The 576,716-nt window shown below is 33.0% G+C and overlaps 31 protein-coding genes, 6 long non-coding RNA genes and 1 other non-coding gene across 71 annotated transcripts; 19 read left to right on the top strand and 19 right to left on the bottom strand.

Moving 5' to 3' along the window:
* Positions 1–29,102: 29,102 nt before the first annotated feature.
* LOC135145352 (uncharacterized) lies at positions 29,103–31,358 on the bottom strand. Its single transcript, XM_064077463.1, has 2 exons — positions 31,236–31,358; positions 29,103–31,079 (listed from the first exon to the last, which is right to left on the bottom strand). The coding sequence occupies exon 2, from the start codon at positions 30,723–30,725 to the stop codon at positions 29,103–29,105; it is 1,623 nt and encodes a 540-aa protein (XP_063933533.1). The 5' UTR covers positions 30,726–31,079; positions 31,236–31,358.
* A 10,141-nt stretch (positions 31,359–41,499) lies between these two features.
* LOC135145343 (uncharacterized) lies at positions 41,500–45,108 on the bottom strand. The gene is made up of 3 exons (XM_064077452.1): positions 44,108–45,108; positions 42,103–43,043; positions 41,500–41,528 (listed from the first exon to the last, which is right to left on the bottom strand). Exons 1-3 carry the CDS (start codon positions 45,106–45,108, stop codon positions 41,500–41,502), a joined length of 1,971 nt encoding a protein of 656 aa, XP_063933522.1.
* Positions 45,109–46,715: 1,607 nt separating this feature from the next.
* LOC135122593 (large ribosomal subunit protein uL22) lies at positions 46,716–47,501 on the bottom strand. 3 transcript variants are annotated; one of them, XM_064046870.1, is made up of 2 exons: positions 47,393–47,501; positions 46,716–47,333 (listed from the first exon to the last, which is right to left on the bottom strand). In XM_064046870.1, exon 2 carries the CDS (start codon positions 47,325–47,327, stop codon positions 46,779–46,781), a length of 549 nt encoding a protein of 182 aa, XP_063902940.1. In that variant the 5' UTR covers positions 47,328–47,333; positions 47,393–47,501; the 3' UTR covers positions 46,716–46,778. The 3 variants fall into 3 exon arrangements, with proteins under 3 accessions (XP_063902940.1, XP_063902941.1, XP_063902942.1); XM_064046871.1 differs by having other exon boundaries at positions 47,383–47,485; XM_064046872.1 differs by having other exon boundaries at positions 46,716–47,346; positions 47,393–47,470.
* A 326-nt stretch (positions 47,502–47,827) lies between these two features.
* Positions 47,828–50,553, bottom strand: LOC135122591 (uncharacterized). 2 transcript variants are annotated; one of them, XR_010279419.1, is made up of 5 exons: positions 50,274–50,553; positions 49,957–50,217; positions 49,187–49,888; positions 48,929–49,131; positions 47,828–48,873 (listed from the first exon to the last, which is right to left on the bottom strand). XR_010279419.1 is itself a non-coding variant. In XM_064046867.1 (3 exons), exons 1-3 carry the CDS (start codon positions 49,537–49,539, stop codon positions 47,891–47,893), a joined length of 1,539 nt encoding a protein of 512 aa, XP_063902937.1. In that variant the 5' UTR covers positions 49,540–49,630; the 3' UTR covers positions 47,828–47,890. The 2 variants fall into 2 exon arrangements, 1 of the variants encoding a protein (XP_063902937.1); XM_064046867.1 differs by lacking the exons at positions 49,957–50,217; positions 50,274–50,553 and having other exon boundaries at positions 49,187–49,630.
* A 260-nt stretch (positions 50,554–50,813) lies between these two features.
* Rpp30 (RNaseP protein p30) lies at positions 50,814–54,044 on the top strand. Its single transcript, XM_064046869.1, has 7 exons — positions 50,814–50,916; positions 50,972–51,108; positions 51,164–51,235; positions 51,284–51,352; positions 51,394–51,668; positions 53,678–53,757; positions 53,818–54,044. The coding sequence occupies exons 1-7, from the start codon at positions 50,814–50,816 to the stop codon at positions 53,997–53,999; spliced, it is 918 nt and encodes a 305-aa protein (XP_063902939.1). The 3' UTR covers positions 54,000–54,044.
* Positions 54,045–54,462: 418 nt separating this feature from the next.
* On the top strand, positions 54,463–93,926 carry Kis (kismet). Of its 2 annotated transcripts, XM_064046865.1 has the most exons (11): positions 54,463–54,692; positions 66,787–73,852; positions 73,910–74,193; positions 75,363–75,452; positions 76,064–76,285; positions 83,158–83,443; positions 83,799–83,930; positions 88,272–88,765; positions 88,822–90,174; positions 90,237–90,390; positions 90,619–93,926. In XM_064046865.1, the coding sequence occupies exons 2-11, from the start codon at positions 66,839–66,841 to the stop codon at positions 93,040–93,042; spliced, it is 12,453 nt and encodes a 4,150-aa protein (XP_063902935.1). In that variant the 5' UTR covers positions 54,463–54,692; positions 66,787–66,838; the 3' UTR covers positions 93,043–93,926. The 2 variants fall into 2 exon arrangements, with proteins under 2 accessions (XP_063902935.1, XP_063902936.1); XM_064046866.1 differs by lacking the exon at positions 76,064–76,285.
* Positions 93,927–98,783: 4,857 nt separating this feature from the next.
* Positions 98,784–100,306, top strand: LOC135122588 (uncharacterized). Its single transcript, XM_064046864.1, has 5 exons — positions 98,784–99,101; positions 99,159–99,278; positions 99,334–99,785; positions 99,848–99,943; positions 99,993–100,306. Exons 1-5 carry the CDS (start codon positions 99,083–99,085, stop codon positions 100,242–100,244), a joined length of 939 nt encoding a protein of 312 aa, XP_063902934.1. The 5' UTR covers positions 98,784–99,082; the 3' UTR covers positions 100,245–100,306.
* LOC135122587 (putative nuclease HARBI1) lies at positions 100,283–101,817 on the bottom strand. Its single transcript, XM_064046863.1, has 3 exons — positions 101,100–101,817; positions 100,864–101,042; positions 100,283–100,811 (listed from the first exon to the last, which is right to left on the bottom strand). Exons 1-3 carry the CDS (start codon positions 101,611–101,613, stop codon positions 100,350–100,352), a joined length of 1,155 nt encoding a protein of 384 aa, XP_063902933.1. The 5' UTR covers positions 101,614–101,817; the 3' UTR covers positions 100,283–100,349.
* A 632-nt stretch (positions 101,818–102,449) lies between these two features.
* On the top strand, positions 102,450–103,996 carry LOC135122585 (glyoxylate/hydroxypyruvate reductase A-like). The gene is made up of 5 exons (XM_064046862.1): positions 102,450–102,808; positions 102,869–103,237; positions 103,289–103,504; positions 103,563–103,720; positions 103,778–103,996. Exons 1-5 carry the CDS (start codon positions 102,709–102,711, stop codon positions 103,907–103,909), a joined length of 975 nt encoding a protein of 324 aa, XP_063902932.1. The 5' UTR covers positions 102,450–102,708; the 3' UTR covers positions 103,910–103,996.
* Positions 103,919–114,448, bottom strand: LOC135122584 (folliculin-interacting protein 2). Its single transcript, XM_064046861.1, has 11 exons — positions 114,078–114,448; positions 110,266–110,461; positions 110,082–110,210; positions 109,858–110,023; positions 109,649–109,804; positions 109,405–109,594; positions 108,763–109,293; positions 104,734–106,422; positions 104,456–104,680; positions 104,267–104,405; positions 103,919–104,215 (listed from the first exon to the last, which is right to left on the bottom strand). Exons 1-11 carry the CDS (start codon positions 114,143–114,145, stop codon positions 104,009–104,011), a joined length of 3,696 nt encoding a protein of 1,231 aa, XP_063902931.1. The 5' UTR covers positions 114,146–114,448; the 3' UTR covers positions 103,919–104,008.
* A 1,177-nt stretch (positions 114,449–115,625) lies between these two features.
* LOC135122586 (uncharacterized) lies at positions 115,626–116,330 on the top strand. Its single transcript, XR_010279418.1, has 3 exons — positions 115,626–115,641; positions 115,809–116,190; positions 116,243–116,330. It is a non-coding gene; the product is annotated as an uncharacterized LOC135122586 (long non-coding RNA).
* Positions 116,331–117,464: 1,134 nt separating this feature from the next.
* On the bottom strand, positions 117,465–117,529 carry LOC135122925 (U4 spliceosomal RNA). The gene has a single exon (XR_010279494.1). It is a non-coding gene; the product is annotated as a U4 spliceosomal RNA (small nuclear RNA).
* A 9,893-nt stretch (positions 117,530–127,422) lies between these two features.
* LOC135122583 (E3 SUMO-protein ligase ZBED1-like) lies at positions 127,423–130,635 on the top strand. Its single transcript, XM_064046860.1, has 3 exons — positions 127,423–127,994; positions 128,090–128,521; positions 128,573–130,635. The coding sequence occupies exons 2-3, from the start codon at positions 128,098–128,100 to the stop codon at positions 130,132–130,134; spliced, it is 1,986 nt and encodes a 661-aa protein (XP_063902930.1). The 5' UTR covers positions 127,423–127,994; positions 128,090–128,097; the 3' UTR covers positions 130,135–130,635.
* Positions 130,636–137,948: 7,313 nt separating this feature from the next.
* On the top strand, positions 137,949–139,446 carry LOC135145323 (uncharacterized). The gene is made up of 7 exons (XM_064077435.1): positions 137,949–138,164; positions 138,210–138,339; positions 138,389–138,586; positions 138,656–138,906; positions 138,961–139,044; positions 139,117–139,201; positions 139,259–139,446. The coding sequence occupies exons 1-7, from the start codon at positions 137,949–137,951 to the stop codon at positions 139,444–139,446; spliced, it is 1,152 nt and encodes a 383-aa protein (XP_063933505.1).
* A 2,621-nt stretch (positions 139,447–142,067) lies between these two features.
* Positions 142,068–154,128, top strand: LOC135122581 (homeobox protein 5-like). 6 transcript variants are annotated; one of them, XM_064046856.1, is made up of 9 exons: positions 142,068–142,262; positions 142,396–142,607; positions 142,661–142,837; positions 142,890–143,072; positions 143,130–143,443; positions 143,502–143,543; positions 148,803–149,504; positions 149,555–150,454; positions 152,614–154,128. In XM_064046856.1, the coding sequence occupies exons 1-9, from the start codon at positions 142,252–142,254 to the stop codon at positions 152,755–152,757; spliced, it is 2,685 nt and encodes an 894-aa protein (XP_063902926.1). In that variant the 5' UTR covers positions 142,068–142,251; the 3' UTR covers positions 152,758–154,128. The 6 variants fall into 6 exon arrangements, with proteins under 6 accessions (XP_063902926.1, XP_063902927.1, XP_063902924.1 ...); XM_064046857.1 differs by lacking the exon at positions 142,068–142,262 and adding an exon at positions 142,271–142,361 and having other exon boundaries at positions 142,416–142,607; positions 148,803–149,492; XM_064046854.1 differs by lacking the exon at positions 142,068–142,262 and adding an exon at positions 142,271–142,361 and having other exon boundaries at positions 142,416–142,607.
* Positions 154,129–185,791: 31,663 nt separating this feature from the next.
* On the bottom strand, positions 185,792–186,587 carry LOC135146525 (uncharacterized). The gene is made up of 3 exons (XR_010283856.1): positions 186,365–186,587; positions 186,128–186,310; positions 185,792–186,071 (listed from the first exon to the last, which is right to left on the bottom strand). It is a non-coding gene; the product is annotated as an uncharacterized LOC135146525 (long non-coding RNA).
* Positions 186,588–191,729: 5,142 nt separating this feature from the next.
* On the top strand, positions 191,730–214,627 carry LOC135122580 (aquaporin-like). 5 transcript variants are annotated; one of them, XM_064046849.1, is made up of 8 exons: positions 191,730–191,947; positions 191,997–192,123; positions 199,051–199,200; positions 211,801–211,967; positions 212,192–212,410; positions 212,465–212,602; positions 214,137–214,217; positions 214,270–214,626. In XM_064046849.1, exons 3-8 carry the CDS (start codon positions 199,065–199,067, stop codon positions 214,408–214,410), a joined length of 882 nt encoding a protein of 293 aa, XP_063902919.1. In that variant the 5' UTR covers positions 191,730–191,947; positions 191,997–192,123; positions 199,051–199,064; the 3' UTR covers positions 214,411–214,626. The 5 variants fall into 5 exon arrangements, with proteins under 5 accessions (XP_063902919.1, XP_063902920.1, XP_063902923.1 ...); XM_064046850.1 differs by having other exon boundaries at positions 191,730–191,951; XM_064046853.1 differs by lacking the exon at positions 191,730–191,947 and having other exon boundaries at positions 192,013–192,123; positions 214,270–214,627.
* An 11,526-nt stretch (positions 214,628–226,153) lies between these two features.
* Positions 226,154–259,329, top strand: LOC135122576 (aquaporin AQPcic-like). 4 transcript variants are annotated; one of them, XM_064046844.1, is made up of 7 exons: positions 226,154–226,243; positions 237,115–237,329; positions 257,452–257,636; positions 257,688–257,831; positions 257,885–258,109; positions 258,160–258,240; positions 258,294–259,329. In XM_064046844.1, exons 2-7 carry the CDS (start codon positions 237,191–237,193, stop codon positions 258,423–258,425), a joined length of 906 nt encoding a protein of 301 aa, XP_063902914.1. In that variant the 5' UTR covers positions 226,154–226,243; positions 237,115–237,190; the 3' UTR covers positions 258,426–259,329. The 4 variants fall into 4 exon arrangements, with proteins under 4 accessions (XP_063902914.1, XP_063902916.1, XP_063902917.1 ...); XM_064046846.1 differs by lacking the exons at positions 226,154–226,243; positions 237,115–237,329 and adding an exon at positions 241,260–241,417; XM_064046847.1 differs by lacking the exons at positions 226,154–226,243; positions 237,115–237,329 and adding an exon at positions 245,202–245,605.
* Positions 245,087–251,142, bottom strand: LOC135122578 (uncharacterized). Of its 2 annotated transcripts, none has more exons than XR_010279415.1 (4): positions 251,024–251,142; positions 246,013–246,248; positions 245,842–245,947; positions 245,087–245,779 (listed from the first exon to the last, which is right to left on the bottom strand). It is a non-coding gene; the product is annotated as an uncharacterized LOC135122578 (long non-coding RNA). The 2 variants fall into 2 exon arrangements; XR_010279416.1 differs by lacking the exon at positions 251,024–251,142 and adding an exon at positions 248,463–248,551.
* A 1,181-nt stretch (positions 259,330–260,510) lies between the features above and the next one.
* On the top strand, positions 260,511–273,344 carry LOC135145312 (uncharacterized). Its single transcript, XM_064077427.1, has 11 exons — positions 260,511–260,755; positions 260,815–261,005; positions 261,105–261,248; positions 261,572–261,802; positions 262,265–262,348; positions 266,274–266,337; positions 269,879–270,069; positions 270,126–270,269; positions 271,781–272,023; positions 273,065–273,145; positions 273,219–273,344. Exons 1-11 carry the CDS (start codon positions 260,740–260,742, stop codon positions 273,291–273,293), a joined length of 1,464 nt encoding a protein of 487 aa, XP_063933497.1. The 5' UTR covers positions 260,511–260,739; the 3' UTR covers positions 273,294–273,344.
* A 4,173-nt stretch (positions 273,345–277,517) lies between these two features.
* Positions 277,518–280,485, top strand: LOC135146514 (aquaporin AQPAe.a-like). Its single transcript, XM_064078646.1, has 6 exons — positions 277,518–277,595; positions 277,648–277,832; positions 277,890–278,033; positions 278,601–278,840; positions 278,891–278,971; positions 280,245–280,485. Exons 1-6 carry the CDS (start codon positions 277,580–277,582, stop codon positions 280,365–280,367), a joined length of 789 nt encoding a protein of 262 aa, XP_063934716.1. The 5' UTR covers positions 277,518–277,579; the 3' UTR covers positions 280,368–280,485.
* Positions 280,486–287,083: 6,598 nt separating this feature from the next.
* On the top strand, positions 287,084–360,738 carry LOC135122575 (alpha-mannosidase 2). Its single transcript, XM_064046843.1, has 5 exons — positions 287,084–287,261; positions 326,356–326,790; positions 349,111–349,203; positions 352,502–352,808; positions 357,608–360,738. The coding sequence occupies exons 2-5, from the start codon at positions 326,485–326,487 to the stop codon at positions 360,397–360,399; spliced, it is 3,498 nt and encodes a 1,165-aa protein (XP_063902913.1). The 5' UTR covers positions 287,084–287,261; positions 326,356–326,484; the 3' UTR covers positions 360,400–360,738.
* A 10,143-nt stretch (positions 360,739–370,881) lies between these two features.
* Positions 370,882–385,565, bottom strand: Mib2 (mind bomb 2). The gene is made up of 10 exons (XM_064046842.1): positions 385,234–385,565; positions 385,019–385,186; positions 384,694–384,865; positions 384,343–384,644; positions 382,894–383,042; positions 382,626–382,841; positions 382,396–382,570; positions 382,058–382,347; positions 377,153–377,645; positions 370,882–372,333 (listed from the first exon to the last, which is right to left on the bottom strand). Exons 1-10 carry the CDS (start codon positions 385,289–385,291, stop codon positions 371,357–371,359), a joined length of 3,000 nt encoding a protein of 999 aa, XP_063902912.1. The 5' UTR covers positions 385,292–385,565; the 3' UTR covers positions 370,882–371,356.
* A 1,248-nt stretch (positions 385,566–386,813) lies between these two features.
* Positions 386,814–388,848, top strand: LOC135122571 (zinc finger protein OZF-like). Of its 2 annotated transcripts, XM_064046839.1 has the most exons (4): positions 386,814–386,880; positions 386,937–387,190; positions 387,242–387,883; positions 387,941–388,848. In XM_064046839.1, the coding sequence occupies exons 2-4, from the start codon at positions 387,056–387,058 to the stop codon at positions 388,556–388,558; spliced, it is 1,395 nt and encodes a 464-aa protein (XP_063902909.1). In that variant the 5' UTR covers positions 386,814–386,880; positions 386,937–387,055; the 3' UTR covers positions 388,559–388,848. The 2 variants fall into 2 exon arrangements, with proteins under 2 accessions (XP_063902909.1, XP_063902908.1); XM_064046838.1 differs by lacking the exon at positions 386,814–386,880 and having other exon boundaries at positions 386,902–387,190.
* Positions 388,849–388,902: 54 nt separating this feature from the next.
* On the top strand, positions 388,903–396,075 carry LOC135122568 (zinc finger protein OZF-like). The gene is made up of 4 exons (XM_064046836.1): positions 388,903–389,099; positions 389,154–389,948; positions 389,998–390,702; positions 395,976–396,075. Exons 1-3 carry the CDS (start codon positions 388,965–388,967, stop codon positions 390,622–390,624), a joined length of 1,557 nt encoding a protein of 518 aa, XP_063902906.1. The 5' UTR covers positions 388,903–388,964; the 3' UTR covers positions 390,625–390,702; positions 395,976–396,075.
* Positions 390,714–395,603, bottom strand: L(2)37cb (lethal (2) 37Cb). Its single transcript, XM_064046832.1, has 7 exons — positions 395,527–395,603; positions 395,044–395,470; positions 394,678–394,994; positions 393,246–394,626; positions 391,462–391,680; positions 391,225–391,408; positions 390,714–391,146 (listed from the first exon to the last, which is right to left on the bottom strand). Exons 2-7 carry the CDS (start codon positions 395,397–395,399, stop codon positions 390,922–390,924), a joined length of 2,682 nt encoding a protein of 893 aa, XP_063902902.1. The 5' UTR covers positions 395,400–395,470; positions 395,527–395,603; the 3' UTR covers positions 390,714–390,921.
* LOC135122569 (T-cell activation inhibitor, mitochondrial) lies at positions 395,827–397,926 on the bottom strand. Its single transcript, XM_064046837.1, has 7 exons — positions 397,727–397,926; positions 397,546–397,672; positions 397,376–397,493; positions 396,749–397,311; positions 396,453–396,697; positions 396,270–396,401; positions 395,827–396,218 (listed from the first exon to the last, which is right to left on the bottom strand). Exons 1-7 carry the CDS (start codon positions 397,747–397,749, stop codon positions 395,984–395,986), a joined length of 1,443 nt encoding a protein of 480 aa, XP_063902907.1. The 5' UTR covers positions 397,750–397,926; the 3' UTR covers positions 395,827–395,983.
* A 117-nt stretch (positions 397,927–398,043) lies between these two features.
* Positions 398,044–398,969, top strand: LOC135122573 (uncharacterized protein C1orf50 homolog). The gene is made up of 5 exons (XM_064046841.1): positions 398,044–398,253; positions 398,312–398,424; positions 398,478–398,534; positions 398,582–398,743; positions 398,790–398,969. The coding sequence occupies exons 1-5, from the start codon at positions 398,184–398,186 to the stop codon at positions 398,943–398,945; spliced, it is 558 nt and encodes a 185-aa protein (XP_063902911.1). The 5' UTR covers positions 398,044–398,183; the 3' UTR covers positions 398,946–398,969.
* An 8-nt stretch (positions 398,970–398,977) lies between these two features.
* Positions 398,978–401,694, bottom strand: LOC135122567 (dnaJ homolog subfamily C member 11-like). Its single transcript, XM_064046835.1, has 11 exons — positions 401,378–401,694; positions 400,878–401,263; positions 400,625–400,827; positions 400,458–400,574; positions 400,308–400,403; positions 400,145–400,256; positions 399,978–400,094; positions 399,603–399,928; positions 399,446–399,555; positions 399,262–399,391; positions 398,978–399,211 (listed from the first exon to the last, which is right to left on the bottom strand). The coding sequence occupies exons 1-11, from the start codon at positions 401,447–401,449 to the stop codon at positions 399,189–399,191; spliced, it is 1,692 nt and encodes a 563-aa protein (XP_063902905.1). The 5' UTR covers positions 401,450–401,694; the 3' UTR covers positions 398,978–399,188.
* Positions 401,695–401,753: 59 nt separating this feature from the next.
* Positions 401,754–430,600, top strand: LOC135122566 (another transcription unit protein). 2 transcript variants are annotated; one of them, XM_064046834.1, is made up of 7 exons: positions 401,754–402,613; positions 410,581–410,789; positions 410,844–411,001; positions 411,056–411,424; positions 411,472–411,687; positions 411,746–411,932; positions 412,475–412,737. In XM_064046834.1, exons 1-7 carry the CDS (start codon positions 401,895–401,897, stop codon positions 412,531–412,533), a joined length of 1,917 nt encoding a protein of 638 aa, XP_063902904.1. In that variant the 5' UTR covers positions 401,754–401,894; the 3' UTR covers positions 412,534–412,737. The 2 variants fall into 2 exon arrangements, with proteins under 2 accessions (XP_063902904.1, XP_063902903.1); XM_064046833.1 differs by lacking the exon at positions 412,475–412,737 and adding an exon at positions 430,429–430,600 and having other exon boundaries at positions 401,755–402,613.
* Positions 430,574–436,369, bottom strand: LOC135122572 (zinc finger protein OZF-like). The gene is made up of 5 exons (XM_064046840.1): positions 435,990–436,369; positions 435,600–435,926; positions 434,903–435,060; positions 431,286–431,557; positions 430,574–431,231 (listed from the first exon to the last, which is right to left on the bottom strand). Exons 1-5 carry the CDS (start codon positions 436,128–436,130, stop codon positions 430,801–430,803), a joined length of 1,329 nt encoding a protein of 442 aa, XP_063902910.1. The 5' UTR covers positions 436,131–436,369; the 3' UTR covers positions 430,574–430,800.
* Positions 436,370–436,889: 520 nt separating this feature from the next.
* Positions 436,890–448,473, bottom strand: LOC135122564 (MLX-interacting protein). Of its 6 annotated transcripts, none has more exons than XM_064046830.1 (16): positions 447,626–448,473; positions 447,466–447,572; positions 447,339–447,412; positions 442,537–442,686; positions 442,335–442,485; positions 442,182–442,274; positions 442,023–442,126; positions 441,628–441,970; positions 439,222–439,514; positions 438,901–439,045; positions 438,632–438,825; positions 438,348–438,584; positions 438,167–438,294; positions 437,993–438,116; positions 437,722–437,851; positions 436,890–437,671 (listed from the first exon to the last, which is right to left on the bottom strand). In XM_064046830.1, exons 1-16 carry the CDS (start codon positions 448,084–448,086, stop codon positions 437,562–437,564), a joined length of 2,844 nt encoding a protein of 947 aa, XP_063902900.1. In that variant the 5' UTR covers positions 448,087–448,473; the 3' UTR covers positions 436,890–437,561. The 6 variants fall into 6 exon arrangements, with proteins under 6 accessions (XP_063902900.1, XP_063902895.1, XP_063902901.1 ...); XM_064046825.1 differs by having other exon boundaries at positions 439,156–439,514; positions 447,626–448,470; XM_064046831.1 differs by having other exon boundaries at positions 442,537–442,662; positions 447,626–448,470.
* Positions 448,474–449,084: 611 nt separating this feature from the next.
* Positions 449,085–453,146, bottom strand: LOC135146493 (uncharacterized). Of its 3 annotated transcripts, XR_010283845.1 has the most exons (6): positions 453,051–453,146; positions 452,852–452,955; positions 452,598–452,790; positions 449,917–450,067; positions 449,276–449,464; positions 449,085–449,208 (listed from the first exon to the last, which is right to left on the bottom strand). It is a non-coding gene; the product is annotated as an uncharacterized LOC135146493 (long non-coding RNA). The 3 variants fall into 3 exon arrangements; XR_010283843.1 differs by having other exon boundaries at positions 449,085–449,464; XR_010283844.1 differs by having other exon boundaries at positions 449,085–449,464; positions 449,943–450,067.
* A 980-nt stretch (positions 453,147–454,126) lies between these two features.
* On the top strand, positions 454,127–456,374 carry LOC135146507 (uncharacterized). The gene is made up of 5 exons (XR_010283851.1): positions 454,127–454,300; positions 454,368–455,135; positions 455,191–455,316; positions 455,365–455,443; positions 455,614–456,374. It is a non-coding gene; the product is annotated as an uncharacterized LOC135146507 (long non-coding RNA).
* Positions 456,375–457,358: 984 nt separating this feature from the next.
* LOC135122562 (ceramide phosphoethanolamine synthase-like) lies at positions 457,359–469,003 on the bottom strand. Its single transcript, XM_064046824.1, has 4 exons — positions 468,894–469,003; positions 468,165–468,788; positions 458,517–458,809; positions 457,359–458,461 (listed from the first exon to the last, which is right to left on the bottom strand). Exons 1-4 carry the CDS (start codon positions 468,923–468,925, stop codon positions 458,037–458,039), a joined length of 1,374 nt encoding a protein of 457 aa, XP_063902894.1. The 5' UTR covers positions 468,926–469,003; the 3' UTR covers positions 457,359–458,036.
* Positions 469,004–484,181: 15,178 nt separating this feature from the next.
* Positions 484,182–493,826, top strand: LOC135122561 (sodium/potassium-transporting ATPase subunit beta-1-like). Its single transcript, XM_064046823.1, has 6 exons — positions 484,182–484,698; positions 491,613–491,870; positions 491,924–492,093; positions 492,144–492,230; positions 492,284–492,458; positions 493,216–493,826. The coding sequence occupies exons 1-6, from the start codon at positions 484,557–484,559 to the stop codon at positions 493,323–493,325; spliced, it is 942 nt and encodes a 313-aa protein (XP_063902893.1). The 5' UTR covers positions 484,182–484,556; the 3' UTR covers positions 493,326–493,826.
* A 5,979-nt stretch (positions 493,827–499,805) lies between these two features.
* Positions 499,806–500,619, bottom strand: LOC135122560 (uncharacterized). Its single transcript, XR_010279413.1, has 3 exons — positions 500,458–500,619; positions 500,021–500,245; positions 499,806–499,958 (listed from the first exon to the last, which is right to left on the bottom strand). It is a non-coding gene; the product is annotated as an uncharacterized LOC135122560 (long non-coding RNA).
* A 676-nt stretch (positions 500,620–501,295) lies between these two features.
* On the bottom strand, positions 501,296–567,164 carry Mtgo (miles to go). Of its 8 annotated transcripts, none has more exons than XM_064046811.1 (8): positions 567,058–567,164; positions 558,198–558,641; positions 523,366–523,550; positions 516,615–517,013; positions 511,898–513,096; positions 505,993–506,456; positions 502,441–503,177; positions 501,296–502,239 (listed from the first exon to the last, which is right to left on the bottom strand). In XM_064046811.1, exons 2-8 carry the CDS (start codon positions 558,607–558,609, stop codon positions 501,898–501,900), a joined length of 3,738 nt encoding a protein of 1,245 aa, XP_063902881.1. In that variant the 5' UTR covers positions 558,610–558,641; positions 567,058–567,164; the 3' UTR covers positions 501,296–501,897. The 8 variants fall into 8 exon arrangements, with proteins under 8 accessions (XP_063902881.1, XP_063902884.1, XP_063902883.1 ...); XM_064046814.1 differs by lacking the exon at positions 558,198–558,641 and adding an exon at positions 532,141–532,478 and having other exon boundaries at positions 567,058–567,159; XM_064046813.1 differs by lacking the exon at positions 567,058–567,164 and adding an exon at positions 532,141–532,478 and having other exon boundaries at positions 558,198–558,275.
* Positions 567,165–576,716: the final 9,552 nt, after the last annotated feature.

Below are 576,716 nucleotides of genomic sequence, written 5' to 3'. Positions count from 1 at the left end.
CTCTCAATTATTTAGTTAATTAATATATTTTTATAATTCATAAATCAGTTCTAGTATCTTAACAAATTTTCAGAGTAGTGTGTTATGTGACTTCTGAAACAAGATCCTGTGAGATTTATAAAAAAATAGCTGTTAGACTTCATCCATTTACATATCTCTTTTTCTCTCGACCACGATAAAGAAAATCGAATGATGAGCAGGTCTGAGTCAGAACGGAATCTTCTCTTCGTATTTTTAAATGTATCTAAACTGTCTACATATTTAAAAATTTACAACTTTCACCAAGTTTAAACAACTTTCGTACTAAACTTTCCTGTTGTTATTTTCAAAGATATATTGGAAAAAAACTTGAGTTTTCGCTTGTTTCATCTGCCCATAATAAAAGTGTATACTATACATATATATGTTATCGTACAACCGTCCATTGCTGTTGGAAAAATTGCCCGTTGAAGTTAAAAATGTTCCGTTTCCTACAAACGTCGGTTAGTTAAATCATCATTGATGATTTGTTCCTCTAGCGATGTTTAAATTTCTTCAATTCTGCTACAAAAAAGTCATACCTACGTATTTAATTATTAATGTTATGTGGACATCTGCATAAAGACAATGAACTGAGTGAATATTGATACTGCAATTAACAAATGAGTGTGAATGCAACTCTTTTATTTAAGTAATTGTGACTTATTCAGTAATCATTTATCAACGACTTCTGTTTCCGCATTTCCTTTAATGATATTACTTATAAGTTTCTATTATAAAAACCCCATGGGCAGTAAACTGAACTTCACGATAAATAACACCGATAATTGACGTAAACTTCCAACAACTTTAGAATAAATTCGTTTAATAATAAAAGTTTTTTAAATCGGAAATGGAGACATCCAGCGCTGTAACGTGTAGGTGACGTTTCAAATAAAATATTACGTACAAGTAAAATATAATTAATGCCCCTAAATAAACACCTTCACATTTGACTGTAATGCATAATAAAAATCCTAAAACGTTCAGCAATAAAATTTTGGACAGTAAAATTTATAACTCCAATATGGGTCATTTGGCTTTTAAAAACCGATAACTTCATACAGGTAAACACATCAATAAAACCATAATTCACTCTTCCGTTTAATTAGTTGTCTAAATCGAAAGAATGAAGTCCTACATAATTTCACATCAAATGAGTGGGGAATGCATATAAACAAGTCGAATAAATAATAATGGTTATTTATTAAATTCATTAACATTTACTCAATAGCGACAGGACAGTTGGTTAAAGATTTATTAAGATCTAAACCTTCCAAATGGAAGCCTTGTATGGAAGTTGGGAAAATACTACTTCAGTGTATGGGTAGGTCGTGACAGCAGTGGCAGAGATAAAATTAAGGTGAAGCAGAAGGTAGGTATAGTCGTATAACCGTAATTGCCAACGTGGTCGTTAAAAATTGCAACCTCAAAGTTAATGGTTTCTAATGTTAACGCTAGTGGCATTATATTTAGTATCCGGTATATTAATTGTAATGTTTTCTCAAACAAGTTGTATTTTTGCAGAATTCTACGTGGTGCTAACGGTATCGGTGTAATTATAATCGTAAAAATTTTAAATGATGGATAAGTTTATGTAATTAATAATAATTTATTTTAAAGAAACGTTAACACTTTATACTTATTAGTATTGTATTAAAGTCATTTTAGAGATTTGATTAATTTTTTGTTTTACCGCTCATTCAAATTTCCTGTTTCTGTATGTCGTTGGTCAGCTTTTGCAGTTTCCTCTCAAAAATATTAATGATTCCTTCTTCTAAAATTGTGATTGAAAAAAGAGCTTTGAGATGCAGAATCACTAATTGTCACAAATTATATTTCAACAAAATTAAAATACGAATTGTTATTATTTTGCCAGATTTGGAAATATAGTAAATTGTCTATTAGTAACAATTACAGCATTTTACTATATATATTACGACACATTAAATATTTCGGATTAGCTGTTACAGTAATTTTGGAGACTACTTCTTCCAAAGTTTTCCACAGACCGCGAAATACTGGTGTTAATAAATTATTTACATCTAGTCGGCTATGAAATGCATTTATTAATGTGCCGTTTCATTTGACTTTTCGCTAAATTAATTAATCTGTCAATTAGTCATCAAACTTTGAATTCAATTTTAACATTTATCTGACCAAGCAATTAATGGAGAATCATCTCAAGTTCTGCCGCCAAAAAACACAAAAGGGCAAATTTTTTATCAAGTCGTGTTCACGGACCTCTAGATGTAAATCATTTTTTAGCACCCTGTATAACTGCATGCAAAGACAACGATTAAGTGATACAACTATATTTTATTTTCTTAACAACGTAATCAAGAACGTAACAGCATCTGTACCCTTTAGAAGAACATTGGAACTGCAAAATTTAAACAGAAATCACATGACACTCCCTTCTGTTTAATTATGCGTATACCAGAAATATTTTTTTATCTATACCTCTTGTAAAGATAAGCTATTATTATTAGCTATGATATTTCCGAAACATAATCCATTCTTCGAATAATATTGTACAGCAGATGCATTTTGGAACAAAAATAACACATAGTACTTTTAATCTACCATAAATAGATCGATTGGAAATATAAAAATATCTTCCAAAGAAACACACGTAAAATGCAAAAAGGAGAAAAATAATATTTAATTTGATTGATTTATTCATTTTAGGAATAATTATGAAACTCATTATAAATAACAATTAAAATGGTAAACAATATACAAGTTCCATGCGTAAAAATAATAACAAAAAGCAAAAAAAAAATCCTACAGGTTAGATTTGAAGTCCACACTTTGCACTGTCTACATCCGGTACTACAGCGACCGTATGACATCATTTAATGCTAAGGAAGTAGGTATGTTATATTAGGATCCACCAGCAAATGACTATTTTAATATTTCCTCGACATTTCATGATCACTAAAGTACGAAAAAGTAGGTTTCTCGTTTCCCTCTGTTTGTTTTATTAGACACAATCTCCAAAACTCACAGATTAATTGATGTCAGATTGTATTTGTATTTTAAAAATATAGTACCATCCTACCATTACCATCCGTAGATTGTAGTTTGTCTGATCATCCTCACCGATAATTTGATGACGTCACCTCAAAATTTTGCAGAGTAAAGGCTATTTAAATTTTACAAAATAACACACTCATGTACTTGTGGTTTATAAATATTCAGCTTGACTTTTATTCTAGGAATTCAAATTTTCCCAAAAAAATCAAAACAATATTTCACAGTAATTTAAGAGAAACGCCGACTAACGACCGAATAGGTTAGGTAGTTTGACCGTGTGCTAAAAACGCAAAAATAGCGGGTTCGACCTCCTCACGGACCATGTTACTTTTTATTTTTTCTAAAAAACTGGATGTACTTATTTTAATTACTATCCGATCGAGAAAACACATGAAGGTAGCCATTCACCCAATGAACCCCATTCAATACTTCTTTAGCTTACGCTCGGGAATGCTTCGAAAATGAATTCGTATTATAAAATGTTGTTAAATTTCCTCTAAAATTATGCCTTGGTTGTAAAAAAATTGGTCGAAGGTTATTTCGCCACCGCTTCCCTCGCCCCTGAAGTATAATCCAACAAATCCCGCTTCTTTCTAAAATTTTATAATTTTATTTATAATAACCTCTACGTATTAAAAAAGTAGCTTTCGCCTGGGAAGTAAAAACACAATTGTAATTTTTTAACATATCAAAATTTAATCACCCATTACTCCGACTGCCTTTAATTCGAACACAGTTACAAACAAAGACCCACTTTGCTAAGTTGTTTGTATTTGGACCGGCGCGGAGTGCGGGAAAAACGGGTAAACGGTCAAACAATTGCTTCAAATTGAACTGATAAAACGCAAAGCTGTGCCAGTATCTAGAGAGTTTTCCTGTTGGAAAATGTTCCGGTCAACATTTCAGAAATTGTCAATTCTGACACGTGAAGGACACGTGCAATACAACTAATGAAAATTTTGGTGATACCACTGACAATGTAAAAACATGCTACCAATGGGTCGATCGAACCAGCGACTTTTGGGCTAGTGATTCAACATTTTTACGGCACGACCGCAGAGTTCACTTGCGGATGCAATTTGGATTGTTTTGCGAACATTTGGATGCCTAGGGTATAAACATAAGGCGGGTTCATAAACCACAAGTGGGAGTCTTATTTTATAAAATTTGAAATGACGTCCTTATATGATGTACGCGATATTTCTTACATACCTACATATAAAATTTGAGAACAATTGATCCGGTAGTTTCAAAGATTACTTGTCTAATAAAAACCGATGCAGACAGATGACAGACGACAGGTGACAGATAGACGAAAACGCGAGACCTACTTTTTCGTACTCTAGGAGTTATGAAGCGTCGAGAAAACCTGAAAGTAACCATTTATCAGTTGGACCCTTTTACAAAACTTCTTTATCATCACCTGATTAACGCTATGTTTGACTTAATTTGACAGATTTACAATAAAGTGATTAAAATTGTTAAATTAAATTGTTAAGTCTCTTAACGCACTAGATATGAAATTTTTTCCTTAAGGCTTCATAAAAACTAACATTTATTGTTAGTTTTATTTCTATAAACTGAATTCTAATCCTCTACTTTCATCGAAGATACTAAATGCTTAAATTAAGCCACCAAATCAAAATCGTAAAGTAATGTTGTGTAGAATTAACTGCAATTTTTCAAACGTTAGCTTCGAAACCAAAGGAAGTTCAAATGAATGTTTCGACTCCTTTTTATACTACATATGCCCATTTTATATATCAAATGAGTATAGTTCTCAGAAATCCAATATATCTCATCAAAGTTTGACAATTCAAGACGTATATTTGGAAAAGGTTAAGTACTACTAGTACAATTCGTCTACAACAGATTTTTCTGCTAAAAGGTGTTTTTTTTTTGCTAAATTTTTACTTCCTGAGAGTAAACTAAGTATTGTAATCGAGTCCACTAGACGACTGGCTGCTTTCATATTTTCTCGAAGGGTCATCACCCCTAGGGTACGAAAAAATGGATCTCCCGTTTCCGTCTATCTGTCTGTATGTAAGTATGTCTGTCTGTCTGTCGTCTGTGCAATTTTTGTTAGACAAATAAACTACAGGACCGTTAACCACTAACACTAATTTAATGACTGCAGCATATTATCAAAATGTTATTCACTCATTTCCTTGAAAAAATAAGTGACGTCACGTTACGTTGTTGAGTAATTCTCACTTCAAATGTATAGAATGACATCTGTCTGTCTGTCTGCCGTCAATTTTTGTTAGGTAGATAATCTCTGAAACTACCGGACCGATTTTTGTCAAATTTTAACGAATATCTGGTAGATAGTAAAACATTGACCAAACTTTGTCTAATCATTCTCATAAATAATTTGATGACGTCACCTCAAAATTGTACATAATAAATGGGCTTTGAATTGTATAAAATAACATAGTCTTACACGTATAGTTTATGAATCCGTGTTAAGTTTTTACGCGAAACGTCCTGATTTTTGGAAAAAAATCAAAAATATATAACAACATTTTAAAATTCCATTTTGAATCTGCAAAACCGAATGCTTTGAAATCTTGCAGATGATTAAAAGTTATCAAAAGCGTGGTAAATTTGTAAAAAAAATATATTTATTAATCCCCCCAAAAAATTGATGACGTTACCTCAAAATCTTGCCCAATAAATCCTATCTAAAATGTGTAAAATATGATAATACTATTCATATTTTTTAGATTTACTTACACAAGATGACTCAAACAAATTAATTGTAGTAGTATTAATTTATTATTTGCCTTACAGGCTTAATAAGACTCCCAGTAAGGGTACAAATTAACTTAATCTACATAATACAGATAAATCAATAAAAATAAATAAATTCTGCTTGCCCACCCCGTGCCATAGTTTCCTTGCCTTCCGTACTTCTTTCATCCAGTCCAGTCCTCTTCCATCCTCGTTTAGCACTTCTTCCCTACTTTCCTCCGATTCTCTCAATCCTTCACATCCTTCCAGCATATGCTCTATTGTTTGTCCCTCTCTCCAACATATCCTACACCTTCTGTCAGTTTCATCCATCCAAAAATTATTCTCTTTCTCTTCATTTCCACACCTAAATCTCGCAATCATTCTTTTCTCCTTTATACTCTTTCTATGTGTGTACTTTGGTACTTCATCCTTTACTATTTTTCTATACTCTGCATATATCTAGACTCCGATATTCTCGATCTGCGTCCTTGCTTATCTATATCCTTATCTCTTACACTCAGTTCTTCTTTCATACTCCTTCCAAACATGTTTTCCCCCTTCCTTTCTTATTTATTTCCAACATTCTTGCAATATTTTGCAATCACCTATCTCACTAAACTTCTCTTCAAATCCAACCGCTCTTTTACCCGCTTCCACTCTCATTGTTTCCCTTTTTGTTTCTTCTCTCACTATATACGCCGGCGTATACTTTTCCAATCCCAATGTCCACTTCAAGTATTTTTCTTTCACTCTCTCTATTTCTTCATATTCCCTCCATCCCCAAATGTCAGCTTCGTACATAAATACACTTTTGATCAAACTATCAAACATCGTCATTCTTCTCTTATTATCATGTCCAAATTTTCTCTCTCCTACTCCCCATACTACTTTGTTCGCTTTTTGTACCATTTCTTGAGTATGCGCTCTATCTGAGTTATTGCTCTTTAATGTATATCCTAAGTACTGGAATCCTTTCACCTTTCTTACTTTCTTCCCAAGCACCACCATTTTTGTTTTTTCCACATTCACTTCCAATTCCTTTTTCATTTCTTCTCTTTTCTTTGCCACAATCACCAAATCATCTGCGTACGCCAACGACCACACTTTCTCTTTGCCCACTACCACCCCTCCTGTCTGTGCTTTTCTGAACATTTTATATTTATATCTCCTAGATTAGCTGCAAACCATGCGGAGCTGAGTGGGCATCCCTGTCTCACTCCTCTATTTGTATAAAAACTTTCGCTCTCTGTTCCATTCACTCTCACCTTACTTACTGTTTCTTCATATATTTCTTCCATTTTCGTTACCAGGTACGCATCTACTCCCTTTCTCCTCAAATACTCTCACATTTTCTCTCTATTCACACTGCCAAACAATCGCCCACCCTTTTTCCTTATTTCTCTTCCCACTAAATGCCGTAGGATGTACACATTGTCCATAGTTCCTCTTCCTTTCCTAAACCCTGCCTGACCGTCTGGTAACATACCCCTTGCTTCCATCTCCCTTCGTAACCTCTCATCTAGTATAATTGCGTATATCTTGTACGCCGTATTGAGCAAGGTGATCCCTCGGTAGTTCTTCACATCACTTTTTTGCGCGTTTTTAAATAATGGGATTATTATACCTTCTCTGCAATGCCGAGGAAACCCTTTTCCCTTCCAAACTCAATTTACCACCTCCCATATCCTTTTTTTCATTTCTTCTGTCCTGAACATACACGCTTCGTTCTGGATTCCATCCCCTCCTGGTGCCTTTCCTCTTTTCACTCTTTCAATCTATCTTCTTATTTCATCTTCTGTTATTTCCGAACCTCTCCACATTTCTTCCGTCGTTGTAATTCCTTTATTTATTTTGCAGCATTTTTCCTCACAACCTCGCAATAATTCCATAAAGTGTCTTTTCCATTCAAAAAAATTAATTAATGATTCAGTTTATTTTATTGAATAAATCAGGAACTACAAAACCGAATGCTTTGACATCTTGCAGATGTCTTAACGTTATTATAAACATAGAATTTTTTAATCAAAATATCTTTTCTCACTTCAAAAATTTGTCAAATAAATCAGTTGCAAAAATACTTATGATTTATCACTGCATTAATAATTTTTAGAATTACTTATACATGATTACTCAAAAAAATGAATTAATGACTCAAATTATGTATTTTATTGATTAAATCAGGAACTGTAAAACCGAATGCTTTGAAATCTTGGAGACCTTATGACATGGTAAATTTTTAAACAAAATGTATCTGTCTATCCCAGCAAAAAACTGATGACGTCATCTCAAAATTTTGACGAATAAATCCTATCTAAAATGGTTCTTCTCTCTGGTATGGTTGACATACTGAGTTACCGTGCTCTTTTGCCTGATTATTAACACGGTTCCAACCCGGAAAAAGAACATGCATTGATTCCGACCGTGGAAGCCTCCGAAATTATATATCACAAAATTTTGTAAATTAAAAAGTCAATTGAAACATACGTGTAGCACACTTCTTTGCATTTACTTTAAGATCACACATTTATATTATTTCAACTTACAGGGGTTCTCATAAAAAATCATATTTCTATAAATTTTTCAGGAGCGAGGGAAGTTCTGTCGAAACACCGTTCGACCATTTTTTTAACAAGTATTAACAAAGAAAAATAAGTTAAACACAAAACCGATGACTATATTTAAACACAAAATGAGCAATTTTGGTCATCAACGTTTAGCACTTAATAAACACGTCGACTCTGATTGGTCGCCCGCAAGAGGAGATTAATCTCAACATGAATTAGGGATTCAAAACTGCTCCAACAAATTATTAATCAGTTTTACGCCAAAACTACTCGTCTCGTATTTCAAAATTTTAGTTTATTCGCAAAACTGAAGTATTTGTGTATTCAGAAAACAAAACTGTAAAAGAAAAACAATGGATAAGTGTAGGTGTACAATTTCAAAACAAGTTATATTTAGACGACAAAAATTTTCTTTCCCGGTAAGAACAATCCTTCAGAACACCTAAATATAATCTTCTGCAAAATTTTATTTGCGCAACTATTGAAATGAATTTTTCACAACACAAGAATTTTGTTTTCAAGCTGATATTGCATGATATTTCCTGAATGTATTTCTGTTGAAATTTACACAACCGCCATCTAACCTACTTCGAGTTTCATTTGTTTGTCTTTAAGAAAAATATAACTGATTTTTGGATTCCAAGAAGAAGAGGTTAATAATAGTGATAAGTGATAACTGAACTATAATTAACTGATAATGAAACAAAAATAGTCAAATGCTTAGTACACTCACTCACCCAAACAATTCCATTTTTTATGTGAAATATGTACAAAAGAATTTTTTCCACTAACTAGTATTTTTTGCAGTTAGATCAACAATTGCTTCCAAAAATATTTCGGTATCAACAACTCAAACATCGCATTCGGCCCGAGACCAAGTTGCTACAGCGTGTTTTTAAATCGTGACTAATATGTTTTATTAATTGTAAATCCCTCATATCAGCACTACAATCAAAATTATTGTTGTACAGATACAAAAGAAAACTGTCCGGCGCTCAACTCAGCATAAATCAGTGAGCGCGACCACGTTCAATTAAACAGCCAACCAGGTTTGTTTTTAATCTTTTATCGGCATCAGAGATTTAATTTATTGGTAACAGAATGTCGGATCATTTTTGCACTAATTGATAATTTACATAGCACAGAGTCGTGTAAAATGAATGTTGAATAAGTTGATGAAAGCCTGTAGTTTATGGTCAACTTAACAGTGTTTATTAGAGTAATAATTCTTAAAAGCTGTACGATGCATCCACGATTTTGTAATAATAGTGCATAATATCGATTTATAATGCAATAGGTTTTAAAGACCTTATACGGAACTCTGTAATGGGTAAACTCAAGTGACATTACCTGTATAAATTTTGTTCGTGACAGCAGCGCTGTATAACGTTACGAGTACACGTATGCACCGAGTGTTTTATGACAATATCTTCATTTTTTAACATCCGCAGTTATTAATGGCGACGGGTGAGATATTTATAGTTGGTTTAACACTGTTTCTTGTTTTAATACAGTAAAATCTTCGAAAAAATGAAACCACGACAACTTTCCCTATTCATTCAAGAAAACTAATACGGTTTCCTAATCGGCTTATAGAATTACACACCTCGACATGTATCAAAATATATCTCTGACCCAACCCTAGGTAAGGGTTCGCTTATAATAATCCTTCCAAGAATATAAAACAGTAATTTAAGAAAAAAAAATCTTTACAGACATAAGAACTATCATTTGCGGTCTTTGGTAAAAAATGAAGATTTAAAACAAACGTAAAAAACAAAGCAACTTTTTTTTAGAAATAGCGCTCGTCGGACAAGGCTAGTAATTAAAATTCTATTCATAAATCACACCTATAATTTGAATTCGGATTTTGAACATTTTTAATCAAGAATCCTGACTATATTTCAATAATTATTGATGGCCGTACATCTTTTTAATTATCGACAGTACTTATAAAAGAATTTAAACATTAAAAATTGTTCGAAGGTTATTTCGACACCACTTCTCTCGCCTCTGAAGTGGTCGCAACAAATCCCGCTTGTTGGGAAAATAATAAGAGTATTTATTTTGCAATTTTTGATTTCTAATAATGACTTCTAAATATATAAGTATAATAAGTAAAAATAAGTGCTGTAACACTAACACAGCTTTTTTGACCAGAATTTTTCAGTTGTTCAATTTTTCATTTCTTTATTTCTTCCGATTTTCGATTTGAATTTTTCGATTTGTAATTTCTCGATTCGGTTTATTGATTTCTTTATTTTTTGAATTATTCGACTTTTTAATGTTTAGATTTTTCATTTTTAGATTATTCAGTTTTTTGATTTTCCAAATTTTGGATGTTTCGCTTTATAGATTTTGCAATTTTTGGATTTGCAGTTTCACTAGTTTTCAATTTTTAATCTTTCAATTTTCCGATTTGTCAATTTTTCATGTCTTCAATTTTTCGATTTGCAATTTTTCATTTCGGTATTTTATTTTCTGTATATTTACAATTTTTCGATTTTGATTTTTTAATTTTTCGTTTTTCAATTTTCGATTTTTCAGTTTCTCGATTTTTAAAATGTCTCACTTTTCCAATTTTACGATGTTAGAATTTTTCCATGTTTCAATTATTGGATTCTAAAACTGTTTCATGTATTCGATATGTCTCAATTTATCAACTTTTAATTTTTCGATTTTTTATTTTCCAATTTTTCAGTTTTACAATTTTGACGATTCTACAGTTTTTCGATTTGATTCGTTTTTCGATTAACTTTTAAATTTTTCAATATTTAGATTTTGCAATTTTTCGTTTCGGTTTTTCATTTTCTTTATTTTTTGAATTTTACTACACAACTCTTCGAGTTTTCGTTTTTAGATTATTCAGTTTTTCGATTTTCCAACTTTTGGGTGTTGCACTTTGTAGATTTTGCAATTTTTCGATTTGCAGTTTCACGAGTTTTCAATTTTTAATTTGTCAAATTTTCATGTCTTCAACTTTTGTTTTCATTTTAAATATGTAATAATGTAATAATATTTATATTTCTTCTTTCCAATTTTTCGATTCATTAATTTTTCGTTTCTTCTATTCTCCAATTTGAATTTTTCGATTTTCCATTTTTTTGATTTTGCAGTTTTTCGCTTTTTCGGTTTTAGATGTTTCAATTTTTCCGATCTTTAGTTTCTCCATTTTTAATTTTTCGATTTTTCAGTTTTTCGTTTTGTCAACAATCCAAAAAATTGGTCGAAAGTTGAACTTCCCTCGCTCCTGAAATACAATGATAATTTTTTTGGGTCGCCCTGTATACGCGTCCGGACAGACAGACGGAAACGCCAGACCTATTTCTTCGTCCTCTAGGGGCATGATAGGTCGAGAAAATGCAAAAGTGGAGAGTCGGCCGACGGATTCGATTACAATACTTCCTTTGCTTACTCTCGGGAAATAAAAATGGAAAAATTGCAAAATTGTAAAATCGAAAAATCAAAACTGAAAAAAACGAAAATGTATAAAATGAAAACTTTGAAAAATTTAAAAACTGGAAATAAAGAACTGGAAAAACTGAAACGAAAAATTCAAAAATCGAAAATATTAGAAATTCAAAAAATCGGAGAATCGAATATCTGGAAATCCAAAAATTGCAATATTGAGAAGTTTAAAATTGGAAAATCGAGGAACTGAAACACTGAATAAACGAAAAATTGTAAAATTGAAAAAAACTTCGAAAAAACACAGGAAATGAGAAAACGAAAATGTGTTGTAAAATCGAGAATATGAAAATAGAAAATTGGGAAAATGTAAACTACAAATCAAGAACTTGAAAAAATGAAAAATCGAAAAATTAAAAACTGAGAAACTGAAAAATTGAAATGAAAAATATAATATCGAAAAATTGCAAAACTGAAAAATTGCAAATCGAAAAATTGAAGAAATGAGAAATTGAAAAATTAGAAGTCGAGAAATTGAAAAACTGAAAAAACGAAAAATTATAAAACCCAAACATTGGTCAAACATAAATAAATCCACATTTTTCTACAAATTACAAGATTTGATTTTGCGAATTTTATTTTTTACGATAACCCTTATAAATTAAAATAAAGATATGTACGTATTGTTAAAATAAATGTAAAGAAGCGTACGCGTTTATTTCCATTACAAAGTTTCGTTATGGTCATCAACATTTTTCCAAAGATACATATATTAATATGGACAGACGCTGTGAATACTAACAGTACTGTATTCTCAAATTTTCGGGAAAATGTAGTGAGTCGTTCTTGATTTAATTAATAAAATAAGTTGCCGCATTCATTTTTTTTTTTAGTCACCCTATAAGTAATTCTAAAAACAATAATTGCATTGATAAACCACAAGTCTAGATTCATAATATTTTGCATATTTTAATCGTCATAAATTTTTTGGGAGGGAATAAATGATTAAATTTTGATTAACGATTTACCACAATTTGCAAGATTTCAGGCCATTGGGTTTTTCAGTTTCAAAGTTAAATTGCAAAATGTTATACAATTTAGATTTTTTTTTTTTTTTCAAAAATTTGGAATGCTAGGATGAAAACAACTCGAATTCATACAACACAAGTGCATGAACTTATTTTATAAAATAAAAAAAATATATCATAAGTTTTGAAAATGACTCATCCCGTTGGTGGTGAGGGTGACAAGCCAAATTTTAGTTACCGTTTAATTAGCCACATGTGATTCCTAATACACATACAAAATTTGACAACAATCGGTCCAGCAGTTTCTAAGAGATTACGTGTCTAATAGAAATCAACACAGACGTCAGACAGACAGACAGACGGAAACGGGCAACCACTTTTTTCGCACTAATGGCCATAAAAAGTCGAGAAAACATGAAAGTGGCAAGTCACTCGATGGACTGAGTTTACGTTCAGGAAGCAAAAATGAAAATTATTTCACCAAAAACATTATGTAAATCATTACTTCTTTATTCATTAATCATAACATTACTGGATTTTCAGAGATTTAGCTACAAAACAAATGCTTAAAAAACAATATTAGCAATGTACAATAATAATAATGATTTTCTGGAATATTTTTAGATTGAATTTAATTTTTTTGAAATGACGTCATTAGTTTTCTGGAACAGATTAATAAATAAATTTTAAATAATATTCTGAAATTTTTCAATCGTGTTGCACTCAAATAAACAGCAGGTTAATTAATGCACTAAAAGTAGAAGTAAAAAGTGATGGTAAATTATTAAACCTCACATAAAGAAGCACAAAATTCCACGTGGGATTTATTGAATAATATATAGTTTGACTTGTGTTATCAAATTTTATTTGACGCTTAACTGTCTTCACTATAATTTAAAAAGTATTTTAAAACTTCAAAGTAATCGTCGAGAAAGCATACAGGTATCTCACATAAAAATCTGCGCTTACATTTTGAGAACGGATCGAACTAGTGAAATTCTGTGAACGCTATTGTTTTTAGCTTGAAAGGGGAAGCTTAATTTATTGAAATTGTAAATATGACGAGTGTATGACTTTGCATTTTAATGTTTCATATTAAGTATTTAGTTATTGTTGTTCTTGCATGTTTTTGTTCTTTTTAAGATTCTAATTTTCTGCATTACGTGCAAATGATAGGTGCTAGTAATAGAACTCCAAGTAAAGTAACCGGCGATAAATTAATAGTAAAATAGAATTAAAGTATTTACTGTCGCGTCGAAGTTTGTGTAGTTAGTTATACAAAATTTACAAGAAGACGAGTAAAACTGGGGATAAAACTCGCAGTAGTAAAGTTTAAGCGCCTTATCGCCACATTCTGTGCGTATCGCTTGTTTCAACTTTGACCTATGCGATCTCTACGATTTCTGTTTCACAAGAAATGCCCGCTTTATCTTTACAACTTTACCGTTTTGAAAATGCTCTTATTTTTCCATATGGGCGACGAAGATTTAACAGCTACTACAAAGGGAGAAATTCGACCCAAAACACACAAACATACGGGGGAGAATTATGAGTCATTAGGTTGTTGTTATATTATTATCTGCGTTACAACCCTTTAGTAAAGTGCCACGTAAACAGTTAAGTTGACTCCAACAACATGAAAGAGGTCTGCATCCAACTGTGGAGTATGTGTGTAGAAACGGTGTCAAATGAGACGTGTGTGACGAGAACACAATGTAAACAAACCTACTGTGAAGGCTGTCAATGAGCTTAATACGAGACACGCGGTCGAAAAGGCGGATCTGATCATGATTATTTTTTATAATGCCTTAGAATTCGTTTTATTTCTGTGTGTTATTTATTGAGTCACAGCTAAGGAAACGTTTTAATAGTAAATATTGGCGTTTTGACGAAGGTTTAATGATCGATTCTCCTAGGCGTAAGATATCAAATGCAAATGTCTTGTGAAGATGCTAAAACGTTAACCAAAATTTGACTATTGATTTTCTGTACAAAATTGGTAACATCATCTCAAACTCGGTTTCAATTTAAATGTGTCATGGTAACATACTGATTGCCCTGTGTTTTATTAATAATCTTAATAAAGATAAACAAAATAAACGAAAATATTGAAATAAGGTTATTGTGACGAATGTTCAGTCTCAGTTTTTTTGGCATTTATCAGTTGGTAGAGTGCGAAAATGTAGGTCTCCCGCGTCAATCAGTTTTCTTTTGGGGCAATTTTATTAGATTCTTTCTTCCTGATTTAATAAATAAAATAAACTGACTCATTCGTTCATTTTTCTGAGCCACCTGTTTAAGCAAATCTCAAAAATATAAATGCAATGATAAATCACAAGTGAAAACTTATCATATTTTGCACATTTTGGGTAGAATTTATTTGGCAAAATTTTGAGATGACGTCATCAATTTTTTGGGGTTGATAAACAGATACATTTTACTTAAACATGCTTATAGTTACTTCAAAACGTCTGCAAGATTTCAAAGTATTCAGTTTTGCAAGCCTTGATTTAATCAATAAAATAAATTGACTCAGTCACCCTGTGTAAGCAAATCTAAAAAATATTATTGCAGTGATAAATCACAAGTATAGACTCATCATATTTTACACATTTAAGATATGATGGATTTATTCGGCAAAAATTTTAAGCTGACGTCATCAATTTTTTGGAGGGGATAAGCAAATATATTTTGATTAAAAATTTATCAAGCTTATCATAACTTTAAAACATCTGGAAGATTTCAAAGCATTCGGTTGTTTCATAATTTTGTTTTTTTTTTTTTTTTCAAAAATCTGGACGTTTCGGGTAAAAACTCAACACAGTGTAGGACTATGTTATTTTATACAATTTAAAACCCATTTACTATGTACAACTTTGCAGTGACGTCATCACATTATCGGTGGGGACAATTAGACAAATTTTTGTTAGCATCTTACCATCTACATGATTTTCCTAATACATATAAATACAAAATTTAACAACAATCGGCCCAGTACCTTCGGCGATTATCTGTCTAATAAAAATCCGGGACGGCAGACAGATAGACAGACGGACAGACAGACAGGCGGAAACGGGAGACCTATTTCTTCATACTGTAGGAGTCATGAAAGATCGGGAAAACGTAAAAATAGAGTCAGTCGATAGACTCGATTACAACACTTCCTTCGCTTACGCTCGGGAAGTAAAAATTAGTCAAAGAGTATTTAAACAAAAATTCCCTCGCCCTTGACGTATCGTACAACATATATACCTTTTTCGAAAAATTATACATTTTGATTTTGTGAATTTAACTTTTTTATGATAACCCCGATAAGTTAAATTAATATAGTGTTAAATTACTGTACAGTACTGTATTCGCAAATTTTCTTGAAAATAAGGTCAGCCGCTCCTGATTTGTTCAATAAAATAATATTTTTCCATTTTACGCAGGATTTATGCAGTAAAATTTTGAGATTAGTCGGCAATTTGTGGGGAGGGGACGGATAAATTTTGATAAACGATTTAGCATGCTTCCGATAACCGTAAAAGATTTACAAGGTTTCGGAGCATTCAGTTTTCTACTTTCAAATTTAAATTGTAAAATGTTGTTACACAATTTTGATTTTTATTCCAGATGCCTAGAGTAGAAACCCGAGATGGATTCATAAATTACAAGTGTAGGAGTTTGTTATTTTATAAATTTAAATAACATTTACTATGCACAATTTTCATGTGACGTCATTATTTTGTTCCTAACGATAATTAATCAAAGTTTTCGTAGCATTTTACTATCTACGCGATAATCCTAATGCACATATAAAATTTAACAACAATCGATCCGGTAGTTTCGGACGGCGAGCGACAGACGCCAGACACACACAAACGAGAGACCTATTTTTCATTCTGTAGGGGTTATAAAACGTCGAAAAACATTAAAGTAGTCAATTTAATTAGCTTTGTATGAGTATGCGATCCGATATTAATAAAAAATAATAATCTATTTTTTAAACTCCATTAAAATTGACTTTTGATGTGGATTTTCATTAAAACTTTCAAAAGTTCTTTGCAAACGTTTATAACACGGAAGTATTTTTCTTTTTTCATTAAAAAGATTCATTTCAAGTGTGAACCTTTTATTACTTCCTACCTGATACAGCTCCGATTAAATTCAATTTAAATCAGTAAAACACGAGTCTAAATCTGAATCTGAAGTTAATTTCAGCAATTTTTTTAATACCTTTTATAATTATAATAGGAATGTAAGGATCTTTATACTAGAAAACAAAGAATTCAGCATCCTTTATTCCAAAGCAGTTTAGTAAAAATAAAAAAAATATTCCGCCAGCTGCAAAATACTGCAATAAAATTAAGCGCTATTTACAAAATGACGGGAAAAAATAAAATTAAAACATTCTAAGTAAAATCTGTAACTAGCAACTTGCAAACTGACCACATTTTGTCTTGAGATCAGTCTCCAATCTCAAAAACAACTCATTGTCACTGTTATTTGTTGCTCCATCATAAAAATTTATGGAAAATCACTATACAAAATAACTCCAATTATGGCATCTTGCCAAGTATAATTCTATGTATGGATTAAGGTTTAGACGACTATATATATGTTTAAAACTCGGATTTAAAATTTACACTAGCTTATAAATTGTAGGGCATAATAGAACAGTTTTCGGCCCGCAGCGTGGACATTAGAGCAAGAGCCAAAAACGCTGTTTACACCAGAGGTGCATTTATTGGTATATTTTAATGAACAAGTAAAACTTACAAACCGCCTACGCTTTGGTCCCGACATTCAATTATTAGAGCAAATTTGACAGCCAAGGAAAATATGGATATCATTCAATATCAATCAAAGAAAGCAAAGATCTTAAGCGAGGAACAGATTTTTAAATTTATGCTGGAAGCTCCAGATAATATTTTTTTAATGACAAAGGTAACCAAGACATTAGAAAAGCAATATTTACTGTGTTTATTACTATAGGTGGCAGTAATTATGTCTGTTGCTAAAGCATGTCGGAAAGAAGAGTTAACACAATTAACTTTAGATGATATTGAGGACCTGGAACAGCTCAAGTGTTAGTTGGAGATCTCAGGCCCCTTCAACAAGCAATTGTAGTGCTGATTATAATAATTCATGCACCAATATAAGCGGGGAGAATGATGTTTTCAATGAAAAAGTTAATCCGTATGGTTTTGCTATAACTAATTGTAAGATAGATGTAAATATTCATATTAACAAATGAATAGTTAACAATTCCATTGTGTATGTAACTAAAACTTCATATAGAGCCAAATAACACTTTTACGCCCTAGGGCCAAAAAGAGTCAGTTTATGCACGGAAATTAAAGAAAAAGACAACCTATTATTATTCAATCGTACATAAAATAAATTTATTATCCAACAGGCATTATTACCTATAAAGGATAACAAATTAAGTAGTAGATACATGTTCATTAATATAAAATAGAGATATTTGTGTAAAAAAAAAACAATTGTAATCTTGATAAAAAGCTAACACTCTCTTCCTGAATTTGGGAGAATTAAAATGTATGTGAAAAATATCCAAAAGTTGACGGTAATCTATGAGTGTACATAAAGGTGGAATGTAACTGCACATTAAAAGTGGATGTGTATTCCGCTTTTTTAATATTTCAATACCCAATACATTTTTTTGCTGCTGTTAACATGAACAAATCTATATCACTATGGGCAATTCCCTTTTGCACAATTACTGATTTTAGGTACCCCATCGTAGTATTTTAATTTAATGCGATCTTCAAAATCTCTCTGGACAGAATATGCTTTATTTTGCTGAAGTGAATTAAGTCCCTATTAACATAGACGTTATTTCCTGATGATTTATAATTTTTTGAAACATATAAAATACTGGCTTTTTTATTATTCTTTTCATAAACATTTTCCGATCATTCTTTTCAAATATTTGTTATTGTCAAACTTCCGACAACTGTGATAATTGATAAAAGAAAGTTTAGCAAAGGAAAATGAATGCAAAGTTAGTTGCGGAACAAAAACGAATCAACAATACACCCTACTTGTACGATGAATATATAATGCTGAAAACCCACCAAGAAATATATGTAGATATAATTACGTTCTCAAATTAATATTTCAGCTTCACTCAGACCCTATATTACATAATATTATTACTGAGAGTGTGAGAGTTTTAATAAAAGCTGAGGAGACTGAAAATGTAAGGTTGTTGTTACGCTCTTCAACATAAAAATTGGTAACGCTGTTTATCTGCATTAGAATATAAACTGATATATTACAAAACATTGAAGTGTCCAGCTAACATTGTACGAAAATATCTGGATTCGTTAGAAGTATGTCGAATAGTTTTCCCTGCCAATTGACTAGTTTTCCCGTAAGAGTACCACAAAGGAATTCCTAAACACTAAAAAGAAATCTAATTTGAAGGATTTTCCCTACTTGCTAGAAATTTTCAGAGGACTTCAAAAAGAGATTTTTGTGAGATAATCAAAAATACTCTAACACATTAATAATTAAAAAATATCAAAAATGTACTTCATAATTTTTTGAAATTATGTTATAAACTTATGGTAGAAAAAAATTGTTCATGCATTACTTATTTCTTGACTTATTCTTCAATTTAATTTATTTAATAATATTTTGATATTTCGTCATCAATTTTCTGGAAGCAATAAATAAGATAAACAGATTAAAAATCAGTGTTATTATTATTATTATTATTATTATTATTATTGTTCAGTATGTTCAACAGAGTTGACCTCCAATTACAGAACATACATCACAGAATTTAATATTTAACAGTAAAATTTATTTCACGAACTCCTTCCTTTAAAACAAAAATTTTATTCAAGATAAATCTGAATATTCAAGACTCCTCAGCTCATTGACAGTGGTATGAAATAAGTCTAGGTGTAGATTCACATAGTTCCCTAGCCTGCACATAGTTTGTAATGGTGAATATTTCAACACATTTGTACGCGGCGTGTGATTATAAAATAATGATCCTTGCCTCGAACTGTAAGATCTTACGTTTACATGGAAATTGATCTGTGCAAGTAAACTGGGACAATCTAACATTGAATTTAGTAATTTTTGTAGGAATATGACTTTCGCTACTTTACTTCTTTGAGTAAGAGTTTGAACAGCAAACCTTTCTAAAAGTATGATCTGGGAATATCCTACACTAGGATAGAATCCATCAGTTCTGAAACATAGATATTTTAGGAATCTTCTGAGCACTCTTTCCAAATTGACTATATGACACTTATAATGTGGAAACCATACAACGGATGCATATTCCAACTTGCTCCTGACAAACGCATTAAAAATTTTTAATAAAGTAGAATTGCTGGAAAATTCTCTAGCGTTGCGAATTACATATCCATAAACCTTAAGTGAGCTATTTACCGTCCGCTGAACATGTTCTGCAAACGATAATTTTTTATCAAATACCACACCCAAATCGGTAACTACTTCCGGTCTGCTCAGTGGGAAATCCTTTATTGTGTAATTCCACAATATTTCATCAAACTTAAGTCCGAAAGACATAACAACACATTTGTTTTTATTAACAGGAAGCTTGTTCATGCGACACCATTTAGTAACAAAGTCAAGGTTGTTTTGAAGAGTTTCACAATCCGAAGGATTGCGGATCATAGTAAAAATCTTTATGTCATCCGCGTATAGTAGACATGGTACGTTCAGCTCCGCCACGAGATCATTAATAAATAAATTGAATAGCAAAGGTCCTAGAACTGATCCCTGGGGTACCCCTGAAGTCGCTATGAATTCCTCTGAAGAAAAACCATGAACGAAAACATATTGTTTACGATTACACAAGTAAGAAGAAAAAAATTCGACAACTCTTGGAGTACAGCCCATATTACTAAGTTTAGTCAAGAGAATACTATGATCTAATTTATCAAATGCCTTTGATAAATCAAGGTAAATAACATCAGTCTGAAAACCGGAGTCTATTGAACTGGAGATATATTGAGTAAGGGCGCACAAATTAGTAGTTGATGACCTACCAGGATAAAAACCATGTTGCACTTCTGTCAATGAGTTTTTAACTTGAAAGAAAATTTGCTTGTAAATAACAAATTCAAACACTTTTGAAAAGTTGTTTATTAAGGCTATTGGACGATAATTTTCAATACAAGTCTTATCGCCAGATTTAAATATCGGAACCACTTTAGCGTCTTTCCACATATCCGGAAAAGAAGCACTTCCCAGACATAAATTAAACAAAACTTTCAAAGGTCTAGCAAGACTCTCAGCACATTCTCTGATGATTAATGCCGGTATTTTGTCTGGACCAGCCGTATATTTAGGTTTGAGTTGATGCATAGCTTCAATAACATCATGTTCTGAAACAGGAACAAGTGACACAAGCTGCGATAGATTAAAATTATCTGTTTGCGAGTTATTCCACCCAATACATGAATGAGGATTGTAAACTGATTTAAACATTTCGGAAAATGCACGCACTATTTCACCTGGCCCTGAATAATTTAACTGATTACAGCTCATATTGAGTGGTATATCTGTACCATTTGTCTTAAATTTAATAAACTGCCAAAATTTATTCGGATCACTGGAAATTTGGTTTTCAACTTTCGCTACATATTCTTTATAAAGTCTTGCCAATTTTCCTTTGATATCTTTACGCAGTTTTCTATATTCATCATAATCCTCCTCGTTACGATATGTTTTATATTTTTTCCAGAACTTGCTTTTTATTTTTATTTTGTTTATGAGCTCTAAGGAAAACCATGGGGGATATTTGTGACCGTGTGGTTTATTCTTAGGTATCAGTGAAGTAAACAAATTGATTAGTTTCCCGTAAAACTCACTGCACGCTAAATTGACATCACTGCAGTTGTATAAAGATGACCAATCAATAGAAGAAATGCCCTCATTGAGCAATGCAATGTCAACTTTACGAAAATTCAAGCTATCAAATTTAGTCACACCTTTTATAAAACTCGTTCGCCGAATAGGACTTTTAACCGTCACAAGAAGAGACGGATGATGAGCATCTTCAGCAACAAGGCTCTCATCAGATTTTTGAACTTCACATGACATATTAGAAATAACCATATCAAGCAGCCTCCCTAAAGAATTAAAAACCCTATTGTATTGAAAAAGCTCAAGGGTATCCATGAAATGAAGAAGTGGGGCAGTATTGCCAAGTAATTTTTTTGTACATAAGTAGGAGCTGTATTCAGGTATGTTGAAGTCACCGATCAAAATAATATTAGATTTGAACACAAATTTCAAGGAAAATATGGCATCGACCAAATCATAATACCTGTTCATGTTAGTATTTGGAGGAATATATATGGCAAATATATATAGAGGATTGATAGGATCAGCAATTTTAACACACAACACATCAATATCTTCCAAAGAATCGAATAAGGTATTTTGCAAATTAATTAAATTCGCTAATAAAACAGTTCTAACACCTAACAACACTCCGCCACCTCTAGACTTGCCAGACATATCAAAATCTCTGTCTTTTCTAAATACCGAAAAATCAGGAGGAAATAGCTCCCTGCTAGTAACATCCTGTCTTAGCCAGGTTTCAGAGATGCAAATGACATCAAAATTGCAAGTAGAAACAGAGTCATATAGGAGATTAGTTTTCGTGTTAAGCCCCCTTGCATTTTGATAAAAAATAATTAAAGAATGGCCAAAAGAAGAATTATTAGAACTTACACTGTCCTGTGGAACTGATTGCTATGTTATAGCTAATATGTTTTGCTTTAATGTGTCCATGGCCGACTTATACACTGGACACCGCGGATCCCACACCGCATGATTTTTATCCATACTCACATTTTGCGATTTCTCCAGTTTAACACAATTCATACAGCATAGAGTTTCAGATGAACACTCCTTTAAGTCGTGATCTTCGCTGCATTTAGGACACGCCCGGTTCTTTTTGCAATATTTAGCAGAGTGGTTAAATTCTGAACACCTGAAACAACGTTTGATTTCATGGGCATCGTAAATTTGACAATAGTCATAACCAACTAGAAGAAAATCCGCCTTAATTAAATTTTCATATGTGGTTCTGTCAAGCTCAAGCACTGCTTGGAAGATTTTTCCGTTACTTTTAGTGGGATAAACTTTTATCACCTTGCAAATAGAATTTAAGTTAAAGAGATTGGAAGTTAGTTTACTACCAAAATTTTGAACTTCAAGGGAGGGTTAAGACGGAACGATAAGGCAAGAAAAGTAACTCATGTTCAGTAAAGAACAAGAAAGGATGATTGTTTTTTTATGTTTTATTTAATCAAAATGTTTTATGTTCTAACACCAGTGAAGTTTAGAAGTACTGGTTTTCATATATAGAAAAGTCAATCGGCATAAACAGGAATCAGGTAAAAATTGGATGTACGCTTTTAGGAGAAGGCATCCAGAGCTCAGCTTTAGTATATAATCAACGTTAAAAGCCTTGTCCGGATAATTGACCCAAAAGGGGAAAAAGAAAAAACAAGAAAAGGAACTGCAGCCAGTGGAGAAAAAGGAAGCCAATAGTTCAGGTACTGTTGTTTGAGCGCTAATGAGACTCGACCTTTTTTCATTTATGTTACGTAAAAATGGACCCTGTTTTAGAACGGAATGGTCCCCCAGGTTCTATGTTAGAAAAGCAGTTGGGTAATAGAATAGTTAGAAAATGTGGTTCTGGAAGACATGCTAAGAAAATGGCAAATAAGAGAATAACGTCCTTAATTATTATAAATCTTCATACAAAATTGATAAAAAGTAGGTACGTAAGCAATATTCTAAAGAAGAATGATGTCACGAGCATCGTGCGAAAACGGGAGAAGAATATGCATAAAAACAAAAATTTGAATCGAAAAACAACTTGAGGCAACTTTGTGACGACGAATTTGCTGGTAAGGTTAACGAACAGCAAATGAAATGTACTGAAAAATGAAGAAATGTCCCAAATGTGCCTCAGCTTAGACCCATTGAAAGATTTTTGAGACATCTAAAACAAACGGTGTACAATGGACGAAAAGATGGACGCAAGAAATATAGAAATGGGCGAAAAGATGGACGCAAGAAATAAAGAAATGGACGAAAAAACGGATGCAAGTATAGAAAAAAATGGATCATGGAGGTAGAATGACAGGAGGGAGCATGTCACATTTAACCAATGTTAAAGAAACGCCGGCAACAGAGCCCCACGCAAAAGCCATTTATGACCCTTTCCGTACTACATCGGCACTGGTCAGTTATCAACAGAAGATCAGAGACGGTGCACTTTGGTATTGAATGGGTTCCCAGGTAACAAATAGTAAACGAATTTGACCCTTACCCATTCATGACCCTTATCATTAATTTCCATTAATACATATGTGTTTATTCAATGCCATTATTTGTTACATATTATCGTATGTTCAGCCCCTCAACAAGCGCTTTCGAACTGTTCAGTTTACCTGAACAGGGGTTTGGGCGTAGCCAATTTGTCCACCCTACTCCCACCCGTTTTAGGGTAGTTTCCCTAATTTTATTATTTCATTCTCTCGGGGAGTCGTCGAGAAGTATCGAGAGGGTAAAGACGTGCCGACCCGAGAGACCGGCAATTTATAATTTTGTGCGATTAAATAAACCGTGTAACTAAAAGGTGATTTTATTTCGCGCAAAACATTTTGGTCCTTCGAGCCGGATTTCTCGCGGAATTAGTGGTACTGTTCTCTCCTGTATCGTCGATAAAGCTTCACGTCCAAGACAATCTTGAGCACCGTGACATTCGACGACAACAGAATCCCCAGAACTTCTGCAACAGCTTCACGTCCAAGGCAATCTTGAGCATCGTGACATCCGACGACGACATCCACAGATCGAACACGACTTCGGCAACAGCTTCACGTCCAAGGCAATCTTGAGCATCGTGACATCCGAAGACGACATCATTCCCAAAGCGTAGATGACTTCTTCAGCAGCTTCACGTCCAAGGTAATCTTGAGCATCGTGACATCTGACGACGACAGCATCGCCAGACCGTAGACTACTTCGCCAGCAGCTTCACGTCCAAGGCAATCTTGAGCATCGTGACATCTGACGACAACCAGTAAGTGCAGTTCATTCCTTTTTTTCATTAGTCCTTTATTTCGTATCAGTGTCAAGTAGATTATCGTTGGATCATTAGTGAACAATGACTACTGAACAACTTTCTGGTTTAAATATTAAGCGGGGAGCGCTAAAACGCAAATTAACCATGGCTCAAAACTTAATAAACGATTTAAACTCATCTAAAGAAAGTACAGCTGGTTTGTCAAAAATACAAGAATGTTTAACTAAAGTCAGATCAATTTATGACGAATTTTTCGAAGTTCAAATTCAAATCGAGGAATTGGAAACGGTTTTAAAACAACCATCTACCGCAGATCAATGTATCATTTTTGACAAAGAATTTCATATCGTTGTCTGCGAATTAAAAGCATTGAAAGCCAAACATTCGGCCAAATCTGCAAAAAAATATGATATTTCTAGCGTTCAAAATAGCGCTGTTAATGTAAAACTGCCAGAATTAACGTTTAGAGTAGCAGCAATATCAACAAATAAAAACAAGAAGGCAAATTTTAATACCAATTCAAACAGATCAGTAATGTGCCCATATTGTTCCGATCCTCACTATTTATTTCATTGCGCAAAATTCATTAACCTAATGGTAACAGATAGGTTAACGATCGTGAGGTCCCAAAAACTATGTTCTAATTGTTTTCAGAATAGTCATAAAGTTGCGGAATGTAAATCATCGCATGTCTGTAAAATTTGTAAAGGACATCACAATACGTTGTTGCATGTAGACAATCCCGAGCCAAACGAAATACGAAATACTAGCAGTGACAATAATCAAGTCGAATCAGATCAATCCGTTGTTCTTAAAGCAAATTCTCAACAAGTTTATTTTAGTAAAGTACTTCCAACAGCCCAGGTACAAATTTATGATAAATCGGGAAATAAACATCAAGTGCGGCCACTGTTAGATAGCGGCTCCGAACTAAATTTTATTTCAGGGCGAATGCCAAAATTATTAAATCTTAAATCACAACCGAACGTTTTATCAATCGCTGGTGTCAACCGTTGTAATACTAATGCCTCACAATTAGCAAGTATCAAAATTCATTCTAATTACCGACATTATGATTTAAACCTTTCATGTGTTATTTTGCCACAAATCTCGGAATTTTTACCATCCAGGTCATTTTCAATCGCTAATTTAGAATTTCCGCACCACAACAGATCCCGCATTTCATGTCAAAGGGACGATAGATTTATTGTTAGGTGCTCAACCCTTCTTCGAAATTTTAGAGCCTAATCGGAGATGTTTGAATAAGGATTTTATTCTACAGGAAACTAAATTCGGTTGGGTAGTGGTTAATGCTCATGGAGATAATCCGGGGGTTGTAAAACAGGGTTCTTCTTATTATGTCCAACCCGTCCTAGAACAGATGGTTGGAAAGTTTTGGCAATTAGATGAATTTAAAACTTCCGTAAAACCTCAATCGGCCGACGAAATCCTGTGCGAAAAGAAATTTATGGAGGGTCATAAACGCTTAGAAATGGGAAGGTATTCGGTACCACTTCCGTTCAAGGCGGAAAACCCAAACGTAGGTACATCTCGGGAAGGGGCCATAAAACGTTTTAAACCTTTAGAATGCAAATTCCGAAAGGACGAGAATTTTAAGTTATCCTTTTCGGCAGTAATTACAAACTATTTACAACAAGGTCATGCCCATGCGGAACAAGTTCCTGAAGACGAAATTGATAATCCACGTAGTTATTATTTACCACACCACGGTGTTCTTAAAGAAAGTATCACGACACAATTACGTATTTTGTTTGACATATCATTTAGATCATGTAATTATAAAAGCCTAAATGACGAGTTATTAGTTGGTTCAAAAATCCACTCGTATTTATATCCAATGTTATTACGTGAAAATGTCACACATTCTAATGATCTTAAGGTATTAACAAATAATTACGAAGTTGAAGAACGACGTCAGGCCGTCTGTTCAAAGGCAGTAGTACACAATAAAGGTCAATCACCATCAGATTTATTATTAAGGTACTCATCATTTTCAAAATTAATTAACGTAGTAGCCTTTTGTTTACGATTTTACAACAGAGTCAGATATACACAAGGTGTAAATGGCGCACTAACTGTGAAGGAAATTGAAAATAGTCGCAACGTTATTATTAAAATAGTCCAACAGGAATCATTTCCTGAGGAATTCAAGTGTCTCATAAAAGGTAGTGCTTTCCAAAATCTAGTCCTTTAATCAAATTAAACCCCTTTCTAGACGATAATTTATTAATACCAGTGGGTGGTAGACTCGTCAATGCAAATGTTTTGTTTGATAAAAAATTTCCCTTGGTTATTCCAAAATTGCACCATATTACAAAATTAATTGTACTACAGACACACTTGCGTCAGTTACATGCTGGACCGCAAGCGACTTTAGCAGTTATTAGAGAAACATATTGGCCTATCGGCGGACGTGAAATAATTAGAAAGATTCTCCACGAATGTGTACTTTGCAGACGTTCGAAACCGATTTCCTACGAAGAAATAATGGGAAATTTACCCGAAGGTAGAGTAAATCTAGTACATACGACCATTTCTTAATTGTGGGGTCGATTACGCCGACCCAATTCTAATTCGAGAAGTGAGGGGTCGTGGAAAAAGGTCTATAAAGGCTTATATTTGTTTGTTTATTTGTTTTGCCACCAAGGCAATTCACCTAGTCACCGACTGTACTTCGTCAGCCTTTATTGGAACCTTCAAAAGATTTATTTATACCTCGAAGAGGGAAACCTTCAAATATTTACTCCGATAACGCATCAAATTTTAAGGGAGCCAATTGCGAATTACGAGTCATACATTTCGGTGTTATTAAATTTGATGCATTTTATCCCACCTCGCTCACCACACGTTGGTGGAATTTGGGAAGCAGGTATTAAGACCATAAAATATCATGTAAAACGAGTTATAGGGCAGTCATTGTTCACATATGAAGGAATGTATACCTATTTGACATTGATCGAGGCGTGTCTTAACTCTCAACCTATAACTCCCATTATCCTCAAATCCCGACGATCTATCCGTACTCACCCCTGGCCATTTTTTGATCGATACTGCACTTACGTCACTTGCCGAACCTGATGTGGGCGACATCGTCATCGTGCACGAGGATAACGTGCCCCCGTTGTGTTGGCGTCTCGGTCGGGTTGAAATCGTACATCCAGGTCGCGATGGTAAAATAAGGACTGTGTCAGTGAGAACCAGAAACGGGATAGTGCAAAAATCAGTGGGGAAATTGAGCCCATTACCAATGTAATGCGCAATTGGGATATACATGTGTATATATTTCATTTTATTATTGTACTCTTGTGTGGTAGCTCAGCGGTTTATTGATAATAAGCAAACAATACAAAGCAAAATATGGGTATGGGTTATCGAAGTGGTGGCAATTCTCGTCGGGGATGGTGGCGGCTCCTGGGACTCAGAGCGTCGTAGGGGATGACGGCGGCGATGTATGTAGCACAGGGCACCTGGACAGTGCGACCCTGGAGATGACGACGTCGGCGGTGCGGCACAGGAGACCTAGAGAATGCGACCCTGGAGATGACGACGTCGGCGATGCGGCACAGGGGACCTAGAGAGTGCGACCCTGGAGATGACGACGTCGGCGATACGGCACAGGGGACCTAGAGAGTGCGACCCTGGAGATGACGACGTCAGCGATACGGCACAGGGGACCTAGAGAGTGCGACCCTGGAGATGACGACGTCGGCGATGCGGCACAGGGGACCTAGACAGTGCGACCCTGGAGATGACGTCGTAGAAGCGGCGCAGGGGGACCGTAAAACAGTGCAGCCCTGGTGAAGATCTCGAAGCGGCGCAGGGGACCGTAAAACAGTGCAGCCCTGGTGAAGATCTCGAAGCAGCGCAGGGGACCGTAACACAGTGCAGCCCTGATAATAATATCGAAGCGGCGCAGGGGACCGTAACACAGTGCAGCCCTGGTGATCACCAGAAGGGGACCGAGACAGTGCAGCCCTTAAGGTGGAGATGGTGGAGTTCCATCTGCCTGGAAAGCGTCCGAGTTGCCCTTTTATAGGCAGGGTTGAAATGCGTGGGAGTACCTGCACAATGAAGTAACTTCAGGTGGGGTGCGTTCCAGTGGGGGTGAGCTTGGTGGGGTTGATATCGGCGCTGCCGAGGACAGCGCCCTCGAAAGGGTACTAGCGGAGCGCTTTGAAAGCTCCGCTACAATCTCCCCCTCAGGACCATTAAGGCGTCCCGACTATGGTCCTGAACTTGCTTTCTGAGGCGGCCTCGTTTTCGTAGCGGGGCCACTGGCGCTGGCGTAGGTGTAGTGCTCCCGTGAAACGGAGTATGGTAGAAACCTAGGGATGCTTGGGGATGCTGTGCGTCGTATACCTTATAACTCGTAGGTCCTTGTGGGCGCCTAATGTAAGGCCTCTCGCGTTTAGGAGCAATTTGGGCGCTGACTCCTTTTCGAGCGTTGATTCGTGGATGGGTTACTACCAGTACTTGATCTCGGGGTTGGTACTCGTGTGCGGGTCTTCGCGACTGGACGGTGTATTTCCTTTCGGCGCTCGTGAACAAGCGGCTACCGTATTTTACAGGGAGTTCGTTGGTGGCCTCCCCCTGGAGTGGAGCTACTCCTCGTACGTAGCTGCTATCTGTCGTTAGCACAAAGGGTTTCCTCATCTTCCTCCGCCCTTTACGCCGGGACTTCTTTTCTTTGCGGAAGGTCCGTCCTTTCTCTGCTGGAAGTTGCAAAGAGGAGAACGTGATGCGCGGAATTTCGGGGAATTTCTCATTCCCAATGGCGGAGTGGGCGTCAGCCCCCATGTATTCCATCGGGGAAAAATCTCGGGCTGGTGATGGTGCGGAGAAGGTCCGGATGTCATCGATTTGCATCGGTACGGTGAGTGGCGGTACCTGCATATCTCGGAGGATTTCTTGTGAGCGATCTATGGTGGGTTGCGCTCTAGAATTTATCCTCGCTGCACAGAGGTTTGTCCGTCGTGTCTCTGAATTGCAGTTTGGACAGTTCCGGCGGAAAACGCCGGGACGTTGGCATCCGTAACATCTAATGATCTCTTGGTCATTGGCCGGTCGTCGCTGATCCTGTGTTTTTCTCCTGCATTCTTGTGTCTCGTGGCCAAAGTTCTTACAGAAATCGCACCTGGGCCGTGGTCTTCGGTCGATTCTTGGGAATTCTTGCCGTCGGAATGTTTGGCCATTTTCTGGGGTTTCTGGTGCGTGGTTTCTAACTCTCGTTTCTCGCTCGTTCTCCTCAACGATTCGGGACTTATCGAGAAGTTCGGCGAAGGACCTGCAGTCGGACCTGGCGATTTTATCCCGAATATGGTATCTCAGCAGACCGTAGATTATGTCTAACTGCCATTCCTCGTCCAAGTCTCTCGTCATTTGTGCCAGTCGTTCTCGTTGGACGGTTATGAACTTATCGGTTGGCGTCTTTTCGTCCTGGGGATTATTAAAAATGTCCAAAAAAAGGCGATGGTTAGGTCGTCTGGGGGCAAAAGCTTCTCGTAGAAGTTCCGTCGCTTCTCTCCATGTGTGAATCTGATTTTTCACGCCATTCCACCATTGATTGGCTTCTCCAGTCAATAGTAGGGGTAAGCCGGCTATGGCGTCCTCGTCCGTGATATTTTCCATATCCTTGTATAAACTCGCAGCCGTAATAAATTCCGTTACAGCAGCGTGGGCGCGCTTTCCGTCAAAACGGGCCTGGCAGTGGGTAAAGTGGCGGTTCCTGACCACTTGCGGTTGTGGGACAACTTGTACCCTATCCAAGAGCTGCTGGAACTGCTCTGGTGTCATCTGTATAGCCGCCATTGTGGAGTTACGAGGACTTCTTCGGACTGGGAGTGATGCCGTTCTTTTTTTTTTTGCCGTGGAATCTTGCCTTCTTCGAGCCGCGACGTTGGTAGACAGTTTTGTGGTATTTTGCCTACCTCGAGCCCCACTAAGTTGGGCGATAGATTTGTAGAATGTTGCCTCCTTCGAGCCACTAAGTTGGGCGCCAGTTTGTGGTAGCTCAGCGGTTTATTGATAATAAGCAAACAATACAAAACAAAATATGGGTATGGGTTATCGAAGTGGTGGCAATTCTCGTCGGGGATGGTGGCGGCTCCTGGGACTCAGAGCGTCGTAGGGGATGACGGCGGCGATGTATGTAGCACAGGGCACCTGGACAGTGCGACCCTGGAGATGACGACGTCGGCGGTGCGGCACAGGAGACCTAGAGAATGCGACCCTGGAGATGACGACGTCGGCGATGCGGCACAGGGGACCTAGAGAGTGCGACCCTGGAGATGACGACGTCGGCGATACGGCACAGGGGACCTAGAGAGTGCGACCCTGGAGATGACGACGTCAGCGATACGGCACAGGGGACCTGGACAGTGCGACCCTGGAGATGACGACGTCGGCGATACGGCACAGGGGACCTAGAGAGTGCGACCCTGGAGATGACGACGTCGGCGATGCGGCACAGGGGACCTAGACAGTGCGACCCTGGAGATGACGTCGTAGAAGCGGCGCAGGGGGATCGTAAAACAGTGCAGCCCTGGTGAAGATCTCGAAGCGGCGCAGGGGACCGTAAAACAGTGCAGCCCTGGTGAAGATCTCGAAGCAGCGCAGGGGACCGTAACACAGTGCAGCCCTGGTAATAATATCGAAGCGGCGCAGGGGACCGTAACACAGTGCAGCCCTGGTGATCACCAGAAGGGGACCGAGACAGTGCAGCCCTTAAGGTGGAGTTCCATCTGCCTGGAAAGCGTCCGAGTTGCCCTTTTATAGGCAGGGTTGAGATGCGTGGGAGTACCTGCACAATGAAGTAACTTCAGGTGGGGTGCGTTCCAGTGGGGGTGAGCTTGGTGGGGTTGATATCGGCGCTGCCGAGGACAGCGCCCTCGAAAGGGTACTAGCGGAGCGCTTTGAAAGCTCCGCTACACTTGTTAATTTCAATTTAATTCCTGTTGTATGATCTTAGTTGATATGTATTCATTTAATTAGGCATTTTTTGTTTCTTTATTATTATGTATTATTTATCTCAAAAAGTAGGTCATCCTTGAAGTTAGTACTTCAACGAGGGGACTATGTTCAGTTTACCTGAACAGGGGTTTGGGCGTAGCCAATTTGTCCACCCTACTCCCACCCGTTTTAGGGTAGTTTACCTAATTTTATTATTTCATTCTCTCGGGGAGTCGTCGAGAAGTATCGAGAGGGTAAAGACGTGCCGACCCGAGAGCCCGGCAATTTATAATTTTGTGCGATTAAATAAACCGTGTAACTAAAAGGTGATTTTATTTCGCGCAAAACACGAACATACCACTGAAACAACTAATTACTCGGAGGAACCGAAAGAGGCGCTTTTTCAAACTATCTTCCCTCCTCTCATTCTGTCTCCATGAAATGGATGCAAGAATGGAAAAGATGGACGAAAAAATAGATAAACTGATTAGCATCACTGAAAAATTCCATATGAACGTGAAAGCAAACAAAGATGAAATAGCAGAAATTAAAGATAAAGTGAAGGACATGAAAACGTATTTGGAAGTTATGCAAAATCCTGTTGGATAGAACATGGTCCCACTGGGAGAAAAAGTAAAAGAAGTAGAGAAATCAGTGCAGGAATTTATAGAAGATCCAATGGAGAACAAAATGGAAGATCGACTGAAAACTATAACAGATCGAGTGGAGGACGAAGTAGATCGATTGATAACTATAGAAGATACAATGAGAGCAAAATGAAGAAGTTCCAAAAGATAAAAAATGCAGCAACTAGTTCATGTCATGTACTGTCGGCCCCAGAACGATTTAACCACCCACTTATGCTAGTCAGCACCTTGGTCATCGTACAAAAAGCAGTTTGAGGCAGCAGTAACTGTAAATCTTTGGGAAGAAAACTGAAAGCTATAGTCTTGGTAATAGTTTTGCGAGGCACAGCCCTTGAAATACTTCAAATTCTGTCCGAAGAAGAAACAAGCAAATATATTGCTTTAACTGCTGCTTTAGAACTTCGATTTGGGGATGAACATCTGAAACAGGTTTTTGCAAGCCACTTAAAGATCGCCGGGAGTCAGTAGCGGGTGATAGATAATCACTGAATTTAATCGTCACTTATTCCATAAATGCAATTAACGATTTATTAATCAAACGGCTAAGTAAATGAGAACGGGAATTAACAGCAGAGTGCAACGAAGCAGCGTTATTCTAATCTCAAATAAACGAAGTGCAGCCCGTAACTGCAATGAATTCCCATCCCGTACGAGCCGTACCGAGTTTGGCCTTGCCTAGCCCGACAGAAATCCGCTCTCTAAAGATAGCATACTACTACGCACCACCGACTATTCAAGAGAGGTTTGCGATAGTAACTTTTATCAACGGTATTCGGGACGTTGAAAATGTTAGAGGAAAGGCAGTGATTGTGGAATAGGGCGATAATGTAGAATATCACTATTTTGAAAAAATTGACAGCGATATCTGTGTTCTGCTGGCATAACTCAAACACCTTTTGGTGCATAATAATGCACAGCTGCAGTTACCTGCTTTAACTGTGAACATAACGTAAGAATTAATTTATTTGTATATTCTGCGCAGTAGAAAAGTTTTGGTAAGTTTCAATTTTACTTTATATTTTTCATATAAGTGTTATAAAAGTCATAGATATTGTCATACAGAATACGTCTCTAATCAACAGTTAAATGCTATCTCATTTAACATTTATTTATGCGGTATTACTATTATTTTTTAATAAAAATCGTTCGTAGGCTCGTTGCGTTAATGTGGAATACTGACTAGTACGGTAATGTGGACTATTCCACATTAACCGGTTTTAAGTTAATTCTAATATTACCTGTATTTTAAGGACTATGTCAGTAAAAAAAGAACAACTATGGTCCGAAAGCGATATGGAAAAAGCTGCCGTAGCTGTAAAAAGTAAAAAAATGGGCTATTTGCGGGCAGCCAAACATTTCAATGTGCCTAGAACGACTTTATATAGATATGTTAAAAAAAAACAAGGAAATTAAGAAAGAAAAATTAGGCAGGAAAGCTGTCCTACCTCCTGAACTAGAAGAAGAACTTGTTCAATATCTGTTGACTATGGAGTCGAAATTTTTTGGCCTAACGAGGAAAGATGTGCGTTCAGTTGCTTACCAGTTGACCAAAGTAAATAAAATTGAGAATCCATTTAACGCATTTTCAGCAACCGCCGGGAAAGATTGGTTACGACGATTCTTAAAAAGACATCAAAATTTAAGTATAAGAAAACCTACGGGTACTTCTATCTCCAGGTCACTTGGATTTAATAGAGAACAAGTGGATATATTTTTTAACGAATTAGAAAAGTTAATGGAACACTTTAATTTTTCAGCAAATAGAGTGTTTAATGTGGATGAGACTGGCCTTTGCATAGTGCAGTCTAAAACTGCTGAGATTATTGCATTGAAAGGAAAACGTCAGATAGGAGCAATAACATCTGCGGAAAGAGGCTCTTTGGTAACGGGCAGTTTTATGCATGAGTGCAGGTGGCGTGTTTATCCCACCCATGTTAATATTTCCGAGGAAAAATTCAAGTGAAATAATTCTCAAAAAGGGTGCTCCACCAGAAACGCTCTTTGCTTTTCACCCATCAGGATGGATCCAAACCCATCTTTTCACGGAACGGTTCCGTCATTTTGTCAAAAAAGTCCAACCCACTAAAGAAAATCCTGTGCTTCTAATACTGGATGGACATAACACACACACAAGAAACCTTGACGTGATTGTAGAAACAACTTTGTCTCGATTTTATGTCTACCACCACACACATCCCACAAAATGCAACCCTTGGACAAAACGGTCATGGGAGCTTTAAAAACCTACTATTCTGAAGAAATAAGATGTTTTATGCGTTTACATCAACGCGCAGTCACACATTTCGATATATCTGAACTTTTTGGAAAAGCTTACCTAAAAGTTCAATCAGGCGAAAGGGCTGTGAAGGGGTTTAGAATGACTGGGATTTATCCCTGTCGTAGAGATGTGTTCACAGAAGAAGATTTTATTGCAGCTTCTCAGGTTTTAAACACTGTGGAACACCAAGATAAGAAAAACGCTGTAAATGAAGAAATTTCCGCTCAAAATCAGGTAAAAATGGTAGTTTTACCTGAGGACATCGTACCCATTCCTCTGTTAAAGAAAACACAAGGTACTCGTGGGCGAAAGAGTGGAAAAGCAAAATTAATTACTTCAACACCGAACAAGGAGGAGCTCGAAGAATCGACGAACCAAAAGGAAAAAAGGGATAGCGTTAAAAAGAGAATTTTTATAGAACCTGGACCAATCAAAATTTCTTTAAAAACATCAACGAAGAATAAAAGAAAAAGTAAACCACGAGGAGCTCCACCTAGCAGAAGTGCTAACTGCAGCAGCAGCAGCAGCAACGTTTCGTTCCACGATTCTTCAGATGAAGAAATGTCTATCCGTGAAGATCCAGACGAAAATGTAGAATGCATTTTTTGTAAGCAAAAGTTTTTGGATAGCCAGAAAGGTGAAATGTGGGTCGAGTGCGTCGTGTGTGGCATGTGGGCGCACGAAGAGTGTGGTGGCGCAGAAAAAGACGTTTATATTTGTGACTTTTGTCAGTAACTTTGTTGCAAAAATTATGTTTATTAATTAGAAAAAAATGTTTATTTTATTTTTATTATATTTTAAAATTTTCTATTATTTTTTAATAAAACAATCCAAATATTGCATCATTTCCATGTACCTTTGTATGCTAATGTGAGATTTTTGGCGGTATTCCACAATAGCCACCCATTTTCTCGACCCCCGAAAATTACATAAAAGTACAAAATTTGTTATATATCGAACAAAAATCCATAATTGAAAAAAATCTTCTGAGAGGTTTATAGAATAATAATTAGCCTATCATTTGACATAGTTACATGATTTTTTGTTGAAACATTTTTTTTCTGCAAGCAAGAACAAAAAGGGTATTATTCCACAATCACCGCCTCTCCTCTACAAGTATTTAGGTGCCAGACATCAGCTGAGGCTCCCATACACGCTTTGGAAATGGAGGCTGCTTTCAGTAACACAAGAAAATGCTATAGCAGAACCAAAGAATAAAGAAAACAACAAGGTAGAAAATCTATCGGAAAAATTGTTACAGCAAGTAGATGGCCTATCTCGAAGACGAGAGAATGGTGTGTCTCGTAAAAAAGGCGTAGAATCCTATAGGTGTGGTCACCAGGGACATCTCAAACGTGATTGTCGTGCTCGTTCACTAGTTTCAGGAAGAAGCACACAACAGAGATCTCACCGAGATGTAAAAAATGAAAATAAGAAGTTTCCCCAGAGGTGGTAGTTCAACTATACCGGAGGAGATTAATGGAACACCAGTAGCAATCACTATCGAAACGAGGTATCAATTGCACGTAGATGACTCATGAGAGCTGAAGATATATAAAATATACCCGAAACGATCAGGTTGAAAACTGTGAATGGAGAGTCTACATCGATCATGGGCGAAGCATCGCCATCGGTACAAATCTACATAGGTCAGCTGAGAATAAGACATCGGGCTCTTGTGGGTAGCATGGAAGATGACTTCATTTTGAGAATGGATTGACGGTTGACCCAGTGAAGGAAGTCCTACCTCTTGGAAATGAAAAGTTCATCAGTGTTGTATTTAAGCGATGCCTGTAAGACTGATCGCTTATCAGAGCTGCAAACATTGCGATGGGGTTGATCAGCGCAAAACACGATTCAACCGTAGGAAGAAAGCAGTCGTAGAAGATGATCAATGGACTATAGCTCGGTTTATGAGGCCAGGAGAAAGATGTCGATATTGGGTCGCTCCTCAGATGGAAAAGAACGGCCTGACACGTTCTCTCAAGGTATTATACACTCAATGGAACTCCTTTCATGTCGAGAACGGATTGCTTAAGCGAGCCTGGAAAAGGGCGGATAGGAGGCATCTCACTCACTATGCAGTTGGTGGTTGCGGCCATCAGAACCAAAGACGTACTCCGAGAAATGCATAACGGAGGTTCTGCTGTTCATTTTGGAATCAACAAGACACTTCTTAAAGTTAGGGAAAGATTCTGTTGGGTCCGTTATCGAGAAGACGTCGAGAGTTGATGCAAGAAATGTACGGCATGTGTGGTGGTCAGAGGACCGAAAACTAGGACGAACACAACGTCGAAAGTGACCGAAAACGAGAAAGAGTACATGAAAAAGACCAAAGGCTCCGGTGATGATCTGAAGGAGAAGCTTCTAAACGTTCACGAAATGGTGCCCAACAAGATTAGGGTGGCGAGTGATAGAATAAAAACACGCTACGACCTTAAGGGTAACTCAGAAGGATTCCAGGCAGGGGGTTTGGTATGGCCCTCGGTATAGTCCTATAACCCACGAAGAAAGAAAGGTCGTTGTCCGAAGTTGTCATCAGACTGGGAAAGAATTCGACGAGGGCCGAAGACAAAAATGAAGATTGTCCATTTAGACTGTCTCGTGAAGTACAACTGTGACACCGTTGAGGTTTCTGATTGAAACGATCAGAGCTAAAAAGGGGACAGTGTTACGAAGTAAACGCCACCCTGGTAGGGCGCTTATGGCTTTTCTACTATGACCGGTGACGGTGGCGTTCGAATAGAGAAAACCCTGGATGCGGTGCCGGAAGTCTCGGCGGCAGAGTCTAGAACAACCTCGAAGGCAGCGATCGCGAGCCCTCTAGAAGAACGCATGGCTATTTAAATAGACACCACCGTCGGTAATGGGTAGTCAATCAGTGAGAGAATTGGGGTCTAGTCAAATCCCTTCCAGTCGATTAATGAGTACCTGTGAGTTGAGTTGAGTCGGAATTATTCTGTACATAATGTACATAGTTTAGTCGTGTAAATTAGTATTACTGAGAAATGGATTGTTGAGTTTTACCCACGTCGATTTAAAAAAAAAAACGTAAAACGTAACTATATTGTTTTCTTATCTGTTGCTACGATATTTTTTACTGAATATTCATTAAAACGTGCCATCGTCATTTAGATCAATCAGACAGCCTAGCATTTCTACCGAACCGTTATTATTAAGTTACCTAAAAAAATGCATTTTATACTTATCATTTAATTGTAAGCCCTATAAAAATAATTTTATAAGATGTAATAGAAAAGCAGTAGGTAGCAGTGAAATTTATTTAAGTTTTAATGTTGGAATAAGTATTTTTGTTTTTATTCCATAATTAAGCATAATAGCAAGACGTTCTTACCACCTCTGAACTATTTAAACCAAACGGCACCGCCTCTGATCCCCTGTTGTTGACCGACCGCCCTGATCAGGCGCGGATACAGGATTTCGTTTAGGGGGGGGCAATTTTTGTGCGATTTTACCTATCTCCCAGAAATTCGTTCTAAACAAAAAAATTTACTGCTATAAAATTTTAGCTAGTATACTCTTTTTCACATAACATGGGTGACATTTGGTTGTTTTCGTTACACGTATAGTGTACAGTAGAACCTCGATAATCCGAATTAATTGGGAAAAAGGTGTGTTCGGATTAACGATTTGTTCGGATCAGCGATTTTCCCAAAAATCTGAAAGGGAATTGAATAACAACTTCATACACAGTTGAAAACAAACTTCAAGAAATAAACCTTAATTTTATTAAACAAAATTAAAGAATTCTTAAGCAACAATGAATAATAGATACATTCTAAAAAAATATTACTCCGTGACCATAAACAAACTGTCTTTTTGGAATCAACACGCCGTGATCTATACCCTGAATTTTTTCAGAATTTTGAGATGCAATTGGATGAAATTTAACTAAATACTTTTTCTTGTAGATTTCGAGCCTCATTTCTTCGATGACTTCAACCTTTTTTCCAGAATTAGTTAATTAATTAACTCGGTTTAGAATGCTAATTATTTTGTTCTTTTGTATTAATTTTGTTGCTCTGTAATTGGTTTTGTAAAAACTGTTGGGCAATAAATGCTATTATTATTATTATTATTCAAAATATTCCACACAACATATGCAGAAAGATCTTGCGTCATTTTTGCAAGTAGGTGCGTGTTTCCAAGTTCAGTTCGGATTGCAGAGTTTTTGTTCGGATTACTGGATGTTCGGATAATCGTGAATTCGGACTATAGAGGTTGTACTATATTTACAAAATGAAATGCGATTTCAAAATTTTGAAATTGGTCAAAATAAAGTACCTCGGTCGTGTGTCGGGGGGGGGTCAATTGCACCCATTGCCCCCCCCTGGATCCGCGCCTGGCCCTGATATAATACGGAAAGCATGGACAAATGAATATAATTCCTATATTATATTCCTTCCTCCATGACGGAAACGGTCCTGTATTTCTCAAGGCAGTGGTCGAAGTAAGTACAGAAGCTTGCAAGGTGGGCAGGTAAGCCATGATAAAAATTAGTGAAAGTAAATAGACGCTTGAGGGTGAGGCACAATTCACACAATATTTTTGGTCGTTGTATACACACTTAATTCTTAGTTTATGGGGGCTGACCGTAGCCAACCGGCACTTAGGCCTCACATTTCGTTGCTGTATCTTTTCGATACATTCTTTGTTGGACGCACGTAAAAGGCAAATATAATTTGTGACGAACGAAAATTAAGCAAAAAAATTCAAGAGATTTATAAAACGGGAACAACCAGAACAAGAAAATTGTAGAACCGGAATTTTGTCCTAAAATAAAAAAGCTAGATCATATAATAATTATTATAAGATCTAAGCATTAAGTTTAAGTTTATTGTGACACAAATACTTCTACAGTACATATATATGTATAGTGTATATATTCGTCTGTTATACATTATATATGTATAACAGACGAATTCGTTCATCAGATGCAATCACAGTATAGATATTAATTGATATCTATACTGTGATGCAATTTTTATTGTTTGACGTTATGCAACTTCATATACAGTATACCTATATTAAGTAATGCATAAGCAAATGTATATCTGGAAGTTATCCCACATCCATGATTTCCAATGTAAAACTCGTCCATTTTTATTCACAATAATTTTATGATTTTAAATTTTATGAAAGAAAATTAAATTTTTGTTTGTGTAACCAACAATATAATAAAAAGAATAATACTCAGTATGATAGGTATTATATACATAGTTCCAAAGACTCCAAAGTTCCAGGGAATAAGCACCACTCACCTTTTCGTGTTCTAATAAATTGAGTTATTCTAGAATTTAGAAGAGATTTTAAAATGTAGAAGTCCTAAATTTATTGTAATAATAATAATAATAATAATAATAATATATTTGTGCTTTTACATAATATCAATAAATGCTTGCACACGTCATTTCTTACAGATGTTATAGAATATAAAGTGACACCTTACTTAAGTACAATCACATCATTCAAAAATTCATGATAAGAGTAGTAACTTTTTGTGAGCAGAAACTTTTTGACAGTGTTTTTGAATAAATTAATATTATAAATTTTTACGTGGATTGGCAGTTTATTATAAAATTTCTGACCCCAGTATGTAGCACTAACTCTACTTCTAGCTAGTCTATGAAAATCAGTGTGTAAGAAGTCATTAGTTCTTAATGAAAAGCTGTGCAACTCACCGCGTCTTTTATACTCATGCACAGCTTTGGATTTATATTAAGGCACAGTAGGCACTGGCCTAGGGCATCAAAGCTGGAGGGGCCCCAAAACCTTTGGAAATGTATATTTAAAATTAAAAATTGCAACATTTTATTATCTTAGTACTCATTGACAAATTTTTAATTGTTCGAGTAATTCTTTGTGGTAGGTCACCGCTGCTGACACAGGAAATCACATGTGCAGAGGTGGCCAGTTTGCGAGCAAATCAGTACAGAATACTGAACCTTATAGAACCCGTATCCCTATGCTAACAAAGGTTGGTTTGCCGTACAAACCGTGTGCAAGACCATAAAGTAGTTTCCGAAATTCCTGAGAATTTAAATAGGAGATTTTCTAAACAGGTCATTTAAGAAACAATATATTTCAGCATCGTACAGTAGCAGATTTTGTAACTTTCGGCGCTTCGCAATTTGTGCAGTAGCATTACAATTTGATTTTTATTTTAGTACCTTTTTGTACTGTAAATGTTATTGTTGTCAGTCATATTTAGAAAAGGTGTTCAGTTCTTGTAATTTTCATAAAAGTGAACGCCATTTCATTTTTTATTGAAAAATTTTTTTATGTTTAAAATAAAATTAAAATTCGTAAATTATTAATAAATTTAAAAAGGCCCTTTGACATTGCCACAAATTAAAAAAAAATGTCAAATTGCTGTTAATTTATTTTCTGTTATACAAACAGGGTATAATTTTTTTTCGGCTTCGACAGGCGGGTACAATCTTACGAAATCTGCTATTCAAAATGACAACATTTTGAAGAGACTTTCGGGCACCCGTTGGGAGACTCATGCTGTGCAACTTCAGCAATCTTGGAATCATTTAATAAGATAATAAATACTTTAGACTATATATTTACAAGTATAAATTGTAAATGAAGGTACATTCTTGTTCAATAAAATTAATAAAGGCGTTATGCAAACACTCCCTTATTCCTGGGGAGGGTTGGGAGCACCACCAGTCTTTGGTGCCTAGGGCATTAGAATAGTTAAATCCGGCCCTGCTCATGCAAGTGAGTTTTTACATAAAGCAAAGTCTCCAAAATATAACAAGAAGGTAAAGTAAGAATATTGTATTTGAAAAAGTATTCTTTGCAATCTTTTTGATATTGGAGATTAGAAAGAACTCGAACCGCACGACGTTGAATTTTAAACAGCCTTTCAGCAGCAGGAGAATGTCCCCATACCAATATACTGTAAGACAGTCTGGAGTGAATATATGCGAAATATATATTGAAAGAAGGATCTTTAATGAAATATGATCACGCAATGACTTAATTAAAAAAATATATTTTCCTGTTTCAGCAACAATGTGTTCAGCATGATTATGCCATAATAAACGGGAATCTAAGTGAACACCTAGAAATTTTACACACTCATTATCTCGAGAATTAGTGGTATTTTTTAAGGAAAAGATCATAACTTTGGTTTTTCTTTTATTTAAAACTAAGTTATAGTTTTCAAATGAAGTTTTTAACAACTCTTGATTATTATCTGTCAAAATATTATGTAGGTTTGAAGTATTACAGTGTTCTTTAAGAAAGGTAGTGTCATCTGCATATAAGAGAAGCTCACCATCATCAATAACATTACAAATGTCGTTGATATATATAAGAAAGAGGGTCGGACCCAACACTGATCCTTGTGGTACCCCAAAATGTGAGTGAAGATAATTGGAGGGACCACCTTCAGAACTTACTATTTGAGTTCTGTTTGTAACATAAGATATTAAAAGTTCTAAATTAGTATCTCTGACTCCATAAGCTAAAAGTTTTTCTTTAAGTAGTTCAACGGACAGGCAATCAAACGCTTTTGTTAAGTCACAAAATATTGAGCCTAAATATGCTTTATTTTCAAAAGCATTCGTTATCTTTGCTACTAGGTGTGTTACTGCTAGAGCTGTAGATTTATCTTTGCGAAAGCCATATTGAGAAGAGCAAAATACGTTATTTTTTTCAAAATAATTTACAAGTCGGCTTTGTAGTGCTTTCTCAATGATTTTACTTATAATAGGTGTTATTGCAATAGGCCTATAGTTGTCTAAAATTTTGGGATCCCCTTTCTTAAAAATAGGGAGTACTCTAGACTTCTTCAGAGCAGCTGGGTAGATACCTTTATGGATGCATTGGTTGACAAGGTACGTTAACGGATATACTATAAGATGCTTGATAGTTTTGACTATTTTAGAGTTTAAACCATACACATCTCGAGCAGGAGAATTATTTAAATTACTAATAATATCTCGTAGTTCGTTAAATGACACTTCTGAGAAAGCAAACTCATCTGATATATTCAAAGTCTTGCTAAATGTAACATGTTTGGGTGTTAAATCTTTAGTTAATGAGACCGGTATATTGACAAAATATGTGTTAAACTCTTCAGCAGAAAATGGAGACTCTTGATAAACCACGCTTTTATTATTTAGATGATTTAATAAGTCCCAGACAGCTTTAGGATTGTTAGTTTTAGAAATATATGCATCATGGGCTTGTTTTCTAGTTTTTTTAATTAAAGATCTATAAGTTTTTTTATATTCCTTAACATATTCCCTAAGTAACTCATCCTTATTTACACGAGAATATTCAATCAAAAAATGAAGATGCTGACGCATATTTTTCAATTTGTCATTGAACCAATTAATGTTAAGAGTTTTACTATTGATGTTATCAACAACATTTCGGGGTAAGGAATTTCTTTCTGCGGCTGAAGATAATAAGTATGTAAAATTTTCAAATTTTTCATCGATGCTTAGATTTTCATCATATACAAATGAGCAGTCCGTATTATCAATATCACAATAAAAGTTATATAAGTTTGCAGCTGTGACAGGATATATAGTTTTCTTTGTCGCCCAAGAATTACATAAACAGATGCGCATTTTAAATAATATGCCAGCATGATCCGAAAGGTGGTAATTAATTGCATTACAAGAAAAATATCCTTCTTCCACATTTGTAAGCAGATTATCTAGACAGGCATTTCCGTGTGTAGGTTCACTTATTGTATACTTCAAGTTAAAAGATAAATATAAATTTGAAAAGTCTGTTAATTTTTTATCAACTTCAAGAAAATTAATATTAAAATCGCCAGTAATGATTATAGATCGTGGTGAAATACACACCCTTTCAAAAAGATTATTCATTACGTTTAAAAATATATTAAAGTCTCCTTTAGGGGGCCTGTAAATTACTACGATAATTACATTAATTTTATCAGATTCTACAGCACATAGTTCTATATGTTTTTCCACAGATAGTGACATAATGTCATTTCTGCTCACAAATAAATTTACAACAGCAGAATGTTGAAAAATGGCAACAACACCGTGAATATACGATGACCTACAAAAACAACTAACTAATTTATAGTTATCAATACAAAGAAACTCTAAATATGTTGCTGAGGGTAACCAATGCTCAGAGATACAAAGCAGTGAGACATTTAATTGCAGACTATTTAATTCTAGACTTTTGTTTCTTATACTTTGAGAATTTTGGTGAAAAACTGTTAGTTCTAAGTGCTTTCTGTGTTTACTACAGTTTGAGGAAAATTTTGTTGTTTATTACGAGGATGAAAGTACTTATTAACATAGGTGTTGGCAGGCCAAAAATTCGGATCTTTTAGAGTAGCTTCATACCTAAGGGGAGCTCTTACTACAAACACGCTGGAAGTTTTCTTTTTATTAAGGGCTTCGGGTTTTTCAACGCTAAAGTCGGCACTAGGGTCCAGTTCTTTAAGTACATCTAGTATATCTTCAGTTGTTTGTTGAGAGCTAAGATTAGAGACATATATCCAGCAATTTCTTTCAAGTGGTAGAAGTTTAGCTTTGGCACCATTGATTTGCGATGTGTTGGTGGAAACAAAACGAGTTTTGTTGCTACGCTTTTCAGTGGTCTTAGTTTGTGTATAGGTCGTCTGGATTGGGCTAGATTTCGTTAACAGCTTTTGAGTTCTATTTTCTTGTTGATGTTGAGGTGCCGATGTTAATAGCGAAGACAGTTCATCACTAGCGATAACAGGTTTATGAACAATTATGTCGGCATCGCCAATAGTGTTAATGAGTGCAGGTTCTTCTGAGGCCGAGGAATCAGAATCATCCTCCCAATGAGCGGAAATAGTCTTATTAGAAGGTTGACTATTTATTTTTTGCAGAAAAACATTACTGTTCCTTCTTACTGAAGAATATAAACTTGTAGAGGGTCCAACGCTTAGTGTATGCAAACGACGAGTGTTGTTTACATTGTTATCAGTTGAGGTGAAAGATTCAGCTTCTTTAACGGTTTTTACACCTATACCTGATTGTCGTTTTTCACGTAGCTGGCTCAATGTCGATGGATTACCGTGGATGTCAGGTCGAATTTTAGCACCCAATTCAGCAATTTCGCTCTGAAGCTGATTGATAAGAGCAGTCTGGGCTATAATTAGCGATTTACAATTAACAACTTCTTCCACTAGCAATTGTAGTTGAGTCCCACAAACACAGTTAACAGTGGAGTTATCGAAAAAATTTCGAAGGCACCCGTTAATAACACTTTCCACCTGAGTGTTATTCGTAGATGGCTTTTTCACTTTTGGACCCATTTATTGTATAAATCCAACGTGAAAAGTAATGAAAATGCAGCGAGCGTCAACAAATGCGTGCGTTCACTTGGACTCACAATACATATTGTATGTATATTGTATCCACAAAATTCAAATATCTAAATCCTGAATGTTCGGGAATAAATAAAATTGTCATGTTCGACTATAAGAATAAATAAATAACCTATTCTACCTCTATGAGATTTTTTTTTGGAAATTATTCTACCGAAATTTAAGATTTTAGTACACCTATCTTAAAATTTGTCAGTTCATTTCTCCTGAAATACTGATGAGGCTTAATTTAAAATTTTGAATTTTAGCTAGGTACTATCAGGTTTTGCAAGTTATGTTGAGATTTCTTTGCGTTTTTGCGAACACATAACATTGAAATATTGATTAGTGATTACAAAAAATTCACCAATATTTAACTTAAAAAAATATATTAAATAAGTTATTTATTAAAAAATATGTCTTATATTCATATGCAGTACTGCAAGCATCAAATAGAAAAATGGTCATTTTTTTTACAATTGCTCAAAAAATATAAGTATAAAAACCGATAATTTTGATGATTACCTCAGAAACGTTTGATCTTACCCCTGAAATCGTGACAACAGATCATTATTATATAAAACTGATAACGTCCTTTAAAAGCAATATTGAATCTTTTCACTGCAAAATTCACCACCCTGTTGAACATATACAGGGTGTTATTGAAAGGTACGTACAACAAAATTGACAGTCCTTCGCGAAGCCTAAGAAGTCTGAAAATCTTATTTTGTGTTATCAAAATTATAAGGGGAAAATTAACCCTTATCCAACCTTTTTAGACACTACTGAAGGATAAATAGGTAAAATTAATTTATTTTAGTAAATCCTAGCAACTGTAACAATAAAACTTTTGTCAAGACTAAATGTTGCCATAGAAACGAGAGATGATCTTTTTATCAGAGGCGTACAACAAATTTGGACATAAATTGTAATCATTTTTATCTCTAAAAGGAGAACACTTTAACCTGAACTTTTTTTAACTTTTGGCACCCATACCTCGAAACCAATTGTCGATTTTATTTTGTACGTACCTTTCAATAACACGCTGTATAGTTAATATTTGTGATGTTTAAAAATCCAAGTAGAATTCTGTGTAAATTACTATAGATTTTTTTATTATTTCAGTTTTTCTATCAATCTGAACTTTTTCGGTCCGCAAAATATATATTTATCTACCTCACATAATTTCATATTCTCTATAGTTAAACCAGCCGCAAAAGTACTACAATTAATCAAAAAATTATTTTTATTGTAATATGTTAATAAATCCGAGAATTATTTACTCTTTAGTAGTATAGTAGGTTCATTATTGATTTAACATACATAGATTAATTAATTTCAGTAATCAATATGTAGATGTCATATTCACCTATAAACACATTAATTTATTGCCTGCTACACATACATACTCCAAACCTGTTGACTTGCAAAAAAAAAAAAATTAACAATACTTTAAGATTTGAGCAGAATTAGCACCTAACGTACACCGACTCGTAAAAAAATAAATACTAATAGTTACTCAGAGTTTCAAATAAGGACCCAAATAACCTCAAAACTGATTTGAAAAAAAAATGTATTTGTTGAATTCTTACATATTATTATCAATCAAACACACACAGTTAGTGAGCAGAAGTTGCCGCTTTACTCTTTTTGACATCCTTCGCGGATTTTTTCTTTCCAACGCTCTTGGGTGGTTCAGCAACGGTCTCTCCCTCGGTTAACCACAATTCGATGTGGCAAGGCGAAGACATGTATGGATTGATCCTACCATGTGCTCTGTATGTCCTTCTCCTCAAACAAGCTGCACGGTTGACCTGAATGTGTTCAACAACCAGCCTGTCCACATCCAAACCGCTGTAATCGGCGTTGCTTTCCGCGTTCCTCAACAACTGTAAAAGAAATTCGGCGGACTTTTTCGGCCATCGACCCTGTGTGGTACCCCACTGTTTGGCTTGGGCACAACGTCCAACACCTCCATTGAATTTTCTGAAGGGAACGCATTCCTTCTTTTCCAACACATTTTTCAAGTAAGCCACGGCTCGCTTGAGGGGCATCTTTTTGATAGCATTAGCGGTCTCGCATGTGTTTTTAAAGTGGACCCGGAGGTTAGAGCCACGTGCTTTACAAGATTTAGCCGCATTGTCTGGTTCTCGTGCGTAGCGACCCATTTTACTCTAAAATCAAATACTAAGTGAATATACACTAGTTATGCACAAACCATACTATTTATTACTTAATTATGGCAAAAAAATGCCGAAAATAACCACTTTCGTCCTGGGTGAAACTGTCAAACGCCACAGAACGTGTAAAAAAGAAATGGCGGATGCGTTTCCGGATTGTGGTGGATATCTGTCAAAATACAGGAGTGCCAACGTTCATTGACTTTGTCGAAAAGCGCACATAGAAAATAAGTTTACGAATCTAAGTGTGTGCGATAGCAATTCTTTGAGTTGATTTTGTTTTTACCTTCTGTATTTTCGGTTACACTATTTTAAAGTTATTATAAATCCTCGATAAATCTGATATTTTTTTGCAAAATTCACTCATTTAGTTAGACATGAAAGTTACTAACAATTTAAAAATTTTCCGCCATTACATTTATAGAATAATAATATTATTGTTACGTGCGCATTGTGGAATTTAACAATTAAAAAAAATGAAAATCCTATACGAAGGTTTTATTAATGACGAGTCAAAAAATACGAAAATGTTGATACTGTCTCTATATTGATTACAAGACTCTTTGACCTACCACTACTTTCTTTGGCTTATTAATACATAAATATAAAAGCATTGCTGGAACACTGATAAGAGAACCCATTATTACAATATAAAATATGTATTGAAACCAAAAATCCTTACGAAGATCCTCTACATTGTTAAACCACCAAATCATGCACATGATGAAGTCTTGAAGAAAAACAAGAGTAAAATAACCAATGTACATAAATTTTGTCTTCTTAAACTTAATTTTAAATTCTATTATACAAAATATGTAAATCAAACCTATGAAGAGAAAAAATACTGCTTTGCCTCTCTTAACATCATCTGACTTGACGTCATAAATTAAAAATGAAATAACTATCATGAAATGTGAAAAAAGCAGCCAACACGTAGCAGTTGGATAAAAATAGAAAAAAGTAGAAATTGCCAATATTCTAGCCAATAAAAAACACGACCACCAAAGAAAAGACACCAGTTTTCCTGCCTGGTCATCTTCTGGTAAACCTTTCACTGCAGCTACTCTCCTTATATTGAAGTCAGGCTGAGTACTGTAACCTGAGTTGCGGCTGTACATTGAGTTACGACTATAAATTGACTTAGGCGCAGAGTCTGGTCGATCGCGCTGTTCTGGTTCACTGTAAATTGACTTATGCATAGAGTCTGGTCGATCGCTCTCTTCTGGTTCCAAATAGAAATCACTGCTCCTTCTGCTTTCTGAGGGTGGCGGTTCTTCAGTTGTTGAACTTAGTTGTCTAATGTGAACAACTCTAGGACTAGGGTCTTCACTTGTTGAACTTGTTGGTCTAGTATGAGTAGCCCTAGGTCTAGTCAAGGAATCAATTTCATCAGTCGGATTAAAGCGGTTTTTATAAGATTTGAACCACGGGTATTGTTTGCCTGCTAGTTTCTGCGTTTTAAATCGTTGGTAAAAGGCAATAGTTGCGGCTATTTTGGACAGATTGAACACAAAACTTAGTACTTCTGCATCAGCTATAAAATATTTTGGTTGAATATGAATCTTTTTAGACAAAAAAAAAAAACTCACCAGTCTGTCTATTTACGTTATAATCTTGTCTCATTAGAATATTAAGTTGTATAAGCATTTGCGGTAGAGAATGCAAAAAGGCTTGGAAAAAGAAATACAGTTCAATTGTTCTTGGTGCTGATGCCTTATTAATTGCAAGATATACAAATTCATCATCAGATGCTCGCACCGCTTCTATAGACCAAAAAATTCTTTCTGCAAATCTGAAATAATTCAATTTGGAGGTTGCTATATGCCTTGAATTGTTAACTTACATACCGCCAAATCGCCCACACTGGGAACATTAAATGTTCTAATGTTTTTACAACAAACCATATACAGTTATCACGTTCACAACCTTCCATGTCTGGCCAGAGGTCCCACGACGAGACTATCACAATGTAGGAACATAGGGAAGGTAACCACATCACAAATAACGTAACGGAAGCCCATATTGGGTTCTCATCTTTAAAATGCCTAAATACGACCGCTACATCACTCGCAAACAAAAAAATATACAGCAAAAATGATGTAATTGATGGTATTAAATAATTAATCCATGCATCTTGTTTACTTGTGAGAACATAACTGAGAAACGTTTTTTGCATTAACGACTTTTTCTTTTCACTCATTGTTTAACGTTATATTCACGTCACATTTTTCTAAACGTTTTGTTGAACTGATTCACAAAATAAATGATAAAATCACTAAGGGGAAATAAGTACAAACATTATCTCCACAGATAAAGAGATAAGTCAATATTGTGATAACTCTTTATTTGTAGATAAAACATTTAGAGATACCCCTTTTATTAATTGGCAGGGCGTAAATCTTGCAAATATATTGAATGTTTTTCTAGCATTTCAGCAACAGGATCCTGTTTATTGTATTCTGCATCAAACTGTGGACCTACTGACCATAAGGAATCTAAATCATACAAAGTTCTGGCTTCTGGAGAAAATATATGAAGTGCAATGTTTCCTATGTGTAAAAAAATATATTAATATTTATTATATGTATATGGCTTGTAATACACAAATCCAACTCACCTAAGTCTAAAGCCATCCAATCTTTCGATTCTGCGCCTTCAAGTTTGGGAACTGGATCACTTTTATGTCTTTTCTTCTTATAAACCTTTCTTACAAACTGAGAAATTGCTTGCATATGTTTCACTGACTTTCCAGTGACTACACACATATAATTAACATATTTGATTTCTTTAGGAACTGATGCAACGAAAATGTTTAGGGCATTTTCACGGCGAAGTACTTCAACGAGATCTTCTATGTCATAAACACCATCGAATCCTCCTTTAAAAGAAAGAAATTTACTCAGCTGTAAGTAATTTACTCAGACTTATCCTCACGTTCTAAATTTAAGCCTTCGCATAAATCTTTTTTTCTTTCTTCTGATTCTAGTAAATCTCCATAGTGCCGTTCTTCGTAAAGGTCAAGAATAACTTCAGAATCTTCATCACGAAAAACTTGATATTTTGAACCCATGCCCCCCAAAGTTTGATTACTGGCAGCCTTAGGCTGTTCTTCTTTGGACTTGCTTGATTGTAATCTTTGGTTTAAGTGTGTTTGTAGTAAATAAAGACACTGTTTCTGGGGGCGTAGGTTATTAAAAACTTTTGTTAGAAACATTTTCACCTTTTTCGAACTTCTTAACCTTAAATAAAATCAAATATCGGAATGAAAAGAGATCTATTTATACACTCTTGAAAGTAATAAACAAAGATAACTATATAAACAATCCGTCAAACTCATCTTCTGTCAGTCATTGTTTTTAGGTTAGTTTTAGTTAGGTTAATGTTGGTGCCGAATTTTTAAAAACCACAAACAGAAAGCACATGGTGATTAGAAAGTACGGAATAGTGGATTAAAGTTAAAATTATATTTATGAAATGACAAAAATGTTTGAAGTGACGGATTTTTTCGATTATTGTATAAATGAAAAATGTCTAGAAAATAATAATTATGAATCAACCATTAAACTCCTATATGAGTGTAAGTATATACTACAGTAAGTGTTGTACAAAATACATACAATTATATATTTAAGATGGTTATCGAACCATAGCTATAAATCAGACAATTGATGGCAATGACTTGGACCAAAAGAAGAAAAAAAAGAAAGGTGAACCACGAGAACCACAACTAGATCCAGTTCCAGAACCTTATGTGCCCTCTATAATCCCGGTATTTTAAGATCTTATTATAACCATTATTTATTTTGAATAATTCAACATTTTAGGGATGTGAAAATTTAAAAATTTTTAATCGTCTAACAATAGTATTTGCCGGTCAAGAAGTTTTACATAAAATTGTAAGTACTGCATTGTAGTTACAAGTGGCGTTATTAAATATTTTCTAGACAAAATCTCCAAATTACAAGAAGTATCACATAGTAGGGGTACTACCCACAACACTACAGGCAACTTTGGTAATATTTTTACCCAATTATAAAACATAATTCTGTTTTAGTTTGTTTGTAGCAGTTTTGATGCAGATATATTTTGTTTTAACCCTGAAAATAAAAACCACGTGAAGCGCAATCGCAAGATGTATAAACAGTTGGTTGACAGAGGATATCATTTTGAATTACCATATGGCCCTGCAATTGAAGATACCACAAAGAGAAAGAATATTATACATACAGCTCATCTTTACCACACATTTATAAAATCTAAGAACATAATCTTATCAAGTTCAGCGACGAGCCCCATTTTCATTAGGAATCCATATGACATCGTCAACTTGTATGTATTTAACTGTTGAACAGTTATAACTATGGTAGCTTCAATTTCATACAACCATATTGAAGGCATTAGCTTTTCTAAGACTAGTTTAATTTAAAAATCCATGAGCAAAATGTATAGTCCTAAGACTACTTAAGTAAGAAGGTTTATTACATTCTACTGATGTGTCCATATTTTATGGCTTTTTTATTATAAAGTGGGATTTTTTTGATGTATGAACAGACCATGAAAAAAAAATTCAGTCATTTGTGTTTTCACCTTAAATATAACCAACTTTCTTTTTTACATGAAATAACCGAAACATTTTTATATTTGGTCTGGAAATTAAGCTATGGCTGTGACATTTTAAAATTTGATGAATTTGAATTTTGAATTTTTTCAGTTGTTCTGAATTTTTTATTGTCTACAGGATTCTGCAGTAAAAAAGAATAAAAAATATATCTTAACATTAAACTTTTGAGCGGAAGAATTTACAAACTTAAGTTAGTTCACTACGACATTTCAGATTATAGAGGCTTACCGGGCCTTATTTGTGTATTGTCTAAATTTTTTTCATTCGTCTCAAATATTAAGATGTGTAGGGTATTATTTTTGAATAAATTTGGATTTACATATATCTAGAGAAGTGAAGCAGACAAAACAACTTTTTGATTTCACTATTAAATGTAGGGGAAAAACGAATTGAAACTTAGTTGCCATATATTAAATGTTTTGTTTTTATTCATTTTCGTTTGTTTATGATTATTTTTCCTGCAGTCTTGTTTTTTAATTTGCTTTGCGATATTTATATGTTCAGCTAGAAGTCACTTTTATTACTTTAACTTGTGTGGGTATGAAAGTGACCCTTATGTGTTCTTATAAAAACAAAAATGTTGTTCGGTAAATCTCCAGAAAGCTCGTAGGATGTGTGTTGGAAAGAATGAAATGAGAGAAATTTTAAATAGCTTAGTTCGTTTTTTTTTTTTCATAAGTTGTAAATAACTTCCCTCAAAGACATGCGTCTAGAATATTCCTTTAGATTTTACTAGGTTTAGACAAAATTGCTTCTGGTGGCAGCTAGCATAAGATGATGTTTTAGAGTCAAGTAACTATAAGTTATACAGAAATGCACAGTTTGTATACTGGCATGTAAGCCCATCATTTGGTTGTGCAAATTGAGATTTTTTTAAAAATTGACATAGTACGGAGTACAAACACTCCCGCGCTTACAGTTAAAGTTTAGAATATTCATCATGATTTGCTGCAAAAAGATCCTTTTACATGACATATACGTGTTCCTTAATTCTCTCTGAAACTGGGTAAAAGTTAATTATTATTGTAAGAAACAATTTTTTTCTGTCAAAGTAGGAGCAGTGACTTGCATCGACTTCACTTCTAACCTTGTTTACATTACAATCATAAATCTCACAAATTATTAATTTTTATGGTAAACAAATATTTATGTTCTCTAATATAAATGTAGCAGTACCGTATTTTTATAAAGTTAAATTACATAACTGAACTTAAAAAAAATGTATTTTCGTACATACCCTTTAGATCTACTTTTGTTAATACATATTAATTTTATGCACTTATAAAAACCATCAATTTTGTCCTACATTTTCTTACTTTATAAGTACAGGGTGGAATAAGATACACTTCTGGTCTTGACAAAACTGACCATATAAATAAATTATTAATTGTTTGAAAAAAAAACATTCTTACCGAATTTTTAGAGTTACAAAAGTATTTCAGTGTTTAAAAAACTATGATAAATTCTAATTTATTCGCACATTTTGTCATCACAAACATCAGCTCATAATGTTAAAAAAATCTTATTAGAAAGTTAAATTTCACTGAAAAAACGAAAAATTCAAATAGAATTGGGTTAATAGATTTTCTTTTACCAAATTTATTTCCTGAGCAGACAGTAGGTGTTTCTAAAGTAATGTTGACAAAAATGAAACCACTTTGTATAGATTCATTAAATAATTACAAAAGGTTTAATTGATTTCAATATTGTTTTTCAGAGGTCTAATTTTTGGATTAAACGAACAGCAAGCCAAAAATGCCATAAGTCACAATGGACGTCAAGTGTATCTAAATGCAGGTAATACTATATTTTTATTACTAATTAGTAATTTATTTAAATACTTTCAAAACTTTTTAGTTGGCAGAAGACATGGAAAATCGGTAGTATTTGTGACAAATACAGAACAAAAAGAACAAGGAGAATCAGAAATCATAGAATTAGATGATACGAGGAATATTTCCGAGAGCGTTATCTGTATAACTGAAAGTGATGAAGATATGGAAACCGATCAACCAGCCCCGAAAAAAGTGAAACAATAAATTTTGTAAAATTGTGTACGAAATAAAAACTGATTTGTTATATAATTTTTTATTCAACTCTTTTGCGCGCCAATTTTTACATGAAACTGCTTTAATTTATTCAAGGAGAATGTAAATATTTCTTCATATTATTTTAATACGTTGTTAACTGTCACAGTCATATTTAAATAATAATACACATTTTAATTAACAGGTTTTATTAATAGGCGACAGTAGTTTTGATATGAAGAAAGTTTGATTGTAGATTATGTAATAATTTATTTGGTGACTACAACACCGCCGAAATAAAAGAAAATTCAACTTAAAAAGTAATCGTAACCAGAAATAATTTTAAGTCGAGTGTAGTTTTTCGGTGACGAACAGTTTGCGGACAAGGTTACGGTTATGTTGCGGTACGGTGAAAAATGGACTACATTCAAATTTGGCGCGTCATTCGGTGGCAGCACCGTCGATCACAAGCGTAATGATAAAATGGAGTACTCATTTATACGTGCAGTTTATACACAAAATTTAATTAAGTGAATTCATGTATATAATCGTTGATAAGTGTAACTAATAAGTAAAATATCTCTAATACAAATGTGATTATCAATGTAGTATAGTTAAATCCGGCGGATACGTAGTGGAAAGTGCATTTTTCGTCGGTGTCAAAGAGGAATAGAGCGAACGGAACAGAGGCCGACGGTGTCCATGGTGAGTTTCCGCAAACGTCCCATTTTTCTTCGTATGCATGCAAAATAAACGTTGCCCATCCATCGGCCCGCAAAACATCGATTAATCCCGTATCGATCGACGGCGGCCGTCGATTCATCCAAATTCGTCGTGCAACGAAGAAATCGTCCCCAGTCGCCATTGGCTGTCCGAAAATCAACATTTCCAATGCGAGAGATCACCTGATTGGTCGCGTTTTGGCTAGTGGACGGCGTCCCGGTCGCCGATGCCCCGGGGGCGGGCGCCGGGGCGCCGCGGACCTGGGGCGCCCGCGGCGGCGGCCGGCAGGGTTCATTGTTCCGACGCCGGCTCGATTGACGGATGGATGATGGCTCCTTATCTGAATCGCGGCGGCTGGGACAATCGCGGCGCCCGGCCGCCCCCGCCGCCCCCGCCCAGCGCCGCGGCGCTAATCAATTTCGTAATTACCCCTCGCACACATCTTCTATTTCTGTTGTTCCCGGCGTGTGATTGCGATTCGGATTAACGGATCGTTGCCATGGTTATTATTCTTAATTTTGTTTTGTTGGCCACAGCCGCCCCGGACGATTTGGGTCACGTGATCGCGATCGATTGATAATCGACGGCTTCGTCGATGGGCCGCTATCGGGATTATTGCACTGCGTTAATTGGCAATTAGCGGCGGCGTGGGGGGCGATGGGCGCGCTCCGATTGGGCCCTGGGGTGGAAAGTTGTACCGCTCATGGTGGGTTGGACACATAAGCGTATAGCTTTTCCCCTTTGGTTCCAATCACGACCGACGTCTCCTGCCCCAGGTATGCCCGTGGTCGTCTTGTCTTGGCTTCCAACTCTGAATGTCGTGTGATAATTATGCTCATTATACTCGTTGTCGAACGGTCGATTAATTTGATGGCGGTTTTAAAAACGTTCGCGTCCTCATTCTGCGTAGGCTGCGAGTGCGAGCATCGATTTTAACCTCATTTTTAAATGTCGTTTATCAAACAATGAAAAAATGCGCTTCATTAAAATTAACCAATATTGCCATAATTGTTGTTAAAGATAAGAAGTGATGTGTATATTGGTGTGTTTGCGTTTCTAGATATTTATCGTCTTTAAGTGAATTGGCGTTTACTATTATAAATGGCTAAAAATATGGTAATGTCTGTATTAATTGTCTTAAATTGTAACTGAAACTATTTATTACCACATGAAAGTGCATGAATAGTAATGATTATACATTTGTATTGTATAATCTGTTCGGACGTACGTTGTAGTGGTCAATGCTCTTACAAAAAGGTACTTTGAATGTGATTGAACGTATGCTAAAATAACCTCTATACACACATTTTCATTATTATCATTATTAACAAATAGAAGTAAAAAGTATATCATAATTTTATTTTGCTAGATATATTCTTTTGCCATGTTTGAAAGACTCTAATAACCCAAGTAGCAGTTTTTTTTTTAATAGAATTAGCTCATAACAATATAGGTAATTCATGTTAACATAATAAACGTTCCGTCACGCTACAATTTTAAATTACTGATTTTTTATTAACATACGCCCCTGCTGATGGCATTATATAAATTCCGTGTTGGGCCCCCATATCTATTTTCAATTAATTTTTTCCATTTTTCCTAAGTGGTATATTATATTGATCCATTAAATGAATTACGTACTTGCATTACATTGTATTGGTTCCAAACCTACTATATTTCATATTCAAAATTTTATAATTGCAATATGAAAATTCATACAATAATCAAATATCAACATAAATGTAGGTCTATTTTCTTCATTAACTGCACTCCCATTATCAACACAGATTGTAAGATGTAACTATAGGTTAATGTACATAAAAATGTACAAACAATTTCTTTAAAGTTAAAATTTTTATTAACTACTTGAATGTTATATTTTTTAGATTTTATGGTTTTGTTTCAAATCCACTAATAAGGTAATACTAAAAATACTACAGTTTTTCGATTACAAATTTCGCCCAGTTACCAAAAATAAATTTAATGTTTACTGGTACTTTTACTGAAGCAATTTTTGACACGAAGAAAAGTATGAAAATTTTGTGTCAGTCAGCAGAAGATGAAGTTCCTTCCTTCTTCTATGAGATTGTTTTTGTTTTTTGTTCCTATTTTTTAACTTAAACGTATTGTGACGTTGTTTGTCTGCGTCTGCTGACTGTCATTTCCCTTTTGGCAATTTTATTAGTCATTAATCTCTGAGACTACTAAATTCATTGCTGTGAAATTTTGGTGTTCTTGCCTGTTAATGCCCACCAAAAATTTGATGACGTCATCTAAGAATTGTGCCAAGTTTCGTATGAAATTTATAGTGTAACATGCGCGTTTTTTTGTGGTGTAATAATATATTTGTATTTTTAACTCAACCCGTACGAGTAATTGTGAAAAAATGAAATTTACAATTTGCCTTAGAACCTGAGTAAGGAACTTTATTAATTTTAGAATTCGTATGTGAAAGTCCTTGGTTCCATCCTGACATCTCCATTATTTTTTCTTTCGGAGAAGTCTATTTCATTTGTTCCTAGAACAAATTAACGTTTATAGTGTTACGTTATAAAATTATTCACCATATTAAAATTAATACGTTTAATTAAGCATAATTGATATGCTTACCAAAAATTACTAAATAAATCTTTTAAAAAACATTCACTCTAACATGCATTGGAGGCGGGGAAAATGCTGTTCAAGCACTTTGGAGCAATTTTTTGAGGAGTGCAATTGAAGTATTTTTCTTTCAGCATAAGCAACATAAAAAATATGTGTAATGGAAACATTTAATAGTTCTTGATAGTTTTTCGAACTACATAGATTGCGTAGAATTTTCGCGTACATTGTAACGGACTTTTTATTCTAATGTACTAGGTACAGCGTTGGTGTGAAACAGTCTGTATTTTACCGTTTTATGCTACATATAGTTTTAAAATACCGTTTCAGTCCCATATGATAATGGGCATTGAGCGATTTTCTTTTAGTGATTTATATATCCCACAGAATTTTCATTATATTCGAACATTGGTGAACAAAAACGCACGTGTTCGAATGGGAAATGAGTTGGCTTTGAGTGTAAACACCCAACAATGCACAGTAGTTCAACCGTATTTTCAATTTATTGAAAATATCAATTGTAACATCACTTACAGACACACATGTTTTGACAATTGTTACAGTTTATGTATAGATTACATATGTATGTATGTGTTTCAAATCATCACTGTTGAAATTCGAAAGTGAATTTATTTCTGTAAATGATTAGCAGTTATCTATATAGTGAAATAAATTAAGTAATTTGAAATTAAAAACTTAATAGCAAGAAACAGAAATCGTTAAAACTAGTCAGTTCTTGAATTAGATTACCTGTTAAAATTTTAAATTAGATTGCAGTGTTTTCATGAATTTAAATTCATAATAAATCTTAATTTTTCGTATTATTTACTTGTATTTTTAATAGTTTGCATTTTGTATATTGTGTGTGAACAGATAAAGTGCGTTAATTCATTATGCATCAGAAAAATTGTAAACATTTTGTGGCTATTTTTAAAATATTTTTGGATAAATCAAAAGTGTAAATATTTGAACAATTACTAAAGAATGGGGTATTGAATGTGAGGTTACTAGAAAAGTGTTAGATAGTGTTCCTCAAAAGTGCAATAAAACGTTTATCACTTCGTTTAAAAAAATGTATATGACATCAATTCAAAGAGACGATAGTCACAAATAGAATCAGTGGTGTTAAAAAAACACACCGAAATAAGTTTTTATTTGCCTGTTGAAAGTTTTTTAAGATGTTATCGGTTTTAAATTATTGAAATTACTCCATACGTGTAAAGTAAAAAACAAGTTTACTGCCTTTAATAATGTGCCATGATATTGAAAATGGTAGTTGAGTAGATGGTGCGGAATTTATATGCTATTTTTGTTTTAGTTTGGTCACAGACAATACAAAAGAGTTACTATTATAAAATTTGAAGTAGACAATAACTACAATATTATTATTGTACATTAGAGGTGATGTGTAAGGCAGACAAGACCAAGATAGTGTACACACAACCTATAACTAGAACGTGAAAAGTTAAAAGTGGTCCAACATTGTGATATACCTCTTCTCAAATTCGATATTTGTACTTGCATTGCCATCTTTAGAAAATCTATAAAATTAGGAAAGTACGATCGCAAACTGGACCACTTATTTTATTAAATTATTTGATTTGTCAAGCAAAACATTAATTAAACCATATATTTTTTTTAATTGGAAGTGTGTGCCAAATCTAGTGGTCCAGGTTTCTATGACCGCCACTGTACATAATTAAGTTTCTATATTTTCCACTAAGCTTTATATTGTTTTACATTCTATATTTTTGTAAACAGTTGCATCAGCATCGTTAGCTTCAAGTAACTTGGAAAATTAAAAATGGGACAAACCGCATTGATTTATGTTTAGATATGTCAAATGTTTGGATTTGAGATCTGAATCACGAGCAAACGCACTTCTTCATTTTCCATCAAATGAATTTAGCTTTTCCAGACTTTGATAAGTGGTGGTAAGTGAATGTCATAATTTTGACGATGGAAATGATAAGATTCGACTTAGCGCCACTCACTTTAGAGTCAATTTTATTGAAAATTCCAATTTCCTTGTTGTGAGTGGATCATTGCAGTTTCGGTTTCAATATCGATTGCTAGCGTGTTGACGTATTTCATAGTTCTGGTTATAGCTTCAATTCTAATTGTACAGCAACTATTATTGTTTTTAATAAATTTCAGACAGGTTCAAGTCTATGTTGAACACATTCTTGCTTTCTTTTGAGAAGTTTCTTGTGATCGATATTTTTTTTATTGTGCTACAGTAGTAGTTAGTGGGACATTAAAATTGCGCAATTTGATTAAATAATGTGAAACCTCTATTTAAGGGTTTTGAATAATTTAGAGGTAGATACACATTTGGTCATGTTTTAATGCATATCAAATTGACATCTTTACAGAAGGATTGGAAATCTAATAGAAACATTAGCCACTATGAATAACACCGAGTGTTGCCTTATACTTACAAATTTTGAGCATGTGCTTCATATTATTTGAATAAAAGGCTGAGAAAATGGTTTTGCTGATACTTTACTGCTGATGAGCATGTGTCTTAAGTTTTTTAAATATGTATTTACTCGTTTGAGTAAACAGGAATAAAATAAGGCTAAATAAATGCCTCAGATTGGTTATAATTTCCCTAAAAATTTGGCGGTCCAAGAAAATAAATCTTTTAATTTGTGGGACTCTTCTACGTCTATGTTTAAATAGAAAATGTTATTTCTTTAACATTATTAGATAGTGTTTCGTGGTTCCTGAGAAAACCCGTTGCAATATTTTTAGACTTTGGATTTACGAAAGTTAAAATATGTCTATGATAATTAACGTCTGCAACACTCAGAGAATTATATATAATTGAAATTTTAGAGTAAGATGTCAAAACAACACACTTCAAATTAAAACTGTAGAGTATGTATTATGTTTGATAATAATTTGGTTTGTGTATACCTATTCTAAGAATTATTTTTTCAAGTGGAAGAATGATTAAATTCTGGTCGTGGAAACAAATCAGTATTTGGAATAAGAATTCAAATAGATTCGAAAAAGACCCTATTGAAAGAGGTGGACATTAGCAAACACGAAAAATTACCAGCATTAACCGGCTAAAAGGCTCTTGCAATGTAATCTTTCTTCCTTTGACAATAAAATTACGATAAGTACGTTGCTGCAATGGTGATCGGGCAAATAACGTTGTGAACTGAATAATTCAACTAGATTTTGTACGATAACCTGGAAGTGCAAGCCGACGTTTGCTGCTTTAAAAGCAGTGCTTTTGATTCAATTCGATAACCACTCAATATTACTTTTTCTTTTTAAATCATTCCCAACGTTTCGAGACTTTGGATTTGCGAAAGTTATAATCTTGCATTGTTATAATTTTTCACAAAAACCTGCAAATCTATACTTACGAGTATATAATAAAGCTGAAGCTTTTGTTTATTTGAACACGCATATCTCAGAAACTACTGGTTCAAATTCAAAAAATCTTTTTGTGTTGGATAGTCCATGTATCATATCTACATATAGGCTATATAACATCACGCTACGATCATTAGGAGCGAAGTAGCAATGAAAAATTCGGAAAAACGGGAAAATTATTCCTCCTTTGACAGCTTCCATTGCTTACGCTGCTTAAACGGTTAAAGTTACGTAAAAATCATGTATGACGAAATTGTTCCCCTCTAAAAGTTCTAAAGAAAAGTCCGCGACAGCATATGTCTATCTTTTAAGGTCGAGTCAGTATAACCTTTTTTATGGTAATGAAATTTGTTCTAAAATAATAATGCATTATGTATAAAATTCTCGCATCACAGTGTTTGTAACCGAACTTCTCCGAAATGGGTTGACCGATTTGTATGAAATTTTTTATGTATATTCGGTAGGTCTGACAATAAGTTGTAAAGTATTTTTTAAACCCCTAAGTGATAAGGGTGGCCCACCCTAAAAAATGTTTTTCTATTTTTTGGACAAAATTTTTTATTTTTATTTTTTTAAGATTTGGCATCAAAAAATACACATAACCCTAAACTTTTACCTTTCTACCACCAACCCCCATTTTTTAATCGTCTATAAAATAAAAATCAATTGCTGTTCCTGTTAGTCTCGCTAAGACTCAAAAACGGCTTGACCGATTTGAACATTTTTTTATATTACGGGGATGGTTTATAAATAAAAAAAATAAGGATAACTTAAAAGAACAGTTAAAAAATAAAAAAATTCTAAAAATTTTGTATGGGAATCGCCACTTCAAATTAATTTCAATAGTTGGCGTTTCTAACGGACCTGTCGTCTAACTGACGTGTCATACAAAACTAATTCTTCCGTGCGATTGTGAAAAGTATATTGCATTTCAAATCGTTCTTTGTTTTTTCGTAAAAAAAAGCGTCGTTTATTTTAAGAAAAGTCTTGGTTAAAGTGAATTTAATTACACATTGCCAAAGTTTCTTATTCATTTTGATCTGCCATTCTTTTTACCTATATTCACTTTGTTGGTTTCGACAAAACCTCAAACTTTACCGTTATTCGAGGATTTAATTTGAAGTTTTCAATATTTTAAAATTCTCAAGACAAAATTTACAGATTGGATTGACTGTGAAAATAATTCTGTGTCGTTTTATGAAGTTCATTAAAATGCCGAGAAGACGACAAGCTCACATAGGTCCACGAAGTCAATCAAATGTGCGACGAACTACCTCAGGTGCAAACCGCAATGATTTATTTCATGGGTAATTCGGATATGGAAGTTGAACAGCGTTGTGCTCATAATCAACATAATCAAACATTGAAGCGAGACATAGGGTGGTATGAATAAAACTGAGTAGATGCTCATGTTCGAAGTACGAAGTACCTACTTCATTATTACTCTTATATACCTGAGCATCTACTCTATGTACTGAGTACCTACTTGGAAACATTGTATCTCCCCGGACACAAACTGAACATCTACGCGTTTTGTGAGCATTTAATCTAAAAATGAGCATCGGCGTGGCAAATAACTGAGCTGTCTGTAAAGCAGCTTAGAAAACCAGTAGGATCGCTGTAAGAGTGAATTTTAACTAAACATGGTGACTTTCATGAACGTGGAGCGTCGCCAAAAGGTGCATTCAGTTTGAAAAACACATTAGGAGCAGGAATATCGAAAACTTTTCATGTAATTAACTTTTATTTATGCATAAATTGTGCAGTGCGTTTTTTCTAACACTGGCCATAGAGATTCCCATCTCAAGGTGTCTACCCCATGCTAACTTATATTTTGGTAACTCGATTTTTGCCTTGATGGTTGAACACTGTCACTGTTGTCCTTTTTTGTTGTATCGAGATGCTACTTGAGCATCAACTGTTACTTACTGAAGTATTAGTATCATCTAGAAAAACTAGAAATATTTTGATTTGATATTCGAGTAGATACTTCGTATTTCGAGTATGAGCATCTACTGAGTTTTATTTATATCAACCATTGTCAAAAAATTGATCGAACGTTGTTTCGACAGAACTTCCTTCGCACCAAAAGTATAATAAAACCTATTCAGCATTTTCGAGTTGAGTCTGTTCTTCACACAATTTTGTGAAGACCTAATCAACATTTACTATCAACACGTATACCACCTTGGATTGGTGCAGTGTAATACTAAAAATAACTGTATTGTATTCCCAAAATTATCTGCGAAAATCGAGTGAGCCATTCCATCAATTTTTTAGGGGAATAAATAAATATTCTTAACAATTTACCATACTTACAATAACTTTAAAACGTCTGCAAGATCTCAAAGTATTCATTTTTGCAACTCTTGAGTTATTCACTAAAATAAATTGACTGATCCATATATTTTTTTGAGTCACTGTAAAAGCAAATCTAAAAAATATGAATGCAATGATAAATTACGAAAATATACTGATGATGTTTTCCACATTTTACGATAGGATTTATTCGGCAAAATCTTGAGATGACGTCTTCAAGATTTTGGGCTTGATAAACAGATATCTTTTGATTGAAAACCTACCATGTCAATCAGTAACTTCAGAATGTCTACAAAATTTCAAAATTCAGTTTTGCAGTTCTGGATTCAATCAATAAAATAAATTGACTCAGTGATTAATTTTTTCGAGACACCCCCTATAAGCAAAATTAAAAAATATGAATGGAATGATAAATCACAAGTATAGTCTCATCCTATTTTGGACATTTTAGACAGGATTCATTTGGCAAAATTTTGGGCTGACGTCATCAATTTTTTGGAGGGGATAAGTAAATATATTTTGAATAAAAATTTATTATGCTTATCATATGTTTAAAACATCTGCAAGATTTCAAAGCATTCGATTTTGCAGATTCAAAATTAAATTGTAGGTGAAACGAAGTTCACGGGGTCAGCTAGTGTTTAATAAAAATCATCTTGATTGTGAGTAGCTTCCACTATAAAAAATATAGTAATAGGGTAAATGCTACGTGAATAAAAATAATAAGTTATTTTTATTATGCTTCACGAAGTATTTCAAGAGAACTGGGAAACAATAGTATTATGTATTTAAATATTGTTCGCATTTAAAATAAAAAAAAATTCAAACAAAATTTATAATCGCGTGAACTGTGTTTATAATAGTTTTATATCACACAAACATCGAAATACTTTTAACGTAAGAATATTTGCATTCAACAATTGATTTGTTAACAATCAATGTTATTGACGATTACTGCAGACTTATCTTTTACCAACTGTAATTACAAGCAAACTACTCATCATTCTTTGTAAAATGACATACTTGTGATTACGTAAAATTGTGCGTCCAAGTTTTTTTTGGCCCCCACCGGCTCTTTTACATGTCTTTCGGATTTTGAAAAACTGGTAGCTTCTTAAATTTCATGATCATAAAACTTTATAGTACATGCAGTAAAAACAAACTGCCGTGCGTGTTTTTTTGTAAAAGTAGTATGAAAATAATTTCGATTTAGCTTTAGATGTTATATAGTCAGTCGTTGAAGAGATATTGAAGATAAGAGATATTGAAGATACTTAATTGGTTGTATTTGTAATTTACGCATTGAAATTGTTTAACATAAAGTTATAGCTTTGGTTTTCAATTTTTTAAATTTTTGTGTACACGTAGTAAGATTCGATCTTCATTTTCAAGCAACGATGTTCAAAAATAAATGCAACATTTGGCTAAAAAGATAACAGCACTTTAAAACATTCGAAACGTTTTATTCGTATAGAATTTATAGGCCCGTTTAAACCAGTAAACGGATAAAAAATGGTCAAGTAGAATATTGATAACAGTATATTATTGGTGAAAGTAGAATAATTATAACAGACTCAATCGATGGCAAGATCTGGTAAAAAAGTTAAGTATTCAAGAACTTAACTGTAATTTTTATTTTTAACCTAGTAATTTGGATTAATTAGTAACATATAGAGACTTGACTGTTCTCTCACTGTAAAAGAACGCGATATTAACATTTGTTGAATCACAGAATCGTAAAACGTTTTAATTTGTTAATCTTATAGTCGTTTTATAAAAAGTTGTTGAACATATGAGTAAACTTTTTATTTAATTATAAAATGACACATAACGGTTAAAGTAAATGGCGAATGATGACTTATTGAGCAATTTTAAGTGACATTATTAAATTTGAAAGGTTTACTTACGGAATGCAAGGAAAAGTGACTACAATACACTAATTTAAGAATGAAAATAGTGCTCTGCTGTATTTTTTTCTTTGAATTACATGTTAGTCACACCGCGGTTCTGAAACATGCTTTTAAGCTTTTTTAGGCATGTAAATCCACACACATAATTTTTTTACAGTTAATTGCGTATATGAATGTTTAAACAACACACAGGTTATTTAAGGTTAATTATTTTTGTTGAACGTTTTCCCAATCTCATTTCATTTTCAAAATAAAAAAAAATACTGTCTGTAATTAACAACATCACATAAACGTGCAATTTTGAAAAGAACATTTGTAAGACACCTTACCAAAGCATGAAAGCAAATAGTAAAAAAATCACAGGATATTTAAAGCACAAATTTCTTCCAAGAGTGTTATTAAAATTAGGTGTATGAATGCTTTTTTTTTCCCTTTTACTGCCCAAACGTAAGCTAAGAATGTATTGTAATAAGGTCGTAGCGACTTTCATGTTTTCTCCACGTTTCATGACCACTAGATCTAAAAAGTTGATCTTCCGTTTCCATCTTTCTGTCAGTTTGCAGTCTATCCAGATTTTTATTAGACAAATAATAACTTTCGACCAGCTTGATCAAGCGATATACACAAGTTTTGGAGAAGCTCGAAATGCAAACTCACCATTAAGGAACAAAATATGAGTGAAATATTTTGGCATTACGTTTATAATATGAACTTGGATTATATATTGAATTTTTTTTATAACGATGTTTTTGGATTATCGTCATTTAATACAATACACGCGTGCCAGTTGAATATAGATATTACTCATTGAATGGTATAAGCTGAAGGTGATACATTTTTCTCAAAATCTTTTTTATTGCATCCTAATCATTCATTCCACTTAAGCAATTCAGTGAACTGTACGTTCCTCGTGTATAGTACGCCATGTTCATGTTTGTGACAGATGGCACATCACACATAGGCTGACACTTTCGTCTAATGTTGAATCGACTAAATTGTTTTTAGTTTGTATAGAACTTTATAGAGGAACAAAATATATTTGGCTCATTTATAGATTTTATATAAGAAGTAATTTTTTCGATTAAAACTGCTAAAGGAGTAAATAGACTATGAGATCATATCTCTATTCTATGAAAGTAAACAAGGAAGAGGTATCTCCCGTTGTCGAAGTTCAGTCAATTATATTTTTAATTTCGTAATAAATAAAAAAAAACTTGTTGATCACACTAGATATTAAACGATTAGCAGATAACGAACTTCACTTGACTAAAATTTCTATTGTAATTAATGGGTTCACGCGAAACAAAAAAAATATAGTCGTTGAAAATAATCATATCAAATTCATAACTGTCGGATTTAAAAAATATATAATATACTGTAAAAAATAGAAAACTCTTATAATCTACGTAACATCCTCATTATTAAATTTTATGTACAACAGTGATTGATTTAAAGTACCAATTTAACATTTCTCGTTAATGTTGGGTCAGATACAATCATTTTAAGTGACTTCTATTTTTACCGGGTATTTTAATATCGTGGTAGAGTTTATGTACACCATGCAAAAATAGCTAGTTTGATATCGACGAGTCAAATGCATGAGTAATAAAGATAATTGTTCACTGTCTTATCTGCAATCACCTTCTGCTTTCGTAAAATAAATTTAAAATGTTTAAAATACACAAAAATTGTTTGTTTTGTACGATACCTTTGCTTTCTGAACATTTTCAAAAAGGCACAAATAAACTGTAATCGTTAACCAGTTAAAAAACTTAAAAAAGTAAACATGCGTGTCATTTTTGTCGTAAAATATCTGTCGTAATAATGATTTGCATTTGTCTTTTTGTTTGCAGCGATGCTGTGGTGAGATGAAAAGCAAAGAGACGCTATGTGCCGCTTAAAGCGATGGACACATACGACTTGTTCGGGGAAGATGGATCTGGAATGTTGGAAGGTCTGCCCGAATTGGGCACTGATCACTTCGACCCTGCGGTGACGGGAGCACGAAATGCAACATCGGCCTATACCCAGCCCACCTACTCGCAAGAGACGCCTCTTCAAAAATTGGCTTCCTTTGGTGGTACAGACTTTAATCACATGGACCCTAACGCGCAAAGTATGTACGCTCAGGGATACGGCACAGACAGACCGATGGGACCTCCGGGAGGTGCCTATCCCCATCAGAGACAAATGGCGAGACCACCGGCGCCCCCACAAGCAGCAACAGGAGCTCAGTATCCGTACCAAACGGACAGCATGTACTCGATGCCAGATCATCAGCTAGGAAATATGGATGCGACCAACATGCAACAGTGGGGTCAACACGCGGCCGCCGGCTATCCGATGCACCGATACGGCCAAATGAGCGGGTACAGACAGCAACCCATGCCTGCATACGGTCACCAGCAGGAACCCAAGCAACAGTTTCCACCCGCGCAACACCCAATGATGCAACAACCGCACCAAGGCGGTTACCAAATACAACAAAGACATGCACCGCATTATCCTCAAGCGGGTGCAGGTTATCCGACTGCAGCAACAGGGCAAGGATACAGCAGTTACATGCATCAGCGCTTACCCCATCATCATCAGTATGGCCACCAGTTGGATATGGACGTCCCAACACCACCTCAGTACAGCCAAATGAGCCATGCTCAAACACTCGCTGGTCACCCATCTTCTCACAACGTACCAACGTCGGGGCACATGCCACAACCTCCCCATCCAGGACACGGTCCCACGCAAGGTCACCCAAGTGCTCAGCAGTTAGCTGCCCAGAATCCGATGGTTCATCCTACTTCCATGAGCTACAGTCAGACGCATCAGACTATGCAGTCCATGCAAAGGCCTCTGGATGTTCAGCCACCTCCTCAACAGTTCTCGTCGAAACATTCTGCTAGCACGTTAGGAAATGCAAGTCCGCAATATCGGGCGCCTTTCCCACAATTATCTCCTCAAACTCAAATGTCACCTAGACCACAAATGTCACCGAGACCACCTGCGCCACAGATGTCTCCGAGGCCTGTGATGTCGCCGGCGAAGCCTAACATGTCTCCTCATCCCCAAATGCAGCAGACGACGCTTAGTCCTCGGCCAGCAACAAGCCTCACTCCAAAAACAACAACAGCTTCTCCTGCTCCCATTCCGGCATACTCTCAGCAAAGTACACTGCAAGCCTTGGAGCAGATGGTTATGCCACCATCAAGTACAAATACCACCGAATACCCCACTTATCAGCAACAAAGAAACACTCTTGGGCCACCCCAAACACCTCAAAATCCTTTGTCACCTGCGATGAGTATCAGAAATCAAATGGCTGACCAACAGTGGTCCCCGCATCCTCCTAGACAAACGTCACATGTCCCCAACATAAACGGTCCACCTTTGGGAGTTATGGACCAGGGTCAAATACCGACAAGTCAAAGTATACCTTCGACTCAAACGTTGCCTCCTTCGACGAATTTATCAAATACTAGTGTCCCTACTGATTCCAGTATGACCGCAAATTTTGGCAGTAAAGATTTACGTAATGAAATCAGTAAACCGCCTATATCAATGCCTCCCGAAATGCCTACGTCTCAGGTGCGCGATCCGACGCCTCAAAACGTAACGGTTAGCTCACAGAACGACTTCAGTTCAGTGCAATCGCCTACGACTAGTTTACCTGATAAATTTCCAAGTAGCACTACGAATACTGATTTAAATTTACCGACTTCTGGGAGTAACACGATTTCATCGCATCCCCCAACTCCGACACCTTCATCGACTACAGATGATAACGTAACTAATACGCAAGACATAAGTCTTCCCTCTAACGACTGCAATAAAACTCATGATGAAATATCTAACACAAACTCAACGTCTCAACAACCCTCTCAAAGTCAAACCAATACAACGAACAGTTTCACAGATTTCAATTGTGTATCTAGTATGTCGGGCTATCCAAGTGAACCAACGCCGCCGAAAGCTAGCAAAATGGATGATTTGGTTCAATCAAACGTGCCAATGTTCAGTCAAGATAATTCTGTATCTCAAGATTCCTTGCCGGAAGTAAACAAAGATCTCGGATCTGTTAGTTTACAAACGTCGCCAATACAGACTTCTATAAGTTTACCGACGTCTTCTGTGCAAACGAATGTTAGTCAGTCGCAACAAACACATCTACAAACAGTTGGTGCTACAAGTCAGCCGCAAGCTACTCCAGTGGTTCCTATACAAGTAGCGAACAATTCAATGCCATCGGTACCAATGATGTCTAACCCGCCGCAACAGCAGCCGCCACCAGCACAACAGCCGCCGCCGCCATCACAACCACCTCAGCAGCAGCAACCTTCACAACTTCCCACTTTGCAAAATCAGGGACCACCACCACCTCCTATGCAAAATCAAACCAATATGTCCAACGTACCAATTCCCACGAGTAATATGACTGGAATACCACAAGGAAATATGCAGAATGTTTCCTCTAATCAAATTCCTCCGGTGCCATCTCACGGACAGATGCCACCAGTTCCTCAGCATGCTCAAAGTGGAAATATGCCACCACATACTACTATTACAAATTTGACTCCTAGTAATCAGACTGCTGTGATGTACGACCAAAATGCGGGCATATTAGGACCTAACGGAATGCCCATGGGTGCACCTAGAGGAATGGGTCCGGGAATGCCTCACGGTATGCCTCCCATGGGTCATCCTGGCATGACCATAAATATGGGTCATCCTATGATGTCCAACATGAACGCCGGTCATGGCATGATGCCGCCAGGGCCCGAGATGGGATACCAGCCTCCAATTAGTCACCACCAGGAGAGAGCTGCTCTACAGCAACAGCTCCAAGAATTGTATTGTATGCCACCTGCTCCTGAACATCAAGAAAAAATCGCACACTTACAAGAGAGGCTAAACATTCTTAGTCAACACGAAGCTACTGAGCAGTGTAACGGAGGTCCTCAATGCGTTTTACAAAGTCCGCTCTTTACATCTCCAATGATCGATAGTCCTCAAGTTTCAAGTACGACCGGAAGAGGTCGGGGTAAAGGTGCACAACGTGCTAAAAAGCCAAGACAAAAGAAAGGAGAAAAGGCGGTGTCACCTGTTCATATGTCACAGAGTATGAATATGATGATGCCAGCTCAACAACTTCCAGTGTCTGAAGATTGTGTAACACCTGGCGCTGGGTTAAATATCCCGTCCAGTGAAATGTCAGAGATAACTGAGTTATCTGTGGATCCAGTTACGGGTGAATTCGATGATAAGAAAAAACTTAAAACTCCGAGGAAACCAAGAGAACCGAAGAAACCAAAGGAACCTAAAATGCCCAAAGAAGCAAAAGCTCCAAAGTCTCCAAAAGAGAAAACGAAAGAAAGAAAAAAACGCGAACCAAAAGATCCAAAAGTTAAAAGAAAATATGTACGAAAAAAGAAATTGGACGGTTCAGAAGAAAGTGCAACCGACGAATCTTTCAATAAAGGTTATGACAATGAACATCAAATGATTTCTTCTGAAGTATCGACGGAAGAACATGGGGATGATTCGAACACACCCGATTCTGGCGACGTTACGGAGTCTGTTACTCTTAATCTTCACTCGGAAGAAATACAAGCAGATTCGTCACAACCTTCCGACATCTTGCATCTTGATGGCGTGGAAGTAGAAATTAAAAAAGACGAATATACTTTTGAAGATCAACCTACTAGCCCACAAGAGTTGGGCGAGATACCTAGAAAACATAGGAAAACTAAACCTGGTGCCAAGAAAGTAATATCGACTAAAGCAAAAAGCAAAGCAGGTCTCGCAAAAGGACGAAAACGGAAGGGAATGGTTCAAGAATCAGATGGAGAAGGTGAAGATCTAGTGAGCACTCCACCTCCGTCACCACCAGAGGATCCCGAAAACGCAATTCATAAAAGACGATCTGCGAGGAATACTCAACGAAAGAAGTATATCGATGACGTCATGTTGCGGTTTTCGGACGATGAATCTCCAGTTGTGCCCAATAAAAATAAAAAAGGAGGAATACCATCAACTCCACCTGTGCCTTTGTCTGCTGGCACACCAGGTGTTCAGGGCGAAGATAATTCTGGTGATGGCAGTAATAAAATGAACTTCGTTTATGTTAATACTACGGACGAAGATTCTATGGTTGTACAACACATATTATCGTCTAGAATTACGAAGAAACCTAGAAAAATCGAACTGCCATCTGAAGAAAAAATTGAAGAAGATAAAACAATCGAGGAAGAAAAGAGTGAAGAAGTTGATATCGAAGGAAAAGAAGACGAAGAAGTGGACAAACCCCCACCCGAACCAAAACTTGAAGGTGAACAGCAAGAAGGTGAAGAATCTGAGTTAGTCGATGTGGAGGAATACTACGTAAAATATCGTAATTTTTCCTACTTGCACTGTGAATGGAAGACTGAAGAAGAGTTATACAAAGGAGATAAAAGGATTGCGAATAAAATTAAACGATTCAAGCAAAAACAAGCACAAAATGTTAACATATTCGAAAATTTAGAAGACGAACCCTTCAATCCGGATTACGTGGAAGTCGACAGAGTATTAGATGTTGCCGAACATACAGATCCGACCACTCAAGAAGTAATCAAACACTATCTTGTAAAATGGCGAGCTTTGCAGTATGAAGATTGTACTTGGGAGTTGGAAGAAGATGTCGATCCAATAAAAATTGAACAATTTAAAAAGTTCCGACAAATGCCACCCAAAGATAAATGGAAACCAAAGAAACGACCTAGTCCTGATTCCTGGATGAAACTCGAAAAATCCCCAATTTACAAAGGTGGAAACAGTCTTAGGGAGTATCAATTAGAAGGGTTAAATTGGCTGTTGTTTTCGTGGTACAACGGAAGGAATTGTATTCTAGCTGACGAAATGGGTTTGGGTAAAACTATCCAGAGTTTAACGTTTTTGAATGCAATTTGGGAGTACGGCATTAGAGGACCATTCTTAGTTATTGCACCTTTGTCGACGATACCAAACTGGCAGAGAGAAATTGAAAGTTGGACTGATATGAACGTCATAGTATATCATGGCTCTGCAGCAAGCAGAAACATGATACAAGAATACGAAATGTATTTTAAAAATGATAAAGGCCATCCTATTAAAGACATAACGAAGTTCAATATTTTAATCACGACTTTTGAAATAATAGTTACAGATTTCGCCGACTTAAAGGGTTTTAATTGGAGAATATGTGTCATAGACGAAGCGCATAGGTTAAAAAATCGCAATTGTAAATTGTTGGAAGGTCTCAGGCAGCTGTCATTGGAACATCGAGTGCTTTTATCAGGAACACCATTACAAAATAACGTCAACGAACTGTTCTCGCTTCTTAATTTCCTCGAACCACAACAGTTCCCTAGTTCCGATTTATTTTTACAAGAATTTGGAGCACTGAAGTCGGAACAAGAAGTCCAAAAATTACAACTAATTCTAAAACCAATGATGCTAAGAAGATTGAAAGAAGATGTAGAAAAGTCGTTAGCACCCAAAGAAGAAACAGTCGTTGAGGTTGAACTAACAAATATTCAGAAGAAGTATTATCGAGGAATTCTAGAAAAGAACTTTTCATTTCTGTCGAAAGGTACTACACACGCTAACATACCTAACTTAATGAACACCATGATGGAGTTAAGAAAATGTTGCATACATCCGTATTTGTTGAATGGTGCAGAAGATCAGATCCAATATGATTACAAGATGGCACAAGGAGAAGACCCTGATGCGTACTACAAAGCGTTGATCAACTCTAGCGGTAAAATGGTTTTGATCGATAAGTTACTACCAAAACTGAAAGCGAATGGTCATAGAGTTTTGATCTTCAGTCAGATGGTACGTTGTTTAGATATATTGGAAGATTACCTCATGTTTAGGAAATACCCGTTTGAACGAATAGATGGTAGAATAAGAGGTAATTTGCGACAAGCTGCAATTGATAGATTTTCTCGACCAGACTCAGACCGCTTTGTTTTTTTGCTGTGCACTAAAGCAGGGGGTTTAGGCATTAATTTGACAGCAGCGGATACAGTAATTATTTACGACAGCGATTGGAACCCCCAAAATGATTTGCAGGCACAAGCAAGATGTCATAGAATCGGCCAACAAAAGATGGTCAAGATCTACCGCCTATTATGTCGTAACACGTACGAAAGAGAGATGTTTGACAAAGCATCTCTAAAGCTAGGTTTGGACAAGGCTATTTTGCAGAGTATGAATACATCTCAAGGAGGTAAAGACTCTGGAACGAAACAACTTAGCAAAAAGGAAATTGAAGACCTCCTAAAGAAAGGTGCTTACGGAGCATTACTCGATGAAGAAAATGACGGTGATAAATTCTGCGAAGAAGATATCGATGTCATTTTGGCTCGACGAACTCAAGTCATTACTATGGAGTCGGAAAAAGGTTCAACGTTTTCGAAAGCTAGTTTTGCCTCTAGTGCTAACCGCTCCGATATTAATATCGATGATCCTGATTTCTGGAACAAGTGGGCGAAGAAAGCCGACATCGATACTACTGAAAAGGATGAAACAGAAGATCTTGTCATTTCAGAACCTCGAAGACGAACTCAAATCAAACGATACGGCCACGACGAGAGCGCCATCGATATGTCTGAACTTGAAAGTTCGTCTGATTCTGACTTGGATAATGAAGGTTTGAGTTTGGGTATACGTAGTCGTCGAAGTAAACTAAAGAAAAAACGTTTGAGAGGTGACGATTATATTCCACGAGAGGGTGAAAGGGGTGATATTGTATACGGTAGTTGGGCAAGGAGGGAATGTTTCATGGTAGAAAGGGGTCTTCTAACCTTCGGATGGGGGAGGTGGCAAGAGATTTTACAACACTCGCAATTACGGAAAGGTTGGAGGGAACAGGACGTAGAGGACTGTGCTCGAGTTATTGTAAGTATCGGGAAATTAATTTCCAGCAGTTGTGTTGAATGTGCTTTTCTGTTTCAGTTGCTTTATTGTCTCCGATTCTACAGAGGGGATGAAAAGATTCGTAGTTTCATCTGGGATTTGATTGCGCCGTCGGAAAACGGAGAGCAGAAAATCTCGAGGAATCATCACGGACTGAAGGATCCCGTTCCCAGAGGAATAAGGAACAAAAATAAGAAGAAAGGGAAAGATAACCGACATGCGGCACTTACTGATCCTAATCATTGGAGCAAAAGCGAAAAATATGATGGGGATATATTCTTGGAAAGTAATTACAAGAAACACCTAGGCAGACATGCTAACAAGTAAGCATTTAAAAACGTCAAATGAGTTAAGAATCGGCGTTGCATGAAGTTGTTTGGGGCACTGTATTTTGGAGAATATCGTGTTGTATAAAGTACCACACATTTTATTTTATAATATAAAAATTTACAATGCCTTTTCGAAAAAAAAAGTTGAAAAAATTAGTAACGACAAACTGCTTTTTGATTTTTTATGTGAAAGCCATAGACCCTCCAGTAGAGTGGCTTCTTTAATGTTAATACGTCTACAAAAATTCTTTGAAATATATGAACTGTAAAAATAAAATACATACTTCAATTGTAATTATTTTGTGTTCTCGTGTGAGATTAACTGGTTGTATACAAATTGATGAATATGTAAATGGTCTGGCAGCATTTCTTTCTTAGTGAGTGTTTATTGTTAACGCCACCAGCATTCCGCAGCTGACCAAGAAACCATATACGAGTATAAGGCAGCAAAGGTGGTTGAAGTTTTCGATGACGAAGATGGTACATGCCAACCTTAATTGTATTTTAATCAAATTAGATTAAAAAAAATTGACTCAGATTGTCTTATTTGAAACACAAATTCTGGACAGGAAGGGATAGGAAGATGTGTTGGCGATTTTCTGAATATGACTCCTGTTACATTAAGCACATTGGAATCTACACCTCTCATATTACTATATGACCTTTAGTCATGGAGTAGACTGTACTAGTATTAACACAATTTGTTGCGACATGACATTCCAGTCTAGGCTTAGCTTTTTGTCACGTATACGAGCTGATCTTAGCTTTTATGGAACAAATAAGTACAGTGTCCCAGTTTGCCTATCTTTACAACTTCAGTTACAACTAAATAGATTATTTTTGGTAGGTTATGTCTGATGTTTTGAACACGAAAGACAAACTAACGGTACTAGATCTTTTGACAAATATATAAATGTACAATTTTTATTTTTCAGTCAGTTACTGTGGATTTTCTTTCATGTTCAGCATTAATTACGGCAGCAGTATTTACGTCAATTTTAAGTCAGAAAATCGTGCAAACTAATGATGAGTTCCATGCTAATTTCGAAAATACTTTAGGTATTTGATGAAATAAAGTTTTAGCGTTACTGAAATCAAACTAACACAGTGGGATAGTTAAACACAGATTATAGAAAATTGGTAACATTGATGTTTGCTTGTAGGGTTCTTTTACGCGTTCGAATGTTGTACTACATCAAGCACGAAATAATCGGCGATCTCGTTCAACACATCGCAGATGGAGTTCATGCAAGGTAAGGCACTGTTTGATATTTACATTTTGATTTTAAGCTTCGGAAAATTCTGCCGAGATACAATTTAAGCTTTTCTTCAAACGCAGGTAAGCTATAACAATTTAATGCTCAAACTGTATCTTGGCCTCACATTTTTTTTTATTTGATTAATATTGTTGGGAATCAGCCTTGCTTATTTTTAACATGTATGCATGGTCCCTGCTTGAGGTCATGCTAGCGCTTTTAGCAAAACATGTTCATTATGTTGTTGTTATATTTTATTTTGAAACATTGGAGTCAAAATTTATTCACACACAGCTTCATCGCTTATTCTTAACATTCATTCATTTTGTTATTAACACTGATTAATTGTCCGATAATTGGTTCCCAACCCCTCGTATACAAGTAATGAATCGTGCAACGGTGGGGCACTCGATACCAAATTATGTTTTTAGCTATATTACCAAAATTTCTTAATTCTACAAAAATAATGTACTATTACAACATTATTCTTGTTTGAGTCGGAGCTGTTAATGTACAGTAAAACGTAGCAGTTGAATTTGACTAAGAAAATAAGTGACAATCGCTGTCTGTTTTTGTTCAAAATTGACAATTGGCGACGTGATCCACAGTGCCTTGCCGATAAACCCTCCCGTAACGGAGCAATTGCCTAGCGAGTGGTGGGATACGGAATGTGACAAGTCTCTGCTCGTGGGCACTTGGAAGCACGGCTATGAAAACTATATGGCGATGCGTGCAGACCCCACCCTCTGTTTCCTGTCCCGCTGCGGCCCGCCCTCAGATCGAGAGCTCCAGATGGCAACCTCTAACACGCAACCCAATACGCCCGCACTGTAAGTAGATCCGTTTCGACTAGAGCTCCACATGTACCATCGTCGCGGCTCTAGTTTTTTATTTTTATTTTTTAGCTCTACTATTTGTATCTTGCTCACTGCTCTTGACTAACTCAACATAGCCATGCTACTTCTCTTACGTCAAAATTTATGTGTATCTCTTTAATATCATTTGCCAATTGTTAAGCTTTTATAGTTTTAGTCTAACTTTTTATTGACGTTTTTGCATGCTCTTTGTTATCTTGTAAGTTTCAGGTAAGGTTTAACTAATAAGTTACGTCTACGTTAGGAACGACAAATGTGGGAAATTTTTACAGCGCATCACTAGGTAAACTCAGTCTTAACTCTCAAGAGACGTGTGGTATATCAAAACGAGAGTTCAGTAGATTTCTCGATTTCTTATAGACGGCATATACATATCAGTTATAAAATTAAATGTAGGTGCAAGTTGCACGTTCCTACGATAACTGAAGAAGACGTCATCTTAAGTCTATTGAAGACTGAAGGCCAATTAATGTCTAAATACATATCAAGAGAATCTTTTACCGCTATCATTTCGTAAAAGTTGTATCGAAGTTCTTTTTGACATACAACATTACAGAATTTTAGTATAAAGTGCATGTGATATTTCAATTGAAAATATACTTGTGTTTTAGCTCCATTCTTCAATATTTTTATTAATAGTCATACAAGGAATGTTGCAATTATTAAATATAATACGGGGTCAGTTGTCTAGATGGTTGGAGTGTCAAGTGTCTGTTTAATTAGAGATTTTAAATAGATTAGCTAGCATTGACAATTGGGAAGTTGTAAAACAAACATTTTCCTACAACTGTGTTAAGAATTTGATGCTCGGCTTGTGACAACTAGCCATTTAATAATATTTAATTGTTTTATTTTGGTAATAAAAAATAAAATACTCTTAAAAAATATACATAGACTACTAAAGCATATCACTATCGACAGTTGTTTAAACAAACAAATATTGATTGTTATATCTCCATTAACAGTTAATTATAAATAACATTTGCTTTGAAAATAGTCATAAATTAAATAATAATTTAGGAAAATTACCACTTTAGTTTGAGTAATTTTACACTAACTTCTGGGAAGGATATTTTGATATTCTATGGCCTGTTATTAAAGTTGAATGTCCAGATAATTACAAATACTCCTCATGTGAGCATTGTGATGTTAGTCTTTCCATGTCGCTTCCTTACGTCAGTTTTCGTGAAAAACTAGTAATCAAGATTTTTTATACTGGCAATATTTGCAGTCGACTGTAATATGGTTGAGTGCATTATTGTTAAAATATTCTCTGATGACTTGCTACATAATTTTATAATTTCGTGTTTATACTCTAAATCTAAAAGCCATTCCTTTTCAGAAAAATATATAACAGTATTGATTCTAGCCTTTCCCCATCTCTGAAACACAAGAAATACAGCATTTTTTAAGACTTTTTTTTTTAGTAAGGTCTGTCTCATAATTTCTTGGGATGTTAATCTTTCCGAGAACAGTATTGTTTTACTAAATTTCAAGTTGTTTCACCTGTTTTTTTTTTTTTTAGATGTAAAATTTTAATTGTGTATTTTTTCCTTAACCACCGAATAAATGCAGCAATAAAAGCGCATGAAACACGCTTCATATGCCCAGTTTCTGAAAGATATCTCGTATCAGTTCTATGACTATCAGACACATAAAGTTGTCGAACCGATAAATGAGGAGCGAGTTTCTGAACGCTGTGCGTAGCTAACTTATGCTCTCGATACTTACGAGCTTATTAAGCAGTTACGCTTTAATGCAGTAAGTGGTGTCTGTGTTTTCCAGCTCCAAATTCTATGCTCAAAAATGAAATGTTGACCATGCAGCCTGTACTGAACATCTTGCCGAAAGAACAATAAAGTAGTATGAAATGGGCATCGATGGAATGCGACATGAAAATTTCGGTTCATTTTCAAGCTTTCATAGTGGTTTTGAAGCAAGTAGTTTCGTTAACTGTTTTGTGTTAATTATTGAAAAGGGGAAATGAGTATGGAGAATAAAATCACAAAAAATAAAAAATAAATCGTTCAAACTACAGCCAAAAAACTTTTCGAACAGGAGATACATTTATTTTTTGATATTGTGGTGAAAGACTACCTAAATACTATTAAAAATAAAAAACCAACGGTGTTGCACGCCTTTTACGATACGCTACAGAAAACAAGAAGTAATCCAAATAATGATAAGGTATGAAAGGGTCTTTCAAACGGGACTCGACACATTAAATACTTGTTTTTACAAAAATTTCTACGAAAGAGTACTTTTGTTCCAAAAATAATAAATTTGTTGAACCGTGAAATTTTTACGATGTGCTAACAATAAGGGTAACAGTTTTTTCATGATAAATCTAAGATACAATATTAATTATATTCTATTTTTTATTTCTTTTTTACCTGAAGATATGTTTACAGTTAACGTATTTTTATTCTGTTTCCATTTTTGCGGTCAATATATACATATTCTTAATACTAGAAATAAATAAAATATATAGTTTGTTTCCAATACAAATAATGTATTACTTTTACTCACATTGATAAAGAAAGTATGTACAAGATATTCGTAGCACTGATGTTATTGTCCACAATACTGAAAATGACAATAATTATTTGCACAAAAATCAACCCAATAACTTCAACGTTTCCTACGCCAAGTCCGAATTGAGTTGCACTGCCCAGATGCAGACATAGATTCTTATTTACCACTTGTATCCGCGATAACTTTTGAGACCGCTATGAGATACCTAAACACTGTTGAAGCTTTGAGGAACGAATTTCCTGCTTTATGAAGTACATAACTTTATGGAATCCACAAATTTGTTTCTAGAAACCGGGCATTACTGTCGCAACTTCAGCTCTTTATGACATGATTATGGAGAGGTGTGTATAAGCAGCTAATCCGCTTATCTTCCCCAGTCCGTGCTGTAAATTTTTATATCATGTAAATTTGGGAGGATAATAAAATCAGGTACCAACTCTTGGGAGGATCACTCGTTTACTTGTAATCACTGTGAATTACGGGAAATCCATTGTTTCTTCACCTTTGGTTCTTCTGTAAAATAGTCTAGAATTGTCTAAGCTAACTTTACCTTGATTCTAGAACAAAATCGTTGCACCAGTACATTTTTTAATGACCCGATAATGCAAATAAAATTACTCCTGCCATTGACGCACGTTGCAATATTAGTGCAAAGTGTGTAAATCTTTAAACTCGGTACTTAACACATCAGGCCCAGTAACTAGGTACCTACATACCACTGCAGTTTACATGTGCTCGTGTATATTTGTGGTACTGTCGATTTCGAGGTATCCTATGCAGTTATGCATAGATTTTGTCACTGTATGGCGAGAAACTAGAAGTGGATAAGCCAAACTTGTTATAGTGGCTGACTAGAATTTTTATTTTCAATATGATGCCTGCTTTTTAACTTCTCTTGATTTCGGTAGTATAAACTGGACGTCGACATCGACTCAATAGAACTTTGGCGCAGGCTGTTCATGCGACTTTCACGTGATCGCTGAATCTGTTTGGCGATTTTAGTATAGTGCATATTTTAAGTGAGATATTCTATTTCCACTAAGGTTAGAATACCACCTCAGTTTACGAATGAAGAAACTCACTTCACCTAACTTGGCAAAGGAAACGGTTTATTTTAGTTCGCACTGAAATGGTGACTGTCAAGATATGTAATTGTCTACAGCCGTGGTAATTGTTCAGTTTGACATTAGCATTTGACAGTTTAATCTTAACCCTTAAAAATAAATTTGATTTCTTTCTTATCAGAATAGAATCGATTCGTTTAAATTGTTACAAAAAAAAACGATTCTAAAGAAATAATCGATCCCACCACGGGTCGATTAAAAATCAGCATCCGTAATTATCACTTCTCATTGATTATCCATCAGTCAAGTCCCTTTTTCCATCCCTTCTATTTTTATCATCATAGTTATGATCATTGTTGTCCTATTTTATACAATATTACAATAATTTCAATTAGGCGCAGAATGGTGCCGTAAAACCTCACTTTTTGGCGAGAGAATAAAATCTCAGTTCGGCTCAGATAAAAATTTGCAAATAGAACGTCTACAAAGTGACGTGAGATGACGTGAGAAACACTGAGATTTATGCCAAATAGAACGCAACTGTAGTTGACTTACTGTAACATTGTTGACTTTTTGTAAAAAACTTCATTCAGTAAATTCTGGCTGATATTAATCTTAAGATATCGTGGTGTATCTTGGAAATTACGTCACGAAAAGACGACATACTCGTCGAAATGACCCTGAGAGATAAAGCAGGGGTAGTTCCATTTAAAAAGCAATAGTTATTTTTGTATCAAAGCCATAAAGAACTTTGGCGGATCTAAAGTTTGAGGCCGAGACCTTCAAAAATCAGATCAGGCCTAAAGAGTCTCTTTGGCCGAGGTATACGTTTTTTAGGCAACCATGCAGAAAAAAATTTAGTTGTGTAAGTGGTTTTGAAGTTACAAAATCTTTTTAAGTCGTTGGAGGAAAAATCTATAGATACGATAAAAACCAAAGTTTTCTTCTACATACTAAGGGGGAGATTCTGGAAACTCCGATAATTTGCAAATCGCTATCGAAACTGCAAATACAATGCAACAACAGTACATGTTGCTATGGTTTTGAATTTGCAGATCCTTGCAAGGCCTTACCGAGTTTCGAGAATCTCCCCCTAAGAAAATAATTGGTACCATCATGTTACATAACGACAGTCGGTAAACGTGGACTTCAAATAACGGCGATTTTGGCTTTTTTATTTAAACAAATGTTAGACATAAACACAACACCAAGAACGCAAAAATAAGCTTTCGACATCTGAGTACACAAAAGTGATAAGTTAGTCCAAAAATGTGACAAATGAGTCCAAAAATGTAACCTTTCAGTACGAGAAAGTCACACTTCATGAACGTGATTGGGGACCTAAAACGACTAGATTTGTAATGGTCGCCTAAAAACTTTTTTATATATACAGTCATCAAAATTGATTGAGAGAGTTGCTACTCCCTGTTTTTGCCGTGAAGTTTGTCAACCTTATGACAGATTTGTTTAAGGTTAGGTGGCAATGAATTCAGTGCCGTGACAAGAGAACTGGGGGTTGATTGTCGAACTCATTAGCATAAGTGGATTCTGAAGAATAATTCCACCCCCCAAATTCGTTTTGAGTACCACTCCGGAACAAATGTAAAATTCGAAACTTCAAATCGGACAACTAATATTTTTTACCAAAAAAAAAAATCGAAAAAGACGCCACTGAGTTTTGAAATTTGAAACTTGACACTTCAAATCTAGCAGCTAATATTTTTATACAACTTAACAAACCAAATTATTCAAGTTCAGGTTTACCAACTCTCTCAATCAATTTTGATGACCCTGTATAATTAAACCGAAGTTACAAGAGATAATTTAATGTATTTTTAATTGAACTTTTTGTGGATCCGTTTTTTTTTATGTGTTATATATATGGTATAATCTGACTTTTCATTGTTTTTGTTTTTTATTTTGTTTTACGAAGGATTATTTTGAAATTTTTTTATATGTACGTTTGTTTTAGAACTTCCTCTTTTTTGTATTCTTTTGGTGTCCTTTTTTATGATATAATTGGAATAGTAAGATTTTCTGGTGATGTGGTGATGTGTCGATATTTCCAAATTTTTAGTTTAATTGAAAACACTCCATTTTTGTATTTTACTTTTTTCTTTCAGTATCGTATTGTGTGAAGAGGCACAAATAATAATAATAGTAATGACTCATGAGACACTTACATATTGCAGGTCAGGTCATTTACACAATTTCCTTTTTTTTAACGTTCATAAGAAATTAAAAATATTTTTGCAAAACATGTTTTTTATTATTATTATTTTGGAAGGTACTAGCCAAATTGTAGGCCAAAAGTGTCAGATCTGGTATCTTCCTCTACTTAAAAAATGCAGTATTTATCAGAACTGGATACTTGGATATATAATTTGTTTCAATATGCATTAGTTGCAAATAATAGCGGTATTGAACTGTCAAAGATTAAGATATGCGTGATACAACAATTGATTGATAGTGTTGATTGCTGCAAATTGGAAGCTCATTACGCCGAAGATTATTTTATAAATACTTTGTACATTTGATTTCATTCAAAATAAATATGCATTTTAATTTTCTCAACACCACCGAGAGTCGTGGATGCTTTTTTGTATGTTATGTGTTAGTCTGAAGCTTCGTAACAATACCTACCTGATGTAAATTAGTGTACTGCGCTTGAACAATAGATGATACTTGGGCAGTTATCACTATCGATGTGTGTTATGCTAGTACAAATAAACTACAGTACTACAGCGTAGTTGACAATAAGTTTTATTTTTCAATTTTCATTATTTGCATGCGTAATATTAATTTACACTCTTAAACTTAAACATAAATTCTCAAATATATCTAGCATAACTAACAGAAAATGTCTGCGATTTGGTTTTATGAATTTATGTTGATTGCGTTTACTAGAAATACTGAATTCAGCCATCATAGTTGATAATATCACGTTTTCTTCAGCACTTCCAATGGTCACACTCCAACCTTAACAGTAGATTTTGTCCACATTCCTGTTTGGCTTTTATATAAAAGTTTCGAACCTGAATCACGTGCAAATATTTCAGTTGGCTCTTTTACATTTCCTTGAATGTACGTTCCGACTTAGCGACTTCTCGTGTCTGACACGAAAATGTTCTGATTACAAATTTGCCATTTAAAATTTACCACATTGTCAGTCCAAAAAGACTTAGCTATATATTTTCGTTTATTACATCGTTCGCGGTTATTTTATAGTAACGATGACGACTTAGACGACGAAGATACGAACGAAGAATCAAGTCTAAAGTCAAAAAATCGCGATGCATCTGAAGCGAATTCCGAGGTTGCTGAACCTTCTCCAGGTCCATCAGCATCTTCGGAAACACAACAACCTGACGGCGATGATCGTGATGAAGGTTTGGACGATAAACCAGCATGGCCTACGATTACAGATCTCAACACAAGACTGAGAAGAGTGATCACTTCATATCAGAGAAATTACAGAAAAGAGGAACAAAAGCTCGCTGCAGCTAAAGCGAAGGTAAGTGATTTTTTACATCGTGGCTGGACTCAGTGATTTTAATGTAAAGTTTATTCAAGTAATTCATATAAAGAATTTATCAATTATTATGGCTTGATCCCCCTCGAGGTCAAGATTTTGTTTATTTTTTTCTCTTCGTTTTATAAATGTGCTTCTGCGCTTGTGTACATAAATGTAGAATTTTTTCTCAGTCATACATTTTTATTTTCTGAATTCATTGAAATTGCGATAAATGCGAATTTCGCTCTGGGTAAAATTCATATTTGTCGCAAGAAACTTATCATCTACCATTTTATTGTGCACACGCATGAAAGCGTGCTGGCTGTTCGGGTAGTATGTAGTATGCACTGTGCAGCCCTCGATAGAGCCTGCCCTGTCCTCCCCCTTGGCTGCCCTGGCTCAAGTGTCACAACAGTTTGACGTGAGGGAAGCGGCCGCACTTGGTTTGCAAGGATGGGATCTACAACAGCTAGCCCTCTACCTGCTGGTTAGTATAAAATAAACACTCTATATAATTATTTTTTATCTAAGTTAATAATTTATATACTTATTTTGAGAATTGCGTAGTGCGTTGTGATCGTTTTTGAGATTTTATAGTTACATCGTTCCACTTGTGTCGCCTTATTTTTATCTTAATATTTGTAAAAGTGGCGCCCCTTTTAGTTCGATTATTTTCAAGAATTAACTGAAATATTTTTCCCCTTTTATTCCGTTAACTTATATATTTAATGTGTAACTAAATAGTAAAGTATCGTAGTTTTATTATTTTGCTAAATAATCTACAAAGCGCAGGTAAGATACTTGTTTTATCTATTCTGAATGTTTTTCTGTGATGTTACTTTTGTGTCACAACTATTGTGTAATCAAATTAAGTTCAAACACATCGTTTATTGAAAAACTCTAATCAATTTCGTCGTCTTGTTAATGATGAATCGATGGTAATGTATATCAAAAGCATTTAATTAAATCTGTTTTCGTTATATTCTGAACAAAAATAATTCTCACGATAACTCTTTCCGTCGCAATAAAAACTTGGCAAAATTGCTGTTATTTCCCTTTATTGGTGTACCGAAATAATATCGACCCAAGTCCGTTCCATGAATTGGAAATAATTATTTTAGCCAGTGATAATGTCGTGAGTTTTTAAAAATTTCAGGATATTTTTTGCTCTCTTAAATGGATAATTTTGCAAGTATTAACGTTATTTGAATATTACCTAGAAAGCGGCGTACGTACATACTAAGAAAATAAAAAGAACTGTTTTAAAACTGATACGCACGAGTTCGATGCGCATTCCTTTCTACAAATGAAAAGTTTATGCTAAAGTGACTTCAATACCAATAATTTTGTCTTATTTTCAATTATTCATTTATATATAAACTGTACAAAAAGTATTATTTCATTCTAAAATAATTATATTTCAATTTGCCGACATTATTTCTGTTGTGTTGCTTTTTTGGCACTTCTTCAATTACCTAAAGAGAACATTTTCAGTGATATTTAGAAAATCAGTTTCTAGTTTGTTTCCGCTCGTTCTGAAGTAATTCAAGGTATGCCACGATTTCAAAGCACAGAGGAAATTACAAAAATAGTAGTGTACATGTGGCATAGAACAAAATATATAGGGAGAGCAGTAATCCAACTTGCTTCTATTTTTTTTTTTCGTACGAAGCCCATACATGTACGAATATGATATTTTGACAATTGTGCTTCTTTTCTTAGACAGGTGACACTACAGAAAATAAGTCATAATTTATATTAATTAACGAAATTATTTTGTGAAACTTAATAGTGTCGATATTGAAGTTTTTTTTAAATATACAAATTTAAACCTTTGAAAAAACTTATTTCTAAATAATGTCAAAGCAAAAGCACAAAATGTCAAACGAGTCAATGTAGTTGTGTGCATGGCACGTAGTCTGAATTTTCTGTGTGTAAATCATCCAAATTATATAACGGGTGTCTTAAGTAAAAAAAAAATATTCATATGTATTCACATGCTAAGTTGACGGGTAAGCATCTGTTTTTACTTAAGCAAGTTATCCCCCCTTTTTTGAAATGACACTTGCCAGAAATGCTACTTTTCAATAGTTTTATTTTTAATGTGTTTGTTGAATAACAGAGTAAAGAAATATTGTAGTAAATAAAAATAAATGACCTCCCCTTACTTTTATTAAGACAACACTTCTATATTCACACATTAAAATCCATCAACACCACAACAGAGAACACGTGGCAACGCAATAAAAATTTTAATTGAAATATAAACAAAGAAAAGGTTCATCTTTGCCGTCTACACTTGTCATATTTGTGCAGATTATAAATGTATCTTGCTTTCGAATTATTATATTATAGTAGAACAACTTTGCTTTAATTAACATTTAATTTGTTATTTTGTTCGTATCATGCAATATCAGACATTCCAAGTTGGCGTTATAAAATGTAAGTTTCTTTTCTTGAGATATGTAGATGAACTATATGGAATTTATTGTCAATAGTCCAGATTTTTATAACATTTGAAAGAGCATTGTCTTTACATACCCTGAAAATTATTAATTAAACGTAAGAAAAATTATTCAGAATTCACTTTTAACAGCTTGGAACAATTTTTGATTATTATTCCCATAACTGGGATACGTGAGCAGGTACACAGGTGTTCCAGATAAAACTCCTCGGCCTCGTATTTTGAAAACGGCTAGAAACAATAAATTCTGTAAACGTCGTTGTAATTAGCTTGAAGGCGAAAGCTTAATTTAATACATCGGAAATATGACGCATATATTGCAACGTACACTTTTTTAACGGATTAGACCAGTACGATTCCAATGGCATAAAATACTTACGTTTCCATTAGTTTTAAATTTTAAATAGGATAAATTATCTAAATGGAGAGGTACATCTCGTTGCTATTATATTGTTGTAGAAATGGATGTGCAAATGCAATTTTAGCGTCTGAAATCGTAGAGTACAACAATTTTCTTTTCTGCCTGTGAAAAGTAGTTAAATGTTTTAATTTTGAAAAATATTTATGATGAAAATTGGACGGTAATAGCAGCTATACTCCTTGGCCAGCTCGCAGACCACATTTAACACCCCTTAGCTTTCTTGTTGTGGTGATACGTAAACGATTTGGCATATATGCGACCCTTGTGTCATTTAGAATATTAAAAAAAATATATATGAATAGTTGTGTCTCCTCAACGCGTGATTTACCCCGATAAATTGTGAACTAATAGGAGGTATTGTGTCTAATGTGAAAGACTACAATCCGAATATACACTTATTAAATGACTTCTTTTTGACGGATCCTACTAGTTGTAAGTTCGCGTCACTACACCGACGCTCTATATGCGTCATGTTTGCAGTGTATTAAATTAAGCTTCCCCCTTCAAGTTACAAACAATAACTTTTACAGAATTTCAACATTTCTATCCGTTCTCCGGGGTTTTACCTATGATACCTCCATACATAACTACATGGAATGCCTCAATAATTACGACCCATGCGAAAACGGTCACTTTTTTGTAAATAGAGTTTATTGGTAGTTGTATTGTGGATAACATTCATATTCCAAATTAAAATTAATTCATTATTTATATTACGTTGATACATTGCCAGTCATTTCACAATCCACTTCCACACGTAGTCAAATCATGTCAGAAATGTGTTAAAATCTCGTGTAAAGTAGGTAATACGTACACAGGGATTTTATTTTCAAGGAAGTGGCGAAGTTTTTTGAAAGTGTGATGGATCTTCTAAGTGGAGATTCATGGTTGATTTATTTAGTATTTTAATTGATTTAAATGAATCACTCATCTCAAAGAAAATACATATTTGCGATTACAGCACAGGAGACCAGAAGGTAAATGTAAATGGCATTTTGATGTTCATCTTTACAAATTTTTTAAGTGGGAAATGTGATATGCCTTTGATCCGCATTCATACGATCAGTTGTACCTACATAACAATTTCTATTAACGAGTATATCAAAAACTTATCTTTTAAAGTCATTGTTACATCTACTAAACAGATCGAAACATAAAAGGTATTAACGGTATGCAGTTCCGTGGAATAAAATAAACAGAATTTAATGCCGTAAGATTATACTTTTTAAAATGTAACTTAAATCGGAGCTATATTTAAAATTTGTTGCACTTCATACTGATAATAATAGATTCCATTGTTATATTAATTACGTTTACATTATTAGTCACTAGTAAAAATTCAACAGTGCACAATATGACACATTTCTGGTAATTCAAGTAGTTTGGATGTAATTTATTTAGCAGCCGCAATATTGTCATTGTTCTGTAGTTCACCATTATAGACCGATGTTAATGTTGTAACCAAGAACTGCAACATTTTAGATTACTAATTTGAGTTGTTACATGATTTTAACGTAAGTAACACTTCCCAGGTCGAATAATAAGCGTGGAACTACATATAAGTTAAACATATGAAGTAACGACTCAAGCAAAGTTAAAACTCCAATTAGTGGATAAGGAAATATTTCATTTTCCTGTAGACTAATTAGTCTAGTCTTTGTCACGTTGCAATCAACAATATTCCTTGATTGTTCAACTAAATAAGTTTCATTTAAAAAGCCAATTTTGCTCTAAATTTAGTTTCGAATTTTCATCAAACTATTTAGGGGCCTTGACGTCTTGAATTACATCTAATAAGACAAAAAATGGCGTTTAATATTTGCTATTGAAAAAAACAAAACAGTTTCTTAAAAGAATATTTATCCGTGAAAGTATTGTTGCAATAAAATTTTACGGAGTCAGGTGGTTTTACCTAAATGTAAATTATTCTGTACTCTTAACAGATGGAGAGACAAGGCAAACAAGCGATGGAACAAGCTCTAAGAGAGCGTGAGAGAGAACGTGAACGTGCCACTATTGCTAAAAGGTGGACGAAGCGAGAGGAAGCAGATTTCTTCCGAGTCGCCGCATCATACGGCGTCATATACTATAGAAAGAAGAAATCTTACGACTGGACTAAATTTAAACAGTTAGCCCGCCTAGAGAAAAAGGGCGATGAAGAGCTAACAGAGTATTACAAACATTTCGTGATGATGTGCAAAAAGCAAACTGGCATTCATTCTGAGGATGGGTCATACGATACCAGCATAGAACATATCAGTGAAGAAAAGGCGAGGCGTACATTGGAAAGGCTAGAACTATTATCTAGAATTCGTGAGGAAGTCCTAACACACCCAAAACTGGACGAGAGATTGAAAGTTTGTCTGACGTCAGCTGACATGCCAGATTGGTGGATAGCGGGAAAACATGACAAAGATCTTCTTTTAGGTGTTGCCAAGTTAGTATTTCGAATTGTTCGGGGTTGTAAATATTGTAACGCGCTTGTTTTTATAGGCATGGACTTGGACGAACGGATTACTATTTATTAAATGACCCGGATTTGTCGTTCCAAGAAATCCTTCGAAAAAAGGTAAATTCAGAGAATTTAGCTGCAGAAACCAAAGACGCCATTAAACTTGAGAGCCACGAAGACATTCTCAAGTTTGATAAAGACGAGATCCTTGTCAAACTCGAGAAGGGTGAAGGTACTTTAAAAATAGAAAAAGTAGCCGTCAAAAAAGAAAGCACTGAAGAAAAGGATAAGAAAGTTGAGGAGAATAGCAAAGTAGAATTAACGATAGTGAAAAGTGAGAAGACCGAAAATGAAGAAAAAGTCAAACCGGAAGAGAAACCGAAAGTCGAACCTGAGGAAATTATCAACGAGAAGAAAGAAGATATTGTTGAGGAACAACCGGACTCTTCTGAAAACAAAACTATTGAAACGGAAAACACAGAAGAACAAGTAGAACCTAGTGAAGAAGTAGAGACTCCAAAAACAGAGACCAATGATCAGCAAGAAAAAGAGGCCACCGTTCCTGAAAAAACTGAAGAGAAACCTCCTCCAGAAACGAAAAAAGCTGAAGAAACGTCTACAAACGAAGTTAAAGAAAAAGTTGAAGTCAAACCACCTAAAACTCAGTTCGAGGATGAATCTGATCTATGTTCGAAACAAGCCGCTGAACTGAAGGCCATGTTTCCTGATTTGGAAGTAATCCAACCGTTATCACGGCTATCCCAAGTAGATACTTTCGTTTTGCGAGATAAACAAGGTACTGGTGCTTTGGACTTCAGCGAAACTACAGTTGCACAACTCTTTAACAATGCAGTAAAGTGGCCAAAAGAGTATGCAATCCAAGTTAGACTTCAACATATTATTTATGCCATCGAGACGAAAGAATGGCCTGCCACAAAGAGTTTCTCTGCATATGCTACTGGTATCGGTAACGAATTCGATATTCCAGTTCACGAACTGCCAAACGATCCTCCGAAACGTGATTCTTCAACCCCAATGTCTATAGGCGATGCAGAGTTGATGTCGATCAGCGATAGAACTAATTACAATAGAAAACGTAAAAGACACATAGCCATTGACGTAGAGACAGAGCGAGCAAAATTGCATGCATTGTTGAACAGTAGTCATATGACTAATCCCAAACATGGGTTATCTTCATGGGATGAAGACTCAGAAGATTCGCGAAGGTCAACACCAGTACAATCCAATTTGCAACCCCCACCAGCTCATCAACAAACTAGTTCAAGACTACTGGGCATGTCTTACGAAAAGTACCATTCCCCCAAAACCATCGGACAAACGACGGTTATTCCTGGGACCAGTAGTACCTTGACACCAATTGACTTAAGTTCAAGGTAATAAAATTGGAAAACGAAAAGGAAATAGAAATATGCATTTAATGTATTCTTAATTTCAGTATAACAAAGTCGACTGATAAGAATGTGGATCTCCAAAATGAAGTTCAAGACTTTTCGATGCCTTCAAAGAAACAAGCCGCTTTAGGTGGTGGAGGAAAATCAGGAAATAAACTAGACGACACTCTGACAAAACTAATGAAGAGGAAGAATTGTGTAAGTACCTAAGTTTTTTATGTTTATCTATCTCACTTCCCAATAAAACATATTTCTTGAAAATGGTTTTAGTTTGTAATATAATCATGAATTAAACGTTAATACAACTTGCTTACTTCTGAGTAAATAGTGCCGATTCCATCACAACAAAATTCATTTTATTAGCAAACTGTTCTCTATATTCCATAAGATTGATGCAGTTGATTAATATTATATAATAATTTACAGCCTGTAGAAGAGCCCGTGGTTGGAAAAGAAAAAAAGCGCCGAAAACTGGACGAGATCGTTCTTGGTCTTTCGGCGGCAAAAGAACAGTCCCTGTTCCCAGAATCCTCTAAAAAACCTACAGTTACGCCAAGTGTAACCGTAACACCGACCTCAGCCCCAGTAAGCTCTTCCCATAACATGACACAAAAACCTTTTACAATCACTGTTACTTCCGTTCCTTCTTCAGCTCCTTCCAGTCGTAACAGTTCCATCCCCAATATCCTCCCTTCGGGTATTTCAAGTTCAAGCACTTCTAAGGATACTTACTCATCATTCCTTGCACAAGCTGAACAGCAGAACCTGTTGATGAAAAAGCAGCAGCAGCAGCAAAGGAAAAGTTACGAAGCAATGATAGCAGACATTGGAAGTTCTAAAGTAAATTCTTACTCACATGAAGCTAAAGTTAATAAGTGGTTGGCAGAACAGAACGCTGCCTTAGCGGAACAGCCTCTGGGTGCCGACTATTTATCGCCACGACGAAGACGTCCGAGGATAGATCCGACCTTACTGGACTGGAAAAAGTTGACAGGTGACGAAAATGTGTCGGTGATTCACAGAGTGTCTGGGAAAAAACTGACAGGTCCAAAGGCTCCAACGTTGAAGCGCTTGGGTCAGTGGTTAGTGGAAAATCCTATGTACGACATAGATCCAAAGTGGGCCGAACTGGTGAAAGAGAGGGGCAATTTAAGTCACGATTTACAAAAACGCGTACCTGGTGGTAGTTCGAAGAAGACGACGCCCGGCCGACCGCCTTTGTTGTCAAGTCCTACCGGCTCAACGTCGAGCGTCAGTTCAGCGAATATAAGTACTTCGATACCGTCAAGTTTGTCGTTCCCGACTTTAAGCAGCAGCGGTTTAAGCGGAATCAATTCAAATCTGCTGTCAGGGTTGTCCGGTTTAGGTCAGTTTGACCCGAAAAATAACCCATTGTTGATGCCCTTCGCCGGCTTGCCTAACATGAACGCTCTAAGTTCTATGGGGAGTTTGGGCAATTTGACCAACATGAATTTGTTTGCCAACTTGGCCGGTTTAGGATTGCCGGGATTGGGTGCTATGGACGCAGCTGGCTTATCAGGAGAGAAAACGACGTCGAGTAAGAGTAGTAACACCAAAGCGCAAAAGCCTCAAGAAGCGCATAGTAGTAGCAAGTCGCAGCCCTCTAGTAGCAGTTCGATTCCAACGACAAATCCCTTCCCTTTCTTTTTCCCAAACCCGAGTTTACTGTACACTCCTCTGGGGTTAGGAGGTTTGAATCCGTTTACTCTGCAACCGGGAATGTCTGCAGCGTATGACACTCTTGCCCAACAATGTGGTTTGTTAAATGGCAGCTTGAACCCCGCTGCTTCGCCAAATTCGAGTATGAAAACTAGCAAATCGAGTAGTTCGAGACCTAGTTCGTCTTCGACGGTGACGACAGCGACGACGTCGTCAACATCGGGTGTTAAATCGATGCGAAGCAGTAGAGAAGCACAATTGCAGCAGTTACTGCTGCCACCTGACACTCAAATCCTAGAGACCATATCGAAAGCAGCGAGTTCGTTGGACGCGAATTTGAAACAAGCCAAAGGCGATAAGAAAGAAGACAAAAGGAAAGCTCTTGAAAGCCTGAGGGGGATGTTACCGACAGATTTCACGTCATCTCCTGACAAGTACAAAGATAAAAAAGGCATGCCAGGACTGGCAGATTTCACAAAACTGCTCGAAGCTCAAACGGGCACCAGTAAGAAATCGCAGGAACAACAAATGAAAGAAGCTATAGAACAGTTGAGCAAAAGCAGTGCGGAACTGACGGCGAAAGCCGTTGGTGAGGACAGCAGTTCAACGAAGAGGCCGCGGGAGTCGTTAGAATCGTCAGAAACGGCATCGATCGAAGAAAACCCGCCCAAGAAGATGAAAGAGTCGCCATCACCGCAACCCGAGAAAAGTAGTGTCAATACAGGGAACGAACAAGAAGGAGTCGATATTGAAACGCTGCTGCCACCGTCGACGGTGGTGAAAACGTTGTGCGTCAACGTGGAGAAGTTGCAAGAGAAACCGAAAGAAAAGGACGATAGTGAAGAGAAGAAGGAAGATCCACCGTGTCCTCCGAAAGAGGAGGAAGTGAAAGAGGTGGAAGAAAAGAAGGAAGAGGCTCCGCCTCCTCCTGTCGAAGCCCCGCCCGAAAGTCCGCCGAAGAAGAGCACAAAAAGAACGCGAGGGAAGAGGAAATCGGGGGAACTGCCGCCAATTGATCCGGAGGCAATAATCGAAAAGAAAAACTTACGTTCGAGTGCTAGTCGGTCTGCTGCTGCGGCGGCCGCGAGGGCAGCGGCGGAGCAAGCGGCTGCTAAGCAAGCCGAAGCAGAAAATGCACAGAAACTACAAGATAGTGAAAGTGCGTCGTAAATAATACCAAATTTATAAAGTGTATAAAATTACTAGTGACAAATTGTGGGTATTTGGTGGACTGTGATACAATTGAACTTGACTTCTATAGTGACTAGGTAACGACGATGATGAGTATTGCTTTGAAGTTAGTTTGATGGAACTGAATAATTACGCTTCATGAAATATTATGTATTCCCATATTAATAACAATGAATATTTTTAGGGTATAATTACACTAGTAAGCTTAAAACTTTTGATGAAAATTGTAATCAAACTGTAATATTTTAAATAAGTTTAAAAGAGTTAACGAAATGATGCATCGGAGAGACTCGAATGTTTTCTAAAGAAATTTCATGGGAAAATTATGGGAAAACGCTGTGAAAATGATAAAACGTCCCGACTAAAAATGAAAATTTGTTCATATTGCAACTGTTTCTGTAAATTTAGTCTCGACTATTCCCAGTCAGGAATTTTTATCAGCTGTTCCAGTAAATTTCCTCATTACTGTATTGATATTTCTGACTTTAATTTTTTTACAATTTGTACATACAATAATTTAGGGTTTTTTCAACAAAACGATTTTTTTAATAATGCAGTGTGAAAAGTGTGTAAATAAACTTTAGTGTTTTTTATTTCTTTTCTTTTTTTTTATTCGATCATATATGTATGTTAAATAGTGGTATAAGTCTGATCGATATTTATTATAATTTTTACATTGTCGTCCTGACTTACGTATTTATTTTTATTATTATTTTTTGAATCTGCATTTAAGTAACTAGCAGTAAAATGCTAGAGTTTTAGATCTGTTTTCATCATATTCAACGTGTACAAGTATCATAGCATGGTAGCTCTCTCATTTATTGTTATAATGTTCATATAGATAATTAAACAATATAAATGAACCTGTTTTTATTTATTTCGTTGATTGTATAACATTGAAATAAAAGACAATACGATGTTAATACTATAAATTAGTTCTGTACATAAAGTTTATGTAATTTAATGTTCACAAGTAGCAGTTTGATGCTGAATGGAACATAAACGGTATTATTTTGCCAGATGGTTTTGTATTCTAACATGGGAAAAGTTTGTTAAATACTGAACGCTGAAGTCAGCTCACTAATTGTACATTTAATAACAGCATTCACTCCTGCTAATAAAAATTTTGCCTAATCCCGAATACATGAGAATTACTCGATAATAAATTGGATGGATCACCGTTTAAACGAACGCAAAACAAAACTTTTAAGATTTTGTAGCTATTCATCTCATATCTTATAAAAATACCAATTTTTTTCTGTATCAATGGTAGTGGACGACACGGTTAAAGTAGGTAATATAAATAAATAATTACTAAACTTAAGCTTTATAGCACACGAACAATGAAAATAAACCACATCTAGAGAAGAGGCATTAATGGCACCAATTTTGGGGACTTATAACTCATTAGGTATTAGGCGGTATCACTAAAGACGAAAAGTGATGGGGTCAATATTAAATAAGTGACAATGGTTATCAAAGAGTTACGGACGAAAAGGGAAAACAAAATATAAATTTGTGCGAGTGTATGAGTTCCGTCTCACTTCAGTTGGCCCACTCGTTAAAAATCTAATTTTGATCCCTTGGACGATATAATTTAAATGAATAAGTTAATATACATATGATGTACCTTATTGCTTCTATTAAAAATAATTTTATAATATAGGGTCGTCTAACACTGAATGGTATTAGCAATTTTAGTAAAAATAGGGTTGCACAGAATTTTGTGAACAAGTTACCATTGTGTGTGACACCTCTTTTATTTTTGATAACAGCATTAATTCTATATGACATCGTGTTTACTAATTTCTAGCAATCTCGTGCGAATTCGTTCCAAATTCTTGGTAGTTTTTCTTTTAATGCTGCTATTGTGTTTGCTGGGTTTGCACGAAGTGTTTTTTTTTTATTTTATTTTATTCCATAGTGTTTCTATGAGAGCAAGTCAGGACTGCTGAAAACGCATTTTAGTACAGGGATATTGTTTTCTGTAAACCATCATGAAGGTCTTTAAGACAGAGACTTTAAATATGTATCCTGAAGCATTACTGGGTGGATCTAAACTTTCTTCTGTCTAATAATTAGATGTTAAAATATTTTCCTGTACCTGTTGCCGACATCGACCACCACACACCATAACAGATGCTGTAAAATGTAAATTTAACTTTTTCTTTCAAACAATATGGCTGATATGTTTCATTTTTCAGTAGAATTACTTGATCTCTGATATCACCCACAGAAACTTAAACCGTCACTCCACTCATCAGTCATTAGTCATCACTCCACTGTTCAATAGACCCATTTTGATATTCTTTGCCTCAATTTTCCTTTGGTTTTTTTGTAAAGAGTGGCATTTCTTTGGCCTAAAATTTTTATGATAATTTTATTGTACCTAACTACTTACAATTATTTACTTTTTATGCTCCAAATCCTAATCTGTGAGCTTCCCAATAACATATGTGTTTTTGAAGCAGCTCGAGTTGTTACTAAACCCGAAAACGAAATATCAGTCATAAAAGTAAATCAACGGCCAAAAATGTGAGAATCAAATTTGGGTATCGAGGATTTTGTGTAGAAATAAATTCTATCCGTACCACATTACATTGGTGCTAGAATTAAAATAGACTGATGATTACCCTAAAAGACTGTAATTGTGTCATTGTGTACCTTTTTTATATATAAACGAACGGGATTACATGGCGAGACCGAGTGGCCGGACCACACACTCAAATTGTGTGTTTTTCTCTCTTTACCGTTTTCACGTGAATGTTTATCTGCAATACCGGATTTTCAACCCTAGTGAATCAGGCTGCCAAATCAGCAGCGTCCTTTGCAGAGATGGGAGTCGCATGCAGTTACTTTAATGACGGTTTCTCTTACTTCCTGGGCGTAAGTTAAGGATCCATTGTAATTTGATTCATTCGCAAATGACTACTTTCAAGTTTTCTCGACGTTTCATGACTTCTAGAGTACGAAGGAGTAGGTCTCACATTTCTGTTTGTCAGTTTCTCTATATGAAGCCATGATTTATATTTATTTTATGTTATCAGTGTTATCATTTATGCGTTCTACGACTTGAATTTTGAACATTTATTCTCAGACATACCTCTCACAGCGAAGTTTTTAGTAAAACCACGTTATTATTGCTGTGTTTATTTCATATGTATTTGTAACTGGAGTTAACGTATAGGTAGTTTCACTTCACGTAAATTCTTATTGCTTTTATATGCAATAGTGTGACGAAAATTAGTTTGCGTTGCATTTTTTTTAATTCATTTAATAAGGATCTTAACTTTTACGTAAAAGTACTCTGGTATCGTCCAAAACTTTATAAAAAAATGACACAGAGAGTTTACTTACCGCCATATGGTAGTACCTACTAACTGTGAAGCTAATTTTCCTTAAAACATCACTTACTGTATTGAGGGTATAACATATAACCAACAGTGAAACACTGCCAACAATAAACAATTATTCTAACAAGTAGTGAATTTATCAAACCTGTACTGGATTAAGCTCGCACTGAGTATACCTACATATCTCTTGAAGCTTTTGTTCAATAGGCTAATGCACTAAAAGAAATACTGAAGGATTGCGAGTTGCAATACTTTGTCTGGAATATGAACTTGTACTAATTTCAGCTGCTCCATTTTGTTCTCCGATAAATAAGAAATATGTTAGAACGTATGGGGAATTCTTTGCTCCACATCACAACAGTGGATAAAATAAACCATAACTAACAATATTTTCTACAAGATCTTTCTGATTACTACCATTAATAACTTAACGCCCCAGGAAGAAAAAATGAGGAATCCTGTGTAAATCTTTTTACATGTAGGGATTAGAAGATTTTTCTCCGTCCGCCGCAATTTACAGTCACCATGTCTGAAATTATAACATAACAACGTTTTTGGTTTTTGCGCCGGAAGTTAAAAATTAACTTTCTTATTAGTTGAAGTGGTTATAACTTCGGCTAACTCATTTTTCCATCGGTTAAAACCACATCATGGGCTTTGCCAATCATTCTGGTATGACAGCAGCTTTTGGACCTTCGTTCAATATAGGCGAAATTCTTTCATGGATTTCTTTCGCGGTTTTCCTTTCCAAGAAGAAGAACTAAATCATACAATGAATTGTAATTTTCGCTATTTCTAGAAATCACTCGACACACTAGTAGCCTAGAGCCTACCTACATATGCAGTTATTATTGTTTTTCTTTTTCTCACCTTAGAAGACACTACGAATTAAGCTATTCACTAAACTACTCTTGTCAGAACTTTCTCGACTAAAGCAACTTTCTAACAAAAAAAAAAAATGCACTGAAATCAGTTCATCCGTTCGGGAGCTACGGTGCAACAGACATCAGTTGATGATCTTGAAATGGCTGGAGTAATTATCATCAAACATAGCTAAGAACCATCTCGATCAAACCAGCATTCAACGAAAAAAAACCGGATTGAAATCGGTTCATCAGTTTGGGAGCTACGGTGCCACAGACAAATACATAAACAGAAAAAGGTTTCAGAATTAAAAAATGACTGAAGTGATTATCATCAAACATAGCTAAAAACCATCCCGATTAAACCAGCTTTCACACAAAAAGAAAAAAATGCATTGAAATCGGTTCATACATTTTATATAAATTCAAACTACACGACAAAATAAGCGACAATTAAAGGTTACGAGACACTTTTTTTGAGTACAATATTTCAAAATTCAAAATATACAGTAGCGGTCATTTCTACGGAACCACTCGATAAAAAGTCAAGTTGATAGCCCTGTCATCTAGTACTTTACGCCGAACGCGGTTGGTAGCGGTAGTTGATATGGCAATCGAAACTAGCACAACACGAATGTTTCAGTTGCCCTCAGTTATGCCGCACTGTATCCTGTGCAGACTGTATGTTCTGTTCATCTGTTTATTAAAATAAAATATCTACACTGACAATGGGGCCATCTAACCTGTCAAATTTTTGATACCTATGTTTTCCCCCAGAAACCCGTCAAGGTCACTTACACCAAACAAATTTTGAAAATTTACACTAGGGAGTGGTTCTATAGAAAAGATCGCGACTTTATATTTGATTTCACCGACCAGTATTCGAGTTCTCCATCTTCAGGTCTCTATAGGAAGCATTTGCAGTGTGTGTACCTTAGATCATATAATAAATAGATACCAATACTCAAACTGAAAGCTGTGACTAGACATGAAGCTATCTGTTGTCGTTTTCTACGTCAAGGGGAGTAGTATAATGCTATCCTTGTGTGATCACCACATCTTCATCTTTGTTATATGCATTTCATCTGTATATGTCTATTTCACTTCCATCCTTGTACCGCACCAGCGCAACAAATCGCTTTTGACAGATGTTTCTTCTAACCTCTCTTTCGAGTTGTTGTACAAAAAACAATTTTAGAATTTAGAACAAAGATCCTATGGGTGATGTAGTCATAAAGGATGACAATTGCTGCCCAATAATTTACTATTCCTTTCGTTATCTACTGTGAATTATTTATAAAATCAAGCTGTCAACATCTTTCTTCCGAAGTTAGTTCAGACATACTTCCTAAAATTTAGGCGCGCAAAATTCAAATAGTGATCAGGCAAGGATAGCTTCATTGTAATCCCTCCATGCACGAGAGAGATGTGTGACAGGAGGATGTCGTCACAGGCTGTCCTAGGGAAAGAACACGGCGTGGTGGTATCTATTTATTAAGCGAATTTTCGCGACTAACTAAGTAAGTTACGGTATCTTATTACGTGTAACATTAACATTTTCGCTTTGGAAAGGTATCAGAGGAGAAGGTGTTGTGACGTCATATCGACCTTACCATGAACATACTGGCACTAACGGCCTAACGTTGCATGTATCTCGCGGTAACCAAATGTAGATCTGTCAAATGGGTCTAATGTGTTTCAAGTTTTGTTAGGTTATTTTCTTTGCCGCCTAATAAATTAATTTGCGTTCTGAGACTGATTGAGTGTTGATGGTGCAATTTTATATTAATTTTTGAAAAAAAAATGTGTTCGTCAACAGAAGGTCAACTTATTAAAACAAGTTTTAACACTAATTAATGTCACAAGTTGCATTTTGTAGACATGATAGTTGAACCAGAAGCTAATGAAGAAGAGAACTTGGTGGAGATTTCTATAAATAGTAAGGGAGAAGACTACTCGTGTGTAGTCCCATTACATATTGCCCAGATTCTATTAAATGGTACTTTTTATAAATCTCATTTAAAGATTAGTTTATTTGTTTTCACTTCTTCCAGATCAGGAACGAGCCGATGCGTTTATCGAAGACCATATTGAAAATGTTACAAATAATGGAAACGACGACGATATTGAAAATGTTACAAGTAATGAAAACGACGACACACAACTTGCGAATGTTTGGTATACCAAAAGCAGACCCACAGTAAAATGTATGACTGCCACCAGCAAATTGTTGGAGCTTCGATTAAGATTAAAAGACAACTTTAATGACAAAAAAACTCATAAGGAAACCTTATGGCAACAAATTGTCAAAGAAATGCGCGAAACAGGGTTTAATGTGGACGCAAAAAAATGTAAACAAAAATTCGCAAATTTGCAGAAAACTTATATTAAGTGTAAAGACCATAGGCGCAAAACAGGCACTGAGCGAATTAATAACCCCCCATTTTATTTTGAGCTGGATGCGATTTTAGGGGAGAAACATAAATGTCATCCTCAAAATTTACAAGTAAAATGCACCACATTGGAGAAACTCTTAAATATTCTTGTATATGTTATGGTATTTTGCAGGACACTGAAGGTGAAGACTCCAGTACTAGCATTTATGACGATCCCACACCAAGTACAAGCAGTACTACCATGGCAAGCACTGATAGTCAAGTAAAGGTATAACTTCATTCATCAGATTTTCTAAATATGTACTGTTTGTTTACAGGAAAAGATAGGCATTAAAAATCGATTTAAGAAAGTAAAGCATGGTATTAAACCAAAAACATCCAACCAAATATATCTAGAATTCTTAACAAAACACTTACAACAAGAAGCACAGGATCGCAATCAGCATTTTGCAGCAATGCATACGTTGTTCACAGAGCAAACTCGTCAGAGAGACCGAATGCTGACAATCCTAGAGAAAATGACCAAAAAACGAAAACGCGAAATGGATTCCAGTGAAGATGAAAATTAAAACAGAAACGATTTTAAAGACAATGTTATTTCCTTCGTTAGAATTTATGTTTTGTTGTTTTTAATACATATTGTATCTATCTTTTCTTATTTTCTATAATATATATTATACATTGTTTAATAATTCTCTAGCTATTCGGTTCCTTTTGAGTTGTGCTCTTCGAGTTTCTTCATCATTGTCTTCTGCAATGAACTCTTGTTCGTTAACATCTTCATAGAGCTCATCTTCCCACTGATCTTTATTCATGTAGCAAAAATTATGTAAAACGCATGCAGCAGTGGTTATTTCAATAGCTTTGCTAATGGAGTAGGTGTTAATGAATATTACTCTCCTAAATCGACCTTTAATGCGGGCAAAAATATGTTCGACCACAACACGATCAGCACTCAAATGATAGTTGTGCTGTCTTTCAATTCTATTTAAAGCTGGTCTACGCTTATAGGGTGTCATCATCCACATTTTTAATGGAAATGCACTATCTCCTAATATATGACATTCTTCATTAGGAAAATAGAACTGCGAACCATGTGTTGCAATGTTTTGGACAAATGTTGAGTTCGAAAAGACCTATAAGTTACACTTGAGGTTCAACTTCCATAATTTCAAAAATATAAATTACTCTGGAATCATGGGCCGATCCTGGGAATCCAATAAAAACGTAAGTCAAAATTTTTTCAGCAGTAGATATCACCATAGCATTAATAGAATGTCTAAGATATCTATTAACATAACTGTCATGTTGAGTATGTGGCACGACTTTTATATCTATCTGGCTACCATCAATAGCACCCAAAACATCTAAAGAAAAACATGAACATGAATCATTTTGAAATATCAAACAATTTAAAAATTTACTTGGATAATGAGTAAAACCGTTTATTATATGTTCTACCTCTTCATCAGTTCGAGGCCAAAATATGTATTTCTTCTTTATTTTTAACATAATATAAAGCAAAGCATTCACTATATTCATTGCAGTTGATGGAACAATTCCAAATCTTTGCCCAATTGACAATAAACTTTCTTGGGTTGCCATATATGTTAAAAACGTAAGCAAAGCCTTCTCAGGTGGTATTGGTAAATTACCCCCGTGATATTTTTTCCTCATTAACTTATGGTTGTCATTTTCCAGAACAACATTTAATAAGTTTAAAAACGTTGACTTTTGTATTCGAAAAAATCGAAAAAACATGATGTCATGGTAATTTCTTAACCAATCTTCTTCAATCGGCCCTTTGTAATAGGTTTCACGTAATTTTATATACAAATTTGTGGCATTTGTTTTATTGAGAATCCAGTTACACAACAGAAGTTCATCAGCATCAAAAAAGTACTGTTCACATAAATTAATTACGCCGAGTGGCTCCATTTTCCACCAAAACTTTAATGCTGCACAGTTTTTGCAAATTGCAAGGTTATATTTTCTTACGTTCTTGTCACACTTCTTGACAGTCAATCATATTACATTATTTTCGTGATAATCGTCGCAGTATGTTGATTACGTCATTGTCATTAGGTGGGGATGTTACCAGTATCATACTTTTCAGTTACAGAAAGTTAGTCGCGAAAATTCGCTTATTATATGATCTAAGGTGTGTACTGTGTAGGTACTCCTAAAAGTGTTTTTAAAAAACACTTCCTCCAGTGAGCTAATGAAAATATAATAATGTGTTTTTTTTTCTTTTTTCGACTTGGCTATTTTTGTAATGGTGGATATATTAATTTTTTTAATATTCTACTGGAGAGAAAACGCACAGTACATAAGTTTACTGTGGAAAAAGACTGTCACTATACTTCTTGTCTTGTAACTTAATTGGGTACTCCAGTATATGGTCCAAACCCCGACAAAACAATGACGATTAGACGACTATAGTTTACCTACTTACCGCAAATGGTAGGTACTTTTAGGGTCGGATGGGATTATTCTGTTGAACCAGCGCGGAAAAAATTTAGACCGGCGCCGGCCCCCCTGAACGGGACATTTTTCACACATTTTACTTCATTTATGTAGAATTAGATAAAATTTGAATTTGAGGCATCGGCGTTCTGACTACTGGGACTACCGACGCCCCTGGAAAATTCCCGATTTCCAGATGGTCCCCACCGCCCTCGGTTACCTTTTTCTTGTGTTTTTTCTTAAAACATCGAATCGTCACCTCCCTTGTGTTTCGTAATAATACAACCAATGGTAAAGCAAGAACTGCCAATAATAAATAACTATCCCAACACGTAGTAAAATAATCAAACATTTTTTATTCGTCGAATATCAGTGAGCCGAACTAGGATTGGTCATAAATGAACCAATCGCTATTGAATTAGGCCGATAAATGCATGATCTATTTATGTATAATTACGTAATACACGCATGATATGACTGTGACTGACAGTTCATATAAATTTAACCTTCTAGGATACATTGTAGGTTACCATATTTTGCATTTCTAGATAAAATAGCCAGCCTAAAATGAGCGTACTCATACCAGTTTTAAGCAGAACTCCCAATCTTCTCCCGGAACTTGTAAAAGCCTTGCCCAGTGTAAAGTTTCATAAAGTAACAGATCCAGGTTGGTATGTAGTATATAGAACTTAAAAAATTCAAAGAGAAAACTTTGTCTTGTTCTTAGAAGTCGATATACATTTCAAAAAATCGGAAATATTAATCTGTGATTTTGATTTACTGGGACCATATCTGTACGATTTACCTAGCGTAAAATGGGTCCAAGGTACATGGGCTGGAATCGATAAGCTTACACCATTAATCCAAAAAGAGAAACAACTGCCGTATCAAATCACAAGATTTACAGGGGAACATTTCGGTCGAATAATGAGTGAATACGTCGTAGCCAATATAGTTAACCATGAACGTAATTTCTTTCAAGTCAGAAGTAACCAAGATAAACAGGAATGGAATCGACATGGAAAAATCACAGGTTACCGTGTTATTTCTGACTTAACAACAGGCATTTTAGGTTTGGGTAATATTGGAAGTCGAAGTAAGTATTAAAATTTTATGTTTATTTTGTAATTATTATCAACAATTGTAGTCGGTAAGACTTTGTATGCATTGGGTGCCACCGTCCTAGCGTTTGGTCGGAGACCAGCTCTGCCAGATGGTAATGAATATAGTCATGTATCGAAATATTATACAAAAGAGACGTTGCCATTATTTCTCAAAGAATGTGACTATATTATTAACGTGTTACCAAAAACTGACGAAACTGATGGTATACTGGACAATGACGTTTTAGAAAATAGCGCAGGTTTGTTCCAATAGTTTATAGAATTTTGAATTAAGTATCTATATATGTAATGTTACAGAAAAGAAAAGTGTTCTTATAAATATTGGTAGAAGCAACGTAATTTCTGAAGAGTCTATAATTAGAGCTCTAGATAACAACTGGATATCGGCTGCAATAATAGATGTATATGATGTAGAACCTTTACCTCAGAATAATCCTCTGTGGCAAATGAAACAGGTTGGTTAAAATGGTGAAATGCTGTTTTCAATTTAATGTGATGCTTATAATTTTCAGGTATTTCTTACACCACACGTGGCAGGGATGAGTAGAGCCAAAGACATAGCAGATCAGTTCCAAAAAAATTTAGATCTTTACAACAAGAAAGTGCCACTTCCAGGCCTGATTGATTTCAATAGGGGTTATTAAGGATTGAAATGCATTGAAACAAATTTATTCCATATAAATAAAAAACGATAGTATGTACAAAATAAAAATAAATACAGTATAAATGAATGACTTTAACAATTACTGAAAGCTGAGGCCATATTTTTGGGTTACTTGAGGCGAATGCGTTGAGGCTACAGCCAGTAGTAGAGGAACATCATTAACTTCTAGCTGCAGGGCGGATGTCAACTGTTCCATATTACAAAACTCCGTTGCTAACAACAGCTCAGACAGAGCCTTAGATCTTATACATAACTCTTGAAGCGTTTGTTCAATATGCATGAGGCACTAAAAGAAAGATTGAAGGGTCCGATTGTTTTGAGTATTGTGATTGCTTACAAAGTGAGGTGGAACTTTCAGTTTCCACATTTGAAGAAGAGATTCCAACATATTTGAAACCAGCTGGGACATACCAATTCTAATTCCGGTTGACCCTTTGTCAATAAGAAACGTATGACTGGACATTAACTGTACTTCCCTGAAAATTAATATAAGAGTACTCATATAAAGTATAGTGAGAGAGCATACCAAGTGTCTATGTTTGCAATCACTGCAACAGCCTCCTCCACTGGTTGATCAATAAGGGAATGTTGGCTCGCCAAAGCTAAATCACTTTTCAGTCTCGTTTCCCATTCTTGCTTTGGCACTATTGGTCCTTGAAGCACCATATCAGGCATATAACTGTCACTAGTCGCCCTCATTAACGACGATGTATATTTAAGAGAACTATTTAGAGATTTATAAAATTTCGACCTGCAACCATAAACGTGTTAACAATTTAACAAAACCGCGACCAAGTAACATACTTTGGCATAGGTAAATTAGCAACCTTCATCTTATGAATTGAGCAACTCGAAATTTTACGCGCAGTCTTATGGTCATCACAATTCTCATTCAACTCTTCGGTTATTGTATTTGGTATATTTTGATTTCCAGAGGAACCTGATTGCAAATCTACATTTGATTCTTTAGTTTGCTTAGCGCTAAGGGGCGCCACAAATAAGTCACTTGTAAATTCTAACTCAGACGCATTAGATGGGGTTTGAAGTGCTTCTCCGTCCTCGTACTCCTCGTCCAACTCAGGGTACTTCGAAATTATTGTTTCGCTAAGCGACGAAAGCTCATCCAGTTTCAAACTTTTATCACCAAACTGTAAATTGGTAATTTCCACATTCTTACTTTTCATGTAATTCGACAAAATTTGAGGATATTGTTGTAAACTGAATTTCACCCCTGAATAACGATATTTAGCTTTCCTGTTAGAATCCTCTGGCTGTCTTTCCTCCGGAGGTTCACTTTGTGCACGAGGATATTTCTTGGAATATGAACTTCTACTAGTTTCAGCTGCCTCATTTTGTTCTCTGATCTCTTTTTCCGCTACAGACGACCACGAAGTACTTGCTTTCACTTTAGATTTATCCGAGTTTTCCACAAAATCTGAATCCTGGAAACTCATGGTCTCGCTCTTGTAAATCTGCTTTGAAAGATCAAGATACGACGGTCTTCGTTTTTTGGCATTTGTAATTTCTGGTTGTTTCTCAATGACTTTATAATCTTTTTTAATTCCAATAAGTCGTTCGTCATCGCCCAAAACAAATACAACATTTCTGTTTTCGTTGCAGTCGGAAACAGGATCTGATTGTTGCATACCTGTTTTAAAATCGGTGCTTCGCATTTGTTTTTCCATATTTACAACATGCGGTTGAGTCATCTCTTGAATGACTGCACAGTCTTTTTGTTTCTCCATATGACACAGTACTGCACTGTTTGGTACTCTACACAAAGTATTAACTTTTTTCTTAATTTCATCATTACTAGGATACATATGTTCTTCTGTCGTTTCAGAAGTGTTCAACTTTGGGTAGAGCGTTGTTACAAGTTCTGACTGAGAACTATAGTCTGTTGTAATGTTAGGATATAAACAATTTGAAGCATCATTTTCTGCCAATTTAGATAAGTCGCCCAAACATGTCTGAGTTTTAGCTAACCCTGTAGACTTTTTTAACAACGGGTTGGGTGTTGTTAAAGATGCATCTACCTCCCTATTTTGACAATAATTATGAATATTATCACTATTATTTGCTTTGGCGAAAAAATCTTTATTCGAATTCATAATCTCCTTAAGATGGTCTTCATACTTCTTGTAGTTTTCCTTAGGAATGCAGGAGTGCTTTCGACAAATCTTTTCAACGATCTGATTTTCCTCATATATGTCAGAACGTATGGGAATTCTCCGCTCCACGTCACAACAGCGGATAAAATACGTCATAGATAACAATATTTTTGAAATAAGATCTTTCTTATTACTACCAGTAATAATAGTTTGAGCTATTTTTGTCGGATGGCCTACCGCTCCATATAAATCGCTAAGCTCACCCCACAGAGGGTTAAACGGGTGTCTAGACTGAAGAACAGCGTCGCTGGATGCAGGCAAACATGTATTGACCCAGCCTAAATGGTAGGTTAAAACGGCCGTCAACAAAGTGCTCATGAAACTGCAACATAAAAAAAAAAAAAGATTAATTCCACCTCTAGGAAATTTACAAAGAACTTTTAGTTTTTTTATTCTACAGAATGCAGGTTGCTGAGAAAATTCTAACAAAATTGTCGGAAGATATTTAGACAGAACTTTCCTTCTTACAAAGAATAACCCATAGAGGTAACTATAGGCAAAAAACATACTAAGTATGCGTATGTTTCAATAAATTTTTTTTGATGGCAACTTTTTAGGAAGCACACATCAAATCGGATGGATGCAGTATATTTAATATGTACTAACAACCAGTGGTGGCGTAGCGTGGTTTGGCACCCAGGGCGGTGTTCCAGGGAGCACCCCCATATAATAAAACAACAAATACTAAACGTGCTTACGGGTGTTTATTTTGGCAAAATATTCTATGACGTTATCAAAATTTACTTTCCGCTCTCTTTTTCAATTGATAATTCATTGAAGTACGTTATTTTAGAAAATTTAAATAGGATTTACAATGCAAAATTTTGAGATGACGTCATCAACTTGTTCGTGAGGATTAACAGACAAATTCTGGTTAGCTTTTTCTCATCTTACATGATATTCCTAAAATACTTTCACTTACGGGGTGTTTATTAGATTTTCAGAATATAGTATCTCCGTTATTAACAGACTTATTGCTATTAAAATTTTCATATAAGTTACTCTAGGTAACACACTGACAGTTTTTTAAAAACAGTTTACTATCACTATTATTTTTAAAGTTTTGGAGAAATGTTTCATCACGTATTTTTAAAATTCAATATCTCAATTATTTATGGAAATTTCGAAACGCGGTTTTCACCACTAAGATGATGATAAAAATGTTTAAAAAAAAAACTCTCTTGCGTTATATACTGAACAGTGTGGACAGTTTATATTTAAAATTTCATAATAATATGTCTATTGATAACGGAGATATTACGTTCTGAAAGCGTCGACCGAGGATCTGTAATTTATAGTTTTAAGTAACTATTATAATGTATGCTACAAAGTTTAAATTACAAAATTTTATTAGTAAGTGCGCAAAAATAGTGTTCTACGTAACTATCGTGATGTGGTCTCCTATTCAAGTTGGCGGTTTCTACCACAACAGGTACTTTTATCAATATTTAAATATTTTCCAGCTTACTACAGCTTTTCTTTTTCACATTTACTATAATTCATACCATTTGTATTCACTAATATTTGAAAAACATTTTTTTCGTAATTGTATTTTTTAAAAATCACCTCTTCCTTTTATTTTTGCTATGAGTGAAAACCGACACAAAAAAGTTCACATGAATACACTACTATACGGAAGATATTTGACTTTGAAAAAAAATCATTCCGAACAGGTCACGATTTCACAAAAGGTTAAACGGGTATATTTTGGGTAGATTATTATGATACCCTTCTAGTTCCCATTAACATGCAAATTTTCATTTTATTTTGAAAGTGTTGTTTTATTAACTTTGCTGCACAAAACGCAAGCTCCTCTCTCATAACTTTTGAACAGTTGTATTTTGTTAAACTGGGTATAAATACGTAAAATACTAAATATTGGCCCCAAATTGGCAGTCAACTATGAATTAACAAGAGACCTTAATTTAAAATTGTAGGTACCTACGGTGAGAAGAAGTGCTTTTAGTTTCAACAAATTTGGTACACAATACGAGTAAAGTCAAAAATAATAGTGATACATATAAATATTGTACGAGACGTTTCCACGCACGTCATCCCGAGAATCCTATTTGTTGAAAGTAGGCAGACAAATTTAGAACAACAGGTTGTGTATATGCGTCACAATAAGATTTGAAAAACCCAAAGTATCGCACAAGGTTGACGGCGGAGGTTGTCGTTTCAATCATCCTTTAAGCATGAGATATTTCCATGGCTATTACTGAACACTTGATTCTCAACTTTGTCAATAACATCGAAAATAGTTTTTTTAATGGGAAGATCTATTTCTATAATTACAGATTATTTAGAACACAATCGACTCAATTCCTTACTCACTTCAGCGGTACATATACTAGATTTCCTAAAAAAAGGAAGAGGCAAGAATTCGCAGGGACTATGAAACTAGGCCGTTGGAGAGAATTTGACGGATTTGAGGTTTAAAATAATGTCGTTTTTTTTGTCAAAATCTAGCAATAATTACTGTATAGTTTACCTCTTATGTCACACTTCGTTTGTTTAGTTCGAAAGTTAAAAGGGAGAAGTGATTTTTGAGAAGCACTGTATAAATAATACAAAAAACTAACGGAGAATTAAAACCGTCCACACAAAACCTAATCACAGAATTTAAACAAAATCCATGCTTGAAATTTCTAAATATACTCACAAATTAGTATTTTTGATATCCACATCCTCTAGTAACTCGCAAAAGTCTTGCACAAACTTCTCAGCCGTAATAGTTCTATTTTCACCAAACAAATTCTTCTTAATGTTAAATGGGTCTGTCTTTAAAAATCTTGCAAAACTAAACAAATGAAAATCGCCACTGTTTTCAGTTTCTTTAAACAATCCACTACTACACAAACTCGCAGAACTATTAGAACTATTCAAGTCTGCCTTTTGCGATTCACACAATTCTGGTGAAAACACCGAAGCAGTTTTATCACTATCTGAAGCATTAAATGCACTAATACTGTTGTAGTTATCACAGCCATTTGACAGCGACAGCCACAGATTCATGGAGAGGTATGAACCAGAGAGCAGATTGACTAGGTATTGGGCTGAGAAGTGTGCCATCTCTGCCATCAAAGAGGTAAAATTTTGTGACTTGATGAAGGCAATTTCCACCACTTGTCGTGCCCGCCAAAGTATGGCGTCTAAGAGAGATACGTGCTCCATAAGGAACTGGCTGATTTCCCTAGTAATAGAAAAAATACGTAAGCAAATGCATTTGATGAAAGTGTAAACATAGAACAAAATTTATCTACTTTGCTAAGTAATATTGTTTACTTTAAGTTATTAAACTAACTCTTCTTGTCCTGGTGTGAGTTGAAGAATAAGCGTAAGTCCTAGTTTGCTGCTGCGATGGTGTCTATGACAGCCCTCTTGAATTGATCCACACGTGGCAAGGGAGTGTCCAGAATTCTCAAGAGATGTACTAGTTCTTCTTAACCACTTTTTGTATAAGCTGCTCGAGGATAATGACAACGTAGATGCACCTATTCAAAAAAAAAGTTGTAACTTTCTAGACATCTTAGGTCTTTAAAATATACCTTTCTCGTCTAAGATCGATCCCCACGTGGACGAAGGTCCGTTAATACACGAAAAACCAGTACCATAACCAGAGTCGCCGTTTAAACTTGGGATAGACAGAGAAACACTGCTCATAACCGGGACATCTAAAGGTGCACTATGAGGTCGTCTGCAAACTATTTATTAAGATAGTATATAGCATTACATAAACTTGATAACCAATCATTACCTAAAACTGTATCTGAGGCCGTACTATGTACTGATAAATGTTCACTTATGGAATTCGTGCTGCTGGCACCCGAATCATCTAATTTGGAATGTTCAAGACTGTGAGGATCGCTACGACTAGAAACGGAAACTCGACTATGAGATGTAAATCGAGGACTAGAAAATACCTAAAAATAAAAGTAATGCCTAGTTAATAATGACACAATTTCTTTTTAATTATTGTACCTGGGAAAACATTAGTCGATTCGGAGATTCTAAAGTGTGCATTTTGAAATATGTTCCCCTGAAACTCATTGCTACCGAGCCAAAAACCATTTCGGCAAGTTGACTAAAATCTGCTTCGGGTTTTGTATACTAGTGATTTGTTGAATTAATTTATGAATATAATGTATGCAATTGGTATTCTTACCACGTAGCCATATCCATTACACACTTCTGAAAATTTTTCGGTTTCCGCAGTTCTGATGGGCTCTCCAGATTTTGTGACATTAATGGGAACTTTTTTAACGGAATTTGAATCAAACAGAAGTTTTCGACCCCGAAAGTCACATTCTCTAAATAATACCACTCGTACTTGGTCCTTACTAAATGCAAAAAATTTCTCACTAAAAAAGAAAACATCATCTAATTAAAGACATAACTAGTTTAGACAAAACTGTTCACAAATGTAAAATTTTGTACAATGATTTTTATAAAATCACGTAAGTGTAATTAAGAATATAAGATAACTTACATGTTTATTACAATTTTGTGGAAAAAATAAAGGTAGTATTTATATTCAAATTAGTTATGATTTATTTTTTTCGGTTAAAGTATTAAAATAAATCCTGGGCATCTTCACTCTCCATTAAATTAAAGAAGTTAATTTTGTTTGCATTATTCTACCATTACATCATGTACGTGCAACTAGCCACATAACAACCGAAAAAAACATGTGTCAAGCATACTGATTGTAACTCTAAATTTAAACATGTTTCTATAAACACTCCGTACGTTTTTAATAATAAACAAGATAATCTATTATTTGTTGGCTAGGTAGGTGTATTTCGCTGTACATCATGATAAAAATTTTATTTTGGTTTGAATGTGACCAGTTTGTTGTCAATAAAATCAGGGAATGTATTAACGCCTTTTAATTTCTATTTCTTTAATAAATCGTATTTAAGGAAAAAAATATAACACGAATTGACGTCATTCGTGTGATGTTCATTATTTAATTGAACGATTTTCTGTTCTATATATTTAAAAGCTAAAAATATTTACGCACTTGACACGACTTTGACGAATATAAAATTTGATATGTAAAACGCGAGTAGCGTTAGTTGCAAACGGTCTTCAGGAAAATTATGCTTTTTTTGTTATATTATTCTAATAAAATATATTTCAACAACTGGCGTTAATATGTGATAATACCCAAAAGTCTCGTATACCCAGTAATAAAGTTTTTAAACTTCTAATATAATCTTGTTTATTTCCTATTTAATTGCATACTAATAGTTTTCTAGTCCTTTCATACACTTGCCAAACTAGTTGGCACAAACAGTGTAACAATAACAGGACAAAGAATCTAAAAAGAAAAAAATACAAAAACTGAAACGGTTTATAGTTCCTAACTACACAAATTTATTATTCCTAGAAAGATCTCGCGACAATTTTATATAAACAATGATTTCATATTTAAATGACATACAATTAATCATGAACTCGTGTAGAGTTTTACCTTGAATACATAAAAATAAACTGAATTTTTTAATTATTAAACTTTAAATATATTTTTATTGGAATTGCTTGTAAAAGTTGGATAAAAAGTAATGAATGAGGCAATTTCTTCATTTTGATGAGCAACAACAGCAATTTTTTCTGCAATTTTACGAATACAATATTGTTTTCATCACTGTTACACTGTGCGTGTCAAAATTTATATATTTAATTTATGGTTAAAATTACCTACATTATAAAATATACTGACAAAAAGAATTTAATTGTGGGGGTTATTGTGGGAGTATACGTAAGACATATAAGCTTTAAAAAACTGGTTATTTCGACGATTCGACGGGACTTTCCTCGCTCATAAAGTACAGTATATCAAATCCAGCTGTTTAGAAAAATTACAAGATTACTTTGCGAACTTCATTTATTTTTTTATGACAACCACTATAAGTTAAAATAAAGATATCTACGTAATATTCAAGTAAAGGTAAAGAAGCGTTTTTGCAAGAACACATATCAATGTGGAGAGATGAAGTGTAATAGTGTATTCCCAAATTTTCTGAAAAATGGAGTGAGTCGTTCTTGAATCTTGACTTAATCAATCATTCCAACAACTGATTCACAATGCGATGGTCCAAACTTTTTTATTGCTTCGATTTCCGCTTAATAAATAAAACATTGCATTTTATTTTGATTTTCGATGTTGTAATTCACATTTGGTTAATTATAACTTGAAAAAATCTAGGAGAGGCACATATTTCTCTAGCCTCCTCTTGGCTACGGCCGTGTTTATGAGTCATGAAACATCGAGAAAATATGAAAGTATCAAGTCGCTCGATGGACTCGATTACTATACTTTCTTTACTAACACTCGATAAGTAAAAATGGCCTTTCAGCAATAATAACAACTTAAAGTGTTTATGTTATGTTAATTCGTTCTTAATCTGGTCGATAAAAAATTTGGGGGTGATTTATTTTATTAAATTTATTTTATCTAACGAAAAAAAGGGGGTAGGGTGGTTAGACACATATATTTTGATTAAAAATTTACCATGCTTGCGATAACCTTAACGCCTGATTTAATCCATCAAATAAATGGATACATTCATAAATATTTTTGAGTCACCTGTATAAGCAGTTCTAAAAATATGAAGACAATCATCAATTGCAAGTATAGACCCATAATTTTTTGCACACTTTCGGAAAATTTTGAGATGGTGTCATCAATTTTTTTGGGGGAGATATATTTTGACTAAAAATTTACGGCTTTGCAGTTCCAGGTTTAATGAAGAAAATGGATTGGCTCATTCACTATTTTTTTTGCGTCCCTCTGTATAAGCAATTCTAAAAATAGGAAGGAAATAAATCACAAATATACATTCATCTTATTTTCCACATTTTTGGTAGGATGTATTAGGCGCAATTTTGTAATGACGTCATTAATAAATAAGAATAAACCTTATTATTATTATTATTAATTTTTTAAGGGGAATAAACAGATCTATTTTGATTGAAAATTTACCGTGTTTACGACAGCTTTAAAACGTCTGCAGAATTTCAAAACATTCGGTTTTAAAGATTCAAGATTAAATTGCAACTGCGGACAGATAGACAGACGGAAACCGCGGACCTATTTTTTCGTACTCTTGGGGTCACGACCTATCGAAAAAATATTAAAGTAACGGTCGCCCGATGGACTCGATTACAATACTTCCTTAGCTTATGCTCAAGAAATAAAAAGACAACGTTTCGGACAACATGGCATCAAATTTTCAAGGAACTGTACGCCTCTGTCGTAATGGTAATAATAACGGTATGGATTTGTGTATTTATCAAGACTACAGTTTTGAATATAATTATTGAATAAAATGTTTTCTACATTTCCTATCTATAAAAATAACAAAGTCACGTACGTTATCGTTATAATATTAACATTGTTTTCATTACGTAAACAATAATTTGTTTTCATTATTTGCAACAAATAAATTTCAATTCTTGATATTCGTGCAAAAATAGCTTCAGTGTGATAATTGCAGCCATTCTTTCCTATCATAAAAGCATGTGACTAAACCGATTGCCTAACGAACATGTGATCTGGGTCGTTAGGAAGAAAAAATAAACAAGACGTCACGCGAGAAGGCGGGAATAAACCTAAATTTACAGATATGTTCAAAATTGTTTTCCAAAACACTATTATTTATTGACAAGTATTTTAGGATGCGGAGAATTTTCCTGCGAATTACTACAGTAAACCAAAACGTAAATCATGTACTGTTATCTAACAATCAGAAAAAAGCATGCACCCAATTAACCTAGAAAACTCCGAAATCCAAGAAAAATGATCGCTGGCAACGCCGCAGAGCAAAAAATAATAGAAAAACGTCGGTGATACGCCTACTCAGTTAATGAATGATCGATAGCGCAGTCCCAAAAATCGGGAATGTAATCCAGTTGGGTCTTTTCCCAATTTTCGTGAATTAAATCGCCTCTGTATCAGTCCGCCAGACTCACCTGACATTATCTTGGTGCTTATTGTGTATGCCCCTTCGGTTGGAGAATAATTTGTTGAATAGGGCCATATCACCGAGCCCTCACTGTTCAGAGTCATTTACGAGCAGCACAATTTCACCTTGCCTCATGCCAGAAAAATACACTCACACAGTAAATATAAAATCACGTGCATGCAAGTCATATGATTTCGTGGTCGGGTCACTGAGATCTACGCGCAAGGCTTTTCACGTTTCGTGTGACGTTGGGTCGAACTTCGTACGACACGACGGCACACAGGCGCAGTAATTTATTAATGGATGGGGATGGTGTTTGTATCATTATTCGGCAATAAACAACGAAACCTTGGTGACCGTTGTTGTAAGCACATGAGTGATAGCCTTTGACTTTGATAACAATATTAGAGGGAGACAGAGAACGGCATGTGACTGCGATGGTGCCATGTTGTCCGGCTCTGTCACCAAGGTGGGAGAACAAAAGATGAGTTGTATCCGATCAAGCAAGGGTCAAAATTTAAAATCGCGAAACCTTTTCCTGCAGTAAGCTAAGCTTTCATTATTGAACCTTGTCGTTTATTAACAGGTTTTGTGTGTGTGGAGCGACAAAATTCATTTTTCACACGTATTCTAACTATAACAAACTACAACGTTCACCTTCAGCTTAGTTGCAAACTCGGAAGTAAGTTGTACAACGGACTTCCGCGATGCATTAAGTGATAACAATAATGCAGTAATGGAATACAGGGCCACATTTGATTGTGGCAAGGATAGGCAGATATTTTCTGAGGTCGCAAATTCCAAAGAGGCAGCGTCGTATATTATGTTCACCCGAACTAGAATTGTCTGAAACAAAGAACAACCTTTCCTTTTAATTTTTGAACAGACGAAATTTGGTCAAGATGTTTGGTTCTGATCTAAAAAGCAAGCGCTCAGAGCAGGACATGAGTTCACACGACACATCAAGTTACAAATGTTATATAAATGGGACTGGAAGATTTTTAATCTACATATTATTGTAATGTCCGGCTCTAATTTTCATTACCGTACTAAATTTTATTATACAGGGTGATTTACTAGGAATAATGAGCCAGAAAAAAATGTTGATACAACCAACATTACTTTTCACAGCTTACTTCGCTATAATACTCGGATTGATGCATAATGCATATTCCTTAAAGTGTAGCATATTCAGAAAAAATATGTTTTCTGGCTTCCTCTTTTTAAACAATGGGCTTTAAAAAAATGCATATTTACCGATTAAGTGCATATTTATGCATATTTTTCTAAAATGTTCAAATCGTGCCTTTAGTTATTCAACAAATACCAAGACATTTCGATAGAATCTTTACCTGGAAAAACAGTAATTAAGACATCCTAATCCGAACTGAGGTAGCATCCTGCTAGCAGTTACTCATTTTGTCAGTCCTTATTTTGTACGGACAAGTGAACTTCAAGTCCAAAATGCCAAACGTTTCTGCAAGTGTCCACGGCTGGATAAAAAAGGTATCCCGAAGTAATGTTAGATGAAAATTCTCAATGTGTTTTTTTGCAGAGTGTGCTCTAAAAAGGTAAGTAAGGTATCCAAATTTTTATCATTGCTATATTTTTGAATTTGTCACATTTATTTTTATTAGTTCCAATTTCAAACAATTGCTTTAATTTATTGATATCTTATTGCTTTCAATTAAACGCGAGAAGTAAAGAATGCACACTATGAATTAATTTCATTGTTCAGGTCGCCTGTGAGAAAAAGTTTTCGATAATTCAGCATATTGGGACAAGACTTCACAAACATTTGTGAGGCATTCCTCAGTGCCGATATTCCTTTATCAATAATGAGTAAACCCCAAGCTACGATCATTTCTTAAAAAGCGTACCATGAAGTCAGTTCCCGATGAGAGTACCTTAAGAAAAAGGTAGGTACGTGGACAAAGTGTTTCAAAAAACGAAGCAGGTTATTCGTCAAATTATAAGTGATAATCTAATTTATTTTCATGTCGATGAAACAACCGATTAATGTGGTGGACGTTATGTCGCAAATTTGTTGATTGGAACTGTGACAAGTGAAACATGTGGCACTTCATATTTGATTAGCACAAAAGTTTTGGAAAAGACAGGTAATAATACCATTACAAAATTTATTTATGAAGGTTTAACAAACTTTTTCAGTTGAGGAAATTGGTGGAAAGTTGTTTCGACAGAAGTTCCGTCGCTCCTGAAGTACAATGAAACATATCCAGCATTTTCGAAAAATTATAAAATGTAATTTTGCGAACTTTATTTTTTTAATAAGAACCCTTATAAGTAAAGATATATATGTAACGTTAAAGTAAATGTTAAGAAACGTGCTGGGTGTACGTTTAAAATAAGTTTTCCCTTAACAAAATTTTGTGATGACGTCATCAACATTTTTGGAAAGACACCTATATCACTTTGGATAGGTGTAGGGTAGTGCTAATGATAACAGTATTGTAGGTATTCTCAAACTTTCGGGAAAACGGAGTGAGCCGTTCCCGATTTATTAATTTTTATGAGTCAGCCTGTATAAGAAATTTAAAAACTTTTAGACCCGAGGCAACGCGCATGTTTTAACCAATCACGGGCTCATATTTCACATTTAATTCCTGTGTTAAATTAATCGAGGATTAAATATTTAATTCACTTTTCTATAAACCGGCCGTTAATGCATTAATAAATCACAAGTATAGACTCATCATATTTCATACATTTTGGATAGGATTTAGGAGCTAAACGAATAAATTTTGCTTAACGATTTTTCATGATTACGATAATCTTAAAATATTTACAAGATTTCGATTTAACAGTTTCAAAATTATATTGCAAAATATTGTTATTCAGTTTTGAATTTTTTCCCAAAATTGTGGATGTCTAGGGTGAAAGTTCGTACGGATTCACACACAAGTGTAGAAGTATCTTATTTTATGAAATTAAAAAAAACAAGATGACGTCATCCCATTGGTGGTGGAGATGATTAGCCAAATTTTAGTTAGGGTTTAATCCTTTAGATGATATACCAAAATGTGACTAAAATCGGTCCGGTAGTTTCGGAGATTACTTGTCTAATAAAAATGGATACAGACACCAGACAGACAGCCGGAAACAGGAGACCACTTTTTTCGTACTGTAGAGGTCATGACACGTTGAAAAAATATGAAAGTGGCAATTTGGCCGATGGACTCGGTTACAATACTTATTCCTTCGCTACACTCGGAAAGTAATAAATTAATCTATTCACGCAAATTTCAAAAATCGGTCTTTGTTACTGATAATACGAACATGCAACAAGCCAGAATTCAAAGTTGGCGGTTATGACATCCACATGACGTCACACAAAATACGCAATATCACGTCATGTCTTCTTGTTCCATGGTTATCTAGCAATAATCGCACCTCGGATAGACCTCATCGGTTACGATACTGCCACTGCGCAAAGCACGTTGTAGCCTTTGACCTTCTTCGTGTACTTGTTCCCTTCTTTCGTCACTGAGAGGGGACTCGCTATCGTTTCGGGTATAGTTTCTACATCTTCAGTTCTCACGAGTCCTTTACGTACAAATGATACCTCAGCACCAGTATCGATAATAATTGCTGCTGGAGTTCCATTAATCTTCCCCGGTATAGTTGTACCACTACCTCTGGTGAAACTTCTTATTTTCACTTCACTTGTGGCCTTATTCTCACCAACGAATACATTCCCCAGAGTACTGGCTCTTTTTACATATTGGTGAGATTTCTGTTGTGTGGTTCTTCTTGGAACTGCACCTATAGCATTCCATGCTTTGCTTGTGCGACATATCATTCTCCCGTCTTAGAAATAGGCCATCTATTTGCTGTAACAGTTTTTCCGATAGTTTTTCCGATAACTTTTCTATCTTGTTATCTTCTTCATTCTTTGGATCTGCTACGCTGACTTTGTCGCAAGTTCTTGTTGTACTGAAATCAGCCTCCACTTCCAAAGCGCGTATACGAGCACCAGCGGATGTCTGGCACCTAAATACTCGTAATATCTTCTTAACTTCAAGGTCGCGAATACCGTTTATAAAAGTTTTTATCGTAAACCTTTCTTGAATAGTCGGTGGTGTGTAAGAGTATGCTAGACGTACCATTCTTTTAACATCTATTGCAAATTCTTATAGATTCTCCAACTTTTTGTGTTCTCGTCTTTAATTGGGCTGCAAAAACTTGCTTTAGATGTTCATCCCCAAATCGCCGTTCTAGAACAGTAATTAAGGCACTATATTTGCTTATACATATTTTCATCAGACAGGGTTTGAAATATCTTTAGCGCTGCAGCTCGCAGAGCTATCACCAAGGCTATAGCCTTCTGTATTTCTTCCCAAGAATTTGCTGTCGCTGCTGCCTCAAACTCCTTCTTCTGCGATGACCACGGTGTATGGCCATCATAGGTGGGTGGTTGAATTATTCTAGAAACCGACGTCACATTACATGAACCAGTGGCTGCTGCATTTTTTTATGATCGTTTCAGATTTCCTCATTATGTTTTCTATTCTATATTCATTTTCATTCGATATTCTATAGTTTTAATTCGATCGTCCATTTTGTTCGCTGTTTGATCTTCTATACATTCCTGCAGTGATTTCTCGACTTCTTTTACTTTTTCGTTCATTGTTTCCCTTCTTGTGTCCATTTTTCCGTCCATTTCTTTGTTTCTTGCGTCCACTTTTCTCATTCTTGCTTCCATTTTCTCGTCCATTTCCGTAATTATTAGCCCTTTAAAGTACAGTCGAATAAATACATACGGCTTCTTTGAAAAATCATAAAATATAATTTTGCAAATTTTTTTGTCAAATGATAAAAACCTATACTTAAAAATAAGTTAAAATAAATATGTGTGTTAATTGTTAGGGTACAGGTAAAGGAGCATGAGTATGTTTCAAGTGAGTTTTTCCGCAACAAAATTTTGTAATGCAGTTATAAAGAACACATATATTAGTTTGAATAGGTGCAGTGTAATATTATTAATAACAGTACTGGTACCGCGCTTTCGAATAGGGCCATAAATGGGTCTCCCAGCTTCTCGGAGAAACCGATTGTTTCAGTGGCGTGCTGGAAAGCGTTTGCCGGATACTGGGTATCAAACAAAAATAATTTAGCAGTAAAATTTACTTGAGTTTTTATGTTGCTAGAAATATCTCAATTTTTATGTGATCCAAAAGTACCGCCTCTGATGCTTTACTAATAATCGACCGCTCTGGATGTGATACTGAAAAGATCATAAATGGCTCTTGCGTGGAGCTGTTTCCGGCGTTTCTTTAACATTGGTCAAATGAGGATGCTCCCTCCTGTCATCCTACCTCCATGGTATACAGGCATTTTCGGGAAAATAGGGTGAGCCGTCTTCATTTGGTAAAAAAACTGGTCGACGGTTATTTCGACAGAACTTTCCTCGTCTTTGAAGTATACCTAAGTTTACCTGTATAGTACGTCAAATTCCGCTTCTTTGGAAATTATAAAATTTGATTTTGCGATTTTCGGTTTGTGATAACCTCTGTAAAGTAAAAATCAGTGGTGTAAGTAACCCTAATAATAAAGCAACAGTTAAAAACTCTCCTATTGCTTTTTTTCAATAGTTGTAAATCGTTTTGCGTCTTAAATGAATTTTTTGTAGCTAAGCTTGTAACGAGCTTGGAACGGGGCTCGTAGTGTAGGTATATGTATCCATTAAATACGAAGTTATTACATAAACTAATAAAAAGTTTGAGTAACCACGTTGTTCACTTACCCCAAGCAGCAGACTGTCGTCTAATTCACGTCAATTTTTGGTCATAACTCATCGGCGACGTCATTCGCCCAAAAAATCACGTGAAAATGACGAGATTTTTATGACTTACTTCTGACGTCAATTAATGACGTCAAAAGGCCGTCCTTTCTTCGTCATTTTTTATAGATTATATGATCAATTAGATGTGGGTCGTCGTATTCTTTAAAAAGTGGCCTTCATAATGCTTGATTATATTTCGAGCAAAAAATACAACGGCTTAATTAGAAATAAATCGAAGACAAGTTTTTTCATTCTAATAATTTCTAATAAAATAATTATTTCTGAAAACTTGTTTACTCTGGAAGTGTTATTTTGCAAGTACCTGGTTGGCAAATTATAAATAGAACATCTGGGGTTGAGCGGAAAGACCCAACGACACAAACACAGTCATAAAAATTCTTTGTCCATTGTCCCTAAAACGGGACAAGGTTTTGAAGAATTCCTTCGTCGAATTTTGATTTTATAAAGACGTTTATAAAGTGATGACGGTTACTAAAAAAATTCGAGAGTGATTAATATTCAGTTTTATTAAATTTATTCTTATCCAGGGGCGGCTCATGACTTGAAAAGCTGATGAGGCAAAGCACAAAACGCGCCAAAATATAAATAATGCAAGGATACTTAAATAGACTCTACATAGTCCGTTAAACAAATTTGTAAACTCATTTAACTGTCCAGCAAGAACCAACGTGGAGGTGTAGAGAACTCTTGCCAGGAAAGGATGGGAATGACAGGACAAAAGGAAAGGAAAACATAGTCAGGAGAAACTAAATATAAATTCTAACAAAAAACAAAATTAAAATAAACTCTAAATAAAACATATAAAAAAAAAAACAAATACAACATAAAATAAATCTAATATGATAATTTATAACAAAAAACAAAACGAAAAAAAAATTGATAAATACTGTGAATCTATTTTAAAACTTTTTAAAGATCAAGGGAATTCTGCGATTTTTTTGTTCCGCGAAATGATCTATTATTTCTTCTGTGAAGTTATTATCTTGAGACTTTATAAATTCCCTTTCAATTGCAATTTTGGCCATGTTACTTAATCGCGCCTGCCCAGTGGTGTTTCTTATATAAGTTTTTATCCTTTTTAATGTCGAAAAACTCCTTTCTGTGGAAGCAGATGTTACTGGCAAGACAACAGCGACACAAAATAATTTGAAAAGTTGTGGCATGCAGGACTGAAGGTTATTCTCGTGGAAAAAAGCTAACATTTCAGTAGGAGTAGTACAATTGTCTACAATATTATTATTGTATAAAACAATCAATTCGTTTTTTAACTGACTCATGTCGAAAAAATGATATTGTTGTGTAAGCGTTTTTAGGAGTTCATCGGGAAATTGTTTAGCAAAAAATGAAAATTTAGAAACATTAAGCAAATCAAAAAAATGTAATTTTTCTATGTCAAAAAATCTAATTTGTATTTGATTAATTATAATATCAAGAATTTCGAAAAAGATTTGCCTTAGTTGCTGCTGTTTATCGTTTATTTCATTCCCTTTGCGACGTTTGGGCGGTAAATTAGCAATGTCAAGTTTCTCATAAATTTTGTTAAAAAAATTGTCACTGCTTCTAAATTCTCGTAATTTATCTAATGTTGTTAACAACAAATTCCTGGCTCTGAGAATATCTGTAAATTTACTTTGTAAAATAGAAAAGACGGTATCAGTCTGTTGAAAAATTAATACAAAAGTTTCTAAAAAAAATAAATTTTGGTAATTTTCCAGAAATCCTTTTAAACCCACCGCTCCTCTTATAGAAGCATCGTCAAATTCACGACTATTTATAATAAAATCAAAAACCTCCAACAATTTGTCCTTATTATTGTGAACAGTTAAAACGGCACGAGAAGTGAAATTCCAGCGAGTTACTACATTAGTGGGCAGGCGCCGGCCACAAATTTCATCCAAGACATGGGTGCGCTTCGTAGATTTTGAAAAATATGAGGAAAATCCTGACAAAGTTGCAAAGAAAACTCTAATTGACTGTATTGAACTACAGGCTCCACTTAAAACCAAATTAAAAGCATGTGCGTAACAATGAGTGAACAATGCTTGTGGTGCAACAGATTTAATTTTTGATTGCAGTCCATTCAATTCGCCAGACATTACAGCTGCTCCATCATATGTTTGAGCTACTAATTTAGTGTTCAAATCAAATTTGTCAAATTTAGTTACTAAAAGCTGAGATAGTTCTTCCGCAGATCGTCCGGAACTTACATCAAAAAATCCCATAAATCGCTCAACAGGTTGGCCCTCATGTATATAACGAAAAATAATAGATAATTGTGAATGACAATTGATATCTGTGGTTTCGTCGACCTGCCAAGAAAAAAATAAAGATTTTGATATTTCATTTTCTATTTTCTTATTTAAAACAAATGCAATAGAATCTATTAATTCATTTTGAATTGTTTTTGACGTCCCAGAAAAAACAGACCTAATATCATTGTCCCTTTGCAAAAAAGTTTTTAAATCGGGGTTAAATTTACTAACTAACGTAACGAGTTCCTTAAAATTCCCACGATTTGAAGAATTTTCTGATTCATCATGCCCTCGAAACGGTAACTCTTGCATACATAAATGCATTGTAATTTCAATTAAACTTTTTAAAATTTGGCGGTTTTCCCGAACTTTAAGATTATAAGTTTCAATTTCAATTTTGCGTGCGCTATCTAAAACCGTAGCAATATTTTGTTTTTTGTTCCTCATAAGAGCCAATTTACAGTTTGAAGAAATATGTTCTGTACTTTTGTTGTGCAGTGCTAAACCACGTGACAAGTTTTTAAGATCGGAAAATCCATTTTTCCACCACACTTTTTCGCTGTTATTTGCAAATAAGATACATGGCCAACAAAATAATTTATTCAACTGTATACTTCCGGTAAGCCAGTCGTACTTTTTATACCAAGTATTATTAAATGCTCGATTTGATTTTCCTCGTACGCGTACGTTAATTAACGATTTACTCAAATCTGGAACCGGCCGTTTTAATTCCTTAACAACATAGAGTTTATCATCGTAGGTGAGAGTAGAAAAAACACAATTATTTATCAAAAAGTCTACCACATCATTCGTATTCCTAAGAGTTACCTCGCACCCGAGTTCATGCACCTTGCTGGATTCTGGAACTGCCATTGTCGTAAAAATAATTACGATTTAATAAAATTTACTAGTAATTTTAAATCTCGAATACCGAAATCAAACTATGAGAATCACAAAGCACTGACTCGACACACGCAACCGTAGGCACGCTTAACACAAAATTCTGTTCCCGAAATTTTGAATCAATTTATTCACACACAAATTTATCACAAAACAATCAACTGCCTAATTTTGAATTCGCCTGCAACTGCACCGTGCATACAATCGCACATGCTGCGCGCGCATATATTATCGTCTATCATTATTGCAAGCACGGAAATGAGGCTAGCCCATGATACAAGTAAATATGGTATGGACATACGCAGGTTTGCTGACGTCACCTGGCTGTATTCAGGCGGGAAATTGAAATATTTACCGAGCCTAACTAAAGTCACTAGATCTCAAGGATTTTAAATAAGTAGACAGGATTGCTCGATCGCTATACCTTGTGTATATGTCGCCCCACTCCTACCTAATCGTCCGTAGTGACGTAGCACGCAGACCTCTGAGTCGGAAGTTTGTCGCTCGACAACAGTGTTTAAACGCGTTTAAACGAGTAGTGCTATGATATTTCACTGCATTACTTTAATTAATACTTAACTACAGTTGTTTTAATTCGTATTTTCTTTGTGCAATCATTTGGTTGTACATTTTGCTGGTTAGAAAAAATTCTTTATTAGGTAAATCGTGATTTTTATTCATTTTTTATTTGTTTGAAACAACAGACACAATATTATTGATTTGAAATCTGTTTGAAAATGAATCTACAATATTCAGTTTATATTTTATGATATGATTAAAAAATACATAGTTTGTTTTAATAGGGTCCCTACTCAACTTAAGGATAATTTCAAAATGCCGGGAATGCGATGCGCCGTATTCGGTTGCAATAATAGTTTGGTTGAGACGAAAAAAAAAGGCCTAAAAGTTATATATCACAGATTTCCTCAGGGAAACAATTTGACTTCTTCTACAATTAGAAATGAGTGGATTCGACGATGTAAAAGGGCCGACAAGATGAATCCTAACACTAGCGTAATTTGTTCTACTCATTTTACGCAGCAAGACTATGAACGAGATCTGCAAAATGAATTACTAGGTTTTAAACCAAGCTTATCTGCAGAAAATAATCGTAAACATAATGCTCTTTTTAAGGTTTGCCACAGAAGAAAATCTTGAAACAAACTGCTGTTCCAGTTTTAAATTTACCAAGTCTGCATAAAGGTACACAAGAACATGGAGACCCTAGTTTTTCCTCTGACCGTGCAAACAGATATAAAAAGAGAGAAAAAAAGGAAGAGGTTGAAAATATTTTAGCGGAACACAAAATACAAGAATCAAAAACTGACATTGAAGAAACTGCAATCCCGGACCGAACTTTTCCCACGGAATTTTTTTCTCAGCCTTCCACATCACACAACAAAGAAGACGATAAGTTATTGCATCAATATAACAACCTAAAAGTTAAATATGAACGCATGGAAGAAAAATATAAACAAAAAATAAAACTATTGAACTCGCAAGTGCAGTACTATAAGAAAAAAAGTTTAAAAATCTCCTTAAGCAGTTGCGGTAACCATCATATAAAGGCCAAAAAATCCGAAGCAGAAGATGTTTTGAAGAAAATATTAACGCAGAATCAAGTTGCTCTATTGTCAAACAAGAAAAAACGAGTTAATTGGACATCCAATGAAATTTCAGCTGCTTTTACCCTAAGGTATTATAGCAAGAAAGCATACGTATACGTAAAAAATACATTAAACTATCCCCTACCTGGTTTATCAACATTAAGAAGATGGGCTTTAAAAATAAGTTTGGATGAAGGAATATTAAAAGAAATTTTACGGTTTTTATCTTTAGCTGGTGAAAAGATGTCTGATTTTGAGAAAACGGTTGTGCTGGCATTTGATGAAGTCAAAGTTAAATCTTTATATGAATACAACGTCGCTTCAGATAAAATAATTGGTCCACATAGCCAATTACAAGTCGTTATGGCCCGCGGATTATTTTCCAAATGGAAGCAGCCTGTGTTTATTGGTTTTGATCAAAGAATTACTAAAGAGATACTTTTAAATATAGTTACAGAACTTTATAAAATACACTACAACGTTGTAGGATGTGTTAGCGACTGTGGCAGCAGTAATGTGGGGCTTTGGAAGCAGTTGGGCGTCGATATTAATAATACGTCATTTAAGCATCCTCAAACAAATAAAAATATTTATATGTTTGCAGATGCACCGCATTTGTTAAAATTGATCCGCAACTGGTTATTAGACACAGGTTTCAAGTTAGATGAAAATATTATCATCAATAAGAAACCGTTAGAGAGCTTAGTGGAGTATACAGACAAAGAAGTTAATGTTTGTTATAAACTTACTGCGAAACATGTAAGAGCTGAAAAAACCGAGAGACAAAAAGTTCGTCTAGCAGCACAGTTATTATCTAATACCGTGGCAGAAGCTTTAAAAAGATACAGGCCAGGAGAAGATCCAGAATTGGCCGAAAATACAGCGGAATTTATAAAAATTGTCAACCTATGGTTTGACATATTTAACAGTTATACGTCAACGGCTAATATTCCCACAAAATCGGCATATGGAACCCATTTACAAGAACAAGATGAAAGTCTTGATAAAATGTACAACACAACAAAAAATATGCGTGCACTTGGAAAGAACACCCTGCAAACTTTTCAAAAAGGAATTTTGATGTCTATAAAGTCACTTAAGCAACTTTTTTTGGAACTGAAATCTACCTATGGCAGTTTAAAATATATTTGCACACACAAACTAAACCAAGATTGTCTAGAAAACTTTTTTTTTCAAATAAGAAGTCGAGGACCAGACGAACATCCAACACCCAACGCTGCCATTCAAAGGATGCGGTTAATAATTTTGGGCAAAAATCCAGGCATTTTGGACAGTCAAGTAAACACACACGATGTAGTTCCAGAGGAATATATATCGGCTAGTGTTCTAAAAAATGCCAATATCGATATATCCGATGCATTAGTCGAAGAATTACAAAACGAATCGACCCAGAATAGCAGCAGTTCATTTTCTTCAAATGCATCGTCTTCATCGGAACTGAATACAACTGACGTTAGTAGAAGTTGTCCTGAAGTAACTAACGATGCTTTGGAATATATCGCGGGCTATCTTGCAAAAAAATTTAGAAACACGAATCCTACACTCGGTGATTTCACTTATAAGAAAAAGCAAGAGAGTTATCAGTTACCGTCTTGGGTCCAACAGTTATCATATGGTGGTCTTATACAGCCTACAAGAGAATGGCATACTAAGATTAAAAAGTGGAACATTTATTTTGAGCAGCACCATGGTGATGCATTAAAAAAGTGTTCAGGAATAATTGAAAAATTAACCACAAAAATAAACCGAAGGGAAACGACGATTACCAGGGATATCATTAGGGCATTTTGCAAATTAAGAACGATAATACGAATGAACTATATGAACATTAAACTTATTGAGAAAAGGAGTCGCAAAAGAGCAAGTCAATCAAGTCAATCTGCTCAAAATACGGATACAGAACGAAAAAAACGCAGGAAACTAAATAAACTTACAAAATAATATGAGTACTTTATTTGCCTAGGTATTCAGGTTTCAAAGATTAATCACAGTTACTCATACAAAACAAAACTAATATAAATATACGTATTTTAGAGTGAGATTTACAACTCTGTTCCATTTGACCTAGGTAATGTTGCTTTACTTTACTATTACACTATTAGTTTTAGCCCAAATAAACGCATTTTACAAATCTATAAACTACATACCTTGGATAAAAAAAATGGACTTTTTATAGCGTTATTCACTCGGTTATTCACGACTAGTGGAGAATCAGATTATGAAACTGAATTGTTTAAAGTTATACTTTTCATAGGCACTTATTTTGTACTTTTTTTTACCCCACTACGTAATACTGTTATATCTACTGTTTACATGCTGCTTCAGTTCGATATTGTTCGTCAATAATAATTCTCTGAATTGTCTTAAAAGATTACCATATTTAGAAGCTAGTAATTAAATCATTTTTTGTATCCTCGTATGGTAATATTGAAGTAGATATTGTTACCCGTTCAATAGTTAAAAAAAATCACATTTTTTAGTCTTATTCTCACCTCTACATTAAATGGTAGACGAATAAAATTAATGCTCCGCTAGCGAGCCGGTCGGCATTAGGTCGGCATGTGACGTCATCCAGTCACGCCGCTGAGGCAGAATAATTCGACGGATCGAGCAATCCTGTCTACTTATTTAAAATCCTTGACTAGATCTACTATTACTTTTAGAAAGTACGGCAAACTGCCTGTGGTCGGAATTCGACAGAGAGGAACTTAACCTATGTGTTAAACAAAGATAGCGCGAGGCTAGTAATTTTCGCTATCTGTCAACGAAAGGTTGATGTGTTTACGATTTGAGGTTACGACAGACTGTACTAGAATTATTGAGTTAACGGACCGGAAAGAACACTATTCCAGTCCCAAAGTAACTCCAGCCCTATTCAACGAGAAAGTGTCACCGGTAACCAGCAAACAGTCGTGGAAGACGTGTTACCACCAAGGCAATTGACGGCCAAATGACAGTAGTGATGTGAAAAATCGATTCGATTCTTGAATAATCGATTGTATCTCATACTAAAGAATCGATTTTCTGTAGATATTTTAAACTTCGATTAATATTTAAATCGATTATTTTTTACGAGAATCGGCTAAAAAAATCAATACCCGTTTAGAAAAATCTAGTGACTTTAGCCACATTTGCGTGGTACTGGTTACCGTGCTGTGCATTGAATGTTGTTCTGTGTGTGGTTCTTTGGTTTTGCTGTTGCTATGGTTACCTACATCGTGCCTACATCCCACATTTGTAAAATCATCGTATGTGCATGTGAAATACTGAAATGCCTAGATTGAAGATTTGGCGGAAGTGGTAAAATCCCCCTTTTTGTAAGTAAAATTATTAATCCGTGTATTAATCTTGCCAGATTTTTTGTTCGTAGAGTTTAGGTAAACCACGATTTTATATTTTTTCAATATTTTAGATATTAGGATGTCGATGCCAACGTCCAAATCTATTAAACGATATTTTACAAAAATCGATGCAATATCCTCAAGATGTAGATTTTGTCTCAAAATAGTTAAAAATCATAGTAATACTACTAATTTGCTCAGCCACATGAAAAGGAAGCATCCTATGATCCCTTTGAATCAGAAATCGATAATGAATGTAGAATCAAAATCAGAGCAAGAGGAGCCATGTAAAAAAAGACAATGTTTCGAGAAGCCCACATCCCCTATTATTCAATCCGAACCTGGGTGCAGTGGTAGCAGGACAATTGAAAGAAGTTGTGATAATATATCGAATTTATCAGAAGCAACAACTTTAAGCATCTTGGATAGCTCATCATTTTCACATATCAAAGGAAAACAGAAAAAAGTTACTGAAGTGTTTGAAGAAGTATCTTCATATACAGGTTTGTTCAATAATTGAGCAATTTATATTACAAAATTTATTTAAATTTTAGAAGGTGGTAGAAATGCCAGTAAGATTACAAATGCCATTTTGTATATGCTGGCTGTAGATAACATGCCACTGAAAACTGTAGAAAATAAAGGGTTTAAGAAGTTTTTACAAACTACACTTCCACTGTACAAACTACCATGCCGAAAAACTTTCACGAATATGATGGATGAACGGTATGAAGTTATTAGCTCTCAAATTAAAGAAGATTTTAAGAATGTTTTAAATTTCACAATAACAACGGATATATGGACTGATTCTTTCAACACTCGAAGTTTTATGGGAATCACCGTACACTTTTTTAACATGGGTGAATTAAAGTCTGTGAATATTGGTGTGATTATGTTAGAAAAAAGTCACACCGGTGAATATATATGTGAAAAATTAAATGATTTATGTGTGCAGTGGAATATTGACAAGGAAAAAGTAACGGCTATTGTAACGGACAATGGAAGCAATGTTGTGAAGGGGGCATACCTTTGTTTTGGAAAAAAAAAACATCTTCCCTGCTTCGCTCATACACTGAACTTAGTAGTTACAAACGCCTTAAAACTTACAACTCATCTAAGTGATATTATCAATAAGGTTAAAGAGATTGTTGCCTTTTTTAAACATAGCACCAAGGCAACTGAGGAATTGAAGTCTCAACAAATCCAAAATGGGGCGCCAAATAATAAAACGTTGAAGCTAATCCAGCAGTGTGAAACTCGTTGGAATTCAACGTACCTAATGTTGCAGAGATTTTTATTGTTGGCAACTTACATAAGTTCAGTGCTATTTAATTACAAAAATCCAACTATGGTTAATCATGATGAAATTGAAATTTTAGAAGAAGTTGTTTTAATTTTAAAGCCATTTCAATTACTTACTACAGAAATTTCAGGTGAAAAATATGTAACAGCAAGCAAAATAATTCCTCTGGCACATTGTTTAAAATTGTCCTTAAATCGTTTGGATGGTTCTACTGAGTTTGGGAAAGAGCTCATCACAAATTTGGGTAATGAAGTACAGAAACGTTTCTATTCTGAGGAATCTTTTATTGAGAGAAATGAAATATTAGCAGTAGCAACTGTTATTGACCCTCGGTTTAAGAAAATACATTTTGAAAGCGCACGATCGTTATCAAATACATTAAATATTATATCAAAAATGTTTCCAACAAAAACAAGGGAGGTAGACTCTGAAGGATTTTTTAAACCAGTTTCTGATAATAGTAATGATATATGGAATATTCATGAAAATTTGGTTGTTAGTAAAGAATCTCGAATTTCAGATGTAAATAGTGGAAATGGTTTGCCAACAGAATTGAAGCAGTACTTAGACCAATCGATTATTGCTCGAAATGATGATCCAATTCAGTATTTTAAGCAGTTAAAGATAGCGTTTCCTGAATTGTATAAAATTGCAACCAAGTATTTGTCAGTTGTTGGTACATCCGTACCATGTGAGAGACTGTTTAGTAGAGCGGGAGAAATCTTAGCAGACAAACGGTCTAGACTAACAGGACCACATTTGTCAAACTTAATATTCCTGAGCAGTATTGAAGATAAGTACTGGTTTGAATAATTTACAATTATATTTTTGTTTTAAGAGATAAATTTAATTTTTATGTTTACGACTGAATATTATTGATTTTGTATTTTATTGTATTAAGTTTATTTTCATTTAAAATGTTCACAAATTTTTTATTTTTTTACTCCAATTAAAGTTTATGACAATGTTGGAACTTTTTTTAACATTTTCCACAAAACGATTTAATCGAATCGATTATTTTGATTTGTGATTAATTGAATCGATTAATGGTCTAATCAAACTTTATCGATTTATCGATTCGATGTTTTTCGGACCAAAGTCGCATCACTAAATGACAGTAACAGGATCGCCATACTGGAAGCAAAAAATACCTGCTGTAGAAAAGACGGAGCATAACAAGGACACAGATATTTTCTTATTATTTGCTATCATCCCCGCTATTTTTTTAACAACGCTAGGTCGCTAGCAAACCACCAATTTGTTTTTACGCATCAGTTTGGTAACAATAAACAATAACCCTCATAACCACAAAAACTCATAACTGCCTCATAACCCTTAAAATTGATATTTGACATCAGATGTCAACACAGAAGTGGAAGGTCATTCATTCCACATGACGTCAGATAACGTTGCGCAGAAGAAGACGAGTTTTGGTTCATGGGATGTCCATACCATATTTACTTGTATCATGGGCTAGCCTCAATTTTATCTTTTTTCAACTCATTGCGCTTATGAATGTACTGCAGGTTGCTTACATTTTAACGGAGGTCATTTTTGCATCTACTGTAGAGGCAAGCTTCAAGTTGGCCTCATTCGCATTCGCATCAGAAAATACATGTTGTGTCGAGTGTTGAAGCGCGCTGTTTAATTAAGGGAGCAGCGAGTACCCACCTAGATAAGAGTAACAGTCTAACAATATAATGTAACATATTTATTTTTAAAATTTTAAAAAAGAAACACAAATTATGGGCAGAAATGTATCGGAAAAAAATAATAAAAATACGAATAAGGCGCAAAATTCATTGGTGAGGCACTGCCTCACCTGCCTCATCGGACAAGCCGCCCCTGTTCTTATCCGTATTTACTATACAATATATCAGATGTTTGGGGTGTGCATTCGGACTTTCCCTTTTTTCGGTATTTATGTTTATTGCACTTCACAGAGAAGCATTCCAATATTTCCAGTTGGTTCTCAACCACCGAAACTTTCTCGTGTATCCGTTACTCACTTCATTTTTAACGCAGTTTTGTGCAAATTTATGTCATTCAGTGTGAGTTGTACTTATTTATAGTAGGTAAGTTAATATCTAATAAAGTAATCATTTTAATTTTTACGTGTTTCTGTTATTTTTGATAACTGTACGTAGATAACAAAAGCAGTTTTTTCTAATAAGCTGGAAAGACCACCATTAATCACTGAAGATACTCCCACTGATTATGAAGAACTTACGGTGATTGTTTTTGAAAATGAGGCGCTATAAAATATTGCAAAGGTATATGTTACTGCAATTTTTTATGAACTAATGCTAATGAACATTATTTTATTTTAGATTTGAAACAAATACAAAACACATGTGCGAAACGAAAGAAATGCTAAAGGAAACGAGTGAAAAAATCTCCCACATGGAAACGTCATCAAATCTGACAACTGAAAAAGAAAAATTATGCCGCCAAAACCACACCTAAACAAATTTTGACGAATTACAAGATTATGTTTGCATATTATTTTTCTTTGTAAGTTAAAAAAAATACAATGAATTCATATATACATATATAACATTAATATTGGATATTATATACCGGTAGATGCCTGTAATACTACGATACTTTTTGGTAACTTACTATTTACACATATCTACACATTTCGCTTCATTGTAAAAAGTATTGACAATGAGATTTTCCTGATAGGCTGTGTGTTTTTGTCAATGAAACCATTTTACGATTATCCGTTAGATTCAAGTAAATTTATAGCATTTTTAAAATACAGAATTTGTCCTCTGCTTTAAGCTGTAATCCCTTAAATTTAATAATAGTCAAATGCTTGCTATTTCCCATAGATGAAAAAATGATTGCATTTCCATTAATCCATGCACTCTAATGGGTTTTTCTTTTCAGTGCAATAAATTGAGACAAACTTAAAAAACTTAGGTTATTGATATGATTGTTAAAACAGAATTAATTCTTAACGGTACTTTTTTGTGTGTTGGGGACAGTCAAATCGTCGTAAATTAGATAGTTTTACATATACTGTGGTTTTACAGTGCATTTTCAATCAAGTAACTTCAACAATGCGATTCAATTGTCTTTTCCCTTTATTCTAGTTTTTTTTTTAATATTTTTTGTAAATAGATTTGTTTGTGGTTTTAAGACTCATCTATAGTTTATTACAGTTTTTTTTTTAATATTCTTTGTAACTAAATAAATTTCTTTGTGTTTTTAAAACTGATTTTTCTTTAAATAGCAACGTTTATTTTTGATTATATATTGTACAATATCCTTTTTTTTGTTTATACCAATAATTATACTCGTAATTACCTGTATGTAGATTTGTTTGTGTTCTTAGGAGTGGTTTATCTTTAATTTGTTTAATTGACATATTTTTTATTTGTTTATTGAAGTTCATTGTTGGTTGTACAAAATTGTAGTAAATTTAATTTTTTTACACTAATTTGTTTCAACTTTAATTAATATATACTTTGTTTTGGGCTTTACTTCGTGATTATAACGAATTATAATATTTTATTTAAGCTAAACAATATAAAAAAATAAAATTATTTCAGCGTTTTATTTATTGCATATTTTTTTCTAAAAATCAAAATATAAAAAATGTCTTAAAATGGACAATAAATGCCGTCTCTGGGACGTCAGTAAATCACGTCAATAATTCGTTACAAAATGACGACTCTAAGACGTCAGTACATCATGTCAATAGTTCGTGAGAAAATGACGTCATCTAGACGAGACATTTGACCGTCATTGGTACGTCAATATCACGTGAAATCTTTGGTCACTATGACGTAAATTATGACCATTTATTCACGTGAAAAAGACGACATCATGTTGCCTGGATACTATCCACTATTTAGTTTATTCATTAAAAATCCGGAAAAATTCAACAGGAAAAACATTTGAACAGTTTAACCTGTCAATTTTAAGAATTAAAATGTAACCCTTGTGAAAAGAAGGCGGAGCGTTTTTTCACTGTTTATAAACGAGAATTGGAGTCGTTAGTAAGACAAAAAGAGGTAAAAATTGCCACCATGATTAACTAGGCTTACTTTTTCTGTCATATTTTCTGGTCACTGAAAATATGTTCACCTGTAATCATACATTATATTACGACTGTCATGCCATACGAATATATCTTTTAATAGTGGTAAAGTAAGTAGTTATCAAATTATGTATTGTATTAATTTCGTATTTAACATTCGCAAAAGTTAACACGTTCCAATCCTCTATTCCTCCTCTGTTTGCCTGATACCAGTCGGGTCAGTCCTACTCAACAGTAAAATGATGAAGATAGGGCAACTGAGATTATACATATGCGGAATAATCTCTCCGGTTTTCTGTTTGTCTGCTACCACTTGGGTTCACTGTGAGTGTGTCGTCGCGAACCAAGAAAGAGTTTTGGGATGATTGTCGATGGTTGGTTATGAATGAAGTAAGTAGTGCTTGTAAACTGTAGATTTATTTTTACAAACAGCAGCAACTCGCTTATAAATATAGACACTTTATATGGTAAAAATCAAGTTTAATTATTGTAGATCGAAGGGTTTATGGTAGATAATTGGGTCAATTATGGATTAACGTCGTTCAGTTGGTTATACACAAGACCCCAAAACTATGTAGTGCATGCTGTTATTGCCGCAACACATTTTAACATTGCTACATGCTACACGTTACCATAACTATACTTGATACATAAGATTGCACCACAATTAATTAAAAAGATCTGTAAAAATCTACATAGAAAAGTTTTATTGTCTCTAAAAACTAGCACTAGCGATTTTTTGTTTTTAAGAGTTAACGTCGAAAAAGAATATTTTTGTGTTTTGTGTGTGCTTGGTGTGGGAGGGGCTTTAAATATTTCTGCAACTCCAACGTACGTGACACAAGAATAACACAGGTTTACACTAGTTTTTGGACAAAGCAACCAATTAGTGTTCTAAGACCAATTTTGCAAGCTGAACACGATTCTGCAATCCGTTTGTCGCCATCACGTCAGGTTTTTGAGATATTGAATATGACAAGTTTTGATGAAATTTTAGTATATTTAGCAGTTTTCTTACAAAAAATCTTTAAAATTGAAAGTGTAGTCCAGTATTACTTTGTCGAGCATACGTTTGACCATCGGTTTCACGCAACAACATCCAGCAATAATCGCTCATCATGCCTTCATCCCAAAAACCTTGGTAATTTTTTTCCATGCTGTGTAAATTTTGATGTAGCCGTTCGCCCTGTTCATAACTGGTAGGGCCTAAGTTAGCAGAAAAAAAATTAGGTGCTAATGAAGGAAATGTAACTTTAAAGATATGTGAGCCCCAATTTGTTTATAATCCTTCAATAATTTTGCAACAATTTCTTTGTAATCGAAACTTTTGTTAATACCGAGAAAATTGTGCACGATGACAAATATCTCGTAAATTGGCTGTCTTGAATCAGTTTTCGTATGTCCGGACCTTCTTTTATTTTGGCATAAGATAACGTTGTAAAAATTTTGAGTAAGTATTTAAAGGTTGTACCATTTTTGTCAAGTGCTTTAACGAAATTTTTGATTAGCCCAATGATTAGTGACCTTGCGCAATCACAAAATCTAGACGTGCTGGAGAACAACTGAACACGGATTTGAATTCAACGAGCGAAAATCACTACGAGCCCTAGCAACTAAATGTTCGGACCGTTCAAAAACCACTCTTCATGAATTAATTTTTAATTTTTATTATCAAATTACATAAAAATAGGAAGCTAAGATTTCAAAAAATAGTTTTTAATAAAAAAGTGGCATGTTTTACTTTACATAGAATTTTAATTCAAATATGACTATGGATTTTTCAGAAAAAGTGAATACACTTTGGCAACTAACTATTCGGACAAATAAATAAAAAAAATTAATTTTCACTAAGTAGGCGGTGTGAATTGTTTGATTGTTAATAAATATCATTCTCGTCTTCCTGCTTTACCTAACTGTGTTGTAAGATTCATAGAAAAATATATATATTCTTTAACAAAATGGTTCGTGGACGTCCACTTGAAAAATCATTACGTGCACTTATTGTAAAGAAGTATTGCCAAGGTAAAAAAATTCGGAAAATTAGTGAAGAACTGAATTTAGCAAAGTCCACTGTAGGGGATATAATCTCACATTATCGCGAAACTGGTGGACTAGACGTTAAAGGAAAGAGTTCAGGAAGACCGAAATTAGTTTCAGAAAGAAGTCAAAGGCCCCTTGTAAAACTTTGTAAAAAAAATCGAAGAAACACATTGCGGGACATAACAGCACAATGGACGGATGAAACAGGGCATAAGCTGTTACGAGAATGTTGTAGGAAATGGATTCACAAGTCAAGATTAAGTTTTTATAAGGTAATTTTTAAGTTTTTGGTTTACATTTGTTCCACCGTGCCGTTACAGGCCAAAGAAAACCCTTTAATAACGGCAAATCAAAAGAAAAATAGGTACAACTGGGCAAAGTCTAAGCTGGCATGGACCATGGAAGATTGGTCAAAGGTCATTTTTAGTGACGAGCCAAAATTTGATGTGTGCGTGGGAGATTTGCGGAGAAGAGTGATAAGATCAAAAAGTGAAGGGTTCAATAAAGACTGTATAAAACGAACTGTAAAGTTTCCTAAAGGAATAATGGTGTGGGGATGCATGTCAGCTAAAGGGTTGGGGAATTATGAATTGGTGGAAACGAGTATTAACGCCATGAAATACCAGCAAATTTTAGAAAACAGTTTGTTGCCCTCTGTTGAAAAACTGTATCCGGACAACGATTATATTTTTCAACAGGACGGTGCATCATGTCATATCTCAAAAAGTACTAAGAAATGGTTTGGGGATTATGACATAAGAGTTCTTTCATGGCCTGCGAACAGCCCTGACTTAAATGTCATTGAGACACTTTGGCACGACATAAAATCCGTTTTACGCAACAACCCCCAACGAACACTCTTAGGTTTAAAAGCAAAAATCGACGAAGTTTGGGCAAGTTTTACTCCTGAATACTGCAGAAGTCTTGTAAGTACTATGCCTGCAAGGATACGCGCAGTAATCAAAGCAAAAGGAGATGTTACACCATACTAAGTAAAAAAAAATACTCATGTCCGAATATTTAGTTGCCAAGTTTATTCGTTCATATCAGCTTTTTGTTGTGTTATCATTTTGTTAAGTTAATAATATTACAATTTTTGTTGAGAATATTGCATTAAAGATACCTACTTATATATTATTCTAGTTTTGTTTTTGTAAAATACATTTTTTTTTCATTAAATTACATTTTTTTGTATAAAAGAATACGTGTCCGAACATTTAGTTGTTAGGGCTCGTAGAAATGATAAATAGATATTCAGTCCAAAAAACTTTTTTGATTTTTGTAAACCTGTGTAATCAGCCAGTTTATCATATTTGAAAAAAAATGATCTAAAGAGTTTAGACAGTACTTCCCTCGCTGCCGGAAACATGACGACTGTATGCCTACTATGTTTTTTTTTCTCATTACGTCACCAACATTTTTACAAAGACACGTATATCAGTTTGGATAGATGTAGTGTAATACTAAAAATAAAAGTTCCCAAATTTTCCGAAAATGAATTGGGTCGTCTTGAATATTGATTTTCCGTGCCTTTTCAAAGTTTCAAAACTGCCTTCTGCTTCGACTAAAAAAGTCGACGATGTGCGTCGAAGACGGTGTCCCGTATATTGTTTCGGATTTTCCAAATTTAAGTAGCTAGCAATAATAGATGGAACACTTCCTATCGAATTTTTCCCAACGGGTTGTGCTTTTTCTCTGCTAAACCGGGTGGTCTTAAACTTGCGTACTTCCGAACCATCGGCAACCTCTTTTATTATAGTAAACAACTTGGATTCATCGGTTGTAGTTTTTGGAATTTGCACTAATATAACACTTCCTTTATCAATAACATTTTCGATAGTGAGCTGCACCATCTCAATTTTTCTTAACGTACCAAATACGCCCATTACTAGAATCACCTGAAACAACATATTTTGAGAAAACGTTCTATTACTTAGAATTTTGAGTATGAAATAACTTTGTCCATTACTTTGGCCTGATTACAGTGATATACTTTACTCCGCAACCTAAGTGAGAATTTTATCATAGTTCGATCAGTGAATATAAGTTATCAGTTACAAAATTTTGTAACGCAGTTCGGTCACAGAACAGAAATATACCGTAGTTCGGACAGGCCGAATTTTATCCGGTGGCGCATTGCTCAGTACAGATGCATTTAAAATTGTTTCTACATTATTTTCAACTTGACGGTGAGAACTGTATACATTTTCATATTCTCTGTGTGAAATATACAGAAAAAATGAATTTAAAACATTTATTATAAATAGGTACCTCTAAAGAATTTCCAACTTGGAAGATTATACAGCCAACCAAAAAGCTACAGACTGCAGTTTCAACCTATTTATGGTCTCATAGTACAGCATATATTTCAGTGGTAGTCTAGTGTTTCAAGTTATTTACTATAAATGTCTTAAAATGGCAAATTACTATTACGGTAAATTCCTTACAACTCATAAAAAAATTACATACATTATATTAAAATAACTTTGGCAGCTAAATCCTTAAACAAAAATTTTGCAAAAGTTTTTAATGGAAAATGAATTTGTTAGAGATTACACCTTGGCTAAATCCCATAGACCAATTAGAAGAAAGACTAAGTGAAAAAGAGATTCGGGAGACCGCTTTGAACAAGCAACCTCTACATCCGAACAAACATGCCTACATCCAAAGAAGATCCACGCATACGGCTTTAGACACAGTCGTAAACCGTATAGAGCGGGCGATGGAGAACAAACTCCTCCACCTTATGAATGTTCTTGGATATTGAAGGAGCGTTCGATAAAACGACCTTCAAAAGCATAGTATTAGTCCTAAAAGGTCTTGGGATTTAAAACCGAAGATCGCCCTGTGGATCTACGCGGCAATGGTCAGCCCGATGCTGTGCTATGAAGCTTTAGTTTGGTGGCCCAGAGCCAGACAAAAAACAAGCCCTTCAACTTGAACACGTTCAAAGAATGACGTGTCTCAGTGTTACAGGAGCAATGAAAACCACTCCCATAGCGGCTCTGGAGACGCTTCTTTGCTTAGCACCTCTTAACCTTTACATAGAGGAAGCGGCAATGAGGACGTTTCTAAGACTTCACTCTCTGGGAGTATGGAACAAGCAAGGCCACATTACGAAGCACACTCGTATCTTGATGGAGGCGTTCAATAGAATAGCCTTGTTAAGGATGGGTTGTGACCGAATGGGCACAAAATTAATATAGGAGAAGACATATAGAATATTAATGAATGATAATTCAGAAGAAAGAGCCGACATCGATATCTATGTCGATGGTGCCAAAACAGATAGCTGTTCAGGAGCCGGTATCTACTCCGAACAATTGAACGCACAAATCTGTGTACCTCCCGGCACCCACACGTCTGTCTTACAAACAGAAGTGATGGGAATAATGCTGGGAGCTAGAATCGTTGCTGAACGTGAAATCGGCAACAAATCAATATGCATACTTATTGACAGCAAGTCTGCACTACTAGCCCTGAATAGCTGTATGGTTAGATCCGGGCTGGTTTAGGAGTGCAAACAAACGCTAAGGTATGTAACGCAGATGAATAGTGTAGAACTTTGTCGGATCAAAGGACACAGTGGCAACGAAGGAAACGAAAGGGCAGATGAGATGGCGAAGCGAGCCGTGAGCATGCCCTTCTGGGGACCAGAACTGGCAATCACGCCTTCGGTCATCCTCTCGAACGAACTCGTAAAGCAATATACCCATAGACGCCATGAGCAAATATGGACGACGTTGAGCAGCTGTTGGCAGAGTAGAGCTTGTATAGCGACACCAGACCGTAAGTTGACAAAATTTTATCTCTCACTTTCAAGGGACAAATTGCGTAAACTGGTAGGATTCCTTACGGGAGATTACCAGTTCGACAAACAACTACATACTGTAGGAATGGTAACAGACCCAATCTGTCGTGGATGCAATGAAGAAGAGGAAACAGCTGAGCACGTTCGTCGTGAGTGTTCAGCCGTAGCCTCCTGCAGGAAATGCAAACTAAGGGGACACCTGGCCTGGTATGGCAAAAATTAGGGAGTTCCCACCTTCTGCATTATCAAGTAGATTCAAGCAGCAAGTATAGAGAGCGAGGGTTTTTATACAAATAGAGGAGTGAGACAGGGATGCCCACTCAGCCCCGCATTGTTTGCACCTAATCTAGGAGATATAAATATAAAGTGTTCAGAAAAGCACAGACAGGAGGGGTGGTAGTGGGCAAAGAGAAAGTGTGGGCGTTGGCGTACGCAGATGATTTGGTGATTGTGGCAAAGAAAAGAGAAGAAATGAAAAAGGAATTGGAAGTGAATGTGGAAAAAACAAAAATGGTGGTATTTGGGAAGAAAGTAAGAAAGGAGAAGGAAGAGTGGGCATGGAGAGGGAAGATGATTGAACAGGTGAAATAATTCCAGTACTTAGGATATACATTAACGAGCAATAACTCAGATAGAGCTTATATTCAAGAAATGGTCCGAAGAGCGAACAAAGTGATAGGAATAGTATGGGGATAGGAGAGAGAAAATTTGTACATGATTATAAGAGAAGAATGATGACGTTTGATAGTTTGACCAAAAGTGTATTTATGTACCTACGAAGCTGAGATTTGGGGATGGAGGGAATATGAAGAAATAGTGAGAGTGAAAGAAAAATACTTGAAATGGACATTGGGATTGGAAAAGTATACGCCGGGGTATATAGTGAGAGAAGAAACAAAAAGCGAGAAAATGAAAGTGCAAGCGGGTAAAAGGGCGGTTGGATTTGAAGAGAAATTTAGTGAGAGAGGTGATTGCAAAATATTGCAAGAATGTTGGAAAGAAATAAGAAAGGAAGGGGGAAAACATGTTTGGATCGAAAGAGACAAGTATTATGAAGGAAAGGGATATGTATGTGGAAAAATAGATAGAATGAGAAGAAATGGGAAGGAGTATGAAAGAAGAACTGAGTGTAAGAGATCAGGATATAGATAAGCAAGAACGCAGATCGAGAATATCGGAGTCTAGATATAATGCAGACTATGGAAAAATAATAAAGGACGAAGTACCAAAGTGCACACACAGAGAGAGTATAAAGGAGAAAAGAATGATGGCGAGATTTAGGTGTGGAAATAAAGAGAAAGAGCATAATTTTTGGATGGATAAAACTGACAGAAGTTGTAGGATATGTTGGAGAGAGGGAGAAACAATAGAGCATATGCTGGAAGGATGTGAAGGATTGAGAGAATTAGACGAAAGTAGGGATGAAGTGCTAAACGAGGATGGAAGAGGACTGGACTGGATGAAAGAAGTATGGAAGATAAGGGAACTATGGCAAGGGGTGAGCAAGCAGAAAGAATAGAACATTTATTATATAACACTCCAATATTTATTTCATTTTATTTTATTTATTTTTATTGGTTTATCTGATGTAGATTAAGTTAATTTGTACCCCTACTGGGAATATTATTATTATGCCTGTAAGGGAAATAATAAATGAATACTACTTCAAGCAGTTGGGTGGCTTGACGAGTAGAGGAGCGGGAATACACTCTGATATGGATTTGGGGAAAGTACAATGGGCCCAAAGACGAGGCCTAAGTGCCGGTTGGCTACGGTCAGCCCCCATAAAATTAGAATCCAGAATCCAGACCCCTAAATATACTTTTCTGGCGTCAAATAGTAATTTTTATTTCCAAAATTGGTGGGTTGAAATAGATGTTTCTTTCGAATAGATATCTTAGTATTCAAGGATACACTGAACCTCGGTTTTATAAGTAAAGATATGTATTGCAGTGCCATCGGAAAGATTAAAACCATTTACATATTCAACTTCTACATCATTTGAAACTCGAAGATTCACATCTGTATCGATATCTCCATCTAAGAATTTAATTTATTAATATACTTAATTAAAATTTTAGGTACTCAATACTGTATTTTCTTTACATTTAGTAAAATTTTCCAAATTAAGTCGTCACTTTCACCGCTGGTACTAGGTTTCTCAGAAATTAAAAATGTCTCTAATTTTAGCACTTTCTTCAAAATGTCTTCAAGTTCTTGTTTTTCCTGAACTTTAAATTTTCTTTTCTGGGCACCACTTTGTAATTTTTTACTGAGGATGAAAGTTTCATTATACCACAAAGGACGCAAAACCAACACGGAGTATGTACTGAATGAACCAAGTTAACAGCAAAAATGCCGTGTAAAAAACACACCTTGAAATAAGAGATTCAACAAAGAAATGTCGAATTTATGCATTTTTACACAGTAGCAACTGATTATTATCCAACAGCGATAAACACGAGTTAAAAATATCGCAATATACCTATCGATAACAAATACTCCAATATTCGTAGCGCTTTTTTTTTAATAAAAAAATATTTTTAGAGTGATGCCTTAGACACATCCTTAGATATGGAATTATCAAGTTTAAAAGAGTAATTAAAAATACATACATTTTTCTGTTTGCAACTCTGAAATTCAAAATTTTGAATAATTTATTTATAATACCGGAGTTTTTATTTAATTGAATAAAAAAATGTAAAAAAAAAGGTAAACCTGGTTGTTGGATATCTGTTTTACGGACTATGTGTTACGCCTTGCGTTACGTCGTTACGTGTATTGAGCTTTACTAATTATGCAATACGCATGTCCATGGTGTGTCCGTGCGTACGTGCTGCCCTCTTTCTCCTACTTCTTAAATATTGGTGCATGGCTTCTCACTCCTCAAGTGCTCCTCAAGTTCTGTCACTTTTTAATTTTTATTCCCGAGATCCCAAGTGTCAAGTGTGCGTCGCGTGTGGTTCATTGGACAGAACTTCACGGATTACTTCCATTTTTGCATGAGCCATTCATTTGTTTCTGTAAGATGTCAGATGTGTAAGTAACGTGATTAATTTTCTATTGTTATAAAACAACAGTATGTAAAATATACCAACATAATGTTACGCCAGAAACAAACAATGGATTCCAACGGTGGTGAGTTTCTCATGTTTTTCTTTTTTACTTTTAGGGTTGATGATGAATTATTAGGTGGTGAAGATGAAATAGATGACATTTACGATATAACCAACGAGAGAGAAGAAGCTCTCCTCCAAGAAGAAGATGAATATTCAAAAAGTAGAGATGGATATGATAACAGGAAGAAGTCTGAGTCATACTCAGAAAATGAAGAACCAGATGACGTTCTTAATCTAGATGTGGAGGAAGATTTTCAAGATGACGGTACAGTAAAATGGTGCGCTTACGTGAAAAAGAATAATTGGGTGGGTTTGCAGATAAACTTTTATATGACGATGAAGAGGAAGAAGAGTCACACAAGAAAATTGAAACGCAAGTTTCTGTGGAGAAACCACAGAGTCTTAAACAAAATATGACTTCTGGTACTAACACGACTGCAAAAACAGTACAAATGGCTAAGACATCAGCGCCGCAAGCAAAAAAACCTTATACTGGTATTATTGCACTATGACTTTTGGTTAAACCTGACTTTTTTGTTGTTTGTAGGACCCCAAAAATTTAGTGGTAATAACAATGCAATGCAGAGTGACAAAAGAAAAAGAGGAAATGGACAAAGAAACTTTCAAACAAGGTCAAACTTTGTTAAGAACAAAATGCAAAGGAGACGAAATGGAACTGTTTTAATTAATCCAAGATATGAGGGAACAGTTCATGTTAATGAAAATGAAGGTAAAGTTGCCTAAGTGTGTTAATATTAAAGTTTATCTAATGTTTTCTAATTTCTAGCACGCCTAGCTTGGAAAAACCCTCAGTACTCTCAAAATAATACTAGTTTTGTGCAGCCATGGAATTCTGAAAATATGCTACGAAATTGTGATTTAAATTTACAAAGTCAGTTGCTAGTGAGTAATTTAGTGAATGGCATTGCTAATGGCTTTGCACAGACACCAGGAAATATGCTGATGCCTCAGTCACAACCACAAACTCAACATTTCTATAAGCCTCCAACTAATAATTATGAGCAGCCTTTATCATATGAACCTCCTCCAAATCTTGTAGAAGATCAGCATTTATATCATTCACAGAGTAACCAAAACCAGGTAAGTGTGATTAACATTTTTGGTGACAATGTAATTATTTTTCACATAAATGCGGCAGGATGTCTCAGGGTGGAATAATAGATACAATGAATTCAGTCAGGTTGGTTTAGATAAATATATGTGCTTTTAGAAGTTGTGATTAATGCTTTATCATAGTGATCTCAATTACTGATTATGAACCTGATCATACTGGATCAGTACAAACACTGACTTGTATCTTATTTTTGATGCATGGAATGAAAATAGTTTTAAATTAGTTATTTGTTTGCTTGTGGCTAATTGAATGTTTACTTGTTTATAATAAAAGTAAACTGAACTCACGGGCATTTATCCGTTGCGCGCGCACAGATTGAGTTATTTTGCAATAAAGTCTCTTGACAGGTTTTTCTTTTTATACAGTAATTCTTAGTCCAAATTTTGATTGATTTGTAGTTATTGCCTATAATTCGTTATTATTTTTATCAATGACGTTTTATGCCAAATTTCATTTAAAATAGTAGTTAGTAAAAATATTCTTTGTAAAGTAGATGTGGTCAGTCAGAGGATATAATAAATCTGAAACAAGATTGATCTGTGTCAAGTTTCATATATTTTCATTTTAATTGAATTACAATGAAAACATGTTAAGGAAATGAAAATCTGTTCATATTGGCCAACCTCTGCATTTTAATATAGTGTCTACAAATCAGTGATTGGAACAATTACTTTTAAAAAGTAATGCGTTACAATTACTCATTATTTATTAACAGTAGTAATTCATTACAGTTACTCATTACCTTTAAAAAGTAATGCATAACTTTAACAATTACTTTTTGCACTTTGAAAAATTTGATGAAGACACAATTTTATACGTTTGTTGTATGGGTCCATAGGGTCAAGAAAAAACGTGCTAGAATGAAAAAGGCAGTGAGTGATTTATTTTACTAACGCACTTGTTACATATCCACATCAGTAAATAAAATAAAACAAATAAATACTTCACGCAAGAGGACTATATTCATAATTTAAATTCAATAATAACTGACATTCAAAATTTTCGTCAGCTAAGGCATGACGTTTTGTCTTAAAAACATTCGCGCCAACATGTTACATATTTTACCAAAAATTGAAGAGCTGATTCTTTTGCGCCTAATTTCATTCCACTCTAGCTACAAATAAATGTTCGATGCCAACTGCAACAACTTTTAAACAAAAAGTTTGCATTGGTGGAAGATTTAAAAATATTTGTCTTACTGGCTACGTGTAAATCAATCGTAAACACCTGTTAGTACACCGATAATTACCTGCGGACGCAAATCTTTTAATCTTTAATAAAAAGGATGTTCTTAAGGCTCCTCCTTACACTCATTAAAATCTGCCGAAATACGGCAAAACGCCACTTCCAATATCATCCTTACTATAGCACTTGAAGACTTGTGCGACATATCTACTTCATCTTCATGGAAATAGTTTTTATATTGCATTAAAGGCTTTCGTTTTTTTAATAAAAAATAAAAACAGAAAAACTTATTTTTCTCTTTGAGCCAAAACTATAACGTATTTTGGCTTAAAAAAATCTGACAGTGTAGATAATATTATTGCTCACCTGGGGCCAATAATTATTTTTTCGTTAAACTATCCATTTTTTAGTTATTGTTGATTAAAGCAAGACCTAAAAAGGGCAGTTTTTGTAAATGTAGGCAACCAAACATCTTCTTTCGTTAAGAACGAGCCAAGAAAGTGAATGATTTACGATAGGGGTTGGCCACTATTGAGAGATTAGACGGATTTAAAACCCTTGTTGAGAAAATATGCAAATGAGGTGACCGTAGTGTGTTCAGATACAACGTTCTCCAAAAAAATATCCGACGCTATACAGTTTGGAATAGTTCATGAGGAACAAGCCAGAATTAAATTTGAGTGTTTGACAGGTTTAAAGGTGTTACCATGCGGCTTATTCATAGATAACGTAAAAAAATTTTTGGGAGCGTCTCCAGACGGAGTAATTAATAATGATACAATTATAGAAATTAAGTGTGCTTTTTCTGCCCGAAATAAAAAAATTAAAGATGCCATAAAAGACGGTACCATTAAATTTTGTGTCATCAATGAAGCTGACGACTCGATTGTACTAAAATATAAGCACGATTACATGTCTCAAGTGCAAGGGCAACTTCATATAACACAAAAAAAATGGTGTTATTTCATCATATATACTGAGGTTGATTTACAATATTTTTTAATTGAAAGAAATGACGATTTTTGGGAGAAAGAAATGGAAAATTATTTGGAAAAATTTTATTTAAAAGCCATGCTCCCAGAAATTATTGATTCACGATGGAGTCGAAATCAGCAGCTTCGTCCTATAATAAAAAAAGATTTATGATTTACAGACCATTATTTATTTTTATATCATTATATTTATTATATTCTATCTCAGTCAAAAAAATTTATATACATTTTTAAATTTAGAAGAGGTTATAATATGTACTAGGGATGTACCGACTAGTGGCCGACCGGTCGGATAAGCCGACTATTCGGCCGTTTTTCATCGTCGGCTGCAGTCGGCGACTAGTCGGCTAAACAGCCGATCGGTCGGCTTTTTTTTATTAAAATTATAATAGTATATCAAACAATTAAACCCGGTTTACAGAACCTCAATTAAATATTTAATTGCGATTTAATTTTTAACCCTGCGTTAAAGTACCATGTGACCGACTCTACGCCAATCAGACGTCGCTAATGGCCTTGTTAAATACGCGATCAACTTAATCTCAGTTAAAATATTGTATAAACTGGCCCTAAATTGTGTTATTCTTTATTTTTGTACTGAGTTACTAAAAACATTAAATGTTAAAATTATCCAAACAAATTTAACACATTTTTTGGAAAACAAAGGAACTTTAGTTATTCCTTTTATTAAAATAGAACAAATATTTAAGGTAGTCAGAGAAATAGGAAAAAAAACACACTGTTTGTCGCATTTATAAACTGGTTTTAGCAAAGCCGAACAGTCGGCCGACTAGTCGGTTTTTACTGGCCGAACAATCGGCTAGTCGGTTAGTCGGCCAGACCTACAGTCGGTACATCTTTAATATGTACACATAAAGATATGTAAGTAATTCAACACATACATTCGATTATTATTAGTGTCACATATAATCGAATCTTCATAGTGTGCTTTGGAAAAAGTTGTTCTATTCTTTTCTTTTTCAGTGATTGATAATTTTAAAATTTGTCTAATTTATCTCACATTTGGGATCAGCAGTAATTATAGCTGTTGAAACAAGTTAGGCAGTTTTGTAAAAAATCCAAACTCGGTTATTTATTTGTTATTCTGAAATTAGATTAATATAATACTCCTACATAATTGTACGATTCCACAACCTTCAGGTAGAACACACTACGGTCACCTCATTTGCATATTTTCTCAACAAGGGTTTTAAATCCGTCTAATCTCTCAATAGTGGCCAACCCCTATCGTAAATCATTCACTTTCTTGGCTCGTTCTTGACGAAAGAAGATGTTTGGTTGCCTACATTTACAAAAACTGCCCTTTTTAGGTCTTGCTTTAATCAACAATAACTAAAAAATGGATAGTTTAACGAAAAAATAATTATTGGCCCCAGGTGAGCAATAATATTATCTACACTGTCAGATTTTTTTAAGCCAAAATACGTTATAGTTTTGGCTCAAAGAGAAAAATAAGTTTTTCTGTTTTTATTTTTTATTAACAAAACGAAAGCCTTTAATGCAATATAAAAACTATTTCCATGAAGATTTTTGTATCACGAACAAGTAGATATGTCGCACAAGTCTTCAAGTGCTATAGTAAGGATGATATTGGAAGTGGCGTTTCGCCGTATTTCGGCAGATTTTAATGAGTGTAAGGAGGAGCCTTAAATACTAGGGGGCTACAAGATAATGTAAACTTAAAAGTCTGCCATTAATTGTCTCTTAATTAGCATTGTAACTTACAGGTTAAATTTAGAAAACTTTAGAGGGTGGATACTCTCATAAAACTGTATTGAGGGATTGTGAGCGGTTTAAAAGGACGGGCGCTAACGGTTACCGGTTATAGATTTGAGTGGACCAGAAAAATGGCTAAATTTTGTTGGACCATAAATTTTAAATATTCTACTCCTGTTTACTCAATTATTTATTAAGATATTTTATTTGTGTAAAACGCAATGGATTTTTTAATACAATTTCTACTAATGTACCGTTTTGAAAATTTAAAATTGAAACCATAAATAGCAAAAACCAGATAATCTCATACTCATCACCAACGCGCGGAATTGTGTTTCATACGCTCGATTCAGTGCTGTCGCGGCGATAGTTTGATTACAAATATATTTTTCTTTTGGACTATATCAACATAATATAACATTTCAAGATCACAAATCTGTGGTCCTATGTTTGAAAAATTAAAAAGGGCATCGAGTATTTTTATTTGAAGTAATATAGTAATATAGAAGTAGTTTTTTAACAAGCTGTAAACACTCCAAGCGACGCACTGGCTACGACCTTGTGGACCAGATCAAAGCGTCCCCGCTACTCGCCGTAAAACACACCTTGCTTCAACTGGGGAATTGCATCCGTAAGATATTTTTCCGCCCAGTGCTCATCACAATTTTAACGCGTTGTAGGTTTTTTTTGAGCACAAAATTAAAAAAAAAACGGAAAAGCAGTCTGGGTAGGGTTTTTTACGTTCATTTCAACGGTGTGAAGTTTATTACAATCGGACGTATACTTTTGGCAAAAACTTGGGCAGAAGTTTATATGTATTTTCCTATGCTGGGATATGCTTTAGCTCACTCTTTAAATGACGAAGAGCTTATGTACATATATTATGGGTTTCTTAACAAATTCTGTGCTGAACTCGTATTAGATTTTAACTCCCTACTGGGTTAATCTTCTCTTTGTGGAGACGAAACAGGTATAATAATCCCAACAGGTCAGGTAAACGATTCGTACAGAAAAACAAAACAATATTTGAGTATTTGGGTTAAAAGTAAATTGCAAAAAGTAATTGTAAAAGTGACTGAATTACTCAAAAAAAGTAATTCTTTACAATTACTCATTACTTGAAAAGGAATTTAATTACAGTAATGAATTACTTGTAACTGAATTACTTCCAACCACTGGGAAAACATTGACATATGACTTTATTTTACCAGAGACTTTAGAATTTTAATGCAGGAAATACTCTTCAGAGACTGATCTTTTTTAAGTTTCTTAGATATCAGACTAACAAATTAGTTATTGAATTTTCGTGTCTATTGAATAGTACTATAACAAGATGTGAACTGTTAACATTCTCACACTTTTAAATTTGATTTTTTTTCTTTTTGTCATTCAACAGTGTACTGTTTCTTAGGTAACAAATCAAATTCATCATCCTCCAGTACAACAATCATATTCAAGACAAATCGAGCAACAGCCGTATAACAGTCAGCTGTCAATGAACAGACCGCAAGGAAATTCTAAACCATATAACTCTTCTTACTCCAACTACAATCGTTACAATCGGACAAATAATCAAAATATGGGACCTACAAAAAATTCAAACATAGTTAACTCGTATGAGGGTAATAACCTAAATTACAATAAATATAATACAAGACCGAGTATGTATAGTAATAATTATTATCCACCGCAAACTGGAGATAATTATGAACGTAAGAATTTAAATTATTCTAACTATCCACCAAAACAGGAGAACTACAATAACTATAATAGTGGAAACTACGAAACTAGAAATGATGTTTTAGCAAGAAGTGATAATTTAAATTATTACAAACAGGAAGTTCAACAAAATCAGGCATACTCTAATAAGGACCAATGTCAAAATAGGCCCATACAACAAGGCCAGTTTAGAAGAAGGGAAAATACATATATTCCAAATAAAAACTTTAAACAAGGCAACAGACGACCTATTAACAATACTGAATGCACTGATTTTAGAGAAGAATTACCTGAAAAGAAAGTAAAAATGACTGAAAACAATCCACAATCGACTGAAGTTAGTGAGGAAACAGAGGTTTCTAGTACAGAACAAACACATCCAGTAAGCGTTAATGTAAGTAAATAAAAATAAACTATTTAAATTATTGTGAAATTCCTTGATAGGTAATTAATAATACAGAAGAACAGGAGGATGAAGAAACTAGATTATATCGGTTGAAAATAGAAGAACAGAAACGGGAACGAGAAAGGATTTTACGAATAAAAGAAGAAAGAAGAAAACAAATGATGCTACAGCGTCAGAAGGAAGAGGAACAAAAGTTACTGATCCCAGGTTCCGAAGGATTTAAACAAAATCCTTTAAAACAAAATCTACAAAACAATAATACCAACAACCAATCCATTAAAAGAGATATGGTTGAACATGCGGTTGGAACTATTCCTGTTCAAAAAATTAATCGACTCACGTCGGGCTCTGTTCCAAATGTAATCCAACGGTTGGGAAAAGTACCTCAAAGGCAACTTTCTAGGCAAAATCAGAACTCTACTTTGTCATCTATTCCATCGAACTATCCTCAACAAACGACGAACTATTCCGATAATTCAAATTCAGATTTACCTCCTGAATTTCCGAATCTCACGTTCAAAGTTTCAAATGATCGTCAGTCGAACGTCCCGATCAAAGATTTGCCGAAGAAAATGCCAAATCTCACTTTTAAAGTTACCAATAATCTTCAATCAAACGCTCCAGTTGCAAAAGAGTTGCCCAAGGCTGAAGCGTCTTCTAGCGGCTTCATGTCCAATCGGGTAGTTGTCGTAAAAAGTAAAACTAAAGCGAGCAATGAAGTCCTGACCAATTCCGATGTTAACAAACAAGTTTGTAATGAGGCCAGTAGCGAATCTTCCGACACCGGGCAAGGCCTTTCGTCTTTCTTCAATAACCGTAAAGTGTTGAAGAAAGACAACAACTTACTTAATACGAAGCTTGTGGTTGTTAATAATTTGTCAGCTACCATAAATCAAAACAAATTGATGGCGTTGTCTCAGGGCATAGGGGAAATACAGGTAAGATAATCTTCGTATTGTTTATGGTTGGTGTGATTCTCTTCAGTAACATTTTCTCTTGTTGTCTAGTAAACATACTGCCGAATCGAGTTGGATCGAACCTCCGGGTCCCACGTTTCGTTATATGTTAAAATTAGTTCTTGTTAAATTTGGACTACTGTCATTTTCCGTTGCAATACTGAATCCTGGCTTGGTGCTTGATGCATTACAGGTCGATTGTAGTTTCATATTTTATTAATAATATTAATTTTTCTTGCGAGCTGCTTGTTTTATTCCAATTAAATGAAAAACAATTATTGAACTTGTTTATATATGGGGTTTTCTTAAGCTTGCGTACATTCGATTTCGTGATGCCTTTGGTGTTGCGCTTTTTTTTACAGCCAAGTACAAAAAGAATCATATTAATCTTTTCAACTAGGTTCATGAATAATTTGTTCAGTCTCGTCTGTTGTCTTTCACTTGTTGCTCTTAACAGTTTCAGTCTTAATTTGTTCTTCTAGTTCAAAAAATTTTGTTGTATCGGTACAATATAAAGTTCGGGAAGTTGGAAACGGATCTTGTAAAAATGTGTTTGGTGTTTTCAAATTGCTGAGCAACAAAAATATGTGTAACTTTTATTGGTTTCGTGCAACCATAGAATCCTTATGGTTAAGAGAAGTTTTACACTCCATTGTCTACGTTGTTTGAAGTGAAATGGTTCATTCTGGCGCTATTTTTAGAAAGAAAAGAATGTCTGGGTTTTTACACATGGATGCTTCTGATTACTTGTGTTTAACTGATAGATTAGTAGATTATTCTGTAGTAGAAAATTGTAGTGGAGTGCGTATGCCTGCGAATAAATAAGCGTTTTTGATAGTGCTACTAAACGGTTATGAAAAAAGCATTTTTTCAAAAACCGAATTTTTAATGTGGAACAGAATTTTGCAACAAGGAAGGTGTAATCGTTTGTGATGATAGTGTGTTTAAATACGTGTTAATGCAGATGTATTCTTCTCTAGTTATCAAGGGTTGCATTGTGCTAAAGCTCTCATGAGTTCTAATCTCATTTCTAAATGTGTTAGACTCGATTCCTAGTCTTTTTTAAGTAACAAATCCATTTTGTATTTATGGAGATCTATAATGTCATTCCATTTTGGCTTTATAGCTGTGATTTAAGCTGTGATTACATACACATCGTACAAATTGATGGTGATATACTCAAGCAACATTGTGATAAAACTTTTATATATTTTTTATATTTTTATCGAATAATCGTTAAATCGATGTACTTTTTGGCACTTATTTTTATTAGATCTTGAGCGTAAGCTAGCTTTTCTAATTAAGTGGTTTTAGTGTACAAAATGTCCCAAAGTTTGTTTATATAAGAAAGTGTTAGTTTAAAATATTGATGTTTGGTGTTGACCACTTAATTGATAGAATATTTACAAACCTATTCTAGTCGTTTTTTAACATAAAGAAGTAATACGATTATTTTAAATTTTTGAAATAGGAACTGCGTATTTTAGCTTTATTATAAACAGTTTTTTTAGTGTTTTTTTATTGAACCCTTATAGAATTGTTACAAAGTCACAAAATATAGGACGTGGATTGTGATACAAAATACTGTCACTACTGCAACAAAACCATTTAATTTCAGAAGAAGTTTGCTACCAGGAAGAAGCTGACACATGTCTTATTAATAATCTGACCTCCAAACACCTTTGTGATACTACTGGTTTTCCGATTTTGTTTTGTAAAGAAACAGTAATTGACATATTTTTGAAATGTGTAGTTTATTCTTGCTTTGAAAACATAATTACTTCGCCATTGAAAAAAGTAAACGAAAAGTTCGCGAAACAGAAGAGTGGGCTCATTCGACAATTGTTATTTCTATAGTAAAAAGAGGAAAGTTTGAAATAAATTGTCCTGCACCAAAATATCAATATTTTGAACTACAAAGACATTATTATTTAAGCAAATTGATGGGTTAGGCAATTTGTTTTTCCGTGATTTGATGGAGAAGCTGCCATACTTTAGTCTGCGTGTGTTTAGTTGGTAGAAATGTTGGGTTATTATGAATCTGCAACGAAAATACGTAACATCTCGGAACATTGCAAGGTTTTCAACATTTAATAAATTTGAGTTGACGAATAGATATTTATTTCTTAATTACATTTCAGCAACTACGAGTGGATAAGCAAGAGCGACAAGCAACAATTTTGTTTAAATCTGTTGCATCCGCTCATGCGTTTTATAAGAAATATCAACGGCGCATACTTGACGATTTATCTGTGATCGAAGTTAAGCTAGAACCTATGTTATAAAATATCACTTCAGGTATTGTTATTTATGCTTTATAAATTTAAATACATATAGTAGTTTGTAATATTAACATTTTTGTTGAACATATTTTCCTATATAAAATGATTTTCTTTTAAGAAGTCAGTAAATTTGCCATACACGATCAGATTGACACGGAGTCAACATCCACACTGCAAAGGTAATTTTGACAGTCCGTGACGATTTTTTCCAGTCAATTGTTCTAAACCATGTTTTGACCAGGTTTTATTATGAGATTGATGGTGTTGAACTATTTGATCGTGTATGATTGGACTTCAGATAATAATGAAAATAACGTGTGTTTTAAGCTTGTTTCAAAATATTTACGATGTATTCCATTTTACACTTTGTGACAAAGTTACAGTAAATTTAATTTCCCTTTGTAAAATTAAAAATAAGCCTTACACACTTGATTACTTGAAATATATTGTTGAATTTAGCGCATCTGAAAATTCATAATATGGAAGATTGAAATGTATATAACTTAACATCTATTAGTTAATTATATCCTGTATCATTTAATTATGTAGGTAATAAATTTTTACAACATTTTTTTTTAATTGATGTTTCATTGAGTGTGTAATTGGTAGTTCCGTCACGAAACGCATATTATTGAAATATGTGTAAAAATGAATGTGAAGGTATAAAATAATTTTATGTCATACTTGTAAAGAGAATGCTACATTGTATGCGGAATTTCCTTCAATTGTGTATTTTCATTTTTAAGACACGTATGTAGTTACTACTATACTTATGCGCTCGAGATGTTAGTTTTGTTTTTGTTTTCTATTATAGCCACTACAGTAATTTAGTACTGTTTTGTTTGAATCTTATATTTTTTTGTATTTTTAATAAGTCTTACGTATTCGACATGTGCCGATATAGTCTAATATTTTTGTATTAAATTTGTGTTGCAGTAGAAATCTTATGAAATGTTTATAAAGGATTATTTGAAAACATAAATAAAGCATGAGCTTTAAATAGATCAAGGGTATTAATTTCCACAAATCAGCGAAAGAGAAAAAACTTGGCTGCTTGGCTTATCCACAAGACTGCATGGAAACTTGAGAAAAAACTGGGTACCTCTTAAAAAACCATGAGAAAATACAAGTACGGACAGGGGCGATAAATGAAACAGTTGCCAGTATTCCAGGGTAGCAGGCATAGTACACGCGGGTTGCACGTATGCGGTCCGGGTAGAGTTAGGTTGGTAATCACTGTTGGGTCTTGATTAGATATTTGTATCTAAATACATTTTCTAGATACAAATTTGGTTATCTATTGTACATAGATAAAATCAGATTTAAGCACAAAATATCTGTATCTAAATAAAAAATAAATGCCATAAATACAGACACATTTTTTTATTTCCCGTTTTTCTTAGTTGTTGGTAGTATAGTTATAGAGTAGGTAGTAATTTTAGAGTAATTTTTGACATTTTATGTTGATAATGGTGGTTATATAGACAAAACTGTAGGTAAGAGGTCCACTACCAATGTTCTGTGACTAATCTCATGTTTTAAATACCATCATTTTGTATAGTCTCCCCAATACTACAAGGTTATGTGGCCTCACTAAACTTAATAATTGGATCTTATAAGTCCTATCGAGTCGCTGGTTACCGGCTCAAGCCTAGCGTCATAATTCAAGAATTTGTCTTGTCACCTAAATATCTACTGCAGGGTAATCCGCTTAAACATTTTTGGTACATTGAACCAAATACAATTGGTGGGTAAATGTTTTGAAAAATACTCGATCTTGTCCACCGTCTCTGGAATGGATGACGGTCGGGAACAGGTCCAGTCGCAAAGATTTACAACTGTGGGTTTGCCTTATTAATTGCTCCATTGTAGTTTTCACAATACCCTAATTTTACAACAGCCTTATAACCTTATAGTATTTGGGAGACTTTACATTGTAGCCTTCAGTACTTATTCATCTCTAACTATAATCCTGAAGGGTAATAAATCAGATATTCATTAATATTAAGCCATGGTAAGATGGTATTCTATAAACCATAATGCACTATTCACTGAATTTTACAATAAACCCTTAACGCATTTCACGTGTGTACGGGGGCAACCTGGGCCTGGTAGACCCGCTGGTTGTACATATATTTGATGCAATATCCGATGAACTGTGTTTTGTCGTCAACACCGGTGATTCGGATGAAGAACTGAGTTCAGAGGACGACGACATCGATAAGAACAACCCTCAAAATCCAGTGGAGAAATGGATAGTATTGAACCATTGCTAGAATATTTTATTTAAATTAAATACATATGTAGATATAATACAGAGTTGTTTTTTACTTCCCAAGCGTGAGCGAAGGAAGTATTGTAATCGAGTCCGTCGACCGACTCTCTACTTTTACGTTTTCTCGATCTTTCATGACCCATAGAGTACGAAGAAATAGGTCTCTCGTTTCCGCCTGTTTGTCTGTTTGTCCGTCCGTGTGTCCGTCTGTCTGTCTGATTGCCATCTCGGATTTTTAGTACACAGATAATCTCCAAAAGTATTTATGTCAGGAATGTTATATAGATGATAAAACGCTAACCGAAATTTGTCTAATCATCCCCACCAATAATGTGATGACGTCACTTCAAAATTGTACACATAGTAAATGGTGGGACGGGTCGTCACTAATCAGTTCACGAGAAAATCGCAACAAAAAGACGAAAAAGAAATCCCCAGAACATAAAAACAAAATTCAACTACTTAACACGCATGTCCAAATCTGCACATAGTACCATTCGGACAGATATAATCAGACTCGACCACCAATCCCCAAACGTAAGAACAAAATTCGCATATTCGCAAATTTCAAAATCATTGCGCTTGTCAGACATTGCGAACAACATGCGCAAAAGCATACACCCATAAAAACTGCCAATCGCAATTACCTTCATTCGAATTCGTACCCAAACTAAAACAGCAGCAAGCAAAATCCATATGAATAAAAAACAGGTCAAAGAACTCGCGTAAATCCGTCAGAGACGAAATCCTATTTAAACCAAACTAAACCTTATAAAACAGCAAAATAAGACCTAAAAGTCGTGTTCCGAGTAACCCATAACTTAAGTCTTTTTATGGCTCACTAACGTCGCGGGAGACTGAAGAAATGGGCAAAAATCCCTATAAGGGCAGTAGCGCAGAAAGCGATATTCATTTACGTTCCGAGTTGCCGCGGGTCACGCTGTCCGTTTGCTTACTGATTTTTTTACTATTTTTGGCTGCATTTTAAAGAAATCCGGATTTAGAAAAATTTTCTGGGACCGAGAAGAAGATAGAAAAATTTCCATGCTGCATCTGTGTAAGTCTAACATCAGTCGCACTTAACTTATCTCGCTCTCGCTACTCCAATGTGTTCTCGACTTCGGGCCTATTAAGATTTTTTTCGATGCGTTTGGTGTGAACAGATAGCGCCGGGGGCGGAAGGAATTTTTAGCGTTAACAGATATTCTCGTTTGCGGGCGGTACTCTTGGCATTGCGTCAGCTTTTGGTCGTTGGGGAGGATTTTTTGATAATTTACCGATCGCCTTTTACGAAAATTAATCCAACGGTTCCTCGGTTTCCGGATTCAACCCCTGCGTTCGAAACTCGGATATTTTAGATGAGTTTTTGGGAGATTTCCGAATCGGAAGCACTTTAATCTGATTCCTTTGCAGTTGATAATTTTATTTTGAGTTTATTATTATTATCATTATAGTTTTGGGAAATCTCGCACTTTATGCGAATTTAATGCTTCCACCATACTTTAGAGCATTGATGGTATGTACTATTTTCTCTGCGTTTAGTTTAGCCTGGCGTATTTAGCGAATTAATGAAAGTAAAAATTACTTATCTCTTTTTTTGATTGTTTTATTTTCATAATTAGCGTAGATTTTAAGTGCATGTTTTAATCCGGTTAACTTTGGTTATTTTTTTATTCTCAGGGGAAGATTTCTTTGATTTCCACTGAATTTTTAGTTTTAATTGTTTTTAGCAATTTTGATAGTGTCGTGTCCAAATAGTTTTGACCGCGGCCGAGCTTTTGGACACTAACAAAATTATTTATTTGGGTGTAGGCCCATTTCCTTGGAAATGGAAGAGCTAAACTGCATGTAGGGGAAGAGGTAATAATTAAACATTTCTAACATTTTTATATATATATATATATGTATGTAATCCCGGAACTTTGGCACGGTCGGCACACTATGGCAACACTGTAGTAGACCAAACTCATAAACTAGTCAGTTTCGCACATAAGGAAAATACGGCATAGTTCAGCCCCTCGACGATAGATGGCCAAAAAAATTTAATTATATTTAAAAGGCACTTTGGCATTTATATTTAAAATGTTATAATTAATAAAGTTTGCGGTAGGTTTCAACAAAATTGTAAATCCAAAAAACAAAAGGATTTGTGTTACGTATAAGAATATTCTAAGTACGTCACCCTTAGAATTACTTTTTTAAAAAATAAAACATTTCGACACAATTGTTTGTATCTGGAAATTCAAAGTGGTTTTAGATGTTCCAATAGCCCAAGTCAAGCGGAAATTGAAACCTTTAACAAATAGAAAATACTAGGGAAGTAAAGGCATTATTTGTTGTCTTTATTTCGCATTTTGTTAACAGTGACCGGGACTAAAGTGTGTGCCAAACTACCTGTTGTATGCGTTCGGTACGCATTTAACAGGGAGTTTCGCATGACATTTATTTTCCCCCAAAATTTTAAATCAAAAAGGAAGTGATTTTTAAGAACAAAACACTCTATGTTATTCATAAGAATATTCTAAGCACGCTGATTATACTGTATTTGCTTAAAAAACTAGGAATTTCTATGGGATAGATTGTATCTGGGTGTGCTAATGGTTTTCGATGTTCCAATAGCCCAATTCAAGCGGGAATTGATATTACCTACAAGATATTCCTAATATAAATACAAAATTTGACAACAATCGGTGGCTCGTAGATTATCTGTATCATAATTCATAAAAATCCGGGACCGCAGACAGATGTACAGACAGACGGCCAGACAGACAGAAACGGGACACCTTCGTACTGTAGGTGTCACGGAAGGTAGAGAAAACGTAAAAGTAGAGAAAACCGCTTTTCTTAGATTTACAGTTTTGTGGAAAAATACAAATCATGCGAAACTGCCTGTTAAATACGTACCGTATGCATGCAACAGGCATTTTGGCACAAACTTATTTACCTGACAGTGTCAGCAAAATGCGAAAATTATGACAATTAATGACGTTTTTAGTTTCCAAGTATGCCACTCTTGCTGAAATTTTAAATTTTCGCTTGAATTGGTCCATTACACCATTAAAAACCTCTAATTAGTTTGTCCAATAAATACGTAAATCCCTGGCAATTTAAGCAAAATGCTAAAGTAGTGAAACTTAATTTTGTTTTTACTTCCCTAATCACTTCTGTTTGCTAAAGATGTCAATTTCCGACTGAGTGGGTCTGTTAGGACATCAGCACCCACTTAACATGTCCAGACACAATTCATAAAGTGGAAATATTCTTTTTTTTTTAAACACATTCTGCAGACTACTTACATTTAACTTGCTCAGAATATTCTTATGCGTAATATGAAGCCTTTTGTTGTTAAAAATCCCTTTTTTTGATGATGAAATATTATAGGAAAAAAAACATGCGAAACTGCATGTTAAATACGTACCGTATGCATGCAACAGGCAGTTTAGCACCAAAGATACCTGTCAACGTCATCAAAATACGAAAATTATTCCAATTAATTACACCCTTACTTCCCTAGTATCTCCTGTTTGTTTAAGATGTAAATTACAGTTTGTATTAGGCTATTGAAACATTAATAAACCGATTATTACGTTCAAATACATTACTTACTGCAGAAGTTGCTTGTTTTCGAAAAAATTAATTAAGTACTGCATTATGCGTATGGTACGCAAGCGGCAACAGTTTGACACACACGTTAAAATCTATCAAAATATCATGGTCAGCAAAATGCGAAAATTATGACAATAAATGACGTTTTTAATTTCTAAGTATATCACTTTTGCTGAAATTTTTTGTTTTCGTTTGAATTGGACCATTACACCATTAAAAACCTCTAATTAGTTTGTCCAATAAATACGTAAATCCCTGGCAACTTAAGCAAAATGCGAAAGTAATGAAACTTAATTTTGTTTTTACTTCCCTAATGACTTCTGTTTGCTAAAGATGTCAATTTCCGACTGAGTGGGTTTGTTAGGACATCAGCACCCACTTAACATGTCCAGACACAATTCATAATGTAGAAATATTCTTTTTTTTTAATAACAAAACATATACAGCATAATACTTACAGTTAGCTTGCTCAGAATATTCTTCCGCGTAATATAAAGTCTTTTGTTGTTAAAAATTCCTTTTTTTAACGATGAAATATTTTAGGAAAAAATAAAAATCATGCGAAACTGCCTGTTAAATGCGTACCGTATGCATGCAACAGGCAGTTTGGCACCCAAGATACCTGTCAAGGTCATCAAAATACGAAAATTATTACAATTAATTTTACCCTTACTTCCCTAGTATCTCCTGTTTGTTTAAGATGTAAATTACAGTTTGTATTAGGCTATTGAAACATTAATAAACAGATTATTACGTTCAAATACATTACTTACTGCAGAAGTTGCTTGTTTTCGAAAAAATTAAGTAAGTACTGCATTATGCGTATGGTACGCAAGCGGCAACAGTTTGACACACACGTTAAAATCTATCAAAATATCATGGTCAGCAAAATGCGAAAATTATGACAATAAATGACGTTTTTAATTTCTAAGTATATCACTTTTGCTGAAATTTTTTGTTTTCGTTTGAATTGGACCATTACACCATTAAAAACCTATAATTAGTTTGTCCAATAAATACGTAAATCCCTGGCAACTTAAGCAAAATGCGAAAGTGGTGAAACTTAATTTTGTTTTTACTTCCCAAACCACTTCTGTTTGCTAAAGATGTCAATTTCCGACTGAGTAGGTCTGTTAGGACATCAGCACCCACTTAACATGTCCAGACACAATTCATAATGTAGAAATATTCTTTTTTTTTAATAACAAAACATAGACTGCATAACACTTACACTTAGCTTGCTCAGAATATTCTCACGCGTAATATAAAGTCTTTTGTTGTTAAAAATCCCTTTTTTTAAAGATGAATTATTTTAGGAAAATATAAAAATCATGCGAAACTGCCTGTTAAATGCGTACCGTATGCATGCAACAGGCAGTTTGGCACCCAAAATACCTGTCAAGGTCATCAAAATACGAAAATAATTACAATTAATTACACCCTTACTTCCCTAGTATCTCCTGTTTGTTTAAGATGTAAACTCCAGTTTGTATTAGGCTTTTGAAACATTAATAAACCGATTATTTCATTCAGATACATTATTTACTGCAGAAGTTGCTTGTTTTCGAAAAAATTAAGTAAGTACTGCATATTGCGTACTGCACGCAAGCAGCAATATTCTAACCATTTTTGACACACACGTTAAAATCTTTCAAAATATCATAGTCAGCAAAATGCGAAAATTATGACAATTAATGACGTTTTTAGATTCCAAGTATGTCACTCTTGCTGAAATTTTAAATTTTCGCTTGAATTGGACAATTACACCATTAAAAACCTCTAATTAGTTTGTCCTATAAATACGTAAATCCCTAGCAACTTAAGCAAAATGCTGAAGTAGTGAAACTTAATTTTGTTTTTACTTCCCTAATCACTTCTGTTTGCTAAAGATGTCAATTTCCGACTGAGTAGGTCTGTTAGGACATCAGCACCCACTTAACATATCCAGACACAATTCATAATGTAGAAATATACTTTATTTTTAATAACAAAACATATACTGCATATTACTTACACTTAGCTTGCTCAGAATATTCTTACGCGTAATACAAACTCTTTTGTTGTTAAAAATCCCTTTTTTTAGAGATGAAATATTTTAGGAAAAAATGAAAATCATGCGAAACTGCCTGTTAAATGCGTACCGTATGCATGCAACAGGCAGTTTGGCACCAAAGATACCTGTCAAGGTCATCAAAATACGAAAATTATCACAATTAATTACACCTTTACTTCCCTAGTATCTCCTGTTTGTTTAAGATGTAAATTACAGTTTGTATTAGGCTATTGAAATATTAATAAACCGATTATTACGTTCAAATACATTACTTACTGCAGAAGTTGCTTGTTTTCGAAAAAATTAAGTAAGTACTGCATTATGCGTACATACGCAAGCAGCAACAGTTTGACACAGACGCTAAAATTTATCAAAATGTCACAGTCAGCAAATTTTTTTTTAATTTTATTTTATTTTATTCAAATGAGAAAATTATGACAATTAATGACGTTTTTAATTTCTAAGTATTTCACTTTGGCTGAAATTTTAAGTTTTCGCTTGAATTGGACTTTTACACCATTAAAAACCTCTAATTAGTTTGTCCAATAAATACGTAAATCACTGGCAACTTAAGCAAAATGCGAAAGTAGTGAAACTTAATTTTGTTTTTAATTCCCTAACCACTTCTGTTTGCTAAAGATGTCAATTTCCGACTGAGTGGGTCTGTTAGGACATCAGCACCCACTTAACATGTCCAGACACAATTCATAATGTAGAAATATTCTTTTTTTTTAATTACAAAACATATACACTTAGCTTGCTCAGAATATTCTTCCGCGTAATATAAAGTCTTTTGTTGTTAAAAATTCCTTTTTTTAACGATGAAATATTTTAGGAAAAAATAAAAATCATGCGAAACTGCCTGTTAAATGCGTACCGTATGCATGCAACAGGCAGTTTGGCACCCAAGATACCTGTCAAGGTCATCAAAATACGAAAATTATTACAATTAATTTTACCCTTACTTCCCTAGTATCTCCTGTTTGTTTAAGATGTAAATTACAGTTTGTATTAGGCTATTGAAACATTAATAAACAGATTATTACGTTCAAATACATTACTTACTGCAGAAGTTGCTTGTTTTCGAAAAAATTAAGTAAGTACTGCATTATGCGTATGGTACGCAAGCGGCAACAGTTTGACACACACGTTAAAATCTATCAAAATATCATGGTCAGCAAAATGCGAAAATTATGACAATAAATGACGTTTTTAATTTCTAAGTATATCACTTTTGCTGAAATTTTTTGTTTTCGTTTGAATTGGACCATTACACCATTAAAAACCTATAATTAGTTTGTCCAATAAATACGTAAATCCCTGGCAACTTAAGCAAAATGCGAAAGTGGTGAAACTTAATTTTGTTTTTACTTCCCAAACCACTTCTGTTTGCTAAAGATGTCAATTTCCGACTGAGTAGGTCTGTTAGGACATCAGCACCCACTTAACATGTCCAGACACAATTCATAATGTAGAAATATTCTTTTTTTTTAATAACAAAACATAGACTGCATAACACTTACACTTAGCTTGCTCAGAATATTCTCACGCGTAATATAAAGTCTTTTGTTGTTAAAAATCCCTTTTTTTAAAGATGAATTATTTTAGGAAAATATAAAAATCATGCGAAACTGCCTGTTAAATGCGTACCGTATGCATGCAACAGGCAGTTTGGCACCCAAAATACCTGTCAAGGTCATCAAAATACGAAAATAATTACAATTAATTACACCCTTACTTCCCTAGTATCTCCTGTTTGTTTAAGATGTAAACTCCAGTTTGTATTAGGCTTTTGAAACATTAATAAACCGATTATTTCATTCAGATACATTATTTACTGCAGAAGTTGCTTGTTTTCGAAAAAATTAAGTAAGTACTGCATATTGCGTACTGCACGCAAGCAGCAATATTCTAACCATTTTTGACACACACGTTAAAATCTTTCAAAATATCATAGTCAGCAAAATGCGAAAATTATGACAATTAATGACGTTTTTAGATTCCAAGTATGTCACTCTTGCTGAAATTTTAAATTTTCGCTTGAATTGGACAATTACACCATTAAAAACCTCTAATTAGTTTGTCCTATAAATACGTAAATCCCTAGCAACTTAAGCAAAATGCTGAAGTAGTGAAACTTAATTTTGTTTTTACTTCCCTAATCACTTCTGTTTGCTAAAGATGTCAATTTCCGACTGAGTAGGTCTGTTAGGACATCAGCACCCACTTAACATATCCAGACACAATTCATAATGTAGAAATATACTTTATTTTTAATAACAAAACATATACTGCATATTACTTACACTTAGCTTGCTCAGAATATTCTTACGCGTAATACAAACTCTTTTGTTGTTAAAAATCCCTTTTTTTAGAGATGAAATATTTTAGGAAAAAATGAAAATCATGCGAAACTGCCTGTTAAATGCGTACCGTATGCATGCAACAGGCAGTTTGGCACCAAAGATACCTGTCAAGGTCATCAAAATACGAAAATTATCACAATTAATTACACCTTTACTTCCCTAGTATCTCCTGTTTGTTTAAGATGTAAATTACAGTTTGTATTAGGCTATTGAAATATTAATAAACCGATTATTACGTTCAAATACATTACTTACTGCAGAAGTTGCTTGTTTTCGAAAAAATTAAGTAAGTACTGCATTATGCGTACATACGCAAGCAGCAACAGTTTGACACAGACGCTAAAATTTATCAAAATGTCACAGTCAGCAAATTTTTTTTTAATTTTATTTTATTTTATTCAAATGAGAAAATTATGACAATTAATGACGTTTTTAATTTCTAAGTATTTCACTTTGGCTGAAATTTTAAGTTTTCGCTTGAATTGGACTTTTACACCATTAAAAACCTCTAATTAGTTTGTCCAATAAATACGTAAATCACTGGCAACTTAAGCAAAATGCGAAAGTAGTGAAACTTAATTTTGTTTTTAATTCCCTAACCACTTCTGTTTGCTAAAGATGTCAATTTCCGACTGAGTGGGTCTGTTAGGACATCAGCACCCACTTAACATGTCCAGACACAATTCATAATGTAGAAATATTCTTTTTTTTTAATTACAAAACATATACACTTAGCTTGCTCAGAATATTCTTCCGCGTAATATAAAGTCTTTTGTTGTTAAAAATTCCTTTTTTTAACGATGAAATATTTTAGGAAAAAATAAAAATCATGCGAAACTGCCTGTTAAATGCGTACCGTATGCATGCAACAGGCAGTTTGGCACCCAAGATACCTGTCAAGGTCATTAAAATACGAAAATAATTACAATTAATTACACCCTTACTTCCCTAGTATCTCCTGTTTGTTTAAGATGTAAATTGCAGTTTGTATTAGGGTATTGAAACATTAATAAACCGAATTTTACGTTCAAATATATTATTTACTGCAGAACTTGCTTGCTTTCGAAAAAATTAAGTAAGTACTGCATTATGCGTATGGTACGCAAGCGGCAACAGTTTGACACAAACGTTAAAATCTATCAAAATGTCATGGTCAGCAAAATGCGAAAATTATGACAATTAATGACGTTTTTAATTTCTAAGTAAATCACTTTTGCTGAAATTTTAAGTTTTCGCTTGAATTGGACTTTTACACCATTAAAAACCTCTAATTAGTTTGTCCAATAAATCCGTAAATCCCTGGCAACTTAAGCAAAATGAGAAAGTAGTGAAACTCAAGTTTGTTTTTACTTCCCTAACCACTTCTGTTTGCTAAAGATGTCAATTTCCGACTGAGTGGTTCTGTTAGGACATCAGCATCCATTTAAGATGTCCAGACACAATTCATAATGCAGAAATATTCTTTTTTTTTTAATAAAAAAACATATACTGCAAAATACTTACACTTAGTTTGCTCAGAATATTCTTACGCGTAATATAGAGTCTTTTGTTGTTAAAAATCCCTTTTTTTAACGATGAAATATTTTAGGAAAAAATAAAAATCATGCGAAACTGCCTGTTAAATGCGTACCGTATGCATGCAATAGGCAGTTTGGCACCCAAGATACCTGTCAAGGTCATTAAAATGCAAAAATTATTACAAGTAATTACACCCTTACTTCCCTAGTATCTCCTGTTTGTTTAAGATGTAAACTCCAGTTTGTATTAGGTTATTGAAATATTAATAAATCGATTTTTACGTTCAGATACATTATTTACTGCAGAAGTTGCTTGTTTTCGAAGAAATTAAGTAAGTACTGCATTATGCGTACTGTACGCAAGCAGCAACAATTTGACACACACGCTCAAATTTATCAAAATGTCACAGTCAGCAAAATGAGAAAATTTTGACAATTAATGACGTTTTTAATTTCTAAGTATATCACTTTTGCTGAAATTTTAAGTTTTCGCTTGAATTGGACTTTTACACCATTAAAAACCTCTAATTAGTTTGTCCAAGAAATACGTAAATCCCTGGCAACTTAAGCAAAATGCGAAAGTAGTGAAACTTAATTTTGTTTTTAATTCCCTAACCACTTCTGTTTGCTAAAGATGTCAATTTCCGACTGAGTGGGTCTGTTAGGACATCAGCATCCATTTAACATGTCCAGACACAATTCATAATGCAGAAATTTTCTTTTTTTTTTAATAACAAAACATATACAGCATAATACTTACACTTAACTTGCTCAGAATATTTTTACGAGTAATATAAAGTCTTTTGTTGTTAAAAATCCCTTTTTTTAGAGATGAAATATTTTAGGGAAAAATAAAAATCATGCGAAACTGCCTGTTAAATGCGTACCGTATGCATGCAACAGGCAGTTTGGCACCAAAGATACCTGTCAAGGTCGGTCATCAAAATAGGAAAATTATTAGAATCAACTACACCCTTCCTTCCCTAGTATCTCCTGTTTGTTTAATATGTAAATTGCAGTTTGTATTAGGCTTTTGAAACTGTTAGAATAAGTATTTTTATTTGTGAATTTAAAGTTTGCTTGTTTTTGTTGAGAGACGAATGACGTCAGACGCTGCAAAGCGGATGCAGGTGTCTCGCTCCCTACTCTTTGTTTTATGTCGTTGGAATGTAGTCGAAGTAAGTCTCTGATTGTCGTCGCAAGAAGACGTTTCAATAAAGCTAGACAAGTTTATTCTCCTCAATTAGTTTTGGCCAATTCCAATGTATTCACAGTAGTATTCACAGAAACATTAATAAACCGATTATTACGTTCAGATACAAAATTTACTGCAGAAGTTGCTTGTTTTCGAAAAAATTAAGTATGTGCTGCATAATGCGTACTGTACGCAAGCGGCAACAGTTTGACACACACGTTAAAATTTATCAAAATGTCACAGTCAGCAAAATGAGAAAATTATGACAATTAATGACGTTTTTAATTTCTAAGTATATCATTTTTGCTGAAATTTTTTGTTTTCGTTTGAACTGGACCATTACACCATTAAAAACCTCTAATTAGTTTGTCCAATAAATACGTAATTCCCTGGCAACTTAAGCAAAATGCGAAAGTGGTGAAACTTAATTTTGTTTTTACTTCCCTAATCACTTCTGTTTGCTAAAGATGTTAATTTCCGACTGAGTGGGTCTGTTAGGACATCAGCACCCACTTAACATGTCCAGACACAATTCATAAAGTAGAAATATATTTTTTTTTAATAACAAAACATATACTGCATAATACTTACACTTAACTTGCTCAGAATTTTCTTACGCGTAATATAGGGTCTTTGTTGTCAAAAATCCCTTTTTTTAACCATGAAATATTTTAGGAAAAAATAAAAATCATGCGAAACTGCCTGTTAAATGCGTGCCGTATGCATGCAACAGGCAGTTTGGCACCCAAGATACCTGTCAAGGTCATAAAAATACGAAAATTATTACAATTAATTACACCCTTACTTCCCTAGTATCTCCTGTTTGTTTAAAATGTAAATTACAGTTTGTATTAGGGTATTGAAACATTAATAAACCGATTATTACGTTCAAATACATTATTTACTGCAGAAGTTGCTTGTTTTCGAAAAAATTAAGTAAGTACAGCATAATGCGTACTGTACGCAAGCAGCAACAGTTTGACATACACGTTAAAATCTATCAAAATGTCATAGTCAGTAGGATCCGAAAATTATCACAATTAGGTAATGACGTTTTTTATTTCTAAGTATATCACTTTTGCTGAAATTTTAAGTTTTCGCTTGAATTGGACTTTTACACCATTAAAAACCTCTTATTAGTTTGTCCAATAAATACATAAATTCCTGGCAACTTAAGCAAAATGCAAAAGTAGTGAAACTTAAGTTTGTTTTTACTTCCTTAACCACTTCTGTTTGCTAAAGATGTCAATTTCCGACTGAGTAGGTCTGTTAGGACATCAGCATCCATTTAACATGTCCAGACACAATATCATAATGCAGAAATATTCTTTTTTTTTAATAAAAAAACATATACTGCATAATACTTACACTTAGTTTGCTCAGAATATTCTTACGCGTAATATAAAGTCTTTTATTCAATTTTGACATGTAAACAAACGTTATTTTGCCGTCAGTAGGCCACTAAAGCTTTGGTTTATCCGGTAGCACCATAAAATTTTTAAACCGCTAGCAAAATAAAATTTTTATTTTGCTGTTTTAAAACCATGGTTACCATTTCTGTAATTTCTCCAGTGCCTTGCTGCTCTTTCCATCTAAGGAACTTTTGATACACTTTCTGATCTGGTCTTTTCTGGGAGCAAGTTTTGTCGTTAGAATCTTGCATGATTTTGTAATTTTTCGATCATTTTAGTTTGTTTAAAATAAACAAACACCGTCGCCAGAGTCACATACTAGGTACACACACACACACACCTGATATTGTGCACTAAATTCTACGCATATAAAACTTTTATTTGGTCGCTGTCAATTCTGACGTTTCTCGAGTCTGAACTTTGAATCACCAATTTTTTCACAATTTGGGACTTGGAGTTGTCAAAATTGAATAAAATTTTGTATTACACTCGCGTTTAAAATGAATGTGTAACTTGCGGTCTTAAGGTGCTCGCGGCATACGCCGCTCTCGCCTTAAACTGACCGCTCATTAAACATTCACTTTAACCGCTTGTATAATAAATAACTATTGTTGTTAAAAATCCCTTTTTTTAACGATGAAATATTTTAGGAAAAAATAAACATCATGCGAAACTGCCTGTTAAATGCGTACCGTATGCATGCAACAGGCAGTTTGGCACCAAAGATACCTGTCAAGGTCGGTCATCAAAATACGAAAATTATTACAATCAATTACAACCTTACTTCCCTAGTATCTCCTGTTTGTTTAAGATGTAAATTGCAGTTTGTATTAGGCTTTTGAAACATTAATAAACCGATTATTACGTTCAGATACATTATTTACTGCAGAAGAGTTGCTTGTTTTCGAAAAAATTAAGTATGTACTGCATAATGCGTACTGTACGCAAGCGGCAACAGTTTGACACACACGTTAAAATTTATCAAAATGTCATAGTGTGCAAAATGAGAAAATTATGACAATTAATGACGTTTTTAATTTCTAAGTATATCACTTTTGCTGAAATTTTAAGTTTTCGCTTGAACTGGACCATTACACCATTAAAAATCTCCAATTAGTTTGTCCAATAAATACGTAAATCCCTGGCAACTTAAGCAAAATGCGAAAGTAGTGAAACTTAATTTTGTTTTTACTTCCTTAACCACTTCTGTTTGCTAATGATGTGAATTTCCGACTGAGTAGGTCTGTTAGGACATCAGCACCCACTTAACATGTCCAGACACAATTCATAATGTAGAAATATAGTTTTTTTTAAATAACAAAACATATACTGCATAATACTTACACTTAACTTGCTCAGAATTTTCTTACGCGTAATATAGGGTCTTTGTTGTCAAAAATCCCTTTTTTTAACCATGAAATATTTTAGGAAAAAATAAAAATCATGCGAAACTGCCTGTTAAATGCGTGCTGTATGCATGCAACAGGCAGTTTGGCACCCAAGATACCTCTCAAGGTCATCAAAATACGAAAATTATTACAATTAATTACACCCTTACTTCCCTAGTATCTCCTGTTTGTTTAAATGTAAATTGCAGTTTGTATTAGGCTTTTGAAATATTAATAAACCGATTATTACGTTCAGATACATTATTTACTGCAGAAGTTGCTTGTTTTCGAAAAAATTAAGTAAGTACTGCATTATGCGTAGTGTACGCAAGCAGCAACAATTTGACACACACGCTCAAATTTATCAAAATGTCACAGTCAGCAAAATGAGAAAGTTTTGACAATTAATGACGTTTTTAATTTATAAGTATATCACTTTTGCTGAAATTTTAAGTTTTCGCTTGAATTGGACTTTTACACCATTAAAAACCTCTAATTAGTTTGTCCAAGAAATACGTAAATCCCTGGTAACTTAAGCAAAATGCGAAAGTAGTGAAACTTCATTTTGTTTTTAATTCCCTAACCACCTCTGTTTGCTAAAGATGTCAATTTCCGACTGAGTGGGTCTGTTAGGACATCAGCATCCATTTAACATGTCCAGACACAATCCATAATGCAGAAATAGTCTTTTTTTTTTTTAATAACAAAACATATCCAGCATAAAACTTACACTTAGCTTGCTCAGAATATTCTTACGCGTAATATAAAGTCTTTTGTTGTTAAAAATCCCTTTTTTTAACGATGAAATATTTTAGGAAAAAATAAAAATCATGCGAAACTGCCTGTTAAATGCGTACCGTATGCATGTAACAGGCAGTTTGGCACCAAAGATACCTGTCAAGGTCGGTCATCAAAATACGAAAATTATTACAATCAATTACACCCTTACTTCCCTAGTATCTCCTGTTTGTTTAAGATGTAAATTGCAGTTTGTATTAGGTTATTGAAACATTAATAAACCGATTTTTACGTTCAGATACATTATTTACTGCAAAACTTGCTTGTTTTCGAAAAAATTTAGTAAGTACTGCATAATGCGTACTGTACGCAAGCAGCAACAGTTTGACACACACGTTAAAATCAACCAAATGTCCTAGTCAGCAAAATGCGAAAATTATAACAATTAATGACGTTTTTAATTTCTAAGTGTATCACTTTTGCGGAAATTTTAAATTTTCGCTTGAATTGGACCATTACACCATTAAAAATCTCCAATTAGTTTGTCCAATAAATACGTAAATCCCTGGCAACTTAAGCAAAATGCGAAAGTAGGGAAACTTAATTTTGTTTTTACTTCCCTAACCACTTTTGTTTGCTAAAGATGTCAATTTCCGACTGAGTAGGTCTGTTAGGACATCAGCATCCATTTAACATGTCCAGACACAATTCATAATGCAGAAATTTTCTTTTTTTTTTTTATAAAAAAACATATACTGCATAATACTTACACTTAGTTTGCTCAGAATATTCTTACGAGTAATATAAAGTCTTTTGTTGTTAAAAATCCCTTTTTTTAGAGATGACATATTTTAGGAAAAAATAAAAATTATGCGAAACTGCCTGTTAAATGCGTACCGTATGCATGCAACAGGCAGTTTGGCACCAAAAATACCTGTCAAGGTCGGTCATCAAAATACGAAAATTATTACAATCAATTACACCCTTACTTCCCTAGTATCTCCTGTTTGTCTAAGATGTAAATTGCAGTTTGTATTAGGCTTTCGAAACATTAATAAACCGATTTTTACGTTCAGATACATTATTTACTGCAGAAGAGTTGCTTGTTTTCGAAAAAATTAAGTAAGTACTGCATTATGCGTACTGTACGCAAGCAGCAACAGTTTGACACACACGCTAAAATTTATAAAATGTCATAGTCAGCAAAATGAGAAAATTTTGACAATTAATGACGTTTTTAATTTCTAAGTATATCACTTTTGCTGAAATTTTAAGTTTTCGCTTGAATTGGACCATTACACCATTAAAAACCTCGAATTAGCTTGTCCAGTAAAAATGTAAATCCATGGCAACTTAAGCTAAATGCGAAAGTAGTGAAACTTAATTTTGTTTTTACTTCCTTAACCACTTCTGTTTGCTAATGATGTGAATTTCCGACTGAGTAGGTCTATTAGGACATCAGCACCCACTTAACATGTCCAGACACAATTCATAATGTAGAAATATACTTTTTTTTAAATAACAAAACATATACTGCATAATACTTACACTTAGCTTGCTCAGAATATTCTTAGGCGTAATATAAAATTTTTTGTTGTTAAAAATCCCTTTTTTTAGAGATGAAATATTTTAGGAAAAAATAAAAATCATGCGAAACTGCCTGTTAAATGCGTACCGTATACATGCAACAGGCAGTTTGGCACCAAAGATACCTGTCAAGGTCATCAAAATACGAAAATTATTACAATTAATTACACCCTTACTTCCCTAGTATCTCCTGTTTGTTTAAGATGTAAATTGCAGTTTGTATTAGGCTTTTGAAACATTAATAAACCGATTATTACGTTCAGATACATTATTTACTGCAGAAGAGTTGCTTGTTTTCAAAAAATTAAGTATGTACTGCATAATGCGTACTGTACGCAAGCGGCAACAGTTTGACACACACGTTAAAATTTATCAAAATATCAAAGTCAGCAAAATGAGAAAATTATGACAATTAATGACGTTTTTAATTTCCAAGTACAGTGGACGCCGCTTAATGTGATCACTTTGGGACTCAGACAAATTGATCACACTAACCGGCTGATAATAATAAGCGAAAACCTCCAGCAGAGACAGTAAAACCTCGAAACAAAATAAAATCGTGAACAAGTAGTGTTTATTATGCTGTAGATGAAGGTACATAAACGTTAGAATTTATTTTAAATTTTGGTTACCATTCTGAGAAAGGAACACTCGATTTCCTTTGGCTGAGAAATTTTTAAGGTTACCGCTGATTCATCCATGATGGGAGCGATCATACTGTCTTCAGATCTCCAACTGCTTTGATAATATGCAAAGTGTTTAATCACACCGATAATAAGCTGAGATCTAGTCATTTCAAAGTGCTCATTTTTACATAAGTACTCTAATTTAAAACAGAAAAAATTCGTTCGTTCAGAAGACGAAAACGCACAATTTACGTAAAACTGTCACTGATTGTGGTTGTACAAAGTGATCAGTATAAGCGAATGTACTTTTTAAAGCAATGAATATTCATTAAAACACAATAATACCAGTTTCAGTCGTCTCACTTCTCCAAAAAAGCAATTCCCGTTTGTATAAGAATTGCGAGAATGATCACAATAAGCGAAATATTGATCACAATAAACGGAAAAACTGTAATGCATTAGTATTGCGTGGGACCGTTCCAAGCCATTTTGATCACACTAAGCGGTTGATAACATTAACCGTGATCATATTAAGCGGCGTCTACTGTATATCACTTTTGCTGAAATTTTAAGTTTTCGCTTGAATTGGACCATTACACCATTAAAAACCTCTAATTAGTTTGTCCAATAAAAACGTAAATCCATGGCAACTTAAGCTAAATGCGAAAGTAGTGAAACTTAATTTTGTTTTTACTTCCTTAACCAATTCTGTTTGCTAATGATGTGAATTTCCGACTGAGTAGGTCTGTTAGGACATCAGCACCCACTTAACATGTCCAGACACAATTCATAATGTAGAAATATACTTTTTTTTAAATAACAAAACATATACTGCATAATACTTACACTTAGCTTGCTCAGAATATTCTTACGCGTAATATAAAGTTTTTGTTGTTAAAACTCCCTTTTTTTAGAGATGAAATATTTTAGGAAAAAATAAAAATCATGCGAAACTGCCTGTTAAATGCGTACCGTATGCATGCAACAGGCAGTTTGGCACCAAAGATACCTCTCAAGGTCATCAAAATACGAAAATTATTACAATTAATTACACCCTTATTTCCCTAGTATCTCCTGTTTGTTTCAGATGTAAATTGCAGTTTATATTAGGCTTTTGAAACATTAATAAACCGATTATTTCGTTCAGATACATTTTTTACTGCAGAAGTTGCTAGTTTTCGAAAAAATTAATTAAGTACTGCATTATGCGTACTGTACGCAAGCAGCAACATTTTGACACACACGCTAAAATTTATAAAATGTCATAGTCAGCAAAATGAGAAAATTTTGACAATTAATGACGTTTTTAATTTCTAAGTATATCACTTTTGCTGAAATTTTAAGTTTTCGCTTGAATTGGACCATTACACCATTAAAAACCTCTAATTAGTTTGTCCAATAAAAACGTAAATCCATGGCAACTTAAGCTAAATGCGAAAGTAGTGAAACTTAATTTTGTTTTTACTTCCTTAACCACTTCTGTTTGCTAATGATGTGAATTTCCGACTGAGTAGGTCTGTTAGGACATCAGCACCCACTTAACATGTCCAGACACAATTCATAATGTAGAAATATACTTTTTTTTAAATAACAAAACATATACTGCATAATACTTACACTTAGCTTGCTCAGAATATTCTTACGCGTAATATAAAGTTTTTGTTGTTAAAAATCCCTTTTTTTAGAGATGAAATATTTTAGGAAAAAATAAAAATCATGCGAAACTGCCTGTTAAATGCGTACCGTATACATGCAACAGGCAGTTTGGCACCAAAGATACCTGTCAAGGTCATCAAAATACGAAAATTATTACAATTAATTACACCCTTACTTCCCTAGTATCTCCTGTTTGTTTAAGATGTAAATTGCAGTTTGTATTAGGCTTTTGAAACATTAATAAACCGATTATTACGTTCAGATACATTATTTACTGCAGAAGAGTTGCTTGTTTTCAAAAAATTAAGTATGTACTCCATAATGCGTACTGTACGCAAGCGGCAACAGTTTGACACACACGTTAAAATTTATCAAAATATCAAAGTCAGCAAAATGAGAAAATTATGACAATTAATGACGTTTTTAATTTCCAAGTATATCACTTTTGCTGAAATTTTAAGTTTTCGCTTGAATTGGACCATTACACCATTAAAAACCTCTAATTAGTTTGTCCAATAAAAACGTAAATCCATGGCAACTTACGCCAAATGCGAAAGTAGTGAAACTTAATTTTGTTTTTACTTCCTTAACCAATTCTGTTTGCTAATGATGTGAATTTCCGACTGAGTAGGTCTGTTAGGACATCAGCACCCACTTAACATGTCCAGACACAATTCATAATGTAGAAATATACTTTTTTTTAAATAACAAAACATATACTGCATAATACTTACACTTAGCTTGCTCAGAATATTCTTACGCGTAATATAAAGTCTTTTGTTGTAAAAAATCCCTTTTTCTAGAGATGAAATATTTTAGGAAAAAATAAAAATCATGCGAAACTGCCTGTTAAATGAGTACCGAATGCATGCAACAGGCAGTTTGGCACCTAAGATACCTGTCAAGGTCATCAAAATACGAAAATTATTACAATTAATTACACCCTTACTTCCCTAGTATCTCCTGTTTGTTTAAGATGTAAATTGCAGTTTGTATTAGGCTTTTGAAACATTAATAAACCGATTATTACGTTCAGATACATTATTTACTGCAGAAGTTGCTTGTTTTCGAAAAAATTAAGTAAGTACTGCATTATGCGTACTGTACGCAAGCAGCAACAGTTTGACACACACGCTAAAATTTATAAAATGTCATAGTCAGCAAAATGAGAAAATTTTGACAATTAATGACGTTTTTAATTTCTAAATATATCACTTTTGCTGAAATTTTAAGTTTTCGCTTGAATTGGACCATTACCCCATTAAAAACCTCTAATTAGTTTGTCCAATAAATACGTAAATCCATGGCAACTTAAGCTAAATACGAAAGTGGCGAAACTTAATTTTGTTTTTACTTCCTTAACCACTTCTCTTTGCTAATGATGTGAATTTCCGACTGAGTAGGTCTGTTAGGACATCAGCACCCACTTAACATGTCCAGACACAATTCGTAATGTAGAAATGTACTTTTTTTTTAATAACAAAACATATACTGCATAATACTTACACTTAGCTTGCTCAGAATATTCTTACGCGTAATATAAAGTCTTTTGTTGTTAAAAATCCCTTTTTTTAGAGATGAAATATTTTAGGAAAAAATAAAAATCATGCGAAACTGCCTGTTAAATGCGTACCGAATGCATGCAACAGGCAGTTTGGCACCAAAGATACCTGTCAAGGTCATCAAAATACGAAAATTATTACAATTAATTACACCCTTACTTCCCTAGTATCTCCTGTTTGTTTAAGATGTAAATTGCAGTTTGTATTAGGATTTTGAAACATTCATAAACCGATTATTACGTTCAGATAAATTTTTTACTGCAGAAGTTGCTTGTTTTCGAAAAAATTAAGTAAGCACTACATTATGCGTACTGTACGCAAGCAGCAACAGTTTGACGCACACGCTAAAATTTATCAAAATGTCATAGTCAGCAAAATGAGAAAATTTTGACAATTAATGACGTTTTTAATTTCCAAGTATATCACTTTTGCTGAAATTTTAAGTTTTCGCTTGAATTGGACCATTACACCATTAAAAAACCTCTAATTAGTTTGTCCAATAAATACGTAAATCCATGGCAACCTAAGCTAAATGCGAAAGTGGCGAAACTTAATTTTGTTTTTACTTCCTTAACCACTTTTGTTTGCTAATGATGTGAATTTCCGACTTAGTAGGTCTGTTAGGACATCAGCACCCACTTAACATGTCCAGACACAATTCATAATGTAGAAATATACTTTTTTTTAATAACAAAACATATACTGCATAATACTTACACTTAGCTTGCTCAAAATATTCTTACGCGTAAGATAAAGTCTTTTGTTGTTCAAAATCCCTTTTTTTAAAGATGAAATATTTTAGGAAAAAATAAAAATCATGCGAAACTGCCTGTTAAATGAGTACCGAATGCATGCAACAGGCAGTTTGGCACCCAAGATACCTGTCAAGGTCATCAAAATACGAAAATTATTACAATTAATGACACCCTTACTTCCCTAGTTTCTCCTGTTTGTTTAGGATGTAAATTGCAGTTTGTATTAGGCTTTTGAAACATTAATAAACCGATTATTACGTTCAGATACATTATTTACTGCAGAAGTTGCTTGTTTTCGAAAAAATTAAGTAAGTACTGTATAATGCGTACTGTACGCAAGCAGCAACAGTTTAACCATTTTTGACACACACGTTAAAATCTATCAAAATATCATAGTCAGCAAAATGCGAAATTTATGACAATTAATGACGTTTTTAATTTCCAAGTATATCATTTTTGCTGAAATTTAAAATTTTCGCTTGAATTGGACCATTACACCATTAAAAATCTCTAATTAGTTTTAAAAAAAAATACGTAAATCCATGGCAACTTAAGCAAAATGCGAAAGTAGTGAAACTTCATTTTGTTTTTACTTCCCTAACCACTTCTGTTTGCTAAAGATGTCAATTTCCGACTGAGTAGGTCTGTTAGGACATCAGCACCCACTTAACTTGTCCAGACACAATTCATAATGTAGAAATATACTTTTTTTTAATAACAAAACATATACTGCATAATACTTACACTTAGCTTGCTCAGAATATTCTTACGCGTAATATAAAGTCTTTTGTTGTTAAAAATCCCTTTTTTTAAAGATGAAATATTTTAGGAAAAAATAAAAATCATGCGAAACTGCCTGTTAAATAGGTACCGTATGCATGCAGCAGGCAGTTTGGCACCAAAGATACCTGTCAAGGTCGGTCATCAAAATACGAAAATTATTACAATTAATTACACCCTTACTTCCCTAGTATCTCCTGTTTGTTTAAGATGTAAATTGCAGTTTGTATTAGGCTATTGAAACATTAATAAACCGATTTGTACGTTCAGATACATTATTTACTGCAGAACTTGCTTGTTTTCGAAAAAATTAAGTAAGTACTGCATAATGCGTACTGTACGCAAGCAGCAACAGTTTGACACACACGTTAAAATTTATCAAAATGTCACAGTCAGCGAAATGAGAAAATTATGACAATTAATGACGTTTTTAATTTCTAAGTATATCATTTTTGCTGAAATTTTAAATTTTCGCTTAAATTGGACCATTACACCATAAAAAATCTCTAGATGTCAATTTCCGACTGAGTTGGTCTGTTGGAACATCAGCAACCACTTAACATGTCCAAACACAATTTATAATGTGATGTTTTTTTTTTTTAATGAAAAAAATATATATACTGTACGTATAATACTTACACTTACCTTGCTCCGAATATTCTTACGCGTAATATAAAGTCTTTTGTTGTTAAAAATATTTTTTTTAATGAATAAATATTTTAGGAAAAAATAAAAATCATGCGAAACTGCCTGTTAATTGCGTACCGTACACATGCACCAGGCAGTTTGGCACACAAGAAAATAGCTGTCAGTCACCAAAATACGAAAATTTAAACAGTTAATAATGCCTTTGGTTCCCAGTACTAGAATTGTTTGTTAAAAATTTGAATTACTGCTTGAATTGGTCGCCGAACTTTGGCATTATTCACTATTTTCCGATTTTGCTTATGATAAATATTCTCATATTGCCATCTACCTGTGGAAAGAAGAAATTCTGCTTTCAATTAATGATTTTCTGTTGCATGTTTGTCGATCCTTTACCATGTTGCCAAATCACGTGCCGAACTGCCGACCGGGTGCGGTGGTAGTTTGGCACCAGTGCGAAAGTGCACAAAATATGCCAAACTGACTGAAATTTACTCGAAAAATGTGCGGAAAAGCCCACTTTATGAACATATATATATATATATTAAAAGAAAGAATTATAAGCATGTCAAAAGAATAATCGAGTAAATGTGTAAATAATAAACGGAAAAATAAAACATGAAAATAAATTTACACAGATAACACAAAAAAAAACAACATGCAAAACTATCTTCTAAAGCGCTACGCAATTATATTCCAATTCCACTAATAAAACTCTTAAAATCTATGAACATAACCCACGATATTACTTAAACTTAATCCTAGAAAATCAGCATGCAAAAAAACTAAAAAATAATTCGGTAAATCCTTAATTAAGTGCGATACCTTCTAAACAATATTAATATTACGAGCGTGATAAATAAACAAAAAAAAAAAAAACTATTAACTACGAAATCGAGTAATTACTTAATTATTTAATAAATTGCGATTGGGCATTTATATATATTAATTGAATCATTCAAACAACTAAAATAATAATAAAACCAATAATTCAGTGGATTCGGAGAAATCTCCACTGATAATAAGATCAACTAAAATAAATGAATTAAAATCATGCACTTACATCTACGACAACTTATGAATATAAACATGTAAAAAGAGATAAATGAGTTTTTAAAAACATTCATTGATTAGCTAAATACGCCGAGCGCAACATTTGTTCACGAGAAAAATTGATGGTTACAGGACAGTTAAATACATGTATAAAAATAAACAGTCATAGTTTATAAATGCAGCTAAATATTGGGAAATTAGTATCATAATTGCGCTAAAATAGAGTGAGACGATTAAAGTAAAATATAATGCGAGGTTTCCAAATACTATAGCAAAATAATCAGAGAACGGAGTCATATTTAAACGGTAAAAATTCAATATAAAATAATCGACAGCAAGAAAATTAAATTAAAAAGGTTTCAATTCGGGAACTTCCCCAAAACGCACATAAAATATTCATGTCGCAAGCAAAAGAGTTAAATCGGCAAATTAAGGAAACATTGGAATAATTATCATAAAAGGCGAACGGTAATTTATCGAAAAATCCTCCCCAACAATCAAGAACCGACGCAAGGCCAAATGTGCCACCTGCAAACGGGAACATATGGAAGCACTAAAGATTACTTTCTGTGCCGGCGCTAACTGTTCACCCCAACGTAACGAAGAAAACGCATAAATTAAACGCTACACATGTACGATTCGAACTCGAGAACACATGACAAAAAAACGGAAAGCAAGATAAATCAAGAATGAAGGTAGACTTACACAGCTGCAGCATTGAGAATGTTTCTATCTTCCTCTCGGGCTCAGCAAATTCTTCTAAGTTCGGATTTCTTCAAAATTCAGCAAAAATAATAAAAATCTCGACGAACAAATCGGCAGCGTCTTCGACAGCAACTGCAAACTTCTACTGAAACCGTTTTCGGCGCTACTGCTTATATAGGGATTTTTACTCATTATTCTTGTCTCCCGCGACTTTAGTGGACTATATTTCTTCATGATTAGTGTATTACTCGGTACGGGATTTTAGGTTTTATTTCGTTGTTGTATAGGGTTTAGTTTTTAATTTATGGTTCCGCGGCTGACGTTTTTTATTGGTTAGTGTGTCGTATATTTTCGGGTTTTTTTCAACTTGCGTCATGCTTTTCATGTCGTCATCGCTACATGTGGTTACTTGTTGTAGCTATTTTTAAAGAGGGTTTTTTTTTCTGAGGTTGTTTATGCGTCTGGATTTCGTTTGCAGCTGTTTTAGTTTGGATACAATTTTAGATGAAAGTAATTGCGATTGGCGATGTTTATGACGTATTATTTTGTACAAGTTATTTGCAATGTCTGGCAAGCGCAATGTTATTCGCAATTTGCGAATACGCGAATTTTGTTCCTGCATTTGGGAATTGATGGTTGATTTTGTTTATCTATTTGAATGGTACTATATGCCGATTAGGGCATGCGTGTTAATTAATCAAGATTTGAAAATTTTCGAGTTATGTTTTGGGGATTTGTTATTAGTCTTTTTAGTTACAATTTTCTCGTGAACGAATTTAGTGACGGCTCGTCACAATAGTACTTAGCTAGCGTGTAAATAACGAGTCGCAGTTTATTAAATAGCACGACTGGACCGAGTGACGACTCAGACGGCGGTGTCGGTGCTGGTGGTGGCACGAAGGACGGATGCTTCGGCGGTGGCCATCGAAATTCAGGAATCGGAGAAGGCGCGGTTGGTCTCGTGGCTGCTGGTGGGGGCGATGGAGAAAAGCGGGACGGTTTCCTGTACGTCCACGTACTTGGCTTGTTGGCATCACCGGCCTGGTTAGCGAAAGGCTCCACATCAACAATGTCACTGCAGCCGAATTCACCACCATGTACTAGATGGTCGGCGTCAGTATGGAGGCGGTGGGGGTCGACACGACGACGGCACCCACGATCTCATCGGTGACGGAGATGGAAGTCCTTCATGGGCTGGGGGAGGGTGTCAACGGAGCCAGTGGTGTCGATCCCAATCTCGCTGCTTCCATCTCGTGACGCTGCAGCTGGTGCACCCATGTGGTGAGCGGCGCTGGATACGGCCGAATTTGGTCCTCCTTGCCCATCCTGAGACGTCACCAGTTCTGACGGCAGAAAAACAAAACAAAAACGGTCAGATAATGGCGCTTATCACCTTCGGCAACTTCGGAAAAAAAATGAAACAAAACGACGGTTTCACGCTAATAGTGGACGACGACCGTAGCTGGTGGCGACTAACGAGCGGGGCCGGCTCACTGTACGTCCCTGCTCGGGCGCCAAAAAATATGCGACAAAACTCCGGGGGCGGGCGGTAACGGTCCAGAATTTCATCGATATCGCGTGGAAGTGGCGTGCCTCAGTGCCAAGCCTTGGGCCAACTAGTGCCGATGAAAAGAAACACGTCTGGGTAGCGCCTTCGGTCGGGAGCGGCGGTACTCGGGCGGAATTTTTCAAACAATCGGGTTTTTATTCCCTGCCACCAGCCACATCGTTAAAATAATCTTACGGCTAATTGTTAAATACATATAAAATTGCAATACAGTTTTAACAAACAAGAAAAAGAACAAAACGTCCGTCACGGTCGTTCCCTCCTGGACGGCGGCTTCTTTCGAGACGGGCTCCTCTTAGTCCTGGGGGCGGCAATCCTGGAACGGGAAATCGCGGCGGTTAACAGAAAAAAACGGTGACAACGGTACGGTTTTTCGCCCCGGGGCGGCGATTCAAAAAACGGTTGCAAATAGGCAGAAAACCCAAAACGGTACGTACGGCAGTCGGTCTCAACTGAGGGTTCTGCATTTCTCAAAAACTTTTTAAAAACAGCCGCACCACTTATTAGAGCAAGACAAGGAAAAGAAAATCTTTGTTTTTCGGTCGCGTCGGCACGGCTATCGTGGATTCGCCCCCAACTCTCTCAGTACGCTTCCTGGTTTCCGGTCCGCGAAAATTCGTTTCGTTACAACTATCGCAACAAAAACATTTAATTTCATAAGAAGTTTGGTATGAAGATGTCACACATGTCTTATTATTATTAAATAGTCTGACCACCAAACACCTTTGTGGCAGCACTGTTTTTCTAATTTTTTGTTTTTTTTTTTTTTGGTAAAGAAACAGTAATTGCAGTGGCGGCTCGTCATATGAGGCAAGTGAGGCGGCGCCTCACAGCATATATCTTAAGAACAGATTGACTTAATTTATAATTAAAAAAGAGCTTTCAATGCATTTTTAGTTACAAAAATATGTTGAAATGGTAAATCTGTAGATTATTTTTTATTTTTTACACTTTCTGCGGACATTTTCCGTTGAATACTGTACGATTTATGCCCCGAATTCTTTAACTGAAGCGGCCAGACCGTCGGTTCACTTGCGCCAATGAAGCCCAATCACAGACACGGATTTCCATGACTCAGCTGCTATACTCCTATACATGAATTCGCTCGGAACTGAGGCGATATCTTCGATGCTTCTCGGCCAATTTCGGCGGACCCATTAAATCATTTTCCCATTTATTTTACAGAATGGAAGGGGTGCAGGGTGCGTGGGTAATTAGCATAAACGTGAATAAAAGTCCAGGAGCTGGTGTTTCGTGTTTTTGTCTCTTTCATAGGTACAGGGTACAGGTGAGTGAAAAATGAATCCCGAGTACGATATTGTCATGTTGCTTCTTGAAACGCCGTTTTCACGACGAACCGAGTTAGAACGTCGGTAAATTTTGCTAAATATCGAACAGTCAAAACCGTTAACTTCCATTGATAAGCGACTATGTCATCAGTACTACAGGTCTTTTAAACCAGCCTGGTACGAACCATAAACGGCTCTGCCGTAGCCGTAATATTTATGCTGAAAGTCTATATTGTTGGCCGTGTCTACTCTTAGGCAATGTAAAAAACACATGGACGACGTCTCCGGGATATAACGATTTAAAGAATTTCATTCGAAGTGCAAAGTTACATAAAAGTTCCAAAGTACACATTAAAAATTTCATGGGCTTAAAAGATTTAGAAAGGAACACAACTAATGCCGAATCCCTCCAAGAAAGTGCTAGTTTAAACAAAATTTTGACTTGTAAAACATTGTTGATTAAATGTGTTATGGGTGTTAATATTATTATTATTATTACTATTATTAGGACCCACTACTGACTGGGAAATGAACGGTATTCAAGCAAGACTTCTATCATTACTAACTACTAAGACCAAGCAATATGCATTAATCACATTAATTTAATTAATTTTATTATTGATAATATTATTGTCAAACTTCTATCATCGCCTCACCACATCAGACAGTCACGAGCCGCCACTGAGTAATTGACTCTACAATGGACATGTTTTTGAATTGTGAAGTTTATTCCGTCTTTGAAAATAGAACTGTCACAAAGTTACAAAATAAAGGATGTGGATTCTAATACAAAAATACAAAATACTGTCACTATTGTAACAAAGATATTTAATTTCAGAAGAAGTTTGTTACCAGGGAGATGCCGACACATGTCTTATTATTATTAAATAGTCTGACCTCCAAACAATGTTTTTCCGATTTTTATACGTTTTTAATCTCTTGACTGAAATCACTTACAGTCTCAGTCTCTAATATGGTAGTTTATTCCCTTGATACATAAATAACTATTATATTAATGGCGCATACTTGACGATTTATCTGTGATTGAAGTTAAGCTAGAAGCCATGTTATGTTATAAAATATCACTTCAGGTATTAATGCTTATGCTTTATAAATTTAAATACATGTAGTAGTTTGTAATTTTAACATTTTTGTTAAACATATATTTTCCTATATAAAATTAAAATTATTGAAATATGTGTAAAAATGAACGTAAAGGTATAACTCATACTTGTACAGAGAATTGCATGCGGAATTTCTTTGTAAATATGTAGGTATTTTCATTTTTATTATTACATTACACATAGTGTAGTTCCTACATTTATGCAACCGAGATGTTACTTTTGTTGTTGTTTTCAATTATAGTTACTATAGTATTTTAATATTGTTTTGTTTGAATCTTCAGATTGTTTGTGTTTTTAATAAGTAATATCTGGTTGACCGAGTTTCACTCGGCTCGTTTGGTAGTATTAGATCAGATTAGGACAGATAAATATGCGTATAGTATGCATTTTGAAGTACACGCGCTACTTACAAATACACATTAAAAAAGAAATTCCATAAGCAGTCTTTGTTTTAAACACTGATAAGTGACATGTAGAGATTAAAGAACAGAAAACTGGAATTATTGTTTGACATCTCATTTGTTACCCAAGTTTTCTCTATGTCGTTTTTTTTTCCTAGTTCTCTCTCTCGACTCTAGAAAAAGGTCACAACCACATTCTTACTGCCAGAAGAGTTTCGCCTCTGGTGTGGTTAACATACTGAGTTACCGTGCTCTTTTGTGTTATTCCTAATTTCTCAATCTCAACCGTGCTCCCGAAGATGCCATTTACGAAAGTGTGCGAAACGTTGAGCCCAAAAACTCAAATAACACGGTCCCATCCCCGAAAACGATCACATGTTGACACTGACCGTGGAACCTCTGAAATGAATGCTTGACAAAATAATCTCAATTCAACACACTTTCGTGTGCCTTTTATCCGCTCACTGTTTAGTTTTTGGTAAATTTTCTCACCTCAGGAGGTGAATTTCAACGTCCTCTATACAGTGGAGTATGTTTCGGTACGTACAATTGAAGATAAAAAGGTACGTCAAACGTACTGTCAGACTGTCACCCAAACTTCTCATATAAAACAATCTCGTGTTCGTGTAGTGTCATCTGATGTTGCCTAGCAACAAATATAATTCACTGCCTGAAAATTGCTGAAAATGCATGAAGCTGTAATTTTCAGAAGTTAAAACTATGATCAATCGATTTCTTAACCCAAAAAACCCCTAACCTGTAAATTTCATCGAAATCGTTAGAGCCGTTTTCGAGAAACCCATTACATATATATATATATATATATAAATATATATACAGGGTGCCGCATCCAAGTCTGGATATAGGGAATTAACATGCGAATTGGTTTTTATTTTATAATATCTCCCCAGATCACTTTAAAGCTATTATTGAGTGATGGCTTTGTGGAAGTCGAAGTGGGCTATCGGCCAGTATTTTTTTCAAATCGTTGCATCGCGCTCATTCACTGTAAAAAGGTTTTAAAAATCGTATTTTGAAATTCGCGCCCGATCCGAATTGTCGCGAAGTGTTCCGTCGTACTGTCGAAGTTCGGCGATCGCGTATTTTCATTATCCATGCAAAATTCAAATGTCAAAGTGAAATTAGAAATTATTCTCATCAGAAATCAACGAACAAGTCAAACTGAATTATTTTATCCAGTGTGATGATTATTGTAGGACAAATTAAACGGAATAAATGCACAAATTGATCCATTCATTCGTCATAGTGCGCGACCCCGTCAAACGAGCCATCTCGAACTACAATCAGACCGTATCCAAAAAGCCCAAGATGAAGACTTCAAGACTTCGAGCAGCTGGTCTTCCTCAAAACCCCATCAAAGCCCATCGGAAGCATTGCGACATTTTCTGGGAGCCCTCAACCTAGGAATGTACTCGGGCTGCCTCACTCAGTAATCACTGAACGACTCAAATTGAATTATTTTATCCAATATGACGATTATTGTAGGTCAATTTAAACGAAATAAATGCACAAACTGCACAAAATATTTTTATTAGGTTATGTTGCTGGTGCTGATCGAGTCTTTATTACTAAAATCTCATTAAAATGCCATGTTCTACTGCGATTAGATGAAAAAGCGAGGGCCCGCTTTTCTTATTGTGTGATGATAAGATTTACCATCAAAATAGCTGGCGCTTTTGAAGAGGACCTTTTAATGAACCATTTAGATAACTACAAATAACAAAACTTAACAATTGTTGATGAATGAAGTAATGAAATATTGTACGAATCTGGAGAAGTATTGCACTATTTTCAAGAATTGCTCAAAAAGACTGCTCTCAGCAGCTGTACAGTAAGTAAGCCAATCTTCAAAACTCCTACGCGTGTTGATCAGCATTTTAGTTGAAATCTGAAGACAATATTGCTGGATTGCTTGTTTCAGCGCTTCTCTGTTTGTATAGCTTGTCTGAATGCAGATGGTCGTGAAGAAATCTCCAAAGAAAAAATTCTCAGGGGTTTATATCCGGCGATTGCACAGGCCAATGGGGCGGTGCAAACTTTCCATTCCAACATTGCGGAAAAATACTGGTTCAAATAAACAACATTTATGCGAACTGTATGGCTGGAGATTTGGTCCTGGATGTAAAAGACCTGCCGCAGATGCCGCACCCTTCGAGTCCCAGGAAGTATTTGCTGAGCTAGCATATTATCCTACTTCTGAGCATTCAATCCGGATTCGATGAAAAAAGGTGCAATGACATGATGTCCTAGAAGCCCCAGTCATACACTGACAATTGCACGCCATTGATAACGAAGGTCATGGACCACGTGAGGGTTGTGTAATGCTCAAATTTGATCGTTCTGACGATTATAACTTCCCTTAAGACCAAATGAACGTCAGTAAAACAAATTTTCCTCAAAAACTCTCCATCAGCCTAGATTCTCTCAAGCGTTCCTTCGTAAAACTCTATATGTGAGAAGTAGTCCCCAGGCTTCAATTTTTTGTCATGATGCTTTTTGAAATTCTTCTATCTCATCTGTTTAAGACCCCTAGAAAACGTCGTGCCCACCTGATTTTATGTAATTTTTATCACCTTTGAAAATAAATGTAACTTTATTTTGCGAAATATTATTTTTATTTTTGTTGTTGTGAACACAATAAACAAATAAAACAGTAATACAAAAGTTTCTGAATCTCAAAACACATTCGTAATAGAGAAAAATACTTTCAAATGTTGATGAGTCAATGTTCTACATTTCTCTCTCAAAAATTTCCTGTAATGAAGATGCTTCCTGGAGGCAAAAAATCCATCCCTGCTTAACGAATGTAAAATCAATTGACTTCCAATCTTTAGTGATTCCAAAAAAAAGGGTGAAATTTATCCAAATTACCTACTAATTAAATTAACTGTTGAAGAACATGCAGGCCCCCGCTTTTTCATCTAATCGCAGTAGAACATAGCATAACCTAATAAAATATTTTGTGCAGTTTGTGCATTTATTCCGTTTAAATTGACCTACAATAATCGTCATATTGGATAAAATAATTCAATTTGAGTCGTTCAGTGATTACTGAGTGAAGCAGCCCGAGTACATTCCTAGCTTGAGGGCTCCCAGAAAATGTCGCAATGCTGCCGATGGGCTTTGATGGGGTTTTGAGGAAGACCAGCTGCTCGAAGTATTGAAGTCTTCATCTTGGGCTTTTTGGATACGGTCTGATTGTAGTTCGAGATGGCTCGTTTGACGGGGTCGCGCACTATGACGAATGAATGGATCAATTTGTGCATTTATTCCGTTTAATTTATCCTACAATAATCATCACACTGGATAAAATAATTCAGTTTGACTTGTTCGTTGATTTCTGATGAGAATAATTTCTAATTTCACTTTGACATTTGAATTTTGCATGGATAATGAAAATACGCGATCGCCGAACTTCGACAGTACGACGGAACACTTCGCGACAATTCGGATCGGGCGCGAATTTCAAAATACGATTTTTAAAACCTTTTTACAGTGAATAAGCGCGATGCAACGATTTGAAAAAAATACTGGCCGATAGCCCTCTTCGACCTCCACAAAGCCATCACTCAATAATAGCTTTAAAGTGATCTGGGGAGATATTATAAAATAAAAACCAATTCGCATGTTAATTCCCTATATCCAGACTTGGATGCGGCACCCTGTATACAAACTTTGCTCGTTTAATAGTATTAGATTATGTATTCAACATGTGCTTATACATATTTATATACACTGCCCCGCAAAATTAACGCAAAATTTTAAGATTTTATTTTGCACAAGTGGAAATCGTACGTATGAACTGGCCTGCACGAAGTCTGGACATTTATGGGACATAGTGCGAAAAAGAATGAAAGCATTACAGCACCCTCCTACTATCCTCCCAGAGCTAACACTTAGATTGACGCAAGAGTGGCAAGAAATTGATCAAGAAGAAGTTAGAAATTTGATTAACAGCATCCGAGCTGTTATCAATGCTCGAGGAGGCAATATACGTTATTAAGTCTTAACTGACCGACGTTTATAGCAATATCAAATAAGATGTTATTTTTTGGTTTTTTGCAATTTCGTTCCAAATCATTATTAGTTTGTTACGAAGTAGGGACCAAAGTGGAAAAAATAATAAGATTATCTAAAAAAATTAAATTTTAAAATTTTGGGTTAATTTTGCTGGCCAGTGTATAATAGTATATTATTAACTAAGGTTGTGAAGACAGACATTCTAGACCGAGCGCAAATTAGAACCTGAGACGCGCAGCGTCGAGGGCTCTAAAGCGCGAGGTCTAGAATTGGCTTCACAAACGTGGTTAATATACTATTTTTTCCACTAGTAGCCCATTTGAGGTTTGCGAATTTTCAAAATGTTTTTTCTGAAGTGCATCAATAAAAACATGTACTCACGTCATTTTAGTAAGCTTTGCAATTTTATTATTTTTTGACAATCCAGAAATGGTCCAGAACTTTTGTTTTAATTTCCTCCATATTTCCCGTTTTTAATAAATTTTTGTGTGAAAAATGTTGTAAAGTGAACCATCAAGTACCCCTCCTCATTCCGTCGTACTTACGCGACCGCGACAAATTTGGCTGAAAAAGATATGGACCTCGTGTCGTTAAAGCGACACGGGGAATGGAAATCCTCCAGCGTAGCAGAAGGATACAACGACGGCTCGATCTTCTATAAAAAAAAATCGCCGAAATAGTCCAAAGCTCATCTACGACAAAGTGACGACAAATCAAGTCAAACCAAATCGGAACCATGAGTCAGTTTCACTCCCGCAAACTTCATTTTCACTCCCATCAACTTCATCAATTTAGTTTCACCAATTTATCCTCAATTACACCGAGAATAATCAATTCAGGGTTTGGAAATCATTCCAGGGCATAATTTAAAAGCAAATTTTTCAAAATGATAGTTTTCAGGTTATGTCTCATTTTTTCTGACAGTTGTTGACAGTTGTCACATTCGGTGGCCAACTTCACGTTTACATTATTGACCAAGGTTCACAATTTTCCAAATTACAGACCTCTAGACAAGTCGACAATTAGCCATTGTAATGCTACTAGTGGAAAAAGGATTATTTGAAAACATAAATAAAGCATGTGCTTCAAACAGATCAAGGGTATTATTATTTTCCACAAACCAGCCAAACAGAAAAAGTTTGGCTGCGTGGCTTACCCAGAACAGTTTCCGGTTAGAAAAGTATCAACGGATACGATTTTCAATCAAAGACTTGGAAACTTAAGAAAAATTTGGCTACCTCTTAAAAGTTTGAAAAAGAACAAATACGGACAGGAGCGATAAATGAAGCACCGGTTTTGGAATTATTGTGAGTCAAAGGGGTTCAGGTCAGTTCAGGATTGCAGGTATAGTATACACGGCTTGCACGTATTCAGTCTGGATAGTGTTTGGTTGGTAATGTGATTTAAAATTTTGCACACAAAACTCATATTGCAACCCAATTAGTAATTTGACTGAGGTTATGTTGGTTAGTACTACCCTGTGCTACTCTCGGCGTTGCTCACAAAACACTCCCATACGGCCTGATTAATTTATTAGTGGAAGAATTAATTGGCTGGGACGGTACTTTGGAAAAATAAATAAAGATAGCGTAACGAGTCATGAGTATTTAGGAAATTGAAAATAAGTGACCTTACAAATTAAACTACATAGAAACCAGTTTACACATTATAATGAACAAATACAGAAAATCGGCGGTCTGCTTTTTCATGTAACATTGATATTACGCTAGAAAAACTTTAAACCAAACAAATTTCAGTCCTATCATGTCATTAGTCCGACAAACTGCAACCCACAGGTCATAACATAAAAATTTTATTCACCACATTTACGATTTGGTTTTTTTCGGATGAAGCAAAATTTTCAAATAATAGTGGAGTTAACAACCATAACAGCCAAGAAAACCCACTCTGGATTAGAAAAGAACATTTTCAAACAATTTACTTTCACGAACGTTAGATGCAAGCCGCGCGACCCTCGAGAACCAAATTATTGGTCTTTACTTTCTTTGACACAATTTGAACGGGAATTTTTATTTAAATTAAAGGTAAGACTTGTAATTTAATACTTATATGTTTTTGTTTCCATTCTTACCACATGGTTAAGTGGTAAAAATTACCACCTAGTACAGTCGGTGACGTACAGATATCATATGCGACACGCGCTGGTGATTGAATTATGTATATTTTTTAAATATCTACTTATATGTACTACTACTCTATAAGGTTATAATTTGCTACATGTGAATAGGCAGAATTTAAGTATATGGTTATGGTAATGTTGCAACCTTTGTTACATACATAGATAGAACCTGTCCTCTGCCTTGGTGTAAATGTTATCATCATTATCGTCATTATTAATGCGGCCTGCTAACTAGTTGTAGCCCGACCATGCGTAAAAGATTTCCCACAGATTAAAGATGTTATATTGGTTTTGCCGCTCCTCGTACTGATGTAGAAACATATTATTTGGTAACCCTATAACCCCGTTGGAGGAAGTAAATATTGTAACCCACTGGACAATTCCCTGAGCTTCATTTTATTTCTTACTGTATTAGTCGATCACTTATCTTCACCTAGGACCATTCGTTTTGTATAAATAATTTCCCATCGTATGCAAATTATTATCAGTTAGTTACTAAGGTTAATAGGCATATATTATGATTTTTCCATGTATTCAAAACTATGGTGTAAGATATCTGGATTTCAACCTAGAGTGATTTTCATAGGTGTATGAATAAAAAAAAGTATCAAATTAATGTGCCAAGTAAACTACGAATGCCGATATTAAATTTTACATTCTTATTATAGCGTGACCCCAGTGATGCAAACAACAATTGCCGTTATAACGATACAAAACTTTCTCCATCCATACATTTACAATTTTTTTTGCAGGAAAATACAGGGTAAACATAAGTTACGCATGTTCAATTCATTTGTCGTATTCTCATTACTAAGTTATTTATCAGATACTCTTATTAGGATAATGCACAAACAAATAGGTACCGAGGTAATCATCGTGAAGATACTTATATCTCCGTTTTTTTTCTTGTATAAATCTAACAAAAAGCTTGGACGGAATGGCAATTGTTACCTGTTTTATAATAATTATTATTACTTTTCAAAACTGCAGACGGTACTGCTCTCATGTTATTATATTTCTTGATTTGATATCCTTTTTTTGTACTAAAGTTCTTGTCTCTTAATTCGTTCATAATCGGAAGTTATCGTACCTTATCTATTACTATAGCAATGCTATTGCAGACTTATTATTTCATAAAAGTTGACGACATAAAGAATTATTTTATTTAAAGTGAAATTATCATCAGTGTTTGTAGTTATAAGAACATGCGTCTACAAAATTATCGTTTTCTATTCATATTTGTTTATGATAATATAGACTTGGTTTCCTTGTCTTGTAATATTTATTCAATGTTAATTTGCACATATATTTTTTTAACTGTGTCCACGGCCTCATCAGTATTCTGTTCTTCAGCAGCTCAGGAATATTTGCTACCATTGGAAAACTGCATTTTGGTGTGTCATTATCAGTTTTTTTCTCCGATACAACAAAATTCTGTGTCAATATCGTCAGTTTCTAAAGAAGCTTCTAAAGGGTCACCGTAAATATACACTAGTAATGAAAATTCCTCAAAAATTTCCGAGCTCTACGCCTCTGTTGAGTACTCTCGAACCACTTCTGATATCTGTAGAAAATTCCTAACAATCTTTAACGTATTCGAAGTATCCTTTTATCGTTTTGTATTTGTTTCAGGGATATACCTATCTGCTGCAATACAACCTACATACTTAAGTTCGGCCCCCTTAAGGTCACAGCTTACTGTTTAATGGGTTATCCAGACAAAATTGTTAAATAACAAAAATTTGATATATATATTATTTGGTGCAGTTTTATTTACGTTCCTGGTAGACTAAAGTTCGATAACATACTTGAATTTTGAATCATGTCATCATTGGAATGTACTTAGTACTTTGCTAGACCAAAAATGTTTTCAATTTGGACTGATTCGACCGAAATGAATAATCAAGATTTTGATTTAGGTTAAAAGGTTTATTGTCTACGTATTTACAAGGATTTGATGCAATATTAAACTTATTCTTTGATTGGGTGGTTGATTTCTCTAAGATTTCCCGCAGAATGCCGTCCAGATATTTTGGCATTTTGTTAGCTTTTTAAAGGACACATTAGCACGAACATGAATATGATTTCTGAATTAACATGGCTCATTGACAAATCTTATTGCTCTTACTGCTACACTTGTCAAGAAAACGTTAAGGACAATTTCTAAAATTCATAGGCCAGAATTCTAAGTCAAAAAGGTTACATATTTTTGATTTAATCAATAAAATAAATTATTTCATTAATTATTTTAAAACATCCTGCAGAAATCATAAAAAAAATAAAATGCACTACGAAAAAGTAAACACCCTTTGTTATTATTAATAGTAAAAAAAACCGGTAGGAATCAATATATCTTCGAAGTTAAAGTATAATTTAAATTAAATTATTTGCATGTTAGGAGTTGAACCAGTTAAAATCATACAGGTTTTGGCGACATCGTAAGGAAGGGGTTATTCACATTCTAACCACCCTTGTGATCAATAAGTTTGTTAGAATCAGCTGCTTTCAACGAACTCGACCTTTTATGTGTGATTTTGGTTAGAGAAATTTATTTATTACTATGTGAGATTTTATTTAACGTAAGTTTCACATCTTACTAATTTTATAGAATTATTAATCTTATTACTTGGAGAAAATAAGCATGGGCGGTTAATGCCTACTACTGAATTACACAGTAGGTACTGTAGAGGGGACCCCGAGTTTGATGAAATTGTAGGTATGTTTTATTTCGCCGCACATTGAATTATATTTAGAAAGGTAGACAACGCAGTGTTAGCTAGTTGGTGAAGTGGCCACTTCTTATCAAGTTAAATATGACGACAAGAGGAAGTTTGTAATAACATTAATACACAACAATAATTTATCCACAAGCTGTCGAAACTGGGAAGGTATGTAAAGGTTTTTGTTATTAATCTTATGGTTATTTTCTTTGTTTTCTCAAAGCATGTAATTTATTAAGTGGTGCCTAATTAAAATACCCTGATTTGTTTAAATACATAGTTTATTTGTATATTTAATAGTTAGCACTGTCGTTGATCAGTTGTAAGAAAATGTTGGTACATACAATTAGGATTTTATTGATCATATCCTCCGCTGTTTACAGTTATGGTTGTGTTTTTATTTTTAAAATATTTTGCAAATGCTGTTCATAAAAATGTCACTGTTAATTCTGTGATTATTTGTAGTTTTATCCGTTTAAATGTTAGTGTACAGTTGATACTAGATAATCGCACTGCCACTAGATAAATCGTTGCAATTTATAGAACAACAGCGATAATTTTCAAGTTCAAACCCCCCACGCTGGGTTCAGTCACCCTTAGTTGTAAAAATTTAAGTACGTTACATGGTGTAAACATTTTGCAAATGTTTCTTGATTTAAAATAAAAATCTTCTCCAAGTAGGTAACGAACATAGAGTGACGATTTGTTACACATAGTGTTTACTTTATTCGAAGTTATTTTTCATTGTGCTCATTTAACTATTCCATCTATTATGTTTGTCACACAATCAAAATTGCCTCAATTATGGAATAACGTAAATTAAAAAAAATATATGAATTTATTACTGAATGCCAGTGTTCACCTTGAATTGTATTACTGATTAGGTTTTTATTGCATGTTTTAAACCTGAACCACCACAAATATGCGAAAATTTAGATATTAGGATTATGCGTCCATTATGCGTAGTCTATACGACAGGAAATGAGATATTAATCCAAGAACAGTATTACGTTCGTGAACACAAAAATCATTTGTATTCATCACGATTTTGTCAGTGTTACGTGGTCAATGACAACCTTGTAATAAACAATACAAAAAAATATATATGTATAATTTCAATTTTTTTTGCCGTGTGCGTTATAGTTTTAAATCTTAAAATATGAAGCGAAGTGGCGCAAATCTGATCACTGATCAGTAAGATGCCAGATTCATTGTGCTGTATTTAAAAATAAAGATTTGTTTACTTACCTACTGTCTTAGCCTGAACTTAGAAGTCATCATCTACGCTGGAATATTCTAGCATATTATGCAACTTTTTGTTAAACATTCTGTTAACATTTAACATACTTACTTCTTGGGATTACCAGTGATCTTTTCGTTAATCGGCAAGTAAGATTTTCTAGTCTGAAAAACATCAAAGCAGGTTTTACACGGCAATACAAGATAATCATTTTAGAGAACACTGAAAATGACTCTCATAATACGGTTCTCAAAATGCGTTTATCTCATTTTAACTATTACTATTATTACATGTATCCTAATACAAAAAAGGACTTTAGTTTTGTAGAAAGGCGTCTATTTTTTGTGTTGTCTAACATGATTACATGTTGTTGGTTTCAATTCTCTACATAATATTTTAGCATAAATGTGTTGATCGTGTCTGCGTGTATTTTACATAAATGTTGCAAATCTTTTTATTATGCATGTATAGAAACATCCACTGAGTTTAGCAATTTTTCGTTTCAGTTTTAATAAAACTTTATGTCAGTGATAGGCCCAATATTATTATTTTTCAATCATTTTGACTGTACTTCGCACAGTTTTAGCACTATATTATTTACTCTTTTTAGAATGTTTTGTTCGCCAGCTTTACTGTTTTTTCAAGTACGCTGAAAGTGTACACTTGGACATAAGTAATGTAGAAAAGTTGTTAAAAAAACCCATTTAAAATCTATTCGATTTACATACAAATTTTGAGCCGACACACTGAACTATTTTGCCTAAAAAATTCAACTGTGTAATCACAGCTGTATATAGTTTGCAAACAAAGTAAATTTTGATAGGTATATATTGTATATCTACTTGTAATATCTATAAATATGATACCCATTTTTTGTTGAAGCAATGATCTACCTGGCGTTTAAAATGATGAACAGTTTAAAATAAAAAACATAACGATATCAGATAAATTTATTTTTAATTATTAAATTTTCTTAGTCGTCAACAATATTACCAGTGGGTAGACAAAGGTTCGGAAAAAAATCGCAGTAGAGTTATTTTTAAAATTGAATCTTAATATACAGAGTGTTTGTAAAAAATTCTAAAATATTACAATTTTCAAATATTCAGTTTTACGTTGATTGATACCACAAAAAAGCGCGTATCTCTGTTTATCTCTTCGTAAAATATTATACCACACAGATTATAAAAATAACCCTATTGTGAATTTTTTTGAATCAGGAAAATTGGAACAACGTGATAGCGTCGCATCGCAATTTCAAAAGTAAACTATGATTATAAAACCTATAACGAGGTTAATCAGAGTATATACCATTTACAAAGAAACTAGTTGTATGTTACATCTCAATCAAAATCAGAATACATTATGTGTAGTTGAAAACATTTGTACTGTGTGCTATTCAAAGAAGTTTTTTTTTCTCATCCTGTATATAAAGCACTTTCTGATGTCGTTCCGGTATGTACGAGTAGAGTGCGAGTTAACTGTAGTAGAATTTAATCTAATTGACGATAATAAATGATCAGTTTTTGTAGTTGAATAAATCTTTTTTTGATTTCCTTGGAAAATGTCAACTTTTTAAGTATTAATTAATAAAATTATTTTTCACGCCCAGTCTACAACAATAATGTGCGATCAACGAGAAACCAGGTCAAGCGGGTACCTGATGGTCAAATGTTTTTCTGGTCGTAACCACATTTGTACGCAGGTTGTCAAATTGAAATTTACCTAACTTGTTTGTGGTGTTTGATTAACAACATTTTGTATCAGACAGCAGACACAAATTTCGTAGTTATGCCGCAGGAATTAAGGTTTGTAGGTTGTTGAAGTTATGGTAACATCAGCATTCTGATTAGGAATAGTGGAATAATAAAAAATTCTCCATGCCATGTACAGAATAAAAATGCTCTGTTTACCATAATTCTTGTTATTAATTAAAAGTTAAAATAATGAAGTAACTACTTTTTCCTTTTATAAATTTCAATTTTATAGATTATTTGCAAATTTAACGTGCATGCAGATGTGCAAGTTAAACGTAGGTATAATATATACCTATGTTCAACAAAACAATCAGATATCGATTATCCACTTCATATCTTTTTTACTTTTAGCGTGTTATTATGGGTTTACAAAAGAATTATGATCTATCTACTACTCACTAGTTGCATACAAAATTTTTTTCGCGTTCGTAACAAAACTCAATATCCACCAACTTCAAAAACTTTTTATTTTGGAACACAGACATAAATATTAAATGTAGCCATATTTGCCGTCTTGACAATTTTTCGGGGGTGCACGCTGTCCGATTCCATTACCACAACACACCGAGAAAATTAATACAAACCACTTGTGTTGATGAATTATCATAGCAACGGCAGGCTCCTATGTTTTACCATGGCCGACTAGTATAAAGATTATGGCCTGTCCAAGAGGTACCATACGTGTTGCCATCTATTAATAATTACACTTAATAATTTAGCAAAATTTTAATTTGATTTGACATTATCAGACTTCAAAACGTGTAATGGTGGTTTGTTTCGGTATGAATGCCTTTGTGCTTTTCAAAAAGTGTTAATAATTCTTTTGTCGTTTTTGAATTATTAATAGATGGCAGCACGTATGGTACCTCTGGACAGGTCATAATCTTTATACTAGTCGGCCATGGTTTTACTTCCGTTAAAAAATGACACGCTACGACACTTTTTTTCACTCAAATGCGTGAAAAAATGACACGCTATGACACTTTTTTTCACGCTTCTAGTGCGATGAAATAAACGTATCCTTTATAAACAAAAATTAATAAAAAATGTTACACTTTTTTTAACGAACGTTAAAAAATAACTGATTATTAAATGGTATAGCATTGGGTAAAAATATGTTGATTAAACTTTCTTGGACAAATCTCATTTTCGCCTTTTCTAGCTCTTTAAGAGCAATTAAATAAGAATCTGACACAAAGTTTCCAGATAAAGTACCAACTAATAAATTTGCTATATATCTGCCACATACTCTGTTGTTTCGTCAACAACAAAATAAATAAAGTTATTTTGCTAATGTGTCTTAATTTTAGCAACAGTTATCTACAGGTGTTTTCCTGAGAGTGCTTTCGTTTGGAATATTCGAGGCAGGAATGGCCTGGACTAAATCGAACTTGAATATTTCCTCTTCATTTTTGGCTGTATTAGCAGATAAGGTTTCTCGTATCGATGTTTGAGTTACAGGTGTTGAGTTTTCTTTTTTCACAATTTCTTTTGTGAAGAGGCATTCTGCAGTGTTGGTCTATAAGATGTTTTTTTGTGCTCGAAATGTATAAAAAAACTGAAAACAAATAATTATTTATGTAAGAGACACCTATTATTGACACTGAATAACACGCAAAACATATTTTTTATTTGGTTCTCATAGACTTTAGTCTAAGGACTGAAAATCTATTTTAGAAAACTTACTGCTTTGCTGCAAGGTTTGCAAAAAGCACCATCGCCATCAAGAACCAAGTCTGAGTAGGGCCGAATCCACGATGTTAGTTTGGAAGATATTTTTTTAATTATTCGTAATATCACTGCTCTGTCGCCAAGTTCGTAGACGAATGATGAATGAATGTGGAAATCAAAAAATGAAATACTTACAAATCCATTCTAGGTTTTCCATCTCTTCCAACCCCTCGTTAAATACATTTGCAGAAATATCTATATTTACAACATCCGGTAAAGAATTCCAGGAAACCGCCTAAGTGGGGGTGTCCATAAATAAAGTCTTGGAAAAACCCGTCCTTTTTTAAAAATATATATTACAAAATAAACATAAAAAATGTACGGTATATAATTCAAAATTCTGTTTTTGGATTGGTTTTCACTTCGGATTTTTGATAGGTATCATGAAGAATTTATGCGCAAAGTGGCCTACACTGTTTTCAATGTGTTAGGGATAATCACTGCCTAATGTATTTGTATTTATTGTGTCAGTGTAATTTCGATCTGGATTATTTATTCGTCAGGTTGATGATAATGATTTTCAAATCAATTTCCATGTGGATGTACTTAATTGTTAAAAGAATGCTTCATTTCATGACTTATTAAACCTACATCAAAACTGCTAGCAGTTCAACACCAACCTTACGTCTTAATTGGTGCCCAAATCTCTATAGTAGCCGTTTATCATATTATTATCATCACATTTTATGAACGTGTGTTATAGCCATTGTAAAAATGCTATACATTTTATTAAAGATAAGTTATAAGTGAAACTAAAAGTGTATCTAATTAATTTTACTTAAGTGGTCGATGATTCTTAAGTTTATGTAGTATATGTATAAAAATTCGGTACTTTTTGTTAAAGATAATTAATACTGATAAGTGAAAGGTGTTATTAATTTTTCTTATTACACATGAGTGGCAACTCCTAAATTTATAGATATCTATGAAAATGTGTTAATAAAGGTTCGTAAGAATAAGCTGATTCATATTTTTAACACAATAACGCTTTTAAACAATTATGTAGGATAGTAGCCATTGACGTTTTCTACTGACATAAAACAATAATTGTAAATTTAAGTATGGATTGTCAAGCGTTCAGTAAGTGCTTGTTCGTAATTTGAAAAACATATTAATCTAGGAATTGTAAAATTCAAAAACTTATTTCTAATGGTGGCCTCAGCAATGTTTTGCAGGTACTTTGTGTAAACTGTACTATCGAAAAAAATGTACAGCAAAAAATCTATTGTAAATAAGAAAAAGAGTTTCATTTTAGCATTACATCAGCTAAAAACAACGGACCTTTAACTGATATTCGTTGCTGTACTTATTGTCAATTCATACTGCATCACACGATCAAATCAGGAATTTGCTTGTTTTCTGCTACGGAACCTTATTATTTTAGTGATTTTTTGATGTCAAACTCTAGAAACTTCTAACTTAAATTCCAACTCGATGTATAGAATTAAAAATGAAATTTATGACAACTTGATAGAGACATAATTATATTCATTTTTGAAATTCTCAAAAATGTGCTTACAGGTTTTTAAAATCTTTTGTAGGTTTAAATTAAATAATTTAATGTGCTGTGTTCTTCAGATAGTTTTTTAATTAATTAAAGAAACAAATACATTTAAAAATTGGAAAATTTTGGCTTCTTTTTTTATCTTTTTGCAATATTTTCATTGATAGAGACATAATTATATTCATTTTTGAAATTCTCAAAAATGTGCTTACAGGTTTTTAAAATCTTTTGTAGGTTTAAATTAAATAATTTAATGTGCTGTGTTCTTCAGATAGTTTTTTAATTAATTAAAGAAACAAATACATTTAAAAATTGGAAAATTTTGGCTTCTTTTTTTATCTTTTTGCAATATTTTCATTGATAGAGACATAATTATATTCATTTTTGAAATTCTCAAAAATGTGCTTACAGGTTTTTAAAATCTTTTGTAGGTTTAAATTAAATAATTTAATGTGCTGTGTTCTTCAGATAGTTTTTTAATTAATTAAAGAAACAAATACATTTAAAAATTGGAAAATTTTGGCTTCTTTTTTTATCTTTTTGCAATATTTTCATGTAAATGAAATAAAAAGGAGATACAGTAGTTTATGTTCAACGGCATCAATGACGTAGGTATTTCATTTGCAAATACACATTTAAGACTGACAATTCGAAATACTTTTTCGTAAAAATGAAATGTTTTCCTGTTATAAAACGGCTATCAACAGGTCAATAAAAGAATTTACCAATCGATAGTCTCCAGCATAGTGCGATTAGATAACATAATGACTTATATACTTACCTAAAAACTACTACATTTAAAATATATTGCTCGCAATAAACGGTCGGAGCGATTTGATTAATGGCTGCAAATTTTTTTAAAGGCTGGTTAAGGAAAATGGTTGAACAACCCTCGCCAAACAGGACCGACAAATCCAACGGTATTAAAATTTCTGTGGTAGATGTTTCAAAAAATGTGATTCCTCCAGAACCAGTGAAAGAGTCGGATAAGGATGCAAAGAAGACGACTACTGGTAAGTGCACTTAACTTTATCAAAGGTTTTTTTACACTCAATAAGTGTTTAAAACTATTTATTTAATTGTGATAAATTTAATTCACTTGTACTGAAATTAAAAAACTGAAGCAACATAAGAGTAAAAATTTCCGATTCTTATTGTCTTACGATAAGTGCACGGTGAACAATGTAAACTTCTCGTTTTAAAAATGTTGGAACTTTTTCAAATTAGGTCATTGTAGATAGATTTAGGTGTGTAGCACACGTGTGACACTTGAAATACATAACTATGCCATATTGAAAAAAAAAAAAAATTGCGGAACGCATCAGTGCATTACAGTAAAACAGCCAACATGCTTTGAAGCTCTTCTTGGATTAGTTTTCCATTTGTAGTGATATATTTACCTTTTAGTACGGTACTTGTAATAAAAATAACTATTACACTTTGCATTTACAACCGAAATTTGGGTAATAAAACTAATAAACGTGTGATAAACTAAGCTCAAGCTTAGTTTTATGAACATAAATCTTTAATTATAGGGACTCAACAAGAAAAATATTTTTGTTTGATTAGTGAAGGTGGTTCATAAAAAAATTAAGTGCTGTCAAAAAATTTACAGATTATAAAACTAACACAACAGGATTATTAAGACCCACCACTGACCCGGAAATGACCGGCATTCAGGCAAGACTTCTATCATTACGGGTACTAAGACCAAGTAATGATATGCATTGATTAGATTAACAGAACAACTTTCGAGATTCTAGAATTACAGCATACAAATTAGTCTGCTATTATTCTCTAATCTCACCCCATCCCCAAAAGTCCAGCGTAACTACCGACCATTTATCCGCGCATCACATGAAAAGTGACCTACACTACTCTGACCTACTGGTGCTAATCTAATCTGACTGACATGATCAGACTGTTCAAGAAACTTACGAACAATATGACATGTTCCTAACAAAACAGCTTTTTGAATTTTGACAATTATTGAATCATTCAAATGCAAAGACTTTAAATTCTCAACTAAGCTATTTGGAACTACACCTACATTAGAGATAACTAGGGGTAGAATTGAAATTTTTTTAAGATTCAACATGGATTTCATTTCTATCGATAATTGTAGATATTTTGAAATCTTGGTGTCGTATGTTTGAATAATGTTGTTTGTGTTAGGAATAGCAATGTCAATGAGAATGGCTTCGTTCGTGTGTTTTTTGATAAGTATGATGTCTGGTCTGTTAGCTGTAATGTTTAAGTCTGTAAGTATTGTGCGATCCCAGTATAATTTGTATTTGTTATTTTCAAGGAATGGAGACGGAATGTAAGTGTAATATGGTGTCGTATCTTCGATTAAGTTCATAAGTGTTGCTAATTCTTTGTGAATGATTTTGGCTGCGTTGTCGTGTCTAGCTTTGTAATCAGTTTGTGCTAGGATGCTGCAAGAAGAGATTATGTGCTGGATCGTTTCAGGTTTTGCTTTGCATAGGCGACAGCAGTCGTTTTTTATGTTCGGATCTTTGATGATGTATTTTCTATAATTCTTGGTATTGATTACTTGGTCTTGAATAGCAAACACAAATCCTTCTGTTTCGGCATACAAACTTGATTTTTTTAACCAAATCAATGACATCTTCTTATTGACATGATTTTCTTCTAAGTCTTTGTAGAATTTTCCATGCAGTTGTTTTTGTTTTAGCCCACTTATTATTTTATCTATTGTTTGGGGGGTGTGGATTTCTTCGGTGTTCGACAGATTTAAGGGTGTGTGGTTCAAATCTGCTCTTGTGATGGTGCGAAACATTTCATTTCTTTCCGCTCGTTTCAAGAAATACTTCTTCAAATCTGAGATTTGTCTCTGATATAAGTTTTCTAAGTTCTGGAAACCCCTTCCTCCATTCTGTCTTGGTAATGAGAATCTTTCAATCGACGATTTTGGGTGATGCCTTCTATACTGTGTGAAGATTTTCCTTGTTGCGATGTTTAAATTTTCAAGATCAGTTTTGGACCATTTAATGACTCCAAACGAATATGTTAGCAGTGGAACGCAGAATGTGTTTACTGCTTTCATTAAATTTTTTCCATTTAACTGTGTCTTCAATATTAATTTTAATCTCGCTACGTATTGATCTTTCAACTGTGTTTTCGTTTTGGTATATATATATATATATATTTATTATTATTATTTAGTGCGAAACCAAAATAAAAACTATTCGCCAAGAGACTAAAGCAAAATCATTAGGTTTATATTTTGATTGTGTTTTGAAATGGTCTACATATAATTCTGTTATAGTATTTAAATTAAATAGTTCTTGCTACGTGATATGAAACATAAGAGATTCTTGTGTCACTTGAGACACCAACTTTCTACTTGACATTATTATGTACTGTAATTTAGGATATGGAGTATTTTGATTTAGATGGCCGGAAGGGCTAACGCATTATTTATTGCATAAAAATGTATAGATACTAAGATGCTAAGGGCCAATGTGTCTTTTCTGTAAAGATTATCCTCAATAACTAGAAATTACATTACATTTGTTAAAAAAAAAGATATTAAAAAAAAACAAACGACATTGTTAGCATTTGGAGTATGTCACGCAAATGCATGTCTTTTTATGAAAAAGCCTCAAGCAGTAGAAACTTTCAATAGTCCTTTCACATTTTTTTATATTCTTTTTTTTTTTTAGTTGGTATTTGTATGTAAGATTTTGTCTTATATTATTTACTGACTTTTTTACTTATTTTAAAACCGACGTGATATCCTGTATAAGGATCTCGTAGTTCAGTAATGGTGTTTTATTAACCCCCGACTGAAAAAGATGAGTGCTATAATTAAAGAGCGGATTTTAGGCAAATAAGCAGGTAAAATAGGCCCGAAACTAGGCGATAAAAACGGAGGATTTAGCTCCGAAAATGGCAAAATAGACGCTTTAGGCAAGTTTTAGGAAAAATAAATTTGACGCAACGTCTGCTTTTCTTTGAGATCTACATTTACTTTATTATTTTACATAATCAGCGATCCTAATCTTCGTTAAAATTTATATAACAAATTAGATATTTTTGTAAATTTTCGACAACAAAATTTTTCCTTCCAAAATAAACTAAAATGTCATTTTATTTAAAATTACCCAATAAAATTATTATTTTTTATATCGGCAAAATGATGACAATAATATTTCAATCTATGAACCCTATCTTGCCAGAACAGGTTCTGGAGGCAATGGACAATCCGGTAAGGCTTCTCGGAAGGCGTGGATTTTTAAATGAGCTTTAAGAAATACTTTCTTTACTTGGACATTAAACACAGGCATAGCTTCGGGTTTTGTGTATTATGCATTCATATTTTTTAAGCAATTGTTTTTTCATAAAGGAAGGCTATGATTAGGGCACGTAACGCCGTTATAGATAATGTTTACTGGACAGCTTTTTTTATGAGAACCATTTTGGATCATATGGTAGAACCAAGTCAACAGAGTATGTTTTCGTAACATAATGTGTTCGAATCAAACACAGTGGCGGAGTATTGGTGATTAAAATATGATACTATAATGAATTCAGAAAAACAAGTTCTACAAGAATCTCTAAAAAATACAGATAATAATATTTTTACTTTCTGAGCTGAAACTACTGTATTAAAATGTCTCATCACAGTAATCTGGTGAAAAGAAACCGTGATAGCTACGGAGTCACGGTTCTGAGACCTAGGGAAGTTTTAATTTTTAGACCAATTTTTTAAATAGTAAGCGGATAACAATGTGTTAGCCTAGACGTTCTGTTTTGAATAATGTAGTACACTATAAGTTTTTTGACACCATTATTTTTTTAGAGACACATATGAAAAAAATGTTTAGGAACAAATAAATTTTGATAGGTATAGACTATAAAGTAACACCAAACATCAAGTTATTGATGGTTCATATCTTAATTTTATTGATATGCCTCGTGTAAATAATCCTAAAAATATTAAAAAACATCGAAACACAGTTAGATGCGAGTATATGAATGTCAAACTTTGTTAATAAACATTTATTTAATAACTTTTTGAAAAGATTTTACCAACGGTAATTTGAAGCAGTTTTTTAGGACAATCGGTACACGTTAAACTGATGGAAGTTAAATGAAATATAACCAAACATGTCATGGTTGCAGACTGCAGTTGGAATATACAGATATTACAAATTCAAGATAAACCGATAACATTGCTAATACCTATATGGAATCGTCAACAGTTTAACACGAAGATGAGAAACTTGCATTTTTGTGTATTAAGAATTGAAAAATGCCAAGCAACCATGAAGTTTGATATAAATGACTTTTTATCACATTTTAATATGAGTAATATACTGCATACTCAGTCCCTTGCTTTTTTTAAAAATGAAGAATTCGAGGATACTTGGTACAGAAAATTGTTTGAAGTATGCCATATGTTTTACAAGTACCTAATTCGTTACGATTACAAAAACATCTAGTTGATTGTGTTTGATGTATTTTGATGAATGTATGTAAATTAAAGATTTCATTCACGTCTCTGTCCATACTAGTTTGCGACATTACGATTTAAAGATACGAGTATATGCCTTAAATACATTAGGAGTTTAGGGTAAAAGAAAAAATGAAATGTTGTAAGCACAGTTATGTTAACTGAATATCACATATCACAGATAATTAATAATAATAACAAGAATAATACAGTGATGTAGTAGTATTGTTATCATCTACAATCAAATACAAAGTGTTTTATTCTGTTATCTATAATATGACTTAAAAAATCAAATACCACTTTAATTTCAGTACAAGTGTTCACAATTATACGAAATACAGGTTTTGAATGTTGTAAGATTTCATCACGATTTTTGTTAATAAACTGCTATTTCACGAACTATAGACTACATCAATAAAGTCAAAAAAAGTAAAAAGTTATAAATTACAATTTCATAACTTTACAGTAAAATGTGTGAATACGTTTTTTATTAATATAAGTTTCAAAATCTGACCAACAGGGAGTTAATGGAGTCACACAAATGGAATTATGTATTTTAAATAGCTGTTTTACATATTTTACCTACTTTAAACATCAATGAAAAACATATGATACACCTATGTGAAGATTTTTTTTAATGAATGAGTAGGTAATGAAAAATTAAAATGTTTTAGATGGTTGTTTACTAAATTATTGTATATTTACTAAAAGTGCCACTTGACATATGGCAATGTATGCGACTTGATTGCTACAACTTTAGAAAAAAAAAATTGCACCAAACGTTAATACCGTGGCTTGTTATTAACCAAAATTGGCGTCAAACCGGTACTGGATGCTTTAATATTTTTGTAATTATGGTAACGACTGAGGTTTGATTAATCTGTTGTGGTATGTTCTTAAAAGTTTTCTATATCAAACACTGGAATTTTGCCTTAAGTTTCAAGATTTCTGGATTGTTATTGATTCTGTCTGCAATAGCAATATTCTGAAGCGAGTTATTTCAAAAAGCCAAAATGAAATTAAAATATCGCGTGATAAAAAGTGATTGAATTTGCTGGCATTTTTGGTTGAAATTGGTATCATGATGTGTTTTATAATTTCCGATAGATTGTTGACATATGTAATTTGCAAAACGTATCCAAAACTTAATTTATCGCATGTCACGATTGACATGTCTGTCGCACAATTTCTTCCGTTATGCCAACATAAACGCAAGAAAAGTTTACATTTTTTGTTTAAAAAGTACTGCCAACAGACTCACTCATTTCTGATCACGCGGTACTTTAACGCACGTATGATGTTTATCGTAAGAATTTAATGGACGATTGTAGATATGCACTGCTTAAATTTTCCAATTAATGATCATTGTGACGGATATTATCAAGACTCTGGAAAATTTAAATGACAACTTTGAGAGTTTGCTTACAAGATTAGGTATTTTTCTCGAGTTATCTTGCAATAATTTTAACGCACTTTCTGAAATCAACAATAATTTAGAAGAGGTAATAGTATTAATTATAAACGTTTTTATAATAAGGACCGGTTAATTTAATGAATCACGATGGGATAATGTTGCGATCACATGAGTTGATATTAACGATTAAAGTTTTTATCGTTTTTCAAACATTATGTAATTTTGTTAGTTTAAATGTTTGTGTATTTACAGCATGGTTATTAAAACTAAATTAGTCAGAAGGTTGGAAAGTCCACATTTTTTTTAGAAAAGTTATGAAAATATTGTAACATAAGATTTTCTCTATTGTCTGGTAGTTAAGCTTTGCACTGTTCTCATTTCAAGTATATAATGAAACTAGTTGCAGATTTACGTGTTTGAGGTACAGCAGGTACCTTCTAATCAAAAAGAAGATTCTTTACATTTTCTTTTAAATTGCTACTTTCATTACAGTAAAAGTTTTCTCAGAATGAAATGACAGTCTACTTGGTTACATTTTATTTTGCGGAGTACGTAACAAAGGCAACTAAAATGCAACAACAAAAATTATTGTATAATTTTATTAAATTTTCACGTAATATTGACTTTTAACATTACTGCCCACTGCATGAGAGAAAATCCTATTCGAACCTACGATTCATCATGTAAATAAATAACAACAAAGTAGTCACCAAGTTACCTCGTGAGTACGACCGGCTCCATTTAGCGTGTTTGAATGTCTTGTGCGGTGTTATTTAAGTTTTGCATAAAATAAAAGAGATAAACTGCTCGCAGTTCTAGTGATTTCTTATCGAAGTCAGTGAAGTGGTTGATGGAGTATGTAGACATTATCGACCTAAAAATGAATGATAGCAGTATTTAGAGGCAGTAGCGGATTGCTTTCTGATATAATAGTAAGCACAGTTGGTTGTTGAACAATTTATTAACTCGTAACTGAAAGAAGAAAAACGGAACGATGGGAAAAGGCAGAGGTTAGTGGGTACATTTTTTTCTTTTTGCGCTATCAACACTTTGTTAAATTATAGTTTGATTTTTAATAATTATAAGTAAGGCATGTTTGACACTACATTAAGTTGAAAAATAAATTTGAATGTATTTAAGTTAGGACCGGTGATTCTCCCCGTAATAAACAAACCACTAAAAGTTCGTAGAACTGGTGTTATCTATCTGCGAATGTCAGGTTGGTAAACTGGTACAAACTGCCCATTAAACCATTCGGTTATTAGCAACTCCGTATTATATTTATTTTTACAATAAAATTATTCCATGGAGCTCTTGCACAAAAAAATGGATGTGTGATTAATTTATTCATTAAATAGCTTCGATTAGAAAACTGAATTTTTTGAGAGATTTAAATTAATCACGGTTTTCAAATTTTAATAATTGTAGGTACGAAAATAATTCACACGAATATGATTTCGTGAGCTCATCATTATTGCAATAGTATATGTCAAAAGTATTAAACTCTGATCGCTTATAATTTTAAATGCACTAGTAGATACATAATTTTCACTTATTATAACTTTTTACTGACATTGTAAGATCACCTCAGTAAGCTCATTTATTAATGAATGATTCAAAAACCAACTCATTGATTAAATTATCTGCAAATTCGTCGTTTCTAACATTTCGTTGCATAATTATATAATTATAATACAAGAACAACAACAACAAGATTTTCGAATTAGATTTTATATTTTATCTAATGTATAATATGTATAAATTCTGCAGGGATTCTTGTTTTACTGTTATGCTGCAATTTTTTACATTTGTGTCTCTATTAAAACAAATTTTAACTCAATATTGGCAATAATTAACTGATAAAATGATCCAGTCACACTTGCTTTTTGATACTCATCATGAGTAAACACTAAACAGGCGATAATTGAGTAAACACAACTTATGATTTTTTGCAAAAAATATGAGTTAGATGTTGTTTTGTAACGTGAACAACAACTTCCATTTGAAGAGAAGAATTTCACCAAATACCAGAATTGAACAGTTGGATCATCAGTTTTATTCCGAATGAGTGACTGCAATAAAAAATGTAATCTCAGCGTACTTTATCTGTCATCTGAAGTTCAATCTGAAGTACTATTTTTTAATACATTGTACCTGTAATCGGTACTTATGTAATAATAATTACACTAAGTAAACAAACCAAATTAATCACTTATCTCAAACCTTTTAGTGTTAAGAAGAAATTTTGTACTGCAAAACAAAAATTTCGTATTATGCCAAAATAATAAAATTCGCTTGGAAATTCTAATTTCAAAATTAGGAGAATTAGTTTTTGTAATAATCTAATCAAAAAGTTTTTTTTTTGTAATAGTTGTTTAAGGATGAAGTTCCGATTTTTGAGCTGCACCTGTTGTAAATATCAATACAAACAAAATTTTAATGAAGATATTTGCCTTATCCATTATTATATGTGTGTAAATTAATGCAATTGCTTATTGCATAATTTTGAATTTATTATATTTGCATTATGTTTTATATATGTATATGTTATATTGTTGTAAACGTCACAATGGGGTTACTTCATTAAATTTAATAATATCCTTTTTAGCAATAAAACATAAAAATTGAACAGAACATCGTTGTCGTTTACAAACATTTTTTTTGCCTTAATAATGTTCTAGTTGTAAATTAAAAAGTCATTAAGGGGCTTCTGCGTTAAATTAACACTATTATCTCTGGTGATCATTTCCGTGTGGAGTCGGGTGACATATGAAAATAAAAGCAGATGGTGCATATTGATATTTTGGCGTTAAGTCAGATCAGTTACATTAAACTGTCATGAGTAACAAGGATATTCGACAGTATGATTTTTGTACGGAATTAAAAAATTCAATTGTCTTGCGTTTTTAATTTTTTTTTTAACATCTGGAGAAGCAAATGGTAGGAAGATGATGATTTTCTAATAGTCTCATAGTCCATGTAAAATATGTCATATAACCTTATACTAATAATAATAAATAATCTCAATTTGCAAAAATATGAATCAATTAACATAACATATTTGTGCGGTGTTAAAATCAAGTATTTTGGTGAGTCTTCTCCGATTGGACTTCTGTTGCTACTCATTTTTATAGTATCAGTTTGTTTGATGCAGAATTATTGACTGTTATTTATATTACTGATAAGATTTATTCACAGTTATGAGGTGCGTGATTGGTACTTTTTGACCGTGTTCACTTAGCTTAACTAAAGTAACGGAAAATTCGATTCATTTCGTCGAAGACGACGTTATAGTTCTTATTCGAACAACCGTCTACTTTCCTTAATTTGACAGCTCCTATAAATACCATCTCTAGTCATCATTTCAAAAAAGTGTTTCTTTCACATTCTACTAAGAGCCTATGTAGTACTGAACAATATCCTCTAGTTATGACCATGCTGCAGAATTTATGGAGGAAGCCGCTGAAGAGAAAGATAATCTTTCTCTAATTTTCAGGTTCAGTGATGAAGTTGACAATGTGTATAACTTACTGTATGACTTGTATTCTCCTATGGCACGTATAAGTACCGAAATAGTAAAAAAAAAACCCGACAACTTTTATAGCGTAAAAAAATTGCAGATATGAATATTTCTGGAGTATCTAGAATATCTACCGATCGTTCCTATAGCGTTATTTAACTTTTTCTAATAACTCTTTTTTATCTGCTTCGCTGATAGCAGAACTTGTTTACAGGAACCTGGTTAAATTCTGCAATACATACAAGACACTATGATTTTATTGGATGGTTACAAAATTCTAGGACTTGATCGCTTTGGAAAAATAAGTGGGAGTGTTTTTATACAGGGTGATTCAGTCTAAATGACGAATGTAATTTGTGGTTATCGGCAACCCGAAATACATTATTCATTTATTCCTCGAGTCACACAGGAATTTCAAAAATATCATAAATCTACGAGGTATGTGGGTTTAAAAACTTTGCAATAAAGTGTCACTGTCACGCATTACATTTAAAATAAAACTTGATGGAAATAATCCTTTGAAAAGGAATTTCACGAATCCATCACGTATTTTCTTGTAAAGTGGGCCAAGAGCTATAAGGTTATATGACCATCATAAAAGTAGTTGTCCGCAAATAAAAACCCCTTTGTGTAGTTCGCACTAAGCAATAAATCGTCTTCTAAACATTTCTTCCTTTGATTTAGATATTTAGTGAAACACGCCGCTGAACGAAACGACAACAATCGATCGACCTACAGTGGACACGTTATTTACGACCCTAAAACCTTTTCTATTCTAAACATCTTAACTTCGACACAATGGGATAATTTTATGATGGCCATATAACCTTATAGCTCTTGGACTACTATACATGTAAGGTGCGTTTATTTACATTGCCATTGTTCGAAAATTTGGCCTCATCACTAAATAAATTGTTTCTGATAAAATTGAGATCATTTAGCAGCTGTTCCCGAACAAAATTACAAAATCCTAATCTTCGGGGAAGTCATTCCCCGTAATTCATGAACTAGCTGCATATGATACTGGTGGAAATTGTTAACCTTTAACATTTGACAAACAAAAGATTGACTTATGCCAATTTCTCTCGTAACTGCGCATTGCCCAATATGAGAATTTTCTAAAACAGTCTCCAAAACAAGGATCTCGTTGGCCAAAAATGTGTAGAAAAATATTGGACAGAAAATGTTAACATTGTTTTTATTTTAAATGCAGGTCCAGATTCATAGTTGCATGTTAATAATTCCATACTCTATGAAGGATGAACCAATATATTGATATAGGCTCCTTTCGCTTCCTTATTATTTCGCTTTGAAATTAATGGTCTTCGTTCTCAGAGTTGACTAATTATTCATCATTCGTTGCGAATTGGCAAAAGCTTTGATATTTAACCCTCCAGGAATATTTATATTTCTCTCTGTCTGCAGAGGGATATATACATTCGGTAATTGTAATAATGGTCTGAAACACCTCTCAGTCCTCATTTTTGTTAATTCATCCTGCATAGTTATTTTCATTGGTTGCGGTGCAACTAAAAAAATTACGGGTTTTAATTATTTTGGTCTCTATAGTTGACAAATATTTATCTTGCTTGCATTTCTCTGGCTTAATTTCTGCCATAATAAAGGACATGGAACTGGGAGTAATTGAGTAATTCAATAAAAAAAAGAACATATTTTGCATACTGTTACTGGGGCGTTAGGTCATATTAAGTTACTTTGAACGGCAAAACAAAACCTTGAATAATAACTAACAATGCTTTTTGCGCAGAACTGAAAAATTTAGTTTCGTTACTTTTGCGAATAGGACAATGAAGGTTTCCACATTCCATCTGTCGGTCTAAAATTTTTGAAGCGGTAATCTTCAAACTACATATTTATTGGTTATTGAGAAGTTTTAAGTCTGCCTTGTCTTTTATTGGGGGATATTGACTTCAAACTTAAAAACGAAAAAAGTTAGGTGTTAATGGCTTTAATGTTTAATGAGTAATGACTGTCTAAAACGTAAGACAAGAATTAATCTTTAAAACAAGCCATACTTTGTTCAAGATAATAGTATACTTTTTGTTATTATTTATTGTTTTATGCGTTTTATAGAAGTTTCTATTTTATTGTAGCATTATAAAAAGCTTTATTGTGTACAGTAATTATTGCAACTAGGTATTATTACAGGAAATAATATTTATGACCTGTTCGTTCGATAATGATATTATTGTTTTTAACCACATTTGTGAAAACTATTTAGCTGAACTTTGTAGCTTAAAAATGTTTAATAACTGAATAGTTGTAACTCTAAGTTATCACTCGAACTTCTTTCAAAGACACCTAACATAAGAAATAAAATATGATTGCTATGAGAATGAATGCAGTCCGGTAGAATTCATTTATACTGAAATTATGACGTCTGTAGTGTAATTACGAACATGTTCGTGTTTGTATAGTTTGTCTAGTTTTAATTCGGTTTTATGATAGTATACTCCATTGTGTAAAAGTTTACTTCCTTAATAATAGATTCCCATCACTGGCAGTAGTAATCTATTGTTAAGGAAATTTTTACACACCATAATACCGAATTAGAACTAGGGAAACTATACACACTGTTCTACTCCTACTGCAAAGTGCAATCTTTTTTTAATTAACAAAGGTAAAACATAGATGCGATTTCCTTTTCTCATTGTTATTCCTTTATAATTGGTTATTAAAAAAGTATAATATTGTGAGTATGTTACCATTTAGCTCTGTTTGCAAATGCCTGCAGTATTTTTCATGTTGAAATGAACTCCTATTAAAAGAGTCATTCTGTGAAAGAAATACTGCTTTGACTCACTTGACTGTACATTAAAATTAAAATAATCCAAGTTTAAATAATTATATCGAGAGAACAATAAAATCAAAGCAGTCATGGATTTTTCAAGATCTGCAAGTTTGAGTTGAAAATGCAACGATCAAAGACAAACTTTCAAAAATCCGTAGCTATCTTTAATAGTATTTTTTTGTTCTGTCGGTATTAAATGATCATAAAATATGGGTTAGAACACCATGGTAACAGCTACGATTTTTTATTACGAATGGATAACAATGTCACGTAAACTGTAAAAATCTATGGTGAAGGAATGACTTATAGTAACTAAAACCAATTCCTGCCACATTTAACATTATTAATTTTTAAATGTGTTTAAAAATGAAAAATTTATTTCTAGGAAACACTCCCCAGCCCTACTTTACTATGTTTGTGGCAGAAGTTATTGGCACTGGATTGCTAATGTTTCTAGGATGTATGGGATGCATCAATACGTATGATGAAGCTGCAATAAGTCATCACTTTGGAGGAATAACTTTTGGTCTTACCGTTATGTTGATCATACAGGTATAGTTAATATTACGTTTGCAGCAATCAACGATGAATTGTTACTTAATGTTACAATTACTATGATACAGTTTGTGCGTTTTATTGTTTACATGTCTTTCTATTTCATTCAATTTCTGTATTATTAATTCTTTCTTATCTATAATTATTGAATTAAGGTGCAACTAATGTTTTAATGATATTGCTTATTGTTATCATTAATGTTATTTTATTCAATTTTTCAGACATTTGGACACATATCTGGTGCTCACTTAAATCCAGCAGTTACAATAGCAACAGTATTATGTGGAATTCTTAAACCATTAATGGCTGTGATATACGTGTTAGGTCAATTTGCTGGAGCAACCTTAGGCTACGGTTTACTTAAAATTTTGGTACCAGAAAAGTACGCTCCGGATGGTTTTTGTATTACTTCTTTAAATGAAAACGTAACTGTGATACAGGTAAAACTTGTTTAAAATTATAAAATATCTTTTCTAATAGTTTGTGCAACACAGGGTTTGGCTATTGAAGTTGTGATAACTACTGTCCTCGTGCTGATATGTTGTGCTGTTTGGGATAAACGCAACGAAGCAAAGGCTGATTCTGTGCCTTTAAGGTTTGGTTTTGCAATTGCTGCAATTTCTATGTCTGCTGTAAGTATAAAAAATGGCAATCTATTTTTAATGATCAAATTAGATTTACGTATTTAATTACTCTTGTGATTTATCTAATTTAAGGCCTGATAGGGATACAGTTTATCTGGGGTTAACTGTTTTTACGTAGTTGTTATTATTTATGTAAAACATCGACGAAATATTTACAGTTATCAGCTGCGCGATAACAGGCTCATTTATTAGAGATGTTAATACAGTAGGCAAATAATGTAAAAATTTGCTAATTAATAGCTATTATTTGCTCTTTGGTTTGAAAATTGATAATTATGCTCATGCATAATTTATAATGTTTCTGTTAAGTCATGTCTTACCAGCAATAATGATTATATTTTCTTATACATGATATATTTTTTAAATTTTTAATGATGGTCCAGATGCTAAATTTATATGACACATGTTTATGTTTTGGTTCAGATTATTTTCAACAAGCTACTGATATCTCGATATAAACTGAGATTAAAGTATTAGCAAACGATAATACCCACGTGCTGTCACTTTTGTAACTTTTCTCTTCAAGTGTAAAATATTTTATAAAACCTCCCAACTTATGTGGACTTAGCTCTAGAAGTTTGATTTCATAATCACTTGAGAGGCAATGCTGACTAAAAAATATGAAATAAACTGTGGCTACTGCCGTCTTAAAATAAAAAAAAAAAATCGAAGTGATTAAAACTGCTTATTCAGATCTATTTTTTATATACTGAGCTTCGCTAGTTCGTTTTTTTTTTAAGTTCATTAATTCGGTCAAAAAAATTGGGTCTTTTAGCACGGATGTTTGGAGGAGCACTGGTTCTTGCACCTCGCTGAAAAGTGTTTTGATATTAATTTGAAAATATCGTATATATATTTTTTGGAATGAAATTTTATGATTTTGGCTCAAAAGTTTTCAAATACTTTGTATTTTATTTAAAATGTTTAAATCAAAGAATTTTGTCTTAGTTATAGTTTCTATCGTTAATTTAATTGTGAAAATATTATTGTGTTTTGACCGAATAGTAAAAGTAAAACAAAATGGTTGTGACTTTCATTTGCGTCAGTTATGTCAAGGAAACTCCTATCAGTGTGTAATTTTAAAAGTATGTGCCATTTTTATAAATAAATTTGCATAAATATATAGAGATAATCACTTTGTGCAAATTTTAACGTAACAAAACAATTTAATCATGTGGCATACATTTTGCTGAATTTTTGTACTCTTTAGTATTAAATATTTTTTTCTTTTTACTTGTTTTTCTTCTTCTTCTTTATCAAACTTATATCTAAAAGAGTAGCTGAAATATTCTGAAAAAGCTACAACGATCTAAATATGTATATTACACGCTTTGATGGCATGCGTCACTAAAAACTGTAACGGACAAGATTTAAGACATCCCATTGAACGATTTAGGAAAATCTTTTCTATCCACTACCAATTAGTATTTTGTATCTTAAGTCCGGAGGTTTTCTCTTGCTCCGTATTTGAATTATTTTGATGATCAGTTGTTTATGAAACTTAAAAAAACGTAATTTTTAGGGACCACTAACAGGTGCTAGTATGAACACCGCAAGGTCGTTCGCTCCTTTGGTTTTCGGTGGAAGTTGGCAGGATCATTGGGTAAAACATGTTTTCAATATTGAAGAAATATATTAATAACATTCTTTTACAGATATATTGGGTAGGCCCTAATTTGGCTGCTTTTGTTGGCTGTAGTATCTACAGATTCTTATTCAAAGATCCGAAAGAGAATGAATCTAAAAGGGAAAGTATCTATTTAAACGATGTAGCTCACTCCGCTGAGAAAGTTTGATTATAATGATATGATTTCCCGGATCCTCCCGTTTTTATACTTTACTCATGTTTGTAAATATAAAGAGATTATTTTTTTTATAATCTGGAAACTCATTAAGGTTAAGTACTTGCGTTATTTATACTCCTTGTTATTATATTTAAGCTTTATAAGTAGTCTAATTTGAAATATTACATCTTACAATTTATTTGTATGAAGTACACTTACATATATTTAAATTATTAATATATGTTTTTTAAGAATAAAGAATGAAGTAAGTTTATTGAGTAGTTGTATTTACGTATAGCTATAATGTGTTTTTCTGATAGGTATTGTATATCTGCGTACGAAAAATCATAGTGATTCAGTACATAAGTATATAAAGCAAATCTAAAAGTGTGTATTTTCTGATTTTCTTGTTCTAAGTTACTAAGATAATTGGTTTTCCAAGAATGATTACGGTACAGTTTACCTACGCGCTTTTATTGTTTTAGATATATCTTAGAGATAAACAATTATCACAAAAATCTACAAATTTTTATGTAGTGGCATTTAATAAAAGTTTCAAGTGATGATGATGGAAAATGTCAAAAGTCATATTTAATCAACTCGTTCTATTAAATCAGATTATTATAAGTGTTCGTGTCTAAAAAATGTTTCAACACAAATAAAAAAATGTAAAACTTTCTCATACACATACATTATAGTAATAATTTTTAACAGCTAAGGGATGCTCATCTAATGAATAATAATCTTTTAAAACCAGCACTTATTTTTACTTGGTCTGATGCAACAGATAGAGTATTATAAAGTACCGACTGACTATTAATGATTGTGATTTTTTTTGCAAGGTTGGTAACCTATTTAAAATTTTGTGGTCACACACCCAACTGTCAAAGTGACATTTGTGACAATTACCATTGTCTCAACCACTCAACAAGTTTGTTAGGGGTGCTCTTGTTCAAATTGACAACTGTGAGCTAACGAACTAGCAATAATAATTAAGAATTGCCAACACAAAAAATTAATTTAATTAATAATAGTCACCCTTCGTTTTCGTTACTCTGATTTTTTTGGACAAAATAATTTTTTTATCCAGTGATGCCACTCGTTACAATTTGAGTTGTAATGTGTTGTCGCCAGTTAATATAACTCAGACAAGTAAAACATACTATGCAACGTTCAACGTAGCATCAAGATATTTAGTGAAATAAACTGCTGTTTTCCATCATCCTTATATTTAAATCCTGCAATAACAAGAATAGCGCGTTCCTGTAATTTAAAAATTTTATGACGTGCATTGGAATGGCTCCAGACGAGATACTTATTATGTGATTATAAAAGTGAAAACTTTTAGTATTTTTTTAGCCACTTCATTATATAAGTTTTTTTAGTCAAAATGTGGAGTCAGTAGGAAATTCCAGGTTTGACAACCAACGTCCAGTATCTCATTTCTAAGTGTAAATACATATCATATCGGCCGCCGTATTAGGATTTTTTTTGCGTTATCTTATCATGTTTTAAATCTCTGTCCGTTGTCAGAATAGTTGTGGTATTTGCATTTACTGCTCAAGCGATTAAGAAAATCGTTATAGCAAGAAAAGCAGTGGACCGAGCACTGAGCCTGAGATGCACCGTAACTACAGTGATTTTTTTGAAACTGGACTTAAGAATTTCGCAACTTATGTATGTAATGATTATTACTTCAAAAAAATGATAATAGTCTACTTATATTAAAGCTGAAGACTTTGTTAACATCAAGAAAGGAAGTAATATCCATTTTTATTTTTCTTCCATGTGCAATGTACATCAATTAAATTTATCAAATGCGTTTGTTGTTGACATAAACCACATAGAGAAGATAAAAGGAATATATATATTTTCTGAATGAAGTTGACCCAATAATTTTCTAAAATTTTGAAGTATAACAGATTGATAGTAAGTAAGAGGATTTAAACAGATATGAATATACTTACTTTATTAATGGAAGTACTAGCATATTTTTATCTAATTTTATTAAGATTATATGACATTCTTGTACAGAATTTAAACGTAGTCAAAATTCAAATACTTACGGTGACAAGTTTCAAAATATCAAATCAGTCTATGGTTTATATAGTAGTAACTTTACATGTACGTAAGCTTAAATAATTTGAAGTCATAATACGACAGGATTCGTATTTTCGTAAGAAGTTTTTAATCCTGTACACATAAATCTCATAAAAAATGGTGGTCTTCAGTTACTGTAAATATATTGTTAATATCTCATTTAAATCTCACTTTTTTTTCTTTTATATTTATACTAAAAATAGAGTAAGAAGCAAGGAGTTGTCCACTGCCAGAATTTTGTACAATACAATTTCAGTTTTGTATATTTCACAAACAACGAAAGAATTAGTGATACCCTAACACGATTACTCCAATTTAAATTGAATTCTATAAAAACTTCAACTTCTAGGTTGTTATTTTATGACAAAGCAGAGAAATCATTAAATTTATTATGTGCGAAGTGGAACGCACATTTTTTCCTACTATTGAAAAAGATGTTGTATAATATACGACTTATGTAATAGATTTAAATAAACAGCTATGTTTTTTAAGTGTTAAAGCAAAACAGTTTCCAGTGTCCTAGACAAAACTCTACAGAACACGGATAGAGATATTGAAATTGTGTAAAATCCATTGTTTTCTGAAAAATAAAAAACAGAGTAACTTGTAAATAATAAAATACAGGGTGTTCTGTTCGAAAAAAACTGAAAATTGAAATTGAAAATACATGGCAACATCAACAACAAAGTTGTGTGTTATGTCTCAAAAACAGAACACGCTGAATAGTTGAAAATACTTTCAATGTATGATACTCAATAATAATTGAGACTTTGTGACTCATCCTGTATATGGCATTGGAGTTGCCTAGCAAACTTATAGTCTTTTAAACTACAATGTACCTATGTAGGTATTTGATAACTGATTTTGATAGATCATTATATTATACGATTACAATGATGTAAAACATCTAGCTGTTTATTTCATCCTGCGTTGTTTAAAAAAAAAACTGTATGAATATAAAAAATGGAAATGCTATCACTTTATTTTATAAACAATTAATAAGACATGTTGCAAAAACAGCCGGTTCAACATATCGGGTGTTCATTTAAAAAAGTTATGAAGTTGGCCTTGATATTTTGTGAACAATGCAAAGTTCGTTTACAACAAACCTAAAATTTAATCATTAACAACTGACAACGTGGAAATTATACACAACAGTGATTAATAAAGTATGCTAAGCTTTCTTCTATTAACAGAAGCAAATCCAATTTGATGAATTTTTCAATTGAACGCCCGTTGTGTTCGAACTGTTATCCTTCACACTTAATTCAAAACTTCTTATTAGTTCGCGATTTGGGGCGGTTAACACAAATATAATACAAACATTCTTAATTCATTTTTTTATTGTAATTTACAAAAAAAAAAATAGGTTTACACCACGAGCCCATACCACACGTAAGTCATATTTGTAATTCATTAAATTAAGCTTTCCTCTTTAAGCTAAAATTAACGGCATTACAGAATTTCTCTATTTCTATCCATTTTCAAGATGTACGGCCGCTGAGTTATATGCGGAGCACCTGTATAATAAAAATAATATTTGTAGAAGCTGATAATAGATCATTCTTATACAGAGTCATTAAAATTGATCCAGGGAGTTGGTACTCCGTGTTTTATTGTTTCAATTCACTGACGACAGGAAAACTACTCCAACAATTTAAAGTTATGAAAATCGAATGTGGAGAAATAAATAATCTAAAATTTGAAACTTCAAATTTGTCAACTAATATTTTTTACCAAACAAAAAATCGAAGAAAGACGCCACTTACTGTTATTCTAGTTTATGTTTACCAACTCTCTCAATCTATTTTGATGATCCTGTAGGTTTCATGTCATTCTGGTGAATTCCAAAAAACTGCCAGGCAAAAAAATTCAGATATGTAAAAAAAAAACATTTCGGTAGGTATGTAATTTTAGGTAATACATGTATTTATTAAATTTTAGAATTTTTATTATGTGGAAAAAAATCAGTCAATTGTGTCTGATTTTCCAAAAAAGTGTAAAAAAGGCAATGACGTAACGTAGTTGTTAAACACTCTTAAATGTCATCTGGTTATTAAAATGTGGGAAAATTTTGTTGTATCAAATTTTAATAATATAGCTTTTTGTTTCCTTACCTATGGAATGCATATGAATTAAAAAAAAAGCCAAAAACTTACGGCTTCACAAAATTATGACTTTTTAATTTAAATTCTAAAGCTACCTTATTTTCTCATTACACACGATAAAATTGCTATACTAAAATCTGAGCCTACCAAATTTTGTTTTACACGTCTTGAAAATGTTTTGAAAATGCTCGTAAATTACAAGTCTTGTTATTTTCGTCCTTTTTCCAAAACTTCATTGTCCAGACTAGTGAAATAAATAACTATTAAAAAGTGCTAGAGAAGTTCAAGTTTCAAGATTCACTTCTTTGAAGATCATTATTATAGGTTATTATTATTATTGTTATTAATATTATTAAGTCCTGGAAGTCATTTTGTAGTTTAATCTCTTCATTTTGGCGCACGTGTATCAATTACTGTATCATATCTTGATTTAAATATTAGCATTGACTTTGATACTACCTACAATATCTTTCGGTACCTAATGAGTTCCACTCATCAGAAACTCTATTGGTTATAAATAGACTTCCGATTTTTTAGGTCCCAAAATTGACGAATTAGGTTATAAAATCTTAGTTTAGGTTAAAAACCTGGAGGAAAAAATATTTGCTTAACGGAAAAGCATACATAAAAAAAATATATATTTAAAAAAAAACATTAAACAAAACATTATAGAAACAAATATTTTGTGTAACAAACAAAAAAATGATTAAATAAATAAACGATCTATAGTTAGGTCCACTAATTCTAAGTTATCGCGAGTTACAAAAGCAAACTATAAATTTCTCTAAATTTTCGATTGTAAATTTACACCTTTGATCGCTTAAAACACTTTTAAGTTTTGAAAACGTGCGTTGCACATCACAAGAAGTGATGGGTGCAAAATTAAATATTGAACAATCTACGTTTTCATTTATGTATGTAATGTTGGTAGCATTTCCATCACCGCAAATTACGTTATTTACTGAACATAAAAAATCGTATCATGAATTCTTTTTTAATAGAGAACATAATTTATGGAACGCCACTTCCCCCACCTTTCCTGGTGTGTTTTTTAAAGATGTATACACTTTTTCCACAATTTCCATACTTTGGTTTAATTTTAAACCTATAGTTTCTAATTGTTCTATTGCATCAGTAATAATTTTAAAGTGAGTTTTAGTGTACAAGAGTTCATTTTTAACATTTGCTTTATTCAGGAATTCTTGAGCTTTTTAATGCTTTGTGCATCTGTGGCTTCAAATGACATTACTACCTAAAAATATTCATTATAAGAATATTAGTAAAAAAACCATTACACATATATTTACTGACTTGTTTTAAAACATCAAAGTGTTCTGCATAAAACAATGCTGCATGAATGCAAGTGCCCCACCTGATTAATACAGGTTCAGGTGGGAGAGGTGTATTTGGTAAACTGTTTTTATAAAACTCTACTCTTATTGGTGCTTTTAAAAAGATTTTCTTAGCATTGCTAATTATCCCATTGACATCTGGATCCTAATTCATCTAATTGTTTCAGACAGTAAATGTAACCCATGTGCCAGACATGTTAAGTGTGTTATATTTTCATAAAACACCATCAAATTAGTACCAGTTTTGATCATGTATGAAGCACCACCTGATACAAACCATTTAACTTTTGGGTGTTCAGTTCCTTTTGGCCACAAGAAAGCTACAAATTAACAATTAAATAAATTATAATAATTTCAGTGCTTAAAATTATCAATAGCACACCCAAGGATTAGTTTTACCAAGCTGCTTCAAAGCTAGTAGAAACGGACAGCCAGCTTCTTCAGAAGATAACTTTCCAATTACTAAATGCGCTATGTATCTTCCTAATCTGTTCGACGTCTCATCGACGCTAATCCATATATCATTATTGCTAATAGAATTTCTAATTTGCTAAATTACCTGTAAATTATAAAATTTATGTTAAAAACTTTTTAAATAAAAACTCTAGTGCTCACCATATCGTAATCTTTTGGTAAATAATTTTTTCTCAGAGTGCTTTCTGAGGGTAAATGCCTTCCTGTATATTTGTGCATAAAATTTTTAAATTCAGGACAACTAACTTTATTCCATGGAATATTTGTTGCGGTAAATGCCCTACATAAATCGGTGCAAAATTGCGTAAAATCATTGTCGGAACTAATGTTTAATAAAGTCTGTTTACTGGATTTATTCTTGTTCTTTTTATGTGCATCGCCACTGCAATGTTGTTCAAAGTGTGATTTTTTTTCGCATTTAAACTAGGAAACAAAAATGTGAACATAATTCAAGCTTCAGTATTTTAAATGTTTACTTACAACTTTTCCACACACTTTGCAGAATAACTCATTGTCTTTGGTTGAAGAAGGAAATTGAAAATTAGTGTCCAAATTATTCCCTAACCATAATTTGATTTTATCTTTCATGGATGATTTTGCCTTAGGCATTTTGAGGATTCTTTACTGTATGCACAAAAATCAAAACCGGCCCCAGCACACTCACGCAAAGACACTCAGTATCACTAATAATAAACTTTTAAAATAAAATGCTTTTTCAGAGATTCACCTCCTTCCGGCTATAATCTAAATGAAATGCAGGCCAGCGTTCTCAGTTGGCGACATCAACCCGTACCATTAAACTCAAGGGCGTTGTTTACAACCCATTTTTTAAACAATCTGCCAGCCAAAGCAATGAATTCACGGAAAATCTCTATTGTGCAAACATGTCCGGTTCATTGGTCGTGGAATCCTATTTTAAGCATTTAAAATTTACAATTAGGTCGTTTAATTAACACTTTAGGTCTCTAACGGTAAATTAGGCATTTTAGTAATAAATAGGCGTTAAATAAACAGAATTTTTTAAATTCGGATAAATATATAAATTTCGCTGCAATGCCTGAAGTAGATATAAGAAGGCAAAAAACCTAAAATCCGAAGCCTAGTTATAAATTTCTGCCTAAATATGGGGCAAAACTTGTCCTTACTTAGTTTTAAAGGATGGCCTCTTGTACGCCCAAAAGTATTAAGAGAAAACAGGTGTTTAATGGGGGAATCGATTTTATTCAGAGCTTGGAATATAAATATAGTAATGACCTCACCTCTCTTTCGCCTCTCAGAAAGAGAACAAAGATTCATGTAAGCAAGTCTTTCATGATATGGTGACCGGTCTCTGCCATATGTGAGTCTGGTTGCCTTTCGCTGAACCGACTCTAGACATCGAATGTCCTGCTAAAGTATAGGAAACCAAACACAATTAGCAAATTCGAACAAAGGCTTCACAAAGGTTTTATAATTTTGAAAAAGTCACAGGAGTTACTTTAGTGAATGTTTTACTTAGCAGAAACAACATTCTGTTAGCCTTCTTCGTGACGTGTACAACATGTTCTGACCACGATAGATCACTGTTAATCACAACACCTAAATCAAGATACGAATATGTACCGGACAACTTAATATTGCCCATACAATATGAATGTCTGGGATTTTTGTTACCAACGTATAAAATAGTCTTGTCAAAATTGAACCGGAGTAACCAATTTTTGGACGAATTATGTATGATATGAAGATCTTGCATGAAATTCTGAAAATTACTGCTTTTGTCGTATGTATATCTTGACGTCATCAGTGTACATAGCAAACGATGATGTGAGCATATATTTTAGATTAGCCGTGTAAGTATAAAGAGTAAAGGATCGAGTACTGAGCCCTATGGTACTCCACTCATAACATCAATACTCTTGCTGAACGCATTCCCAACTTTGGCACGGAAATTTCGCCTACTTAAGAATGAATTAATCCCTTCAAGAAGATTTCCCCGTATACCACAGTGTTGCAACATATTATATGAAGAAGACGATGCTTTGGAACCTTATCAAATGCCTTTGAGAAATCGAGATAGATGATATTAAGAAGACACTTGGAGTCTAATAAGTCCCTTGTCCAGTCAGATAAGCAGAGGTTTGACTGGACCAATTTTCCGGGCAAAAACCTATGTTGTTCGGGTCGGATAACTTGGTGGTGTAACAGAAACTTACACATCTGGTCATAAATTACAGACTCCATCACTTTAACTACAGTCGACGTTAGACTGACCAATCAGTAATTTGTCACCTATTTTAAAAATAGGACGAACAAGTGAGGTTCTCCAATCATCTGGTAAGGAACTTGTCTTAAAAGATTGCTGCATTCGATTGCTAATGGTGACACAACAATTTCTCAAAACATTAGCTGTTATTAAATCAAAACTTGGAGACTTGGACATCTTTGGTTTTTTAACTTTTCACAAACCACACTTTTGGGAAAGTCAATGTTACAAACAGAAAAAGTATTATTGGAACATGTAATCATGGGCATTACATCTGACGGTTCCTTTGTGAAAACGCTTGAGAAAATATGCGTGTGACTATTGTTCACTATATTGCCAGAGTTATCTCTAGTCTGTAAATTGATAACGAATATGTTCAGATTCAGTAACCCGTGTTTCAAACGCAATCATTGCTGCCCTAATGGCAGACGTAAGTTGGTTCGAAAACGTTCTGTGAGCTGTAAAATCAATCTGAGAAGATCTTTTAAAAGTGCGCCACAGAGCCCGCTTCTTCTTGATTAACTTTACAATGTTGCTATCAATCCAAGATTTGTTTGCTGATCTTTTAACGGTTCGTATGTTCCTCAACCTTATCATGAAGAATACCTTTATAGACGTTCCAGTTATCACTGACTACTTGCTTGGACAATATAGATTTCCAATCAAGTTCGTTTAGATTTTGACTTAAAATCTATATACGTTTTCCTAATTGGGACGGTCCACGTGTAAGATTTAAAGTTAATTTGTAGGTCAGTCTTGAAAATAACGTGATCTGACTTGCCAATTGGGCTTAAGTAATCCAAGTTGACCAGTGAGTTGTCGTTGGAAGAGATTCTTAAGTTGTGTGGTAACGCTTGTGTTCTATTGACATTTTTTTGATTTATTTTTTCTCTGGCTAGTTTATAATTATAAAGGTCATTCAAAATTTTTAGCAAAACTGATGCAGACGTTTTCGTCGAAATGTTGTAAGTAACGTACACCTGAACTTGTGAGTCTGTTCTCATTTTTTTAACCTAGATATCCAGATTTTTGGAAAAAAAAACCCAATTGCATAACAAAACTTTACAATATAACTTTGAAACTAAAAAACCGAATGGTTTGAAATTTTGCAAATGTTTTAAGGTTAGCATAAGTATGATTATATTATAAGTAACATAACAATGAAAAAATTAATCACGATTCTTTAGTCAGAAGTGAGTAGGTAAGTACTCGAAATATGTGCAAAATCACCTACGTCTCGAAAATTTGAAAATATGTGTATATAATTTTACAAACCAAATAAATACTTGTTGTTTTCATACTCAAACTAGATACTGGTGTAACTACTATTTTAGTGCTGCGAATATATTGATTTATAAAACAAATAATAAAAAATATACTTAGATCATAACATTCTGTGTCTATTAAATGTGGTCGATAGATCAAATATTTTTTGCCTAGACTACTAAGATTGGTGCAAATTATTATGCAGATATACAATTATTTAGTATAGCAATCTCACCAACATATTGTCTCTATAAAAGTATCCCAAAAAATCGTAATAAACTTACAACGATGTAATTAATCGCAAAAAGTTACAAAGTTGTTATGTCTTAAATAAAGGATATTAATTAAATATTAAAAAATTAAAATATTTTTTTTAACCAACGTGGTAATACTAAGGCTACTATTGAGAAACAAACTTGTTTTGACGTTGGTGTGACACAAAATGGCAGTTGTGCCTGATAGGAAATATCTATCGACTTTGTTGCTATGGAAAGTAAAATAAACGGGAAGTTTCAGTGAATGAAAAAATAATCATTTAACTACACCATTACATCTACAAGTAGTGTTACCGTCATTGTTATAAAAAATACAGCTGAATTTACAAAAAAATTAACTATGGAATATGCTATGGACTGCGTGTTTCGTACAAAATAAACATTCATATTTTCAAAGGAAGTTAAAAATGGGAAACTTCCAATTATTTAAAAATAACTGCGACCAGTCTTCTAGAAACTCTGAAGATCTTTTACAATATTTTTGTATATTTCAAAATCCCTGCCTCTTTTTAACCAATATAAGTCGTATTTGTACTAATATTTAAAAATCGTAAATTAAGAACTGTCCTCAATGAGTAATAAGTGTACATTTTCGGAGTTTCATGTACAACGTAAGGTAATTTACAGCTAAAGTGTGTTTTCGAAGAAACTAACGAGGAAAAAATTACCATTATGTAGTACAAAAATGAAACACTTTTACTTTAATGGATGGTAAAACGTAACTTAACGTTATATTCGAGGTAACTCTATAATTTTTCAATCAAAGCATTCTAATAAAAAGATCAATAGGTATAGTGCTATACAGATGATGTTGTTGTTGGTACACCATAATGTTTATTGGAAAACTCAATTTATTTTAAAGGTGGCAACCAACTAATGTATAAAATACGCGGCATTAGTGTTTGTCATTGTTCGTCATTCATAAGTGACATTTAAAGATTTTTCAAATTCTTGTTTATGTATTTCAGCTGGAAGTGTAGCGCGCGATACAATCTGATACAATCTAATTATGACCACATATTTAATTGGATGAGTCGGTAATCCCCGACTTTTAAGGTCAAACAATGATTTGTTTCTTAAATTGTAGTTTTTTTGTTTGTTCTCTTTTTCAATGGGTTTATTTTGTTCTCACAAATCTGTCTTTGTTCTCTGTGGTATTTTATTTAGACGCATTTGTGCTAAGTAGAACTACGGGTTACTAGCGAGTGATCAACTTTTGACATAAAGAAAGTCAAATCAAAAAACAAAATATGATTTAGTTGTTTTGATCTAAATTAAATAGTACAATTTTAACTGCTTTGTTTGTGTTAAATAAAAAAGGAGGGGTCATAATTAGAGTTTTTTAATACGAATAATGGGAAATTGACTTTCCTTTGTTGCAGTACAATTGCATGTGAATTTAATAATCCATATAAATACATATACAAGTTCAAATCTTGATAAAGTTCTATACATACATTTTTTATCATCGCGTTTGGTAATGTGATAGTTTTTAAATATCTATATTAATTATTTGAAAATAAAATTAAGAGCTGAGATGGTTGTATTAACAATTCAACTGAATTTATTTATTAATCGGTAAGACTGATATAAAAATTTGTTGTGTTTTATGCATGTGTTTTGAACTGTACACACGTAAATTTAATTTTTTCCGTTAGACTTGTCATAGAAAATTTTAAGCTAAGCACTATTTTGTTGTATCTTATTCTTATTTAAAATACGTCAGTTTATGGTTTTGTTATTCAGTCCTTTTTTTTAAGGTGAAAAATGGAAATCAAGTTAATTGAATTAATTTATTGGTATTACATATAGCGCAGCAGCGAAATAAAAATGATTATTATCGTGACCGGCGATAGTAGATAACTGAGGATAGAGCGAGAAAGTCATAGAAAGGATAAAAGCTGTAGCGAGCTTTTAATGTGTTTATTTTATTGTAAGCTTTGGTGGAAAACAAAGTTCTTCTTGTTAGTTAATTTCCTGTGAATGTATTAATTCATTGTGTAATTATTATTATAGAAGCAAGTGGTAAGTAAGAATCCTTTTATTTTTTTAACAAAGAGCTTTGAAGTGCAATAGAGTTTGAACACTTATTGAATTGTGATCTATTTATTAAATACCTAAATATTTACTATGTTTAAACAGACATGTTAATAACTAATGGAAATTGTAAATAAGCGCATGTTCTTACCTGATTTCTTTATAAAGATGGTATAATTATCTGTAGTTTTCTCAAGTTGCTATCTACATAAACGCAACGTCAATTTTTTAATAGAAATTTTCTAATTGTGATTATATAGCACCTATATTTTTATTTTGGTTTTCATTGACAATACGTATAAATATGTAGGAGATAAAAAGATTCATTTTGTATTTGTCGTCATAGGAACAAACTACTTTTATGAAAATTGTTGAAATTATAATAAATCTTGAAATTTAAATATAACATCAAAAAATAGTACAAATTTTTCGTGTATATGTACTCAGAACAGGTCAACCCCATAGTTTTAGTCCAAGGAAATTACAATATATTTTGAAAATGTTTGACAGTCGTCGCAGTTTTACTGTTTTCATGGCAAATCGTTTTAAATTCTACGGTAGGGAGGAATTTATTTGGTACATAGTTTTTCATTGTTTTGTTATTGGAGGGTAAAATAAAAATACTTATATGTACAACGGGTTAAATTACATTTTTTTTTAACTTAAAAACAAAGGCACTAATGTATAAATTTTATTATACAATAGTAATGATACAGTCTTATAACTTATAACAAATAAAACAGTGTTTTTTTTTTTAAATTGAAGTCAAAATTACTAAGGAAATAAACTGAAAACAAACGTAAATACGAAAATAGTACAGTATTTACTGGTTGTGATTATTTGTTACATGTTACAAGTATTATTATTATTCTAATTATTATATTTCACTGGATTTATGTGTAATATCAACTACATGTAAGATTTTAAATATTTAAACTGTTTTTAAAATACATTTTGTCTAGCATTCACTAACTTCAGTGCAGTGTGAAGATGCTGTTCTGGAAACTGCAAACATACCGAGAGAAACCGAAAGCCTAACAAATTTTCCTCAGCCTAGAGCTTGAAATGTTAAAAATAAAGCTAACGTCACAGTAAATAACAAAAATTCTTTTCATAATTAGATGTTTTATAAATACCTACGTACATATACCTATAATTTTATAATTTGTTGCCTAATAAGGTTGGAGTGTTGAAGTAAAGTGATCATGATTCGAGATACAACTGTGTAGCCTTGCTGGTGAATGTTTTTTTTGCTGAAAATTAAAAAATCAAAATAATGTTATAGAAATATTATTAGTAAAATTGTATTTAAAAAATATGAACGATGAACCTATACAAACATTAGAAACTTGCGAGCATTAAAATCGGGTCACTATTCAAATATAGCGTATAGCGTGTTTGGATTGGCCAGCACGTAGCCCGGATATGAATCCTGTAGAACATCTGTGGGATGAACTTAAACGATGAATTAGAGATAGGATCTCGGCTCCTAGGTCACTCCAAGAGCTTAGAATAGCTATTGAAGAAGAATGGGCTAATATTCAGCAAGGAGTTGTTGTCACCGTAATTGAGTCAATGAATAGACGAATGCGAGCGGTTATTAGAGCTAGGGGTGGCAACATCGAATATTAACATCCTTTTCTTCTTTAAATTGTTGATTTCGTTATTAAACAATTTTCTTTTTTGCTCAAAAAGGAATATTGCAAAACAATTTCATGAAGTTTTTCGTAACTCTGTTTTAAAGACAAACATCTGGTCTGTCTAATGGCTTTTTAGTTTCTTAAAGTGTAATATAGTTCGGTGGAAAATTTGATTCAAATTCAGATGTGAATAGTGGCCCGATTTGTGTGGCCCGATTTCAATGCTCGCAAGTGTAGTTGAAACATGAAAATCACAAAATATTTTCTTCGCCAGTTATATTTAGTTGAGACTGTCTAGTCGTCGTACAGTTATCTGTTTATCTAAATTGGCAGCTGATTTAGAAATAAAATCGACTTTGTTCAGTTCTTGTATTTTTATGTAAACACGTTTTTGAAATATGTCACATAGATTAAAAAAAAACACCCTTTTTTGTGAAAAACTGTTATATAAAGAAGAGAACAATAAAAAGCACGATCAAAGACAGCCATGGGTTTTTGAAGACTTATTGTCTTTGATCGCCCCATTTTCAAGACAAATATTCAAATTGAGGGTAATCTGACAATACGAAAATTCTGTCTATAGGTGTCTTTGGTTGAGTTTTTATTCCTCTTGGTCGAAGTCAGCTTACTAGACATAAGTACTACTAGGAGGTTTCCCGTATGGTTCAAGCTTCTGTTTGTAAGAATTCAAATATTTTTTTACGCGACTCATTTCAACTTGTTTCCTTTATTCTCGGTATTACTTAATACCATCTACAAGTGTGTGTTTCACAGTTAATGGTTCAAAAAGCATTGACCGACACATATTAGGTATTAACCAATGCAAAAAATTCAACAGTTGTGTTTACGCCCAATTTGGTGTTAAGGGTTTGGAACGTTGGAAGTTGTAGCCCGTGTAGAACATGCATCATTTATGATCTATGTACGAGTATCGATTTAGTAATGTAAATGTACTCATTAATAAATAATAAAATATTTTCATTTTTTTTCTAATAATTTGTGGTAATTTTTATTATAAACAATTTTAACATTAACATTAACAACATTTTATTTTGTTTATTTAAGTTACACTTCCTGATAATACATGTTACCATCTGATTATTTGTTACTGCATTTTTAATCTATATTCACTTGTTCAATTTAAACAAACTGAATGTGTTTTATATTGCCTAATTGTTCTAAATTTATTAATTTGAACTTAATAAAAAAAATGTAATTACAGTCCTCGTAATTAATCTAGCAACTGTTTTATAATTAACCAGCAAGCATTTCAATGTTTTCATGAATCATAATTTGTTAATTATATATACTATTGATTTTACAATTATATGATGAAATGATGAAATATGTTTAGTTGGGAAAGGTCACATTTGTAAACTGGATAATACAAAAAGATCAAGATTCTAGAATTAGGCATGCAAAAAAAGTTAATGGGATACGCCTCTACAATAAAACTTATTAATTTCCAATGTAATGGTTACTAGAGTTTGATGATGAGTGGGTGGTTAAGCAACAGTCTTAAAACGCAGTTTGCATCCACATTGTTATATGTGGCTGTTAATAAATTAAATCTTTTTACAAACATTCTGTATAAATTGTTAATAGATTTTTTTTATAAACTACACCGCTAATTCTTATTCACTATTTAAATATCGACTGTCCAATAAGTTTCATATTTGTAGTTGGCAACATTGGTATATATGTTGAGTTCCACAGTAGTTGATAAACTTCGAAATTTGTTTGTCATCAACATGAGAAATTTTATAACAATTGGAACAAATGGCAATTTAACAGACAGTTGGTATGAGACTTACGCCGTGGCAGACTTCATCTTAAATGTTTTTAATCTTAAACAAAATTTAAATTTAAAATTTACAATTCACATTAGAATATTTAAATAATTAATGAATAGTAATTTCTGTATTGATACAGTCAAAAATTGCTTAGTTATTTAACTTTGCTGAAATTATAGGACTAGAATGTTAACACAGTACGTATCAAAACTGATAAATATTGTTACGTTGAACGTAATTTAAAATCGGCGTGGCTAAACCTCAACAATTTATTTCTTAGTAATTCAAACACAGTGATTATGTATGCAATAATTCCGACTGGAATGGATTTGACTAAACTCTACTTCTCGCATTGTCTGGACTACTCTTGTTGCTTGAGACTGACTCGTAGCCGAAAGTGCCCTCTATTTAAAGCCATACTAGAAGTTCCGCAGTCGAGGTCTTTCTGGATTCCCCATCGCGACTTTCGTTTCCAGGTTTTTATTTAACGAACGCTGCCCCGCTGCCGTCATCGACGATGAGTCATCATACTAGAAGGCGTCGTACCGGGGCGGCGTATGAGTTTCTTTCGTAACAATATATTTGACTTAATAAGAAAAATGATGATGTTACCACAAAGTTTTATTAACAAAATTTCAGTTTAATTTTGCAGCATAACATTTAGGTATGATTTAAGAATCTTTATTTTATTTCAACATGTTAAGGTCATTTTAAAAAATAAAGTAGTAGAACCAAAATTTATGATTTATGTAAGACTCCTTTGAAAGGTTGATAACTTCGTAGGTCGTAGTAAATATTTTTACTTCAGTCAGGACAAGAGATACATTCTGCTCAATAGCACCGTTAAACTAGAAGAATTTTTTTTGATGTTACAGTGCTAAATTTAGTTATTCTAATATGTCACGCAAGCCAGATTCAGTACACTTATGTACTATAAGAAAGGAAGTTATAGTGTCACAAAAATATTAATAGTTGTGGTTAGTATTATAGTAGTATAATAAAATAAATGATAATTATTATTTTTTAAAGTTAGACGCTTTATTATTAAACTACTGAGACCGGAAGAAAAATAACCAAAGTAATATAAAGCTTCTAAAATTTTTAAATATCAGATTTATTCTTTATCTTTAACGAATATTACAGATTAATACCTATAAGTGGATAAAATTAATTATAAGCTTATCTTGTTTTCTGTATCATAAAATTTGTTTATTGTTTTAAAGCCCACTGTCTGTGCAAACCTATAGTTTATATGTAAAACTTGCAAAAGGTAAGATACTTTGGTATACGAGGGAAACTATTGGTTTCAAGCTTTGAAAATTTAAAAACACTTTTAGAACTCAAAACTCGCTCGTATTCGTAAAAGCTTACTTAGTTTCTGGTCTTGGAATGCAAAAAACTATTTTTTATTAAAAACAAACTAATGAACTTAGAAGGTCAAAACTGTGCTGAACTAACAATAGACTCAAAAGTATAACTAGCAAAAAAAAAATTATTTGTTTTAGTTATAGGTAACCGAACTCGATAATTTTTTTTTCGGTCCCCTCGTAGCGTATGGATCGAGTTTGATGATATGGTGTAATCTTAAGATACCGTCCTCAAGTTGGCTCTAGACGAGTAAGTTTTGTTTCTTGTAGTACCTATTGCTACTTATAACAGGAAATAACAAATACAGCTAAAAACACACAGGATGATTTTTGGTGATTGAACGTTATTCTAAATAAAATTGAAACTTATGAGGAGTATAACACCATTTATAAAAAAGCTTAAAAAGTTTATTACCGATGTTCAGTTAAAGATGTATGACAAAAAAGGAATCATCGTAAAGTAAATAAGGGCATTCGAATCGGAAACATTATTATTAGCCTAGAACTTTTCTTCCCGTGTTATTCAACAGGTTATTTTTATTATTTATCTAGGAATCTAGGTATTATATCTACAAATATAAATATATCGATAAGAAAGATGAGTACAGTGTTACACTTTAGATTGTACATTTTGTTTATCGAAATTTTTTCCTTTTGAAGGAAGCACGGGAAGATTAAACTTGAATTTGTTCAGCACGATTACTAATATGAAAGTTAATCTTGTCAGTTTTAAATAAATATAATTACAAAATTATTTCTAAAATATAGTTTCCGTTTTATTGTGATTTAAATAATTAAGTGAAAATTAGAAAATGTGTTTGTAAAATTGAAAAATTAGGATAATGTTTTGTTAACAGACGATAGACATAACTACATACATAAAATATAATTATATACAACACAGAACGAAAATAACGTATGCTCCTTTCATACTGTCATAGACCGTTTGATCTCCAGCCTCGTATGGTACTTACGTATGCTATGCTCCCTTTTTGTCAGTTGTAATAGAAGATAAACCGTTAAACAAAAGAGAAAAACGATGATTTGAAAATTTAATCGTTTTGTTTAAGTCTATCATAACAAGCGGACTTAAAGTTTGTTTGCAAAGTTACAAAATTTTAAGATAGTTAAACTTTTATTTTGTGGGGATATAAGCAAATAAGCAAATCTCTTATCTGCCGTTTCTCATTACGAAAATCGAAATACTTACAAAAATATGTTTTGAAAATTTAATTCAATATGGCTAAATAAGAGTTATTCTCATGAAAATCTGAACTATAAGCAGAGTTAAAACTGTACATAGACGGTAATAGCCTTGTAGACACCAAATTTGGTAGATGTGGTTATATGATGTATTATTTAAATTTTGTTCTTGAGACAATTTAAAATTGTGAAATTTTGTGGCTTCAATACCATATTTAATGCTATGGTCTAGTTTTAATTTTAATTTAATGACGTTTATTAGCTGTCCTAAAATTTGCTTCATAAGACTAGATGGATTTCAAATAACTCTAACGAGATTATTGAATTGATAATTGCATCTCTGTGATAAAAGTATAAAGATCTTAGACTTTTATTTTACGTTATATTCTACATACACTTCTTAAGCGTTACTGATAATTTTTTATTATCATTATATTATACTAGCAGTTACCCGCAGCTCCGCTTGCGTGGATTTCGCAATAGGACATATTATTTTTCATCCCCTGATTTTTTTTTTATTTCAATTTTATTACTTTTTAAGTTTGTGCAGTCTTCATTAATAACAATATATAAAAGTGTTTATCATCGGGCTGACTGATCCATCAACGTATCTACTGGAGCTAGAAACACGAAATTTGGACAGAAAGTTCCTTCGTAATGTAAACAACCATTACCCCTAGGTGGGTGAAATAAGGACTGAAAGTTTGGAGTTAACAGTTCCGTGAATTTTTAAATACGAGGGGGGGGGGATGAACCAACGCTATTTTATAACATAGGAGTATAATACAGTGCGTGGCCATATGGATTTCCATGTTAAATTTTATACCCCATGTTAACTTATATTTGAGTAAAGATTCAGAGCTGAAATTTTTATTGGATGTAATTTGGGTTATCTTTTGTCGATTTTATTAAAAGTCATGTTTTAAATTAAAGGATATTTCTTTGAAAAAGTTAAGTTATATTTGGATATTTTTGTCGCTAATGGCTGTAGGCAGCCATGTAAAAACAAACGTTTACCTGACCTATCTAACTTGGTTGTAAATTTGATATTATTCTATATTTAATAAACTTTCGTTGTGCCTATAAAAGTATGTCATAGCTAATCTCTCTGAGATACTCTCTGTTTTGTATGACTTCTTTACGTCTTACAGGCTGAGGTAAACCATGGTACTCTAAACATTGTCTTCCTAAAGACAGCACCGTGGATGGAAATCAGACACTTGTTGTACACTTCATTTATAATCTGAACACTCTCTTGACACTCTGACTGAACTTGACAAACCCAAAGCTTTGCATGATGACTGGTATATGGAATAAACGACACTATCAATAGTTTTTAAATCCGAGAATTATGTTAGCCCTCTCATTGCATGAAGAAGAGGATCAAGGTAGAAACATTCGGCGTTATTAGGGTGAACGGTGTACACTCTACCCAAAGCTTGATCTCTTTTGACTCCCGGCCCACCATCAACATTGTTTTCACGTTTTCATCTCTCAAATTTGGTACTTTTCCATAATATGAAGGTACTTCTACATAAAGAAGGATTTTTGCAGAATTATCCGTTTTGCAAAGCTCAAAAAATGATAGAGGAGTAGTTTTCTGTGAATTATTTAACTTTTCAGTTACATTATTAAAGTCGTTAGGATTAAAATAGACAGCAGGCCATTTTCCAAGTGCATGCGAGATGAAAAACCGCTGGAAATTGTTCATGTATAGGAAAGGCCAGGATTCTCCAGTTGTTAATATATCGACCACTTTCATATAATTTGACTTCATCATTGTCATTTTCAAGACCAAATAATCCTGGTTGGATCCCTTATTACCATATTTGCATATATATTTAAAAGATTTTACAGAGTTACCATACTCTATGTTGATGTGAGCAGCAAAAGTTCAAGACAAAACTGGATTGTATGATACCACCCATCTGTTATCTAGGGTTACACCATGGAATTCAACCGTGAATCCACCATCCGCGGGACCTCTTCTCCGGTATTGAGGGTAGCTGTCATCGCCTGTTTGGGTTTCTTTCAGGAGAATTCAAGGAAATTTTTTGCTACAGCTGCCTCCTTTCATACACGGGAACACAAAATTAGAATACTTGGGGAGAAATACCCTGAAAATTCGTGACATAAAACCGACCGCAGACCGCGTTCGCGTGGCAGTCGCTTACCCGATGACGTCGCGCCCTCCCTATTTCCATACAACTTCTTAAATTTCGATGGCTTGCGACTGATTTTTCCAATAATCCTACTACGTCTAATATGCGAAAAAGATATTTAACTACTTATTTTAAACTTTGATTTTTAACCACGTTTGGATTAAAATTTAACTTCTCCTGTTTCTCACATTTCCACCCAAATTATATTCCGTTGGGGATAAATATCAACAAAAATTTAAAATCAGTCAAGACAATTTTACATGATTACCAAATTTCAAGTAACAAATGTGTTGGAGGGTATTAATACAACATTTCAAGTAAAAATCGCCAAACAAATATTTTTTCTCATATAAACTTTGTTACCTCATTTGATCTTCTTAGGGGTAGAATCTCAAAAACAGCTGAAATACGCATTGCATTATTTGTGTTGAAGAACATTAATATCAAGTTCCACGCAAAAATTTACAACAGAAATATTTTTCCCATACACAATTAGTTACCACTTTTCACCCCTTTAGGGGTTGAATCTTGGAAAATGCTGAAATACGTGTTTCATTATATGTGTTGAAGAGCATTAATACCAAGTTCCACGTGAAAATGTACAACAGAAGTAGTTTTCCCGGACAAATTTAGCCACCACTTTTTACCCCCTTAGGGGTTGAATTTCGGAAAATGGTGAAATACGTGTTTGGTTATTTGTGTTGAAAAGCATTAATATCAAGTTTCACGTAAATATTAACAACAGAAGTAGTTAGAAAATTGTGTTCCTGTACAAACTTTTCCACCCCTTCCTACCCTTTTAGGGGTGGAATTTCCCAAGTTCCTTCCTTAGTGGATGTTTACATCACAAAAGGAAACTACTGTCCAAATTTCATGTTTCTAGCTTCAGTAGTTTAGGCTCTGCGTTGATGAATCAGTCAGTCAGGACAAACAATTTTATATGTATAGATTATTAACCTAGCCCCATATAGAAAACAGGAGACTCTTTGTTATAGCGTTGCTTTTCTTAATCTTTGCATATTAAAAACGAGGTAAATTTTATGCTGTGCTTACTCACTCACTTCAAACAACAGGTACCATACATTTGGTTTTATTTATTTTTGATCACATGTCATCGTGTAGTACCTATAATTTAAGTAGTCATGGAATAATCTTTTGAACAGAATGATAGCTGAAGACATCATTGGAGCTAGAAAAAAATGTCAACTGTAGGGGTCTTGTTCCATTTTTTCCTAATTTAGCTGCTGCGGTAAATTGGACTAAGTATTAGCTATGACAAAGCTTCAACGAAGAAGTCATCTAGAAAAAGCACAAAACATCGTTTAGATTTTAAAATCAAATAAGCTAAGTTCACTGATTTATAGCTCAGAAAGGATACATTCTAAAGAATTTCGAATGAACGGTGACAGATGTTGAAAAAATACTGTTCAGCTGCAGATTAGAAGGACGCACATTCTTATTCATACATAATAAAAACAAGCGTTCGAAAACCAACATTAGGACGTTTTGAGAGTGTTGGGCCCAAAGGTTACAGTAGTCACAAAAGTAACAAGAACTTGATTGTAAAGTTAGCGTTAAATGGAAGATACACCTTTATATTTATTTTTTAGTGCAGGGTGAAGTTTTCATTAAATTTTTCATACACAAAGGTAATGAAAGTCGGAAACAACTTTTAAGAAGAAATTGATATTTTCATAGTTACAGAAATACTTGCTTTAGTTATTTTTAGTGATTGAATAAAATTACTTCCCGAATCTAACATAGGTCAATAAATAAATTTATTACTAGATAAGGAATTATTTTTGGACTTTTTTATTACCATTGCGCACACAAATTTAATGTATTACTGCAGTGGAAACTTCTGTTGAGCTTCTTACTTGCACCAAATTGTATTAGCCTTTTCAGGAATGATAATTTCTTGCGATGCAGTCATAAATTTTTGTTGAATGGGATAATGAATAGAACGATGTCGTTTTGTAGTGTAAGAATAAACAAGTAAGTTTTATTTAATTGAAAGAATGTAAAACTGACGGATCAAAAATTTTTCCCACGTAAATTGAATAATGGAGACAGATTATTACTTCGCTAGCACGACAACTGTGTCAAACACCTTGTGTTTTGATATGTAGAGTTATATCTGAAGAACATGAATCTAGATTTGGAAGAGAATGAATTAATTATACGTTACCAACTTTTTTGTGCATTTTCTTCTATTTTTTGCTCTTATTCACTATATAATTATGGCCATAATAAGTATTTGTAGATAACCGTGTTAATAAATACACGAAATTTCATTTATTCAACCATGTTATCTAATTAAAATCGGAAATAAAAGAAGACATCAGCATACCAACTCACCATTATCTATAATCCATAACAGGTGAATAAACATATTAAATATGTTTCTGTTCAGAAGAAGATTAACTTTAATATTCTAACGGTGATACATAAAAAATCTAGAAAATGCGATTAAATCCACCTTTGTTTTGACCAATATAATTAATTATTTTTCGGATGTAACTGACGTTTAATAATCAAGATAACAGTAATAATAGCGAAATGCTAGAATAAATATTCACTACTAATAATAATTCGTGACTTCGTGGCATTAAAATTGTTACTAAATTGTCATAAATTGTACTGTGATAGCATCCATTGTGAGGCCTCTTACATTTTTATTTCTTTTTTTTGCAGTCTGTCAACATAGTTCAACACGCATTCATCTCAAGTACATCCATCTGTTGCTGTTGCCGTTCACAACATCTTCAAAATGTTGGATAGCCAGTTTTCGGCACAAAATGGTCCTGGTGCTCCAGCACCCGGAATCTCCTTGATTGTAGCTCCACCCGGAATCGCCACAACACCTGAACCCAACAAATGGATAGCACCGGAGCCAATCAAACAAGAAGGTAAATATTTTTAGAATTAGGTGGACGATGCAAATCTTGTCAGGTGAAGAAGCTTAATTACATAAAAAGCCTACAACACGCCAAGTTTCAGGGCGTGGTATTACAGTGATCGTGAATTACTTAAAGCTCGCCTGTTATTTGGTCACTTATTTGTAAATTGATGTTCTAACATTTTAAATCTTAATTTAATTTAGGTACTTGTTTAGAACGTCAAGGATACACATGTCTACTGGTTTTTCTTTTTTACAAAAATGTATCGGTTTTCAAGCAACTGAAATATTTTTTTATTATTGTAAATTTCCTTCGAACTGCGATTGCATAAATTTCTCTGACATTGTTCTTAAGACGGTAGTTCACTCTCACTTCGAAAATTGCGCGTACTGAAAAAATATAACAGAATTATGAATTAGGTTAAATTTCAGAGGCACACATATTTTCAAAAATGACAATTTTCTTATTATACACTCCCCACAAAAATTATCGCACCACCTCCAGTTCTAGTGAACTGGACTACATGTACATATTAGGGATAAATGTATGCAAGACAGTGCCAAGTAATGACAACATTTAATGTGATTTCGACCGATATAATTTTTTTACATATATTTAAATTGGAAATACTTATATTAAATTTTGAGAGTGGTGCGATAATTTTTGTGGGAAGTATATTTTTGGACACACTATTACTTAACAACAAATTATGACATAAATAATTTGCGACAATGGTTCTCGGCGACCTATCACAACAATTCTGGCAAGGTTTTAAGTAATAAAATTATTATAGCGACTTATTTTATAAAAATCTAAAAATAAAGAGTGTGCGTTTATATAAAATCTTAACGCGTGGAAATAGCGAACACGTATTTATATTTTTGAACTAAAAACAAAGTCATTGGTCAAGTACAAAGACAAGCCCGCTTGACGTCATGCTTGGTTGGACCACAGTCCAATTTTTAAATAACTATTTACTATTTATATATTTCAAAGGAGTCTTCGGTTCTTTTTCATAAGTCAAAACATGCCATTCAAATGTAAAATTATCAAATCGATAATTCAAAGTCAAATTATATGTTTTAACTAAAATTTGTGACCTAGTGAGCAAAAATAGGGGCAGTAAGCCCAATCTATATTTAGCAAAAATCAAAGTTCATTTACAGAGGTCGAGTGTCACAGTTTCCAACTTTAGTTTCGGATTGGTAATTTTCGTTAATCTCAAACCATTAATCTTCAATAAAAATATAAAAAAAGTTGTCGAGTCGACTAACGAATTGTATTAGCCGCTTTGTCACAAGACACTACTGGAGTATCTAGTTTTACAGATAAAAGCATTGTTATCCAATATTTGTTAAAAACAGAAAAATAATGTGTCAGTTTTTATCAGCGGACTGCTGTATAACGACTCAAAGCAACGTTAAAATTCTTATCTATAATGCATTCACGACGTTTTTAGATCCCAGCAAGTCATGGAAATTTAGTAACTTGGTTGGTAATCAACTAATCTAAGCTAAAGTTTCTCGTGAAAGACTGTCATTCTTTTTGTCGATTTTATTATTAAACTAATTAATTAAACATTCAGAACTTGGTAACTTTACTAAATATTTGTGTAAAACTTAGAAATTCTTTTTTTAACTGAAGGGCAAATAACTAATAACAAATAATTAAAAGTTAATAATTGGAGTTTTATTCTTTGTCAAATCTTCAGACGCACTTTTCATGTGTCTAAAAATTAAAAAAAATGACCCTAGAAGAAAACAGATATCTACTTTAAACAACTGCTCAAAGTTAACAGCACGTAATTACATATTATCTAATTACTCACACGCACAGTGAATATTGATTGAACAAACGTTATGTATTTGTGACAATTCTAATACTATTGAACAGTAAAACGTTTTAGTTTGTGTTTCATTTTTATTTTATAAATGTTGTGTGAACAGTTTTTTCTGTAGACAGGAAGTATCTTAAATTATAATCAAATTCCCAGGTATTCCAGAAAGACAAATGAATGTTAGACATTTTTTAAATACCTTCTGTTATGTAAGAGATAATAAAAGCTAGTCAGATGCAGAAATCCTGTTTTAAAAGCAGAACCTCAAGGTAGCAAAATAAGTACGAAGATATGTCTTAATTGTGATTAAATTTCATGCACACTGGTTTTAATTTAATGATTCCAAGATAAAGATCTCTCTTCATGTCCCCATCTGTAAAATATTACTAAGCCTGCGCTTAAATTTTATGCACCATATAATATAACGTATACGACATACTTTTAAATAAATCGTACTGAAAAAAAACCAATATTAACACGCAAAAACAGGTAGTTTTGAAAATTTCCAAAATAGTGTTCACATTCAGTTGTGTGAATTGTACTATAAAAAAACTGACATTTTCCATTAGGAGAGCTAAAATATAGTTTAACTATTTGTAAGTGTTCACAAGAACGGACTTCCAAATCTATGCAGTTGCTACTATTTGCTGGATTTAGTCCCGTTCCCATTGTTTTTTTTTTTTATTTAAAAAATAAGGTGGATCTGTTCTGTAATGAACGCGAACTTTCAAGATATAACATATACTTCAGAGCGTGTTATTTTTTATTTTGATTTGTGTGTGATCTAATAGGTTGTTATTGTTTCCGTTCTAAGTTGTTACAATTAAAAGAAAATATATCACGACGTGTGTCAACAACAAAATTTAATAAAATTAATTGCTTATGTCATGTTCTCATGTAGCTTAGAGTGTTGACTGTATTCAAATGTGATCTTAATAATAATTAGAGATCGATAAATGCATAAACAAGTTCAGTGATGAGAATCAGAGAATCCATTCAGTTTCAGCAGATTTATTTTAAGAAAAACGTTGCGTGATAAGTATATACTTCAGATGCACTATTACACAACACATTGGATGACGTTCATTTCTATCAAAATAACATATAATTAATGATACAGTGTTTAATTATTACGGGAAGTTGTTTGTTAGTTGAAGGTATGCAGCACACAGGTGTATGAAATAACGTATTAAATAAATATCTGTTAAAAACAAAATCATTATATGAAAAGCATTGGTAATATTCAGCTTTTACGTGTCATTTTTGTTGTCGGTTCGTAAAATATTACCTGATGTCTAAAAAATATGATGACATTATAGTTAACCAAATTACTATCATAAATTACGGTCTGAATTTATAGGAACACAATGTAATAGGACACATTCTTACTATATACGTTTTAACTACAAACAAGGTATTTCTGAATAATCCTTTACTTGTAGCACGAACTAATAAGTCGAGACAAACAGCAAGTCATTTGGCGCAGTTTCTAGATGGTTCATTTTACCCACCTTCGACTCCATCAACACAGATTCAAATTTAAGAAACTAAATTTAAAAGCATGCTAAGGAAAATACGTCGGTATGCCATAAGATATTTCAAGCAAAATTTTCGTTTCGTGTTATTTTGGGCACCGCGTTTATAAGCGCTAATGTCAAAAACAAAAAAGTATCATTTATTTGCAAATGGATTTCCGGTGGAGTACTGTAGGCTTGGCTATCCAGTTTTCTGATTTAATTATGATTTTGTAAACATGTTGGCTGTACCTATTATGGAAAAGTTGGACCGATTAGGCAAAGACTAGTGACTATGCATTTTCTGACACGAAGAGTTATGAATGCAAATATTACAGGTAATTCATTAACTTTCTCTCTCAATGCCACTGTAATAAAATTAGAATTCCCCACACTAAAATCCACTCATTTGTTTTTTTTTTGGCATAGTTAATGACGGACAATAACGATTGTTTGTCTGTGCTAATTATGCAGTAGCATGTAGAACGTTAAAATTTTTGCTCTCTGTATATTTGTCTGAAAAACCTAAAAGATAAAATGAACTTAAAGTTGTTTAAACTTTGGACGATTTATTTTAAACTTCGATCATAGTTCAATCTGTCTTTGCGGTTGGACAGTGTTGCACAAGAAGTATGCTATCAGTCAGTGATCACCAGTGGTAGAAGTGTAACGCGTCCTGTAGTTTTTTCTTTAGTTTTATAATAAAGACTGATAACTTAAAATAAACATGGCGAGATTAGTGAAAGGTAAATATTACTTTTGCTCTTCAACTTTTCTATAAATAAATTCATTGAAACCTATTTTATTTTTATCCACTTGTGGGCACATGTGGTGAAAATTACATTAAAGAAAAATATTTTAATTTTCAACAGCGTATGTTAATACGTGAGTTAACAATAGAAATCAACCTGGATGACCTGCCAAAAACCATTGCATGTATTGTGTTAAAAGTCAAAATATGAATGTTAAGATTAATGAGTAGTACAACAATGCATATACACGTGTTTATTAGACAGTGAATTAACGTCAACAATGAATATGGAAGTTTGTTGTGAAGTACGTAAGAGTGAACGCAATTTGTACTTCTAATACAGCGATTAATTATTTAGGTTCGAATGTGACTACTAAATCGAAACAAAAGACGTCAGAACAAAATGTTGAATTAGAAAAATTTTGGTTTCTCAAAATAATCTCTGTGTAAATGAGTTTAACTTGTATTAAATCTAATAAGATTGCCAGTTTCGCTATCGAAGTATAGTAAATTATAATTAGGTACTTTATTTTATTTATTGATATAAATCTGATGTTAAACTTTTTATAATTACAAATGCATAAACATAATGTCAAGAATTGTTTATGAGTATGGATAAACTCATTTCATAAATGAATTTATTTACATGTCTTGTACCCAGTATCAGTTATGAAACATTAAATAGGTTAAAAGTTGAAACTTATCAAAGGACATTGTAACTTTTACGTCAAAGTTTTATCTTTTTTTTACAATAATACTCCACATTGCTAAGCAACATAAATTTCGATTAAATGAAAATAACTGTTTTGATAATAAAGCATTATGTAACACTGGTAATCACAGGTACAGGTGTCGAGTCACGAGACAATTTGAGGGAGCTTTTGATTTAAAACAGGTTTGACTTTACTCCATCATGTTGAAGTCAAGTTCAAGTATGTTAGATTAATGTCAGTAGTAGAATTTTGAATCGGAAAAGATATTTTTTTGAAACTCTATAGTCTTTTGTAGATCATTATAGATAATATTTTATATCAAAAGTGTTAGATTAATTTTATACTTAGCATATACATATATATTTAAGAGAACAGCTAACATAAGATTTGAAGCTTAAAGACCTAGTTTAAAATATAGTTTACAACTCTGGGGCAGTTGCCAAGTAAACAACCTAATGATTTCAAAGATTTAGAGCCAAATTCAATTGTGACACTTTTTGAGCAACCAAGTTAATTGACACTGTGTATGTAAAAATACATAACATAAGTAAAATTCAAATGAATAGGTTAACACTTGTATAAATCAGTCCTAATATATACTTTGATAAAATTTGTTTTTTTTTATTTTAAGTGGACTTTTAGAACAACTGCACGACAAATTAGAGTATTGATTAAAAAAAAAAAGATATCAGGTGAGAAAACGAACATTGAAACAACGAGAATTTATGCAAGGGTATATTATAATTTTATTCTAGTGCAAAACGCAATTCTGTCTCTTTTGTAATTTCGTTTTCAGTGTGATTGATCCGATCTTGAACTTTTGCAACCTTTCACTTTCTCAGGGAAAGAAACTTATACATCGGATAATTCAGCTTGGTGTTCGCACCCATTGGTGGAAATATTTGACGTGTAACAGACCAAATTAAATAATTTAAAAATCTGCGGTTAGTCTAATGACTATTTTAATGTGAAATGTTATACTTTTTTAAATACATTTGTAAGGTTTTTCTTACTATTAAACTGATATAATCTCGTTCATTTTATGTAATAAACACAAGAGACAGTACAAAATGTAATTAAGTCACAAATCAACTTACCTTTATAAAAACTGTCAAAACCATAATATGCCTTCTTTAATAAATATTCCTTTACAATTTTCTTTAATAGATCTTACAAGTTCAAGGAAATTAGATTTCTCAAATTCATGTTATCATAGGAGATTATTTTCTATTAATAGATACAAGTTTAATGGATGCACTGGGTGGTGTTTACCAAAATCCAACTGAAGTTGAATACTACTTGCAGAACAAATCTATTCATTCAGTTGTTGACAATAATAGATTTTTTAATAAATATGCTGCAGGCTATATGTAAAGGATCTTTTATCATTCTTGAAATGGTCATAACCCATAATTGGGTTCCAAATTAAGTACTCTTATATTTTACCATTCCAAAAGGTGAAAATATAAAATCTTTGTTATTGTTAAATTTGAACGTTGGATGTAAACAGTGGAAGTCAGGTTTCGCAGCCACAACAAGAAAAGAATCAACAATGATAAAACCATGTTTGTCTGGTGTAGGTGCAAAATTATAAAATTTTCCTTACGATAATATTTTCTACTACAGAAACTTCGACAAGTGAAAACTCTCTCGATAAGGTTTTTTAAACTTTTTAAAACAAAGGGTTACCGAAGCATGTATGTAAAAGGCATTTGAAGTACATGTATGCACAGATTTAAATCGAGAACCTAAGACAGTTAGCAATTATCATGTATACATACCTGGTGCCAGTAACCTAATCGGCATGTTTCTAAAATATATCTAAATCAATTTTTTTTTAAACTTTAGAATTGCTTGATGATTGAGCCATGGTCATTATTGTTATATTATTACAAAATTATGATTGTGTTGATTATGTAAGTAACTGAAAAATACTGCTGGACTGGCATACATTATACCCAAAACGAAGACCAGATGGTCATATATTTCCCGTTAAACTTTCGTGCCTAATATTGGTAACACCATGCTGAAAACGTGCATAATAGATGGATTTTACAAGTATGGTTCATAAATTATAGGAGTATTATTTTTACAAAAAGAAAAACTTTCATTTAAAGTAATCATTAATCAGGTTTGAATTCTGGAGAAAGCAAGTCTTAATAAAACCCATCTGCCTATACGATTTCCTCCATCCTCCACTTTAACAAGAACGTGGGTTACATTAATAAATTCACAAATGCTTAGCTAAAAGGTGTTACGAATATAGTTTGACAAGAAGACAACAAAACACTTTGAAAACTTGTTTGAGGGTAAAAAGTTGAAAACGTCTTTGAGTTAATACTAAAATTGTTATAAATTTTATGTAAACTCTCAGCTTTCCACTGTAAAAATAACTCGTTTATTATTCAAAATTTTATCATCATGTATTTTCTTTGTTTGAAACACATTACACAAGTATGTTTGTTCGTTTTTCTCTGGACAGTTTAAACTCTGATAAATATTGACGTTTCGTGTGACGAAAGTTTCAGTTTTGCCAACATAGTGCAACAGGTGTTGTTTTTTGAAATTATCAAAGAACCACACAAAAATACTTTCAGCGAACTTACTGCTTAAATTAGCAATATTAATTCTACTTAAGTTCCATTTTGAATCTTTTATTAGTCAATTATTTAATGTTAGATATTCTAATTTCTAGTGAAATATTCATAAGGTCAAGTACTTTTGTATTTATATTAGCGACGTTTGTGCTGATGCAATTTCATTCAAGTCTGTAAAAATTAGTATATTACGACATAGATACCAGAATTGCAATTACAATATGTTCTTCTTGTGTAAAATATGTTTTAAAGAGTTACAACTAAAAATTAGCTATCCTTGTAATTAAATACATATTTCATTAATCGTAGGTACACATACGAATACATTCTACATGCACAAATAAGATACATATGAATGGCCTATTTTTTATTTAAGTTAAATACACTGGAAATTAATACATATTGCTAAAGTTCATAGACAACACACTGAACATCTGTTGATTGCAGTTTCCACCTCCTTAGGTCTCATCAGTACAGCATATTTCAATGGTTCCCTATTAGTGGAAAGTACATATTTATCCTTATAACTTAAAACAAGCAAACAAACGTAGATGAGATCTGTCATTATCGATGTCTTCTATATCTCATTGCTAAAAACGTCTACTCTTATGACAGAACCACAACTTGTATTTGTTTCGATGTCATGTATCTGCACAACATAAAGAGTTGTGTGCTACCAGATCAGAAGCAGAGTTTGGTAACATCGTACTTGCAGAATAGCGGCAAATATTTCTGGATTTGGCAACTTCAGGAAATCGGCAATCTTCTTAACAACCTTTATATATCTATTTCTACAGCTTGGATGGAAAACCTTTTTTGTTGATCACTGATGAAGGACCTCTTGAAAAGGACGTTCTTAGGGCGCAAGCCTACGTAGGTATTTTGTGACAAGTTTCACTCATTTCACATTCCTTGTCGGTAATGCAAAACGACCCATCTTTTTTGGTTTTGGTGTCAATAAGTAAATGACCATGACCGATTTTTGATATTCAAAGCGTGCAATTTGTCTGACCGGCACGCTTCATACACACTAATTGTAGCAGCAACCTGTAATTTCAGACACGAATTATACTAATTATTATTCAAGTCGATAATCTTGCAAATCTCACCTTAACAATAATTGTCAGTTGAAGTTTGTTTTAAAATTTAAGGATATCATCCGGTTCAAAGATTTTGGGTTTACCGTGCAATTTTTTCAGTAACGTAATAAGTTTGCTGTAGATATATGTAAATATTCACTAATTCTATTTGATAGTACATTTACCACCGCTACTACTTACTTTGATATCTTGCAGTTTTTGGTCACCAGGTACAATTTAGCATCGAAGAATAAGACTATAATGTCGATGGTTTAACTTTTTTTGATGTGTCAGAAGAATGTGTGTGTACATTCAGCCATTTTTGAAAGAACTTGTATTCTTCCTATTCCTACGAACTCTAACGCCTCTTCTTACACTTTTGAAGGCAGTTTTTCTTCTTGGGATTTCTTTTCATATGTTTCTTCTACATCCAATCTCTGGAAAAAAAAATAAAAAACAAATGTGCTTAACAATATTTAATTTGTAACAGTTTTTTTGAAGGTTTTCTCATTTTTATTAGAACTACTGTAAATACCCAGAATTTAAACATTACAATAACAAAGCATTATCGACTCACGAAACATAATTCACTCGCGATTACGTCTCTGGTGAATACTTTTCGCTCGTTAAAAAAAAAATGTGTTTATGGTCGCGCATTAAAAATAACTGTTGTTAATTACTTGTCCAGTTTTTTTTCATACTTTCACAATGTTTTCATTAAATGTACTTACCAAATTAACGAATTCTTGCAATGAAAATAATTGGCTTCAAAGATTTAAGTTAATTTGGTAGAAAATTTATAATTCATTCAAAAAACAACGTTTTTTTAACCGATTGACTTTTTGAATTCGTTTTTTGATAGATTTAAAATTTTCTCTTAACATCAAGCAGCACTGCTTAGTATGAAGACGCAAAGATTTGTTCAAAATTTATTGTGTTGATATTTCGATGAAGAATAAATTTAATAACAAGTAATTATTCGACAAAACGTACTAAAATCGTAGAAGCAATTTTTCTGAAAAAATTGAAATATTCGCTTGAAAATATGCTTTTTGCGATTGAGTTAATGTACATGTTCCGATATGAACGTATTTATTTATGTTCTATAAAGAATTCATCGTAAACATGCTTGTGAAACACTCTATTTTCAGTACTGATGTCAAGTTTTAAACGTATGTTTTTTGATAAAAAATAGAATTGACATTATCTGAGTAATGGAAATGCACCTGAGGGAATAATAAGTTATTAATGTGAATCTATTTGTAAATTTATTTAACTACTAAAAACGTGTTACTTGTTTTTCGTAATCTCACGTTAACGATGGAAAATGCATCATTTTTCTCCAAGCAGTATGGTTTAGAGCAGAATACGCGGGTAGATTGAAAAATAAAGTTTCGTGTCCTCCTATCCCCTTAGTTTTTACAGAATGCAATAAATGTATGACCAAATTTTATTTTTAAAGTGACTTTTACATCAAGCAATCCTTTAAAGTTAAAGTTTATTTAAAAAGAGATTTAACCGAATGCCGAGACTGCCACTCTAGGTTTCTACAGCTTTTTTCGAAATTTTTTTCTGGGCCAAATTCGACAATAAATTATAAAAAAAATCTTTTGCGTCAAAGGTTTCTTTCCTAGTCCAGGTCTGTCTCCGTTAGGCTTCTAGTTGGTGAAATTAAAAGGTACAATTTAAAGAACATTTTTTTCAGATGGGGGACTCCTGGAAGTGTCGTTACTTTTTTAAAGGGGTTAAAACTGTTTCTACTATTTGGGACACATACATCTGTAAAACATGTCCAGCTTTTTATTTAAAATAAAACTTTACCTAGAAAAAAAATATATAATTGACTATGTATATAACACGTAAAGCAGGTATCGTAGAAAATAAAAAGTTGTCTGTATTCTACGGTTTAATAAAAAACTACATTATCAACCATTCATTATTATTATCAATGTGCGTTTCAAATTATCCTGGCTGAAAGTGAACCTTGAGCCAAAAAAAGTTTGAAATTTAAAAAAAACACTACATTATCAAGGTAGGAATTATGTTAAAAAGTTTCAATTGTGTTGATATCGTATCAGGAAAGTTACTGCGTATGAAATGACTAGAACTAAGTAAGAACATGAACATAATGTACTTGTACAAGTGCACAGAATTAAATAAATGCTGTCATGTTACAGAACAAAATTGGAATTTTATTAATTCATTATGGAAAAGGGAACAACCAACTACTAATATACAATAAATCACCAAAATGTCCTCGTTTAATAATAAAAAAAATTAATGCATATGTAACAGCAGTGTCATAAACTAATAACAGCACAGTTACATATCATCGTGTGAAAAGCCGGCGTCATAAACTGACCTAGACTTTGCAAATAATAAGGAAAAACGCCATTACCAACGTTTTTTGATGTTACGGTCAATCAAGTAAATACGACTTAAATAGTAGACATGTTTGCCGATCGCAGGTCTTTAATATAATTGCTACTGTCGGTAGCGTAATTCCGGAACAACCTTTTACTGCTAGTTGAGTATTTACTTACACTCTTTTGGTGTTGAAACTATCGAAGCGCAACAGCACATACTGTGTTTTTTCAAGACAGTTTATTAAAATTTGAAAAAAGATGACAATAAATAAATAAGTAAATAACCTCGAGAAGTGGAATATATTCTTAAAACTTCCTCCTTTTGGTCGTATTTGAGAAAATTGCGTGAACCATCATGGATACCAACGGAAAACTTTATCGGCGCCGGCAGAACTTCAGTAAGTGTTGTTTAATTATTTTTTATCAAAAGTAAAGTATTATCTATCTAAGATAAATAGTGTTGTGTGGTGATAGGAATTTAATATTTGCACTTGAATTGTACTTGTCAAGATTTTTATTGCTCGTTCGTGATTTTATTTGTTTAGTCATAGTAGATTAAAATTTTTAGTAAATAACAATATATTAAAAAAATGTAGTGTCACTGTTCAAGTTTTAAAAATATACGTACATATCTACAATTAAAAGAAACAATATTTATGCCTGCTTACAACTACTGTAGCTATATTTTTAAGTTAAGCTACGATATATGTGAAAATTACATTATTAACAAATTCTCAATATTCTGTTCACACATGAAAAGTAAATTAAAATAACACGTTTTGTGCGAACAGACATATGAATATCTATTTTATAATTATATCAGTGTAACAACAACACATTAATTTATTAATAAGTGTAAATAATCGAAAGGAGTGTGTGTGTATATGTCTACAATTTTTTAGTTTGTCAGTTTATCTTGAAATGCCCAGAAATTTTAAATAATCTACTGTACTAACACTGTTTATAATTCAACACTTTAAATTAAAAAAGAAATTAACAATGGTAATGATGTCTACTAGAAATTTAAATCTGAACCTACTTTTCAGTTTAACGTTACATGTACAGTGTGTAAATTCTACGTACATTCCAGTACAGGACAACGCAAGGTGGGCCGCAAACTTTATCGGCAAATAATAGTATTAATATGTGCATTCAATGTTATAAATACCATCAAATGATGAACTGAGTTGTTTTGCTAAGACAACGTAAAACGTACTCTTTGAGTTTATGGGATAACCTTGGTATTTAGACCAATATGAGTTTTTCTTGTATAAATAAATGCAGTTATTTTGTTATTATGGAGATAAAGTTTAACCGTAGAGTGTTTGTTTCACAATAATTTTACCCTCTTGTGTAGCGGCAAATTCAAAATGATTACTGTGATCTACGTAAAATAGTCAAGTTGGAGAAAAATTATACTCATTTAGGTATGTATAAATAATCCAAAATAATAATTTTGGGTAATCGAAAAATAATTTTTATTTACCGATCAATACCTCAGTCATTAGACCATAGTTGGGTTGTTGACCGATTTATATTTCATATAAAATGTGTCTAAATAAATCGATTCTTTTATTGCAAATTATAATTATAACGCTCAGTCGGATAAAATGTAAAAAAAAAAGTTGGTAAAAAAATTGAAATCTAAAATTTAAGTTTTTAATATTAACCAAAACATTTGCACTTGCTTATTTTATTGTTTATAAAACGATTACAAATAGAATTTAATAACTTTACCCAGAATACATAAAGCTACGTCAAGTTCTTGCTATGTAATTATGTACTATAATCATCGCTGTAATCTTATAAGGTCACAAATAATATTGCGTTTCTGCATTAGACTCCTAAATGCAACTGCATAAAAAATCAACTGACATTAAAATAGACTTATAAAATGTACCTGTTGGTGTATAGCCGATATATATTTCGAATTACACTGCGGGTCATTATTGAAAAGTCGTGTTATATAGCTTTATCTTTTGTGTTTGATAAAAAATTGTAGGTACTTGATCATGCCATAGCGTGATAATTATTACGCTTTGCTAAATTTAAACTACGATAGATGTCATACATCAGAATCCATTCCAAATCAAAAGGTTGCGGTAATATTATAATAGCCAAATCTATACTTTTATAAAATTTCAAAAAATTGTGGCAGTGCTGTGACTTGCTTGCATTTTTAAAGTCGCATCCAACTTTAGTTTCAATGGCCCAAGGTATAAAACAGCTTTTGAGATCATTATTAGTGAGGAAAAGTTTTATAAACAGCGCTAAAAAATGAATAAAATATTTCTCCCGCGTTAAACTTTTAACCCGGATGTGAATTTTCGTTAAGTATATTAACACGACTGTTGCCAAATTTAAGCGCTATATCCTTATTATGTCATAGCGTTCGTGCAAAAAATCCGGTATTTCTTACGACGTAGTTACTTTTTTTGTGAAGGACGAATGTTTGCTATATAGTCCAAGCGACGGACTACTACCCCTGAGGGTACAAACAAATATAATTAAACACAAATTGGGCGAAATAAGTGATTCACATATCTGAGCAAAGAAGAGTTCTTTAGTGTCGCAAGAAACCGAACATTATAATTATAATAAATAACTGTCCACAGGCTTTCGGCAAAACTGTTATAATTTATAAACACATGTTAAAAATTCCACGCACCAGTAGAACTAGTCAATTATTTTTTTTTTATCACAACTTTAGTAATTTTTTTTTTCTTAGACCATCTGTATGACAACTGAATGTTAATAAAGAAATGACAGTTTATTTTTAATATGTCAGACATGTTACTTTTTTTTTTTTTAAATAATGTTTAATTTAATGAAGACTTTCTACTTACGATGCTTACTCTGATGCGTTTTATTTTAATGATTGGTTGCATAATTGTTCTTACAATAAACGACACCATGTATATTTCCTTCTAAAATGAAGTAGTACTAGTAACTAAACAAACACATGTTATCGTATTCTCGATTTTCGTGTTAGTAGTGTCAGTATAGAATACTGATATATCGCTTTAATACCTATAAAATCTCTTAACACTCGTGATGATATAGAATGATAAAAGGAGTTAAAGGCTTAAATTTTGTTTTAAAAAAGGGATTTATATGATAACAGAGTGCTAATACCCATTAAGTACATTCTGTTACAGCATATTATTTATAATCTTTTCAAGAGACTTATTCAGTTCACACAGATTTTTGACACCACCCTGCCGTTACAGTTTTATTGTTAACCAAAATTAAATCGATGCTTCACATTTTATCAGTGATTGAAAAAAAAACATTCAAGGTTTTGAATGAATACAAACATTTAAGTCGTACTGTAGAAATATTAATTACTCCCATTGTTTTGGTAACACGTAGTTTGAAAATTTAGGTTTCTATGTGAGTACATGGTAACTTGACCTTGTAAAGAATTAAAAAATATTTTGTTTTTGTAGATGTGTGCTACTGATAACGCATTTTACGCAGACAATCAAATTCACGAACGTGATTGACACAAATTTAATAAATCTGAGATAGCGCGTCGCATTATGTGACATGTGAAGTATCAGGTGGTACGTAATGTATTACAGGGGTTTTCATAGTAAGATCGGCCTTTTAGAAAATGTAGTAGACAAATCCTGAATAAGTTTGGATAAGTTTTTAAAATGTCTATCGTTGATGGCATTTATTGCATTTAAAAGTGAAATTTTTTAAAAGTTTAAAATTAAAAAAATGTATAATAATAGAGCTTATGATATACTTACATCAAATTATATAACTTAATTTTGGAGTATAAGTTTCTTAAATAATAATAATATGATGCAGAACTGATTAAAATAAAAAACAAAGAAGAACGATCGATTGTGTGATTCAATTTGCATGTGATGTGGCACCATCTTGTTGAAAACACCCTACCGCCAATTCATCATTGTGGAGTTGAATTATAAAAAGAGCCAAAATGTCTTGTTGATATCACACAGAACACGGTGTAAACTTAATGTTTGGACAGATAAACTAATTAACTTGAAAAAAAGTGTTCCCTATTATAGGACGTTTACCAATTCCTGTCCAGACTCCAACTTTCTATTCATGCAGAGGTGCTTCTCGGTAAACAAGTGGGTTCTCTGCAAATCCCTATATTTTATGACTTATGAGTTAAACCCACTGACGTGAAACCAAGCCTCCTTGTTAAAAAATGTTTTTTTCTAAGAATTTAGGAGGTATCGAATTTATTTAACAACCACTGACATTATTCATCGCTCATCGGAAAACCGCTATTTGAAATACATGTTAATGTATAATATATAGATCATTTTGGGTATTGTTTTACAAATGCCATAAGATAAACTCCTTTGCTGCATCGAATTTCTTACAGATGTTGAAGTGGTCTACCTCTTCCATAACGATTTTTGCATTCGCAGCGTTTTCTGGTGTTCTTTTGAATTTCACTGATTTTCTTTTTTTAAACTTTCGGTTTCTTAAAATAGAGTTACATAACGTTCCACGATGTTAAAGAAATGTTCGATGATGGGAAACTCCACGAAATTCGTCCCAAGTGTCCTGCACAGAATTGCCAAACACCTTCCAGTTTCTGACCATTCCGAAAGAACGCTAAAGATTTTAACTTCTAACGAAAATACAATTTTTCAACTGTAGCATAATGAAAGTTTCAAAGAAATGATTTTTAAATTTTAAAATTCGATTACAAACGACAAAAGAAAACCAAAACAAAGCGGAAATGCAAATGTGAGAATTTGAGGATATGTTGAATCACAGCGGTCGGTGGATAAATGCACACTTTGAATTGATAACAAAGTTATTCATCACGGCTTCAGTAGATTTTTCGTTACCCCGGCAAATTAGCTCCCGATAGAATAGCTTCACAACAAAATAGCTGCGTCAAAATAGCCCAAGATCTAAAAATCTCCATCAGTAAGCGAAAATGTTACACAGAAAAAACATGTAAGTAGGTACTTACTTGGTGAATTTTTTTTAGAACGGTTTCTTTCTTCAATGGTAATTTTAGTTTGTTAATCGTTTTACATGAAAGTTTGAAACTATTTATTAATGAAAATGAATTCTTATCAAAAAATATGACCTGACCTTTTTTTTCTATCAAAGGAGAAACCCTCATGGGCACCAGGGACTTAGGTTCGATCATCCCTGGTAGTGCCAAGACTTTTACTGGATAAAACCCCTTCCCCGACCAGCTGTTCTCCAACCCTCTGGAATCGCGTTAGCATTACTTCAGGGGGGGTGGTTGGTCGCCAATTTCTCCTTTTTTTTCAATTGTCTAGAATGACTCTTTTGTTCTTATCTAAGATGTCTGTTTCGTACTTGGCCTTAGCATCTGTTACCTTTCGCATAAAGTTTTCAATTGCGATCCACTTGTCTTTGCTTTCCAGCACCGTTTCCACGAGATTCTTGTCGTCAATTTTTTTACCTATTTGCTTTTCCAATTTTGCAAAAAGTCTGTGCTCTTCTGTATCGTCTTCGCCTTGCTTCCTATTTATCCACTTCTGGAGATCTAGAATTAATCTTTTGATCCATCTTACTGTTTCGCCTTCTGCTTTATCCCATCTATTTTGCCATTCTTTAAATATATACTTTCTTTTTAATTTCCTGTCTGTGATCTTTCCCCCTTTCGTACACCTGGCATCTTTTCTGTACTTTCAAATCTATTGGCATCATGCCGGCTATAACAAATAATGCGCTCGCAAAGATTGTACGATAGCCACGGGTTATCATGACAGCTATCCTTCGGCTTGTTTTGTCCAGGAGATTTCTGAAACAGCCTCATCAGCGTGGAAAATGCCCCCGGAACTATGATTTTTCTAACTGACAGCCTTGGCCCTCCTATGTTTGACATTATGCTTTTCAGGTTGTTAACCATCTTGTCAATTCTCTTAGTGACGTCTTTGACATGCGTTGTCATTTTCATGTCCTTGTCAATTGTAACGCCTAGGTATCGGATCTCTCCACTTATCCTCAACAGATGTCCATCTTCCTCTAAATTTAGCGTAATGAGGTTTATCTTGCGCCTACCTTGTAGGAGCACTGTTTCTGTTTTATGCTCCGCTAGCTGTAAACCTAGTTCTTTTACTTTAGATTTTACCATTCTGTAAGCCATTTCTGTCTTGTTTTAATTTTTTTTTCTTCTTGTCCACGATTAAGATTGACAAATCGTCGGCAAACGCAATCAACTGTATCCTTATGGGCAGCTTTGTTTTTAACAACTTATCGTAGAATATGTTACACAATTTCGGCCCCAAAACGGAGCCCTGCGGTACCCGCATGACATTTAGAACATAACCCCGTATTCTGTTTCTATCCATCTATCTTCTAGCTAACTTTATATTATTCGAATCAAATATGGTTGCACTTTTTTCTTTTCCACTTTTCTTTATTTTTTTCACAGTTTCCTGCACCGTTCGTACTGCATTTACAGTCGATATCTTTTTCCGAAATCCGTATTGGTGTACATGTAGGCCACGGCCACCCCTGTCCGAAATATTTTTCTCTAATCTGCTCCTAATCATTCTTTCCAGCAGCTCACCGCATGTATCTAACAAACAGATCGGGTGGTATGATCTTTCGTCCCTGTTTTCTTTTTCTATTAGTACCTACTAAGCGGCCTACTTTCCATATCATTGGAAATTCTGCATCCATTATGCGCTTATTCATAACGTCTAGGATTTCTGTTTTTTATTTCTCTCGCCGCCTGCTAAAGTTCTTCCATATTGAACAGAGGTACTTCCCTCCTATTTACCGTCGGTATCCTCCACGTTGAGATGCTTCTTCTCAGAAACAGTTTGAGTATTTGATTATTCGTTGTCTCCTCGTCTGGAAGAGTCCTTGGAGCCAGTTTAAACTTGTTCGTGACGATCTTGTAGGTTTTTCCCCATGGGTCGTTGTCTAACGCTTGGCAAGTTTTTTGCCGCGCTTTGGCTTTTGCTTTTTGAATCTCCTTCTTGAGGGTCTTTTTTAGCGTTCTATATTTTTCTTTCTCATCTTGGGAAACATCTTTTTTCGTATTGGTTTTCATCAGTTTTCGCCTTTGTTTGAGACAGTTTTTTCGAACATCTTCAACTCCATCATTCCACCAGTAAACTGGAGTCTTTGATACCGGTGGTCTCTTTTTCTTGAAAGATGTATCTCCCGCTTTGGCTATGGTAGAAATTAGCATTTTTAGTGAACTTTCATATTTGCTTTATTGTTTTTCTTCCAACTTATTGAAGTTTTCTCTTTCCACTTTCCAGCCTCTATTCGTTTGTTTTCCGTTAATCGCTCGGCCATTTTCAGTACGTTTTGCATTTTTTTTGTCGGAATGATTTCGAACACGATATTGTCATGGTCACTAAAGTTTTCGTCGTCAACCTCCACCTACCAGTTGGTTATTTGGTTGCTTAGCTTCGTCGAACAGAGAGTAAGATCAATGGGCGTCTTTCCTACTTTAAAGGTTGGTTCCTTGTCGTCGTTGGGCACCACCAGATCGTTTTCTACCACCCAGTCGGCGACCTGTTGTATTTTATGAAATAAAAATTAATAATAATTTCTTTTTTATCTACAAAAATTTCATACCGGCTTATTTTGACGGAGCTGTTTTGTCGCTGAGCTATTTTATCGGGGCTATTTTAACGGGTCACGATGTGTCAGTATTGTGAACTTTTTCTTTAATCACACGCACTTGCTGTCTTTAGAATACGTGAATATTTTAAAAGAACCATTGGTCGATAATTTGGGACAGAGTTATTCTTAGGTATATCTTGTAGGATGTTTTTATTAAATTTTAATATGTGTTGATAAAAAATTAGTACCGCGAAAATACATCTTAAAATTCTTAATCAACACGTTGTGTGACAGTTGGTCGCAACGAATTATCGCTGTAACAATTCATCGCAACACAATTTGTTGCAAGAATAACAGGTCGCGTGCGATAACGATCAATTGACGTTGTGTTTAGTTGTCGCATACGATCAATTGTCTTACGACGAGTTGTTTGCAGTCAACTGTGGCACGATCATTTGTTTGTGACAATTGTCGTAGACTCTATAAAATTTTAATTTTTATTATTTAAACACAGTTAAATTGCATGTAACAAGGATATATTTTCTTTGTGCGATTTTAATGCATGCGCCTGGACACTTGCACGATCATGAATTTTTCTATCGCAAGTTTACAAAATAAAAAAAATCCACTTAATCATAAAATTGTAAACATATATTTTACGTGTTCATACAGGATGATCTAAAAATGACGGATAAGCTCGATAGTACGTTGTTAAGAGAGTTCCGAAGAAGTCTAAAAAAATTGTTAAAATAATCTCTGCACCGAACTTTTGAAAAAATATTAAAATTCAAAGTTGAAGAATTAACTTCGTAATTCTGATTGATTTGCTCTAATGAATTGCATGTCAAATAGACAGTTATTAATTTGCTAGAATACGACCCACAACGTCATTTTTTACTGGTGACAGATGTCATTTTTAACCTTTATTATCGGAATTTTAAACTGTCAATTAACTTTACATAATTATATTATATAAATATCGTTACAAATGTCAAGCTTCCGGCATTACAAATATAATAATAATATACATCGACATTAACCACGTGATAAAATTTATACAATGTGAAGATATAAAGTAAATATATATAAATAATCAATTATAAATAGTACGTTTCAAAGTTAGAATGTGTAGCAAATATTGTATAATCATAACAATTGGTTTTATATTTTAAAGAACAAACTGTCCTATACATATAATAAAGTGCCTACAAATACAAATACATTAACTTCAAGTTTTCTACACAATTAGCAACATGCATACCTCTTTATTCCGAAAATTCTTATCTGTACTGCGTTTTGATGTAACGGTTTCACTCATGTCGAATATTGCAATTTCATGTAAAAATCTACGTTTAATTTGATAATCTTCTTATTTTTTCCACACTTGAGATTACAGGAATTATTCTACTAAAATCGTTTGATCTCTTATCAGCAATTGTAAGCGTAACACGTGGATTTAACCTGTCACTGACCAACAAAATCCGAGATTTTCTAATATCAACGCAAGATATTTTAATACAAGAGAAACAGAGCAGCGTTATTCTCATCGATTGTATCTTATCGACGAAAGTGAACTATATTCCGACATGTTATTTAGTGTGTCAGTACACATCTCTTCAGGCACTTTTTTATCCATTATCTCCTCTGTTATAACCAACGTAACTAACAAGGCGTTATCACGTAGTAATTGTAAATTTATGATCAATTTTAGGAAAGAAAATTCAAATTAGTGACAACATGAGTACCCTAGACAGAGTAGTTCTGTGTGCTTCGGAAATATGTGGAACTGCAATACTTGTATTCCTTGGATGTGCTGGTTGTATAAATTTTGGTGTCCCACCGACGCATTTACAAATTTGTCTCACATTTGGACTTGCAGTTATGGTTGCTGTGCAGGTACTTACCATAAAAGATGTTTTTTTTTTTTAATTACTATGTTGTTTTCAGTGCTTTGGACATATCTCAGGATCTCACATAAACCCAGTAGTAACTGTTGCAGCAGCCACATTGGGCAACATTCCACTGATACAAGTGCCCATTTATTTCGCTGGTCAAATGCTGGGGGCACTTTCTGGTTTCGCCTTAGTGAAGGTAATGATGACGAGTACGAGCATACACATTAAATTATACCTATATCTTCGTAGTTGGCTACCCCTGCCGAATATCTGCCTAGTAACTCTACAGTAGGTTTATGTTCACCAGAGCTTCATGATGGTGTGAGTCCGGTACAGGGCCTTTTGATAGAATTCTTGATATCTTTAATGTTGACGCTAGTTTGTTGCGGAGTCTGGGATATTAGAAATAATACCAAACATGATTCAGTTCCTATTAGGTTCGGACTAACAATTGCAGTGTTGGCCCTTGCTGGGGTAAGGACCCATTATCCTTTAAATTATATAATTAACTCGAATTTTATTAGGGACCTTACACTGGAGCAAATATGAATCCTGCCAGAAGTTTTGCGCCTGCCTTGTTAAATGGGGATTGGCAAAACCATTGGGTAATACCTTAGCAGACTGTTATTTGTGTATTTTTATACTGTTTTTCTTGTAGGTGTACTGGATTGGTCCGTTAGGAGCTGCTTTCATTGGAGCGTTGTTTTACAGGTTTTTGTTTGGAAAAGAGCCAATTGAAGAAGAACAGGCAAATAACGCCGAAGTGATTCCTTTGAATGACAAAGCATAAACTGAAAATGTTTATGTAATTTTTTATATATAGATGTTTTAATTGTGTGTGTTTAAAATTGTTTGCAAAAAGTACCAACGTTGAAGTAGGTATTATCTTAGAAATAATTACATTTTTCTGTCTTGCTACATTTGCTAAATATTTTTTTATGTGTACATGCTTTAAATACAAATATTTTTGTATATGATGTTGGTATGGTTAAACCGACCTTATTCGCCAATGACAATTTTTTACTTCTTGTTAGTGTTGTTATAAATCACTTACTGCAGTGTTAAAGTCTCTCAAAAACTTAGTAGCTTTTACTATTTAAAACATTTAAAAAATCATGTGTCATTAGTTAATATGTCAAGCTATTATTTTTAACATAAACGGGGAGTATTGTTAAAATGTAATAAGCCTCATTAAAAGTGTTATAAACGTTTTTTGTTTAGGTTAGGGCCCTATTTTGTATACGAAAAATTAACTTTAATATTTAAAATTATTTTTAAATCTGTTAATTAAACTATTAAATGAAGACTTTTACCTGCTAAAATTGCTGAAGTGAAAACTGACTCTAATTTTTCTAGATGTTTAAAAATAATGAAGCTCTTTATAGAGTGGGTTCTACGACTCTATATTTGCAAAAATATGTACCTCAGTAATACTATTTTTCACTTTTTTAAATGACAAGAAATGTACGGATTTCCTTTTAGACACGTTTTCAGTTAGCTCAAACAACAAATCAATTTCTTTTTATGAACATTTCATGCATTTTATACTTAGCTTAGCTGTCACATGTCTGTGCTCATTAATAATTATTTGTTTGTAATGTGATTTGATCTTTATCGATATACAATATAAGGTAATACAGTGCAAAGCTTTGTTGAATGTTTAAAACTTAATAAAATTATATTTTATTATGAAATGTGTGTTATGAATTCTTTGGTTACATTCATGTTTGTTTTTATTTCCCGAGCGTGAGTCAAGGAAGTGTTGTGATCCAGTCGATCGTTGACTTTTCATGACCCCTAGAATATGAAAACATAGATTTTTCATTTCTGTATGTCTACTGTGTGCCGTCTGTCCACGTCTGTATCGATAATCGATTTATAAAAATCGAAGCATTTTTACGATTCTGACTAAAAAAATGAAACACTTGTATTAAATGAATTTTAAATTTTGTCTAAGTGGAGTGTTATTTTTTATAATAAATTACAAAATTAATAAAGAGGTAATCTTCTAAACTATCCGATTGTTGTAAAAATTTGATTGTATAGGAATATTGCGTAAATGGTAAAACGCTGACCAAAATTTACCTGATCATTCCCACTTTTGATGATACGGTGTCATCTCCAACTTTTATAGTACTAAAAAATGTTATTTAAATTTTTTAAATAACATACTCTTCCACTTGTAGTTTATAAATCCGTGTTGAGTTTTTATCATAGGCATCCAGATTTTTGTAAAAAAAAATGTATAACAAAATTTTTATAATTTTTGGAAAACGCTGGATATGTTTTACTGTATTTTAGGGGCGAGGAAAGTTCTGTCGAAATAACCTTCGACCAATATTTTATATTGGTTTTCGAACTTCCATAGGTTAAAAAGGACTGGTGTAACATCAGAGGCGTAATGAGGTGCGTGTGAAATATTGTTGAAGTCATATTTAGATACTATGTGCACATCTCAACTTTCAAAAACATGAGCACCAAAGGGGGATTTAGGTATGCATTTGTCAAAAAAATTCATACATTTTATTGGATTTATTCTCGACTTTACGGAAACCTTGTATGAAATAAATTTAACACGGTTTGTTCAAACATAGTTTGATTAATTTCAAGGAATCTATTTTCAGGCCGTGAAATATTTTTGGATATCATAAAACAACTTAAAATGTAAGTTTTGGACTTATTGATGATAGCAATACTCTAGATGTATGTTAACTGTTAGGAAATCTAACTTATTCTCTTAAAAGTCTCTATCGAACAATTTGTTATTTTTTTGAAAGCAAATATTTTTTTTTTGATAATGTCGGTTTTGTGATAGCAATGTACAAATAATAATAGTAATCGTCAATAAACTGCAATATTTTCAGGGCAGTTAAAAGGACAGATGGAATTCTGTATTTAAAGCTATTTCAGCTTTTAAAAGAAAAAACCTAAGAGGTGGCTTGGGGCTACTATGAACTAATAAATTCGTCATAAATTTGACATTACCACATCTTTTGGTATCTGCCATAAATGACACTTTTTCTGTTAAACGAAAACTGTGTTTCCTGAAGAAATAAAACGAATTTTTACGACGTTTGATTAACAAAGTGGAACAGTTTTATGAAATGAATTTTAAATTTTGTAAGTAGTGTGTTATTTTTATAATAAATTATAGTATTGATAATGAAATGTTCTCACAGGGAGATACATGATAATTATAGATGGGCGTTCAATACAAGAGAGAATAACAATGTATGTTGCTGAATTTTTGGCTACATTTATTTTGATGTATGTCGGTTGCATGGCATGTGTCAGCCCTAGCACCACAGCACTAAGGCACCTCTTAGAAGTTGCTTTTGGTTTTGGTTGTGCTGTTGCAACGGCCATTGAGGTGAGATATAAGGTACATAAAAATATCGAATTATACATATATTAAAATTGACATTATTACATAATTATAGTTAGAAATGAATTTAGATAATATTTTTAGTGTTTTGGAGCAATTTCTGGGTCACATATAAACCCTATCATCACATTGGCAGCTTTTTTGTTAGGAAAACTTCCTCTTGTTGAAATTCCTGGTTACTTAACTGGACAATTTTTAGGATCCACAGCAGCTTACGGATTGATAAGAGTAAGTAATAATATTATTGTAATCACAAATCGGTCACAATTACTCTAAATAAGTCAATGGTTATTTTATTTCAAGAAAAAATTCAAAAACAAGTCAATTTTTATTTTAAGGGGACGCCCTAATTCAAACATTTTAAATGACAAGGGGGATCGAGTAACCTAGCTTGAAAGATATCTTATTAGTAGTAGGTATGGCATATCTCTGTTTTCGAAAAAAAATGCAGGTTTAATTATTTTGTATTTACAGTTTCTTTTTTCTTTTTAATACTATGTGTGTTTGTTAACAGAAATTATTAAATATTTATCTAAAAACATTTATTGTAGATAATGATGGCAGAGAGTCTCATATTTGGTAAATTTTACCCTGATGCTGGAATTTGTGCTAAGGGTCTAAATCCCCAATTAACAACTGCACAAGGATTGGCTATTGAAACAGGTATATCTTTTATCCTGATTTTGATTACTTGTTCTATTGTGGATTCAAGAAATATTATGTCCATGGGCACCGCAGGACTCAAATTCGCTGTTACCATTTTTATACTTGCAATCGTCGCTGTAAGTATTTTATATATTTTTTTGAATTGTTACATAATAAAATCAACTTTAATACCAAAATTGTGAAAAAGAATAACAGACGACTTTACTCCTGTTTAAATACCTAGATAAATGCATACTGTTACCATAATGGTTCCCGACCTGAATGAAAATTTAAAGTAGGGTAAAAATTTTAATTAATTTTTGGTATTGAATGGGAAAATTACGATATCTAAAAGGTGACGAGGTATTTTTATTTAACTTTTTTGGAATTTTATGAATTGTAACCAAATATAGGAAAAATGACTAGGCATAGGTTGGCGTTCAAAAAATGTCGCGAACTATTGTATTAGAATAAGAAAAACTGTTCACGGTTGTTCTTAAAAATGTAATTATTATAGAAGATTCTTCTTGAAAACTTTAAATTTCAGTTGAATCTTGTTTTTTTATTAACGTTAACATGTGTTAATAATTTCTGTTTAGGGTCCGTTTACATCTTGTCATATGAACCCAGCAAGAACGTTCGGCCCTGTAGTAGTGAACAACGCATGGAAGAAAAACAGTTGGGTAAATAAATTTGCACTTTTTTGCTTTGTTATATATACTGACTGGCAAAAAAATGGTCACCCTGGAAGATTCCGCAAAACCACTTTCAAAATTATTAATTTAACTAGTGGTTGTTATTTTATTAACTAAAGAAGCATTCATTGTTGACACATGATGTACAAATTAGCTCAAAAAAGACACAAGTAAATACAGAATTAAATATTTAATTTAAGAAAGTACCAACTGGTCAGTGTATATTATTAAATTCAATTATTAATATATCTTTAAACCAATATTTTTTTAATAAATTAATTACATTTAGGGCTTTTATAAAGTTATCCTATTAGTTAGTTTTCTTGTATGATGCAATTATTGCATAAATAGGAGGTCTAAACTTGGGTGAAAGATTGTGGTCGCATTAGCTGTGTAATTCATTTTCGTTGATAACACGATGTCCGTAAATTTTAATATTGTAATATGTACATATCTGAATTTATGTTACTGATTTTTTGAGTAACGCTATATAGAATTATAAGAAATATCAACGCATTCACCAACCTTTTTCGGGTCTTTCCCAAAACTTTCTAAATTGCAGGGGATTCCTCATCAAATTCAATAAATGCGAGCAATGACATGTTACACAAACAGTTAGGTAGACCATGTGCCGTATTGAAACAATTTTTGTGACTCTTACAACCATGGGCGCCCATATGGGGGGGCCAGGGGGGGCCATGGCCCCCCCTGAGATTCTACGTCAATTTCCTTTTTATTTGTCAAATTTAAACTTCAGCACATTTGTAAGAGTAGGTACCTACAACATGCCCTACATTTTCAGTTTTATTGCCACACAAACACAGAAATGTGACAAACTTAGACCATCTGGTTTTGAAACCCTTTGTTCGGCCCAGATTTGCCTGGAAACGTCATAAATCTATCGTTTTTAACCGGTACTGAATTATGGATTGTTTCATTATTTGCTTTTTACAGTTATTACAAGAGCAAACACTTTATTGCTTATACCCATTCCGTTTTCACTTTTTATATGTGGTGAAGTGACGAACAGTTGTTGAACCGGCGTTTTATTGGCTATAATTATTATTATTTCTTTATTTCAAAATTTGAGCGTAAGTACTCTTCATTAAATTAAATTAAATATCTGTTTAAATTTTAAATTTAATATTTTATTTAGAAACAGAAAAATATAGATATTCGAAAATTCTTCAAGAGAAAAATTACAAATACTGATGATACTTCAGCTAATAAGAACTATAAAATAAGTGACAAGGCTGATCGTGATAGCGGTAATAACGTAACAATGTGCACTAGTGGTGTTATTTATTACTATTGTCTTTGCCATTTCTATTGAAACACCACCTGTTGATTTTGCTTAAAATTTAGCAATTGATATCAGCTTTCGGTTGATTGACAACGGCTTTTAGTTAGAAAATTGTCTGAATATGAACGTTGCCAAATTTACGATTAACAAGTGGTGTTTCAATAGAAATGGCAAACACTTTACTGATGGCGGTTTTTCAGAGTAGCCATCGACGTCGAGTGGAAATTTCGGTTGCTCCAAAACTGTTTCACCAGTGGGCGTACGAACCACAACACAGATAGCATTGAAAATTATTTTAAAATAGGCACTTTTATTCCATACCTGGATCATTTAATTCTTTCCCTAACAACACGATTTTCCGAAACAAAACTGTCACTATACTCATTATTTTCTTTACATCGAAAGAATATGCATAACTTAAAACCAAGTTGCTTTAAAGGGTTGGGCGAATTTTACTCCACTGACAATTTATCAGACGAAATCCAAAATTGGCAGGATTTTGTAAAAATAAAAAACCTTGACAGTAGTATTTTTATGGAAGATTTGCCAAAAGAGCATGTTAGTTTTTTCCAAGTATCAAAAAATTTTTGATTAATTTAATATTTTTATACAATTTTGACATGTAAACAAACGTTTATTTTGCCGTCAGTAGGCAACTAAAGCTTTGGTTTATCCGGTAGCACCATAAAATTTTTAAACCGCTAGCGAAATAAAATTTTTATTTTGCTGTTTTAAAACCATGGTTACCATTTCTGTAATTTCTCCAGTGTCTTGCTGCTTTTTCCATCTGAGGAACTTTTGATACACTTTCTGATCTGGTCTTTTCTGGGAGCAAGTTTTGTCGTTAGAATCTTGCATGATTTTGCAATTTTTCGATAATTTTAGTTTGTTTAAAATAAACAAACACCGTCGCCAAAGTCACATACTACACACACACACCTGATATTGTACACTAAATTCTACGCATATAAAACTTTTATTTGGTCGCTGTCAATTCTGACGTTTCTCGAGTCTGAACTTTGAATCACCAATTTTTTCACAATTTGGGACTTGGGGTTGTCAAAATTGAATAAAATTTTGTATTTCACTCGCGGTTAAAATGAATGTGTAACTCGCGGTCTTAAGGCGCTCGCGGCATACGCCGCTCTCGCCTTAAACTGACCGCTCATTAAACATTCACTTTAACCGCTTGTATAATAAATAACTATTATAACTTTTTAATTTTAATATTTTACATTTATTTTTGTTAATAATAAGAATAATGTTTTTATAGGGTTATTTGCGAGTGGATTTGATTAATGCAGTTGATGATTAAAATATATATTTGTAACAGTAAAGATTTGTATCATTATATTATTTGTATATACAAGAATAGAGTATATTACAAAAATTTCAGGGTGGCCCCCCCTGAGAATGGTTTCTATGGGCGCCCATGCTTACAACAGAAGAAGGTCTTTCTAGGCAAGCGGATTTACTGCCTCCTCTGCGACGAACTCGCAAAAGTTATCACAAGTTGAGTAGTAATTAAACCACAGCTACATTATATCTTCAGTGGAACCAATTTTATCCCGGTAAAATAGGACCCGTGAGCTCCTATTACAGCAGTTACATTTCGCTTTGATACAGTAGAAATGTAAACTGTAGAAAAAGTGGAAACTGAACCGTGCAACTTGAGAGAAAAAAGTCGTTAAGCAGGAACTCTAACCGGCAATCTGGTGACCGATGATTCAATACCTTGTTCATTAAGCTACCATTTGTCGTAGCGGAAATCCTGGAAAAAACGTGATAACAAGGACTTCTTTGAACTCTTTACCGGCACAAAACAAGTTACAGGAATCGGGAAGTTAAACGCAGATTATAAAGCTTCATTATTACCAAGTCGTGATCGTCACCAGTAGTCCGTCAATCATCATCATCATCATTATGCTATGATCTTTTTGGCCAAACCTTGTTTTAAAATAATTGTAAATTTTGAACCTAAGGTCTAAGGTAAACAAAAAGAACTGCTTTCTAATTGCCAGCATAAAAATAATAAATTGCAGAAAAGACGACTTTGTGTTATATTGCTACTCTAATGTTAGGCATAAGATCTCAATCAATTATAGTGGGTGAGTCGGTGAGCGTGGTCATCGATTTTTCACTAAGTATTACTTTATTAGAGATTATACTCTAAAATATTTTTTAATTATTCAGAATGTTCTATTTTTAAGGCGTAACACACAATTTAGTTTTTTTAAATGAATTACCCTATTTACATATTTTGATTGACTTTTTTTTAGTGTGTACAACCACAATTTTTTTTTTAAATTCCGATAGGACGTTGTCACGTTATTTAATTTTTATTCAAATTTTTGGCAATGGAAGGGTTCACAAAAAATGGCAATAGGCTTCTTTTTAACATCTGTCTTACAATATTTTAAGAACAAAACAGTCTGTGTAGTTTAAAATAATTTTAGAGTATAGTGAAATCTTTTCGTGGGATAATATATTATGTGCTATACTTTTTTTAATTTTCTGAAACAAAAAGTAATGGTTATTGCATTAAGTATGCCCTCCTAAAATAACTATTTAGTTAAGTAGTAAAATGAAAATAACTTATGTGTTTTTCAGATATATTGGGCTGGACCATTTGGAGGTTCCGCTTTGGCTACTATTTGCTACATTATATTTTTCTGTGATAATATGTAGTATAGTTTAATTGTAAATGTATTTAACTAATATCTAACTTTGTCAACTTTACATATATAGGCATTTGTCAATTATACCTTATTAATAAAATACATGTTGCATAGTAGAAGAGTGCAGTGGTTTGATGCGTCGGAAGGCTTAATACGTAAAAAGACTTGATACATTTTCAAATTAGGCGCCCAGTTTGAAACTAAGTAAAATTTTAATAAGTGGTGAAGATTTTTAAATAGGCTTCTTCTGTCATCTGATCCCTTAATACCTTCTTTAAGGAAGGTCCACTGAAATAAAATTAAAATGCTACCAGAAGTTCATCAACTTTTAAAAAACGAATTAAACAAAAGTGATACCGAGGAAACAGAAGCGATTTCACCAGTGACGGCTCGTGCCAAAAAAACGTGGGTCGGCCAAACATGAGGATAACTCTAATTAGTTTTTTAGTTAATAAAATGTCATTGTCATTCGTTAAATCAGTTTTACGCCGTTTCGCAGATGGAGGAGCTATATCAGCAATTTTAAAGTAGCAATCTCTTCAACATCAGAATATATCTTTGAAAATAATGATCTTCATTTCGAATTCTTTTTAAAAAAATTGCTAACTGCTTAAAGTTGACTTGATTATCCGAACCACTTGTTCCGTCGTTACCTCGAAATGCCATTTCTTGTGTTGATAGAAAAATAATCATGTTTATTAAATGTTTTACCATAATTCTGTTTTCTCGAACAGTCTCATTGTATTTATTTATATATGTATTCGTGTCTGGCACTATCCAACGAATTCGCGATATTGTGTTTTCCGAACAATTTAAATTTTAGAGTCAAATAAATATGCTCCTTAGAAATTTTGCGTTTGGCCAGTGCACGATGAACTTCTTTTAAATTATCACAACCACTAGAATTATAAGGGTTCTTGGATTCTGAAAATAATAAACAATACCAGAAAAATAATTTGTTACGTGTTTCGCTGCCAGCTAACGAAGGATATTTACAGTAGAGTGTTTTAGAAAATGCACGATTATGACCAGGCTTCGTTTGAATCAAATTGATAATTAACGTTGCTTCACAAAAACTTTATGGCCATAAGTTAGTTCTTTAAATTTATGTATTAATAAATAATTAACCAAGTCGCCATTCATGTCAACTATATTGCGAAAAGTGTCCATCGTGAGTTTTTATACGAATTAATATATATATATATTTAATTATTTACCAATTCAATCAAGCGCTTCGTGCAACGTGCAACCAACACTGGTCAAAAATATTCATCGTTCGTTCATCTTCGGTTTACTAATCGTCCAAGTACGTTGGATTGCTACAACCGAGCCGGCCGGCCGACCGCGGGTGGAAACTATACGGGAATTCACGGACTATTTTATGTAAAATATTTTTTATTACAGGAGATGAATACAATTTCAACACTCTACAGTTAGGAATATACCGTATTAAGATATATATGATCAACTGATTGATAAAAAGATTGCAGTATTGTTTGAATCATCCAATTTTACCCAACTAAATTAAATTATTAACGACTTTCTTAAATTTTGAAACTTTATGCTTGACATGCATAATTCTTTAATCAGTTTTTAATAATTTATGAAATAATGAAAAACTGTAAATATTGAAATGAATAAAATAAAAGAGCGATAAGTAGAAACGAGCGCGCCGCATCCACGGTGTCGTCTGCGTCTGCGGCAAAATCGGCCAGAGCGCTATCGGCCGATGTTGTGTGTTTCAATCTACGCCAGAATTGTAACTTAATGCAGCCATATACCGATCGGAAAGCATAAGCCGTAGCTCGTAGATTACTGTTGGTAATTTTTCAACGCATCGGCCGGCCGGGCCCGTGTCTATATAGGCATTTGACATAGTAAAATAGTTTCTCTCCGGGATGAATTTAAAACATTAAATTGTGTCTTCATTATTAGAAATTAATAGTAATTATTTTTATTTATTTATGTTTATTAATTTTTTAATTTTTAAAAATTATAGTATCAGTATGCTAATAAAAAATTTGGATTTTCAAAAAAAAATTGTTTTCTTACTTCTCAAATTATTTGGTACGGCCTGGCCGACCCTGCCGTCCCTGACGAGCCGTCACTGGATTTCACTATTTGTTTCATTCGATGAAACAAATAGTGAAATCAGTTTCGAAAGTGATGAAATTTAATAAGTATGTATATATTTTTTTAAGCAGGCTAGTTTTTTTTGTTGTGATTGTTTCTTAATTCTTATTATATTAATAATGATTATTAAACACTAACAACTTTTAAATATGGAAGTTTTTACTTGTATTTTAATAATTGATTTTATTACATACCACATTTCAGTAAATTTTCAATTCAAAATTAGCAAACCATGTTTTAAAATAAAATTAATGCAATTTGATAGAAATCATAAAGTTTTTTAATGAATTTAGGCTGTTTCAGAATTTTGGCCACATATTTTTGATTTCGTCCCACTGTGTAACGCCCGATGGACGTCCTAGAGTGGAGAAGATGCGGTTTATGCTGAGATTTCCTTAGAGGCCAAAACTGTGCTGTTCACTCTTTAAGAGCAGTCTTTAAATGCTAATTCTTATCTATGGGACATTCAAGATTACGTTGTTCCTTTCGCACTTTTTATAGGATCAGATTTCTATCTTATGCAAGATAACGCAAGACCTCATAAGGCAAGGTGTGCATGCAATACTTTTAAGAAGTGGGAATTGTAGTTTTAGAGTGGCCGTGAATGAGTCCGGACATGAATCCTACTGAGCATGTCTGGGACGAGTTATGAAGACGTGTCAAAGCTCGGTAATTTTAGTTGATTTGTCAGATTTTTGGAATTTATCCACTTTATAAAGAAAAAAAAGCCGAATACCCAGTGTTATGAATAAGTATATATTATTTACAAGAGTGCACAAAATATAGTTAATATAGTTAATTGAGGTGCAATTTTTCAGTCTTCTTAAGAGAAGTCCCTAGATTTGGCGTGTGGGAGTTTCAACACATTTTCAGAAATTATCTTATTAAGAGCAGTTTTTTTTTAAAACAGTTTGTTGTCATCTTCTTTTTAGCATTTATATCTCAGCTATTTATGGTAATTTCGGAACTCGGTTTTCTCACAAAACTCTAGACAGTACCCAAGAAATATTATCGACCTTTTTTGTTGGAAATGTGATACAGTAAAATCAGTTTTTATGGAAGAAATTGCTTTTGCTGTGCTTTTGTGGTAAAGGGTATATGCATATAACTTAATAAAGCTTCCTGGTCAATCGTTTTGCAGAAGATAAAAAGTAATACGATCAAAAATAATTCTAATTTTGTAATCATTTTACCGTTGTTTACGAATTTCTATCCTTCAAATGTTTCATGAGTCTAAGACGAGTGTCACACTTAGAAGTTATTGTCGTGAATAAAGCCCGTTTACTGATTTTTACGAAGTAAACTAATCAGTAATCACTGATCAAAATGACGATGATCAATATGAGATTCTGTAAGTGAAGATATAACAGTGCTTTTAGAAATAATGAATATGTTTTTCTGTAGGGAGGAGAATGACATGGTCAGATTCTGTAAAAATTGATGTAAGATTGACACGCATGCTGTCAGAATTTTTTGGCACTTTTATATTAATATTCGTTGGATGTATGGGCTGTGTATTTCATAATCCCATTACAGCACGACATCATCTGGAAGGTGCTTTTGCTTTCGCTTTTGCTGTTACAACGGCGATTCAGGTTTATCATCAAAATGAAAATATGAATCTCTTCACATCCATCTCGTAATATTTTAGTGTTTTGCCCATGTTTCTGGATCACATATTAATCCAATGTTGTCAATTGCGGGTTGTATTTGTGGACAAATATCTGTTCTAGCAGTACCTTTTTATATAGTATCTCAATGCGCAGGAGCATTAGCAGGATATGGGATGGTTGCGGTAAGTTATTGTTATTAGAGTTATTACTAATTATTATTAGTTTAGGTACTACAGGGTTAAACAATAATATCCATTATGGTGCAAATTTTTGTCACCTTGCCAACAAATATTAAACTGAGAAAAAACGCATGTTCAGGTAAAGTCAAAAACAAAACAACAAAACGAAACGTCATTTGCGTCATAGATTTGTATATTACAACCAAGTGGTTCAAAATGTTTTGATGTAACATTTTTTTACGTATGTCAAAATATGGAGAGTAAAATGAAAAGCTTGACATGTTTTTGCATTTTTTTCAAAAACAAATGCTGCGCTTTTTATGAATTTTGTGCATTACTTTATCATAATTTTGTACAGTAAACTCATTTGACATGCACCTTGAAAACTTTTACGAGTTAAGTTATTGTTATTAATTTTTTGTTTTAGTACGAGATTAAACTATGCACATCGAAGTAAATTCATTTTTTATTATTTTAATAACGTTTTTAAATGAAATTTTAATAATTTACATATTAGGTACTACAAATGTATTATTAGCATATGCGTATTCAAAAATTAATATTTATATTTATTTGCATTGTTTATCCACAAGTGCTTTTATAAATTGATACCTGCCCCAACTGAAAGTATAATTAAAGGTAGAATTACTAATTCCCTATTTAATCTTAATATTAAAGTAAAAAACTTTAAAGATTTTATATAATTTATTAGTAGGCACTGCTACATATGTTTCGGTACACAGTACCGTCTTCAGGCAGAAGAGAAACTAGTTTTAACGGAGCTAATTTCAGGGGAGATTTGATTATCTCGGTTTGGTCATTCATTAATTTATCGAGTCTACTGTACCTGTTTATTTGCAAACATTTTAGCGCGTTTAATATTGAACCTTTATTTTTCATGGGTCAAATTTTGAAATCGTCATTGAAATTGTGGTTTTCTTGAATTAAGTGGTTCACGTATGTGGAATTTGATTTTTTATTGACGTATGATGACCTGTGTTTTTTCTTCTTTGAGGGCAATCACTACCCACATATTTTAGTTAAAAATTCAAAAAATGTTGACGGTATACAAGCATTTTTTTTCTGTTATATTCGAATTAATAATGTTATTGAAGTGCAAAATCTACAAATATCTAAAACCAATTAATTTTACAAAATCAGTCATTATTTGAAAAAAAACTATAGGTATTTATAATGTTATGATTGCAGAATTTTTGTTTGAAATGAATCTGAATGTATAGAGTGCATCTGTTTCTTTGTAAGTGTTGACAGATACCTACACGCAAAAGTTTTGTTTTTAGTGATAAATTTTTTGCTTGTAATTAACATTTTTCAACTAAGGACGTACTGTTAAAAAAGGCTCCACAAAACGTAATGTATATTATTGCCTCTAAAATTATATAGCATCATTTAGTATTTCTGGTTATTCAGCCTGATAACGTTACGCTAGAGCTCGGAGCACTAGTTACTGTAACCTTTCATCAAATTTTTATTTAAATAGTACTCCGTTTTAGCTCCTGGCACCATATTATGACAGATTTGGTATGCTTGAAGGATCAGTAGTAGAAGACTCTGGAGTATGTGCAACAGACATAAGTCCACATTTAGAACTGTGGCAAGGATTTTTTATAGAAGCAGGAATATCTGGTGTAACAGCTCTAGTTTTCTGCGCAGCAATTGACAGTAGAAATAAAATAATCGAAGAATCACTTCCCCTACGTTTTGGTCTGGCTATTGGAACTCTTGGATTAATAGCTGTAAGGCCACTTAAAGTCGCAGACGAAACTTAACGACAGAGAAACGTCACAATGTGGTAAAAATTTAGGTTAACACCATTGTGTCACTTATACGTCAAGAGAATGTTCAAATCCACATTATACATATCTGTCACTTGGTCACTCTGTTTTGACACTTAAATGCAGTGGTTAAAGCTTCAAAATTTTGACAAATCAAGTGTAGGCTATTAGTGTGAATCCAGATTGTCCTTAAATTTTGTCTGCGACGTTACATCTTATGTTGTTGTTGCGATTCAAATGAATTTTAATCAAAGAATCTCTAGAAAAGTAAACGGTTCATCTCCTAGGTCACCAGTGCTGTTGACTAAAATGTTGGTTTTTGTTTGTTTGAGTAATTTTTTTTCATTGAAATCATTTAAAAGTATCAAGACAAACAAAAACCGAATATATACATTCTACCAAGTTTAAAAAAATTCTCAATGCAAAAAAGAAACAAACGCATTGATTTACTGAATACTTAAACAAACTGGACCTTTTGACAGAAATTGAACCTTTTGACAGAAATTGAACCTGTTATCTGCTGTACTTCAGCTAAACGAACTGGAGAAACCCAATTTGAAGAAAATAACGTCGTCTAATTAATCTGTATACCGATTTTGTCACAAGAATCAGTCAAAAATATTAATTTTTTTTGCATTGATGAATGATTTTTAAATTTCGATATTATGTACATTGAAATAAGCTTTCAAAAGAGGAGTCTACTCTCCATGCTATTTAAGTTGTTTTGTCATAGTTTCATAGTATAATTTTGATATTTCAAGGTCACAGCCCGTCGCTATCAGAAGGTCAGCATCATTTGATTACTCATCCATAAGTTTTAAATTTCAAAGTTGCACCAGCGGTTTCAAAGTTATGAGGGGTAAAGTAAAAATTTATGATAAAATACATAATTTACGATGAAATGAAAGAAAAAACAAGCACTGATTTTAGACATTAAGCCAAATAATTAAATAATTTAAGATATTTGAAACTATAATTTTTGTAAATTAAATGTTTTTATAGGCTCCTTTTTCATCTTCTCATATGAATCCGGCAAGAACTTTGGGTCCTATGGTAGTAAATGGATATCATAAAAATCACTGGGTTTGTATATTAAAATCACGAACATCTGGTAAATCTGAAGGCACTTTATGCGTTTTAAATTTGATCTTTGTAGCTTTATTGGGTTGCACCTATATCGGCAAGTATAAGTAGTGCAATCACCTACAATATATTTTGGGCTGCTCCTTAGTTACCATGTGTTTCTGTTTATGTTTACAAATAATTTGTTATGAAAAATGTACCTACCTATAATTTCGATTTCGTTAAATACGTTGAAAAATCAGTAGTCTATTATATTTATATTAGTTATTAGAAGTAGCATTCTGGGGAGAGATTAAATATCTTGCTTAAGAAAAAGTCCAGAACTCTGATAGGTTTTTATGAGAAACGCATTGACTATATTCATTTACTGATCAGTCTTAGATAAAATTTAAATTACGACTGAAGTAATTTTTTAAACAAATTTCTTTTTGCAAAATTTGTGTAAAAAACAGTAAAAAAAGGTGGCAGGAATGCCACTAATGCCATTAATTCTGAATAAATAATAAGGAAAAATGTGATTTAAGGTTAGTCCCTACGTTTTTCTGAGTGTTCAATACATTTTCAGCAGGTAACATCCCTACTATTAACAGACTCACTTCGGGAATTCCTAATAACAATTACACTAGTTATGCTAAGGTTGGTTTCGCTATGGTTTTATATATTCTTAGTTTGATTTGCCTTGATATTTCTTTACTTTTCATAATTGTTCTTAATCCTCTTGCAGTTCTATTTCTTTATCTTCTTGGCATATGTTGTTATCAACACCCCTAAGTACATATAAACATTTCTACTTCTTCAAATTCTACTTTTATTCCTTCTTGTCTGTCTATTGGTAGGTTGTTCTTGTTTCTACTTCCACAGTTATTCTTTAGTTCCATGTATTTTCTTTTTTCTATATTAAATTCTAAGACTACCTCTTCTGCTTGTCTCATTAGCTTTGCTGTAATCCTTTCTAATTCCTTTCTGGTCCTAGCTAGTAGGACTAAATCGTCTACGTAGGCTAGACATTGATGGCTTCTGTTGAATAGCAGACCCTTCCTGTTTATATCACTTTTCCTTGTAATACTCTCTAGAACCAGATTGAAATGAGTGGTGACAACGGATCACCTTGTCTGAGTCCTTGTTTAACATTGAAACTGTCGCTAGTTTTTCCTTTACCTTTTACTCTGCTTATTGTGTTTTTCAATGTGATTTTTATTAGGTTTATTAGTTTTTCGGGAATATCTAGTTCTCTCAATATGTTTATTAACTTCGTCCTGTTCACCATATCGTAAGCTCTTTTGACATCCACGAAGAGTAAATGAGTAGGAATTCCATATTCGTAGTTTCCTATCATGATTTGTTTCAACATAAATATTTTTCCTTTTCTAAAGCCTTCTAGAGCTTCTTCCATATATCCTTCAAGTCTTCTTTTTATTATCGATGCCAGTGTACGTAAAGCCGGAATTCCACTGAGGCAACATGTAGCATGCGGCATTGACGCATGCTACACACAGCGACATTAATTGAAATTTTATGCCACATTGTCGCACGCCTACAACAGGCAACACTAGGCAACAAGTATCAAGCAACATGTCGTTCAGTGTTGCCTCAGTGGAATTCCGTCTTAACGTCTAATAACGCAATCCCACGGTAGTTTTCGCAGCTTCTTCTGCCACCTTTTTTAAAGAGCGGCGTTATTAGTGCTCCTTTACAGCTATCCGGCATTTCTTCCGTTTCCCAAATTTGCTTTATTACCAGCTGGATATACTCTTTCAGTTTTGCACCTCCATATTTTAATTTTATTTTGTAATTGCATTTTTCCCTGAGCTTTTGTTATTCCTCATCTGATTTATGATCTCCTCTATCTCTTCTCTTGTTGGGAATGCTATACTTTCATTACTTAAAAATTCTTTTTTTGGTACTTGTTTTTGTTCTTCTCTCTGACCTCCTCTGATTTCGCTATTTAATATTTGTTCGAAATTTTGTTTCCATCTTCTTAATTTTCCTTCATCGTCAGCGGTTAAGTTGCCTTCTATATATCTTTTATACATTGCATAGATTCGTGTTTTGTTGATTTTACGTTTTGTATGTCTTTATAAGAGTTTCTTTTTTCCTGCGACATAAGGTATTTGCTTAACTATCTTTCTTTGACTGTTATAATTCTTGTACTTTTTTCGTTTCTTATCTCCGGCATTTTCATTCTGAGTAACTTTTTATGTTTTATTTCTGTTTCACATTCTGCGTCTAACCATTCTTTCCTTTCTCTTGCTATTGTTTTACCCACATGTCTTTTTGAAGCTTCTGTTACTATTCGTTCTATATTGTTCCATTTGGTATTTATATTTTTTTCTTTTGAAAAATCTTGCTTTTCGAGGTATCTTTCTATGTCTGCTTCATATTTGGTTTTGAGTTCCTGTGCTTGCAATTCTTCTGTATTATACCTTACTTCGTGATTCCTCATGTGTTCTTTGTCTTCCCCTTTCCATTGCTTTAGCTTTGCCCTTACCAAAAAGTGTTCTGAATCTGTGTCGGCCCCTCGACAGGTTTTCACTGATATTATTAACCTAGAGTGTTTCTCTTGGATCAGTACGTGATCCATCTGCTTTGTTTCTTATTTTCCTGGAATGATCCATGTTCCTTTGTGTTTTCGTTGAGATTGCGTACTTACTATTTTCATATTTCTTTCTATAGCCAATTCCATTAATCTTAGACCATTGTTGTTTGATTCTTCATGCTTGCTGTGTTTTCCTACTATTTCTTTATATATTTCTTCTCTCCCTACTTTTGCATTTGCGTCTCCCATTATAATTATGATATCTCTTTTTGGTATTTTGTCGATAACTCTGTCCATTTTTTTATAGAATGCACCCTATACATCATCTTCTTTTTCTTCTGACGGTGCATGTATATTTAAAACCGTTTAGTTCCGCATTACCTTTACCTTGTCGTCATATTTTGCCAATCTGATTAACATGTTTTTCCCCTAGCTTCGCAACGCTCTTAATTTCTACATTTACGTTTAATGACTTATCTATAAAGCTTCCTGCGCCATTTGTTAACTCGTATCGGTCATCAGGTATCTATTTTTAATCCTTGTAACGATTGGAAAATGAGAAAATAAAAAACAACGTGGTGTTACAAGAACTAACACTGAACCTGTACTCTATAAAAATAAAGACTAACATGTATCGAGAGAGTTGAGTTCATCGGATCATCGATGTATCTGATTTAGCATTCTAAAGAATGAAGAGTCGGAACGGAAGCATAGAGATCCAAGAGCGCCAAACTCCTACAAGAAGGTTCTCGCGGAAAGGGTTTTGGTGATGCCAAACACATAATGTAAAAGGAATTCGAATCTTTTATTATACCGCTGTCCATTTTTTCAGAGCTTAGTTCGCTCTGGGTTACATACTAGCGGCTGGAGGGAAGTAAGAGCTGTTTTTATCCCTAAACCTGGGCGTAATATGTATGCTGAGGCTACAACCATGTTCGGGAAGGGTTGTCGGCTAAAATATACCCTTGTACTACCTTGTACCTAATCCACCACGTGGAAAGTCTGCTGGGTTGGTCCTGCAGCAAATCGTTACGGCGAAAGATGCGTGGTTGGAGGGTGGATCACTTGTCCCTGGATCACCTTCTAAACGGACTGTTGGGTATCCTGTGAGGGATCAAGCTCCGGCATATACTCAAACGAAGCAAATCTGAATGTCTCGAAATTATTGAATAACATACCACCGAATATATGCAAAGGACTCCCTCTGGAATCTATATCTTCACAGAAAGCTAGACTTGCAAGCTAGCAGGCACACATCGCAGCTTGTCAGGAAATGTCACAATCGAATACAGGATTTAGCGGAGCACAACACAAAAATTGTACTCAGCTGGATATCTGGACATATAGCTTGTAAAGCCACGATATTCGAGGTGCGCCTATAAATTGTATCCTGGTTTTTATTAACGGCGCAAGACTCTTTTAAAACTCGATATTATAGGGGCTCGCACACAATGGACCAAAAGGCCCCGGTATGTGGCTGTATGATAATAGGGTCTAAAAAAACAAGACTCCTCCTAACCGTCATCGACTCAGCTGGTGCTTGCCACAATAACCATTGGGGTGGAATTTCCAAAAATCGTTTCTTAATAGGTGCTCTCATTTCAAAGGTAACCCACTGTCCGAATTTCATGTTTCTAGCTTCAGTAGTCTAGGTTCTGCGTTGATGAATTAGTCAGTGAAGTCAAACACTTTTATACATACTTAATATGATTGTATCAATGTGTAGATTACCCATAGATTACCTATAAGATTACCATTCTCTCAATGTTTGTTTCCATAGCATTCTGATAAACACACAGATATAAATGTAACTATAGTTATATCAAACGTCAAAAAATTGTTTTGGTTTCTGTTAAAAAATACCAAACGTTAAATATTTTCTAGTTTATTGGTTTAAAATGAATCTGAAGTTCTGTAAACTGATGATACGCATCTTTAGACAAAAAAATTAATTTCCTTTTTTTAGGGAAGTTTGTGAAAGTAAAAAGTGAAATATCCTGGTTAGACAAGCTATCACTAGCATTCGCAGAATATTGTGGAACTGTAATATTTGTAAGCATTGGTTGTATGGGAAGTACATTCGAACGTTCTCATGAGTTAGAAATGGAAAGTCCGTTCGCCCTCGGGATGGGTGTCATGATCGCAATGCAGGTAGCATTATGCTTTTTTAACTTTTTATCTACTTCGTAATTTTGTATATGCTTCTAGATTTTTGGGAGAATATCAGGCGGTCATGTTAATCCTATGATAAGTATTACCTCCGTATTAATTGGACAACTTTCGGTGATCGATGCACTATGTTACATAGTGGCTCAGTTTACAGGGGCATTTGCTGCGCAGATAATGCTTCTGGTAAATATATACGCTGTGATCTTTCTTTTTTAATCAATTGATTATAAAATCAATAATATAACTGAATTATATTTTACATCACGTAAGTATTAAAATAGCACTTGCTATATAATTTGTATTTGAAATTAAATAAACACAAAATTCAGAATTTACCGAACTATACTTTAAATATGCAGGATAATAAGCAGAACTGTTTAATCATAAACCTCTATTTTGTTTTAATATACAGGGAATTTATTTACGACACTACACAATATTTGAAATTAGTCACAATTCAAAGGACCACCACTATGAAGAATTTTCTGTTAAGTTGGTGAATATTTTATGCTCACTGAGAGTAAAGTTTAAGTAGTAGTAATTGGATAATGCATGGAATCGATATCTATCATTTATAACGGATGGAACGAAAAGAAATTCTCAGTAAAACAAAGTCTTTTTAAACATTATAAAATAAAACTATCTGCTTGCGAATATATATTTTGAGTTTGATCATATAACCAAGTTAATAACACTATAAACTAAAGCTAGACCTGTCAGAACATAACAAGACCAATAATTCTCTTTTAGTTGTTGCTACCAAACTTATACGTTTATGGTACACCAAACCCCAGAGACGGCGATTACAAATTTTGTTCACCTCGAATCAGTGCCGAAATGTCAGGAGGAAAAGCTCTGGGCTTAGAAGGGGTTATCACATTTTTATTAACTATGTCATTTTGCGGAATGTGGGATTTAAGGAATGAGAAGTGGATCGATTCCAGACCCTTAAGACTTGGTGTTATAATATCGGGGCTAACGATTGCTGCTGTAAGGACGAATGTTCATACTAGACTTCATAATGTTGTTAAAAATTTTAGTGGCCTTTTACCGGTGGTTTCCTGAATCCTGCAAGGACTTTGGCGGCAGCTGCAGTAAACAATTTTTGGGAGTATTGTCATGTAAGTCTTTGTGTTAAGAAAACTATTGTGGCAAAAAGATAATAATTGCTTTTAATTTGAATGTTTTGACAAATACATATGATATTAATACTGGGTGACTAAACTTTTGTGTTGGTAATTCTGAATAACTAGGCAGTCTTAACATGTCAGTTAACAGTTCTCAACTTTGACAGGAGCACGCCTAACATGCCTTACAAACGTGGTGAGAGGATGACATGGGGTCCTAAATTTCATTTTGACAATCAAGTCAAGAATGCCGTCAAAAAATTTTAAATATGTTGCCAACCTGACACAAAAAATCCCAATCATTAATAGTCACCCAGTATTTAACAACACAGTAGAAAAATAGTAGTCTGAACACGAACGTTGCCAAATTTACAGTTACCAAGTGGTGTTTTGATAGAGGTAGTAGAAGTCGTTTGAAATTATTTTTATTAGTGTTAGTCTTTGTCATTTCTATTGAAACACCACTTGTTATTCGCAAATTTGGCAACGTTCATATTCAGACAATTTTCTAACTAAAAGCCGTTGTCAATCAATCGAAAGCTGTTACCCATTGCTAAATTTTAAGCAAAATCAACAGGTGGTGTTTCAATAGAAATTGCAAAGAGAATAAGAGCCAGTAACGACTACAACATTTCGTTATTTGATAACTTGCTACTAGATTAGAAAATGCTATTAATTTAAATTAGCCAACGTTGTCAGATTTCAGTTAAATCAAAAAGTAATCCAACGAAATATTTAGCTGTACCTATATTAAGAAGGTAGCACATTAAAAAGATTAAAATTGCGACGTCAATTCTTCAACTTTGAAATTTAATATTTTCCAAAGTTTAGTTCAGACATTTTTTAACAATTTTTGCAAGGTTTTCAGTGGTTTCTTAACAACGTATAATAGAACTTATCCGTGATTTTTTAATACCTTGCATATCTAAGTATCTACTTGTTACACACAATTTGTTTTTAGCATACATATTTTAGTACAGTGTTTATTTTGAAAAAATTAACCACCACCTTTTAATTTGAAAATAAGCAGCTGTGCAATACAATTTTGAAACGCTGCAATTTAGATGCAATTTTTGGTACGCAATTTTCGTGTCCAAAAATGCGGGCTTACTAATAATATCATTCACATTTTTCTAATTCAGTGAGTTCTGTTTTCAGAATAAAAAATATATGACAAGAATGACATATTTTTATTGGGGGTTGACAGTTTTAGATGAGATCTCATTCTTCAATGTTCCTTTTAGTACTGAAATAATTTTATTTTTAGATGTACTTGATTGGACAGTTACTAGGAGGTGTCTTAGGAGCACTTACTTATATTATATTTTTCATCCAGCTTGAGCCGTCGCAAGATGTAACTGCACCGCCAGCGGAAGAAGAAAAAGCATAATAAAATTTCAAAAACTAATTTTACTTAACACAGACGTGTATTGTAGTTTTTTGATCTTCAAACTTTATGGTAGAATAGTTAAAGAGATATGCTATAGTATAACCTTACCTCCACTTTATTTCCCAATTTTTTATTATGAATTAGTTTCTGATTTTTAATATGCAAAAACAAAACATAATATTTGTTAAAAATATTGTTATTTTTAATTTATTTGTTAATTGTCGAAGTTATGAGCACGTTTTTTTAATAAAAAGGTTGCTAGAATGTGGTATTGGTCAATGTTTCGGACGAAGAGAGTTCCGAAAGCTTCGATGTAACTGTCGCATTTTATCAGTCTTCTGTGTTTGAAATTCTGTTGTGTGAGTGCTGATAGAGCTAATTCTCCATCTTAAAAATTGATGACTTAAATGCACTGTGCAGTGTTTTGAACAACAATATCACAGCGCTATAGTATATTTACATTTTGCGGTCATGAAAGTGCTTTGTTTTGAATGAAGTTCAACAACTTCAAAAACTGTGTTGAAACTCATTTTTCTTCCCGAGCGAAAGCGAAGGAAGTATTGGAAGTATTGTAATTGAGTCCGTCGACCGACTCTCCACTTTTACGTTTTCTCGACCTTTTATGACCCCTACAGTAGTCTCCCGTTTCCGTCTGTCTGTATGTCTATCTGTTTGTCTGACTGACTACTGACTGGTGTCTGTATCATTATTTATTAGACACATAATCTGAGAAACTGCTGAATCGATTGCTAACAAATTTTGTATGTATATTTTAACCATCGTGTAGATGGTTCGATGCTAACAAAAATTTTACTAATCATACCCACCAACAATTTGATGACGTCACTTCAAAATTGTACACAGTAAATGGGTTTTAAATTGTACAAAATAACATAGTCCTACGCATGTAGTTTATAATTCCCTGTTGAGTTTTTACCCGAAACGTTCAGTTTTTTGGAAAAAAAACTAAAAATTATAAAACAACATTTTGCAAAACCGAATGCTTTGAAATCTTCAACGGGCATTTTTATTTCTAATATATATTTTGATTATACGTATTTAGGTATTTATTATATTTTGTTTTTTAATTCAGTGTTTCAGGTAGAATGATTTTAATATAACGTAAGCCCTAATTGCAATATACTCATACTTTACTCATTATACTCGTATTTTGAAATAATTTTTATTTCGCTGTTCGTTAGGGGCCCCACAGTGTTGTAGAACACAGGCCCGTAGACTGATTGTTACGCCACTGATGTCATACATGGCAACAAAGACGTCAAACAACTAGAAATGGCAAACTTCAAACAAAATAGGAACGAATAGAAAGAAAAGAAAATAAATAAATAGGTTGTGTTCGCTGGCGCTTGAGGCAGCTGCTTCAAGTATTATCCCGACACACAACACTGGCTACCCCTAGTAAAGTTTCCTTTACCAGTAGGCCACGCTCCGCATATCTTGCGTTGGCGGCATCCGATATTGTGAATAAACAGTCATATGAATGACAGGAAAATTTAGGCAGTCTTGACTTTGCCCGAAGTAGCCAACCGAATTCAATTCAGCAAAATTAATGAAACAAGAGTACATCGTGAATCGAATTCCCCAACACATAAATACATAAAACACATGTCTAATATGGCCAAAACACAAAATATGATTTGATTTGTTTATACATCGCTTTGAGAGGTACTTTCGAAAATCAATGTTCCAGATTTGGAATAATAAAACATATAAAACATAACACAAAATCAGCATTAAATCCCATTTGCCCTTTCGAATCCACGACGACATTTATTTCGCTGATTATTTCCAAAGCGACTCAATCTTTAAAATTTTACATCTTGAATACTGCCAAAAACTATGTTAGGGTTCCAAAGATGAATGTATTTAAATTGAAATAATAATTTAAGAAGAACCATCCATATCCTGAGATATTTCACAATTTAAAATATTGTAAAAAATTGCATTCAAATATTTCTGGTATAATGTTTTTTTTTTGTCGTCATACAAGAAAATAAAATGTATAATTCCCAGCGACAATTTTATCGCTTTTAAGAAGTTCGAACGCGGTCCGGGAAAACCAGCCAGCTACCCAGCCAACGCTAGTCTAAACAATAATGATGAAATGTGTCGAATTGCAGAATGGCCAGACGCCGTAGTATTACGTGAGATTGACAAATTATTATCAATTAAAAATCATATTAAACTTTACTTACACATGAAGTGAAATTTTACAAAGGGCACTTCACGATTTCGCACGAACTGTTTCCGCAGAACTCTTCTACATCACCCCCTGATCACGTTCCTTATCTTCAAAAGTTGTGCAAATGGTTCCTTGTGTTAGAAAAAAATATTTAGTGTTCACCCTATGGTTTGCACCCTATTAGTTGCTCCACATGTAGGCAACCAAGTATACACACAGTTGAACTCGCACGAATTCCAATAACTAAATGATCCACTGAGCAAGAAGTGTCACGTTTAGGGGTATGTCCACTAAAAACCCCACATTATACCTACGCGTGTTGCTGGCTATAAAAAGTTAAGTTATGTTGGAAACGGCTTTCCATTGAAGAGTGTGTAAATGGGAAATTTAACAATTTTTTTGTGGCAAAAGTAAGCATTTCCACAACATTTGAAGGTGAGGAACGTGATCAGGGGGTGCTGTAGAAGAGTTGTGTGCAAACAGTTTGTGCGAAATCGAGAAGTGCCCTTTGTAAAATTTTATCAAACGTATACATCTCAAACACATGTGACTTTTTATAGTGTGGACCTGCATCCGCACTCTACCACTGTTGACCTGCATCCGCACTCTACCACTGTTGAAATTAATCTGAAAATCTGAAGATATACTGTGTCTGAAGGTACAGAGGCGCGAAAGCTCCCCAACCGCTCTTTAAGAAAAACGCAAATCTACATTACAGAAAAAATGTCATTCTTTGTGGCGCTAAATTTAATTTGAACCGGTACACTACAATTGATCCTAATAATAACTACCCGCTTTATCTTTCTTCACACAGCACTATCCTGCGTCCAAAATTTCTACGTAGTCTAATTAGAATCTCGAGTGTTATGTGAAAATCTGTACGACACCACGATCCTTTCACGTAAATGATCTTCATTTTGAATTGGAACGGCTGAAATGGCATTGGTGAAATCGGTGTTCCGTCAGAATGTTACAAACCGAACTCTGACTAATCTGCAATTGTCTTTTTATGATCTACTGTTGACTCACGTGAGGATTTTTTTCTATAATTTCAGTCAAGGCAGAGTCATTTTCCGACGTTATTACTGTACGACGCCTATCTTAGGTTTCTTAAATTGATCAATTTTTCGTAACTTTTTTTCAAGTTTTCTAAATGCTTGGTTAGAAGGAATCGCCTGGCATATAGACAAGCGGCAGCATCGAAATTTCTATCACACACTTTCCCAAAGTTAAAAGTACACCGGTTAATTTCGGAATTCAAAAACATTGTTATCAAAAGTTGAAAATAATTTGACAGCTAGAACTAATTTGTCATAATTTTGGTGGAATCATTGCCATATACACGTTATTTATTGTTTATAAAAAATTTAAGACGAAGTAGTTTGTGGAAAGTAAAATGTGTTGCATATCCAGACTTATCCAGGCGTGAACAGATGAAATAATTACCCTGTTTTTATACGTTTATTTCAACTTATAGGGTTTCTCATAAGAAATATAAAATCCGCAAAATCAAATTTTACAATTTTTTTATATGTTCCATTGTACTTCCTGAACGAGGGAAGTTCTATCAAAACAACTTTTGACCAATTTTTACTTCCCTATCGTACGCTAAGGAAATATAGTAATCGTGTCCATCGGGCGAATTGCCACTTTCATATTTTCTCGACGTGTCATAAATCATAACCACTAAAGCAGGAAAAAAGTGATCTCCCGTTTCCGCCTGTCTATGGTCTGTCTGCCTGTCTGTCATCTGTATCCATTTTTTTTTTATACCCTGGATTTGTCGGTTATACTTCAAGGGCGAGGGAAGTTTTGTTGAAATTACTTTCGAGCTTTCGACCAATTTTTTTCATTAAGTAAAAATTTAATGTTTCCACGTCCCATTATCATAATTTATTAACCAGCTTTCTGCGTTGGCATACTCACAATGAAGCCACCTTATACCAGGTAAACAGAAAGTCTAGAGGATTAGTAGAGCTAATTGCAAAACTTAACGGCTCGATCTCTTTCGCAGCACTATTAATGGTTAGGACTAACTTCCTTACAAACAGGCGAACAGCAGTTGTGGAAGATCTATACTATTTAAAACTGTTACATGTTGTTTTGTCATTTACTATGAAAAAAGTACAATTATTTTATAGGTGTACGGTGTACCATTTTATTACAGTATAGCAGACACAATTTGTAATAGGGTGTACACTTCAGAGCAACAAAGAGATGTAAATGTAAAGTTACCCTGAAAATGCCCTGAACAACTATATTTATTCGAAGTGGTATTATTTTTGTATCTTGCAAAAGCTTTATGAAATCTTGCAAACGTTTTAAGGTTATCGTACGTATGATAAGTCGTTAGTCAAAATGTATCCGTTTACACCCTCCCAGAAATGGATGACGTCATTTTGAAATTCTGCCGAATAAATCCTATCTAATAAAATATGTAAAATATTATAGATCTACCTACACTTGTGGTTTATCAATGCATTTATATTTTTTAAAATTTGAGAATGCAGTATTGTTATTATTATTATTAGTGATACACTGCATCTATCCAAATTGATATAGGTGTTCTAGCTAAAATTTTGATGACGTCATCACAAAATTTTGTAATGGAAAAATTCACTTATAACATGCACATCGCACGCTTCTTTGCGTTTAGTTTAACAATAAACACACATCTTTATTTTAACTTATAAGGGGTACCATATAAAAAAATAAAATTATCACAATCAAATTTTATAACTTCGAAAAAGCTGAATATATTCTACTGTACTTTAGGGGCAAAGGAGATTTTGTTCAAATCACCTTAAACCATGTTTTTAAGTAAATTCATATTTATTAACATTTTAACATTAAATGATACATATGTATATGTTTTGTCTAAGATACCCATATCAATTCCGTCAATTACAAAGACAAACAACAAATATTGTATTAATTAATAAGGAATATTGTAATTTTATTAAGTAGACCTTATGTCGAAGGGAATTTTATACAAAAATTATGTTCGAAAAGCTGAGAGAATTTATTATGTGAACAAAATCAATGAGTTTTACAAGTTCAGTTGTGATTTGTAATGTTGTGCTCAAATATTTTGTTTTGTTTAGGCTGATTTTAGTCCAGTTTTTACTGTTATCATTTTTTATTGTGGACAGTGACTGTCACATGACTCATCTAAAAAATTTCGTCATGGTTATATGTATACTACATTGAAAGGATTGAAATTTTATTGGACTAGGTACTTTAAAAAAACTAACATTATCACCTACATGTGTTGATAATTTTCGCAACAGCTTTTTTGCGAAATCACCATTGCATTTTAGTAGTAGTCACTTTTTGGGCCCTTGCATCATTTGCAAATAAAAATATTTTCAAGACCTATATTAATATTGTCAGTCTTTTTTCACAATATTGTCTCAGTAAGAAATATGTTAAAGGAAAGCATAAATCAGTAGATACCTACTTTTGTGATACTAAAAGTTACCTACATCTGTGAATCAAGAACATAACATGATTATTTCGAAACTCATCATCAAAAGGTTAGATATGCTGTGGGAATAAACGTTATTATTATTGCATAGGTTATTTACAAATTAAAATTTTAAGGTCCATGTTGAGAGAAGTTGTTCAACCATTTGCCGGTCATTATATTTATTGAGTTGTGCTGCAGGGTTGTGATAAATTATTTAAGGGGTCAAAGTAACAATCGCACCACTATATTTTGGTTCTCATCTCTTATTCGTACAGGCAATTGTGTGTGTTTGTTGAATATTTGGTTGCATAAAGCATAGGCTGCTGAGTCCCAACAATGTAATTTTAAAGACTTGTATATTCATGGAAAGGTACATTAGATGACCAAAAGTCGTATTACATTTTGTTTACATTACTAAATAACTAGTTTTACACTAAATTGAGATTTAAAACCAGAGACTTAAATTAAAACCGATGTCCGGTTCCATTAATCTTAGAAATAATAGACCGTGCATTTATGCATATGCAGGATTTACAAAAGTTGTAATCAATAAACTTATGAGTATTATTTCATTTTGTACTCTTTGATATTCTGAAAGAACGATTGACAAATATGTAGATGAAGTTGACGCTGGACGGTAAGTTATCGGTGCAGCATAACGGTAACAACAGATCGCTGATAGCGCAATAATGTGTTTTTAAACTACTGTTCATCAAGTTAGTTTTGATTTTACATGAGTGTTTGCCGCCTTTTTTAAATCAGAAATCCGAAACCATTAACAGTGTCGCATTCATCAGAATTTAAAAAATTCCATTATCAAAACGAAGCTGATTTAGTCTAACTTGGACGAAAAACAATGTTTCTAATCATTCTTTATATTAGTGTTAATCTATGTTACTTATTAATATTAATAATAAAATAAACCTTTATATGTCAAGCATCACTTTAAACTTCCCTCCACTCTGTATTGATTAAAGAAATCCATCTCTTCGTTTCACTTGCTCCTAGACCGCTGCTACTACTGCGCCAGTACCGCTAAACACTAAACAAAACAGTTGTAATCGAGATGGCGGTGGAAGTACACACATTTTGATGTTTCAACATAAACATTAGTACAATAATTTTAAATAACCGCGGGTGTTGGTTTAAGTATTTACGATAATTTATGTTATTAATAAATTTAATCAAAAAGCATGGCCGAAGAAGCAAACATTAAATAAAGGTAAGTTTTTTTCTTCTTGAAAAATAAAAGTTGTAAATATACCTGTCTTGACCACTGTCAGGGTCCGACTTTCCACAGAATAACAATTAAGATAATTTGGAATTTAGGTTTCGGCAATTTATAAGTTTTTATGACATTATTTACTTTTTATTATAAGGATAAATACACGATAATAAATTAACGAAAACAAGTTAGTTTGGAAAATTGTAATATTGCAGTGAGAGTAAATCTAAGCATTTAATCGCACAATAATCAGTAAGAGTGCTAACCCACACTTTCGATAAGATTTTTTTTCAGGCTAATAATAAAGTTTTGTAATTCAGTTCATATTTTTATATAACGTAGCAAAAACATGGACATAATTAATAAGTGTTAATTGTGCCAAAACCCTAAAACACCAAAATAGATTGCTTATAACACTAAAACTGACGTCAAATGCTGTTATATATAGATTCTTGATTAAGAAAACAAGGAAACTACATGTAAACATTATTTTTAATTAGAACTTACCTTTTTGAGTTACAAGTCTAGCAACGAATTTGAAGTACGCATAATACGTCAAAATGTAATTTTCAAAAACGTACTTGTTCAGATTTATTTTTGTAGCAAAAGCTGTGTGCTAAAATGTATGTACATGGATCTCCTCCGGTTAGATAAATTCTGCAATACCGGTTACAACCCGGTGTGTTAAGTACTAAACATTTATAATATTGTCTACGCTGCATCCACTGATTGTGGATGTTGTTGCTGTGTTGAAAATTCGAATAAAATATCTTGATCTTTTTCATTACGTACTTTGTTGTCGCATAAAACTGATCTAGGGTCGTGTTTACATGAATTTTAATGACAGATGTTTCGTTTTGTGAATGTGGTAGGCGTTTTATGCAGAAAAATTAAAATAACTGTCTAACTTGTGAAAACGGCAGTACCTAGCTGAGAAAGAAAAGTCGGTGTCGGAGTCTCTCTTTCTCCGAGTAGGGTAAAGTGGGGAAAGGAATTACCGCAAAAAAATAATATTTCTGTAAAAAATATAGATATGTGTATTAACTTTAATTACTACATATATGTATAGCAGTAATGATTATCGAGCGAACACAAACGTAATTATGTGATATCTATGGAACCTACACAAGAGCTTTTCAAATTTGTGTATCCTATCTATAAGAATTAATTCACTGCTGAGTATATAAGGTATGCAATAACCTAATAACACTATAAAGATGTCTGACCTTATACTTGTTATCTAGTTAATTGCTAAAATATACGACAGGATATAATTCTATAGCTATATAATTTTCGACCATGTACATACAATGGACGACGTTATCTTCATTTTGAATTCCGTAAACTGAAAATAAAATTTTAAAATTTAAATTATTGTTTGGCCCTTGTATAGTTACATCGCTGAAAATCCAAGCTCTCCCTCATTTGTTCTTGATCGTATTGAGACCTAATTTTATGTCAGCATGACTCTGTTGGGACAAATAAAACTAATTCATTAAATTATCGCATCGAATTTAAAAATTTTTTCATTTCGTTAGATTCACCACGCATATTCACCGTTTTATGAGGACAATTTGTCTCGTCAAGTTACTGAACAATCAAGTTTTCTTTAAGAATGCAAATTTATGATTAAGAAAAAATCCTCGCTTAATTCGGTCTGACACACTCGTTAAAAGAATTCAGTACAGTGAAATTAGGCAGGACAGTCTAGTTGGTAATTTCTGTAAATGAAAGTAAATTTTAGTTGGTATCATATTTGAGGTTTACATTATACTTTATGATCAGTGACCTTGTTACTTTACGTAGCTTCGGTAAAAAGGTTTTGAGTGTGAATTTTATTTTATGTCGACTTATGTTAGTTATTAGTGTTATTACTGAGTGAGGTTTAAAGTTAAATGTTCTCTTTTTCTGCAGATTTCATATTCTACTTACTACACATATGGGGCATTTTGTATCTTTTAGGTTTAAGTTTGTGAAAACTAGAACAGGTTTGTTTGAATTAGTAAATACGGTCCAATTTTTGGAACAAAATATGAAAGTTGAACAACTTCTACTCATGTTATTCGTCAAAAGTTTTTTTTTTATATGGACACTTTCACTAAAGTAGGTATAGATTAAATTTCATTTTTTATAGTTAGTTATTAGCACCTTGTGTAATATAATTCCTATGATACGCATTTTAAAAGACGACTTTTCCCAGTGATTGTTTTTCGTATTATTTGGGTTTTTTTAATCTTGTGCATATTCAACATCTAAAAATAAATATGATAATTTTTATTGAAATATATTATTTATCTCGATGCTCCATCTCTATAATTACGTTGTCATTATTATTATTATGTAATCAAATTGCCATTGTGATTTTTCAAAGTGGATGTGTTTAAAGTTCCGTTATATCGTAGGCAATACAGTATATTTAATTAAACTTTCCATGGTTGTAATATTCGTGGGAATCAGTAACACATTAGTCATGAACATACATACACACTTTTTTAAAAACTTGTCAAATTTTAAACAATATGTATTATTGTGGGCACATTAAACACGTAAATTCGGAAGTAAGTATTGATAACCATGTAGAGGTCATACAAGTTAGTAAATTACTATATGTTTTTTAATAGTTATTTTGCAATAAAAAATCGTTTATTTGAATTTTTAAAATAGCTGTTGGTGTATTATATATGTATACACGTCAAACGTGACAATACTTGTTAGTTTTTATTCATTTTTCTGTCAGATCAAATGAGTAAATCCATCGAGTATATCAAATATTCTTCACAGCGTCCGTTGTCTGCCGTGTCCATTTTTCTTATTAGGCAGATAAGCTTTGAAACTATCGGACCGATTTTTGGCAAATTTTGTGTGCTACGAATATAGTGTGAATGGTAAAACGCTAACCAAAATTTGTCTGATCGTCCTCTCCCACACTGAAATGACGTCACCTTAAAATTTTGCTTTTCAATTTTATAAAATGATATACTCTTATACTTGTGCTTTATGAATCCACATTGTTTTTAATTGTTAATTTTTTTATAGTTTAAATTATTTTTTTACGGTTGTAACGTAGAAACATTTTTGTTACAAGTCTAAAAAATAATATCTAATTTTCAATTTTCCTTATCAAACAGTAAAATAAGTACGATATTTTCGGTTTTTTTTTGCGTAGATGGTTGTACATACTCATTGTTGCCCTGTAATGAAGCCACCAGAATTTTATTGGACCTTCTTTACGTACGCACATTGTCGGCACACCATTAAAAATTTTACGACTCGACCCCAATTTTACCTCAAATTAAAGTGGTGGAATTTCTATTACATAACAAAGAGGTACTTTCTTGCTGTTTCTGTCCCTCCTAGTCGTTTATATGGGGCCCAGAGTTGGTTTTTCAGTCCAGAATACCGTCCCAGTTCACTGAATATTATCTTGGTATCTAATTGTGGTTTTACTAGTACTTTGAATTCGTAATTCACTTCAATAATTTTCTAGAAATACCGAGCACGATTACACACCCAGCAGGCAACATTTTTAAATTAATTCACTGAGAATTTTCTTTCAAACAAAGGGAAATTTCGCAGCATGAGTTCAATCGATCCATCTTCATAAGAATTCGTTTAAGGGATTCTGATGAGTTACAGTTTTTTACCGACAAAGCTAACACCGTCAAATTATTTTTTCATTTCGTCCTTAATCCAGAGTTGGAGTAATAGTAATAAAAATTCAGGGCGCTTGTGTAATAATTATAAGGTAAATTGTCGAAGCAGAAAATAACAGCCATTGAGCCCGAATTACAACCTTTCAAGGACGACTGTTAATGAGAGGGTAATTGGAAATTAAATTTGCACGAACAGAAATGAGATAATTTCGTACTTCCACATTGCATAACTGCATCGTACCTCTCGGTGTAATGAAATCTTCGAGCAATAAACTTGCTTTACAAGAACGAGTGTAATTAACTTCCACTAATAAATTCACGTCTGCTTGCCAAGGACGAAGGACAAAGAAATTTTAGTCCATGCAACATTTGGTTAAAGGAGCAAAAAATTTACAGATGAATCCAGTTTACATTTCAAATTTTAAAATAAAAGTTACATTAATAAATAGTTTTTTATATTAGTAGGATTAAGTAATTGAAAACTTCAGAATAAAAACATTCTGAATGTGCTCTTTAACTCAATCAGTTTCTACATATTCTGTTAATAAACTTTTTGACTCTGGTGAAAATTACAAACATTTCAAATTCTGTAATTATTATATGAATTAACAAGTATCTTGTTAACGTAGGTGTTAAAATGTGTGAAAGTTTTCTAAATAAATTATAAAGTTTAATATGACGTGATGTCTCTTTGTTCTTAGTATATGATATGACGAGTTGAGATATTTACTGTTTTAGACACTGATCATAAGATGTGGAACAAATCCAATAAAACAAATTTAGAAATACAATTCAAGAACGTTTCAACACAAGTATAGTTTTCCAACTTAAATTGACCTGTGTTTCTAAACTAATAAACAACTAAAGTAATTCAGAAATATTTTTAGAGTTCATGTAGATTTACGAAACTAGGTACATACTACTAGAAAAGATAAACATACGACAACTTTTGTACAGTTAAACAAATCTGTATAAACTACACGTATTTTGCGGCTTTATTGCCTTGACCACACAGGTCAATTTAGTTGAAAAAGACAGATAAATATATACATATACGTATAAATCCCGATCCACAAAAATAGATAGTCCTGTAGTTAGCGACTGCCTTTCTCACCCCTGTTGTGAGAAACAGAGGATGAGAAAGACAGCTTGCAGGTCCATCGCCAACTAGTGGACGATTTTTGTAGACTGTACTTTACAATACGGGCTAATTTTTATATGTAACCCAGACGACGAGCTATTTTGGAAACAGGAAACGATATTATTATCAAAGATAAACAGAACATTTTTTGAATGAGCGTTCAGCGTGTCTGAATTTTTTTTTAATTCTATTTTTTATTGTTCCCGGTTCCGTGGTGTGTAAGTACTTGTTCGATATGTGTTTTCATATGGTGCGTTTAACGATCTAATTGTCATCATGCAATAAAAATTTGGATTTTTTAAAATACAAAATAGAAAAATATGGAATAGTCATTTTGAAAAATATATCAATAATGTCATAACTTTATCTTTACGATAAGAAGCTATTAAAATAGCTGCTGACAATCCAAATTCTGTAATAAAAAATTTAAACCGTCGCATCGATTGTCTAAAGTTTCGGTGAAAGGTTACATAAACACTTTTTATTGTAGGTGCTTAATTTGTATTACATCATAGCGTTTAATTTGGTTACGTTCCAAGTTGTAAATTACAACGAAACGTAGATTGCTTGCATTGTTCATAATGTGGTCAATTTTTCATTTCAAATTGTATCATTAGGCGGTGTTTATTTTGCCCCATCAAAGTAACGTACCTATACGTAAACAGATTTCGTAATTATTGTTTTTCCATTTACATATCTATATATTTTCTAACATGTTAACTTCTATTCATTCTTGTGTCATCTTTATCAGAAAACGGTAGTACCGTAAGCTATTTAATTAACTTTAAAAAGTTGCAGTTGTTGAAATGAAAATTTTGTTATATTTTTGGGCGCATTTTTTAATATCTATTAGTTGACGTTACTTTAAAAGCTATATTCTTTCATTTTTAAATTTCCGTTTTCTTAATATGCCACTGAATTTTTGTTTCCAGTTTTGACGAAGGTACATAAAAAATGTCTTAAGGGGATACTTCCCAAACTGTGCTCATTGCAAAATCGTCGTATTACATATTAATTTTTCTACACACCTTGCCTTAGGGATGTTTTATGCGAAGTAGAGCTGAATAGGAAACCAACAAAATACTCAAGCTAGAGTCGCATGAAATCGTCAAGTACTTCAATGGCCCATTGTATTGGACATAAATATTTGACTTGTCGTGATTTACGAGTCGGTGCAGCGCAGCGTGTGACAAAGACAGTTGAAAAAAAAATTCGAGAGTTGATTTCTGGTGTAATGCAAGGGTATTTCGAATGAAAAAACTCACAGTCGCCACAAAAATATAGTGCAAAGCCATGTTAGGGTTTTAGTATTTTTTTTTTTACACAGAACTGATTTTTTTTGCAATTTCAAAGATCCAGCGGGCTTCAGATTTAGTTCTAAACGCACGTTTTTTTCTTCACAATTGGTTGCTTAGTTTTGTCGCAAAATGTGTTCGAAAACAGCTGAAATTGTACCAAATTTGTACGGGGATTTGGATTTGTATAACCATGATCATATAACAGCTCAGATACTTTAAAGGTTATTAATATTATGCAGGTATCCCAGATAAAACTCCGCGGCATTGTATCATGGGAACGGATCGATATCTCGAAATTCTGTAAACGTCTTTGTTTTTAGCTTGAAGGGATGCTTTATTTAGTATATGGCAAATAGGACGTATTTAGGGCGTCGCCGACATTATATTAACCAATAAATTATTATGACTACTTCTATGTAAAACAGAAAATTTCTATTATGTATTAAAAAAATTGAACAAAACGAAAAACTATGCAAACAATTAACAATATTTATTTCAAAATATGTAGTCCTTGATAGACAATAAGATGGTTAAATTGTGTATGAAAGGAACAATCACCTTACAAACTAAATATTTTAGAAGAAACTGAGGTTTTTGTCAAATTTGGGTCCAAGGGGCTGAGAAGTATATCAAAGAACTGACTGTATTATTAACTGAATTATTTTATTGGCAATTTTAAGTAATTAAACAAAGTTGCACCTAAATCTAAGTTTATTTTTATAAGTTTGTGATACGTACTTTGTACGTTATTTTTTTATTTTACTCAGTATCTTTCTTTTGATCTTTACCTGCTGTAATAACGTCCATGAAGTGTTACGTTTTTGGACTCAATTGTCACTTTTTGGACTGAATTGTTCCTTTTTTTTACCCAGATGTCGAAGACTTACTTTTGCGCCCTTGTTTTTTGACCCAAGTTTTTTTTAAATAAAAAGCCAAAAGTGCCGTTGTTTGAACTCAACCTTTACTGAATATCGTTTTGAAATATGCTTTCTTTTTTTAGTATAGGAGTAAAGTAGTAACTTTGGTTTTTATCAAATCTACAGGACTTTTTCTTCAACAACGAAAAAAGATTTTCTAACCTTAAAACCACTTACATAGGCAATTATTGTTCTGTATGGTCGCCTAAAAAATGTTGTGCATACCCCGACCAAAGAGAACTTTTTCGGCCTCGTCTGATTTGTAAACTTCTTGTCAAACATCAAATCGTCCGAAAATATTCTTTTTACGTCCTTGATACACAAGTAACTATAGTAACTATTTAAACTAATTAAAATTTCTTCTAAAAACAACAAAAACAACCTTGTATATTGTATATTATCTACCATCTTTCCAGTTTTACAAACTTGTACTTTTATAGAAAATTAAAATAAACAAAATAAAAACTTAAACTTTCTTAAATCTTAAAAATTGAAACTTAAACCTCTTTGAATCTAAAAAATTAAGAAGCCTTCTATACTATAAATTATTATTTTTGCAATGTCACTAACTCCTACTTCCAAATTAAAATAACAAAAACAAACCTACACCATCTTCAATCTTAAAGATCAAAAAGCCTTTTACGCTTTAAATTATTGTTTTTAGTCGTATAAAGTAAGTAATACTTTTATACAAAAAAAAAACAATAATAAACGTAAATCTTCAATATTAAAACCTAAATGCAAATAAATCACTTCTACCGTCAAGGAACTGCCGATATATTTTGATTAAAATGAGACATATTAGTTTTATTTGATTCATACAATTAACGTCATACAAAAGACATTAAAATAAAGCCTATCAAAAACAATAATAACACAATTGCATTAACAGGCCGCTCACAATGAATGAAAAGTGGCTGATTCGTAAATAGCGACCTTTGCCGGTAATTTCAACTGATTGGTTTATGTAGAACAAGATATAATACGCTTTGACCCTTGAAAAAACATTTTTAAGTTACATATTTGACAAGGGACTGGTGACCGATAGCGTGTATGCTACTTTAACTGAACAGCAGATACTGCTATTTTTTTAAATTTACATTTTATTAATTTTTTACAAGACATTAAAAGTAACTGTGTAAACATAATAATTTCAAAAATGTGAAATGGTTTTGTATAGTTATTACTAATTACTATCACTTTACTTATATTTATTTTACTGTCATGGTTTTTGTTACTTAAGTTAGAAAAGAAATCATTATAATTAGCTGTGTCTACAAACACACAATAACACAGATAAGTAATATAGGTAATTCATCCTATGACTTTGCATCGTCAACCGGACTGTATTTCTACAAAACAAGTAAAGAGAATTTTTTCAAGATGACTGCAAGTTTTCTGTACAAGTAAACTCTGTTCGTGTAATTTTTATAATCTTCCAGCACGATCCACTTGATTGGAATAGTCTTTCAGTGTAACGTTGCAGAAAATTCATTTTGTTTTATTCTAAAACGGTTCACTTGACAGATAGCATTTCGGTAAAGAGACGTGATGGGTGAAGTGAGTTTTTTCTTGTCAACGCTTTATTAATAAAAAGCTTCAAATGTTGAGTTTTCATCAAGATCGCTCATTCACTGTCCCTCTGGGATTTATAAGATAGCGCTTCACTAACTTGTCAACTGAAAATTCTTAACTATGCATGACTGTGATAAATGATCGCATACACTACCTGTACAATATTTAAGTTGGCAGAAATTTGTATAAGGATAGAGTTTTTCAATTATAAGTTTTTAAAAGTTACATATTATTATAGTTTCTCAGTAATGCACATAGGTATTTCCCACATGCACTCGATCTAACCCAGAACTTCTTCGTCACGACTCGACGCTGCAATTGTCTATTCCGTCCTCATAACCAGGGTTCACTATTCATTTGCATATCTTCAGTTGTGCGAAACATGAAAGCACCATTTGTGGTTTGGTTATAACCTGATGTGTCTGAAACTGTTTATAACCCCTTATTGCATATTCAGATTTTTACATGGAACTATGGAAATGTCGGTCCACCAACCAAATTGACGAAACTTTAAATAAGCCTCGTAATCTATTCCCAATGGTAATTTGGTTCAGTTAAAACGCAGTAAATTACTTCTGTTGTATTTGGGCTACGGTGAAAGCGGCGAGTTATTTTTGTTGATGGAAATTTCTGCATTAGGTCAGTTTTTTTAATGTTCGTGTTACAGCTACAATTGCAACGTTTATTTAATGGATTTTTATCAATTGTATTTACGCTCTTTAAAATATAGTCTAGTAATTTGTTTTAGTAGAATTATTTTCTGTTAGGTACACAAATATCATATGTATAAAGAAGTGTGAAGGAGCACATCTTAATACCACAAATTATATGATTCCTTTTTCCTTAATTATAGTTGCTGTACAAGCACATACAAATATATTGCTATACTTTATCCTCTATAATTATTATTTCCGTTACAAGTGCTGAAAACAAGGCATGTCATACTGACATGAATACGACACGAGATCGGTGGTCGAGAGACGTATGAAAGTGAGTCATGCTATGCTGTTTTGAACAAAAATAACATGACTTTTATGCTGCTTTTATAAAAATATTTTTCATTACAAATAACACTTTTAACAAAAATATTTGTGATTTTAATTGCGTATAGAGTAACAGCGGGAATACCCTCTTTTAAATAAGAATATATTGCATAAAACGTGTTTATTTAAAATTGGAAAGATCTCAGACCGCATCTGTACATGCATCATGATTGATTAAATTTTTAAGCAATCCCTCCTACTTAAATAGGTAACATAGTAAGTTCTATATTAAAAGATATTACAACATGGAAAATGAATACACTAAAACCATATAAATGTATATAATAATAACAGATGTTATAATAAGATTGAAACATCAATAAAAAATTGACAGATAAGAAAATCCATTATCACTTGTAAAACAATTCGTCTTAATTTACGTTTTTACTTTCCGAAATTATTAGCGTTGAAAATGTGCAGTAAAGTAAGGTACCAGAACCAGTTCGACAAGACTATTTGGTTCGTACGTATGTTTTTTATCTTAGATACCATCATTTTCAATTATAAAAACGGTGAAAAATAAAGATATAATTAATTCTAATTTAGATATAACTTCGGTACCATCACATGGTACACTGAATTTAATCTGACTATTGAAAGATTTAAACGGTTATATTTGCACTACAAAGAAAATATAAAGCGTTCGCAAGTCGGTGCTAATCGAACAAGATATCTTTTTTAACGTCTGCTACTCACAAAGGAAAATGACAAAAACAGTTAAAATTAGTGCCAATTAGAGATTTTTGTTGATCATGCGTTATAAGATTATGACAGTCCACATTTTCTTGTTGAAAATGAAACGAATGGATTTTTGTAAAAATTATTATCAGCTTCCAGTAGCCGTGATAGGACAGTTGTCAATGCAGATAAGAAGCAATCGTTTCCTACTTATAATTTCCACTATAGTTATGTTAGAATAATAAATGTTTGTATGCAATTCAGTGGGAATGAGAATAATGGCTTTAATGTGAAAATGTACGTTTATAAACTTAAAACAAAATGACAGTATGTATTAATGACGACTATAAAACTATAATTATTTTTTCCCAATACAAAAAAAAATGGTGTGCGTATGTTCTGTTACACCAATAATAATGACACCAACGTGCCAATAACATGATGACATTATTGTTTGCGTAGCGATTATGGCCAATTATTAGATTATCCTTTTTATTAGCAGATCGATACTAGTATAATAAAAGTTGTTGTATTAACTGTACTACTCAATAAAAATATATTAGATAATTTACGAGTCAACAACCATTTACGAACAAAATAGCGACACTACAATGACTTAGATATAAAATTATACACAATCGTGAAGAACGAGACTTGAATTGCCACCCAGTACAAACTAGAGTTAATTAAATTACGCTTGTTGTGGACCGACTGATGACAATGTTAGTATACATACAATGTCTGCTCCATTTATGTCTTCGTAGACCACGGATTTTTTTAATTGATGGTTGAAAGAGAAAATAAAAAATTACATTCTTCATTTATGCAAAAATGGCAATTTACAAGAACTATTCATTACCAAGTTTAAAGCGCAACAATTTTACTTTTTATTTGCACCACAAATCAACAAGTTGCAAATTACAAACATCTGTTTTAGCACTGTAGGATGCTAAACAAAGCCGGTGAAAACAACAGGAAATGCATTTTTTTTTCTACAAACAATATCCTTCTATACGGTTAAAAACATTCCCAATTAGCTGCACTTTTATCGTTAGTTACCCGATGATTGAAGAAGAATGCTGACCCATAACGTGTAATATTGATACAAACACTTAACACACCTTCGTTAAACAGCTTTAAATATTCCGACTATGTGACTATATATTTCTGAAATTTCGTTTAATGTGAATAATTCGTCCACATAAATTTTGTCTCGTTTGTGCGGTTCTTTTAACGAGAAAGTTTGTTAGATGTTACTTTTTCACACTTGAAAGTAGCGCAGGCACAAAGTTTTCTTTGATAAACCGATCGTGAATTGCTTTGTTTTTCAAATTACAAATGTGTAACACAGATTTTGTAAAATGAGCATACATTAAAAATAAAATAAATTGTTTATGCATCGTCGCACTACATGGATCCCCGATATTAACTTTATTTTCCATTATTCAAATTTTTAATATGCTGATGAAGGATCAGATAAACATAATAATAATTATTTTATATAGCAAATACCATTTTGATATTAAATATCGATTTGTGCAAATTTTGTAAATGATAACAAAAAGTTACAAACGTCAAGCATTAAATGCGGTAATTTATTTTTCCTGCATTGCATTGGGTCATTTTTCAAAACTCCTGAAATGCTAAAAACAAAGTTAGATATGAAAGTAGTAACACGCAAATAAAAATTTATTTATTTATTCTCTCCATAAAAAGTACAGTTTTCGAACTACGTACGCTAAAATTACCTTAATAAAGTAAAGTTTTTGTTCACATGCAAATAAACAACCTTAACCTTAACGTTATTCTTACTGCAAATACACCATCCTTAATCCACATATACTGGATTGGTATATTTTTTAAGAACAGAAGGCATAATGCTACAAGAACCACCTGAGTGTATTCCCACAAAAACCCGCCATGTTTGGTCATGCAGATGCGCCATAATGTAATGGATGCATCAATAAAATGCAGATGTTATTGTTTACCTGTTCGTGTAGTTTAGCAAGCAAGCAACCTCGGGGTAATAAGGCCAAGAGTGTGTGTACATATCTCTTGTTTCTTAAAGGAAAACCAAAATAGTGTTGCACCTGCATAAATTCCACTGACGAAGGCATTGTAGCTGTTCCTCGTGCTACTCTGCTGAATTTTACACATAAGATAATAAATTCATGAAAACAAAAACAAGGACACACTTTATAGAGAGGAGCAACTAATGGATATTCGCTTAGTTTTTACTTAATTAATTTTTTAATTAACCTAAGAATGAAGTCAGCCTCATGATAACCGCAAAACATATGCTAAACTTCAGAGGAATTGATGTAGTAGTTTCTAAGATAAACTATGGATAAAATTTTGTTGTACAATTTTAATTTTTTCGAAAAATCTACACATGCATGGATGCATAAACTACAATTTAAAATGCATACCTCCCTAATATTTTGCACATTTTAGGGAACATTAATCTTTAAAAATTTTGAGATGACATCATCAAATTTGTGGAAGGTAGCAACCGATAAATTTTGTTAAGAAATTTACCACATTTATAAAAACTAAAGCTCGGAATTATATGCAGAAACAAACATGTAAATATGTGCATATATATGCAGAGAAATTTGGCATTATATGCAAAAAATTGCTAAAATATGCAAGAAATATACGCATAATATGCAAGAAAAATTACTTTTTTTCACACTAATATTTTATTTCTCTCATTTCTTACAACACTTATATCTTATAAGTTAGATAATACATATTTGGACTTAAACTACACATTTACAAATTAAAACTAACTACGTCGGTGTATTCTATTACTCTATTAACTAGCTACTTTATTGACTAACTAGTTACTCTCTTGAAAAATATTATTATTTACATTTATTATAATATATTGTTCAAAGTTTTTCATTTTAAATGAATATCTTCGATCACTTAAGATATATTTAAACACTAAAAACTACGCTCTACATCGACAGATGTTATTGGGGCATATTTAAGGGTCTATATTTACCTCATCTGAAAACTGTCCACCTAAAACTTTTGCCACATTAGTTAATTTAGTAAAACCCCCATTTTTACTAAGGACTTCGTCTAGTTTTTTTGAGACTGTTTGAGTAATAGGCCCTTGTGCTTTATTGATATTTGTTTTTTAATTTTCTATTAGCTGTACGGATTCACTTAGGGGTACTTTTTGTTTTTCTAATTTTGTTAATGTTACACCAGTTAATTCGTAGTTGTTATTTGTGAAACTTAAGTTCTGATTTAATTTAGAACTATTTAAAATCTTTTTAGCTTCCTTGATTGCTGTCGATGAACCATCATCAAATGTTAACATGATTTTCTTTCATCTCACAGGAATATTTGAAATAATAATAATAATAATAATAGGTTTTATTTTCCCAACAGACACAAGGTCCATATAGAGATAGAAATCACACATTGATAACTAATGGCAAAAAAAAATGAATAGAAAAAATAATTAAAACTAATAATAACAAGAAAAAAACATAGAAATAATTTTAAACCTCATAAAAACTAAACAAAATATAACTAACATTGCATGTAGTAGTCAAGTAATTGATCCTTAACCTTACGTTTGCTCAAATCATCATGAAAAATGTCAATTTTATTTTGAATACAATTCCATAATTTGAAACAGTTTAACGTTGGCGAGTTGTAATGGTGTAAAGTGTTTGGTATGTTATAGAAATATAGAATATATGTTATAGTGGCGATCTGCTTACAGCCCTAGGGACAACTATTTTTATTTGATTAAGTAAATATTCACTCCTAATTGAGCCATTAACTATTTTTTGAATTAACACTAAACTAGCTACATTTCTTCTACTCACCAAAGACCTTTCATTAACTAAATTAAGAAGCACATTTTGATTACAATGTAAAACTGGATATTATCCGAACATTTTAAAAAATAAAAATTTGTAATATTTGCGTAAGACATTTTCAAGTAGTGTAACATACGTTTGTTGTGCAGGACTCCATATACTACTGCAATATTCAAGTTTGGTCCTAACTAAGCTATTAAACAATAACCTTACGGAAAATATATTTCGAAAATCTGAACTGTTACGTATTATAAAACCTAACAATTTTAAAGCACTATTTGTAATATATTCAATGTGCGGGACAAATGATAGTTTTGTATCAATGATAACACCTAGATCCCTAAATTGATTACAACGTTCCAAAACATTACCATTTATATTGTAATTGTAATTAATTAGGTTTGTTTTCCTGGTTATCGACGTAATCTTACATTTTGATTTATTAATGAGAAGATAGTTTAGTGAGCAATATTTAACAAAGGAGTCAATGTTTTCTTGCAAATCATAACAGTCAGACGATGAATTTATAAACTTAATGAGCTTCAAGTCATCAGCGTTTACAAAAAAGTTGGAGTTGATGTATTCACAAATGTCGTTAAAAAATATAATGAATAAAAGCGGTCTAAGATTTGACTCTTGCGCTACTCCACTATTACAACCAAGTTCACGCGATTTGTAACCATTATATTCCATGTACTGTAATCTGTTCATAACCACGGCTTTTAATAATGAAACTAAGCTGGCACAAAAACCAAATCTCTGTAGTTTTTTTAATAGAATACAATGGTGGAGTTTATCAAAAGCTTTAGTTAAATCGGTGTAAATCACATCAACTTGTAACCTATTATCCAGTGCTTGAGATACCAACTTAGTAAATTCAAATAAATTAGTTGATGTTGATTTACCCTTTATAAAGCCGTGTTGATCATTCGAAATAAGATTAACTACATGTGCATATATGACATTTGATAAGATACTTTCAAACAATTTAGCACAGTTTGATAATATAGCTATAGGTCTGTAATTATTAATATCAAACTTGTCAACATTTTTGAAAACTGGACAGACTCTGGATATTAACCAGCTACTGGGATATACAGATGTTTTTATGATTAAATTAAAAATATGAAGAAGAGGTGTACTAAGAAAACAACTAATACAATCAGATACAATAAATGCAGGAACCCGGTCAGGACCTGCAATATTATTAGACTTGATTCTTTTAACGGCCTTAACAACGTCAGACTCATTTATTTTAACAGGATGTAGAACAGAAGAAGATTCACAGCTAGATTTCAATTGCAAAGATGGGCAGCACTTTTTATCACAGAATTCACAACGAATATTATCACAATACTGACCACATATCTATATGATTATCACTAGAACTAATAGCAAATAGGTGACCAAAGGCGTCAACGATGTCTTGCGACGATGTGAATGTGTTACCATAAGAAATCATATTTCCAGGGATCCTGCCTTGATTTTTCTTATTATTAACAAACGTCCAAAAATTTTTTGGATTATCTTTAATGGAATGTTCCGCATTTTTTAAAAACAAAGAATATGCATTACGTAGGTATATCATACTTAATTTTTCGCCGCAGTTCTTTATGTTTGTCTAAGTGATTAATTATACCAGTTTTCGTGTACTTATTCCAATGATATCGCTTTTGTTTGATTGTATCGATTTATAGATTTAGTGAACCATACAGGATAGTTATGTCGTTTTGAATGGCCACTACTTAATGGTACAAACTGTGAGAACAAATCAAACAATACATCATAAAAATAGTTGCAAGCCGTATCAACTTGTTTAATTTCTTCTATTTTAGACCACTCAAAGCTCGATATTGATGAATGATGAATATAGGCCAACTAAATCAGCTTTCTTAAAATTAAGAAGGATGATTAAATCTTCATGAACTAATGGGAACTCCTCTTTAGAAATGTCAGTGATAACATCCTTGGTAGAGACAACCAAATCCAGTAAACGTGCATTGTGATTTAGAATTCTATTTCGTTGGGTGAGGCCATTAAGGCTGAGAAAGTGTCTAAAAATATTAAAAAGATACGACATTCCCATACCATTTAAGCAGTCAACAAATTCAGGGATATTAAAGTCACCTGTCATAAGTACTGGGTGCGTAAACGCAATAGTTGCTTCCAAATATTCTAATAGACGATCATATATATTGTTTACAAGTCCTGGTGGGATATATAGCGATGCAATTACGAAGCTCTGTAAACCGCTAGATATTTTTACAGCAACTAACTCTATTTCCGGAATAGGTGATTTAGAAATAACACAGCATGCCGAATATTTTTCCTTAATAGCTACAAAGGACACCTCCCCCTCTTGATGTTAATCTATCGCAGCGAAATACGTTGTATCCCATAGGAAAAAGCTCAGAATTAGCAACTCCTTCATGCAACCATGTTTCACTTAGCAGAACTATGTCAGCATCAGTTGCACAAATATTCATATAAAATTCATTTACCTTTGAGTTGAGTCCACGAACATTTTGATAAATTATATTGAAATTAATTGAGGAGACTTGATCAATAATTATCCGTTGGGATGTTATTTTTTTTTTTTTATATTAGGCATACCGTTGCGATATTTCAGTGTGATGTCATTATCTCCTGCTGCAATCCTTCTCTTGAATTCATTGCGAATGCTGTAAGCCTTCTTTTGCTGCATCGGAGTCAGATCTCTGTTGATAAATATTTTATCAGAAGTCCTATAGTTAACAATGACATTACGAGCAATACTAGACGATGAGAAAACCACACGAATGGAACGTATTTTTTTATTCTAAAATTTACCAATACGATGATGCTTAACAATATCAGAGGAAACAATACTGTTGTTGTTAAAATAATGCCGCGTCAAGTCATGTACCCTACCGTGTAATGACAGGTTTAGGAGGCAATGGTACATCTAGTAATGTATCTTTATATACTTGTACTCTTAAAGGAGCCTTAAAAAAACCTTTTTCATATTATTAATTAATTCATTTACCAATGGAAATTGATTTCGTACTTCTTCCGCTATTCGGTTTACACCGTGGGTTCCAGCGTTCACCATATACATATAACGCAGCATCAGAAAGCATTAATACGATTTTATTAAATGGTATAGTATTGGGTAAAAATATTTATGTTGGTTAAACTTTCTTGGACAAATCTACTTATAGTTTTACATTATTCGCCTTAACAGCAATTAAATAAGAATCTGACATAAAGTTTGCAGATAAAGTACCAACTAATAAATTTGCTATATATCTGCCGCATACTCATACATCTGTTGTTTCGTCAACAACAAAGTAAATAAAGTTATTTTGCAAACGTGTCTTAATTTTAGCAACCTTTTCGGTACAACATTTGTTAAGACCTTTGTAATACGCAAGCGCGGCGGTGGTGAAACCGCCACCCCCACCCCCACCCCCATAACTATGTTTGAATTTTATTCTGATACTTGTAACAGAACCGTAACGAAAACAGTCGGTATCGGTACTGCCTGGTTAGTACAAAATAAATACATTTTTTATTATCAAACAGTGTTTGATATGGTCCTTCGAAGTCATCACCAATTTATTCTTGAGCTTTCCAACAACATTTATCTACAGTTGTTTTCCTGAGAGTGTTTTCGTCTGGAATGTTCCTTTTACAGTATTTTTCCTTTTGTATTGTATTGTTTTGATATTTGAGTTACACTGGTTGAGTTTCTTTTTTCACAATTTCTTTTGTGAAGAGGCGTTCTGCAGTGTTGGTCTATAAGAAAGTGAAGTGTTGGTCGAAATCTCTAAAAAAAATTGAAAACAAATAACTATTTACTTTGAATACCATGCAAAACAGATTTTTTTTATTTGCTTCTCTTAGACTTTAATCTAAGGACTGAAAATATATTTTAAAAAACTTACTGCTTTACCGTAAGGTTTGCAAAAATACCATTTCTACCTAGAACCAACTCTGAGTAGGGCCGAATCCACGATGATAGTGCATTTTTTTAATTATTCGTAATATCACTGCTCTATCGCCAAGTTCGTAGACGAATGATGAATGAATTTGGCAATCGAAGAATGAAATACTTACAAATCCATTCTAGGTTTTCCATCTCTTCCAATCCCTCGTTAAATACATTTGCAGAACTATCTATATTTACAACAGTCGGCTTATTAGAGGCTGTTAAATAAAGAATTCCACTAATACGCCTACTTGGGGGTACCCATAAATGAAGTCTTAGAAACACCCGTCCGCATTACTAGAATACTGCCAATAACCAACTGTATTAACATGTATTGAAATTAAAATTTACACCAATTACCACGAAAAATGCAGCAACAATTTTAAAATATACATAAAAATGCAAAAAATAGTTAAATATGCAGAATCTGCAAAAATATGCATTTTGCATATTATCCGAGCCTTAATAATAATTTTAAAACGTTCGTAAGATTTCAGATTTCAAAATAAATTGTCAAATTCTCTTGGATAATTTTGAATTTTTTTCTAAAAATTTACAAGTCTAAAGTAATAATAAACCACAATGTAAAAGCATCTTATTTTCAAAAAGAGAAATGGGATTTATACAGTATTTTTTTATAGTTTTAATATACACCCGAAATGCCATAACAGTTAGTTTAGTAGCTTCCCAGATTACATATGTCTAATAAAATAGCCGACAGACAGACGAGAACGGGAGACGAACATTGTAGATAACATACCCGAATTCGTCGAAAATGCTTAAATAAGAAATAATTGGGCTTGGAGAAAGTTTTTTGTTATTATTATTTTAAAACAACTTTTTGAACGTTACTTTGCTTAACGTGAATTTGAGGCTTTCCGTAGATGACGTATGGTGTCTAACAGTCATTTCCGACTCGCGATTAACCTGGCACACGTACAAAATTCCGTATTCGTCGTGACGTTGCAAACTTTTAGTCCCTGAAGATCAAATATTCGTTTTAGCGACGAGCGAATTATTAGGACTGACTGTTCAGACGACAACAAATTTAATGAACAATCGTGCAGGAAAGATACGAAATAACACTCAACACGGACATCAGCATAAAACACTACCGCGGTATCAGCAATTCTTAAAATATTAACATAAACAAGTTTTAGTACAGATGCCCAAAGTAAAGAGCAATTGAATCTTAAACAATGAATAAATCCAATTTCATTTGCAAGAAAATTAATGTAAATATGTAGTCCGTGACAAGAAACCATAAGCATTGTTCATTCCCTGAAAACATTTTGATAAATTTCGGATTTCTTTCTGAATAATACATTTAGTAATCGTAGCATATAAAAAAGTAGAAAAAGCTTCCAGACTACAGCCAGAGAACTGCGCTTGTGAATTTCAAAGTTCAAAATTCAACTGCATTAAAAATTGGTGTCTTTACAGCGAGCTGTGTACATATTAACATAAATTCAATAGTTAACTTTGAGTACGTTTGTTATTCGTTTTGCATATTTGAAATAGCTATCGCTAGTGTACCCTATGCTAGTATAAATCCTTGCAGCGAAGTGCCACAAAAAATTCATTTTGTTGTACCGAATCTCATGCACGGTCCATCCTTCGCGATGATAGGCCCCGAGGGGGACAACTCGCATTTTAGCGGCCATTTGTTGGCGTATCGCATATTATAAAAAATGCAAGACATACATCATACAGGCGCTCTCATATTGAAGTTATTTAGCCTGTGGGACCGCCAGCAAGTCTGGAGAATGCGAGCAATCTGCAAACTACAGCAATATAAGACACGGGGGCCGGTCAGTAACGCACGATCAAAACTCGCTCTACAAAACTTAAGAATTGCAAGAAACGTGGCGGCGGCGAAAATACACAGAAGAGAATATCAGTTGCTAATGATGGAGCCAGAACATGGCTCTTGTGTTAACGAAAAAACAACAAATTGTTGCTTTATCGCTGAATTGTTTATCAAACGACACAGATTTTGCACATCCAATTTGTCACACTTACCTGGATGAGAATGTGTGGTATCACTTACGTGTGCAAGTCTTGTTTATTTGCTTAAAGGGAAATATAGTTAAATATACACAAGAATTAAGTGGTTGAGTCACGATATCCTCGATGCTTTAGGCAAAAACGGAAATTATTTTACCTAGTAAGTATTCATTGGATAGGGGTGTTTTCACAACACTTTTACTTTTAAAGATTAAAAGTGGACTTTCACCGTTTTTGTTTGAAAGACATCATGGAAACTGTTCATTCATTATAAGTTTCATTATCAAAGTAATAAACTGTTGTTGATTATAGGTTTATGGAATGTTTGTTAATGATATGTAATTTTGACTTAGGATTATTATCAAAGTGATTGATACGTTAACTGTGGAAGTCCAATCTCCGAACTAAATGTAACCGGATAAAATTTTAAATGGTTTATTGAAATAACTTTTTGAAAAAAGTCTTTAATGCATAAATTCTACCTCGTAATTTTCACATGGCGCTAAAAATGGGTCCAAAATTGTTTAGATTTTACGTTTTTTTTTATGATAACCCCTATAAATTAAAACAGAGAAACGAAACTACAGGTTATTCAGCAAAATTTTGATGTGACGTCATCAAGTTTTAGGGGAAGATAAACAGATATCTTTTGATTAGCTATTTACCGTAAAACTTTCTTAAAACGTTGGCAAGATTTCAGAGCATTCGGTTTTGCAGTTTTTTAAATGATTGAGTGTCACAATCATATTCATACAAGTATAAGTCCAGGGGCTTTGACCGATTTGATATGTTAAACTGTTTCAATCAAAGTTTTGTTTAATCTTTAGTAGTTCTTACAGCGTAAACACTCTTACATTTTAATTTTACTAAAATCTGACCACGGAATATTTAAATTTTATAAATCACATTCTACCAAATTAAAGCACAAATTAAACCACGTAGGCAAAACTATGTAGGTTGTTCGCGCTGTATAATTGACAATACAATTTTGGTCCTAATCTTCTGTTTTTATTAGCAGTCGTAAATACAAAAACAATTATAAACACTTCATAAAACGTGACTGAGTAATCTATACACGTGCTCTACTTATATCTTGCGATAAATATGTTTTAGTGCTTTACAGTTTTTAACTTTGAATTATAATACACCAACGACATATATATAATGTTCACACATTATTTATGTATCATATTTTTTATAATCATAAGATTCATAGGATTAAAATGTTGATTGATAAATGCGTTAACGAATATTAGTTTGATTTTAGGAACAGATTGTCAGTGTTCAAAGACTTTTGCACCACCCCATATTATATAATTTATATAATTATGCACGTTGACCTACTGAATAATCAGAGACTGTTGTGCGACCTGCCCATTTGCATTTAACACACACTGATTTTATTTTTCCATTGGAGGGCGCTAGTTCTAGGGCGATTTCTATCAGCGTAATTCACAATTGAAATTTGTTTGTCACAGCTGTTCGTTTGATTCTAGATTAAGTAAGTAACCAATAAGCATGTGTAGAGAACACCTTAATTGGACACTACTCAAGCGATGAGCGTACGTCATAAGCGAAATAAGAAATAAAACAGCTAAATCTCATGTTTGTGTGTGCACATTATAATTTAATTACTACGAAATGAACAATAATTACCATGGTAGTTCGACATTATCCGCACGCAAATATGTTTTGTGACTACCGACACCTCCTCTACCAAATAAGTGCGGTAATTTATTGAATTTTGTAGATTTTTTTTCCACATATTAAGAAAGGAAGTCAAATGGTGCGAAAGCCAAAATGTCCGATGAGGAAAGAAAAAAATTTTAATTTTATTTTGGAAGCGTGTCTAGCCCTACGTGTAAAACGACAAGCATATCCGAAAAGGAATGGAGCGAACTTGGACATTTACTTTATGGAAACTCAGTTCCTGTAGATCACAAAAAAAAAACGTAACATTGTTGTAAAATGTGCCGTCGATATGTTTTCACCCTTTTTTGAAGGGCTTTAGTCTATTTTTATAAATTTTAGATATAGATTCTTCTGGTAATAAATATATTTAGTCATAAAAACTTGTTATAACATTAGTGTCTACTAACTATTCAGATTTGCCACGGAAAATCTTCTTTATATCTCTTCACCCATCTATTCTTGTAAGGCTTGTAATTTTTTAAATACTATAAAGCAATAATTATTTCTATATAGTAGAAAATGGAAGTCTTAACATTTTTGTTGTGTCACATTTACTTACACATTTCTGTATTATCTGCATGAAAAAATTGGGTATTGATTCTATACAGAAATCAGGATTCATGTTTGGAATAATGTATTACCAACCGACAAAAACTGAGAAAACAAAGCCACTTCGGCCGAGTGTTCTGGTCCAGTCAGCTTGCACCATTCAAATTATTGTAGTTTTAACAAGCAGTTTCCGTTGAATGAATTGTTTGGACTTTATTTAGTCCGATGCACTGACCATTACATATCACACATACCACTTTTTTATTTAATTGTGTACGAGCATCCTTGATGTTGACATTTGATTAATTTAGTAGCATATTTGAAATATTATCCAGAGTTTAAAAAAACAGCCTTTTTTTCGTAGATTTCATTGATTTCTAACCTGCTAAAATACCTATTAGCTTAATTTGTCCGTGGTAAACTTTAAAAAAATCGTGATTTATTTTGGGTAACTTTTTCCACGAATGTTAGAACTAACCGCAAGTTCACATTTTTTTTTTTTTACCCATAAAAATAGATTCTGATATAAACGAGAATTAATTGAAACAGATGTCCGTCTGGAGTAATTCTTAGTACTATTACATGTTTATGCCGCTTAATTGGTTACCTGGAATTGGCTTAATTAAGGAATTCAGAGACGTCAAAATAACTGGCCATTTTCTGTAGCAAAAACCAAGCACTGGCATCCTTCTGGAGTCCTGGTGGGTACATCATGATCCAGTTAATAAAAACACAATTTATGATTTTATTAAAAGATTATGTTACGTTTTATATAATTTTACGGAGTTTATCATGTAATGAGATATTTTGTGTAAGGATTTATGAGAAGTTAATGATGGGTAAGATTTCATGTTGATAATGAAAATTGCAGTTTCGGTATAATCGTTCCGTAATGCTTATTTTGTAAGCATGAAATGTATGTTCATGTAACAAACAGCTATAAAACGATTTTCAGCGGTTGTATTTGTTGGATTTAAACATCGTGTTTCTTTTTAAAAATGTTAATTGTGTAAAATACACTTATTATACTTTTTGCTAAACGAAAGTAGTTAGATGATTGTCCTGATGTTCATGTGACCAATTAACAACTTTTTCATGTTAAGTACAACACAAAAGACAAAACTTTTAGCACTTCTAATAGATACTTGGTGAACGAAATCTAATAAACGATTTGCTATAGATAATAAAAATAGTGACGGATATTTAGTTAGCGTCACTTTCGGAGTTGACTGTATGTACGTTGCTGACGGGATATTGTGTTCTATTTTCGTTGTCACTCTACTTTAATTTTTAACATGATTTTAAACTAATAAATTATTGCCACACAACAGGTGGTCCATGATGCACAGTCAACTTTAAACGTGAAACTCAATGATTCACTTCATAGCCAAGGATTTTAGATCTGAATTATTTTTTTCAGAAATGAGTACGCTCTTTAGTTCTCAAGCGGAGTTTTAGAAACGGGGAAAAGTATGCCTAAATAACGTCCTTAAAATCGAGTTAAAGTTCATAATAATCACTGTTATTTTTAGTGTATAGTTTAACTCAGATTGAAAAAGTTTTTGTGTTCTTATTATGGAACGGGGAATGGTACAACTTTTTTCATATAACAAAATTAAAATTTCAAACGTCAATATCAGTTATGCACGATAGTATGGACTAATAAAGCACATGCATTTTTCTCTACTTTTTTCTGTCAAAAACACAACGCAAGTTTGATGACTTTTTGAACTGAACATTGGTTACATACTGTGAGCGACACAATAATGTGTTTTACAAGGAACGCTCGACTGAATTTGTTTAGCATTCCTCGTATTTTGGTGTTACTATTAATTTTATGAATGGGACTCAGGTGTTTGATGAATATTTATATACAAGAAAATTATCATTAAATTTGCAATTTGCCATTGCGAAAAGTGTGACGTTTGTATGCCTTGGTGATTGTGATACAGTATGTCTAAATGTTGCTAAGTCATGTGAATTACGGAAAAGTTGTCAAAAGCATCGTGATAAAAATTTGCCGCTTTTTAAAAACAATGACCGTTTTTATTAAAATCTGAATTATTGGTTGTCTATTTCGTAGGCGCCATTTATCATAAATAAATCAATAAATATAAAGTACCTACCTAGTCAACCAACGTCAATGTCTTTCATTTTCTTTTATTTCAAAATCTTCTAATCTTCTACGTACATAAACATCTGAAAATGTATTCCATTTTATTGCAAACACATTCAATTTCTTGATTTATGTTTATACAACAGTTTGCATTTTCCTCCATGCGTTCATACATATTCTCCAGTCTACACTTGGGAATTGAGTTACTCAGATATCTCAATACAGATAAATCGAGAGCATGTTATTAAGATCTGGTCAACGTGCTGGCCACAGAACGTCTATCTGCTCGTTTGCTTTGATTCGATCATCAAAAAATGTTTGTAGGTAATTCAACGTAGCGTCTTGTATGGGCTGCAGTTCCATCTTGTTGAAAGTAGCGATTCGTTAGTTCTTAGTCGCATAGTTACTGCATAAATGAATCTAAAATCTATTCTCTGTCATCTGTTGATATTTTTATTAAATAGATATCTCAAACTACTGGAATGATAATTGTGAAATTTCAGGTGTTTTAGAGTATCACGAGGATGAAGTCACCTCATAATTTATATGTTTATCTCCTGCGAATAGTTGATGACGTTATCTCAAAGTTTTGTTGGACATGTGAACTGAGGAATAGTAGTTCATAATTTAGTTCCATTGGAAAATAACCATTAGTTTTAAAGTTTATATATAGGTACATGGAGTTTATTTTGTTTTAGTTGTTGATTTAATTATTATTCTTATTAATATAGTTCTTTACTTTTAAGAGCAGTATTGTAATGGACGCGTGCTAAAATGTATCACATTTATTTGCACAATAAACATATTATTATTAAAAAAAAGAACCTAGACATGTGGTTTTTTAGACCATTCATTAATTTTTTTCTCTTTCATTTTCTCAAAAAAATAAATAATGAAGCAATTTACTTTATTGATTAAGTAAAAACCGGTCGACCTTATCACAAAATTTTATTCAGAAAAATTCACCTGTAACTTAGGCATAATGTATGAACATTTTTAGTCGCCTGTCCACGAAACAAAAAACGATTAAAAATGTATTGATTTATCCCCCTAGAAAGTTAATGGCATCTTTAGAAAAATATATTAAATTAATTAATGAACCAACTAATTTTATTGGCTGAATTAAAAATAGTTTATCTAATTTTCCCAAAATTATGGAAATATACTAAGTAGTAATTTTTATTTCAGTATTTAACCATTATCAGGACAAAACTAAAAAAAAAATAAAATAAAATAAAATTCGCAGATTTTCTTTTACAATTTATTAATGCTTACTTAATTGGTTTTGTTTCAGGGGCAGGGAAGGTATTTTTTCAATAACGTCAGACCATTGTTTTATTATTAAAAGAGTTACAAATTATATTCGACCAACTTAGGGGCGCATGTGGTCGGCGAAGACTATGAATAATGTTATGCGAGCTGTTTTACAAAGATAATAGAATATTGCGTAGCTGGGAGGACAATATTCCCGCCCCAAACTACTTTCAAAAGAAAAAGTAAGATCACAAGAGAAAATGGATAACGTGAATGCACAGTAGGATTTAAAGTCATGGGGTGCTTTTTTCTCAGACCTTTGGTTTTAACCTACAAATATTATTATTCATAAATTCGCGTTTAATTGACAACTAATCTTCACGGCTGATTATTATTTAAACTGGTCAGATGCTACAACCCTCCGTGTAGTAGCTGCAAATTTATTTAATTATTAATTTAATAAGTGTAACAAATTGAACGATGTAAATGATTTACGCAAAATTAAGACCGAAAGGTGATTTGTAAATCTTATTTATTGGATTTTTGATTTTTGATTACAAGACAGTGGTCAACGTTAAGCATTATTTAGATCTGAAAACATTGTCCTCCCCCTCTTATTATGAGCGAAGCCCACATTTCTGGGATTGCTTTTTTTCACAGATCATTAAATAGACGATTATTTTTGTTTACGTCAGAAATTTGTTCTATTGTACGTTAAAGTTTGCTTACATAGTTTAGTTTTAACTTCCTTATGACCATCAGAAGGCATTTGATCAAAGTTTAAAACTGTGAAGGCGATCTAGAAATCTAGAAATGTTTTAGCCCATAACTATGATAGACATAAGTAATTTGTCAGGTTTATTAACGAATAGCTGCAATTTTTCTTACACGCTTTTCAATGCGGCACTACTAAATTTTTGTAAATATTTTTCTAAATAAGCATTGTCATTGTATTATTATTATTATTATGGTATTCAGTAACAGTCTATCTTTGATTTAACAAAATCTTACTACTTACAATAATATTGCGTGATTAATTTATGGCTTGCTGATCGAAATTTGTCTGTTAAATTAATTAAATTGGATTATAAATTTTGTTTAATAAAAGTGTCATCGAATAAAGTCAAAGGAAGCAATACCGGTGAAATTTTGGACACCAAATTGGCAGTCCTGATTACCAGAGCTGAATAACAAATAGACGTCATCTAAAATTCCAGTCGTCTTGCACCCTGATCATTTGTTATAAAACACTGAGTGTTGAGCGGAAAATTAATGTTTTACGGTACTGTATAAACGATAATTTGGAGGTCAACCACGGTTAATGTTGAGAGCCATGCAATTTAGCCCTCAGATTTTCACCCTCCGTTGTTTGAGCGGAAAACAGTTTATTTTATGCGATGACAGATTTTACCTAAAATCTCTTCCCCTTCGAGCTGCTGCCAATAATTATCAATCATCTAACCACGATGAGGAGCGTCATTTCATTTTTTGCCAGGAGAGCAAAGACCAAACAAAACTCCTTTTTTATTGATATATGTATTACGAATGCGATAATAGAAACAATAGTAATAGCATTATTTCATAAGTATATATTTACAGCGATATAAAACACAAATGGAGAATAAAAAAAAGGCTAGAATCGTCACGGTTTAATAGTTAGAATTAACTTAATGGATTTCATAGCGGAACTGTAATGAAATTGCGGATCCTAATACACCCTAGTGGACTCTATTTGTATACTTTTAACATTTAAACAATGTCTTTGACGGAAAAATATCGTACAGTTAAACTACTTTTAATGGTTTTTCCGAGAACTAAAAGCTGGAGCAGTCCTAATGGACACTATCAAATCAATTACGGAATGTACAGATTTTTAAACTTAAACAATCAAGTTTCGATAAAGTATAACGAAATTATGTGAACTTACGTTGTACTAAACACATTAAGTGAATTTTACCATGTTGATATTATCTTGGTGACCTTTCACCGGTTGTTGATATTGTTAATCGAAACGCTGTCTCAATTTGTTTTGGATAATGAATGACCTAATGACCGACCTTACAACGCTTTATAAGTCTACTTGTCGATTGTGCCCGGTATGTAGAATTGGGGGTTGTATTTTGTACATTTTTGGACTGTGTACCGTGTACTGTGTAGTGTACAATTTAGGTGCTTCCATAGAAATAATATTATATGGAAGTAACTTAGAGAGAGACGCGCGTTGTCAACACAGTGGGACAGAGATAGGGGTCTCTGGGTGGCAAAACATTGACGCGAAACTGCAGAGCAGTGTTTCTAGAGGTTTCTTTCGTGCTGTCGCATGGTGTTTGAAGGTGTATTTTTGCAAATTTACGTTTTTTAGGCTCAAGTTACCTTATTTAAATGCCTACAGTCTTCTTAAGTTGTATTTTATTGAACTGTTTGTTAAACATCGTGAAATCGTGTTGTGCGTATAATTGAATAGAACGTGCAAAGAAAGCAATCCTGTTTCATTTCATAGGTAATAATCACATACACAGACGAAGGATTTCGTAAATAATTTTAAAAAATTGTTAGATTCCGTAAACACTCCGAGTTACGAAAAAACGGATTATTGCTACAAAAAGAGGGAATTTTATATCTATTGATTATTTATTGTTTTAGTTATTTGTACGTGGATTTAGAAAATAGATTTTAGTAGAAAATTCCACACAATTTAATATGTTTAATTTAATTAGGCACCCTGTCACTTTTATCGAAAGGTTAATTACTTTTATCCTAAAAATTTCAGAATTACCAATGAACATACACTACAAGATTAGTTAACTTGTAGAAGATTATTGCACTAACTGAATTCGTAATATATTGTAGATTCTCTATACATTTCATTTTATTAAAAGACTATCTCCACCACTTAACATGATTTTTGTTGTTTCACATTACACATAATTTTAATGTAAACTGTAAAAACATAGTTTTCATTAACAGACGTTTGTTATAATTGATTATTTGAACAAATTCGTAAGAAAACGTATTAATTCCCGTTCAAATGAAGCGTTTCTTGCCACCCAGCACGTGATACGTGGTCAGCCGTCCTTTCCCCACTGATGCATAACCGGTCTAGCTATTTCTTTCTTATGTTGATTAGTTGATTACACTCGCTCGCGTATGGAAAGGTATATAAGACTCCATCCACTCCTTTATTAGATCAATGGGTGCTTCTTTTAATATCCATGTCACATATTAGTAGGATCTGTCTGTATGAAGCTAAATTTGGTAAAAAAAAACACAATTATTAATTTATTAATATGGAAAACTACTTGCCTCGGAGAAAAGGTTTTCTTCTAACTCTATGCAAGAACACGTAAGGATAAATTTGAGTGGTTTTATACCTGCTCGTGTTTTATGCTGCTTGGTTTGCGTAGTGTTAACAATACATTTGTAAAATCTCAAGTAGTGGCATGGGGGAAGGAACATAATTAAACAATAGGCATTCGTACATTGTTAGAGTAGGTACTCTTTTTCGGTTTAGAACTTCGTTTATAACAGTAATACACTACATTTTTGAAACACAACAATTGCAAGGGATCCATAAAATTTATTCCTCATGTACATTATTATCTACGAGTGTAAACTCGTTCACGTGGCGCTAGTTGAGTTGTGTAATCACACGAAGATGATAATAATGTGGTTATCCCACACGCCATGTACAGGATTTTGTCTGCAACTTCAAAGCTTGTTCAGAATCAACTGAAGTAAATGAAAAAGATTTTCTTTGTATGTATTAGAAAATGGTTGTGGTATTCTAATTTATCTATGTAGTTTATGTTAGTGGAATAAATTAACTTTATCCTAGCGTCGTAGACTATAAATGCATTAAACTAATGTACCTCAAATTAATTTCAGATAAGTAGATACAGTTTACTCTAAAATTTCCAGAACTACTCAGCACATTTACTCACAGTTACGTAACATACTTGATATCCTTAACAGAATTAAATAATAAAGTTTATACGATTTTCACTAGCAATTTTTAAACTTTTAAAAATAATGCAGACGCTGTATATGAAACATCTCAGCAAGGGATACACTGGCTTTAACTTTAATTTTATATTTTCACTTTATTTCATTTATTTACCACACTTGTATTATGTTGCATCCGACTCTGGACTTTGGTTTGCTGGATATAATAAATATCTTTATCAGTATTCACTCCAGAATTTACGACTCGTTAATTTTTATAAACTAACATTTCACTTATTCAAGGGATTGTTATTAATTGTACGCAAATTTTACAAATGAACTAATTTAAGTTTAAGCGTCCCTAATTGGAACATTTCGGTGACTTGAGGGAACAAATAAAGTCTTATAGGCATAAAGAACAATGTTAAACTTAGGATTTGTAAGGGGTAGATCAATGTTTCGTACGGATAAGCCTCAAAACTAACCCACGCAGTGGCGGCGTAAAGGGGGGCGGTGGGGGGGGGGGGGCTCGCCGCGAGTACCAAGCACCAAGGGGTGACAACGACAACTCACTCGCACAGCTTGAGAATACTTACAGAAGAATCTCTCTGCAAAAACATAGAAAAAAAAATTGGGACGGCAGACAGACGGACAGACAGACAGATGGAAACGGGAGATCTATTTCTTCGTACTTTAGGGGTCATGATATATATACGTAGTCGTCTTTTCAGAACAAGAAACTTAAAACATGTTTAAAATGGTAAATTCTTAAAGCAGATATGGATCTTGCAATTAAGCTCCGCCCCTCGATCTGACAACGAATGAAAAATTCATCACAATTGAGAATTGAGATCGGTGCGGGTATGGGTGGGACCTAATCTTTGGCTTTTTTTTTTCTTAATGTACATAGTATTCTTTGAACAACACGATACTCAAAAGATGTTTTTTAATTTTTCCTAGAAAAATAACGCAGTTAAGGTCCGTCCTCTTGGATAAAAAAAAAATCATCACAATTGCGATAGGGCGGTTGGGCGGGGCTTTTTTTCTTAATATAAGTAGTCGTCTTTTCAGAACAGGAAACTTAAAACATTACTAAAATGATAAATTTTTGTAGTAATCAACTTAAATGCTCCACATTTCTTCTACAACCCCTTTAAATGTGGCAAAAGTTAAACATTAAAGTTATTACCAAGGGCAACGCAGTTTAGGGAGTTTATAAATGACAATTTTCAGCCCTAAAAGCAACGTCAGCGAGAACAGCAACTGCAAGGGCAACTTCAACGTCAACAGTAAGTTTATACATCCCACTGCTAACGTCATCAAAAAAAGATGTTGATGGAATAGTTTCAAATCTGACAAAAATCTACGATGAATTTTCTGCAGAGGACATAATTTGGGAAATTTTACAACTGAGGCACCATTTGGAAGCCGCCAGCATTTCTTCCCAAGAAGCGGTTCAGTGAACTACATAGGAGCTTTCCAGAATTAATTTAATTTGTGAAAGAAGCTTTTCAAAATTAAAATTGATAAAATCGTGCTTAACGTCCACAATGAGCTTCCATTTTATCAATTGAAACAGAGAGGAAAGTACATTTTGATAACGTCATAGAATATTTTGAAAAAATAAAGACCCGTAAACACGTTTAGTATTGTTGTTTTATTATATGGGAGGGGGGGTGCTCAATAGAAAACCGCCCTGGATGTCAAACCACACTGCGCCACCACTGAACCCACGTTCTTATTGCGTGCTGAAGTAATTGATTACATATATTATAATTCTCATTTCAATAAGCAACTTATACCATAGTTTCAAATCTACACTATATATATACAGGATCTCCTAGATAAAAAGTAGGGATGTACCGACTAGTGGCCGACCGGTCGGTTAAGCCGACTATTCGGCCGTTTTTCATCGTCGGCTGGCAGTCGGCGACTGGTCGGCTAAACAGCCGATCGGTCGGCTTTTTTTATTAAAATTAAAATAGTATATAAAACAATTAAACCCGCTTTATAGAACCTCAATTAAATATTTAATTGCGATTTAATTTTTAACCCCGCGTTAAAGTACCATGTGACCGACTCTACGCCAATCAGACGTCGCTAATGGCCTTGTTGAATGCGCGATCAACTTAATCTCAGTTAAAATATTGCATCTGTAGGAACAAGAGTTCCCACAAAATCAGGTGTTCTACCTGAGAGCATTCATAGTAATTGTAAAAATGTAAATACTTCCGGTCTTTCGTCTACCGGCCCTACGCTCCTACACACTTTCTCTTCTTGCTTCGAGACTTTTCTATACTCCTTCTTTACCTACTTCCACCTCTTCGAAACCGAGCTTACCTGTGTACCATTTTAAAACACCCTTCCTTCTTCTCCCTGGCATTCTCGAACAGTAAAGAACGAAATAAAATCTGAAAACCGTACCGTCGCTTTTAAATCACCAACAATACCCACACATCAACTGGCCCAAAATGGTGGTGTAGTGAGCTACTAAAAAAATTAAATGTTAAAATTATCCAAACAAATTTAACACATTTTTTGGAAAACAAAGGAACTTTAGTTATTCCTTTTATTAAAATAAAACAAGATTTTAAGGTAGTCAGAGAAATAGAAAGAAAAAACACACTGTCGCATTTATAAACCGGTTTTAGCAAAGCCGAACAGTCGGCCGACTAGTCGGCTTTTACTGGCCGAACAATCGGCTAGTCGGTTAGTCGGCCAGACCTACAGTCGGCACATCTCTAATAAAAAGATATTGAAATTCTGCAATATCATTGTTTTTAGTTTTAAGGGGGAAGCTTAATTAAGTAGATTGCAAATATGACACATATGGCGTCGGCAATAATAAAATTATTGTTTCTTGATAACTACTAGCAGTTTTATTTTACTACTGAAAAGAAAAAAACAATTTACTTAAAGCGAGTTTTCTGAAAAAAAGTCAAAAGTCTTTAATAAGTTAATGCACTTTAGGTTATTTTTCCACGTACTTTTATTTATCCACGATGCAATTGCGTTTTTTTTTATTTCTGTAAACAGTCACAACGGAAAAAATCACAAATGACATTAATAATCTTAATAGTCAAGAGGGTAACAGCGCCCCTAACTGCGATGTTTTAAATTGTCTCCGACTGACGAAATGAATTTTCCTTTTACAGCCGGAACAATTTTTTTGCACTCATGATCTTTTTTGATGGCTTTCGTGCATTCACCAGGGTGCGGGAGTTCGAACTTCCCGCACACGTGCATTTTAACTTCCCGTTGCCATGGTAACCTTAAAATACTCGCGTAGTGTCAACATTGTGATGTGTTGACGGCGCCATTGTTTATAAATAACTCACAGTTAATTTCTTCAGTTTAAAGGTTTATTCGTTGCAAAAAATATTGTACACAACACGTTCGTGAGCCTGCTTCCCGCATTCACGCAAATGCGGCACTCCCTTCGGTCGTGCCGCAAACAAGCGTTCATGCGGGAAGCAGGCTATCCCGAACTAGTTGTGTAAATTACTATTACAACACTGTCTGCACCTTACTCTTTTTTTTAGAGGGCAGTATTTCGCCGTAGTAATTACGTTACGTCCCCTGTCTCACCATCATTCGTGCCTTTTATGCTCATCCCATCCCACTTCGTCCTGTTCGGATCCCTTTTTCTCTGTCTTGCCAAGCAAGTTAAACAGATAAAACCCGGGGAGTTAAAGTCGACAAAGGATTGAAGTACACGGCTTTCCACGCAATTCTGATCGTTTTCAATTAAGAGAAGACACAGTTAACGCTTGAAAAAATTTCAAATGTCGACGAGGAGGATGTCGAAAGGTTCTTACGGATGAACGGAAGTTAACGCAATTTTTATGCGTAGATTGAGACACGGTAGTTTATTTTTAAATGCGTGTTGAGAAAACATATTTTTCGGTTTATAAATATATGCTAAAATTAAGAACATTTTAGTTAATAATAGTTTACAAATTGGACGCACACTTCGAGGGAAAAATTAGTTTTTGTTGTATTTTGGGCTGCGTATAGTGATAGTGTGGTAGTCTAGTGATACACGGATTGTTGAAGTTCTAATAATTAACAAAGTCGTATTTACTTTAATAAATTGTTTTAGTGGTCAGGAAGTGTGGCGTGATTTTATTGGCGGAAACACAGGCTGATTTATTTTAAACTTTTGAAACTGAAACTTGTAAATTTACAATCAGCACGGCCAAAAATTAAGTTCTAATTTAGGGATCACAATTTTATTTACCGACCAGCATCCAGTTATTATTAATAAGTTTGTGAACCGAAATAAATATGTTTACTCACCAATAAAAAACAATGAGAAAAATTCTAGATTAGTAACAAATTGCTTAATTTATAGACAAAAATTAGTGTCTAGCCAGGAGAGGAAAACCTAATAAAAAATGTTTTCTGTCTGCCGTTTACCCGTCGAGGACAGTTTTATTAGACAGATAATTCCCAAGTCTAACGAATCAGACATTGTTTTCGAATCTATAAAAGAAATCAAGCTTGGACCATCAAATTTTACAACTTATCTCGTTAAATGCATAACAAATTTATTAAAAATTTTGATAGAATATCAACATCTTTTTTTGGTATTTCGTTACAATTAGCAGTGTCTTTTACACTTTTACTAGATGAGATCAGGTACTTAGGGAGAGTCATCGTGGTTGATATGAAATCTAAAACCCCTTCGAGTGAGGCATTCGCCATCTTTTCCCACGTGCTGTTGTATCGTGGGGCTCGGGGCCCATATCAAGTGCTTCCAACCCTAAGCTGAGTACAAGAAAGTAAACTTTTCACGTACATTTGTCAATTTCGATCCAAATTTCTTTTCGGAAGTGTAAATCGCCGCGAAAAAGGTGTTTTCAGAGCATTTGCGTCCGACACATGTTATAATTTATAATATACGAGAGCTAGATGAAAAATGTGGGACCTCATTCAGATAAAAATAAAAAATTACTACAAACGTAGTTGTTTTTCAGTTTAATCTTCTACAGATGTCTATAAATGATTCATACATCCGGCAGTCGTCGAAATTTTGTTTTTGTTTTTTTTTTGTTTCAATTCAAGAATTTTACCGCTTGAAAAAACAGCTGTTTTTATTTAAGTCACAAAAAAAGTTGAAAGTGGCCTCCATCTTGTTATAAATGCAGCCAAACAGCCTATCGGACACTTCAGTCATGATTTACCACGACCAGTAAACTTTTATTTATTTGCAAGAAACCCAAAAACAACAATTAAAAAAAAACTTGGATATGAACGTATTTTTCAGGGATAATAATTTAACAAAAAACGAAAAGTAACGTCACAATTACAGTAAGACTTTCTTAGATTATTAATTTAGACGACTGTCACCTCAATGCAATTTACAATAATCTGTGGCGTTATTAAGACATTATTAATTAAAAAATGAAAAAGAATTAGAATGTGCCACTTTTTTGGGGACTGAACATACATACATACATACAGGGTTGCTAAAAAGTGTGGATACAGCTAAATATTTCCAGAACTCATTGAAATTTCGTACACAAGTAAAAATATTTGATCTTTATCAGTAATGTAACATGTCTTTCCTTATTTGCACTAAAAGGTACAAAAAAAAAAAACAAATCAAAATAATCCAATTTGTAAAAATGTTTTTTTTTTGCTTTATTTCAGTTAAATGTGTTATTTTTACAATTATTATTAACTTTTATTTAATTTTTCTATCAATTTACAGGTGGTAAAGAACTAATGATAGATAAAAACAACATTTCCTAGGCCAAATAAATTTCACATTTGCTAAATTGTGTTAATTTAATATTATTATTTTTTTAGTGCAATAAAGAGAGACATGCGTTTCTGGATGCAGAAAAAAACCAATTTGTAAAACTTGTATTACAATATTTCGTGGAGAGATAAATATAGGATGAATGAATAAAATTAAATCTTGATATACAGTGTGTATATAAAAAAATAACACAGTTTTCAAAAATCGGTATTTCACTTTTTTCAAATAATAGACCCTGTTCTAAATTTTGTTCTCTTTATTTTTTATATTTACGGTTAATAGTTACTGCGATTTTTTACTTTTTTGAGAGACACATCGACATAGTGGAAAAATAAAAAAATAGAGTAAGATTCAGTAATAAAATACAGGATGTTCTATATAAAAAAACTGAAATATTGATATTTCAAAGTTGTAAAGTTTGTGAATTTCTTGTAATCACTCTGTATATTAAAATTTGATTTAGCTGATACCACAATAAACCGCTTGCCTTTATTATACCTCCATAAAATATTGTAACACAGATGTTGTTTTTTTGTGAACCCTTTTATTGCTAAAAAAATTCAAAAATCGGAATATGTAAAAATATATAAATTTCTTTTAAAAAACCAAGTTGTGTGTAACAAACAGAACACTCTGTATAGTTGAAGGCTTATTTTTTACCAAATTCGAACGAATAATAGATCAAATGAAATAGTTTCAAAAATACTTCATTGTGATCTACTAAAAAAATGACGTTTGGTTTTTGACAGACACTAGTCAGCTTTATTTTTTTAAATTACACTGTATATTCTTTTTTCTTTATTTGTGTAGAGATTTGTTTTTAAAATACAAATGCACAAGAAACAATATATTTTAGCCAAAAAACATCTATCGATGTTATTTAAAATTGTCTCCCTGTTGCCCTAGACATTGTTGACACCGTCTGGAAACACTCATCGTTGCGTTGGTTTGACAAATAATCAAGACACACTTAATCATTCTTATGGTTCATTGTCGGTAAACTAAATTTAATTTAATTATTTAAATTCTCGATTATTTTTTAATACAGATAGTCGCTACATTTTTTATATTAAAAAAAAACTGTATAAGATCCAATGAAAAAATATATACAGTGCCATTAAAAAAAAAGTCATGTGGAAAACAGTGTGTCACATGGACTCATTTTACAGTGTTTCACGATTTTATTTGGTGTATCGTCACCTTGTATATAACAACATTCTGGTAATGGATTGTCATGGGTACCTAAGTTAAAAAGTCGTTTACAATACCACAAACAGTAAGTGCTATAAATGTGAAAAATACAGGCCCGGACTTGAAATTTTATGAAATTTTAAAACGTAAACGACCCCTAACTTAAGCACTTATGACAATCCCATTTTCAGAATATTGTTGGCGACACTTTACTAAACAATTTTTCAAAACTTGTAAATTACTCGTATTTACTAAGGTTTGGAATATTCTTCATATTTCTCCTTCCGACCGAAATAAAACATTCGATTACCTGCACCCCCGAGTAATTATTAGCTAAGCGGATTACACAGCATGAGGCTGTCTCACTATTGTTCCACCTAAGCTGTCAACTTGACATAGCACGGATTTCCTATTTGTCAAAACGGATTTTTTCTCTGAGCATAGTTCCCCGTAAAGTTCTTAATCTTATTGTTGTGGCAATGCATACAAGATTTGGCGTATTTTCAACTTGTCTGATTTAAAAGATTAAAAAACTGAGTTGGTATTATAATACGTTATTAATCGTGAAATAATAAGAAGGTTTGTGTTCAATAAATGGACAACACCCAACTTCAATTTTTGACGATTTATATATTTTTTTTCGACTGAAAATATAATGAAGACTTAACTCGTTTGTATCATTGTATTCGTATTTTAATGATGCACCCAAACTTTAATTTTAAAGATATATACATTGCGATTTAAAAAAATAACATGGGTCATACATCAATATATATATATATATATATATGTCATATTTGAAATGTACTAAATTCAAGCTAAAAACAAAGGCGTTTACAGAATTTCAATACATATATCTATCCGTTCTCAAGGTGTTACATATATCGCAAAAGTTGCCCATTCTGTTTCTCCAAAAAAAAAAACTACTTTTTCCGTTTATTCAAAAACTAATCAAATAGACGTACGGCCACGATTTAACATTCAACTTCCAAATCAGGGGCTGCATACTTTAGATTAAGAAAGTGGGTAAAATGTTTATACCCCTGAAGCATAATCCGTGCAATATTGATGGTTGAACTTCGGAGCCGAGGGAAGTTCGACGTATGATAACTCGGTACATTACTGATGTGCTGGGTTTGTGGATTTTTTTTTTTCATTAATGGCTGACATTGACGGATTGCGTTTGCACACGAAAATTAAAGTTGATTTTAATAACACTCACACTTACGTTAAATGTGACACATTGGTTATTGATATACTCGTATTTGTGTTCCTAATTCACAACCGTAGACTCATAATTTAACGGGTCAGGAAACTTCGAGTTTAAAACTGTCTCTTTTGGAAGCATCCCAGGAGGCTTTAGGAAGCTATCGTTTTTAGAGCCGTCTAGCGGACACTACGACTAAACATGAATGAAACTTGCATGAAAGCGTCGTTCAATACAAACTGTCCGGCGGCGGTGAAAATGTCAAATTTATAGATTCGTTTTTTGAATGTTTTTGCATAAGTTTGAAAATAAGTTTTTTCAATTAAACTTGGTAGATTATTTGGCCAGTTTTTATTAAAAATTCTAACGCTCATGGAATTAAGTCAATTATTATTAAAATGCTAGCGAGTGTCATTAATCAGATCAAAATTTCATTGTAAGTAGACTTAAACGCAGTAAAAATAGTTGATTGAGTTTGAACATAATCCCACCAGGACAAACATATTTTGCCCGTTCAACTGTAGAGAAGTTAAATCTTCCGTACCGTAAAATTTTATTGCAACCTCTTTAACTTTACAGATCCTTGCCCACATCTCCAGTTGAACTTGATAAATAATAAATATCCATCTTGCATTGATCGATTTAAATAAAAAAATTATATACCCAAAAAATTTACAAATTTTATTTACCAATAGTAAACAGACTTAGTAAAAATTTAAATAAAATTGATTATCGTGATTGATTATCACGAGTTTAACTTGAGCAAATATTGATAAGCAATGTCATCACCAAATGACAAAAAATGATTAATTAAAACTTATGTTGACACTGATTTACGTCAAAGTAAAAACAGTCGCACCATATGAAACTTGACAGACAACGTAAATTCTAATTAATTTTATTTTAGATCTCACGGTATTATTTTAATTCACACCGTTCCTCATCCCGTGCATAAATATATCACCAAAAGATAAACAACTTTTTTGAAAAAATTAGAAGCTCAATTTGCTGCTCATTGGACACTTACGTCGGCTGTATTTCTTTCACTTAATTTCATGTTTCTATTTATTCATTGCCAACGTACGTGAAAATCACTACGTGTCACATTATTAACGATTTGTTTGACAACAAAATTGAGTACTAAGGTCAACTACTGGACCACTTCAATTTTCAAATTACCTACTCTCAGGTATTTTGAATCCATTATCTAAATTGTTGACTGATAACATCGTCTCCCTTGTTACAGATATGATCTGGGCTTGGCAACGTCATCGCCGAAGATTTAATTCACTCATACACACCTCTCCAATCCGTCGATAATTTCAGGGTTAATTAATTAGTTTCATGCAAAACGCTGAGATTGGTCGTTACGAAAATGTCGGTGGCGGCTAAAATATGTCGAAGAATGTCGCCAAAGACCTTTGCGCTTACAGCTATAGGTCTCACCATCATTCTTTGCGTTTATTATGCCAACTATACAACAGATATTCGATCGAATCAAACGCAAGAAAATTCAAAAGGTAGCGAAGAGAACGGACCACCGCAACCTCAGAAGTTAGTCAACATGCTACTTCAAAGATCAAAAGGTACCACCAACAAAGAATATCAAATGTGTCCGAAACTACATCCGGCAGAAGCAGATGTCAACACGGTGGATGTTTTCAAGGATTTTGAATTTCAGGTGAGATATAAAGGGTGATGCAATTTTTTTGTGCATTTACTTATTAAGCGGGGCGGTTTACTTTTCTTTGTTTTGTCGTGGAAATTTCTCATTCGCGAGTGTTTGTCTTGGGCCGAGTCGGGAACACTTTGTTTGAGTTTACGAAACAGGGAAACAGCAAGAATGAACAGAGGTGACTATTGTTAACGTTGTAACCACATTTTGCAAGAGTACAACACAGTTCTAATTACTTTCAAGTGTTTTTGTCATTTACATGCGCCTGATCTTTTGAATACACAAAAGCTAGCATTTTTAACGATGTCCATATACCATGTTATTCAAAAATCATTATAAGACCGTATTTAATACACGTAAGCTTATCCTTAGTTACGTTATCTTCACCACACAGATTTTTTTTTACTTTTTACTTTTACAAAAAAATGTGAACACCTGAAGATGTTGGCGCAGCTAAATCCAATGTTAGGTAAAGCACTTTGAGTTGTGGACGATAATAATCAAAACCTGGATTCATTAAATAAACTGGGTTGTTTTCATTGCCCTGAGTCAATCTGGTAACTTTGGTAGCCAAGCAAAAATGGAACATATGTTTTATAACTAGTAGCTGCTAATCACTCAAACCTTATTACCCTTGGAGTTATTGACAACAAAGATGACATCGGAATGACAATCTAATTAAATCATTCCTTCAATCACATTCATCAATCTATCAATATTGCTCTTACACGATCAATCAGATCGTTAATCCTTCGTGAGACTGTCAATTTGACCGTGAAGGGTGCCCATTAGGTCTATTTTTTGCGAAACATTAGTACAACAAATAGTTACAAGTATGAGAGCACCATTTTCGCCACTCAATGGAAATCCGAATTTGAACTGAACATCTGGAATCACAGTGTCAAACTAAACGTTGCCATTGTGCGTCTTAAAAATAGATAAGAAAAATTGGTCTAAAGTTAATTTAGACAGGATTTCCCTCAAATAAATTTAGTATCTGGGAAAAAAAATGTCGACCAGGATGAGATTCAAACCTACGCGAGCACAGCCACCAGGAGCTCCTTATGTCCATAACCCAAATATCGATCATGTGACACTTGCAGCAAATATTGCACAAACATTTTTGTAAAATAGTTGTTATCAAGGCGGATTCATAAACCACCACGAGTATGTTATTGTATAAATTTAAATCCTATTTACAATGAAGAATTTTAAACGGACTTCATTACGTCGTTACTGAGACGATAAGACAAATTACAATTTGCCAACAATTAGTCCGGTAGTTTCGGAAATTATTTGTCTAATAAAAGTAGAGACACGACCGACAAACAGACGGAAACGGTATACCTATTTTTTCGTACTTTCGAAGTTATGAAACGTCGAGAAAACATGAAGATAGCCATTTGTCCGATAGGTCCTGTTATAATAGCTACTTCCTTCGCTTACGCTCGGGAAGTAAGAATTATGTATCAATCGTTGGAAGTGAATTTTAACTTTTTGTAAAACAGGTAAGCTCCGAAACTACCGAACGGATCGTTGTCAAATTTTATTAATGTTAGGAATATATTATGGCAAAACACTAATCAAAATTTGTTTGATCTGAATAAAGTTCACAAATCTAAGTTCGAGAAAAATCATTAAAAAATTCCTTACGTCGCTTACAAAAATAAAATTTAGATAAATGCATAAAAAATGTGAAAAATTAGCTACTGTTATATATAGTTACTATAGCTACTGTTATATAGCTATAGTAATCGACTCTAGCGAGCAACTTGCCACTTTCCTGTTTTCTCGACGTTTTATGACCCTTTGGGTACGTAAAAAGTGGTTTCCCGTCTCCATCTGTCTGTCGTCTGTCTGTATGTCCATCTGTCTGTCCGTCTGTTTTGTCCGTCCGTCGATCTGTCTGTCTGTCTATCTGTGTTGATTTTTATTAGACAGATAATCAAACAACGAAACTACCGGACTGATTGTTGTAAAATTTTGTACGTACATTAGATTATCATGGAAATTTAGTAAAATGCTAACAAAAATTTACAACAATAAATTTGTTTTTAATTTTATAAAATAAGATACTCATGCACTTGTAGTATATGAATCCGTGTCGAGTTTTTACCCTAGACATCCAGGATTTTGGAAAAAATAAATTAAAATTGTATAACAACATTTTGCAATTTAACTAACTAAATTGTAAAACCGAATGGTCTGAAATCTTGCCAACGTTTTAAGGTTATCGTAATCATGGTAAATCGTTAATCAAAATTTATTCGTTTTTCCCTTCCCAAAAAATTGATGACGTCATCTCAAAATTTTGCCGACTAAATCCTCTCTGAAATATGCAAAATAAAAAATTTTTGAGTGACTAAAAAATATTAATGTATGAGGCAATTTATTGTATTTATTTAATGAAAAACGACTCACTCCATTTTCCCAAAAATTTGGGCTGTGATATGTACATTTACTTTAACGTTACATGCATATCTTTATATTAACTTATAAAGGGTTTTCATAACGAAAATAACAATCGCAAAATCAAATCTTATAATTTTTATTGAAATACCGAAACGACAAATTAAAATTTGATTTTGATTTTCTCTGCGCAATAAACAGCGTCTGCCAATGGATTTCAACTAAACTCAAATATTTCACCGCTTTATGCGTTTATTTGTTTGTAGTGCTGATGTAGCAATTAACTATAAAACAACGAACGGAAAATCATAAATACATTTTAAGTGATTTAGCAATAAAAACATTCAATACATTGATTTGGAAATGAGTTTTAAAGGATTCGTTTGTTTTTTCAGAAAACACCAATTTTAATGTTCTTTCGTTATTTCGTTTATTTACTCAACGCTAGAGCAAAAATCATAGATAGGTTTAAAAACTTTCTCTTAATTTAATTGACTAAAAAATTTATCTAAGGTTACTTCGACAGAACTTCGATGATGCAATTTGGATTTTATGTACGAAAATCTGTATGCCCAGGGCATCAAGGCAGATTCATAAACCACAAGTGTAGGACTATGTTATTTTATAAAATTTAAAAACAAATTGAGAGGACGTTATCAAATTATTAGTAGAGCTGATTAGTCAAATTTTGGTTAGGATTTTACCATCCACATCAGTGTCGAATTATTGTCTATTGTGACGAAAGTGCTTTAACTAAAGATTTTTTTATCAATCATGATCACTGATCAGTAGAGAGCGGATTTCTGTCGGGCTAGACAAGGCCAAACTCGGTACGGCTCGTGCGGGATGGGTATTCATTGCAGTTACCGGCTGCACTTCGTTTATTTGAGATTAGAATAACGCTGCTTCGTTGCACTCTGCTGTTAATTCCAGTTCTCATTTACTTAGCCGTTTGATTAATAAATCGTTAATTGTATTTATGGAATCAAATGACAATTAAATTCAGTGATTACCTATCACCCGCTACTGAGTCCCGGCGATGCAGCGCGTCCCCACCTATAATCGTGACGTAGCCCGACAGAAATCCGCTGTCTACTGATCAGAGCCTGGACAGGAACGAGCAAACAGGCAAATCTTGAAAATCCACTTTTGTTTTACGTTAATTCGGTGGGATTTCATTTCATTTAATGTAATGAATGCATTTAACCAAAAATGATTGCCCTGTCAAAATAAGTATTCTGTCTATTTTCCGAAACAAAGGATCATAATGAAATTCTTAAAATGACTATGCATTCCAATCTATTATATGGAATTAGTAAATGTCAGTGTAAAGGTGAACGAAAAGATTGAACACTAGCAGAATTCTCACGCTTTATTAATGAATCGTTAATAATAAATATAATACTTCAGGTTATATATATAAAAAAAATAGATATAGGGTGAAAACGAACTGTTGGTGGCCAGCCAATAATGTGATATATTTTAAGTTAGATATAATTAGATTACTTAAACTTCATATTTAGTTGTAAAATTAAAAAAAAAAACAAGACTTAAATAAAATATTTCAGTTACTTAATCCACATTTCTTTTGCCTATTTATTTCGCGTTAGTCAGAGATTGAGATTGTGTTTGCTGTTCCCATTACATAAGTAAGCCCCTAGTTAATTTGCTGGTTGGTGTAAAATGTATTTTTTACATAAAAACAGCTTTCTCATTCTAATAGCACTTAAATTTTTTTAACGCCGTTAAAATTTGTTACGTCTTTAAAATAATTAAGGCGTGAATTGGAAAGTTTAGACCAAACTAAAAAAGTACCGGGGTTTTTATGAATGTCTTGTAGTGGAATATCAGTGTTTAATGACTACTCTCCCCATAAAAGTATAATTTGGTTTGTGAGGGTGAAAATATCTTCTGTTGACAGATCATTAAATGTTTCAACCTTGAGTAGAATAAATAGTTCTTTGAAACATAAATAAACAGATCATTTGTTGACGTTTTCTAGTAACAGTGCATGAAATTCGTTTCCCTGCATCACGCTTTTTGAAGTTACGCAATCAATTGTAGATTTTAATAGTTTGGCGTATCGTATCATTGATTTTTATAGAAATTTCACATTTCCAGAAGTCACATTCGTATCTGTTCTTTCCATAGGTATCACTTAACATAATAAAAGAATTCATTTTATAAAATAGATTCTTACGTAACTTTAACAAATGAATAAACAAGTATACACTCTAAAACTGCGAACCACGAGGCAATTTGTATCCGGCGATGTGATTCCATGGTTAACAGATACAGTGCAGAGCAGCAAACAATGTTAAAAAATTTGAAGTGCGACTTTTATGTTCTGTGAAAATCTGTCCTAAACTGTCTGTTTGGCTGTGACCAAACAATTAAATTTTAATATACCGTTCACATTTATTATCTCATTTACTAAGCACGCGATGATAAAAATCCAATCCAATAGTAATTGGGTAATTAAGTTATCAAAACACTCTGTATACGGGTTCATTTGCTTGTAAAACATTGTAACCTAACAAATTCCTATCCTGATAAATTCGACGGTAGGTGATTTTTTTTTAATATATACATATATACATGTAAATATAGCGTACTCATAATTTTTATTTAAGCTGTTACTTTGTAAAATAAAATAGACCGGTATTCTCTTAATTGAAATATCCAAATCTATTCAGAATGTCTAGAGAATGTAACAGCACCTATTATTTCATTTGATTGCGTTGGTTAATATTGATTTTGTCTATTCAATAAAGAATACAGTTACTGGTACGGACAACGAACTTTTTTCCATTTCACACTTAAAATTGTTGTCACAGTTCGCAGCCACATATTTTTATGGATTTATGAAACAAATCTTTGTCTTTTAATAACGGTAAAGTATGGATTAAGAAAAATCACTGATCATGTTTATGTATGTATTACAAATAGAAGGCAAACCGAATGTGTAATAATTTTTGTGGTATTGATTATCACCATTTTATCACCCCAGTCATCTACAGAGAGCCGTTTCTGGAGTAAAGGTTTTATAATTACATGAAATATTAAAATCTTATTGATGTAGCTAGATATATGGTCAGATATACAAAATGGGGTAAATAATGTCCGTATTACTTGTACAGGGCGTTCATAAATGGAAACGAAAGTTCAAATGTCATAATTATTCTGACAGATGAGATGTTAACCGTATTAATTAAAACTGTTAAAAATGTCTATTATTCTTAAAGGTGGCAAAGCTGCAACACTTCTAACATAAGAAACATTTAGGAGAGCTTTGTTATTTATTACATGTAATTATAATATAAAAAATTGGTCTAAAGATATTTAGGCACAACTTCCCTCGTCCCCGAAAGTCTCTATAACTTAAAATAAAAATATGTGTGGCCTGGTAAAGTACAAGTAAAGACGCATGCTAAGCCTATGTTTCAAGTGAATTTTTCCATAACAAAATTTTGTGATGACGTGTTCAACGTCTTATCAAGAACACAGGTATCAATTCCTCAGTCATTAGTTTTTTTAAGTCACCCTGTATAAGTAATTCTAAAAAATTGGTTTAAAGAGTTTAGACAGTACTTCCCTCGCTGTCGGAAACTTGACGACTGCATGCCTATTGTGTTTTTTTTCTCATTACATTTTTGTAGTGGGAATTTAAAAAAAAATTGCGATGACGTCATCAACATTTTTGCAAGGACACGTATATCAGTTGGGATAGATGTAGTGTAATACTAAGAATAAAATTATTGTATTCCCAAATTTTCGGGAAAATGAATTGGGTCGTTTTGAATATTGATTTTTTATAATCAATAAAATAACGAAACAATTTACTCACGTATACGTACCAGAGGCAACTGAAAATCGTGTATGTATAAACATTCTTAATTTAAGATGACAGGCGTAACAGCATACGTGAGAGTCAAACAGAGAAACTGTACACAAAACGACCATCGGTTTTATTGCTTCGACTTCCGCTTATTATATAAAACATTGGGTTTTATTTTAATTCTTGACGGTGAAATTCACAATTGGTTGATTATAAACATGTCTATTTCACATTCGCGGAACCAAGTGAGCGCATAAAACAAATGCAGGTCTGTAATGTTAAAGTCGATGTAAATAAGCGTGCTACCCTTATGTTTCAACCGAGTTTTTCCTTTAACAAATTTTGTGTCTACCAAATTGGGTTGGTTGGGGTGTAATACTAATAATAAGTGTTGCCTTTAATTTAATCAATAAAATAAATTGACTTCATTAATTTTTTTGAACCACCTCTTAAGAAAATCTAAAAAATATGATTGGAATGATAAATCACAAGTACAAACTCATCATATTTTTTGCATTTTAGATAGGATTTGTTCAGCAAAATTTAAGGGTGACGTCATCAATTTTTTTAGGAGGGATGAATAAATACATTTTGAACAAAAGTTTACCATGCTTATAATAACTTTAAAATATTCCCAAGATTTCAAAGCATTCGGTTTTGTAATTCCTGATTAAATCGATAAAATAAATTCACGCCTTCATTAATTTTTTTGAGTCACCCTGCATATGCAAATCCAAAAATATGAATGGAATGATAAATCACAAGTACAGACTCATCATAAGTATTTTGTACATTTTAGATACGATTTATTCGGCAAACTTTTGAGCTGACGTCATCAGTTTTTTGTAGAAGATAACCAAATATATTTTGACTAAAAATTTATTATGCTCTTTATAACCTTAAAACATCTGCAAGATTTCAAAGCATTCGGTTTTGTAGTTCCTGATTAAATCAATAAAATAAATTTACGCATTCATTAATTTTTTTGAGTCACCCTGTATATGCAAATCGAAAAAATTTGAATGGAATGATAAATCACAAGAAGAAACTCACCATATTTTGTACATTTTAGATAGGATTTATTCAGCAAAATTTTGTGGTGACCTCATAAATTTTTTTGGGGGGACGACCAAATACATTTTGATCAAAAATTTACCATGCTTATGATAATTTTAAAATATCTTCAAGATTTCGAAGCATTCGGTTTTGTAGTTCCTGAGTAAATCAGTAAAATAAATTTACGCTTTCATTTATTTTCTTGAATCACCCTGTATATGCAAATCCAAAAAATATGAATGGAGTGATAGATCACAAGTACAGACTGATCATATTTTGTGCATTTTAGATATGATTTATTCGGCAAATTTTCGAGCTGACGTCATCAAGTTTTTGGAGGGGATAAGCAAATATATTTTGACTAAACATTTATTATGCTCTTTATAACCTTAAAACATCTGCAAGATGTCAGAGCATTCCGTTTTGTAGTTCCTGATTAAATCAATAAAATATATTTACGCATTCATTAATTTTTTTGAGTCACTCTGTATATGCAAATCCAAAAAATATGAATGGAGTGATAAATGACAAGTACAGGCTCATCATATTTTGTACATTTTAGATATGATTTATTCAGCAAACTTTCGAGCTGACGTCATCAAGTTTTTGGAGGGGATAAGCAAATATATTTTGACTAAACATTTATTATGCTCTTTATGACCTTAAAACATCTGCAAGATTTCAGAGCATTCGGTTTTGTAGTTCCTGATTAAATCAATTAAATATATTTACGCATTCATTAATTTTTTTGAGTCACCCTGTATATGCAAATCCAAAAAATATGAATGGAGTGATAGATCACAAGTACAGACTCATCATATTTTGTACATTTTAGATATGATTTATTCCACAAACTTTTGAACTGACGTCATCAAGTTTTTGGAGGGGATAAGCAAATATTTTTTGACTAAAGATTTATGATGCTCTTTATAGCCTTAAAACATCTGCAACATTTCAAAGCATTCTGGTTAGCAGATTAAAAATTAAATTTCAAAATGTTGATTTATAATTTTGATTTTTTTTCCAAAAATCTGGACGTTTCGGGTGAAAAGTCGATTGAGAGTTGTAAACTACATGTGTAGGACTATGTTATTTTATACAATTGAAAACCCATTTACTATGTACAATTTTGAAGTGACGTCATCGCATTAGTGGTGGGGATGATTAGACAAATTTTGGTTAGCGTTTTACCATCTACATGATATTCTTAATATAAGTACAAAATTTCACAACAATCGGTCGAGTACTTTCGGAGATTATCTGTCTAATAAAAATCCGGGACGGCAGACGGACAGACGGACAGACGGACAGACGGACGGACAGACGGACGGACAGACGGACGGACAGACGGACAGACGGACAGACAGACGGAAATGGGAGACCTATTTCTTCGTCTTCTAGGGGTCATGAAAGATCGAGAAAACGTAAAAGTAGAGAGTCGGCCGACGGACTCGATTACAATACTTCCTTTGCTTACGCTCGGGAAGTAAAAATATTTAAAGTTCAACTAAAGATATTGTGCGGTTATGGTTTAATTGTTGCTCAACTTGGCGTAATTTTTACGTGTCCGCCACAAAGAGGGAAGAATCCACTTGTGATTTTCTCTCCTATTGTAACAATAAGAAATAAAAATTATTTCAATACGGCACGTGGCCAGCTTAACGGTCTGTGTAACGTGCAATTGTTTGTATTTATTTAATTTTATGAGTAATCCGCTATAAAGTGCTTTGAAGTGACAGCCGTAAACGTACAATATCTTTGGCCAAACTAAATGAGGCTTACGATAACCTTAATAGTTTAGAGCTATCGGTTCTGCAGTTTCAAATTTAAGTTGCAAAATGTTATACATTTTTTTTTTTTCAAAAATATGGATTTCTAGAGTAAAAATATTCACCATGGATTCAAAACAACTGCATTTTATAAAATTTAAATAATATTTACTATTGTACATTTATCCTTAACATCAATGTAAAATTTGAAAGTAATAGGTCTGGTAGTTTCGGAGATTATCTGTCTAATATAATTCGGCACAGACAGAGACGGAAACGGAAGACGTATTTCTTCGTACTTTAGGAATCCTGAAAAAATTTAATTAGTTTTGTTTAAATTTACCATCCGCTATTAATAAAGGTTAATAATCTATAACAGCCCGACAGATTCGACTACAACACTTCCTTAGCCTACGCTCGGAAAATAAAAATGCACTATATTTTGCATTAGTTCTCAGAAAGCAGTTAAGAAAGTTATAAATATCTAGTCGTTAATATGTAGTAGATAAATACGATATCTTTTCTCACTTTTATTTCTCGAAAAATATACAAAAAAGTACGAGGAGAACTGAATAAGAAAAATAACTTCCTTTTTTTGGTTCCTGTAGTTTTGGCTTCTGCACATCACGTAAAATATGATCAGATTTTAGAAAATCCTAAGCTTTTTTCCATAAGCAGTATGATATAATTTTATGTTTAAATAAAATTAAAAGTACAGTAAATTAAACAAATTTGTCACCGTTGCCAAATATGAGAAAATTTTATTAGTGTTAGAACTTTGTTGCAAATTATAACGATTGTAGCTAATTTTTACACTTCTATGTAGATATATTGTGGCCAGTGGTAGAATAAAGTTAGTATTCAGAAATTGTCCACGTTAATTACAAACATTTGTTTGATTAAAAAAATTGGTCTAAAGAGTTTAGACAGTACTTCCCTCGCTGTCGGAAACTTGACGACTGCATGGCTATTGTGTTTTTTTCTCATTACATTTTTGTAGTGGGAATTTAAAAAAAATTGCGATGACGTCAACATTTTTGCAAGGACACGTATATCAGTTGGGATAGATGTAGTGTAATACTAAGAATAAAATTATTGTATTCCCAAATTTTCGGGAAAATGAATTGGGTCGTTTTGAATATTGATTTTTATAATCAATAAAATAACGAAACAATTTACTCACGTATACGGCAACTGAAAATCGTTTATGTATAAACATTCTTAATTTAAGATGACAAGCGTAACAGCATACGTGAGAGTCAAAGAGAGAAACTGTAAACAAAACGACCATCGGTTTTATTGCTTCGACTTCCGCTTATTATATAAAACATTGGGTTTTATTTTAATTCTTGACGGTGAAATTCACAATTGGTTGATTATAAACATGTCTATTTCACATTCGCGGAACCAAGTGATCGCATAAAACAAATGCAGGTCTGTAATGTTAAAGTCGATGTAAATAAGCGTGCTACCCTTATGTTTCAACCGAGTTTTTCCTTTAACAAATTTTGTGTCTACCAAATTGGATTGGTTGAGGTGTAATACTAATAATAAGTGTTGCCTTTAATTTAATCAATAAAATAAATTGACTTCATTAATTTTTTTGAACCACCTATTAAGAAAATCTAAAAAATATGAATGGAATGATAAATCACAAGTACAAACTCATCATATTTTTTGCATTTTAGATAGGATTTATTCAGCAAAATTTAAGGGTGACGTCATCAATTTTTTTAGGAGGGATGAACAAATACATTTTGAACAAAAGTTTACCATGCTTATAATAACTTTAAAATATTCCCAAGATTTCAAAGCATTCGGTTTTGTAATTCCTGATTAAATCGATAAAATAAATTCACGCCTTCATTAATTTTTTTGAGTCACCCTGCATATGCAAATCCAAAAATATGAATGGAATGATAAATCACAAGTACAGACTCATCATATTTTGTACATTTTAGATACGATTTATTCGGCAAACTTTTGAGCTGACGTCATCAGTTTTTTGTAGAAGATAACCAAATATATTTTGACTAAAAATTTATTATGCTCTTTATAACCTTAAAACATCTGCAAGATTTCTAAGCATTCGGTTTTGTAGTTCCTGATTAAATCAATAAAATAAATTTACGCATTCATTAATTTTTTTGAGTCACCCTGTATATGCAAATCGAAAAAATTTGAATGGAATGATAAATTACAAGAAGAGACTCACCATATTTTGTACATTTTAGATAGGATTTATTCAGCAAAATTTTGTGGTGACGTCATAAATTTTTTAGGGGGGACGACCAAATACATTTTGATCAAAAATTTACTATGCTTATGATAATTTTAAAATACTTCAAGATTTCGAAGCATTCGGTTTTGTAGTTCCTGAGTAAATCAGTAAAATAAATATACGCTTTAATTTATTTTCTTGAATCACCCTGTATATGCAAATCCAAAAAATATGAATGGAGTGATAGATCACAAGTACAGACTGATCATATTTTGTACATTTTAGATATGATTTATTCGGCAAATTTTCGACCTGACGTCATCAAGTTTTTGGAGGGGATAAGCAAATATATTTTGACTAAACATTTATTATGCTCTTTATAACCTTAAAGCATCTGCAAGATGTCAGAGCATTCCGTTTTGTAGTTCCTGATTAAATCAATAAAATATATTTACGCATTCATTAATTTTTTTGAGTCACTCTGTATATGCAAATCCAAAAAATATGAATGGAGTGATAAATGACAAGTACAGGCTCATCATATTTTGTACATTTTAGATATGATTTATTCGGCAAACTTTCGAGCTGACGTCATCAAGTTTTTGGAGGGGATAAGCAAATATATTTTGACTAAACATTTATTATGCTCTTTATGACCTTAAAACATCTGCAAGATTTCAGAGCATTCGGTTTTGTAGTTCCTGATTAAATCAATAAAATATATTTACGCATTCATTAATTTTTTTGAGTCACCCTGTATATGCAAATCCAAAAAATATGAAAGGAGTGATAGATCACAAGTACAGACTTTTGTACATTTTAGATATGATTTATTCCACAAACTTTTGAGCTGACGTCATCAAGTTTTTGGAGGGGATAAGCAAATATTTTTTGACTAAAGATTTATGATGCTCTTTATAGCCTTAAAACATCTGCAAGATTTCAGAGCATTCGGTTTTGTAGTTCCTGATTAAATCAATAAAATATATTTACGCATTCATTAATTTTTTTGAGTCACTCTGTATATGCAAATCCAAAAAATATGAATGGAGTGATAGATCACAAGTACAGACTCATCATATTTTGTACATTTTAGATATGATTTATTCCACAAACTTTTGAGCTGACGTCATCAAGTTTTTGGAGGGGATAAGCAAATATTTTTTGACTAAAGATTTATGATGCTCTTTATAGCCTTAAAACATCTGCAACATTTCAAAGCATCCTGGTTAGCAGATTAAAAATTAAATTTCAAAATATTGTTTTATAATTTTGATTTTTTTTCCAAAAATCTGGACGTTTCGGGTGAAAAGTCGATTCAGAGTTGTAAACTACATGTGTAGGACTATGTTATTTTATACAATTGAAAACCCATTTACTATGTACAATTTTGAAGTGACGTCATCGCATTAGTGGTGGGGATGATTAGACAAATTTTGGTTAGCGTTTTACCATCTACATGATATTCTTAATATAAGTACAAAATTTCACAACAATCGGTCGAGTACTTTCGGAGATTATCTGTCTAATAAAAATCCGGGACGGCAGGCGGACAGACGGACGAACAGACGGGCGGACAGACGGACGGACAGACGGACGGACAGACGGACGGACAGACAGACGGAAATGGGAGACCTATTTCTTCGTCTTCTAGGGGTCATGAAAGATCGAGAAAACGTAAAAGTAGAGAGTCGGCCGACGGACTCGATTACAATACTTCCTTTGCTTACGCTCGGGAAGTAAAAAAGTTTCTTTAATCGTTTAAGTTAACCTAAACTTGGTTTATTATCAAAAACCGAGATTTTTATGACCTTCGTACATGTAGGATAAAATAACTTACAATGTTTGTCACATGGCCACAGCATAATGAAGTTATCCTTCAATTTGCAAATACGCTAATAAAAAATTGGTCTAAAGAGTTTAGACAGTACTTCCCTCGCTGTCGGAAACTTGACGACTGCATGCCTATTGTGTTTTTTTTCTCATTACATTTTTGTAGTGGGAATTTAAAAAAAAATTGCGATGACGTCATCAACATTTTTGCAAGGACACGTATATCAGTTGGGATAGATGTAGTGTAATACTAATAATAAAATTATTATATTCTCAAATTTTCGGGAAAATGAATTGGGTCGTTTGAATATTGATTTGTAATAATCAATAAAATAACGAAACAATTTACTCACGTATACCTACGTATCAGAGGCAACTGAAAATCGTGTATGTATAAATTATGTTAATTTAAGATGACAGGCGTAACAGCATACGTGAGAGCCAAACACAGAAACTGTAAACAAAACGACCGTCGGTTTTATTGCTTCGACTTCCGCTTATTATATAAAACATTGGGTTTTATTTTAATTCTTGACGGTGAAATTCACAATTGGTTGATTATAAACATGTCTATTTCACATTCGCGGAATCAAGTGAACGCATAAAACAAATGCAGGTCTGTAATGTTAAAGTCGATGTAAATAAGCGTGCTACCCTTATGTTTCAACCGAGTTTTTCCTTTAACAAATTTTGTGTCTACCAAATTGGGTTGGTTGGGGTGTAATACTAATAATAAGTGTTGCCTTTAATTTAATCAATAAAATAAATTGACTTCATTAATTCTTTTGAACCACCTCTTAAGAAAATCTAAAAAATATGAATGGAATGATAAATCACAAGTACAAACTCATCATATTTTTTGCATTTTAGATAGGATTTATTCAGCAAAATTTAAGGGTGACGTCATCAATTTTTTTAGGAGGGATGAACAAATACATTTTGAACAAAAGTTTACCATGCTTATAATAACTTTAAAATATTCCCAAGATTTCAAAGCATTCGGTTTTGTAATTCCTGATTAAATCGATAAAATAAATTCACGCCTTCATTAATTTTTTTGAGTCACCCTGCATATGCAAATCCAAAAATATGAATGGAATGATAAATCACAAGTACAGACTCATCATATTTTGTACATTTTAGATACGATTTATTCGGAAAACTTTTGAGCTGACGTCATCAGTTTTTTGTAGAAGATAACCAAATATATTTTGACTAAAAATTTATTATGCTCTTTATAACCTTAAAACATCTGCAAGATTTCAAAGCATTCGGTTTTGTAGTTCCTGATTAAATCAATAAAATAAATTTACGCATTCATTAATTTTTTTGAGTCACTCTGTATATGCAAATCCAAAAAATATGAATGGAGTGATAAATGACAAGTACAGGCTCATCATATTGTGTACATTTTAGATATGATTTATTCGGCAAACTTTCGAGCTGACGTCATCAAGTTTTTGGAGGGGATAAGCAAATATATTTTGACTAAACATTTATTATGCTCTTTATGACCTTAAAACATCTGCAAGATTTCAGAGCATTCGGTTTTGTAGTTCCTGATTAAATCAATAAAATATATGTACGCATTCATTAATTTTTTTGAGTCACCCTGTATATGCAAATCCAAAAAATATTAATGGACTGATAGTTCACAAGTACAGACTCATCATATTTTGTACATTTTAGATATGATTTATTCCACAAACTTTTGAGCTGACGTCATCAAGTTTTTGGAGGGGATAAGCAAATATTTTTTGACTAAAGATTTATGATGCTCTTTATAGCCTTAAAACATCTGCAACATTTCAAAGCATTCTGGTTAGCAGATTAAAAATTAAATTTCAAAATGTTGTTTTATAATTTTGATTTTTTTTCCAAAAATCTGGACGTTTCGGGTGAAAAGTCGATTCAGAGTTGTAAACTACATGTGTAGGACTATGTTATTTTATACAATTGAAAACCCATTTACTATGTACAATTTTGAAGTGACGTCATCGCTTTAGTGGTGGGGATGATTCGACAAATTTTGGTTAGCGTTTTACCATCTACATGATATTCTTAATATAAGTACAAAATTTCACAACAATCGGTCGAGTACTTTCGGAGATTATCTGTCTAATAAAAATCCGTGACAACAGACGGACAGACGGACAGACGGACAGACGGACAGACGGACAGACGGACAGACGGACAGACGGACAGACGGACAGACGGACAGACAGACGGAAATGGGAGACCTATTTCTTCGTCTTCTAGGGGTCATGAAAGATCGAGAAAACGTAAAAGTAGAGAGTCGGCCGACGGACTCGATTACAATACTTCCTTTGCTTACGCTCGGGAAGTAAAAGTAATTATCTAGCAATCAATGCCGTCAAAAATAAAACGATAATACAGAGAGTAACATATCCAAGAATTAATAATAATGTACAGATGTTCCAAATAAAATTCTGCAGCCTTATATCGTGAAAACGCACAAAAATATTGAAATTTTGTAAACGCCATTGTTTTTAGCTTCATTTAATCCATTTTCAGACATCGCAATGTATATTTGTTTTAATGGATTTTGATAGATTAAATTACGATTACAATTTACAAAATTGATAAAGTAAAAAAATTTAAAGTTAAGTAAAATAACCACCTTACTTTACAAACAATTAGTAAGATTTATTTCAAAAAAGATCATACAAGCATATATTCGAATTATCGTCTTCCATACTTATTCACACAACAATTAGTTCAAAACTTGTCACAGTTAATAGAGTATCAAGTTAAAGAGGTACAAACATTCCTATTTCATTTTTTTTTTTATTTTCTAAATCACGCAGGGGTCACAAATATACTATTAAGAAATCTAAAAGGCCTTAATCTGGAAAATTTTTGGAAATCCAATTTTGCGCATCTGTTTCTACGCCAATATTATATGACAATTAACTGTATCTCTTCATTTAGATAATTTATATTATTTAAAGTTAAAACTAACACAACACATGCTAGTGTTTTTTGTATCGTTGAAATCATAATTTAATCGGATATAAAAATCCGTTAAAAAGGTATTCATTGCAATTTAAAAAATATATAGGTTTTCGTTGCGCGTCATATTTGCAATATACTAAGTTAAACTTCCCCTTTCAAGCTGAAAACAATGACATTTACAGAATTTTAATATTTGTATCTGTTCTCAAGATATAGGAGCTTCATCTGGTATATCGTAAACATAAATTTCACAAAACATTGCGCCGCCAGTTTCAGTTAACACCAAAGAGTGCTAATTTAACTTAATTATATTGTACATACAATATAATTTTGTGACTTAATATTAACAAACTCAAACGTTTTGAATATATTGACTTTGTTAATTAAATATACTAAATATCGGTAGGTGCGTATTTGTTAAATTAAAAAAAAATCATGTGACAGTCATTTAAGTGCAATATGACATTCTATGAACAATGACAAATATTTTCAGCGTTTAAGAAAAAATGATATGTGTTATAATTAAAAATGAAAAATAGGAAAGTGTACAGTTTCTAGATATAAGAGAGGCCGAGAGAGAGAATGAGACAAAAACAAAAATAAAGTAAAATGACTATGCGTTTTTACCGGTTGGACTGGAAAAGAAAGCACAAAATTATGAAAATGCAGTATGCAACTACATGATTAATAAAAACGAAGTTCGATTATGAGATACGTTATGTCTTAATTTTTTTCTAGAATCTGCAGAAATAATAAGCACATTTTATTTTTTACGCGACAGCACTGCAACAAAATCGTACATTAATATGGTATTTTAATTTTAATTTCGGGTTACTTTAATGACTTGCGGGATAGTCCAATTCCCTTTTCAAAAAAAAAAGTCACAGGGGTCCACTGAAAACTATTAATAATATTAAAACGTTTAAATTTTACATAATTTCATATGTTGTATCAATATTCATTTTATTAACTTTGTGGTGACCGTTCACATCATTACCAGTTTTGAAATAAAAATAAATTAAAATTTCATAAAATAAAATAAATAATATAAAAACCATTTCACGTAGAAGTTCCACACTGAACAGATTTTCTACAAATCATCAAAAACTGTAATTCCATAATAAGAATTATGGCCCAATTCGTTCGGTGAAATTTCGTAGCAATTTAAAAGTAGGAAAGCTGTCAGTGGACTGGCGTACACTCCTTCCAGACTTTCCTGTGAATCACATAAATAATTTCCGCTGAAAAATGTTCGAGAAAAGTACAGCTTGTCACTATTTATCACTGCCTCAAAATATTATGCAAATAAGAACCAGACATTTTCTTGAATTTTGCGTGTGAAATCTGATACAATATCCTTTGTTCGAAACTTGAAACGCAGGTGCATTTTCCCATCTCCCGCCGGCAGTACCGCAATGGAACCGTTTACCATTTTCGTCGATGTGGCTGCTTCCTCACATATCCCTATACTTGGATCGTAATTCTTCAGATATAAACGCCACCTGAAAACGTAAAAATCCATCTTTTCTAGTCAGAGAATGAATTCGGCTTACAAGCAAGCAGGACCGCATTTATGAATATTTGCCTCGTAAATTTTAATTTCGCCATTTTTCCACTCACTCTTACACCGTAATTACAGTATCAGCAATCAATATTTATGGTCTGACCAACATAATCTCTGATCGAATTATCTTCGGATGTGAATTTGCGCATCTGCTCTAAATTCATTTGATAGTTAATAATAATTAATTTAATAATAGCAAACAAGTCAAATTTGTGTTATAGCCTGCAAACACACGATTTCACGTTCAAGACTTATTACCCACAAATTTTAAATTATTAGAATGATACAAATCTTACACGGACATAAACGCAATTAAATCGGATGATGCACCTTATCGAAAAAATAAATTCAAGCACAACATACAGGCTGTTTCAACTTCCAACGGTCCAGTATTGTTTATAAATGATTCATTGAACTCGTTTAGGTGGTACACCATATATATTTTTATTTATTAGTTCGATAACTTATGGGAAAACATGTTGTATTTTACAATATACTCTTCTGCCATTGTCAAGATAGAATGTCATAGAACTTATGCCAATCCCAATCACGATAGCTGAAGGTCACAATCTACTACTTAATAACTTAAAACTTGTTTATACTTTTTGGTCGTTATTTTGTAAACAAGTATGTAGTTCAATATCAAATATTACGAGCAACAATAAATTTTATGCAAACATTACTACGACACCGAAAAGTCTGTGTTGTCATCTTCCTGAAACATGCTAGAATTTTTCAGTGGTGCGAGGATAATAAACGCGTTAAGTTAATGATCATTTCTAACCCAAAATTTACAAAGATATTTACACGATATCGCCCCCGTATTAATTTGTCTAATTAATATTAATAAAACCTTTTTCAGTAATAGTTACTTATTTTAAGGTAACGTTGATGGGGATAAATATATCAACTGGATTGTAACATTAAACATAATTGTAATGTTGCAATCGTTTTTAAGGTGATAACTGATAATTCAGTTTATACCTTTTTTGGAGATCAAAAATTACTTATAAGAATAAGTAATTTTAAAAATCCTAAAACAGTACTCAAGCATTATAGATTAATTAATTAATTTACTTATTTATTATTTGACTATTAATGACTGAAGCAAAAATTTCTGTTGGCAATTCTGAATTATAGGCATCCGTGTTAGTTCGGCAGTTCACAGTTGTCAATTTTGACATGAACATGCCTAACAAACGTGTTGTTTGGTTGAGACGATGGCAGCTGTCATAAATGTGACTTTCATAATCATAAAATTTTAAATAGGTTGTTAACCTGATAAAAAAAAGTCACAGTCGATTTACATATATTTTTTTATTATACCTACTATCTAAACAATTTTTAAAACAATACAGCATATCACTACTAAAGTACGGCATAAAATTTTTGGAAAAGATTAAAATAAATTAATACCTTTTTAATTAATTCTCTCATTTCTGTCATTTGCCAACCCGCTCTCTATTTTCTTAGAGGGTATGTCATTTCCCAAAATCAGTTTTATCTTGGCAAGTAAGTACTGATGACTAACTTTTACAGAAAGTGATCAAAATTTAGAAACATTACGAGCTTACTTATTTGCACAAGGCGGGAATTTTGAACATCTCTAGTGTTTAGTTGATTATGCTTTAAAGGATTTTTCTTTTGTTTTTTTTTTTATTTATAATTTATATAAATGTCTTATTAAATGTTTTTTTTAGGATATTTATTAATGAAAATAACAGCTTATTTTATTAATAATAATGCAAAATGATTAATGATCACTGGTTGTTATGATTATTGTCCTAAAAAAAATAAAAGGTGGATTTCAGTCACCATCGTTACTAAGAAATCAGAAAATTAGCCAGACGTATTCACGCATTAGGTTCCTGCAGTGTTGCCAATTTTACTTTTATAAAATGACTGTTTTTTCGTAATCTGCATCATAAAGAATTTTTTTATTATTCTTTTGGGACTCCCGGAGCCCCAGTACATACCTACCGAAGAGATAATCCGCCATTTTGTAGACACCCGGTATAATCATAGTTCATTCGTAAAATTCTGATGCGACGTTGTCACGTTATTCGAATTTTCATTTTTTTAGCAATGCAAGGGTTCACAAAAAAACCAATAGAATTATCTTTAGCATCTGTATTGAAGTAATTTTTGCAGAGATAAACAGTTGTAGTATTAATTTAATTGAATATTAATATAGGGAGACAGAACACCCGATTTTTCATTTCTAGATCTTAGTTTGTTTTTTTATTTTATTTCTTTCTAGATATTGGTGTGAAAAAAGTGAAAAATCACAGAAACTATAGAAAAAGAAAGAGAAGAAAAAACAAAGTAAAATACAGGGTATTGTATTTGAAAATTGTATAATCAAGAATTTTTTAATAAACACTGTATATTTGTACTCAATTTTATTTATGCCACAGCAAAGTACGTACCTTGATTTATCTCTCCACAAAATATTGTAAGACAGATTGCATTGTTTAAAAAATTCAGGAACATTGGAATAATATGTAAAAATATCTAGGATGTTCCATTAAAAAAAAACTAAGTTGTGTGTTAAGATTCAAAAACAAAACACTCTGTATAATTGAAAATAATTTTACTGTAGGCTATCCTCAAGGAACCATACAACTTAATCGCGCACTTTTGTTCTATTTTCTATAATTACTCACCTGTATAAATTTAAAACCTGTCCAAAACAACAGAGTTTTTAAACGTTATTTCAAAAGCTTATTTAAAGTAGGATTATTACCTCACACTAACATAACAATAAAATATAACGTATAACAAAAGAAAATGACTTTCGAATTTTGTGGTCATATATACAGGGTGAGTCACTAAGCGCGCTCTGATCGAGTGTTTTTGCCTATTTGTTGTATTCCTAATTACGAATATGAACTTCATTTTTTGCTGTCATGTAAGGTTTATTTGAAAAATAATACGAAAAACTTAAATTTAAGAAATACACAGTATGTACTAAAGAGAAGTTAGGTATTTATTTTTTATATACTTTTTATATATTAGCAAAATTACTTTTATCCACTTATTAAAAATCTTTGTGAAATCGTTGTTGTTTTTTCCTCAAAAGTGACACTATTTCTTCATTTTTGACTTGCCCAAACATCTGGCAGTCATAATGCAATGCACTTCAAATATATTATTTCATTTCAAACCGTTGAAAGCCTACTACCATTTTTTTGCGGAATTTTTGTTTTTGATGTTTTTTTTAACTGTACGTGACTGATTTTTTGACAATTCTTACGATAATTGGCATCCGAAAATCATCAGATTCGTCTGTTTATTTTAATTTATCGCAGGCCTGTATAATTGGAAACAGAAAAAAGCCTAGGTTTTAAGTTGTACAGACATTCTATTCTGTATGCAGACTGTTCTGTTTTTAAGGTATAACACATAACTTAGTTTTCTCAAAAGAATGAAAATACATATAGATTCTTATAAATTTTGATTAACCTCTTCTTAGGCTTTATAACCATATACTAGTTTATTTTCTAAATTGCGATACGATGTTGCCAAGGTATTCCAGTTTTCTTGAAATTGTGTAAGGTTCACAAAAATTATCGCAATAAGGTTATTTTTGAAATACAATATTGTGTGGAGATAAATAAAGATACGCTCCTTATATTAAAAATTTAAATATGTATTAACAATTTTTAGATATCGATATTTCAGTTTTTTTCAAACAGAACAACCTGCTTCTATTTTTTTTCTTTTTCTTTGTTGTTAAATGTTGATGTATGCTCCTTAAAAAAGCAAAAAATATCACAGTAACTATCAACTTAAATGTAGATTTAAGTTGATAGTTACTGTGATATTTTTTGCTTGTTTAAGGAGCATACCGATATATTAAAAAAAAAAGTACAAACAATAGTAACATGCAGTAATAAAGTGTTCTTGTTGAAAAAATCGAAATATCTGTATTGGAAAACTGTAAAGTTTTGTTTTATATAAACGCCCTATTTAAATTTCATAATAGAATAAAATACTCCTGCTCTTGTGGTTTATGAATCCGTGTTGAGTTTTTACCATAATGAAATATAATATAATATAATACATATAATACACGAACTCATATCAATAAAAGTATGGATGATGGTAAGGCAGGACTGATAACCCTGCTATAATCAGAGAAGTAACAACCTTGGCATTAATAACCCCAATTTTGGCCACTGACTAATGTTAGATAAAAACTCCTTTTACTCCGTCAGCTGCTTAGAAAATTAGTCTGCAAGACTCGCTATACGATATCTCAATCCTAAATCAAAGTTCTCCTGTAATTCTACACACCTAAAGTTGATCATAACTTGCTTAGTTCATAGTTAGATCCGGCCCTGGCCCAGCTTCACTTCACGTCTCTTTACGAGACAGTATAAAGAAAGCCGCGTTGGCTGAATTTACTTTTATTAGAAGTTGCTTGGGGCTGAACTTACATGAAGGTTGGTTTGGCGACATCGTGTAGAACGAGCGAGGGCAAAGATGAGGCGGAATTTGCATGCGTTATAGGATTTCGGGGTTGATGAGCTTGTCTGCCAAGTTGTGTGACTGGGGTAACTATGATAAAAGCCAAAACATGGCTTTTAATAAAGTATCGCTTGAATGAAGCTAAATATTTTAGGATATGAACAAGACGAAATTTTCGTTTTTTCAGCCTGCCTGGATGAAGAGCAAAGAATACTGGGACAAATCATTCGAAGACCGATTCGAGCGACAGAAAATGGATGCCGACAGACCACCATTGAAGGTAATAACGAGTAAAATTTTTTAATGCCGATGCGATTGTTGATTCACCCTAATTAAAAGAGTATGTGTAGACTTTTGTTTAATAATTCCATTTCCAAAAATAAAACTTCGAGTTATTTTTTAATTAAAATTGGAAGAAACTACATTTTTTACTTGTGTAGAATGTTGCACCTAAGATTTAACCCTCGTTGCTTAATATGGATTATTATAGTATTGTTAAATATGCAAAATATCGTAGAGAAAAACTCTTCAAATTTGTACAAGATACAAAAAACAATCAAAACTACTTTTGGATTTTCCACACAGTTCACGTCAATGCCAGTTCGTCACCACTGAATTATTTGAACTTGTTTTTCTTTAAATTCGAAGGAAAGGAAAAGGAAAAAAAAAGGCGAACAATTGTTGATTAATTCTAAACAATTTTTAAATTTATTTTGATGTTGTAAAATAAGGAAAATGATGAATAAAATCATGACAGTTCCAAAACAATTAAAAATTCGATCGACTTCGTGTATTAAGCAGTGAAACATCGACAAGAAAAATTAAACTCTGAAGGCTGATGTCATCTACTTACATTTGAGCCTAAAGATTTTTTTAATTATTTTTTCTTTGCTGAATAGACAGCCCTTAACAAGTGTCGTTTTTCATATCCTGTATAAACAAAATTTAAAATAAAAATGTATTTTTCAGGAACGATTTATTTCATTAATAAGATTTAAATAATGGGAAAAGTAAATTTAAAACTGCTGTAAATCAGTATTCATGGATTTTAATCTAAACTGTTAAAAACATTCCTTTAATTATCCTCGTTTCATGCCTTATTGAGTTTTGAACATTTTTTACACTTTCTTGCTGGGAAATAAGCGACGTTCCATATTATGCATTTTTAGGTCCGTAATTGGCGACATTTCTTGCATATAAAATGTTCTCTAACAAGCGTGAAAATTTTAAAGACAACGTCAAATTCGTCAGTAAAACAGGAAAATTGGGGACAGATAATTAGTTAGCGAAATTTTGTTATACAGCACGTCATTTAAAAAACAGAGCACGAGTTAGTGTGGGTAGTTAGTGTTGCTGCGTACAAGATTCGCTAAAATAACAGGTTAAAAATAAATAATTAAATATATTAATAGCTATTAATCTTTCCAAATAATGGTGGATAAAAATAAAATCGTTAGAGATAAGAATTGTTTATTAAATGATTGTAAGCAGTACTTACGATTTCATTGCACTCAGTTTACTTTGATTCATTTTTTTATCGATCCTTAAAATGAATGACTTTCAAAGACGGTACTGAACCTCTGTACGATTAAATATCAATGTATTTATTTATTCTACATTTCTACATTTTCAATTCTAAATATAAAACAAATTCAATAAAAAAATATTTAATAGGTTTTTTGAAATGACGTTACAAATTTTCTGGTAGACACGAATAAATAAATTTATAAAGACAAAATATACCATGGATAGAGGAACTTGTCACGTTGTATTTTAGTCGAGTAAAGTTTCATCAATATTTTGATCTGAACCATCAATTTTTTTTAACGAGATGTAAACACATTCTTTATCATTTGAACAATAATCTTAAGAGATTGTGAAAATAGTTAAAAATTAATAACAAACAAGTACGATAAATGTTTCACGGTCTATGAAATGTCAAAATAATATGAAGTCTTTGTGTCTTGTTATCCAACTAACCACTGGAAAAAGTAGGTCTCAAATATGCGTGTATAAGGCACATATATTTGCTTATATTTTCATATAGTTACTCTTTTTTTATTATTGGTGTAATAAACAAAGGTTTGATAACTTTGAGTACGGTAAGTTTGCATGTCTTGAAAACGCAACGGAATTTCTTACTATCAAAACTGATGTTGGAAACTTTTATTTGTAAAGCATGTTGTCAAACCACTTTAAATGAGGCGTAGCCGAATCACCAGTGGCTCATTAATTTGATTACCGGACAAATAATAATTATAACTAACTAAATATACATCGTGCACAAGTATGTGATTTAAAACAAACAAATTAATAAAACAAATAAGCAGCACTTCTAAAACTCAACATACAGGCTATAATTATATCGATCTTGTAAACGAAGAGTTATGAAATTTTAGAGGTATTATAAATTCAACCGTCAAAAGATATGTCATTTTTCTACCGCCCACGTTTTTTGGTTTTCTAATAGAGCTATTAACGCACGCAAATGACGTCACAGCAGTTCGTTAATAGCGGAAAGGCGTTCTTTAATAGATCTGGTGTAATTTAGATCGGTAAGATTGGTAGCAATGACGAGAAATGTCAGGTGAATGTCAGTGGCAAATCTAAACTTGAAATTTCCCACGTTTCCAGACGCGTAACTTCTTCGCAAGATTTTTTAACCAATTTTAAATTACAAAAACTCGAATTGATTCGAATTACAATTGTTGTTGTGAAAATTCGAACCTCAAATATTTCGTGGTTAGTGTCAGACCAACCCATCACCAACCACGACAAAAGTCCCCAGATTAAAAAAAATGCAAATTTCAATTAAATTTTGGGAAAAAACGTGTGCGATAGAAAAAATAGTATAAATAACTCGTTCATAAGGCCATTGAGGCACTCATCCTTTATATAACTCGCGGCTTCGCCGCTCGTTCTATAAACTTGGATTCGTGCCTCAATATTTGCCTTATGAAACTCGTTCTTTAATATACTATTATTAACTTAATTACCTTTGGAGCGTACTGATTGGTTTCATGGTGCATAATAGTTGATTAACTTTTAAAGGTTTTGTTCTTAATATGAGTAATCTTTTTCTGATTACAAAAAAAAAGATGAAAATTGTACATAGTTACCGTTAGCTTTAACAAAATTAATGATAATGATACATGTAATATATACAATTACGCTAATGCCGATTTTACATTATAAGCATGAAAATGTGTAAAGCGTTATCACGAAATCGCTATAGATTAACCATTTCATTTTACGTTTCGAATCCCACTTGAAGCAACATCCGTTGACGAATTGCGTCTGTAAGCCTAATTAAATGTTTTGATATAACGAAGTGCTAAAAGACGAATTCTCGATTGACTTCACCTTCGTAGGAGCCAAAGCAGATGAAGACTTTGAACGGGGCAGTTAAATTAACGTAAATATTGATTCTAGAGTTTACTGACGTTTCAATGCACGTGTCGTTCGTTTCATCCTGACGAAATATTTATTCGTGTCCATTTATATATTCACCATTACAACAGATTCGATTGTCTCTTACTATTTACATGATGGTAAACCGTGTTTTCGATGTGATTCAGGTCATCATAGTTCCTCATTCTCATAACGATCCAGGATGGTTGAAAACATTCGAAAACTACTTCCACTACATCTCGAGACAAATAATGAACAACATGGTAGCCAAATTACAACAGTACAAAAATTTAACCTTCATATGGTCTGAGGTGGCATTTTTGAACGCGTGGTGGGAAGAAGCTCATCCTAGCAAACAAAGGGCTTTAAGAAATTTAGTCAATTCGGGAAGGCTTGAAATTGCTACCGGGGGATGGGTCATGACTGACGAAGCGAATGCCCATGTGTACGCCATGGTGGATCAACTGATTGAAGGTAATTATTTTTTCTGAACTGTGTAGTTATCTTGTGTATCGATGTCTTCATTAACAAACAAAATATTGCTCGTGTCAAGTAAAATCTAAGTTAGTACATTTATTTTAAAAAAGAGTTTATTGATTCTTAATATTTCAGTCCAGCCTGAAATTGCGGTCATTATAAGTGTGTTTGATTTCTTTTTCAGCAGCTAAAAGCGTCCAAAAGTATAGTTAATAACAGATGAACGTACATCATTATTAAAATAATATCTAGTATTTCATTTATTACAAAAATTTTTTCTTCAGAAAATTTATGTTTCGTTTGGTAATCACGAACATTATCGACACTGTTGATATTTCGAGATCTTCCCATTAACTAACTAACCGGAAGAGGGCCCCACTTGAAAAGTGCGTTTTTAAAACGTTTGAATCGACTGTAATATATTTAAAAAAAATTAACAGTTTTATTAACACTATTAAATTTTACACAGTTATTTTATTAATTAGTCCTGTGTCCAACGTTTCCTCATTTTCCTAGACATGTTTTTGTGTAAAAAGTAACGGCGTCTCAAATTTACCTGTACTTGTTGCAGTTAATAATATTCATTATTAGAAGTCGCACTGACCAAATATGATGTAGATATAACGGACGCATAACCTTAATACCTTATGTAGAATATAATTTTTAACATTAGTGTGTAACCTCCATGACATATAAGTATGCTCAAATAGAATTCCAGGCTTGTTTTATTACTGCATGCACATTGGAAGTTTATTATGTACTCAAGCTCGTTATAACAATGTTGTATGCACAAGTTTTCATAATTCAGACGTCATTATTTTAACGGAATTGTGCTTCACCTACTTTATATTGTTTTAAAAGATTAAAATATTTGAGCTTTATTAGGAAAATGATTGATTTTTTATTACATTACATTTGGTAATTAAAATGCGCTAAAAACGGGCTTACAACAAATCATGTTTGGAATAAATTAACATTATTTATATCGATCACCACAATAATAATTATTTAAAGTGCTATTAAACCAAATCACGTATATTTTTGTGAGTATACGTGCAGAATTGCACTGTATTAGCTTTTAAACTCACGCTAATATAATTATTTAATAAACATCAACATGTAACTCATTCTTCATTTTTTCAAATTTGTTCTAAAACAGTTTCTCTAAACTCTTGTCTCTGCACATTGTCATTGTATTTAGTATAATCATGATAATGTTCTAAATGTTATTAGAAACAGTACTTTGATTACATTTCTATAAAAAAATTTCATTTAATAGTTTAATACAATGAAGACTAATTAAACGGTAGAGATTTTAGTTGTTAAAACCATTTAATGTTTATTGAAGACTTGGAATGAAGTAAGCCATATACTAACATATGTTGCCTTGTTTATAAAGTCTTAATTAGGAGTACTTCCATCTCAATGAATGTTTTTCTTTTAATTAATGACTTTTAATGAAAATAAGGAAACAGGTACATTCAAATATTTATCATAATGTTGATGTAACAGCAACTGTAAAACGATGTGTAACGCGACTTCAGTGTATTAAAATACTCAAAAAGTATGTAAAATGGTACCTAAATATGTTTTATAGCTGTAGTAAACGGTACGGAAGCTATCTACAAAGATTTACGACTGTAAATTATTGGGTGACTATCCAATAATACCACTAATAACTAACAGTAATGAAAGTAGTTAAACCATAACATATACATCTATATAAAATAACAGTTACATTTATATTGTAACATTCTTATCAGAAAATACCCGTTTAATGGGTTTTCTAAGAACTAAAGAATGATCATGAAGTAAGACAATATGAACAAGAATAGCAAATAATAATTTGTACCATATTTAGAAAACAATAATTTTTATAAATTATATAGGTAATGGTAGCTTTAAATATGACATCGACATTGGAACATGTTCTACGCTCATACCATATTTGAAAATATATCTCACAATCGAAATTTCTGTTGTGAAGAACTCCTTTGACTCTTTCCAAAGGGGAATAAATCACGTTTTTTACAAGTACAGGCAACGATTACAAATTGTTTGAAAGATGTCACAAATAAATTATAAACATCCACCAATTATTATCATCTACTGCATAAGAAGTAGTTACGTAAAATGTGATAGAATACACTAATGAAGCAAACAGTAAATTTCTAACTAATACCAATATTTCAAACACCTTATAATAAAAAAGAAGCAGTCCCCAACACCTGTCATTTAGTTTAACAATTTCACAAATGGTAATGCAATTTTTACTGTCAACCATTAGAATCGATAAAATAATCTGTTCGAAATTGTTTTCCTGTTTATTTTTAATTATGGTGGAGTTTGGTAGTAAAAGCGGTTAGGAAAAAACCTATTCTTTATTCAGTTATACACGAAAGGTCCATTTTGATCAGCTTTTTTTTTTGTTCACGTGGTACAAAAACACAAATTTTCCATCGAAATATTTCAAATAATAATGTTTAGTAACAGCCAGATTTAACAGCTTTCATTATTAATTCTCAATCAAGTTTTATATTTGCCGTAAAAACTCTAAAAAAACTGAAAATTGTTTTGTTTTTAAAGTTTTCAGGGTTGAATATATTTACGCTGAATTTTGTAGATTCACACCACCACCCGTTGATTTCACTTGCAAACAAAAAAAACCTCCAGTGGTGATTTTCATATTCTTAGAGCGGCCCTACCGTTGAATCTTCAACGAACGTGAAAGTTGTCATCACAAAATGCACAAATATAAACAGTTTCTACTGTGCATACCTGATTAACCTAAATCGTCCATTTTATCTTACTCTTCAGCTTTAAAAAAATTTGAAAGATGGAGATATAATTATTTATGATTCAAGAACATCTTCGAAAGTATGTCTATTTATTCCTAAAAAATTTTGAAAGCGTGTTCAACCATGTTCAAAGCAAATGTGATCTGATTATTATTCAGTTTCAAATCGTTTTTTAATTTTGTACGTGAACAATAAAACCGCTGTTTAATTATAAACAACCTCATTAAAATACCGTCAATCAGAAAATCTGAATTTCTATTTTTTGTTGCAGTTCTTCCATATTTGAACTCAATGTGTAAACGCACATCACTAATGATCTATTAGTCCTATAGAACAACAAGCATTCCTTGAACTCGGCTTCGCCATGTATAATTTTATTAAATACCTACCTGTGAAAGTTGAAGATGAATTAGAAACATCTATTCTGTAAATTAATACAAAAATGTCGTCTCTCCATAGATACCATTTGAGTGATTGAACGTCAAACTGTGTCTTTCAGTTACAGACAACTCAGAATACTCTCACAAAGGCAAACTGAAACATCTAAATCACAGTAGCTCAACTTGTATGGTGTCACATTCCCCACACCGGCTGACACTTAACACTAATTAATTGAGGCTGCTCTTGAAATAATTGATAAAACAATTTTTTCATTAAAAATGTGTTTAATGTTTTTTTTGAGATTACATAATTAACTTTCCAATGAATAGAACTTCTTAAATCAGTCTACTTAATATCTTACTAAAATTTCAAGGAAGTTCGCTGTAAGAAAAAAAGAGAAATTAAAGTGTTACGATTTTCAAGAATATACGGTTCGTTTGACGATGTTGAGCATACAGATATTTTTGAACTCACAAACGATCATGCACGTGTTTTGTAGTTCCATTTTTTTGAGCTACATGTAGCTTACGCTCGGGAAGTAAAAACAAACAATATTTTCAATTTTCAATCAGATCGTATGAACACGGTAATTATTGTTCGTAAATTGCTCAGAGGCTTTTTCATATGATGTTAATAAGTTCAAGATAATCAGATTAGCGCTGCTGGAAACATTTATATCACATCATGAATTATATCTTTTTTTTTGTAAAGTACAGTATTTTTTATTATAATTTTGTTTCAGTTGTGGAAACCGAAAACGATAAAGTAAAGTAGCTGTTTGTGATATTTTATATAAAATATTGTATAAATATGCTGTTATTGATGATTGCATTTCGGAAACAAATGCTATAATACCATTCGATAAAAAAAAAACTCCTCCAGTGTGTCGTATTTTTAAAGTAATGATATTGGCAACACCGACGCGTTCCTTGTTCAGTTTGACATTAAGGTCAAATAAAGGGTCAAATAGCTGGAATGTCAACATCATTATCAAACAAAAAAAAATGCACTCTTTACTAGAGGAGATTTTTTTCGATCATCCATTTTTTAATAATCTCGTAAGCTAAAAAAGGATAGTAACACCGATCTCCTTGACCTGTGTAAAGAATTTTGCCAAATAGGCTGAAATACCGATATTTTTGTGCATGCACATCAGGTCTTACCTGAACCGGTGTTTGTAAAAGATCTTTGAGCGATTATATTGTCTTCTTTCCTTGAAAACTGTGAAATGGATGAATGAATCATGCTGAACAAAGAAAAAACTCACACTTCTCCAAGAAATAAAACAACTGTGCCTGTAACAAGCAATTTGATGATAATTCATTGTTTATAAAAATCGATTACGTTTTAGTGTTAAATTACACAACTAGAAGTTAAAGAGAAATTTCTGGGTAATTTTATATATACTTCATTCGAAACATGTTTTATGTTTACGAATAATGCACGCACAGACCGCTGTAACTGTAATTCGAATACTTTACATTATTCTAAAGATCAAAATATCAAGGATTCTTTCTATTTATGGAAAAGAATACCGTGAAGATACACTGCGTTAAGAATATCCGCTGTGAAAAGATAAGGTCAAAGTTAACTCTAACGCTAAACATTATCTTCCAGGTCATCAGTGGGTATGGTCGAACCTAGGCGTAAAACCTGTCTCAGGATGGTCCGTCGATCCATTCGGTCATGGTAGCACCCAACCCTACATCCTCGCTTCCTCAGGGATAAAAGGTACAGTAATCCAACGGATACACTACGCTTGGAAACAATGGCTGGCCTTGAAACAATACGGCGATTTCCGATGGGTCCCTAATTGGAGCCCATCAGAACCTTCGGCCTCCGTTCTAACCCATAATCAACCCTTCGACATATACTCCATCAAACATAGCTGTGGCCCCCATCCCTACATTTGCCTGAACTTCGATTTTCGCAAGGTGATAGGAGAGTACACTGAATACTCAATCAAAGCACAAACCATCACAGATAAAAACATCAAAGAGAAAAGCGAGCTGCTGCTGGAACAATACGCAAGGACGGGATCTTTGTTTCCCCACAACGTGGTGCTGATGCCTCTTGGTGATGATTTTAGATACAATGTAGCGGAAGAATGGGACCAACAGTACACCAACTATATTAAACTGATAGACTACATCAACGCAAATAAGGAGACTTACAAGGCCGAGGTTCTTTTTGGCACTCCGAGAGATTACTTCCGCGAGATTGTGAAACGGTACGATCAATACCCCACCCTCAAAGGGGATTTCTTCGTCTACTCGGATATATTTTCGGAGGGAAGGCCCGCGTACTGGTCCGGATACTTCACGACGCGGCCGTTCATGAAGCTGCTAGATAGAGAATTGGAGAGCAACCTTCGCGGAGCCGAGATTTTGTACACAATAGCGTTGAATAATGCGAGGCAAAAGAAGCTGTTGCCCTACTTGAAGATCCTCGAGCGCGATTTCGAGAAATTAGTACGCGCTCGGCGTAACTTGGGCCTGTTCCAGCACCACGACGCCATCACGGGCACCAGCAAGTCGTTCGTGATGCGCGATTATGGACTGAAGCTATTCGAAGGCATCCGCGACACCGTCAGCATCCAACAGAATTCTTTGCAGAGCTTATTATTCCCGAACATTCCAATAAAGCCGGGGGAGAACGTGGTATTGAGCGACTTGGAAAGGGATTCGTACGAAAAGCTGCCTCGGAAAACGCCGATCACGCTATGGCCGAAGCAAGTGCGGAAAATCGTGCTATACAACTCCCTGGCCCAGCCTCGAGAACAATTAGTACAAGTTAGGACCAACACGAGCAACGTTAAAGTCGTTGATAGCGAAGGAAACGACATTGTGTTCCAAATTAATCCCGTTTGGGACACTTCGGAGGGCAACACGAAGCTGTGGATTGCCGCCGATGAGTTTGAAGTGGTTTTTATAGCGGATTTGAAGGAGTTGTCGGTTACCGCGTTCAGCCTGGTTTACACAGAGGAAACCGAAGCGAAGCTTGCCACGATCTACTGCAATAAGTGCCACCGCAAGGCCAACATCATACTGAACACCGATAGTACAACGCAGAAGCAAAGCGAAATACTCAAATCAAAATTTAAAATCAAAAATATTCCTACGGGTGATATACAGTTAGAGAATCACGTGTTTAAAATTTTATTCAATGGGAACACAGGGTTTATGAAGACAGTCACTAGGAAACACAGCCCGAAGATAATGCAGTGCGGAATACAGTTTGCCGCATACCGGAGTGCGCAGTTCCACTCTGGCGCTTATTTATTCATGCCAGATCCCAACGAGAGGGATATAGAAAAAGACGTTCTGCAACAATACAAGGACCAGATGAGCATTATCATAACCTCTGGCTCTGTCTCCAGTGAGATTACTGTTATCTACGGACCGTTCTTGGTACACACTGTCGCTATATATCATATAGAAAGATCCAGTCTGGCTGATAGCATCTACATTGAGAACACGGTGGATTTCGAAAATCCACCCAAAAATCGCGAAACCGAATTGTTTATGAGAATCGTGTCGGACGTGCAGAATGGAGAACCGCCCGAATTTTACACGGATCAAAACGGATTTCAAATACAAAAACGCATTAAAGTAGAAAAGATAGGAGTTGAAGGCAACTATTTCCCGATCACTACGATGGCGTTCATCCAAGATGACAATATACGTTTAAGTTTACTGACGGATCATGCCCAAGGTGCAGCTAGTTGGCAGCCGGGCTTCCTCGAAATCATGCTCGATAGAAGGACCCTCTATGACGATTCCCGAGGAATGGGAGAAGGACTGGTGGACAACCGAAAGACGGTCAACAAATTCTGGCTCTTGATCGAGGACGTGGTCCATCTGAAAAACGACAAAAAGGGACATCCGAAGCGATTCGATAATGCCGACGACACTTTCGAAAAAGGTGACATTATTAGGTCGTTTAATGTGCCGACTGATCCTATAGAACCTATTAAACAAGACAGCTATTCAGTCCCCTCGCTCTATGCAAATGAAATGTCGAATATGTTAATTTATCCAACGGGAATTTTCATACTAGACTATGAACGTCAGAACGATGTCGAGAAGAGTTTTAAATTGATTAATAAGCAATTTCCATGTGATGTCCACTTGATGACCCTGCGAACTCAGCCAGATTCGGTTTATTCTCAATTTCCGTCTTCTAGTGCACTTTTGGTGCTACATAGGCAAGGTTACGATTGTGCTGTGAGTAGTAATTTTACTTGCAATTCGTTAAAATTTGACAGTGCGTTCCAATACGTCGAAGTTAAAGAAATTCAAGCTAAAACGTTGACCGGTATTGATACTTTAGTAGATAATATAAAGCGATTAAGTGATATTTATATTGAACCCATGACTTTAAAGACTTTCAACATGACCTTTGTATAGTAGCGAATTATTGATGTGATTTTATAGATTTTTAATGAATCCTTTATATTATTTATATTTTTAAAATTTGTAGATAGTGTAAATAGGAACTACTAATTAATTAAGGATGTGTGCATTTCTCTTTATGTTGTTGTGTTGTCCTAGTAGATAATCGATTTTTTTGTACATTTACTTCCATAAGTATAATGTTTTTAAGCACTGACTGATCATGTTTTCTTATTTAAGTTACTACGTTATAAGTGTTAATTGGTTATTTATAAGTTTTGCTGTTGTGAAAAATACTGTTTTTATACGTTGAGTCTTATTTGCCGAAATAAAGTTCCATTTGAATACCGAAAAGTAGTGTGTGTTCTTTTTCTATCTATGGGTGGTATTTCAATCAATTACTCCTTTTTTTGCCTTTTCTGACAAGTGAACTAACCTTTCAAAAATTCTGTGAAAGCCTTCACACAATGAGATCATTTTGACCAATTTCTGAATGATTTAGCTAAGTTAATGAAACAGTCTCAGTGAAGTTGGTTTACCATTCAAAGATTTTTTTAGAAATACCGAAAACTTGACTTACAATTAATAATTTCTATAAACTTTGACGATTTGAGCACCGTCATCTTCACGCTGAAATAAAAAATAAAAATAAAAAATCAGTCCCATCGTGCACCCCTTTAACAATTATCATTATTAGTATTAACATAATTGGCACTACTAATACCGTTGTGCAGGAAACTAAACAGAGAAGAGGAGCAAAGGAGTTGGCTTCGTGCCAGATTGCCACACCGTAGTTCGATTTTCGGCCAAGGCCTCCGGGTATTTGAGTCCGTTTTGAATTTTTGTGAACATGTGAAATGTGTGGTACTCTGTATGGCTCTGTACGTCAAGGCGGCTTCTCTCCATGCTGAATGTTTATGACCTTGTCGTCAGGGGGCGGCACAGCATGAGCCCGTACGCCTCGATATCCATGATTATACTATAACCTCGGCATAATGTAGCTGTGAACTGAGTTAAGTAATATAATAGTCAGTTTGACTTATAAGGGTGGTTTAGCTTAAACCGCTTAAGTAATAAAAGTTTTAACAGGTTTATGTCAAATGAGGTTCCTCAAATGTTCTATTAGTACCTAAGTAAATAACGTGATAGAAATAGATTATTTAATCTAACCACAGGTAGAGTAGGTAATATTTTTTTGTATGTTATACTGCATATCCATTAAAATTTTCTACAAATATTGTGATGGCGTCATGAACTTCTTAGTGGGAACAAATATGTTTATCTTGGTATATGTAGTACTAAAAATTTCACAAAAACCAATTAACCTTTTTTTGGTTAATGAATCGGTTTCGTTTAATATTTTTAGACATATTTTATAAATAACTATAAAGAATAAAGATCTGTTTTATAATTTTGGGATGACGTCATCAATTTTCACTAGAAAATCAGTAAATTTATGTTCTATAGTTACTCAATGACCACCAAAATTTCAAAGAAGTATGCAGGTATTTTTACGATGACCCAGACCGGGACATCACGCAGACGCGTAAAAAAAATGATCTAAAATCATTTGTACAGGACTTCCCTCGCACCTGAAGACAAATATTCAAACAAATTCGATGTGCTAGAAAAAAAAATGCTGACAAGGATGGGATCGAACTAACGCGGGCAGAAGTGAAGTTCTATAAGAAATCCACAGGCCCGTCGTCTACCGACAGTTGTTATGCATGTAACCCAAATATCAGCTATGTGCGCAAAATGTTTTGTAAAGTAACTTTGATAAAAATCAAGGCAGACTCATAAACCACAATATAGGATTATTTTATGTTATATAAAGGGTAAATATGAGTTACTACGAAAAGAAATAGCATGTTTGCGGAAAACATTATCAGTGTCATTTAGAACTCTAATTATGTCGTAACTGAAAAAAAAACTCTTTTTGTATTAACTGATACACTAAGTAGTTCTGAACATCTTCTGCATTGCCACAAAATTAGTTAATTTACGTGACAGAAAGTCAGTTCTGCTTGCTAATGTAAGGTCCTAAGCCGTCAGCATAACTGTTACAATTATACTTATAACTATAATTATAAATTATAAGTGTAAGTATAAGGAAAACTTTATAAGAAACTGGTTTGCGCAAACATGCTAAATTATCTTTTATTATATCTTATTTATGAAATGAAAATTTTTCTTAAAGACAGAAAAATGAGTTTCAATTTGGGCCCCAGAGCAGGTATTAATGTGGAAACAAAAATGGTATAAATCCAGAATCGAAACATTTTATAAAATTTAATTCCAAAACGAGTTTATCCACAACATAGCAGGTTGGCGTTTAAATAAAGAAAAGAAAAACGTAAAATAAAAAACAATCGATAATATTTAGTGAGAAAGAAATTCTTATTCAGTATTCAGTTATCAATTTTTATAGACATCAAAAGAAATTGATCACTTTTAGAACACGAAAATTTTAAAATCGTATATCCACATGTCATTCTAAAAATAAAGGTTAAAATAAGACTGAGTTTGATGAAATATTTAAAATAGATTGTGAACAAAAACAAACACTCAATAAAACGGTTTATAAACAGTTAATAATATCTAATTTAACTATTCTTAAAAAAAAATGAAAAAAACGTAATTTTTTTCTCCTGTATGAAAAAAGACAAAATTATCTGAACATACGCACATAAGGAAAAGTGTGCATAAAAAATAAAATACTTACAATATACGTAACAAAAAGACATCAAAAAAATTGTTGATCAAACAAAAGTAAGACAAAATTACCGAGCAAAATAGCCTTCATAAAAGATAAAAAAAATGTTAAAAAAAATAACACCTAATCTAAATTAATACAAAATTCTAATTTTTAGAATTCTTCTGCTACAATTTAGCGAATCCCCTCATCTTCATTTACGAACCCACTACAACAAAAAACACGTGAATTTTTTGTATACACAAAGAAAATACCGTATAAGTTAACATCAAGTTTATACATACTAATTTTTAATAACGGTGCAATTCAACATTACACAGGTTTAACAAATAGACAAGATTTAAAATTTAAATTTAAATCAGAAAATGTTTTAAAATCACAATATAAATTCTAAGCAAAATTTTTACATTTATATCACGCGATTTTTGGTAAAGATGAACAGAAAGTTTATGGGGACTCGCTAGACGAGGTATAACATTTTTTAGATTTTCTGTATGAAAAAATTGTATTAATGTAGATGACATCAAACTACAGCTTTTTTCATATTCTATCCTAAAAAAAAACACCACTGTATCTTTTCTTTTGGTTATTTTTGTGAGCTCAATCATATCATCATTACAGAATCAGTTGACAAAGCAACATTTTTTATAAATCGCAGAATTATTATTAATAATTGTTTGTTAGCGGTACAATTTATTTAAATAATAATGCATTTATTAAAATCAAAATACATACAGGGTGTCCCAGAATTCGCGCCATTCCCGTGAATGACATGTTCCCTGTCCCGAACTGTGCCGTAATTCGCAAAAAGAATTGTCCAGGCTTTAACCGTGTGAGAACTGGAAGACGATTAAGTTGACCAATAGAGAGGCTGCTTTTATATCCGAACGTTTCTATGTTCAAAGTTACCTATGCCAAGAACAAAAAATCGGGTAATACTAAAGTTGAATGAATTTTTTCCGAATCCCCCTCCGTCAACAAAAGGAAACAGAAGTGTGGTTATAAATTTAATCATTTTGACAATTGTTTGTCATAAACTGTCACGAAGTTCATCACTGACCTGAAGAGATGCTTCTGCGCCAAAGATGACTGATTAATATACACAGAGACGTCAAGGTTTACTTTAAGGCAAGTAGCATGGGACAGAAGTTATTTCTGCTGCCATTCTAGTTAAATTGTGTTTAACTGGGCTGTACATGTCATAAGAGAAGCTGTTTCATTTCATCGTAGGCAAGTAATACATTTGTTACTATTCTACATAGTGTAGATACCGAAGAGCAGGTATTAGAAGTCATTTTCTTAGAGCCCCGTGAATAATGTGTTGTTCTTTTTAACGAAAATTAGTACATTTTCAGAATTCACTATGCATCATATGCCTGACATTAAGTTTATCGTTATTTCTAAAAAAGAGTACCACATGTCCATTCAAAGAACGTTATTAAGTGTACTAAAACATAAATATCGCTTTTGATTAATCGGTGCTTATGATTTTCAATAAACAGTATCAATTTTTACTGAACAGCTTTGTTGCTGATACCTAATCTAAGCAACGAAAAAAGAGACGAGATTCCACTTCTCTGGTGTATTAAGATCATAGGTATGTGCTGTGGTGTCAATCATGTGGGGGAGATACTGAAAACTGAGACTTATTCAAGAATAATATTGATGTTGCACATGATGATTCAAAACAGTTTCTTTAAAGTTGTGAGTACTTTCTAGAGATTGAAAAGATACGAATAAAAATTATAACAAAAATCGTTTAGTTGCAATTTTTGTTAAGAACAATACAAACTATAAACAAATCAGTACCAATACCACTAAGTTATTGATGTCTTATTCATACTAGTATAAAGAATATTTGGAAATGATGTTAATTTATGGAGAATGTAAGGCGATCAGGTAACACAAACGGCCCCACTTAAAAAAACAGGAACGGAGTTTAGTGATAATTTTATCAGATGCATTAAAATTTTTACCACAGTAGTACCATTGATATATTCCAGCCCATAGATTAATAGTAAATCGCTCCTGATATGCTCTCACCCTAGTGAGATGTGGATTTGCGTGTGCCCAGAAATGCCAATTGTGTGCATTAAACATTCCTTCTCGGGAAAATGAACATTCGTCGGTGAAAAGAATGCGCAGTGTAAAATCAGGGTTTAGTTCATTTTGTCGCAGTAACCATTGAGCAAAATGTACTCGTCGCGGGTAGTCGGTTGGTCGCAGATGCTGCACTCTCGTGTAATGGTAAGGATGCAGTCTTCTCTCTTGAAGAATACGATGAGTGGTCGATCTTGAGCATCCACTCATTTGCGCTACGTAGAGGACACTTCTCCTAGGATCCGCTTCCATGTTTTCTAACACTTGCTCTTCAGCACCTACACGTACATTCCGTAGAGCCCCAGCACGGCCTTTCCGACTAGGTTGAAAAGATCCATCTTCTCTTGCTCGATGTAACAATCGGTGAAACACATGTTGGTCTAGGTGCCGACGATTATTCACGGGGCTCTAAGAAAATGACTTCTAATACCTGCTCTTCGGTAGCTACTCTATGTAGAATAGTAATAAATGTATTATTTGCCTACGATGAAATGAAACAGATTCTCTTATGACATGTATAGTCCAGTTAAACACAATTTAACTAGAATGGCAGCAGAAATAACTTCTGTCCCATGCTACTTGCCTTAAAGTAAACCTTGATGTCTCTGTGTACATTAATCAGTCATCTTTGGCGCAGAAGCGTCTCTTCAGGTCAGTGATAAACTTCGTGACAGTTTATGACAAACAATTGTCAAAATGATTAAATTTATAACCACATTTCTGTTTCCTTTTGTTGACGGAGGGGGATTCGGAAAAAAATTCATTCAACTTTAGTATTACCCGATTTTTTGTTCTTGGCATAGGTAACTTTGAACATAGAAACGTTCGGAGATAAAAGCAGCCTCTCTATTGGTCAACTTAATCGCCTTCCAGTTCTCACACGGTTAAATCCTGGACAATTCTGTTTGCGAATTACGGCACAGTTCGGGACAGGGAACATGTCATTCACGGGAATGGCGCGAATTCTGGGACACCCTGTATACCACAAATTAATGCAAAATACGTGGAACAATTTTAACAGGAGTTTCAGTGGAAAATTAATGACAGAGTTAGCAGAGTTTTTAACAAAAACTAAGAATTATTGAAAAAAATGGGTATGATTCGACACAATTTGAGCGGTTAGTTCAAAGTCTGGCCGATAGGAGCGCGACGTAAAGTTATGGAAGCGACTTTCCAAGTAAAACCCTTTTTGCTTGGCCTACCATAAAGCAATTGTTAGCGTTGTCGTCTGATTTTTCTAATTTATGACAAGCAACTCGGTTTTATAATAAGCCACCAGGACCGATAGTTGTAATCTATTGTTAAGGATGGTAACAATCAATATATTATAATAGATAATGTTAAATTAATCCACATGATTACTAGAAATTCGTTGTAATATTGTTAATGTATATTTTGCTTGGTTAATTAATAAAAATATAAAAAATAACCCTGCTACACTACGTTTAGAAATGAAGAACATTCTAAAGTAAATTTAATCGAAATTTCAATAAACAATTTCCAATAAACTCAAACAATAAAGACCACTATTTTCAATTAAGATGATTGTCTGAAACGTTTTGCTGATTTAGTTCTAGTTAAATATGTCCCAAATACAAAAATGTTTTCGATTTTTAAATAATTAACATTGATAAAAACCTATTAGATATCCCAAATTACTTCAGACGAAAAGGCCAGTTTTAAAGAATTAATATCTGACGAGATATTAACGTTCGAGTTCTTATTGAAACAAACATATTTATTAAGTCGTTAAGTAACGATTTGTATAATACAGCTACTTCTCCCTTAACGTTCATATTTTTATATCAATTTAGAATAAAACAACTGAAGAAATAAAGTACAATACATTGAATAATAGACCGATACAGAGGACCTAACAGCAGCAACACTTACCTTTTATAGTAGCCTGCATAGATATTGTAGCCGTCCATAGAGTCGAGATTTGCGAATAAAAATAAAATAAAACCGGCTCAAACGAAGCCGACGACGGCTTGCAAATTCTGTCACTACGGCACGCGTCATATCACACAGGGGTGTATTTAAGGCTGTTTGCACAAAATCTTAGGGTCACTGTAATCTTACTATATTCTATCTACGACAAAGGATTTGTCACACAGCTACGAACGAAACCGATGATCTAGAGCAGTGGTTCGCAAACTGGGTGCCGCGGCACATTGGGGTGCCGCGGAACCCCCAAGAGGGTGCCGTGAAAATTTTATAATGATTTTAATAATTATAAGCACAAAACCAACTTTAAAAATTAATAATTCATGATCTGATTTTATTAATATGGTACAACTGTTCAGTAATGGAAAATGTGTTCTGAACATGTTAATTTTCTTCATACTGAAGTAAAATGGCTATCTAAAGGCCGTGTTTTTTTTTAAGAAAACAGATATAAACGTTTTTTGAATCAGAAAATATTGAACAATTTTTTGACCTCCTTCAAGACCACGTCTGGTGTGCAAAACTAGCATATTTAACTAATATTTTTGAACACTTAAATAAAATATGTAAATTTAAGTATGCAAGGTAGAAATGAAAATATTTTAACCTCCAGTGAAAAAAATTTAGCTTTAAAAGACAAGCTTAAATTATGGAAAACAAATATTTATAAAACAATTAAAACTGTTCTTGGCGGGATGCCGCCAAATTTTTTTTAATATTTTAGGGTGCCATCAATAATAAAAGTTTGCGAACCACTGATCTAGAGAAAGATGGAAGTTTGAAAATTTATTTCAACAAGTGTAATAACCGTTTGGTGCAACACAATTGGTTCAAGCAAACTAAAATATGACAGGAAACAAACAGTCCACGTGGACTAGTTTATAGTCGTGTTTGCTGCTAAGCTGACTAGGTTTTTCGCTCCACCTGCCTCCCCAACGATGAATATACCATACCACAACTTGTGTACAGTGAACAGAGCTTCGATTTTATTGACGAGATTCAGCTCAGAAATTAAGCAGATTATATCATGACGGAAGAAATGACATTTAATATTAAATACGTCTCTGTGCAACGTGTGCCAGAGTGATGTCAGACTTTGCAAGCCACCGTCGGCTCCGTTTGAACCGGTTTTATTTTATTTTTATTCGCAAATTTCGACTCTATGGACGGCTACAATATCTATGCAGGCTACTATAAGTCCTGATTTCCTTTCCTTCCGCGCCGATCCTTGCAGACTCCTTCCTCATGGGCACATCACAACACTTACTTTTCACTTTAAGCCCGAAACCAAATTATTTTTAACCAAAATAAACCACTTAAACTTATTTACACACCGCATACGCTCTCAACTAAGTCAAAAGCGACAGCGACTGAACTCCTTTGACTAACACGAAAAATAAACAAAAAATTCTTGCCGATACCATATCAGATATTTTTTGCAGTTTTTATTCATCGATGCATCGCACACTAAATGAATCTTAATTAAAATACTGCAATATTAGGTATTCATTAGTAGAACATAATTTTCGCGCTGTGTGTAGATTTTTTTCACGTTGTTTTTTAACGCGAAATTGAATTTTTAAACTCAGGATACCACAATGAGACGGATAAATCAGTTTTGGGGTTGCCGCATTTATGCTATAATCTTAAAATAATTTAAAATTTCAAAATCAGTTCCTTACTTTAAGGGAGCAATCGTTGACTAATAAAATCGCGAAAAGCCAGACCTATAGAAAACAGAAGACGGATACTTGCGTACTTTCCAAGCTTAACTTACACAGGTGATTATCAATATAAAGATGCAAAATATTCACACACAATTCATTTTTACAATTTTGCTGTTATTTTCACGAACAAAACAAATTATGTAGGTATTAATTACACTACACTAATCTATACATTACCTCTTGCTTCCTCTATCATTTCCAAACCAAGGCGGACAGCGCAGAATGGAGGATGTGTCTTTACTTTTAAACATCCCAAAACTTTAAAAGAAACAAAAGTTTACAACTGTTAACTGTTTTCCCCAAGTTTAAAGATCTTTTGACTACCTTGCGGTCATTTTCATCCGGTGTTTAATATAATCATAAATTTTTAAATTCCGTAAAAGTCAAGTTTAACGAAATGTTAATTAATGTATAGGAATGAAGTCGGAAGTGGTTAAAATGTTGTGGCTGCAGCACCCCTCTTCATTTACTGCCACCAATTTTTCAATTTTTCAAACGCTACCCCTTTTTGATATGTAGACTTACTTAAAAATGACATTTGACCACGTAATGTAACTTATTTTCACGAGTTATATTCAAGCAAGATAATGATTTGTAAAAGTTTATATCACAAAGTTGTTTACAGCAAAACAATATATTTTATGAGGATGACATCATTAAATATTCAAGTTAAAAACAAACGGAATTTATCAATTATTTATACTTACTTTTTACATATTATAAGTTCTAGAAATTTTGTTTTAATAATAATTTAGGCTCATTAATTTTGTTCATTGTTACACTATTGCTAAATTATAAAAAAATGAGCCCTTTCTGATACTTCAAAGTTATTTAGGCCGAAATTCCCTCTCCGTTAAAACACTTACAATCAAACAAATCCACTTTCCAGGACAAATTACAAAATTTGATTTAACGAATTTATTTTTTTTATGATAACCCCCATGAGTTAAACTAAGTTAAACCTTAAATTAATTACGCCACATATAAGAAAGAATTTACATAATATAATTACGTCACACTTTATCAATAATTTTAAACTTACAAGAATTTACACGAAATTAAATCATGTGTTATTTCAAATGCTTAATTATTTTAGATCGTATCCACAGATTACTTCGTGGAGCGAAGAAACACAGATTTAATACAATCAAAATCACAATAAGCTAGCTGGTCTCGGGAACTCTTACTCTAGAGCGGCACCGTCGAGAATAAATATGTTCAGTACAAGCCGCAAAAATATTATTAAACATGGAAGAAAAATATTAACCCCTTCCCCGTTTTTCGAGTCCAAAGTGCTTTCTCTCAAAATGGACAACTTTTAGACCAGTTTAAATGCTACAAATGAATTGTGAATGAATCTCGGGTGCGAGGTTAAAGAGTGTGTTTGTTATAATGTAATACTTAAACATCCAGAAGCTTTAGTTATATATAATACGTCAAATTTTCTACCTGCTATTTTGCATTGTCAAACGGGTGGAATTCCTCTGAAAATGTACGGTTTCCTATATTACTAATATTCTTAATTTATTTTTCAAATTATTCAAATGCGGTTTCAGTTTTTTTTTTGCCTCTCAGCGCGAAATTTTAATTCAAACTGGGACACCACAAACATGTATTTAATAAGTTTTTATGTGAAAGTTCGGCAAAAGATATACTGCGGTTATGGTTCCTCAACTTGCGGTAATTTTTTCCAATTCGTCACAGTAGAGGCAGCAAATCCGCTTACCTTCTCTTATTGTTGCAGTATCAAATAAAAATTATTTCAATATGCCACGTGGCCTACGTAATTATTTCAGTACGGCACGTGATCTACCTAACTGTATGACGTGTCATTGCTTGTATTTATTGAATTTTATGAGGGATCCGCTGAAAAATGCTTATGAAGTCAATAATACACGAAATATTTCTTTATTAAAATTTATATGTGAGCGACACTCCATAGCCTCTTTTCCGAGGCACCACTAATCGACACACGTGAGTAACATGAAATTGTTCAAAATAATAAGAGAAAGTTTAATATTCTTTTATTTTCAGTCTAATTTATAAAGAATCGATACATCTTACGTAATTATCTGGGAACGTATCCTACTTACAAAGTAATAATGAAAAAAAATATGCATCACAGTTTCAAAGGAATAAATATACATTTAACAAAACAGAAGAACACTCCCCACACAAATAATTTGTAAATTATTCCATTTCCTCATATTTATCAATATTGCCCATTACTTTCCATGTAGGTTACCGAAATTATTTGCGTGTTAGTGCTTTATTATAAACTCTCATACAAATATCGCATGAATATAAATATTACAAATACTCTGAACTGGATCGTTACTTCATGCTCAAAAATTCTCTAAACTGTAATTGCAAAAAATTATATAAATATTTTTCAAATATGCATCGAAATCCATTGTTAATGGCAACTATATATCTCAACCAAACTCATCTACAACATGCTTAGAAACGTCTTTATAAAAGCTTAATAAATAGGTATTTTTTTCGTGATGGTTTTTCTGCACATGTGACACGTTTTGAGGGTATCTGCACATTTCGAACATGTTCCGTGTCCGCACAGAAAGACAACATTTCGTTTTCTTTCCATGCAAATGCTGCATGCGTGACTCTCCTCAATTTCTGCGATTTTACATTCCAAGTACCTCATTCTTTCCGCACTAGGCTGTCTTGATTTGGCCGGAATGACTCTCCCGTCTTTTGTGATACGCTTCTGAACGATGGAACCGCATTGTAAGCACTTCTTCATACGCGACGAACAGTCCTCACAAGCTGGTTTATGATTGCAAGGTTCTAACCGAACGTTTTCTTCAGATAGTTCCGAGCAAACCAAACACTCGACTGGCTTACTGCTTACAATCTCGTTTTGATAATAATGATTTTTATGATTCGGGGAGTTCTCCTGCGACGTGCTACCAATATCAAATATTTTGTCGTTCTTCTCCCGTCTACTTCTACGGGTATTTTTCGATTCGTCGTTGCTTAGATTTCTAGCCGGACTATTTTTCGGTGTATTGTCAGTTAAATTATAGCCGTCCGTCGAGTGTCTCGCTTCGTTTAGATTCAAAGACTCTAATCCCAAAGATTCCTGAGTATTCTGTTGTATTTGATTACTATCTAAATTTGGCTTGTAACTTTTTAGCAGTTCTTGTAAACTTGATTCTTGAAGTAGACTCAAGGCAGATTGTCCTTTACTATTAAGAGCATCTAAATCTATTCCCATTTGAATGAGGTAACAAGCGATTGCGATAGCCAATCGGAATTCGGAAACTTGACTTATACTTTCATATATAGTAAAAATATCTGGACTATCTTCTTGTCTTATTTCCCCGTTCAGATGGGATTTTTTAATTAAAACTAAGTGTAAAGCTGTATCTTCATCTTCATCTTTGGCGTTTATGTTGGCCTTCAGTTTGATTAAGAGTTCAATAACTCCGCAATGTCCTGGTAACAACGACAACATTTCACTAGATTATGTCCCAGGGGCAAAAGAAAAAAAATCCAAAAACTTATAATTCACGTCAGACAGAATTTTAAAAATGGTAACGATCATCGACTTTTAATTTAATTTACTAATTCACTTTAATTTATTATGTAGGATACTAACATTGTTACAATCATTTTAAAACTGTTAAAAATATTTTCTACGAACAAACATTTAGTATACATTGTTATGACCTCCGTATTTTCTTTACCTAATAACGGATACTTCTTAAAATGTGTCAGTTTATTCTTGTATTATTTGTATAATAAATAAACACATCACAAGTATAGTCATGCTCACATAAATCCCGTACAGCTGACAATCTGTATTTGTATCCATACTATTGATTTTGTATTGATTTCGACATAACGTAAAACAGAGGTTGTACGGGATTTATGTGAGCATGACTGTACATATGTTATTACATTGAATGTCCAAAGTCTGTGTGGATTTTATAAAGTCACCAGATGCTGGATTATGTTTTTGGCAATAAAATGCATTAGTGATCGTAAATTTCGTTTTATACTCCCGCCAAAACAAAATATCTAATATTTTATAAAACACAAAAAAATTCAAAACAAAGAGAATTAATTAGAAGTATAGTGAAACATTGACAATTTCTGATTCTATCGTCATTAACTGGTTCCAGAAAAAAGAGCTAAAAAACCCACAAAAATATATAAATTAAGTAGTTGAAATATCAAAACAACGGACCATATTTAACTAAGCACCATATGGAAATCTTCTAAAGGAGAGTTTGCATTCCATATTCCATGTTCATAGCCTGGCTGTCACGATCAGAAATGTTGCTTATCTTTATGATAACGATCCACTGAATTAATAGCGAAATGTCATGAACGCTAACAATTTATTCGAGTCATCTTCAGTTTGCTTTTCACAATAAACACTCTTCTTTTCATTTCAAATACATCTAGTCTCGGCCCAACTGTATGTCACTTTATGTTTGTAGTTCGATACCATACTAATATCGTGCGATCGAAAATAAAAGGAATTAGAGTTGGCTATGACGTCAATTGTATTGGCGGTCTACTCTACAACTGACACATCACAACATAGTGTCAGCCAGCTGACAGAGCTTTCACTAAAAAATTATTAGGAGTATTACGTTCCCTTGTCCATCTTTTGGGCAAGAGATTTCTGCTCCAATAAAACATGTTTTCAAAAAATCCAAAAAACATCAACGCCTAATGATAAAAAAATGATTGTTGAAGATTAATTATATCAATATATATTTTAAATTAAATGCGTGCGGTAGTATCAACAAACGCTTGGCAGGCAATGCTAAATCTACTTCAGTTTATTTCCGATCGAATAGTACGTTTGACATCAATTGATTGTAGGGAGTATATTCGATATATCTACCTTTTTTTCACTAGCTTAAAAGATTAAATTTGTGTTACATCCATGTAAATGGTGTCGGTGTAGTTAACTAAAGTCGAAGGAGCTCAGCTAATTTTCTATGTAATGTATATACATAGTTTTAACCAATTTCTTTTTTTTTTAGTTAAATGTTCGGCCCAGAAACCGAAAATTATGGTGCCAACTCGTACAACCTAGTTTTATTTGGTGTTTTTAAAAAGAATATTACTATTTTTTTTTTTGTACTTTGTTGGCAAAGGGGTAAGCAAACGTTCTAACACAGGTTCACGTGTCCAAAATAATACAGTGAGATCTTAATTTTTGTCGTTTCGTTAAATGGCCTTAAACTCAGTCTAACTTCCAACAATCAATAAGCCAAGAGTCAAACAAAAGATGAACTATGTAGTTAATTTTTTGTGGCTAAATCTAGACAGAAATAATTTTCATCTAGAGTGGAAATTGATACATATTTTCAATAAACTACGTACTAATTAAGAACTATATAATTTTTGCATTTACTATTACAACCAAGCAATATAATAAATAAGAATAAAAGTATATAGTAGGTACAGCGGTAGAATGTGAATGAATTATAAACCAAGTTACTAAAACCTTGCCGCAACAAAACATCTAAGTAACTGTCGGTAAAATTTTATTTCTTCTTGGTTTTATATTGGTGATACGAGTATTCGCGCCTTTATATTTCTAGGTTCCTTGAAGTTCAAATATTTAAATGTAAAAACATGACCATTTGTTTAGATTTTGAACGTCCGTCGACGATAAAACTATTATGCAAATTGTTTGCACATTTCACGGTTCTAAAATCCCACTATTTCTGTGCTCTAATTATTTGCGAAATTATTATTTTTAAATAATTTACACGTGATACAATTATGCGCAACAAATATTAATATTGGCATGACGAGTGTTGGTGTTCAATTTTTATCACTTTTCATTAATATTCCTGTTTTTGTTCAGTAGGTACTAGCGTATAACCATAAAAAGAATATAGTTTCAAAATATGAATCATGTTACAGACAGAAATATTTCTATATATCTGGTTGCACATAAAAATATTGATTTTTAATTTCTTTGAACTTCAGTTTTATGTGCGATAATAGTCCATGGATTCATGTTTTTCAAAAACAACATTTACAACGATCAAATACAATTTTTAAAAATGTCATAGTAAAATTTAGGATTATAAGAAAAAATAAAATGTAAAACCGAAATTGTTCAACAGAACTTGACATTTGGAGATACATAGTAATTTTTGCGCAAATGACATTTTGCTATAAATTCTACACAAAGTAAAATATTAACTAAAATTCTGGTTGTTTTTTTCAAGTCATACGGGAGCAGTGCTAAAACATTAAAACTTTTTAAGTGGCTCTTCAAAATCTTCTTAAACAAAGAAAACATTTAATGTTTTTTTAATAAAGATCACCAACACCGTACTTATCCACCAAAAGTTCACATGCCAACACGCAGGAAAACTGGCATAAGCTCGTCTTTAAGCGATGAAGAGTTGCAGGAGCATTCCACGAAAAACGGGAACTTACAATATTTTTAAAAATAAAGTAAAACAATAAAGTTTTTACGCATTTTGATTGCTTAAAATTCTTAAAACCCGCAGTCAGCCACAATTTATAAATATCACACAAATACATTAACTTATGTCAAAATGTTTGGCAAGAAATGCATCACATCACTGCATACGGAACCACTTCGCTGAAATTTCTAATAAATGCTCTAGATTTTACAAACATAAAAAATATTAAAAACGCATGTGATTTATTGTAATTTATTTGATTATTATTGTTTATGTTTAGTTTTGTCATTATGGTGTGTTCTGTGTTGATTAATTATTAAAATTGTGAATTAGAATGTTTTTAATTTAATACTATTCACACATGTCCCATACGTGACCGTTTAAAAATAATTTGTTATGAAAAAACCGTCAAAGACAATAATTCAAAATGATAACCAAATTAAAAATTGTACTTCTACTATTAATATATAAAGTACACCCTCTTCGGATAATTAAAACGAAGCAGATATAACAAAATTTCTTCAATACATTTAGAATATGAGAATTTTTGATGTCCCATACGTGACATACTTTAGTATTGAATTTGTTGTAATTTGCAAAACAAAAACCTAAAAACAAATTGAACAAAATTGTTCAAAAAACTCTCAATTTTTCTAAGGTAGCCGCCACTCTGGTCATTTCCGCTTTATAAAAGTAATGTGACTAACTTTTACATAAAATTATTGTTACAAATGTCCCGAACGTGACAGTGGAATGCTCCTGTAACACAATTTTGTACTTACCATACTCAAAATCATCTCGAGTTCTCGATACATATCTCATATTTTTATAAGTTTGCGTAAATTTAGAATTAAAATATCATTTCGTTTATTATTTATGAGAATTTGTCTAAAAAATTTCAAAAATCACACGGTACTTACGACTAATAGATAAGTTAATGCTCAATATCATATGAACGAAAAAAAAATCTAGTAGACCGTACGATTTATTTTTAAAATAATGATATGGGCATAGCAATTATTTGACCATAACTATCAAACTGAACAAGGAAAGCGTTGGTGTTGGCAACACCATTATTTTAAAAATAAATTGCACGACTTAGCAGAATATTGACAGAGCGAGAAAGAAAAATACCACGTCAGATAAAGCAAAAGTGACCGCAGTAACTCATACATTCTCAATGTGACACCTATAATTACATAATTCACCGCGATAGGTAATAAAGTCACAAAACTATTAAAAAATTTGCCAATTATATTCTTGTCATTTGTCACTGTCATTCTCCGTATGTAGTTTCTTATTGGACTTTCTCTTAAATTTTCTTGTATTGATATCAATTTAAGTACGGCCTCAAAACTTCGCTGGGCTTCAAATCTATTTGTGTAAGACAATAGTCTACATCAGTTACAAATAACTGGTTGTAGATGATGTTTAGTAACAAGGACAGAAATGTTATTAATGTCAATTCCAACAACTATCTGATAAAATGCTACCAACATAATTCTCTTTAATAAAAAAAACTTCTATAGAAGTTACCCAGTGCAGTTTTTTGTTAGGCTGGCAAGATATTTACAGTTTTATGTCAACATGTCAACAATAAACTGTCAAGTATTTTCACAAAAAATGTCATACTGTGACGAAGGTTTTCAAAAAAATTCAAACAAAACTATTTAAATTACACAGCCAAAACCGTTTGTTAACCATTAAACAATTTTTTTAACACACCAAATAGTACAAGTATTTAAGAAAACACGGATGTTTTAATTTATTCTAATTATAAACCGAAATTTTATAATAATCTGATCGATCTGACGTGAATTACAAAACAAACAATGAAATGTACTTACCTTGACTGACCGCAAGGAGAAGGGCAGTTTGATTTCTATTGTTTCTTAAATTAATATCCGCCTGACCTACGTGGACAAGAGTTTCGACCACTTCTTTGTGACCATTCAAGGCCGCCAAGTGCAAGGCCGAAAAGCCGTCATCTTTTTTCACATCTACCAGCTGCCTCGCTTGCGTTAAAAGCTTCCTAGTGGCGAAATTTTTTCCTTTGAGCGCGGCATGATGCAAAGCATTGAATCCCCTCTTGTTCCGAAGAGTGAAATCAATGCCACTTGCCGCGCACAACAGTTCTACCACCTGATAACTATCTTTTCCGATGGCATCGTGTAAGGCAGTGTCGCCGTAAAGGTCAGTACAGTTCGGATCAGCACCAGCCGACAGCAAAATCTGAACACATCGGGCCGGCTGCTTGTGCGCTGCAATGTGCAAGGCAGTGCAGCCGCTGCGATTGGCAGTGTTTAGCTCCGAACCCGCCTTGATGAGGAGATCCAGTACCTAAATAAATCACAAAATAACGCAAGTTATTTATTGTGTCAAGAAGACACCCAAAAATATATGCATAAATAATAATGTCAGTGTTAGATCGTGGAGAGAACTATGTACTGTCAAAGTGATAGCTAAAATTAACGTTAAGTCCATTAATGTTTTAAGTGCATGCTTTCATAAGTGATTCTAACATTCAAGTGGGCACTGATATGTTCCGTCTCTTTGCGAGAGTGTAACTATACAATATATGTAATACCAACGACAGTTAAAATGTCATAATTCTTCTGACAGATGACATTTTAAGCATGTTACGTAAACTTTTAAAATGTCTACCATTGCCAGGAAGTGGCAAACCTGCAACATTTACAAATTTCACAGGTCATTGAATGTAAGAAATACTTATGAAAGCTCTGTATATGATATGTTGTAATAAGAATAGAATAAGAAAGACAGACAATAGAAACACAGTGTTTTATAATATTATATATGTATAAATGCATATAAAGGTGCAGACAAAACTTAACGATAAAGTGGATTCGCAATATACAACATGCAATATACGAATCTTCTGAAAGCTCTGACACAAATGACGTTTTTTGGTTGTTAAGTTTTATCTCCGAATTTAGAATTGACATCAAACGTCCTCCTAAAGAAAATTAAATAAATAAATTAAAAAATTCGAAAGTCTGTCAGCTAGCGAGTCGTCCGAGTTTGTTCTTGAACTAAGTGTACCAACCATTGTGTAACTAGTTACCCTTGTAATATAGAAACATACTACACACTGTTACATAAAACTTCTTTTAAAAGTGATCATGAAGCGTAAAGAGAACGACGTTTTCGAGGCGGTTCTTTATACGCAACACTAGGACAGATACTAGAAAGTACGAAACAATATCCATGTCGGTGTATAAATAGGATGTAAAAATTTGAACAGGAAATCATAACGAGTTGTATCAGGTTTATTTGAGTATAGAAGAACTAGTCTCTCTAAAGCTTCTGTTGTTTAATGCAACAGAAAAACTGATAATCTTAACGTTACTTCAAAAACCTAGTATGCAAGTAGTCGTAAATATGCATTTTATATACTGACCGGCAAAAAAAAACGGCCACGCCGAAATATTTCGCAAAATCGCTTTAAAAATTATTAATGGGAGTAACAAATTTAAGTAATTGTAAGAAATATATTTATATATTTATACAAATGTATACTGTTATGAAATAAACCCATACGCCGCTTCGATACGACACCTATTGGTTTGCTCGAGGGCTTTCTAGTATGTACGGCGAAGACGGTTCGACAAAAAAGTGCCTAAAAGCGGTTCTGTGGAAGTCTATCCAGAAAGGAACGTATGGGTTTAAATAGAGACCACCGTCGGGAGCAATCAGTTTTAGTCCAGTCAACGAGATAATATTAGAGTCTAAGTTGAGTCGGAATTATAATCGCTGTGTAGTTAGTTGTATAAATTTGTATTACTGAGGAATAAATTGTTGAGTTTAAATTATCGCTCGAATTAACAATACAAATATATTTCAATCATGTACATTAGGGTGATTCAAAAAAAAAAAATAATTTTTTTTTTTCGTGCAAAGAGGTTCAAAAGTTTCTTTTCAACGTAAAAAAATACCAGTTAAAATTTGAGCTCTTAATATTAATATTAAGACCGTCCGCATCGCGTTTTTCTATTTCCCATAAGAATAACATGGGAAAATTTTTGTTTGCACCTTCTGATTTTTATTGCTAGCCCGTCGTGTGTCGTGAAAAAAATTCAATCACATATTTTTATAGAGAATTGAACGCTCTACAAAAAGTGTCTCCTATGATTGTGCGAGAAACCTGATAGTTGAAGAGTTATTTTAGGCTAAAGTTAAATTTATCCAAATTTTGACGTTTTTGATGCATTACAATAAATTTGATGGTCTTATTGGAATAAATCACCACAAAAATTTATACACATTTTAAATTTAGTTTTTTAAACAGTAATTGTTTATAATTTTATGCTATAATAAGGCCAGTAAAACTCTTTCCGAACATTTTCAGCATCAGTGGGTTAAAAAATCATAGTCAGGTTTCTCGCAAAATCATAGGAGACACTTTTTGTAGAGCGTTCAATTCTCTATAAAAATATGTGATTGAATTTTTTTCACGACACACGACGGGCTAGCAATAAAAATCAGAAGGTGCAAACAAAAATTTTCCCATGTTATTCTTATGGGAAATAGAAAAACGCGATGCGGACGGTCTTAATATTAATATTAAGAGCTCAACTTTTAACTGGTATTTTTTTACGTTGAAAAGAAACTTTTGAACCTCTTTGACACGAAAAAAAAAATTTTTTTTTTTTTTGAATCACCCTAATGTACATACATATGTATTTCAGAAGGAACTACTTCCATCTACTATGATTATAGAGAATCTTTAGTAATGGAAAAATGTATCTTAAAAATAACCTAGTACAAAATAAAAACTATTTGAATACGAATTTGACCAACTCATTTTTTCCATATTGAAATGTTACACTCATTCCCATAATTTTAAATGCGAGGATAATGTACTTCTACCCTTACATTTCTTAAAATTCTCAGCATGCGCAGGTAAAATTTTTTATCTTATTTTCACATTGTTTTGTTTCACTTAAAAAAAACAAACACCCTGTAATTTTCGAGCACCACCCACCCTCCTGGTTTTCAGCTTTCGTTTTCTCAAGATATATGTTTAAAAGAAACATAGTTTCTGGATCGCCTTCACAACTGTATCTTATATCGAGAGAGCAATAAAAAACACAATCAAAAGCAGCAATGGATCTTTGAAAGTGTGTCTATGATAGTCGCATTTTTAACTCAGACGTTCAAATTGACAATAATCTGACGAGGCGGATATTCCATCAAAGACAAATTTTCAAAAATTCATGGCTGTCTTTGATCGTGTTTTCAGTCGATTTTGTCCACAATTTTCTTAAAATATTTTAAAATGGATCGCATCAAATCCCTTTTTATACAGCGTGAGTCAGGTAAAAGGGGACTCGAATAACTTTTTTATTTATGAACCTATGTTAATGGAGTTTAGTAAGTACATCGTTACGAAATAAACGCATGCGCCGCCCCGCGCAAAAAATACTTAGCAAAAACAATATAGAACAAAAAACAGAATAATACGTAGTAATAAAATATAGGGTGTTTTATTGAAAAAACTGAAATATCAATATTTGAATATATTACATAATTATTTTTTATGTAAACGCTCTGTATAATTAGACTTAATATGAAAATTTATCTTAGCAAACAAAAAACCGACTGTTCCAAACTTTTGCAAACGCTTTAAGGTTGTCATCGAGATGGTAAATCGATAATCAATATTTATTTGTTCATTCCCTTCAAAAACTTGATGACGTCATCTCAATTTTTTCTGCAAGTGCAGATTTTTGGGTAAAAAATTAAAATTGTATCAATAATATATAAATAATAAATTTGTAAATGCATCCCTACCAAACCTATGAGCGTGTCACGCCAAAAATAAAAAATGTGTCTACGTGTTTATTAATCCGCTAATATTTTTTTATAAAAATCTACAGTCAAAGAAATATGTATGCGAAAAAACCATTCATATGCTCCGAGTTACATTCCCGGGAGCAAAAGAAGAAAATATGTAAGTAATATTAAAACTTTTTAGGTTAACTTTTAAAATTCACATAACGGACTTTTCATTTGTCTATACATAAAACACACTTATCAATTCAGCAGAATAGTTTAAAAATTGACTTATATTCCAACAGATTCTGTTCGTTACAATGAAGAAGAAAAAACTATTTTTTTATTTATTTTACAGTTCACGCCTCAAGGATAGAACGTACTTGGTGTTTCTAACTTTAAATTTAAAACCGAATTTAATAATTATAAATTTTCTTTTTAAAATTATAACCTGTTTTAGAAAAATCAACATGCTAACGTTACATTTTAAAAAGTGTAAGGATTAGAATCGAGTGCAATACAAAAGAGGCCATCACGTGGTTTGTGGAGTGTCGAATTTATTTCGATCGAGTCCACTGTTAGTCCGAAAGCGAAAACGTCTTTGCAGTGGCGTCCAACCAGAAGAATATATTATTTTTTCCACATTTAATAAATAATAGTAACAATTTTATGAATGGGATTATAAAATTATTTATATTTTCTTTTATCATTGAAATTCACAATGATTTTTTGAAAGTACCTAATATTTACTGTAACTACGTAACCTTTTGTGTGGTCTAGAAGCCACACATCATAAGCTCCACCCCTGGCCTCTTTCGTTCTGCACTCGATTTTATATAATTTTTGAATTTAAATTTTAGCAACTTATTTAAAAAAAAAACTAAGATTTTTTCTACAAGAACAACAGTTTATGTATTCGATTCGATTTAGGCTTTAAAAAAAAATTTTAACCCTACCTCTGGCTGATTACCAAAAGCTGCATAATGTAAACAAGTGTCGCCATCGTTATCGCTGGCGTTGACGGAAGCCCCTGCATGAAGTAGCAGTCTCACTATAGCTGCATGCCCCTGATGTGCTGCCACCTGCAAGGCAGTTTTCCCACCGCTTCGCATGTCAACCATATTGCGTGACACCCCTTCGAGCAGTCTTTGTACGGTTTCCAAATGACCCTGAGCTGCCGCTCTAACTAGCTGATCGGCCACTCCATTTGTTTGATTATCCGCTGGATTGGTCGGTGGCCATTCCACTAAAAGTTAAAATCAGATTGCGAATCACTTACAAATTTCATACAAACTTGACGGTTCTTGTCTTTGATTTTGAGTCGCCTGCATTGTATTCGCAAGTTCCGCTGCACTTCCAGGCACCAACCTGACGCACTGCGGATTCAGAGTCCAAGCATGTCCATCGAGTTGTACACGCAGATCTCCATCCGAGTAGATTTTCAATATTTTGCCTAATTTACCCAACGACTAGAATTCGTTTCAATTATTAAATTAAGAAGTTTACACTTAAAATAACGGTTACATTTTTCATAATTTCGATCCATTCCCCGTGGCCTTTCTGCAATTCCTTCACTTTTTCAATATCGGTTCTTAAGCATACAATGTCGCCTACCGCTACCGAGTTAACCTTAGATAGAGTGACTGGATTGAAAGTCCACCGATTGTGGCACCCTTCATACTGTACTCTAATATCACCTTTGTCAGTAACTCTGTGGACTCTTCCAATTTTTCCAATGTACTACAAAAATCACCTGTGAGAAATATTTGATTCCAGAAGAACACATATCTACTTCGGCCATTTTAGGATTCCATCCACCGTGACCTTGTTGCATTGTCTTCAACTGTTCTTCCGAGACGACTACTTTAACTTTATCCCCAACACTAAATGGTGGAGGACCTGATCTTGCAGGACGGGCTACTGCTTGTTCGATGTTATGACCTGTATATTTTTTATTCCATACAATATCTAAATTTTTTGAATATTTTAAACATTAATGTTGCAAATTATTTCAGTCAGTTCAACGACTAAGAAACTATTTTGCTTTAGTAAGACACCAAAGAAAAAATTTCGCGGTTGACCAACCAAAAACAATTTTAATTGCATAACTTAGTGCATTAAGGATTTCTTGTCAGGTATTGTAAATTTACCAGCCGGTCATTATACAACCTTATTTTTCAACTTATTTAAATCACAAACTTATTTAAAATATAGAACGAAACATTCCAATATCAATATACAAGGTGATAGACGATTATAAAACTAGCTTAAATGATACTAAAGAAAATTTTTGAAACCATGAAACGAATGTATGAAGTACATTAAAAAACTGTTAATATTTCACAATTTTCCAGTGAAGCAATTAAAAAATAATTATAATGTCAGATATCAGTGTACAAATTTAAGTTATTGTTGTTACAAATGAGACGATTTAATTTTTTTAACAATTAAAAAATTTCACGTAAAAACCTTGAATTTGGTAACACTATTTCCAGTTTTAAAGTCGGAAATTCAAGCTAATACTATCATAAATAGATCTGAAAAATTCGCTTATTGTTATTCAAGATACACAACATGAAGAGTTTATGACACAACTGTCGTTTCAATTGTTTCATTCATATTTATGATGGCGACAAATCTTGCTAATTTCATTTAATAAACAGCGTTGTCATACTAACTCCCCTTTCTCACCCTCAAAATAACTCATAATAAACAAACTGAAATTATGAATTTTTATTATTGCTCCATCAACTTTAACTACATATTTCTTGAAAGCATATTTTTGTTGATGAGCCAATTCTAGAAACTTTACCTAAATAATGAGTACATATTCTAAAAGTTTATGTGCACGTAATTATTAGTTTTGCTCTTAATAACATTCTCAGTAGTACAGAAAGTTTATTAATAAAATCGGCCAAATGGAAAATAACGGCTCATAATTAAAATATTCCATTTCTATTGTTTTGCACATATGTTAACTAGGCAGTTACATATTCATACAGATAGCGATCTATAAACACCACGTAAATCCTTAATAGAGAGCTCAACAAAAGTGAAAACGACAATACGTTGGCTTATTAATTATGACAGCGTTATCAAGCAATTGACTAAGCAACCTCTAATATTAAAACATGAAGTGCAATAAAATAAAACAATTTGTTTAGGACAATACATAAACAAATATTTGAAATGTTTATAAACATGAATGTTAATAATATTTAATGTTCATTAGCACACTTACCTAATACTGGAAGATGTTCTGGATAGTAAGACCCTCCTGAAGCTGGCTCTACAAACTTTATATCACAATCGCCTTTATGTCCTAAACGATAAACATTGGTAGATCCAGACAACCAAGTAACATTGGCCACAGATCGACTGCTTTCTTTATCCCAACCCCTAATATCTAAAACCCTGCCCACTTTACCCTCACCACCATCTTGATTGCCCCATTCCCAATTATATCCTCTTACTACCTTGGCGCCCACAAAAATCCCCTTCAATTCACTCTTGTGGCCATTTTGCCGGGGCGGCAAATCAACCCTGTAAAAAGTACCTTAACAACCGCTTATTTTGGCAATAATAAACTTACCCCACAGCTGTGGCTGTATCAAATCTCTTAAAAGTGTGTCCAAGATCATGTTTATCCCCATGGTAACACATATAACAAAGATCATAATCATAACAAACATTACACTTATACTTCATTCCAGATATGCCCTGGCTCTTACAGCCATCACAAACTATGTTCGGATGTTTGACGCCTAAAATGAAAAGTATTAATTGCATGAATAATTAATTTCAAGGCCTATTGTTCTGTTTTTTATTCATGAGAGGTTGCCACAACTTCCTGAAATCTTTAGGAAGCTGACTAAATTCTTTAATCTACTCTATTATCGCTGTTTTAATTAATTTACCTATTTGTGCATTGTCAATGACACGGAGGTCATATTTGCCCAAATACCCAACTCTATAGTTTGTGCGCGTCCCATTATCCCACTGAACAACCACTGTTTTATCAGGGGACCCTACACTACCGGATTTTCCAATTTCACATACCGTACCCACAAATCCCTCGCCCCCATCTGAAATTTTTTATAATTAAACATAACCTTAACCTCTTGATAAATACCTTGGTTGCCCCAGGACCAATCAGGACCCCGCACAATTCGCACACCTGGTGTTAACATTTCGTGTAATTAATACATTTGTTTGTAACTTAATTCATTACGTGGAACTCTAGGGGTGTATTAACCCCTGATTCATCGTCTTTATGAGTTGAACGTTCACGCGATTTTCACTACACACACTTATATAAGGATATTAATTTAGAAAAGTTACATTAAAAAGAAGCACTTCTTATAGTTTCACGTTATTATCGTTCAAGTGGTAAATGGAAAGTTGTTTATTATTGTTACATTTGACAGGTAGTGAGTTGTTGCGGTTGTTGTTTGTGATTCACGACCAGAGGAAAAGGTGGCAGCACTGCAGAATGACATCATCACAAAACATAGCATGCGGTGAAAATTCCCGTTTTAACGATTGGCAACAAAAACCTAGCGCTCGCAGCGATTGGTCAACTAAACACTGCGGGTGTTTTAAAATATAAAATGGCGGTAAATTTAAAATTGCATGTTTTTTTAAATAATTTTATTTAGAAAATTGACCTAAATAATACACAATCCTAAAAAATATCCTAACTATATAACAACACACGTAAGACAAACGTATAATATGCTAAATATGTACGGTGCATAAATAAATTGATATCTGTCTCCACTTTAGTTGTCCATTTAACGTTTTTATTCACATTACTTTTGTGATTTTAAATTTTATAAAAGAAATTTTTTTTATATGCAACCAACAATATAGTGCAACGTGATAATATGATAATGTATGAGATGAATGTATCTAAGTATAAATTTCCTGTCTGTATAAATATTTTAGACCCTATTTTTTATTCGCCTAATTTCTGCAAGTTCTGCTCTACAAAATATACGGCCTACACTTTGTTTTTTTTTTTTTGTCTAATATCTGCGCGTCACAAATTACACTCGCCTTAGGGATTCCCTTAACTGTAACTCGTTTTTTCCTGAGGACCATCGTAACAAAACTTACCTCGATCTGTTGAGTCACTGTTAACTTTCCCGGCCTTCAAGCATGGAAATTCTACTTTTTTTTCACTTATAGGCTTGTACCAAATTGCTCAAGATAAAATATATTTTTTAGACACTACTTTAGACTTAGGTACTTTTATTAAAATTATATGTTACATTGGTCACATGTTGATCACCTAATTGGTATGAAACAAGTTTAGCATTTTCCGACATATTATTAACACTTTAAAACCAACCAACAAATGTACAAGAAATGTTGCTTTGTTAGTCAGAATTTTACTGTTGACTTTGATAGAAATATTTCGAGGGTATAGAACGAAAACCCATAAGTGACGAAAATTTGAAACGGAGTGACAATTATTTAATCAATTTTTGCACAGTAAGGTTTATCCACAAAGTAAGTAAGGAAACTCAAATATAAGTAGGAATAGGTACTTGCTTGTGGCATAGAGGTAGAATCATCCTATTTACCTCCACGGCTTGTAGTCTGTAGACAAGGCCAAATCTATTCTGTTAAGATTAAATGATGGTACTGACTACTGAATATGAAAGTAGTTTTCTGAATTTTCGTCACTTATCGTGTTTTCGTTCTGTACCCTCGATTTAGTTAATCTATTTTTATGGTTTCAATGGAAGTAATCTATAATCTTTCAAGATTTATGGTTTGTGATTTGACGTGTGACTTTCGTTTGTTTTCTTTCCACTTTTTTTTTAATAGAAATGTCAAAATGGTCAAAACGTCAAAACTGTGAGCCAAAATATGGCATTTATGTCAGTGACAGTTGTTGAGGTTAGAAAATTTAGGGCTGTAAATATTTTCTGGATTTTATCAATAAAATGGACTATTTTGAGCAATATGAACACGTAAACATTAATGAAGTCTGTAGAATATGTCTCTGTAAAAAAGAAAAAATGAAACTGATTACTGAAAACAATTTTGGTGATTTATTACAAGAATGTACTTCTGTTAAGGTAAAATTTGGTGTATTTTATTAATGCATAAGAGGTAATTTATAATAAAAGATTTCAGTGGAAGACAGTTTGCATTCAGTTTGTGTCTACTGTTCGGATGAAGTAAACAAGTGGTATGTTTTTAAACAACGTGTCTTAAAGGCATTTAAGATTGGAAAATGGCTTATTGAACAAAATTATAAAAAGTCACAGTTGCTAAAATTGAATGAAGATGTTAACCATGAATGTACTGTGGATAATAATACCCCTGTTGATGAGTATGATATTTTAACAGACATACCTCAAAATGTTATTGTATCGAGAAGTTTGGAAAATAAAACAAAACAGTCAAATTCTGCAGTACAACAAATACAGAGGGAAAAAAACAATAGTCATTTTATCTGTGAATTATGTGGTAAATATTTTTTAAAAGAAAACAATCTAAAAAGGCATTTAAAATTCCATAATAATACCAAAATATATGAATGCCCAAAGTGTGATAGGATTTTCAAACAAATACAAACTTTAAATGATCACATTAGACGCCACTACAATAGCAGAGACTATATGTGTGAATTGTGTGGAAAAAGATTCTATAAACAGTTTAATGTCATTGAACATATGAGAATTCACACTGGAGAAAGACCCTTTAAATGTGATTTCTGTGAAGGGACGTTTACGAGGTCTTTGCTATTAAGAAATCATATAAAAAAGGTATATACACTGAATTATAAAAAAAATATATTAAACTTGAACTCAATTTTGTTATAGGCGCACACAGGTGACCAAAAATTTAAATGTCAGATTTGTGAAAAATCATTTGTGGATTCATACCAGTTAAAAGTACACACGAGAACCCACACTGGTGAGAAACCCTTTACTTGCACAGAATGCTCAATGTCTTTTGCAATGCCTGGCCAACTCAAGTCTCATATTAAATATAAACACACAAAACAAAAAGATTTCATTTGTAATATATGTGCTCGAGCATTTACAGCAAAGCACACTTTACAAGAGCACATTAGAACACATACTGGTGAAAAAAAAGTACCAAAACATGAATGCAATATGTGTGGTAAAAAGTGTATCACAACATCACAGTTAAAAATACATATAAGGAGTCAACATACAGGAGAGAGACCATTTGTGTGTAAAATATGTTCTAAAGGTTTTGTAACTAGGACAAGCTTAGAAACACATTTTAGAACTCACACAGGTGAAAAGAACTATGTGTGTGATAACTGTGGGAAAGCATTTGCTGCAAAGTCAAGTTTAAAAATACACAAAAGAATTCATACAGGGGAAAGGCCATATGGGTGCAATGTCTGTGGGAAAAGCTTTTCTCAGGGAAGTACTTTAAACACACATTTGAAAATTCATGATACTTGAAGAAGTAAAGTGGCCTTTAACAGTAAATGGTCATGAAGTAGGGAAGTCGCTATATATTTATTTTTTTGGTTTTTCGATTAACAAATTTTGAAATTTTCTTTAGAGGTTATTAGTTGTAAATAAAAAATATTTACAATTGAATAAACTTTGATTTCTTTCATTGTTTCTGATGAAACGATGCAACCAACAATACATCACTATTTTTTTAAATTTAGTAGCCTTTACGATCTAAGTAATTGTATCTCTGTTTAACTCGTTGTACCTGGCATCATACTTTCTCCTTTATTCCAGCAGGTTGATGATTTTAAAGCAATAAACCTCAAATGTCAAAACAGTCAAACGCAGGTTATGTTTGTACACAATTTTGTTTTTGCGAATATTCGTGCAATTTTAATGTTGTTATACGATGGAAGCTTTTATAGAATACGAACACTTACAAATTGAAGAGGTCTGCAGAATATGTCTAATCAAAAAAGATCAAATGAGTTTAATTTATGAAGCTGGTTTGGCAGATATGCTTTTAGAATGTGCTTCTGTACAGGTATCGTATTATAAAGCGTTTGAAATCACTCGAAATATTGTGTGAATTTTACAGGTTACACCTGAAAACGGACTGTTCAATTTTGTATGCAACCATTGCCAGAATGAAGTTAGTCGTTGGTATCTTTTTAAACAACAAGTTGTTCGATCATTTGAAATTGGTAAATGGTTGCTGAGCAGAAAACAGAAAAGTTCTGAAAACGTTACACGAATTAATATAACCAATGAACACGCAGAAACGCAAAAAATAAGTACAAATTATGAAATAAATCTTGAGTGCCCAGTACAGTATGCAACAGATGCATCCAGTGAAGTTATAGATAATGTAGGATTAAAAAATCTCTTTGATACTCAAAGTAATATAAGTAAAAAGGTAGAAGCTGAAAGGTTTTCAAACATTATTGATAACAGTAATACAAATGAACATGGAAGCTTACAAGCAACACTCTTAAGTAACCTTAACACAGTGAAAATAGTGCCAGAAGAGAAAAATCAAAGTGAATGTGATATAAGAAAAAAGAAAAGCGTTGATGACCTCATATGTAAAGTTTGTGGTAAGCAGTGCACTTCAACGAATTCATATAATCGCCACATAAAAACCCATGATGAGACAAGACCATATGTTTGCTGTAAGTGTGATAAACCATTTAAAACATCTCAGGTGTTGTCAGAGCACATGAAGAGACATTATGATGACAGACGTTATCAATGTGAACTTTGCAGCAGAAAATTTTATTCAAAAGCGAGCCTAAATGATCATATGCGCAGCCACACTGGAGAGAAACCTTTCAAATGTGAAGTATGTGGACGCTCTTTTGGTACAAAGGCTATTTTAAGACAGCACACTGCAGTAAGTTTTATGTTTTAGTATTTACCACTTTCATAAGCATGTTTTCCAGATCCATACAGTAAGAGAGAAAAAATATCAATGTAAAATTTGTAACAAATTTCTACTGTCAGCAGGCAGTCTAGAGACTCACATAAAAAAACACAGTGGTGTCAAACCTTTCCCATGTTCAGGCTGTGACAAAAGATTCTTTACCAAAGAAGCCATGCAGAGACATTTTGGTGCCATTCATGATACAGACAACAATTTTTTATGTAACGTGTGTTCAAAAGTGTGTTCAACTAAAGTTCATCTTAACAATCACATGAAAAAGAAACATTTAGGACTGGGAAGGCCTTTAAATGCTGTTTGTCCGGAATGTGGTAAACAGTGTGGTTCTGCAGCTGAATTAAAAGTACATATGAGAGTACACACTGGTGAACGACCATATGTTTGCGATATATGTAACAAAAGGTTCATTGCTAAAGGTAACTTAAACTCGCATAAACAGAGACACACTGGGAAAAAACCGTTTTTGTGCAACCACTGTGGGAAAGCTTTTGGGGAAAAATCCACACTGAAGGTACATGAAAGGATTCATACAGGAGAGCATCCATATAAGTGTGAAATTTGTGACAAAGCATATGTGCAAAGCAGCGCGTTAAGAACTCACATGAAAACACACTGGAAACAGCAATAGATTTTTGTGTAACATTAAACATTTTGACGTTAGGGCAGTGCAAGTACAACTTAATTTTCAGAAGAAATGGAACAACAGGTAAATATGAATTTCAATCTAGACAATTTATTTCTCATTTGGTACTTAATGGTCATTTACATTTTTGTTATTTTTGTATTTCTGGCAATATAAGTTGAATTTCTATAATTGTCAAAAATAGTTAAATCATCTCATTAAAAAAATTCACATGAAGTGTTTCTATATATAAATATATGTCTTGTGAACACAAAAGAAAATGAAGTTATGCTCTCACATCTTTTATTCCGTTCGTGTACTACGACCCACTATTTTTGGCATCTTCTTGTTAGTGGAATCTTCCAGTTCTTTTGATTTATAATAATGTGGTGCCACTTCCAGTAACCATTTGCTTTCAATTTCAATGACTTGTCTCATAAATTCTTTCGTGGTAAATACCAACTCATGATATAAGACCCATCTTGGTAAGTCTTCAAATAACGCACTATTTGGATGTATTGTCACGCTCTGGAAAATATTACAACATATAGTTATCAGTTTCAAATTATTCAGTTGGCGTTCAGCATCAATCAATACAATATGTACCTGATTATGTTTCACTGTTTTATAACTTCCTCCTTTGGAAAGTCGAGCAATGTGATAAAAATAACCAGACGTAATGGCTTTCTTGATATCTGCAGTTTCAGTGACATTGGACACCATATCAATTTCAACTCTCTGCATTAAACCTACTAGTTGTTCCCGAACATCTCGAGCCCTCTTCATTGACCTTACGAAAAAAAAAAGTAATATCTGACACAAGTATGGTAATACAAAGCATACCTATATTGTATAAAATTTTCGTAACACCACTGAGTCGAATAATCAGAATCCCTCCACTGATTATAAACATTTAACAAGCTTAGGTGATCACCTCCAATGTGGTTGAAATTTTTCCGTGCAGTATCTGCATGGATTATTTTATCCTTTGGCCTATAGAAAATTGCTCCGTTGACTGATAGCATAGCTGCAATAGTTACTATTTCTTCGGCACATTTGTATCTAAAATAAAAATATCTTGATAAACAACCAACTAAATATGTATATTTTATCAGAGTTTGTGTAACTTATTCTATTTATTTTAAAAAATTTCTAGAGTTATTTACGCACTACTTCCCGTACTTTTTAACTTTTTGAGACGTAATCAAGTTGTTAAATTAAATCACGTCTGCCGTATATAATACCAGAAAATCATTTATGGTACTCGTAATTTATGACAAATAGCGACAACACTCATCAACCTGTAGACGTGAGAGTGAAACAGAAACTAAACTAAAAGATGTGTTCCACGAATTGCAATAACCGGATCACAATGCCGACGGTCCAGACTTTTATTGCTCCGACTTCCGCTTAGTGAATAAATACTATATTTCCCTAGCTGCGGCCTTGTCTAGGGGTTATGAAATATCGAGAAAATATGAAAGTACCAAATTGCCCGATGGACTCCATTACTGTACGTCCTTAACTTATCTTTGATAAGGAAAACAACTTGAAAGTGTTTATGTTTATACCTCGGAAGAATGTCACGTAGAAATTAGTTTGATTTGAATGAATTCGTCCCCTCAAAACAGAGGATCAAAACTATTAAGTAGTAAACTACAATCGACAAAATGTTCTGAATATCATTATTATGATTCTTATTAAATAAAGACGTTTGTATTTTCACATTTTCGGGACAATGGGGTGACTCGTTCTTAATTTGATCAATAAAAAATATGATGAATCACAAGTAAAACTCATCATATTTTGCAAATTTTGGGTAGAATTTATTCGGCAAAATTTAGAGATAACATCATCAATTTTTTGGAAGTTTACAATGACTTTAAAATGTCTGCAAGATTTCAAAGTATTCAGTTTTCCAATTTTTGATTTAAACAATAAAATAAATTGACTCAAGTCATTAATTTCTTTGAGACACCCTGTATAAGCAAATGTAAAAAATATTAATGGCAAAATATTGACCTGACGTCATCAATTTTTTGGAGGAGATAAGTAAATATATTTTGATTAAAAATTTATCATCCCTATCATAACCTTAAAACATCTGCAAGATTTCAAAGCATTCGGTTTTGCAGATTCAAAATGAAATAGCAAAATGTTGTTTTATAATTTTGTTTTTTTTTTTTTTCAAAAATCTGGACGTTTCGGGTAAAAACTCAACGCGGAGTCAAACTACATGTGTAGGACTATGTTATTTTATACAATTTAAAACCCATTTACTATGTACCATTTTGAAGTGACGTCATCACATTATTGGTGGGGATGATTAGTCATATTTTGGCTAGCATTTTACCATCTACATGATATTCCTAATATAAATACAAAATTTGACAACAATCGGCCTAGTACTTTCGGATACAGACAGACAGACGGAAACGGGAGACTACTTTTTTCGTACTATAGGGGCCATGAAACGTTGAGAAAACATAAAAGTGGCTATTCGTACGATGGACTCGATTAATATACGTCCTTAGCTTACGCTCGGAAAATAAAAAACAATGCAGCTACCTAAAGACTAATTTCTAGTCTAAAGGATAATTACTAATTTTCGCTTAATATGGACTTACTTTTCTGATGCTAATAACATTTTAGCCATCATAGGATCAACTGGAAATTCGGCCATTCGTCTTCCCAATTTAGTCAGTTCTCCATGATGATTTAGAGCCCCCAAAGCATACAACTGTTCCAAAGCTAACACGAGTGTTTCATGAGGTGGTGGATCAAGAAAATCAAAATGTACTAAATCATTAATTCCCAGTGCTTTTAACATCAAAACTGCATTTCCTAAATTAATTCTCTGTATTTCTGGTACTGTATTATCTTCCAATTCATGTTTATACGACCACGCTGTATATAAGCGGAAACATTTACCAGCAGCTACTCTTCCCGCTCTTCCTGCTCTCTGATTGGCCGACGCTTTAGATATAGGCACAACAATCAAACTTTCCATTCCAGTACGCGAATTAAAATGATTCTGTTTGGCAAAACCTGGATCAATCACATAGATGATGTTGTCTATTGTTAAAGAGGTTTCAGCAATGTTGGTTGCGAGAACCACTTTTCTCGCACCAGGTGGTGTAGGCTCAAAGATTTTTGCTTGCATATCACTTGGCAAGTTTGCATAAACAGGTAAAATAATTAGTTCTTTAACTTTAGAGCCCAAACGTCTTACTCGGTCCTGTAATAATTCCTGGCAGGTTTCAATTTCATCTTGACCGGTCAAAAAAACCAATATATCGCCAAGTGGTTGAGTTGCATGTATTTGAAGGACTGAAACAACACAGGCATCTACATAATCTGCTTCAGGTGCTTTAGTGTAATATATGTCCACAGGAAATCTACGCCCTGGAATTCGGAAAATATTTGCATCATCAAAAAATTCAGAAAACTTTTTTGCATCTAAAGTTGCACTGGATATTAACAATTTTAAGTCAGGTCGAAATCTTGCAATATCTTTAACCAAACCAAACAATATATCAGTATGCAACGTCCTTTCATGAGCTTCGTCGATTATCATTACACTGTAAGATTGTAAATCTGGTTCTGATAAAAATTCTCTGTGTAAAGTGCCGTCAGTCATGTATTTAATTAAAGTTCTCTCAGATGTGCAATCTTCAAATCTGATAGCATAACCAACTTCATTTCCAAGTTTAACTCCCATTTCTTGGGCCACACGAGCCGCCACTGACATGGCAGCAACTCTCCTGGGTTGGGTACATCCAATTTTCTTTCCATCTTTAGTAAATCCTGCTTCGTGCAGATACTGAGGAATTTGTGTGGTTTTACCAGATCCAGTTTCACCTTCTATGATCAAAACTTGATGTTCTCTGACTGCTTGAATTAAATCGTCTCGAAATGGAAAAACAGGAAGGCTTTTTTTAGTTTCGTCAATATCGAGTTTCCTTTTTTCTTTTTCTGTAAGCACTGGCTCTCTCTTATCATCACTACCTACAATAAAATCATGAAAATAAAGACTTGAGTACTGAAAGTCAAACTTACCTGGCATTTGCAGAATCTGAATAAAATCAATTTGATCTTCTAACAATAAATCATACTCATCCTTTTTAGTGGAATCTTTAGCACCAAATTTAAAAACAGCTGAAGCCATTTGGTCCTTTTCCCATTTTTTCTGTTCAGACTGAGGCACTTTTTCAAGATCATCGACTTCCACATAATCAGCTGTAGAACCTTTACCCAAGTCCCGAGGCATGTGGTACCGCTGTACTCTTTCCAATTCACGTGCTTTTTCATGTTCTTGAGCAAGCCTCAATAGTTCCTTCTTACGGTCGCGGTCTTTCTTTTCACGTTGACTTAATCTACCGAACAAATAATTAAGCAATTACAAACATTAGGTATCAAACTCACATTTCTTCTTCGAAAAGATATTCATCATCAGCAATATCTTCTTCAAGTTCTGCGATTTTATCTTCTTTACGTTTTTCTAAATATTTCCGCCTGGACTGTACTCGCAACATGGGAATCATTTTTTCTCGATCTTCATTTTCCATTTTAAGCCTTTTTGCGGCTTCTTCATAAGCTCTTCGATCTGAAGCTTGGACAATGTTTCGGGTTTTCGTTTCATCGCGTTTTTTAAGTCTGCTGGCAAATTCATCACGTTCGCGAAGATCTTTCCTTCTAGCTTCTTCTTCACTGTCTATGGAATCAGAATCAGAGCTGGATTCGTACCGTTTACGACGTTTCTTTTTGTCCTTAGAACTCATGTTTTAGGATTATTAGATTATAATAACTGTTGGATAACAATTATTTTCGGCTTTTGTTGAATTTAATAAATCTTAAAACAAGTTTTTTTTAAATAAATAAAATGATTTAAATGTTTTTACATTGTACCTATTTTGTTTGTTGAAAAACATAACCTTTCTGCGAAACGTCAAATCAGAGTCAAATACTTTAAACGTCAACACGTGGATGTGGCTACAGTGTACACACCGGTAACATTTTATGGATAGATCTTTGACTGTTCCGTTTGACAGAAATCAGTCCGGGTTGATCAAAAGTTCAAAAATACCGAGAATATAAAAATTCAAAATATTTCGTTGTATTATAAACAGAGCAACATACAACTACAGCAGTTTGTTTCAAATAAAAATACAGATTTCGTAGGATTCAAAGTCCAACTAAATACGCCTTCTTTCCTAACAAAAAGAACTATTCAAAGAAAACTGAAAAATAATTTTTACAAGTTTATTAAAATAGATGCGAGCATGAACTCTACATGTCTTCCTAATTTTTTAAACTTAAATAAATGTTAAAATTAAACAATTTCGCTATATTTACAGCACCACAATCACAATTTCCAATTCCATGGGATACAAACAACTCCATCTGACAACACCGAATAATATGTAGCGATATTTAAATGTATTTCTTCCAAATATTGACTTAAATCGTACTTTTTCTCCACAAGTTGTTCACAACATTTGATCATAAGATCTGGAGTAACATTATCATCTTTAGTAAGAGTAAATAATTTAAATTCATCTATGCACTGCTTCTGTAGTGAGCGCTCCACATATTTGTTACTGAAAGTAATACATCAATAAAATTTATACTTTGGAAATCTTCATACAAACTTTTTGTAATTATTTATTTTCTCCTTAGCTAATTCTATATTATTTGTAATAAAATTTACCAACAAAAAGCCGGGTATAGAAGAAGGAACAATGAATTGACCAGTTGGAGATACCATTAATGGACCAGCCTCACTAAAATAAAATCATATACTATCAATAAAATAATCCACAACAATGAATTACGTCTCAACAACGATTTCAAATTCCTCCAAAGAATTGGGCCACTGCTTAGGAAACCCTCGCCTGCCTCTAAAATCACTTAAAGAAGTTGTAATTTGCTGCAAATTTCGTTCATATTCTCCAGCTAGAATTTTTGGCATAAATTTCCTTCTACCGACTTTTATCCCTTTCAGAACTTGAGAAACCGACTTTTCAAAACCAGGTATCCTGAATAGTGTTTGATCATATCTTCTAACATTTTTAATAAGCTAAAATAACATAATTCACGAAAATATTTTTCCACACTTATGTAAACATACATCAAGCCAATTATGCCTCACTTCTGCGCTATTTAACATTATATGACCATCTAAACTTATTCCAGTGAAAGGAGCAAACACAAGTGTCCGTCCTTTCAAACTATGTATCACCTCAGGGTGCTGTTCAGCCAAAGCCATAAAACTTTGCAAACAACCCCTAAAATGTGTCACATTCCAGCCACAATCCCAACGGATATCCGTTAATTTCCACTGTTCTGAAATTTTCAAACGCAGACGGTCAACTTCTTCCCTCAAAGGTCTGTTAGCTTCCCACTTTTCTAAGGCACCTTTGTAATTTTTTGCAAGCCAGTTTTTCAATCTCATCGCTTTTTTGGCGTCGTCCACTTTCCGTCGCATAATTATTGGAGCAAAAATTGGATCGTTTTCGTTAACTTTTGAAAAATCAATATTATTAGAGTTGATGCAGATAGTTTCTTTGGGCTCTGGTGGTTTTGGAATTTTATCCACATATTCGGTGGGTAACTCACACGTTTTTAAAATTGTTAATACAGCCTCTCGAATATCACGTTCTCGTATATGTATATTTATCAAGCGGAAGGTAGCTGTTGGAAGTTTATGGGAATAAATGTGAAACTTTACTGGTATAATGTAATACGAACATTTTACCTTCTTCACACTTTTTGTCCCTCAAGTAAAACTGCAGACTAGTAGGTTTAATCCATCGTTTAGCTTGTAACATTGCAATAATTGAACTTAGTTGCTTTAAAGAATTTTCGTTGATGGCCTGAGTAAATAGTTTTTATGTAAAAGAACAACGGTCAATTGTGCGATATTACCCTTTGAATGGGATGTTGCCCGAATAAGTCTGGGTGAACACTGAAATAAAAGGGTCTCAGGGCGGTGGACACTTCTGTAGTGGTTAATTGTCGGACACATGTTACGAACTTGTGCTGTATTTCACCGCTAAAATTAAAATGTGTACACTTTCTTGTAAAAGTATTTCTACTAATAACTTACAACATTCGTAAAACATGTAACATTTTTAAACAAAAAAATGATGGACATTTTCTCAATGACGCAATTTATTGAGGTTATGTTATTGTTTTGCAAGGAGTGACCTCTATCCCAAAATTTACATTTACATGAAGTTACCGCGTGGTTACCACTCTATTAATGCAAAACCAGTGATGATTAAACATACACAGGCCCACACAGGCCTATACCTATTCTTATAATTTAAGACTTTAGAATCCTTAATCATGAGATAATTTTCCTCCTAAAAAAATAATCAACTTGAATTTTTGAAAGTACCAAATTAGCGCTCTCCAGGTGCTGGTAAGGTTGGCAACATTGATTTGATAAACACAAGAAGGTTGTCTGTCAAATGACAAAATGGTTTTAGGTTATCTCAAGTTAACCCTGCAAACACTAATATTTTAATATTTTCTGTTATTTACATTTAAAACAAAAAAAAATGAAACGTTCCATCGACGCAACAAACATACACGAATATTTGGAAGATGACAGCGAGCCAAATTCTAAAGGTACTGTGACTTTAAAATGACTTCTCGATGTGCAATTCATATATTGTTACCATTGCAGTAATTCTTGTTGAAAGAGAACAAACACCTTTAGGCATTCCGTTGGTTAACCCGAACACCGTTGCTAGAAAGTCTTATGTTGAATCCATGGAACTTTCAGATGCCGTTTCAAATGTAATTATAAAAATTGTCTACTTACTTTTGTTTAATAATCTCCCGTCCTCTAGGTTACTACAGCACTGCAAGCAAATGCTAGAAATAAACTAGACATTATAGGAAAGCAGGTGAAAATAGCACTTTATATGAGTTTATATTCATTTTCAAATTTTAGATGAAAAATTTGCATGATATAATGTCAGATGTTTTTGAGGAAACTAAACTTAGTATTGAACTCCATAATGTTGCCTGTAATTTTGTTAAAAGACCTGGCCATATTTATCATTTATATGAGCGACCATCTGGTCAAAAATATCTTGGAATGTTGTCTCCACAGGTAGATTTTTTTTGATAAACTTCCTTAATTAAAAAATCGTTTATAGGAATGGCAGAACGCACCACACACATATTTAGGCAGCTTCATGTTGGAATCTGATTCAAGTTGGACTTCTATGAAATCAAATAGTAACAAATATGAGGGAATCAATTTTTTAAAACAAATGTATGGAATGTCGCAGTTACAAGCGTTAACTCAATAAAATTTCAAATTAGGTCAGAATGAACACTAGAATGTTTATAACAATTTATTTTGTTAAATTAACAAGACTATGTAACAATTTTGCGCTTGTAAAAGTTTAAAACCAGCAGTACTCGACTTAAAACAACTTGAACACATCATTGGTACAAAATTATAGTTACAAACTATGTACCAACTAAGCTGATGACTTAAACTTTATCACAATTTCTTCCTTCTAAAATAACTAGTTTATTTTACTCCTTCACTATGTTACATTCACACGATGAGCTGAAAAACGAATTATAAAATAAGATCTTTAACTTTTAAGTGTATCTTACAATTTTTAGGCAACCTTAAAGACTCATTGTCTTTTATGGTGACTTCATAAGGCTGTTCTCGATAGTTGTAAATTATGTGCAACATCTTGTCTTCTCCTATAGCGGGATCAAAAAATCCTGGCAATTGACTCTACAACGAAATTCTACAATTCTTTTTGTTCAAATTAATGGTTGCATACTCTACCTTTGTATGTTCATGCATCGTAAGTTTACTATCTTTAACTATACACTGGATTGGGATTGTTACATCTATAACTTCGTTGGATATCTCATGATCGCCAGTTTCATTAGGGTCTTTAAAACAAAATAATATCAAATAGTAACTCAGTATTTGCACTAACCTGTTGAAATTTTCCCGTAAATCGCCTTAATTATGACGAGACCTTTTTTGTTTTCTTCAGCTTCTTTAATCCTTGTATATGTAGCTGTCATTAAGTCTTGGGCTGCTTGAGCTTCTTTTCTTTTTTCTAAGAGTTTATTAAAATTATTTTGCTTCTGTTTTTCAACCTTTTTCGCTTTTTGTTCTTTAAGAAATGGTTCCACAAAGCCTTTCTTAACTACTACATAAACTATTAAGGGCACCACTGTTGCATAAAATATAGGCGATGGCATAACCTCCTCACACAAATGAATAGGAAAATTGTAAACTTGATTTGCCCTTGTCAACCTACATTGCGTTAGTTTATTTAAGTACTTGTAGAGTATAATTTGATTACCTAATCTTTAATTTAACTCCTGAGGGAACACCAACTGTTACAGCAAAAGATAAATTGCTATGTTTTGATACTTTTTTCTCAGCTCCATATTCCACCACACCACCAAATGTACCAGCTCTAATCAGAAAATTTGACTTTTTGATATAAAGAAAGACAAACATACTTACTTTACAGATAATTTTAATTTAAGTTCCTGACTTAACATTTTTCTGGTATAATTCAGGGAAATGTATGAGTGTGGAAGTCCCACTTGAATAGATAAATTGTAATGGTTGAATTCTGGAAAAAAAAACTGACAAATTTGTTACACCAAATCGTTTTTTAATTTACCTGTATCTCTAACAATGGACGTTGAAACTATTGACCGAATTCCACCTTGGTAAGTCAAATATCCTACTGAGTGTTTATCAATTTGCATTGCTAGAGCTGAAATATTTCATCATTTATATTTAGATTACATGTGACAACATACAGACTTACTTGACATGACTCCAGGTCGAATCCCTTCAGGTGTAAACTGTAAAACTGCACCCCCATTCCAAAAAAATCTTTTTGTTAAAGTTCTAAAACCTTTAAATGATACTGATGGTCCACTACCTGTAACCAATAAAAACAGTGTTTTGTTATAATTTAAAACTATTCAATACCAGCAGCTAATTCCACCTCAGCCCAACTTTTATGGGAATAAATATGCCTCCAACTAAGGTTTACACCACCACCTCCTGTCCCATTCTGCGTCTGTAACTGTCCTGATAATGTACAAGTGTCCTTCTGAGTTAAAGGAAAATCAACTGACTGTGAGAACTGCATTGAAGAAACTTCAATATTAGGAAACCTTTGTAAAAGATCCCTGTTAAAATTACATAATAGTTTAAATTAAAAAAAATCCATTATACTAACGGTTCAAATTCATCATCAAATAATTCGTCATCATATGGATTAAACAAGTCTGTAGCATTAATAGCCACTGTAATATTCCCATTAGGATTTGTTCTTTGCTGTTTTCGTCTTTCAGCTCTTTCCTCTGCCAGTTGTTCATATTCAGCTCTGATCTCAGCTGGAGTCTTAGTCCTTTGCACAATTTCCCATCCTTCCGTTTCCAATCCTTTCATGCCCAAGGAATCATAAATAGCTCGTCTGTGGGGATCAGACAAGACTTCATAAGCCTTTTTGGTTTTATTGAATAAAACTTCCGCTTTACTCTTAAGTTCTGGATCCACATGCTTATCAGGATGATACATTCGGCTAAGGCGACGATAAGCATTATTAATTTCTTCTCTGCTAGCCTAGAAATAATTTTTCCGAAATTCACATGACAGATTAACACCTTTATAGGTTAGGAACTTTAAAGCCTTTTTAAAACTTGAAATAAATGATAAAATATAAATATTGTAAATTACCTCTTTTGAAACGTTTAAAAAGGAGTAAAAATCCTCTTCTATCACATTTTCTTCGTCCGATTCTATGTCCATGTTTTTCCACCACACTAATGCAGGTACCTCTCAATCCCAATTTCAATGCACTCGGTATCTAATCAATGTCAGTTGCATAGCCTTTTTGAAATAAACGATTATAAACGTAATAGTACGAAAGGGCTAGTGCATTAAGTAATTGCGAAAAAGAAATAAATGCTTAATAATGCATTAATATTCAATCAAATAATCAGTTATTAATAATACTTAAATGGATAGTATGCAACCCAAAATACCACCAAGTATAAAATAGACATAAATAATATTCAGTGTTACCATCCGCCAAACCATTGCAGGGAGATCACTAACAGTAAAAGTCCCCACTGCCCACCTCAACAAATGTAACGCCAAGTTTGTTTTGAGGTTAGAAAGTAGTTTGTGTGTATATTTATATATGAGGGTTTTGTGGTTTATATTTATGTAAATAGACAATTTGGTAAAAACAATGTCTTCAAGATCCGAATCGGATAGTGAATCAAACCGTAGTGGAAGCCCTATACATCAAGGCCCTGCCCCAACTCCTGGACATGGTTTAGACCGCTCAGCATCAAATTCTCCCCAATACGCAAGGTCCCAAGAGCCAAGTCCCGAAAGGGCTGAAAGTAGAACTTCCCGTTCTCGTTCCCGTTCCCGTTCGGGTTCGCCAGCCTCCAGTGCTCGCTCAAGATCAGCTTCTGCCGAGTCTAACAAATCTGCAGCTTCTCAAAGATCAGAGGCGTCAAACCATTCCAGAAAATCAAGATCTCGAAGTGCCGCTTCCAATCGTTCACAAAGATCCCAAAGTGCTGGATCAAATCGATCACGTTCAGGCTCTGCAGCATCGCGAAAATCTGGAGGGGCTTCACAGAGGTCTGGTTCTAACCGGTCAGAGTCACCTGCTAGGTCTCAGAGATCGAGGTCTAGTAGTGCTGGTTCAAAAAAGTCAAGATCTAGGTCGGGGAGTGCAGCTAGTAATAAATCGAGGTCGAGGTCAGGGAGTCCTGCTAGTAATAAGTCAAGATCAAGGTCGGGAAGCCCCGCTAGTAATAAGTCTGGCTCCAGATCGCCTTCAAGGTCCAGATCTAGGTCAAGATCGAGAAGTGCTGCGTCTAATAGATCCAAATCAGCAGAGTCGAATAGGTCTAAAAGTGCCGAATCAAATAGATCTCGCCGGTCACCATCAAGGTAAGTTATTTTATTAAATAATATTGACATATTATGTAACGCAAGAAAAGTACAACAAGCCAGTATACTATGAATTATACACGCATTTTTTACTAATCCAGAAAGATTATCAGAATCTCCTCTTGTATTTAAATTTATGCTTTTGTGGTCAAGTACTTGTATATCTGTAGCTTTATGAAGCAATGAACAAATTTTTGGTCTTACTCTTAATACAGGTGGTACCTGTCCAACTTAAGCCTTAGTAACTAGTATTACATGAAGCCTACGTCACAGTATAGAGATCATTCAGTAGGGACAACTCGTGTCGGCGCCTTTGGTTTTTCTGACCCGAATTAAGCCGTCATCGGTGGTCGTTGCCCAAAATATTTCTAGATGGCGCCACCAAATTTACAAAATTGTACAAAATATCACAAACGCTTCATTTTAAAATTGATTTGTGTACACAATTTACTACACTTTGTGCAAATGAATTTTTGGAACAGTATTAAAAATAGTGTAATAACAATAACATTTTGTAACTAGTTGATCTTAGAAACCACAGTCTATTATAATAAATAATGAATTAAGCGCCCTATAGCAGATATGCCATGTTGAAAATTAGATTTGGCCCCGCTTCTCTGATTACGATTTTACGTTTCATTAATTTCTTTTTTGCACTCATGACCTTTTTTGATGGCTTTCGCGCATTCACCAGGGTGCGGGAGTTTGAACTTCCCGCACACGTGCATTTTAACTTTCCGTTGCCATGGTAACCTTAAAATAGTCGAGTAGTGTCAACATTGTGAGGTGTTGACGGCGCTGTCAATGCCGTTGTTTATAAATAACTCACAGTTAATCTCTTCACTTTAAAGGTTTATTCGTTGCAAAAAATATTGTACACAACACGTTCGTGAGCCTCCTTCCCGCATTCACGCAAATGCGTCACTCCCTTCGGTCGTGCCGCAAACAAGCGTTCATGCGGGAAGCAGGCTATCCCGAACTAGTTGTGTAAATTACTATTTCATGATCGTTGTAAATGGTTGTAAAATTCAACGTTATTTAGAAAACGCTAATATAGATAGGTACATTTAATTTTTTTTTACAAAAAAATGAAACAGTAAACAGTGGTCCCATCAAAACATGAACAATGCTTTTTAAAAAGTCTCTGTGAAAATTACACTTAGCTGCAATAATTACATGGGAAGATCAGCCTTAAATCAACAAAACCAATACAACTAAACTGCCAAATTTCAAATATTTCACATTAAAGTCACTAGATAACCAAAGTACCGCAGTTCGATGTCCCAATGTGTAAGAAAGAGAAGTACCTTGCGTTCCGCGCCCTCATACGGTCACAAGACAAACTCATGAAAACGGGTCAGTAAAAATAGCGAGTTGTCCCTACTGAATGATATCTATACTGTGCCTACATCATGATGTTATACCGGTGATTTTTTAAATTTCTGATGTAGATACTCATGAGACTTATGTCAGCAGTAAAACGTGTTGCGTAACTTGAACTTGACGGGTGTATTTTGAGTTGCCTAAATACCCAGCGTCTGTGGCAGCGTCATGTCGAAATGTTCTAAAAATCATACAAAATCTTTCATTTATAACAATTTAAATCATAAATACCCGAGGAGGGTAGAATAAGAACGGAGGGATAATACCGTAGAAAAGTGTGGGACCGACCGCTCGGAATCTAGACACCGTTTATGACGGTGTTTGGAATACGCGCTCGGCTAAACCACGCCCCTACGTGCAAAAGGATCGCTAGACAGTGGCGGCGCAAAATGTGGTTTACCATCCGCCATAGGGATCTTTTTTCACCAAAATTTACGCTAAAATCGAGAGTCGTCTTAGATTCGGGCAATGCCGCTTAAATTCACGTTGTTATAGGAGGATCGATGTGAAAAAACACTGAAAAACATAAATTTGCAACTTTAAATTTATTGGCCTTTAAAATGAATTAGTTTCTTAAAGCTATTCCTAACCCTAGGTTCACCTTGCGATGAATTATTCAAATTCTTATAATAATATTTAATTCTTAAATTAAGGTAGACATTTGTGATATGTTGAAAAAGCGAATAATAATGTATATGGTGAGATTGGTACAAACTTGCTTTTGTAGAAAAGTATTCCAAAATATGACATACAATTTCTTGTTTGTTAACTCCTCTCTCGTGAATTTTTAATGCAATTCTAAATTCTTTTTCAATTTTTTTGCAAACATCAATTAAAATATCACTGGGATAGCACAATCCACCTCGCGATTTAAGGTCAATTAAACTGCCAAACAAATTTTCTTTGATGCCAAATAAGGATTCTACACATGTTTCACATTTTAGTAATTGTCCTAATTTCCGTGCTACAAATCCAGCTATATAAACTATTATTTCATCAGCAAATTGAGATAATGTTTCTTCATGTTGTAGTATGTTTTCATATTCATCTAAATCTATGTTCAGATTTTCACTGTAACTTGGATTAATTGATGATAAATCGTTATTTTGTAGTTCTTGTTTCACAGAGGAACAATTTAAAATGTTTATATCTTCCAATGGCAAACAGTTTCCAATGCCTCTTTCTTTTATTTCTGAATTTATCACTAATTTCTTGTAAGCAGATTTAAATTGACGACAAGTAGGGTTGTCGTTACACCCACCTTGAGATCGTAGAGTACCAAAAAAGTTTTCCAAATGATCTTGACTACATTTATATACTGGAGGATACTTCAAACATGCCTTATCACTTTCTGGACAAATACAATTTTTATAAATATTGATTATGGAATTAAGGCCAATTATGAATCCTATAAAACCTGTTTTACGGCCTGAATTTAACACTAATTGATTGTTATGAACAAATTTTAAGTTTCCAAAATATATTTTCAAGTTTTCAAAAAAACATTTAATAGTCTCGATGTTACGTAAATTTACAGCTTGTTTTAAGTCGAACTCATGTTGATTTCGTGAATTTAATATGTCAAAAGCATCATTGACTATAGAAATAAATTTTACAGTAGGTTCACAATTTTTAAAATTCTCCAATTTTAAAGTGTCTTTACAAAAAGATAATGAATCCGCAACGGACCTACTTAATAGTTGAGTGGCTAAATATACCTTCATTTTTTGTTTAAAAAAAATAATGTGTTTTCGTCTCAATTTGTTTCCAAGGTGTAGCCCTTCGCTCTCTTGCAAATCATTCAAAAGTTCTAAATATCTAAAATCAATTAAATTATTATTTTCATCTAAAAGTTGTCGTTTTTCACCAAATGCATTTCTAATTAATTTTACCATATGTGAAGGATCAGGCAGAACACTGATTTTATCTTGATCAAACGATGATTTCAAATTATCTATATCAAAAGAACACCCTAATTTATTGCACATGCTAAAATTTGATGGGCAGCCATCGAAAGTGACATTAGTTACAACAATGCCACATTTTGATAATAAACCTAAACAATGTTGAACTAGTACAAGTTTTTGTTCTGAACTTAAAGAACTGATAAAAAAATAACCAAGTGGAACTTTCCATTGTTGGTTAATTGCAACTAACATGAAGACAAGAACCTGTTTTGCGATTATTTTATCATTATTAAGAAATTCAGAGCCCATGTCAACATGACCATATTTTTTTTTTCCATCAAACTCCAAATGTTGACGAATAGCCATTTCATCGAATGAAAGCGAACATACAAGTTTTCTATCTTCCGGTAACTGTTGACATTTTACCGCGAGTAAAGTAAAAACTTCATCGGTGAATCCGGGAGAACCTTCAAGGGATGAATACCATTGAGCTAAAGTCTTTACATGGGGCAAGGCTTTTTCCAATTTCTCCCGAACAAAACTGTACGCTTTTGGAGAATAGAAATGCGATGTAATGGCAAATTTTCTTATCTCGGGCCCATATTTTTTTGGCAAAGGAATACTATTAATGCTGCACCACATTCGATGAATTAATTCTTGGTTTTTTTCAAAATTAACAATATTAATACATGACTTATCACGAACCTTTTTTTCTTCTGTCAACACTTTTATTCGTCGTTTTAAATTTTGAATTAAAAAATCTTTACGGTGATTCGTTTTGTATAAACGTCGTATCATCCTGTTCTGTTGTAGAGTTTTTTCTTGCAGTTTGGCAATTTGATCTTTTAGTAATAACATTTTATGTGCAGAAAATGTTAGTTCACCTAATTTTTCAGTTATTTTCTTAACTTCCAAAGCTATATCTAGTTCATCTGTTCCTTCTTCTGAAATATTCTCGAAAATTTCATTGCGTTCTTCAATTTCAGCAACAATTTCATTAGCATTTTTTTGATTTTCTGTTATAGCTTGGTGTACTGGTAGCTGTAAAAACACCAACGTTTAGAGCATATTACCTATACCTTATAAATTATGATTAACTTACTCTTTCAGAATAGCTGAAACATATAGTGGGGATGGAATTTGGCCGCAAAACGACCTTTTTTAATGAATGCCTGTCAAAGCAATGTTCTTCAAAATGCCTTGAGCATAAAATTATTCTTCCAGTACTACTAATAATGCTACAACTTCCCAATTGAATATTCATAAATTCCATCCATTTTTTCGCAATCTCTGGTTTCTTTGGACATCTAAGTAAAATAAATAAGTAGTATTATTTAGAAATGTTAATATATAGTATTAAATTAAAGTTACTCAAGTTATACATTTATTACTTACTTATGAAAACTAAGTCTGTCTTTTACGGATTGTTTACTTCCATTCCACGACTTACACAGTTTACAGCTCACCATGTTGAATTTATAAAAAAAAAAACGGCACAAAGTATAAAGATACACAGCACGTGCTGGAACAAAATAACTGAGATGTACGCCTATGGAATAACGGTAAAACGATAGGGTTTTCTTGAAGTTTGTAGCTAGCTCGCACATGCGCACAATCGACAGACTGATCATAAACGGTGTTTGCGGTGGTTGATTTTGGGCCAAAACCGTACCATTGAAAGCATAGGACATGCTCCCTCCGTTCTTATTCTACCCTCCTCGTAAATACCACACTTACTTTCTACAGTAATTGCTGTAAATGTTGATCCTCAGTCTTTAGACACAAATTAACTGTTCTTTTCATATTTTCGAACATTCGGACAAGATCCGCTGCTGTAATTCGTTCATAATTATAATTTAAATACGACTAATAACATTAATCAATTATTCAAGTGTTGTAGACACATTACTTTTGTATACTAATAAAATTTTATAGCCCCGAGATAAATAAGTCGAAGCGCATAAACATACTGTTACGATGATCGGTAATTTAATATCGGCGTGGGTAAAACTCAACAATTTATTTATTAGTAACTCAAATTTACACGACTAATTACACAGCAATTATGTAGAAAATAATTCCGGCGCAACTTGACTGGATTCTCAACATTCACTGGACTCGACTCGTTGATTGAATAATCTAATCTAACCCATACTTTTAGATCTTCGTACATCATTTCCATTTTTTCGTCCATTTCCTTGTTTCTTGCGTCCATTTCTTTGTTTCTTATGTCTATTTTTTCCATTCTTGCGCCTATTCACTGCCTCCTTTACTAACAAGCCGTGCTGTACGAACTGGCAACAGCGCCTAGGAACCGATACGGAGGCCGGCCGCATACGTCGATGCCGAGCCGAGCTAAAGCCGCACAGGAAAAGTAATATTTTGTTTTATTGCTTTCGTTATCAGGACTAATGTTAAATGATGACGATAACATTTGCAAATAGCGTTTGTGGGGTAGCAGCAAATAATTTCGCAAAAACTTATAGGCCGAAGGAGAATATGAAAACATAATAAACGAAAACAAGATTGTGGCTGGTGAATATCTACGCTTTTTTAATGTTAATTGTGACACTTGATCAAAAACAATCTCTAGTTGTCTTTTGTGTTCATAATCATGAATTTCTGCCATTTCGCAACATTTCTCTAGATAGTTCCTACATTTCTGTAAGTATAATTCAAACTGAGACTGATCAGATTTACAATTAATTTCTTCAAACTTATGGTACCTGCTTAATATATTTTTCAATTGGGACCATCGACTTAGTTTTAAATCATATGGAAGAATCCACTTTAATTCATGAGATGACAATTCGTTACCTTTTATCACCACTTTCAATCTCATATTCTGGTCCAATTTAACGCTATTAACTATATAAAGATGTTCACCTTCATCACTTCCATTGTCATAATCAACACTTAAAGTATAAAAAAATAATTCACTGTTCTTCATTATCACATGCCACTTAGAAACACTTTCAACTTTCGAAGCAAAGTCATTTTTTACATTTTCAAAACTTTGAATAATGTCTGCTTTTAAAAAGTTGTCAATTGCTGCGGCGGTTCTGTTGAAAACTTTTTTTTCTTTCTTGAGGGTCGTTCCTGACAACACTCTTTTCTTTAGTCAGATACTTCGGCAGATTTGGAAAAATTCTTGGGAGTGCATCTTCTTTTAACTTGGGGCACATTAATAGCAATTGTTGTGTAGTTCCGTCCTTTGTTTTGTACAGGTCATAGCGAATTATATCGTCTTCAGAAAAGTGTTTCATGCAGACAACACTATTTGCAGTGGGTGAAAAATCTTTGCGGGGAATAGCTAAAAGCCACAACTTTTTTCTCTCTTCATCTTTTGGAAATCTAAAGGCTGATACAACTGGACCTCCCTTTTTTATTTCACTGTCGTAATTGGAATTACAGCCAGGAACACAACATTTACGCGGCATCTAAAATTGAGGTTATTTTGAACAATTAGCAAATTACTTTACGCTACACTTTACCGTTTGAAATTTCCGTTATTCCTAAAAATTAATATTTTCACAAGTTAATTCCAAAAGTTCACTACTAGTTAAAATTTGATAATAAATAAAACCAGATAAACACTTTTGCACTGCTACACACCGGCACAGATGCAACAGGTTGAACAGGTTGACCAGCCGCCGCACAATGTTGCCGTATTTCGCACAACACGGCTTGTTAAGTAGAGGAGGCAGTGGCCTATTTCATCTTTCATTTCTTTATTTCTTGCGTCCATCTCTGCGAGCATAGCCGTCATCGCTTTTACTTTTTCCTTCATTTTCGCAGCTTGAGCTCAAGTCTCAACAGGCATCAATCTTCAGAATTCTTGTCCAATCTGCTCGTAATTCGTCGTAAAACCACTTATTAGTTTCAAATCCCACTTCTGACATCAGTGTTATGATGGTCGGTAATTTAATATCGGCGTGGGTAAAACTCAACAATGTATTTCTTAGTAACTTAAATTTACACGACTAATTACACAGCGATTATGACTTGATTGAATTCTCAACATTCACTGGACTCGACTCGTTGATTGAATAATCTCGTTCCCGAAGGTGGTCTCTATTTAAACCCATACTTCCCTTCTAGATGTTTCGCAATCGAGGTCTTCGTGGAATGCCCATCGCGACTGTCGCTTCCAGGCTTTTCTTTAGCGAACGCCGCCCGGCCGCCGTCGGGTCACCCATCATCGCCGTACATACTAGAACCCATAGGTCTGGTATCGGGGCGGCGTATGAGTTTCTTTCGTAACAATACATTACAGATTCTTACTCGAAATATCTGTTGTTATGATTGTGTAATGAATTTAATTGAGGTAGTTACAGAATATTAACTTGCTGTGCGTCCTTTCGTAATTTGACGAGGACCTTTATCAAGAAAATTGTTGCGCTAAACAATACTAATGGGGTACAAAATTTTATTAGCATACAAAACTAGTGTGCGAAAATAAATTACAAGTTAAAAGTGACAACGAAAAAGGGAAATATTTGCATTCAGCTTGAAAAAGTCTTACAAAATTTGGGTATTACTTTTCGCCTACCTAAGTCGAGTCTTTTTGTGTGGTAAAGCACAGAACATTTTGTATGTATTATAGCTGGTTTTTAAAAGTATCGCAGAAGAAAAATGTCACTTCAAAAATTAATAAAATGGTTACTTATTTTATAGGTCTAGATCTCCTTCCCCTGAAAAAGGGGCTGTTTCACAAGAAAATAGTAGATCAAACAGCCCAAATTTACAAATCGACGATCCAGGATCGCCTGCGAGTTCGAAGGGAGACAAAAGAAAAAGAGACAGTTCTGAGGAACGCATAACTAAAAAGAAAAACCGTGTCATTGCATCTGATAGTGAAGGAGAAGAGAAAGAGGATGGAAAAGGTATTACTTAACGAACTAAAACATGCATTTATATCATTTTAATTTATTTTGAAGAGGTTAGTGCTGCGGCAATATTTGGTGACGCAGACGATATTAGTAGTGAGGAAGAAAAGGATAAAGCAGAATCAGATAAAGAAGCTCCTCGAAGAAGCGACGACGAAGAGGAACAACGCCGTTCAGAAGAGGAAAATGAAGAAAGACAACCCGATGACGTAAGTACATTTGAGAGACATTTTCCACTCAAAAAACTTCCGTTCCGATTTCAGGAAGAAGATAAAGAAAATGAGCCTGAACCGATACCAGAAACGAGAATCGACGTCGAAATACCAAAAATCAGTTGCGATTTAGGCAGAGATATTCACTTCGTGAAACTACCTAATTTCTTGTCGGTTGAGACGAGGCCTTTTGATCCCGAAACGTATGAAGATGAAATTGACGAAGAAGAAACTTTGGATGAAGAGGGTCGAGCAAGGCTGAAACTGAAAGTGGAAAACACGATAAGGTGGAGAGAAGTGATGGATAAGGAAGGTAATGTAAAGAAAGAATCTAATGCAAGACTGGTGCGGTGGTCAGACGGTTCGTACAGTTTACATCTGGGTTCAGAAATATTTGACGTCTACAAACAACCACTACAGGTTAAATTAGCCATATTCGAGAATGTTATACTTAACTACGATTTCAGGGTGACCACAATCACTTGTTTATACGTCAAGGTACAGGTCTTCAAGGCCAAGCAGTATTCAGAACGAAACTTAGTTTCCGACCACATTCAACAGAGAGTTTCACTCACAGAAAAATGACGTTGTCTCTTGCGGATCGATCACAAAAAACTTCAGGAATTAAAATTCTGTCTCAAGTTGGAGCCGATCCAGATGCTGACAGGAAGCTCCTTTTGAAGGTATGCTAATACTATTAAATAAGGGTATTGAAGATATTAAACATTCACTTTTTTGTAGAAAGAGGAAGAAAAATTACGACAAACGGTTAGAGCTAGCAAGCCGCGCACTAGAAAAGGTGACGGTGGAACGAGGTCACATAATAGTAGTGTATATAGAGAAGAAGAGGGTAGTGACGAGGAAGGAGCTATTTCCCTTAATGCCATTAAAAATAAATACAAATCTGGAGCAGCAGCTGCTGCGAAAGGTAAGATAACCCAAGCATCCTTTCATATGTCTTTAGTGTAGGATTGTTGTAATAAAATTTTCAAATATTAAAGTAAAAACAATGTCCCTGCGGTACAGAAATTAAACCTTCTGCATTAGAACAAAAAAATTCATTGACTTTTACTAAGGATATAAGTAGTTATATAGTGGGGGTTCTAGACCAGGTCAAATGAGGTCAAACTGGTCCAGCTCCCCCATTACTTTTCATCGAGCGGTCATTGACCTTTCATTTGTTGTCGAGCTTGTCGGTGCACGTGGCTGACCTTGCCAGCTGGTCCAGCTCCCCCATTACTTTTCATCGGGCGATCGTTGACCTAGTCGTTGCTCGACCTTGGTCGTTTATTGCCCTCGTTCATCTCGAGATCTATCCCCTCTTTTCGTTTAGGTCGGGGAGGGATCTCGGACGCAATCTCGCATCCCCACTTCCGTTTTATACTTGTATAAAAGTCGATGGATTCGTCTGTAGGAATTACGTTTATTGCCCTTGGTCATCTCGAGATCTATCCCCTCTTTTTTTTTTAGGTCGGGTCGCTGCACGGGGCTGGCCTTGGCTGACTTGCCTTAGGACTTCACGTGCCTGACCTGTACGTTTTGGCAATGCCTTTTACTCGATCGACCTGACCCGTTTTTCCATAGTCAGGTTGGCCGAGCGGTCTAAGGCGTCAGATTTAAGCTCTGATTCTCGAAAGGGAGCGTGGGTTCGAATCCCACACCTGACAGTTTTTTTTTTTCGTTCGTTATTTTGACGTTTTGTGTTGCGATTAAATAAAACACAGTTTAATATAGTATTATTTATTGAGGAAACCTTGAATACAACCAATTGTAAATACATTTAGCATTGTTTAAAGAACAGTAACATTTTTTATTATTAGCAATATGTTTATCACATGCTGGGATTTCTTTAGATAATTTCACAGAGTCTTCAATTGTTTCGAGGTTCACAATTTTGGGGCAGTCTTTTCCTAGCGTTTCCCTAAGGTAATTTTCTTTACATTTTCCTTTTACATATAAGATCTCCACTGCATATTCCTTGATGTATTTGAACAAAATTTCTTTTACAGATATCTGCTCCTTGAAGCCGTCATTAAATCTCAACATGTGATGATAACGTTCTAGATATCTAGCTTGTTTCTTCGTTCTTTCATCGATTTCTTTGAGTTGTTTTGTAGATTTGAATGTTTCGTGTATTGTGTTAATTCCATCGTAAATCGCAAGTTCTTTTACAATGAATTCAGGTAGACAAAAACCTTGTACGTCGACTACAACCAACTTCATCGTATCAATTATGTCAACTGACTGAGAGAAAAGCGACTATGTAATTTTTTTTTATCAATCCAACTGTTGTGGGTGTTATTAAATCCTAACCATTTAACATAAAGTTGATTACCTTTCTTTTTTAAAACTTTTTCAACGAGATATACACCTGGATGCTTAACTTTCAATAGTTCCATTTCATAGAAACCACCTAAAATGTTTTCACCCTTTTCATCTTTCAAAAAATATGTGGTGGGATTAGTGAGATTAATTTTTCTTATTATGAAAATCTCATTTGACCAATTGGGTGTGTATCCCTTATCGAATATTCCGCGATACTTACTTATTCTTACGTTATCACCAACTTTAAATTTTGATTTATTGCTAACTATTTTAATCTGAGTATAAGCAGCTTTTAGAATAGCGTTTTCATTACTTTTGTTAACTTGTGACGGTTTCATTTTTATAGTACGATGATAAGAATTATTATATCGATGTACCACATTTGCCAATAAATCTAACCATTTATAATTTCCTTGCAAACTAAATTCTTTCCACATTAAATTTTTTAATGTGCGATTTACTCTTTCGACGATTGAGGCTTTTTTTAAACTGTAGACATTGTAATGATTAATTTTGTATTTTTTCATAAGATTTTGAAACTTTACGTTGTAGAATTCTTTTCCTTGATCTGTTTGTAAATTTTTGGGTAACCGTACGATTTTGGATAAAATTGTTTCCATTGCAGTGGCGATTTGTTGAGCATCTTTTGACTTTACAGGGACAGCCCACACGTATTTTGAGAAACAGTCAATAACAACAAGTATATATTTGTATCCTCTGTTTATCTTAGCATACGGTATCATTTCCACTAGATCTGCTTGTAATGTTTCATTAATACCTTTTATTATAACCTTGCGTCGTTTAAAATTAATTCTTACGGGTTTGTGCAATTCTGCAACAATATCTCTTTTAATGGGAGTTGGCTCATACACCTTCTTGCGTTTCATTTTTATCAGTCTTATGTATATAATGTGCTTTCTCGGCACTAACTAACGATTCTTCAAAATTAACAGGACATTTTATTATCATTTCTGCGAACAAATTTGGTACATTTTCTGTTTTATTTACAGCATATTTGAACGATATTCGATCACCGTTACGTAGTACAAATCCTTTCAATTCTTCTTTACTAAAAAATTTGTTATTTACATAAACATTTATTTCATTAATGGTAATATTCAATTTTGTAAGGGTTCCAATTTCTAAAGGAAACGTATAGTGCGTTTCTTTAGAATTTAATACATACGTGTTTTCCACGGTTTTATCGGATTCGAAGCGAAATATCAGATTATAGAACATATAGTTTGAAATAGTAATCATATCATTGTCGATAGAACCTGAAAGTTTAGCATGTTTTAACAAATGACGCCCGAATTTATCCAGAGTCATATTAAGCAATAATTTTAGCTTCGCGTAGTTCTTCTATTATAGAAACGATTTCGTTTTGATGACCCGAATGGCCTGCTGTCTGGGAAGCGACTAACAACTTCAGTCTTTCAACTAATTCATTTGGATCTTCCCAATACACATAATCAACTTTATTTGTGTTTACTTCTTTAAATAGTACTTGACCACCTTTCTTCGGTTTTTTATACTTCGTGAGAGTTGAGAATAATGGTCCTATAATATTTTTGTATTTCATCGAACTTGTACCCAATATTCGATCATTTTCATCGAAATTTCTTCGATATGCATTGGTTTTTTCTAAAATTTTTTTGTAAATTTCCTTGTCTTCCGTAGTAAAATGAACAGGCTTCTTTTTAAAAATAAGTTCATAAATTCCAGGAGTCCCTTTAAAGATTTCATTGTCTATTTTTATATCTGGACCTATAAATTGTACCTCCTTCGAACCAATATAAAATTTCTCTGAGAAAGTGTCATGTCTTACGCCTGTTCTGTGATCAAATTTACTTTCTGCATCGTGATGCATTTCGTCAATATATTTTCTGGGTAATTCATCAAAATCATTTAAATATTCGTTGTAAACGTCTGTATCAACGATGTTTTTAATATAATTTTTACTTAACTGAACAGATTTTTCAAGAACCTCATTGAAGTTATAATTATCATTGTCTTCCTCGGGAATGTATTGGAACACATTGTCCTGTGCATCTGTTTTATTTATTGATTCTTCGAAATCTTCCTGTGATAAAACATCATATTTTGAACTAATCGGACTCATTCGATCTTCTTTTTCATTTTTGATGGCATCGATTCTTTTCACAAGGTTAGCAACTTTTGTAGCAATTCTTTTTTGTCTTGGCGTGAAAATTTCTGCTTGCTTTGGTGTAGTAACAATAGTTTTTTTCTCACGAACAGGAGACAGAATTGTATTTTCTAACTTTCGCTTTGTAGGTGTACTGTGCTCAATGTTCGACACATTTTTTGTTTTCACATCTTGATTACTTTTTATTGGATTTTCACTCCGTCTCTCAATTAATGTTTCCAAATGTTTAGTGAGGGGTTCATACTTTTTCTCTTCATTTCGTTGAGTTGCTTTAATTAGTTCTAATTTTCTTTGTAAATCTTTTCTTTTCTTAATCAGTTTCCTTTTTAAATCAACCACATCTGATATTTTTGAATCCATGTCTCCTAAGGCTTCCGAAAATACAAATAAACTGTATCTATTTATTTGAATGATAGGCTTATATACCTATGCAAAATTTCACAAACATTCTATAAAAATACTTTATTCAATAGTACAGATGCACATGTTTTGTTTTGCAATGATCTCTTATATGATCTTTATAGTAGCAGTATATACATGGTAAGTTAGGAGTATCTGTTTCACCTCCACATTTTGGACATTTATATTTTACAGGAACTGGCATGTTGAATGTTCAACATACTTCTATAGACTGAAATTATGAAAATGGATCAATAAAATTATCAAATCCTTTTCTAAACCGACCACTACGAATTTCGTTCTCTTTATCGACTACTAAAAAATCATAACTGTTTTGCCAGCAAAATGAACACATTTCTTTAAATTTATCAAATGAGATATCAGTGCCGATATGATCATCATAGATATGGCGCAAGTTTAAATTATCTTGCTTAAATAAAATGATAAAATTTGCGTTGTCTCTTATTAAATGCTTAGGAATACATGTGTAGGTTTGACATAAATAAAAACAATCTATATTTCTGTGTCGTCCCATGCTAAAATATTCTTTCATTAAATTTTGCTTGTCACATGCCACATCGTCAAAAATAAAGACAGAATTAGTTTTAGCTTTGTGCGGTGGTGGTATGTTGTTATTGTCGAAATTGCTGAAACTATAAAAATTTATACCTTTAATAGGTTTTAGAAGATTTTCCAAATATTGATATTTTGGTTGGAAAAGAGATTTAGAATACACATAGACATTTTCAAATCTTAAACCATTTGGATGTTCGATTAAACCTATCATAACATTAGTCTTTCCGCAGTTAGACGGTCCGACAATAATACATCTTACTGTAGATGGTAAAAGATCCCCATGTCTTTTATTCCCACTATTAATTTTGATATCGTTATTATTTATCGGCAATTTGAGGTTTTGAGGTGTCAAACGCATTTCGACATCTGATTAAGAAACTGACATGTGGGGGGGTATAAATACTAAATTTTTCTACGTTTCCGTTAGTAGTTTAGCTGATCCGAAAGTTTGAGTATAAATGAAGATTACGAAGCGAAAAAGGAACAGTCGTCGGATTGAGACCTACAGAAAGAGATATTGTGGACGTGGGATCGTAAATTCGGTTATTAATAAATTACCGTTTGAACTTCATATTCCCGGTTATAACTTTTGTGGACCAGGAACTAAATTAGAAAAACGATTAGCAAGAGGAGATAAAGGCCGGAATCAATTAGATGAAGCTTGCAAATTTCACGATATAGCTTATGGTGAACATAAAGATTTGGAAAATCGACATAAGGCCGATAAAGTTCTGTTAGATAAAGCGAAACTTAGACTACGTTCTTCGGACGCTTCTTTGGGCGAAAAAGCTGCTGCTTTAGGTGTTGCGGCTGCGATGAAAGCTAAAATAAAACTCGGTATGGGTTGTCGAGTCAAAAGACAAACTAGCAAACGTGGAAAAGTCTTGAATTTTAATGATTTAAGAAATTCCGCCAGACTTGCTTTAAAAAATAAGAAATTTAAGAATATGAACGATGCTGTAAAAGTGGCCATGAGAGCAGTAAAATCATCAAAAGGAAAAAAGAGAGTGAGACCTGTTCGTCACAGACGTATAATACCCATACCGAAAAGTGGTGGATTTTTACCTCTACTACCAATATTTGCCGCTTTAGGCGCTCTGGGATCTCTAGGTGGTGGCGCAGCAGCCATTGCAAAAGCTGTTAACGATGCTAAATCAGCTAAAGAACAGTTGAAAGAAAATCAACGACACAATCAGAAAATGGAGTCGATAGCTGTAGGAAAGTCAGGAAGTGGATTATATTTGAAACCATATAAAAGAGGATATGGTCTTTTTTTAGCTCCATCAAAATTTCAAAAGAACTCCCGATAAATATTCCAAAACATGCTCTCACCAACATCGACATTTACAAATATGTAAAGCGTTTGAAAATTCCCCGCTTCAGAGGAGTTTTTATGAAAAATTCACTTCCAAATAAAGTACGCCTTAATGAGTGTGGTATATTAAATTTAGACAATAAGGAAGGTCCTGGAACACATTGGACAGCTTATAAAAAAACTCGAAACGAAGTTATATACTTTGATAGTTATGGAGATTTGAGACCACCTCTTGAACTGATCAAATATTTACAAAGCAACGGTTTCTGTAATATAGTATATAATTATGAATCTTTACAGACTTTTAATAGTATTAATTGTGGACATTTGTGTTTAAGATTCCTATATAACTGCTACAAATAAAATTGTTTGAAATTCGAGCGTTTTAGTTGAACTGTTAGTGTCGTCGAAGTAAGTTGCACGATGTCCAACGTATTCTCATTGGATGGAAACAGTTCTGTACTTTCGAGCAGATACTATCCACCAATTATCTTGGAAGATTATAACTATGCTTTAGGATTAGAAAGTTTGGTTACTTGGAATTCTTTTCCAAATATCGATAGCAATAACAACAAATTTTATTTTTTTACACCAGACAAAAAAGAGCATTACATAGAAATTCCCGAGGGTTCTTACGAGATAGAAGACATTGAGTCGTATTTAAATAAAGAAATCAAAAACTATATGGAACATTATTTTCAATACGAAATTGACAAACACGGAAATAGAATAAAGAAATTTAAAATGTTGACACCAAGCTTAATAATTAGAGGAAATAATAATACTTTAAAATCGGAAGTTAAATGTACTCTTGATATAAATTTTTCAAGAAAGGATTCGTTAGGGAATTTATTGGGATTTAAGGATACCATTCTGAAAGCGCATAAAACTCATATATCAGATTTTCCAGCAAAAATTTTAAAGGTAAATGCTCTTTGCGTTTATTGCAATATAGTAACTGGTTCATACAAGAACGGAAGTCCCGTTCACGTTATCCATCAATTTTTTCCAACAGTACCACCCGGTTACAAAATAGTGGAACGACCATTAAATGTGATATATCTACCAATTAATACGAAACAAATAGATGAAATAATCGTTAAAATAACAGATCAAGAAGGTAATATTGTTAGTTTCAGAGGTGAAGAGGTAGGTGTACGGTTGCATCTTAAGAAGGTCACGTGATGGGTATTATATTTAATGAAAATCTAAAAAACCGAAATTCGGTATATATAAGTAGGGCAATGAAAAAGAGATCAGTCAGTCCTTTGAGAAGGGTCAAACGTTTAACTTTAGGCAATCGTAAATTTCTTGAATCTCTAGGATTAACGGTCTTGAAATAATATTTTTATTGAATATATAAATCAGCAATGAATTTTGAAATATTAAACGTAAGCGAAAAAGCTGCCTATGATCATTCAATTTATTATGGAGAAAGACATACACACCTACCTTATTCTAACAGTTCATTTAACTACGATGATGAAATAAGAATTCCTATTGAACATCAAGATTTATACACTTTTCCACATTTGAGTACATTGCATATAGAGGGTAAGGTTATTGTGAAGAATGAAATCGACGAAATTGTACAGAAACCAGAAATCAAATTTGTAAATAATGGCGTTCTTCTGATGTTTAATCAAATAAGATATGAAATTGCTGGAGTCGTTGTGGATAGTATTAGAAATCCTGGGTTAGCGTCTACCATGAAAGGATATGTAACGTATAACAGTAATGAAAGCGTAGCTCTAGAGAATGCTGGATGGTTTCCCAAAAAAGATTCGAATATAATTAAGGAAAATGGAACTTTCGAAGTTTCGATTCCATTAAAAATGATTTTTGGTTTTTGTGAAGATTTTAAAAAGACCATTTTGAATGTAAGACAGGAGCTTGTTTTGGTTCGTTCTAATACCGATGTGAATGCTTTAATTTCCTCAAATGATAAATACAAAATTAAAGTAGAACTTAGTAAAATATGCTGGAAAATGCATCACTTGTCCGTGTCCGATGCCGAAAGGATCGCATTAATCGATATTGTAAGAAGCAACAGGGAATTGGATATTATGTTTAGAAGTAAAGAATTACATGAATTTGCTCCACCAGTACAATCGATAACAAATACTTGGACTATTAAAACTTCCTTAGAAAAACCTCAGTACATACTTTTTGCATTACAGCAAGGAAGAAAAAACCAATTGAAGAAAAACTACAGTCAGTTTGATCATTGTAATCTGAGAGATGTAAAATTGTACCTTAATGATACCATGTATCCCTACGACAACCTGAATGTTGATTTCACAAATAATCGGTATGCAATTCTCTATGATATGTTTAAAGAATTCCAGACATCGTTCTTATCCAAACAAACCAGCGAACCATTATTCGATAAGGATGAATTTAAAGAAAAGACGCCTATAATAGTAATCGACTGTTCTAAACAAACGGAAGCTTTGAAGAGAGGCCCCGTTACAATCACTTTGTGGTTTGAGACGATCTCTGGTATTCCTGCAGACACTACAGCCTACTGTCTTATTCTTCACGACCGAATGGTAAAATACATCCCTGCACAAGATGTCGTCAGAGTGTTGTAAATAATTTAACCTGTTATTGTATTATTATTATGTTTGGGGGTAAATAAAACTACATATAACATATTTCTGTGTGTTTTATTCATGGCTACCAGAAATTACATGTAAAGTTTTCTTATAATCATCTAACTTAATCGAGGGCCATTTTGTTGAATCCGGTCCCTCAGTCCATCCTAATGGTATTTCAGGATTGGCTTCTCCTTTGACAATGTTCTTTTTGATCCAGTTGAAAATTCTTCGATGCTCCTGATTTTGAGAAGGTTGAAATGCGAAAGAATCGTAATTTATTATTTCTAAAGACTCATAGAAAGTACTGAGCGCTTTATGGTTTGCCAAATACGCAGCCCGACACATAAATTCATCCACGCACTGGTCGATCCTTCGGTAATTTTTCCGGATATTCTCAACAGGATAAAATATATCTCCAAGATTCTGCCAGCGATTATCACTCAATAATTTATAAATAAAGCATTTATACGTTAGAGTATTGTCCAAATAGTTGGTGGTCATCAAAAACTCCAATGCAGCATAATTTAAATTTTCAATTTGGTCTCTTTCGCACACATGTAGAAATGCATCAATGTAACCATCGACACATTGTTTTCTTTGTAGCAGAATACAAATATCAAGTGTATAAAAGTCACTTTCACTTTCGGCAATCCATTTAAACACTTCGTCCGGTACAATAAAATCTTTTTTATCGATGAGATGAAGGAATAAATTTAATTTCGTTCGATCACTCGCAGCGGCTTTAAGATATGTTTTGTACACATTTTCGGATGCACAAAATGCTTGTAAATCAACAAATTGTCTCAAGTCAGACATTGTTGTAATCATAAAATAACCAACATCGAATAAATCATCTGTGAAATTTAATTGCTTATATATGGTAATCCCCACTTTTTTTAGCTTACGTGCGAAATATGATATCCCCAAGGTTTCGTATCCGTTGCAAATCTTGTGACAATCCTTTTATCATCATTTGGGCTGAGAACTACTTTTTCTTGTTTTACTGTGTAAACAGTATGATGTTTGGACTTGATGAGTCTTTGTGATTTTTCGTAACTTCGATTATTAAATAAACATTCTTTGTAATTTTCAAACGTTATTGTTTTAAGTGATGCTTTTGTACTACCTTTGGATTTTTTAACTAATTTTTTATTGAAATCGTCACTTGCAATTCTATATGCATACATTTTAGATCTGAGACCCACAAATTCTAGCATAATCTTACCGTTATTTTCATCTTTCATTAAACCTGGTACTTTCTTATTTTTCAGTTCTATATCATAAATATTATATAAATCATAGTCAGAAGTATCAAATCGATGTGAGTCTTTCTTAATATATTTGTATATATCGTCTACGTGAAATTCATAAATTAGGCTGTCAGTGTCGGTATAAAGTAACTTAGCATTATTTTTAAATGTTTTTTTAATATAGTCATAATGAAATTCATAGAGAAAAGTTTTAGAAATATCTAAAATGCAAAAACCAACATAAATTGGTTTATTCAAAAATACTTCTAATTTACTCATTTCGATTATTGCTGAATCATCGTCAAATACAACAGAACTGTGAAAATTTGGTTTAGATATAAGAGAACGAACTCCCCATCTTCCCTCCCATTTACTAACCAATCGAATATCGCGATGTTTTCTTACATTTTCCATGCATTTGCCATAAATAGCATTAATCATTAATTTAAAAAAATCTTTTTCAAAATCGTTCTTTGCTTGCTGCCTAAGTTTTGTATTTAAATCTATATATTCCTTTAACCACGCAGATTGTTTGAATTTCATAACACGATGTACACATTTTATTTTCATACCAAATTTTGTATACATTTTTAAATTCCGATAATGAATAATATAATTTTTCTTGGGATATAAAGTCAACAATAACTTCTTAAGTTTAGATCTTGAAATGGGCGGTATCATATGCTCTGGAGCTAATGGTAAATCACTATGAATTTCATGTAAATCTATTGGATAATCTAAATCGCATTCAATAATATAACCGATTGCTGAATTTTCTGGGGTATCTAAGATATCAGCTATATTGAAATTTTCTACAAACTCAAATTCTCCATACGGTAAATATTGAGACATTGCCGCTCCGTAAAGGTTGTTAACATCAAAATACATTAAATAGGTACTATCTTTCGAAGGATCATATTCTTCTTTTGGCATGTATTTGTTATTGGCTTTACCGTATCTATTGGAACACTGCGAAACTCCACCTCTAATACCTCTTTCTACAAATAGAACTTTATCTATATCCGTTAAAAGTTCTAGTTTAATTTCTGTTGTTTTTAACATAGCATCAAATGTTAGGCCCGGAGCAGTATAATAATGCAACGGATCAAGTTGATAAGTATTTAAACAAGTAGTTCGAAAAGCTTCAAATACATCGGCTAGAAGAAGCACATCAGTTTTTAAATATAAATCAGAATATTCTCCTAATGTATGAATATTAAAAGTATTCCATACATTGGTAGCATGGGAATAATCTTCATATTTAATATTTTCATCGTATAAGCGACTATAGAAATCCTCCTTTTCGGGCAATTTTGTTTCAAGTAGTTTCTCCCAGGAGTTTATATAATCGTAAGGAAAAACTCCCTTTCTGTTTAACAAATCAAATTCTTCCATATTATTACAATTTGCCAACGTAATAATTTTCTGAGAATTATCTAAATTAGAGGAAAGTTTGTCTAAACTATGTGGCATAAATCTGAAAGAATCAATAAACCGTAAACTAACTTTCGTGTCTTCGACAAATTTAGTAAACGAGATATATCTTTCTTTGTTAATGGGAAGTAACTTAATATCACCTTTTATTGAATTTGAAAGTTCTTTAATAAAAAAATGGGCATCATATCCGCTCATATTATGAAAGACCACGGGTATAACACAAATATCTTTATAATTTAAATTACAACTTTGATGGGCAGCGCCTCTATACATTCCAGTTAAATGACTATGATCGCGTACTTTTATGTTCTTTTCCGAAAATCCTTTTTTACATATATGACATATTTGGGAGGATTCAAACTGCTCACGTTCTTCCGTAGTTAATGTTTCCATAGAAATAACGTTCTGAAATTTATCGTTGCAGAAATGAGCCATTCGATGTAACTCCTGAACGAACCATTGAATGCAATTTTTACCTCGATACAAACGAAATTTAGAAAATGAATTATCATATGAGCAGTGAAAATAGTAAGCAATGCTGTGCGCAATATGTTTTTGATAAGTTTCGGTCTTATTCGTGGTGGACATATGCTGTTTGGTACAATCAAGAAGAATACTCTCGAGATCTGCATAAATAGTAAAAGGTACTTTTTCTTGATGTCTATAATTTTGAAAATACAAGTAATTTTCGTTTTCTGTTGGCAGTCTTATGGAATATTTATTAATACTCTGGCATGAAGTTTTATGTTTTTGGAGCAACTCCTCTGTGGTGAAATGATTTAAGCATCTTTCGCATATATGAAATTTACATTTATGGAGGGAAAGTTGCGTAGCTAAAAGAGCTGACAAATTTTTGATCCATACGAAATGATAGAGCAATTGTTGATCTTCAAAGTTATCATTACTGTTATTAGTATTTTGTATTTGTCTTTCAGCGGGTAGCATAAGCAAATTAATTGCTTTATAAGAATTTGAAAATCTAGTGCTTAAACGACAAGGTAAAATTTTTTTCTTCTCAATGCAGTATAAATTAATGGCAAGATTGTTGAGTTCCTCAAATTTTTGAATGTCTTTAATTGTGATTGGGAAGTCTAAATTATCATATTTCAACACATTTTTGAAATGAGGATACGATGATTTTCGGTCTGAATGTTTATCGGTAGGAAATAAAGCCGAAACTATGGCCCAAAGAAAACAATATTCATCATTATTTTGTACATTAATTATTGCATGTTTTTTTTTTATAAAATCTGGTGTGGATACAAAAGTTGAATAGCCGAATTTAATTGGGTCGTATTTATTTATGTTAATTTTCAATCCTAAAATTTCATACAACGCCCAACCGGAATCCTTTTCTGCAAATTCCTCTAATTTTTTCATGATTTTATCAATGACGTTTTCTTCGTACCATTCCTTTAAATTTGTGTATTGATCAATGTGCTGATTTTTTGTTGAAAATGTTTTAATGTCTGTTTCACCAGAGTGCGGTTGAATAAAATTTGCCGAAAAAATTACATTTACCTTAAGCATTGAGTTTTTCCGTTCTTTTTTAATTCTAAACATAAAGCATTTAAAAGATTGTTGAAAAAACTGAAGAGGATCTTTAATGTGGTGGTTACTTATAAATCCTGTACGAATTCGTTGTTGAAAACAGGATTCGACATCCTGCCATGTTACATTAGTCACCGGTTTAAATTTGACTGTTTTAATATAGCCTTCACCAGTTTTTATAGATAATTGTTTTTTCTTATTTAAAAGCTTTAGGCGATAAAATTTCAAATACGCCAAACTTGTTTCTAAGGAATTTGCGTTTTCCAACATATTTTCTCGATGGATTTTACATTTGAGTGCTTTTCTAATTATTCTAATACTGGTATTGATATAAACTAAAAAATGTTTAGTTTCTTCGATTGTTTTGATTTTACTTATGTATTCATGAATTAGCTTAAGAGAGTTTTTACATATAGCCGTCACTGATTCTTGTGATTTCATTTTTTGTCGTGAAACTTGCTCACCACAGCAGAAAAAAAGAAACACTACTATTTCCCGTTGACTAGTTTCTTGTTTATATGAGAATTAATTTGCAAGTTACAACTTGCAAGTCGTAGTTGAAAACGTGGTCGTAAAAAATAAATTCAAGTCAGCGAAAAATGAAACATGAGGAAAGCAACTGAAGGAGGGAAAAAAGTAGGGGTGGGGATTAATATAGTGTATAAATTAAAGATCACACAAAAGAACAGATTAATAAGTGTTCTGCAAGTACATATCATAAAAATTAATTAACGACAGAAATGGGTAAGCTTATATATATATATATTTTTTGTAGTATTTAATTTTTTTTTTTGTATAGAGAAATTTGTTATCTGCCCCTATGATGTCAGCCACAGGCTTTTAGAGAATAGGCTGAGAAAGCATATTTTCAAATGCCACCGGGATGCCTGGGAAAGGGAGCGAAAACTCTGGGAGAATGCACTTCCAAGACCATCTACACCACCCCCACCACCATCAAAGTGGTTCAGCCAACCACCACCAACACCACCGCAAGTGGAAAACTGGGACAACGAATTCTCAGGGACCTATGTGCCAAAGTTAGATAGATCCCTGTTTTTAGATAGAACAGCCTTAAACGCCTACCATGCGACATTTAACAAATATATAAGAAAACAATAATTTGTTATTTCTATCGCTATCACCCCACCACCATCATTTACCACACCATCATTTACCACCTCTAAAAACTTCTTCCCTACAAATATCAACGACCACAACTAAGTATTTGTGTCTGTGTACAAGAAGATAAGTCTAAGATGTTTCTGCCTAGCAATGTGTTAATACTATTAAGTGTGCTAGTTGAAAACAACTTGTATATTTACACCACTTCAAATATAAGTCTGCTGTATATTCAGACGTACGAAAAAGAATTTTGGGAAAAAATGACTCCGATCAATCTAATCGAAACCAGTTATCACCTCTTCTATGCGAAAAATATAACAATGCAGAATCATTTGACGTACAAGATAAAAACGGAAGAAGAAAATCACCAATTTTCCAATTGGTTAATAATAGAAAATACTAAGAATAGTCGCAGTTCAAAGGAGGTCATTGATTTTTGTTTAAGAAACGATCGTGTATGGTTTGCTTCATTTTTTGTCATATTCACGATAATGACTGTAATAGTGGGATGTTGGGACCTGGCTGCTCGTTAATGGTGGTGGTGATGGTTGTTGCTATATATATAGAATTCCGCAACAACAAACTATTCATTTCATCCAAACAATGTTCGGCTTAAACTGCACACTTGTTCTATCAACCATTCTAATTCAGAAAGATTTTTATTTATTGACTGATAGCAATGTTACTGATGTCTATCTACAAACTATTGATAGTAGTAAAGAATGTACTGTTAGAAAAATGTTAGAAATTAAAAATGGGCATGAACAACTACGTATGTTTTATTCAAAATATGTATCTTCCTCGAACCAACTGCAATATCGGCTAGAATTAGTCTTCAAAGACAACACTCGATGCAAGTCTCCGAATTACACCATCTTTAACGATTATAGTGGATACAGGAATTCTACAGGTGCAAATGTTACAGAATATTGTTTGGCAAAACCATGGATATGGATATTTACTTCAGTAGGAGCAATTATTTTTGCAATCGTATTTTGTCTGTTACTTTATTTAGTACTAATTTGTTTCAGTTATTTTAGTAAATACAATACTCAAACAAATGTATGATTCAATAAAACAATTAGTTACTATTAATAGTTTTATTTAATGTCCTTTAACATATTTATTTAACAGCATCAGTACTACGATTTAATACAACAATAAGTGATTTAATATGTTTTAAATTATTTGTCCAGCAGCACGATATGACTCATCACGATCTACCACCACAGCAGTGATTTTTGATGATTGTTTATAGGTTTTTGATTTTCGCTTTTTAATGATGTTTTGTTGTTTTCATATAAAATTCAACAAAAAGCCGTTTTTGGTTAACTTGAAATTTTTTTTTTTAATGTCTTAGTATATTTAGTTGTGATGGTAGTAGTCATATAACAATACATATAAAGAACAACTTATTTCGCTTTTTTTTTTTTTTTTTTTTTTTAAGTGTTGCATGTTGGGCTTATTCGAATCCTTTTTCGATGGTCTTTTTTTCGACCTGAAAAAATTTTTACGTAGCGACCTCGAAAAAACTAGAAATGGCTCCTGTATCTAGGTCGATGTGGACAGAATCGATTTTTTTGAGCAGACTTATGCGTTCGTTCCAGAAGAAGGTTTTGATGTATACAACCGATATTCTATCTCTTACCATTTGGACACTAGAAACTTTTGCCCTTTTCTCCCTTATTTTCAACTTTTTTGAAAATTTTTTTTGCTCAACATATGGCTTAATTTTTTTAGCTTTTCCCCGTTCCCCTGAGCCGACATGCTACCTCTTACCGCTTACGAACTATGACGTTTTTTCGTTATTACTACTAAACGGTAGCAAAAAATATTTATTTTGCTAAGTGGACCTATAGACTGTTCACTCAGAAATATTTTGGTACAAAAATATATTTTTTAAGTTTTACCGTTTGGGCGCCACAAACTTTTGCCCTTTTCACAGTCATGTCAAAAGTTAGCGAAAAACCGTCGACGGCTGTCGATATTATTTGTTTTTGTCAATCTTTTTTGCTCTATACACGAACCTCCTATCTCTTACCATTTTCGAGTAACAAAAATTTTTTCTATTTAAACGGTAGATACACCTATGAGTCATAATCATTTTTACACACGATTAGATAGTACTTCATGAATATGCATTTGATTTTGTGGAAAAACAAACTTTTCAAAATTTGGATTTTTTTTTTTGAGATTTTTTTTGTTTTAATTTTTCTTTGGATTCTTTGAATTTTTTAAATTTTTTTTTTTCACCAAAACTTCTAATTTACTTTCCTACTGCTCAAGGAAAACTTTTTTTCGAATTTTGACAACCTTTTTTGCCAAAAATTGTTGCGCCCCAAACTCAAATTTTCACATATTTAATTACATGGACCTATTGATTATTCATCCAAAAATATTTTGACACAAAAAACAAATTTTTAACTAATTCCGTTTGGTCACCACAAACTTTTGCCCTTTTCTCCGAAATGCTAAACTCAAACTAAAAACCGTCGACACAGGTGCATGTGTTTCGTATTTTAGGAACTTTTTTGTTCTTTGCACGAACCTCGTATCTCTTACCGTCTTCGAGTAAAACATTTTTTTTTTTATATTTAAACAATTATTGCACCTCCAACCCACATTTATTTTTACACAAATGTGTCATTAGTTTATAGGGATGCATTTTTATTTTTTTAACAAACTTTCTGCCCTTTATCACCCTCAAGCGATAATTCTTTTTTTTTTTAATATTTCCGAATACGTCCCTGTCTATTGCGACAAAAGCGTCCAGTTCCGTAAGAATTTGCTGAAACAGCATCGCGTTATTTCATTCTGTGTTGTAATAATGACGGGCGGCGTGTTTCGGTTTATGAATTTTACCGTGAAAAGATTTGGGAAAAAGGTGGTTTTGTTGAACTAAATGGTGGCTTCTGTGAAGTGTGCGTGTATTTGAATGTTTTCGAGGGAGAACGGATGATTTTATTGCCTGTTTTCAATGTCGTAAGTAACAATTTTTTTAATTTTTAACAACACACTCGCCTTCTGACATTTGAGATTTTATTCTAATAATCACGGACAAATAAGCTTAAATCGGCAGAAAGTTGCTGATGAACATTTATTTATTAAGAAAATAACAGGAGTTTTGTCGGAGCAAACACGGCTTTTATTCGTTGCTGTTATTCCCAATTAAATAATTTTAGATGAGACTGGGGAAAATAATACACCAAACGAAATAAACAATATTTATTATAATTTCAATTACAGCTTAAGATTATACAAACTAGTTCGTATTTTATACATTTTAAGAAACTAATAAGTTTTAAATTTAAATCTAATTTATGACGCAGTGGTTTAACCGCAATGTGCACAGTTATTTAACTGATTTTCTTTGCTGAATAATTTTCAATTCTGAATCCAATTTTTCGATTGTTTCTCTAAATTTTCGCTTCTTCTCCATCATTTTTTCGATTAAGGGCTTTATTTGCAATTCGAAACGTTCCACATTCATTTGAAATCTTTTAACATCGTATAACCAAGTATTAATTCGGCTTTCTTTATCATTTATTAAGAAAATAACCGGAACTTTGTCGAAACAAACACGTCTGTTATTCATGACAGTTTGCAATCAAATATTTTTTACATGAGACTGGGGAAAATAATACACCGAACGAATTAAATAATATTTATTATAATTTCTATTACAGCTTAAGATTATTCAATTTAGTTCTTATTTCATACATTTTAATTGCTTCTTTTAAATAACTAATTCGTTTTAAATGTAATTCTAATCTACGACGAAGCAGTCTAACTGCACTTGATTTGTTTTCCACATGAACCAATGCCTTCTTCATTCTTCGATAAATTCGATATTGATGGTTCGACCGATCGGACCTCTATTTACCAAGTACAATTTCAAGCCGTTCACGATCTTCTGGTTCAGATCGCTGATCACTGAGTCGGTGAATTTTTCGGTAAATCTCTGTGGAAGTATCGTTCTAGACTCTTCAAGTTGCACAAATATCTTGTCACCGTACTTTGTAGACAGTTTACTAAAATTTTTTGTTAAAAATTTTTTATTTTCTTCTAAAGTTTTCGCACTCACAAAAGCTTGCAAGTGAGACTCTTTATTCAAGGTAGAAATGAAAGATGACATTTCTAAGTGTTAAATAATTGAATTCAAAAAACTAATTAATTCTTACACACGAATCCATCGACTTTTATACAAGTATAAAACGGAAGTGGGGATGCGAGATTGCGTCCGAGATCCCTCCCCGACCTAAACGAAAAGAGGGGATAGATCTCGAGATGAACGAGGGCAATAAACGACCAAGGTCGAGCAACGACTAGGTCAATGATCGCCCGATGAAAAGTAATGGGGGAGCTGGACCAGCTGGCAAGGTCAGCCACGTGCACCGACAAGCTCGACAACAAATGAAAGGTCAATGACCGCTCGATGAAAAGTAATGGGGGAGCTGGACCAGTTTGACCTCATTTGACCTGGTCTAGAACCCCCACTATATAACTACTGATATATTGTAATAAGGTTCAGCCGGCGAATGGCTAGTTTTGTTTTCTTGGCGTTTCATGGCCAGACTTCGTAAATTGTCGTACAATCCTAACTTGAATCAAATCCTGAAATTGGGGGCTACTTTAAGTCTTAATGAATTAGAAAAATTCTAACGAACGGCTATTTTTTTAAGGTGGCGCTATTTACTCATCTGACGAAGAAGGATCCGATATTGAAGCAAGAAGAGCTAGAAAACTCGATAAAGCGAAGGTACTAAAAGACTCAGAATCCAGTGAAGAAAGTGAATAAAAATAAGAAAATAATTGTATTTATATTAATAAACAAATAATTATAAATAATACAAAGTCATTTATTACTTTTTTTAGACAAAACATTAAATTAGGAATATGGTTGGTTGCACTCTTCACAGTAACCACTTAAATACTGTATAATGAGATCAAATAAATATCATCACCACAGACAAGTCAACAAAAAGACTTCAGTCTTCAATATCCTACCTATTTTGCACTGTATGGTGACGATAGGTGAAATAAAAAGTGTTTTTTTATTGCTTAGGTCTGTGTACTTTCATGTGAGTTGCCAAAGTCCCACTCTGAGCAAACGCCTGACCACACACACTGCACACGTATGGCCTTTCACCTGTATGAGTTCTTATATGTTTCTTCAAAGTTCCTCTAACGGCGAAACATCTTCCACACTCTTTACACGAGTATGGTTTTTCACCACTGTGTATCCTCATATGCACCACTAGTCTTCCGCTTTGATTAAACCGCCTATGGCAAACTTTGCACTCAATAGGTTTTTCACCTGTGTGAGTACGTATGTGTGCTGACAGATATCCAGACTGCGGAAAATCTTTACCGCATATTTTACACACGTGAGGTCTTTCACCTGTGTGTATCCTTACGTGGGTCATGAGGGTACCAGGAGCGGCGAAACTTTTATCACACATTTGGCACTTGTAGGGTTTTTCACCTGCAATCTTGGATAATATAAAAACATACATATTACAGAGTATCTCTTACAGACCTGTATGTATAAAGGAGTGTATTTTGAGATAAGACATCTGTCCAAACCCCTTTCCACAAACATTACACAGGAAAGGCTTTTCTCCAGTGTGTATTAATTTATGTCTCTCCAAGTTACTGTGAAACCTAAATGTTTTGTTGCATATATCGCAAGTTCGAGGCAAGTTGCGTTTTTTCGTAATTCCAGTCTTATTTCTTGTTCGCTTTATGTCTACTTCGTTGCTTTTTTGGTGTGCAGTTTTGTGCTGTTTTAGTAAGTTTTGCGTTTTAAATCTACAACAAAAATTGCATTAAAGAATTATTGTATTGTACTGTAATAATCCTTTTAAATTTAAATGTAAATGCTCAAAAAAATTGGTCAAAGGTTATTTTTATTAAAAACAAATTTAAGTAAATTTTGGACATGACGCCATCTCAATGGATGATTGGCTAAATTTGATTAGCGTTTTACAGTCATGAAACGTCTACAAAACACATGAAAGTGGCAAGTCGCCCGATGGACTCAATTATTATACTTCCTAAGCTTACGCATAGGAACTAAAAATTGGTCGAAAACTATTTCCATAGAACTTTCCTCGTTCATGAAGTACAATGAAACATATCCAGGATATTCTAGTTGCGTCTTTCCTTAACACAATTTTCTGATGACGACATCAACATTGGTGCAGTGTAATACTAAAAATAATAGTATTCTATTCCAAAAAGTTTCTGGGAAAATGGAGTGAGCCGTTCTTGATTTAATCTATAAACTAAATTGACTCATTCGTTAATTTTTTTGAGCCACCTGTATAACAAAATCTAAAAAATATTAATGCAATTGATAAATCACAAGTAAAAACTCATCATATTTTGTACATTTTGGGTAGACTTTATTCGGCAAAATTTTGAGATGACGTCATCAATTTTTTGGGTGCAATAAACACACATTTTGATTAACAATTTACCATGCTTACAATAACTTTAAAACGTCTGCAAGATTTCAAAGTATTCAGTTTTGCAATTCTTGATTTATTTCATAAAATAAATTGACTGATTCTTAATTTTTTTGAGTCCCCTTGCATAAGCAAATCTAAAAAAGATCAATGCAATGATAAATTACAGTATAGACTAATCATAGTTTGCACATTTTAGACAGGATATATTCGGCAAAATTTTGAGATGACGTCATCAATTTTTGAGGGTTGATAAATAGATACAATTTGTACAAAAATTTACCATGCTTATGCAAAATTAAATTGCAAAATGTTGTTTTATAGTTTTGATTTTTTTTTTTTTCAAAAATCTGCTCGTTTCGGGTAAAAACTCAACACGGAGTCATAAACTACATGTGTAGGATTATGTTGTTTTATACAAATTAAAACCCATTTACTACGTACAAATTCTGTTTAGCGTTTTATCATTTACAGGATATTCCTAATATAAATACAAAATTTGACAACAATCGGCCAATACTTTCGGAGATTATCTGTCTAATAAAAACTGGGACGGCAGACATACAGACGGAAACGGGAGACCTACTTCTTCTTCGTACTCTAGGGGTCATGAAAAGTTGAGAAAACGTAAAGGTTGAGAGTCGGCCGACGGACTCGATTACAATAAAAATAGTCTAAACTAATAGATATCTGTCCATAAATTCCACTCCCGGGAGCGCAGGACGTTTATTAAGAGAATTTAAAGAAAGATTAATAAAAATTAAAATGGTCATATATGTAGGTATACATATTTCACGAAAATTTTATTAAGTATATGTTTTTACTTGTTCTACAAAGAAAATTTTCAAATACAATTTCATTAAAAAAAATACACTAATTTTACCTTAAGAAGCTAAAGTTGCATTTGTTATAATTATTTGATCAAAATTTAGAAACGATGGTTTTTAACATGGCATGGTTAGAACGGTTAGAACAGTGAAAATGTGTGTATGAAATAAGTGACGACAAACGTCTCTTTTAAGAAATGCGATGTACATCTACAATAAACAAAGATAGAACAGTGCGATATAATTTTACTAAACACACTGTCTTTACACTTTGGTGAACCTGCGCACTAGAACACGTTTTCTTCATTTGGTGACAATGACGCTTCTTGTTCAAACTTTGTTAATCTTCTGTGATTTAATAACGTAGGCAATCACCCATATTCTAAAGCGTTTAGGGAATTAGCAAATATCGCCCTTTAGGTTGTTAATTAGGATATTGGAATGTATACTAGATAAAAAAATTTGAAGATCACTTTGACCTAGTTAATTCTTATTTAGTGAATACAGTGAAAACACTTATTAAAATTAAAGGTACATGTAATTTAGTTTGTAATTCTACCAAAGGGGAGTTGTTTTAAGTTTCTTGTTGACGAAATAAGTGCACACATATTAAGAAACAAAGACAAAACGTCAGCCCGCCCACCCGCCCTATCTCAATTGTGAAGATTTTTTTTATGCGCCGTGAACCAGCTTAACTGCAAAATACATCTTTCCTTACAAAAATTTACCATTTTAACCGTCTTTTAAGTTTCTAAGAATAAAACGATATCATCACAATTGAGATGGGGTGGGTGGGCGGGGTCTATATTTTGCATTTTTTCCTTAATGTACAATAATGTGCCTTTTTGTTTTAATATGTGTAGACTTCTTTTCACAAGATGAAATAAAATGAAAAATTTGTATAAGGAAATATCGATTTTGCAATTAGGCTTCGCCCCATAATTGCAAAATCCATATTTCCTTGCAAAAATGTACCATTTTAGCCATGTTTTAAGTTTCTTGTTATGAAAAAAATGGCTTTATATATTTAAAAAAAGGCAAAATATAAGCCCCGCCCACCCACCCTGTCTCAATTCTAAATCGCATTCGACGCCACGGTCTCCCTCCAACGAGCGTAATTGGTGTAAGACCCGTTAATTAATGATCCTCTAATCTGGCATATTGTGAAACTTCAACGAATTCATCAACGCATTGTTATTTTCGTTTTATTGTTTGTAAATTCACAGTTTATACTAAGTGGTCATAATTTAACAACAATAAATGTAAATGTTCATATAAAACACGTGGTGGAATTAACTTATTCAGGTTTAACTCCTTTTATTAACGAAAATGTTCATTCTAAAACATTCTAAAGTGTGAATGTTTTTTTTTACATAATTCAACTTCATCACTTCGGAGTCCAGTTTTATAATAGTTCATTTGTGGCATTTAAACTAATCTTAAACGTTGACCAGAAAGGACTTTGAAAATTATCAGTTAAATTAATACCATGGTTAGCTCCTGTAATTTTGACTTCCATATATTAAAAAGAAAAAAAAACGACCCAAACCAAATGAAGCTGCTGAAGCACTCTTCGCCCTTCGTTTCATCACCTCATTAAACATTAAACATTTTTTCGCTATCTACGTTTACGTTTTCGCATATGCCTGTTTACGTTTTCACAACAACAGTGATAATGCGCAATGAACTACAGCGCACTTTGAGAAATTTTAAAAATAGAAACCGCGTCCGCATGAACGCTAACAAACGCGCACGATTATGACAAACGAGAACCTGTGTGAGTAGTGGTCTAGTGGTAGTAAGACGCAATTTTTTAAGGTGAAAAATAGTGACTACTTTTACCTTCCCTAAATACTTACTCTCTGCTACAAATATCACATTTCAAATTTTTTCCGTGAACACTGGCCATATGTTTCCAATATGCAGCTAGTCCCAGACATTCTTGTCTACATTCTTCACATTTATATGATTTCTTTCTTCTAACATTTTCCTGAATGTTTGACTCTTTTATTTTCTCCTAAAATATAAAAAAATAACTTGTACAGAAATACCAAGAAACTCATTAAATCATATAATTTAAAAAATATACTAGGCACCTGTCAACCATTTACAATGACAATGAGTGATGCAATTCTAAAGGTAACTGTTGTTATTACACATTATTTCACTTTATTTAAATTAATCCTTGATTTAGTTACTTCACAAGCTCACTTGAATCGTACAAATTCCACTGTTATACAAAATTATTGTGTTAGACATAAAGTCTACAGTCTAAACTGAGGTAAAAAATAAATCATTCCCTGATTCCAGGTGAGTTTCGTTAGCAGTAATTTTCATGGTCATAGTCGTATTTAGAGTTAAGTTAACAAATCCCGTTTATAAAGGGTCAATAGCAGTCACCTGTACATACTAACCAACACATAAATAGATTCGTTTTTTGTATTTATATCTAATTTACACTTACTTTCAAATTTTAGTATAAAAAATAATTAATTTTGTAAATATACATGCAATCATAAGTGGTTTTGATTATTTTTTTCTTAACCTATTACTAACCTCCGTGCAGTTCTTTTCAAAATTTTCTTCATTACTTTTAATAGAACTGGCATCATCACATGGTTCACTTACGTTGTCCTCACCCCAGTCGCTTAAATGATTTTCCCCCATCACCATGGTACTATCCTCATATACGTTAACATTTGGTTTAACATCTTTAATTTCATAGTTAATATCTTCCTGTGAAATCATTTGCGTTACTTGATCAGTGCAATTTCTTAAAGTATGATCTGAATTTTCACACATCCTCTTAAACGAAAATGCCTTCTGAAGTTTACTAATGCATCTCATGCAAATATTTGACGGCAACCCGTCATCTTTAATTACCTACACGTAAAACAGATTGTTAGAATTGTAAGTTTTAATTGAAATTAGAAATTATTTTCTTACTGTAACTGATGCACATTCCATCAACATATCACATAAAGCCATTTCAAGGTCCATCGCTTGTTCTATAGTAAAAACAGATTTAATGTTTATGCTCTCGGATAAGCAGGTTCTACAGACATTTGAATAATTTATTGCACTCATTTCTAATGTAAACAAATTTTGTAGCTGTTGTATATAACCTCAAAACTTCAAGTGTCAAAAAACATGCAATCTAGCACAATGTGGATATCCAGTGGCGTTGCGTCAAGGAAATTAAAAGGGGTCAAATTCCAAAGCCCTATTTTTAGACACTGCAGTGAAATTTCACGCTGAAACTGATCTGTCATTGTTGTTGTGAAACATCAATACAATTTTAAAATTTAAACAAAATTTTAACTGTTGGGTATGACTTCAAAATTTTAAATGTCAAAAAACAACATAAACAACATGGCAACCCAGTGGCGCCGCATCAAGGGGTTTAAAAGGGTCACGTTTTGTATGCTGTTGATAATTCAGTGGCGTATCAAGTTAAAACTGATCTACTATGGAATTCTATAACGAAATCGTGTGGTGCAGCTGTTCCGAGATGTCAATCAATATATTTTGTGCTTACACTTAAAAAGGTCTACATTTGAAATTTACGATAAATTTCAGCATTTTCGTAAAAGTAGTTCATTTGACACTAAATTCAAACTATTTTTAAGCTTCACGAGTTTTCTGTACAGAAATTTTAAAATATTTTCGTCCATGCTTTCAAAATAACGAGATTTGCACTACACTTTAGAATTCTTTCTGAATGTTTTAAAATGTTACACAGATACATACAATTTATATTGAAAGAAAACCTCAAACATGTCTAGGTATATGAGTATATAGTTTGTCATATTTTTCATTAGGTTTTTGAAAAATACAATAGGACAATGAACAAAACAATTTGCATTTAATGACTCAAAATAACTCACTTACACAAAAATATACATAAACTCATAAACAGATAACAAGATTTACAACGGTAAGTACCCTAATAAAAACTTAAACAGTAGTTTTAAAATAAAAAAGTATCACGTTCTGACTTGTAAGGCACAGTATAATTAAAGTCGTTAAAACACATAATGATAACTTGTACTATGTGATTAGTCATACAAAATTTAGATTGTATAGATACAGTATGAGTTCAAGTGTCGGAAACACTTCTAAGGCAGCATCTTGCATTGCACCGTTTTCTTCAATGACGATAAATTTTACAAAATAAATATAAACAAGCAATCAACCACTCACATTTCTTGCTAAAACCACAAAACGTTGCCGTCATATTTTACTGGTTTACAACAAACTTTGTAACTAAAACTAGGAAAAAACCGGAAGACACTAAACCATTTTCTAAGCACGTTTTCATATATTTAAAATATGAAAGCAACGTCAAAATGCACAAATACGTTTTTCAGTACGCTTTTCTTGCTTCACAAGTATTACACGAAAATAGAACATTTCTTTCTTAAAGAAAATATTCGTCATTTAGAATTAAAACATTTGCACTGTTATCACGATAATGAAAGTTTGTGAGCAAATATTTAGTTGCAATTTGCCTCTAACCTACTGTGGATTCTTTGACAAAACCATCTGTCTTACTTCATCCGGTAGTTTCTCAGGTTCCGTCAAGATCTCTGTTTTGGTGCTCAGGTACTTCAAAGAATTAAGAACCACTAGAAAATATAACATAAAAAAACAAGAAATAAAAAAATAGTATCCATACCTGGGCGGAGGTCCACCAATGTACAGTGTTGTTCAATCCATAGTATAGTCGACCTATAGAGATCATCTAAGCTCGACGTAGATACAAAATTGTTGAACGAATCTAAAAGAGGCCGGAACAACAAACTGAACTGTGAAACAGTGTTAAGAAAATGGACTGCGATTAAAAGACTAGAAATTTGTTGACAGTACTTACTAATAAATAAGTACAACACTACATAAAAAATTAATACACTTTTTTAAACCATATTTTACTGTGAAATGAAGGATACAATCCAGTATTTCCAATTCTCCATTGTTCGCTTTCTTACGTAGTCGTCAAACATTTCTTGCATTTTACTGTCTCTTCGCCGTGAAACGGGGGCTCCAGTTGCAGGTAACATTGATTGGCAATTGCTAGAATTTTAAAAATGAATCAAAACGTTATACTTACTTCTATCACATACCTTATTGATGTGTTAAGCGTTTCTATTTGCTGCCTTAGGCATTCCATTTCTTCATTCAACTGATTTCGTTCAGATCTGAGCTGTCGTATATATTCTGCACCTTTCTGCAGCATTGCAGCCTTACTTAACTAAAGTACGAAACAAGCTTAAACCATCTAGCATAGAGTTAACGTGTTATTACCTTAGCATTAGGATTCTGATTTAGATGTGGTATCAACGAGTGTATCATATCAAAACCATTCTTAATATTATAACGTCTTTTTTGTTCGGCATGAATATGACCCACCCTTCTCTGATCCCTGTGCGGGTTATCTCTATTGGGTGACCCCATTGAGCCTTGTGATGAGGTAGGTGAGTTAACACTTTGTGAACCGTCTAACACAGGACTGTTTGAACTACTAAATGAATTTAATAATAACTACAAAAAAAAAGTTAAGCAAGTATTAGCAAACAAACAACACTTACTGGATCGCTAGGGGATGATTGTATAGCGTTGATAGTAACGGGTGTTGTGATTATTAAAGTTGTAGGGGCAGGTGGAGGCTGTGGTAAAATTGGTATAGGACTACTTTCTTCCTTTATTCGAACTTGTTTTGAAATTTGATCATGTGCTGAAATTAGTGCTTGACTACGACTATATCCACTTTCGTTATCACCACCTACAGCACATCCAATTTCAGTTGTAACGCAAAGTCTTCAAAAATGTTAATAGATAGTATGGACTTGATACTTACTGCCGGTTAATAACTGCGTTAGCAACGATGGATCACTAACTGCAGAAATCAAAGGTGGACGCCGAATTGGCTCTCTTGTGTTCGACCTTGATCTTTGCCTCCCTCGATGTGCACCTCTCATTCGTACTTCCGGTTTTTCTTCTTTCTGTTAAAGAGTTAATTATCATATTTAACCATCATCAACTCAAATAAAAACTATCAAAGGTTGTTAGTACTACATGAAAAGAAAATCATAAAAGAAAGAGTAAAACTTACAGGAAAAGAATGGCTAGTGTTGTACTGAGAATGTGCAGAGTGTATGGGATGCATCATACGGGGTACCTGTGATGTGAACTTAATGTTGGGAACCGCTGGAGTTGTAAATTTATAACCAGCAGATGGTCTTTGATCCGGTGACTGATGGGTTAGCTTAAACTGTTGCAAATCCTGTTGTTGTGTAACCAATTGTTGTTGAGAAGAAACTATTTGCGTTTGCTGCTGAGAAACCATTTGTTGTTGTTGCTGCTGGGATACTATTTGTTGCTGCTGTTGTGAGACAATTTGTTGCTGCTGCTGCTGTTGTAATTGTTGTTGTTGGATATGTTCTTGTAGAGGCACTGCAGTTGAAAATTCATCTATTCAAGCATATAAATTTTAATCTTTACTAAATAAATATTTATTTATTTAGTAAGGATTGCTCTTTTTAGAATGATTGCCAATTTATGTGTAAATTTATTTGACATTACTTAATAAAACTTTATTAAAACTCTAGCTGCTTTCATTTTTAAATAACAAAAAAATTCTTACCCCAAACTCAAAATAACTTTACGGAATAAACTGAATGATGAAAATTAATAATGTTACCAAACCTTACTAACTTTTCATGTGAAGGCATTATGTTAATTTGTGTTGTGATTTTTTTTAGAAATCACTCCAAGACTGGCTAATCAGCAGACGGATACTTTCAACGTGTTTTTTCATATCCGTTGTAACGTAAGGGTATGTTAGGTACATTGTTACGTTTAAATTTTCCTGATAAATCTGCAATGCGATTATTTTTCATACTCAAAAATATATGTACTGTCTATTACACGTGCCATACGAGATAAGATTGTGAAGAGCAGTTTTATGAAACATCAATTTCCAGAACTACATCGGTGATGTCAAATATTACATGCGTATCAAAGCCATTTAGGTATTAAAGTATTTTGAACCATACAAGATAATTGACACAGTCAAAAGATTTAAATTTCGTTATTGTTTCTTAATGCAGCGATAACACGAAATTTACATAACAAAATTCTTCAATAAATTCGACTTAAAAAAGAACAACCTCTGCCACAATTGCAATTATGTATACGAATCAGGTTAAGCAGTCATTTGTGTTCCACAAAACGGTTTATAAAATAATTCTTGAAAATAAAAGTAGTTTTGGTTTCCACTTATAATCAGTTTTTTGTGCTCCCAAGTTTATCTTTTGTAGATAATTTATCATCATGGTTATTTCCTGTGCGGATATTTTTACAGTAATTTGGTAGTGGAATTGAATTAAAGTACCCTACGTACTACGTATGATATAAATTTTATCAACAAAAATATCTTGAATAAATTGGTGAATTATCTTACATTTCAGTACTCTTGTTTTTATCTATTAAACATACTCAAGTTTAAAAAAATATCTTTTTAATGATGTTTCAAATGTGCGGTAAGTTCTGGGAAAAAACATTCTGAATTGTATTTTTTAACCTAGCAACACAAAGAACGTCGAATGTCTTTCTTGAAACGTAGTAAAAAAACAAATATTTGTTTGTATAAATAAACACATTACTTATTTAAATTTGTTGCTCACAAACATTTACATTTTGTAATTTTTACTGTTCCATAAAAAAGTTATACGGCAGAATTTTTGAGTAATACGTGCAAATCGTGCCATGTTCTCCTAGCGAGGTCGAGTTCAGAATGGGAAATTCAAAACTAGTTTCATAGATACAAGGAATGATTATCATAACCGGGTCGGTGCACAAAGCGCCTTCTGCGAGAGTCGAGACACTCTAAGGTCACTAAATATAGATAGTAAATTTTCAAGGTGTGTGGAATTCCCCTTATGCACGAATAATAGAGAAAAATCTAACTAATGTATCAAAGTAAGAATGATAAAGTAATTTTTGCGGCGTTCGTAGGACACAATTACTACGATAACGACATTTCCTGTCAAAAAAATTCCCAAAATATATGGACGAAATAAAAGACAGCGACATATATCTATTTCATTTACCACATCCTTACTGTCCAATCGTTTAAGAGCATGGAAGGAGAAATATTACTTCTTACTTAAGTTAAACAATCTCCTAGCAACCCCTGAAACGAAGTTTTTGCTCTAACTTACTAGATACGGAATTCTTGCACATTAAGATATAAGTGAGAGTATAGTACAAGTTAAACAGTACGTTGAACGAAACCAGTGAACATCTAGTTTCTACTTGATGTCATTTATTTGTGATCACAGCATGTCTTGAGCTGTTTTTTTAACACTATAACAAAAAATAGACCTACAAAAATGTTTTAAAAGAACAAATAGTTCAAAACTAAGTTTAACGCAATTCATGGCATTTTGCGGTTTGAAAATAAGTAACCAGGTCTTAGAATAAATTAAATTTTTCTGCATATCAAAAACAGCGAACTTTCAAAATAACCCAATCGTGTTTCCACATACATATTTACATGCAATATAATACTGTTCCTACTCACTTTGTATCCGCTCGTTCAGACACATGGTATTCTGCATATTTTGTTCTGAGTAGCTAGAGTAGATACTTGGTGACTTGGTATACACGCTAGCTTGATTAATTTTGACGTGAGTTGGAGAAACGTTTTTATGGCTTTTGGCATTCTTTGAGATCACAGAAGAATGGTACGATGGCGGTTGCACTTGTTGAGGTACGAATTGATTGACGGCCGGTTGCATCATGCTGTTATACAGATTTTGTTCCGAGGATGATCGATTTTCTATCTTTTCTAAAGGCATCTGTTGCAAATTCATAGCCTGTTGGTACTGACTAACTACAGGTGTTGCGTTCTGGAGGGCGTTAACCTAAAATTTTTTAATGATAACAAAAACATTTACAAATATTTCACTAAATCACTTGTAGATTTGATCCAGAAGATATCAAATCCAACTCGGAGTAATTCCAGGCCGCATTTTGCGCCTGTTCTTCCGGAACAGTTGGGAGTTTACATGTCATAAATTCTGTGATAAAGAGACACTTTCAATAACAATAAAAATACGAGCACTAAATATAGACCTTGAAGAGGTTCAAAAGTGTCCATGTAATCATCCAAATTAGGCTGGAGAGGTCCCAAGCTCGGTTGGATAAAATCGGCAAGCCCGGCTTTTGCTACATACACAGAAACAAACTGCTAAAATTGATTGAACCCAAAATCTTAGCAAATACTACCTATTTCTCTCGAATCCGGAAAAACGAAAGGTTGATTTGTGATGGTAGAAAATAGTGTATCGCTCATCAGTCCCATGTAATCTTCGTCGACCATCATGTGCATGTTTTCGGAACTTTGGGAATTCCACGTTAATAAGTCTACATCGCTTAACTATGAATAACAAGATAAATTTTGCAGAAATCATGTATATTAAAATATTACCATTTCTACATCGTCCTTGACCGACTGACCAAGGGCGTGATTTCTGTAAAACATACGCCATTTTTTGTATTCTGCTGTTACTGCGGCTAATTTTCTCTTCCAGTATTTGCCTTCCAGCACCACCGCCTGAAAATAATTATTCAGCGGTTTCTATATAAACAAATAGTATCACATTAATTTGAAATCTTTGCCTCAGTGAAATTACTAGAAACAAAGAAATAATACATTCAAACTAAATAAATTGATGGTGTGTTAGGGGGCATCTAACTGTTATGATGTCATGCAAAATGTGTGTTAAACTTGAAAATAATACTGCAATTATATTTCAACCAGTTATATAGATAATGTGGATCCAACAAAGTACAACATTAAAAGAAGACGCTGAACAAATAGAATAAGATATGGTGGAAAAACCATAAGTCCTGAACTTAGTAGCTTATCGTTCAAGTTTGCAAAAATAATATAAAACAATACATTAAATTTTTGTGTCAAATACCGAGAAACCACAATCTGGATGATTTATCACCTTCACACATCAACATCGATTTAAACCGCTGAATTTGTCCCTTATTTTTTAACATGTAAATTAATGTGTACGATGTACGTAGGTATGTGTATGTAGTCTCTGAATTTCATCGGTATTAAGTTTTTGTGATGTCATCAATATTTGAGAAAGGATGTTGAATAAATACTTTTAGTTAATGTTCCGTATACCTTAAAACCATACTAGCGTCTAATTTTGAAGGATTGAGTCATATTACAAAGAAAGTTAAACATATAAATAAAACAACATGTCACAGTGCCATTTCAACTGAGGTTCAGTTAAGGTTTTTCAGGAAATTAATTTAATTATTTTAATATTAAGAAAATTACGTTTTATTATTTTTTTCTTGGTATCATTCTCAGAGAACGCCAAGAATTAAAAATGGTTTTCGAGAGGATTATAGTAAAGTAAAAGTAAGTATAGTAAGAAAAAGCCGATTAACGATATCCTGTTTTTGTTGTAATATAAAATACATTTGAAAATTCAAACTGATTAGTTCGGTACTTGAGAGATATATCAACGTCCTTGGATATGTCGAACAAACCCGTCGAGAGGGAACGATAGACATGTAGACGAAATGAAAAATCTACGTTATCGTATTTTACAGTCTGTGAAAAGAAAAAATTTTTAAACTAAACATTCGTCAAAATGATTATTTCAGTATTTTCCTTAGATGCGGTATAACGAATGACAACAATTCAACCAGACTAACTTACAATGATGAAAATAAAAACAAATAAGATGTATGACGATACATATTCTACAACAAATGTATGTCAATTTTGCATTACCACATTCACTAACGTCGATGATAGTTTTATAAAAAAAAATCATAAAAATGCATATTGTAGTAAAAATCAGCACACAAAACAAGTCAAGCATTCTAAAAATAACGAATAACAATAATAAAAATTGGTCATTATTTTGCTTAGTGTGCTTTACTTATTAATGTTACTGCAATAAAAACATGTATTATTCCCGCTTAATAACAATAAAGCTTCAATTTTGACGTGACATGTAACTAGTATCCGCAATTTATTGGTTGGCATAGTACAATTTGCACTGTAAAAGTGCCCTATTTATTTTTTTTACACAGCAATGCCTTACATTAATTTGATATCATTTTGTCAGTAAATATAAAAACAAAATTTAAAAAAATCAATTATTGCATATTTATCATCGTGCTTACAAAAATCTGTAAAGCTGTAAAAGTTATTCTCAGAATTTCCTTCACTTTTAAAACAGGCAAAGTACAGCACATCAAGAAAGGTTTTTAATAATTTTTTACAGTAACGTTAACAAGTTTTTGGTGGGGACAAATTAATGTAAAATTCTTAACATATGCAATGTAACAGGAACAGTACCATTCCATATTTCTATAAAACATTGATAGTACCACGACAAAGATTCTACCTAAACAAATTCAGTTTGGAAGTGCATGACAGAACAGCAAATGCGTAATTTTAAAATATAACTGTTGTAAGAATGTTACAGTGTGGTCTGCTTTAACATAAAAAAATGTGAAATTCTTAAGAATTTGTGTTTATAGAATTGTTAGCAATCATAGAAAGATCAACTTACACAGTATCTGGCCATGAACACAATAAAACATCAGAAAGGTTATGATTTTTATTAGCTTTTAAAAAAAAGCAATTGGCTGGTTAAGTTGTTAAAATAGTGGTGTAAGTAAAAAGATTTTTTTTTATATAAATAAACTAACAATGATAATCATAATTAGGTAATAAGCACAAATTTAATGGCTTCGTTAATGGTTTCCCAAAATTTAAAGAAAATTAAATGATTAATACAATACCTAAATTGATTTGATTCTTATATATTTTGAGACATCATATCGAAGGGAATACTAATTTAATGACATACCCTCATTATTTTACCTAGTAAAGGTTGTGCAAATTTTATAAAATAATATACTCATGTGCTTGTAGTTGATGAATCCGCCTTGAACTTTGTCACAAAATTGCTTTACAAACATTTTTTTAGTCTAATATCTATTTTCCCTGTGTTTCATGTAACCGATATCTCGCTCAAACATAAAACGCTTCGTGACTAAGTAGCGGATTTCGAACTTGATTAACAAGTGTTAATACTTAAAAAGCCCCGACAAAAAAATTTTAAAGTCTCGAAACAGCTGATGTGATTATCTTCAAACATAGCTAAGAACCATCCCGATTAAACCAGCTTTCAACGAAAAAAAAAAATTGAAATCGGTTCATCCGTTTGGGAGCTATGGTGATGGTGCCACAGATAAAGGGTTCAAAGTTAAAAATGGCTGAAGTGATTATCATAAGAACCATCCCGATTAAAGTGGTTTTCATACAAAAAAAAGTGTTTTTTATTGCTCTCTCGATATAATATTCGTATAAATTATTTTTCAGGGAACGTCATCAAGTTTTTGATCTACACAATTTAACACTTATCAAGTGATCAACATGTTACTACGTAAGCCGTTTATGCAATCAATTCTCTGAAGGAAATTAATGCACTAATCTTAGTTAATGTTTTGTAATTTAATAACTAAATTAAAAAAATATATAGAAGGGACGAAGAATTTATTTGCAGAAATTTTCTCCTTTTATGACCACCTCTATGTGAAAAGTTAAAAATGCAAATGGATTACCAAACTACAGCTAAAAGGGCATAACATGCTGTACATTTCACGTGATAATTATTCTACTTCACAAAACTCTGAGCGACGCGACATCGGTTTTTTAGAGGGAATTAATACCGAAAATCCGAAAGTAATCGGTTTGGTATTTTCGGAGATTACTTGTATGATATAAGAGAAGCTCATAGCAAACTTGTGTTTAGTATGTACAAAACCTAATATAGTATGTACTTTTAAGCATGAAATGCAACACTAAATGCAAATACCTATATCGGAAATTTACTGTGTGATGGTCGCGATAATTAAACACAAAAACAGTCTACTAATGCTTTTATTTGTCGTTTGAATGTAATATCAACATATTTGTCACATTCTCAAAGTATCAAAGAATGGAAATTATGGGAAATAAACAGTTCATCAATGGAAATATAGTGTCAATGTGTACATATTTCTAATCGATCTGTATAGCATTAAATAGAACATTCTATTAACGTTACAATTAATAAGCCGCAATTTTATTTTAGGCTTCTCTAATTAGCTCAATTCACCAAATAAGGTCAAACATTATTTCCGTATAATCATTTTGATCCGTGTTCATTACAGTGAATACTGTGCTATGTATTTGCAACATAGAGACGTACTTTTCTCAACAACTAAAATAATTTTGTGATGAAATTCACTTCAAAAATGTCTAATTATTTTTTTTTTTTACCATTTCACAGTTTACAAAATGCGAAATTTGAAGTTTCCTGCTTCCGCTTGTTTCGTTTATCTTGGCTTTATTAGCGATTTCGCCAGATAATCTCCGGACTACTAAAAGGATTATTTTGAAAATTTAGGTGCTCTTGATTATCATGAAACTGCTAAATCGGTAACTAGGTAAATCTCAGTCCTCTTTTCCACGAAATTGATTATACCATCATCATAGTGTTGAGTAAATCTCACTTCTAAGTACTCTGTAACATGTTCTTTTATCTGGTTCTACAGTTTATCTCGGATATTACGTAACAGATTTCTGTGATATTTTAATAAAACATAAACATGAATGTATAAATTATGTAACATTCATTAAAATTTAATTTCCATCTCCTTCAGCAAAATGATGACGTCACCTCAAAAATTACTGAATATTTCTTATTGTAGATGCAGCCTGTATCTGATCTAATTTTCGTAATTATGCGAATACAGTTGTATATGATCACTTTCACACTGTACTAATTGAAATAATTTATTTTTCCTGTCAAACAGCTGATGGTCATCAATTTTATTGTTGTTCCCATTTTTGTAATTATTATTGACCAAAATTTTATGTAAGACAAGAATGTTGTCAAGTGTATAAATGAACTAATCTTAAATACAGATATCAGTATTTATATCTCTCATTACAGTTATCATTTTATTATGCAAAATTTAATTAAAAAATGCATTGCAAAACTTATCCAAAACAAATTTAACCTTGTCCCACACCTACATTAGCACCAAGTGTTATTATCAAACGCTCCACCTTTCCAAATTGTTTGTTAGATAGCGGTTATACAAATCCAAACAAGATAAATGTGGTTAACAATAGATTGTGATATAACTCTTATTTGCAATATTTACTAATTAGCAAAAGAAAATCCCTATATTTACCTCAGGCTTGTTGTGCGTATCTACATCCAGCGGCGACGCAAATTGACAAATCAACGTATTTTCTTTTTTAATAACTGCAACAACAACTACACTTAGCACAAAAACTATCACACAAAAAATGACCTACACTGCAGATGCCAACACCGCCAAATTACATTATTCAGCCTTATTTTATCCTTCCACCTCAGCCTTATCCCGCGAAAACGATTCCACTTAGGTGATGTCAACTTCTGTCTGTAAATAAAAATATTTTCAGAATTTGATCTCCGATTACAGCAAACACTGACCTGTAGGCCAAAGACATGCATTGGAAGAGTTTGGCTAAACTGGTGTCTATCGAAAGCTGCTGCTGTTGATTCCTGTTGTTGAAATCTTGATTTATGAACTGCTTAACTGGAACAATGCTGCTGTTGTCTTCAGACTCTTCAGGTATGGGCACTGCAACTTCATCTTCGTCATCTTGCTCTTCGGCCTCGAATGTTGAGACCATAAACTGACCAGAATGTATGGCTTCGCGTTCGCGTTTCACTTGGGTTTCCAAAGGCTGAATTGCGTGCATCTTTCGTAAATATAGGTACAATATTGCGGATGGTTGAGGACAACGACGCACACGAGTAACTACACGAGATGTCGTTATCAAGCACAGAAAGATCAAGGACTGATTAGAAGGGTCATTCGTTAAATACGAAACATCGCATTGAATATTATATACTTTTCCATAAATAACTACGCTGATAACTTGACACATGTGTGAAGTTCGTAGTTATGACATTTCAAGAGTGACAATCTGCCAACATTATCAATAAACAGGGCTCTGATACGGCAGCATCTGGGGGCTTAAACGGTCGTAATCCACTTTGTATTCTAATTACGGCTTCGTTGTATTGTGCTTGCATTTGTCGATATTAATTTTTTCGCTTTTATCGCGGAGATTAGTTGGAAGTTAATCTGTAAATACTAGGGAATTTGTTCGCCCACAGTTTGTTGTTGTTGATGGACGCAAATGTGACAACGATGACCTTGATTCGTTACTTCAAAACAAGTGACCAATAAAAACACATTTTTTTATCGCGATAACAAGAATGTTTATTATCTACGTTAGCAATTTCAAATGATTAAAAATGGATTAAAGTGAATAAAAACACGTACGACAATTCTGAAGTTCGTTACGAGAGCATTTCGAAAAGCACCTTAAGTATATTTGCACTTATTGCAACAACTTTTTGCGTTAATCACAGGTTTTATGATCACATTCATACCGTTAAAAAAAAGATGTTATAAAAGAATAAAATCGGCACAAATAAAAGCAATAAAGCATAAATGCACTGATAACAACGTTGTGTAAAATTTAAGTTTAGACATCAGATATACAGATATAAATCGTGCAGATAAAAAAAATATGAATTGAATATAATCAATGTCGCAATAGTATCGACAGAGAAAAACTAGCCTCAAAATAAAAAGAAAACAAATCTCTTCCTCTCAGAGCTTCAGTTATTAATTTTAATCAGCAAACCACATATAAAATAACTGATTTTGACCTTAAAAAAATGTTCCAGAAATATACGATAACGAATAATCAGTGTTCTCCCCTGCAATGTTACATAACGTTAAGCAGGAGCTTGGCAACTGTTTGTACCAGTATGTACCATACTGTCAAGAGGTAAATGTCGAACGCTTTTCACATTTATTAAAATATATTCTTTTTTAAGTCAAAGTCTAACAGTTAACACATAATTCACCTGTATACCACACTTTGTACTTGATAATTAAAAGAAAAAGAATTTTCACAACCACTCTAAAAGAATAAGCATGTACAACGATTTCTACAAATAAAAAGAATTTATTTAGCGACCACACATAACCAGACCTGAAAGGATATTAACAGTTCATTTAGCACCTACAATTTCATTTAAATTGTTTTACTTGTTTCTTACTTTTAAGTCGTTATTCCTTTGGCCCGTCACATTCGTTACAATTTTTGAAAAGCACCAAAATTACGGTTTCTCATTTCCGTCTGTCTATCGTCTGTTGTTGAGTTCATACAATTTCCGAAATTACTGAAATCTTAATATATTTTAAGACCATCGTACATATGACAAATGAGTGACCAATATGTGTTTCCTCTAAAAATTGAATTACGTCAAAATATTGTTTAGTACCTACTTATCTAAAGTAGCCCAAAAGCTATAAGGTTATATGATCATTATAAAAGTAGTTGACCGCAAATAAATATCTCCTTTGTGTGGTTCGCACTAAGCTTACCGGTTGGCAATAAATCGTCTTCTAAACATTTCTTGCTCACATTTAACAGGGTCGGCTTTCAAAGCGACTGATTATTTCGGAACCCTCTGTAGCTGCAGGTACTAGCCGATTAACGGAGTGGTGGATTTAGATATTTAATGAGAGCCGCCCCTGAACGAAACGGCAGCAGCCGGTCGAGCTGCAGTGGACACGTTATTTACTACCGCAAAACCTTTTCTATTGTAAACAACTTAACTTCAACACAATGGGATAATTTTATGATGACCATATAACCTTATAGCTTCTGGACTACTATAGTATAATTTTGTCTAACCATATTAGCTGACCACTGGTCTCTACCTTTAAGTTTATAACTATATGTGTACGATTTTCATATCGTTTTGCTTCAACTAGAGTTCAGCTTGCATCCAGAGGAAAGAAAGAGAATCATCAGTATCGCAATGAAGTCGCCCAACAGTGGTGCCCTGGAACAAATGAATATAACATGATTTTTAATAAAAACAGTTCAAGGAGAAATCATAAACTGCCAGAGAGTAAATGATTTGCCCAATTAGCTGAAGCATGATTATATTTCAGTAGGTACATTTTAAATCAATATCTACAGGGCGTCGTAGCTAAAACACCACAGCCTTATACATATATGCTGAAAACTGGTAGAGGTATCGAAATGCTATAAACGCTATTGTTTTTACCGTGAAGGAGGATTCTGAATTTAGTACAATATAAACGCATATTTGGCGTCAATGTCGCGATGTAAATCTGCATGATTGTCTTTAAATTGCAATGTATATATTTTTAACTGAGTAGAGCATTAAATTAAAATTACAATGATGTAAAAGACTTTGGTGTTTATTTTATCTTCAGTCGATAAAAAACAAAATTTATAAATATTAAAAAATTGAAGTTGAATGAAGTAAAAGTAGGTAAACATAAATCTAAAGGTATTAAATCTGGGCTGCGAGCTGGCTATCTACAGGATCTCTATTACCAATCCAATTTTCATAATAATTAATGTGTTTCAAAATTAAAAGATTGAACCATTTTCGGCAGGCAGCAAAGAAATGGTGTAGTAGTTCAATATTTCTGACGTTAAAAGTTAACAGCAGTAGTAGTGTTTACACATATTTCCGGGACAATACAATGGCAACCAAATATTATATTATCTTCATTTTGATATTTTGTAAGTAAATAAAAAATGATGACTTTGTTGAAAAAAATTATTCAGTAAACCGCTGCTTTATTTAATCTTATAAGTATGTACTCTGAAAATTCATGATAAACTACTTTATGAAATATTTATCACAAAAACAGCTATGAACTGAGGATTCTCGAAACGCTAAAGTTTTTCGAACATATTTTAATAAATATTTGTCGAAGACGATTTCCGAAGTTCCGTGGCAGAAGAAACTTTTTAATAACCACCTGGAAAGCAATCGACTAATGAAATCTCTCTACTTGTTAGGGTGCTTTATTGCTTTTGCAGCAGCAATACTTCCAGTTGCTGTGAAACTTAGTAAACTGAAACAGTGGTAACTCAATGTTTTTGATTAGAACAGAATATTTGTCTAATAGGATGCGCATGCTTTAATCATTACGATTTTCTTAAAGAAAAAGTTTATAACCGAAAAAACAAGATGTAAGCAGAGACCCGCCATACTATCAATTTCCCAGGCAACATGATGTCGTCTTTTTCACGTGAATAAATGGTCATCATTTACGTCATAGTGACCAAAGATTTCACGTGATATTGACGTACCAATGACGGTCAAATGTCTCGTCTAGATGACGTCATTTTCTCACGAACTATTGACGTGATGTACTGACGTCTTAGAGTCGTCATTTTGTAACGAATTATTGACGTGATTTACTGACGTCCCAGAGACGGCATTTATTGTCCATTTTAAGACTTTTTTTATATTTTGATTTTTAGAAAAAAATATGCAATAAATAAAACGCTGAAATAATTTTATTTTTTTATAGTGTTTAGCTTAAATAAAATATTATAATTCGTTATAATCACCAAGTAAAGCCCAAAACAAAGTATATATTAATTAAAGTTGAAACAAATTAGTGTAAAAAAAATTAAATTTACTACAATTTTGTACAACCAACAATGAACTTCAATAAACAAATAAAAAATATGTCAGTTAAACAAATTAAAGATAAACCACTCCTAAGAACACAAACAAATCTACATACAGGTAATTACGAGTATAATTGGTATAAACAAAAAAAAGGATATTGTACAATATATAATCAAAAATAAACATTGCTATTTAAAGAAAAATCAGTTTTAAAAACACAAAGAAATTTATTTAGTTACAAAGAATATTAAAAAAAAAAAACTATAATAAATTATAGATGAGTCTTAAAAACACAAACAAATCTATTTACAAAAAATATTAAAAAAAAAACTAGAATAAAGGGAAAAGACAATTGAATCGCATTGTTGAAGTTACTTGATTGAAAATGCACTGTAAAACCACAGTATATGTAAAACTATCTAATTTACGACGACTTGACTGTCCCCAACACACAAAAAAGTACCGTTAAGAATTAATTCTGTTTTAACAATCATATCAATAACCTAAGTTTTTTAAGTTTGCCTCAATTTATTGCACTGAAAAGAAAAACCCTTTAGAGTGCATGGATTAATGGAAATGCAATCATTTTTTCATCTATGGGCAATAGCAAGCATTTGACTATTATTAAATTTAAGGGATTACAGCTTAAAGCAGAAGACAAATTCTGTATTTTAAAAATGCTAAATTTACTTGAATCTAACGGATAATCGTAAAATGGTTTCATTGACAAAAACGTACAGCCTATCAGGAAAATCTCATTGTCAATACTTTTTACATTGAAGCGAAATGTGTATGTGTAAATAGCAAGTTACCAAAAAGTATCGTAGTATTACAGGCATCTACCGGTATATAATATCCAATATTAATGTTATATATGTATATATGAATTCAGTGTATTTTTTTAACTTACAAAAAAATCTGCTTGTTCTAATATGCAAACATAATCTTGTAATTCGTCAAAATTTGTTTAGGTATGGTTTTGGCGGCATAATTTTTCTTTTTCAGTTGTCAGATTTGATAACGTTTCCATGTTGGAGATTTTTTCACTCATTTCCTTTAGCATTTCTTTCGTTTCGCACATGTGTTTTGTATTTGTTTCAAATCTAAAATAAAATTATGTTCATTATCATTAGCATTAGTTCATAAAAAATTGCAGTAACATACCTTTGCAATATTTTATAGCGCCTCATTTTCAAAAACAATCACCGTAAGTTCTTTATAATCAGTGGGAGTATCTTCAGTGATTAATGGTGGTCTTTCCAGCTTATCTGAAAAAAACTGCTTTTGTTATCTACGTACAGTTATCAAAAATAACAGAAACACGTAAAAATTAAAATGATTACTTTATTAGATATTAACTTACCTACTATAAATAAGTACAACTCACACTGAATGACATAAATTTACACAAAACTGCCTTAAAAATGAAGTGAGTAACGGATACACGAGAAAGTTTCGGTGGTTGAGAACCAACTGGAAATGTGGAAATATTGGAATGCTTCTCTGTGAAGTGCAATAAACATAAATACCGAAAAAAGAGAAAGTCCGAATGCACACCCCAAACATCTGATATATTGTATAGTAAATACGGATAAGAATAAATTTAATAAAACTGAACATTAATCACTTTCGAATTTTTTTGGTAACCGTCATCACTTTAAAAACGTCTTTATAAAATCAAAATTCGACGAAGGAATTCTTCAAAACCTTGTCCCGTTTTAGGGACAATGGTCAAAGAATTTTTATGACTGTGTTTGTGTCGTAGGGTCTTTCCGCTCAACCCCAGATGTTCTATTTATAATTTGCCAAGCAGGTACTTACAAAATAACACTTCCAGAGTAAACAAGTTTTCAGAAATAATTATTTTATTAGAAATTATTAGAATGAAAAAACTTGTCTTCGGTTTATTTCTAATTAAGCCGTTGTATTTTTTGCTCGAAATATAATCAAGCATTATGAAGGCCACTTTTTAAAGAATACGACGACCCACATCTAATTGATCATATAATCTATAAAAAATGACGAAGAAAGGACGGCCTTTTGACGTCATTAATTGACGTCATTAATTGACGTCAGAAGTAAGTCATAAAAATCTCGTCATTTTCACGTGATTTTTTGGGCGAATGACGTCGCCGACGAGTTATGACCAAAAATTGACGTGAATTAGACGACAGTCTGCTGCTTGGGTTGTTAAGACAAAATAAAACTAATTGTCAAAACTGATCTTAAAAACTATTTTCCACGCCGTTTTTAATACATCTTGATGTTTATGTAAATTCACTTTTTATCACGAATTTTGAATATAATAGAAAAAACATGCTTGTCTTTTATTTAACTCCATTATTTTTTATATTTTCGATAAGTCACGATATACGAACATTAAAATGTTATCCGATGATCCAGCGACATAATTTTTTATACCGTATTTGATTAATTTCGTTTTATTTTGCCGATGTTTTTTTTTTAATAAGACGCATCATGGAGTGCATCAAATTGACATTATTAGTACGAAGATATTGTTAGATTTTATACCTGAATATGCGCACAGAGTAAACTTTATTTTCACTTCTGTAAAACATATACAGACCTTTACAAACTATTCGACTAACAATGGTAAGTTATTATTATGATATTATTTGTTTTCAATTTAACATTTAACCCATACTTTTTCCAACTGTAGATAATGGGAAACAAAATAGACATTATTGTATTTTATGACTTTACGAGCTATGAAAGATAAAGAAATAATTACAAAAGGACTTTCGTTTAATACGTAAGTACATTTAAAAAACAAAACCTTTTGTGTGTGTGGCGTGAATTTATTACAGCGGATAATAAACTAATTTTACAGTATTATCTCGTTATATTCACTGCTCTAGTTCGTAGTAATCCAAGCATGATTCATTGTTACGTAAATATATTAATCCCGCATCCAAAGGTCCCTTGAGATGTCCGCAATAATAAACACAACAGGTGTTATGTACCTCGTGATTTATTATTATTATTAAGTACTCTATTGGTAAAATGCTGAATATTTATGCTGAAAAAATGAAGTCTTACAATAAATGAGATATTTCCATACCCTTAAAAACGGATATCATTGCGTAAATTGTTAATTAATAATCTGTTATCATCTGATGTCATTTTGCCATTACTACCTATAGGTAAAATATGGGGGTGTTGGGTTTAAGAAAAAAAGAATTACCGTGTAATCCATAAAAAACAGCTACAGTATCACATAATTTTGGATCGTATGTAATACATAGTATCGTGTCTAGTTCTGTAACACAAATATTAGTTATATGGCTTGTAGCTGTGGTGAAAACTTTAATTCTGAATTGTTTCAATTTTTCATACATGTTTGAATTAATTACTTTCGCCCACTTTCAACAACTTTCATTTATTCTTGACTGGATTCTCTCAATATTGACTGGATTCGACCGGTTGAGTGAGTGCCTCGTTCCCGAAGGTGGCCTCTATTTAAACCCGTACTTCCTTTTTAGATATTCCGCGATCGAGATTTTTCTGGAGTACCCATCGCGACTTCCGCTTCCAGGCTTTCGCCGTACCTACTAGAAAGCCCTCGAGAAAACCCATAGGCGTTGTATGGCTTTATTTCGTAACAATATGTACGACACAGAATATTTTTCAGTACCTATAACAAACAATTTTTGCAGGAGCATAATGGGACAACAGTATCGATTTGAAAAGGATTAGCAAGACAAGTATTCAGTATTTCTTAAAGATATAGCTGAGGTATGTGGACAGCATATTTATCATTTTCAAAGCATGTAAATATTTGGCGTGCTAGACCAAACATCTTGCTAAAACTAGATATGTGAACAAAATTTTAAAACCAGCGAAAAACTCAAAACTGTGATCGTCAACATAAAGGAACCCTAAGTTCTGTATTTTTTTATTTGCAGAATGCGGTCAAATGAATAGCGGTGAATTCCAAGGTTGGAAAAGTCCCCCTAAATCAAACACAAAATATGGAAGACACAAACAAAATTAAATCAAATGTCCCGAATCAATGCACAAAAAAAAGAAATCGTCATTAGAGTAAATGGATACAAATACTCAAGTTATTACGGCGCTGTGACGGCGAATTTAAACGGAATTTTAGTTCGTGACAGTGGGCAGTCTGTCACCGTTCCTTGACGATTATCCGCAGCTGTTGGCACACACCACATTTCTATGCCTAAAAAACCTGCCACATATTATACTCTTTACCAGGTCTTTACAAACTAGCCAGCTATTTATACCAAGCTGCGTTTCACGTGGGTTTCTCCGTGAAGTTTACAGTTAAAAATCCATTTGGGAAAATGGCAAAAACCGCAAATTTTACTAAGTAGAAATACTTACAAGATGAGGTAAGCAACATTTGATTACGCATTACTCCGAGTTATTGATTAAATCAAAATCAGTGCATCAATTACATTAAAACAAAGCACATATGAAATAAACACAGCAGAGAAATATCAATGGTGGTTCTGGTGCGCATCGCAGCAATAGCGTGTTCAAATTCCGCTTGTCGAACGGTAATATACAAACAACATCACACAGCAAGCACAAATTAAACCCAACATACTCCGGGCCAATGATGACATTTACTTGTCTAATTAAACTTTCAAGCTCCTTTCTCTTAAACAGGATCAACATTTAAAATTGGTTTACATGCCATAAATGAATTAGTCTGAAAGATTATAATAAAGCTTAAGTAAGTGAATTTCTTGGCACGTGGTTTGTGTGAACATTTACAAAATCTTCGTTGAAATTGTCGTAGAACTATGAAGAGTTAAAAATCTTGACATCAACTGTGAATTTACTAACAATACAACAAAAACCACACGTGTTGACACAGAAACTCTACATTTCAGATCAGGAAATCGTTAATTAACTGTATTACACTAGGTTAACTTCTTTAAACAAATGCTCTTTTTATGAAACTACAATTTCAAACTACATTTAGCCTACCCTTATTTCAAAACCTGTTTATACTAGCACTGTTACACAAGAAGTGATGTCGACCCGTCCAAAAGGGAAGTTTCTGACGTTGTAAAATCTACCTACCTCTCAAAAAGTGCCTTGGAAGTTTTTTGCCTTAGTCACATATATCATACATATGTGCGTTACAAAACAATATGTGGATGTATTCTCAAGTCTCTTTTACATTACACCGATAATCAAATAAAAAAATTGATACACTTGAAGGAATGAAGTCCAACAGACCTTCAGAACTGAAAAAAAGATAATAAAATCGTAATATCGAAAAATAAATCGACAATTCATTTCACGCTTATCGGTTTACAAAGCATGAACCGTGTATAACTTTTACGGAAAACCAATTAAGTTGGTAAAAAAGTTTTCTTATGAAGAAAATCACAAAAACTAAATGTACTCAAATACTATACAGCACATTTTGTTTTTGCTAATTGTTTATTACAAACGTAGGAATAATTTAAAAAAAGTGTGGTCACTTAAAAATCAATACTATGTCAAATATTCCATACAATACAATGACCTGTAGTTGTGTGTTGACTCCTTAATTCATTTTTACTGAATATGTGATATTTTTGTATTATGGATTAACAAGTTGCTGTTTTCGCAAAAAGTAACGGTTAACAATTTTTGTTCACAGGTGATGAAATATAGAAGTAAAAATGCGTCGTTGCACATAGAAAAATATATTTTTAAAATAACAAATAGCTAAACATTATACTACGTTCCAAAACAAAAATATCTGAAAGTAAACACTGAACATAGACGTTACGTCTTACATTAGTCGATCTTCATTTTCGGACAAACTCGGGTATTCATTTTTCAAAAATAAAAAAAAGACGCTAACCCGAAACCTTTAATAATTGTAATATTTATGTTCAATGTTTAAAACAGTAAAAATTCTAAAGTACATCAATTTTGGTAGATAAATTAGAATAACAAACGAAAATGTAAATTAAGTCTCAATTTAGTGACCTGTAAAAAATTCTACCTAATTTAAATATATATTTTAGATTTTATCACTTTAAATTTTTATCTGGAATAATAATGGAAGGCTTGGGAATCAGATAATGTTACAAATTTACTCTAACAGTATTTCTCAAATTGTGTAAATCTTTGTTTTCTTATATCACTAGTCTTATTTAACAAGAATAAACCTAAAGTTTAATACTTCTGCATAAAATACAAAAACTTTGGTATTGATAAACTACATATACTTTTTAATGTGCTTTTCTTTTTTAAACTATAAATTTGTAAAACAGTATAAAAAATTAACCATTACAAATAAAATTACAAGTCTTTTATTTATATAATAAATAAATTAATAAATTAATAACGTTCTAAAAAATTAAGACTGTTTGCTTTTATTCTCTTGAACATTATCCATCACATGATTTGAATCTATGACTTCACTGCTTTTGGCAGTAAAACAAGAATGCAAGTATCTTAAAAAACTTAATTTACTTTTAAAAAAACTCAACAAGTTGTAAATAATTTCAGTTGGTGTTTCATACTCGTTAGGTACTATACCATCAACACTCGACTCGAAATAAGAAAATAACGGAAACCAAACTTTGGTCCTTGTGGAATCCCTCTGCATAAGAGCTTGATTATTAGACAACGTATGATAATATAAAAACAAGCGACTGGTAATGTAGAACGCTACGAAGACGTCGATCGAGTAATGTTCGTGAGCAGCTAATATGAAAAATATGCCAAACATGTTCATCATCCATGACAAGGTGTGTAGGTAATAAACGTGTCTTGGAGTATCTGCAAAAAACAATAACAATTACTAGATCTTATTAACTGAAAACAATCAACTTACATTCCGTAATGAAAAAATTTAACATTGTTAGAGCTACAGTATGACCGCTAAACATATAGTCCCCACAGGTCCGTACACCTTGGATAGACATGCCGGCGCCTCTCCATATCACATAAGCTTGCGACAATTTTGTGGCCAAATCACCAAAAACCGAAGAACTTTGGGTGGCATAGTTGCGTGGAGTGCACTGAAGATGAGCTCCAGGGACGCTTAACGATGTTATGAGCATTGTAACACAGCGGAGTAAAAAGACGGTTCCGGAAAGAGCAAAGAACCGACGCATAAGGATAAATCTGCAAAAGAAAATTGAACATGTACGTAGTTCCATTTGCATAAAAAAATTATATTTTACGCGTATAAGGGATATAAAATTGTTATTTACAAGACGTGTGCTAAACGTGTCAATTTATTTTGCGAACGGGGTAATAAGCGAAATGAGGCCGAGAACCGAGAGAAATCCTACGAGCAAAATAATCCAATTTAGACCGTGCATCCTACAATATTTTTATGGACGATACTAAATTCAGAAAACTAATAAATAAGAAGTTTAACAATGGCTCGTTGGGAATATAAATGTATGATTTGGAGTAACACCAACTAAATATCACAGGAAACTAATATAAAGGAAACCAATTAAGACAATTACAAAATTGAACTTTTCTGTAGATGTCAACAGCTAGATTATTATTAATAAAACCCACGTTGCAAATAATGCAAGTCATAACATGCTGGTTATAACAGGTTTTCGTGCAGTTTATTTTTTTGCGTGTTATCAATTTTAGTGATTCTACTAAGACTTGCCTTACTGCATTTTAAACAAGGTAAAGTTAAGTTTTGAAATAGTTTTGTTTACGTCTATAGGTAATTAAAAATATATGTAGCGAATAAATCAAAACTTTACATTTCTACGAGTTTAGAGATTTCTCTTTTTCTCTTTAGCTGTGTTGTGGCAAATTGTTGTTAGAAACCCCCACAACCATGCTGTGTATACATACACTGACCGGCAAAAAAAAAACCGGCCACTCCGAAAAATCTCGCAAAACCATTTATAAATTATTAATTTAACTAGTAATCGTTATTTTATTAAAGAACCATTCACTATTGACAAATGATGTACAAATTAGTAAAGAAAAAGAAGACAAATAAACGCAGAATTAAATTTAACTAAGTACAGATTTCAGTGGAGTAGTGTACTACTGAATAAACACCTGAGTTTTTTTTTAACCTTCCATCCGCTCAAATGACGCTGGAGATATTTCCAAGATTTCAGTGATGCTGCCACTTTTTCGGAAGCTAGAGCTCATGTACTGTTCGGTCTTTCATAAAATGCCTCATTTGGAACGACGAACCGAAGGATAACATATTAATTTATTCTGTGTCACCAAGTTCTAAGTGACAGACTAGTGATATAATATGTAATGAGCATATAATGTAGCTTATTATTCACGAGGATGAAGTTTAAACACAAGTCGAAAGCGAATTTGTAAATCATCCGAGTGAGTAACAGCCATTATGTGTGAATCACTTACGATATTTTATCTACGACTCTTACACTTTTTCAATAAATCGACTTACAACTTTTAGGTAAAGCTGATAATACGAAATTGATGTTTTAATATTTAACAGCAATTATAAACAAGAAATATTTAAATGCCTAACACCCAATTAGTTCTATTTACAATAAAAATTAAAACTAAAATGACCACAACAGTTTGAAAAATGCAACGGTGTGCCAATGATATCAAACAATTTATTTTAGTGATACAATTAAATTATCTAATTTTCCTGAAACCACCAAAAAATTAAAATAATTAAGACAATCGTACTTGAAGCATGTAATCCAACATACTCGTATATCGGCGATTTAATCTTCCACCCATATTCCTTATAATTTATTGTTTACGCGTGATGAATTGGTTTATTTTAACGATTAGTTAAAAAATGGCTGACTAACATTATCGTTAATTATACTATATATTGATTCACGTGAAAAGTTGATGACGCAATACAATTTTTTTTTAATTTATTGAAAGAGACGCCTAAATGCATGCACTATTGTTTGTGCTCTTGAAGCGAAACGAGTACCACATCAACAAAGATCGGTTCCAAATAATAAAATATATTTTTCACAAGTCTGATGCGCGATCATCCAGAAAAATCTAAATTTAAAATCCTTTCGGACAAAGAAAACATAGTCCGAATATTTTTATAAATTTTTGTTGTTGAATTTTTTACTGAATTTCTTCGATATTTACAACACACGGTGTGATCAACACTTCTTTCACTGAACAGATGATCGTTTGGAAATTTTTGTAACACGTAATGCATTCTATTATTGGATTACTATGACCCTGCAAAACAACCGGAAGTTAATACTTTGCTTCGCATATAGTAAAATGTTATTAAGAAAAATAGCACTAGAATTTAATTTCTTCCTAAAGACATCGGCATATATCCAAATAGTTAAAAGAATTCTGTGCTACATAAAAAAAATGTAACGGATGTTCATTAAAAGTGTTATGTTTGTGGTATCATAAAAAATAGTTACCTTAGTATAATAATAAAAAGTTAAAAACTCATGTCACGAAAAATTACACCCGACTGCATTAATTTCGGCATGATATAGATATATACGTACAATTAAAGAGTAACGTAGAAATCTAATAAATTAAATACTTATATTTTGTGCACGAATGTATAGTCGAAAAATTTAAATTGTATTGATTGCTCACGTTTTTATGTGACTGAATATTAAAATAAATTGAATTTAGAACAAATCATAATTTTTACAGTTAAAAGCTACTCACTTGATTAATATTATGGAATTAAAACTAGTTGTGTTTTCGGTGTATTTAATTAGCCATGGCCCATCAGACATAAATATGTTAATTAAAATGACCTTACATGATTGCTTTATGCACCTCCTATATAACGTGATTTTGTATTTTTTTATCTGTTGCATAATAATAATCAATGAAAAAAATAAGTCGTATTTGTGCAACACATGTTGCCACGACCTTGGCAATTGTTGTTATTAATTAATATTCTAGAAATATTGGGCGTCCAAATTTCGATGGGCGTCTCCTAGCACAGCACTACTGTTCGCTGTTTTAGAGGTGTGAGCGGAACTGAGTATACAATGTTATCGGTATTTAACAAAGTTATCATCAATTTCTTTGAATAATATTCACTTTAGTTGAAAATGATTTTATAGTGGAACCAGCTACATTCCGTGTTTAGAACTTTATTCGTATTTAGTTTGTGGCACCCTTAATAACCACCCACCCTTTAAAATCTATTTACCTACCGTCAACAGTATAGGACTATCTACTATCTAAACCTATTTAACTATTTAAATCCTATTGTATGCATATTGTTACCACTGAGAACGGAACACCTCTGGACAAGCTATAAAACTGTAACTGTAAAGTTTGTCTAGAATTATAAGAATTTTATGGACGCCCAAAGTTAATTCGTTTTACAGCCCTGTTGTCAATTTTACTGTACAGCTGAAGAGCGGGGCCAACTCAGGTACAGTAAACATCGGCTTTTTCCTGACAGACTCTTTACCTGTACAATAGAATTGACGACAGGGCTGTAAAACAAATTAACGTTGGGAGTCCATAAAATTCTTATAATTCTGGACAAACATTAACTGAAATGTGCACAGCGTAGATATAAGTTTTAAAAGTTATAACGCAAAAACAATTTTTAAAAATCTACCATGTAAACATTAACGACAGTACAGATTTTCATTTTTTGGAAAAATATCGATAATGTGATGGGTCTTAAATCATAAAAAACATATTGTATTAATTTTTCTCCTTCGAGCTACTTGGTAAATCCTAAATATGTTTTCAGACTACGGTGTTATTATGATCTTATCTCAGTCCCTACATTGATAAAAAAAATCAAATTGGCAACACTTTCAACTACAGATAAAACGATCACTATGTTAATACACTATTTTTTTGTGATTCATATTTTCATATTATTTTCTGCCTGTTCAACATTTGTTTCGAGTAATTTTAAATATTTCTATTATTTTCAAACCAATATGCCTTAAAGCAGCATGACAATTGAACTTAAAACTAACACGTATAACTTTATTTACAATGCACATGTTTGTTTTTCTAACAGTTTTCAAAAGATAAAATAATTGTAATTTACAGTAATAAATCACAGTACTTAAAAAGTTCCCATCTTTGTATATCGGTCCCAGTAAATTTTACATATTATAAATTTTTGTGACAAATTTATATCCATACAAAGTATCTTAATTAGCTGAATAATAAAAATATCAAAACTTCCGGCGTTTGTTGTAATTTTATGATAACAACACAAGCAATAAAATTCAAACCTCGAAATTACACATGATTAAAATTTATTTGTTATTATAAATTGATGCATTTTACGTGTGAAATAACAATACAAAACACATATTTGGAAAAAATACACTATTTTGTTTGCCGTCATACTGACGGGAAAATATAGTATACATCGACAATCAGTAATAACACCATAAATTCAGGACATATTTATTTGGATCAGTGAAGGTCATATTGCTTGAAAACACCTCGATTTGATAATTAATATAAAATCAAGTAAATTTGTGCACAGCAATTAAATTCTAATTATTTACGTCAACAAATTTTGCAATTGTACTAGAAAAATACAAAACAAGTGCAAAATTGCGCAAACTTAAATACTGTCGTTAATAAATAAGATAAACTTCCTACTATTTTTGTTCCATATTTTGTAGACAAATATACATCAACCTCTGCAAAATCTGAAGCAAACCAATGAAGTAACTTTTAAAATGCGTATTACTTTTTACTGTTGGAGCCAAGTCACGTCCATTTAAAACCAGCTTTACATAGCAAAATCTGAGTACACAAAAACTAATTCTCATTCCTAAACATAAAACTTTATCGAAATATTTGTCATTTGAGCAGGAAAGGGGACACTAAAAGTGCATTTCTTTTATGAGTTTTTTTTTTTATTTCAAAATTTTGCCAAGTAAATCTAAATTAAAATACGCAGAATTATGATTCCTCTATACGTGATTTACTAGTCCATTTCTATTTTCACTTTAGTTGTGTAGATTTTTATAAGAATTTTTTTACAATGTAACCTAGAAATCACAAAACCGTAGCCGAACCGATTACTCTGAAACTATGCATAAACTTTAAGGTTATCACGAACATGTTAAACAGTTAATCAGAATTCACCTATTCATTATTTTCAAAAACTTGATAACGTCATCCCAAAATTTTGTTAGGCAAATCTCGCTTGAAATTTAAGGTGTAATAATGTTTGTTTCCAACAAAAAGTTAAAAATTTTACTTGACACATACAACAGGTATACTACTTTATCTGTAGTTTAATAATAAACCTAAAATTTTTTATTGCAACATTATCGTAAAAAAAAATCGCCAAATCAAATATTATTTATCCAAGAAATCGAACTTCTTCAACTGATTGTATTTTAGAAACAAGGGACCTATTTTTTTCAACTTTAACTCAAATAACTGATTTCTTCGACTTTACAGTTCTGTCTTTCAAGTTAAATGAAATTCAGAATTAATAAGCTAGGCGATGAAGAATCGAGAATGGCTCAGAACATTATCCTGTGTAGAATAGTTCCACCATCGAATAAAGTTGGAAGGATTATTATCAGAAGATTTCTGAAATATTTCGTGGGTAGAAACGGTATAAAAGATGGTTTGTACCATAATAATCAACTGAACCGATAGTTACACAAAGATGGTAAGAAAAACGACCACATTCTTAAACATTCTGTTGAAGAAATAAGAAAGAGGTGGTAAGATTTTTGAAACTGCAACCTTTTATGGCTGTAGAGACATGAGCACAAACCACAGCAATGGATGAAGAAATACATATAGGTAATGGAGGAGTACATGAAACGACGAAATGAAAAGGAAGAAACTTCAATGAAATAAAGCAATTTAATTGAAAGGTGAAATAAAACAAATAAAAGAGTGGATATGTGGAAAAATAGAAAAAACATAAGCAAAACAACCAGACGAACGAAAACCAAAACGAGATGTTAGATTAAAAGATCTAAAATATAGCTCAGAAGACAACCTCGACCACAACTCAAAGGCGAGCGAAACGAATAATGTTACCATCAAAGTGCGACTTAAGAAAGAGACCAAATTTAAAATAAAAAACATTTCATATTATACAACAATATCTTCGTATCATCAAAACTAATTACACAAAATGATAATAAAAAATCTAAAAATTAAAGTTGGAAGGCATCGTTATAACAACATTTTCACAAATGTTGATTTTTAGTTTTCATCCGTTTGTTGGCGATTTTATTAGCCCAAAGTGATTACTTTGAAATTTATGGGTACTTTAAAATTATCGCGGTGATAAAACGCTTGCAAAAATTGGTCTATTCATATCATCCAAAAATTTGTGACGGCATTTCAAATCATTTCTACGTAAATATCGCTCTGAATGTGCAATAACCCATCTGTTTTAAAATCTACATTACATGAAAACAGTTTGGACCACCAAATTTTACAGTTAGCTCTGAAATTGGTGCAACATACACGAGATTACAGGTCATAAAGTAAAATTTGAGATGCGGTGGTACTTATGTTCCAGAAATATGGTTTTGCTTTTTTGAAACATTTCCATTATATAATTTTGAAATAGTAATTTACACAACTAGTTCGGGATAGCCTGCTTCCCGCATGAATGCTTGTTTGCGGCACGACCGAAGGGAGTGCCGCATTTGCGTGAATGCGGGAAGCAGGCTCACGAACGTGTTGTGTACAATATTTTTTGCAACGAATAAACCTTTAAACTGAAGAAATTAACTGTGAGTTATTTATAAACAATGGCGCCGTCAACACATCACAATGTTGACACTACGCGAGTATTTTAAGGTTACCATGGCAACGGGAAGTTAAAATGCACGTGTGCGGGAAGTTCGAACTCCCGCACTCTGGTGAATGCACGAAAGCCATCAAAAAAGATCATGAGTGCAAAAAATTAATTAAATTGATTGATTTAGGCCCCCAGAAAGCCGTTGACGTTATTTCAAAAAACTGGTCTAACGTTACTTAACGATTTACCATGCTTTTAGAGAATTCCGTTTTGCACTTTCAAAGTTAAATTGTAAAATGGTGTTATACAATTTTGACTTATTTTTTCCACAAATTTAGATGTCTATGGCAAAAAATAATGGCAAATTCATTCATATACCACAAGTACAGAAGTGTGTCATCTTATAAAATGCAAGTAGCATGAGCAAAATTTTGAGAAACCGTCATTCAATTATTGATAGGGATGATGAAACAAATTTTGGTTAACGTTTTGTCATAAGCACGATATTCCCAGTATACGTTTAAAATTTCACAACAATCATTCCAGTAGTTTCGGAAATTATCTGTCTAATGAAATCGACATAGATAGATAGACGTAAACGAAAGACCTATTTTTTCACACTCTAGGGATCATGAAACGTCGAGAAAACATGATGATATAAAAATTAGTCGTTCGTCGGACGAACCCTATTGCAATACTTTTTTAGCCTAAGTTCGGAAAATAAAAAAGATGAATGAATGACAATACAATGAAAAATACGTCACTACTTTGTGTTTTAAACACAACTTTCTATTTTAAAGAATTGATTACATAAGTTGTTTCAGAAAATTAATATATTATATCCGTACAGGCGAGTCTCATTTCCTTGAAATTCTAGGTGCAGTTACGATTATTTAGTTACATTGATAAATACCAAAATTATTTATCACTATCAACAAGTCAATAAAATTATTGTAAAAAATAATTAAAGCTCTTGATAGTGCGATCTAACAAGGCCATGAGGTAATGCTCCAAAGTCGGTTCAATTTTTTTTTACTTCAACGAATCAAACAAATGTCAACTACTGCAATAATGGCTAATTTGTAATCATCTCAATATCCATATTATTTATCAGAATGAGACAATAGATCTTCAATGATTATCGGAGAATTAATGGTATTATTTATTAGTATCAGACAATGAACTTTAAACACATTGAAATACAAAAATCATGTTTTATTGTTTATTTAACAAAGACTACCTTCACGACTTGATATCGCTTTTAACTCAAAACTTTGTAGCACTAAAAACAAATTTATACTAATTTGCAATTGAAAACGACTTTACAACTTATCAACACTATAATATTATGCTACATGACGTCATTAATATTTAAATTTTTACGTCTGCAGTTATTTTGTAAAATGATTCCCCGTTATTAACTGTCTAAATTATTGTTTGTGTCTTTCATAACAGTCAAATTTATTTACTTCCTGAATACAAATATACAAATGAAACTTTAAATAACATTTAAAGAAAAAAATATTCAGGTAATATTTTCAGTTTTTGCACCATTGTTGAACAGGTCTGTACTCATCTTGGCGTCCGAATCCCTCTTTTCAAAGTCTTTTAATGCGTTTTTTCATTTGTGCTACATAAGAAACAGATGAATTAATTTAGATATAGTTTTCCTTTAGTTCATTTATTATTTTGGTCTATACCTAGAGAAAATGACAGAAAATTAAAAAAACGAGAGTGGTTTTGGACATAACTTTCATAGTTTGTTTAATCATGCAATGGTGAATCTTGAATATGTTACCTAGTAACGAGACTAGATTATTATCTTCTAGAAAATATGACTCCCTCTCTCCGAAAATATGGTATACATTTTACAAACTTATTATAATTAACGAGTGATGACTAGCAAATTATAATCAAGTAATTTTGTTCGCAACTTGTATAATAATGGAACATTATATAAATAATGGACTGAGATCTACATTCGTTTCTGTTAAAAAAGTGACCGAGAAAATTACTTTAATAACAACAAAATAAATCGACACCCGCTGAATTAAAAAATATGAGATTTTAGAAAGAATAATTAAATAAAATAAATTATTTATTATAATAAATAATAATATATTATAATAATCTAATTTATTTATTTATTTATTTATTTAATTAATTTTAAGTATAAAATACTTCATCTTAATAAATCCAAACTTCGTCGTGAGGGAAGGTTACCAACGAGATTGGTATGTTTTCCAGAAGCTCTAAATAAAGTTACAAATGAATACCATATTTCGGACGGAGGGAGTAGTTTTTTTTTTTTTAATGTACAACAAAAAGCAACTTGGAGTTTCTATACAAATTTTAGTATAAATAAATGAGTTTACTGTCCTTATAAATGTATGATATATTTATTGGTTTGTATGTCCTGCTGATTGACATCAAGGCTACTTTATGTGCAGTGAAACATAACACCAGTAATTAAAGCTAAACATTACTTTTGAAACGTTAATCGTTAAATTCCATACGTAAAAAGACGTAAATTCTGAAAAAATCTATTATTAACTGATAAATTGTTCATATTTAATTTCTGTAGACTTTGAACTTTGGATGTTTTTGTGTTACTAATACAGACGCAGCCGCTTTTTTTTACAAGATGACTACTCATCCAACGATTTAAACAATTGTAGCATAAAGAAATATTTTTTAGTGCATAAATAAAAGCACTTTATTCTGTAAACAACTTATCTATGTACTTTACTTAATGATAATAAGAACATACGAGGGAAGACCTACCTGTGTTTGTGAAAAAGCAGCACTATTAACCAAATTGTAAATAAAAGTGTTCCAGTAACTTCACACATATCGAAGGCCCATGGTATGTGAGGTACATTATCCAAAAAAATATCAGGAAGTGGTGGATATTTCTTCATATCAGGAACCCTATCATGTACTATGACCATAACAAACGCAGTAATCCACGTAACAACTACGACATAACAAAAACTAAGCAATGCTTTGGTCTTTTCTGCTGGCAGTCTATGTATCCGACCATCTTCTGAAACAGGCGGAGACACCCTTTCTGATTCACTATATTCACTACATTCATGTTTATTAAAATGACTTTGAGGAGCATATAAATTGACGCTAGGAATTTCGAGTAGGCCCAGATCCATTAAAATATTCTGGTTATCCCTTTGGAGAGACTTGCACGATATATACAGACATTTCCTATCTTTTAATTTGAGTGTGTTCAACGGTTCGGTGGCAAAATCGTGTTCATTCAGAACGAGAAGACATTTACCGTTGAGCTGATTTTCGTGGCACAGTATTTTGATAACGGTGTCGTCGAAACCTTCCTTTCTTAACCACACTTCTGTGTCTCTCACAGTCCACTCCATGACAGGAGGGTCCGACATCCTGGTAAAAAAGCGATCACACCACTGTTATCTGTTCATTATTATGCTGCTATTTTATGGTTAATGATTGATGATGTTTATTAAGCGAAAGAGATGTCTGACTAACCTACACGTGACGTTTGGCGTTTCTTGACACATTTTTTTGTCTTGATGGTGTGATTCCGATCTTCCGATCACTGAGTTCGCTGCGCCGACTGAAACACGAGTTCCGCATTGTGCGAGTTCGCGCGAAAATATAACACCTGACGGGACTGCAGTGGTGTGTATTTTAAGTTGCCTATGTTAAATTACATCGCTGAAGAGACTGAAGTCACTAATGTAAAAAGAATAGAGACCGGGACAGTGCGACAGTGATGGTCACATTTTAACTGCAAAAGTCAGTTACCTCTATTTGATTCACGTGCATTAACCTGTCAAGGTCACACATTTATATTTTCGGCAGTGTGACTGTGACTTCTTTATTTCTTCCCCTGTATTCGTAACCAATAAGGGTCGATTTAGTAACCATGTTAAGCACCATGTCACTGAAGGTTACGTTTCCTTAACGTCTTCTTTTAATAATTTTCTCTTTTTTCTGTCAACCATGACTTAAAAATTTGATGTTTTAAAAACTGACAACCTGCCAAATGTTTTCGGTCATTTAAACATCAAGATAAAAAATCCCTAACGAATGACGCACAGGCATCAAACTATCAAACATTATGCTAAAATTGACAGCTGTTGACAGGGTTATTACCAGAGACCACGGTGCCAGAGACCATGGTCTAGAGACTTTAAATATACATATTTAAAGTTAAGCTGCTTATTGCAAAGAATTCATATCATGGAGTCCACTATTGTAACTTGATTGATAATTTAAACTGTCAGTCGCTTAAGAACACAAATAATCTATTTTTTAGGATAAAATGTCATCATGTGGTAGGTATAGATCGGTTTGAAATAGGATTACAGTTTTTGACAAAACTCAGTAAAAACAGTGAATTCGTAACAGTGGCCTAATGTTGGACTCGAGGGGTAGTGAAAAGGTTCTTGATGGTGGTTCTCCCTTCGGGGAAAGCGTTAGAGAGCCAACGGGAGGTCAAGGCAGGAGTGGGGACTCCCAGGGTTCTTCATGTCACTAAGGTAAAAGTCCCAGTCAGTGATAGGGTCCCAGTGGATGATCAAACATGCAAAACTAATTACAAAATAAGAATTGCAGAGCAGAAATCCGTAAAATCTTTATAGAAATATTATCTTGAAGATGTCTGTATGAAATCTGTTTTTATTGCACTTTTGTACAATGAGGTATTGGTAAATGGCAATCTTAATAAAAATCTGAAGTCACTTTCCAGCTCAATTTCACAGCTTCTCTTACGTAGATCGCTAAGCAAGTGAGTACCAAAATAATTTTATTATTTGGCCTTAAACGTTGGTCAAATTAATGTTTGTACTCCTAGCATGTCATTTTATGTTTGAAAAATAATTTAAAATATATTAGTTCTCAATAGAATTAGGTAGTAATCCATAAAACTGCAGTTCATCTACTGGTACTCTTGCAGTGCTTAATGTATCAGTGGTTGATAAGAGGTACCATTGGGGATTAACGCATTGTACCAGTTGATGATGATTCCAAAATTCCAGTTCTGAAAAGAGTAATTTTACTGAGAACGCTTAAAACTTTGATGAACATGTTGAAGAAATCACAACTACATTATAGATAGTGAGACAACAGAACGTGAGAATCAAAATATTGAAGTTCATCCAATAACTCCTGAAAAACAGAATGACAAAACATTAACTTATGTTCCATAGCCTTTCAAAAAGGTTCTGGTCTGGCCAAAAACTCCGGAAAAGAAAAACGGAAAGGAAAAAAGAAATTGCCCAAAGAAAAAAATTCTTCTGTGGCGAGCTTTTCCGATTGGATCATCGGAAAAAAGAATATAAAAGAAAACCAAAAACTAGAACGAAAGAGGTTGCATGAAAAAAAGCAACAACAAAGAGAAGCAAATACTTCCAAGAAACGATAATTGGTTGACAAACGACCCTACAAAAGGAATGATTTTGTTATTATCAAATATGAAAAGATGTACTACCTGGGACAAATTTTTAACACAGTTGATCAAAAGATCAAAGTCAATGTTATGGATAAAAGTGGTGTCAACATGAGGGGCCAAAAAATTGATGGCCGGATCCCATAAATGTTTTATGGTACGACAAAGAAGATATTGTTGAAAAAATTGAAACACCCTCAAAGCTAAATAATCGAATCCTATGATAAAATGTAACATGTAGGTTTTTAAAATCTCATGTGGTCTCCCGATTTGACAAATTAAATTTGGTATAGAGAAAAATCAAGACAGTACCGCGAAATCCCATTTGAAAAATAAAACTTCATTCAAATCACCCGTGTATGATTAGCAATTCTTGCTTTCAGTGTAAAAATGTGTTAAAATTGGTAGGTAGAATTTTGTTTGTAATTTCACCCAAGGGCAATAGTTTAAACAAAAATGAATCGCATTCGACGCCTTCAAAGTAGTGTAATTAGTGTAACTTGTAACACCAGTTAATTAGCGATTTTATAATCTAAAATGTTGTTGAAACTTGGGCGAATTTCGCCAACACGTTACTTTTGTTTTATTGCTTGTATATCTACAATTCATGTTAAGATTTTTAGCTGTTTATGGTTCTAACACTATTTAAATAGAATAATAGAATAAATTGTTTTCATAACATACGTGACGGGAAATTCACTTATTTAGGCTCAAGTTAGGTACTTTAGTAACGATATGTCTAAAGTCTGGATGTTTTTACTAAAATTATTACTATTTTATTCAAAAAATAAATAAATAAATAAATAAAATAAAAATGGACAAATGACAGTGAAATGAACGTCTTATTCCCATTCCTTCTCAGTGATCAATAGGAACCTGAATTACCCATCATGTCCAGTTTCATTTTTTAATAAAGTAGTACTCTATCCACACTTCATAACTTCTCACTTGATGTTTACAATAATACATCATTGGCATGAACTGTAAAAATCTCCTCGTTCTTTTCAAATGCAAGACTACAATATTATATCACATAGATACAGCTCGTTGTGAAATGTATACAGTTCTGTAGTTCGCGGCAGCTCATCTAAAGTGGATGGGTGACAATGCCGAATTACAACGGTCGACAAAAAAAATGTTTGAGTCTTTATTTTAATCATTATTTTCCGATTCTCTATATTGAAAAATCAGGAAAAACTTCGTTTTCTTGTCGATAACTTTGCTTTTGTAACTTTCACAGCAATAGATAAATATTTAAGATTTTGAATAATAAAATAATTACTTTAGTTAAAAATAAGGCTAGGGCAATTTCAATCATGTGATTTATAATTAGTGTGCGCGTGCGCGTGGTAGCCATACAATATATTTCATGTGACGCCAAATACAAAAATATCTTCAAGAAGTTGTAAACACGATGCACATTCATTTTGCTACATATACGGTACGGAGAATTTATCAAAACAAGGGATAAAAAATTTGCTTCGGCTACAATTGTTAGACTTTTTGTAGCATATGAAGCTTATTTTAAACTACTTGTTTGAAGTCAAGACAAAAAGTGGGTGCCTTATTTCTCATGTACAGTGACAACGTTCCTTTTGAATACAATAAAATTTTATGATGGTTTAAGCCTTCACAACGGTTCATAACCACCATAATTTGCAATTTTAAAATCGGACAAGTAGAAGACCAGTAATCCGAGCGGTTCTTAGCTACTCTTTTTCAGGTTGAACAATAGCGGCGCACGTCAAGCCTGTGGGACATTCAGTGGGTGAACATCTTAGCTAGTCCCTTGTAAAATTTTATTGTATACAAATAGAACGTTTTTAGTATAACTGATCCAAATTCATAAAAAAAAAAGATTTTTATTTTATTTTTTTACATGCAATAAATGTGTAAAAGTAGGAAAATTTTCTGAAAATCTTAATTTCGTTCTGAAAGCTACAAAAGCAAACTTTTTCGAATGAAACAATTTTTTTGCTTATTTAGCAGTGTTGAAAGAATAACAATCAGACTCAAAATTCATGTTGACCGGTGTTATTATTCGGTATGGCCTGGGCACATTCCATAGTTCGTAGGGAATGTTGAAAAATTACATTGATGAAAAGAACTGACATGAGCGAAGTTGCAAACAAATTAAACTGCTCACATGTGAATTACCTAATTTATACATACTATTACCTACTTTATTGTCTAAAAACGAATATTTTTTTGACGTTTTGAGAAAAAATATTTTCAAGTGAACTATTATTATTTACGGTAATATTCAAATTCAAAATAAAATTTTTTGGAAAATCGCCAGATGTGGAAGTTTAATTTTTTGTTGGTTTTGGTTGCAAACTTCCAAAAAAAATCACATCAACATTTACATTTACCGTGTCTTCGTGACTTCGTGTCTAATTTTAACATTTGAAATGACAATTGACAATAGGTAAATACACAATACACAAATACCCCTGGAATAGAAAAACCATATTTTAGGATTTTATCGCGATAAGCACTAAATTAAAAAATACTTACGAAAATATTATTGAAGAGAGTATAGAATAAACGATTATTATAGATGTTTCAGGCTCGGTGTCCAAATATATCTTACAGAACTTAACGATTTCTTACAAACGAAACACAAGAAAAGGAGGGAAAAACAACAACGTAATATAAAAAAAATAGCTTTAGGTAAATGAGGTTTTGCATTAGTATTTATTTGGAATCCTCCTCAGCCTAACGCTGTGACATTTTTGTAGTGTATTGTTTTTGTAGTTTATTGTACAGGGTCATACTCATAACTCATACGCGCCATGATAAGCGCATCAGTTTAAATTTTTCCAAAGTAACCCTTGTATTTGCATTTACACACTTCATCGTAACAGGCTTACATGAAATGATGAATCAATGATACGAGTATTTACAAAAAATAATCATCAAAGGATCCCACACACTCTTGGTCCAATTGTTTTATGTATCTATATAACTAAGTATATTTACATAAATTACTTACAATTAAAGCTTTAAAACTGAAAATAAAAATTCTAAAAGAAGAACCGTCACACAAACAATCACTTAAAGAATTATATACTTCTTTGACATAGTGGTCTAATTTTAGCTCCTTTGACTCCCACTGGGCACAGAGTATTCTAAAATGTAATATAAACCAACACTGATCTATTGATTTGACATTTAAAATCCTTTTTCGCATTAAGCAGGAATGTAAAACGTGCAACGTGGCAATTGATTGGTATTATATTATCGGAGGCTTTTAATTGCAACTTTTAACTTATGAAAATTGAAAATTACAAAATTAAATTTTTGATTATTATCTATTTAGATATATTATTTTATATATATATTTAATTTCTTGCAAAAACCTATGTCTAGTTTTTGATGGCCCAGAAATGACTGGTAAGTCTTCTTAGTTTATTATTCTCTAAAAGTTCATAATATATCAATTTTTCAGTCATCTTTAGGGTGTCATTCACTGCTAAAAAAAATTATTTCCTTGAGTCTAGCAACGACATTTTCCTTTCATTGAATGCTAACTAAATGTACCTAATTATGCTAACCATTTTTCGTTGTAGGTCTTTCTAAGACTGCAAAAGAAAGAAACATACGCAAAGTAGATTTTGCGTGGACTTATAAATAATTTAAAATTTTACCAATTATTTTTTCACCTTTAACTGAAGCTCATTGTTTCAGTTTTGATACCAAGCCAACATTTCTTTGAAGTTTTTGTATTTTACTAAGGTTGATTAAGGTTAATTAAAATTCAAATGTTTATTGAAAAATACGCTCTAAATAGCGAAATTTCTTGGATTCCTAAAATGCGTTTTTTTAGAATTAAGGCACTTTGATATGATGTCCCAACATTAATCTACCGACTGATTATTTAAGACGATTTTTCAACTGTACAATTATAACAGTTACTGTACTCAGGTAAATGTCCAAAATTCAGGTGGTAAAACAAGTACACATAAATGATAACACAAAATAAACATAAAATATACCCCTTTCCGGATCGCGTACCCGATGATATTTATTTAACTGATAAGAACTTCCCAAGTTCTTTCTCTCAAAATGGATTAATGTTTAAGATTTATTTAAGGTCTACGAACGCACTCTTTTAAAATTTTGAGTGAGAAGTTATAAGGTGCAATTAATAGACAAAAATTTGCCAAGTTACTAATTATATTCAAGTGCCTGAGTTTTTTTTTTGTGTGGTAGTGTTTTGTTACGAAATAAACCCATAAACCACCCCGCCACAATGCCTACGGGTTTTCTCGAGGGCTTCCTAGTATATACGGCGATCATGGGTGACTCATCGTCGGTGACGGCGGCCATGCGGCATTCGCTAAAGAAAAGCCTGGAAGCGGAAATCGCGATGGGTATTCCAGAAAAACCTCGATCGCGGAATATTTAGAATGGAAGTATGGGATTAAATAGAGGAATGATTCATTCAGTAAACAAGAGAATTCAGTCAAGTTGCGCCGGAATTATTTTGTACATAATCCCTGTGTCGTGTAAATTTGTGTTATTGAGAAATAAAATGTTGAGTTTTACCCTCCTCGATTTTTAAAATCCGATCAACGTGACACTATTAACTTGTTAATTTTGAATCTGAATTCTTTCTTTATTTATTTTACAATGATCCGTAAAGGTAAGGTTTTAGATCTTGGTAGCAACTCATCACCACAAATATTAACCACTCGGACTCAAAAGAACCAAGGATCTGAATATTAATCCGGATTCGTATGCACCGGACCTACTTTCGGACAGACTTAAAATAACAGAGCGTTTTGAAATAATTTTTAATAGATAGATAAGCAACAATTTATGCATACATATAGGGGCAAGTAACGCTATGATTATTACCAATACTTTGTATCTGTAATAGGCTTTAAAGTGGATGTATGGTATGTTGCTTTTATGTCGAAGCTTGAAATTAAGCTCTGTATTATAATTATAATAAATAGTTGTGCTTTACGTATATAAATAATAATTAGCGAATATTTCAATTCCTTTCGACATTTTTAGGTTTAATTATTGCAGCAACTTATTCGTGAATTTGTTTTCAACCATTTCTTCAATAATTCGAACTCATTAAAAAAACTGTTTTATAGCACCCACTTTTTTGTTATGTAGATACCTACATTTTTCAATCATTTGCTTTATTGATTTTTTTTTTTTCAGTAATTCGTAAATAATATTACTATTTGCCTATTCTAAAAAGTAGCAGTAATACTATGAAAATCTAATAACAAAGTAGTTTGTTATAAATATGTATTAACTATTAACAGTAGAAGATCAGTGCAGTATGTAATGGTCTCTAGTCTCAAAAGTGTAGTAATGATGGTTGTCTATTCACATGAATTATACGTGTCAGTTTTTTGCCGATTTAATTTTAAACTGGAAAAACAGTTTTATAAATGTGTGTACTTACGAGTACAAACAACCAACGTAAAATAATCATTTTTTTTCTCAATTTTCTAACATAGTTTTGAAAGTCAAATGGTTTACCTATCTGTTGTATTTTGACATGATGTTAAACAAAATAAATTTGTTGTTTCATTTCTTAGTTTATAAATATTCCTTATTTACTTACTCACATTGAAAAAGAAAAAATCTTTCATCTTGCTTCGGATGAACTTTAAACTGTGTATGCACAACCCACTTTTTGGCGAATTAGAGGTCATGTAAACGTGAACTTAAGGTAATTCCCCGAACAAATAACGATGTACGGGATATCACAGTTTATCACAAAGTGCTTTCAGAAAATCGTTTATTATGATTCAGAGACAGTTGGAATTGAGAGATTATTGTTACTAGGAAATATACCTACCGATTTCCATAAAAATCCGAACACCTCGAAGGAGTTGAGCCATTTTGTTCATATTATTGGATCCGATATGGGGGCAGTCATGGCAGAAATGATTAAAATTTCAACAAAAACTATTAACGTTATCTTACCCTTTTTATCTTTTGAAACCAACGTTTCGTCTAGCAGAATTTTGCTTTGCTAGTAGATTTGCGTTACTTGTGTAGAAAATTTTAGGGCTATCGCGTAGAAAACAAAGTGAAAAATGCCAAGACGTCGTGAGGAGGTTCATTTTCATCAACTGAGTGAGTTTGAAAAAGGCCGCATTGTCGGTATGAGAGAAGTCGGTTTGACAAACCTTATTGAAAATAAGGCAAATTTCGGACCGTATAGGTCGTAGTGTTTCAACGGTGTTGCAGTGTTGGAGAAGATGGTCTGAGGAAGGAGTGCATGAGCCAATTCGTGGATCTGGTCGTCCTCAAAGAACTTCAGGACGTGAAGATCGTCATCTACGAATTGCTGCCCTACAAGAAGGATGTTCTACCACTCGTGCAATTGCAACTGATTGGGTGGGTGCATTGGAGCTTATGATCTCCATGTCATCAGTTTATTGCCGAATAAGGTCGTTTGGGTTGCGTTCATATCGACCATTTCTTTGCCTCCCATTGACACCAAGACATCGCGCTCGTAGGTGGCAAATTGGGACCACGAATGGAATCGGGTAGTGTTCTCAGACGAATCCCGGTTTTGTCTTTGGGCTTACGATGGACGTAGGAAGGTGATGCGATTACGGGGAGAACGCCGAAATTTGAATTTCGCTGTTGAACGCCATACAGCTCTCACACAAGGCGTGATGATTTGGGGTGCTATAACGCAGGGTGGCAGGTCCCCTCTAGTTTTCATTCAGAAAAATTTGAATGCAAGAGGATACATCTATACAGTACTGGAGCCGATTTCAGTTCCTCCCAATTTCAGCGAGACAATGCACGCCCACATACGGCAAGAGTCACAACGGAGTATCTTCAACAACATAATGTTGAAGTTCTCTCCTGCTCGTTCACCAGATTTGTCACCAATCGAACATGTGTGGGATATCATGGGCACACGTCTAGGTAACTTGCAGCATCCCCCGAATAATTTAAATGACCTTCAGGAAACTTGGGATGAGATCCCACAGGACACCATAAACCATCTTCTTTCAAGCATGCTTCGCCGAGTAAATGGGTGCATTAGAAATCATGATGGACCCACACACTATTGAATACATTTTTTATTTCACAAGTTTTAAATTAATTATTATTTTACGCTGAAATAAAAGCAACTGCAAGAAACAAAGTAATTATAGTACATAACTTACAGACTTAAATAGTGCAAAGACGTACCTACCTACACCAACTAAGCCTTTCTTACACCAATCTTCCTAACATAAGCCGCTTAACATAAACGTGCTAAAACAAAATTTTCACATATCTGCAGCTGTCCATGGTAGCGAAAACAAACCTAAATCTTCACAAAATTTTAAAACTGTTTTTAGTTACCTTTTAAATCTGTTTTTAGGTACCTATTAAGTTATTCGTAAATTTCTCGAACAGTCCTCCCGTCATCTTGATTAGAGTAGGTTAGTAGAAAGCAGACTCGGTCAGAGTAGTGAGGTAGTGAAGGTTACTGGTTACTTGTCAACTTGTGCTTGGATAAATGATCGGAAATTGGTAATCCGTAATGTCATGGGGCGGCGAGATTAGAAAATAATAGCACGACTAACCCAACTGCTGTATCTAAGAATACAAGCTCGAGTGTCCTTTTATTTGGTCAACATTTGATAGCCATCGATTGGTTTTAGTATCTAATGATAGAAGTATCTCAATGATAGCAACGATAACCATAATAATAATATTAATAACAACAATAATAATGATAACTATTTATAACCAGGCGAAGTCGAACGTAATTACTCAACTGACCTTGATTAAGGTGTAAAACAGTACTTAGATATAAGAGAATGAAACCAGGCTAAAAATGTTTCGTTATGTACGTATATTTTGTATACCTATATATACATATCTGACTCTGTAATAAGTTGATAGGACTAATGACTAGCTCCATGCTTACTTATAATTAAAATCTGTTCTAAGAAATAATTTAGTGGTAACAATTAAGTGAAAATACCAGAAATTGTTACCTACTTCACATTTTATAAAAAGTGAAATAAAAGAAATCTTACGTGTGCTTTTGTTCCGTTTAATGTGATAAACAAACTTTCTAGAAACAGTAGAAAGAATTGAACAAAAACTCGTTTTATTTTAATTATTTTTGTTTTGTCCCAAATTGGGTAAAATAAGAGTTAAAATCTAGGTATGCAATGGCAATAACTAGGTTTTTCAATTAATTTCCATCTACAGGGAGTTGACGAAAAACTCTTCTTAGAAAAAAAAAATTTGTTTGGAAGAAAGGACTTTGTTCTTTTTAAACACGACTTTAAAGTAATTAACGTCCGATTTTAGAATATACTGCAAAATACGATATTTGAGATCGTTAATGTATAGTCATGGGCGCCCATAGAAACCTTTCTCAGGGGGGGCACCCTGAAATTTTTGTAATATACTCTGTTCTTGTATATATAAATAATATAATGATACAAATCTTTATACTATTACAGATAAATATATATTTTAATCATCAACTGCATTAATCAAATCTACTCGCAAATAACCCTACAACAACATTATTCGTATTATTAACAAAACAGTGTAAAATATTAAAATTAAAAAGTTATCAAAATATAAAATTAATCAAAAACAAATTGCTAATTCCTTTTTTCTTGGCCAAAATCGTCAATTACTCAAACAGATGTTTCTTCGGCATTAACTCTCTCTCTTTTTCTCAAATACTACTGTCAAGGTTTTTTATTTTTACAAAATCCTGCTAATTTTGGATTTCGTCTGATAAATTGTGAGTGAAGTAAAATTCGCCCAACCCTTTAAAGCAACCTGGTTTTAACTCACGTATATTTTTTAATGTAAAGAAAATAATGAGTATGATGACACTTTTTTTCGGAAAATCGTGTTGTTAAGGAAATAATTAAATGGTCCAGGTATGGAATAAAAGTGCCGATTTTAAAATAATTTTCCATGCTATCTGTGTTGTGGTTCGCACGCCCACTGGTGAAACAGTTCTGGAGCAACCGAAATTTCCACTCGAAATTGATGGCTACTCTGAAAAACCGCCAATAAATAACACCACTTATTTTATACTTCTCATTAGCTGAAGTATCATCATTAGTATTTGTAATTTTTCTCTTGAAGAAATTTCGAATATCCATATTTCTCTGTGTCTAAATAAAATATTAAATTTATAATTTAAGCAGACATTTATTCAAGAGTACTCGAATTTTGAAATAAAGGAATAATAAAAATTATAGTCAATAAAACGCCGGTTCATCAATTGTTCGTTTTTACAGGTCACTTCACCATAGATAAAAAGTGAAAACGCAATGAATTTTTGGGCATAAGCAAATAAAAATAAATCTTGTAATAACTGTAAAAAGTAAATTACGAAACAACCCATAATTCAGTACCGGTTAAAAAGGATAGATTTATGATGGTTCCAGGCAAATCTGGGCCAAACAGAGGGTTTCAAAACCAGATGGTCTATTAGTTTATCAGATTTCTGTCTTTGTGTGGCAATAAAACTAAAAGTGTAGGGCATGTATAGTGAACCAAGAGTTATAAGGTTATATGGCCATCATAAAATCATCCCATTGTGTCGAAGTTAAGTTCTTTACAATAGAAAAGGTTTTAGGGTCGTAAATAACGTGTCCACTGCAGCTCGACCGGCTCTTGTGATTTCGTTCAGGGGCGGCTTTCACTAAGTATGAAAATCCACCACTCCACTATTTCTTTACTACCTGCAGCCGCTGAGGGTTCCGAAATAACCACTCGCTTTGAAAGCCGGCCATGTTAAATATCAGCAAGAAATGTTTAGAAGATGATTTATTGCCAACCGGTAAGCTTAGTGCGAACCACACAAAGGGGGTATTTATTTGCGGTCAACTATTTTATGATGGCCATATAACCTTATAGCTCTTGGTTCACTATACCTACTCTTACAAATTTTGACAAATAAAAAGGAAATGACGCAGCATCTCAGGGTAGGGCATCGCCCCCAGATGCCTTTTGCATATCCAGTGCTATTCTTATAACCTTAGTTTTCGATTTAGGAATAGTTATCAATAATATTGTGTTTAGATCTTTCATGCCTTATATTTTCATTTCGTAGAGTTCAGTAGAGCAGTATACATTCATTCATAATTCCCACGATTAATTCGACCTGAAATACCTAGTTTACAACTGTAGCGCTTAAGACACTAATCGATCTGATAACTTTAACTTACGTAATAGATAAACTTTATCAGACGCTTCCTTCATAAATTTGTTAATTTCCTTTGGTGTCAATGCTTCATATCCTTCAGATTGTCGTTTTAAAAGAACGCAGTTTTTAGGTTTAGCTCATGGTTTAAAGTATGCTAATAATAATACATTTTCAGAAAACAAATAACGTCTTTTGAATGACTTTCCATTTTTTCAATCACATGTTAAACAAATTCTCGACAACAATCGTTTTTGAAATTTAGTTATAATAAATCTTTTTACTTCCCGAGCGTAAGCAAAGGAAGTATTGTAATCGAGTCCGTCGGCCGACTCTCTACTTTTACGTTTTCTCGATCTTTCATGACCCCTAGAAGACGAAGAAATAGGTCTCCCATTTCCGTCTGTCTGTCCGTCTGTCCGTCCGTCTGTCCGTCTGTCCGTCTGCCGTCCCGGATTTTTATTAGACGGATAATCTCCGAAAGTACTCGACCGATTGTTGTGAAATTTTGTACTTATATTAAGAATATCATGTAGATGGTAAAACGCTAACCAAAATTTGTCTAATCATCCCCACCACTAATGCGATGACGTCACTTCAAAATTGTACATAGTAAATGGGTTTTCAATTGTATAAAATAACATAGTCCTACACATGTAGTTTACAACTCCGAATTGACTTTTCACCCGAAACGTCCAGATTTTTGGAAAAAAAATCAAAATTATAAAACAACATTTTGAAATTTAATTTTTAATCTGCTAACCAGAATGCTTTGAAATGTTGCAGATGTTTTAAGGCTATAAAGAGCATCATAAATCTTTAGTCAAAATATATTTGCTTATCCCCTCCAAAAACTTGATGACGTCAGCTCGAAAGTTTGTCGAATAAATCATATCTAAAATGTACAAAATATGATCAGTCTATACTTGTGATCTATCACTCCATTCATATTTTTTGGATTTGCATATACAGGCTGATTCAAAAAAATTAATGAAAGCGTAAATTTATTTTACTGATTTACTCAGGAACTACAAAACCGAATGCTTTGAAATCTTGAAGATGTTTTAAGGTTATAAAGAGCATAATAAATGTTTAGTCAAAATACATTTGCTTATCCCCTTCAAAAAATTGATGACGTCAGCTCAAAAGTTTGCCGAATAAATCCTATCTAAACTGTACAAAATATGATGAGTCTGTACTTGTAATTTATCACTCCATTCATATTTTTTGGATTTGCATATACAGGGTGACTCAAAAAAATTAATGAATACGTAAATTTATTTTTTTGATTTAATCATGAACTGCAAAACCGAATGCTTTGAAATCTTGCAGATGTTTTAAGGTTATAAAGAGCATAATAAATGTTTAGTCAAAATACATTTGCTTATCCCCTCCAAAAAATTGATTACGTCAGCTCGAAAGTTTGCCGAATAAATCCTATCTAAACTGTACAAAATATGATGAGTCTGTACTTGTGATTTATTACTCCATTGATTTTTTTTTTGGATTTGCATATACAGGGTGACTCAAAAAAATTAATGAATGCGTAAATTTATTTTATTGATTTACTCAGGAACTACAAAACCGAATTCTTTGAAATCCACTGCGAAAAAAACACATAATAGGCATGCAGTCGTCACGTTTCCGACAGCGAGGGAAGTACTGTCTAAACTCTTTAGACCAATTTTTTTTATATTTAGGCACCGCTTTCCATGTTTTTTTTTAATTCCTTGTAAATAGCTATAGGTTTTCATAAATGTTTCTTACATCAAGTAACCCGTGAAACTTGACGATTTTGTAGATTTGCCACTTCTTAGTGATGGTAGACGTTTTTAAAGTTTTTATTAAAATGGTTAGTATGACATTTGTCAGAGTAATTATCACATTTGAATTTTTGTTGTCATGGAGATCGTTAGAAGTTGCTGTTATAGTTACTTATACTTCGAGAGAAACGGAATAAATCAGTGTCCACTTGAATGTTTTAGAATCATTTATGAAAGCTCTGTATATCACTTTATACGAGGGAGTATTGACAAATAGTTAGTTAGCCTTGGAGCTTTTTCACAAGCAAAACCTAAGATACTTACCTACCATAGTAACGAGTATATTGTTGGACAAAAAATCCTATAATTTTGGTGATAAAAAGTTCAGCCGATTCTATATTGTCAGTTTTGATCAAAATGGCAGGGGTGGCCTGACAAGAAAATTTATGCGAATATGGTGGACATTGAAGGATCATGGTCCATCGTGGGTTATTATAAAAATCGCTAGTCGAATTTGAGAGAGGAAAAACTGACGTCAAAGATTAACACCATGATGTGGTTTATGTTTACTCCCGAAAAAATGATACCAATATAATTGGGCTCACTCATATAATTGGGGTATATTTGAGACTATATCACTATACTTATTATCCTAAAAATAAAGTGAACTGAATGGTGATCAGAAATGACAACTTCGAAGTCACTTGCTGCCATTTGTAGAGAACTGTTGGAACATTAATTTAGATCGTATTGTAACTATGGATGAAACATGGATCCAGCGTTATATTCTAGACGCAAAACAACAGTTAACTAAATTGAAACACACTGACGGAATAATTTTGTAGGAATACTTCGAAAACGGGGAAACCATGTTATGTAAAAATTTCCCACCTATGCTTTCTTTGCAAGACGATGCTTTCATTTTACTTGAATCTGAAACAAAGAAATTATCGTTGAGTAAGCAGGAGTAAGTACTATGGAGGAGTGGTTGGCAGACCACAACAAAGAATTTTCTTTTGAAGGCCTTAGAACTGCTTTAAGAGCATTGTGTCAGGTATATAGAGTTAACAGATGATTAAAACGCTAAACTATCGAACACTCATCGTATAACAAAAGTCACATATATAATAATAATTATATTAACCTATTGTTTGTTAGTTGTATACAAAAAGTAAATATTGTTCAATGAATGAAAGAAAAGAAACTCAAATCAGTTTGGCTACATCAAAATTTTGGTTTCCAGAGAGTGACGACCCATGAGATCTTGACTCATATTTCGATTGCGTAATGTATACGTACTGTAAAATTATTACAAGTCAGGTGTGACGTGACGTAACATTTAAAGGTAATTGTTGCTGCTGGGAGCCAGAAGAGCGTAAAATTTTGTAATTAGGACAAATAACGCGTTAATGGGTAGATAAATAAGATACTTATATACGTTTTCAGTTACAATACTGGTAAAAATGTGTCATAACACGTGACGAAGACAATGTTTGGTTGTGCGACTATACTTGTCTCTATAACGTGAGTGCGTCGGCTAAAATGCTTGTCGATGGCGATCCATTGGCGATTTTAAAACAGTGTTTCACCATACAGCAAAGCAGCCAACTCGAGTTACTCAACCAGTCTACTTATCAGACTTTTAGTTTTCGTCTCTTTTAGTTGCTGTGGGCCGCCGGTGTGATAGGTTGTGGTGAATAACCGTGTGCATTAAGCGTGTTGTACGTGTACAGCAACCAGTTCACGGGCAGACGAATTACAAAATACCGCATAAATTATTTACTTCACAAGGATAGAATAAATAAATGGCTGCTAAAGAAAATGAAAATGGCGTAAAAGGATTCCAATTTCGCAAACATGTAGAAAGAACTAGATGGGAAAGTTTCTACACTGCAATCTATAATCCTTCAACTAAAGAATTTCTTGGAAGAACTGGAAAGAGCTGGGGTAACTTGTTTATAACTTTTTTTTTATTTACGTTTTTATCAGCAACAGGTTTTATTCTTTTTTTGAGAACGGTTGTACATTTGCTGAAAATAAATAATGTTTGAGGTGAATATTTGTTTGCTGCTTATGAGTATACTTTGGCAACTTTTTGTGTGCAGAACAAAGTTGCTGTTGTGGCTTTTTATGATGCAACATATAAAACAAGCGCCCGCGGCGAAACTTAAAAGAATAAAAATAGTAGATCATTTAACACTATGGAATTCTTGTGTTGTAAGAATTACACCGTAATAATGTTATTTTTGCCGAAAAATATGAAACAGATCATAACTAAAAAGTTAATGATTACCGATAATGCATTTACATAATAATTTCTTGCAATGTCCATTTCCGCAAATTGATTCCTAATAGTGATTGCTAATAATAATAAATGACCGGCCTTTATGGTGCGATAATCTAGGAATAGTAGACGGATATTGACAGAAAAGATTATTAGGTTTTCTTGTGCACGCCATGACGTTTTTTCTATTTATATGTTTGGTATTCATTGCAGCAAATTTTAAAAGTTGAAAATTTGGAGCTAAGCAAAACTGGAAGTTTCTGCTTAAAACTTGCAAGCACAGGACCGCATTATAATTGTATAGCATGATAATTGAATTTATATTTTGTTGGTTTTATAAATTACTGCATGACAATAATCACTATAAACAAAGTTAAATTCACGTCATTACCTCTTAGCTGAAAGAGTTTGTTTTTTTTTAGAAGGTTATTATTGCGAAATTTGAAGCAATCGGAGAAATCATAGACGTATTTGTGTCTTCTTCATATTGAAAAATACCAAACTCAATTTTCATAACAATGAAGGACATTGTGTTACGATAAAAGATAGGCGTTTGTTGTTAAATAAATTTAATATTTACTTTGGTTCCCCCGCAACGAGAACAAAACGAACTTTTTGATTTCTAGATTTTCAAATTCACGATTGTTGAAATTTATTTTCAGCTCTTAAAAAAGAAGTGTTTATAATTTTGGTATAAAATAAGCGTTGGTCGAGGATGTTAAAGTAAAAAATCTAATCAGTCTTACACCTAAATTATATACCCCTATTATTTATTTCATTACTCGAGGATTTTGAAAGTGACACAGGATATGAATTTGCGTAAATGAGGAAAGGTAATACAATTTAGAAGAATTTTACATAGGTAGCTTGTTTTTTATTCAAAACCGTATATGTAAAGAAGATAACACTTTCACGAAAGGGGATGGCTCATTTATTTCTTAGTTTTTCTTTAGTGATTCATTTGTAAACAAGTTAACCGTAACAAGGTAATACGAAAAGAGTTGTTAATATATGAGCGCATAAAGAAAGTAAATCTGAGGATTTTAATTGGCGTAGTAAACACTTCTTAATCTTGTTAGATTACAATAGAACCATTTAAGCAATTTGATTATTTGTAATTAAGACATGATGACTCACAGTGCGAATATGTTATTAAATTTCGTCGTCCAACCAAACAATTTTGATGTATTTACAGTACTTGACGTAGGTACAGTGTTTTTTCTATTGTAGTTTGTGGTTGTGAATTGAGAATCTAATTTTTATCTACTGAATTTCAAAAGGATTATTGTTTTATAACCAAAAAGGTCTTTACTTCAAGCTTCAACGGACTGTCAACAACCTCGCCTCTTTTCTTACTTAATAAATATTTCCGTTTTTAAATTATTCATTACCAACATCAATAAAGGGCACAAAGTGACCAAGATAAAGTAACCGGTTGGTCGGCCTGACTAGAGAGGTAAAGGAGACGGAAGATGCTGTGAAGATTCTGAAATATTTATGCATATTAAATGTTTAGATTTTTTTTATCCCGAAAAACTCTTGTGATTTAGTTTCTTCAAATTATACGCCAATAATAATTCAAAATGGCATGTATAACAACTTTCTGGATATTTTTCAAACAAAGTCATAATTTTATCCCAGGTACCTATTGTTCATCAGATTACAGTATCGTGTTGCAACACATTTTACTGATTAGAACCCCTAGAAACCCTGTAATGGAACACAAAACCACAATCACAAAGATATACTTTGTTCTCCGAAAATTGAAAATTAAACAAGAAAACATTTACGCTGTCTACCAAATTTAATGCCTTTAAATATAGTTTCTGTTTAATGATTTAACACCCACGCTATCGTAAAAACTTTGTAATGAATCTTTGTATTATTTAGCGAGGAAACTTTTTGTCGTTTTTTGACTAGATAAATAAACGAACTTTCATACGCAAAGTATTTTTATTAATTCATAAAATTAATACACGGTCAGTAATATTTTCGTGCTGCGTTAAAAGGGAAGTTCCAATAAAGAATAATTTAAGTAATGTTAATTTTTTACCGGACACGGAAACTCATATTTAACACAAATATGTAAATGTAATAAAATTAATGCATTATGTTCTGTTGGAAATAGTTTGGACGCATTTATTTAATAAAACACGAACATTTAGTGCACTTTCAAATATGTATAATTATTTTAATTTTTTATTTCCCTTCTGTACGTATTGTTATTAATTCTATGTATTTTCTGTGTAAACATCTCTACCTGCACCTATGTTCAGATTAACCATAAACTGTTAAAACAGAAATTTTATAAAAAAAAAAGTTGTATTTGTTTAGAAGAATGCGTCTTACTTGTTCTAATGAATTTTTTAACATGGCAAATTTAATGTTACCATTGGCTTAGACCTCAGTACCTCACAGATGTGTTTGTAGTCTTAATTTATTTTAACGTATTCAGTTATGCGTAGTGTTACAGGTAATTTTAATGGTGCTAGTCTTATCCAGTATTAGCCGTGGAAGATTCGATTGGATACGTAAAACAGAAAAGGTTTACAGACTGACGGGAAAGTTCCGAATGAAACTAGTGCAAACCGATTTATTAATACCTGCTTACGTCGAACCCCGTATTTTTAGCTTGGGGTAAAATGTGTTCGGGAGATCCCTCGCTGTCTTCTGATCTAATTCGATATAATGTCATAATGTTTATCGCCGACACGTTTATTTACTTTATTTAGCAATGAAACTAATGGTGGATCGATAGATTTTACCCAACATGAGTTAATTAGATACTGCTTTTTATTACCTTGCATGTACCTCAAATAATTGTTTAGTAAACACATGTTTTCATACAAATTAAAATTTCAATAACAATTTCGTTTTTGACAAGAAGACAAAGAATTGATCTGTTTATGTCAGCCGTTGTAAATAGTTAAAGGAGATAAAGAGGAGAAAAACAAGACCTGACCTACATATGTTCCATAAAAATAAGTACATTTTTTATAAAGTGCTTGAGGCTTTTTTTGTAATGTTTTTGATAAATAAATAACATAAATAAATTTTCACTGTAACTGAAATTTTTAAGTAAATAGTGATTGTTACTCCTAAATTATGAATCTTCAATACTAGAGATGTTTATACTGTAATAATATGCTAATGTTATTTATAGAATTGGGTCGTAATATTCAGCATGTGTGTGCGATTACCACAGCAGGGCGAGGTTCCGTCATTTTTAAAATAATTGCTTACTGAGGCTACCACTTAGTTAATATATCACCAAGTAGGGCTGGGTGATTAATATCCACATTTAAAAACTATGGCTAGAGCAATGCAGAACTAGTCTCTAAAATGTATTCTGGTGTTAATTAAAACAGTATTGAACATGAAAGGTTATTAAAAGGAAACTGTTTAACTAAAAATTGAAACCCTGTTTTTTTCCACGTTGTCTGAGATTCAACATGACAATACAGTAATAAGTAATAATATAAACACAAAATTTAGCGTAAGGTTACCTATAAGTAAATATTTCTTTTCCAGACAATTCATTTAAAGCTTACGTGGAAACGCATATGCAATGTATAACCGTTAAATACTCTTTTTTTCTACTGTGCGTGTAATAGCTAGTTATTGTAGGTTCCCTTTTCCGTCTGTCTGTCGTCTGGTGATGATTTAATTAAAAAATAATCTCCGCAACTACTATTGTTTGAAATTTTGGAAGTAATTTTAGAATATCGGATAGAGGGCAAAACGTAAATCAACATTTATCTGATCATCCCAAAGATCTGATGACGTTATTTCAAAATTTTTGAAAAAAAAATCCTATGTAAAATCATAAGCTTCTATATGTATGTGTAGTTTTTTTTAACAGTCTAAATTATATAACATTTTACAATTTAATTTAGAAACTAAGAAACCGATTACCCTGAAATTTTGCACATCGTAATGATTATCACGAACGTAGTAAATCAGTAATCAGAATTCACCTTCGTAAGTAAATCCCACTTGAAATTTATGTTATGACATGTTTCTTTTATTCGTGTATGACTGTATATAACTACATATTTTTTAGATTTGTCTATTGAGAATGTCGCAATAAAAATAGTCAATGAAGCAGTTTATTTTATTGACTAATAAATAAAAAGTGGTTTACAATTTCCGTAAATTCTGGATATACAATATACTGTTCTTATTAGTGTTTCATTGTTCATACATGTATCAAAACTGATTATATTAAAAAGTTGATGACATCATCACAATCACAAATAAATTTTATACTTCTTTACATGTACTTTGACAGTTTGCACATACTATTTAAACTTATAGGGGTTATCATAAAAAAATAAAATTGGCAAAATAAAAAAAAAACATGTTTATAATTTGTTTCCTGTGTCATTTTCGAGCTGTTTTTTATTGATTCCATAACATTATATTTGTATAATATTTTACTCTGTTGTTAATTGGAAGTATGCTGTAAAAGTCAAATTTGATCATAAGTTGAGGAGTATACAAAAATAGTTGTAGTTGGCGTCAACACACTGTCGGTCCCTGCTACCAGTTTATGTAATTATTGATTTATTATTTCAAAGTAATCAACTGTACCATAATATGTAATCGCCTTAAAATATTGTAACTTTATTTTTTAGTTCTGTAATTTTTGACACTGCGAGCAGGTTGACACTGGATAGCACGTGACAAATCTTTTAAACTTCAAACATCAAAGTGACAGTAAGGCATAGACTACATCAACATTTTCAAAATGACAGAAAAATGACGTCCAAGATTTTCTGGCCCTGACTGTATATTGAGATAGACATAATTTGACACCGTTAAATTAAAATTTCAAAGCAAAACATTACAAAAAAACTCTGTGATATTAACATCTTTAACTCTGTTTTTGTATACTAAGTATTTAACTTTTCGTAAACTTAGCTATTACCGCATATCAGTAGCTCAACTAACCACAACTACTGAATGGGGAACAAAATCGCTCTATATTATACAAACACAACCGATTACTTCACACTTTTTAAAGAACTTGATCTGTGGGCACTTCTTTAAACTGAACAACAAACAAATTATTGTAGACACCAATTATTAGTAATCATTAGCTTTTTAAGTGGAAATAAAATCCGATGTTTTTATTTTTAAATACTTTCAAATCGTGCCAAGTGAAAATAATACTGAAGACCAATCTCCAATGCATGTTTGTATGGTGTTCACCGCTTATATAGCACGAAAGTACAAACTTTCAGTTCTTTTGTAAAGTGTTCCCAGTTTAAAGTAGTTTTTATGATAGGTCCATTGATGATAGGGACAATGGAGTAAATCCCTAGCCATAAATAAGAAAGTGGTCGGTTTTTTGCAGGGTCGTACTTTGTTCAACTCATATTGTATGTCGTAGGGTAATAATGAGGTGATAATGTTTATTATCTTGTCATAAAAACCACTTTAAAGTGGTTTACTCTGCTCTTTTGTCGGTTCACCGATTACTCTAAAATTTTAGATAAGAAAAGACTAATCCAAATTTGTCATTCGTTATATAGTGCGGGTTCTGCTTCACTTTTTAGCGGAAAAATTTAAAATGATGTGGATATCTGACCTCCGGCTCAACTTCGAGTCTGCGCAAAACGTACGAGAAGTCACGCTTGCACACGAATTCAGAGTTTCCCGCCAAAAGTGATCAGAACCCGCACTATACATATAATTCCTTGATCTGCTCCGAAAAATCGATGACGTTGCAATGATCCATACCAAGTTTTATGTTAGCTCTTTCGAATTGAGCCACCTCCATGTTATATCCATCGGATACAGTGGAATGCGCCTCTTCAGTTTGTATTCTTTCAGAAATTAGGTATATAATGGATTTCTTCGAAATACTGTTAAATAACATAGATTTAAAGAAGTAATTTTTTCATGTACATATTAATAATAATTTCATCATTTATCAATCTCTAGAAAAGTGACCACGTCATTTAAAAAAAAACTTATTTTGAAAAATAGTTCTTAGGTGCAATCTTGCTTAAGCCAGTAATAATATGTTTATGTATTAGTTTTATACTGCACATATCAAAATTAATGCACTCACATCAATCAGTTACGAGTATATTATTTATAGGTAATGTACATACTATGAAAGATGAGCTAAAAAGATTAAAAGGTGTGGTTATAAAATTTTTGAATTGGCCATATCGTATTGTTTATACTATAAAGTTATATGATTGTATCATAATATCTTAACTTTTATTGTTTAGGGAACAATCATTGATATACAATATAATCTTATGAAAACTTTAATTATTTCATACGGTAATAGTGTGCTTTTATTATATGTTTTCCAGTCTGATTTTGAATTTTAGAATCTTTAACAATGTTTGGCTTTCCATTGCTCCTATAAGATTATTAATAGACTACTTTGCACAGAGGAAACCTATATCTAATTTAAGATTCAATCCCACGGATCGTCGTTAAATATAGATACATATTCTACAGAAATTCCAAAAAGTTAAACCTTGAATTTGGGTCAAATCAAATTATTTAAACGATGTAAGAAATATTAATCTTTATATTTCTTATTTTGTTGCAGGACAGCTTTTGCTATTTTATTCAATATTCTACATAATTCTGGCAGCATTATTTGCAATATGCATGCAAGGACTTTTGGCAACTTTAGATGACAGAGAACCGAAATGGAAATTGGAGCGAAGTTTAATAGGTACAAATCCAGGTTTAGGATTTAGACCAATATCAAATAAAACAGAAGAAGGGTCGCTGATTTGGTATAATCACAAGAATGACACAAGTAAACACAAATGGGTGGAACTTATTGACGAATTTTTAACACGTAAGTCAGCGATATCACTAGTTGATGATAATTTATTGTGAGATTGTTTTTAGCATATATGCAAGAACAGAATGGAAAGAATTTTGAAATCTGTGACTTCAATAAACCTGCAAACGCTAGTAAAGTGTGTGTAGTTAATTTAAAAGACTTTCTTGATTGCTCAAGAAGCAAGTTTTATGGATATAATAGTACGTCACCGTGTATTTTTTTGAAACTAAATAAAGTAAGTAAATTATTTACTTTGATAAATATTGTATACAATAATGTTTCTAGATATTCGGCTGGGAGCCAAAATACTTTACGAATTCTACGTCGGAAATGCGTGAATACAGTACCGAATTTGCAGACGCAGTTGATGCGGTAAGATTTTGTCAATAATGTGTACCTACTTATTCAAAGAACAAATATTTTAGGAACCTGGTAGTTATATTTGGATTAGTTGTCAAGGAGAAAAACCCGTCGACAGAGAAAATGTTGGTGGATTCAATTATTTTCCAAAACAAGGTTTCGCATCATACTATTTTCCCTATACTAATACGCAGAATTATCTAAGTCCTCTTGTGGCTGTGCAGATAGTAAATCCAACACGTAAGTACACTTTGCGTTTTATTTTTAGAAATAGTAAAACAGATATAGTTGCGTAACTACATACCATAATCTGCATGAAAGAAAATTAAAATTATAAGTAAGTAATTTTTTCCTTTGAATAAGTAGCATGTGTTTCACAAATTAGTTGATTTGGAAGTTGTAAATGTTAATTTGGCATTGTGGAAAATGTATCGCCTGGTGAAATTTGTAACACCTGGATGTTATCCAGTAAAGAATGATTGTGTTATTAATCATAGTCTTATTAGATATAGAATATCAAAACCATCTAGTATACCCGCAATCTATGAAAAATTAGGTGGTTCCTAAAGGTTGTCTGAGTTTTTTTTTTTTTTTTTTGTATGCAGAATTTTATATTAATAAAACAATTTTGAAAAAAGGTGTCTTACACATTGTTTTTAACGTGCCATATATGAACAGTTTTTATTAAGTGAGATTGAGTATTTATTCAGCAAGAGTTTATAATCCAATTAAATTAATTCGATTAAAACTCAGTACAAATAATTTGATATTAACATGGATCATAACTTCATAACTCATTTCACTGTATGCAGGCGGAAATTGCGGTTAGGTATTTTAGTGTAGCGTAAACGTTTATATTTAAATACCAATTGGAAATCAACATGTATATCAATTTTAGAACGAAATTTGCTTTACTAGTTTCTCAGAAATTATGATATAGGTACCATTTTACTTATTTATAATCAGCTTTCGTTAATATTTTATTTTTTATTTTCAGCGAACTTAATTGTAAGCATCGAATGCAGAGCTTGGGCCAAGAATATAATTTACCAAGGGGGTGACCTCCAGAGAGAAGGATCTGTTCATTTCGAAATTTTATTAGATTAAAGATCAGTTTCGTAATAGCTTGTTAATTAATTTATAATTAATTATTGTGCCTGGCCTAGTACTTATGTTTCATTTCTTGTGTTTTGTTTTAGTGTAGAAATATTTAGAAGTCGTTTTATAGTTTTTTACGTTCGTTATGTTGAAAATTAGATTGAATTTTAAATATAAGTAGGACGATATTAAATTTGTGCGTATAAAGTACAAAAAAGTGCGTACTTACTTGTAGTTGTAGATCTTTTAAAAATGTATGAAAATTTATATCCAGTGGCCGTACATTTAATTACTAGATGACAACAGTAATTAATTTGTAATAATTATTGTTATATTTTTAAATATACAGAGAACTTTTTATTGTTAAAATTAATGTGATACAGTTTTAGTTTATTTTTTTATGACTGTGACAAACTGGACATTGGTTCAACATTATAACAATTTGCTTCTTGCATTCACACTTTTTTCTAGTTTTGTTTTATTTCAATATATATATTATTTTCCATTCAGCGCTGAAGTTATAATTTTGTGTGTTTTTTGTTAAGACTTGACAGGGTAGTGAATTTGCGTGACGAGAAATCAGGTTCTTAATGTTACTATTTTTTTTTAATGTAATGCAATGGAGTTCTTTTGCAACAAACGTAGACAAGATTTTTAATTGAAGTTTCTATATTTCAGGATTGTAGAGTACTAAAAGCATTGAGAATATCTACTGGAACAGTAGTAGGGGCGGCCTAATTCGCATTAAAGAAAAAGTATCTACGTAGAGTTGCAGTAGATGTTTAGGGATCAGGTTGCTTATTCTTGCCATTGTAGTTTCAAAATTCTGAAAAGGGTTTATATTTTTTTAAGACATATTTTTCGAATTTATTTTTGTTAAAGAAAGTCTGCTAAGAAATATTTTTATTTTTTAGTAAATGAAGTAGGTAAAATATGCTGTTATATAAGGCGGCGTTGTAAAGACCAAATAATAATAGTGTTATTTTTCTAGAAATCGTGTTACGAATACGCATATCTTATCAAATGTAATATGTTTTTAAAAATTGCACCAGACAAATGGAATCTTACGCTTCTACGCTTAGAAATGATTGTTAAATATGAAAAGCAACCTAGCGTTTTCTTTCCATAAGTAGTGACATTTAGGAGATAGTATATTTTGTTTTAATTGTGGGAAAAATTTAAACTGATGTTGTAAATAGTCCCACATTGCTGTTCTTGGACCACTCATTTTCAATTTTTGCGAAAGTGGGTTAAAATTATTTAATTAAGTAAATTTAAGTACCTTTGGAAATGGTCGCTATCGGGTTATCATTTTAGAAGCATATCTTTCAAGTATATAAATATTTCGTACAATTTTTTAACTGTTAAAATCAGCGGATTCCGTCAAGGACTTGATGAGTATGTATGGTTGATAACGTGACTTGAAAAGAAATTATTGAAAATGAATTAGCTGACAGTTACTAAAAAATTTTATTATGGCTCTTGGTGGTTTCTATATAACATTGTGTAGTTCCCTGGTAAAAACTTTTGGGAATATTATTGGGCAGTGGATTGGTTTAAATAACAAACACTTACTTCTAGAAGGGGGAAAATAGACCTATATTTAATTAACAATTCTTTCTTCACATAAATTTTATAACGGGACTACTCATGACGTCTTTATTTAGAAGTTTTAGGTATTAATAATAATAATTACTGTTGGAACTTATATGTAGAAGCAATAAATTATTTACAGTGTACCAATTTCTCGCATCGTCATGTTGTTGATATTAATCATATCTATGATTTTTCCCCTAATTGTCACATGTTAATATTGTAACAAAAGTCATTAAATATTTAATAAACTCCATAGTTTATGGGTTCAAACGGTACTAAACTTACTATAGGCCTCTGTAATTAACTGTTTATTACTGTGTCTTAACTGTGTTGACATTGCAGTTTTCCAAGAAAAATTCCAAAGTGCGTTCAAGCAGAATTACAACACCTGAAAACTGCAAATGAAAGTTGTTTTAATCAAGAGTGGTTGATGGATATAATTATGTTGATGGCGGTGCGTTAGAATTTCCGGTCAGTGACGGTGGCGATGTTATTAATTCTAAATAGTGGACAAATATTAAAAAGGCCAGGCGAGACACTATTTATCGATCAATTTTTCATAATTAAAAAGCTACATACCTACATGTAGTGTTAAAAAAAATATTTAGTTAAAATTAAAAGAAATATATTAATAAAAAAACAAACAAATCTTAATTGATGTTATAGATGTAATTATACACGTAAATTCCTTGACATTGTCGTATACATGTAGCCTTTCGTCAAGTTACTTGTATATGCTATTAACTTAACCAAACAATTTACTTAGTATTGTCGGCTGTGATAACAGATCGTATCAGAGATTTACACGTTTCGTGACTGTGTTACTAAAACGAATAACGCAATTTGCAATGTCCTATCGTCGAGTTAGACATTTGAATTATAAAAGTTTATGTAAAATGAGTTCACGGTATCTGGAACAAACTTTGAAGGTGCTAAAAAGGGTTTGATTTTAAAGTGTGTATGACGGGTAGGTAGGTACTCTTTTCAAAAAAAAAAAAAAAGAGAAGAATTCCTTTGTGACTGTGAACAGAAGTTGTTATGCATTGCAAATTGTCTTAAAATTCCTACGAAAACTAGATAGATGTGGTATTTAAAATTCAAGGAATGTCCAACAAAAACTGTTATATGTATTTAGTTTCCTCAGTGTCAAAATTCAGAAATCAGTGAGTATGAAAATGTGGATAGAGTTGTGAAACCCAAATATCCCCTTTAAATGAGACATGTGCACCAAATTTTAAACAACAAACTAGAACTCTACGTTGTATTTTGATAATGGCGGAATGCGTTCAAATGCAAAGTGGCGCACTTTAAGGTTGAAAACGTGACCTGAAATCAAAATGCAAAATATGGAGGACATTTATCTTTTATTTTTTTTATTCTTTCCTGGGGAGGGAAAAGATGTAAAATAAGTCTGAAAGGACTTATTTTTCCAGGTGCAAAAACCTGTCCAACTTTCAAGAACCAAGTGTTGCAGATCAATGCAAATATTGTAACGCCCCAAATTTACACGGTATATCCCGCCATAATTTAACATGTATGAATAAAGTGCTGAACCCCAAGCTTGAAAAAGCGTCTCTAAATCAAACACAAGATGTGGAGGTCAGAAATCGTTTATTCCTCCATTTCGGAGAGGTAAAAACAATCGCGAAATAAACCGACTTTTAAGTAGGATTTATTCCCCAAATGAAAAATTCTCTCCAACCCCAACAATGAAGTTAAATGTTACGAATCAATGTAGGATATCTGAATGTCACAAATTTAAAAAAAAAAAACAGGTGAAAGAGAACTCTGAATTAAAGTAACTGGATGTAAATATGCAAGTTAAGGTATTACGATAGTGTGGTGGCAAATTTAAATTATGGCTCAGCAAGTGAGAATTTAAATTCCTCGTCATGGATTGTCACCCTTCCTCGGTGATTCTACTCTATAGACACATTTCTACACCTAAAAAAAAACCTGCCTCATACCCAGTCTTTACAAACTAGCCAGCTATTATCAAGTAGCGCGTTCCACGCCAACGCGGGTTTCCCATGAATTCTCAATTTCAACATCTATTTGGGCAATGACAAAACCGCAAAGTTTAAATAGTGTGGTGACCGAATTTAAATCAAAATTTACGCGCTGAAATTATTTAACAACGGCGCGAAATCACATTTGAATAATTTGCATTTGAAAGAAAAAATTCAATCAAAAATCGTTAAACATAGGCAACTAAATATGCATGTACTGCCCAAGCCCCACGTCTTAGTTGAGGGCGGCTTGGGAGAGATAAACGGTTGGTAGTTAGACAATGTTGATATAGTCCAAAAGAAAAATATATTTGTAATCAAACTATCGCCACGACAGCACTGGATCTAGCGTATGAGATACAATTCCGCTCGTTGATTATAACACTTCTTAATTCTTCACACAAGATTTCTAATAGTTCATGTACGGCAGTTAAACAAAGTTCATTATACTGCAAACTGGCGGGGGCTTTAAAATAATTTGTTCCCTTAGGTGGTTATTATCGTCGTTATCGTGACTACATTACTGGGGTATGTCCTCACAACGCTACAGATTGATTATTCCATCGAGGCTTGTTCTCGCAACGCTACAGATTGATTACTTCATCGAGGCTTGTCCTCACAACGCTACAGATTGATCACATCATCGAGGCATGTTCTCGCAACGTTAGAGATCAATAACATCAACGAGGTTTATTCCTCCCACCTCTAAAAAAAATTACATCACCGAGACGCTTTTTCCTCGCAACGATTTAAAATTTACATCACCGAGACGCTTTTTCCCTCGCAACGATGATTGGATATTTTTGTGTCTGTTTATTATGTGTTTTGTTGGGGTAACCAATTCGCGGTATTTTAAACTTTCAAAGTAAATTGTTTTTTTGAAGTAACCAATCACTTAGATCATGATATAATTTGACATAATGTAAACTCTTTGTTTGAATCGTTGATAAAGTGTGGCAAATATTAATCTCATGCACAGACCATGATATAATTTGACATAATGTAAACTCTTTGTTTGAATCGTTGATAAAGTGTGGCAAATATTAATCTCATGTGAGTTTTGTTAACTTTGCAATTTTTCACCTCGTACAATATTTCTCAATCTCACAGTTTTAACTTCAGTAATTTTCTTTGTTGTATAATTTTCATTGAACGTAAATTTCATGCTCTGCAGTTTTATTAACCTCACATAATATTGTTATTTGCACAAGTTTATTTCACACCAGATCTTTTGTATAAATTATTTGATGTCAATTTTTAATCTCACATAAGATTTATTTGTTGTTTAAAATTTCACAAGATTGTATGGCGAATTTAAATGTTGTTTATTGCTCTTTTGAAACTTTAACACTTGTTCAGAGTGAGGGTCGGTGGTGCGTACAGGTTTTAAGTGGTGTGCCGCAGGGCTCCGTTCTTGGGTCGCTACTGTTTATAGTTTATACAGTCGATTTGAAATTTAAGTTGAGGCCCTCATTTGCCATATACGCAGATGATATTAAATTGTATAACTTAAGTAATAGCTGGATGGCATTAATTCAAGATCTTCTGGAAGTGTGCAAATGGAGCTCGAAATGGGTACTTCTTACTTCCACTTAATATTGCAAATTGTAGAGTTCTTTACATTGGGAACGCCAATCCCCAACATACCTATTTGATAGACGGTGTAGATATGTGTAAATCTGATTTCCATGTCGACTTAGGGGTACTTGTCACGTCCACTCTTTCTTGGTCCGAACATGTCCTGAATACTACTAGAAAGGCGAACAAAATGGTGTATTTGTTGGGAAAAGCATTTGCGAGAAGTCATATATCTATCATTAGCAAGCTCTATAAGAGTTATGTCAGGCCAGTAGTTGAGTTTGCCAATTACATCTGGTCTCTGATTTTTCAACGGGTTATAGAGTTATTAGAATCTGTGCAAAAATTCACAGAAAGTTCAGCTAGTGTTTGAGGTTGGGTATACTCCATATACCTACTAAAGAAAAAAATGTTTTATACTCATATCACATCACAAAACATAGATAACGGGTGTTTTGTTTTTCTTACTTTTTGGGACACTTGATTGCAGTTAACCGTAAAAATATCGCTTTTATGTATCCACCCATGCTTGCAGACTTCTGTTGGTGTCTTCAGAGGGATACTGCGAGATCTGGCTACAATAGGAATGCCAATCGTTCGAAAAAAAAGACCTTTTTCAATGAAAAATGAAGTTTTGTTTTATTAATTTTGTATGATTTCAAAAAATTCAATAAACACTTTTCATTTTGAAACCTGATGTAATACGATTCTTTCAAACATAATCCTCAATTAGCCAATAACACGTGACGTCACGCTGTGGCGGGAACTCAGCGTTTGACAAGCGGCGTGAAACTCCATAAGCGACAATGTTAACATTTTCGCATTTTATTTAAAAGTGTGGGTATTTATCTAGAAAATAAACACGTGAATAGCTTCTTTCATATCTTTTCTGTGTATCAGGGTGCTTTTTTTTGGCGATTTGAGTTTAAAAATACATAATAAAAATAAAAATACAGAACGCTGTTTTGGTCTGAATTCCTCGTCGCCCAAAATACATCCGTGTGTTTTAAGCGGTAAATCGGAAATTAATATTTTCGTTTGAGGTTAATGTGACGGGTTTAAGTGAAGGTGTGTAATTTGTTTTTAAAGTATGGATAATTTAAGTGATTATGCACGATGTCTTTCCGTCAAAGAGAAAAGCAGATATGTACAAAAGTTAAACAATTTAAACGGCGTAGATCCTTATATAATGAGTGCAAGTGATTTTAATTTGTGTTTAGACGATGTCCCTACCATAACAATGAATACCATTCTAAACTTTTTTATTTTTGGAATAATTAAAATAACCCACAATGAAATTCGTGCATTCAAAAGTCTAGAGCCATTTATTCAGTTTTCTCTTTTTTAAACGACTGTGTCTTTCAACATTACAAGTATTGAGTGGATTTATTTTGATATCCTAAATTTTGTGATGGAATATAATCAGGATGGTCCACAACCGACAAATCTGCAGGTTTACCTAAAAGAGCACCAATGTAGTAATTTATTAGAAACTGTAAATCTAATAAGTAGTTACTGTACCTAAAATAAAATGATCCGAACAAATATAGGAATACTTTACTTTGGCTTCGTTAAATCCACTCGTTTCAAGGCTTTTAACCAAAGCTTCCGCCTTTTTTCCCCATCCTGTATACTATATTTACCTTTATTGTTGCTAATTGCTGGGAAAGGAAAATAAAATTTGTCCGCATTTCTGGTGCTTCGATTCGCGCAACCCACAACAGCACAAAATGTAGGCATTTTCTCCTAAATTACAAAATAGTATAATATTAAGATGCTAGTGTATTTAAAAAACATTGATGTACATTAACACAGAATTAATTTGCAAAACAAATAATATAAAATGCAGCGAAGTTAACCTGTACATCACATTGGAAAACATTATTTTTTAAGGATATTCAAACGTTATGGTGCGTTTTACAGATATCTACACAGTCTAGAAACTGTAACAAACTTACCAAACTATAAAAACACAGTTGACACACTCTCAAATTTAAATGAATTCCGAAAATATTAGCATTGACTCTTATGAGAAAACCGGCTAGTTGTCAAACGCTGCCATCTTGATGACCTCGGATGACGTCAGTGTATTTGGCTAATTGAGTTTGAGGTAAGAAATTTTAATTACATACTGTGCATTCTGTGAATTTTTTTTTTTTTAATTTGTTGTATAGTGTAATCGAACCATTCATATTCAATAGGGTTTCCGGTGTTAGGGACGCATGCTTTAAGGGTCGCTGAATTGAGGGCGTAGATGATGTAGAAACGTGTGCAGTATTACAGGGCCTGAATATAACCGAAAAAAGAGAACCCAATTGGGCGGTTTATGTTAACAGTTTCATATTTACCAGTTAAGTATAGATAGTCGGTGGATAGTGTCGCATTACGAGGGCAGAATATTGTGCACATGCATAATTAACTAGACCTGCTACCCGATAAGAGCCATCCGACAGATGAGTCGAAGGACGAAAACTCGACGGAGTAGTTCTTTGATTACGTGACGACGGTGACTTCAGGAAGTTTTTGGGGTTCTGTCTAGCGGCGGAAGTAGATATCGTGTTAGATGATTTTGATTTAAGCTTTTAAAATACGCGTTTTTTCTCACCGCGAAATTTTGTTTTTAAACCGGGAATGTTAAAAGGTGTATATTGTGTTGTTCCTCAAATTCTACAAACGGTGTTTTTGTTGAAAAATTCATCGAAATGGAAAATACTTCCAGCATGTTGGTTTGGCCATTGCACATACTAGCACAGATGTTACTATAGGGTTGTTGGGCGATAAAATAAATAAAACACATTGTACTAGTACATAAAATATAATTGATTTATTTATATCTGTATTTATATTCTTTATACCTATAATATATTAATATATCTCTGTCGACTGTGCAGGAAGTAGCACATATACAAACCCAAATTTAGCCAACTTTAAACAATATAGATTAGATTGTAATATACTTAATAGATTAACATTAGAGTTATATAATTTTATTAACCTATATGCTGTATTATATAAGTATATATATTTAAAATTTTTATAGGTACAAGACTTTCCAGCCACTTAAAATTGATTTAATTAATCCTGCATCATAAATACATACATACTGTGTATGGGTTTGCTTTACTATACATATGACTGGAATAACAACACATATATCAAACTACAGGTCAGCTGCGACGGCGATAACCGTCGATAGACATCACATCATTAATTAAATTGGATAGCACCACGCCAAGTACGGAAACACGTATAAAAAATACCAAAACTTACGCTTTGGTCCTCTAATTATAATAAGCCCTGTTTAATAATACTTTACATTCCACTCTCAATTGGCCATACGGCAGGGTATCGCTTAGTTTAAGTTTGTAGTGAGCAAAGCGACCACACATCAATTGCACTTATAGAAAAGACATAATCCATCCTGAAATGATAATTCCCACGAACGTGAACAGGAAGGCATAGAAAAATGGCGCTTTTGAAACTGTCTTTAAGCGATTAAATTGCAACATTGACGTTAAGCCCATTCGGTTCCTATGAGAGTGGCTTGGTGAGCTGGGATTTGTTGAGATTTTTGATATTACAGTCGGTTCGGCAACCAGTGTCGAAAAGTGCAAGAGAGGCGAGTAAGGACCCATCAGTTCACCATTTGGCGTCAGTCTAATCGGACACACACGAGCGCTATATTCCACGCCTGGTTCCAGATTTTCTATCGAATACTTTGTGTCAGCACCTTTGTACGTCTAAAAGAAACAAAAATTAATACCCAATAAAATCGTCAAGTATTAAATGTCTGTATTTGTAAAAAAAAAAAAACTGCGAATTGAAACCTGCTGAAGTCTGAATTTTGTTTAAATCTACATTTAGTTAAACTGAGAACTGTAAATTTTTTAATTAGGAAATTTATTAACTGTTAGTATTATAGTTTTAGAAGACCTGCTTACCTCTTTAAAAGTTTGATCTTTTATCCTGGTGACCTGTATTTGGAATATGATCGGGTCAAGGAACGAGTTTTTAGAGGGCATCCATTCAATCACGCAACTTGTTTGATCAACTTCAACCAGTTTCGGTTGTTTGATTATCGCAGGCGGTGCTATGCTCGTGGTGAATTCGTAAATATCGGAAAAATCACCAATACCAGCATCGTTGGATGCACAAATTTTAAACCTGTAAGTCGTTAATTCATGCAATTTATTAACTTTGTATGTGAGGGCTGTTCCTTTATAGACGCATTGGAATTCGTGACTTCGCGTGTTTTCCATTTCAATTAAATAGTGCGTATAGTCGACGTTCTTCCCGTCACCCCATTTCAGTTTTAGATAATTGTGTCCAATGCCAATACATTCCAACTTGGGGGGAGCGGGAGGTAATTTTAGCGTAGCTACCCTTAATGTCGACGAGAGAGAGCCAGTGCCTATCGCATTTACTGCTTGAATTTTGATTTTGTAGGTTGTCTCGGGTTGAAGGTTGTCTAGATGATATTTTGTGTCTGCACCGTCAGTGACGATCACTTTGTCACCAATTTCTATATTGTAGTGGGAGATGTCTGAACCGTTATCGGCCGGTGGATTCCAGTTGAGCGTTATTGACGTTGGAGTAGATTCGCTACGTAAAGTTGTTATGGTCGAAGGTGGCGCCGCAGGTGTTAGCATGGCTGCGATAGGGGAGAAAAGACTACAACCTGCAAACAAAAGATAAATGGAATTTTTTTCGAAGAGAGTTTGGGCACACACATCGCTTAAAGTACTTAAGTAAGTTCACAAGCAAAGTACCATATGATCGAAAAAAGTCATCGAGTAACCTATGAGATTTATTTTTACGACAACAATGACGGTAATGCAGTTATTAGACCGTCAAATGACAAATTAATTAAGGGGGATGTCTGCGCGACAATTTTCGCACTTCACAGATCTCTATTTCATACTCTACGAAAGTAAATTTTGCTACACTTTGCCTACTGCTCAAGGCGATCGCAGTGCTTATCTATCCACAACTGTAAGAAAACTCAGCTACTTGTATATTAATTAACCTTCGGTATTGGCGATGCGTTTTGTTTTCAAACTTAAACTGTTGAAAATCAATACCCTAATACGATATTACACTGTGTATATATAGTTCAAAAATTTTTTTAGTAATGTTATTTAAAAAACCATACAATTCTAGTCTTTGACTTTTTTTCCAGTATTAAAACTAGGATTCATCAAATATCAAGGAGCGTACGCTTAGTGACACAATAATAAAAGCGAAATATTAATTAATTAAATATTCCAATGGTGAACAACTGCATGAAACCGCATTTTGAGTTTACTAAAAAATAAAAATCACAAAAGAAAGGTATAAAGTCTCAGTTATTTGTAAATCCTAGGCAATTTAAGTGATTATTGATAGGGTAAAAATGAGTAATAATTTCTATAAATTGACAGAAAGTGAATTTGGGGTCCAGTTTTTTCTACTACAGTTTGCACTTTAAAAAAAATCTTTTTCAACATATTGTAGTTTGCAGCGACTCTCTGTTTAATTTCTGTTTATTCAAAATTAATAGAAACTAAGAAATCGCAGAGAAATACCACAGAAGAAAAACCATGAATGTTTTTTTTTCCATTTGATGACAAATATCTCATTTTTACCCTGAACAATAAAATGTTTAGTATAAATGAGTTTAAAAAATTAAAATCTGGATAGAAATAATAACAACCATTAATTTATTGCAATAAATGAAATGAATTAAATAGTGTTATATTAATTTAGAAAATTTTAAGAATCTTTATTAGTCGTGCAACAGGTATGACCACAAACTCTTTCGTTCGACATATTCATTATTGAAACCGGAAGCGGATTATTACGGTCTATTTGAATTTCAACACGGCTCCCTATAATATAATTCTTTTTTGGCAAGATATTGTATACTAAGATTACAATAAAATACATACTAATAATATTTTACAACTTTAGTCAAAGAACCCAACCCGCAAAACTCTAAAACCATAAATTATACAGCTATGACCGCCAAAGATCGTCTGCTTGGAGCAACACAGGAAATTCTGTAGGCACGCGACATGGCTTACAAGTTTAGAAGGACCCTAATGCGAAAAGCCGATTCGGCATTGTCAACCAAATAATCCTAATTATGTCATAAAATTTTATTAGTATGCATTTAAAGTGATCTTACAATAAAACTAACAATCGCGACATCTGGTACATTTCTGTTTCTGTCTTCGTCTGATACACTGTACGCAGTTAAAGACTGCATTTTAGAGGTGGAAACGTATACCTGTGTAACTGTATCGGACGAAGACAGAAACAGAAACCTACCGTTTTTACTATACTGTATAGTGTTCCCAATACTGGTTCATTTTTACGCATGTAATCCAACTCAAGTAATCCAGCGGTCATAAACCATCAAGAGACCAACTGTCTACTCTACACAAGACCGTACGCGCCCGCAAACCCTTAATGTTTGCCGTAATTGAGATTGCAGTGCCACAAAACGAAGTCAGATTGGGACCACTATATGTACTATTATTGTATTATCGCACGTAAAAATATTGTTGCTACCCAGCAGCGAGAGGTATTAGGCTCATCCGCCTCTTCTCTGTGGGTTTCCATAACCCTATAAACACTTAGGTATATGTATAGAATAAAGTGGACACGGACAAAAATGTTCTGTTTTGGAAGTTTTGAATTCGAATTCGATTTGGAAGCGATATGTCTGATATTTTTAAAATGCAACTCTTGAAACTGTGATGATGTTCTCCATGAAGATAGGACAAAACCGGATCAGATATAAGCCTTAACAGACAAGGAATATGTTGGTGTTGCCACACATGTTTTAACAGTAAATTTTGAAGTTTGCTAGACGATTTTTTTTTCGATCATATGGTCTTTTTAAATTGAAGTTCCAATTAACTCATCTGTTATTCCGTTGAAGTTAAGATGTGTTATTTGGTGATTTTGTTACGATGGGGAGTGTTTCTATGATATTCGCTACATTACAATTTGATAGAATTTAAGAATTTGCACAGACGTTAATAAACAAATAAAATATTACTGATCGTGATATTTTACATCTGTGTGACATTGCAGTCGCAACCGTAGTTTACACAACAATAATTTTTAACCGAATCTTGAATGTACGTTCAGATGACTCGATTACAAATAATTTTTAGCGTGGAGATGTTCCATCATATTAATTTCTTATTACATATAAGCTGGTGTCAATTACTTACTAGTTAAGCTATAATGTTTGCATACAAAAAATAAACTTGGGAGGTGAAATACAATTTCTCAATAACTTAAAATAGCTGATCATTTCAAAGAAACATGTTAAAAAGAGTGTTTATAAATTCGCTCTGTTACGCTAACATGTATCAATTTTTTTCCCTCAAATAATCTCTAAGGTTATTTGTACGACTGTTAATAAACGGGATTTTTCGAAACTCAGTACTGATAACACCGTTATTTAAACAGTTGCTAAAATAAAATAAAGTCATACAAACCCGCAGAATTGCATGCTTGAACCCGGAAATAGTACGTCGTAAACGGATTCAGACCCTTGACGTCATGGTAATTATCTGGACCTTGATATACTAGATGGAAGTCTTCGGAATTGTTTGTGCTAACTTCTAGTTTATACTCTTGAATGGGGGCTCCGTTAGACGGCGGCTCTTCCCAGTCAACGGCTATATGGAATGGTGATTTGCAAGCGGTCTTCAGAGGCGAGGGAACGTCTGGCGGAGCGGCTCCGCTGGTAACTTTCAGTTGATCCGACCATTGTCCTGGACCTATCCTATTTACGGCTCTGACGGTGAAGGCGTATTCGCAGCCCGGACTGAGATTCGTGGCCGTACACTCCGTTTCTTTGTTCTTGTGAATTAGATTTCGTACGTATTCTGGCGGACCGGCCAGTTCTACCTCGTACTCCAGCACTGGTGCGCCCCCGTTGTAGTCCGGCTCACACCACCTTCAACACAAAAGATTTGGTTAGAAAATGTTTCAAAACCGATTCTAGTTACTTACACTAATTTAGAGAAACATTTTTTAAGACTTCGTTTAAATGGAAAAAAACCAACTGTTCTCAATCTTACAAACGTCTTAAAGTTGACTTTTTTTTGATAAAATTTATCTGTTTGTTCCTTCCAAACATGACTTCGTCTCAATTTATTTTACATACATTCTATTTAAAATATTCAAAGTGTGTATACAATTTATGAAATTTACCACATGTTGTGAAGCTTGACGGACTGCTGAACAAAATTTGTCTATTCGTTTCTATCGAAACTTTGATGACTTAACCTCCTAATAAGTTAGATGTGTAAAATAATGTAACCATGCCGTTTATACGTGTGGTGTATTAATTCATCTATATTTTTTTAGAAATAACCCTGAAGAAGATAGTGCCCTTCAGTTTTTTGTCGACTTGCGACCTTTTGAAGTATAAAAAGACAGTTAAAAATTTGCTAATGTGAGCTCCAATTGCACATACTACTAATTAGTAACTCAATGGTTATGTTCCATAAAACATTTTTTTTTTATTATTTGATTATTTTGTCCAGCTCGAGAATCATAGAATATTGTTAAAAATAAATACATCTTTTCGTTATAATTTGGAAATCTACAAAATACTGCTTAAACCTCGTTAGCGGAAATGTATGAATGATCTTGTCAGGATCTTTCTCCACTGTAATTACTTTAAAACTGTCTTAATTTCTAGCTTTTAGTTCAGCCATTGTTGTTCAACCGTAAACTATTTCTGTATTCGTTTTCTGAAGTTCTATTATTTTCAGTTCTTTCAAGTGGATTCAAGTGTATCATTAAATTTACATTTTCTTCCACTAAAAACCTTTATATTTTATTATACATACAAACATTCAATACGAATTCTATGAGTCACAGATGTTAAATGAATCTCATCTATGACACCAATGAAATTTAAAACTAGTGCTCACTATCTTTTATTAGCTTTCTCTTGGGATATACGCAATTATGAATTCCTCATTCATTTCAGAGAATTTCTCGGGCAGACAAAATTTTTGTTCTCTTCCTGGAAATGTCTAGGAAAAAAGTTGGAGACGAAGCTACTGGTTATTGGTGGAAATATTAAACAACAAAAATTAAAGCAATTAAAAAATTGAGACGGATTTATAAACCACAAATACAGGAATATGTTTATATCGACGGGTCGTTTCAATGGTTTGAAAACTCTGTTACGCCTTCGGTTTCTTAGATTTTACGGGTTTTTGAAGAGGAAGTATACATTGGTCACATTTAAAAAGTCAACTTGTTCGTTCAATTTTGCGTGCTCAAGGGGACACAAATTGGGATGCAATTAATACTAACTATTGAAAAATCTGCTATAAACAATTGAAAATATCTTTTTAACAATAGTGGCGCGTAGGAAATTCCAGAGACGTTGGGTAACCAAAGTATAAATCACCGCTGAGTAGTTCATCCGTTAATGCATTAAATTATCGTACAATACGCTTGATGATTAGGTAATTAGATAAAATGTAATGGCATAATGTGAACTGCAATCTAGCGCTGAACTGAAAAGTCTATGAATAATTATATAAATTACCAGAGATTGTCACACTCTCATGAATTGCCATGTGAGTAGAAGGATTTCCGAAAGTGGTTTGCCTTTTGTGATTAATCGAGCTTAATAATCAATCGTGGAGAATGTGGGCTATTAATGTGCAAAGTGTATCAAAAATGAGGTTTCGTAATGTGCCAGCCCCTGATACCACCGGAAAAGTTTACAATCACATCCGGGTTCCAAACCCACTGATTATTTCCATAACAAACCTTGCCGTATTTTCAAGGCTTTAACAGTGCGTTAACATACAAATACTAAAAAAAAAAAAAAATTAGAAACAGCTTTGGTGTAAAGGTCGTCGTGGTCTGTGTCAAGTCCAAAATCATTGCAGATTTATTCAGATGTAACGGTTACTTGTATTTTAAAATAAGATTATTAGTAAATTAAGCGTGAGAGATGAGTTCCTATTTTCTAGTAGTAGTAGTTAATTAATTTTAGGTTTCGGCGATGAAGAAATAAAGTCAAAATAATTGTGAAATCAATTTCAACCAAAATAGGGGTCCATCGAAGATCTTATATCTCCAAAAGTCGTCCAACAGATTGACGAAACTACAATAGATCTATCTGTATTAAAAATTAATTAATCTTAGCACTAAATTAAGTTAAGTTCAATGTCTCTGTTCATTTATGTGTATTTGACAAATGGTTGTTTTATATAAGACAAATGAAATTTACACCAAGTAAGTTTGATTCAAGCCAGCAAGAAAAATATTGACCATCTTGGTGATAGTGGATCTTAGACATTAAATGATAAATTCAAAATTTGCAAACAATTTGGTTGTGAAAGCACAAGAATAATGGCTGCAATGAGACGTTTGAAGGTATATTACTTGCATTTGTTGCAACTACATCAATAAATTCTTATTCTAAATTGTAAGTTGTTTTAATTTCAAAAAAACAGCCAACATATTTTGTTCGAGGAATACGGGTCAGATATCTTCAGATGAGACGAATAGATGTACTATCGCTGACAAATGTTTTGTCAGTATCCTGCTGTGTGGTGATTTGGAATTATCCACAAGACAATGCAAAAAACTTACAAGCCTCTCACTTACCAATCTTTTACCTGTCCTTCTCACAGCAGGATACTGACAAAACATTTGTCAGCGGTAGTACCATCTGTAAGACGCGCCATCCAGCAAAACAATGTTTTTGTATAAAAAATAAATAAGATATAGGTATATTAGGAATACTATTAACACTGCGCTATGCGTGATAATGGTTTTTATTTTTGTACGGCGAAAGAACGTTGGGTTTGTTCCATTTTTCTCGTATGTCTACGAAAATTTACCATGCCTGCGATAACTTTAAAATCTTTGAAAGATTTCAGAGCATCAGGTCTTGCAGTTTCAAAATTAAATTGATTTTTTTCAACAATTCGACACGGATTCAACAACTACACCTGTAGAGGTATGTTAATTTATAAAATTTAAAATACATTTACTACGAGTATTTTTAGATCACGTCATCACATTGTTCCTGGGGATGAATAGACAAAGTCACAAAAATTTGACAAAATCGGTCCCGTAGTTAGGAAAATATCTGTCCAACAAAAATCGAGACAGACGGCGGACAGACAGACAGTTATTTAACCACAATATTTTTGTCGGGGGCATAATTATATGTAAATATGTACACTTAAATGTGCGGATATATAAATTTTGATAATGCAATGCAACTCTTATAATAGAGCGCAATTTTGTTCCCAAAACTGTACAAGAACACAGATGAGCTGCAAAAATAATATTGAAGTACAAACAACATTTTATTGTAAAAATTTTAGTTTTTTTTTTTTAAACTCCTTTAAGAAATTTTGAAGTAATGTCAACCATTTTTTGGTTATACAAATTTAACATGAGATAATTATTGAAGTATTCCCATTATTATAATTTTCTTAATTATCACTTACAACTCATTAAGTGATAAATCGATTCGAAGTAACGCCTTTTGTAAGGCAAAATCAACCTTCTGGAAATGATTGATACAAGAAAGTTATTAATTTTATTTATTAACGTATAATAAAACAGTTATTTGTGATACATACAAAATTTTGTCTTATCGTTTAGTTTTTGATATTTACAAAAAAAGTCATCTTTGCACATTCTTTTATTGGTTGCATTTACTCCAGAAGAACGAAGATATTTCCTCGGAATTAAACAGTGAATTAACCATAAAAAAGAAGTTAATGCACTGGTAAGCCACAAATGTAGATCAACAGTATTTTATGTACTTTGAATAGGATTTGTTTCTTGGATTTTTAAATCTTTTTCCATTGTTTTTTGGTTTTTTCAATTTTTCAGTTTTTTTTTGGAGTTTTTGGACTTAGTGCTGTCGCCGTATCTACACAACCAGCTATACACTAAGTAATAGTTGGTTTTCAGCCAGTTGCGTTTTCTGTTGACGTTACTATGGCAATTATTCTTAGTGCCCTAGGGTATTATTTGGTTAATAATGAACCTCAAATCCACGCCATTATAATCAATAACACAACGATAAGACAAAAAATGCATGGAGCGTTCCTGAAAAAACAAAATCAGTTCACATATATATTTTTTCAACACGTCTTAACCCTGTTCTAAAAATTGAGCATCACTGAAGCACAAACATCACTGTATTTATAAATGCTTTTTTAACAATTGTTTATTAAACATTTTTTTCTGAACGTTATCAACTTTTTGAAAAGGATGAATAATCATTACTTAATCGTATGTAATCCGCGACCCACCTACTGTACCATTCAACAGTATTTGTCCACTTAAAATTATAATTAAAATGTGAACTTTTGGTTATTGAAACAATACAATATCAAAGTACATATATTGTATTACATTGCTTAACAAACCTAAATATTTTGTTCGTACATGTGACCAATTTTGTCTTTAATGAGCATTGAATACATTTTTGGTAATTTTGCTATTAATTTATCTAGACTTCTTTTATCGACATTCCACTCTTGTTCTAAAATATCTCACAAATGTTGTTTCGAAGTAGGGCAGAAATGATATACACGACGATCTAATTTATTACACAGTAGCTCGGTTCAAAGTAAATTATCAAAAAATCTTTTTTTTGCAGTGATAAATTGTTACGTTATGATAAAATCATCCAACAACGGCGCAAAAATGATAAATTACATTACGTTTCTTAAGAACATTAAAGAGAAGAAAAACTACCGCTACTGATAAGCAGGTTTACATACATCATAATAACAAATTAAGGATAAAAGCAAAAAATCCTTATCTCGGAATTATTGAAAAAAATTGCTGGTAGGTTTGAGCGGTAGTGTATGTAAAGTATGTAAATATAAAGATGGGATGAATATACATTTTGTCGTTTACTTAGATCAGAGGTTCTCAAAATGTGGTTGAGGTGTTGGAGTGGGAGACTGGTGCAGTTACATACAACAGGGTGGGGTAGCGAAAAAAATTCTTGCCAGAAGGGTTTGTTTTGAAAAAAGTTTGGCAACTAATAACCTAGGCAATAAAGTTCTACGTAATCTATTCTGAATTTCGGAGATCATACGTGTCAACATACGACAAACACAATAAATCAGCATCTTCAAATTCTTCTAATTGTAAACACAAAAAAAATATATGAAATTTGGTATTTTCCAAAAGGCATGATATCGTCATTATTTTTAGCGACAGATGAAAGTACCTTAATAAATCTTTAATCGACAGGTTCGTTGGAAGTTACTTGGTCAAATTTTGTAACAAGGTCCGTTGTGCAAGTAAAGTAAATAAAACTAAAGAACATAACAAAATAAAAGTTCACGACATTTTAGGTTCGACTTGGCCAACTTTACATACCTGATCGTGATGCTGTTAGCCTTGGGTTTGCCGTGCAACTTGGGAGCGGCGCACTGCCCCGGCGCGATGGCATCCGTCGTCACCGTGCAGGGATTTGAGTAATTGCTACGACCACCGGCACTGATGCAGCTGGCGCGCAATTGGTAGGTAGTGCCAGGGGTTAGTTTATCACAGACAGCTTCCGTTTCGTTACCAGTATAAACGACATCGTATCCACTACCAGAATTCACTTCCAGTATGTATTCGGTTATCTCGGCGCCACCGGTATAGTTAGGGGGTTCCCACTTGAGTTTGAACGAATGGGCGTGGATGCGTCCCTTGACCACGGGCTTCGACGGCTCCCTGGGGCGGTCGGGAAGCGTCATGTAGGTGACTTCGTCGGACCAAGGCGACTGGCCGCCGTCGTTCTCGGCGCGCAACCGAAACTTATACTCGGTAAAATTACTCAAACCCGAACAAATGCAATACGTTTCCCTCCCGTTATACACCGGCCGGTAATTAGTCCTTGCGTCGTTCATTTGGAGCGTGAACTCGTCGTCGATAGGCCTTCGGTTCCACTGCAGGTGCAGCGAGTTGATGGAGGCCTCGACGAGGGCCGGCGGCGGCGGCTTGCTGGGCGGGTTGTTGCAAGTGGCGTACGTGATGGCGTCAGAGTAGGCGCTCTTGCCGATCTCGTTGATGGCCGCCAGCCGGAACTGGTACGGGGTGGCCGGTTGCAGCTTGTGCAGAGTGTACTGCTTCACCCGCCCCCTGTGGAACTCCACGAACTCGCCCCCCTTCCCTTCGTCGTACTCGAGTATGTAGTTGGTGATGTGGGATCCGTTGTCGTTGACGGTGCTCCATTTGAGTTGGAGGGAAGTTTTCTGGCGTTGGTGGAGTTTGGGAGGTTGCGGTTGGTCGGGTTCGCAGGGAGGGGTCGTGAACTTGAGCGGATCGGTGGCGGCGCCTTGAAGTTCGTCGTAGTGCACTTGGAGGCAAACGGAGTACTCCTGACCTGGCCTGAGATCGCGGATGCGACAGGAAAGAGAGGAGCCGCTGTATATTGACTTGAATTTCATTTCTTTGCTCTTATCACTAAGTAATACTTCGTAACGTAAATCACCAACATCTATCTCGGGACTGTCCGCATTTGATGCTTCAGATGGTTTCGCGGGCGGGGCCCATTGCAATAAGGCACTTCGGGAACTCAGTTCAGATACCTACAATTATATGAGTTAGGTATGTGAAGATAAGAGGGTGAATCAAATGAATTGTTGCCACATTATTGAGCAGAACTCTTAATAGGTCCATATGAATTATTTACACCTTTAAAGGGAATTTTCGTGTGGTGCTTACTGAGCTAGCGTACGCACAAAATCCACCGTTTCTTTTTATTAAATTCTTTTTCAGTATATTGGCTCAGCCAACGTAAGGAAATCCTCCTCGAGGTTAACGATGTTCATTATGTCCACTGTCGAAGATTTACAAATATTTTCAATCACACCTATGCAATTACCTTTTACAGTTATACAAATTTTAAACGGTCAACGTTAACAAATTATCTAAATATTTTCATGTTATAAATGTTACCGTAATTTCATTTGGAGAATACAATAATACATATTGGCACGTCAGAATCGATCTTTTACACGACAAGAAATCACACATGAAATAGCATAAATTCACGACAGAAATAACTTCATTGACACCAGCGTTCACACGCCCAAAATAATTAATTTTTATATTTACATGGTACTACAAAATATTACTAAACCAAATTGTTGTGTAACCAACACTGAAAATAAATATACTCTCTCAAGTTCATGGTGCATCACTTACGCTGATAATCAACCCTCCTTGCGGGCTCAGACTTTTTTATTTTTTATATCTTGTCGTTATTACGATTTTTTTCAGTGCAATACGTATTTTTGTCGTGGAAAATATTCTCTTGTCGGTGGATATCACCTTTTGTCTTGCGATAACCTGTTTTGACGGTAAAATTTTTTTCTGTCGGGCCAATAAATCTAAGTAATTTCATTTTACTACATGTATGCATCAAAAATGTTGTTTTAAAGACAATTTTACCGTTTCAGAGTTGTACAATAATATTCTTTGCATTACAACTTAATAAATATAAATAATATAAATAACTTGCAATTTGGTGTTCCCTATTTTTACAATATGGTTATTTTTTTAGATGTGTATCTTAAAATAATAGATGGACCGTGATAATGCGAATTTTGGAACGAAAAATTGGGCGAAGTTTATTTCGACAGAACTTCCCTCGCCGCTGAAGTACAATAAAACATATCCAGCTTTTTCGAAAAATTATAAAATTGGTTTTGCGCACCTTATTTTTATGAGACCCCTGTAAGTTAATATAAAGATATGTACCTAATGTCAAAGTAAATGTGAAAAAGCATGCTCCGCGCATGTTTCAAATGAGTGTTTCCTTTGCAAAATTGGATAGGTACAGTGTAATATTAATAAATAGCATTGCATTTACAAATTTTTGAGAAAATGGAGTGAGCCGTTCCTGATTTAATCAATAAAATAAACAGGCCCATCCATTAATTTTTTTGAGTCATTCTGTATACGCAATTCTACAAAATATCAATACAATTTTAAAATGACGTCGTCAGTTATGAGTTGTCAGAGGCTCGTAAATGGATGACTTTAATTAATGATCACCACGTTTCCCATAACTTTAAAACGTTTGCAAGGATTTAGAGCATTCGGTTTTGCAATTTCGAAGTTAAATTGTAAAGTGTCGTTCTACAATTTAGTTTTTGTTTTTTACAAAAATCTGGATGTCTAGAGTAAAAACTCACACAGATTCATAAATTACAAGGGAAAAAGTATGTTATTTTATAAAATTTAAATAACATTTACAGGATATCCTTGTCCTAGAACTTTAACTGTTGAACAATTTTATGTATCTACACATATTTACAAACACGACGGTTTACATTTTAAAAATCTTTGAAATAAAAATTACTAATTCTACTTTATTCTTGGTGGAGATATTTTGGGAAGCATTTCGTTTAGATATAATTTCTTTTCTCTTCTCTTTTAAATGTATAGGATCCACATTTAACTCTAGAAAAAATAACAGCCATTGAATTCAAACTAACTAAGAAAATACGTCGTGGTTTTCCAGACAATGTAAAAAAATTTAAACGAAACCATTTTTGGAAAATTGTAAACATATGATTTAGCCACTATTATCACATTATTATTAAATTTAAATTTCTCAGAAGTGCTGAATAAAGCATGCGGTTGTTATGAAACAAACGAACATCCGGTCGTGCCGTTGTACTCGAGGTGCTTCGGTATTCGTGAAAGTGCTATTTATTAGTTCACTTTACAATAAATCGTCCATGTAACTAAATTATTTAAAGCCATTTACCTCAGTAAGCTTAGTTATAAAGTGTGTGTTGACCCCTTTATCACGATCATACGATATTTATAAGTGTTTGTATTTAAAATGTTTTATTTTTGTGTATTAATTTGCAATCAAAATGTGGTATAAAAATTCTTCTGTTTTAAAAAAGTCATATTTTGTTCAACTAACAATCGACATGAAATTTTATTACATTCTCACATATGGTACACTTTTTTTATTCTGTTAATTATATAATCATCTTATTACAATATGTGTTACGTTTCAAAACTTTAAAGAAAGATAAACTGTTGTTGAAACTAAGATATAATTGTAATCGGGTTCTCAACAAATTAAAAAGTAATATCTTTTTGATTATTTGCTTTTATATTGTACACCTACATTTTGGAAATGGTTCAATTGCCAGATTAAATTTTTTTCCAATTCAAAATATTAAGGTTCTTCATTGTAGTTATTGTTAACGTTATTAATCGATAATTATCTTGTTTCTATTACAACATTCTAGAGCAGATTTTGCAAACAGTTGTATATACACATTATAGAAATAAATTTTGATATGAAAACATACCAACTTCCATTGTGAAAGCACTATGTCAAAATAAATAAAGATGAATGTATTCATTATGAAATAGGAAGATGACCGATCGTCGTTTATTTAAAGAAAGTCCCACATATGGAATATGCTGCAAGCAATTAATAAATGTTCAACATGGGTAAGATTGTTCATATTCGTAGGTTAATAAATTAAAGCAATGAAAAGAACTAATGCGCAAAGTTGTATTTATGCTTCTTCACGAAGTCAATCTATAATCTACAACGGTCTACCTACAGTTTAACTTCGTCGTCGGTCCCCATAACATTTACTGCACGTTGTAAATACATGCGATCAGAAATTTTGTCTTATCACATCTGTTGGTTCCACTATTGTATTTACCATGCGGTTACGAGTTGCATTAAATAATAACAAAAAATTATTTCGCAATAAAATATCCATTTCGCAATATGCGATTTTCGTACAACAATGGCAAGCAGATGGCCGGAGAAACACATCCGCTATCGCACAGTATCCGGTATTTTATTTTAATCTCTACACCAATGACACCAGTTCCCATTTCTAACGAGAGTTAAAACTACGATGTTAAAAATGTGACGTGTCGATTATCGCATCCATATGGACAAGCATACAGACGAACTTCTCAGCGTACTAGACATCCTAGTTATCTACAGCATTCGAACGAGTTAAAAATTATCGCGTTCTTAGCATGCAACCAATGTAAATTGTACTGACTGTGACATTTCATCTGATTCACACAATAAAGTTTATTTTTATCAAACCGTTGGAGCCTGGACGGACGACAAAAAATCGGCAATGATTTGAACGGAATCCTCCTCGTCTGGAATACTGCTTTCCTCTCCGTCCTCTGATGTTCCTACGCTGTTCATATCTTTATCTTTGGCTGACGGCCTTCTCAAACCATTGACCAAGTCCTTTTGCATACTGTCCAATTTTTGTTTGGCCTGATGCTTTGTTTTCAACTTAATGTATTGTCGTTTAGTTCGTTCATCTTTGTAGTAAACTTGATTTAAAGGTGGGGAATGTCCGAGACGGGTAGGACTTGGTCCTGGGTGTCCTGGTGGTATGTTTGAGTGGAAATGTGAGGCGGGAAATCCCGCGGGCAATCCTTGATAAAATGCTTGTTGTGGCTGATTTGTGCTGTTTCCTGGACCGGCACCCTATAAAGAAAGAAAAATGAAAACGATCAACAAACGGACCAAACACAGAAACATAAACAAGAAATACTACAGTGTACTGTGATTACTAACTATACGCAAATGAACCAATTAAAATGATTTCACACATTTGCTAATAACAAAAACTAGATTTTTTTAAATATGTAAATAAAAAGCGAAATAGATACCTCATTGCTTGGCAGCGTTTTTTCCTTTTTTGTATCTGACATTCCGTATGGGATAAAAAGTGGGTATGTACACAACTGATACACGTATGCAGCACAAATAAATACACGTAGGTTAGTTAAGTACGATTGTGATATGTTCGCTGGCTCTCTACGTCATTCATAAATAGCGAAACGTGGATGTGATAAGAGCTGCAGTATCCACTTTACGACTTACAGTTGCCAACCGCAAATTTAATACGTTAATTGTGTTCATTGATAACGGTGTTTTACTACACAATAAACACAAAAAGAATATTTTGTGTCAAATTAATTTTTTTTTCTAAAATTATGAACATTAACATTCGCACAGTAAAGTTGCTAGTCAAGTACATTTTGTGTAGTACTGATACAGAAAATTATCACAGATTTCGTGGAAAACAATTGGAGTATGATCAAGACACCGCCACGATGTTTATAGTCAAACATAATAAACAACGAACTTACACCACCACAAGCAATCATATCAACCTTATCTGCCATCTGTACTCTTATTTATTTAAGTGTTACATACGATGTTTTTGGATAACGACTTCCGCATTGTATTATTACTCATTTGGTACATATCAACATTACAACCTCTCCTAAAATATTGTTACAGGAATCTCTACTTTTGTGCTGTTATTAATTATTCATTATCGGTGATAACACTCAATTAATATTGATGATCTTTTTCTTGTACTGACAATGTTACGTAAAGCTAACAAACGCCATTTGAGCTTGTTTAAAACATATAAATAAAAGTAAATTGAACGTCAGTAACACGATGACGGTAAAATAAAGTCTCGACAAAATAAATCACGTTATTAACGAACAGAAAATTATTATCTTTAATGGTTATTTATTAGCGACATATATTTGTGATATAATTTTGAAGAAAAGGTCGTCCACCTCCTTCAATATGTCTGCGACCTGGGCATATACAAAGATCAATGCGATAACTGCAAAGTGAGTTCATCGATCTTCATCAAAGCCAGGAACTAGGGTTAGGGGTAAGTTGACGTATGGACATAATGATTTTTTTCTAAAATGTAATTATAAAATGGTAAATGTCATTTTGGTTCCTACTCCCAGCGGTGTTAGCAACAACAATTTGTAGGAGTAGAACAAACCCATAAATATATTGTTATCATTAATAGGTTTGTAGATATAGCGGTTACATTTTAATTACTAAAAATGGGTGAAATGAATGAGGGTTTATAAGCAGACGCATATTACAATTTTTATGTATCAAAATGAACTGAAAGGATGACTTATAATTTAGTCATAAAAGTTTGAGACACGTGAGACATTTATATTGTAAAATTTGGCAAATTTTATAACGTAACATCGGTAAAATAAGTCAAGTTTTAATTTGTTTCTGACGACACATTTTAGAAAGGCGATTATTATATGGATTTAAAATCAATAACATAAGAAGTATGCAGGTGATTAAAAAATGTAAAGCCACATTATTAAATTCTAAATTCGAAAAAAAAAAAAAAATTAAAAAAATATCTTACATAAATGTGAAAAAATAGCACCTATCGTCAGATGCATTCATCCAAGACTAAGTAGATAATTAAAATATAGTGTAATATCGAAAAGAAAAATTTAACTCTGAAGACAAAAGTACTTTTTTCCAAATGTAACGTTTAATAAAAACTAAAAACTGTGGCAACGTCGGAAACCAAAGAAAATCGCTTTAAATATTTTTTTCATGGTGTCATGGAATGTCACACCCACAGATATTAACAATACATTTACCAATAAGCGAAGCTATCACAAGCTTTTAATTTGTGTAGAGGGTTTGTTTTTGCTCATTCGTCAATTTTTGATAAATACGGAGAAAAAGGTAGATCATAGATACCTTTTTTGATTTTTACTAAATTTAAACAATTTCACAACGACTGGAGCGATTAAGATCAACCTTGGCACTAGACCGACGTAGACGAACACTATTTATTCTATTGTGAATAAAATGCTATCCTTGTCAAATTGTGTGAAATTTTGTAGCGAAGTTATTTAATGAATTTTGTTGATATATTCTGTAATAAGTGGCACATCTCTGCGCTTTTTTCGGATTGATAAAAAACCTTCCGAGGCATTTTTTTTTAACTTTCCCAACAGTTATAAATAACTACATACGTTCAACTATGACTGACTGAATTACTAAATATACACATATAGGGCCATAACTTAATAAAAAACTTTCTTCGAGGGATAATCTACGTATATTAATTTCGGTCGGTACAATGTAACACCACTGGCTAGTCAAATTTCTGAGAAATCAGATACACCTTCGTTTTTCAAGTAATAAATAAAATAAGTTAGCCCAATTGGTTTTACAAAATACTTACTTGTTTGCTTTAATACATGATGGAGGTAAAACAAATTAAAAATTATTTTTAAAACCAATAACGACATTACATCGCGTATTTTTCAGAAACGTGACAAACATTCCATGCGTGTTGGTATTTGACCGAAATTTTTAAGAAAAGAAAAAAAAAAATGGAAGGATTTATTTTGCCCATACTATACTACAAGTCACTGATCCACTACATCCGTGAAGTCACAGTATCATTTAACGTGTTAGGCTTATTATTGAAATCAATAGAATCATTGAAGTTTAATTTTAATTAACAATAAAAAAAAAACGTCTGGTGAGGATTCACGGTTAGCATGCGTATATAATTGATGCTACAGTCCTCATCACCTTTTATATTTTAATTACCATATTAGCTGTAGTTTAGAATAAAAATTAGAATTGGACGCAAGCTGGATTTACTTAGTAGAAACAACTAAACATTCCGAGAGTTTTAAGACTATCCGTCTAATGAGATCACCAACAGACGTACAACAGACGGAAACGGAAGACCTACTTTTTCCTACTGTACAAGCTGCGAGACGTTGAGAAAACATGAAATTAAACTTTATTCATCAAAATGACCTTATTGCTGCGAGTTGGGAAGTAATGTAAGAGATAAAATAATGATTTTTTCTTTGTGTTTTATGTTTTATATCAGACAACTAGATTTTTTTACAAAATTTCAGACCTCAACCGACGAAACGCACAAAAGGTACTAATATCCTTTTTTTTCTTGTTGTAAACAATTCACATAATATGCAAAAAATATGGTGTGCGCCACTGATGAAATGCACAGTTGTAGTAGTAGAAAATTAGCACACTTCCATCATTAGTTCTTTGGGACACCTGTACACAACAGTCAACTGCAATTACAAAATTAATGCTTATTCGGCATGAATCACCATTTAGTAGATAAAACCATCTACGCACATGCGGTTAGTGGTTAAGAAAAGAAAATATTCAAACAATAAAACAAATGTGGTTTTAATCTTAGCGGTCTTCAGGGATTTACTTATGCATTCTAGAAATGCACTTTTTAGTGATTCAGCACTTTTGTTTTTTTCTTTTGTTTACGTTATATTTGTTTATTTTCAACAATTTCAACGATGACATTTTGATTTAAACTTCAAAAAACTTGAAGGTCGCCGAAACGGTGGTTGTAAAGTTGTTAAAACCAAACAAAAATAAACTACTTTTTACTGTAATTGACATTGAATTCCGAGAATCAAGAATAATCGTAGTTCCAGACATGGGCTCGGAAGATACTTATCGGACTATCGGAAAAAAAACTATTAGAAGGACAAATTTACAAATCCAGTGTATCTCTTTATCTACAATCAATATTTATATTCGTTAGCACGAAATTCGGTTATTGTGATAAGCACAGACAACAGACAACCTTCCAGTGCTATTATATTTAAAAATTTGAACTATGACATTCTTCGACCTACTTAATGACAATGTGCGCACCTTGAAAAAAACTTTTCAGACCTTATGTGAAATTGGTAAGAATTATTTGCCGGGTAACCGTGCGGGGCTTCAAAATTTTTGAAATGAGTAGCCTGTTAATCATTTCAAAAATTTTATGATTATCTTGCTTCAAATATTAAAATTATGAAATCCTGTTTAAACAAACAAGTTTTTGAATTGAGCAAAGGTTTATGATTCTCTCACAAGTTCAAGTTCAAATATTAAAATTATAAAGTCGTGTCGTAAATAAACAAAGATCTAAATAGCAAATGAATTACCAAAACATCAAGAAGGCAAGATACTGTAATGTGGTCATTTTAAACAATGTTGAATTTTATGTTTTCTCAACTTTTTATAAATCACAGAACACGAATACCTTGGTTTTCTGTTTCTCTACAACCATTAAAACATTGATTCTAAGTAAATACCGCTCTGAGATGCATGTTTTTGAATTGTGTACATAATAGAATGTTGCAAAAAAAAAGTTTATCTAAAACAATTTACAACTTTTTCAAGAAACTTCTTTTAAAAAAATACTAATAATTATTACTTACTGATTATGTAACACTGACAAAATTTGACTATTGTTTAACATTTTTCGTCGTATCGTATCGTAGAAGAAAACGTACGAAAGTCTTTTAACACAACCAATTACTCCATTAAAGCACTTTAAAAATTAAACTTTGTTTCTGTTAAGGCTGCTAAAATTTTTAGTTGTGACATGAATGTTCAAGTACTAATTTATAAATTGAATTTTGTACGAAGTTAGGAGTTCTTTCGTTCAAGGCTGAAATGGTTGTCATTGTTGTTACTCTACGTCACTTCCGAAATAATGAGAATAAATTTCATACAATAATTTTTGGTCAACATTATTTCCGCGATCGATAACAGTAAACTACAACTGGCACCATTTATTTTTGGGCAAAGTACGACGCATATCAATTTTCTAGAATAGTAATTACGTATTTTCAGATATGGGACGATTGAAATAAGTAAATAACTCGAATAAATGTCAATTACCAAAATGGCCTAAATTTAGAGAGAATTTGTATCTATGGAAGTCGATAGACATCCACGCAAGTACTATTTTATTATTAACTAGTTCGAACAATGATGTTGTTTTGAATGCTACTTTACTCACTTTAGAATGTTTGAAGACACAAAATTTTGAAAAACTGTACAATAAAAGCTTTTCTGTCGGGTATTTGAACTAATCATAGCACAGAAAATGTGTGAAATGTTATCTGAGCCCGTAGCAGTGCAAGTTGTCTAACTCCGCATCACAAGAAATTTGCATGTATATTTTTTAATAAGTTTTCAATTAAAATAGAATTTCGTCAATAAACAAAAGAAACCGACAGAATTACGATTCGATTAAATTTTACATAATAAACATTTTATTCGTAAAAAAACACACTACAGATATTCTTTATTACAAACAACAAAACCGGGCCACCACCATGGGGCCACAAAAAAGCTACACTCCAAGTAATCACAACAATTTCGAATATACGTAATAGTTTGAAAGTGCCACGTTTTGACGTTTTGTTGTTTATGGGTAATGGAACAGAAATAATTATCTAATTAAAAACAACAAAATTATAAAACTTTATTAAGAACACTTCTTCATTGCATGCGTTCATTTTTCACGGTTTCCTAAAAAATACTATACGAAAATATAAACTCGCGATTATGAAAGCGATAATATTTATCACTTAGTTTAGCGTTTCATGCTTTGTGAAAATATTGTTTGCAAGTGCGTGCGGATGTCAATATTAACGCGACAAAACAATTCATGGGCTATCGCACCTACGACATTTAAAATTGCGTGTCAGTGCGTACGAGCTAAGTGCCTAATTAAAGTAATAATTCATGTACGGCAAATCATAAGAGGGCTGATTGATGCTGTCAGTCGTGTTATTGTACCGCATCAAATCGAGCGATTGTAAAACGGTACTGAGGACGTACGACGCACTTTAGACGTATCCGGAGGCCTCTTGCGGGAGACTTCTTCTGTCTTGTAAATATTTCAATTCAAAAGGTATATTTGGAAGGCGACTATAGAATTCTCTTTTAAAGGTGACTTAAGCCCGTCCAAAGAGACGCATTATCGACTAGTGAATTAGACAAACGAATACTTTCGTGGGGGAGTTTGTGTTAAATGGCGATGAAGCAACATTGACAAAGGTGATGCTTCCCGTCCTTCGTTTAGAAGAGAATTCTCAAAGAAAAGTTTTATCATTCAACAACTCGATAATGGGTCCAAGTTTTCAGACTAATTAGGGCTTTCTCTAGACTCTCCTACTGAACTTACATAGTGCTGAGGATTATGTGAGGTTAATGGCACGAGTCCGGCTGGATGTTGCGGAGAGAGTATCACATGGCGTAAGGTGCCGCTCTCGTCGACAATTTGTTGTACGACATGACCTGGAGGAACTTGTACTGGCATTGCAATGGGAGGTGACGAATTCGTTGATACCATTGGAACTGTTACAGGACCTGAAATTACAAGACAAACATGAAAATATTTATACATCCGAGTTTTTGGCAATTTTTTTTTTTAATTTAGGATTTAATAAAGTTTTCTTTATTTATTCCAGAAGAAACAACCTGAAGTATTTATATATACATACAATCAACTTGATTCGGGTGAAGACCTTGGTTATTACATTTGTAGTTTGTCTGATGTTAAATTTGAATGCAAATCACATAAAATTGTTTTAATCCCAAGACCGATAATAAAAATGTCGTAAAGTTGTTTTCTTTGTTTAACTAGAAGAATAGAAGTTGATTTATCCAAACAGTTATATAATAAACGTATGCGTACAATTTTACAAAAAGAATGTGTGTTGTTTGGATACATAGACAATAAATATAACATTAACAACGAAAAACGATCTAGTAAGGATAGCTACTTCTTTGCTTGTATGTTAAGCAACTACCGATAACCCGAAAGACACAAAAATATATTCGAGTAAAAAAATCTAATGCTAACAAATAGCAGCAATGAACAGAACGGTTTTAAATTATTATAAATGGAAGCTGTGATATAATCAAATATACAGTTTGTCTAAAACTTTAAGAGTGGATAACACTAAACTTACACATCAAACGGAAGACGTGAAGACTTTAATATTTATTAAAAAAAAAAAAAAAAAAAATCGATCCAACCCATCAACTTCATTCAATCATGCTTGGATAATACATAAAAATTTAGCCGTAAGTTTGGTAATTCTTAAGAAAGCAACTGCCGGTCTGTGTATCAATCAGTTAGCCTTGTCATATATCCATTATTGTGTTTTCGTAATAAAAATTCATTATCACGATTATTTATGTAGACAAAGTCCGTCAAAACTTCCGTTTAGCTCAATTTTTACGTAATCGGCTGGACGGAAAAACCCCAAATTGTTTTTCTTAAAAATTTTTTTTAATACACACAGATTACTCCATTTTCGATGATATGTTTTTGAATTGTGGTGCCTATATAATAACATGTTACAATGCATTGCGTGTCTCCGGTGATTTTTTGTGTGAGATTACAGTTTTAAGCCTGTTCCTAAGGTGCCTACGTCTTAACAGCCCGAATTTCATAAAGCGGTTTGTTCCAATTTCCAAAGCAGTTGTAAAACACTTAGGGTTATGAAGCAGACATGGGAGATCTTATGATTACAACCTTCTGTACACGTAACTACAGTGGTGATGGTATATCATACTGTAAATATTACTATAATATTAACAATATTAATTCCTAACAATGTAATTAATTTTTTTCTCTGAAGTTGAATATTAAAATGCGCCATTTATGTTACAAGTGGGATAAAAACATCATTGTTTACAACGAAGAGCTAGTTGAGTTGTGTAACAATACGAGAATGTAGTAGTGTTTTTCCACATCTAATGTACACTATTTTATCTATGACTGTAGTTTGTTTAAAATCAATTCAAATAAATACTGAATACTATTTGCTATAAAATGTATGGGGTAATTTAACATTAACGTACTCGTGCAGTGGGGCAACTAATTATTTCAATTAAATCTTAAAATTTAAATGTATTAATAATTATGTAATATATAAAATAGAATACTGTAACAATTTTATTTTTAGAATGCAAGTCAACGGATGTATTTGATGCATGGTTTAAAGCACTAACCACATGCACTTTTAAGCAAACCAATTTTAAAAATTTCCACTCAGCCACTTTCCTCCAAAATATGTCTTCATTATTTTAGGAACAAATACAACCAAAATTCGTCAAAAATGGTAAAATATACAAACACGAATTAGCCCTTAATTACTTCAATTCAATTCACGCGGATTCTGAAAGGTTTGTCATTATATGAATAAAATAATCACATATTCAAGTATTCCGGACTGTACTCTGACCTTAACCTAGCAAAAAAAGAACTATATTATTGTAGTTAATGTTAGTAACACTCCAAAATGAAATTGACAATACTTAAAATTTAAATTGTATTAAGTACTACGACGGAAATTTTCATCTAAACAAATTATGTATTTGCTTGTTCTACTGTATTTTAAGTCATCTACGTAACTATATAATATACTATACAGGGTGTCCCAGAATTCGCGCCATTCCCGTGAATGACATGTTCCCTGTCCCGAACTGTGCCGTAATTCGCAAAAAGAATTGTCCAGGCTTTAACCGTGTGAGAACTGGAAGGCGATTAAGTTGACCAATAGAGAGGCTGCTTTTATATCCGAACGTTTCTGGGTTCAAAGTTACCTATGCCAAGGACAAAAAATCCGGTAATACTAAAGTTGAATGAATTTTTTCCGAATCCCCCTCCGTCAACAAAAGGAAACAGAAGTGTGGTTATAAATTTAATCATTTTGACAATTGTTTGTCATAAACTGTCACGAAGTTCATCACTGACCTGAACAGACGCTTCTGCCCCCAAAGATGACTGATTAATGTACACAGAGACGTCAAGGTTTACTTTAAGGCAAGTAGCATGGGACAGAAGTTATTTCTGCTGCCATTCTAGTTAAATTGTGTTTAACTGGGCTGTACATGTCATAAAAGAAGCTGTTTCATTTCATCGCAGGCAAATAATAATTTATTACTATTCGACATAGTGTAGATACCGAAGAGCAGGTATTAGAAGTCATTTTCTTAGAGCCCCGTGAATAATGTGTTGTTCTTTTTAACGAAAAGTAGTGCATTTTCAGAATTCACTATGCATCATATCCCTGATATTAAGTTTATCGTTATTTCTAAAAAAGAGTACCACATGTTCATTCAAAGAACGTTATTAAGTGTACTAAAACATAAATATCGCTTTTGATTAATCGGTGCTTATGATTTTCAATAAACAGTATCAATTTTTACCGAACAGCTTTGTTGCTGATACCTAATCTAAGCAACGAAAAAAGAGACGAGACTCCACTTCTCTGGTATATTGAAATCATAGGTATCTGCTGTGGTGTCAATCATGTGGGGGAGATACTGAAAACGGAGACTTATTCAAGAATAATATTGATGTTGCACATGATCATTTAAAACAGTTTCTTTAAAGTTGTGAGTACTTTCTAGAGATTGAAAAGATCCGAATAAAAAATGTGACAAAAATTGTTTAGTTGCATTTTTTTTTATTTAAGGACAATACAAACTATAAACAAATCAGTACCAATACCACTAAGTCACTGATGTCTTATTCATACTAGTATAAAGAATATTTGGAAATGATGTTAATTTATGGAGAATGTAAACGCTCTGCAGCCACTGCTGTGCGCGAATGTACAGGTCTTTTCCCCAACCATCGGCTCCTTGACCAGCATGTGTTTCGTCGTTTGTTGCATCCAGCAAAAGAAGATGGATCTTTTTAGCCTATTCGGAAAGGCCTTCCTGGGGCTACACGGATTATACGCGTAGACGGTGAAGAACAAGTGGCACAAATGAATGGATGCTCAAGATCGATCATGCACCACAGCAGATACCTATGATTTCAATACACTAGAGAAGTGGAGTCTCGTCTCTTTTTTCGTTGCTTATTAGATTAGGTATCAGCAACAAAGCTGTTCGGTAAAATTGATACTGTTTATTGAAAATCATAAGCACCGATTAATCAAAAGCGATATTTATGTTTTAGTACACTTAATAACGTTCTTTGAATGAACATGTGGTACTCTTTTTTAGAAATAACGATAAACTTAATATCAGGGATATGATGCATAGTGAATTCTGAAAATGCACTACTTTTCGTTAAAAAGAACAACACATTATTCACGGGGCTCTAAGAAAATGACTTCTAATACCTGCTCTTCGGTATCTACACTATGTAGAATGGTAATAAATGTATTATTTGCCTACGATGAAATGAAACAGCTTCTCTTATGACATGTACAGCTCAGTTAAACACAATTTAACTAGAATGGCAGCAGAAATAATTTCTGTCCCATGCTAATTGCCTTAAAGTAAACCTTGACGTCTCTGTGTACATTAATCAGTCATCTTTGGGGGCAGAAGCGTCTGTTCAGGTCAGTGATGAACTTCGTGACAGTTTATGACAAACAATTGTCAAAATGATTAAATTTATAACCACACTTCTGTTTCCTTTTGTTGACGGAGGGGGATTCGGCAAAAATTCATTCAACTTTAGTATTACCGGATTTTTTGTTCTTGGCATAGGTAACTTTGAACATAGAAACGTTCGGATATAAAAGCAGCCTCTCTATTGGTCAACTTAATCGCCTAACAGTTCTCACACGGTTAAAGCCTGGACAATTCTTTTTGCGAATTACGGCACAGTTCGGGACAGGGAACATGTCATTCACGGGAATGGCGCGAATTCTGGGACACCCTGTATAACATATATAAGCGTCTACATTTTCCCGTGGTCCTTAGATTATTCTGTAAACAATAAAATATTATTAAATTAATAAAATTACCTACTATTATGTACGGGTGGTTCTGCTATCACCTTAATTATAATTTATCAAAGTAGGAAGAAGAATATTTTAATGCAATCTACTTTCACTTAATATGCAAGTCTGTACCTTTATATCGTAATACATACTAATACAATTATTTAGATGTATCTACTGAATTCTGCTATTTGCATGCATTCAAATACCTCAGTACATGTGACAAATTATAACAATTAAAGGGCGTGAATCAAATGAATTGTTAAGGACATTTAGGTATTGCCCATGATGGTACAAATCTGTTAGGTGAAATTAATTACGATACTAATGTGTATGTTCCCAGAATTTGTGGTTAATTAATTAATGGTATTGTGTAATCTCTGAGGTAAGCTTAAATTAGTTAGTTTTATTATCAATTCAGTAATTCGAAGACGTTTTGTATAGTAAAACCTCCAACAACAGGCGGAAATAGGAAATCCGCATTTTCGCATTCTACAACTTGTGCAACATCAATAATATAAATTCGTCAGAATAACCGCATTTTTTTCAGCGTTTGTTTGATATATTTACAGAATTGGGTTTTGAACTACTTACATACAAAATAGTACAGCAAAGAAAATTTTGAAGTATGTACTTCCTTTGGCTATCGGTCGAAGTATTAAAAGAAAGACTATTTATGTGGTTATTTATTACACATTTTAACCTCTCCAGCTATTACATAGCTTTATTAGAAATACTAATTTTTTATAACTGTAACTACTACCTGGAATTGCAATACAGTTCATTCAACTCTACGTTTTTTACGTTTGATTCCTCTTTTTATTAATCGCTTTCTATAATAAAATGTCCGAGCTTAGAATTCTTAGCATGTTAATATGTGGTAGTTTCTCTAAGACCTATGTTGTGACATCCAATTCCTTCAAAAAGGTTACAAGTTTGTATCCTCGCTTGTGCTATGACAAAAGTAATTTAAAATTTTCATACCTCAGAATATGAAAGTCATAAAAAGTTTAATTAAATTCTGTTCATCAAAATCGACACTCCTAAAGACTCTTTATCTTCTGATAAAGCCGACAAAACAATGACCATAGAGTTCATAAGCTTTTTCATGTTTCAAAGTTGCGGACAGAACTACGACTACTTCATAGCAACAATGACTTTGGGTGCAGGACTGTCAGTGCTACATACGGTGGAAAAAATTTCAAGGTTGGTAACAAAAGAAATATTTGCAACTTTGATATATACATGTCATTCGCATCTCCTTTACAAAACTTTCAAAACGAAAACGAAAATATTGCAGAACGTCGCCAACGATTAAACCGTATCACAAAAACGGCTCTATTATTCAAACTAAATTTGATTTTAACACAGGAAAGGTGGGTATAGCAGCGTATTCGTGGACAGGTTGCAATACATGATGCGCGCAGACTAACCAGTCACCGGGACCAAAGACGTCCTTGACGATGCCAATGTCCTCTAGTTGTTGGTATAGGTATAGGCTACCGTTTGACCTTCTCATAACGACTTTCATTTCTGAAAAATAAAATTCCAAAGCCTTCCTATAACATGTTTTCGTTGGGGTACAAGATTATGTTTATCACGCTGGTGCAAAACTTGATCGTCAAGAATTAGGCTTATTATTTTCTAGAAGACGGTTGCAGACTCAGGTATATGTGGTTCGACTGATTTGGTTTTAGAAAGATCAAACCAGTTCATTGCTTTAGTGGGTTTTCACATTTACCTTTTAACAGATCTATTTATATCTAATGCTTTCGAGAATTTGTTTTTTTTAATGTATGGGAATAATTAGTTTTTTGCAGTGGTTTTTGTATTTTTCTGGTCTTTGAAGTTAAGACAGTTCGAGGAAAATAAAATAAAAATCTTGGTTTAATTTTAATGACTATCTATCTATGTACAGTACGATTGGATTTCAAAACAAAACACTACCATTTAACGAATTAGTTACTTCATTTCAGTCGTAACTAATTAGCCACAAATAGCTTCTAAGAAATAGCTCATTTTATAATGATTACGACACAAGAACATCAAAAATCAATAACATACCTTGTTGCTTTTTGGCGACAAAAGATGTTATCAGTGTAGCTATAGGTAACTGACCTTATCATATCAGACGTCTCCATACAACATGTGTATTTAATTTTCTCGCTATAAGTGGTTTGATTATACATACATGTTTCCAACAAACAATGTGGATATTTACATATTTGTGTATTTGCCCCATATTCTTGTGCAAACAATCCCTCGTTAAGCTAAGAGCCCTTTGATGTGATACAGTTTACTTAAGTTTGTATTAAAGTTTTACGATGGGGGATATATAATCAATGCACAGAGCCATTAAACCGAAATTTTCATCCATGCAGGTTTCAATTTATTTTGCTGACATACGTTTATTAATTTTACTGCGTAAACAGCTTGAACTTTTAATCTGGTCCACATTATAATTCTGCAAAACTTGTAAAAGTTTTGTGCTGATCAAGCCATTTCACAACTTAATAAAAAGACGTAAACATTAGGTGTATAAAGGCCATCTATACACGACAATTTATTATTAAAAATGTGAAAATATTAATAAATATCGTATCGAATCTACATATTTTGCTCTCGCACTTTTACGAAAGGCATTTATTTCCTCGCGTTTATTTTTTGCGTATGTGTAACTAGAAAAGTACATTGAGAGATAAACAATATCTCACGCCAAACGAAAGTGACTTCTCGTCAATTTTAAACATTCATGGCTGGTTTATTAGAGCTTTTCAGCGTTTGTTTGATATATTTACAGAATTGGGTTTTGAACTACTTACATACAAAATAGTACAGCAAAGAAAATTTTGAAGTTCCCAGTTATTTGCATCAAAATTCGAAACTCGGTGTGAAATGGTGTTCTGTTCACATTTAAAGTTCTTGTGAAAAAAGCATTATCTTTTTAATTTTTATGGCGGTTCGTGAACTTTACTGTTGAAGTAAATGAACTTTTTGAAACAACATTATAAACTGCGTCTACCATTAAGCAACAGACGTTATTTCTTTGCATAGGTTACAGGCCAGTTTGAAGGATAAATATTTAAAATTGCTTACAGAACTGTGATGCATCCACAAACTTATCCGCTCTAAATTTATGCAAAGTTTGGAATTTTGGTGAATTTAAAAACTTTTACTAAAAAATCACTTTCTACAGTATTATTTTGAAAGTGATGCACTGTTGCATCTGTACAATGCTGCCCATTGACGTAATACCATTTTTTATGCCAACAATGTCAACTGTTATCAGATGTATAGAAGCAAAATTCATGAAGTGTGAAATTATTAACAGATATCAAAAAAGTAACGACTTATGTATAATTCATAACATAAAAGTTTTATTGCTTATGGAAGTCAGTTTCATTTACTTGTTATAATAAACTCGACGGGGTGGGCGATGCAAATTTACAATTTACAGTTTCAATTAATCTAGAAAAAAAACTACTTCGTAATTAAATGTTCAAAACAGCAAATTATTCTTTGATCAATTTGTGAAATTACTTTATATGTCAACAAAACTATAAAATCAATAACCAATATAAAGTATAAATAATAAACTTCAAAGTACCATAAATATGATCGAAAAAAAATCCTGTAGTGGCTCATGAAATTTATTTTTAAAATAATGACACTTTATTTGACCGTAACCGTCAAATTAAGCAAAGAACGCGCAAGTGTTGCCAACATCATTATTTTAAAATTAAATTGGCCTACTAGAGGACTTTTTCGATCATACTGTCCTACTTAACCTGCATATGCACCAAATAGGTAACGAGATATCAGTCCAAATTTGCTTTACCACAATAGTTCAGACGCCAATTACGTACTTTTAACAGTTACGATATCGTAAAATGCAATCAGTGAAAAAATGAAAACATGCTAGAAGCGTATTAATTAAAAATCCAGCAGTGCATTTAGTAATAAAAAACAGTTCAGCCTAACGGGTAAATTTGTTTAAAATACTGGTAAGAGTTGATTGAAAACTGGAATTTTAAAGAACAAAGAGAAATCTGAGCGGACAATGTGAAATCGTCAAAGGTGTGTGCATCACCATTCGTTGTAAGGTAACTACAGAGTCTGAAGCTCAACTCTGTTTGTGTTTACTGAAATTAGCAAAAAGTGTTTTCAAAGAACATAGCAGCATTGGAATGAATGGGCCTCACCAAATTCGCTTTGCATAGCGCAGACGTGTGCAGGGCACATCTCTGGTGGCGCCCCTTGAATGAAGTACTGATTATCAGGGTAGTATTCTCCATAAAGGGCACAATACATGTCGGCATTCTGTTGAGTGTCCACGTTCTGGCCTGCCACCATTCCTGAACGTCGACTAGCACTTTTACCGCTAAGAAACACACCACGATGATGCACTTTTACCAAACACTAACACCATTTAATATCGCTATAATGCACCATTACAGATCACAGATATTTTAAAAATTCGCGATATGCACAGGCAACTTCAAGCTGGAGGGGATCACGTCCTTAGGCCTTATACATTGGGCTAAAAAAAGAATAAGATAAAGGAATATAATAAGAATAAAAATTGAACCTAAGTGTAACTTAAACCACAAGAATTCTCTTATTAGGAAATGCTAAGCAAAAGAATCGTGTGTATAGCGTGACATATTGCAGGAAAAGCAAATTACCAGGATGAAAAATTGTTAGTAGAAAAAAGCAGGACTCTTCACAAAGAAAAGCGAAAAACGAAAAATTAAATTGAGACTTTTAATGTTCTGGCACAGAACTGATCTTATCAAAGGGCTCCCTAACAGCAGAGCATGCGAACTAGCATTGTGCTCCTGAGAACTTAAGATTTATGTTCTACATTATAGTAGTTTTTAATTAGTTGCTATAATATTATACTTAATATAAAATAATAAAAAAATTAAAACGTCTCTATTATTAAACTGTAATAATGTAGTCAACCAAATTCAAAAGCGTGATAACATTACGGGAAGTATTTATTAGCATATTTGAATTTTAGTTCTTATATTTCAAAACATTAGGTTTTCTTTTAGCTTAAAATAATATAGTCGGTTTCATTCCGGATCAAGCCTCGGAATTACCGAAAAGATGTTCACGTTTTACACTACAAATTTGCAAAATCAATATTTAACTAGCCAAATATTGTCAGCCAGTTTGAACAATTAGCACTAGAAAACACTACTTCTACTTTTACCCCTGTAAATTATTTTCGTAGTAAACATGCGAAGGTGGTGATTGTGTTGACATACTGGCATCTGAAGTGATTAAATTTACACACACAGCACTTCAATCATGTAATTTTGAAATTGTTGACTTGGTTTTGTCTAAACGACTTCGATAACTTCAAAAATTAATGCATATTGCTGGGAGTATGGAATTGGTTTCTCAAATGTAATACATGATTTGTTTATTTTTCGTGCTGAATAAAAAACTCTAAATGTTAAGATTATGTAAGGTAGGATTGTTTATCATATGGGATGCAATTGTGATATCCGAAAACGATTTTTTTTCTTAATTTATGGTTACACGTCAATGCCAAGGTTATCTGTTGTGTAACAATTTTGTGTTTTATATATTACACTACATATTATACACTCTTAATCCAGGCAGTCCAGATTGTATTTTCTTAGAAGTTGTTTACTTAATCGTTGACATAATTAGAGAAAATGCATCAATATTGGTACTGATAACATTTCAAACTTACATTAAATGCCTACGATGTGTCAATGTTGTTGTAAGGTTCGTAAATGAAAACAAAAACATCCAAGTTCTTAACCTACAAAACACAACATCACAAAACTTTAACTCTACTAGATCATTTTTCACTAAAATGAAACAAAACTTGTTGTTTATTTGAAAGTTATTTGGTTACATACCTCTAAATCTGGTCGAATTAGCGATTAATTCAATAGGTTATTTTGCCTTCACTAGTTGGGGTATTTTTGCCTTTAGTCTAATTTTAATACACTGACGCAGAAACATTATTTAATCATAAACACTGGATGTTACTGCGTGTATTGTTTTAGAAAGCGTTATTACTAGTATTTCATGCCATTAAAAAATGTAAATGGTCCATAATCATTAAAAAAATATGATTAAGCTCAATTACCGAAAACTAGTGTGGTTTGAAATCACCGAACTTAAAACCATTCATACATTTAAGTTAGTTTTGTTTAAATTGTACGGCATCCGGTCGCAAATATAAAATATATGCAATTAAATATTTTTTATGTTGGCTTATCGTCAAATTCATTCATGTCCTGATGAGATAATCTAATTCCTGACTTTTCGATTATATAACAACTGGGTTGAATGAGTTTATCATCATCTCGGCCCACGTGTAATAGATGACCTCATGACAAATTTCATTTGTATGAGTGGTATTTACAAGACAATTCGAATAAAAGCTCGTTTCTCACTGCATAGAACAACTACCATACAAACTCCACCCGCTTACCTTCCACTTCCGCTGTCTGTCGATCAATTTGTTTAAAATCATGCCGTTAAACAATTTCAAGATATTATCATTCAATTACAGGATATAGCCTGTTTTTATTTGAATAACTTGGACAATTAGTTTATTAGCTTTTCGAAACATTAGTTTATGACACGTACTATACATAGTGATATTAATACAAATTAAAAAAAAGAGGACTTAAAACTTGAGTCAATTTTTACAGAAAAATTTTCTTCGACTGACAAATATACTAGTGGCGGAAAAACTTCAAACTAACAACGTATCACGGTCTTTATATTTCAATTTTACCACATCAACCAACAAAGTGTTTCACATGATATCCGTCTTTCACTTCGGTCATCATCCGTCTTGATTGACACGGATATCTCCTTAATCTTGTTACTATTTTCTCTTTGTTTTATTTTTACTAGCACACACACTAAAATAAAAAAGGAAAACATTTTTGTGGATAAACTCATGAAAATCTGTTTATAGAAACTGTCGTATTTTCACTTTGAGTGAGCCTATAAGTAAATTTTAACTACATACAAATGTGTTTATGACTGGTTTACCAAGTCTTCATATTTGCAGGATCTGAGTCTTGTAGTTGAAGGACGAAGTTAAATTACAGCTACTACAGCACGAAACATTCGTAATTCTGAGAATCATCTCAAGACTATTGACGCAAGTAAAGGCAGAGCGTTTATTGGATTTGACTGGAAGCTTTGATTTGTAAATTGCTTACTTTTGTTTGTTTATCATTTTCAACAGGTTAGGTACTTAAGGATCCAATGCCGACTTTCTTGAACATGTAGACGAGTAGCCAAATAAACATTATAAATCACAGCTTCAAATTAGATAATGTTGGTGGTTACCTACGTCCAGTTATAAGACGGGATAATGCAGTCGCCTGCCAAGGTCGAATACAAGAGTTTGTTGTACTCGATTATTTTCAACCTGGAGATTCTTCTGTGGCTTTATTACCCCTTCTGATCATAATAATAATAATAATAGCTGTAATTCCCCATGTTTTTTAGATAAAAACTGTTCCAGCATTACGGTTTATTACGCAGTTTTACGACTGCTTGATACTTGAAGCTTTAATTTACCAAAGATGTTAAATCTGTGGCGAAAGGCAAAAATGAATTTTACGATAATGTTATTTAGCAAAGTAGTAAATGCACAGCTTCGTATTGTAAGTTAACGATCAATTAATATGTCTGATTGGTATTACAGGTAGTAATAGTTGTTACAGCACCATATTTCTTGGTAACCTTCCAGGATAAAGAAAGGAAAACTTGCACATCCGTCCATCGCTGTCAAGGCAACCAACTAACACAGAGTGTATGTACGTGCAATGTAAAACCATTGGTTTCCGTCAGAAAATTTTAAAAAAGGCAATTGTTTTGGAGCGGACCACGGGAAATTGTTATTGAGAATAATTGCGATTCTTTCAAACAGGAAATATGGTTCTTGCTTTTACATTGAGGCTGCTGGGTTACGTATTATGAATGGTGAAAGTTGGTGATTTTTTTTAATGTCACCGCCACCATTCTATTGACTGTTGCTAGCTCGCTACAAACAACTCATGATTAGATTATTACATTCTCATTTCATATTATGATGCAACGAGCACGATAAATTTTAAATAACAAGGATTGGGTGCTCTCATCTTGGAAATGATAGATTTGGCCTAGTTTCATTTAAGTGTTTTTGCCAGTTGACAGGAGAAAGACGTAAGGGTTGTTGACATGGAAAGCATTTGAAACAATACTACCATCTCTGTTAAAACTACCACAGCAATGTCAAAACTGAACAGAAAAGGGAAAAGTCAATACAATAATCACAAATTTGAAGTGTGGACAAAATTCCAAAAAGCAGCAAATATACATTTTATTAATGTTTTCATTGATAAATCCTTTCATAAAACAAGTAATTAATTAAAACGATCACCTCTGATCTCGTTTCTGTAAACTGAATGGATGAATGCTCTAAACAAACAATTCTGTAGAATATTTCGAAAGCAAAATTTTGAGAATTACAAAGTTGATTTGCATAAAATCCGTGGCGCGTTCACTAAAAAGATATTTATTGAAAGGTCAACTGATTGTTGAGGCATTTGTGAATTCCAGTTAAGAGAACTTGGATCAGGCTCGAGACACTGTTGCTAGGAGAAAATCGTGAACGATATTGACACGGGTGGTTGCATGTACTAGGATAAAATTAAAACCATATAAAAATATGTGCAATTACAAAAAAATCGATGCTCATTATTGCATAAACAAACGATGATTCTCTAGATGTTCATTAATACTTAACACAGATGTCAGGACTGGCCGGATTAGTCATGTACTTACTTGGATTTTCCTATCGTATATGCGGCCGCTGTTGAGCAATTAAATTGATAAAATGAATTCTTCATTTTGCAAAACAAGCAAAGTTTTTCTGCTACTTTTATCTTCAAGGCTGATTAAATGTAAATTCATTGAATTCATATGAGCTGTAAAGAATCGAGCGTGTACAGACTTATTCTTATTACTGTTGGATTGTACATACGTAGCTTTTGCTCCATACTCATGTAAATATTTAATACTATGAATTATATCTTCGTACTTTTAATGCGAAAACTTTAAACATTTGCATTTTGCTGCATATTTGGGTTTATAAATTAATATTTTAATAGAGAACAGTCATCAATTGGAAGGTCAAATGACATCACTTTAAACTCGTCTGCAGTCTAGTATGTTTTCAACCATACGCTGCCTATAGGGTGAAGTTTGATACTTCGCCATAATTATAAGAGCCAACATAAGTTTTTGCAACTAATCAGATATATCTCTTAATTTACGATGGGTAATAATATGTACACTTTAATTCTTGAATACATTCTATATACAAATACTTACTTAAAACATCTCAATTAAGATATTACTTATATAGCTTGTACTGTACATGGAGAGCTGCCAGTATAAATACGGTTTTTCCAATTAGTATTGATTGTACATCTATTAAGCTAATTATCATGAGTGAATTATCACTTATATGCTTAGTTGGAAGGACAGTTATTTTAAATTAGTAGTCTCATCCATTAAATAAAAGAGAAAAATTATACAGTAACACCCTATTTGTCTTTCAAATCTATTTCATGCATTGTTGCATGTCAAATTTCAATAATTTATAATTTTTAGTTTTAGAAATTAGGATAAAAAAGTTCATAGTCCTTGACAATTCGTTCTAAATTGTTGTTTGTATTTAAAGTTTTGAAATTTATTGGGTTAAGGTTAGTTGCCAAGAATATTAGTGGGCAACTGAACGCTAAACATCCTCTGCTATGTAGGTAAAAACTGACCGCTAAATTTTTTCTCCGAAAAACTATATGAATCGGACAAACATTTGGATCTCTATCTTGATAGAGCACAAAACTTTCTTTATATGAATTTAAAATAATATCGAATTGTATATTTTTTCAAATTTTACCTAAGCTAAGCAGGTATTTGTTTTGCTCTCAGTGTCGGCGATTGCGGTTGTCAATGTATAATAAAAATTGGAAAAATTCATATAAACGTTGTTCATGTTATCAAAAAATGAAGACATTAACCATTTCCGCAATTTGTAAAAAATGTGTTCTTATCTTCGGTGCCCCTCTTTGTTTTGTATATTTAGTATTTTCGTTGTTTAATTTCAACAGCTACTTATCATAGTTCGAGATATCATATCACGCCGTTTTTTAACAAACTACACGCATTTATATCGCGAATAGAGAGGTGATGAACGTCAAATAGTTTATCTGAATTCTTGACAAGCAAAAACTTACAGAATCAATGAATGGTGGAGAGATGTATAAATATAACACCTGGGTTAGTTCACAAAAAGTATCCCCTACAGAGTGCCACTATATTATTCAAAAATAAAAAGTTCAGGACAGTATCGTTTTCGGTATGTTATTTCTTTGAATTAAACTTTCACCAAGACAGTCAGCAAAGGTCTATATTTATTTACCTTCTTACAATATATTTGCCAGTAAGACATTGATCTAAGACACCTGGTACATGTGACAATAGAACAATACTAGCTCGTTCTATAGTTGTCTAAAACGTTGTCGTTGAAAATTTCTAATACGTAATTTTTAATGAATTTTTTTGCATACTATTTTCGGACAATTTTTGCATAAATAATGGTACTCCTAATTGTTTTGCGTTTTAAAGAGACCAGAATATACCCCGGAGGAAATAGCCAAGGTCATAGAAGCTCGTATCGCATTATGAGATTGATATTCATTTAAAAATAACTGTTCTTTGTAACTAAATTTTGTGAACCGTAACATTCAAACTGTTTTGATGGACTATCAAGCCAGTTAATCTTAAACTTTATTAATGGGAGAATTTTGTCACTTTGGTGAAAATATAGATCAAACGTAAATTTTTTGGGGATATTTTAATATTATTACAGGCCGCCAACAAAATCGTACGATCAAAACAAATATTGATTAACGTTCCTGTAATCTGGAAGCAATTTTTTACGGTCGGGTCTACGATAAACGGTCAATTTTTTATTTACATAGTTCATCCCTGGGCTTACTTGAGGTTAGATATTTAACATTCCACGAATGTAGAAATTACGAACATGAAAGCCGCGATGGGAATTTCAAGGAATATGTGAGGAATTATACATGATACTGGTAACAATGGGCGGAACTATGTATGTAAACAGCTAAAAAAAGATTCAGATGAACAGATGAAATGATACATCGTGTGTGCAACTCGTTAATGTATATTTTTTTACAAAAACAATAAGAATAAATTACTGGTCTTGCCATATCTACGGCAATTAAAAATATTTTCTTTAATACAATAAATGGTACACGAGGGCAATATGCTTCAACAAAGGAAAAAAAGTTTCAAGTACAGATTCCATTTGTAGGAATAAAAACATTACACACATTACGTAATAACTGTATCCAGAAATGGTGTTATTTAATTTTGCAATTAGTAATTCGACGATAAGGTTGATAATCTCGAGATAACAATCAATGTTAGTGTCAGTGACACTGCAAGGAAATTTCATTCAAATCCGCGAGATCTCATGGAAAATAGCAGTTTGAATACTCTACAGTTTTATTACCAATTAATACTAAATTAACGTTAATTAAAATATTTTTGGATTCGATTTACTCATTAAACTCTGAACGGTATTGTAGTCATGAACCAATTGCTTCAAATAAATTGTCATAATTTTCCTGTATTTAAAATTAAACGAAAAAAAATATGTTTACCATATATGTATGTACAAAATGTACATATATTAAAAAATGCACACAACAAACATGACCTTATTTCAGTGGTTTTCAAACTTTTTCCACCTCACTGAAAGAATGTTACAGAAACTTTTATATTTCAGATTTTACTATAGACTGCTCAAATTTAAGTAGATAGTAAAATTTCGCCACTTAGAATAAATAATTAATAAAATATGCAATTCACATTTAGTGCATTCCATATTTCACGGGGCTTTTAAAGTACTGAAACCTCTTTGATTTCCTAGATGCAAAAGGTAGATACTACAATTTATTCTTTTGGTTTTTATCAAAGGTCCGTTCACACTAGAATTTAACTCTACAATGTAGCAGTGACACAAAAATTTAAAATACAAAATTAGTTAAAATTTCTTTTGGAGACGCCAGAAAAAGTTTGTGTAAGTTTGAGAAGGATGTAATACAATTTTATGCATACAGTACTGAAGAGAACAAGCTTTTTTGTTGTTGCAGGATTGCATTTAATTGAAACAACTTTTTGATGCGCTTCCATCTCTTTATAATGAAACTGTAATTTTATTCATAGCAGTATAGAAAAGTCTGATGGCCACTAAAAAACTTACCACCATAATTCAACAAAACAAGTGATTAAACTTTAACAATAAAACAATTTTCACAACTAATCCACAATCACAACTACAAAAGCATTGTGATTTTGATTGAGAGGTAAATGCGACGACAGAAGGTCCTTAAATTGTAAGAGCTTGGAATTACGTATAGTATTTTTGGTTAGAATTAAAATAAAACTGAATATTGTTATTCTAAAATGTTTTTTAATTCTCGGTATTTTGAACGTATTTCGAAATTGTTTTCTTCTTGATTTAGATTTAGAAATCTGGAACTTAAAAAAACCCATGTTTTATGACATTTCTGCTCTTCTTGTGTGTGCTGTTATCACTTTTACCAGACTTACAATATAACAGAAAAACGAAAAAATAAAAAGCAACGACATAGAAACCAGTCAGCCTGTTACTTTCATCGTAAGATTAAATAAAATAGTGTTTTCTGTAGCGGTGATGATAAATGATAACAGCGCTAGACCGAACTGTTCATGCTTGCCTTCCTTTTATAAAAAAAATATAAAAAAGCTCAGACTTGAACTTTTATTTTCAATTAAACAACGAATTCGTCGGAACGAGATATTAAACCGAGTCGGTAAAAGGCCTCGACCTTTTACAAATTGATCACGCGGTATGTCGTAGCCAGGAAACTCTAAATGTTTTTTTACCAAGTGACAAGACAACAATTATACTAAATGCTTCTGCTAGTTGACTGTCTTAACTATTTGTTGATAAATGGCTTATCTAAATTCCGCCAGTATCAAAAATAACACTGTTGCAGGAAATTTTGTTTTAACTCTTATTTTAACGATAAATTCCGAATAAACAAACAGTACGACGTACAGATTAATTTAAATTTAATATGAAAATGGACTTTTATTATGTAAATACTATTTTGTTTTACACTATTCGCAAGGTTACAATAGAATAAATTACTTATTACACGCCGAAATTTTCAGTCTTTTGAATTCAATTAGATAATGCGTACAGTCTAATAGCATTGTTTTTACCACACTTTCTATTAGGATTGCCGTAATAAAATGAATCACAAGTATGTGGTTTAACAAGTTCATAACGGTATCATCGAAAGTTGGAAAAACGTTGATACACATAACTCGGCTCAAAAATACCCGCTCTCTGATATTATAAAAATGTAGAACCAAGATACTATTATCAAATTAAACACCTGCATTGGTTTTCTTTTAACTAAAATAATAATAATCCAACGATAGCAATTATTATTTAAACTGGTCTTAACTGTTTATGGATCTTTATTAATTCTACAACATGGACAAATGTATAATGAAAATTTCCGATGATTCACCATTTCTCAGTTTGGCGAAGAAATGAGAAAACTTGAACATGTAAGATTAAACTTTCTTTCATAAAGTATGACCAACATTGCGCACACTGTATGAAACTTGTATTTGATTTGAATGATTTCTTGATAGAAACTACATCCAAAGAAATGGTCGATTTTGAAAAACACGTACGTAATTTTTAGACGTTTATTCTTCATGAGGATTTTTTATTAAATAAGATCAAAGTCAAAGAACGTATTCAGTTAATGTTTTGAAAATATGGCTAATATCCTACATTTGCTGTTATCAAAAACAGTTGTCAATTGCGCAGTACAGTAGGAGTTCCTATAGTCAATTAATACATGAATGGTCAACGTGAGGAACAACCTACGATAAAAAAAAATACTGTAAATATGGCGTCAATTATAGTGTTTTTCTTATCGTATGTAGATATTTGCATTTGTCAAATTGAAATTTATCTAATCTATTCGTGTTGGATAGTTATTAAAAAAACAAACGTTACAAGTACCACTATAATGACTATTTGAAGGGCCAAAAAGTTCATAAAACTTGTGTTTTAAAAGTGGTAATTTTGAAGTTCGTTGTTTTGTATAACTTCCGTAAAATTCTTGTTTATTATAGATTATAAATAACATTATATAATTTTGTTTACATATCTTACAGAACGTTACTGACAGTTCCTTTTGATCATATCCTTAGTTCTTTTTTTATATATCGCAAAATCTTTCAATATGTAGCAGTGACGCAGTGACCTTTTTATTAAGATCCTGTACAAATTTCATTCACCTAGGCGCTCTAATTAAATCTGAAATTACTGCATCTAATTTTGTATTCTGTTTAGTTTCGGAATTTTAATTACGTTCTTTTAGTATTTTTTAGGAGTAATAAATAAATTAATAAAATAAATCGACGCTTTAAAATCATAGACTCATCATAGAAACGTGATATTAGACTAAAGTCATTTTAAAAACTGATTAAAGGATCTTGCATGGCCACATCAGACATAGTTTGAACTTATAGCACGTCTTTCCATTACCACTACGCTTAAGAATTCGTATCTCAATTTATGACATTAATCAACGAATTTTCGGTGTTATTCTCGTTCTTTTCTATTTTTCTACCTTTTTAATCTGGATAGAAAAAGAAAAAATAATCCTAAATAGATACTACCATAGATAGTAGCTGTATGTGTGATATTGGCAAAAGTTATTTACACAGAACATTTTTCGTCCCGGAAGTAGAGTCCAACAATTCCAGCTTGCGTCTTTGGAAAATTATAAAATTTGTTGTTGGGAATTTTTATTCGTTTTATGATAACCCCTATAAATTAAAAAACAAAGATAATATAGATGCTACGCTTGAGTTACTCTTATTGGTATACGTTATTAGTATTACATTTGTTTTTTTTTTGCGAAAATGTGGATGCATAAGCCATAAGTACAGGAGTATGTTATTTTATAAAATTTTACCAAGCAAAATATTGAGATGACGTCATCAAATTGTGGGTGGAGATGATTAGATAAATTTTGATTAGCGTTTTATTATCTGTACGATAATAAAAATCGACAGACGAACGGAAATGAGATACCTATTTTATCACACTCTAGGGCTCGGGGCCATGAAATGTGGGGAAAACATGAAAATAGACATTCGTTCGATGGACCTTATTACAATACTTCCTTAGCTTATGCCTGTAATATGAATTATTTTACTACTGCAAAAAAAAAAAAAAAAAAACAGCCATTGCAATCGATCAAAGTGAAATTTGTCACACAACAAATTGTATTAAGAAAAAACCAGATTAGCTAGAAGTACACTGGTTGATACATTGTATACTTAATTATATATGTCATTAGATTTTTCACTACGGGTTGTAATTTTACAAAAATTCAATATTAAAAACTAATATTATATACTCCAGAAAAATGCCGGAACATTGTTTTTGTCTTTGACATTTCATGTTTGTTTATGACGTTATTAACTTTTAAATTACATATTATAAGCAATGTTGATTACACTGTTGAGTAATTTTTACCAATAAATCCACACTAAACGCATATGATTTACAAATTTTTTTCAGACATAGAAGACGATAAATATAGAAACATGTACTCCCAAAAATCCCCTTATTATTAATATTATTTTAACGGATAACAAAAAAAGGTCGATTTCCAAAAATGTTTGTGCTGAGGAGGCGTTTACTTCTTTAAAATCCGTCTTAACTTTATCGAAAAAAAAACTTTTAAAATATTTTTTTTTATACTTTACAAAAATTATAATGCTCAATATATATGTACTTTTAATTTTAACGTTTGTTGAAATTAAAAGTATAAACGTCAAATCTCTTAGTATTAATAAACAGTTTAAGTTAAAACCATACGGTATAAGTATTTTTGCAACGATGAGTAGTACCTCAGGGTACTGTTTACTGTTTTAGAGATCCTAAGTTTGAGGGCCGGTTTATCAATGCGCAGTTAAGTTAAAGTAACTGGCAGTTAAAGCTTGTCTGTTAGTTAACCTGTTTATCATTGCCCGCTAGCTCAGAACTGGTGGTCAAAGTGCCTGATAAATTAACTGACAGTTCAAACTGTCAGTTAAAGCGGTATCCATCAGTTAGTGGCAACATAACCTAACAAATCCAAATAAATCTGTTATTAATTTAACAATATTTTGATGAGGACTATGTTGTGGAACAAATTGACAGAGAAGATGAGAAAAAAACTTATTATTAGCCGATTATTTTCCAGGTCTAATGTAGGTACCAAAAATGAAAAACCTATCTAATAATACCGCGAGATCGAAAAAGAAATTAATCGAAGTTGGCCATGCTCCATGCACAAGCCGTTTGTCGTAATTTAAATTTTTGTATTAAATGTCAAATTGACAGTTTACAATTAGAATTATGACACCTACTTTTAAAATACATAAAAATGAATCAAAATCACCGTTTTCCAATTTTGTCCAAAATTCATCCCATTTCTGAAGTAAGATTCTAATAACAAAAAAGCTTTAATTTCGTTTGATAACAGTGCAAATTACTTTTGTCAACGTGACGTTTAATAAAAAATTATTTTAAACTAAGACAAACGCCTTTTCGTGCATGGCCAACTTTGACTAATTTCTTTTTCGATCTCTCTGTATTTATTTATAGGTGTACCTACTTGTTTCATTTTTAATTTCCAATACTTTTTTTCTAATGCTAAATTTTGCTTTTTCATGATTGATCACGTGAAACGCGATATACAATCGTTGAATACCGAATGCGGATCGAATCTGATGGAACTTTCAAGGTCGGGGTAGTTTTGAAATGACCAATCACAACTCATTTCCAGTGGGGTGAGCGTTACCAACTTAAGAGAGTAACAGCTAAACTTCGAGCTACGTAACTGGAAGAAACATCGTGCATTGATAAACACTTTACCTCCGTTAACTGCTAGTTACCCTTATCTGACAGTTACTTAACAGACACTTTTAACTGAGCATTGATAAACCGGCCCTGAGTCACGTAAAACACCCAGTTTGAACAGTCACATTTTGTTTAAAAGTAAACATATATTTGTAATTTTTTGACACTGTTTTGTGAAAATATCTAGTAAAAATCTGGATAGTGCAAATGTCTAAATAACGATTAGACATTTAAATGTGGATTTTCTAGAAAAAATTTCCAAAATATTTTACTTATCCGACTCATTTACATTAGGTAATGAGGTTAATAATGCTGCACTAATGTTGTAACACGAATAGAATTATCTTTAAGTTAATTACATTAATTTTAAGCAAATTCTAGTCACAGATAAAATTTTGTCATTTTACACGTTAACAAAAAAAAGTATTATCGCACTCGTATTATTATCCTACTCAGTCAGCGCTTCGCTGGGAGTAATCTTCTGTTCAAGCATTTTTGTTAAAATTATTCTAACGAATCTCTGGGTTCAAGTTTCTATAAGATTATTATTATTAATACCCATTATTATAATTTGGAAAATACAGCTTTTTTTATGAACCTGTGGCAACAGGGAATTTTTTGTTTCGTACAACGTTTTAAACATAATTTTAGGTTATCAATTCTAATTTTTGAGATCGTAACTAAAACTGCAATATTTTATAAAGTTTTTCGTGGAATGAAAAGTATATTAAATAATAAAACATTTAAATCTTGTCAGTTTCACGTAAACTGGCTATAATGTGAACCATTACCACTAGAAAATCTACGTAGCTGACAATATTGAGATTTACTAGAATAATTTTAAAATTTTGTTAAGACTAAAAATTAACTTCGTTGTCACTTTTTACATTAAAAATTATTGCTGTCAGTATAAAAAATCTAAAAATTCCAAGACTGTATAACGTCAACTTATTTTAGCTAATATATTTGTTTACCAAGTATGTTGCAGACCGTTGTGGTTAAACTTTCCGGAAAAAGCAAAAACTCGTTTGAAGAAATGCCACACAATTAAAGACGAAGAATTATGTTTGTGGATTATATAAAATTTAACCTAATGGATGTAACACAATTGGGAATTTGCAAATGTTGGATAAAGAAAATATGCGAGATCAATAAAGCCAACACACGAACAGGACTTTGAATTGTACGAAAGTATTGTCTAAGCAGACTGAACCAGCACGAGTAACGGAATGTTGAGTGCGACAGTCAGTAGACGGTTTGTTGTATGTTGAAAGTATGTCAAATAAAGGTTCTTTGGAGAAAAACTGAAATTCAAACAATTCGTGTAATGTATAAATGAATTCTCTATTCAAATAACATCCTAGTGGGCCGAATGTACCGGAAGTTTGAACAAATTCCACCCTAACAAGATCTCCTTGTTCGTGTATTTCGCAGCGGAAACAATTTTTTGAAGTAAGCAGTTTCATAGAGGAAGGAATCGATACGCACTGCCGACAATAACATCGTTGGTCACTGCGTATTTGTTGACGAGGTCGTCAAAGTATGTATTTAAGGAGTCAGGTGCAGTTAGGAATGCTATACTCAGAAGTGAGAGGGCGTGTATGTATGTTCTCCTCGAATAACCGCAGGATCCAGGCCATCGCAACAGGTTGTCGCGATTATGTGTGTGGAGACACCATTTATTACGATCTCGTAGTTTTTTAACTCTATAGTCGCGGTACTAATTGATTTATTTTGAAAATGCAGACCGATTTCAACTCATGAATTCTTTGCGTTCCTTTCACGGAAATTCCTCAGGTAAGACTCACCTCGAGTTCGTCGCCTCGAAAGAATTTCATATTTCCCCGTGGAATTTTATTAGTGCAAAATGAGTTTTGCGAATGTTGGAAATAAAAATAATCTGACCATTTGATGTGGGCAAGCATGATTCACATGTTCAATTTAGAGGGAAACGTCTCATTGAATTATGGGATACATCCGGATACACTCTGTACGTTGTTTTATTTTAGAATTTGGTTTAGGAGTGTTTATTTACAGTAGGTAAATTCGTATTAATTTGCTGGAATATGTTAATGATCGAAGAGTCGGACGCAATTTTGTTATTAAGAAGGCAACGACCCCGCACGGTTAGTTTACTTTCACCACCTATATCCTGAAGTACTCTCGAAACTTGCGAAAATTTAATTTGTTATTTTTTAATTAACCACTAATGCTTTAATTAAAGCTAACTTAGCCTTAACGAAGAAAGCGCCGACCCCCACACACGGAACGCACGGTAGTCCTTTTAAAAACGTTTAAATCTCAATTCTTTGAATTTCTGCGAAAAAAGGGGTCGGAACTTTCTTTGACGTACAGACGTGAAACGTGCACTTACACTGGCAAAAATCCTGTCGCAAATCATCACATCGACTTCCAAGTTGTTATACTTTTTTTTTTTCAAAACACACCAACGTTTTCCGACGCGGATAATTTTGTTAACACAAAACACATATACCTCACATTACAATCTGACTGATTTGGGTCTCGGGTAGACGACCAGCGGGAGAGTTCAGTTCACTTGCGTACTTACGTGTCGTTGCAGACCGAGAACGATCGAGTATGTGCGAGAATCCACGATTCAAAAGCAACCACTGAATAATAATCGCTGTGGAATGCGCTGGTTCCACTGAATACTCAATGCACTCACTTCGAAATGAAAAATTTGACCTGGATTCTCAATAATTATTAGGAATAATGTACTCTCAAACTCGCCTTCGTAACTTGTAATCCACAGAATGGCGATTTCTAACGCAATTTTGCGGTAGGTAGTGGCATGTAATGCTGCAACTTATTCAATACCTAGTTCAACACTCGCTTCGTTCTAGTTTCCTGGTTTTGTACAGTTGGCAGTGTTGCGATGGGTAAAATGACCATTGGAATAAGTAACACAATGAAATAAATACCGAACTAATGATATTTATTGTGGCGGTTTTAGCACACGTACTAACGCGATCTCTTGTTTCATATGCGATCGCAGCATAAGGAACTCGAGAGGCGGTTATGCTTATCGCTAAGTGCAATAACCAAATTTCTCTTTTTGTTACGTTATTCGGTTATTCACCGATTTAGCTATTTTTACAGTGGTTGAATGATTCAACTAGTTTTGTCTGTTACGGATTTTTAGCGTTAAACAAGTAAAGCTACATTCAAAAACGGAATGGATAGCGTAACGATTAGTGATCAAAACTCAAAACTAACACAAAAGACAAAACATAATCTACCAACTGTGAAATCTGAAATGGAGTAGCAGTAAACAACTTGAGGTTGCTTGCAAGAGGAGTTTTTTCAGATTGTGAAAATGAAATAATTTGATTACTTTCTCTTGCAAAAACGAACTGCATACCATAATATTCTGCGTGGAAAAAAATTGCATTAAAATTTAACAGCTTGGAGTATAAAGGAAGCGGCTTGCTTTGTTGAGGCTAATAGCACTGGCAGTGGACCTTATCGAAATTGTCACAGAAGGAAAAAAACAGCGGCAGTGGACACCTTCATGGAGCATCGAATTTACTACTCGTTGAGCCCTACGCACATCCACTTCGATTCCGTCTGCTGAGCGTGTAATAAACAGTGTTAAAAAACTACATTATTCTTAAAGTTCGAACTGTTTTTATTACAGTAATTTATAGTGCAAAGAAGATTTATTTTAAAATACCAATTATTATGTTATTTGACTTCATTTGACGAAACTTATGCTCACTAAGATGACTTTGCTACAGTTTATAACGCGACTAATTGATAAAATTAAAAACATATTACATTTAACGTCAATTTCGTGTGTTACATAGGTAAAAACACAAAAAGCTTTAGATTTGTTATATTTCGTTTTTTTCTCAGTAATTGTACACAAACTCTACAATTCTAAATTAGAATTAGTTTAATTAATATTTTTAAACCGCTTAATCGATCCATAACATTAGTCTTCATGGAAATTTAATACCATTTTTGTCCCGCAAATTTAAAATTTATCGTTGCGTTATGTAAATGAGCTAAGGATAAACGAACTAAAAAATACGATGCGCATGAATTCGAATTTTTATTCCGAATTACGTAACTGTGGTTTGTCGAAATTGACAAAGTAGTACAAATTGTAAAGAGAAGGTGCCTACTTATTTGTTATTGGATAAGAACGTCGCCCCCTTTGCACCCGAAGAAAATGTACCCTAAATTTTGTTCAGTGTTAATGAAACCAAATTTCAGTGTAATATGTTCTTAGAACGCTACTACAGCACAACTACTTATTTGTTACGATGCCATTTAAAAGGTTTTATGGTCTCTGAAAAAATGTAGCAGGTGTCCGGGCTCCCGTGAGTTAAGGTTTTGCGTGGCCTTTAATCGAGTTCTACTTGAATGTTGCACTAAAAGTATCTTGATTTGTTGATACAGTTTAACTTCTTCTATAATTATGTAGTGTTCATCTTCGGTAGAATTTACCTGACTACCAATTACAGCACTATCTTGTAAGCAAAAACCACGAAAATATGTTGGCTGTAGACTGATTCATTATTTTTTTGCGTTGTCGGGATTCCCTGATGAGGAAACCGCCTAGACTGATTTTTATCTCTAAATTCTTAGTATCTACCACCTGCAGTTCACAGTTGTGACCAATACATACGCACAGAAACAAGTGATGAAAACCCAGTACATTTATTATGGGAAATAAAAGTTTCCTTAGCCTTCGACTATGATTAGTGTAGATTGATTTCGGGAATACTTTGTAATAGATTCACTCCTTTGAGACGAGGTTATCAATTTTTAAGTGACGGTACCTGTGTCATTTTTTTTGTAACTAGTAACAATATACACTTTTGCTGCTGACTAAATGAGCTTGACGGTGCTGTTATTTAGTTGTGCTAAGAAATGCACAATTCCACAAATAGAACGAATGTTGCGATTTCATATCGATATGATTTTTACGAAGACAGTATATAGACCTGTCAAGAGCTTATCTTCTTGCTGTCCAAAGCACTCAACTATATAATCACTACTAGTATCTGCGGTTCAAAGTATCTTACAGGAAATTGGCAAAATTGTTTGCTATTTTAATGCGTTTGCCGCCCTGCATCCATTTTCTATTATAATTTTTTTTTTTGTATAGTTCATTATGTAACTAATACACACTCTGTAGGACCAGAAGTTTGTAATGTTGTTGATATTCTGATACAAGAAAATGACATAAAAACACCAAGGAAAGTTTTAGTTCAATTATAGTTTATAATGTAAAATAGCCTCAAATTTTTGGAGAAATAATTGCACATTTATTGGAATATGTTTTTTGGTCAAAAATTTATAGTTCACGTCCTTATAAATATAGTACCATGCAAACGCACAAATACAAAATACTTTTTTTCTTGTACGAATAGATAGTAGTAGTTTCGGTTTTACTGTGAATTGCAATGATAATTTTCAAACAGTTGTGGTTTGTACTTTGGTCACTAAAAAAATCAACGCCATTCGTGGCTTACCAATAACGTTTTTTGTGACAGCAAGACTATTAAAGATATTTTTATGCGGTTTGTAGGCTTTGTCTGCAATGTAATTTAATTATTATTAAGTGCACATTAATAAATTTGTGGCGTGTACTTCCGCAGTACCAAGCGCCATTCATGATATTTTAAATCGATGGTGGTTATCACTACAGTCTATATGCTTGTATTTTGATCAAAATGAGTTAAAATGCTCAAATTTGTACAAATTTTTACAACTAGAAAATTGTCTTATGTTTAATTAAATACATATTTTATAATCATTATTTTCAGTATTTCAAAATTACAAAATTTCCACTCAAAACAATGTTTAGTTGCTGCGAAAATTCAATCCTTATTGTTTTCTAAAGATTAAGTCTTTAAATGTCTATTTTTCCAGAAACGTTTAGAATCTTTTTTATTTCTTTTCGTAGTTGTAATGTTGAAACTGACAGGACTAAATAAAAAAATAATCTGGGCACTTGTTAATTCTTTTGACCAATGATTTATCTAAAGTATATTATAAAATGATATCTGACGATGCAGTTATTCAACAAATGGCTAGACGACCGCAGAATTAGTTGTAAATACACATAACCCCGCTAAATTACCTCGTGGTTTCAATAAACTAATAGTTTTTTCTAAGCACAAACAAAATCATTTTTATTAGTTTACACCTAGAACATAGAATACAAAACGTGAAATTTTTTGGGCTACATTTGGATTCAAATTTGCGTTGGAACACACACACGTAGTGAAAAATTAGGTAATGAACGGACAAAATCTTGACGCACTTTATACGGCTTACAAATAATTGACAAATCAGGATAGAGTAATTTCATTTCGGTAAATTTATTCCGGGATTCTCTGTGGTACAGTTTAGTGGGGATTTTCTGTCTAAGTAACGTTATCTTTAGAATACAAAAAAGCTTTAAGAAACACTGTTGAAATTTCACTCCACACATCCTGTCGACCATATTTATAATATTGTAAATGCTGACACTCTCGTATCTACCTACATAAATTCTGCAATAACTGATGTATGTTAAAAAGAACAAGAATATATTTATGCATAGCAATTTTAACCACAATTATGTATATTACGAGAGACTGTAGTGAGCTTACCACATCTACACAATTTAAGTGCTTTTGAAAAAAGCGACATTTATATGAGAATAAAAATGTTTAACTTTCTATTTGTTAAAATAATTATGTGCCTCAAATATTTGAACTGCAAAATGTCATGTTCAAACTAACGCATCATGACTGTAATATGTATTTGTTTGGTTTTGTGTTTTGACGTTTCCAATTATTTGTTATTATTATACACTATGACGTAATTAATAAAGTATTAGCAATATTAGCCACAAATTAACAGACTGCTGGAGTGACAGCACACTGACTAAATCAGATTAAATACATACGTATTTATCAATGCATCACGGCATTAAAAGTTTTAAGAATAACTTCATAATTTTATTTAACAGAACTCATGTCAGTTTTTTCTAATTGACAACGATTTAAAATCTGTTTATACAACTAAAACTTGAAATATTTTGAAATCTTTTATCATTTGGTCAATGTACTCACTCCAGGCTTAGATTAAACCGCGTTGTGAACAATGATTTCGACATTAGCAAATACAAAAAGCTGATTATTTGTTGGTGACCAACCAAAGTCGAAATATTTTAATTGTCCAGTGGTTGCTCTAATCCACGTGCTTGTGGGGCATGTCGAGTTATTTCGTTTGATAATGTACGTGCAGATGGGAAAAATAGGCAAAATATAGTCTAATTCTACAATATTTCAATTTTTAAAATTCTATTCTATATACTGGGTACTTTTTTAGACGTTTTCATTGAAGCAATAGACACAGTGTTTCCATTGCTATTAATGGAAACGAGCGCACAGTGACAGTCTTACTAGTCAAAGAACGGGAACTCCGTGTTGTTGAATGCGAACACAAAAGTCTATTTTTTTATATACCTACCTTAATTTTAATAGTGTGAGTAGTTATCAAACAATTGGACATTTTTTTTGTAGGGAAAATATTAAAATACCTTCACGTTTCATGGATCGGTGGTTCATTAAGTGTTTTATAGGCAAAATGTTTACTTCTTCTGTGTTGATATCTGCAGAAAATATCCACACTATATTATTTATATTTAAGGTGCAATAAAAAAAATATCATAAACATTATCTACAACAAATAAAAGAATAATTTATTTTACACACCACAAAATATTTTAGTTTACACTGTTCAAGTTTAAGAACAGTAACAAGAATTTACTGCTAATATAGTTTACTCTTGCCTTTTTCAAGCATTCAAATATGGTAAACGTTTTAAATTCTCTTAAGTTTTCAACTAAGGCAATAAATCGCTTTGACTTGAAACTTGGGGCTTGCTTGCTTGTAAACATTTTTTTTTTATTTTAACTATAATTATATAGTGTAGTTGTCAGATCTATAACTTATTAAAGAGATTTTAAGAAAATTCTCAATTTCGACCTATTGGGTATATACACAGTTTTCTTAGATACACTGATCTATGTTGAAGGTGAAAGATGAAGATGAACTTTCGAGTAAAATAAAAAAAATCTTGACAAAACATGTTAAAACAAAATATAAAACAATGAATATTCAAGTGAACAAAATTCCCGCAGGCTTGCAACTTGTGAAGCTGGTTTTCCGTCGTTACCTACGTAGGTAGAGGTGAAAATAGACAATTTTAATTATACAAGTTTAGAAAAATACGTAATCTTCGTGCGGTAATTACAAAAATATGCATTGCTAAAAGAATTTAATGTTTTCAATAACGACCGAACATTGAATGGGTCAGTTTACACTGCATTATGGTAACTTTTCTCTAGACTAAGATTCTAAGTGTACGTGTCCAGTGTGAGTCACCCATTACAATTTATACGACGCTTAATGACTCTTAATAATTTAAAATCAGTCCTGCGGTTATGATATACCACATACCATACAAGTAAACAACTATTAAATTTATAGTGTAAAAGACATTTTATTGTAGTCGCTAACATGGGTTTAAATTGGAACATAGTTATTATGATCTTTAAAATTGTATTTCTTGTCAGGCATTTCTTTCACTAAAAGCCATTTACTTTATCAAGTGCGCTTAAAATCTATGTTGAAACCTTTATTGCAACAATTATTTGTTCCCATAGAAACATGCAGTCTACTTTTACTAACCAAAGATTAGAGAATTCCTATGTTGAAATCGCGCACGGTAAATACCGAAAGAAATTATGCATCGGTGCACGGTGCATTCAGTTTGATACTTCTAAATAATATTATTTGTTCGTAAAGTAGAGTTTACATGCGCAGGAAGAAATATGAGTAACTAAAGTATGTAGGTTATTTGGTTTGCAGCAGATGCAAGTAGACATTTTCTTACGGAAGCAACCTGTACATAACCTACATACTTTGCTTGTACCTTGCACTTCTACCTGCATTGTATTATCGTCCGAAATTGAACAATTTAGTTGTAAAGCATTTTTATGTAGTACGTAGCGGCAATATGCTGAGAATACAGTTCCCATGTTAAATAACCGTAGTCGGTTAAATAAATGTATGTAAATCAACGTGTGACGTGTGTGATTTGTTAATACAGGTTCATGTAAAATGTCAGTTTGTTAGTAGAATTTTAAATAATTTGAGAGTTCAGGTAACATTAGAGTGAACTTTCCATTAGATAGTAAAAGATAAGGCATTAATACAACACTACTGCGTAAAAATACATGACGTACTAAGCGGCGCAGGTTAACATAATTAGGAAATACAAATAATCATAATCCGCACGCAAATTTTAAGTATTTTACTGGTGAAAAAAGAACCATGGACATCAGTTTTTCTCTATGGACTGTTAGATACTAGTTTTTACGAATTTGTATTTAAATTTAGTAGTTCTATGTCAACTTTCAACTAAAAGCTAATATCTATGTTTTCCATTCCTATTATTTTACCATAATCATCAGAATTTCTGACAGCCACTACATGAAAGCTTTGTCTTCTGAAAGGTTTAATAAACCTCTGAGATGCTTGGAACTGAATATCGCCGATTCCCGTCTCCCGTCACAACATTTTCGGCAAAAAACTCAGTCATAACAACTCCAACAAAATAGCTTCATAGCACGACAGCTCGCTCCAAACCGACCGACCTCAAGATTTTTTTTCGTTGCTAATAAAATAAAATATTTTCTCATACTAATGAGTGACAAATAAAGCAACATCAATTACTGTAATTTTTAGATTTTACTCATTACAATAATTGCTTGCGTTAAAATATTTAGTTAGTTAGTTTAGTTTTTTTTTTAGTTTTTGCTGAATTTATTATAGCCTAAATTAAATAAAAAAAAATATATATACCTATATGTTACAACGCAAGAGTTTACTCCCTGGTACGTATACATGGTTCACTTCTTGAGGGGTAGCTAACTTTAAAATAATCAAGTAGATGGTAAAATGCTAACCAAAAAATTTTATTTCGTCCGAAAAAAATATTGCATTGCTTTACTCGTAGTTTAATAATCCACCCTTGTTTTTGTAATAACTTCATACAGTTAGATTAAAAAAAAAAAAAATGAAGTAAAGGTATTTGCATTCAAATATACTTTTTGTATTGTTAACAGACAAAATTAAATATGACCAGCGGTTAAGATACTGAGTTGATATCAGGCTGTACAACCCTTAAAATAATAATATTAATAAGGCACACATGAATTTAGTCTTTCTGTAGTGTTTAACAGGACGCAACCATCTAAATATTGCTAACTAGCGTAACCTGTAAAATCTAAAATTTATTTTGATTGTATTTCCCATAACTGTTGCAGATTTTACGCCAGAATTAGAAAATAAAATTTGATATTTTTATAGTTCAAAAAAGTTTATTGCTAAAATAAGAATACGAGAAATACGTTTTATGCAATTGTAACAACATAATCTGCACAAAAAAGTTGTCAAAAATTGTGAATTCAAAATATATAGCACAATTAAGTAAAGAATGCCAAATATATATTTTTAAAATGGCTGAAGATTGCATGGTTTGTAACCTGAGAAATAGGTGGTTACTTTGATAGAAATATTAGACTACTTCTGAACGGCAGTCGTTTTTTTTTAGAGTAAAAACTTGTGTTTGTGGCTTTTTCCTACATGAAATACCACTTATAAATTATTTATTTTACCTATTTTCATTATGTTTATTTTAACACTGGAGAATCCACACTGTATACGTGACAGAAGTGAGCATGCCGACAATGTTTTTTAGAGCTCTTTATTTTATGCAAGATAAAATAGTCCTATTAGATCAAATCATGGTGAATGTGGTGTTGATCTCACGGAATATATAATTTATTTATTTGGTGCTGGATAATAGTAGAAAAGTTCATCTTCTTAAACTATTATATTTACTATGCTTATAACTTATGGCCCTCAGAAATGTACTTCAAGTTTAATAATTCTAGTTCTGTTTGTTGACTGAAGTTCTCCCCCTTGAAGCGTTTTACTATGACTTTTGTTGATTTCATCTTACCACAAGAAACAAAGGGAGTAACTGGAGGGTGCTTCAGTCTTAGTTGAATTCCTGCGGCCTCAGATGCAACGAAGATCGTTACCATAATCATTTTTAATTAATTACCGGAAATAGAAATAATTTTAATCATATTTAGTTAAACTTGCCGTGGAAACATTTCGACATTCATGCTGTGTATTTTAATGAATAGTAATATCTCGCTAAAGGTATTTACTACGTTATCGTAAGATTTAGCAATTTTAAGAATTTTTGTGAATGAAATATACAATGAAATCAATTTTAAGCTTTAAAGAACTGTGTTACATGTTTTGCATCTAACAATCTTTTTAGTTTGTAATGCGGCATCATTTCTAGCTCATGATATGATACATTAAAAATTTGTGTAAACTTACAATGTACCGTAACATTTTACTTTCTTTTTTTTTTCGAAAGTACCGATGTAAGATAATTGTGTACAACATTAACACGATTGGCAAAAGCCAAGTTTAATGATTAGTTGAAAATTTTTTCGGTGCTTTTCGACCCTAAACTTTACATTTGTCATTTTTTACAAAGATTTTCACATTTCTTGAATTTAATTTTAGCCGGTTTCACACCACTGTTGAAAAATGTGAAACTTCTATTATTTTCAAAACAGTAAAAGCTTCTTACATAAACATTCCTCAAGCATATATGCTTTTCGATAGACTGTTTTTTAAGTCTGTTGTCCTTACCCTACATGCTAGACGCAAGAACTTGTTGTTTTTGTCTAAAAGTTAGCTTCTAAACAGAAGTTATGTTTTAATGGTTACGATGCTGAGGAATCGTTTTCAATTGCGCTGATTGATTTTGTATTTTTTTCCGCCCAATAATGACAACTGGTACTGTCCCTATGATAATTTTTTACAATTACTGTTAATAATAAATTTGTACATTTTAATTACTGTTGTTTATATTTCTAAACTTTTTATTTAAAAGGTGTTGATACGTCCCAACTTTTAGTAGACACGGAGACGATGAAGCGTCGGATTCACAGTACTTGTTACATCACATATATGTACATATGATTGTTAATATGGTAAACTTACATGATTAGAAGTTGAATATCACTGTTTGGACGAGACTCACCTGCAACAACAAAAATCTTTGGTAATGTTTACTACTTGATATAAAAGTAGGGACTCGTCAATAAAGTTCTTACTGGTCTTACATTAATGGTCAATATTTTGGAAAAACATACAATCATTTCACACCGATTTTCATCTTCAAGCATGCAATGAAGTACATTTTGATTTTTGGTTATTTCTAGGGTCAATCACCATCTCTGTAATACGCATTATGTTATTGTTAGGTGAAACATCAAAAAGCTACGAGTGGTATTCACGAAAGACCGAGACTGATGCTATTACAGCCGTATACAAGTAAGTTGGGAAAGTGTCACGACCTCAGATTATTAGACAAGTTGTGTTTTATGCCAAAAAAAAATTGTAATGTGCTACTAGCTTTTGTATTTGTGGTGACGATAGGGTCACACAGAAGAAACATCGGTGAAAAGGACGAAAGTAGTACACAGTTAATGAATATATTGAGCAAAAACTGTGTTACAATATCTTCAACATGCCAATGCTTATTGTTCTGATAAGTTTCCATTTATCTACATTTATCTACCCGTCACATTTTTAAATGGTAAAGTAACAAGGTATGCGTACTTTCTACTGGCGTCTGAGATAAGACTTATGGTTGACCAAAAAGGATATGGCCAATGATCACCAATTCAATGTTAATTGTTGTTGGATAACGCCACGCTTTCATAATCGCTTTTAAATTCTTGTATCAACGAAAACAAATAAAGTACATGTAACTAAAATTAGTGAGTTTGTTTTAACAAGCTAAAATTTATATTATTAATTCTGACACGGTCCCAATCTCAGTCTTTCTTGAAAACCCTCGTATATCAAACCGAAAATTTTAAGATGTTAAAATGGTTACGTGCAAAATTTTGACATTTCTTTTTAAATTTGCCCTCAAAAGTCATCATATTCCAGGTCCAAGAAACGGTCAGAGACGGTTTCTGTCTAGACTGCGCATCAAAACCGTTTACTTTTCGGTCATTGTTATCGCACAAATAAAAAGCAAGATTCTTACCTCGAAGGATCTCCAAACTATCCCCAATCTGGAATCTAATGGTAACGCCAGGATGGACGTGGAATAGAACGACGTATTCGGAATTATTCTGACTACTGGGTCCTGCACAGTAATTACCGCTGGAAATTTGGGGTTCGAATCCAGGCCCGAAATAAAATTTTGCAGGAGATCCTGCTCCATTCGATCCATTCGTTTCCGCGTTTTCAGTTGGATGAGTGCAATGATGATGAAAATATGTATAGTGGTGTAATGTTTGATGAATATGATGCGTATGATTGTGATTACGCGGTTTACGAATATGTGAATGTGTAGTATTGTTGCTGTTAGTAGCGTTGTTATTATTAATGGTCGAAGATTGTGTTGTTGTTGCAGGCTTAGCCTCTGCCATCGGTCCGTCTTTTACCTTCACCATTCGTTTTTTTAAATAGTCTTATGTTGTTAAACCTGAAACAACATTTTTTCTTTTACTTTGTTTTATTTTTTACTCACAAATATCGAGTTAGAACAAAGATAACAACATCAAACCAGGTAATGAAAAGCAGATACGTGAATGATCGATGTATGTATACGCATGTCATGTTATAGTACTACTCCTTTATTTAAATATTTCATTTGAAAAGAGATTTTTTGTTTTGTTTTTGAAATTAATTCAAATATCTCAAATAAAATAAAATTTATTTATTTTATGCACATGTACAAGTATTGACCAATATACTTATTAAATTTGAAATACAAAATGTGCAATATCTTGCATAGCGAGCATGGAGTTGTACTGACTTTTTACGACTATGAAACATTGAAGTATGAGACGATGACGAGTCAGATGAGCTCCATGTGAGTTGTATCCGCACTTTTTCTACAATTGTTACTGAGATCTTTTTGTTCAGGACGTGTGTTTCGACACCATACAAGCGCTTTTCTAAACATATGATTTATACACAATACATATTACGTTGTAAATGGCACATCTGTACAAATATTAACAGAAAAAACCACTGTTGTTAATGTAACAAAATGTGACACAAGTAAGTATAAATAATATTGAGGAAGATGTTATCATATAGGGCGTTACTTCATCAACACTTGGTGTAAACTATGCACGGAAAACTTTGTAATTAGATATATTTTAGTTATATAATAGTTAGTTTCTCTTTAAACCGTAATCTAATTGTGTGCAACAACTGTTTTCAACGCTTGCATTTGTAATACTGTTTATCACGCTTACTAAGGAACTAGGTTATCGGAGTACTAGCTTACATTTCGGAACTTAACTTGTTATTAAGTCTTTCCATTTCATATCATGTATATGGTTTTATCACCACGGTACCGTAAGTAGCTAGCCATGAATTTAGTCAACCAAAAATGATCAAAAGAACACAGAAGCCACCCCCGGAAAAATTACTTGCCATTGAAAAAATTTTGGTCACATGAAAGTCTTGGTTCATTGCTTTCATTATCTTATCTATGTACTTCAGCTACCGATGGTAGCTTTTCTGTAATGATTACAACTTTTCACTTTTAAATTCATGTAATTTTATATAGTCAGTTCATGAAAAAATGCGCTTTCAAATTTAAATATGGCAAGAGGTAGTCGATGTGGTGAAAATTTCAAATAACAAATGAGAACGAATGACACAATTTGAAAAATCCTCTCGATTTATATTGTGAACATATGCTTTTTGTTTGATTTAGTCCCCATTGTTGCGCATCGATTGAAAAACAAATTATGTACACGATTACCTACAACTATTGTTTTTTTCTATGTCAATTGTTACTTTGGCATTTAGTAAATAACACTTTTCAGTAAGTGTATTTACTCTATTTTGCGAAAATTTCAAACACTTATGATACTACACTTTATTCAAATTTAAAGATACATACATGGCAACGCTGCATTGGCAAATTACGTACTTTGTCAAGTACTTTACAAAGTAAGAGATGCAATGTAATCTCCCCTATTGTAGTATACTATATATACGGAGAGAATTAAGCTGTCAGTCAATAGCACGATTTATTGAGTTGCCAACATAAATCAGAGAGTAATCGATATGAACGTACACAGAACGCAGGTATCATTTAATGTTTTTGCATTTTTTTTAATATTAACTTCTTAACAACTATATGAAATCTATCACACGTAAGTGGACATAGGTTAATGTGAGTTTCTCCAATAAAAAATAATATTCGAAAAGCTGTTAATTAACAAATGTAAACTAACGATTATTTAACGGTTAAATAATAAAAATGTTATTTTCAAATGATTATGCAGTGATAACTAAACGAAAAATAATGTAACTTCAGTTAACGATTTACAATAATTAATTACATTACAGCATTATGTGTTTTCTCATGATAGCAAATGACATTTGTTCGGTGAATTCACTTTAAACTAATCATCAATTTAAATGAAGAAGAGATGTTACTATTCGGTGGACAGCGTAAGAAGATAAGACACACATTCTTGTTACTTTCACTAAAAATGCATCATCATACTTTTAAATGTTCTTCAAAAGCAAATTGTTAGCAGTTATAAATTGTATGTATTTAAAAATTCCTATTATCCATAATCATACAATACGATCGTGTTCCTTCCTAAAATTAATTTACCTCAAACGAAAAATATTTAAAATGTAATAGTACTGCAAGCAGAAGTGAAGTGAATATTTTTATGGAAAGTTTCTACTAAACTTGAAACTAATACGTAAGTTTTTTTTCTGTGTTAATAACAGGACAGCGACTTTATCCAACAAACATTTCAAACAGCAAAGTAAAAAATAATCCAGCAAAAATGAGACAATTTTCTCCACATAGAACTCCGCAGTTCAAATTGTATTTAGTTGCTTTAGTCGTATTCAATGAGGAGTTTCTACAGATGTTTAAAGTAGCCCCCATTTTGTGCAAGTACAATTTCACACTTAAGAAAGTTAGGTTACGATTGAGATTTAAGACAGGCGACGAGTAGTCATCAATCACAACGAGGCGGCAACATTCACGAAATTTCAAAGCTAACTTGATGTACGATTTTTATAATTCCCTTTTATGAAAAGTAATGATGGAATAATTCAACGTGCAAAAATAAAAATGAAGGTATGTCAAATGAACTGTATCATCAATTTATTTTCGCCTATTGTTTAATAAATTTCGTATATTAAAACCGTCTTACATGATCACAATAATAAATTCTGTATTTGCAACTCATTTCCCTCCAAAGCTGACTTTGCAAATTTTAAATCTGCAGTACAAAAATTTCATTCACTTTCCATTAGAACCAAAATAGTTTTGATTATACTTGTTAAAAGTCAAATTAAACTAATGTATCCGAATTGTGGAAATAATTACCTCCTCTGAAAAGAACTAGATTTATAGAATTTGCACACAATGAGATGAGAACATTCCTAGATTTGATTATTTTTGTATTGATATACGGTAAATAATACTAGGTATAGAATAAAGGAATACGACAAAACCTAGTTATTTACATGAGAAAATGGAAAATTCGAACAAGATACACTTGGGGCAATGTAATCAGACTTCTGTCTTTTGAAACAGAATATTTACATATAGATTTACAGAAATTGAAAAACTGCAGTGGCCGAGCACGTTTATTGTTAATTTACTGGAGATTGTTCCCTAAACAATTACACTGTTGTAATCATAATACAAGTTTTGGTTTTCTTTTGTGGCTGAAATTATGTTTAGACATTATTTATTAAGTTTATAATTATTTTAAAAAGAAAAGAAAATATGCCAACTGCACTGCTAAAACTAGAATAAACTCTTTTCCTCCGTCTAAAAAACATTTATAATCGATTTGTTAACAGATATCAAAATACTTAGCATTTAATGTTCTCCACTTGATGAAATTTGTCTACGATTAGTAAAAATATATGGTTCGCACTATCTTCAATTATTTAAAATAATCAAATTTCGTTTGACGAAAAGGTAGGAATATTGTAATTAATTTAAGCCAACTCAATTTTTTTACAAAATTATAATAATAATAACAACAGACATATCTATAATAGTTTATAATCAAATATAAAATATCCAGCAAATTTTGCTCACCGTTTTCAACATAAAAATTCGCTTCCGTTTGCATAAAATCATGTTATGCTGTTTTACTATTGAATCTAGAACTATGGGGATAATAATATAATAACTAAATTTTTGTGTTCATATATACTTTGCTTGAATTAAATTTTCTTATTTAACTTTTTGCAATGGGTAAGAAAAATTAAAAACTACTTCTTTAACCTTTATGTGCCTGGCAGGGTACCCGGGTACCCTCTCCCATGTTTGTACGGAGTTTTTTCCTATATCTTTTGTTGTTTTTTCCTCTAGATTTTTGACATTTCCAATTCCGATTAAAAGCAAAGGTTCACCAATTTTCAGTTAGTTTTGATAACTTATGCGCCGTAGAAAAAATGTCAATGTTTTTGCACCTTTTGATGACGTCGTGGGTACCCGGATACCCTAAGTCATTTTACATGTGATAACAGCTATAATATATAAAAAAAAAACTAAGAGGTTTTCAAGTAAATTAAAATGATAGCAAAGTGTACATAACTCTCAGATAAAACATTTATTTGGAGATTAAAAAATAAACTAAACAATATTGTGTTCCTCATTGACTCATCTATCAAATACAGCCTTGTTCAGGCAATGTTTATTGCTAACAGGATTTTTGCAAATATCACATCTTTTCCTTGTCTTTTTACGTCAGTTGCTCAATTGTGAGCAAAGAAAACAGCTGCCAACAACACAAATAAGTCCAGAGCCATCACGTTTTTGTTGACTTTTGTCTGCTGCAAAAATTTGTGTTATTGGTCGATCAAGAGCCTTTTTTTGGCCAGATTCTCGGCTTGGTCCAGCTTCACATTCAACAATAACAAAGAAAAATGAAAATATCTCGACGCAGTATGGAGCCGGTCTCCACAATGTAACGACAACACAACAAATGATTCTAATTATCACAAGTGCAGGTTGTGCACTTGTTCAGACTTGCATGAACATGTTTATGCTCGATGATGTAATTCAGGTCGCTCCAGCGAATATACAAGATGTCAAATGATTTTTATATGACACATGATTCTAAATAAATGAGTGCAAATCAATAATTTATCTATGGATACCCAGGTACCCAACCCGTCACATAAAGTTGTACTTTTTCCCAGTCACACAAAGGTTATTCATATATTCAGCAATAAAAACTTTATTACTTTATTGTTGGTAAATGATTGACAAAATTTTGTAAGAATTTGATGTGAAACGTGTTCGTGCAACTACACGTCTACACACTTTAAACGTAAAATGCAATAAAGCAATTATCAAACAAAGAGAATGTGTATATTTGTGACACCATAGAGTAGCATACAGTTATTACATCTTTTGTATCATACAAGGCATCAGAATGAGACGAAAACATAATTTTTGTTAAAAAATAAAAGCACACATTCGTATACATCCACAGTTTACGCGATTAAAATGTAAATGCAAGTGATAACATATTTTTATGTGGTAATCTTTTTTTAAATAATACGATTCTATAGTACTGTATCAGTACATAGTAACAGTAAAATTACGTAGTTGTAAATCATCCTCAATGTAACTGTAAAAAATAAAAAACAAAACTCACGTACAACGGAAAATTTACAAGTCAATTGCGTGGAAACATTTAGAAAACCAAAATTGGTCTAAGGATATTTAGACAGAACTTCCCTCGCCTCTGACGTGCATACAGTACAACACATCCAGATTTTTCGAAAAATTATAAAATCTGATTTGTGCATCTTATTTTTATTATGATAAATACTACAAGTTAAAATAAAGATGTGTGAAATGTTAAAGTAAAGGTAACGAAGCATATTATGTGTATGTTCCAAGTGAATTTTTGTAGTACAAAATTTTGTGATAACGTCATCATCACTTTAGTAAGTATGTCAATTTGGATATGTGCAGCGCAATACTAATAATAATAGCAGTGTACTTCCAAATTTTTGGAAAATGGAGTAAAACGTTTCTGATTTCATCAATAAAATAAATTACTTCATTCATGTTTTTGGTCATCCTGTATAACCAATTATACAAAACATGAATGCATTCATAAACCACAACTCATAATATTTTGCACATTTTAGATACTAACGTAAAAAGCAAGACGAATTCATAAATCCCAAGTGTAGGAATATGTTATTTTATACACTTTAAATCACATTTACTATGTAAAATTTTGACGTGACGTCATCACATTGACAAATTTTCGTTAGCGTTTTACCATCTATGCAATATACTTAAAATACATATAAAATTTGTTTCGGAGATTATTTGTCTAACAAAAATCCACATAGACGACAGAGAGACGGAAACGGGAACCTATTTTTTTTTTATATTCCAAGGGTCCTAAAAATATCGAGAAAACATGAAAGTAGCCATTCGCCGGATGAACGCTATTACAATACTTCCTTATGTTACGCTCGCGAATTAAAAATACCTAAAATTGTTAAAGTGTATATAAACGAGTTTCAAACATTTGAGTTTATTTAAAAAAAAAAAAAGTTATCGTTATTCATATTAGGGTACAAATTCAACTGCAGTAAAATTTTCCACGTTCAGATGAATAAATGATTACACAGTCATGGATGGTAAATCATTAGTTCATTGTCTAATATTAAATTAATTGATTCAAAGATGATCAACGAAAGATTTTTTTAATATCAACTTACCTTTAGTAAGAAAGTACGAAAATCTATATACATATTCAAATAATTGCTTCTGTATGCAGAACATAAAATTCAATTGTGCAAATAATGCGAAAATCAATCATATAATTCCACTCCCATCGGATTACGAGTAAGTTATGTACAAAAAGAGTGCAAATATTTTTCTTCAGTCTATTTACTGCAGCGTAGAAATTGACGGGAGAAAATAAATACTGCAGGATTTTGTAATTTATGAGAAAATGCATTTCGAAAAGTATAGGAAGATTTTTTGGTGCTGTAATATTAACATTATTGAACATGCAGCTCCTTAACAATTTTTGTATACAGATCGTCACTTTCAAACTTAACGGGTATAATTACTAAATTCATTCCACAAAAATATTGTTAAACTAACGTGATCTGTGATTACACTGATTACTTATAGTTTTTTAAATGACGTCACTAAGTTACAAATCTGTTATATTTCAATCTCTTACTTAAAAAGGGTGTCAAATTGATACTATATCATAACCCCAACATTTATGGACACAATCTAGTATGAATTTTTAAAGTCCTTTTTTTAATACATATATAGAGGAAAAAGGGTGACCAGTGAGTGGAGTGTGTGCTCCATAGATAGAATACCAGTGTATTATCGATTCTACGAATTACTACAACGTGGATTCTCACTATCAAACATATGTTAGATATTGTGGTAGGTTACTAAAAAAAAGCAAAACTGGCATTGTCATTAGACGAGTTTCTATCTTCACCTTCTTATTCTGATTACAGATAAAAAGGCGAAAACGAATATAACACATTTTCATTCTCATTACTGGACACAAAGATCCTTTTCCATGCGTCTGTGGTCCATACGAACTATCACCCACTAAACTGTCAATGTTTCCAGCTGCTTTATCATCGTCATTATTAATTTACCGCTGATTTACGTAAAACAAACTTTTCGAAAACTGATAACATCAGGAAAGACCAGAAACTTTTGCCACGCCCTTTTGCACAAAATTTATTAATGTTCTGTAACTCCGGTATATCAGAAAATGATTATTTCCAGACGGTTTTGCGATAACTCGCAGAATATAATTGTTTTCACAATTAATAATCCTGTAAACGTGCGACTTATGTTAGTAATGCCACGAAATCAACAGTTGTTTAGTAATGTATTAAATCACAAGCTGTAAAGCAGCTAAAGTGTCATACGCACATGATGTGTATGAATCATAATTTTATGCACGTATATCATATTTCAAACATTCGAAAAAAGCCAACAAGAAGTAAACATTTTTGTATTGTATTAAATAATATCAACATTGTTTTGACGTAACCGGCATCAGGGTGGTTACACTTTTAAAATTTTATTGATGCTGCTGTGACACTGTTTTTTATTTGGATGTAGCTAATTAAGTTATAATATGATTATAATTATTTTATTTCTTCATGATTACCACAAAATGGGTATTCCATATGTGATGAAAAACTAAAATTAACACCAAGAGTAATTAAAGGTGGAAAAATATGTTCTAGTTCGCTTTATAGCGTGCAATTAGATTTTTCTTGTTGTTCTACAGACACGGTTGTATAATACTTCCAACTTATGGTAGTTACAATACATTCAAAGCAAAATTCATTACCATTAATACTGCAACATCTAATCATCATACCTTTGTAAATACTACGTTTCCATGTAATTGTCGAGCCAGTGTGGAAGAAACACGTATGGACTTTTTGAAAAGAATACGTTCATTATATTGGTTTTGATCATGGGTTTCTTCACACCGCAATTTTACCACTATTACTGGTAGTAAAGTACGATTCGCATATGCAAACAGATTGTTGCAAAAACAGCCGGAAGGTTCAGGAGTTTGTGCATAAAATTAAACTGGGAAGAGCAATTTAAGCCGTGTTATTGTCTTAACGAAGTCAATCTCCAACGGTGAAAGATCTCGTCTTTCAGTGCAATTAGTCCAAGAAATGAATTGGATTTTGACAGATTTACGCCCACATGCGGCTGTCATGTTGGTATATGTCAACATTTTTTTTGAAAATTATGAAATAACATCGTGCAATTACTGTGAAAAAACAAACTGTCGCATGGGCTCTGCTTGAAAGCACTGATTCACAGAAAAAGTACTTATTTTACTTACCGTTGTTTTAAAAAAACATATCAGAAACTGTGAGCACACTTACACATTTACCACCATGTTTATTGATTTTTGTTTACGACGTTCTGTATATGCGCAGATGATGTACAAAAAGCTGACGTTGTAAGGATCTGCACAGCTATCCAATCCCTGTCTCGGAGCTGGTGACGATTGTGGGCAGGGCGACGCAACATTTAAGGTGTGCGTCTGAACTAAAACTGTTACAGTTAACTGGCAAAGAAGTAAAACCCCGATTGTAATATAGCTTCTGCTCACCAGAGGAAATTTTTATTCAAGGTCTAGATAAATACTACTTTTCAAGATGTGGCGAACACAGAATGTGGAAAAATTTCCGTAAGCACAAATAACAAAAAGCAATACCACACAGTGAGAGAAACTGCAAAACTTTTGGATTCTTAATGTGTCACTAGCGTCATAAACAAGAGAGTTTTCAAATTATAAAATCACAATTTGTGTCAAAATTTTCATGATTTGTATCCAGGGTTATTCACAAATAAGTACATACTTGTCTAAAAATTCAAAACGCAACCAACAATACAATTGAACATGAGTCTGATATTTTTCCCATTATTACTTTTCCAGGAAAACATAATCAGCTGTTTGATTTTGGTAATCTGGTAATAAACATAAATTGATTGAAATATACTCAGTCTTATATTCTACAGGCGTGGGTATAACTATGTTTTACTTTTTTTAAAAGTGGTATGAAATATCAAAGATAATAATTTCAAATTTGCATTCATGAATACGTCTTAAATTTTTTATGCACGGAACTTCCCTGGATTAACCCTGCACTATACATATTATAACTGTCATAAGCACAGCTATACTCAAAGATGTGGGTTTACCTATAATTCATTGTGGTAACAATTAAGTGTAACACCATAGTGTCACTTACATTTCAAGTGAATCTTCAAATCTACATCAAGTATGCCTCAAGTTAAGCGTTTTGTATCTGATAAAGTTCCAAGCGTTTGAATTTCCTACTTCTCGAGAGTCAAAAAGCCTTATTAAATTACATATTAGATTCAAGTGAAATATACAGAGTGGTCCATGAGTAATAAAGAGCATGAACAAATTTGAAACGCAACCCAAAATACATTTTCACAACTATCTTGGATATTATTATAATTGCAATTGGAGCATTAAACATAGTAACCTTAACACTTGTCAAAAGTTTTGACAAAAACTTCAAATTGAAAGATAAAAACACGTTTTATTTTTTTGGTGAAGGTTTCAATAATAGTAATTAATCTTAATTGTTAGTAGTAACGGAGGACTTTCTCGTCTATTATCTGATAATAAGTGATACAAGATATATACAATTCTGAAAAATTCCATGTAAAAATTGTTTGCTTAATTTGAAGTATCTGTGTTGATGACTATCGAGAAATAACATGGAAATCTCTTGGGTTCAATTTCGAAAAATATCGTTATATCTTTTAGTTTGGTAAAAATTTCTTCAGCCCTTGGAGAAAGACAACAGTTTCTTTCTGACTACAGTTTTATAGATTCTCATGTTCACACAGATTTTTCATGAAATTTATGAACTAAAAACTTGGTATTAGGTACTTCAGAGGTTGGTTTAGTTGATGTATCAGATGTTGTAATTAGTGCAGTTTTACAACACAATACCAAAATGAAAAGATTTTATAAATCGGTGAAAGTTATGCTCCCACAGTACCTATATGATATTGTTGGTTGCCTACTAAAAATGTTATATTAATGATGAATTGATGACTGATGAGAAATAAAAAAAAATTGGTCTAAAGAGTCTAGACAGTACTTCCTTCGCTGTCGGAAACGTGACGACTGCATGCTTATTATGTTTTTTTTCGCAGTGGATTTCAAAGAATTCGGTTTTGTAGTTCCTGAGTAAATCAATAAAATAAATTTACGCATTCATTAATTTTTTTGAGTCTCCCTCTGTATGCAAATCCAAAAAATATGAATGGAGTGATAGATCACAAGTACAGACTCATCATATTTTGTACATTTTAGATATGATTTATTCGGCAAACTTTTGAGCTGACGTCATCAAGTTTTTGGAGGGGATAAGCAAATATATTTTGACTAAACATTTATTATGCTCTTTATAACCTTAAAACATCTGCAAGATTTCAAAGCATTCGGTTTTGTAGTTCCTGATTAAATCAATAAAATAAATTTACGCATTCATTAATTTTTTTGAGTCACCCTGTATATGCAAATCCAAAAAATATGAATGGAGTGATAGACCACAAATACAGACTCATCATATTTTGTACATTTTGGATATGATTTATTCGGCAAACTTTCGAGCTGACGTCATCAATTTTTTGGAGGGGATAAGCAAATATATTTTGACTAAACATTTATTATGCTCTTTATAACCTTAAAACATCTGCAAGATTTCAAAGTATTCGGTTTTGTTGTTCCTGAGTAAATCAGTAAATTAAATTTAGGGGTTCATTAATTTTTTTGAGTCACCCTGTATATGCAAATCCAAAAAATATGAATGGAGTGATAGATCACAAGTGCAGACTCATCATATTTTGTACATTTTAGATATGATTTATTCGGAAACTTTTGAGCTGACGTCATCAAGTTTTTGGAGGGGATAACCAAATATATTTTGACTAAAGATTTAAGATGCTCTTTATAGCCTTAAAACATCTGCAACATTTCAAAGCATTCGGGTTAGCAGATTCAAAATTAAATTTCAAAATGTTGTTTTATAATTTTGATTTTTTTTCCAAAAAATTGGACGTTTCGGGTGAAAACTCAGTTCGGAGTCGTAAACTACATGTGTAGGACTATGTTATTTTATACAATTTAAAACCCATTTACTATATACAATTTTGAAGTGACGTCATCGGATTAGTTGTGGGGATGATTAGACAAATTTTGATTAGCGTTTTACCATCTACATGATATTCCTAATATAAGAACAACAAAATTTCACAACAATCAGTCCAGTACTTTCGGAGATTATCTGTCTAATAAAAATCCGGGACGGCAGACAGACGGACAGACGGACAGACGAACAGACAGACGGAAATGGCAGACCTATTTCTTCGTCTTCTAGGGGTCATGAAAGATCGAGAAAACGTAAAAGTAGAGAGTCGGCCGACGGACTCGATTACAATACTTCCTTTGCTTACGCTCGGGAAATAATAATGGGTCCAAGTTTATTTCGACAGAACTTTCCTCGCGCCTGAAGTACAAGTCAAACAAATCGCGTTTCTTTGAATAATTATAAAATTAGATTTTGCGATGTTTGTTTTGTGATAACCTTTATAAAGTAAAAATCACTGGCATACATAAAAATAGCACTTCTGTAGCCCCTGGACCGCAGATTTTAAGGGGACGCGGCACAAGTACGGACAATATGTAAAATACAGGGTGAGTCACTAAGCGCCTCGATATCTCATTAATTATTATTAGAAATACAAGAAAAAGCCAAAGACCAAAGATGAATTGTTCTTTGAGGGCTATACTTACTCTAAAATTATTTTTTATTATGCTATATATGTTCTGCTTTTAAGGTGTAACACACAACTTAGTTTTTACTTCCCGAGCGTAAGCAAAGGAAGTATTGTGATCCGAGTCCATCGGCCGACTCTCTACTTTTACGTTTTCTCGATCTTTCATGACCCCTAGAGAACGAAGAAATAGGTCTCCCGTTTCCGTCTCTCTGTCCGTCTGTCCGTCTGTCTGCCGTCCCAGATTTTTATTACAGATAATATCCGAAAGTACTGGACCGATCATTGTGAAATTTTGTAGTTGTATTAAGAATATCATGTAGATGATAAAACGCTAACCAAAATTTGACTAATCATCCCCACCACTAATGTGATGACATCATTTCAGAATTGTACAGAGTAAATGGGTTTTAAATTGTATAAAATAACATAGTCCTACACATGTAGTTTATGACTCCAAATTGAGTTTTTACCCGAAACGTTCAGATTTTTGGAAAAAAAATCAAAATTATGAAACAACATTTTGCCATTTAATTTTGAATTTGCAAAACCGAATGCTTTGAAATCTTGCAGATGGTTTACAGTCATGATAAGCATGATAAATTTTTAATCATAGTATATTGACTTATCCCCTCCAAAAAATTGATGACGTCAGCTCAAAAGTTTGCCAAATAAATCCTATCTAAAATGTACTAAAATGTAATTCAAGTTTGCACTTGTCATTTATCATTCCATTCATATTTTTTGGATATGTATATACAGGGTGACTCAAAAAAATTAATGAATGCGTAAATTTATTTTATTGATTTAATCAAGGACTAAAGAACCGAATGCTTTCAAATCTTGGAGATGTTTTAAAGTTATCATAGGTATGGTAAATGGTTAGTCAAGATGTATTTGTTCACCTTCCCTAAAAAATTTATGACGTCACCTCAAAATTTCGCTAAATATATCCTATCTAAAATGTGCAAAGTGTGATGAGACAATACTTGTGATTTATTACTACATTAAAATTTTTTAGATTTGCTTATACGGAGTGTCTAAAAAAATAATGACTGGGTCCAGTTATTTTATTGATTAAATCAAAAATGGTAAAACTGAATACTTTGAAATCTTGCAGATATTTTGAAGTTATTGTAAAAATATCAACTTTTTAATTAAAATGTATCTGTTTATCAACCCCAAAAAGTTGGTTACGTCATCTCAGAATTTTGCCCAAAAAATCCTTTCGGGAATGTACAAAATATGATCAGACTATACTTGTAATTTATCATTGCATTCATATTTTTTAGATCTTCTTATACAGGTGACTCAAAAAAATTAATGAATCAGTCAAGTTATTATTGATCAAATTACGAATGAGGCGTGACTTCCAGAGTGAAAGTGAATTTATTGAAATATCCCGTCAGAGAAATCTAATGAGAAGAATGTATGATAGACATAAAGACACGGTTCTGAAAGGGAGGGAAGTACTGTCTAAACTCTTTAGACCAATTTTTTTTGTATGAAACTTGTTAAGTTTGATCATTTTTGAATTAGAACAGCAGACAGTCATTTTATAAGTTTTATTAACACATAACAAGTGTATTCTAAAATAAAAATAGAATATGACCGTTAGGTCCACAGAGTGAATATAGAGTCTAGGAATGCGCTTGTTATTTGATAATAAAACTTATAAAACGACTGTCCGCTGTTCTAATTCATAATCATCAAACTAAACATGGTCCTTCGAGCCGGATCAGCGTCAGAAAATCAGTAACAGTGATAAGTGTAGTTCGATAAATCATCGTTGCTTGGAATTCAACATTTTGCCTAAATCATCAAGTATTTAACAATCGGTAGCGGCCGCGAGTGCAGTGCAAATCATCGAGGGCCATTCATCAAGAAAACTCAGGTAGTCTTTAGTTTTGTCCATTTTACGTAGTGTATTATTCTCGTACTAACGATGTCGAATAACGAATCTCTTTTTAAATTTACCATTCTTGTTAACGACGTATGTACATTCACACGCGGATTTCATCTCGAAAGTTACAAACCACCAAAAAATAGGCGAATTAAGATGCAGGTTTGAAGATTTGAAACGGGTACAATCGGAGGTACAAAGTCATATCCACGAAATATCGGAATTATATGCTGCTATAATCGAAAAAGCTAATTCATCGTATCATCTTTCTTTCCCGACTATTAATCTCGAAAACCGTTGTGAAAACCTAAAGCCCCTGAAGTTAGATAACATCTTACGAAATGGACAACCCATTGGAATTCATGAAACCCCTACCAATGCTCCGATTAATGTGGGGTTTATTCCTACACTTTTCATTAAGCATAAAACTATCGGTAACAAAACATTCATTATTTCAAAAACGTATAAGATGGTGGCGAATTCTCACAAATTTTCAAATTCAGCATCCAGTAAAGCGAAAAATCATCCTGATAATAATTCTTGCAACTCTGTGGGCATGTCCCAAACTAAGATAAATAGCACATCCAATCCAAAATCATCCACCGCGTTAGTTCCAATAAAAAGTCTTATTACAGATGATTTGAAAGATTCTTGCTCATTATTGGATATCGGTAAGCAATGTGAATCCAAAACCGAATATTTGTGTCAATCCTTAAAATCAAATATAAACAAGGTACAAGTTAGCAATAATCAATCAATCCTGTGTTTTATATGTTCCCAAATGCACAACATAATCAATTGTACAAAATTTTTAAGTTTACGAATAAAGAAAATGAATCGCTGCGTCAATTGTTTAAAAAGTAATCATGTTACTAAAAGTTGTTACATATTAACGCGTTGCAAACAATGTTATAAGAAGCATCACACACTTTTGCACACAGAAACAATCAATAACCTGGTCACAAATGAAGCCAAAATTAAACCAGATGCGGATTTCGATAACGCTGAAGACATGTCAATCGTCGCAATACTTGACAAGGAAAAACATCACGAAAATCCCGAACACAAAATAAAAAGTCATTTCACTAAAAATCCACCGATGCGCCAAAATACCGCACGGGGGTATCATCTCGTTAATAATTAAGAATCATCTTAAGGGCAGTTTTGGGAATTTAAGAAATAATACTTCCCGTCATCACAGAATTAGTTTGAACAAAATTGTTTCTCGTTTCTTGGAAGTTGAAACCGTCAAAACCGGAAGCAGGTTATTAAGCAAAGATTTTAAAACCTCTCTTTGTGCAACCACTTCTCAGAATACCACAGGCCATTCACCCGATGGTCGTTTCGTAATTAAACTCCTCTGGACCCAAAGGAGCTATTGTCAGTCGAGAGAAAGTTGGGGCGTTCCACAGTCCCTTATTTCAAAAATCTATCTCAATTAGGAAATTCCCGAGAACAGGTTCGCCAACCGCTATTGTTCGCAGAAGGGCGTGATCACAAACTTACCGAGGGTTTTATTGTCTTTCTAAGGAAGTACCTAGACCTTGTACACCTTAAGGTACTTAACGAAAATTCGTCAGATAATTCCATTTACCTGCCACATTATTGGGTTTTAAATCCCCACATTTCTTTCATTAAAGGCCGCGGGGTTGTTGGCCGTTTAAATTTTAGCTCAAACAATTTAAGCCGAAATGAAAACTAATTAACAGGTCCCGTATTTCAACCCGAACTTTTAACCACTTTAATTCATGTTCTCACATGTGACATCGAGGATGTGGCTAGAATCTCCTGCACCTCCCATCAAAACGTACCGACTCAAAATAATAACGTATGGTCTAACATCTTCGTCTTATCAGGCCATTTTTTCTTTAGCACATAGTGTAATAAATCATTGTTTTTATGTGGATAAGGCATTGTTCGTTTCAAATTCTATAGTCGAATTAATCGAGCCCAAAGACGAGTTAAATACCGTTCTAGCGAAGGGAAGTTTCAAGATACGTAAATGGTCGTCTAATTGTCCCGATATACAAGAATGCGCTCAGGCTACATCCAACGGTAATCGTTTAATAACTGACAAACAACACAACAATAAAACTTTAGGTATCAGGTGGGATAACCAAAACGAATCGTTGTTATATGCAGGCTTCATTAGTCACGACGTCACAAATTTCGTAGGTACTAGGCGCAAGCTAAGGGAATTGCTATTAGGGAAAGAATTTCAGAATAAGCTAAAACCAGAAAATATCAAATGTAGATTAATTCCTTCGCGTGGTCCCAATTTTGGTGGTTTGTGGGTAGCGTGGATTAAATTCGTAAAAACTCACATCAAGCGCGTTATCGGGTACAACCATCTAACGTACGAGATGATGTATGCGCTTTTGGTCAGGATTGAAGCTGTCCTGAATTCGCACCCTGTGACGCCGCTTTCCAGCGACGTTACTAATTTAGCCGCACTGACTCCGGGCCATTGTCTCGTTGCCCATCCATTGACAACTCCAGTAGAAAAGCACCACACTACTATTCCTGTCAACATGCTTTCCCGTTGGCAATTGAGTGAATCCTGACGCCAACATTTTTGGAAGCGCTGGTCCGCGGATTATCTAACGACCCTGCAAGGGAGATCCAGGTGAGGGAGATCCAGGTGGCAGCCCTTCGCAAGAATCGTTCCCGACGTCGGAGATCTGGTGCTACTGATCAAAGAGGACAACATACTCCCGTTGCTGTGGCGAATACAACGAATAGTACAAGTGCATCGCGGCAAAGACGATCTTGTTCGCGTAGTGTCTGTGCAGTGTCGAAATTGCATCATTAAGCGCATCATTTCAAAAATATATTTATATATATATGATGTATATATATGGTATCACCATTTATTAATTCGGGTTCTGGTTATCTGTTAACTCATTACATACACAGTATTGTAAATAAAGTTTGTCCACTCGTATTGTACCTGATAAGGTGTTGTAAATCTCTCTTTCAGATGTATTCCATGTATAAGTAATATTCATTCTTATTGTATGTGGGCATTGCGATTCTTAGTTTATTGCCCATATTGTATTAACCAATGTGAATCCATTCTATACAATGTTAATTGTAGTAAATCACATTCATGTAAATTCATCTCTATTGATCATTACCATATCATGTAATCTTCATTCTAATATTCTATATACTTAGATTTGGTTCTGGTATTAAAACAATGTAATTGTTTCAAGACGGGGGGTTATGTTAGTGCCTCTGGCGGGAACCTGTTTCACCCCTCTCCACCCGTGAGGGCCACCACCACCTTGGAACACAGGGAACATTATTAAAAAAAAAACTAAATTGTGTGCTACGCCTTAAAAACAGGAAACTGTCTATAGTTAAAAGTAATTTTTGAATATAGTGCCCAAAAAACCCTACAACTTTGGGCTTTAATTTTTTTATATCTTATAATATAATTAATGAGATATCGAAGTACGTGCCCTTAATGACTCCCCCCTGTATTTTTAAAGCAGGTAACCTACCGAAAAAATGGTCTCGCAGCAATAATAACAACTGGTAGGTAAGTTTTAAAAGTACTTTTTGTACCACTTCAGTAATACATGTTGTATTTATTATTAATGTGTTTTTCTCTTACCCTCAACGCGAAACACGACGAATGCACAACATTAAATAACCAGCGCCAAAGACTTTGAAATATCATCCACTATTCATGCCCATCAAGATGGACTGAAGCGAAGCGACTTCAGAAAATTTGCATTGTAGGTATTTGATACAGTCGCAGCAAATATTTGAATTCATGACATTTTCAAGTTTTGCATTAAAGCATACAAGGGGCATACAAGAATATTGTTTGTTTTGTGTACACTCTTTTCTATGGTAGCATCTGTTTCAACAGACGAGTTGTAGCCATATATGAATTGTCATCCATCGTTCAAAAAAAGTAACTGATTGTTTAAATTTGCCAAATATAAAAAAGGCCTACACCAGCCATTGTTTTCGGCGACGACTAATTCATGAGTCTCTTAGAAATAAATATCTCCTACAAAATTATTGCAACAAGTTTATTTTTGTATAAAATACTAATTTGACTATCAGATTTAATCAACGATGAAATGAAAATCAAGGGAAATCGTAAGACTTAGACATTGTCAGTATCACACAATAGCTGTCTATAACTCGTACGACTAATAATTAATTTATTTAAAGAGGAAATTATAACTCTAGATTTCGCCTTAATTTATATGTATTTTCTTTACTTTTTGTCTTGGTATCTTGGTAACATATTTGTC

The sequence above is a fragment of the Zophobas morio genome, unplaced genomic scaffold (assembly GCF_036711695.1).
Source record: "Zophobas morio isolate AGI-343-1 ecotype UQ-CSIRO unplaced genomic scaffold, CSIRO_AGI_Zmor_V1 ptg000005l, whole genome shotgun sequence".
NCBI lineage: Eukaryota > Metazoa > Arthropoda > Insecta > Coleoptera > Tenebrionidae > Zophobas > Zophobas morio.
Note: the sequence above shows the minus strand (reverse complement) of the source record. Positions and strands in the feature narration are given on the sequence as shown.

What these genes read in the sequence shown, in the direction of transcription:
- LOC135145352 (XM_064077463.1), bottom strand. Translation starts at nt 30,725, where the DNA reads ATGGCGGCTATACAGATGACACCAGAGCAGTTCCAGCAGCTCTTGGAT.
- LOC135145343 (XM_064077452.1), bottom strand. Translation starts at nt 45,108, where the DNA reads ATGGGTCCAAAAGTGAAAAAGCCATCTACGAATAACACTCAGGTGGAA. An exon ending in GCCAACACCTATGTTAATAA is followed by an intron (nt 43,044 to 44,107) that starts GTACTTTCATCC and finishes AAAAACTTATAG; the next exon opens with ATCTTTAATTAAAAAAACTA. An exon ending in TTGTAATGTTATTGATGATG is followed by an intron (nt 41,529 to 42,102) that starts GTGAGCTTCTCT and finishes TTGCATGAGCAG; the next exon opens with GGCCGGATTTAACTATTCTA.
- LOC135122593 (XM_064046870.1), bottom strand. Translation starts at nt 47,327, where the DNA reads ATGGGTCGCTACGCACGAGAACCAGACAATGCGGCTAAATCTTGTAAA.
- LOC135122591 (XM_064046867.1), bottom strand. Translation starts at nt 49,539, where the DNA reads ATGAGTGAAAAGAAAAAGTCGTTAATGCAAAAAACGTTTCTCAGTTAT. An exon ending in CCAGTGTGGGCGATTTGGCG is followed by an intron (nt 49,132 to 49,186) that starts GTATGTAAGTTA and finishes GAATTATTTCAG; the next exon opens with ATTTGCAGAAAGAATTTTTT. An exon ending in TAACGTAAATAGACAGACTG is followed by an intron (nt 48,874 to 48,928) that starts GTGAGTTTTTTT and finishes AATATTTTATAG; the next exon opens with CTGATGCAGAAGTACTAAGT.
- Rpp30 (XM_064046869.1), top strand. Translation starts at nt 50,814, where the DNA reads ATGACAAAAATGTTTGAAGTGACGGATTTTTTCGATTATTGTATAAAT. An exon ending in ATGTGCCCTCTATAATCCCG is followed by an intron (nt 51,109 to 51,163) that starts GTATTTTAAGAT and finishes TCAACATTTTAG; the next exon opens with GGATGTGAAAATTTAAAAAT. An exon ending in AAGAAGTTTTACATAAAATT is followed by an intron (nt 51,236 to 51,283) that starts GTAAGTACTGCA and finishes AATATTTTCTAG; the next exon opens with ACAAAATCTCCAAATTACAA.
- Kis (XM_064046865.1), top strand. Translation starts at nt 66,839, where the DNA reads ATGGACACATACGACTTGTTCGGGGAAGATGGATCTGGAATGTTGGAA. An exon ending in CTAGGCAGACATGCTAACAA is followed by an intron (nt 74,194 to 75,362) that starts GTAAGCATTTAA and finishes GTTTGCTTGTAG; the next exon opens with GGTTCTTTTACGCGTTCGAA. An exon ending in GCAGATGGAGTTCATGCAAG is followed by an intron (nt 75,453 to 76,063) that starts GTAAGGCACTGT and finishes CGTGATCCACAG; the next exon opens with TGCCTTGCCGATAAACCCTC.
- LOC135122588 (XM_064046864.1), top strand. An exon ending in TGCCCAGATTCTATTAAATG is followed by an intron (nt 99,279 to 99,333) that starts GTACTTTTTATA and finishes CACTTCTTCCAG; the next exon opens with ATCAGGAACGAGCCGATGCG. An exon ending in GCACTGATAGTCAAGTAAAG is followed by an intron (nt 99,944 to 99,992) that starts GTATAACTTCAT and finishes GTTTGTTTACAG; the next exon opens with GAAAAGATAGGCATTAAAAA.
- LOC135122587 (XM_064046863.1), bottom strand. Translation starts at nt 101,613, where the DNA reads ATGGAGCCACTCGGCGTAATTAATTTATGTGAACAGTACTTTTTTGAT. An exon ending in CGGTTTTACTCATTATCCAA is followed by an intron (nt 101,043 to 101,099) that starts GTAAATTTTTAA and finishes GTTTTTCTTTAG; the next exon opens with ATGTTTTGGGTGCTATTGAT. An exon ending in GATCGGCCCATGATTCCAGA is followed by an intron (nt 100,812 to 100,863) that starts GTAATTTATATT and finishes TGTAACTTATAG; the next exon opens with GTCTTTTCGAACTCAACATT.
- LOC135122585 (XM_064046862.1), top strand. Translation starts at nt 102,709, where the DNA reads ATGAGCGTACTCATACCAGTTTTAAGCAGAACTCCCAATCTTCTCCCG. An exon ending in GGGTAATATTGGAAGTCGAA is followed by an intron (nt 103,238 to 103,288) that starts GTAAGTATTAAA and finishes CAACAATTGTAG; the next exon opens with TCGGTAAGACTTTGTATGCA. An exon ending in CTCTGTGGCAAATGAAACAG is followed by an intron (nt 103,721 to 103,777) that starts GTTGGTTAAAAT and finishes TATAATTTTCAG; the next exon opens with GTATTTCTTACACCACACGT.
- LOC135122584 (XM_064046861.1), bottom strand. Translation starts at nt 114,145, where the DNA reads ATGGCCCTATTCAACAAATTATTCTCCAACCGAAGGGGCATACACAAT. An exon ending in GGCCTCAGATACAGTTTTAG is followed by an intron (nt 109,805 to 109,857) that starts GTAATGATTGGT and finishes CTTAATAAATAG; the next exon opens with TTTGCAGACGACCTCATAGT. An exon ending in CTCACACCAGGACAAGAAGA is followed by an intron (nt 109,294 to 109,404) that starts GTTAGTTTAATA and finishes TTCTATTACTAG; the next exon opens with GGAAATCAGCCAGTTCCTTA.
- LOC135122583 (XM_064046860.1), top strand. Translation starts at nt 128,098, where the DNA reads ATGTCGATGCCAACGTCCAAATCTATTAAACGATATTTTACAAAAATC. An exon ending in AGAAGTATCTTCATATACAG is followed by an intron (nt 128,522 to 128,572) that starts GTTTGTTCAATA and finishes TTTAAATTTTAG; the next exon opens with AAGGTGGTAGAAATGCCAGT.
- LOC135145323 (XM_064077435.1), top strand. Translation starts at nt 137,949, where the DNA reads ATGAATTTGTTAGAGATTACACCTTGGCTAAATCCCATAGACCAATTA. An exon ending in CAGAGCCAGACAAAAAACAA is followed by an intron (nt 138,340 to 138,388) that starts GCCCTTCAACTT and finishes TCAGTGTTACAG; the next exon opens with GAGCAATGAAAACCACTCCC. An exon ending in TAGCCCTGAATAGCTGTATG is followed by an intron (nt 138,907 to 138,960) that starts GTTAGATCCGGG and finishes TATGTAACGCAG; the next exon opens with ATGAATAGTGTAGAACTTTG.
- LOC135122581 (XM_064046854.1), top strand. Translation starts at nt 142,325, where the DNA reads ATGTTACGCCAGAAACAAACAATGGATTCCAACGGTG. An exon ending in GATACAATGAATTCAGTCAG is followed by an intron (nt 143,544 to 148,802) that starts GTTGGTTTAGAT and finishes ACTGTTTCTTAG; the next exon opens with GTAACAAATCAAATTCATCA. An exon ending in CACATCCAGTAAGCGTTAAT is followed by an intron (nt 149,505 to 149,554) that starts GTAAGTAAATAA and finishes ATTCCTTGATAG; the next exon opens with GTAATTAATAATACAGAAGA.
- LOC135122580 (XM_064046853.1), top strand. Translation starts at nt 199,065, where the DNA reads ATGGTTGAACAACCCTCGCCAAACAGGACCGACAAATCCAACGGTATT. An exon ending in CCGTTATGTTGATCATACAG is followed by an intron (nt 211,968 to 212,191) that starts GTATAGTTAATA and finishes TCAATTTTTCAG; the next exon opens with ACATTTGGACACATATCTGG. An exon ending in GAAGTTGGCAGGATCATTGG is followed by an intron (nt 214,218 to 214,269) that starts GTAAAACATGTT and finishes ATTCTTTTACAG; the next exon opens with ATATATTGGGTAGGCCCTAA.
- LOC135122576 (XM_064046844.1), top strand. Translation starts at nt 237,191, where the DNA reads ATGTTGGATAGCCAGTTTTCGGCACAAAATGGTCCTGGTGCTCCAGCA. An exon ending in CAGTGTTGGCCCTTGCTGGG is followed by an intron (nt 258,110 to 258,159) that starts GTAAGGACCCAT and finishes GAATTTTATTAG; the next exon opens with GGACCTTACACTGGAGCAAA. An exon ending in GGGATTGGCAAAACCATTGG is followed by an intron (nt 258,241 to 258,293) that starts GTAATACCTTAG and finishes TTTTTCTTGTAG; the next exon opens with GTGTACTGGATTGGTCCGTT.
- LOC135145312 (XM_064077427.1), top strand. An exon ending in CTGTTGCAACGGCCATTGAG is followed by an intron (nt 261,006 to 261,104) that starts GTGAGATATAAG and finishes TAATATTTTTAG; the next exon opens with TGTTTTGGAGCAATTTCTGG. An exon ending in TTATACTTGCAATCGTCGCT is followed by an intron (nt 261,803 to 262,264) that starts GTAAGTATTTTA and finishes ATTTCTGTTTAG; the next exon opens with GGTCCGTTTACATCTTGTCA.
- LOC135146514 (XM_064078646.1), top strand. An exon ending in CGGGGCTAACGATTGCTGCT is followed by an intron (nt 278,841 to 278,890) that starts GTAAGGACGAAT and finishes TAAAAATTTTAG; the next exon opens with TGGCCTTTTACCGGTGGTTT. An exon ending in ATTTTTGGGAGTATTGTCAT is followed by an intron (nt 278,972 to 280,244) that starts GTAAGTCTTTGT and finishes TTTTATTTTTAG; the next exon opens with ATGTACTTGATTGGACAGTT.
- LOC135122575 (XM_064046843.1), top strand. Translation starts at nt 326,485, where the DNA reads ATGTCGGTGGCGGCTAAAATATGTCGAAGAATGTCGCCAAAGACCTTT. An exon ending in TCAAGGATTTTGAATTTCAG is followed by an intron (nt 326,791 to 349,110) that starts GTGAGATATAAA and finishes TCGTTTTTTCAG; the next exon opens with CCTGCCTGGATGAAGAGCAA. An exon ending in CCGACAGACCACCATTGAAG is followed by an intron (nt 349,204 to 352,501) that starts GTAATAACGAGT and finishes GATGTGATTCAG; the next exon opens with GTCATCATAGTTCCTCATTC.
- Mib2 (XM_064046842.1), bottom strand. Translation starts at nt 385,291, where the DNA reads ATGTTAACACCAGGTGTGCGAATTGTGCGGGGTCCTGATTGGTCCTGG. An exon ending in GGAATCCTAAAATGGCCGAA is followed by an intron (nt 382,842 to 382,893) that starts GTAGATATGTGT and finishes TGATTTTTGTAG; the next exon opens with TACATTGGAAAAATTGGAAG. An exon ending in CTTTTGGTAATCAGCCAGAG is followed by an intron (nt 377,646 to 382,057) that starts GTAGGGTTAAAA and finishes TGATTTATTTAG; the next exon opens with GTACTGGATCTCCTCATCAA.
- LOC135122571 (XM_064046839.1), top strand. Translation starts at nt 387,056, where the DNA reads ATGGACTATTTTGAGCAATATGAACACGTAAACATTAATGAAGTCTGT. An exon ending in AAGAATGTACTTCTGTTAAG is followed by an intron (nt 387,191 to 387,241) that starts GTAAAATTTGGT and finishes TTATAATAAAAG; the next exon opens with ATTTCAGTGGAAGACAGTTT. An exon ending in TAAGAAATCATATAAAAAAG is followed by an intron (nt 387,884 to 387,940) that starts GTATATACACTG and finishes ATTTTGTTATAG; the next exon opens with GCGCACACAGGTGACCAAAA.
- LOC135122568 (XM_064046836.1), top strand. Translation starts at nt 388,965, where the DNA reads ATGGAAGCTTTTATAGAATACGAACACTTACAAATTGAAGAGGTCTGC. An exon ending in TAGAATGTGCTTCTGTACAG is followed by an intron (nt 389,100 to 389,153) that starts GTATCGTATTAT and finishes TGAATTTTACAG; the next exon opens with GTTACACCTGAAAACGGACT. An exon ending in TTTTAAGACAGCACACTGCA is followed by an intron (nt 389,949 to 389,997) that starts GTAAGTTTTATG and finishes CATGTTTTCCAG; the next exon opens with ATCCATACAGTAAGAGAGAA.
- LOC135122569 (XM_064046837.1), bottom strand. Translation starts at nt 397,749, where the DNA reads ATGTTACATGTTTTACGAATGTT. An exon ending in GGACAAAAAGTGTGAAGAAG is followed by an intron (nt 397,312 to 397,375) that starts GTAAAATGTTCG and finishes AACTTCCAACAG; the next exon opens with CTACCTTCCGCTTGATAAAT. An exon ending in TTTGAAATCGTTGTTGAGAC is followed by an intron (nt 396,402 to 396,452) that starts GTAATTCATTGT and finishes ATTTTATTTTAG; the next exon opens with TGAGGCTGGTCCATTAATGG.
- LOC135122573 (XM_064046841.1), top strand. Translation starts at nt 398,184, where the DNA reads ATGAAACGTTCCATCGACGCAACAAACATACACGAATATTTGGAAGAT. An exon ending in CAGCGAGCCAAATTCTAAAG is followed by an intron (nt 398,254 to 398,311) that starts GTACTGTGACTT and finishes TTACCATTGCAG; the next exon opens with TAATTCTTGTTGAAAGAGAA. An exon ending in TAGACATTATAGGAAAGCAG is followed by an intron (nt 398,535 to 398,581) that starts GTGAAAATAGCA and finishes TTCAAATTTTAG; the next exon opens with ATGAAAAATTTGCATGATAT.
- LOC135122567 (XM_064046835.1), bottom strand. Translation starts at nt 401,449, where the DNA reads ATGGACATAGAATCGGACGAAGAAAATGTGATAGAAGAGGATTTTTAC. An exon ending in GTCCATTGTTAGAGATACAG is followed by an intron (nt 400,257 to 400,307) that starts GTAAATTAAAAA and finishes TTTTTTTTCCAG; the next exon opens with AATTCAACCATTACAATTTA. An exon ending in TTACGGGAAAATTTCAACAG is followed by an intron (nt 399,556 to 399,602) that starts GTTAGTGCAAAT and finishes TTTGTTTTAAAG; the next exon opens with ACCCTAATGAAACTGGCGAT.
- LOC135122566 (XM_064046833.1), top strand. Translation starts at nt 401,895, where the DNA reads ATGTCTTCAAGATCCGAATCGGATAGTGAATCAAACCGTAGTGGAAGC. An exon ending in AAGAAAGACAACCCGATGAC is followed by an intron (nt 411,002 to 411,055) that starts GTAAGTACATTT and finishes TTCCGATTTCAG; the next exon opens with GAAGAAGATAAAGAAAATGA. An exon ending in ACAGGAAGCTCCTTTTGAAG is followed by an intron (nt 411,688 to 411,745) that starts GTATGCTAATAC and finishes ACTTTTTTGTAG; the next exon opens with AAAGAGGAAGAAAAATTACG.
- LOC135122572 (XM_064046840.1), bottom strand. Translation starts at nt 436,130, where the DNA reads ATGAGTGCAATAAATTATTCAAATGTCTGTAGAACCTGCTTATCCGAG. An exon ending in TTGAAAAGAACTGCACGGAG is followed by an intron (nt 435,061 to 435,599) that starts GTTAGTAATAGG and finishes TTTATATTTTAG; the next exon opens with GAGAAAATAAAAGAGTCAAA. An exon ending in ACACTCCTTTATACATACAG is followed by an intron (nt 431,232 to 431,285) that starts GTCTGTAAGAGA and finishes CCAAGATTGCAG; the next exon opens with GTGAAAAACCCTACAAGTGC.
- LOC135122564 (XM_064046825.1), bottom strand. Translation starts at nt 448,086, where the DNA reads ATGTGTCAAGTTATCAGCGTAGTTATTTATGGAAAAGTATATAATATT. An exon ending in TCTGAACGAGCGGATACAAA is followed by an intron (nt 439,515 to 441,627) that starts GTGAGTAGGAAC and finishes ATGCTTGAATAG; the next exon opens with ATGAATTTTCAACTGCAGTG. An exon ending in AACGCAGTTATTAACCGGCA is followed by an intron (nt 438,826 to 438,900) that starts GTAAGTATCAAG and finishes GATGTGCTGTAG; the next exon opens with GTGGTGATAACGAAAGTGGA.
- LOC135122562 (XM_064046824.1), bottom strand. Translation starts at nt 468,925, where the DNA reads ATGTGTCAAGAAACGCCAAACGTCACGTGTAG. An exon ending in CTGCTTTTTCACAAACACAG is followed by an intron (nt 458,810 to 468,164) that starts GTAGGTCTTCCC and finishes TTTCTTTTGCAG; the next exon opens with ATTTATCCTTATGCGTCGGT. An exon ending in AAATTTTTTCATTACGGAAT is followed by an intron (nt 458,462 to 458,516) that starts GTAAGTTGATTG and finishes TGTTTTTTGCAG; the next exon opens with ATACTCCAAGACACGTTTAT.
- LOC135122561 (XM_064046823.1), top strand. Translation starts at nt 484,557, where the DNA reads ATGGCTGCTAAAGAAAATGAAAATGGCGTAAAAGGATTCCAATTTCGC. An exon ending in TTTTTTTGAAACTAAATAAA is followed by an intron (nt 492,094 to 492,143) that starts GTAAGTAAATTA and finishes TAATGTTTCTAG; the next exon opens with ATATTCGGCTGGGAGCCAAA. An exon ending in TTGCAGACGCAGTTGATGCG is followed by an intron (nt 492,231 to 492,283) that starts GTAAGATTTTGT and finishes CAAATATTTTAG; the next exon opens with GAACCTGGTAGTTATATTTG.
- Mtgo (XM_064046811.1), bottom strand. Translation starts at nt 558,609, where the DNA reads ATGGTGAAGGTAAAAGACGGACCGATGGCAGAGGCTAAGCCTGCAACA. An exon ending in TAGTTTGGAGATCCTTCGAG is followed by an intron (nt 523,551 to 558,197) that starts GTAAGAATCTTG and finishes TTGTAATTTCAG; the next exon opens with GTCCTGTAACAGTTCCAATG. An exon ending in AAGATCAAACTTTTAAAGAG is followed by an intron (nt 502,240 to 502,440) that starts GTAAGCAGGTCT and finishes TGTTTCTTTTAG; the next exon opens with ACGTACAAAGGTGCTGACAC.